We start from the raw sequence: 568,083 nt of genomic DNA, 5'->3' as shown, positions 1-568,083 counted from the left end.
CACAACGGAGGTTTAGCGTTTCCAGGAGCAACCATAAATGAGTGGAAATATTCATTTCTGGAACAGGGCAGGTCAGTGGAAGGGAGCTCTGCCGCCCTGTCCTGATCTGGAAACGAGTATTTCTAGGCTTCCTGTAGGAAGCATTAAATCTCCGTTACGCAAACAGTGGGTCCCGTTTGCGCAGCAGAATCATTGGATACCCCCCTATACGTCCTCAGTCCGGGTTGGTTCCCGTCAGACAGGAAGAGAAGGGAGAGCAGAGTACCTAAGTTGTTCAAACTATGAGCAAGTCTGACCTGGAAGCTTTCACCCGCTGCGGTCTATTGTTGTAAAGAAGCTTCCTCACTGATCTGGCTGGTGACCTGGCCTCCCTACGGTTTCTTCTTTGGGCCATATCTAGATGATGATGCTGTGGGCTCAAGTCCTAACACCTCATGTTCCCAGAGATCTGAACCTTGGGCCCAACTTGCTAACGCCGACCCATGTCTCCCAAAGCAAGATTAATGCAGCAATCTAGCCAGAGAGGAACAATCTAGTAGCAGAGAGGCAGCTACTAAAGCCATCTTGATTGAATCGACCCAAAATGTTTGTCTAACCTGGCATTCATTGCTTGAGTTGCCTCACATCAGTCTGACAGGCACCATCCAAGTACTTCGTACCCCAGCTAATGCATCTGCCGTGATTATTCCAGATAGATAACAAGAGATGAACTAACTTCACGGGGACGGGAGGTGCAATAAATGGCTTTGCAGTTTTAGCCGAAGATCTTTTTTTTAATAAGGAATAATGGATGCTGCAATTAGGCCTGTGATTGGGATGTGTTTGTGTGGATAATTTCCCCTCCTCTCCCATGCAACCCCATTGAGTCCAATTCCAGGCTCTCTGTTTTTAATCCAGGCCCCCCACCATGGTATCAGTAAGTGAGACAGCTGTCTCTTCCCCTGCTAATACAGTCAAATCCCTTCCCAAACTCCCCGGCTGCTGGCAAAGCCAAGCTTGCAACCCTGTTCGCAGCAAATATTAATTATGTCGAGCTGGGTAAACAGTTGGCCTTTTATTGTAATTAAGCAGGATGATTTAATTGGGAAAAAAAGGTGAAGGGAGGGAAGCGAAGACAATTCAGACAAGCCAGGGTGACCCAAGGTCTCCTGAGAGCTTTGTCATTGGAGCAGAGGTGGTGTGTGTGTGTGTGTGTGTGTGTGTGTGTATGTGTGCTGTGCTAGACATCTTGATAATTTAAACTTTAACTCAACACAGCCCTGTGAAGTCAGCGCATCTTTACAGCTCGCAAACACTGGTATGCAGGGTTGTTGACCCAGGGAAAATATTGGCAATAGCCTCCTAAAATAGCCTCCCCCAATCTGGTACCCTCCAGATGTTTGGATCTCAGCTCCCATCAGCCCCAGCCAGGATGACCAATGGTCAGGAATGCTGGGGGTTGTAGTCTAAAACATTTGGAGGGCAGATGTTCTAGAACAATAGCAGGCTATCATGCCTTTCTAACTTTAATTCATCTTGCTCCTCTCTCTAATGTAGAACTCTTAGGACACAATCTTATGCATGTTTAGATAGAAAAAGGTCCTACAATTCCCAGCATGCCCCTGCTGACTGGGGCATGCTGGGAATTGTAGGACTTTTTTCTATCTAAACATGCAAAGGAATGCACCCTTAATCTATTTTTATATTTCTTTATTCTTTAACATAAGAATTCATCCACTTGTTTTCCCATCTTTCCATCCTGATGTTCCTTTTCTGGAATGAACCAGTCTGCCATTCCTCTGTCTACCTATAACATGATCCCTTTGGGACACAATATCCAAAGCAGATTTTCAGAAGACGTTTTTCTATATCTTTTTGCTCATGTGCTGTCCCAGTCCCATAAGGGATTCTTGTCCCTCCTGCCCTGTCCTTACTCACAACACTGTGTGAAGACAACCTAAAGAATTATTGGCATGGAGATTTACCTTGGAGTGGGGAGAAAGGTGCTGCTGAACATAAGAAGCTGCCTTTGCTGAGGCAGATCACTGGTCCATCTAAGCCCATATTGTCTGATCTGATTGGCAGCAGCTTTCCATTGTAACAGGCAGGAGAGGTCTTTAGATTATTTTTACTGGAAGTGCCAGGGCCCTACTTGTACAAGGTGGGAAGGTGAAGAGAGCAGTGGATTGGTCCTGACAGCTTTGTAGGGGTTGGAACTGGCCAGAAGTGATGGTCATTGAAACCTGGTGGGGGAGGTGGGAACCTGGATTGAGTTTTCACTGCCGATTGCAGCAGCTGGACATGGATAAACCAGGGCTGGTTAGGATACAAGCATCTTTCTCTCTCTTTCTTTCTTTCTTTCTTTCTTTCTTTCTTTCTGGCACAATCCCATGCATGTTTAGACAGAAAAAAATCCTACAACTCCCAGCATTCCCCAGACAGCATGGTTGGTTGGGAAATGCTGGGAGTTAAAGGACGTTTTTTCTTTTAAAACATGCATAGGATTGCACCCTTAATCACTTTGTATACTGCTTACCAGATCAAAAAAAAAGTGCTGTACAAAATCAAAAATTAAAATCGTTGTTGTTGTTCAGTCGTTAAGCCGTGTCCGACTCTTTGTGACCCCATGGACCATAGCACGCCAGGCCTTCCTGTCCTCCGCTCTCTCCCAAAGCGTGCTCAAGTTCATTTTCATTGCATCAGTGATGCTATCTAGCCATCTCATCCTCTGCCATCCCCTTCTCCTTTTGCCTTCAATCTTTCCCAGCATCAGGGTCTTTTCCAGTGACTTTTCTCTTCGCATTAGATAGCCAAAATATTTGAGCTTCAGCTTCAGTATCAGTCCTTCCAATGAGCAGTCAGGGTTGATTTCCTTTAGGATGGACTGATTTGACCTCTTTGCAGTTCAGGGGACTCGTAAGAGTCTTCTCCAGCACCACAGCTCGAAAGCATCAATTCTTCTGCGCTCAGCCTTCCTTACTGTCCAGCTCTCACAGCCATACATTGCTACTGGAAAACCATTGCTTTGATTAGACGGACCTTTGTCGGCAAGGTGATGTCTCTGCTTCTTACTATGCTGTCTAGGTTTTGCATAGTTTTCCTCCCAAGGAGCAATAATTTTTAATTTAATGGCTACAGTCACCGTCTGCAGTGACCTTGGAGCCCAAGAAAATAAAATCTGTCACTTCTTCCATTTCTTCCCATTCTATATGCCAGGAAGTGATGGGGCCAGATGCCATGATCTTCGTTTTTTTAATGTTGAGTTTCAAACCATCTTTTGCACTCTCCTCTTTCACCCTCAACAAGAGGCTCTTTAGATCCTCTTCACTTTCTGCCATTAGGGTGGTATCGTCTGCGTATCGGAGGTTGTTGATAATTCTCCCAGCAATCTTAATTCCGACCTGTGATTCATCCAACCCAGCGTTTCTCATGATGTATGCTGCATATAAGTTAAATAAGCAGGGCAACAATATGCAGTCTTGTCGTACTCCTTTCCCAATTTTGAACCACTCGGTTGTTCCATGTCTGGTTCTTACTGTTGCTTCTTGACCTCGTACAGGTTTCTCAGGAAACAGGTAAGGTGGTCTGGTACTCCCATCTCTTTAAGAATTTGTCACAGTTTGTTGTGATCCACACAATCAAAGGCTTTAGTGTAGTCAATGAAACAGAAATAGACATTTTTCTGGAATTCTCTTGCTTTCTCCATGATCCAGCGAATGTTGGCGATTTGATCTCTAGTTCCTCTGCCTCTTCGAAACCCAGCTTGTACTTCCGGTAGTTCTCGGTTCACATACTGCTGAAGCCTAGCTTGTAGGATTTTGAGCATAACCTTGCTGGCATGTGAAATGAGCACAATTGTACGGTAGTTTGAACACTCTTTGGCGTTGCCCTTCTTTGGAACTGGAATGTAAACTGACCTTTTCCAGTCTTGTGGCCACTGTTGAGTGTTCCAAATGTGTTGGCATATTGAGTGCATCACTTTAACTGCATCATCGTTTAGGATTTTAAATAGCTCAGCTGGAATACTGTCATCTCTGCTAGCTTTGTTGTCAGTAATGCTTCCTAAGGCCCACTTGACTTCACTCTCGAGGATGTCCAGCTCAAGTTCAGTGACTGCACTATCATGGCTATCAGGGACATTCAGATCTTTCCTGTATAGTTCTTCTGTGTATTCTTGCCACCTCTTCTTAATCTCATCTGCTTCTGTTAGGTCCCTGCCTTCTTTGTCCTTTATCATGCCCGTCTTTGCACAAAACGTTCCCTTGAGATCTCCGATTTTCTTGAAAAGATCTCTAGACTTTCCCATTCTGTTGTTTTCCTCGATGTCTTTGCATTGTTCATCTAAGAAGGCCTTCTTGTCTCTCTTTGTTATTCTCTGGAACTCTGCATTCAGTTGGATATATCTTCCCCTTTCTCCCTTGCTTTTCGCTTCCCTTCTTTCCTCAGCTACTTGTAAAGCCTCATCAGACAGCCACTTTGCTTTCTTGCATTTCTTTTTCTTTGGGATGGATTGAGTTGCTGCCTCCTGAACAATGTTACGGACCTCCATCCATAGTTCCTCAGGCACTCTGTCTATTTTTGCCCACAGTAGTAGATATAATGGTCACCTGAATTATATTCACCCTGCTTGTCCATTTTAGTTCGCTGATTCCCAAGATGTCGATGTTCAGTCTTGCCATCTCATGTTTGACCACCTCCAGCTTACCTTGATTCATTGATCTTACATTCCAGGTTCCTCAACAATATTGTTCTTTACAGCATCGGACTTTCTTTTCACCACCAGACCCATCCACAGCTGAGTGTCCTTTCAGCTTTGGCCCAGCCGCTTCACTCTTTCTGGTGCTACTTGGAAATTCCCTCTGCTCTTCCCCAGTAGTATATTGGACACCTTCCGACCTGAGGGGCTCATCTTCCAGCGTCATCTCTTTTAGCCTTGTGATATGTTCCATGGGGTTTCCTTGGCAAGAATACTGGAGTGGGTCGCCATTTCCTTCTCCAGTGGACCACATTTTGTCAGAACTCTCTGCCATGACCTGTCTGTCTTGGGTGGCCCTGCACGGCATAACTTATGGCTTCACTGAGTTACGCAAGCCCCTTCGCCACAACAAGGCAGTGATCCATGAAGGGGAAAAATTAAAATATATCAGAATAAATACAGCCCGTAGCATGTGATGCATATTTTGGAAAATTCCTTGTAAAATTCCTTGTCATTGTCATATCTGAAGAGAATCTCCAGTTTTCATTTAGAACAGCCCTATAGCCTATTAAAGGGGATAGGGATGTGTTGGGGGGAATCTTCATCAAAATTGAGAACTAGTGCAGTGTAGTGGTTAGAATATTTGACTGGGAATTGGGCGATCCAGGTTCTAGTCCCCCCTCGGCCTCAAGCTCACTGGCTGACTTTGAGCCAATTACTGACTCTCAGCCTAACTTGCCTGACAGGGTTGTTATGAGAATAAAATGGAGAGGAGGATCATGTACATCGCCTTGTGTTTCTTGCAAGAGGAACAAAGGTAGGATATAAATGTCCTAAATAAATAAATTTTAAAAAGGAAAGGAAAAGCGAAAGGCATTAAAAATAGGGTTAATATGGTCATGAGCTGGAAGTGGGGACCCAATCTCTGCTAAACAGCTGAAAGGGAGGGGAGAGGTAGGGCATCTCTACACCTCCAGTTTATTGCACATTCATGACTGGCCACTCACTGAATTGTGCAGGTCCATTACATGACGTCACCATCGTCCAGTCATTATCCCACCATTTCCACCCACCTATCCCATGTTTTCCCTAAACGGAAAAAAATTTGGTATTTTTCTAAATATGCGCAAATGGAATGCCATGACCTCCCCGTGTATTTCTTCACTAGCCCAAATAAACCGCTGTGTGTTGGCAGCTGTGGGCGGTTGTTTTGGGCTGTTGGGGGTGCGGTCATGATGGCGAAGGCGGTGACGATGGGCTGTGGGGCGTGTCGCCTTCCCGTGCCTGCACCACTTTGGGTCCTTGCCATTTTGGGCCTGCAGCATTCTGAACAAGGCAGCAGGTCAGCAGAGCGGCAAGGCGGCAGGTGAGCGGCAGAGCAGCAGGTCGGCAGAGTGGTGCGCCAGCCTTCCAACCTGCCAGGATGCCCCCCTGCTGTGCATTCCCAGCGAGTAAACAGCTGAGTAAATGGCAGAGATTGTCAAAAACACTGAACGGGGAGGAGGGGGGCCCAGGGAGATGGGGAGGCGCTGTCTGCATGTCAGTCCCCATCCAGCAGTAACGTGCCAGGGGAGAGAAAGGGGCAGGAACCAGGGAGAAGCTGTCGCCACACCCCGAGCGCATGTAATGCTTTTTTGCAGAAAGGTGGCGATGCCTCTGAGCAGCATCACCGCTCCCTTGAGAGGGAATGAAACAAAAAATAACATGACGGGGACAGCCATCTGAAGAGAACGACCCAGTCCTGCAAAGATACTGGATGGGGAAAGAACCGGCATTGATGTGGAATTCTCCACCTGTGTGATGGCGCCTGTAGAGAGGAGAGGTGGTGGATGCAGAAGGAGTGTTTAACCCTTCTCTCACCCACTGTTTCTCCCTTACATTTTGTCACACACACACACACACACACAGACACTTTTCCCTAACCAGGATTCTTCAAGATGTCTTTTCTGCAGCTGGGGTGGTGGGGAAGTGGTGGATAGGGGAAGGGTTTAGCACCCCTCCCCTGCTCAATACTTCTTCCCTCCAAATTGCACCCTCTCCTGCCACTTTTTAGGTGTTCACTAGTAGAAACTCAAGTTCCCAGTCCCTGTGCTACACTGTACAGTCTAGTTTGGCCCTAAGTGCTGCTGTGAATGTAAAATCTACATTGGCTAGAATTTGCAATTGCATCATCTTCAACATGTTCTCCACACCAACAACAATCATTTTGGATTTAAATAGTGCAATAGAGGCATACGTGTGCTTTTAAGTGTCTTGTCCACTTAAAAGCGTGAAATCCCCCCACCCCCAAATGGACTGAGGGCCAGGCTAGATGAGATGCTGGGAGATCCAAAAATTGAATTTCTGCCCATTTTGTTTAGTTCAAAAGATCCACGGGGAAAGTGAATCAGATTAGGGAGCAGCACCTTTGAACTTTATTTATAATTTTAAAACACAGCCCTGCAGGTAATCTGATCATGTCTAGTTTGGCCCAGAGATAATGGCAAAAGAAAGGATTTGGCAACCATCTGGTTATATTAAGAGCAGCCCACCCCTTACAGCAGGGGTGGGGAACCTCTTTCAGCCCAAGGGCCAAATTCAATTTTGGAGAAGCTCTCGGGGGCCACATCCCAGTGGCTGGTGGGGCTGAAGGCAAAAGGGGTGGGCCCAAAGGCAAACGGGGCAGTACTGACAATACCAACATGTTAAACATAAAGCTTGTACTGCCAGTGACTAAGCTTTAGGAGGGGCATTTCAACCTTTTTGAATGGGGGGAAAAACTCCACAAAAGCCGGGAAACCACCAAATTAGCTGTTGCTCCTGGGCCTTTATTTATAAATGTAAATCTGTTACATTTATATCCCACCTTTCCACTAAAAAAATAGTGCTCAAAGTGGCTAAGAGTAATTAAATACAGAATTAGAATTAAAATATATAATTTAATTATAATTAAAATATAAAAAGAAATAAAAACGCCATTTAGGACGATCAATAAAATGAACAAACAGCACCAACCGGTTAAAACCTGCTTCAGCAAACAAGTTTGAAAGTCAAGAGCCTGTCTGAATAAAAATGCCTTTGCCTGTCAGTGGAAGGACAATAGAGAGAGCGTTAGCCTGGCCAGTATTGGCAGGGAGTTCCAGGGCTTGGGAGCAGCCACAGAGAAGGCCCTCTCTTGTGTTTCTGCCCAACAGCCGTCCGACGGTGGCAGGACAGAGAGAAGGGCCTCTCCTAAAGATCTTAAAACCTGGCAAGCTCATATGGGAAAATGCAGTCTTTTTAACACCAGCTTGATATGTAGGAATTAATATGTAGGAATTATTAGAAGGTGATAATACTTATTTCCAGGGCATGAAAACAGGACTCTACCCCAACATCTGTTTTCAGGGAGGGTTCGGCCCTAGAACATACAAAGTCAGAACAGAAACTAAAGTGCTTCTGAGCAAGACACAGAGTGCATTTTCCTCACCCACGGAGTAGCTACAGTGAGCTACACCATGGATGCGGGCAAAGGCTTGCCTGTACTCTCTTAAACTTGAGGCCAAGCACCGTTTTTTACTAGAAATTATGCACTGCATTAAACACTTCACCTATTGATTTCTGAAAATCAAGCCGCTGTTAAAGCCACAAGAGCAAGCAAAGTTTTTTTTCCTGATCACTTGGCAACCTAACTGCAAATTAAGGCTGCTTCCAGATGGAGGGCTCCAAAAGAAAAGGAAAAAAAGGCAGAAAAAAAACAGAAGAAGTGGTGAGAAAACATGGGAGGATTATAAGTTGATGACAATGAATTCTGTGAATGAGGCAAGGCGATTGCCCAATAAAAGCCTTCTCTGGAAGCATCATGAAGCAGACCAATGCAGGACCAGTTAGATCAGTCCTTGTGTTTCTCCCACTCCACTTCATACCGGTGGATCCCTGTCACCTTTTCTATTTTTCCTCTCACAAAACAGGCCAGCATGTTGGTCTCCAGCAGGCAACCTTCGTCATCTCACAGCAGAGAGCAAAACTCAAAGGCCGCAGGCCAGAGGGGGAGAGAGACTGAGCACCAAAGAATAGGTTCCAAAGTCATCAGCTGCATCTTTCCTTAATCAACTCTCCCTTGCCGAGGGCACCTCAAGCAAGAACACTCAGGAAAACAGAGAGAGAGAGAGAGAGAGAAAGAGATGGACCAAAACAGTAATCAGAGGCTCAGGGGAACAGAGGGGGCAGCGGGAGGGTGGATGGCACAAGAGAGATCTCTCTTCACCCACCACTTCCAAGCTAAGCGCATGTAGCCACTGATTCCTTTTACCTAGTGTGCCCTACAAGGATGACTTATTGTGTGGCCAGGTGTCCTACTGTACAGAGGTCACTCCTCTATTTGAAGAGCTGGCAGAGGACAGTCCTCTATTTGAAGGTGTCATCTATTTGGTGGGCTGCCCAGTCTGCTTTAAGGCCGAAGAACCAGGTGAAGGAGGAACAGGGAGGGGCTTTGGAGTTGCCCACCCACGAGGAACACCTGGACAGAGGACTGAGCAAGGCACACAGCTCACCTGGCCAAAGTCTTCCCTGCTCTGGTGAGACAAATGGTATTTCTATTTAAATCAGAGTTATTTCTGCATTTGCATTTATACATATACATTAGCACATGCAAATGTGATGCACATTGGTGTTCTCTTTTTCGGTGATGCGTAAGTGGTCATCCTACATCCTGTACTCACCCCTGCAGCCCTTAAAAATGCAAGGAAGTGCACTTATGTGCCTGAAACCTTCCCCCTTTAAGACCCATGGGGAGCCAGGGGTGCTTTTTAAAAAACAAACAAACAAACCAGGATTTCCCTACATACCATGGGGGTCCCCCCATGATGCGGTGTCACCATCAGGGTTGGACTTCAGGGCAAAGGTCCAGGTTCCCCCAAAGCAGTAGGAGCAGGAGGGACCCCAGATACAGCAGGGCTGTCTTACCATATTGTGGAGTAGGTGGAGTAGTACACATTACCATCCAAAGTGGAGGCCTGTAAGATTATTAGGTCCAGAGTCTAAAATGACCAAACTGCACAATTGCAATTGGCCAGGCTGGCAGGGGCTTTTGGGAGTTGAAGTTCAAAACATCTGGAGATCTGCATTCTGCCCGTTACTAGACTACACCAGCTCAGAGAGAGAGAGAGAGAATCTTTGACTCCGTACAGTTGGTGGTGGGGGTGGGAGGGTGCGCACATTTATGAGGGCATGGCTTATCTGGAGATTTGACAATGAAGCATGCTCACACCATTTCCTGCCCCAGCATTTGCGATGTCACAAAGCAGCCCAAGGAATGAATGTAGACTCTGATCTTCCAGGTGATCAGCAAGAGACAGGCTTCCTTCTATCCTATACCTGACTTCATTCGCAACAAAAATAGCTTCAGAACATGGCAGGGGTAAGAGAGAAGCAAGAAAAGCAGGTTGATTTCTGGAACAGAAGATTTAGAACTAGGTTCAACTAGGTTCTAGTTCTCCTACCTTTCACATGGCATGGCTGGCCCTACCGTTAGGCAGAATGGGGCAGCTGCCTCAAGCAACTGATTTAGGGTGCCCCAAAAGGGCAGCAAAAGGTTAGTTATATAATTTATTAGTGTTGCGTTTTACTACTAGAGATGGGGAAAGGTACTTGTGGAATTTTCTTCCTCCGATACCAAAATAACTTGACCGTTCTTGGATACTAGGTACCTTGGCTTGTGGAGAGGACCATTTGCTCCTTCACCTCAGGCAGCAAAATGTCTTGGGCCCTGTGGCACTGCAATGTTCCCAAGCCATGGGGTGGAATGTGTGGACTTTCCTCCTTAGCAACTGCTCTTCTGATCTAGTCTTGGTAACATCAAGTCATGAGAGTAAGACGTTTTCCCCTCTAATGGGGAGCAAATAATTATTTATTTGTTTGTTTGTTTATTGCATTTATATCCCTCCTTTTTTCCTCTTGCAAGGAACCCAAGGCAGCGTACATAATCGTCTTCCTCCATTTTATCCTCACAACAGCCCTGTGAGGTGGGCTAGGCTGAGAGTCTGTGACTGGCCCAAAGTCACCCAGTGAGCTTCCATGGTCGAGTGGGGACTAGAACCTGGATCTCCCAACTCCCAGTCTAACACTCTAGCCACCACACTGAGGCACTGTATCTGAGGTATTACTGGCACCAAGCCCAGCAGCATCCCTGGGTAGCCACTGTGGGCCCTCCACTGCCCAGGGCTCCTTTTCAGTGCTCCAGTGAGTGCAGGGCAGCTGCCATTTTAATTAACCACAAAGCCCCACAGCAATGCTACAACACTGCAAGGCATTGTGGGTGATTACAGTGATGGCTGCCCAACCCTCATCGGTGAAGCAGCGCTGCTGTCCTCCAATCCACCCTGCTCCGATATCCAGTTGTAAATAAATAGGGCGGAAGGCAGAGGAGTGTGACTTTCCTCTGAATTGGGGCGGGGCACAGTCATGTATTAAGGTATGAATACCTAATTATTAAAGAGTATTAATATTATTAATTAAATTATATTAAAGAGGTATTAAAGGGCCCTGTCCGAAGGAGCATCTCAACCTTGGCCCTAGCCCTCACAGCAAATTCTGTACTTATTCCACACTTGGAGATGCAGCAAAACGCCACTGTGATTCATGGACTTACTGCACTCCTTGCTATACAAAAGTCATAGCAGCCACATTGGTCCATTTGGGCAGGCGGGGAGGGGGATGGAATCCAAACGTGACAGTCAGGCAATACCTTTACAGAGCCCCGCTAAAACATCACAAATTTTACCCTGTCTTTTGTGACATTTTTACTGATCTTAAGCAAAGTATTACCGTAGTGTGGCATTTTGGATTTTATCTCTTGCTATTTTCCCTAGTCCTACAGAGACTATATAGCAGATAGCCAGGGGAAATTCCTTTCAGTGAGCCTTCTTGTGGTGGGAGGGGAAAGGAAGCCCCCTCCCCATGATGACGCTTCCTACCACTCAGGGAAGTGAGAGGCATGAAACAATACAATGGGCTTCACCCACCTTCACCCCTGAGGTACTTATTTTGTTCCAGCTCCGATACTAGGAGACTGGCTGCAGTACAAACAAGTCGTATCTACGCCTGGGGCAGGCTCCCAGTTACTCTTGCCCCTCCACCTGCCCAAAACTAGCATCGTGGCAAGTGTGGGCCATTAAAGATATTGCTACTGAAATTCCAAGTGTCAATGAGCATATAGACAGGGAGACATTGTATACCTGAATTTACAGAGAACATTTGACAAAGACACACTCTAAAAGCTCCTGAGTAAACTTGGCCCCATCACTTCCTGGCATATAGAAGGGGAAGAAATGGAAGCAGTGACAGATTTTACTTTCTTGGGCTCCAAGATCACCGCAGACGGTGACTGTAGCCATGAAATTAAAAGACGCTTGCTCCTTGGGAGGAAAGCTATGGCAAACCTAGACAGCATAGTAAGAAGCAGAGACATCACCTTGCCGACAAAGGTCCGTCTAATCAAAGCTATGGTTTTCCCAGTAGTAATGTATGGCTGTGAGAGCTGGACTATAAGGAAGGCTGAGCACCGAAGAATTGATGCTTTCGAACTGTGGTGCTGGAGAAGACTCTTACGAGTCCCCTGGACTGCAAGGAGGTCAAATCAGTCCATCCTAAAGGAAATCAACCCTGAGTGCTCATTGGAAGGAAAGATAATGAAGCTGAAGCTCAAATATTTTGGCCACCTAATGCGAAGAGAAAACTCTCTGGAAAAGACCCTGATGCTGGGAAAGACTGAAGGCAAAAGGAGAAGGGGACGGCAGAGGATGAGATGGCTAGATAGCATCACCGATGCAATGAATATGAACTTGAGCACGCTCCGGGAGAGAGCGCAGGACAGGAAGGCCTGGCGTGCTATGGTCCATGGGGTCACGAAGAGTCGGACACGACTGAATGACTGAACAACAACAACAAACTTGGCAGTCATGGGATAAGAGGATGGGCCCTCCTAAGAATCAGTTAAAGAGTAGGAAGCCGAGAGTAGGCATAAATGGTCAGTTCTCATAATGGAGAGATGTAAACAGCAGAGCCCCCCAAGGATCTGTATTGGGACCGGTGCTTTTTAACTATGTTCATATATCAAGTGGAATTAGGGGTAAGCAAGTGAGGTGGCCAGGTTTGCAGATGATACAAAATTATTCAGTATACACCTGAGCTGAGGGCAATGAAGCAAGAGGGGTGATGGCTAGAACGCAGGTGGAGGAAAACTCGTGCTGAGTCTGACCGAACACAGGTAAGAGCCCACTATCAAGCCTACTCTGTGGCGGTGAGGGTGGCAAAGAGGCAGTTCTTTTCCACCAGCATTGCATCTTCTCAGTGTCGTCCGGCGGAGCTTTTCCGAGTGGTTCGCGGCCTGTTACATTCTGGGCCAGGGAGAGAGACGGTGGAACCCTTGGTAGCACGCTGTGACAAGTTTGCACGGCACTTTGAGGATAAAGTCGCTCAGATTCGTCATGAATTGGACACCACCATTAATGCAGTTCCATTGGTAGAGGCGTTCGGAGCACCATCTGGTCCAGTTTTATTGGATGAGTTTCAGTTACTGAGGCCTGAGGATGCGGACAAGGTGCTTGGCCAAGTCCGATCGACCACTTGTGTGCTTGACCCTTGCCCTTCATGGCTTATTAAATCAAACAAGGAAGGGATGTCCGGCTGGGTCCAGGAGGTTGTAAATTCCTCCTTGAGAGAGGGAGTGGTGCCTGCCACTTTAAAAGAGGTGGAAATTAGACCACTCCTGAAAAAGCCTAACCTGGACCCAGAGGATGTTAACAATTATAGGCCAGTGGCCAACATCCCCTTCCTGGGCAAGGTGCTTGAGCGGGTGGTTGTAGGACAGCTCCAGGCACTCTTGAATGAAACGGATTATCTAGATCCATTTCAATCGGGCTTCAGGCCTGGTTTTGGAATGGAAACTGCCTTGGTCGCCCTGTGGGATGACCTCTGCCGGGAGAGGGACAGGGGGAGTGCGACCCTGTTGATTCTCCTGGACCTCTCAGTGGCTTTCGATACCATCGACCATGGTATCCTTCTGGATAGGTTGTCTGGGTTAGGAGTTGGAGGCACTGCACTACAGTGGTTCCGCTCCTACTTGGATGGCCAATTCCAGAAGGTGGTGCTGGGGGATTATTGCTCTGTGCCATGGCAATTGTGCCATGGGGGTCCACAGGGCTCTATTTTATCCCCCATGCTGTTTAACATCTACATGAAACCGCTGGGGGAGGTTATCCGGAGGTGTGGGCTGAGGTGCCATCAATATGCAGATGACACCCAGCTCTACCTCTCTTTCTCATCAAAACCAGGTGAGGCAGTGGCTGTTCTGAATCAGTGCCTGGGCACGGTAATGGACTGGATGAGGGCCAATAAACTGAAACTCAATCCAGACAAGACGGAGGTACTGTTAGTGGGTGGTTCGTCTGCCCGGCTAGGTGATATTCAACCTGTTCTGGAGGGGGTTGCACTCCCCCTAAAGGATCAGGTTCGTAGTTTGGGGGTGCTCTTGGATCCAGAACTGTCACTTGAGGCACAGGTGAACTCAGTGGCACGGAGCACTTTTTATCAGCTTAGGCTGGTATACCAACTACGCCCTTATCTGGACAGAGATAGCCTAGCTACAGTTATCCATGCTCTGATAACTTCTCGTCTAGATTACTGCAATGCGTTATACGTGGGGCTGCCTTTGAAAACGGTCCGGAAACTTCAGCTGGTCCAAAATAGGGCAGCAAGATTGTTAACAGAGACTGGCCTGTGAGCTCATATTACGCCAGTACTTTTCCAGCTGCACTGGCTGCCAGTCCATTTCCGGGCCCGATTCAAATTGCTGGTGTTAACGTTCAAAGCCCTTAACGGCTTGGGGCCAGGTTACCTGAAGGATCGCCTCCTCCCATATGTGCCTGCCCAGACCTTAAGATCATAATCAGCGGCCCTTCTCCGTGAGCCCCTGCCAAAGGAAGTGAGGCGGGTGGCTACTAGGAGGAGGGCTTTTTCTGTTATGGCACCCCGGCTCTGGAATGAGCTCCCTAGTGAGGTTCGCCTGGCACCTACATTGTATTCCTTTCGGCGCCAGGTGAAGACCTTTTTATTTTCCCAGGCATTTTAGCATTTTAGCTTGCTAAATTTTTATCTTTGTTGTTTTAAATCTGTATTTTAAACTCCTGCACTGCTGCTAGGTTTTATTGTGGTTGTATTGTTATATTGTGGTTTTAATGTTCTATATATTTTAAATTGTTTTATTGTGTGTTGTTTGGTTTTAATTTTTGTGAACCGCCCAGAGAGCTTCGGCTATTGGGCGGTATAGAAATGAAATAAATAAATAAAATAAATAAAATAAATATTCAGGGTGGTAAAAACAAAAAGGGATTGTGAAGAACTCCAAAGGGAGTTCCTTCAGTCCAGACGGAGGGAATAGTCAACCAAATGGGAAGTGCAGATCAGTTTAAGTAAGTGATGCACACTGGGGCAACAAATCCTAACTTTGTATATACACTGATGGGGTCTGAGCTGCTGGTGCCTGACTGGCCAAGAAAGAAATCTTGGGGTTGTGGTGAGTAGCTCAATGAGATGTTGACCCAGTGAAGGGCAAATTTCATGCTAGGGATCATTAGGAAAGGGATCAAAAAATTAAATTCCCAGGATCGTAATGCTTTTATACAAATCTATGGTGCAGCCGCACTTGGAACCCTGGACACAGGTCTAGTTGCTGCACCTCAGAAAGGATATTGTAGAGTTGGAAAAGGTACAGAAAAGGGCGACCAAAATTATCAAGAGGTTGGAACAACTCTGTTATGAGAAAAGGTTCTTTGAAGATTTTGAGTTGAGGAAAAAGGTGAGAAATAGGGGACATGTATAAAATTAGAGAAAGTAGAGGAAGTGGATAGGAAGAAGTTTCCCTCCTTCTGCATTAATACTAGAATCCAGGGTTATCCCATGAAGTTGAGTAATGGGAGACTGGAGACAAAGGAAATATTTCTTCACACTTCCTCCTGACTAAGCAAAAGAGACTGACCTCTGAAGAGCAAACCACACTTGTTGCATTATACCAAATTCCCCTGAAGAAGGATCTACATGTGGTCCGAAATGCAATGGAACATTTTTCTTTCATTGAATTTAACAACCTTTTTGTCTATCCCTTTGTTTTCAGCTTTGGGTCATTCTTTGTGGGCTTCCCCTTTTTGTTGGCTGCTCTGCTTGGCCTGCCGCCCACACTGAGCCTCTGAGCAACCAGGTAACTGGATCCCCATCTTGAAAACGAGCTTTGTTATTCTATACTGGGGGGGAAGAGGCAACATCACACGATAAACACTCAGTCACAGCTCCTCATACTGCGTGGTCTTTGGTGCCCCGTTTTTTTGCCCCCAGAGCAAATGCCCTTGTGGCCCCACCCTAGTACACGGCTAGGAACTGCCCGGATGGCTCGAGAGGATCAAGTAGAGTCAGATTGGCCAGACGGGGCTGATTGGCCGGGCACGTACCGAAGCCCTCGGGGAAGGCGTGTGCGCGCCTGTTTCCAATGCTCGCGCCAAGCCGCGCATCCTTCGGGGCAGCGAAGGGGGAAGGAAAAGTGGGAGGCGGGGATGCAGAAAGAAAGCGGGGAGTGATGAGAAGGGCGGGGGGACCAGGAAAGGATGGAATGAACGAGAGCAGCTCTCTCTCTCTCTCATCGTTAATGCCTGGGGAGGGGGGAGGAATTCTCTGTGTGTGTGTGTGTCCCCCCTCCCCGCATTTGCACTCCAATCCTCTCCAAAGCCGGGTGCATTAAAGCGCGAGGATTTTCCGAGCGGATTTCCCTGCCCGGCGCTTCGCTGCCATCTCTAATTCCATCGGGCGCCCAGCGGCTGGGCAGACGGGGCGCCAAGACCACCCCCCCCCCAGCTTCTCCTCGGAATTGGCCCGGGGATACAGGCGCGCCAGCGGGAGCCGGAGATGCCGGCCAGAGACACCGACGCATCCCAGAGATCCCAAGAGAAGGCGACAGCGACGAGGGAGCCCGGGATCAGGTAAGCCTCAGAGAGAGAGAGACAGAGAGTAGTGGGCGAGCGGGCGGGCGGAGGCTTACTCCAGGTTGGCGGGGGGGACATGCAAAGGGGGAGAATTGGACGCAAGAAGACAGGGCTCCTGTGAGCGTTTGCAGTGCACTTTCCTCTGTACCGCTGGCTTATAACAGAAGAGCAGCCAACTTCCCGGCAGGGTGACCAGATGCAAAGGAGGACACATTAATTAATTAATTAATTAAAAACGTGTGTATCCCGCCCTATATCGTTAGGATCTCAGAGCTGCGTACAGATAAAATCAATTTAAACAGTGTAAAAAAAAAAAGTGGCGCTTCATTCCTAGACGAGATGCTGGGGTTCTTCAAACACACCTGGAGAATCCCCCCCCCCAAGAGCTGGAGGCCCCTCAGCCCTGATGTGTGCTGCGGGGACACTGTCATGATTTGGTGATGGGAGTGTGAATGCACTCTGCACCTGCTCAGAGGCACTTTCACTTATGTTGGCTTCAGATAATCTCAGCCTGAGCCCCAGCAGTAAAAATGGTCGCTGGGCAAGGGCTGAGTCTCGGCATAAGATAATGTACCTCACCCCACCCGCCTTAAATCATTGCAAAGAAGGAGATGAGCGTTTTGTTTTTGGCGGGCGCGGCTTGTCGTGTAGAGGGGAGAAAAGCTGCCCTTGCTGGAGTTCGTCTTCTGCACAACTACTGAAGGTACAGGAGCGCTGTGTGGCTTTGCCTCTGACCACTTGCAGGGGTGGCAGGGAAATGGGTCTATGCTTTTGCTAGCCTGGAAGATGGCGGGGGGAGGGGGGCATATCTGTGATCTGGTTCTTCTGGAGTCTTGGGGGCATAGACAGCCGTGGTGATGACATACAACGTGGCGAGGATTTGAAGAAACCATTCAGGGTGGCAGAGCAGACAATCCCGGGAGGACATAATCCAGCACAGTCGTGCTCTTGCGTCACTCTTGTTCACTTCTTTGAGGCTTGTGCAGGAGAACGTCCCTGTGGAGCACGCCCAAGGAACATCAGCATGCCAGGAAGTGCCGTGTGGATATTCCAAGTCAGACATGCCCAGCTTCCAGGTGGTGGCCTCCTGGCGCTAACAATCAAAAGCCATGGTGCAGCGATTCCATCTTTTCTTAACAGTTTTTTTTTTTTTTCTGGTAAGAAAAAAGAGGAAAGAAGTGATGAGAAAATACGGGAGGGTTACGAGTTGAAGACGATGTCACCTGCACCCCCTGTAAAATACTGTGAGTGAGGCGGGGCAATTGCACAATAAAAGGCTTGTCTGGAAGCACGCAGGGACTGAGCCCTGAATCTCTGGACCCCTTTCAAACCAATGCCTGCCCCACCAAAACGTGGCCAGGCGCAGACCTCTGGCTAGTCTTTGTCTGTCACAGCTCCTCCCGCAGATCGCATGGTTCGAGTAGGTGGGAGAAAGGAGCTATGGGTCATTTCTCCCACTTTGCAGAGGGGCAAACTGAGGGGCGGAGAGGAATTTCTCCAGCAGTACCCAGGAAATTCTATTCTGAATTCTGACTGTACAAGTTGGTAGGGAAAGAAACGTTGCCTGTTTCGAGGCATCTGAACCAAGGCGGCAAGACGGAACTGGGCCAACAGAGCTCACACGAAACCAGCCTGTTCAGGGGGCTTGAGTGGGAGAAGCCATCTCTTCAGTGGACATCCCCAAGGAAACAGGGCCAGCTCACTCATACAGCAAGCAAGCACAGCATCTTTAGGGGTGGCAATAACACAGCATGAGCCGCATGAGGTGCACCCCCAGGCTCTCTTGCGACGTCAGGGAGGATTTCCGATATGCTGCTGTCTAAACCACGCATGGTGAGCCACCACCCTCTGGCATTTTGCAAGGGATTGCCTTTGGCACCCAGTCTTTTGCACTGGCACCGGCTGGAGAGCTTTGATTCAAGACAAAGCCTTTGGGAGACTAGAATGCTGGACTAGCTGGGCCTTTGGTCTGATCCAGCACAGCTCCACTTGCGTTCTTCGGAGAGGTGAGAGCAGCCTTCCCCAACCTGCTCCCCTCCAGTTGTTCTGTACTTCCAGCCCTAGCCGGAATGGCCAATGGTCAAGGATGCTGGGAGTTGTAGTCCAAAACATCTGGAGTTGTTCTGTACTTCCAGCCCTAGCCGGAATGGCCAGTGGTCAAGGATGCTGGGATTTGTAGTCCAAAACATCTGGAGTTGTTCTGTACTTCCAGCCTTAGCCGGAATGGCCAATGTTCAAGGATGCTGGGAGTTGTAGTCCAAAACATCTGGAGTTGTTTTGTACTTCCAGCCCTAGCCAGAATAGCCAATGGTCAAGGATGCTGGGATTTGTAGTCCAAAACATCTGGAGTTGTTCCGTACTTCCAGCCCTAGCTGGAATAGCCAATGGTCAAGGATGCTGGGAGTTGTAGTCCAAAACATCTGGAGGGCACCAGGTGACTGAGCAAGGAGGGGTGGAAAATATTTTTTTATTTTATTACATTTATATCCCACCATTTTTCCTCCTCGAGGAACCCTAGGCAGCTTACATTATCCTCCTCTCCATTTTATCCTCACAACAAGAACCCTGTGAGGTGGGTTGGGCTGAGAGTCTGTGACTGGCCCAAAGTCACCCAGTGAGCTCCCATGGCCGAGTGGGGACTAGAACCCAGGTCTCCCGACTCCCAGGCCAACACTCTCGCCACTGCACCACACACGACAGTTTTGTCCTGTGGCACAGTGGAGCACAGGCGGAGACAGGGCCTTTCCTGGCCACAGCACACTGCCCATGGTGAAGTCTAGAGATCTGCCAATCACAGATAGCAGCTGGGTGTGCTTCCTTGCGTGTTCAGGCACCCAGGGGCTCCATGCTAACAGCCCCATGGAGGATTTAAAATCAGCCGTGGTGGGTGGCAGAATGCTCCACAAGAAGTCAAAGGACATTAAAGTTTCTTCTTTGTTGCCAAACTACACCAACCCCTATTGACCATAAAGTAACCTATAGAATCAAAGAAGTGCAAGAGGTGCTTTTTGGAATATAGAAAAAAAGGTATGGTTTGGTAGTGGTGCCATCTGTTGGCTACAGGAGACTGTTTTAGCATTAGGCCCCCAAAGAGAAGGTTCTCCTGCGGAGATCTGTGGTCCATGAGTTCCATTCCGGTGGTCCACAGAAAGGTTGCAGGACAGTTGAGAATATGTGTCTTTGGCCCTGCAGTTGCTTTGTTTTTTCTGACTTCTGAGGTTGAGGCTATTTTGACCAAGGCCAGATTATCAAACAAGTTAACAAGGTCCTGCCCTAGGGTCCAAGATTTTCACAATATGGCACTACTGCTGTCTTTTCCCCTAAAAATGTATCAGCAAAAGGGGCCTTTCTCATGATTTTCATAATAAGCAATGGTTTCAACAATGATGCCAATAGTGAATAAACATATTATTAAAATATGAGCTATGTATGTGCTTTGGCTTGCAGAAAAAGAAATATTAAGTTTCTGTATACTGAAAGGTCTATAAACCTACCCTGGGAAGAGATATTCCTGCTCCCAACTCGGGATTGACCGGCCCAGGGTTCAGGCCAGTGTAAATCACCGCACTACACTCATCTGGGAAGAGCCAAAATAGGAAGGGCTGTGGCACACTGGGAGAGGGCGTGCTTTGCATGCAGGAAGTCCTGGGTTCAGTCCACAGCATCTCCAGTTAGGCTGGGAAAGACCCTGGTCTGGAAAACTCTGAAGAGGTGCCACCAGTAAGTGGAGACTGGGGGGGGAGCAAGGGGGATTTTTGCCCTCTGGATCCCCCACCCACCCTGCAGGCTGCACTCTGTGGGGTGCCACACAGTCTGCGGGGTGCCCCCAAAAAGAAATTGGCAGTCTGTACACTAAAATGCTATGTGGCGGGCGGGAAAGTGGCCTGCGTGCGGTGTTGCTCACCCCTGGTGTAGATGATACTAAGACAGATGGACCAAGGGTCTGACTTGGTATAAGGCAGCTTCTTCCTATAGTCCAAAGTAGACCAGTGTAGGCTGGCGGCTCTGATTTCGATGGGGCTTCTGGTTTCAGTCAGAACCAGCCAGAATTCTAAAGCAGCTCTCCAAGGTGCTGAACCCTACCCCAGCCCCAAAGAGGTTCAGCACTTCAGATAGCTCCTTTAGAGTTCTGGCTGGTTCTGACTCAACCCGAAATTGGAGCCACCAGCCTCCACTGAAGGAGACCAAGTGAGGTGGCTAGTTGATCTTCTCCAGGCTCAGTGTGAGATAATGGGGTCGGCTCCAATGTAAAAGGCCAGGGAAGGGTATTGCTGCGGTGGGGTGGCGTGGGGTAGGGCGGGGTACCTCCAATCCAGTTCTCAGGCACTGGTTGCCTCTCCCCTCCTGCCACCTACCATGGCTGCCCTGAGGGTATGGGGTTGTCGTGGCACACACATGCACACGCACCCCGCCACGCACTCTGGCATCTGGCCTGTGGGACCAGTCCTCCCTCCTCTTAATCCTGTTTGGAAGGAAGGGGCCCTCCATTTCATCCCCTGCCCCCAGCCTGAGCCCCACAGGCGCATTGCCTTCTGACGGCCTCTAATGCACTGAGCTATGATCCCGGCGGCCCTGGCTTTGGCACCAATCCCTTTTCACCGTGGAGGGAGGCACACCGCTTTCCGCTTTAATCGGCTGCATTTCAGCTACTACCAGAGCCACGGGGGGAGGTAAAGAAATCACACACACAGCACTCAAAAATCACAACGCGGTATTTATGCTCCACAGACCCAGCAGCTGCCACCTCCCTTCCTCTCCTTCCACGTTCCCAAACTACATCGTTCTTTCTATCCCGGTCCTCCCCCTTCTCTACTTCTCCCTGTCACTGCCCTCTGCATTCCAGAATCCAGGGCTTGTGTCTTTTCATTCAGCAGCACAACAGATATGCAAACAGAGAATCTGGTGCCTGATCCTGGATTCTGAATTTTTCAGGCAGAAAAACCCATCTTCCTTTAAAAAACAACAAAGCTTCTGGTCCTTAAGGCTTAGGAGGAAAGCATGAAAATATGTAGCAGATCCTGATGACATCTTAAACATCTATCTCAGATGGGTTCAGCAGGACTTCCTTTCGATGATCAGATTCAGCACTCTGAACAGCTCTTTACACTCCACTCCACCCCACTTTTCCTTGCTCCTTGTTGTTGTTCAGTCGTTCAGTCGTGTCCGACTCTTCGTGACCCCATGGACCATAGCACGCCAGGCCTTCCTGTCCTCTGCTCTCTCCCGGAGCGTGCTCAAGTTCATATTCATTGCATCCGTGATGCTATCTAGCCATCTCATCCTCTGCCGTCCCCTTCTCCTTTGGCCTTCAGTCTTTCCCAGCATCAGGGTCTTTTCCAGGAAGTTTTCTCTTCGCATTAGGTGGCCAAAATATTGGAGATTCAGCTTCATTATCTGTCCTTCTAATGAGCACTCAGGGATGATTTCTTTTAGGATGGACTGATTTGACCTCCTTGCAGTCCAGGGGACTCGTAAGAGTCTTCTCCAGCACCACAGTTCGAAAGCATCAATTCTTCGGCGCTCAGCCTTCCTTATAGTCCAGCTCTCACAGCCATACATTACTACTGGGAAAACCATAGCTTTGATTAGACGGACCTTTGTCGGCAAGGTGATGTCTCTGCTTCTTACTATGCTGTCTAGGTTGGCCATAGCTTTCCTCCCAAGGAGCAAGCGTCTTTTAATTTCATGGCTACAGTCACCGTCTGCGGTGATCTTGGAGCCCAAGAAAGTAAAATCTGTCACTGCTTCCATTTCTTCCCCTTCTATATGCCAGGAAGTGATGGGGCCAGATGCCATGATCTTCGTTTTTTTAATGTTGAGTTTCAAACCAGCTTTTGCACTCTCCTCTTTCACCCTCAACAAGAGGCTCTTTAGATCCTTTCCTTGCTCCTACAGCCTACTTACTGCACACACGCCCACATCTATTTCCACTGCCTCCGTCCTTGTAAAAATATTCCAGATTCGTAGGAAACCTAGCCCTTCTAAAGCAAAACGATTTTGAAAATAAGTAAATGTATGTCGTTCTGTTCAATTTATACACTTTGTGTTCTGAATGGTGGCATTTTATTTTAGGGGCTGGGAGAGGGTAGGGTGAAGACGGAGCTGCCAGGGGCTGACCCACAGCCCACGTTTATTTTGGCCTTGTACTCACTGCAGCATTCCTCTTTTGGGGATGCTTCAGTCCATTTACATTTAGCCCTTGGTACTCTGACAGTGGGCAGGGGAGGGCTGATCTAGCCATCAGTGAGAGCACTGCAGATGGGCGCTTAATGTCAGGCAGATGGGGTCATAGCATGTTCAGGATGTAAAACTCCATCCATCCCTTCTGCAAGCAGCAGCTATAGGATCACTCAGGGTGGAAAGATGCGGCTGGGGGGTGGGGTGGAGACTGAACAGCCTGAGCAGACAATGGCAGAAAGGGTGAAGATGTGGAAGGAGAAAGTCAAGCTGTATGGGTGGCAAACTGTTTAAGCTGAAGACAAGATGTAATATTTTTAGAGCCTCAGGTTTAGAGCTCTAGAACAGGGGTGGGCAGACTTCATTCAGGCTTGCAGGATCTACTTTGTTGTTGTTTTTTAAAACTCTGAGATCCACTAACTGGAGCCTGATGCAAAAAGACACTGAGAATGAAAGAATCCTCAGACTAGGAATTTCCTTTGAGTACCAGACTGAACAGAGGTCACAGTCCTTCCAAACATACATCCACTCCTATTACTCCAAGTTTTCTTCATTTCACCAGTATAATTTAGGGAAGGGGGAGTCATTTTGATGCTGCCATTGTTAAACACAACTGGGAGTCTGAATTCCTTTTTGATCACCCAGAGATCTACCAAAATATCCAGATCCACATTCTGCTCATCCTTGCTCTAGAATTGCCTTCATTGCAATCAATGCACTTCACACATACCTATTCTTCTCCAGGAAAAAAAAGAAAACACCCCTGCATATCAGAAGCTGGCTGTGCACAGTGCTGATTGGCTAGCCCCAATGATGTCCCCAATTAAATTTTCCTTCCCAAATCCCAAAGCTGTTTTGCATTTCAGAGTAAAGCTATGAGGAAGTTAGGGTCAACCACCCACAGCTGAGGGACACACTGACCTAGTTTGCACAATCACCACAGCCCACCATAGGTTATGGCACATAATTTTGAGTATGCAAGCCACGGCAGGTGCCATGGTTTCTTGTGTCGTGTGAACCTACACAGCATGGGCAATGCAAGGGTTAAACCACCATTGGATAACCCTAGAACAATCCTTGCATAACACATGACGCCTGAGTTTGCACAACACAACAACCCAGGGTGCCTGCTCACCATGGCTTGCATATTCCAAATGGTGGTTGGCATACCCCACAAAGCCCTGCAGGTTAATTAACCCAAGGTGGGTTAGTGTTACTTGTGAACAGGCCCACTATGAATGTATTTTTCTGTTATGTCTACCTTCACCCTTCCCTCACTACCCTATTAAAACCTCTCCACAAAGACCGTATATATATGACCAAACTATCCTAAGCACAGCTTTGTCATTCTGGGGTCACTTAGTGAGGTTGTAGTCATAATCATGGTCAGTTAAGTTATTTTATTTATTTATTTATTTAATCAATTTATATACCACTCACCATATTTAAAGAAATCTCCAAGCAGCTTACAGAATCAGAGATTAAAATCCATCATGATAAATAAAAATGTTTTAAATCTTTAAAACCAAAGCTAAAAGCACAATAATGAATAAACAAACTAACTGGGTAGTACAATCGTTCAGGGAATGCCTGGCTAAAGAGATGAGTCTTCTACAGGCACCTAAAACAAGCCCCAGTTGGCATGTATTTTCTACCAATATTTTCTACAAAAATAAATCACTAAAGTGATTTACAAAAAATAAAGGGACAGTTTAAATACACTGATAGCGCATTAGCTGTAATACATAATAAAATTATAATATATTACAACACAACATAGGATGCTTCCAGATGAGGTTTTCATCGCGCCATTGCTCTGCCTCATTCACAGAATTTTATGGGGCTTCCAGATGTCTCTGTGTGCCTCTTGTAACCCTCCCATGTTTTCCCACCACTCCTTCTGGGTTTTTTTCCCCCTTACGATGGAAAATCCTTCAAGGAAGAAAAGACTGAATAGCTGCACAACGCCTTCTAATGCTGTGTGCTAGGACCCCTCCATCTGGAAGCACCCATTGACAGCTCAGCAATTAGCAATCAGTATTAAGAGAATGAGTAATAAAATGCCTAACCGAGATCAAGCTAGCAAGAAGATCGAACCGCATCATTCTGCTAAGTGCCCAAGAGAATTTTACCAGATGTAAAGAGCAGATGAGTGGTGAAAAGTGTAATGATCATCTGTAACCACCCAGATTATCTGAAGTGGTGAGGAACTGGGGGGTTTGGGGAGGACAAGCAGACACAGTCCTGGTTGCTCAGCATCTTGTGAAGCAAAAAAAAGAGGCAAAGCCTCAAAATGCTACAAAAAATGGAGAGATTTTGCTTTGATAGGAGAACTGCACTCTTGTGTCCCTGAAGAAGGCCTTCACTGAAACGTGTTGGACATTTTGCTATTTTACTGTTTTTATGCAGTTCCATTTTTCAGTACCATGTTGAGGCTTTGCCCTTTCTTTCCTTCCTTGTATTTGCTGGTAGCCCTTTTTCTCCCTTCAGTGTCCTATGAGCCAGACTGCCTCTGGAGCGTTCGTTCTGTTCCGTGAAAGTGCTCCCTGCACATACACGCATTTTGGCCCTGGTAACACCAGAAGCAGCTCTGCTATGAGGTAAGGTGAAGCAGCTGCCTCAGGTGTAGGCCCCTTAATCATGGCAGAGAAGAAGATAGAAGTGTTGACTCAGGGCGCACTTCTCCTGCACAAGGCCAGTTGAAATGAGTGGGACAGTTGTGCAAGAGCACAGTCATTTCAGGGGGACCTGTGCAGGAGAACTTCTTGGTGGATTCTGCTCCATTTTAATTAGGAGAAAGGAGTACCATTTGGATTTTCCACCTAAGGAACCAAAGTGTCTTGGCCTGATCCGAGGGTGTAGGGGAGCCAGGGCTCCCAGGGATGCTGTGCTGGCACTTTTTTATTAGCAGGGACGCTATTGTCATCTGCCACTCTCCCACTAAGAATTTCCTGTTCCCTCTGAGCTTAGCTGCAATTTTCACAGTAGCTTGTGGGGTGTGGGTGGGGGGAAAATGGGGACAGCAATGAATGTTGCAACATACTGTTCCCTGTTGTAATGCAAAGTATTTTGAGGTGGCCTGGTCTTGAACAAGCAATTAAGACCCACTAGCTTTGCAAAAGATCTGCTCCTGGTGGAGGTGAAAACACCTAGAACAGGTTTGTTGATATGAATCAACACAGCTGCCTGAATGTGTGGACTCTCCTTGGAGGTGTGGCTATGGGGACTCTCACGATGAGCCCCTGAACTCTAAACTTTACTGCCTGACCCTTTGCGCAATTCTCCCACAAGTGACTTTTCAGTGCCGGTAGCACATTATTTCATCCTCATGTAGCACATGGGGGGGTGACATCCAGAAGGGGTGACAGCCTTGCCAAGTTATATGTGGAAATAACCACGTCGCTGTTCACCACTTGTTTAAAAAAATGACTGAATGAGTTCTCCCATGCATGACTTTTCCTGGAGATTAATGTATAAGCTCCAAATAATTTGGGGTTTGGGTTAAAATTACTTGGAGCTTGGAAGTGGCAGGAGGGCTCTGTGGGGCTCATCAGCAACTGCATGCTAAAAATATCCGAAAAATGTGCCCATGAAAACCATAGGAATGAATGAGGGAAGTCCTGCATTTTCTGTATCATGAAATATTGCACTTGGAATGCTTGGGAAACTGGAATATCACTGTAACAACAGCATTTTCTGAAGGGAGGACTTGTGAACACCACGAAAGGGAAATCAATGTGCTTTTATTCCCCAGATCTCTGATCAGGTGGAAAGACCTCAAGTCTTGTTCCTTCCCCAGATGCCAGGTTCATTTTATTTCACCATATAGCTCTACCTTGTCTCAAAGGTCCTAGGGCAGGTCATACAGCCTTCTCAGCAACTGGATAATGAAAGGAAATACATTTCTTTATTTACTTATAGAATTGATACCCCTGCCAGTTGCTGCAAGCAGCTTCAAAGTGTCTCCTACTAATAGTAAAAATAGTAAAACACCATCTTCAAATAAAAGCAGCAGAGCCAGCACAACGTGTTCTCCTGAGTTACAGGTATATGTACACATGGCTAGGGAGGGGGGATTATTAACAGCAAAATCAGAGGGAAACAAAGTGCAGGAAGCACAGTGACAATCCTGTTAACAATGCTTTTGTGAATGGCCACTCTTAATAATGGGATTGCCACTGTCTGTACTTTCTGCATTAGGGGAGTCATGTGTCCTCTTTTATGGAAGACAGTCCTCTATTAGAAGGGCTGCCAACCATCCTCTATTTGAAGGCATCCTCGATCTGAACATCTGTCCAAGGTTGGTTTAAAGATAAAGAATCATAAGAACTGCTGTTGCCCATCAAAAGTTGGCACCTGAATGGCAAACGAAGCAGATAGGCACACAGGTCACCTGGTCTTCCACACGATGGTGAGATGTACTGTATTTCATTTAAATTATAATAATTGTTTCTACATTTTCATCTATGCACATGAATCAGCACGTGCAAATCTTATACAAACCTGTCCTCTTTTGCTCTCCTTTTTGATGATACATTTCCTTTTTTCTGGCAATTCATAAGTGGACACCCTGCATATACCTGTAACTCAGGATGGCAGTCCTTGCATCGGATGACATAGTCTTTAATGCGCCACAAGATTCTTTTTTGTTTTGTGTCGTAATTGGTGGACGCATTGATCCATCTGTCCATCTACAGTTACGATACAGCCCTCAGCCCACCTGCTCACTCTCCCATCTCTCCAAGTGGCTGAATCCATTTGCCCAAACCATTTCCATTTTCCACCCCTCTCCTCCCAGTCAGCCCTCTGCACCCATTTCTATATACATGCGCACCCATATGCATGCACACAGAACACACCTTAATGTGTTTCCACTTATGTTCCACTCATGCACCTGTGTTAGATGTCAAGCCTTGCCCTGCTGAACAGGGATTTGGATTGCAGTCTTCCATGGAGGCCTTTTTGTAGCATCCTCAAAAGTGACAGGGAACATAGCCATAGATATAGGAAAATTTAGAGTCCCTCACCAGCCTGCACTTCCAGCTCTGGGCTGAAAGCTGCCGTTTGCAGGTAATGATGACTGGGGATCAGGCCTTCTCAGTAGTGGCCCTTCCCCTTCAGAATGTGCACACTTGACACCCACTCTTACCCGTGTTAGGTGCCAGTAAAAATGGTTTATTATTTTCCCAGGCTGTTTTTTAAAATCTTTTGCTCTTGATTAGTTGCTGTTTTACAGTTTGTGTGTTTTACTGCTTTGATTTTATCTGCTGTGGTTTTAGTAGTCTTTTTATTTTTTAATGTCCTGTTGCTGTTTTTCTCTCTTAGTTTATTGTTTTTTTCTGGATGTCACTTGTAAGCTGCTTCATTTATTTTTTAGTGAGGCAAGGGTAGAAATATATTAGAGAAAGACATATGCAGGCAGAAGCACAAGGCAGATAAAAGAAAGTGATGGTAACCCTGTTCTCTTTGCCTCATGTTGGTTGCCTTGCCCATGGCTGCATTCAGCAGGTGACTACCCTAAAGGGTTGGAGCCCCACTTGATGTGCATCTCTGATTTGTTTTCTCTATGATCACAACAATAAAGTTAGGACAGAGCAGGGCCAACCCTGCCATTAGGCAGAAGCCTGGTTTGCATAATCGCAGCGAGAGAAATGACACAGTGGCTTGTTAACCATGCCACCATCATGTGACCTGGGTGAGAGTAAGCCAGACAGCTGATTTTGGGTGTCATGAAAGGACACAATGGTTGGTTCATTATTTATTATTGTTGCATTTTTACTCCTAGGGAGAGGGACATGTGGGATTTTCAGCTTCAGGTACCAGAATAACGTGGTGAGCCTGTGGGACGGTACACCCTGACTGAGGGGTGGGTGTAAGGGTGAGCATCATTTGCAGTTCCACCTCAGGCAACAAAATGTCTTGGGCCAGCCCTGGCAGAGGGATCAGCCTAGAAACTGCTGGTGCCTCCTTAGGGAGGCTATTCTCTTCCTACATGAGCCATAGGCATAAACAAGTTCTCTTTCCAGCTCAGAAAATGTAGCCGCTTCCCAGTCACTTTGGCCAACATGGTTGTCTTAGGCCTTTAAAGCTGGGACAGCCAACATGGGGCCCACAGAGAGCAATATGTCTGTGGCGGACACCACTCTTGGTGTCCTTCAGGCTCCCTATCCCTCCTGATTTTTATTTTATTTCTTAAGGTATTTTAAAATTAAAAACTTTTTTTCAGCTGGGAGGCCAGTGCACAGCAAAGTGCTGCCCTTCAGTGCCATCTTTATTTGGGTTCAAAAGAGTAGTTTTTTGTTTGGGAGCTTTAGATCCCTCACTTCTGCCTTGTATGTAGGTTCTTGGGCAACTTCTTTTTCTTTTAGTCTCACCACTTTTCCTTCTGGGAAATGAGTGTTTTGTGATGAGCCATGCCCACCATGGCAGCCATTTTATTAATGGAGAAGGCCCCTCCCCCCACCAACAGTGGCCATTTTGTGAGAGTACCCATGATACTGTCTCAAAATTCCAAATATGCTCACTGACCCAAAAAGTTTGGGGGCCCTTGCTTTAAAGTGTAAGCATTGTCTTAACCATTAGGGGAAATAGACAGAAAGGTAACCTCAGAGAAGCCATGATGTCTAGTGGTTGGAGCTGGGAGGGGGCAGGATTGTAGATTCTGTTACCTGTTCTTTGGTGAAAGTCATATTAGATTAGGAAGAAGCCAAAGGGAAGATGAAAGGAAATACTCTTCCACACTGTAGCCTAGTTCACAAATAACACAAAGTCACAGTGTGGTTTATTGAAATCTGGCTTGTCATTGTGCCTCAACCCTTCCCTCAAACAAACCATGGTTTGTTAACTAGCTAATAACCACAAACAGAAGCCATGGTTTGCTGTCAGCTTATGAAGTCTGGCTTGTTTAAACCATGGCTTGTTGTGATGTCTGAACCCAGAACCGTGGATTATTTCTGTCTTGTTTGTGTTGCTGTCTGCCCAGAAATAGAGGTACTCAGCAAGAGCAGCTGAAAATGAAATCTCTCTGAAGGTTGGGAAAATGGGCAGGAGAGAAACGAACTAGAAATAGGGAAAACAAGTTGCAGTTTGTTTGCTCATCTGCAAACAATTCATGGCTAAAGCAACAAATCATGGTTAACATAAACCATGGCGTAGTGTTACGTGTGAATGCAGCCAGTATGTAATTAACCTTTGGAATTCGTTGCCACATGATGTGAAGATGGCCACTAGCATGTTGTTGTTGTTTTAAAGGAGCAGATTAATTCATACAGAGGAGAGTAGTTCTCATAACGGCTATTAGCCACAAGAGCTAGAACCTCCATTCTCAGAGGCAGTATATCTCTGACTCCTTCTGGGTGCTGGGGACAAATAACAGGTGATGACTCTATCTTGTGAGCTTCCCTGGGGCATTTTGCTGCCCATTTGGAAACAAAAGTCCGGTTCACACAAGCATGTTCATCACTTGATGACTGCAATGTCAAATGATGATTTCCATGTGTGAATGAGCCATCCCAGATCCAACACTAAAGGCAGAACCTTCATATGTCCTCACAAGGCCTCCAACACAGGGGTTTGCCAGTAAAGCCAGTTCCCACGTCTAGCTACTAGGTATCACTTGTGAAACATCTAGTGTGAACCAGGCCCTCCAGATAGTTATAACCCATTAATCTTACTCAGAATGGCAATTCTTGGAGGGTGTTGGAATGAGGCCCTGTCCTCGCCCCCTTTCTAAGCCCTCTTTCTGATGGGAATTATTTTGTATTGCTGCTTCCTGTTGAAACGGCAGTTAGCAGAGAAAACAAAAGGCAGAACAGAATGAGCCCTTACCAGTCCCACATGTATACAAAGGCTTAAAAAAAGAGAGGACACCACACCCTTCTTTAGTGAAGAAAAGGTAAAATGGTTTACTCACAGTTTCTTGCATAAAAATGCAGGTACAGCACATAGTTTCAGACAAAGTTTGTTCACTCCATTTCTTTGTGTTCTATAACATTGGCTGGAGAGAGAGCAAACATGTGTGCTCCCAGCAATGGTGAAGGTCAGAGACAGGGAGGGAGGGGAGGGGAGGGGAGGGGAGGAGCAGGAAACCACACTGTAGGCTATAGAGACTCTAAGGCTAGCTGTGCCCAAAATTCCCATGAACTCTCTGCAATACTGCCCCACTCCTGTAACATGCCAACGAGGCTGCAATATTCCCAACATTTTCTTCTGATTCCAGGCCATAAGCATCACAGGATCCCAACAAGACAGCGCACCATGGACACTGCCAACTTTCCACGACTCTGCTTATGGTCACTGTGGGCCTTGGGATCTGATCCAGGTTGGGTCTGTAGCCAAGCAGCCACCCAGCCACACTCGATCAAGATAGAAGGGGACATCACCCTGGGAGGGCTGTTCCCCGTGCACGCTCGTGGCCCAGCTGGGGTACCATGCGGGGAAGTGAAGAAGGAGAAGGGGATCCACCGGATGGAGGCCATGCTTTACGCTCTGGATCAGATCAACAGTGATCCCGACCTGCTCCCCAACATGACGCTGGGCGCCCGCATCCTGGACACCTGCTCTCGCGACACGTACGCCTTGGAGCAGTCGCTGACTTTTGTTCAAGCACTGATCCAGAAGGACACTTCCGACGTGCGCTGCTCCAATGGCGAGCCCCCCATCATTGCCAAGCCGGAGCGTGTGGTGGCCGTGATCGGGGCCTCGGCCAGCTCCGTCTCCATCATGGTAGCCAACGTGCTTCGCCTCTTTGCCGTAAGTACAGGGACAGGCGGGCCTTTAAAACGGCATTTCCCAGGAAAGAAGCCTGAACAGCAACAGAGTGGCGGGGTGGCTGTCTGGGTCTCTGCTCCAGGAAAAACCTCAGGACTGCTGGCTGGAGAGGTGTTTCTGGAAATGCTGTCTATTCATTGATCCAAATATGTATTTGCAAAGTCAAAGCCAGCTTTGGATTAATATGTTAGGGCACTTATCAATGGTTATAGAGAAAAGAAGAAGGTATCAAATTAAAAGTATAGATTGCATCGCTCTGTAGGAAAAAATAGTGGGTTTGCCAATAAACTTGACAAAAGAAAAAAAGGTAATGCCAGGCTGCAGACTTTGAAACCTCTGTGGTTATTGGCTGTAATACTTCTGGCTTTTTTTAGAAAACAAAACCTTAATGCATTGGAGGGGGGAATTTTACTTTGAACAAAGCAGGGGGGTGAGGGAGGATGGAGTGCTTTACTCTACCCTTTGGGCTATTTTCCCAGTCAAAATCTCCCCTGTTGTTGTTTTCTCCACAGAGGAAAACATATAGAATCCTGCTATCTTCCCCGCCCCACCCCCCCATGGATGAGAAAGCAGCTTGTGGGGAGGGCAATTTTGATCAGGAAATTGTTGAGCACCCCTTTCTCCCTCACAACTTCTCCAATCAAATTTGGAGTCTCTTTCATAGCCACATACAAGGAAATACAAAAACCTTCAGGAAACACTCTATATGTTCCACAGATCTCATCTAGTTTGGACCTTAGTTACAGATCACTATCGATATATATGGTGGATGAAGAAGAGAAAAAAAGAGAATGGGGGTGGTGGCTAGAAATGGCTAGGAATTTATGTATCCTTGCGAATGTATGTCTTTTGTGATTGCAGAGATGCCTGGAATTTGGGTGCCTGAGAATTTAGCATTCACATTTTTCGAAAGTTTCTAATCCTCATGTTTGTGGAGATGCATTTAGTAACATGAAAGCTTCTACATATCTTTGGTGTACATAGTGTTCCTCTCCCATGGCTTCTCCCCACTTATAGTCTTACTATTCCTCACACACAATAACATACTGCACTATCATGCACACAGGGAAGTTAAAGAGGACTAAAAAAATCCTTCAGAACTTATATCTGAAAAGATGTCAGAGGGGTGTGCGCGTGCGCGTGCGTGCGTTCACTGTATTATCCAGCAGAGATAGGACTAGAAGCAATGCAGCAATGAGTGCTTCCAAATATTTGATACCAGGTGCACATTTTTCTCAGTCACCTTCCAGATCAATGGGTGTGTGGAATAGTCTAGTTATGACAGCTTGTCAGCATCCCCTTTATCTGGTTGATGAGGATGAGGCCAGGCTCTGCAAGGCTAATACTTCTGGGATTCCACCCCTGTGTGCCTGTCAGCTGTAACTTGGGCTGCATCAGGGAATCTTTCCCTCAGGATGATGCCCATATATTGGCATAAATATGGCTGGGAAAGAGAAAGTGGGGAGATCAATACTGCCTGAAGCCCCTGACCCAAGTAACATAGAGTAGAGGATGCATCCAACGTAGCTTAATTTTTGAAGGCACACTCCAGCCCCACTCATAGAATCATAGCTGGTAGGACCCTCAGAGATCATCGAGTCCAACCCACAGCTCAGGGCAGGATCTGCACTGCAGGGTGCGGCTATAGCATCCCTGGCAGATGTCTGACCAGCCTCTGCTTAAATACCTCCAGCGAAGGACAGCCAACCTCCTCCTGAGGCAGTCCGTTCCACTGTCAAACAAGAACGCCTCAGCCCACAGTTTGGGACTCACTGGGATAAGCCATCCAGAGAAGCTTACTAATTATCACTGCATTTCACCAGTGGAGAAAAGGGGAGCTTATCAAATGGAATTCCCTTTGGAAGTCGTCAAGAAAGGCTGTGGTGTCCTTTTCACCCCCAGCCTCATCCCACATGCCACTTCTCAGTTCACTTGTACTTTTTTGGTAAGGAATCATAGAGGAGGTTTGTGAAGGGCAAGACAGGATTCTATTCCATTCCATTCATTTAATATATTAAAAAGTGTATCCCACAGCTTCCACCCAAATGGGTCCTCAGACCAGCGTACAACAACTACGGGGGTCGGGGTGAGGGACTTAAATAAAAATCAGCCATATTCTAGCAGCGAGGGTGCACAATCCAAAACAGAAGTAGCAGAAGAAGAAAGATCAGCGGACAGATAGGTGAGCTAACTCTCCTTAAGGAGGAAGGGCTGAGTTCTCATAGGAACACAGGAAGCTGCCATATACCGAGTCAGACCCTTGGTCCATCTAGCCCAGAATTGTCAGTACTGATGGGCAGCATCTCTCCAGGGTTTTAAGCAAGATCTTCCAGCTCCTACCTGGAGATGCCAGGGATTGAACCTGGGACCTTGTGGATGCAAAGCAGGGGCTCTACCACTGAGCCACAGCTCCTCCCCAGGCTGAGTGTGGGATTGCAACCTTTTTTTCCTGGCAGGGCTCCTGTGCCTGTAGCCAGGCAGAAAATCGGCAGGCAAAGTCCTTTCCTGCATGAGATGTGATGACAGGGGGAAGGCTGCGCCTGCTGAATTTCTGCATAGCCTCGTCACATAGGAGAGAACCCTTGTTGAGCACTCAGCCGCAGATCAGCCGCCCAGTCACACATAAGCACACGCCTGACCTTTCAACTATACTTCGCTGGGAGTCTCTGGGATGGTGTGGTTGGGGGGCGTAGGGGCAGGGGAGGTAGTCAGGGTCAGCTGATCTGTAGGAGAGTTGGCAATTTTTTTCCCACGTGCCATATTTGGCAGAGGTTCTTAGCAGCTGCCAGGGAGGAAAGCTGGTACTGGCAGGGCTGATAAAGGAGAAGGGCAGAGCAGAGAGGATGAGCCCAGGTGAAAGGGTGGAATAGCCACAGGGTGGATAAGCAGAGTGGGGGAGAGAAGAGGCTGTGGTGAAGGTGGATTGGTGGAGAGTTCAGAGGGGAGGGGCAGGCCTTGTCTACGGGGCTTCAAACTAGATCCTGTCAACACCCCTTATGAGAAATTTACAGCTTGATCCTATGAGTGCAATGGGGCTTACTCCCAAGTTAGTGTACATAGGATCACAGCCTTAGTCACTTCAACTAGATAATGCTCATGAACAGTGCATAGTTAAACTATGGAATTCAGTACCACAAGACATAGTGATGGCCACCCATTTGGATGGCTTTACAAGGGGGTTAGACAAATTCCTGGAGGAGAAGGCTATCAATGGCTACTAGTCCTGATGGCTATACGCATCTTCCAGTATTAGAGGCAGTATGCCTATGTACACCAGTTGCTGGGGAACATGGGTGGGAGGGTGCTGTTGCACTCAGGTCCTGCTTGTGGGTTTCCTGTGGGCAGCTGGTTGGCCACTGTGTGAACGGAAGGCTGGACTAGATGGACCCTTGGCCTGATTCAGCACGGCTCTTCTTATGTTCTTCTTAACTCCTAATCTTTCTGCCACAAAACAAAACCCAAACTTCTGCCCCATTCCTCACCTCTTCACACAAACTCCCTGTGAAGAGTCCAACCCAGCCAAGAGGACTTCCTTTCTCTCCACCCCTCAGAGAGAGAGAAAGAGATGCCATAGCTATTGCTTTACATTGTTATACATGTGCACCCCACGTCTGAACAGTGAGAAGTTTCAGGGGTTCCAACATTTACCCGGGTTCAGTTTCCTTAGAGGGAGGTCACTGGAGACTTTCTTGATATAAGGTTTACTTACACATCTCTACAGGCTGAGCATTAGATGAGGGCTCACAGCATTAGCCCTCCAACAGATCCCTGCTCGCCATCAGATGTCTAGGGGATGCCAGAGTGCCACAGGATTTCCTGCAGAGAGCCAAGTCATCTCTCTGCCTCCCTTCCAGACCCAGTTCCTCCAGCACAGATGGACTTCTTGCTGCAGACACTGACCTCACTCATCCCTCCCCTTGTCTAGTGGGGAAAGAAAGATGAGTCACCTCCACCCATCACCTAGGCCTTCTTGGGCTATCTATCCCAGCTCCTGTTGAAACATAGCACCAGAATGGTGCGGGCTATCCATTGTTCTTTGTCAGGTCTTAGGAGATATTGCCTCAAGGTACCCATGGTGATAGCTCTGCTTACAGATCTTAAACGTCAAGGATGACATAGTTGGAAGGGATCCTGAATCTATTTGCAGTCATAGGCACAGGGCTGTAAGGGACCCCTGAAAGGTCATTCAGACTAACCCCAAACCCATAATAATGTATTCATCAACCCACCCACCCCAATTAGTAAAGTAGGTATCCCATGTATAGACTAAACCTGGGTGCTAAAACACAGGAAGGGAAAGTCCTGGTTCGCATGACATGATGGTCATCTTGTTAACCACCCTGTGTGTGCCAGTCATCTGCCGGCTGGATTTACATAATTACCCCTTGCTGGTGTGACTTGTTGGCCCTGATCAGAGGGAGAGGGTGGTTAAGGGAACTACAATGGGGGGGGGTAGGGAAACCACAACGCATGTGCCCATCACATGACTGGGAATTCCGCAACACACTGTGGTTTACTTACCTATCCCTGTTGTAAGTTAGTTCCTGGCCTCCCACCATCCCTGCCACTGGTTATCCCAGTGGCCGTCATGCCAGGAAAATCTGCCCGCCCCCCACTCCATCCGTCACTATGCAGTGGCAACCATAGTGTCCAGCCATGATGCCTAGAGCATCGCTGGAAGTGCGGGATGCTCTGGGCCGCCACCTCTAGGGTCGCAGCCTAGAAACCACCTGGAGCCCGTCTTAACCTCCAGAGAGCCCGCTGCACATCACGGTCAGCCACCCTGAGGCCCCTTAACCCCGATGCAGGAGGATGATTACCCAGTGTGATTTACTAACCATTGTTTTTAGGATTTTCTTGCCACACACGACACGCTAAGCCATCGTGGTCCACATAACACTAACCATGGTAGCTCAGTGTTACCTGTGAACAGGGCCGTTGCGATGTCCAAACCCAGCAAAGGTGAGTGGTTGGGGTGGTTAACAAACCATCCAGAACCCAGTGGTTTGTTAACCACCCACCTTCTTTTTAGTACCCAGCTTTAGTCTATGCATGGGATACCAAGTGTACTAATTGGGGTGGGTTGATAAATATATTGTTAGCTGGAGCATGCAGGGAGTTGTAGGACTTTTTTCCTGTCTAATCATACATAGGATTGTGCCCTTAGACACATCTCTATAAAATACCCAAAGTGATGTGATCTGAGTTAATTAATATGGAGTAGGTACCACTTGCTGATCCTTTGCACACAATCATTAAGGCGTAAAATCATTCATATTAAGTCACATCTATTCTATTCTATTTTAATTTCCAAAACACAGGGAACAGATGTCATTGCTTCGTCATCCAAGCAGTCAATGGTGCGATCCAAAATCTGTTTTACACCTACTGGGAATAATCTAAGGAAGGCTACAATCCTGTCACCACTTACCAGGGAGTAAGTCCCACTGAATTAAGTGAGACTTACCTCTGAGTAAAGCCATATAGAGAATTGTGCAGTAAGCCCACCAACACCTCCAACTGAAGACTGTTACAAACTGCAGATGTTTGGGCACCAAGGTCATGCCCAACTTTTTCTCTCCCCTGTTTTGCTTAACATCCTGCCTGAAGAAGAATTCTGGAGAACTCGAAACTGTGCTCAGTATTTGCTGACATTGTAGCTGGTCCCTAGTAAATGTATCACCTTATTGTGGCTTGTGGACGATGTAGCTCAGGGATAAACTAGATGTGACATTGATTGGGTTCACACAACATGCTAAGCCACACTCAGTGGTTGAGTGTGGGTTGTTGTTGAACCATGGGTTGTTTGTTCCACCATGGGGTTAGCATGTTGTCTGGACCCAGGACATTTTCTGCAGGGTGGCTTATAAACCATGCAGTGTGGCTTATTTTTCTTGAATAAGCCACCTTGAGAACCCATGGTTTGTTGCTGGGTTGTCACAGTGGATAACAAGCCACACTGCATGGTTATCAAGCCACCCTGCGGAAAATGTCCTGGGTTCGGACAACATGCTAACCCTCGATTCAATAACAACACACACTCAACCACTGAGCGTGAGTTGGCGTGTTGTGTGAATAGCCCCATTAATTGCCTTCATGCAATTGCAGGAAGGCAATTAATGGGCATGTTTTTAAAAATATAACAACCATTTATCAATGCTCCCACCCAAGCAGCATCATTGCGAGGGGGGAGTTAACCCCTCCCCCTTCCCCCCGCGATCCTCACCACCATTACCCCACTGCTCTTATTACATTTTTACAAAATTAACATTAATTGCATTCACACAGATAGCATCAAGTCTTGTTTGGCCCCTATAAGATCATAATGGGCACAGAAAGGGAGAAGCAGATATGGTTATTGAAAAGTTCATTAAAAGAGTTACTTTTAAAACCAGGGGTATGTCAGCTGTTGCCCTCCAGATGTTTTGGGCTACAACTGGAGAGCCAGTGTAGTGTAGTGGCGAGAGTATCGGACTGGGACTCAGGAGATCCAAGTTCTATTCCCCACTCGGCCATGAAGTTTACTGGGTGACTTTGGGCCAGTCATTGACTCTCAACCTAGCCTACCTTGCAGGATTGTTGTGAGGATAAAATGGAAAGCATCATGGCCATGTAAGCCGCCTTGGATTCCTTGCAAGGGGAAAAAAGGTGGGATATAAACGTAATGAATAAAAATAAAAATACACCTCCCATAAACCCTGACCATTGGCCATGCTGGCTGGGGCTGATGGGAGTTGTAATCCAAAACATCTGGAAGGCTTGGTTTAACTGTAAACAAACATGTTTGAGCAACATGTTTACATTATTATTAGAAGGAAAACTCTTGAAACACCTGCTTCACTCATGCCCTAAAAAGGTTGGGGGGGTAGACATTACCTGGCACCATACTTTCTCTCTCTCACACACACACATGCACACACACGAATTATGAGTACAACAGAGTGGGGAAATGGTGTTAAGGGCTAATAACTAGCCAGTGTGCGGTATTCTTGAGTTTCCCCCCAGCAGCTGGCAATGCAAGAGAGGGATGTTTCAGCCCCCCTTGGGAAGCCAGAAGGCCCTGGGAGACCAACGTGTCTGCCTCTCCTGCTTTCTCACAATCTGTGAGTTCACAGACATATCCAGACATTCATGAGCGCAAGGAAATCCTGAAGGGAACCCGCTCAATGGGCTCCTTCACACAGAGCTTTTATCCTGCGTTTCAGATTTCTCCTTCACGGAAGTTTGAGGGCTGTTTACATGACGCCGTGACCCTCCTGCACTAAATGCCCGTTGTTCCATTTTTAAATAGATCGCAGATAATGAGCTATCAAATTACCCCCTTGTGTTCCGCTTCAGCTTCCTCCAAGAAGAAAAGGCTTAAAGCGGCAAGAAGAGGAGCGAGATCAGTGAAAGATAATGGAAGACTCAGATACGGGGAGAAGGAGGGGGAAGGGGTGGGGGGAAAGGAAGCACGTGAAAAAGGGAGTTGTCGTGATCCTCCCCCCAGAAAGCACCATTTTAAATGCAGGATTTTAGGCTGGTGTAGAAATGCCCACACTCAAGGGGAGGGCCACAGATGTCAGCCTGCCTGCCTTGCACACCTTCTGCCATAGAGACCTAGCTCAACACTCTCGCTTGCACACGGGCCGGGCAGCTGCAGCCTGACATGTTCCTCCCCCCTGCTTCCCAGCCTCAGCTGTTCCTGACTGGAGCTGCTGCTCATTTCACTAAAACCTCCCTAATCCCCATCACTAATCGCTTTAATGGGGCTTCTCACAGACCCAGCGAGACGGGAAACAGAGATGTTGCGGAAAGGGAAATGGGACAATTTGGTTCTTCCGACAGACCAAGGGGGGGGGGGCACCTCGCTTTCTAGGCAGAGCGGGATGGATTAAGATCCAGGATTCCCTCTGGGAAAGGGGATTCTGGCTAAGGGGGGACCAAGAGTCCTGGGATCTCTCTCAAACACTGGGAGAGGATCATGGAGATAGGAATCAAAGGGAGTTGGGAAAGAGCCAGGACAGTCAGCTTAGTCCTTTTTGATGCCCCCGGGGCTCAGTTTCCTCTCCCAGCTTCTGTGAATGGGAATCCCTCAGGCTGTCCCTCATGCAGCCCCCAAAATTACAGTGCTGGAGTAAAGCAGCATTCTAACCCCTAACTTCCATTTCCTGTGTAGCATTTTTGTTAGTCATTTTCAGTGTATAAGCACAATGACGCTCTGATACAGGCCAGACTTCCCCGACCACCATGGTGCCCTCCAGATGTCTTGGATTTCAACTCCCATCAGCCCCAGCTACCAGGGCCAATGTTCAGGGATGCTGGGAGTTGTAGTCCAAAACATCTGGAAGGCACTATGTTGGGGGAAACTGATGTGGTCTGTGGGTGTGAGAGAAAGAGAGCATTGCCCAAGGGCACTTACTGAGCTTCATCACAGAGCGGGGATCTGAACCTCTGCTTCCCTCATCTAAACCCAACATTCAGTCGACTTCTACCGCAGCAGCTGTTGTATGCTCAGTGTGGCCCTCTCAGGCCTCCTGGGCCCTGCACAAAACATCACAGGTTGATTCCCCGCTAGGGCCCTTTAGCCCTACAGAGGCGTTGTTTTCCCGCGATCATCTGGAAGAGGAATTAAAATGGTCACCCCACAGGGCATTTATTAATATACAGCATTATATTATATGGCAGTGCTCCTTCCCCATGGCCAAGGTCTTTCCATAATATTTACTCACAGGTACGTCCTGTCAGGAAATGTCCCCTGCAATGTTCATCAGTAGCTCCCTTTTTTCAAGTTCTGCCCATTTTATTGCTTCTTGTTCAGTGCAGCTGGAAATTTCATGATGAACTACCGTTCAGTCAATCGGTTTCTCTTCAGTGTGGTGGTGGTGGTGGCTTTAATTACTGACTTCTTGGTGTTTCTTTCTTTCTCTTTTATAGCAAAATAACTGTTTTTCCTCTAAAACAAGGGCGCAGAACCTCTTTCAGTCTGAGGGCTGAGTTTCACTTCAGAGAAGCTCTCTGGGCAGCAGTCCAGTGATGGGCAGGGCAGGGGCAAACTATGAGCATATTTTAGCTAGTACTGTTGTAAGTGTTATAGTAGTGTTATAAGAGAAGCTGTTATTGCCAGTAACTAAGCCTCAGGAGACACATTTCAGCCTTTTAGATGTGGGGGGCGGGGGGGCCTGCACAAAAGCCCGGAAACCACAAAACCACTTTTGGGGGCTCGGGGCAATTTCCTTTCATTTGGGCTGAAGAAAGGTATGTGTGTGGGGGGGGGGGATAGGATGAGCAGAGCAACCCTGTGTAGGTCTACTCAGAAGTAATTCCCATTGGGTTCCACGTAAGCATGCACTGGATTGCAACCTTAACTGGATATTTTGTTGTTTTTCTGTGGGGTCAAATATGTAGATTGGCTTTAGAGCTCAAGCTCTTTTCTCTTGTACTCAGTTTCTTGGGTGAATTATTTGTCCTTTGACTAGCCAGGCCTCCATGGCAGCCATTATGTGATTAGCCACAGCCTGGGTGATAGCCATTTTGTGGTGGTGCCCACAGGACTTTCTCCATTTCCCAAATGTACCCACAGAGCCAAAAAGGTTAGCAGACCACTGCACTAGAGGCTGAAGTGGTCTCTCACTTGAAGCACCTTTTATCAGCTTTAGCTAATACGCCCCCTGTGACCCTGCCTCCATGGAAATAGCTGGCCCCTGTTACTCATGCTCTGGTAACCTCCCATTTAGATTATTACAATGTGTTGTATGTGGAGCTGCCTTTGAAAATGGTCCAGAAACTGCAGTTGGTCCAAAACAGGGTTGCACTATTGTTAATTGGGAGTGGAGAATTCAGTCAGATTATATTTACAGCAGTGCTGATTCTGGGCCCAATTTGAAGTACTGGTTTTGACCTTTAAAGCCCTTAAAGGCTCGGGACCAGCAGGGGATCTGAAAGATGGCCTTCACTAACATATTGCTACCTGAACCTTGAGATCCTCTTCAGAGGCCCTGCTCCAGATGTGCCTGCCAAGTGAAACCAGGTGGCTACTAGGGTGAGGACCTTTTCTGTGGTAGCACCCTGGTTGTAGAGAATGCCCTCCCCAGAGAGGCTCACCTGGTACCTTCTTTATGGTCATTTCAGTTCCTGGTGAAGATATTTTGATTATTCCAGGCCTTTTGAAATGTGTGATCTTAACTTTTAATCCATGGCTTATCTGTCCTGTATTTTTAGCTATGCTGTGAAACTGGTTTGCTGACAATTTTATGTTTACGATTATTGCATTTTATTATTTTATGTCTGGGAAGCACCCAGAGAACATTGTGATTAGGTGGCCTATATAATGCCATAAATAAATAAATAAATAAGCAAGCAAGCAAGCAAGCAAGCTCTGCCCCCTATCAAGAGGTCACCATAGCTCAAGCCCCCTGGGTCCCAACTCCCCCCTCTCCTAACAGTTCCAATGAACTGCAGTTGTCACTTCACACTTCCACAACAGCTGCATCTGGCACTGTTAGTTAAATGGCTACAATTTGTCATTTATATTGGGTCAGCGACATGTTCAATGCTGAAAAAACCAGCATGGAAGTGATAGAGTCCCTGCCCCGAAGGCCTGACAATCTGAACAAAGGAACAGAACGAAGGTGAAGAGGAAGGATAGGACTTGATGAAGGGGTAGGGAAGAGTTAAGAGACAGGCGAGCCTCTGGTGGTCCAGAAAAATATTTACAGAGGAAGTAGGTACCGCAGAAAAGTTGAAACGGGTGCAGAAATTCAGCCCCAGGGCCAAATTCCACTTCAGAGAAGTTCTCCGGGGCCTCATCCCAGTGGTGGGCAGGGCCTATTGACAAAAGGGGCGGGGCCAAAATAGCAGCATATTTTAGCTTAAAGGTCTTCCTGCCAGTAACGAAGCCTTAGGAGGGGCATTTCAACCTTTTAGAATGGGGGAAAAAAACTGTGCAAAAGCTGGGAAACCATCAAACTATCAATGGTTGGGGGAAAGGGGTGGGGTCAGGGGAAAGGGGTGTGGCCTTCTGGGGAAGCCCAGAGGGCTGGATTGGGACTCCAGGCCTGAGGCTCTGCACCCCTGGATTAAAAGGATAGAGAAGGAAGCAGTGGAGGCTGGTGGCTCTGATTTTGTTGGGGTGTGAATCTATTCTGGGTTTCAGCCAGAACTCTAAAGGAGCTAATCAAAGTGCTGAACCCCAACCCCAAAATAGGTTCAGCACCTTAGATAGCTCCTTTAGAGTTCTGGTTAGTTCTGACTAAAACCCAGAGTGAATTCATAGCCCTACCAAAATCAGAGCCTCTAGCCTCCCTAGGAAGGAAAGGATATTTCAGGCCTAGAGAGACCTGGTGGAAGATCTGTAGTGTAGCTAGGGTAGGACAATACAACAACATCTATTATTTTCTCCCCGCCTTACAGATCCCCCAGATCAGCTATGCCTCCACTGCGCCTGAGCTCAGTGACAGCAACCGCTACGACTATTTCTCACGCGTGGTGCCTCCTGACTCCTACCAGGCCCAAGCCATGGTGGACATAGTCAAAGCGCTGGGCTGGAATTACGTCTCCACACTGGCCTCTGAAGGCAACTACGGGGAGAGCGGCGTTGAAGCCTTTGTGCAGATCTCCCGCGAGGCTGGTGAGAGAGGGGCTGCCTGACGGGTGAGGCCGAGGGTGTCAGCAGCAGCCCCGTGATCTCACGTGGGTGGAGTGTTCAGCAAAAGGCACTCTGCACATGATCAGAGGCAAGGGCCTCCTCCAAGTGCACAGAAAAACAGTCACACCTAATGCACAATATGTAGGGCCTGGGTTCCAAGGCCAAACACCCGTGGGTGCACCTAACTTTGAAATTCTGGAGAAGCTGTGAATGGAATTGATGCGAGGCAGCAAGGGCTGAGCATGCTGTTTGGGAGACACACCGCAGATTGTGGGGTTAAGGCAGCAGGCGTCTGTTTCCTCCTGTAAGAAGTAGGCTCCATATCTGCTCCTGGAGCAGCCAGTCAGTATTAGCCTCCATTTAGCCTGGGACTGATCCCACATAGGGGAATTAAAGAGGCAATTGCAGGGTTATGTTCTCCAGAGCGAAATCCTCTTGCCTGCTGTCATGGGCTTGAGCAGCACTTCGCACTCAGACTCGAAGGGGGAGGTGCTGGCCAGATCCCAGGCTCCAATACCACCAGCAGAAGTGCAGAACCCAGGACCCCAAACAGAACCCAAACCTGGAGCCTCTGGAGGCCAGGACCCCCAAACCAGAACCCTGACAGGCCATTGCCCCTGAGCATGGCCCTCCGACCAGTCGGAACCTCCCCACAGTCACCTCTTGCCCCTCAGTGCCCAGCTCAGGAGCATACCAGGTGGGAAGTCATCAAGAGGCGAGGCTCTGCACTGCAACGGAGGGTTGCCCCTTTCAGGACCTTCGCTGTCTGCAAGGGGGTGGCGCTTGGGAGAGGCAGCCAGGGCCAGGAAAGGTCGCAGGGGCCAGCTGGCACACCATGCCGTCAGTCCAAGGTCCTGCAAGCTTCGTGTCTGGCCATCCTTGTTTTGTGGGCCTCTGATTGTATCCTGCTTCTGTGCGCACATGCGTGAAGGCACTCTGTGCCAAATGTTAGTCCCTGAGAATTCCTACCCCAAATTCATTTCAGCAGTGAGCGGAGGGAGCCTTCCCCAACCTGCTGCCCTCCAAATAGTGCCAGTTCCAGGTTCTTGAGGGCCCTTGGGCAAGACCCCCTCAACGGGCCCCTCCCTTAGTGAGTCTTCCTCCTCGCCACCATGGTCACCAGCTGCGCTTTCTCCTCACTGCTGCCCCTCGCTTGCTTGACAGGCAGAGAGCCAGGGAGCAAGCAGGCAGCGGCATCTCCTGCTCCTCCTCGCCACCACCGTTGTACAGGCCAGAGCGAGAGGCAGGTGAACAAGCAGGCTGCAAGGGTGAAGAGGAGGAGCAAGTCCAGGGGGCTCTTGGCAGGGGCCCCTGCTAGGATGTGGGCCCCTGGCAGGCACCCAACCAGGCCTGTCCTCTACACTGGCCCTGCCTCCAGATGTGGTGGACGACACCTCCACTCTTGCTATCCCCAGACAACAATGCCAAGGGCCTTGCTGGCTAGGGGTGATGGGAGTTGTAGTCCAACACATCTGGAGGGCACCAGGCTAGGGAAGGCCAAGCTAGTGGTTTTCAAAGATTCTACCTCTGGAGAACCCTTACCAGATCAACTCGATCTTCCATGAAAACCCCTTGAGCATTACAGAGAATTCTGGGGGCACATTCTAAGGTGCACAGTTCACTCAAAGCACTGGCCTGTTGGGCCTCTCTGTGGCCTCCATGAATGCGGATCCTGCAGCCCACTGTGGCTGCACATTGCAGGGGAGGATTAGTAGTCCAAGGCAAGCTGGAAGAACAAACTATACATTAAATGCAGGCACACACATCTTTGCTCCAAGGTTGACCCCCGTCCCTGCAAGTTTCAGTGAAGGCATTGTGGAAGGAAGGGGATGCTTCCCACCGAGCCATTTTCTCACCAGAAATCACCCCAAGCTGCTTTTCCTTCCACAGGGGAAACAGGCCCTTTACCACCATGCGATTTCCTCCGCTGAAACGGCTTTTGGTGAAAGAAAGAATTCATGTGGCTGCATACTTATGATGTTGATTTATTTAAAGCATTTTTATCCTGCTCCTCAGTCTGAAAGGTTCCCCAAGCAGCTTACATACAATCCATAAAAAGGCAGGTCCTGCACACAGGCTTACAAGCTATAAAGACACGACACAAAAGGAAAAAGGGATGGAGAGGGAAGAGAATCTGTGATGTTTTCTGGCCCACAGGAACCCCTGATAAGCTTCCAAGGGATGCCATCGCTGCTCTTCACTGTAGTCTAGGACTGTGGAGCACCAGCAAAGAGTGGGGAGAGTACAAAAATTGGGAGGAGGTTTAGAAGAGGTTTGAAGGACATCATAGGAACATAGGAAGCTGTCTTGCACCAGGCCAGACTATTTGTCTGTCTAGGCCAGTATTAGTTGCTCTGACTGGCAGCACTCTCCAAGGTCTTGAGCAGAGAGCATTCTTTCCCACCATCTGCTTCCTAAGCCTTTTAAAATGGGAGATGCCAGGACTGAACCTGATACCTTTTGTACGCAAAGCCACCAAACCACGGTTTCTCCTAATCCGTTCCTAAAGCTCTCTTGCATCTGTCAGGCGGAGTCTGTATTGCTCAATCCATCAAGATCCCACGAGAACCCAAACCAGGAGAGTTTGACAAACTGATCAAGAGGCTGATGGAGACCCCTAATGCCCGCGGCATCATCATCTTTGCTAACGAGGACGACATAAAGTGAGTGTGCCTTCAGCTGTAATTCCCAAATAATGCAGGGGTTAGGCAGCCTGGTACCCACCAGAAGTTTGGAACTACAACTCCCCTCACCCCCGGCCAGAAGCCCCATTTGCTGGGGCTGATGGGAGTCATAGTCTAAAACATCTGGAGGGCACCAAGTTGCCTGTCCCAGCAGGCTGAGTGAGAGATGCTTAATTCGCATTTCTCCTGTGTGCCCTCTACAGGCGAGTGCTGGAGGCTGCACGCTATGCCAACCTGACCGGGCAGTTCCTGTGGGTAGGTTCTGACAGCTGGGGCGCCAAGATCTCCCCCATTCTGAAGCAAGAGGAGGTTGCGGAAGGAGCCGTCACCATCTTGCCCAAACGGGCCTCTATTGAAGGTAACAAGGGGCAGTGACCCCTCGGTGGGGGCCGTTACAGGAGAGAGAGAGAGAGGGAGGGAGGGAGAGTGCACACCACACCCCGCTGGACAGGATGTTTTGGAAATGGGACCATTATTCTTCCTGATCATTTCTCACTCAAGCTCGCTTGCTTGCTCATAAGCTTAATTTGTAGAGACAATCCACTCTTAAACACTGGTCTGTAAGTGCCCTGGCTGCGAATATGAGAGGGTGCTACAGGGCATGAAGTGTTAATGGATCCATTTTCAGTGAATCCAAGTGTCCATGACTTAATACGCTCAGAGCACAATCCCAGGCGTGCTTAGACAGAAACATGTCCTACAGCTCCCAGCTCCCACGATGGATGGATGGGGAATGCTGGGAGTTGTGGGACTTTTTCTCTCTCTAAACTCGCCTAGGATTGCAGCCTTAAATCATAGCCGTGGGGGACTAAAGGACGGTAGAAGGGAAGACTCTCCGCATGTGTTTACTGCATGCTTATGGGTGGAAGGGGTTTCAGTCTGTTAACACTTGGGTACTTTGGATCAGTGGGATACTTACTCTGGATTGATTTCCTGTATAATGTGATCTTCAAATAGAATGGCAAGGGATCTTGATAGGGACAACAGAATGAAGTGCAGGACCAGTGTTATGGGTTTCTGCGCCCTGTGTAGCAACGGGGTCCTATGAGCTGAGTTGCTGCTTTATGTAATTGACAGAAGCTTATATGACGGGCAGAAATCAAAAGATGCAGCTTTTCCCTACCACAGAATTCCCACATGCGGGAAAGCTTCACTTGTTGATTTCTGCCTGTTGGTTTAATGCATTTATGGTCTGCATCCCAAATAAAAAAAATTCAGGGCAGCCTGATATGCAGCTATTGAAGACATGGAGCTATTGTCCCTGTAAAAAATGGCAACCATACTTATGAAGTGAAAAATTAAACATCTGAAGGAGAAGTGGCAACAACAACACCAACAACAAATTTGAAGATTTGAGCTGAGCTTTGAGGATCCCACCTTCCACAAAGGGGGTGGAAGGTGGGATCCTGGGAAAGGATGAAGAGGTTGGTATGAGACAAAGCTCATCGGGAGCTAGCCTTGCAAACTGTTATCAGAGGCAAGGCCCAGCCCAAGAACCTGTAAATATTTTTTTTTTAATAACGTAAGTGTCCCTGAGCATGTGCAGAATGCCTTTGCCTCACCACCAAGTAATGACAGTGAATAATGGCAGCCACTCCAGTAACCACCAGCAAAGGAAGATGCTGCTCCTGTGGAGAGAGGGAATTCTGAGAGGTGTAGTTTGACATGCAGGAGTGAGAAAAGTTTCATCCAGCTGACATGTCTACGTAACTTTTAAAGATATAAAGGAGGTCATTGCATCTGCCATCTTAATTCCTACACACCTGGGATAAAATAGGAGGGATTCTAAGGCAGAGGGCCTGGTTTTGCTGGCAGCCCTGATGTAGAACACACACACACACACACACACACACACACACACACACACACACACGATAGGGTTGCCAACTAACTAGAAAAAACCCAGCCTGGCCTGCGCCTATGCCTTTAACAGCAGCATGATCTGCAGAAACCAACAGGGGAAGCTTTTTCTTGCTTGGAAATAATATTATCAGCTGCCGATGTCTCCAGATCAAGCTGCTGTTAAAAAGGCAGAGCTACAGAGGCTGGTGAAAAAATTGGCAACACCATGGAAGGGTACCTGCAAAGGCCTTGACCTCCCTTGCTCACTCACCTGTCCTCTTTTTCCCTTCTCTCACGGAGGTTTTGACCAGTACTTCACCACACGGTCCTTGGAGAACAATCGGCGCAACATCTGGTTTGCTGAGTTCTGGGAGGAAGACTTCAAATGTAAACTGACCCGTCCAGGGTTGCAGCCTGATGAGGCAGCACGGAAATGTACTGGTATGGATGCTCCAGATGTGGAAAGGGGGGAGGAGCTCAAAACAAGAAGGGAAGATATACAGAACATATCCGTATATGTTCATATCTGTTGCCAGCTTCTCACTGCAACCCGGTTCATTGTGACTGGTTTGTCCCAGCCTGGCAGGGCAGGGCCTACCATTAGGCAGAGTGAGGCAGCTGCCTCAGGTGGCAGATTCTGAGGGGCACAAAATAGAGCCACAAAACCTGCCCTGCGCCCCAGAAGCTACCCAGCTGCCCTTAGGTTCAGTGGAGAATGCTGTTCTGTCACCAGTATTGAAATAAATTTCAACTGCCGGTCTGGTTGGCTTTTGTACATTGGGGGGAAGAGGAGAGGGGCCATCTTGCCCTTTGCCTCAGGCTGCAAAATGTTTGGAGTCAACCCTGCACCCTGGCTGTAGGGAGGTTTGGGGAGGAGGAGGAGGTGGTGGTGGGGAAATATCAGGGAGCTGCAGGACCTGGGTTCCTTTCCCAGCTCCAAGGGGAATGGAGGAGATTAGACTCTCAGGTCACTCCCCTTGGCAGGATGGAAAGGAACAGGGCTGTCTGCATCTCCAAGCACTGCTTCTCTCTCCTGGAGTCTCCAAATCCACCCTCCTCCTTGCTGCCGCCCTGCTTTTCCATGCAAATGCTCTTGGTCAACACACAGGGATATCCCCATGTTGAATCCCGTTTGTTTTTCTTGAATTCTTGTGGCCACCGCAAACGTCCCTGATTCTTCCCACCCATGTTCTCTCCTCTTCTTCTGAGTTGCCTGCAACCATTGTTGCTTGGCAAAAAAAAAAAAAAGACAGCAAATTTTGCTCAGCCTACATCCAACAGCAGCTGAGATTGATCAGTGGGCAGGATTCTCTGCCTCAATTGTATGCCTTTTTAAACAAATAAAAAAAGGATTAGATTAATACTTTAAGGCAGCCGGTCGCAAAGAAATCCAACAGAAGTCAGTAGCAGACAAAAATTTGTACGAGCCAACACGCCCACACATACATATGTTAGCTATTTGTGGCCTAAAAGGGCGGGGGGTCTAAAGCAGGGGTGCAAAATTTCAGGCCTGGGGGCCAGATCCAGCCCTCCAGGGGTCCCCAGAAGGCCACGGCCAATTCCCCTGGCTCCACCCCTTTTCTCCAAACCACTGATTGTTTGGCAGTTTCCTGACATTTGTGCACCCCCCCCCCCCCAAGGTTGAAATGCCTCTCCTAAGGTTTAGTTACTGGCAGTTAGAGCTTGAAGCGAAAACATGCTGGTATTTTTGGCCCCACCCCATTTGGCTTTGGCCCCGCCCACCACTGGAATGTGGCCTCCCAGAGCTTATCCGAAATGGAATTCGGCCCTCGGGCTGAAAGAGGTTCTGCACCCCTAATTTAAAGCTCCCTTGCCTGCTCGTCAGGAGGCAATTCATACTCACAATATGGCCCTTATTCTCGGTATCAATTAAGGATGCCTGCGGGGTTACAAGGCTTGAGAGCCAGAAGCGTATTGCGTTTGCACAGCTTTTGGAACACACAGGGCCTTGATCATGAGATGCAACCAATTCTCAGTATGCTAGTCCAGTTGTGTGAATCAGTCATCACCACTATGGCCAGGTCTCCATGAGGGAAAAGCCACAGACTCCCTGCTCCCCACGCAACCAGTCCTAGAGCCAGCCAGCACAGCCTGGTTTATGCTGACAGCAGGACAAAGGAGCACAGTTTTGAGGTGGCAAAATGGACTGTACCACTTCAGGATGCAGATGGGGGGAAAACATTTTTTAATGCTCCCCTACTTTAAGAGACAATTAATTAATTAATTAATTAATTAGAAAACCTTGCAAGTGGAAAACAAGCAAAACAGGAAGCAGGCTGTGCTACGTGTCTCTCTGCTGCCATTTTCAGTTTTTTACTTGAAGATCTGTTTGTTCTTTTTAACATGGGGGAGCATTGAAAATGGCATCCCCCCAGTGGAGGCTGGGGGCTCCAATTTCGGCGGGGCTACGAATCCATTCTGGGTTTCAGTCAGAACTGGCCAGAACTCTAAAGAAGCTATCCAAAGCCTATTTTGGGGCCAGGGTTCAGCACTCTTGGATAACTCCTTTAGAGGTCCGGCTGGTTCTCACTGAAACCTGGAATGGATTCACAGCTCCACTGAAATCAGAGCCACCAGCCTTACAGTCAGAAGCGTTACAGTCTACTGCTGCCTCATGCCGCTGCATGTAGCGTAGACCCATCTACATAGTATGAAGAATGAGGTACTAGAGTGATATGGTTAAATTCTGTATCATTCCAGACCGCATTGTGTCCGTGTGTGTCATATTTTTTAGTGTTCTCTCACATTAAAAAAAAAAATCTTTTATGCTTGTAGTAAACCAAATAAATCAGAAAGCAGACTAAGTTAAATATTTTTCTTTGCAAATAGCACCTTTACTTAGGGTGGCCACTTACACATTTCCAAAACAGAGGAATTATAGCACCCCAGAAGAGGACAAAAGAGGACACCAATTTGTATATGCTAATGTATGTGTATAAATGAAAATTTAGAAATAATCACTATCATTTAAATAGAAATACAGTTGTTGTTCAGTCGTTAAGTCTTGTCCGACTCTTCGTGACCCCATGGACCATAGCACGCCAGGCCTTCCTGTCCTCCGCTCCCTCCCGGAGCATGCTCAAGTTCATATTCATTGCATCGGTGATGCTATCTAGCCATCTCATCCTCTGCCGTCCCCTTCTCCTTTTGCCTTCAATCTTTCCCAGCATCAGGGTCTTTTCCAGGGAGTTTTCTCTTTGCATTAGGTGGCCAAAATATTTGAGCTTCAGCTTCAGTATCTGTTCTTCCAATGAGCAGTCAGGGTTGATTTCCTTTAGGATTAACTGATTTGACCTCCTTGCAGTCCAGGGGACTCGTAAGAGTCTTCTCCAGCACCACAGTTCAAAAGCATCAGTTCTTCGGCGCTCAGCCTTCCTTATAGTCCAGCTCTCACAGCCATTCATTGCTACTGGGAAAACCATAGCTTTGATTACACGGACCTTTGTCGGCAAGGTGATGTCTCTGCTTCTTACTATGCTGTCTAGGTTTGCCATAGCTTTCCTCCCAAGGAGCAAGCGTCTTTTAATTTCATGGCTACGGTCACCGTCTGCGGTGATCGTGGAGCCCAAGAAAATAAAATCTGTCACTGCTTCCATTTCTTCCCCTTCTATATGCCAGGAATTGATGGGGCCAGATGCTGTGACAAGGTAACCAGTGTGCCTTGCCCAGTCTGCTGTCCAGGTGCTTGCTGTGAATGGGCAACTTCAAACCCCACCCCACCCCCTTCTTATGGTTCTTTGACCAGACTTGGACTGCGCAGCCTAACAAATCTTTATTTACTTGATTCATGCCCCGCCTTTCTACCTAAAATGGCACTCGAGTCAGCTTGAAGGGACACCTTGAAATAGAGGACTGTAAAGTAGGCCACCCGGCCACCCAACCTTTAGTGGAAACAGCACAGTTGGGGCAACTAGCAGCTGGTGGTAGGGGGGATGTGACAATTGTTGGTGGGAAAACAACATGAGGCCCTGATGCAACTGCTTTCCCTGCAGAATCAAATGGGCATGCTTTACAATAATATGTAGTTTCACCCTGATGCTGTCGCTTTCCACATTATTTATTTTATGTTATTTCCAAATGTTGCATACCACCCTTCAAGTTGTGAACTGCCCTGAACATTTTCCAAATAGCATTTAAAAAAACAGTACAATTAAAAAGAAAAAACAAACAATGAAGCAGTGATTAACGGCCGTATTGAACATTTAAACAGCCAGCAAAGATAAAACATGGATTTAAAAGGCCTGGGAAATAAAATAATAATGAAAAAATCTTTGCCTTGTACCTATAAGATAGCAGAGTAGGCACCAAGTTAGCCTCCCTGGGGAGAGAATTCCAAATGCAGGGCAACATGGACAAAAAAAATATCACAGCAACTAGGTTCATACAACACGCTAACCCACACTCAGTGTTTGAGTATGGGTTGGTATTGAACCGTGGGTTGTTTGTTGAACCATGGGTTAGTATGTTGTCCAAACCCAGGACATTTTCCACAGTGTGGCTTGTTAACCACCCTGAACAACCCAACAGCAAACCATGGGTTCTCAAGGTGGCTTGTTTGAGACAAATAAGCCAGACTGCATGGTTGACAAACCAGCCTGCAGAAAATGTCCTGGGTTCAGGCAACACGCTAACCCACAGTTCAACAGCAACTACTGAGGGTGTGTTGGGCATGCTGTGTGAACAGCCCCAGAGAATGTAAGGGAGCATTCAGACATATAACAGCCCCTCCCGAGGCGGTTTAAACCAAGTTTCTCCCTGCCCTTTTTCCAGGGGATGAGCGGATTGGACGCGATTCAACATATGAACAGGAGGGGAAAGTTCAGTTTGTCATTGATGCTGTCTACGCCATGGCCCATGCCTTGCATAACATGCACATGGAGCTCTGCCCGGGCCACATTGGGGTGTGCGACAAGATGGACCCCATTCACGGACGCACCCTGCTGCATTACATCCTGGCGGTCAACTTCAATGGTGAGACCCACAGAGAGGCCATCTGGAGGTGACGGGTAGGCATATGGCAAACAGCCAAACCCGAGCCCGCCAAGCTTCTCCGAGTTCCACCTTGGAGCTTGGTCTGATTTGTGTCCGTATCAGATGGCGAGTGTTTCATTCTTTTCTGTGTGAAAATGACAAAGTACCTGGTTGTGCGTTCCACAGCATGCAGTCTTCTCCTACTGATTAAAGGGTGTTTGTGTGCACTCTTTAAAAAGTACACATTTTGTGTGTGTGTATTTTTCTAATGTGTGCATTTTCCCCACCAGTGAACTCATGCAATCCCGAGCGTTGTATGCACGGGGATGCATGAGCTTTGACTGTAGATTGTGCTTGCATTTAAGAGGTGCGAACAGGGTATATTCTGATGTTAAACGAACTGAAACTAATTTCTCATACATCTTTAGTGTCAGGTTGCTTAGCCCAGCCGCCGATACAAAAGGCAATTTTAAATTCGCATGCGTTTCAAATGGAATAAGGGTACAATCCTATGCATGTTTAGACATTAAAGAGTCCTGCAACTCCCAGCATTCCCCAGCCAGCCATGCTGGGCATGCACAGGGGCAGGGGGAGAAGCCACAATGGCTTCTTTCCCTGTCACAATTGTCCGAAACCAGTCAGAGTGTTTATGGTTGTGGAGCATTCAGAAGTATGATTTTCCCTGCCTACCAACCCTCGCAGCTTGAAATGGTAATGTAAGAACATAAAAAGAGCTGTTCTGCTGGATCAGACCAAGGCTCATCTAGTCCAGTTGCCAACCAGCTTACATGTGGGAAACTTACAAGCAGGGCTTGTGTGCAACAGCACCCTCCCACCCATGTTCCCCAGCAGCTGGCATACAGAGGCATATTGCCTCTGATTTTAGAGGTAGCATATAGCCATCAGGACTAGTAGCCACTGATAGTCTTCTCCTCCACAAATTTTCTAATCCCCTTTTAAAGCCACCTCAGTCCACAGGGGCGTCAATGTCCCATTTGTAACCCTTTTCTTACTATAGGCAGCGCTGGGACACCAGTGATGTTCAATGAGAATGGAGATGCTCCTGGCCGCTACGACATTTTCCAGTATCAGCTGACCAACACCACAGCCCCTGGGTACAAGGCCATTGGGCAGTGGACGGAATACCTACGCCTGAACGTGAGTGACACAGCCCAGCACGAGAGGCTGCCACGGTACCACCAACGGGGGGGAGATTTGGCAGGAAATCTGCGTCTTCCTGTGCCTATCTCTAATTTGTCTACCTGTCTGTCCTTGGGCCTGACCACCTAACACAATCATTCTATGCAAGCACACGATAAAGCAGCCTTTCCCGCTACTTTATAAGCTGAGCCAGTCTCAACGCCTGTCATCCTATGGCAATCATCAGGGTTCAAGTGGCCCAGGTGGGCCCACGACTGATGGCAGGTGACTGAGCCATAACAACATGCTATGCTGCTGGATCAGGCCAAGGGTCCATCTGGTCCAGCATTCTGTCCACACAGTGGCCAAGCAGCTGCCCACAGGAAGCCCACAAGCAGGATATAAGTGCAACAGCACCCTCCCACCCATGTTCCTCTGCAACTGGTGTGCACAGGTATGCTGCCTCTGCTGCTGGAGGTATCATAGAGCCATCAGGACTAGTAGCCACTGATAGCCTTCTCCTTCATGAATTTATCTAACCCCCTTTTAAAGCCACCCAAACTGGTGGCCGTCTGGCATGGTGCAGTCTGGGGACCTGCCTGCCATCTTAAATTTCCGCAATGCCCCAGAACAATGCTACACCAGGCAGTCTGGAGCATTGTAGGAAATTTTAAAAGGTGGTCAGGGACTCACCGATTTAGGAGGGGGTCCACCTTGCCAAAGCCCTCTCAAACCCATCCTATAAGTCTGTGCTTACTTGGCACAACACCACTCCCCCTTCAACTAAAGCATGGGTGTTGCACCTCTTTCAGCCTGGGGGGATGAATTCAATTTTGGCTGTATTCCAGTGGTAGATGGGGCCAAAGGCAAAAGGGGGTGGAGCTAATAATACCAGAACTTTCAAAAATACCGGCCTCTTTTAGCTAATGCCTTTAAGCAATTTAGGAGGGGCATTTCAACTTTTTAGAACGGGAGGAAAAAACTGCGCAAAAGCCAGGAAACCACCAAACGGTTGGCAGTTGGGGGAAAGGCCAGGGGGAAGGGCGTGGCCATTTGCAGAACCCTGGTGGGCTGGATTTGGGATCCTGGGTGAGCTGAGTTTGGCCCTTGGGCCAAGGTTCAGCGCTCCCTGAACTAAAGGCACTTGGTGTTCCCCTGATGAATGGAAAGCTGATGTAATCATTGCAAAGCAAGCTCTAAAACTAACACACACACTAAGTGGTGCCAAAAACAGCAAACAGCAAGATACTATCAAGTGACATCTGCATTCATTCTCCTTGTGCATTTCCGCAATGGACCGGAGGTGACAGGTTGCTTATGGATACAATCCCTTGATTATCATCGCATGGGATTACCATCCAAACGTAGTCTGACACTGCAGCCCCCTGTGCAGGCTGTGCTTTGCATCTTGACTAGGTCGGACCGTAACAAGGGAGGATCAAGTACAGCTGTCAGAAAAATGCTAAAGAAACCCAAAGGCAGCAGCACAGATAGGTAGCACCTGATGCATCTGCAAAAAAAGTTCCTTTATTGAGGGAAGTTTCTTTGTAAAGACAAAGCCAGCTACCACCCAGATAGAAGATAAAGCTCTCCTCTCCGCCCTCCCCAATACCCACAGTAGCGTAACTTGGCTGGGACACCTGTACTGGGCACAACCCAGAGGTCAAATGGGCATAGATTATATCATGCATTATGAACATTAATTACACAAGATTCTCTTGGTCAGAGAATGGGCAGGATGGCACCATTGTGCTCTGCGTACAGCCTAACACAATAGAGCACATTTTATTATTGTTACTGTTATTAAACGTAACTAAACATATTTCCAAGTGGTGTACAACCTAAATACTTAAGCTACACTTGTGCAGGGTTTAAAAGTGCAGTTTGTACTCATTTATACCAGGAGACCTAGACGTCATTCTTCAAATATAACATGCTCCTAACACTCCCCAAAAGCATTTTTTCCCCACTGGGAAAAAGTGATTCCCTTCCAACCTCCAAACAAGTTGATTCATCTCTTGCAATTGTGAGTCCTGCACAAATGTGATTGATTTGCATGAGTGTCCCAGGCACCGATTGGACTGTGCCTATGCCATCACCCATGCACAAGTGATTACTGTGGATTGCTTTAGGGAAAAGCCAGCAAGCCAGCTGTGATGGTGCAAGGAAAAGTACGTGTAACTGATGTGCCAGAGCTGGTGTGGCATAGAGGATAATGTACTACATTTAGGCAGGGTGATCTGGATGCGAAACAGCTTTGGGCCAGTCGCTCTGTTAGCCTCACAGGAATGTTAGAAAGATAAAGTGGGGTTGCACCCAACATGACATCCCTGAGCTCGTTATAGGGATCACAGGATACAAATGTGATCAATAAAAAAAAATGGTATCAACAGAACCACAACGTTTCCAAGACTCCAAAGTCCTATCCTCTGGAAATCTCTAGCGCAGTGTCCTTCAAATGGTCTTCCTTTAAGGAACGCTTTCCCTAGTGGCATACGCCTTATCTGCATCTGCCGTGGAGCCCTGTGCATTGCAAAGGATTTGGGGGCATATTCTAGGATACCCTCTGTTCACATGAGGCTCTGGCCAACCCTGTGTTAGGCATCCCTGTCTACCCATGTGAACTGATGTCATCCAGAACTCCTCTGAGGCTGTGCATTGCAGGAGAAGTTCAGTCATGATGGGCAAGCAATCTTTCTGATCTTCTCATTGATGAACCCTTGATAACCTTCCAGGAAACACCAAGAAACACCTTGAAGGGGCCATAGCTCAATGGTAGAGCCCCCATTTTGCACACAGAAGGCCCCACATTCAATCCCCGGCATCTCCAAGTAGAGCTGGGAAAACTCCTGTCTGAAACCCTGGAGAGCTCATGGCTGCCAGTCAGTGTACACAATACTGGGCTAGATGGACCAAGGGGCTGCCTCGGTTGAAGGCAGCTTCCTATGTTCCTAACAGAAGTCCTGAGCTCACTGGCAGAGTCCCTGCTTTGCATGCGAAAGCTCCCTGGTTCAATCCCTGGCATTTCCAGGTAGGGCTAGGAAAGAATCATGCCTGAAATGGCGGAACAGCTGCTGCCAGCCAGTGTCGACAATACTGGGCTAGGTGGTATGACTCAGAATAAGATAGCTTCCTATGTACCTTTTCCTTGGGACAGTTGGGAAACCATTGCTCTCTGGCTTCATTCTCTGCCTCCCACAGATTGAAGACATGCAGTGGTCAGGGGGTCAGAAGGAGATCCCCTCTTCAGTGTGCAGTCTCCCATGCAATCCAGGCGAGAGGAAGAAGATGGTAAAGGGAGTGCCTTGCTGCTGGCACTGCGAGCTGTGCGACGGCTACCAGTACCAGCTGGATGAGTTCAACTGTGAGATGTGCCCCTTCGACATGCGGCCCAACCTCAACCGCACATCCTGCCGCCCGACGCCCATCGTCAAGCTGGAGTGGAGCTCCCCCTGGGCCATGCTGCCCATCTTCCTGGCTATCCTGGGCATCCTGGGCACCACCTTCATTGTCATCACCTTCATCCGGTTCAACGACACGCCCATCGTCCGGGCCTCGGGCCGTGAGCTGAGCTACGTCCTGCTGACGGGCATCTTCCTCATCTACTCCATCACTTTCCTGATGATCGCTGAGCCTGGCATAGGCATCTGTGCCTTCCGGCGCCTCTTCTTGGGCCTGGGCATGGCCATCAGCTACTCAGCTTTGTTGACCAAAACCAACCGCATCTACCGCATCTTCGAGCAGGGCAAGAAGTCTGTGACCCCGCCTAGGTTCATCAGCCCCACCTCCCAGCTGGTCATCACCTTCAGCCTCATGTCTGTGCAGATCGTGGCCGTGGTCATCTGGTTGGGCATCCAGCCGCCATACAGCATCATTGACTATGAAGAGCAGCGCACGCCCAACCCCGAGTTTGCCCAGGGAGTGCTCAAGTGCGACATGTCAGACCTGTCCATCATCTCCTGCCTCAGCTACAGCATCATCTTGATGGTCACCTGCACCGTCTACGCCATCAAGGCCCGCGGGGTGCCTGAGAACTTCAACGAGGCCAAGCCCATTGGCTTCACCATGTACACCACCTGCATCGTCTGGCTGGCCTTCGTGCCCATCTTCTTCGGCACGGCACAGTCAGCGGAGAAGGTGGGAGCCACTGGACCAAGGAACAGGGTGTGAAGAGAATGTGGTAGGGATAGCGGGGGTTGATGGATGATGGGAGGAAGGGCCAAATGAGGCAATCGACCAGAGGGCTAAACTACCCACTACGTTAAATGAATCACGTGGAGGTTGGGGGGGATGACACAGCCCCCCCAGGGGCCCAACTCAACTCTCTGGGGTTCCCCAGAAGGCCAAGATCCCTTCCCCTTTCCCCCATCAATCATTTGGCGGTCTCACGGCTTTTGTGCAGTTTTTCCCCCATTCTAAAAGGTCGAAAGGCCTAAGGTTGAGTTCCTGGCAGTAAGAGCTTTGAGCTAAAATGCTCTGGTCCCTTTCATATTTTGGGTCCTGCCACTTTTGCCTTTGGCCCCGCCCACCACTGGGGTGCCCCCCCCCCCAGCTTTTTCAAAACTGAATTCAGCCCTCAGGCTGAGAAAGGTTCCTCACCCCTGTAGGTGATCCTAATGCTTTTATTTACTCCAGTGTAAGCATGCAGGACCCCAATCTGGATTGGGACCACCACGCACAGGTGGGGTGTGTTAAACCTTCCCACCCAGCTACTTAAAAAAAAAAACCCCACTCACCCCACCCCCACTGACACAGAGGCTAAAGAAAGAAAAACCCCACAGCTACTAATGGAGGTTTTTTTCTTTCTTTAGCCCCGGTGAAGGGTGGTGGGGGGGAAGAGTTTAAAGGGAAAAAGCAGCTGGGTGGGAAGGTTTAACCTCCCCCATATGTGCACAGTGGTCCAGATCCAGATCAGAGGCCCACATGCTTACACTAGAGTAAATAAAAGCGTTAGGTTCACCTACATACTGCACATGTAACGTAGCGTGTAGTTTAACCATTTTACAGTGATTGAGAAGCAGCTGTGGAAAGCTGCTAGTTTCAGTAGTGAGGTGGGACTACTTACACCTTTCCTCTTCTGCCCTGAGGGAAGCTGCTTTTCTCCCTCAGAGAAAAGTTACAGGGGCCCTGAATCTTTTTCCTTGCCGATGGGAAAACAGTTTGGATGGTCATGAGCAGGGCCAGCCCTAGGATGAATAGTGTCCTGGGCAGGGAGTGCCTTTGTTGCCTCCGCCCCTTCAGTTTTGCAGGGCCACCCAGAGGATTTATGGGGCCTGGAGCAGGTGTGATGTCTGTCGAGAATGACATTGCTCAAAACCTTGATCTCTCAGCCACCATGCTACAGTTTGCGCAAGCCAACGTTTGAAAAGCTGCACTCTGAGCAATGGCAGCGCACTACGCAACGCAGCACAACTATCACAGGTTTTACTTAGACTATGTTTTGTGGCAATTCCTATCTTTTCGTAAGCATTCTTTCTTTTAGAATATCCATTATCTTTACCTTTAAAAATAATAAAGGAAAGTGATAAATGAAAAAGGTATTCAGCTGACCTCTTCTGGCTTACAGCTTTATGTTATTATTTATATAGTGCTTTTACCGTATTTGAAGTGCTAAGTGCTCGGTAATGTTGCCTCAGAATAAAACTGCGTTCCACTGATTTTTACCTAGTGCAAATGACATCAAAGTGGAAACTGAAAAAGAAACATAATTTAAGATCGTTTTTGTAGTTAGTGCCCAAGCAGCCTGTAGAACCTTGAAGAAAGGTTACGGACACTTGCTTTTTGTCACCCTGACTCGCTGCAGACAGTACAGTAAAAAAACAAACAAACAGCCTACTCAGCTTAGCTTGATGCCCCCTTCAGCTCAGCTTGGCTTCCCCTAAGCTCAGCTTGGCACCCCCCTCAGCTTGGCACTCCGGGCGACCGCCAGCTCTCCCACCCCTCAGGCTGGCCCTGGACATGAGGCTGAGCTACGTGGGGTGAGGCCTTAGAAAGGCCTCGCAGCAATCTTGCCCTCCTGAAGCCTTGCGAGACATAGAAATCCTGTATTCCAGGAGATTTGCATTTTCCTGCTCTTGCAGTGGCCGTGATGCCCTGCCCAATGCAAGGTATCTCTTCTAATGGCACCCAGGATGCCTCTTGCCTAGCCCCCATATTTGCCAGCAATAATGGCTAGGGGGCCTGGAAGCCCATGGCTGGCGTCCCAGGTTCCTCCTGCACGGCAGCCACCTTCTATCCTGCAGGCAAGGAGGGGGTGTCTTTGAGGGGCATGTTCAGGCAAGGAAGTAAGGAGGGAAAGGGTTAAGCAGCCCACCTCTCAGCTCTTCTGTTCACCATGCTGCTTTTTAATTAAAAACAAAACAACACATCAGCTGATCGTTCAGGTGTCACCAATATATTGTGCTAAACAGCTGAAACAGACAAGCAGAAGCCCACCACGTAATATGTTTCTGGCTGGACTGCACATTGCAGGTGGGGAGGGGGGGCTGAACATTTTCATCCTCCCCTACCAGGAGTGGACAACATGAGGCCCTCCAGGCGCTTCAGCCTACATCAGCCAGCATAGCCAATGGTGAGGGATCCTGGATGTTGTTAGCCAAAACATCAGGGGGGGCCCAAGTTGCCCACCCCTGCACTACAGGGAAAACTTCCTGCACACACAACATTAGCATGTCAGGTAAAATGTTAATGTACAGCAGCCTCCCTCAATCCGGCACCCTTCAGATGTATTTGGACTACCAGTCCTACCAATCCCGGCCAGCTAGTGGGTAGTCCAACACATCTGGAGGGCACTGGGCTTGGGAAAGCTGGCCTAGAGCCTTTGCCCTACCATGATAGTTTTGTTTCTGTAAGGATTTTCCTTTACATGAGGGAGCATCAAAATATCCAGAGCTTCCTGCCTGCTGTCTGAAACGGTAAAGTCTAGCAACAGACATGTCACATGGGACTGCTGCTCATCTGTTTTAGCACCAAAGAGAGGGTAGATTTCGATGAACTGCTGAGGAGATGACTGGTGACAGGGGTCCCTTTGGGCGCATCCTGATGATTCATCGCCAGCACACTGCCATGCCACTGTCCGACAAATGATGCACAGCTCCCTTGCTCCTGGTTCACTGCACATTTCAAAGGCATTTTGAGAGAGGATTGAGCTGCCATCTCATCTGCTTATTCTGGGCACTTCAAAACAAGCTTGTCAGTTACTGCCTGTCTGGGGCGAATAGCAGTTGCCCCACACAGAGCGCTCGAATGGCAAACTGCACAGTGTTCTGGAAGGCAAGCTATGTGTGTAGGCAGCCAAGGACTGCTGCTGGCTACACAAGATGCTCAAAGACTGGCACCGCCCTGTCAGGCCACTCCACATATAGATGATCTGTTTCTCTTTTGTGCTAAGGGTTACTGCAAGGCTGCATGTAAACTATACCTTAAGAAAGACAAAGAGAGAGAAGTTGCACTAGATCATCCTTCCCCAACCTGCTGTCCTCCAGATGCGTTGGCCTACAACTCAAATCATCCCCCAGCCAGCGTGGCCATTGGCTACACTGGCTGGGGAATGATGGGAGTTTTGGCCAATACATCCAGTCTTATGCGGGGGGGGGGGGGGATTAGACAACTGTGTCTGTCTGTCTGTCTGTCTGTCTATTATCTTCCCTCTGAGATTAGACATGTGCCACCACTTTTTATTTTTAGACGCAGGTTGAAGATGCATCTGTCTCTTCAAGCCTTTTATGAATATGTAGATACCATATATTCTGTGTATTGATTTGTATATTTTAATGTTTTTATTATTTGTATATAATTTGCTTTGAAATCTGTAGATGTAAGTAGTTTATAAATCCTTGTAAATAAAGGGTGGGGTGAGGTTCAAACACAGTAAGCAAGCAGTGTCCTGTCTCAGGCTAGGACTGGAACCCAGGCTATGTCAAAGTAAGCGAAGTACAAAGCTGGAAGGAACCCCGGGGGGTGGATCATCCATGTGCTGACCCCTCAGGGGTTCCTTCCAGCTTTGTACTTCTCTTACTTTGACGCAGCCTCCCCCAACCTGGTACCCTCCAGATGTTGTGGAGTTCAACTCCTATCAGCCCCAGCCAGCATGGTTAATATCAGGGATGCTGAGAATTGTAGCCCAAAACATCTGGAGGGCACCAGGTTGGGGAGGGCTGCTTAGTGTTGTAGCATTTCCTAATTTATTAAGCCAGACATTCTGAGAGGGTGCATTGTGGGAGAACTACGAAAGGTGCTATGATCAATTAAATGCAGCCTTCCCAACCAGTTGTTTTGGACTTCAGCTCCCATCACCCCTTAACAGGGGCACATTTATAAGATCGACAGGCTCAAGCAGTGAAGCTCTTTTTAGGACTGCCTCACTTCAGGCTGCAGAGTTGACTGTTTCCACTTGGGAAACCTCCCTTCTTGCAGAACAACAGTATCTCAGGAGAGATGGCCGGGTTGAATCCTTCTCCCTGCCATGCTAGTCTTCTAGGTGCAGAGCTTTTGTAAATACAGGGAAGCACTCGAAAGCCTGCTGTCCCCCACCTGCTGCCTGAAATGGAACAGGCCAGAACAAGCTTTGCCACCTGACCCTGCTGGTTCCAGTTCGGTGGCCCAAGAAGATTCAGCCCTCCTGCGTTCGTGGCCAGCGTCCCGTTTTTCTCCTCTCCAGATCTACATTCAGACAACGACGCTGACCATCTCCATGAGCCTGAGCGCTTACGTGTCCCTCGGGATGCTCTACGTGCCCAAAGTCTACGTCATCCTCTTCCACCCGGAGCAGAACGTGCAGAAGCGCAAGCGCAGCTTCAAGGCAGCCGCCACGGCGGTCAACGCCTCCGCGAGGCTCTCGCAGAAGGGCGCCCAGAACGGCGAGAGCAAAGACGAGAAGCTGGACAGTAAGTAGCCAGAAAGTAGGTATCGATGTCTTCTTTGCACTTTGGTGACCCCACCCGACGTGCCACCAACTGACCTGTGCCTGCCCTGTAAGTACCGCTCCCTCCCTCCATCCCTCCACACCCCCCAGAGATCCTCACAACTTTCCTCATTGCCACTGTGCCTTATAGAAATGAGGGCTTTCAACAGAGCCCAAGTATCTTAGGGCGCAGTCCTACACACCAGAACCAAAATAGCCTCAAAATGTAAGCAAGTGCATTCTTAAACCCCAATCAAAATTTTCCGTGACTGGTTAAAAATGGCCCCCGTCAACAAGATCTTTAGTCAACTGATCTGCCAATAAAGGTTCGCAGTCCTTATAGGAATCCCTTTGGATCCCAGAAGTTTCAGAGGTGGGGAGAGTTTCAGGGATCCCAGCCTGCCTTGGCTCCTCCTGCTGGAAAGGCGTAGCATGAAGTTGCTGGTAAGCAGCCAGGAACAGGGGGAATAGCTGGTGGGGAGCGTGGCCTGGGGTAGATGCAGGGAGCAAGGCAAGACTGACCAAAATACCCCAGCTCAGACTCAGGAGAACCTCCTAAGAGCGCGTTACAAGGGACAGGGCTGACCTCAGGGGTCAGCACTGCTAGGCCCCTCTAATGCCCCTGCCTCAGCAGGGGGCCCACTGCCAACTCCTGAGGCTCCTGGCCTTGCTGCTGCTCCTTGCTTCGCCGCCGCCTGTTCCTTTGCCTCTTCTGCTTGAATGAACCGTGACAAGAGGGAGGAGGAGCAGTGTTCTCGGCTTGCCTCACCCTTTTCCTCTGGGTGGACTGGGCCGAGAGGAAGAGAGCCAGCCAACCGGCAGTACTGAGGAGGAGGTGGGCCCATGTGGGACACCTTGCCCCTGAGACCCCCAAACCAGCTCTGTAGCCCCCTGTCATGGGCCAGGGGGAACTGAAGGACAAACAGACTTCTGCACCACAGGCACAATGTATGTTTTTTTATTATTTATATTTGTGTGTCACCTCATAACAAAGTTCTCTGGGCAGTGTTACATGAGAACAATTTAAATACAAAATAAGCATACAATCAAAAGCAGCAGAGATACACCAAGGCACAAACATCATAGCAGCCCAAAAAAATCAGGGGGGGGAGGGGCCTTCTGGGGAACCCCAGGAGGGCTGAATTTGGCCCAGGCCTGAGGTTCTGCTCCCCTTACTCAGTTACTGGCAGTAAGAGATTTAAACTAAAATATGCTGGTATTTTTTGTATTCTTGGTCCTGCCCCTTGTGCTGTTGGCCCCGCCCACCACTGGAATGTGGCCCCTGAGAGTTTCTCTAGAATGGAATGTGGCCCTCAGGCTGAAAGAAGTTCCTGATGTAGAACCTCCATGTCCATAGGGATGTACGAAAATCACTTACCTTTCGGGGATTATGCTGATGGTGCGGGGGGAGGCGTTCCGTCCCTCCCCCTGGAATCCTCGCCGGGGGGGGAGGCGCTCCATTCCTCCCCCCCCTCGAATCCTGGCCAGCTGGCTGTGCTCTGCAGTGATTCTGCGGAGCCGCCAGCCGGCTCCGCCAGCAGCCGGACATCCGGCCGCTGGCTAGCAGGGACGCAAATGGCAGCGGCCGTAGCCGCCGCTGTTTGCATCCGTGCAGTCAGCCGTGATAGGCTACGTAAATGTTTACGTAGCCTATCACGGCGGATTAAAAAAAAAAGCGCGTACGCAAATGGCGGCGCCCATGGGCGCCGCCATTTGCGTTCCTTATTTTGGCACATCTTAGTCTACGTAAACATTTACGTAGACTAAGACGGCGAAAATAAGGGGAACGCAAATAGCGTAGCGTCTACGCTATTTGCTTTCCCCTTATTTTCGCCGTCTTAGTCTATGTAAATGTTTACGTAGACTAAGACATGCCAAAATAAGGAATGCAAATGGCGGCGCCCATGGGCGCTGCCATTTGCGTACGCACGTTGTTGTTTTTAATCAGCCGTGATAGGCTACGTAAACATTCAGGTAGCCTATCACTGTGTTTTTTTAAAATTTAGCCGTGATAGGCTACGTAAATCTTTACGTAGCCTATCACGTTTTTGTTTTTATCTTGGAAATGGCGGCGGCGGCAGCCGGTTGGAAGACCGGCCGCCATAGCCGCCACCGGAGCCACCGCCGCCGCCGCCAGGAAGATCCGCCCCAGGTAAGTCCCGTCCCGGGGGGGGTGGAGGGCCGTTCCGCCACTGATTTCGGGGGCCGAATGCGCTGGCATTCAGCCTCCCCGAGATCCATGGCGGAACCTTCGTACATCCCTACATGTCCAGGTGCCAGTTTGTCCAAATGGTACTTCTGTGCAATTGCAGTTGGTCTGTAAGCCTAGAGTGGCCATGTGTCCTCCTTTCAGAGGACAGTCCTCTGTCTGAAGCCATCCTCCATTTGAATCATAGAATAGTAGGGTTGGAAGGGCCTAGAAGACCATCGAGTCCAACATCTGAAGGTCTGTCCCGCCCAAGTTTGGTTTAAAGATAATGAACCATAAGGAGGGAAAACAGGCCTTGAAATTGCCCATCCAGAGTTAGCACCTGATCCAGGACAGCAGGCTGAGCAGGCACACAGGTCACCTCGCCATGGTCTTCCTCAGCGTGGTGACGCGCATTATATTTGTATGTAAATTATAGTCATTCTTTCTAAATGTGCATCTATACACCTAAATTAGCATATGCAAATTGAATGCAAATCTCCCCCCGCCCCCCCGTTTGAGAATGCATAAACAGCAAGCCCGTTGATGCTTCCATATGCTAGCCGAGGTGATGGTGTGGAAGCCACCAGATTATAAACCAGGACTGAACAGCTCCCACCAAATTCCACTGCTCAGCCAAGTGTCCCAGTCTGGGTCCCAGCGTGGCCCATCCCTCCACCTCTCTCTAATACTTCTCCATTTTTTGTCCTTTGCAGCCCTCCCTAAGGTGATGTACATCAGCTACACAGAACTGACAATGGTGCCCACATGACTGAAGAGGAAGGCCACAAGTGGCGGGGGGGAGGAAGGGGGGGGGAAAGCTTTTGTGGGGGTGGAACTCAGGGGAAGGGACTGGGATGGGCAAGTGTTGGGGAATAAACCTGTATTTTTACAACAGCACTCTGATTTTTTCAGTCCAGCTTTGGTTGCAGACATTGTAGGGGTGAGGAATCTATGGTCCTGCAGATGTTGTACTCCAACTCCCATCATCCCTGACCATTGGCCATGTTGTCCAGGGCTGATGGGAATTGGAGTCCAACACCTGCAGTGCTACAGGTCCCTCACTCCTGGCCTAGGATTCCCAAGTACTGGTTCCAGCTCTGAAATGTAGGTCTCAGGGTATGTTTGTCCCTACCCTTTCCAGCAGCAGTCGCTTTACTAGTATCCCCACCGCTGTAATTCACAGGGCTGAGCAACTTGTGGCCCTTCAGAGATTTGGGCCTACAACTCCCAGCAGCCCCAGCCAGCATAGCCAATGGTGAAGGATCGTAGGAGTTGTGGGACAAACCCTCTGGAGGGCCACGGGTTGCCCACCCCTGCAAATAGTAGGTGCAGACATACCAAAGCGAACAGAAGTAATTCAGATAGTACTTCTCCTCCATACTTTCACACTGGAGTAAATCAGTGACTGGTTTGAGAGGGTAGGTGATGCGAATGCATGTGCAGAGGTTGGAGCAGTGGAGGGCCAGAACCCCTGGATGCTTTCCTGTAGAAGGGAACTGCTGCAGACCCAGCTCCAGGTTGCTGGAGCATCAGATTTTCCATGGGTCTCCTTTCCCTTCCCCGCATATTGCAACGCTGCAGCAAGTGCCCCATCATGCCAACCACTAGGGCCAGCCACCTTGCATTCAGACAACTTTGTCCTATACGTTGACTTCTGTAACCAGAGGGATGAGTGGATTTAACTCCTTGCTCAGGGCATTCCCTGTACCTCTGGGGGTGACTGACAGGGAAATGAATCTGCCCATAACTGCCCTGAGGCGGCTTCTAAAGCAGCCAGTCCCCCCCAGCCCCAGGGCTGGCCCAAGACATTTTGCCGCCTGAAGCAGAACCCAAAAGGCACCCTCCTCTGCAGGTGCCTACACGTTCAGAAGCCTTGCTGCAGCATGTAGGTCAGTCCCTGCTTTCCTCCATCCATCCATCGCACCTCCATCCCCCTCATAGTGCCACCTGGAGCATGGCAGGGCTGGTCATGAGTCCCACTCACTGTTAAGAGACAGGACTGGATTGGCTACTGCAGTACGGCCTACTTTCTGCACACTGGTCATATTGTTCTACATGCACCTAACCTGGAATCCAGCACCAAATCTTATCGCCTAAGGGCGTGATCCTATGCAGATAGGCGGCTGCCTCCGAACTCTGAGGCGACCACCAATCCAATGCAGGGCAGGAGAAGTGCGGAGGGGATCGCCCCCTCCGTGCTCCTCCTGCCCTGCATTTTCAGCTAGACAGCCGCTTTCAGCTGTCTAGCCGTGGGAAGGCAGAGCAGGGGAGGAGGCTGCCATATGACACATAGGATGTCATACAGGCATTTCCGTCCGGACCGTCCCGTTTCGGCCGCTCTGCACTCCTTTTGCGAGCACGGAGCACCGGGCTTTTCCGCTGCCTGCGAGGCAGCACGGAAGGGGGGAAGGTTGGTTCTCCGGGAACCGACCTCGGAGTGCAGGCTCTGAGGTTTGTTCCTGGAAAACAAGGTATCCTACGGCTGGCTAGCTGCTGGCTAGCGGCCATAGGATTGCTCCCTCCAAAGCTCAGCTTTCATTTTAAACATTTATATTATAAAACAAATATCAAACAGAGAGATAAAGCTGACATATATCAAGTAGAAACATTTCCTCTATTAAGATACTATACCAATATTTAATACCCTTCATGATCTATCATCATTATTCTTATCTTGGGATGCTTCACTTTTTCACTTTCCTGCTTTCTAAGCAAGTTTCTAAACCTTATGATTGCAAAGAAAAAGCCTGAAACAATGAGGGCATTGCCTCATGATACCTCAGGAACTAGGAGAGAGAGAAAAGTTCCAGGCTCCATTGCTCCACCCAGGTCCCTAACCAACACCCCTTGTAGCTATCCAGCCACCACTCCTGCATCCCATAGTCTCCTCTCATGACCTTGCATCCCAAAATTCAAATACACTTTTAAATATGCATATCAGTACTAGGGCAAACTTTGCAAAAGAAACAGATCTATATAGACACTTGTAACCTGTATAATTAATTTTGACTTCAGAATTAGGGGAGTGGGGGAAAGTTAGACCTAAAGGAGTGCACAGCCATATCTTTTGGAATGGGCAAAGCGGTATCTTCCACAGAAACCAGAACTGTCACTGAAAATAGCAGGACCCTATTGAATTCTTGCCCTTGGTAACACGTAGGAAGATTTACCTGTCTTGACATCACAAAGTCGTATCTCCCTATTTATGTTCTTGCTGCCACTGACAGTGTAGCATAAAGAACCCTGCATCTCATACCATTCCTTTATTCTTTCCCCTCCCTGGTGGACCACTTCTAATGTTACTGGCGTAATACTGTTACTGCTCCCTAAACAGCTCAATCCCACATAACTCAGCTGACATTTGAACCTGAAGGATCCCATGGGAGGTGCTGAGGGTGTAGCTAATTTTGATGCAAATGAGCTAACCACCCCAATTAACCCTTTTGAGAAGATCTCCCAGCTTTGACACATCACCAGAGTGGTGTGGAAAAGAACCCTATGGAAGCAGGACTGTACCACACCTGCCCTAAAGGAACTTGCCTTCACTTTGCAAGCACTGCGCCTCCAGTCAACACTACTTCCCTCAGCCAGTAAACATCACAAGCTTTGCTGAATGCCCTCTCTCAGTAACTTCCGGATAAAAGGTCGGGCTGGCAACCAATGCAAGGATTTTAATTGATCATGTCTCTTTTATCTGATTAATTATCCAATTAAGTTTCTAAAAGGTTGAGAACTGCCTTTCTGAGATACTGAAACAAGTGTAAGGTAATTTATAATTCAACAAACACATGCTACCATTTGTCATTGGAAAGGAAGGCCAGGTTTAATGTTTTCTTCTTCACACCCTATGACTATAAACATTCTAGAAAAAAGATGGCCTCAAAAGGTTTACCCAAACCAAATAAAATTAGCCTCATCGATTAAACTTGTAGCCCTAGAAAGAGGTGTGGCTTCTCTCTCTGTTCATTGGCACAAAGACTACATTATGCTGAGGTAGACCATCCAGCCCAATATTGTCTTCTCTCCCTCCAGGGTCTACAAGCAGACATTTCTCTCAGCCTGGCTACCTTTAAACTAGAGATGTTTAGGACTGAAGCCAAGGGAGGGTCTGCATTTCAGTGGTCAGGCCCCTGCTTTGCCTACAGAAAGGTTCCGGTTGAATTCTGGCATCTCCCATGATCCCTTACCATTGGTTATGCTGGCTAGGGTCAATGGGAGTTGTAGGCCAAAATATCTAGAGGAAACAGCAAGAGGGGAAGGCACCTGTGTGTCACAAAAACAAGAGAGGAAAATTTCTCAGGTGCCTGAAATGTTTTTTTAAAATTATTCTGGCCAACAGGGTTTGGAAAGCAGATTTCCTTCCTCAGGGGCCACTCAGATGTATTGAAAAGAACCCTCCCAATGTTTCTTCTGTCTTGAAATACTCCAAACATTGCAAGGATTCTTTTCAATACATCTGAAGATAGATAAGCGGCCCCTGAGGAAGGAAATTTCTTTCTGAAATATGTTGGACAGAATAAATGATGATGTTTTTAAAATTCAGGCACCGGAGAACTTTCTCTTTTGTATAGCTGGAGGTCCACAAGCTGCCCATGATCTTCTGTGCTCAAGCACTGAGCAATGGCCCTTGCTGTGCAGAAGTCCCATGCCACCCCACTGGTGTCTTTGCTTCTTCCACTGTTCAGTCTCTCCCTCTACTAATACAAGACAGCCATCAGTTCCTTCATCCACATGGCCCCTTTCCCCTCTGACAGTGGCCTGGGAAACTGTGTAGAAGCAGCTCTGTAATAGCATCTCCCATACGCTTCCCAGCACCACAGCAGCAGCGTCACGAGTGCATCCACTTCCTGTGGCTGTGTGTTTTTCTTACTGCTTTGACAGTCACCGCTTGGGCTAGGCTCTGGGCCAGTAATCTGTAGACTAGCTTGGCCACCTAAACTCCAGCACCCTTTCCTATAAAGTCAAATCCCCACCACCACCACCACCACCGGGAACTGACCAACAAATTCGGCAGGGAACAAACACACATGGCTCTTTGGTGGCATGGGAGAGAATTGTAGTGTGTGGACTGGAAGCAAGAAATTCATGGCAGGGGGAAATCAAAAGAGTTGCAATAGGCTTTTGTAGGATTTCCTGTTTGTTTGCTTGCTTATTGACTAGCAAACTAACTAGGATTGTCAGCTGACCAGGAAAAAGAACAGCCTTGCCTGCTTTCGTGCCTTTAACGCAAAGTTGGGAAGTTTGTGGCCCTTCAGATGTTGTTGGGCTCCAACTCCCATAATCCCCAAACATTTGGTCATGCTGGCTGATGGGAGTGGGAGTCCAACAACATCTGGAAGACCACAGGTTCTCCCTGATATTACAGCTTCAGATGCAGAAATTAGCTTTTCACAGCATGGAAAGAAACAATTACACTGCTTTTGATGGCACAGCTACAGTGGCTGGCTGAAAAGCTGGCAACCCTACAACTGCCTGTTTTACTTCCTCTCATAAAACTGGATGGCTCTCATTGACTTGGGGGGTGAGGCAGAGAGGAAAGGGGCTTGCTCCATTCAGGGACACAGATGAAGTGGAGAGCACTGAGGGGGTGACTCCAGTAGCAGGTTCACTCTCCACGGTAGCAGCTTTCCTGATAAGCAGCCCTGTAAACCTCACCCCTGGAAGTCAGTAGGAACCAGTGACTCCTATAGAAAGAAGAATGGGCAAGATTTGTGATGGACCCTGCAAGAAGGTCTGTTTCCCGCCTCCTAGCTGAGCAGAGCAGAGGAAGCTGCTCCAGCTGGTCTAGAGCCTATAGAAGCAAGCAAGCTCCCAGAGAGAGAGCGATCAGAGCAAGTGAACAGGGACAGCAAACAGGAGTTGGCCAGGGGAGTTCAGCAAGGGAAGTCAAGGGGGACGCCCCTAACATTTTTTTAAAACATTTTTTTTTAATGTATTTTTTTTGTAACACACACTTCCATGCTGGTGGGACTCTGTTTTTAACCTTCAGTGAGTAGAGGACCAAGCACAGGCTACTCTAGAACAATCAGAAAGCTAGACACAAAAAGGGACAAGAGACTATGGAGGGACAAGACCTTCCAGTGGTGGTGACCTGCAAGGTGTGTGCAATGTTTGTTTTCTTGCCTGAGAACACAATGGCCTACACATGCAACAAGTGGATGTTGATCACACTGCTGGAAGAAAAAGTAAGAGGATTAAAGCAGCGACTGTTGACCCTCCAGGGAATAAGAGAACATGAAGAACAGTGGAACTACAGCAGCAAAGTGAAGAACAGAAGCTTGAAGAGCAACAGCAAGCTGAGGCAGAAGAAGGAAATGCTGAGGTGAGGAAAAATGCAGTAGAGGATACTCCTTGGAAAAGGGTGACAGGAGCAGAAGAACTAGAAGCCATTCTACATCAATGGAAGCATTGGAACTATGGAACCGTTTTCAGGTACTTGCGGGTGAGACTGGAGGACAGCCTGCAGAGGAAGAATTACAGGGGAACCTGCATGAGAGTGAGCAAGAGGCTGAAAGTCAGCCAAGCAGAGGCAATGAAACCAAGGCCTACAACAACAACAGGAGAAGGAGTGGGAGACTCCTTGCTGCGTGGGATTGAAACCCAAGTTTGTCGCAAAGACCTATGGACTCACCAGGTATGCTGTCTCCCGGGAGGATGGATTAGAGACGTGACTGAAGGGTTGCCTGCACTCACTGACAGGTATCCCTTCTTCTCATTCATGTGGGAACAAATGATACCGCCAAGCGGAGCTACGAAGAAATCACGTCAGACTTTGAAGCTTTGGGAAGGAAACTCAAGAACTTTGGGGCCCAGATAGTTTTCTCATCCATCTTTCCAGTAGTTAGAAGAGGAATAGAAATGGAAAGAAAAATACTCCGGGTGAATGACTGGCTATGAAGGTGGTGCCAACGAGAGAGGTTTGGATTCTGGGACCCCGGGCTATACTTCCTGGAAGATGGACTGTTGGCAAGGGATGGGTTGCACCTCACAAGGGCTGGGAAGAATGTGTTTGGCCACAGCATGAAGAACTTTATCAGGAAAGCTTTAAACTGAATCCTACGGGGAAGGGAGACATAAAGTTGGGGGTAACCATGGATGAAGGCTCATGCACTGCTACGGAGAGAACAGCTCTAATAGTGCCCAATAATAGTCTTCACAAACATGTAGGAAGAAAGCCAGACTATGAAGCACATGGTCTTCGATGTCTATATACTAATGCCCAGAGTATGGGAAACAAACAGAACGAACTTGAACTCTTAATACAGGAGGGAAATTATGACTTGATAGGTGTAACTGAGACTTGGTGAGATGACTCTCATGACTGGAATACAGCAATTGAAGAATATAACTTGTTCAAAAAGAACAGGAGGAACAGAAAGGGAGGTGGGGTTGCACTATATGTGAAAAATACATATCTCTGCACAGAAATACAGAAGGATGAGCTTGGTAGCCCCATCGAGAGCATCTGGGTTAAAATAAATGAAGCAAAGAATAAAAGGAACATGGTGGTCGGAGCCTACTACTGGCCACCCAATCAAGGAGAAGGCAAGGATGAAACTTTTGAAAAGCAAATAGCCAATGTTTCAAGGAAGCATGATGTAGTAGTAATGGGGGACTTCAATTTCCCCGATTTTTGTTGGGAGACAAATTCTGCAAAACATGGCCCCTCCAAGAAATTCCTGACTTGTGTTGCGGATAACTTCTTCCTACAGAAAGTAAAGAAAGGAACTAGAGGATCAGCTTTCCTTGACTTGATCCTAACCAACAGAGATGACTTAGTGGATAAAGTAGCAGTTACAGGAACTCTGGGGCAAAGCGACCATGTTATACTTGAGTTCTTGGTTCTAAAGGAAGCAAAAGCCAAGTGCAGCCAAATGCGTACCCTGGATTTTAGGAAAGCCGATTTTAATAAACTCAGAACAATGATAAGTAAGGTCCCATGGCAAGCGACTCTAACAAGAAAAGGAGTCCAAGATGGGTGGGAGTTTTTTAAAAAAGGAAATTCTCAAGGCACAATTCCGAACAATTCCAACAAGAAAAAAAGGTGGAAGACAACAGAAGAAGCCAATGTGGCTTCACAAAAAGCTTAGAGATGACCTGAAAACAAAAAAGCACACATATAGGAAGCGGAAGGAAGGCCAAGCAACAAAGGAAGAGTACAAGCAGGTAGCACAGAATTGCAGGGCTGGCATCAGGAAGGCTAAAGCTGAGAACGAGCTGAGGTTAGTGAGGGATGCTAAAAGCAACAAAAAGGCTTTCTTCAGCTACATGCATAGCAAAAGACAGAGGAAAGAAATGGTTGTTCAGCTATTAAAGAAGGATGGCAAAATGATAACAGATGACAAAGAAAAGGCAGAGGTGCCCAATTCCTACTTTGGCTCAGTCTTCTCCCAGAAGAGGGTCTATGACCCCCCCTGGCAAAGGCGAAGTACAGGCTGAAGGGGCAGGATTGCAGCTTGAGATTGATAGGCATACGACCAAGGAACACCTAATTACTTTGAATGAGTTCAAATCTCCAGGGCCAGATGAACTGCATCCTAGAGTAATAAAAGAACTGGTAGAAGAGCTCTCAGAACCACTGTCTATTATCTTTGAGAAATCATAGAGGACGGGTGAAGTGCCAGATGACAGGAGGAGGGCTAATGTTATCCCTATCTTCAAAAAGGGTAAAAAGGAGGAACCTGGGAACTACAGACCAGTCAGTCTGACATCAATCCCTGGGAAAATTTTGGAGCAGATGATAAAGCAATCCATCAGTAAGCACCTTGAAAATAATGCAGTGATTAATCGAAGCCAACATGGATTTGTCAAGAACAAATCCTGCCAGATGAAACTGATCTCATTTTTTGATCAGGTAACCTCCCTTGTGGACTGTGGGAATGCTGTGGACATAATATACCTCGACTTCAGCAAAGCTTTTGACAAAGTGCCCCATGACATCCTAGCTAAAAGTGGGCTAGATGAAACAACGATCAGGTGGATCCACAGTTGGCTACAGACTTGGACTCAAAGAGTGCTTATCAATGGGATCTTCTCAAACTGGGGAGAGGTAATGAGTGGGGTACCACAGGGCTCAGTCCTGGGTCAAATGCACAGTTACAAGATGGGCGATACTTGGCTCAACAACACTACAAGCGAGATGGATCTTGGAATTGTTGTCGTTCACAAGCTGAATATGAGCCAACAACGTATTGTGGCTGCAAAAAAGGCAAATGCTGTTCTGGGCTGCATTAATAGAAGCATAGCTTCTAAATCCCAGGAAGTACTAGCTCCCCTCTACTCAGCACCGGTTAGGCCTCATCTGGAGTACTGTGTCCAGGTCTGCGCACCACACTTTAAGAAGGATGCAGACAAGCTGGAAAGGATTCAGGGGAGGGCAACGAAGATGATCAGGGGACTGGAAACAAAGCCCTATGAGGAGAGACTGAAAGAACTGGGAATGTTTAGCCTTGAGAAGACTGAAGGGAGATATGATAGCGCTCTTCAAGTACTTGAAAAGTTGTCATAGGGGGGAAGGCTGGGATCTCTTCTCGGTCATCCCAGAGTGCAGGACACGGAATAATGGGCTAAAGTTACAGGAAGCCAGATTCCGGCTGAACATCAGGAAAAACTTCCTGTTAGAGCAATACGACAACAGAACCAATTACCTAGGGAGGTAGTGGGCTCTCCCACGCTGGAGGCATTCAAGATGAGGCTGGACAGCCATCTGTCAGGGATGCTCTGACTTGAATTCCTGCATTGAGCAGGGAGTTGGACTCGATGGTCTTGTAGGCCCCTTCCAATCCTACTATTCTATGATTCTATAAGGGGAAGAGGCAGCACATCCCCCCACCCCCGCCGTGGGATGTTTCCCATGGTCTTTGTCTAGTGCTCATCCACTGCCCCCCATCCATTTCCCACTCCATACGTTAATCCAACCATCTCCCACCAATTCCTATCTCTTTGTAATATGGCCGACTGTAAGCTCCTAGGGGGCAGGGACTATTATCAACTGCATATTCATATGCCTTGCTAGTTCACTCTAAAACCACCTTCCCCAATCTGATGTCCCCCAGATGTTGCTGGACTTCAGCTCCCATCAGCATACCAAGTGGTCAGCAGCTGAACTAAAGGATCCATCCAATGCTGCATTCTGGTTCCAACAGTGATTGGGCAGAGACCCGTGGACACTTCACAAACAGGCTGTGAAGGTCTACCCTTCCATCTGGTACAGCAGGAATAGGGAAATCCCTTGCCCTGCCAATGTTGTTTGACTCCAGCTCCCATCAGCCCCAACCTGTGTGACCAGGGATGATGGGAGCTGAAGTCCAGCAACATCTGGAGGGCCACTGGCTCTCCACCCCTGTACCAGTGATGTAAACTGCCTCCATACATGGAAGTTTCATCCAGCTGTCATAGCTAATCGCCTCCGACAAGTCTGTCCCCCATGAGTTGTTTTAACACTGGCATTTAATAAATACGCCCAGCAATAGCAGTGACAAGCTTTTCATGTTTAGGGAGAAATATATATTCTTTCAGAGGAATGTTTTATTTGATTTCTATAATGGTTCATATCCATTGCACGCAATAGGGCAGAGAAATGTAATCCATGTTGACTATTAGGGAAGCCCTGTTATACAAAAGGTAGGAGAACCATCCGTCCCTCCCTCCCCCTTCCCTCAAATGCTAAAATTAGCTCTAAAACAGGCAGGCCTGGTCCCAGGGAAAGCATGGTCATTGTGAGCAAGTACAAAAGGATGGTCTGAAGAACAGAATGTAGAAACCTCAAGGACATAAAATCAGCTCCAGAGGATTTGCTCTAGTTACTAGAGAAAAGGCTAAAAAATTAATGTCCTGGGCATGTTCCAGAAGGCAGTGAATAGAATCTTAAAAGAGCCAATCTATTGAGGCTCAATGAAAGCCCTTAGTGGGGTTAAAGAAGAGTTTAAAAAGGAACGTCATAAACTTCAGGATAATCCTGGCAAAAGAGAGACAGAGAGAGACCACCTCCCGACAAACAGGAATAGTTGTGAAACGTAGTGAGTGAATGACCTGCAGTCAAGATATGATTCCTCCCCTGCTTTATAACCAGGCTGTGTGCAAAACCTGCATTATAGGGGAAAAATAAAAATGGCACCATAGCCCAAATTTTGCATCAGAAAATGTCTGTGAAATATATAAAATTATACAGAGGTGTTATTTCTTTTAGTTTATATTCTGCCTTTCTTCCATCACAGAATTTCAGGTGGTGTACATCAGGTTCCAAGGTGGTTTCCCATCCAGACACTGACCAGGCCCAGACCTGCTTAGCTTCAGCAAGGCAGCAACATCATGTGCTATCAGATCACATTCTCTCTTGACATTCCTTTCTTCCCCACATTTATCATTTATTTCCTCTACAATGTCCCCTCTTCCCCCCCCATCCTTCTTAGACAAACTTTTCCCACTTCGTTTCTTCCTTCTGGCCCTTTTTCTCCAAGTGCCTTCCCTGGTAGCAGAGCAGAGCTTAAGGCAGGGCTTCCCAGGACACAGTTCCAGAACATTGTTCTGGGGCTCAGCTGCCACGGAGGAGCAGGAGGCGGCAGTGGTACAGGCGTAGCTGTGAGCCTCTGCACCATGCCTTTCCTTGGCCACTGAGGAATCCCAGTCAGCAGCACCTGTCGGAGGGAGATCGCCCAAGGCAGAAAAACCACGGTGTCCTTGTAGTCTTGGGCTCTGGTCACCTCCCAAATAATCACTGTCTGGAAGGAAAGTTGGGGTCGGGACACCACTGAGAACAGGATCACTCCACTTACTGGTGCAAACAGGTATCTCTTTCCCCCACTCCCAGCTGGCTCCTGTTGTGTGGAAAATATTTGCACACATCTCCCCGCCACCACCACCAATTTCATGAATCATGTACCATCCTTCCCTGCTATCCTAACCCTGCCAACCTCTTCCCAGTCCCTTGCCCTAAGCCACTGAAGTGTTGATTTTCCTGAACGAACACTGACCACTTTTGAGCTGTACTTAAATATTTCATCATGCGAGCCCAAGCAGAAAATGCTCACTTAAGGCTTTTCCCAACTCCCACCCAAGCCAATAAATGTTTCATGGAGAGCCAGCCTCACAAACATGCAGCACTGTTTTTAATCCAAAGACTGAAAGCCAAGGTGTGAAAGGAAGAGAGCTTCACAGCAGGTCAGATATAGGTACAGTTTCCCTCAGGTGCAAAGTGAACCAGGCCTGCCAAGTTGTGCTGGAAATCACGGGGTCCCATTTCTCTTCCTTAAAAAGGGGCGAGGGGGAGGGCACAACACTGATAAAGGGGCTGCTGCTGTCTCCTCAGGACACACCTCTTGTGATTTCAACTCCCAATATGAACAGATATTCTGTTTACTGATTCATAATCCAACCTACCCCAGGGCCTTGAGAAGTTGCAGCTTTACCCCTGTCCCGCAAAAAATAGGGGATGGATTTCTGTCCCCAGAAGGCTCACATCGGGTTGCCCCTTATTATGCCCATGCCTCCCCCACTCTTTCCATTTATGTCACATATCCTTCCATTTTGCCTTTGTCTGGCACTCAGTGAGAGGACCGACACGCATTTAGCTCTCATCCTGCAGACAAAAGCCCCCTCAACACCCCCCTCACTACTCTAGCCTCCCTGGAAACTCAGCCCCTCTTAATCTAAGTCAAGCTGATCCTCAGCAACATCCCCCCACCCCTCTCTCGTAAGCAGGAAGAAAAGGATGCAGGGGCTGGGGCGGGGAGAGGGTGTGTGTTCTTTAAGAGCTACAACAGGGAAGAAGCAGCTCAGTCTCAACTGATGCCCCACTTCTCAGCTGTGTCCCTCCTCCCACCTCCAACAGAAGCAAAAAGGGGAGCAGCCACACAGGCACAGCTGAGGAGGAATTTGTCAGAGTTTTAGCCCAGCTTGTAGAGCCCAAAGGGAGAAGCTATGAGCCTGTCTACTAGCACCCCATTATGATGGGAGAGTATTAAGGGCTGTGGATGAGAAACCTTGTGCATGAATCAGACACAACATCTGCGAGACAAAGTCAACAGGGTACATACACCCTTGCCTGAAGCCCAAAGTGAGGCAAGGGCGGAAAATTTTGCTACAGGCACACTGCTCTGGGGTCAAGTGCATACTGGAAAAGGCATCCTGGTGAAGGGGCCCAAAGAGCAGCCCCTAGAGTCGCATCCCCGGCCTCCGACAAGGGCAGACCTTATGGATCATGATACAACTGCACCACCCTGTGGTTAAATGCTGAACAACTCACACCAACCAGTTACCACTTGGCCAACCTAGGTGCTGCTCTGATGAAAAGGGTAGGTATTACCCCACCTGAATGAAAATATTACCTAGTGATATTTTTCAGAGAGATGAATATTAATATTTGCCTAATCTTGCAGACTTGAGAACTTTATGAATGTTAACAATCCCAGGCAAATTCTGCATACGTCCAAAAATACAATTTCCCCACTTGTTAGCAATACACCAGTGAATGCTGATGCTCGCAGCTCATTTGTATCTCTCGGTTTTTAAAACATCCACAAAATCCTTCTGAGATTGTTCTTTCATCAGAATGCATAACACATATGTAACAAGCCTGTGAGAGTGTCTGGAGAGGAGACAGGGAATTAGAGGGCACTAGGAAAAACCTTCTGTACAACCAAGTCAGTCAGTGAGAGGCCAGAGCTAGAGACCCCCAAAAGAGTATTTTATTAGACAGAAAATAAACATTTTATAAAGTTGAGTAAAATACTGGACACATGCTGCTAATGAGGGACAGTCATCCAACAGTGAAACACAGTAAGAGCAACAGGAAAGGGAAGACGGTCAAAATGTGGAAGAGGAAGATCTACTCAAGACAGCGAAAATCAAAACTGAAAGGAGGGGGAGGAGGGGTTGGATCGGCCCAACACACACACACACACACACACACACACACAGCTGTCCCAATGAAATCTCATTTCCCTCTCCCTCAGGATACAAGGAGGGAGGCTCTTCGAGAGATTCTAGCCACAAATCCTCGTCATGCTGCCCAGACCTAGGAAGCTGTTCGAGCAAGAAAAGGAGCACTGAAATCCACAGCACTGAGGTATACCAGCCAGTTTTGCAGTGAAGGTCTCTCTTGAGGGGGCTGCAGGAAAGACAGACATTTAGGGGAGCTGCACCCTGGTTGGGACTCTAGGAAGTGGAGGCTGATGCCAAGAAGTTGAACTACTCTTCTACTTTGTGCAGGGTGGACTACCAAGAGCTTGGTGCTGCTGCTTTAAAAAAAAAGATATTGCCTCCCGGGAATCTTACATAGCAATGTCTCACTCCTCCACGAACCAGCCAACTCCTTCTGAACCATTTTGCCAGCGTGAGATGGAGGGGAGGGGAAGTAACAGATGGTGGCTAAGGAACCTACAGCCTTTCACCAGGGGGAGCCCCCCTCCCACTGCAAAAGCCTGCACCCCCTGGGAACTGCACTGGGGAATATCATGGCCTTCAGGAGCCCTCAGTGCCTTTATTGACATTGGGTTAAATCGATCATCACTCCAGCAGAACTCCATTCAGGCAAGGGGACTTTCTCCCTCTCTCCTCCCCGCTGCAGTCCTCTGTGCCACCCAAAAATCTTTTCCAGAGAGTTTACCAGCTCTCCGGAGCAGATCTTGAGAGCACGCAAGGTAGAGGGGGAACAGCTCTCATCCTGGTTCCGCTGACAGAAGCAGTTCTGCTAGAGGAATGACAGCACTGGATTCAACCCATTGGTTGCTATCATTCCACCCCCTCCGACCTATTTGCATGCCCAGCAACCAAGGGGCAAAGACTGCCATGCTTAAAGGGGCTCAAAGCAAAGGTGAAAAGTTGAGCATGGCTATATAGATGTAACAAACTGCCAGCATTCACCCATAGCTCATCTTTCCAGTCCAATTTCCATACACACAACCCCACCATTTCGTGGGCATTTTGCTAGTTTGACATCTTCTCCCAGCCCCTATCAAGGCCTTGCTGATTAGCCAGAAAATGGTAGAAAACAGATGTATCAGTACTAACCTTATAGGAAGTCACATCAACTGTACCATGTTGGCTCTTCACTGAGAGAAGGCAGATCCTCCCGCTGGCTGGATATCCCGGCTCCACATAGAGGCAACAAGTTGAAGATGGCTTCAGGTAACTCAGCAGCCTCTTCTCTTGCTGCCAATCAATGGCAAAACTATGGAGGAAGGAACAGAGAAGGTGTTAGCACATCAGCAGTGACATGCACAGAGGATGAGGGGGACTGAGAACTGCTCTCTTTCAAAACGGAAGTCACTTGGCACACCTCTTGAGAGCAGCAATTGACTCTATACATAGAGATCAGCAGTTCTCAAAGTATAGGATGGGCCAATACCTCAGCCAGGAGTCCCTGACCTTTTGGGGCCAATGAGCCTATTTGGACAGTTGCAAAACTGTCATGGTCACCACCACAAGATGGCCATCCTGGGGGCATGGCTAGTCACAAGGGACAAGTAATTTGCCCAAGAAACAGTACAAGGCAAAGATGGGATCTGAGCCCCAAATGCCAAACCATAACAAAATACCCATTTCACAGAAACCAAATGAACAAAGCACACAAATGAACCAAATGCAAAGCAGTCATCATGCCTCCCTGCAAAAAGACAGCATACCCCTTAGCCTCCCATACAATGAGAGCAGCAATTAAGGCATTTTTAGTGGACAGCCCCAGTGGGCACCAAGGGAAGTGGGGTTCCCTGCCTTTCCTGATCTCTCACAATTTTGTTTTTTACCTTGGGTGTGTTGGAAAGTGCTGGACTCCAGCCGCCTCACCATCTTCCTTTCCTTTCCCAAGGATGCATCTGGTTGTCTGTTAAATACGCCTTAAAATAGGCACCACCTTTGGGGACCCCAGGCCTAAGCAATAACTAGCAAGTACAAAATAGCCAGGCATTGCCAACTGAAGGGGCAGATCAGGTCCAAAAGCTGCCAGTTGTCAATCCCTACTAGTAGAGAGACAATGTCACCTTCTAGATTCTGTACAGTGCCTGGCACAATACGAAATAAACAGGAACATCAGCAGAGACGTGGTCAAGGACCACTGGTTTTTCAGAATGTGCATTTGGGGGCCTTCCAGTATCATTATCTGTTTGGATAAAAACAATAAATGTAAACCTCACACAAATCCTGAGTGCTCAAAAGGGTTTACATGTGTTCAGTCATCTTTATAACTGAGCATGGTAGGCCAGTCTCACCACCAACACCACCACTGAAGGAAGATGAGAGCAGCACTGAAGCTAGGAGAGTGACTCGACTAAGGCTCCCTGCTGAATTTATAGGAGAGACAAGATCTGAACGGGGGGCTCATAACTCATGCTTTTAACATTACATCAGCTCATCTAAGGTGCACATGCACCAGCATTGCTAGCAAATGGTCAGATGGGTATCAATTTCACATCACTGCCACCTCCAGAAGGGACATATTCACAAAGAACACTAAGTGGCCAAGAGAGACAGCGACATGCACCTGGCAGTTCAAAACATCACCTTTCCTATTGCAGCTCCCAGGCTGTGGAATTCCCTCCCTAAAGAAGTTTGGTTGCCCCTGCCCCCTCCAACTTTGCGGAGAGTCCACGGCTCAGTGGTAGAGACCCTGCTTTGTGTGCAGAAGGTCCCAGCTTCAAGCACTGGCATCTGTAGGTAGGGCTGGAAAAACTCCTGCCTGAAACCCTGGAGAGCCAATTGCTGCCAGTCAGCATCAATACTGGACTAGATGGACCCCTGGTCTCACTCAGTAAAAGGCAGCTTCCTGCGTTCCTAAGCGTCAGGCAAGTTGCCAAGACCTTTTGATTTCACGGAGCTTTTGGTGTGGGTTAAAGTTCTATCTCCTATTTTTTTATGTTGAATTGTTTTGTTCTGCTCTTCATTTTAATGTGCAGAATTGCTTTTAGTCATCTGAACGGCGTTCATTGCGTTGTATGTCCTTTTTTTGTAAGCCATTTTGAGTTTATAAAGAAAAGCAAGGCATGCGTTTTAAAAATAAATCCAGTTCAAGCACATAAAGAAGTAGCCACAGGGAAGCTTGCTAAGGAGGCCTCAGAGGCAGCACAACTTACAAAGCTACCTTACCCAAAGCCAGACCGTTCGCCCACCCAATGCAGCACCATCTGTTCCGACTGGGGCAGCAGCTCTCCAAGAGTGCAGGCAGAGTTTCTTTCTCAACCCAGCTAGCTAGCATCCTTTAACTGGAAATGCCAAGGAATTAACCTGGAGCCTTCTAGATGCAAAGCAGGTGCCCTAGGGCTCAGCTACGCTTCCTCCACCCCCACCCCCCTATCCTGTATAAAGTGGGGAACTCACCCCTGACCTCCAGAGGCCTGAAACAGCAACACAAGCTACAGTCAAGTTAGGAAGCTCACCAGCTCTGCAGTGATGCGATCTCAGCCAGAAGCTGTGCTTGTTGGGAGTAGCTATGCTGCAGCTCCAGGATGATGCCTTTCATGGTGCTACAGGCGCCCATGGGAAGAACAGAGGAGAGAAGGAAAAAAGGGCTGTCGCTCTACACAGGGGGGAAAGAGAGAGATCGAGAGATCAGATCAGTGGTTCAGGCACATTGGTCTGGAGCAGCAACCGCTCCTCACTCTTATTTACTTGCAGAGTGATGCTGCCATCATTCTCCCAGTGGAAGTGCAGCTTCAGGTGATGGGGAGCAGGGGTCACAGACTGGGAATGCGAGGTCAGCTCAATCTCCAGGTCGCTCTCCGCGGCGTAAGTCAGTTTTACCCCTTGCAAAGTCTCCAAGAGGCACCGGAGGTCTGAGATGCTGCAAACAACAGAACAGTCCAGTAAAAAGAAGCACTTAGGTTACATACTCAAGACCACTCACTGTGGCATCACCGTGGGGGTTACTCAACAGTGAAGACGTGGATTTCCCCCCCACCCTTTTAAGGAAGCCTTATGCATGAAGAATTTAATCCGTTAGCAGTGATAAAGCAGGGCAATGTCTATACACACACACACACACACACACACACTCAATCTGAATTGTGCACCAGGCAATTTGCTATGGATTAAGTAAATGAGAATGATCTCTTCTTTTGCATCATTGATTCATCCACCACCAGTCATGGGAAGTGGCAAAGAACTATACAGGGGTACCACTGAAAAGCTTACTCAGCAAGCCCTCTGGCTTCGAGAAGGAAGCAGGCTATGTCCCCACACTGTCAAGCAGATCTCTTTGCCAGCATAGGGGGCTAGAAACCTTGCAGAATCCTACATTTCTTGAGTGGGAAGCAGCCAGTGCCACATTCTGCAGCTTTTCTGCACATCCACAGAATTTCAGCATGCACAGACACACACACCCCTCCGAACTACAATATGGAACTCCAGAGATTGTTATTTCAAACTACAAGCGCGATGTCGGATTATATTCCCTGCAGCCAGAACCAAAATACTCACCTCCGCATTTTCTCCTGCCAAACAGAGGCCTGGCATGCTTGTTCCTCTAGTTCTACCTGCAAGCAGCGCAGTTCCTCACGGCGCACCTCCAACCTGTTCTGCAGCTCCACCACGTGCCTTTCTAGCTGCTGCTGGCGCTCACACAAGAGCTCCTGCCATGGAGACAGCAGACTGGATCAGACCGAGGGACTCAACTGCCTGCTATCCCCGCTACTGAATTGGGTGAGATCAAGTTCATCTACCCCGATACCCTCACCTGTTCCTTCAGACACCTGTTCTGGGCATTCCTGGCCTTCTCCTCCACCTCCCATTTCTACAAAGGAAATGCAAAACTGAAGTATGTACAGCTGTAGCAAAGGAGTCAGGCCAAAATCAGAGCCGACCCAAATCCATTAACTGTTTCAATGGAATTACAGATATGGGGTTGTATCCAACAGCATCATTCTACTGACGGAAACAGTTTCATCAGCAGAACTGGGAAAGGGGGTGATTCTCCCACACACACACTATGGTCTCCCATGCACCCCCAAAATCTTCTTTGGAGGGCTTGGAAACCCTCCAGATTTTCTGGTGGCATGAAGGGATGCAGAGGAGGAGGAGAGAGGGACAAAATCCTGTTGCACTAGAGAATGTCCACTAGTGTGACATTGGATTTAACGCACGTATTATTCCTGATGGGACAGATAAACAGAGGGAAAGTATGTTTTCCCCCTCCATTCAGTACTTTGACCCTGGAGGGGGTCCTTGAGCTTTAACCTATCATCACAGGTTATATGTAATCTAATTAACTGCATCCACATTTACTAGCTTCCTGCTTCTGAGGGGGAAGACGCATGTAATACCTGCTCCAAAGGGCCTTGGAAGGGGAACTATGAGAAGTGGGTTTGGCTATTGGGCGGTATAGAAATGAAATAAATAAATGAAAGAATGGGAGGAATGGAGAGGAAAGAGAGGGAAGCATGTTTTAAAAAGATGGTTGGAGCTGGACAGGTTGAGGAGCAGGGAGGAGAGAGACAGACAGTTGAAGGGGAAGCAGGGAAGGCCACGGAGGGAAGAGATGCTCAGGGAACATCTTGTCATTCTCAGACGAGAGAAGGCAACAGAGTGAAGCAGAGTCACTGAGGAGAAAAATAACAAAGTAGGAAGGTGGTGAAGACAAGAGAGAAAGGGACAGAAAGAACAGCCCATAGCAAATCTAAGTAGCAGAGGCCAGCAACAGCAGCCCAAGGAACTGGGAAAGCAACTGTCACTGTGTTTGCAATTAACTGCAGCTTAGGGTTAGAGTTATTTGTACTCGGAATGTATAGTTCACTTTGTTATCCAGTTATTGTTGTTACTCATGGAAAATCTTAATGCTACGTAAATATTTATATATTTATTTGACTCTTGAGTGATTGCCAGTCTGCCCATCCTCATTATAGAACCCTAAGGTATTACACACACACACGCGAATTACCCCCCTTTTTGCTTTGAATATCCAAGCACTGCATGACTCTGCATTTGCACAAAACAGTAAGCCAGTACTGCTGGCTTGTCTCTTCTCTAACAAGCCACAGTTGAAGCCAGGGTTTGTATTTGGCATCCAGATCCAGGCTTGCTAGAGACAAGCCAGGGGTTCGGGTTCAGAAGCAATGCGAACCTTTCTATGGCTGGTATGCTCCTGGGCACAGGAGCCACTCCCACCTGCAGACGAGCCAAGTGGGAGCGATCGGGCAGTGTGCACCAGCACACTGACTCGTTACCAAGAAGCCAGAAACCTCAGCAATTCTGGCATAATATTTTGTGCGAATGCAGCCAATGACTTGAACAAAACATTTCTGAACACAAATTAGACCAGCTAACAGGAATCTTGCTCTGCATGATGACTAAGACTAAGTTGATTTTAGGGTGCACTGCAGATAAACAGAGGGCTCCGAGTTCAGAGCCCTCCGCCTACCCTATGCCCTGCCAGCAAGAGCCAAGCAAGGCAAGAGCAAGACAGAGGTGATTTCGCCTCTGTTTAAATTGCAGAAAGCAGCTAGTTGGGCCTCTGAGCCCATCTGACTTTTCGGTGGGTGGGAAGGGGACTGGATTGTGTGTTGCAGCCTCTCTTCACTTCTCCCCATCCCACCCACCAGCACGCCCCCTTGTCTCCCTTTCCAACTTCTTTTATGAAGTTGCAACCTCGTAAGAGAAGATTTCCGCAGTGACTGGGAGGGGGTGGGGGTGGGAAGATCCTCCTCCATGCCCGTAGCTCCATTTATGGGTGTAGAGGAGGTGATCTGCAGCTTCCTATGGCGCCCCAGACTCTGTCTAGGAGCAACAGGATTGCTCTCCCCATGACTGTAATTGCTTTAGAGTTAAACTTACACTACAGACATTTCTGGCCAAATGGGTAGGGGCACAAGTCATTTTGCATGTCTCATTGTAGGAGCCCTATAAAACAGCCATGGTTCAGGGAGTCCAAAACATGGGTGACAATGCCAATGGGATCTCCAAAAGGGAAGCGCAGGGATGCCTGCCCCAATAGCTGCAGGCCCACTTTGGGAGACTGAGCAGCAAAAAGGGGAGAAGGTGCAGGAGGGGGATGTGCAGGGTGGGGGGAGAAGGGGAAGTGGCACAGTGTGCGTTGCATGTAGGAGCTGGGTTGGGAAAGAGCAGTGGTGTAGGGAGCCAAGAAAATAGAATGCAGTGTCATCTTTTTAAACCTTACTGTTAGAGACAAGCTTAAAATACTTAAAGCACTGGTCTTGGTCTTTTTTTACAGCCCTACATTGTCTAAGACCTGGTTACCTCAGGGACAGTCTGCTCCCACATCAACCTGCCCAGGTTTTATGACCTGCCTCTGAAGCCCTGCTCTGTGTGCCATTATCGCAAGCAGCTAAGCAAGCACAAGAGACAGGGCCTTCTCTGTAGTGGTCCCAAGGTTTTAGAATACCCTCCCTGTGGAGATTCACCTGGCACCCTCCTTATTGTTTTTTACAGCACAATCCTATACATGTCTACTCAGAAGTAAGTTCAACAGGGCTTACACTCAAGTAAACAGGCATATATGATCACAGCCTTAGACAGAAACTGAAAGCATTTTTATTCAGACAAGGCTTTCATGTTTTATTCTGCTACTCTTTCTAATGATTTTAAGGACTGCTGCTTTTAATAACTGTATTCATTTGTGGTTTTAAATATTGTACATCAGTTCCTTTTGCAAGCCACTCTAAATATTAATTTAATCAGATGTGGGCAACTTGTGGCCATCCAGTTGTTTTAGCCTTCAACTCCCCACATCTCTCTTCTTCAGCTATGCTGGCTAAGACTGATGGGAGTCGTAGGCCAAAACATTTGGAGGGCCACAAGTTGCCCAGCTCTGATCTCAATCGAATAGCAGGGTAGAAGCACACAGTGCTTAAATATTAAAGCATTTTGAGATCTTGGATTCAGGGACTGTGTTTGATCCATATACATGGGACGTCTCAGCCCCACCTCCCCATCAACATCACCACCCCAAGTCAGGGAGCAACCTTGGTTTGGTAGTGCTGCAGAGCGTCCTCCAGGAGCTGAGCCCGGTTCCGCACCTCCTCCAGTTTGGCCAGTACCTGCGGCACAGCCCCCTTGATAGCATCCACCTGTTGCTGGTACTCCACTTTGAGCGCCTTCCATTGCTGTTTCACTTCTGCCATCTCCTTCCCTGCAAGGGAGATACCCAGTGAGAAAGCCAGACAGCGAGATTTGTGTTTGAGCCAGAAGCAGGAGAGCCTGCTCCAGACAAAATTTCTCAAGCTACCAAAAGGAAGCAGGAGTTTCCAAACCATGTTACGGTGAGCTCTCAATAAGAGATACTCTCCAGGAAGCAAGCCTGGGATTCATTTAACCCAGGAGTGGGGAACATGTGGCCCTCCGGATGTTGCTGGACTGTTACTCCCATCAGCCTTAATCAGCACAGCCAGAGGTAGGGCATGATGGGAGTTACAGGCCAGGAACTTCTGTAGGGCTACAAGTTGTCTGCCCCATTACATCCACCGGCTGGCAGTTGAAGAAACAATTCACTGCTGATTTTGACCTTTAAAGCCTTAAAGAGTTTGAGACCAAGCTACTTGAAGGACCACCTTCACCCATATCAGCCTGCCCACACTTTAAGCTCAGAAAGACAGGCCCTTCTCATTTGCCCTCCCATAAGAGTGATCACACATGAGAGGGCCTACTCTGCAATGGCCCCACACTATTGGAACAAGTTGCCATCGGAGGTCCGCCATGCTCCGTCATTGCAGGCTTTTAAGAAGGCCTTGAAAACCTATTTTACCGTGCTCTTCTCTTGACATGACTGCTGTTATTGCTGCTGCTGTTGCTACTGCTGGTTTTATTGTCAGCTTTTCTTGTTTTTATCACTTCTTAATATTTTAACAGTTATGTATTTCATTGCTGTAAGCCACTTTGAGAGGGCTTCTGCCCTCAAATGAAGCCAATAAATGTTTTAAATAAATAAATAGGAAGCGAGTCACACAGCAAACTCCAGCACTGCTTAGTTAGAACTCTTTGAATGGTAGCAGAGAGTATTTAATAGGCTGTTTTAAACCCCCTCTTCCTAGTTCTTCCATTTTGCCTCTGGAAATGGTATGAATAAGGCTGTCTAGGGCGAGAAGGCAACCAGTACTGTAACTTTATGGCACACTTGCTTGGGAGTTAAGACTCACTGAATTCAATGGGACCTTTTCCTGAGTAAACATGTATAGATGGGGCTGCCAGAGAATCCAACACAGGTTAAACTAACCCGAGCAGAGCTTTCGAATTAGAGTGCGTGGCCTCTTAACACCCCCATCTGTTTGGTTATACAGCTGCCTGTGGCTTGCCCAGCACCAATACTCACGAACAGCAGCGTCGGATGCATCCTGGATGCAAGGGGCAGAGTCAAGGAAATCCAGAAGGAACTTCACCACTTGCAGCTGAGTGTACATCAACTTGTGAGTCTTCCTGGTGTTCTGGGAAACACACACCAAAAGGGGGGTTGGAGCCAGCACCTCAAAGGCACACGGAGTTCCCAATACTTTAGTCAGCTAGGACTGGAGCCAGCCAGGAGACAAGGGAAAGGAGGATACTACTCACCACCGCATGCTCGGCCAAGACCTGAGCTGGTAACTCAGCCTCTACGCCATCTTTGGCTTGGCCCTCAGAGGTCAGCACATCCTTCAACTGAGCCAGGAGCCTGGGGAGGACAGAAGCAACCATAATATGAAGCTAGAATAGTGGTTTTCAAAACTTGATACTTTCAGAACATCGTACTTCTCAGGAGACATTTCTACATGATTCATCTGCCATGGAGGCCCTCCACATGGCAGAGGGTCTTGATCGTACTCTATCTCTAGGGCATAGAGTCAGTTTATCTAGGGCACTCTCCACATTTCCTACTATTCATTGTTGCCCCATAGTAACAGAAAGCAAGAGCTAGAACACGCTTAGCACTCTCCTGTGGCTGCACATTGCACTAGAAGATTGGTGCTAATGGGTATGCTGTCTTACACAGGGAACCTTGTCGGCTGCGACTCCTTGTCTCACTGAGGAAACTTAGATAAGCTTCTAAGAAACCCCCAAGGTTTCCTGGAACACCCTCTGAGGACTGCTGGGTTAGAATGTTTTCTAACAAGTGCAGAGGTAGAAACTCTTTTACGCATGATTGTGAAAAGGCAGAAAAAAAGAAAGCCAACAATGACAAAAAATAAATGAAAAGATAATTCTATATTATATAGAATAGAATCATAGGGTCGGAAGGGGCCTACAAGACCATCGAGTCCAACCCCCTGCTCAACGCAGGAAGCCTGATTCCCAGGCGGTCTCCCATCCAAGTACTAACAAGGGCTGATCCTGCTTAGCTTCTGAGACCAGACGAGATTGGGCACATCCACATGTTGACTCTTAGCTCTTTTGAGATACTCTAGTGAGCTACTGATAGTAAACCAGAAAAGACCAGAATCAAAAAATACATTTGAAAGATTTATTCAATGGCAAAAAATTGCAGACTCCGCAATTATATGCGAGCAGTGCATAAATGGAAAAGTAGATACATGCAATGTATGTATGCAGTGGGGGAAGGGGAGTGAAAATGTAAAATAAACTATAACTACAGAAATAATAGAAAATTAATGTAAGGGACAAGACAGTACAATAGGATAGAAAGATAGCAGCAATTTACAAAACATTAATTAAGGCTGCAATCCTAAACAGACTTACCTGGGAGAAAGCCCCATTGAACTCAATGGGCCTTACTTCTGAGTAGACACACATAGGTTTGCACTATAAAAGAAATAACCAAACTACCACCAACATCACATGCATATTACTATGCCCAAAACTGCATCCTCCTAAGAACTTCCTCCAGCCCAAACTAGTTAAAGCTTACAAGGTTTCCCGTTGTACAGCAGTTTAACCTGATGATGAAGGAAGGAAGATTTATAGCTACCTATCCCAAGCAGAGGAAACAAACCCACTTGGCTCAGAAGGAAGTTGAGAAGAGTGGATACTGTACACAGAGTGACAGACAGAAAAATTAGTCCAGGTAGAAATAGAAGGGAAAAATGGAAAACAGTGAAGCCTGAGCCTCAAAGGAAATAAATAAAAATTAAACTCAACTGTATAGAAACTTTTTTAAAAACTACAAAAGCTGAATCTATTCAGAATTGTTTAAGAACCAAGCACCCAGCCCCAAAAATGCTAGCTCAGGATCAAAAACAAAAGGAGGGACATGTTCAAACAAGAAATCTCTTCTTCTCTCAAAGAAATGGCAAAAAGGCAACTGGGATCTACAAGGCCCCAAACTGGCAAAAATTGGAGCTAAGCAAAAGTAACTTAAGTGAGAAAAGATATTAAGTAAGCTCCAGTACTGAGGGGCAGTTGCTTTTTTTTATCTCCCAGCACCCCAAATTGTCCTGCCTTCCAGCTGGTCTTTTTCCATCTCCCCACCTGTCTTGCTAAAAGTTCAGCCCTGGACTGGTGAATGAAGTGTTGGGGGGCAGAAACCTGGAAAGACAGTTTTCCATTGTTTCAGGGCCTGACGTGTTTACCCCAAGTCTTATCAGGATGTCATGAAAGGCCCATGAAGGTCACCCAGAGCAGCTGTAAGTGGGAATACCACACTTCCCACTTCATCATCTTCCATACTGGTCCATTGTCTTCGCCCAGCTTCCAACTTTAGCAGCATTTCTGTTTTCTTAATTCCCAGAACCCATTCAGGTGTCTGTGCTCAAGAAAGACAGGCCTGCTTTGCAAATCAAGTCACAGGCCAGACTTTTTTCTTGAGAAGTTTTTCCTCCATTCTCAGAGCTCCTGTCTCCAGTACACCTGAACACCCACCCGAACACCCACCTACCCACCCCAATATGAGAAGAGTTATACGTATAATTGAAACAGGATGGAGAAAGGAATTTGGGCCACTCAGCAATCCCACAATTGTTGCTAGCGGAACAGGACACATAGAAGCCAAAATTTCAGGAGGATGAGGGTGTCCTATATTTATAAAGAAATTATTTCCTGCTCAATGAGATGGCTGCAGAGGAACAAAATAAACACAAGCCAACATTGTGATGCTGCGGCAGAAAAAGAAGTGGCATTCTAGGGTGTGATGACAGGAACATCATTTTTAACCAAGAGGATGCAACTGTGGTTTTAGCAGGGGTTATAAGTAAAGAGGCTATTTTGGTTCTGGCACATTATTGTAAGGAACAAGAAGGAAGAGCATTAAGGCCTGCCTTTCCTTCTAACAAAAAGTGGTAGCTTTTGCCTGCCAGACTCCAAGTTATCATTTTCTTTGTTATCGCATAAAGATTCTAGTCAGTAGATAAGCCAAAAACAGTTAAGAGGAAAATCCTTATTTAACTAAAAGTCCTTGGAGCCCCAACAACCCCCCCCCCCCACACACACACACATCCCTTGGTGCCAACAGGGCAGGACTTTGGGGCAAAAGTTCATTCGAAATAAATGACGTAATACAGGCTGCCACCTGAAGAGCCCCCACCCCATAAGGCCCTTAAATTCAGGACCTAAAATGTACCTACTGACCCCCACGCTCCCCCCGGAATAGCCTACAGGGGCCCTCTTTTCTACCTAACGGGGAAATACCATTCTTTCTCCCGGGGGGATTCTACTGTCCTGTCACGCGAAGCCGTTACCCACACTCACTCCACAGCCACCACTTCCTCCGCCATGTTCTGCCGCTAACCCCGATATAAACAGACGGCTCGCTCATTCCTTCGCGCCTTCTCCCGCCCTCTCATTCAATTAGCGCTCCTCCCCGCCCCGTCCGCCCAGCGCACCAACCGGTGCTCGGAAGGCCAAACAACCCCCGCCCAACAGCTTGGGGACACAGAACAATTGGGCAGGAGGGACGCGAAGACCGCGACAAGCCGTCTGTGACGGGAAGGCTCCTTCCTCCATCTTGAGAAGGTCGGAAGAAGAGGGGGTCGTCGGAAGATAAATAGTTGGGGAAACGCCACCAAGCACAAAAGCGACGCGCCTAAAAAGGGACTTTTGCCATTTCCGCATCTTTAAAACAGAGACGTGGGAGTTATACAGATAGAAACAGAGGTTACCTAGATCCCTCGCTTCCGTCCACCATTTGAGTACCAACATATCGGGATTAGGAGCGGCGGAATGCGGGGGGAGGCCCAAGTCTATATGGTGCCTTATTTCTTGGCGTTGCATGTCCCGCCGTTTGTTGGGCAAAAGTGCCTGTTTAGCTTCATTATGGGATAGATAGGATATTTCTGCCTACGAAGGGCAAGGAATCCTTTAGGGCAGAGGTGAGGGATGGGGGTACAACAGCCGGGGGAGCCGGCAACCTTTGCAAGGAAACGGGGCTGTTCTCCTGGTTAGCAGTATTCAGGCGGTCATGTATACAACTTGATCCTATGCAAGAGGCTGGCAATGCCTCACATTTTATTCTGGCTTTATAAACTTGGTGGTGCCACATTATGTCCGAGGTCCACTCCGCAGTCATTTGGAGCAGGGCATTTAGTGTAGTGGTGCCCACTAGGTGGACTAATCTTCCATGCACATTAGACATGAACCAACACTATTATGTTTAGGCGCATATTGAAGACCCATCTGTTCATGCAAGCCATCATGTAGCCTATCGTCTTATCTAGATATATGTCCTATGCATTGGTCTTTATTTTTATGTTTCTTGGATTCTCCACACCACTTTGAAATCTTTAGATGTAATCTTTAGTCTTCTAGCTAGTGCTCAACTTACAGGCTGAACCTATGGATGTTCAGCTGGAAGGAACTCCCACAGAAGTTAGGGAGTCAAACTCAAAGTGCATAGGATTGCTGCTGTAAGGTTGTCACTTTTTTTTAACTGACTGTTCCTCTGCTTTTTAACAGCAACCTCATACCAATTAATTTAGGTAAAAATAACATTGTGGCACCTTATGCCCCCTTCAAAGCTTATGCCAGAATAAATGTGTTTGTTTTTAAGGTGCTGCAAGACCTTTTGTTTTTGCTGCAATAGATTTAACACATCTACCTCTCTGGAACTTAATCTAGGTGAGGCTTTTCACACTATTTCTATGCCAGAAAAAGCTTCACTTAATTTCTGTGCATTGGGATAGAATTAAACAAACAAGGCTCTTACTTCACTAGCAAATGAATTCTGCTTGGGGATATAAATACATCATAAACTATGGCTCTGCAGGTTTGTACGCCTATGGCTGCAGTTCTTGTGCCGTACTTGTGCCATTTTTGACACTGAAAGTCTCATTGAAATTGCTGGAGTTGTACTTCTGAAAAAAGGGCATAGGTTCAGGTCACTACACATCTCATGTGGCCTGTAGGAGTTCAAGACACCTGGTCTTGTACCAGGCTCTCCAGGAATTAAACACACACAAGCAGGAATGGGGCTGGCCCTGTTCCTTATCATCAACACATTTCCAAAGCAGCTCCACCCTCTCTTTATAAAGGCTTACATTGCAGCCTAGCAGGTGTAGCTGGCTTACCTGGAGTGGAGTATCTGGGCCAGTCATGGCTTGGACACCTGAGAGGCGGAAGAGAAGTTCTCTGAGTGGCAGCAGTTGGGACACTGGAGGCTGGAGGAGATTCCAGTAAGTTTCCTTGCTTTGGTCCGCCTTCACTTTTTGTCTTGTGTTGCCTTTCATGGACAGATTATGGCTGCTGGCATTCTGTCTCCCTGCTTGAACATAGTAGAGCCCAGCTTTTTTCCTTGCATCTTAACTAGAAATTGAACCTAAAACAACTGGTTTCCAGTCCACCCTGCTGTAGGCCGCTTGGCACCACCTGTGTACCTCATAATTAGACATACAATCCACAATAAGAAAATCAGCAAGGGGGAGTGGGGCAGAATTCTTATTCAATATATGGGAAAATGACAAAGGAAAAGCTGGGTCGCATTCCTGTGTCTTTAACAGTGGGATGAAAAGCAAACTTTGGCAAGTGCAGCTTGTCATATAATGGTAACAAAAGCAGCATCTGCCAAAATTATCTCTTCTTCCCCATTAGTACAAAAGCCTGCTCTTCCTTTGCATCAGGTTGCCCTAGAGACCCTGTCTGTATTTATCAGTCTCTTTTATGCAAGGGTGAGGCCACCCAGAGGGTATATGGGGCCTGGGACAGATGTGATATTAGGTGCCCTCCTCACAAGCACCCAGGCATGAGTGGGCCTCTTGTGTGCAATGGAGCAGAGCCATAGCAGTGGGCAACAGTACACACAGAAGATGAGGCACGTGGGAAATTGCTGTAGAATTCCCCCCTGCCCCCAGCAGCCATGTGCAGGAGTGAACAATCTTTTTCCCCTGTGGCTGCATTCCTGGGGGGTTTAATCTGGGGGGGGGGGCACATGGGTGGACCTGGCATCTCCCTCTGCCCCTCGGTTTACACATATGCCCACTCACTCCCCCATTGTCTCTCTCTTGCGCACACATATACATGCGTGCGCGCACACACACACGTTTAGCTTTTCTCTCCCTCCTGCATTAATACCCCTGTCCCTGCACTGCTATTGAGCTTTTTTTCGAAGTTTAATAGGAAAGGGAAGGGTTAAACCTCCCCTCTCCCTGTGATCCCCCCCTCAGCACTTTTTTCTCCCTGCTTAGTGGGGAGGGGCCACCCCCTTCCCACCCAGGCAAGGAAGGCAGAAGGGTCTGGAAAGGCTTCCAAAGAGCTCTTCTAACTCCACTTGGGCAGTTGTTGTCTGTCTCCCTTGCTTGCTGGTTATGTCTTGGACATTCTGATCATAGGCAGAGAAAGAGAGGAGCATACCTCTGACTTACGGGATACAGCCACGGACAGGTCTCCCTCAGTTTTGTTTGTGTACGGTTGTAATTGTTTACACAATTACTTAGGAGCAAGTCCCACTGACTCCCAAGAAAACAAATATGATAGAAATACATGTGTGAAGTAACAGAGCAAACGTGTGTGGGGGAGGAAGAGTATGGAGTTAGGAGCGATTCCAAACTCATCTTCTCCATTGCCAGAAAAAAGTGGCCAGTTCCTAAAATCATAAGTACATAGGTTCAGGAGTACCTGGAAACTTTGCCCCGAGCACAAAGGGTTTGTGTGGCTATGTAAATGTGAAATACATATACTCCAAGGCACTCTCACTATTATAATCACTTTATATATTCCAGGACAGTGTCAAGGATTTTAAAAAATAGATTTAACTTGAGTTCTGAATCTTGGGCTCAGATTGGGCAGTGCCAATAATGTAACAGAGGACTGAACAGGACCCTGGGGGTACAACAGAGAGGGTTATAGTCTGGAGATCAGTAGTGAGGGGGGTCCTTTGTTTCCAGTGAAACAAAGTTTAACAGTGCAATCCTATGCATACTTACTCAAAAGTAAGTCACACTATGGCCAATGGGCCTTCCCTAGTAAGTGCGCTTAGGATTGCAGCTTAAGTCCATGTAACTGCATTTGTCCCTAGTTATTTTTGCATCTTTCCCTCATTGGGTCTCTTTTTCTCCAGTCCCACACCATCTAAATTTAGACTGTATGCTCCTAGGGGCCTGCTTCTTGTTTTAAGTTACTCTGTACAGTACTGTGCACCCTAATCGTGCTATACAGATGATGATAACTTAATGTACCTCACAAATAATATTGGACTCTGGGGTTTACAGGTAATCAGTGGTTATTAGAGGGCTTATCTTCCCAATTCCCCACCCCTATTCTAGCGCTCAGCTTTGTGTTGTGCAAAGTTTTAATAAGAGCCCCTCTTTCTGTCTTCACCTGCTCCAAAATGCTGTGGCTAGACTGTTGACCCAGGCCAGTTACAGGGAGCATGTAACTCCCTCATTACAACAGCTTCACTGGCTACTGGTTTGTTTCCAGGCACAATTTTAAATGATGATACCGATGATTTAATTGAATTATTTTTATGCTGCTCCTCAGCCAGAAAAGGCTTCCAGAGCAGCTTACATATAACCAATTAAACAAGACAGTCCCTGCCCATAGGTTTATAATCTCAAAAGACACGACACGCAAGGACAAAAGAATGGAGAGGGAAGGAGGGGAATGAATTCTTTCAGCAAGGGTGGTGGAAAGGCCCTGTGCTCTGTCTCATCTCCCTCAGCTCAGCCTTCTGGAAAGGCTGGTGGTGGTAACAGTTGAGGGAGCAGGAGCCTTCATGAGGGGGGCTCTTTAGCAGGTCTGGTGGAATGGCCCTATTATGATATAGAAAGCCCTGTATGGGTTGAGACCAGGCTACCTGAAGGACTGGCTTTTCCCATATGAGCCTGTTTTAAGATCTTCAGGGGAGGCCCTTTTGTCAGTCCTACCACCATCAGAGGCGTATTTGGTGGGGATGCAAAGAAGGGCCTTCCCAGGAGCTGCTCCTGGGTTCTTGAACTCTGTGCTGAGGGAAGCTAGGCTGCCTCCCTCTCTGCTGCCCTTCCATAGCCAGCAAAGACGTTTTTGTTCAGGCAGGCCTTTGGCATATAAGGTGGTCAGTTGCTGAAGGAGCTTTTTTTATTGGTTGGTGCTGTTTGTCTCTTTTATTGTTGTTTTTAATTGCATTTGTTTGTTTTTAAATTAGGCCTGAATTCAGATTTTGGTTTGAATCTGGATTTTGTAAGCCAGCTTGAGCGCCGTTTTTTGGTGGAAAGGCTGGATAGAACTTAAATAACTGAATAAATGTACAAAGCGACTTTCTGTCGTCACACAAGAATAGTCACAACCCGCTCCCGCACATTTCTGGAATTATGAGGGAGCAGGGCTTTCGAATTACAGGGTGTGGCCTTGAGACTGGTTTAAGCTCCTTTTAGATGAACCATTGACAAGCAGAAATAATGAGTACAAGGAGAGTAAAGGAGAGTAATACGGCGCGCAAGGAGTAATAAACGTATAAAAGAGAGGAGGGGGAGAAATGCCGGGTTTCACCTCCGTTTAGAAACTGCACCTAATTATCTTAGGGCACAATCCTATGCATGTTTGGACAGAAAAAAGTCCTAAAAGCTTAGCTTGCTGGGTAATGCTGGGAGTTCTACGACATTTTTCGGTCTAAACATGCATAGGATTCATCCCTTCGCCCCAATCGTTGATCGGGACGGAAATGCACTCTGCACCTGCTTAGGGACACTCTTCTTATCAACCGCCTTGCACTGGAAAACAAGGACCGCCCGGACTAGAGCGCTGCAGCCCAAAAGCTACCCCGTCGCGGCTTGCAGCGGGCCACCGCCTGTCTCTGGAAAGCGGGGCTTTGTGCGTGAGACGCCAGGGCAGGCGAGGCGAGGCGAGGCGAGGGCGGCGCTCCGCATGCGCCGCTGCTGCTTCTGGGCCGGAGCTGGCGGGGCTCCACCTCCGATCTTCCTCCTCCCTTTTCTCCCCTTTCTTCCGCTGCTCTTGTTGCCGCTACTGCCGGCCATCGCAGGGACTGAGAAACCGGGAGCCGCTGCAGGTACCGCCCCGGCCCAAGCTACCCTAAACCCTTCAGGAGGGCAAGCGTGTCCCGCCTCTGTAACCCGCTGCCACCCCATAACGCTCCCTCCCCGGGCCCTGTCACCATGGAAACAAGCCGGCATTGCCACTTCTCCACCCCCTTTCCTGCAATCTTGGCCTCTCCTTTGACAAATGATGTAGTCACGGCATAGAGACCCTGTGGCCGTGTCACTCTCTGCCTTAGGAAGCCCCGCGCCCTCCACCCTCCCGACCCATAATAACCCCACAGCCACATCCCTGTTCTGCCTTCTCTTGCCTGAGTCTCCCCGTTACCATAGAAACAAGCCAGTGCCATCCCAGCCTCACACGCAAAGCTTCACCCTTCCCTTCCCTCCCCCTCCCACGTAATAGGATCGCCTTCATTAATTCTTATCCCATGAAATCCCCACGAGATTATTCTATTCCCCCGCGCCCCAATTTAGCCTATGTCATTGCTGCTCATCCCTATATCACACCACACAGCATCAACCCTTTCTATCCCCCTTCCCCTCATTCGGCACAATCCCTGATCAACAATTTGGACCCCTTTGAGGAGGTCTCCTACCCAGCAAAATGACCTGCTGCAAAGTCCTGTTGCCACAGATGCTGCTCATCCATATCCCTCTCTTGCCTTGGGGGTGGGAGGAGTATGGGCGTGAGGGAGGAGTATGGGAGACCGGATGGTACCCTGCAGAGGGCTGGATTTGGCTTGGAGGTCACAAGTTGCTGTTATCTCATACAGACACTCTAATGCAGCCACGGCCAACTTCCTAAACTTGGGGGCTGGATCCCTCTTTTGCCAAGCTGCTGTGTGTTGTGTATGTTTGGGGGGGGGGATAACCCTCCCTGGGTAGAGCTTCCAAGAATCATTAAGCTAATAATAGGTCTGGGGTGGGGGTGCAAACTCATGCTGCAGGCCTGAAACTATACATGGTTTGACAGTTTGCTATCCCAGTTCAAGTACCACAGATTTACTGCCCTATTGCTGTGGAGGGAGCATCTTGGCTCCTCACTGTAAAATCCCAATCTTTCCTTCCTTCCTTCCTTCCTTCCTTCCTTCCTTCCTTCCTTCCAGAAAAGCAGATTCATGGAGTATGCAATGCTCCAAATACAGGACACACAATCAGTAGTCTCCCTTACTCTGCAGAAAATTATATGCTACCATTCCCATCAGTGGCAGAGTCCTGTCATCTGCTTGAAATAGTTCCTCCTCACTTTGTCAGAACCACTGTCACAGAGCTTTTTATGTTTTGCTGTGGGATAGCTGTGCAGGTTCATGATTCTCTGCCTTCTCTACACATTGCCTCTGCTCAATGTGGTAAACTGAACAGCTAAATCATCTTGAATAGTCATGATGGCTATATCTTACCTCCAGTATCAGGGGCTGTATGCCAGTTGCTGGGGAACATGGGCATGAGGGTGCTGTTGCACTCATGTCCCATTTGTGGGCTTCCCACAGGCAGCTGGTTGGCCACTGTGTGAACAGAATGCTGGACTAGATGGGCCCTTGGTCTGATCCAGCAGGGTCCTATGAGGAGAGACTGAAAGAACTGGGCGTGTTTAGCCTTGAGAAGACTGAGGGGAGATAGGATAGCACTCTTCAAGTACTTGAAAGGTGGTCACAGAGAGGAAGGCCAGCATCTCTTCTCAATCATCCGAGAACGCAGAACACAGAATAATGGGCTCAAGTTACAGGAAGCCAGATTCCAGCTGAACATCAGGAAAAACTTACTGTTAGAGCAATACGACAATGGAGCCAATGACCTAGGGAGGTGGTGGGCTCTCCCACACCGGCGGCATTCAAGATGAGGCTGGACAGCCATCTGTCAGGGATGCTCTGACTTGGATTCCTGCACTGAGCAGGGGGTTGGACTTGATGGCCTTATAGGCCCCTTCCAGCCCTACTATTCTGTGATTCTATGATTCTTATGTTCTTAATGAAATACGTTGTCATGGCCACCCTTTGGCTTGAAAGGTGCGTGCTGATGAACACAGCTTCGGATTGTGCCCCTTTCCACACACATTGCTGACACTGACTTCTCTGTAACTGTCCGATTGCAGGCGCCCACTTACAAGCTCCCCTGAGCAGCCAGTGGCAGTGTGGGGAATGGCAGCAGTGTGGCAGCAGGTGTTGGCTGTAGATGCACGGTAAGTCTAATGGGGTGGGGGCCGCAGGTGGCGTGGGCACCTTTCTTCGCTGCTGGGAAGAGGCGGCCCGGAGAAGGGGCCAGGGTGGTCCTAGTTTAGATGTTTAAGGAAGTGGATGTCTTGCGTGAGGACGCAAGCTCCAAATTTGGTGCGAACCTCAGGCACATGATTGTGAACACCATCTTCCATTTATGCTTGAGAGTTTCTCCAGAGGAACCGGTCGTTCTTTGGCATTTTGCTTGCAATCGATACAGGAATTAAAACAGCCACACGAACATCCTGAAGTATGGGAAATGAAGCTTTTTGGCCATCTGTATTTGGGAGCAAAAGATTGCTGACATGTAGATAATCTGTACGTGGGGAGGTTCTGAATACTTTTATTCCAAATTTGCGAACATTTTTCACTCAGTGTCTCCAAACTCACGTTGACATGCTGCTGCAGTACTGCCAGCTGAGTATTGATCCCAGCATGGTAATACAGGACACTGTGCTGCAGGGACTCTTACAGGAGATTCTCTCCCCTCAGTTGGTGCTAACCCAGCATGATGTTAAAGAGCAATAGTTATGGGCTGGGCTCAGCAAGGACGCCATTGGCCCAGGCTTCCAGCAGCTGATGCACCAACCCCTGTTGCAGGTACAACGCATACCGCACTCCAAACTTCCCGCAGTTCCGCACACAGTACATCCGCCGGCGCAGCCAGCTGCTGCGGGACAACGCCAAAGCCGGCTACGACCCCTCGCTTCGCAAGCAGTACCTACGGCTGCGCAGCCAGCTCCTGGCCCAGCGCTACGGCCCCCTCTCAGAACAGAGCAGCTTCCGTGCCTACAGCAACAGCATTGTCCGAAGCAGTCGCACCACACTTGACCGCATGGAGGTAACCAGGGCTCTTGGGTCTGATGGCAGCCACGGAACCAGAGCAATACCAGCCCAGGGCATTTGTATAGAGAGTACGCTGTATTTAACTGAAGCTTGTGTGGAGCTCAGTGGGGAGGAGGCCTGTAGATGCTTTGCTGAAATGCTGAGGTCAACATTGATGTGAGGAGAGAATGATTCCTATTAAGCACTCTGTTCCTTGCCATGCAAGACTGTATGCGCTACTACTCCATGCAGCACAGCATCCTTTGCCATTATAAAGGTCATGCGTATTCTACCCCCTAGGTAAACTACCTATATGCAGTAGTCATATTCAAATTAAATATCTTTGCATATAGACTTTGCAAGGTTCAGGTTGTCAAAGAACTTGGAACTGGCAGAGACTTGGGATGACGGAGGACCAGGGGAAGGGCAGAAGCAAGCCTAGGGCATACTAGCTGTTGGGAATGTTGAAAGCCAGGTAGCCTGTTGGGTTTCAGAGCCTTCGTTAGAAACCGCCCATACATTGCCAATCGTGAGGACAAGAAAATGGACAATAACAATAGCGGAAACAGAATGCTAGGTTACAGATCTGAGTTTCCTACAGCAGCTCTCTGCCGTTGAGCGTTGATGCTGTTTTCTTCTTGTGCTATAGCTTTCTCTCCTGAATCCCTGACTGTGGAGACATGCCTTGGCTTGGTCTTCATTTAGTATAGCCCTTCCCAGCGGGATGTCTTCCAGTTCCTAGCTGCCTTCAAATGTAACTATTATGTGTTGTGCCATAGGACTTTGATGACGACCCAAGAGCACTGGGTGCCCGTGGCCACCGCCGCTCTGTCAGCCGAGGGTCCTACCAGCTGCAGGCTCAAATGAACCGAGCTGTCTATGATGAGAGGTATAAGGACGACAGAGACTTGATCTGGGGATAAAAATGGGCATGGAATCCCAGTTCATCTCAGTCCACTCATCTGATGCATGCCAATTACTTTGCTTGCAAGTCCTGATCAGGAAGGGCTGGTGGCAATCCAGAACCCTGGATACTGTCTGACTGCAGTACAGGTGGTGTGGTCAGAACAAAGGCTCTCTGCTTACATCCTGGCCGTCCCCCCCCTCCTCCCAAATTGGGAATGTAGTTCATGGTGTATCCTCATCTTACCTCAGCATCTTGTGTTTTCTTTTAGACCCCCAGGCAGCGTTGTCCCCACTTCGGTGGCAGAAGCCAGCCGTGCCATGGCCGGGGATACTACACTAAGTGAGAACTACGCTTTTGCCGGCATGTACCATATCTTTGACCAGCATGTGGATGAGGCTGGTGAGTAGTTCAGGGATTCAGTAGCAAAGGCATTGTGGGCTGGCTGCTAAATTGATGTCACATTAGTGGCATGTACAATATGAACTCGAGTGACATGAAGATCATTCTTCACAGTGAAAAATACATCCTAGGTGATGCCTAAAGCTCCAGGCCAAGAGGAGAGGTTATTACTCCTGCCTTCTTTAGGTGAGAGTGAGAGCTAGGGGAAGTGGAAGCTTGGGAAGGCTGTTATGCATTGCAGCTGGTGCTTTTGCTGGTAAGCATGCGTAAGTGCTATTGAATACTGTCCAGTAGCCTAACACAATGTTTCCCTTCCCCCACAGCACTACTCAAAATACTTGAGAGAGAGAGCTGGGTAATTGTGTTGAAGCAGGAAGGGGATCATGTTATCTGAGTGGTGCCTGGCATGGGGATGTCTGTAGCTGGAGTGTGGAAAAATAATTAAGGATCTTTCAAGACCCTCAGGCTTTTGGTGGGGGGAGGTGTTCTTGCACATGCTGTGAACATCCAGCTAACAATCACTTCCCCCCACTTCCTCCCCAGTGCCCAAGGTTCAGTTTGCCAATGATGACAAGCACCTACTAGCCTGCTGCTCACTGGATGGCACCATCTCAGTATGCCAGTTAGTGCCCACTCCCCCTGTGGTGCTGCGGGTGCTGAAGGGACACAGCCGTGGTGTGTCTGACTTTGCCTGGTCCCTCTCCAATGACATTATTGTTTCCACTTCGCTTGACGCCACAATGCGCATTTGGGCTGCAGAGGATGGCAAGTGCATCCGGGAGATTCCAGATCCAGATGCTTCTGAACTGCTCTGCTGCACTTTCCAGCCAATGAACAATAATCTCACAGTGGTGAGTGAAGGGTAGCGTCTGGAGTATGTGGTCTCCCTTGTACCTGTGAGCAGGTAAACTAAGACATTGGGCCTTTCCTCTCCAGAGGCCCCAGCTTGCATGGGATGGGGGTTTCTCTCCCCTGCCCTCTCCATTGATGCAGGAAAAGAATTAATTGGTAGAATCAAAAGGAATGGGGTGTACAATTGGTACTACTGCTCTTCCTTGCATTGTGCGGGGGGCGGGCGGGGGGAGTCCTGGCTGTAAGACAAAGCAGTTAATGTAGGTAGAAGCATTACACTTTCCCCCTCTTGACGTCCCAGCTCCTTAATGAAGTGGGGGCAGGGGGGAGAGACCCTAAGTGAGGGAAAGAGAATAAGAGAATGGGACAGGAAGGGTGTATGTGGACTGCTCATTTACTATATTTTGCTCTGTAGAGTAATATGAAACTAATATCTTTATCTGCCCATGAGGTGGGGAATGGAAAGCACAACCTCCACGTGGTGAACATCTCAACAGGGAAAAAAGTGAAAGGCGGCTCAAGCAAGCTCACTGGCCGAGTACTCTCACTCTCCTTTGATTCTCCTGGCCGTATCCTCTGGGCAGGAGATGACAAAGGCAGCATATTTTCTTTCCTCTTTGACATGGCAACGGGTGAGCCTGGAATGGGACGGGGCACCTGGCAGGGACAGGGATCAGCTATGATCCAGTTTGGCTCAGACACAGCCCTCTGCTTCCTGCCCCTCCTGCAGGAAAACTGACCAAGGCCAAGCGGCTGGTAGTTAATGAGGGCAGCTCGATCACAAGTATCTCGGCCCGCTCCTGGATCAGCAGAGAAGCACGGGACCCCTCCCTCCTCATCAATGCATGCATTAACAAGCTGCTGCTATATAGGTATGGAGCGTTACATGGCACTGCCATGCTAGAAGTTAAGACAGCTGCTCCACTCATATATGCAAAGAACTAATGAGCCCCCTATGAGAGGGCAGAATATGATTAGTCCATTTATCCAGTATCTGTTCTTGATACTTTTCCTGACAGGGTAGTGGACAATGAAGGCACACTCCAGCTTAAGAGAAGTTTCCAGATACAACAGAGCTCGCATCCTGTCCGCAGCATCTTCTGTCCCCTCATGTCCTTCCGCCAGGGAGCTTGTATCGGTATGATGCTCATGGGATCACACTGGTTGCAAAGTAGATGCAGGGCAGCCGTTTCTCCCCTGGGATTTCTTGTGGGTTGCCAATTCCGTGCCTGCAGTTGTTTCACTTCATGTGGCTGCCACTATGAACGGCATGTAATTACTGCAGGGTTAGAATGGAATTACAGTCCCCTCATTTATAAGGGGTTTACCGTTAGGGAAGCTTTTGTCCCCTCTAATAACGCCTCTTTATGCATTTCAGTGACCGGCAGCGAGGATATGTGTGTCTACTTCTTTGATGTGGAGCGGGCCACCAAGGCTATCGTTAACAAACTGCAAGGTCACAGTGCTGCTGTGTTGGATGTCAGCTTTAACTGTGATGAGAGCCTGTTGGCGTCCAGTGACGCCAAAGGCATGGTTATTGTCTGGAAGAGAGAACAGAAGTAGCATTCCTTCTCCTGGCAAGTGGGGAAAAATACTCCATAATGTGGTTGCAGAAGACAGCTTAGGTAGAAGTCAGGAACCCTGAAAGAGGACTACAAGGGCCCATTTTTCCTCCTCTTGCTGGGAATTTACATCTTCTGCAGCTAGGAGAGTACTGACTGTACCTCTAACAGGGTACCAGCAGCCACTGCTGCTCTGCTTTTCAGTTAGCAGGGTTTTGTACAGCAGACAAAGGCTCCTAGTTATCCTATAAAAAGTGTTGTTTTCTTCTGTTGTGGCTTATGGTGTTCAATGTCCGGACTGTCTCCTGTTGGTAACAGCTGCCAGCAATGTCTGTTGAAAAGGAAGGTAGTGAGCAGTTCTACAAGGCCTCTCTGCCAAGGCTTGTTAATTAGCAGAATAGGATTTGGAACTTCAGGGGTTCTTTTCTGACTCATGAGCATGGAATCTAGTGCTCCCAACTCCATTTAGCAGCGGCCAGCACCTTGCTGATACAAAACTGCTTTGCTGTTCCAGCAGTGGCCTGTTCCTTCCTGGAACTGCTAGGGCCAGTAATATTTTACACAGCATGAGTTAAAACACCATGCTCGGTGTTAGATTACCCCAAGGACATCAAGCACCAGAAAGCAACACCCTCTCTTTTGCCTCTATCAAGTGCCAGACGAAACCATCGACTTCGAAGGATCAGCCTGCATTATTAGTCTACGTGCTGGACTTGTGAACTTCTGCAGCTTTAACTTTGTGCACAGACTCCCCGTCAACATGATAGCGTACTAGTTGCTCATCATGGGCTCTAAGCCCTGGTATATTTCTCAGAAGCAACATCCAATGACTGAATGTCTTCCTAGTACTGGGGCAGAGTGGGATCTGCAAGTGGTAAACGAAGGATTTGCACCCACATCAACACTGGCTGCTTCAAACACTTCTCGTAGTGTCTTTGGAATTTACAAGAACTCTGGTTGGAATATCCCTGACAGCTGTATGCAAAACCAAGTGCTCCTCGAAGCCAAGTTCCACAAGCAAATGAAGTGGAGTCTGCTTAAATCAAACTTTTGCAGCTACTTAATGCAGTTGCTTTTTGTCACTTATCGTCCACAGCATGTATGGCATTGTAATAGGGAGGGAAGCTAGTTGTATTGAAACTCTTCTGTATCGTGGCTGTGATAGTTTTTTCCTTGACTTTGTTCTTTTTTCTGTGGACTAGGAGAAAATATTTCTAAATTCACTGTCACTGGAATTTGGCCAAATTGGTTTTTCAGGCAGGTACCTGGAAGAGAAAAGCTGATGGGGGGATGCTTCAAAGTTCCTCATCTGTACCGTAAGGTCACCTTATGAAGAAGCATGAGCTGAGCTAAAGGAACCATATCCATGGAAGTGCAAGCCAGCCATATATTTGCATCAAACAAACTGCACATGTAGGGTTAAGAAATCTGTGAGTGTACAGATGAGAGGATTAAGAGAATGTGTGATAGTGGCAGCATAACTCTTTCAACCTGTAATGCAGTCATTCCAGCTCTAGAAGAGGAATATTTACATTAGGTTAAGGATGAATAATTTGGATTAACCTATAAAGGGAGAGAATTTAAAGTAGCATGGGAACTTCGAACAGAAGCCTCCCACAATCACAGGTATATTTAAGCAAAGGTTGCACACTCTGGATGCTCTTCTAACAGATAATATAGCTGCATCCCTAATTAATTGTAACTGCAACTTGCCTTAGCCCTAACTTAAAATAAATTGATGTCTTTGACAGATGTCACTGCTTTTTTTGTGAAAGCTTGGCGTACTTCTTCAATGGTATACACTTGTTACAAAACATTCAACCCATACCAGCAACCCATGCTATTTGTATTAACAGCCCTGTTGGGTCAGACCAAAGCCCTATCTTGTCCAGTATCCTGTTTTCACAGTGGCCAAGCAGATGCCTCTGGGAAGGCTACAAGGGGGACATGCTGGGGAGCAATGGTGGATTCAGAGATAAAATTCCACTGAACCTGGAGCTAGCATACAGCCATCAAAACGAATAGGCTTATTCTCCATCAGTTTCTATAATCCCCATTTGCCTGTTAAGCTAGTGGCTGTTGCCACATGTTGTGGCAGCGAATTCTATACGTTAATATGCTGTCCAAAGTAGTACTTTGTTTTGTCTGTCCTGAATCTCCTAATCAACTTAACTGAATGATGACTTTGAATTCTAGTGCCGAGAGAGAAACTTCTCCCTCTCCATGTTTCGCCACCTTATGCAAAACTTGCCTTTCCGCTCCTAAATTTAAAAACCTAAATGTAGCCTTTCCTCATTAGGAGAGGTGTGCCACCTCCCTGATCATTTTGGTTGCCCTTTTCCGCACTTTCTTCAGCTCTACAATATCCTTTCTAAGATGTGGCAACCAAAACTATATACTGTATTCCAAGAGTGGTTGCAGCATAGATATAAAGGCAAGGCTCACAATCTTCTGTGAACCTGGGTAACAATACAGAAAAAGACTGTACCTGCATATGACTCTACTCTAGTCCTAGGCTGAAACCTAGAGAAGAAAGACCAACATATGGGATACCTATAAAAATGAGCTCCAGTTTCCCGAAACAGGAAAGAACTTGACCAAATAGGGCAAAAATAACCATTCAAACGTAGTATCCTGTGTTGAATTTAAAAGAAACTAGTGTGTGGTAGATGTGGAGATGGAGTTAAGTCTTTCATCATTTCTATTCAGTGTGAAGGGAGTGCAAAGCAGGGCTTGATCTTGCTGCATCCCCTCCATTATACAGAAGAGTTTATAGCCTTACATTCTTGTAAAAATACTACAAAACACAGTAGGCAGTGTAATCACTCACTTTGTTCTTTCCCCAGTACTTCATTCATTTATTATATTTCTATACCACCCCATAGCTGAAGCAATCTGGGCAGTTTGCAAAAAAAGGCTGAAAAAAGCTTTGCAGCAGATTGGCTTTCACACTATGGAGGTTCAGACAGATACTTCGAATGCTGCCTGATAATGATGCCCTGTTTTTTCCCCGACTCTGGTTGTCTGCTTTTAATAGTTACATGGCAAGCAAAAATTCAGCAGGTGATGTTTTCCCCATTATTTAATCTCCGACAGCTGAATTTCTGCATGTCATACAGCTAGTATGAACAGAGCTGGCCAAAACCCCCATATCCTTGGGAAATGCAGTCCTCTGCTAACCTCTTCCCCCCCGCCCACCCAAGAGGGACTGGTGCAGCTCTGGTGTCATACAATTATTTCTACAAGAGCACTGAAATTGATTATTGCTGGCCCACAGCAAACACATCCATGCACATATATAAATAAGCAGATTTTTTAACAGGACAAAACCCCTCTTGTTCTCCATGAGCTCTCCAATTAGAGGAGCTATACTTTGAGATGCCCCATTTTAATTTACCTACAAAAGTATGTTTGTAGGAGGAACTGTTCACCAGTTCTTTCATCACAGAGCAAGGAAATAAGGGAAAACGTTCTGTAGTTCAAAGTATATTAGGACTTAGTTTATGAAATGTGCTATAATTACAAGGAAATGGATGCTATAATATAATTAACTGATCTTAAAAGCCTCACTTCTGTGTGCCAAACCTAAGTGTATGCCCCTTACAACTAGTAAATCACCTTTCTGTAGTTCTAAGGGCTACTGAAGGACTCCATGAGTAAGTGGATCTGGAGATCTGATATGGCTTGTTTGGCTAAAGTTAGGCCAGATCTGTTACACTAAAGTGGCTTCCAATTCCTATTCTCCTCACAGAGTTACATCACTGAAGTCAGCTGAGGGGGGGTTAAAGTAAAAAGTATTAGATGTCACAAACAAAATAAGGAATCCAACCATCTAATTCAGTTTATCATTCATAATTCAAAAACTTCATAACAGCTCCCAAAATACAGCTGTTTCCAGAAGCTAGATTCTTTGCCCCAACCCAATTCCAAAAATATATTTTTAAAAACATTTCCTTTTAAAAATGAACATATTTGTTAAAAGAGTCGACGTGGCTTTTCAGTTTGCATAGGGCTTGACTCCATGATGAGTATTAAGTGCGATTTCAAGTACAAATTATATGGGCCTCTCTCCCACCCTCAGTGAGAGGAGGTTTCATGAATATGTAGAGATGGACAGCAGTCATATGGCACATTGAGGTAATACACAGAGTCTGTGTACAGGCAAATCCATTAAAGAAACCCAACAACAAATGGCTGTGTTTTCCCACCTATCCATAAGGAAGCGCTTCTTATTAAAAAGCAAGACTTCTATCCCTTAGAAAACCACACTGACAAAAAGAAATTAGTCAGTGTTCTCTGCCCCACTGCACTTGCAATCAAGCCTTTAAAATAATAAGAAGCTACAACTGAGGTTCTGATAAGACATGCACAGACTTATGATGGGAGTTCTGTTCTATGCCATGGTCTTTTCAGCCTGCTTCTCAGCAGCAAATTTGACGTCAAACCACCTTCCTGCCTACAAAAGCGTCCCGCAGCTGCCATAAGAATGCTCTGGTCTGGCAGTGAGAAGCAGCCAAGTGGGGCTGGGTAGCACAAGAAATGTGGGTTATTGCCCTTGTTGCAGTTCATAGTCCTGATGGTTTTTTTTTTCAGGCAGGTAAGTTCCTGACTCTTACTCTCCGTCTGCAATCTTTCAGCAACTGCCAACTGTCCTTGGCCTCCAATTCAAGCCTGACATCTTCCAAGCAAAACTGGCAAGGAACTAGAAGAGGTATTTCCGGCAGGACTCTGTGCCACATTTACACTCAATTCGCATCCGCTTCTTCGGTGAGCCAGCCAGGCTTCCCACTAGGCCAAAATTAGAGTCCATCCTTGTGCTTTCTGCATTGACCGGGTCCACTGTTGAAGAGATGTATTTATTATTTAAAGTATTTATAGGTGGGGGATCAAAACTGGAGCCAAAAGCTCTTACTTTCCCTGGCATCAAATTATATTTCCTAGTCAAAACTCCCCACCAGACAACAAGGCTACTTATTGGCCCACCAGGCTAAACTTGTAACAGATCCCTGCTCCTTAAACTCCTACCTATCACAACCTAAAAAGAAGAAACTAAAGTTAACTTACAAATAAAGTGTGGCAACAGTGTTCTAAATCAAAGGGAAATTTAACTGGAATTTGTAATGTTTCAAAATAGGACCTTCATTTCTAATCCCTGCCCCCCAAGTGCTGTGTGTCAATCTGCAATAAGTCTCAACATCCTCCTAAATTTCTCTACCACTCCCCTTACCTTGCATGTTGTAGTCAAAAGTGAGTTCCTCACCAACACGGATAGGTCGAGTAGCAAAGAAGGCAATGCGTGGCAGCCGCTCATCCAGATTTTCAATGAAGACATTGTACACCTGTAGGTTGGGGTTACACTGGAAGCAAAAAACATAGGAATTGAGAGGAAAGTAAGACAAGCCATAGACAAAAAGTTATGTTGAGGATATGGCTATCGCACTCACACTGTGGTTAACAAAATGTGAAATGTTGCCATAGTAGGCAGCATCCACTGTGTATACATCCTCTACATAGTCCAGGTCAAACAGATAAGTAGCACCCTGTCGGTCATAGATCTGACCCCGTCGTTCAGCTTCCTCCGATGTGATGATCTGGGAGAGACATGAAAGACAGTGAGCACCACAGAAAAGGGTCTATTTCTGCTTTCTTAGTCCTCTGTTGTGAATTATCTCTCCAAATCCCTGTACTTCTGGCTCCCATTTCCCCCACCCCTAACGATCTTCCTCCGCTATGCTTTGTGTAACCTTCTCTACATATCCTATTATCTTAGTCCTGTCTTCAGTTAAATTCAAAAACTTGATCTATCCTAAACTCTCACAGCTGATAGGTTCTCCTCCGAGAGCCGCCTAAAACCATTCCCACCATGGCAGATAAGCTGTTGAAAGATTTATTGATCTGCAAGTAATATCTGAAGTTCAAGATGACTAAAAGTTGATTACTAAAATAATCACACAATGAATTAAAATAAATATATGTTGGACACCTCCCCTTTTGTGGAACCTTCATCCTCCTAAGCTTCTCCTTCTCATAGATGTCCATTAGGTGGCTCCGAAATATCTCTCCACTGCAGTGATGCTCTCATTGCATCAAGCAGGTTGTGTTTTTTCTACTCCAAACATGTCTGAGGGTATTCGCTGGGATTTGTCCCTTTATGACTTCCTTGTTTATATTTATTTAGAAAATGTAAATCCTGCCTTTCGACTGAATGATCCTCAAGGTGACTTATAGTAGATTATCATTACACACACACACACACACACACACACACACACACCACATAACCCAGCAGCCATTAATCCCCAGGTTCAGGGTGTTATTTTTGTGTGTAATAGGATGATCTGTGAGCAAAATGAAATATCCTCAATGTTCTTATCTTTTGGCTGCCACAAAAATCAAATGATATATAAACCTGACAATGGAAAAAGATCTCTCACTTTAAACGGAGATAAAAGAAATTTCTGGACTGAACAGCAACAGTCTGACACAAAGGGGGAAAAGACAATGTAGACTTCAGGGAGAAAATTTACTGGTTGGTACACCTGACGAATGGTTTATTGTTGGATTATCTGGTGGTCCAAGTTTGCACGTCATGCTCGCCATCGAGCCAATCAGAGTTTGTTTATGCACAGCGAAAGGAGCACATGACCCGGGAAATTGTGAGTTAATTAAACCATGATTTGTTGCCATGATGTGCGAACCAGGTCCACAAGATCTGCACGATAACTTTTCCTTTCTTTCTGGAGCTGTCCAACTACTTGCATCACTTCAATTAACAAGGAGGCCAGGCACCCTCCCCCATTTGTATTAGTCCTGGAATTCAAAGGACTTGCTTCTAACTGTTGGGCAAAAACAAAAGACAAGGCTAGACAATATTTTCATTCCACAACTGCGTTCTTTTGCTAGTTGCTAGTCTCACAACAAAGTTCTCAGGAGAATTTTTGCCATGTTTCAGATCTCAATGGATGCATCAGTCCCACAGCTCCTGCTCACCCAGGTATCTTAAGTAATGTCCCACTTGCCCATAATCAAATCAAACCTCAACTGGCCTTATATGAACATGTAAGTTTATATCCAGACTCTATCCTAGATTGGACTCTGTCTCATGCAACATGCTAGTCTATTTCGTTATGTTCACATTAACTGGCATATATCAAACTCCTATCCCTGTCTTGTGTGTGTATACGTACTGCCTAACCCTTTACAGTGCAGGTGAGGAGCCGTTTGTGAATGATAGGAGAATACCAAGCAGTTAGCATCTATTACAGTCAACCAGAATCAGTGGGATTTAGAAAATTAAACTTAGAAGTTAGTTAGAGCAGAGCAAAAGACAAAAGGATATAAAAAGACTCTTCAGCTGTTTATAGTCTCATATTTTGTTAGTTTGTAGTAACATGTTACAAAGATTACTGGGGCAGTTTCTGACTCTGCACTAACGCTAATGTGAATAACATCAGGCCAGCATAAACAATGTCTAGTGCTGCACCAATAGTGCTTACAGGTATGACAGGTTTTCCAGCTTTTTACATTAATGGTAGTGCAGCACTGGATTCTACCCTTGGTTAAAATGTTTGTTGTTGAATCCCATTATTCGTAATTGTTTTTTTAAGTGTATGGTGTTTAATGTATTCATTGCATTTCAATAATGCTGTGAGCTGCTTTGAGGACTTAGGTTGAAAAGCAGGATACAAATCCACTAAATAAATAAAATGCAATCCTATATATATCTGCACTGAAAGAAGACCTATTGAGTTCAATGGGGCTTACTCCCATGTAAGTAGCTATAGGATTGCAGCCTAAATGTTTAGGTCTTTAACATCAACTGTCTCTGCCTCTTCTATGAGCCTGAAGACAAATTCTACTTGAATCTCACTGCTGGCACATGTCACATACATGCATGACATTACTACTTCACCTCTTATATGCAGGGGTAGGCAGTGCGGTGCCCACCAGATGTTTTGGACTACAATTCCAATAACTCAGCCAATATGGCCAAGGCTTGTCGAAGTTATAGTCCAAAACATCTGAAGGGCACCAGGTTGCCTACCCGTCTTATAGTTTGGAACAGGTCAACCCAGCTTTCATTTTTCTTTCCTTCTGCACAACTCAACATCCACCTCACACCTGCTCATCCTACCTCTCCCACATATTCCATGACAAAGCTGTTCTTGCGGATCTTCTCCAGTGTGCGCACACCCCAGCCACGCCCATTATCTGTCCGGAAAATGCAGAGGTCATAACGAATGCCCTTCTGCACCACACGGTTGGGGCAGTCAATCCCACAGCTGCAGCGAGAATTGCACTCATAGATAGGCATGCCTGCCTTGATCTTCACTTGGCCCAGCTCATTATAGGCAAATTTATGGTGTGAGGCACCGGGACAACAACCCCCGGCTGCTTCTGACAGGCAGTCCAAGCATTCGCAGCCCACAGCCACCTGGTTAAGAGTGATGCCCTCCCCAACCTTGTACTCATTAATGTAGACAAAGTCCCGGGGAGGCCCATCCAAGTCCACCTCATTCTCTACCACAATGCATCCTTTGTGGTTGCGCTTGGCATTGAGCTCATACTCCCAATGCCGCAAAGCCCGTCGCTGTTTGGCCTTCTGCACTAGGTAGTTGGAGATGCCTTGGTCAAGCAAGCGCATATTCTTTCTGAGCTTGCATCCTCGCCGGATCAGTGCCTGCTCTAGGTCCCGGTGGAACTGTTTGAGTATACTGATACAGCGCAGGTTCTTTCTGGGCTCCCAGGTGTTCTCTGAATCAGGGTAGCCCCGCCACTTCACCAGGTAGTATTCCTCATCCTGAGTAAAAGGTAACCATGCATAGTGTCAGCCTGAAACATTACAATTCCCGCCCCAGAACAAAAAACAGACCCCAGAAAGTGACATCTCCCAGTAATCCATTCTCCTCCAGTCTACTAAAACAGAAAACCAAGGATAGAACCCAGGAATCCCACATGGATTTTAGCAACTCAGCATCAACAGCTTCTAAGAGCATCGATTCTGTGGCAACTGTGGACCTCCATCCAAAGAAAGGGAGATTATCTGATTAAGCAAAGCCTGGGTAAAAGTAATGGATCTAAAGCAGAAAGAGGGGGGAGCTGTCCGCTAATAAAAATCTCAGTACATGACCTCGCTCAACTGAAAGCTGGAGAGACCAATGCAAGGTTGCATTAGAGGAGGTAATACTAAAGCTGTAGGAAGCCTGAGAAACTCACCCGAACTTTCTTGTAGTCACACAGATACTCCACTTCAAAATCACAGAGGTTTTTTCTGGTAATGCCCAAGGTCGGGCAGCACACCTTCTCCAAACGGCACAGATCCTGGAGCTGGGACCAAGATGACTTGCAACAAACAGAGCAGGCTACAGGTGATAAGGGCAGATGTGCACTGTTAGACGAAATATACCTTTTGCCTTAACAACAAAAGCAGTAATAGGTTCTCTGGCTGGCCCTGCCAAGAATCTTATCTAGTCATTAGAGAAAGGGAAGTCTCAGAACCCTGAGCCTAACATGGACAATGCCAGTGTTTCACTTTCACATTCTTGTCATAATTCTTGTTCTCAGTCCCATCTCCTTAAACCCCAATTGTTTATTCATTTTTTTTTTTTTATTAGCGAATGGACCCAGCTTTGTACAGGCGGGAATAGACCTTATGTTGATACAGCAAAGGCTGCAAGTGAACTTAAACAGCTGTCAGATTTGGACATGCTCTGTCTGAGTCAGGGTTGATTTGATTTAAATCAAATTGATTTCAATCATGATTTCAATTGCTTCTCTGAAGGACTCAATTTTAATGAGTTAAATCACAGTTTAAATCACTAGTGAAGAAGATTCTACTTAACCATCATTTTTAGTAGAAGTACATTATTGTTCAATTTAACCTTAATACATATTCAGAGATGTAGGTTTCATTAGAAGGTAGGTGCACACTAAGCAATTATTCTGAATTGTTTTCAGATTAATTTTCATTAAAAAAAGGAATGATAATATGGTCATTTTAGTAATAAAGCAGAATTAACTTGTGAGGTCATTCAGGAGAAGAACCAGCTTCAACTGTTCAATTAATCATGGTATTTTTGTCACCACCACCAAACAGGCTTTTAAACTGTAGTAATAAGATTGTTCCCCTTCATGGATCACTGCCTTGTTGTGGCGAAGGGGCTTGCGTAACTCAGTGAAGCCATAAGCTATGCCGTGCAGGGCCACCCAAGACGGACAGGTCATGGCAGAGAGTTCTGACAAAATGTGATCCACTGGAGAAGGAAATGGCAACCCACTCCAGTATTCTTGCCAAGAAAACCCCATGGAACGTGTCACAAGGCTAAAAGATATGATGCCGGAAGATGAGCCCCTCAGGTCGGAAGGTGTCCAATATTCTACTGGGGAAGAGCAGAGGGTATTTCCAAGTAGCGCCAGAAAGAGTGAAGCGGCTGGGCCAAAGCCGAAAGGACACTCAGCTGTGGATGTGTCTGGTGGTGAAAAGAAAATCCGATGCTGTAAAGAACAATATTGTTTAGGAACCTGGAATGTCAGATCAATGAATCAAGGTAAGCTGGAGGTGGTCAAACATGAGATGGCAAGATTGAACATCGACATCTTGGGAATCAGCGAACTAAAATGGACAGGCATGGGCGAATTTAATTCAGGTGACCATCATATCTACTATTGTGGGCAAGAATCCCTTAGAAGAAATGGAGTAGCACTCATAGTCAACAAAAGGGTGGGAAAAGCAGTACTGGGGTACAATCTTAAAAATGATAGAATGATCTCAGTACGAATCCAAGGCAAACCATTCAACATCACAGTAATTCAAGTCTATGCCCCAACCACTGATGCCGAAGAAGCTGAGGTTGATCGGTTCTATGAAGACCTACAACACCTTCTAGAACTCACACCAAAAAAAGATGTCCTCTTCATCATAGGGGATTGGAATGCTAAAGTAGGAAGTCAAGAAATCACCGGGATAACAGGCAGGCATGGCCTTGGTGTACAAAATGAAGCAGGACAAAAGCTAATAGAGTTTTGCCAAGAGAACATGCTGATCATAGCAAACACTCTTTTCCAACAGCACAAGAGGCGACTCTACACATGGACGTCACCAGATGGTCAATATCGAAATCAGATTGATTATGTCCTTTGCAGCCAAAGATGGAGAAGCTCCATACAGTCAGTAAAAACAAGACCTGGAGCTGACTGTGGCTCAGATCATGAGCTGCTTCTTGCAAAATTTCGGCTTAAATTGAAGAACTTCGGGAAAACCACTAAACCGTTCAGGTATGACCTAAATCATATCCCTGATGAATATACAGTGGAGGTGAGGAATAGATTTCAGGGATTAGACCTGATAGACAGAGTGCCTGAGGAACTATGGATGGAGGTCCATAACATTGTTCAGGAGGCAGCAACTCAATCCATCCCAAAGAAAAAGAAATGCAAGAAAGCAAAGTGGCTGTCTGATGAGGCTTTACAAGTAGCTCACGAAAGAAGGGAAGCGAAAAGCAAGGGAGAAAGGGGAAGATATACCCAACTGAATGCAGAGTTCCAGAGAATAGCAAGGAGAGACAAGAAGGCCTCCTTAAATGAACAATGCAAAGAAATCGAGGAAAACAATAGAATGGGAAAGACTAGAGATCTCTTCAAGAAAATTGGAGATCTCAAGGGAACGTTTTGTGCAAAGACGGGCATGATAAAGGACAAAGAAGGCAGGGACCTAACAGAAGCAGATGAGATTAAGAAGAGGTGGAAAGAATACACAGAAGAACTATACAGGAAAGATCTGAATGTCCCTGATAGCCATGATAGTGCGGTCACTGAACTTGAGCCGGACATCCTAGAGAGTGAAGTCAAGTGGGCCTTAGGAAGCATTAGTAACAACAAAGCTAGCGGAGATGACAGTATTCCAGCCGAGCTATTTAAAATCCTAAAAGATGATGCTGTTAAAGTGCTGCATTCAATATGCCAACAAATCTGGAACACTCAACAGTGGCCACAAGACTGGAAAAGGTCAGTTTACATTCCAATTCCAAAGAAGGGCAATGCCAAAGAGTGTTCAAACTACCGCACAATTGCGCTCATTTCACATGCCAGCAAGGTGATGCTCAAAATCCTACAAGCTAGGCTTCAGCAGTATGTGAACCGAGAACTACCGGAAGTACAAGCTGGGTTTAGAAAAGGCAGAGGAACTAGAGATCAAATCGCCAACATTCGCTGCATCATGGAGAAAGCAAGAGAATTCCAGAAAAACGTCTATTTCTGCTTCATTGACTACGCTAAAGCCTTTGATTGTGTGGATCACAACAAACTGTGGCAAATTCTGAAAGTGATGGGAGTATCAGACCACCTTACCTGTCTCCTGAGAAACCTGTACGAGGGTCAAGAAGCAACAGTCAGAACCAGACATGGAACAACCGATTGGTTCAAAATTGGGAAAGGAGTACAACAAGGCTGCATATTGTCACCCTGCTTATTTAACTTATATGCAGAGTACATCATGAGAAATGCTGGGTTGGATGAATCAGAGGTCGGAATTAAGATTGCTGGGAGAATTATCAACAACCTCCGATATGCAGACGATACCACCCTAATGGCAGAAAGTGAAGAGGATCTAAAGAGCCTCTTGTTGAGGGTGAAAGAGGAGAGTGCAAAAGCTGGTTTGAAACTCAACATTAAAAAAATGAAGATCATGGCATCTGGCCCCATCACTTCCTGGCATATAGAAGGGGAAGAAATGGAAGCAGTGACAGATTTTACTTTCTTGGGCTCCAAGATCACCGCAGACGGTGACTGTAGCCATGAAATTAAAAGACGCTTGCTCCTTGGGAGGAAAGCTATGGCCAACCTAGACAGCATAGTAAGAAGCAGAGACATCACCTTGCCGACAAAGGTCCGTCTAATCAAAGCTATGGTTTTCCCAGTAGTAATGTATGGCTGTGAGAGCTGGACTATAAGGAAGGCTGAGCGCCGAAGAATTGATGCCTTCGAACTGTGGTGCTGGAGAAGATTCTTACGAGTGCCCTGGACTGCAAGGAGGTCAAATCAGTCCATCCTAAAGGAAATCAACCCTGAGTGCTCATTGGAAGGACAGATAATGAAGCTGAAGCTCCAATATTTTGGCCACCTAATGCGAAGAGAAAACTCCCTGGAAAAGACCCTGATGCTGGGAAAGACTGAAGGCAAAAGGAGAAGGGGACGGCAGAGGATGAGATGGCTAGATAGCATCATGGATGCAATGAATATGAACTTGAGCACGCTCCGGGAGAGAGCGCAGGACAGGAAGGCCTGGCATGCTATGGTCCATGGGGTCACGAAGAGTCAGACACGACTGAACAACAACAAAATAAGTTTGTTTATTCTTCTGGTTAGTTTTCTTCTTCAACAAACAACACTAACAAAACATGCACATGGATTTTTGTGGAGGATACATACAGCAAGTTTCCCCAGGAGTCAGGACTGCGCGAATATGTTCTGTTCACTTTTGGTTTCACTTTCTATTCCCCTCCCCTATCCGTCGCATTTATATCCAGACTCCTCCTCCTTGTTCAGATCTACTCCATCTCCCCAAATTCTCTATTGGTTGACTTTCTCTATGTTTGCACTTAGAGAGAGGCTAGGCCGAGGGAGGGAGGGAGAATGGTCTTCTGTACACCACCTGCAGTGCGCAATGGGACTGATCAGGTTATCTCCCATTTCCATAAACTGTTGTTAACATATTCATAGAATATAATTAGAAGTTGTATAATTAGTATTCATGATGACATCTTTGACATCTCCCCTAGGGTCCCCTTGGTATGCATGCTTAGTTTCAGGTGTCTAGGCTTCATGGTCTTGGTGGTATTGTGGTGACAGACAGTGCATTTTGCACCAATGGAAGCTTCTGGACACTCTTCAGGAGTAGCCCCAAGTAAAGTGCATTGAAGTAGTCTAAGTGTGATGTAACCAAGGCATGGATAATTGTTGTCAAGTCAAACTGACTTAGGAAGGCTGGCACACCTAGTATAATTGTAAAAATGCATTCCTTGCCATTGCTACCACCTGACGATCCAGGGACAGTATCGGATCAAGGAGGATTCCCAAGCTATGGCCCTGATCCTTCAGGGGGAGCGCAACCCCTTCCAGAACAGGTTGGATCCCAATCCCTGAGTCAGGCTTTCTACTGACCAACAACATCTCTGTCTTGTCTGGGTTTAACACCAGCTCATTCACCCTCATCCCATCCATTATCAAACTCAGGCAATGTTCAAAGGTTTCCATGGTTTCCTTAGAGTTAGTTAACAAAGAGCAATATAGCTGGATGTCATCACCATATTGGTGGCACCTTATTCCAAAGCTCTAAATGACCTCTCTCAGTGGTTTTATGTAAACATGGGGGACAAGATAAAACCCTATGGTACACCATAGGCCAGGGGCTGGCAACGCGGTGCCCATCTTACCAGCAGCTGGGATTGCTACAAAATAGGTTTCTGTTGGTCCTCAAAACTGTGAGTTCAAAGGAGTGGTCTAGTGTGTTAGGGCTCAAACACCGCCTCTGCTTCGTACTCAATTTGTTGGGCAAGTTACTTGTCCTTTGCCATGCCTCCCATGGCAGCCATTTTGTGGTGGTGCCCAGGAGTTTATCAAATTGCCAAATGTGTCCATGGCCCCAAAAGATTGCCTACTCCTGCCAAAGGTGAACCGCCATGGAGTCAAACAGTAATCCCACAGCACTACCTTCTCGACATGGCCCAAGAGAAGGACTGGAACTGCTGCAAAACAGCACCCACAAGGCCCAGCCCCACCAGACAGTCCAGAAGGATACCATGGTTAATGGTATCAAAAGCCACCGAGAGATCCAGGATGGGTCACGCTCCCCCATCCAGTTCCCACTGTAGATCATCCACCAAGGTGACCAAGGCAGTCTTAGTCCCATATCCCAGCCAAAAGCCCAATTGAAATGGGTCCAGATCAGGGGTGGGCATCTTGTGGCCCTCTAGATGTTTTGGCCTACAACTCCCATCAGCCCTAGCCAGCATAGCCAATCATGAGGAACAATGGCAGTGTAGACCAAAACATCTGGAGGGCCACAAATTGCCCACCCCTGATCCAGATAACTGGTATAATTGCAACACGCCACCTTCTCAGTCACCTTAGCTAAGAATGGTACATTTGAGACCGGCCTATAGTTAGACAAATATCCTGGGTCCAGGGGAAGGTTTATTTTAAAAAGGTCCTATTACTGCTTCTTTTAAACAAGAGGGAACAACCTGCTCTGACAAAGAGGCATCAATCACTTTCCTTAACCACAGCATCAGTCCCACCATGACTAATTTAATCAGCCAAGAAGGGAAAGGGTTGTATACACAGGTGGTAGTCCTCACTGCTCCAGATAACCTGTCCAAATCCTTGAGATCAACAAGCTGAAAAGAATCTAAAACAACTGGACAAGCAGTTGCCAAGGTTACATCAATCTGACCTGCCCCAATATTGGAGTCCATGTCAAGGTGAATCTGAGTAACTTTATGTGCAAAGCACAGCACTTTTTTTTTTCACAGAGAGCCACCAACTTCTCTGGCTCCCCTGCTCCAGCATCCTGGCAAAGAAGGCCTCACACGCTATGGAAAAGCACTGGTGGACTATTCTGTGTGGATGCGGTAGTGGTAGAGAAGTTTTCTTCGTTGTTCTCACCACCACGGTATAGGTCTTTAAATGGTTTTTCACCTGTGATCAGTCAGATTCATCCCAATTTTTTCTCCAATGGTGCTATATGCTGCTGTTTCATTGCTCTCAACTCCCTGTTAAACCAGGGAGTTGACCTGGCTCTACCAGGACAGAGAGAGCTTAGGAAAGATAGTTGTCAACAGCCTGGGTCATTTCTGTATTCCACAGATCAGCCAGGGCTTCAACAGCACTCCAGAAACGAGGCAGGAAATTCCTCAAGAGCATTCAGGAAACCATTCAGATCCATCAGACATCTACCATTTTAACTGGCCCTCTACCCTTGCAGACTAGCTTTTGCCAATCCAAAGCTATCTAGATAGTGATCTGTCCATGAGAACGGAGTCACACATAACTCCACACCTGCAAAGCACCAGCTCCATCAAAACATGCTTCATGCACAGGACCAGACACCAGCTGAGACAGGTCCATGCTTGCTATGGCAGACATGAAATCCTAAGCCTCTCCTGACTGAGCAACCTCAGGGTGAACATTGATATCCCCCAGAACAAGAAGCCTGGGGCCACCCAGCACCAACCCTGATATCACCCCAGCTAGCTCAGGAAGGGAGATAGTAGAGCAGTAGGGTGGATGGTACAGAAACAGAATCTCTACACTATCATGGCTACCCAACCACAGCAGGATGCATTCAGATAAGCAGACTACTGGATGGAGCAGCTGGTCAGTGAGATATAATTCTTATAAACTACTATCACTCCACCTCCCCCAACCCTAGCCAGCTGTTCCACAGAATAACCTGGTGGACCGAGCTGGGTAAGACCCCCTCTTCCCTCAGCCAGGTCTCTATGATACGTATCAGGCATGACTTCTAACCTTAGAAGTCCAAGTAACATACTTCTATGATACTATGACCAATTTCATGTCCCAAGTAAAGTATTATTCTTAGCTTATCAGCTTTTCTAACCAGTTCAGGTTCTAGGGAAGAGGATTACTTCCCCATTTTATAAACAGAGGACCAAAAATACTCTTCCAGGGAAATTACTCTCTATTCTAACATTTTAAAACCTCCTTTCAGTCTCCAGCTTCAATTTATTGGTGGCCCATTTGCAGTCATTATGATTATCTATAATAATAAAGGAGGATGTGTGTCTTTCTGTCTGTCTGTCAGCACCATAGCTCCAAAACTGTGAAACCTAGACACCTGAAACTTGGCAAACATACTAAAGAGACCCTAGAAGTGTGCACTGCAGGGTTATTTGGTTTTTACAACATATTAGTTTAATTAATTTAAGTGTCTGTGTTTGAAGCCTGCAGTATCAACTTAGGTCACTAGGTTGCAGATGTCCCTAACCAGCACATAGCTTTGCAGTTAATAACAGTCTGAAGCCAGGTAATGGGGCATAGTCCAAGGGAAGAGTTATACAGCTACACACACACACACACACCAGTGTAGAGAGCCCCTCTTCAGGGAAATGGAGTGGGCAGACCCCTCCCTCAGGGAACTCTAGAGATACACCACAGCAGTGGGCATGCCTTCACTTAGACAGGGAGGCACAATATGTCCAACTCTCACAGCAGTGTAACCTTGCTTGAAGGCTTTGGTCTAACAAACTAAGGGCTGTTAAAATCTGTGCAAAGCAGTCTGTTTGCTAGTTATTTATAAAGCACCTAAAATTTCTAGGCACTTTACAAAACTTAAAAATAACAAAGGCCTTACCCTTAGCTTTACAAATTGAAAGTAAAAGCATGACATAGTAAGGAGAAAGCAATCCTATGGCCCTTGCATGAGCGTCTCAGGGACCATAGGATTGTTCAGATTCCTCCTTCTGAGGTTGAAGATAGCACTCCAGCCTCAGAAGAGGAAGCTGGAGATCCAACTCGACCCTCCTTCCCTGCCCCCTCCTAACTGGCACAGAAAGAACCGTGCCAGCTGCCCTCCAAGGTCAGAAAAGTGACTAAAGAGGAAGAGGAAGAAAGGGGGCATTCCAGTGGGAGGGAAGGAGACTGGAGAGGCGAGGATATGATTTATCCTGAACCTCCTCCAGCCTCCTTCCCTCCCCCTCCGAAGCACCCTCGCTAGACAGGCTAAAAACCCTGTCTAGTGAAATCTGTAGGGCAGGAGGACAGGGAGGCAAAGATCACCTCCATTGCTCCTCCAGCCCTACACGGGATGATCAGATGCCTCTGAGTTTGGGGGCTTTCAGTCACCAAGGGTGCAAATGATAGGACTGCACCCTTAAAGGAAGGAGAATTAATTAGGGAAAGCAAGGGAAAGTAGCTGTCGAAACACACCAATAAAAGGGCTTTTCTCCCACCATCCCAGGCAGATTGCTTGGCTGTTGGAATACAAGAAACTAGGGGCTAAGTGGCAGTTGTGCCAGGAAGACAAGCAGAAAGGACCTCAGTGTACCTCCCACATTAGTTATTGGACCCAAGTACTTCTTCCTAGTGTTCACAGATAAATTAACAATATCCTGGGAGGAACATGGTTCTGTGGCAGAACACCTGCTTTACATGCAGAAGGTCCCAGGTTCAAGACCTGGTATCTGCAGGTCAGGCTGCCTGAGACCTTGGAGAACCACTGCCAGTCAGGAATACTGAGCTAGATGGACCAATGGACTCAGTCTAAGGCAGCTTCATATGTTAATATAAGTCCAGTAGATTTCTTTTGCTGCATTCTAGCCTAAAGGAATCTGGAGTTTGGGTAATGAAATCCTATATGTACCCGTAATTAAGCGCATAATCCTATCCGATCTGCCCTGGGTACTTGTAAGCCTCAGAACTCAGAGGCTTATGTGTATTCAATGCAGAACGGGAGGCATGTTGCACCTCCCACTCTGCATTTTAGCTAGATGGGCATTTTCACCCATCTAGTGGAGGCTTGGGGGAGGGGGAGGGAAGGAGCAGCCCTGCGCCTCTAGTCTCCTCCCCTCCCACTGACACACCCCCTTTTCCCCATCTCCGTGCTCCATTTTGCAAGCATGGAGAGGTAGCTGGCGTGGTTCTCTCCATGCCAGCTACAAGGCGGAGGGAAATATGGTTTCCTGGCTCTGAGATCGGAGCCCTGTTTCTGACCTCGGATCCAGGAATCCGAAATATCCTATGTCCCACAGACACTGTCTAGGGGACATAGTATTGGTACCTAAGAACTTTAGCAGCAAACTAGTTTGCTCAAATATATTGCCTTTCATCTGCAGAATCCTCATTCTTTTCAAGGCTATAAAGCTGACAGCACTAGGTTAGCACCAAATGCATGGAAGTGAGAAGTGAGAGGGTCATTATGATTTTTGATTATCATATTATCACCTGCCCCAAACCCTTGAGCTCCTGCAGGCTATAAAATCAGATGCAACAGAAATTAACTGTAAGGGCAATGACCACTGCATTTTCAATAATTAACTGGTAGACTGAGCTATTACGAACTTTTATTATTCTACTTTGGAGGAAAGTTTAACATCAACACACTGAAGCAACATGACAGACATTTAATTCAGCCACCTCCCCTTATGCTGAGATGCCCCACTGACAAATTAGCCCAGATTAAAGGCACAATCCAATGCAGGGCTGGCTGGGGAACGCTGGGAGCTGTAGGACTTATATAAATTTCATATATTTCAGAAAAAATGCTAATAACTGATTACTGGAATTGCAAAACCAAATTTGTGGGCTGAGCAATCAGGAAGGATGACTTAGGGGAATAAAGGTAGTTTAAACATCTACATGAGTTTTATTGTCCCACTAAAAAATTGGCGTATACAAGTATAACAATCACTGTGACTATTAAGAAAACTAGAGTAACTACCTAGACATCTCTAGGTCATCTCCAGGTGGTGTAAAGCCCACAGTCTCTTTCAGTTCTGCGACAGACAGATGTCAACATTTAATGTGGACCTTTGAGATCATACATTCATAATAATTTAACCCAAATTAGAGCTGGTCATCTTCAGCATCTGCATTTCTACTTCCTCTAGATCAGGAGTGGCCAGAAGGTAGATCTCCAGATGTTCTGGACTTCAACTCCCAGAAGTTCCTAACACCATGGCCAATGGTCAGGAATGCTGGGAGTTGAAGTCCAAAACATCTGGAGATCTTTTTGTCCACACTGCTCTAGATCACAGCTGCCATCCGAGCTCCACCAAAATCTACACTGTTAGATTGTACACCATTATTTTTTGTTCTGTAAACCATTCAGGACTCCTTTTTGACCAAGAACGGGGTAAATATGCTTTAATTAAACAAATACGTGGCTGGGATGGTTCCTCCATGGGCTAAATCGAGAATCTGACAGACCAAGGGTCTGAGCAGCAGTAATGGCCTCAGGAAGATCATCCTGTGAGTAATGTCATAAGTCAGCCTTTTGGAAGTCGCCCCTAAAAGCGAGGGATTTTCCAAAGGGCGGCGGGGGAGCGTTAAACGTGACATGGCTTTTCCAGGGATGGAAGAGGTGAGCACATGGTGAAAGCGCACAAGGGCCCAGCAAAAGGAGAGGCTGCTAGCAGAAGGGTGACGAGGAGACTGAGCGAGGGGGAAAGGGAGCCTTCTTTGCCAACGAAAGAGGCATTAGCAGAGAAACAATTAAACAGTCACTGCAGGCAAAAGGTGAAAATGTTGTTATCGGGGGGGGGAGCCCCTTTCGCCCCGCAAGTTATTTATACCCATGCGCATTCCCCACACTTCAGGCCCCCGTTCTCTCTCCCCGCCCCGCGCCACTCCTTTCCCGCTTTCGGCGCGCGGCAGCCCACGACCACGCCACGTACGCCGGCTCGCGCGCTCCCCTCTCCGCCCCGTAACGGTCGTCGCGGACTGCCGCCTCCGCCTCGCGCCGCTAAGAACGCGGCGGCGGGCGCTAATTGGCTCTCTCGCCCTCGCGACACCGACCGGCTCTCGGCCGCGGGCCCTCGCGCGCGCCGCCGCCGCCGCCGCCGCCTCCACGCCCGCCTCGCGCTGCGGGTCCGGCGCGCTCGTGCCGTTTTCACTCACCTTTTAAATTTTCCGCCATCTTGCGCTTTTTTTTATTTCCCTCCAGCCACTGAGGCCGCCAGAAAGTTTTCATCTCACGGGGAAGGGAGCGGGGGTTGGGGGCGGAGCCGGAGTGTCCGATGGCGCTCTCCAGGTCTCTTCTATTGCGCCTCGCCCGTGAGTAATGTGCGCCCAGCCCAATGAGAAGTTCCGGAGCTTTCCTAGGTCCCACCCAGCGACTTCGAGGGCCTCCTCCCTGGCCCTATTTGCATCGTCCCGCAGCACGTCCGTGCCCGAGCGCAACTCGGCGCGAAGCCTTCGTCGCCGTCGTTTGCCGGCACTCTTAAGGCTGTAATTATGACAAGCCTGCTTGCTGAGGAGTAATGCTAGGAAGTTTGCTGTCTGCACAGCAACCTGTGAAATCACGCCAGAAATCAGTTGCAAACCGTGGGGCCAAAAAGGAAAACATGAAATCCGCGAGATACAGGCGTACAGTTGAACTTACTTGCCAGTAAACGTGAAAGTGATGGTGTTAGCAGGTGAAAGCATAACTTCCTCTTGTCCTTGACTTCCCATCACACTAGGAGCAAAATGAAGAAGATATATAAAACATGGCCCGAATCTGACTATTTTCCATATCCCCGACGGTCCCTACTTAATACCGACGGTTCCCGTTTAATCTCTGGCTGTATTTTGCCTTTGTGGAAGATGGCAGGTTCTAGACATGAGCAGAGCAATCCGGAGCATGTTTTCTCAGATGGAAGAAATGAAGCCTTTTCTCGCATCTGATAAGGATCTGGTCAACATATCACCTGGCATTTCAAAGACAATCCTCAGTTTACACCCCAGGGCCATTTCAAATGCTCCATGGTATCTACCTAGGAGGGGTTTTTTCTCCACAATACCATTAGCTCTCTTCTACTCTCAGACGGACTGCCTGCCATGTAGTGGATCCACCCCAACTTTTTTAAAAAAGGTTTAATTCTAAATCCAGGTAAGCAATTTCAGATTACTATGGATTAACTCACATAGGACATGAACATGCAACAGAGTCCTATGAACATCTGCCTTAGGAAGCTGTCCTCTTGGCCAATAAGCACCCTCTCTGGGGTAGCGATCCCATGCTCACTTTAAAGTTGCAACCAGTTGTGGAGCCACCTCTTATGTTGCACTGTGGAGTCTGGACTGTCTGCATACTATTTCAGAGTTGTTGGCTGTAAGTTCCTTATTCACCCAAGCCTCTTTTTGGTTTGCCTTCAAGAAGACTCTAGCAGCAAACCTCTACACAGATTTTTTTTAACCCAGTTCACTGTCTTTGTAAATGCCTGTCTACATGAATGTTCCCCTATGGGACTGGTGAATGCAGTACTCTTCTTTCATTTCAATAGGAATTACACCCTATCTAAGTGTACATCAATAGGTTGGCGCTCCAAATTGTTCCTCATGCATTAGCATCATTCCAGTTGGGGCTGAGGAACCAGTCTGTCTAAACTGCATCAGACAACACCTATATGATGTATAGTTGTCTCAGCAGACAACTTAGCATTGATTGTCAGAGACTATGTGTACTTACACATGCTTGTGGACAAGGTGCACCTGCCTGACTATCTTATTGGTGTCTATCCTGCATATGTACCTGCCTAGCTGTCTTAACACTGTCTGGTTCCACTCTACTGTCAATAGAATGGAACCAGAAACCAGACCTCAGGTGCCTTGGCTTCCATGGATTTTCAATGGTGGATTGCTTAGATTTCACTTACTGCACTGACTGCTGCTCTTTTTGCTGGTCGCATCTGGTAGAAGATCTGTTTTTTCCTGATGGTGATGGTGTTTCTTCTCCTTCCCTCATAGGAATGGAACAGATCTCATACTTATGACACTGTGATGGGATAGGCAACTCTAGTTCATAGCCATATCAACACTGTTATGGAGCAACTGTCTGCTTCCTCCTTCAGCCTCAATCCTTTACTTCTGCAGTACAAACAGTTTTCATTAATAAATTCTATTATCTCTTTTTGAATCTGTGAGGGTACTCTGTGAAAGCATCTTTCCTGGGGAATTGGCCTTGACTCTATAGCTCTTCCAGATGGGGCTTTTATTCGGCAATCGTCCTGCCCCATTTCTGGAATTCAGAGTCCAGATGACGATTTGTAACCCTCTCATGCTTTCCCACTGCTTCTTTCACCTTTTTGCTTACCAGAAAAAAAATCTTTTAAGGAGGGATAGGGAAAAGCTGCCTTTTGACTGGTAGCAATATGAGCTGTCCAACCAGAAGCCCCCTACATATATTTTCAAGTCTCCTTTTCTCTTCTTCTCTTCAAGACATATTATCCATGTATGAAGTCATCTAAACTACACACACACACACACACACACACACACTGGTTGGCTTAACAAGTGAGCAAACAATTTCCTTTTAGCTATATACTATCAAGAATCATGTCAACCATATGTGTCCTGCTCAGGGTGGATAAAAAAAAAATTTAAATCAGATTTTTTTTTCATTTAAATTGGATTTGTTAAATTTAAGTTGGATTTATTTCGATTTTTTTTAAGTCATCAAAATAGAAACTTCTATTTTTTTTTTACAGAAACAACAGTTACGATTAAATCTAATCACAAACTTGCTAGACCCACATCTGTTGTTGTTTATTAGTTCAGTCGCTTCCGACTCTTCATGACTTCATGGACCAGCCCACACCAGAGCTTCCTGTCAGCCGTCGCCACCCCCAGCTCCCCCATGGTTGAATCTGTCACCTCCAGAATATCATCCATCCATCTTGCGCTTGGTCGGCCCCTCTTCCTTTTGCCTTCCACTTTCTCTAGCATCAGCATCTTCTCCAGGGTATCCTGTCTTCTCATGATGTGGCCAAAGTACTTCAGTTTTTCCTTTAATATCATTCCCTCAAGTGAGCAGTCTGGCTTTCCTGGAGTAGGGACTGGTTTGATCTTCTTGCAATCCAAGGCACTCTCAGAATTTTCCTCCAACACCACAGTTCAAAAGCATCTATCTTCCTTCGCTCAGCCTTCCTTATGGTCCAGCTCTCGCAGCCATAGGTTACTACGGGGAATACCATTGCTTGAACTATGCGGACCTTTGTTGTCAGTGTGACGTCTCTGTGTGCGTCAGTGTGACGTCTCTGCTCTGCTCTCCTGATAGGCGGGAGCGAGGGGGCATGTGTCCACCTGATGGAGGCAGTGCGGGGAGTGTTGGGGGCCAGAACATACCGAGGCTGGGCGGCAGGCGCTGGCGGAGTGCTAGGGGCAGGCCATGCCAGGTAAGGGGAACAAGGGAGAGATGTGTAATATCTGTCCCCTGCTCCAGGCCTGTCCAGAGCCAAAGGATGGTTGGGGGAGGCGTGACCCCATCTTCTGGCCTTCGTTTGCTGCTCTGCAATGCCAGGTCTGTTACCCAGAAAACCTCCCTCATCAATGACATGATCTTGGATGAGGGTGCAGACCTGGCATGTATTACGGAGACTTGGCTGGCCGAGGCTGCTGCTCCAACCCTTGCAGCCATGTGTCCAGCTGGATTTTCGTATGCACAGCAGCCGAGGGCTGGGGATCGGGGAGGGGGAGTGGCTGTTATCTACCGAGAGTCCTTGGTCTTCACAAGACCCCCTCTCCAGGAGACCAAGGTTGCTGAGTGCATGTACTGGAGGTTGGGCCCGAAGGGCAGTCTGGGGATTCTGCTCGTGTACTGTCCACCCCGCTGCATGACTGACTCCCTGGCCGAGGTGCTTGAGGTGGTCTCTGATGTGCGTGTACAGTCCCCTAACTTATTGGTGTTGGGGGACTTCAACATACATTTGGAGGCCACCCTCACAGAAGCACCTCGGGACTTCATGGAGACCATGGCCTCCTGGGAGCTGCACCATATTCTAACTGGGCCCACCCATGTAGCCGGTCATGCACTAGACCTTGTGTTTGTTTCTAGAGAAGTGGGGAGTGATCTGGAAGTCGGGGGTATATCCACCACCCCCTTGTCATGGTCAGATCACTATCTGGTGACGTTGGACTTCTCGGTTCCACAACCCCTCCGCAGGGGTGGAGGACCCATTAAAATGGTCCGCCTCAGGCGTCTTATGGATCCAAATGGATTCCTGAATTTGCTTGGGGATTCTCTGGGGCACACCAACGGCCACTCGGTCGAGACCCTGGTGGGTGGCTGGAATGCCACAATCACTGGGGCATTAGATCAGGTGGCTCCGAAACGCCCTCTCCCCCTGAACAGGGCTCGGACTGCACCATGGTTCAATCCGTGGTTACGAGCTCTGAAACAGGAGGTGAGACGGCTAGAGTGCCGGTGGCGGAAGTCTCACTCCAAAGATGATCAGACACGGGCTAGAGCTGTATCTTCAGCTTATCACGTGGCGGTGAAGACAGCAAAAAAGGAATATTATGCTGCCTCTATCGCGTCTGCAGAGTGCTGTCCCAGGAGGCTGTTCCAAGTGGTCCGGAGCCTGGTCGGTCCTGTGGCTCCAGAACCACTGGAGCATTCTAAGGCCTCCTGTGAGGCCTTGGCAAGGCACTTTGCAGATAAAATTGATCAGATTAGGTGTGTTACTCTGCACGCTGTGGATACAGTTAGTGAGCAAGAGGCGGCCTGTGGCAAACCGGTTTGGTGGGATCGGTTCCAGCTTCTTCCTCCTGATGAAGTGGACAAGGTGTTTTCATCTGTACGGCCGACCACCTGCTTACTCGATCCTTGCCCATCTTGGCTCATTATGGGCTGCAGAGAGAGACTGGGTGAGGGGATCAGGGCGGTGGTGAACGCCTCCCTTGAGGAGGGAGTGATGCCATCAGCCCTCAAGGAGGCAGTGATAAGACTGCTCTTAAAGAAGCCCTCCTTGGATCCTCAAGTTTTGAACAACTTTCGCCCAGTCTCAAATCTGCCATTTTTGGGCAAGGTGATTGAGTGAGTGGTGGCGGTGCATTGAAGTCACACTTGGAAGAAACTGATTATCTAGACCCATTTCAGTCAGGCTTCAGGCTTGGGCATGGGACAGAAATGGCCTTGGTCGCCTTGGCAGATGATATGAGGAGGGCTGTGGATAGGGGTGAATGCTCCTTCCTTGTTCTCCTCAGCCTCTCAGCGGCTTTTGATACTGTTGACCACAGTATCCTCCTGGACCGCCTGGAGGGGTTGGGCATTGGAGACACCGTATTGCGGTGGTTCCAGTCCTTCCTCTCCGGCAGGTACCAGAGGGTAGCACTGGGAGAGGAGGTTTCGGACCTGTGACCACTTACTTGTGGGGTGCCACAGGGTTCCATCCTCTCCCCGATGCTATTTAACATCTATGTGAAGCCGCTGGGGGCTATCATCAGGAGGTTTGGGGTGCAGTGTCATCAATATGCGGATGACACACAGCTCTACCTCTCATTCAAATCTTCACCAAGGTTGGCTGTAGAATCCCTGTCCAAATGTCTGGAGACGGTGAGTGGCTGGATGGGGAGGAATAAGCTGAAGCTGAACCCTGACAAGACCGAGGTACTTTTGGTGGGAGACAAGAGGAGGTTGGGGGATGTTGACCAGGTGTTGAATGGGATACGGCTACCCTTGAAAGACCAGGTCTGCAGCCTGGGGGTCCTTTTGGACTCCCAGCTGTCCATGGAGGCTCAGGTGTCAGCTGTGAGCCGGACAGCGCTGTATCAACTCCATCTGATACGGCGGCTGCGCCCCTTCCTTCCCGACCATCTTCTCCCATCGGTAGTACATGCCCTAGTCTCCTCTCGTTTAGACTAGGGCCGCGGTGGCTTAGTGGTTAAGACGCTAAACTGCAGACTGGAAAGTCAGCAGGTCAGCAGTTCGAAACCCAAGTGCTGCGTGACGGAGTGAGCTCCCGTCTTCAGTCCCAGCTTCTGCCAACCTAGCAGTTCGAAAGCAAGAAATTGCAAGTAGATAAATAGGTACCGCCTCGGCGGGAAAGGTAACAGCGTTCCGTGCACCTCGGTGTTCAGTCATGCCGGCCACATGACCACGGAAGCATCTTCGGACAGCGCTGGCTCTTCGGCTTAGAAACGGGGATGAGCACCACACCCTAGAGTCGGACACGACTGGTTGGGGACACCTTTACCTTTACCTTTTAATGCGCTCTACGTGGGGTTACCCTTGAAGATGGTTCGGAAACTGCAGCTGGTACAGAACGCGGCGGCTCGCCTGATTAAAGGCAGCCGCTGGCGACATCACATCACTCCAGTGCTGAAGGAGTTGCACTGGTTACCAGTTGTTTTCCGGGCCAAATTCAAGGTGCTGGTTTTGACCTTTAAAACCCTATATGGTTCCGGCCCAGCCTATCTTAAGGAGCGTCTCCAGCAGCACCAGACAGGCCACTTAACAAGATCAGCCTCGGATGGCCTTCTCTCTGTCCCATCAGCCAGGACAGCTAGACTGGTGGGGACGAGGGAGAGGGCCTTTTCTGTGGTGGCCCCCACTCTGTGGAACTCCTTCCCTAGGGAACTCCGTCATGCCCCCTCTTTAATGAGCTTCCATCGTGCATTAAAAACGTGGTTGTTCAGGCAGGCATTTGGGGTGGGTTAGGGTATTTTAGAAAATGTTTTTATTGTAGAATTTTATTGTTTTAAACTGTTTTATTGTATGTTGTACATTGCCCAGAGTGGCTGGGTGACCAGCCAGATGGGCGATTAATAAATTTAATAATAATAATAATTAACTATTTTATCAAGATTTGTCATTGTTCTCCTCCCAAGAAGTAAACGTCTTCTGATTTCCTGGCTGCAGTCAGCGTCTGCAGTAATCTTTGCGCCTAGAAAGACAAAGTCTGTCACTGCCTCCACGTTTTCTCCCTCTATTTGCCAGTTATCAGTCAAGCTGGTTGCCATAATCTTGTTTTTTTTGAGGTTTAATTGCAACCCAGCTTTTGTACTTTCTTCTTTCACGTTCGTCATAAGATTCCTCAGCTCCTCCTCGCTTTCAGCCATCAAAGTGGTATCATCTGCATATCTGAGACTGTTCATGTTTCTTCCAGCAATTTTAACTCCAGCCTTGGATTCATCAAGCCCAGCATGTCGCATGATGTGTTCTGCGTACAGGTTGAATAGGTAGGGTGAGAGTATACAACCCTGCCGTACTCCTTTCCCAATCTTAAACCAGTCCATTGTTCCACGGTCTGTTCTTACGGTTGCTACTTGGTCGTTATACAGATTCCTCAGGAGGCAGACAAGATGACTTGGTATCCCCATCCCACCAAGAACTTGCCACAATTTGTTATGATCCACACAGTCAAAGGCTTTAGAATAGTCAATAAAACAGAAGTAGATGTTTTTCTGAAACTCCCTGGCTTTCTCCATTATCCAGCGGATATTGGCAATTTGGTCTCTAGTTCCTCTGCCTTTTCTAAACCCAGCTTGTACATCTGGCAATTCTCGTTCCATTAACTGCTGGAGTTTACCTTGCAAGACATTACTCGCATGTGAAATAAGTGCCACTGTTTGATAGTTTGAACATTCTTTAGTGTTTCCCTTTTTTGGTATGGAGATATAAGTTGATTTTTTCCAATCTGTTGGCCATTCTTGTGTTTTCCAAATTTGCTGGCATATGGCATGCATCACTTTGACAGCATCATCTTGCAAGATTTTAAACAGTTCAGCTGGGATACCGTCGTCTCCTGCTGCCTTGTTATTAGCAATGCTTCTTAAGGCCCATTCAACCTCACTCTTCAGGATGTCTGGCTCTAACTCACTGACCACACTGTCAAATTTATCCCCGATATTATTATCCTTCCTATACAGATCTTCCGTATATTCTTGCCACCTTTTCTTGATCTCTTCTGCTTCTGTTAGGTCCTTGCCATCGTGTTTTGATCATACCTATTTTTGCCTGGAATTTACCTCCAATGTTTCTAATTTTCTGGAAGAGGTCTCTTGTCCTTCCTATTCTATTATCTTCTTCCACTTCCACGCATTGCTTGTTTAAAAATAATTCCTTATCTCTTCTGGCTAGCCTCTGAAATTTTGCATTTAATTGGGCATATCTCCCCCTATCACTGTTGCCTTTTGCTTTCCTTCTTTCTTGGGCTACTTCCAGTGTCTCAGCAGACAACCATCTTGCCTTCTTGGTTTTCTTTTTCTTTGGGACTTTTTTTGTTGCCGCCTCCTGAACAATGTTGCAAACTTCTGTCCATAGTTCTTCTGGGACCCTATCTACTAAATCTAGTCCCTTAAATCTATTCTTCACCTCCACTGCATATTCATTAGGAATATTAGTGAGCTCATATCTAACTGATCTATGGGTCTTCCCTATTCTCTTTAGTCTGATTCTAAATTGTGCAATAAGAAGTTCATGATCTGAACTACAATCAGCTCCAGTTCTTGTTTTTACCAACTGCATAGATGTCCGCCACCTTTGGCTACAAAGGATGTAGTCAATCTGATTTCGGTGTCGACCATCTGGTGAAGTCCATGTATAAAGTCATCTTTTAGGCTGTTGGAAGAGAGTGTTTGTTATGCACAGTGAGTTGTCTTGGCAAAATTCTATCAGCCTATGTCCCACTTCACTTTGTTCTCCCAGACCATGCTTGTCTGTAATTCCAGGTGTCATTTGACTACCCACCTTAGCATTCCAGTCTCCTGTAATGAAAATAATGTCCCTTTTTGGCGTATTATCCAGTAGGTGCTGCATATCCTCATAGAATTGATCTACTTCTGCTTCTTCAGCATCAGTGGTTGGGGTGTATATTTGGATCACTGTGATGTTAAATGGCTTACCCTGAATTGGAATTGAATCATTCTATCATTTTTTGGATTGTATCCAAGCACTGCTTTAGCCACTTTATTATTAATTATGAAGGCTACTCCATTTCTTCTGTGGTCCTCTTGTCCACAGTAGTAGATCAGGTGGTCATCTGATGTGAAGTGGCCCATTCCAGTCCATTTCAGTTCACTGACACCCAAAATGTCTATATTTAATCTTGACATCTCCCCAATAACCACATCCAATTTGCCCTGGCTCATAGATCTTACATTCCAGGTTCCTATGGTGTGTTGATCTTTAGAACATTGGATTTGTTGTTCACCACCAGCACCGTCGGCCGCTAGCCATCCTTTCGGCTTTGAGCTAGCTGCGTCATCACATCTTGGCTAGTTGAACTTATCCTCTGTTCCTCCCCAGTAGCATTTTGACCATCTTCCGACCTGGGAGTCCCATCTTCCAGTGGTATACCGACATATCTCTGGTTCTACTGATCCATTTAGTTTTCACGGCAAGAATACTGGGGTGGGTTGCCATTATCTTCCCCAGGGATCGTATTTAGTCTGACCTCTCTGCCATGACCTTCCCGTTTTGGGTGTCCCTTCACGGTTTAGCTCATGGCGTCATTGAGGTGCTCAAGCTCCAGCACCATGACAAGGTAACGATCTCCTTTGCTGGAGAGACCCACATCTGCAGTCTCATAAAAAAGAATTAGCAGCTCTGTCACACTCACACATGAAATTATCTGCCTATCAAACATGAGCATTCATTCCAGTTTTTCATGCATCTCATGAAAACGCCTCTGTTCAGCCTAACTACCAGCTCTTGCTTCTTGAAAGTCCAGGACTTTTTGTTTCTGTTTCTCTGACTAAAGGTCACATGCGCAAAGACACAAGCTAGATAGGATTGTTGTTGTTCTATGCTTATGTGGCGGAAGAGCAGGGCTATGCCTATGAAAGGAAAAGATGGTTGGATGCTGTGGAGAGTTCATATTATGTTGGTATACATAAGTTTAAGTTTGTTGATTGAAAGGGTTTGTTTATAGTTGAATGTATGAAACCTGATACATCGTTGGGGGAAACTGTCAATCATCTGAGGAACATTAATCCTCTGGTGAAGGCGCCTGATTCTGAGGTAATTTGCACAACTCACCCTATAACAATTTTAGGCAGCCAATGATGATGGGCTTTAGAGAGGTCACTGGGTAAAAAGTGGACCAATGAAAACACAGAGCTTGCGACTAATCAAGACAGAGATGTTATTTCGGAGGGAACAGGTTTTTTCCTTGGAAGTGTAAGAGAGAAGCCCAGCTGAAGGAGAAGAGAGAAGGAGCATCCTGATAGGAGGAGGCGCTCGCTTCTAGACTGGGGACTAAAAGGATGTCTGCTGGCCATCAGAATCCCTTCACAGGGGCAGAGTAGACAGCAAAGAAAAAGAGGAACACATCATAGTACAGATACAACTTCAAATTCCTGTATTCCCCCACACAAGAATTGCCGTGGCTTCTGGGTGTAAAAGAAACCCTATCTGGGAATATTTCGAAGAAGTTCCTTCCCTGGACAAAAAGGGAAAACATGTGAAGTATAAGCAGAAGGAAATGCAAGGCCTAGTTGCAAGAATGAAACATCATAATGAAAACTGCTTATTGGGAATAAATGATGTGGATGAAGATGTGAATATGCCTGAAAAACAATTTGGATAAACTGGTTATTAATTAAATAATTTACTTTGCAGTCCGTCATTTTCCAAAACTCTATATACCTTTTAGCATTAGTGTGATTTAACAAGTAAATTCCCAAGCTGTTTATTATGTTGGATGTTAATAGAGAAAAAAGTTAAGCTAAACTAATCCTTATGGCCTGTTCACTTAGATACCTAGATTAGAATCCATCACCCAAGACTACAGTACTGAAGGATGCAGTAAGAGAAAACTAGAGTTGTCAGTTGCCACTGGATGTCATTTCCTATTTTATATAACACAATTGTTGTTCAGTCGTTAAGTCGTGTCTGACTCTTCGTGACCCCATGGACCATAGCACACCAGGCCTTCCTGTCCTCCACTCTCTCCCCGAGTGTGCTCAAGTTCATATTCATTGCATCGGTGATGCTATCTAGCCATCTCATCCTCTGCTGTCCCCTTCTCCTTTTGCATTCGATCTTTCCCAGCATCAGGGTCTTTTCCAGTGAGTTTTCTCTTCGCATTAGGTGGCCAAAATATTTGAGCTTCAGCTTCAGTATCTGTCCTTCCAATGAGCCCTAAGGGTTGATTTCCTTTAGGATGGACTGATTTGACCTCCTTGCAGTCCAGGGGACTCGTAAGAGTCTTCTCCAGCACCACAGTTCAAAAGCATCAATTCTTCTGCGCTCAGCCTTCCTTACTGTCCAGCTCTCACAGCCATACATTACTACTGGGAAAACCATAGCTTTGATTAGACGGACCTTTGTCGGCAAGGTGATGTCTCTGCTTCTTACTATGCTGTCTAGGTTTGCCATAGCTTTCCTCCCAAGGAGCAAGCGTCTTTTAATTTCATGGCTACAGTCACCGTCTGTGGTGATCTTGGAGCCCAAGAAAATAAAATCTGTCACTGCTTCCATTTCTTCCCCTTCCATATGCCAGGAAGTGATAGGGCCAGATGCCATGATCTTAGTTTTTTTAATGTTGAGTTTCAAACCAGCTTTTGCACTCTCCTCTTTCACCCTCAACAAGAGGCTCTTAGGTCCTCTTCGCTTTCTGCCATTAGGGTGGTATCGTCTGCGTATCTGAGGTGGTTGATAATTCTCCCAGCAATCTTAATCTGTGATTCATCCAACCCGGCGTTTCTCATGATGTACTCTGCATATAAGTTAAATAAGCAGGGTGACAATATACAGCCTTGTCGTACTCCTTTCCCAATTTTGAACCACTCGGTTGTTCCATGTCTGGTTCTTACTGTTGCTTCTTGACCCTTGTACAGGTTTCTCAGGAGACAGGTAAGGTGGTCTGGTACTCCCATCTCTTTAAGGATTTGCCAGAGTTTGTTGTGATCCACACAATCAAAGGCTTTAGCGTAGTCAATGAAGCAGAAAGAGACATTTTTCTGGAATTCTCTTGCTTTCTCCATGATCCAGAGAATGTTGGCGATTTGATCTCTAGTTCCTCTGCCTCTTTGAAACCCAGCTTGTACTTCCGGTAGTTCTCGGTTCACATACTGCTGAAGCTGAAGCCTAGCTTGTAGGATTTTGAGCATAACCTTGCTGGCATGTGAAATGAGCGCAATTGTACGGTAGTTTGAACACTCTTTGGCATTGCCCTTCTTTGGAACTGGAATGTAAACTGACCTTTTCCAGTCTTGTGGCCACTGTTGAGTGTTCCAAATATGTTGGCATATTTAGTACAGCACTTTAACAGCATCATCTTTTAGGATCTTAAATAGCTCAGCTGGAATACTGTCATCTCCACTAGCTTTGTTGTTAGTAATGCTTCCTAAGGCCCACTTGACTTCACCCTCGAGGATGTCCGGCTCAAGTTCAGTGAGCACACTATCATGGCTATCAGGGACATTCAGATCTTTCCTGTATAGTTCTTCTGTGTATTCTTTCCACCTCTTCTTAATCTCATCTGCTTCTGTTAGGTCCCTGCCTTCTTGGACCTTTATTATGCCCGTCTTTGCACAAAACGTTCTCTTGAGATCTCTTTCTCATAGTCCCTTTCGTTGACTATGAGTGCTACTCCATTTTTTCTAAGGGATTCTTGCCCACAGTAGTAGATATGATGGTCACCTGAATTAAATTCGCCCATGCTTGTCCATTTTAGTTTGCTGATTCCCAAGATGTCGATGTTCAGTGTTGCCATCTCATGTTTGACCACCTCCAGCTTACCTTGATTCATTGATCTTACATTCCAGTTTCCTAAACAATATTGTTCTTTACAGCATCGGATTTTCTTTTCATCACCAGACACATCCACAGCTGAGTGTCCTTTCGGCTTTGGCCCAGCCGCTTCACTCTTTCTGGTGCTACTTGGAAATACCCTCTGCTCTTCCCCAATAGTATATTGGACACTTTCCGACCTGAGGGGCTCATCTTCCGGCGTCATCTCTTTTAGCCTTGTGATACGTTCCATGGGGTTTCCTTGGCAAGAATACTGGAGTGGGTTGCCATTTCCTTCTCCAGTGGACCACATTTTGTCAGAACTCTCTGCCATGACCTGTCTGTCTTGGGTGGCCCTGCACGGCATAGCTTATGGCTTCACTGAGTTACGGAAGCCCCTTCGCCACAACAAGGCAGTGATCCATGACGGGGATATAACACAATACATACCTCTTATTCTAGAACATCATGGCAGACCATAATGGTTATGCCATAAATCTGTTCCCTCTTTTACTTCAGCATAACTCAGCTTCCCTTGGCAACCCCATTTTACACTTGTTTTCTCAAAAAAACAAGGTCCGGTTGGGACAATCCAACTCAGTGTTAGCCACAACTAAGCCCATTGATTTCAGTGGGCTTGGTTGTGACTAATGGGTTTGGTTGAGACTAACACTGAGTTGGATTATCCCGAGTGATTTCAATGGGACTTACTGCAAAAATCATTCTTAGCTTTTTTGGTAATTTGGAATCAGATCTGCTGTTAACCTGATAATAGAATAGAATAATAGAATAAGAAGAATTGAGAAGAATGAGTCTGACTACTAATACTTAAAAACATTTGCTTAAGCACAAGAGACTTTGACTGTCTATCTGCAACAACTTCAGAATAATCATCATCTGTTGGTACTTTTATCAACAGTTCTGCAACTAAAGTATCAGTTGCAAGCCAAAGATTGCAATAATCCAGGAAAACCACCACCATGGATAGGTTTGTAGTAAGGACCAGCAAATGCCAGCAGGACACCATAGGTGAAAAAGCTGCTTGATTCATTTGTGCCACAAATTCTCCTTTTTGCATTGTTAACAATAAACACTTCATTGATATGGATGAGTCCACCTGGTAGAGCAGAAATTGGCGGAAGGTTGCTAGATTCAGTGTGTGAGAAGGAACTTGAACAGTGTGCAAGAAATACTGAAGTGAAATTTACCAGTTTAAGCCTTGATGGGTGGAGCAAAGTACACAATGATCCAGTGCCTGTGTGACAACAGAAGATAGGGTTGCATATCTTTCAGAAACAATAGATTAGGGATGTTAGAGAATTCTACCACGGATCTCGGTGAGGCCGAATGCCAGTGCATTTGGCCCCCCGAAATCCATGGTGGAACGGCCTGCCACCCCTCTGCCCCCCGCGGATCCCCCCCAGGATGAGACTTACCTGGGGCTGATGTTCCGGGCGGCGGTGGCTCCAGCAGCAGCTTCGGCGGCGGTGGCTGGTCTTCCAACCAGCTGCCGCCGCTGCCATTTGCAGTCTTGTCTTTTTATTTTTTTTACATAGATGTGATAGGCTACGTAAAGACTTACGTAGCCTATCATGTCTGGGTTTAAAAAAAACAAAACGCGTATGCAATTTGCGTTCCTTATTTTTGGCCGTCTTAGTCTACGTAAATATTTACATAGACTAAGACGGTGAAAATAAAGGGGAACGCAAATAGCACCCGCTGCGTAAATATTTACGTAGACTAAGGCGGCCAAAAATAAGGAACGCACATGGCGGCGGCCATAGCCACCGCCATTTGCGTACACATTTTGTTTTTGTTTTTTAACCCAGACGTGATATCACGTCTGAATACAGGGATGCACGGCTGAATACAGGGATGCAAACGGAGGCGGCTACGGCAGCTGCCGTTTGTGTCCCTGCTAGCCAGCAGCCAGATGTTCGGCTGCTTGCAGAGCCAGCCGACGGCTCTGTGGAATCCCTGCGGAGCAGAGACGGCTGTCAAGGATTCCTGGGGGGAGGGACAGAGCGCCTCCCCCCCCACCAGCGGATGCCCTGACCGGAACAGGTAAGTGATTCGTACATCCCTACAATAGATACATTGGGAAATGCACACACAGCAGAATATTTAAAACAAATGGCAGTGAAAGCTGTAATAAACAACAAAAATTCAAGTGTCGCATGTAGAGTTTTGTCACAGACAATGATGCAAATGTAGCAAAGATGAGAAGATACTTAGAAGAAGAAACTGAAGGAACCTCCTTAATAACGTATGGCTGTGGTGCCCATTTAGTGCATCTTTTAGCCAAGGACTTTACTTCAGGAATAAAATAAAGAGTTGCTGAAGTCACAAAATATTTCTATAACAATAATTTCGCTGCTGAAGAGAGCTGGAGGATCCAAACTAATTCTCCCTCAAGATGTTCAATGGAACCCTGTGGTTGATTGTTTTGAACAATTTATTAAGAACTGGCCCATTCTTATAAAAAGTTGTGAAGAAAACCGTGATAAAATAGATGGAGACATATCATTCAAAATATCTAAGATTGGTTTAGAGAGGAACGTAGAGGATATGCTCAGTATTTTGTTGTTGTTGTTGTTGTTCAGTCGTTAAGTCGTGTCCGACTCTTCGTGACCCCATGGACCATAGCACGCCAGGCCTTCCTGTCCTCCGCTCTCATCCATAGCCTTAGACAAACTTCAGAGACACTGTTGCTACATAGCTGATGCTGTTGAAATTTGAAAGGCACTTCAAGAAACATTGAAGAAAGAAATACCTAACCAGAAAGTTAAACTGCATGCAATAAAGAAGAGGATGGAACAAGCGTTAATTCTACCTCATTTTCCTAACCTCAGGGAAAAAAAGGTAGATGTCTAATGTCTGAAGATGATGATGTTGCCATGGCATGGGCATCTCAAAAGCACTCCTCTGTTATGCCAGTCATAATACATTTCAGGCCCGGAGGGGAACCATTTAAACATTACATTTTTACAGATGATGTTTTGAACAAAGTCACTCCCCTGAATTTGGTGGAAATCATTGGTCAGACACCTTGAACCAGAGTTCTTTCAGTTGATAAGCCAACTTTTCATAGCAGTAGCAACCTCAGAGTGGGGAATCAGTGCTCTAACCCCCACCCCACCCCCCTGCAGCTGGTGCAGAAAGAACCATGCCAACTGCTTTCCGAGGTCAGGAACTCCACCTCAGAGCAGGGGGTATTTTGGTGGGCGGGGTGGGAAGGAGAGTTCAGAAGCTAGGATATGAGTTATCTTGAGGCCTCTCCAGGCTTCTTTCCTCCCTCTCCGATGCACCCCAGCTGGACAAGCAAAAAAGCCTGTCTAGCAAAAAATGCAGGGCGGGAGGATTGGAAGGTGAAGATCCCCTCTGCCTCTCTATGTTCGCGGGCTTGCAAGTATGGAGGGTGCAATTCCTAGGATTGCATCCCAAGGCAGTCATTAGCTGGCAACTCAGGAGACTGCTGCAATTGCAATGTGAAAACTTTATGTAATATTTAAGATTGTTTAATAAAATAAGTGCTATTTTGATTGTGTGTGTGATTTAGTTCTTTCCATTCCTAATGTATAGCTGCTGCATCTGGAGCTTGACACACCACAGATAATATTATGTACTATTCCCTAAATTCTTACAAATTAAGTTACCTAAAAACTTAACACAAAGTACACCCTCCATCCTTGTAAAATGCTGTGCTGAGTTGTAAATTAACATGTTTTAGTAATCAGATTTGCACCATAGTTTAAGAAATATGCGAAGAAGCACAAGTGGAAAACTTGATGTAAATCAATGTTTTCTCTAGGTGATTTAAATCAATTCACCGGGCCGATCTACATTGCGCCCACCATCGCAATGAATTTGGTGTCCTGTCAGGTTAAACACTCTCACATTAAAACGTGATTATTCACACTCAACCATTTTCCCCATTGCAGTGCTTCATTGAATGCGCAAGCTCAGTTCACACTCGAGCGCTGTGCTGTTTTCCTGCTGTTTTCCTGCGCGTGCTTGTCTGATCTCAGATGCTAAGCGGGGTTGGCCCTGGTCAGTAGTTGGATGGGAGACCGCCTGGGAATCAGGCTTCCTGCATTGAGCAGGGTGTTGTTGTATCCCTTCAAATGAGACTAAGTTTTACCCCCTCCTATCCCCCGCTCCAGATGTGTGCGTGTTTTAATTAAGGCGTTATCCTCGCAGAATCGGGGCTTCTCTGCGATGTTTTTTTTTTCTAATTGAGGCATGATCTTCGAAGATTGAAGATTCGAAGTTGTGAACTTCGACCAACCCTGCTTAGCTTCTGAGATCAGACAAGCACGCGCACATCTAGCCCTTTGCTTGTTGCTGAGGAAACGGGGGCTGCTGAGGAAGCTATGTGTTAGATAGCTGGAAGAAGACATGGGTCCATCGAGAGCTGTGATTGGACAGGAGGGAAATACAAACACCGCCGCATATGGACAGGTGGGGGAGGGGACTATGACTGGATACGGTAACGAAGGCGGAAAATCAGAGCACATTAAGGGGAAACACCGGGATATTAGGGTATTGAAAGCGGGAGCACGGAAGTGGGAAATTCCGGTTCCAATTTGAGGCGGCTACTGCATGGTGTGAAAGGCGGGCGGTAAAACCTCATTGGAAGCGAAAAAAGGCAGTAAGTGTAGATCCAGCCACCCTAACCTGCTCAACCCACCTTACTGATGTCTCGTGATCATGCTTCTTTGGGGTCTGGTATCACAAATATTCTTTCATACCCAGCATTCTGGGGGTTCAAGGTCTTTTTGTTGCATAGATTTAATGAAAGGCCTCTTCTTTGGCCTTCCTGGAATATCCTTTGTGTGCCATTTAGATCAGTCCTCAAGGCCCACTTAAGAATTAAAAGGCCTTCTCTTAGCCTTTGCTCGCTAACTGTCTCTTATTACTTTGCTGTGGTACTGCTTAACAACAACACAAACTGCTCTTTCTAGAGTCTCAGAGCTTTGAATCAGTTTCCTGCTTCTGATGTATTTAAAGAAGAAAAAATGTTTAAAGAACTCCACACCCTCCTTCTCAGACCGGAAGAACAGGAAAACCTTTGTCCTCTTGCTCAGCATTATCAACATGAATATGACAAAAGGGAAAACATGTTCACCAATTTGAAGAGAAAATTATAGCTTTTAAAGACATATGCGGACTGTCCCTGTGAGAGACTACCCACCCCTCCTATATGTGTCCAAGTGTGGGTCAGCCAAACACTCATGACTAGATGGACAGACGGCCCTCTGGACACCTAGGAAAATGGGAGCTCATGATAAGTATACATTTCCCTTTCTCTTTCAGTCTGTACACCTGAGATGTATAAAAGCAGCAATATCCTCAGAGTGTGCCTTAGGAAACTAGGGTGCCCTGCAGAACCCTCTGTCCAAATGCTGCATCAGCCAAGGACATGAGATTGAAGTCCCTAGTAAAGGTGTCCGGCACTGGTGTTAAACTTAGAAATCTGTCAAGGAGGAGATCTACACTGGAGCACCTTCCATGTGTAGGTTAGCACTGTGGCAGTATTTCTTTAAAATGCAATCGTTTCCATTGAGGCACCTGTTAATGAATACAGCGCAGTATCCACCATGCTTATAACATGATTGGGTGCCAGACAAAAGTACATAGCGTCCTAATTGCAGGAGAAGTAGTAGAAGAGTGAAAAGTCACATGATCATAGTTGTGTCTCTTTGTACTGCAAGTTTGTGCCACGTGTTGCTTTGTAGTGGCTGGATTGCATTAGAAGTGGGAGAGATGAACTGCTGACTCTGGTTGTTATTTTTTTACTCAGCTGACAGAATGCACACCTTCAGTGATGTGGAGCAAGGAAGGCTTAAAAATAACAATTCAGAGCTCTGCTCCACCATACACACACAGTCAAAAGTAGCCACACCAAAAAATCACAGAGGAGGAGGAGGAAGATGGGAGGGGGAGTGCTGTCTTCAAGCTAATTCAGCCTCCTTCTTCTCCTCTCCTCATGCCTTTGGCATGCCAGCTGGCAAGGAACCTGTACTCACCCCTGATGCCCTCTTCCTTTCTCACTCTTGCACAGTAGTGCCCAGCAAAACAGCCCCTTGGCGCTCGCCCCCCATCTCTTTCTCCTTCTCTTTTCATTCCCAGATGGCCCCACCCTTTTCCCCTGCACCACGGATTGTTTGGTTGTTTCCTGACTTTTGTGCAGTTTTTCCCCTTTCTGAAAGGTCGAAATGCCTTTCCTAAGGCTTAGTTACTGGCAGGAAGCGCTTCAAGCTGAAATATGCTGCTACATTTTGTATTTTTTGTATTTCCCACACCACCACTTTTCCTTTTACCTCACCCACTGCTGGAATGTGGCCCCCAAGAGCTCCTCTGAAATTGAATTTGGCCCTTAAGCTGAAAGAGATTCCCCACCTCTGCTCTAGAAGATACTGCCTTCTAGAAAATAGGATTTATGGAAATCAATACAGGACAAACCATAACCGTCAATGGCTTTTGGTCAGGAGACGATACATCAGGCACTGGGACCCAGAAAATGAGGTCATCACAGTTGCTTAACTACCTATTGCAATCCCATGCATGTTTCCTCAGCAGTACATCCCACTGAGGTCAATAGCTATGCATAAGATTGCAACTAAAGGGTTTAGAAAACAGTACAGTCTGATTTCACCATCCTTCACTACCACTTCAGAGTTTTCTGAAACGACAATTGACTCCTCCCAGGTTGGCCTCATGATTGCCACATACATAAAATGCCTGACACTGAACTACTCTCTGCATTCAACATTTTGCTAGTGATCTGTTGTCGGCTGGTCTTGGTGACCTTACTCCATTCCTCTGTTGAGTTGCTTGACCTCCCCATCCTCATTTCCCAGTTCCTGTGTGTCTTTATTTGCCTCTACCATGTACTCTTTGCAAGCTGCAGTACAGGGAATGCTGTGGTGTTATCTTTAGCATGCAGTGTAAGAGCTGCATACTCTCGTGTATTGTGTGAATGTGCTGCTTAGCACTCATCAAGCATTAACTGGATGGGGTCAGTGTTCCGCCCTGCCACCATGTGACAGAAGGAAATGGGAGCCTTGTAGTAAGTGAGCCTTCTATGAGACCGAGGTGCAAGCCCCTTCAAAGGATTTTGATAGATTAGCTTTAAAAGATGTATTTCCATACAACCTAAAAAGTGCAACTGATGCCTCCAACTATGTTGTTTATTCACTCAGTCCCTTCCGACTCTTTGTGACTTCATGGACCAGCCCACGCCAGAGCTTCCTGTTGGCCGTCGCCACCCTCAGCTCCCCCAAGGTTGAGTCCGTCACCTCCTGAATATCATCCATCCATCCATCTTGCCCTTGGTCGGCCCCTCTTCCTTTTGCTTTCCACTTTCCCTAGCATCAGCATCTTCTCCAGGGTGTCCTGTCTTCTCATTATGTGGCCAAAGTACTTCAGTTTTGCCTCCAACTATAGTGCAAAGGAAAAGCCAGTAGTAGTAAGAATGAGAGTTGCCAGGTTGCAGTCCAGTGAACCAGGCCTGTAGCTACAGGATATAGTTGTGGCTTCCCACTTCCACACTGTTCTGCCCCTCTCTACTGTGGCGCAGGACACAAGTCCTGCTTGCATCCAGGAGGGTTGCAATCTGACTACCCTAGTGAGACCCAGGAGGTGGGGAATTTGGACATATCTAGACTATACTACATGTTGTTTAACAATGATTCCCTCTGCCTAGTCAGCTCGGGGAACTATACTCATTCCCTCTAGTAGTGTAGTCAGGCGGCTGAGTGTTTATTTGTTTGGAAGTGAAGTGGGGCCACCCAAAAATAAGGTAGTGGCTTCACTGTACTCAGGAGCGTGGGTATCTGCAGGAAGGGGCAAAGGGGTGCAGTTGCCCTCCCATCTCTGAATGAGTCATAATCTCCAGATTTCATTAAAGAATAAAAAGCAAGACTCTAGCCCCTGTAGAACTACAGGTGAGGCAAAATGTGCAACCACTATTCTGCTCATTAATGTTGTGAGAAATTAGCCTGCCCCTGCCTTTCGGTGTTTTTATCCATGAAGAAAGTCATAGCAATGGTTAATGCACTCCCTCTCTGGGTGTGTTAACCCTTCCGGGTCTGTTAAGCCCTTTGGGGGGGTCTTCCCTGTTAGGAAGTAGTTGCAGCCTCATAAAAAGCAATTTAGAAATACCAAAGTTTAGGTTAGCTGAGTTTGGGCAGTAGCGTGTCTACCCAAAAGGTAGCAGTGAAGACAGGAGTTCATGATGTTTCTAATCCCGGTCTTGTTAACAATTTTTTCCCCTGAGTTTATAAACATTTAAAAAATTACCCTGACAATGTGTGTAGATAAAGTTCATCATTATTATACCCATGTTGCAGGAGGCAGGGCTGTGGCTGAGAAAGTGTGGGTTACACCAGTCCTGCAAAGTAGCCCCAATGTTGTTATTCCCATTTTGCAGCTGACGTGCATGTGTGTAGTGTAAGACAACTCTGCAGTGTAGTCCTGTGTCATTATCGAGACTCCTGCTGTGTTGGTGTTTTAGAGAACTGTAGATGCAGCTATGAAGTTCATTGTAGCAGCAGTGAAATTTATTAAGGATTAGACAGGATTGTTTGTGTGTGTATAGCTTTCAGAGAACCTGCCATGTTTAGCTCTTGCAGGAGGCTCAGATGGACCCTCTCCCCATCTCTCTCGTAGTGCAGGCTTTGGAGCTGAGACAGTGTGCCATGTAGGTCCTCAGAAGTTAGTGTTTTCTTATTCGTTGTAGAAATAAACCCTGTTGCAAAGGTTATTGTAAGAATCTGAATCTATTGTGTGTTGCCCACAGAGCAGAGTCTAGGAGTGGACAGCCTGCTGAGCAGTTCATGCCTACCCAATATTAACCATGCCCTTCACCCCTGTAATGGCCATTGGCCCAAGGGCCATTATAGGGGTGAAAAGAGTTAGGGAAAGAACTGAAGATGGAAAGGCATTGTTCAGACAGCAGGTCTACCCACTGAGGAACAATAAAGGAGTAGAGCTGATGTACAAATTTATCAGAGGTCACATCTACCTAACTTGGTAGACATGGTGCCCAAGGCCTTGTCACTGCTCAGTCATCAGATCTACCAGAAATTATGGACCTATTCTCTGATTCTATCAATGTGCAACCATACACAAAATGTGCACTTCAAGGAAAAAATATGCAATTCCAGAAGAACATTGCTGCAGTCATAATTCAGGCCATGCAAAAGTTGCATTGTGAGCTGCTGTAAAACGTGGCTGATAACAATGTGAAGTAGTGCAGGTTCCTCTAGAACTCTAAACCCTGATCAAGCATACCCATTTCTCTTCCCATTGCTAAGGACACTCCCCACAGACTCGACTGCTTCTCTCTAGGGCCACCTTCCCCAAACTGGTGCCCTCTGAAAGTTTTGGACTTCAGTTCTCTTCAACCCCAGCCAGTATGGCCAATGGTCAAGAATGCTGGGCGCTGTAGTTCAAAACAACTGGAGGGCACCAGGTTGGGGAAGACTGCTCCATAGAGTGTTCACCAATGTTTTCAAGATGAAGGAAATCATTCCAGGCAAGTCATGTGAAGTTGTCAATGTTATAACGCAGTAATGCCATAACATATCTGATATGATATTCTTAAGACAGCTCTGCTGTATTTGTGCATTTGGGGTGGGGGTGTCTTGTTCCTAGGGGGCGTGTTTTCCCCTCAGTCCAAATAAGGTTTTGTTGGAGTTCAAGATGCTTCTAGAATATAACACTCTTCCACGTTAGTGCTGTTCAGTTTCCAGGACCTTCTACTATTCTGTGTAGATTTCTAAACATCATGGAAAGTGACGCTAAGCAACAAAGTGCACACAGAGGGAAAGTACACAGGTGTGTTGTGACGACGTGTGCTATGTGTGTGAATTGCAATCACAAACTGAGTGATCCAAACCATCATAAAGCACTGCAGCTTTGCACACTCACCCCACCCCCCACACTGCACCATACGTGCTTCTTTAATGCCTCACCAGGAACCTTCCGAATATGAACCTAAGAATGAGCCAGAAGTAGAAAGGAGGCATGTCTCTGACCATGAAAGATTATGGTTGTATGTGTGCTGGGACTCAAAGAAAAGGAACTTGTGACGACGGCTGTCTAGACCCTTATCCAGAGTACAAAAATACCGGGGCGGGGGGAACGGGATTTCTGTGTAGAGCTAGTTGCTTGAACAATTTCCAATTACTACAGTATTAAGTGGCATAGCTATTTATTTGTTTTGTGATCTTCCAAATTATTTTTATTTTTTGCTTTGTTTTATTTTTTGTCAGGTAGGCACACTAGGATCCAAGCCAAGTTTCCTTTCCTTGAACAGAACGGAGTTCATGGAACGAGGCTTTCCCCTTTCCTCAATCTAAAGCTTCCTGTGCCCTCCAAAAATCTGTTCCTGGAGGTTGAGGGCCCATTGAGAATGGTGTGGGTCTGAGGAAAGAGTTGTCAAAAATCACACATACCTTTTGTGTGAATGGAAGAGCAGCTTAGAATTCAAGCCATTGGAAATGCTATCGTTTTCAATACATAACTCTGTGATAGTGCAATTTGTTAAAGACTAGATCCATTGTGATCAGCTGTGGCTTTTTGCTCCCTCAGTCACACTACGATCAAAGCATTCTGCCATGTTTGAAGATAAATAGGTATACTTGTCTTAAAATTTAGAGGTTGCGCCCCCTCCCCCCACGCCCAATGCCAAAGCAAGAGAAACCATTCTTTAGAAAGGTGTGCAAAGAATTCAGACATCTAGGATTCAGTGTGAGTTAACAATGCACAGGTTATTTTATAAGAAAGAGGCTTTGCTTACATTCCTATCATCTTCATACCTGCAAGTTGGCCTCAAAAGGGGAACCGCTTAAAAACAACAACACGTGATTAGATGGCTAAGGGAAAGAAAGGATGATGAGGGGGTTGGGTGAAAGATGATATGGCTGTTAAAAAGTTAGAGCAGGAGATTATAAGAGGTATTGTCAAAACTCAAAACTGAGGGTTTGGAAGAGGTAGGATTACAGCCTCACTTTCTAAGACTGTCAAAGGCATCCAGGTGCACAAGTGAGGGAAGAGAAGAGGAATTACACTTAGGCCTAAGTGATGCTGGAGAGGAGGATGGGAAAATAATACCCCTCTGTTGCCTACCCTAAAGCAGAGTTACCCCTGCATCTGTTGGAATCCAGAAAGGTCTGCATAAATTGTGTGTGTGGAGGGGGAGGGGGGGAGGACAACAGAGTAGCACCCTGATTAAATGCCCACAGCAATTCACATGGCAACAGGGTGATAGGCGGGTCAGGCTTTGTGCCACTATTTTTCTGGACTCAGTCATCCCACTCATCATCCTCATCTTCATCTCCATTGTCTTCATCTTCATCTGTGGGTAGAGAAGAACAGGGCAACAATGTGTGAGGAGACAAGATGACATTTCAAGAGTGCACCTGCACAGTGGTTTCCAAGGGGGATGAATGTGCATGCCATGTACAGTCAACCCCCACTCCCCTTGGCAGTGATTTCAGTCTGCCCTGGTCCCTTTGTCTCTACCTGACCAACACCAGGCACAGGACCAGCACAGGCCTCAAGATTCTGCCCCTTGCAAAATGCCGCTTGCTTTGTCTCAGATCTTTGCTTTGTTCTTGCACTTCCCGATAAGCACAAAAGCTCTGAACTTTTGAGAGCACAAGTCGCCTGGAAGCATGCAAGCCTCGAGGTGAGATGTACGATACAGAGATGAGCAACAAAACTCACCTGAGGAGTGGATGACCTTGCTCCTCTTCTGCATCACATGCATAAGAGCCCCTACCAGGCCTTCAGAGCTCTGCGCAGGTGGTGGCAAATCCAATGCATCAGGTGTCTGAAATGCATAGAGGGGCTGTAATCAAGTCGGGTAATTTGGGCTCCCAATGTTGAGGGACTCTAGGACCCTGACTAAGTTAACCTTTCAACCACATGAAGCAGTTTTTGCTCACCCCACTCATCCTCAAAACGTAAGTACAACAAGTTGGCACAACGCAGTGGACGGAGTGGTAATAGGCAGTGTTAGGCCGAGTTCTCATGAACATGGTAAACCTGTGCCTTGCTTATACCGCTTCAAACTGGAGCGGGGTTCATACAATTGAATGCTATTCCAGACATTAACATTCCCCCAATATAGCCATCAGAGACGGTCTAGCTAGCTTTACTCCAACAGGCTAGGTTTCTATCTGTAGGAATCTTCCACCTGAGGAGTATTCCATTATGTGAGCACCACCACCAACCGAGACACACACACACACACACCCGCAATTTGAAGTGATACAGGCTGAATGGGAACTAGGCCTTTGTCCAGCCTTCCCCAACCTGGTGCCCCCCAGATGTGTTGGCGCCAGGCTGCGGAAGAGTGCCTTACTCAAATGAGAGGTCATGAGAACACACGGGACTGGTGTCAAGGGTAGGCATTGTCGGGCACCTGCTGAGAGCCCACACCTCAGTAGGGGCTGAATGACAAGAGCCGCCTGGAGTCCTCACTGCTGCAAACTGGGTGTTCAGCTGCCTCTCGCTCCAGCTCAGTCAACCGTGGTGGTAAGAAGGAGCAGGAGATGCCGCTGCCTAGCTCTCACTGGCTCTCAGCCTGTCAGGCAAGCGAGGGGTAGCAATGATGAGGAAGAGGAGCAGCAGGGACAGCAGCTGCTGACAGTGGTGGTGAGCAGGCAGAGTCGCTGAGGGAGGAGGGCCCGTAGATGGTGCCTTGCCCAAGGCCTCTCAAAAAACTGGAGCCAGCACTGAGGACACATTTCTGTGACATATTTACTTCATTCAATATCTCCTTCCTCCACTGTTGCAAATTGCTAAATCCCTGCTGTCGCATGTACGCACACACTCGATGAATACATACTTAATGAATTACCTCCAGTGAGCCAAACCCACAGAGGGAGGCAAAGCCAGATTGACCCGGGGGGCGGGGGAGAGGAAGAATCCCTTCCTGGTCACATATATGACAATCACACCCTACACATGAAGCATGAGCCGTCCACTGGGTTTCCCCAATGTGCCTCACCTTGTTGAGTTGCACTCCTTGGCGTATCTGATCCAGTAATGCACCACGCCCCGTGGAGGCAGGAGCAGCAGGCTGAGCCACTGGAGAACTAGGCCCTCCAGAGGGGAGAGGGGGAGGGGGACATGGTGCAGAACCCATGAAGGGAGGTGGGGGAGGGGGTGGGGGGGGAGGGGGTGGGGGGACTGGCCCAGCTGGGGGTGGGGGAGGACGATTTGGCCCAAACCGAGGGCTGGAATGTCCCTGAGAGGGCTGTGGAGGGGAGAAGGCAGGTCCTCTGTTTGATATGGGAAGGCCACCTGGAAGTGGGGGGCCAGGGACAGGTGGGAGAGGGCCACTGCGGGGCCCTGAACGATTCGGAGGCGGGGGTGGGGGATGACTCGGACCTGAAAAGAGACAAGTAAGAACATTCAGATCCCCGAGGACAGCTTTAAAGGATAATGATCTGTATATATTAGTACTTTATAAAAAGCTTATGATGTATCTTTCCTTTTGTGTGGATCACACTTAGGTTAGTAAAAACAACAAAGATTCTTGTCCCATGTCTTCTTAAAGATTAGCAGTTTTGTTATGGCATACGTCTCCGTTGGGGAGAGTCCACATAATCAGGTGTTTTCCTTGGCTGAGTATGGACAAGACAATGGTAAAGGAAATGGCCATGATGCAAAAAGTACAGTCTGTGGCCCTGCTATGTACGGCTTAAAATGCATACAGGGTAAGTACAGTGACCATTCACAACAACTTGTCCAACTTGGCACCCTGCAAATATGTCATGGGAGTTGTAGTCCAACACATCTGGAGGGTGCTAGGTTGGGGAAGGCTGCCCTGGAGTGCTTCCAGATGGAGGGATCCTAGCCCTACCCATCAGAAGGCATTGTGCAGCTATTCCATCTTTTTCTCCTTAATGGATTTTCCACTGTAAGAAAAAAAGTGGGAAAACACAGGAAGGCTGTGAATGGAAGATGATGTCATCTGGAATCCACCCACCCCCTAAATTTCCATGAATTTACAGGGTGGGCAATGGTGCAATAAAAGCCTCATCGGGACGCACCCTATGTGCAAAATCCTATGCATGTTTTGACAGAAACAAGTCCTACAACTCCCAGAATGTCCCAGCCAGCATGGCTGGCTGGGGCGTGCTGGGAATTGTAGGACTTGCTTCTGTCTAAACATGCATAGGATTGCACCCTAAGAAGCAGTCTGCCACTGAAGGCTGACAGCGCCAGGTGGGCCATTGGTCTGACGCTGTATGAAGTGAAATTATATATAACTGCCGACTGAGGAGAATACTCCATGCATCTGATAAAGTGGACTCTATTACTCCACAAAATGTACCCCGTCATAAATCGATTAGTCTTTAAAGTGCAACAAGACTCTTTGTTGTATTTGCTGCAGCAGCTATTCCTCCGGAAGCGATCACCCAAATCAGTACATCCACATCCACACACCAAAAATCCATGTGGGCGCACTTTCCAATAGCTGGTGCAGTTCTAGCTAGGGACCAGGGTGTCAAGTCATTAACTGGTCCAACCTGAGCAGACGGGGCCAAAGACACCTGAGGTTAGAGGAACCCTCCTGTTCCAGCAGCTCACCCTGTCGTCTCAGCTCTTCCTTCACAGCCTCCAGCCCTCCTTGGCCTTCAATGAAATCATAGATAATCTTTGATGTCTCCACATCAGTCAGCTGATCATCACTGATTCCCGCCTGGGAGAAGAAGGTCTTCAAATCAGGGTCTAAATTATTCACCTGAAATAGAAACACAGACAGACATGGCGTGTTGCCATAGTTGCTTCATGCCAGCCTTCCTGAGCCAGCCTTCCACAGGGATAATTGCTCATTGAACAATGGTCATCACACCACGACAGAATCTGGCTTCCCCAGCACAGAACTGTGTGGCTGGAACAGATAAGACGGTCATGGAGGTCAAACCTCTGCCATACAGGGATCCCAGGCATGCTCACGCTACTATTTGATTTATGTACTGACTCATTTGATTTATACTCCACTTTTCTACCAGGAAATGGTGCTCAAGGCAGCTAGCATCACCTCGAACTCTCGTTGTAGCCAAACCAGTCCTAAAACCTGAACTGTCTCAGGAGAGCCATGCTATTCAGGGCTACGGGAACATGGCAGCCCCTCCCCCCATACATTTTGTGCCACAGTAATCCACACTAACCAACACAGATCAGTTCTATAAATTAAGCGCAGTTGTTTTGATCTGCTTATTTTGCTAGCCATATGGAAAGGAAAAAATAGTAATATAGAGCTCTAAAGACTACTTTGTGTCCCATGCAGGCTCCTTCTGGCTACTGAAGGGATAACTTGATGTTACATGCAAATGTCTGCAATGAAACCCTGACAGCCACTTCTCTTAAGAACCTGGTGCCCTCCAGATGTTTTGGACGACAATTCCCATAATCCCTGAACATTGGCCATGCTGGCTGGGACTTAAGAGAGTTGTAGTCCAAAACATCTGGAGGGCACCAGGTTGCCTATCCCTGTATTAAGGCAAGGCACCTTCAGAAGAGTATGTGCATTGGAGCAAAGATGTGGTGGGGCTGCTGGAAAATGCAGTCCAAACCATTTGGAGGGCATCAGGATGGTGAAGGATGCCCTAGGTATTCACCTAGTGCCCTCGCCCCCAACTTTTGCCAAGGGAGTGACAGAGACGAGCTACACCAGCCAATAGGCCAAAGAAGATCAGGTGAAACTCTTGATTCCAGTAGATGCTTCCAGTCCAGACTTGCACACTGGACTTGAATAACTAGGAGACTCCCGCTAAGCTAAAGACCAGCCTTGCTTTCTCTTTGCTTTTGCCTTGACCTGAACTTACCAGCTCAAGAACTGCATCTGACAACACCTTAAAACTGGCATACACATAAAGACCTTGGCTACGAGGGCCTCATGACTTCCCTCAGGCAGGCCACAAACAGGCAGTTCTCACATAAACACAGAGTTTGCCTGGACAGCAGTAATTCGAAAGTCTAATCTCACACCCGTCAGAGACCTCACTCATCAGAGCCCCATCCCCACATTCAGCCTCTCTCTTTCAAGGCCACAGATGAACCACAGTGGCTACGTACATCAAACCCGCTGTTGGGATCCCATCCAATGTGCTGGATATGCCTGGAAGAAAATCACAGAAAACATCCCATTATAAGTGCAGGCTCTGGATCACAATAATCTGAGTCAGCTTGCTGTTGCCCCATCATGGAGATGGCTTTGAACAGTGCTGACCCTAGTGTCAGGAGCACCCTAGTGGCCTCTTTCAGTAGACTCCAATAGCCAACTCAAGACACAGACGAAAGGATTATTTTCAAGGCTTTAATCCTTTTACAACTTAATGACTCTTTCAGATGCTAACCACCAACGACTAAGCAAGGAACAGCAGAGTAGCTTATGCTCTGAGTAGGCAGCTGATCCCCGTTTGAAAGAGAGTCACTTGAAGACCCTGAACTTATGGGCTAGGGAGAGATCCTCCCTCTTTCCCTTGGTCCATGGGAAGCGGCCATTGCTTGCGCGCCAAACAGGCACTATGCCTCCTTTCCGCACCCTCCATCGCTTGTCGCTCCCTGCGTCTGCGTCGAGCGTCTGGCAAGCCCCGTTCCCGCACTTTCTCACTGCTAGGATCACTATCTATCTCAGGAATGCCGGCAGGAGGAATCTCTGTCAGCTGCTGTGCCTGTGAGGGATGAGCTGGCTCCTCTCCCATGGATTGCTGATCCTCCTCAGAATCAGAACTGCTCTGGGGTTCTATCGGCTCAGTTTCCACCCTGACATCTAGGGTTTCGGAGGACATTGAGGCACCTTGGAAGAGATGGGGAGAAGCTCTGAGCTTCCTGAGTGTTCCATCCAAAGTGAGAATGGTACTCTTCGCTGGTTTGGGGACACAGCAAATGTCCAACTTCATCATCTTATGGAGCTAAAAATGCAGGAGTGCAGAGCCTCAGGCTTGCGGGCCACATCTGGGCCTCCAGGGGTCCCAATTTGGGCCTCCAGAGTTCCCCAGTTGGTTGTAACCCTTTATCCAGGCCATCCACCCCCTTTCCCCTAACCACTGATTGCTTGGTGGTTTCCCAGCTTTTGTGCAGTTTTCCCCCCCAAATCTAAAAGGTCGAAATGCCTCAGCTAAGTCTTAGTTACTGGCAGTTAGAGCTTTAAGCTAAAATGTGGCACAGGCATTAATAACCTCAAGAATGGATTACTGCAATGTGCTCGATGTGGGGCTGCCCTTGAGGCTGGTCCAGACGCTGGAGCTAGTGCAGAATGCAGCAGCTCGGCTGTTGTCAGGAGCTTCCCCTTTTCAGCATGTAACTCCTTGCTGAGGGAACTGCACTGACTGCCTATTCGCTATCAGGCCAGGTTTAAGGTATTAGTACCAGTGTACAAAGCCCTAAACATCTTGGGACCAGGATACCTGAGAGAGTGCCTTCTTTTTTACCCACCTGCCCGGTCACTGAGGTCATCAGAGGGCATGTCCCTGGTGGTTCCACATGGACCCATGGCCCGGCTGGAGTCCACAGGAAAAGAGCCTTCAGTGTGGTGGCCCCCTTCCTGTGGAACTCCCTGCCTTTGGAGGTCAGACAGGTGCCAACTTTGTGTTGCTTTTGGTGCCTCCTGAAGTCATTGTTATTTTGAGAGGTGTTCCTTGAGTGACCAGCCATGGTTTATTAAGTCCAGAATTTGTTTATTTAAAAATGTTTTAATTGTTTTAATATGGTGCTTTATTCTTTTATCTTTGTTCTTCGCTGCCCTGAAACCTTTTGATGTGGGGCGGTATCTAAATATTGTAAATAAATAAATTAAATATGCTGGTATTTTTTAGTATCTTGGCTCCAGCCCATTTGCCTTTGGCCACACCCCTCTTGACTTTGGCCCTGCCCACCACTGGAATGTGGTCCCTGAGAGCTTCTCTGAGATGGAATTTAGCCCTTGGGCTGAAAGAAGTTCTGCACCCCTGTCATAATAGAAGATGACCCAGATCCTGAGCCACAGGATTCAGTCAGCTTTGACACTGAAACTGCAGGACTGGAACTGGCAACCGTGAGAATCCTGTTCCTTCATTAGCAACCCACAGGCCATATCGGGGCTTCGCCAAGCTGCCTTCCAAGCTTCTGTTCCCCATGACCTTCCATTTGCTGTACCGCATGACTCGCTTGCAGCCTGCTTATGTTTCCTTACGATGTGCAAGTGCAAACCAGAAGGAAACATGGCAGCCCCTTGAAGTGGGGACAAGAGTGCCAGCAGCCATTCTAAGCAACTCCTGTTCAAGACAGGCAACACCCCCTCCACCACCCCAGGCAAGAAATTAGAGGGTGAGGCCAGCCCACTCAAAATGTAATTGAGTGGCACTACTCTGAAGCACAGGAGTTCTCAACCGGCTTTAAAAAAAACGTCCACATCAGTAGGAAGATGACCATTTCAAGCCACTCCACGTGCAGAGCCAAGACAGGCTGATAATAGAACATAAGAAAAATAAATGATGGAAGTCAATGAATCCTTTCCATAATGTCATTTGAAATTTGGGAGAGGCCCTTCTGTAGCCAGTTCCCTTGAGAGGTGTGTGTAGCTTCCAGAGGCACTCACTTGAACCCACTCGGAGCTCCAATATCAGCCTTCGAAATCTTCTTTTTCCCCTTCTTCTTATCCACTGTGGTAGGAACAGGGAGCCCCCGGTAGCGGGAAAATGTGATGTCTGGATTCTGGATGTCAACTGTTGGCAGAGTCAAAGCAGCCTGAGGGGAGGCTGGCTGCATGCTGGGTCCTTTGGGAACACAAGATGGGCAAATGAGCCAAACATCAGCAAACATCCCTTTCCGGTTTCATTTTGAACCATCTTGTTTGTTATTAATCTTACGTAAGCTGCTCTGTGAGCGTTTTCAGTGGAAGAGCAGGGTAAAAATGTTTTAGAATAAATTAGGTTGTGCGCTCCTCTTTCTCTTGCACAGGAGCACACATCTTCCCCTTTAAGCAAAACAGTGGGAGGGCAGAGGAGAGCCTAAAAAGGGTCTGACAAGCTTTATCTGCAGTGCTACACTAAGATTCCAGGATTACATAAGGACAGTATAGGGATCCACTGGTGCTGGAACAAAAAGTTAACACATACAATCCTGTATTCTTTCCTTTTGGTCATTGCTAGGGAGGTTTTAAGGCTCGGCTCAGATTAAGCCGATGGATGTGATGGAGAAGATATAGGCTCTCTTCACACCTTGGTTTTTTAGCAGGATCGTTTGTCTTTAATCACTGGTTTTCGCGGGCACTTTAGATGACGCCCTCTACACTCCTGCTGCTATCTCACAACTCCCCCCCGCCCCTTCCCGTGTTATCTGAGAACAGGGAAAACCCGGCATTTTCTGTGCTTGCGACTGAAATCTCCATTTCCCCCCTGTGTATTTCCCCTTTAGCGCTTTGTCCCACTTTTGATCCCACTCAGCACGTGCTGAGGCATGTTGAATAACATTGTCATGACAACAAATCGGTGGGAGGGTGGGGGTTTCTGCCTCTCTCCCGTTCCAGTGGTTAACCATCCAAAATGCATCTCTAGATCCCTCTGAACAGAGCAATGCTTACTTCTGAGTAAACTCATTGGCTGTAAGGCTTTCCTTTCCTGGGAGTAAGTGCCATTGAAGTCTGTGTGGCTTGCTTCTGAGTAGGCATGCATAGGGGTGCATTGTAAGTCTACAAAAAGTAGCAGTCTTAAGGTCTCCCATCCCCTTCAGTGCAAGTACTTGGAACCTCCCACTCCCATTGACTTCACTGACTGCTTCTTCTCCCTTTTGCTCACCAGATTGATGGGCCTTTTTCCTCCCAGGGTGGATGGGGGAGTCTCCCTTCTCTGCCACGCAGGAGAAAGGCTTGACAGTTAGGATTTCAATGGGTATTAAAAGTGCCTTTTCTCCTCCCCTGAATAAATTCATCATGCAGAGCTTGGAAAGGTCATTTCGAATGGTTTCTTTTGTGCGTGTGTTGTTTTAGATAAAGCAGTAATACTGAGGTGGTTTTCCATAGTACTCCCTCCCACCTAGCCAGCCACTATCTCTTCTCCTAGCCCACCTTGCAGGATCCTTGGGAAGCCAGAATAAGGGAGAAGAGCAATAACAGTGTGTGTGGGGGCAGCAAGCCGGGTCTAATGAAGAAGGTGTCCCCCGTGAAGTGGTTGCTGGGGGGTGGGGGGCTGCTAGGGATGGCTTGGTGCACTGACTGCATACAAGTCTGTTTGTGGATTTCTTACTTCTGTAGTTGGGAACCCGGAAATCAGTATACCCTTCAAACTCAGTAGTGCAAGCAATGTACTGCATTTAAGTCCATCGCACACTGACATATTTAGCAGAGAAGGACCAGCAGCGCCAGCAACCTCGGGGTAAGCCACCGAGAAGAGTGTCTCTCCCTCGCCATGAAGTTGGAGGAAGGAGGGGACCGGCTCCCATAGCCCACTGTCCAGGCAACTAGAAGGGCTTCCGACTTCCCTCCTGCTGTGGAGGAGTGGAGGGACGGCAGAGCCATCAATCCTGTTGCAGGAACCAATGATCGGGGGAGGGGAGGGGGCACGGGGCCTGCAGCCCCCTTCTGTCCGGATTGTTCCGTGCAGCTCCGCCCAGCCATGGAAAGGTATAGAGCGGAGGGATGCACTATGAGAGATGCCTGTATACCGGGCCAGTGTAAATCCCTGAAAGGATCTGGAACCAAAAGGACCGGTTTGCAGTGGGATAAAATGCCAGGTGTGAAGAGAGCTGTAGTCAGTAACCACTTCAACAGGTGATGCAGCACCACGGACAGGGGTTTTCAATAAGGGCAGCACTCTGCTTGGAATGACTGGTGACCTTTTTGCAGTTTGGAACCTACAGCTCTGAAATGTTACTGGACGGTGAGAGTGGTGAAATGTTACACTGTGGCCAGCCACATTTGTTACCTCTGTTATAAAAGGTCATTTGAGTGGTATTGGATCTATTTTTTAAGCAGTTAAACAAGGTTTTATTGCTGCTGTACAGAGAGAGCTTCTGCTGTTTCTGTTTAGTATGTTTCAACTTTTTAGTACTGTATGTTTTTTTTATTTTATAGTTATATTCTGTTTTCATACTGTATTAGCCACCCTGTGGACTCCTGTAGTTGAAGGTAGGAGATATAAAAGAAAGAAAGAAAGAAAGAAAGAAAGAAAGAAAGAAAGAAAGAAAGAGATTTTGAGAGTTTCAAGCACTACCAGTCAAAACACATTGTGCACCTGTCTTTCCCTCCTTAACATAATTTTTTTCTGGTAACAAAACAGAAGAAGCAGAGAGAAAACATGTGATGGTTACTAGTGGAAGAAGACATCATCTGGACCTCCTGTAAAATTCCATACATGAGGCAGGGCATGTATTTTATTGGACAATAAAAGCCTCATCTGGAAGCACCGTATGCCAGGCAAACTTGCAAGCTGCTTACCATTCAAGTCAACCCCAGACAATGGGGACCGCGGGAGAGTTGGTCTTCGGTCTAATAGAGGCAAAGAGACCAGCGATTAGTGATGCGTCACCACCAACTGTCCCAGGACAATTCCCTGTTATCACCCCTAATAGAGGTGGAGCTGCTGGGACCTTCTCACAGCCAGCATCGCTGTCCAGGTGCTCTAAAACAAGGATTCTAGGATTCAGGTTCCCAAGTTTACAGCAATGCTTCTGCACCTCTTTCCAGCAATAAGCCCACAACCAGCACTGTGCGCTCCTACACTCTTATGAGAAGACCATGCGCAAAAGATGATGGGTTTATAGGAGGGATACGTACCCCCGTTGACTGGTGGTGGTGGCGGTGGCAGTTGCCTGTTTTCTGTAAAAGAGGAAGAGGTTTATGAAGAGGGAAACAGGGCTCATTTATACCCTGCTTGTGCGCCTCCTTAAAAGATCTGTCTGGCCTCTGTTGGACACAGGACTATCCTGGACTAGGTGGAGCCTTGTTTGCACCCAGCACAGCTCTTCGTATATGTTACTTTGGGTTCTTTCTGCTATAGGAGCCACTCGCTTTATTAGTGAGAATATGTTTAGGATGAGGTGCTGGAAAATATATACAGACTCTGCTTCAGTTCTAAATGTGTGGAATTTGGCACTGTGCAAAATTTGAATTCCTAAGCATTTCATTTTTTTTTTAAGTTTCTAGCTCTCATGGTGGCAATATGTTTGAAAACGTGCATGCAATGTCTGCCAAAGACAGGGTCAGGGGATGGAGTTCCTGCAACTGCATGTCAGCTTGCCCCTTCTCTACATCCTCCAGCTGTTCACATAAACCGTACCGCCCCACGCATATTCTCCCTCTCTCACCCCAAACCCTCCTTCTACTGCATTGCTCCCCATCACCGAATCCCAAATTCTACAAAAAACTGAGGAGGAGTCTTGGAATAAAAACAAGAGACTTTAATTGAGGAACTTTTTTGTAAAATCAACTAAATTTACATGTGTTTCAGGAATTTGCTCAATTTAATTTGTGCAAATTGGGCTTCCTTGATGCATACATGAGGATTTTGTGGCATAACATAAGAACTGTTCAGAGTCCTGGCTGCAATCCAGTCCAAGTGGGTGGATGACCCTCAGCAAATGGCAGCCTTCCAAGACAATCCAAGCAGACTTCCAGCTAAGCCTGCCTTATCCTGAAATAGCGTAAGCACCGGCCCTATACTGTGTCAGAACACTGGTCCAGCTAGCTCAGTATTGTCTATGCTGCCTGGCAACAAAGAAATGGGAGGCAGGCCCCGGTGCTCGAAAAAGGAAAAATTATCGTGCTCTAAGCGTTTCGGAAATGTCTCCTTCTTCAGGAGCTGCTTAAAGCCGTTCAGTCTCTTGTTCTAAAACGAACAGTAATTCTTTCCTCTGAATGCTTGCACACACTAAAGCATATTGCTCTCACCCTGCCTGGCAGCAGCTCTCCAGGGTTTCAGAGAGGAGTTTTTCCCACCTCCACCTGGAGATGCCAGGGACCTTCTGTGTGCAAAACGGGGGCTCCACCAGCAAGTTACAGCCCTCTCCCTGAGAGGACTTTTATGCATGATGCCACATATGTGCAGAACTGAGGACTGAATTTATTTATTTTGTGCATCTGTGGAAGTACTCAAAAAGCTACTCATGAAGCTAGGGTAGAGACCCACGGCAGTGGGAGAAGGAAGCCCACGCTGGATGGAGCGTGTGCGTGCGTGTGTGTTAAGCAGGGTTGGGCAGAAGAGAGATCTCTGGATGTTTTAGACTGCAACTCCCATCATTCCAGACCATTGGCCATGCTGGCAGGGGCTTCTGGGAATTAAAATCCAAAACAGCTTCTATCCACCCCTGTTCGAGATCTCACAGTTTTTCTTCTAACTGCTGTCCTGTGTAGAATTATTGACTTCTGAAACTTTGGGTCAAACCTTGAGGCCTGGCAATACTTCCCGTAGCATTGTACAAAACCTGCTCCTGGCTCTGCACATGGCTGTCAGCAGGCACACAACCACCTCAGCACAAAGTATCATGGCTGGGACTGCAGTGAAGATCCGCCTTCTCCAACCTGGTGCCCCCCAGATAGGAGGGCACCATGCTGGTTGGGGATGATGGGAGTTCTAGAGCAGACCAACACATCTGGAGGGCACCAGGTTGGGGAATTGATTGATAAAATGCAGCTGCAATATGCAGAGAGAGCTGGAAGAAGCGTAGGACCCTATGGCTGTAAATCGAAGCCAACGTATGGCATGCAGGCCTCTCCCCACCAGGGAGTGTTGTTTCCAATGTAATACGAGCAACAGGCCTGCAGCATCCTTGTTGCAACCGGATGATAAAGCCTGATGCTTTGGCAAAGCGAAAGAGTCAGGCCAGGGAACAGGCAAGGTGGGAGAGTGAATGTTTCAAAGAATGATTCTCTCCAGGTACACTAAAACTGTATAATGCCCCTGCAGCTACATTAGCCTAAACCAGGGATTCTTGTATTCTCAGGGGACAACAGCAGTTGTGGGGTCTGAAGCATATTTTATATTCTTACTTTAAGCAAATGAAGTGTAAATTATGTTCTCATTTCTCTCCTTCCTTGATTTTTTTAAAGCTTTGTTTGTAACTCCATGGGGGGGGGAAAGCTGGCTGGGGAGGGGGTCAATTTGGAAAAGAATAGTGGCCAATAGCGAAAGGGTTAAGCACCCCCTTATCAACTGCCAACGTCACTGCTCAAAAGATGGCCCTTCCCAAAGCTGCTCTGCTTCAGAAAAAGCAGCCAGTTTTCCTGCCTTACACACACATTGTTTGCAATGTATCATTTGCAAACCCAAAAAGTGCTCCTGTCCAGAGCCATCATTTGGAAGGAGGCAGATTTTTTCCTAACAGTATTGGGGGTTGGACTTGATGGTCTTATAGGCCCCTTCCAGCCCTACTAGTCTATGATTCTATTGGGCTCTAGGGGGAGATGCTCCCCCTTCACTTAGAACTCCTTGCTTGGAACTCCCACTTACCCATCCTCTGGTTCCTCTTCTGCATCTTCTCTTCCACCACTTGTTGAAAATTACGTGCCTCGCTCTCGTTGGCAAAGTTTAGCCCCACATTGCACTCCTGCAAGCAACCGGAGGACAACACCTTTGTAATAAGGAGCCACTGCCATTCCTAGCAGCAGCAGCTCTATGGGCGGGTTCCCACGTCATGCTAACCCACCCTGCGAATAACCCAGAACAACCCACAGTACACCCGACAGATGATGGGGCTTGCCACAGCTTGTTTTCCCCCTCCTTCTCCCTCAGTGCTCCAGCCGGCTCCATCACGTATCCCAGGGGACGTCATGGTAAAAACTTTCTTATCTTCCCCTCCTTGTTCCAATTGCTGCCCCTTTTCATTCCCTAGCATTTTTTAATTTTCTTTTTCGGTACCTCAGAAATGTGCTATTGGGGTTGCATTTTTTAATTATTATTTTTGTCAGTGTTTTGCAAGTGCGCTCTTATGGCTGTCTGAGATGTGGAGTCTTGTCTGGTCAATTTCCTTGTCAGATTCAGCTGTCAAAAGGAGCTAAGAAGGGGAGTAGTTAACATACAAGGAAATTGACAAGGTGAGGTTGCATATAGGTTAATTTCCCCACAGTTGCCAAGATAGGGAGGAGAAATAATACTAAGGGGAAGGAGGGACCTGGTAGTGCAATTCAGAAGCAAATGGGGCGGGGGGTCAAAGAAGCAGGTGCACCAAACGGAGGAGGGAACAATATCTCCCTCTTGTCAAAGTGATCCTCTCGATTTTAAGTGTTGGACTGACACATCTCAGGCTGCCTTTACACTAAGGAAAATTCCCACAGACCTCCCGTTCTGCAGCCTTTCTGTGATACAGGCTCCCAGACAGAGACCCCATGATTGCTGAGAGGGGAAGCTTTTAATTTTCAAGGTTCCATAGAACTCAATGAAACTGCGCCATCTAGTGGCTGCTTTAATCACATAACCTTCCGAGTTTTTAAAAATGGTTCATGAGTTCCAGATCTTTTTGTGATGAAATAAGCAGGAAATACCTCTGGATGTGCCCTGGAGGTTAACAATGGCATAAAAAGGACCCACAAACTTCTGTGAATGAGCCATCCCAATAGCAGGATAAAAGCTCCGTGTGAAGCAGCCCTCAAAGCCCCCCACCTTTTCAACACTTCCCCAAGTCTCCAGCTACTCTGGAAAGGGAAGATATGAACTCCCCCTTTTCACAGCTCCTTTTCGGAACACTCACTGCTGCGGTTATGCGGTTCCCCAACAGTTTTTTTAAAAACTGCAGAGATGTACGCAAATTTAATGGCTGGTAAGTACAGGGAGGGGACATCTGTGCACATGCATGAACTGCTCCATTACTGCAAGTGTGCAAAGTTCCCCTCCATTTACTTCCTAGCCCTTAAATTTGCACAAATTTCAACTCCATGTACTTGCCTGCCATTAAAGTTGCAAATATTTCCCTTCCATCTACTTCCCAGTCCCCCCAAATGTGCAATTTTTCCCAACATTAAAAAAAAAAAAGCTTCAAGGGTGGCAGGACAGAACAAATGGGGCACCAACACCAGCAGTACACCTGCTCCCCCCTCACCCCATGGGGCCACATTCACTCCATCTGATGCAACTGCCTTCTCAGGGTTTTTTTTTTGGTGGAAGTGTCAGGGACCTGCAGTAACCGCAGCAGTAAGTACTCTGAAAAGGAGTTGTGAAAATGGGAGAAGGAGTTGAAGTGTTGAAAGGGTGGAAGACACTAAGCATCAGTTCAACACTTATTTTAATTAATTAATTAATTGGTTACATTTCTATACCGCCCCATAGCGGAAGCTCTCTGGGCGGTTGACAACAGTTCACTTCAAACTGAGATGATGATGTTGCCAAGGGCGAGATATTGTGTGTGTGTGTCCCTGCTTTTGGTGCACTTATTCCTTTGGCTCTTCCCCTCCCCCATTTTTTGGTGCCTCTGAATTAGGCTACCGGGTCCCTCCTTCCCCTTGGTATTATTTCTCCCCTGGTCCTTCGCAAATGCACACAAATTAGCCTATATGCAACCTCATCTTGTCAATTTCCTTGTATGTTACCTACTCGCCTTCACCACTACCCTTTACAGATGAATCAGACAAGGACATTGACCAGGCAAGACTCCACATAAGGGAAAGCTGTAAGAGTGCACTTGCGAAAGACCAACAAAAAAAATAATAATTAAACAAACATTAAAATTCCACTTTGGCACTTTGGAAGGACAGTCACTAGTGACTAGTGAGACCACAAAAAACAAGTGGAGCAGGCTTTTTTGCCACTTCTGCCAAGTGGCTCTGTAGCCAGTCACCGCAACCCACGATAAAATTGGTTTCCTGGGTTTGGATGACACAACAAGTCATCGTGGGAGAAAATAACCCTATAACAAGCCATGGGTTCTCGGCTTGGCTTGTTCCTGAAAAATAAGCCACCCCGCGAAAAGTGCTCTGGGCACGGACAACATGACAACCAACCATGGCTGGCTGCTGCTGGATTGTCATGTTGTGCAAACCCGGTCTGTACAGCTCCTTCACTGAGTCCTTCACAGCTCAACTCAATGGATGCACGCACCTCCCCACCCCCCACTCGAATACTCACATCTCCTGAAAAGGTGTGGAAATAGAAGGTGGGAGCAAGGTAGACCAGCTGGCTGTACAATTCCTGCTCCCAGGTCATTTTCCTATCCTGCAACAAAGGGAAAAAGTAAGCAGACACACCCATTAATTAACAGTTTGCCTTTCCTACACATACCCATGTCTAGATATTTTTAATTACAGATATAAAACGTTCAAGAGGCAAGAGATTACAGTCAGGATTTGCACCACGAGCAATGCCTCCCTACGTTTGGTCTAATTCTCAGGACCAAACTAGGCATGATGGGGGCAGCCAAATTGGTTCTAAAGGGGGTGTGTGAATATAATGTTTTACCACAAAAGGTCACATGGATGGGGGGAGCTGAGCCTTCCCCTCTCCCACCTTAATTCCTCATACTCTGTCTCTGGAGGCATTTTTCTCCCAACCCAGCTCTGATACCAGAACTGAGCAGTCAGAACACAGTGAGGTAAGGGAGAGGATTCAACTCCTCTCATCCACATGCACATTTTTTTGTAAAGGTACACTCACACATGCTTGGCATGTGAACAGGGCAGACACAGGGCTGGACCAAGACATTTTGCTGTCTGAGGTGAAGCACAAGCGGCAGTCCCCCTCTCAGTCAAGGTGCACAGTACCCAAGACCAGCCAAGTTATTCTGGCACCCAAGGCAGGAAATCCCGCAAAACTCCCCCTCTCTGGCACTGCCTTCAAACCCGTTTCAATCTATTCCTAGATATTCCTATACCATAAGATACTTCATTTTGTTTAAATCTGAGCAGTAGCAGCCTAGCAGAAAAGAGAACTTTGACATGATGAGTCGGTTCTCAGTTCCTTGCATGAGATGGGATGAATATAGAATGGAGACAGGTCATTCTAGTGAACGAGCTATAGGCACATAACTGCCTCTAGTGAGAGTGGAATCCAGGGACTGGGGGTCATGACAGAGGCAGGACGTGGTACCTTAAGATCATAGAAGCGGATGAAGTATGAACGCTTGGGGTTATCCTTCACGAAGCACAGGACACCAGAGCCCTGCTTGGACCAATTTCTGCTGCTTTGAGGCAAAGCCAGGAAGAGCTGGGCCACAGTTGTGACCATGGCCTATCAGGAAAGAACAAGCATCAAGTTAATGATCTAGCTGGGACAAGGATGCAATGTGACAAGGCGCTGGTACATGAATTCAGCCCAAGCACCGTGCTCCCTACAAACCACCACCAAACTGTGAGCCTGTCCCCCGTCTTAATTCTCCATCTTTGCCTCTCTGCTACCATAGCTTCCCTTACATTTACAGTCCATCCACCATGTCACCCAACCTGTTGCCCCTCCTAACCCACACTCCAATCAGTCTCCCCACATTGCCTCAGGCCTCAGTCTTGGTATGGGGAACATAATTTCTAGAACTCCAGGGAGCCTAGGAAAATGAACACACACACCCTCAAGGCCCAGAAGACCAGTGAGTGTCAGGGAAGGGCACTGTTATGGAGCTTCAGGGTCCCGCTCCTTCTCCTCCTCTGTAAGCAGGCAAATCTATGAAAGGGTCCTTTTCCCCCTGACAAGGCTCCTATGCCTTTAACAGCTGCATGATTGGCAGGTATTAAAGACTCAGGAGCCTTGCGAGGAAAAAAAAAAAAAAGGTCAGCCTTCGGGTTTGGAAAACAAAGTTGCCTTACGGAATAGGACATTAAAAATAGGTAGGGCCTAATGACAAAATGAGAGCCAGACTTGACCCAAAAACCCAACTCAGGAAGCAACCCTCAGGCTGTGTCTTGGGGAAGTGAGAGGTTAGATTGTGGCCTAGTTGTTAAGGTCAAGCTTGCTTGGCCAGGTACAAGAAGAGGCCGGGAGGGAACCTAACCTGGTCCCTGTTTCTTTTCTATTCGTGCCCCACAGAACTCGGAATCAAGAGAGAAGAGCGGCCACTCTGGACCCTTCTCCTTTTCCCTCCCTGAAAGCCCTCAGTGAAGGGAAGTGAAATAAAGGGGTCTGGAAGATGGAGCTGCTGGTTGGAGGCTAGTGGATGGAGGCTGAAAAATAGAGTGACCAAATATTACAGAAGGGAAGGAGGCTCCCGTGCTCTCACATGTGGTTCGAGAGGCAGAAACTGTGGTGAGCTTTGAATGCCTCTAGAAAATGCATTTGTTCACTCAGGCTTTGGCTGACTTGTGATCGATTAAGGCACGGCTGTTTTACTGCTTTCGTTGTAATGTTTCAATGGCATTTTTTGTTTTGTACTGTTTCTATATTGTATCATATGTGTTTTTATGTAAACCAATCGAAAATCCTGAGATGTCAAGCAGGATTGAGCTAGCTTAAATAAACAATAATAATTACAATGATATAATAAATAGTTGTGGGGAATATGGTATTTTGCTAAGTATAAACTTGTCCTATCATGGTGAAGAAAGGTGCGCCCCGTCTTGTTCTCTTTTGCATCTGGTTGTCCCACCAAAGAACACTTAGCTATTTTAGTTATCCTTAGCACAATGCAGCCATCTGTTCATACGCTTTCTCACAGTCAAGGGAAATGGTTAAGAATGGATTTTTCTACACCCTTTTTGATACATTATCATATATTATGAATCGCTCTTTCTAACAGAGCAAGCCCAAGACATTTTGTTGCCTGAGGCAAAACACAAAATGGTGCCTCCTCCCCTGCTCCATTTTATGTACAGGAGCTGACAGAAATCCCAGTTAAATCTTTCTACAGCAGTGGCAATGGGATAGCGTTGTCCACCACACCCAAGGTTAGCAGGCTAATTTAGGTAGTGCAGGACAGGCTCTGTGGCACATACAGCTTTGTCTTCTAAGAGAGGGGAATGGTCAGGGGTCAGGAGGAACACCTGGGAGGAGGCAGCTTCTGCCACTGCCCCCAATATCTGCTGTATGAGGCAGCTGCCTCACTCTGCCTAATGGTAGGGCCGGCCTTTCTTTCTAAGAGCAAACTCAGGTGATGAGTGCTGCCTGGATTGTAACCAAAACGGGGCCACTGAGAAATGAGAGGAAAGTATCCACATGCTTGGGGGAACCCTCACGTTTACAGAAGTACAATTAAAACAAAACAAAAAAAACTAAGAGGAGAAAACACACACACACACACACAAAAGCCCAAAGAAGACTGAGCATATTCTGAAATTACTGAATATAGAGTAACGGTTGGAAAAGACAAACAGATGGGAGCGGGGGGAGTGGAATGTCCCACTTTGAGGATATGGTTGGCTGGAACAGGAGCACTCCATTTAGGAGGGAGGATACACTCGCAATTGTATTATTAATTATACAATGCCATCAGGGTACATGGGACATGACAGGTCCCTGCTCCCAATGACATTACAATCTAAATAATGTATGTGCACAGAAAGATCACTTGATATGAGGGCTGCAGCCTTTGCCTTGATTAATTAATAAAAATATTTAATTTACTAAAAAGGCAACCTGGATAATTAATTAATCAGGCACATTTTTAAAAAAAGTGACTTGTTTTAATATAGCTACTCGTACAACCTGAAGATGATGAGTATCATCTTAGAGGAGGCATTCCCCCTTCACTCTTGGGCCACCACTGTCTCCAACAGCCAAGTGGGCATACCGGGGCAGAAACCTTCCCATCCCCCAAGCCCCCAGAATGGGGTCAGGAGGAGACTATTATGCCTGGAGCTGGCATCGTTTATTCCCCTCCAGTTGGGAGCAACAGAGATTTTTTTAAATGGTGGTGGCGGTGGTGGTGGTGGGAACAAGCAGTAAAAAGCCTCCCCAAAGGGAGGATCACCACCCTTACTTCTACCCCTTCTGCCCTGCCTGTATAAGCCCGGGGCAGGGCTTGGGATTTGCTGGTTCCTCCGCCACACTTTATCTTTCTTGGACCATGTAAGCATGCTCTGCCCAACAGTCATATGCAAATTTATGCAGAGTTAATTGATTAAAATTAATTTGGTTGATCAAGTAAGATTTCTTTAATCGGGTGACAATCCAACTTAGTACAACTTTGGTGATTAGCTGGGACCCCATCGTACATGTATCGGCCCTTCACACTTGCCATGTTTACGGCAGGAAAGACATTATAGCCCAGTTGCCACAAAAGTGGCCTGCTTTATTTGTAATTGATTAACATTTATAAATTGGCTCTCCATACAGTTGTTCCTCTGTGTACACTATTGCTCAGAAGGTCTCTCTCTCTCTCTCTCTCTCTCTCTCTCTCTCTCTCTCTCCCATGTGTGACTGCAAGGAAGTGTAAATGGGGAAGTGTCACCCAGTCACAAAAGCTAGGAGGTTCACACTTTTGTGTCCAAAACAGCAGACATTCCCCAATATATTCTGACATAGGGGCAGGTGATGGCGTAACACCTGGGGAAGCTAAAGCAGCACCACAAAATACCAGTTGCTCCACAGCGATGGCAAAACAAGACAAGGAACCTACATTGGCTTGGATCCTAAGACAAGATAATGTAAGGAAGTTCACGGAAGGTTCCAGTCCCCTCCTCCACACCACAGCCACCCGCACCCCAAAAAGCCTCTCTGGAGGGTCAGGGAGCCCTTTCTTTACACTGAGCTTTTATCCTGCAATTGAGGTTGCTCCTTCACACTGTGATCATCCAAGGCGTCTCCTGCACTAAATGCTGTTTGTTCCATGTTTAAATAGATCGCAGATAATGAGCTATCAAATTACCCCGTTGTGTTCTGCTTGAGTTTCCTCCTTGAAAAGAGGAAAAGCAGCAAGGAGAGGAGTGAGATCCATGAAAGATAATGGAAGATATGGGGTGAAGGAGGGGGAAAGGGTAGTGGGGGAAAGAAAGCACATGGAAAAGGGAGTCATTGTGATCCTGCATTTAAAAAAGAAGCCGAAAGACCTGTTTTAAATGTAGGATTTTAGGCTGGTGTAGAGATGCCCCTTGTGAACCATGTGAGATAGGGGCATGGAGGAGCGGGGCTGACGAGAGAGAAGGGAATTTCCCCAAAGGCTCAGTTTTGGGCTATTCCCCCTGCATCCCATCCCATCCCATCCCAAATTGTTCAGGAGCCCCACGCACACATCTGGAGAGGCTTCTTTGGGGCACGGATGGCTACAAAGGGGAGGAGGAGATGGGAAACTCCTTCAGTGAACTTCCTTAGGGTGGCAATCCTATACCCACATACCTGAGAGTAAGCTTTGTTGTGTTCAATAGGACTTCTGAGTAGATAAATATAGGATAGTGCCATATGTTAAAGCATCTTAGGATCCAAGCCATTATGTGCTATGTGATATTTTTGGAAGGAATTAATATTTTAGAATATTTTGGAATTAAGAAGGAACCCTGGTTTAAAATAAGGGCATGCCTCATCTACATTACAAATTTAAACCAGTAAGTACCAAGTAAACCAGTCAGTCAGTGGCTGCATCGCCTCAGTGGCTTTTGGGCAAAAAGAAAAAGAAAAGGGGGTGGGGGGAATGAAATACTAAATGAATAAATAAATAAATAGGCTAAGAATCTGTAAATGAGAATTCTCAACGCTCTCACAAAACTACAGCTCCCAATGGTAATTGGGAAGAAATCATTTCAGTTGGGAGGAAATCACACATCATCCCTGCTGTGGAACAAGATAACTTATCTCTACTGTCCTAACAGTTTCTTCTTAAAAATAAGGAATATGATGTTATCAGGCAACTTGCAGGCCATATATCTATTTTGTGCCAATGGATATTCCCCATGTTCTGGCACAGTATTTTTGAGCCAGGTGAAAAGGGCCTGTTTGTAGTGTTTACTGGGGGTGATTGTGACTTGCAGTCCCACCTCAGAACAGGCTGTATGTCATCACTGTCAGAGCCTATACACTGGGGCCTGGGCCTTTTCAGGAAGTGGTTTTCTGTCCCCATTTCCTTTAGACAAAGCAGCACACAGAAACCGAACTACACTATATTCTCCCGTATGCATCAAACTGTTTCAGAGTCAGATACCTCTAACGTCTTCTGCGTGCCATCTGTTTTGTTTTTTAAACTAACCTGATCAGGTTCTTATTTCTAAACTAGCCAATGGCCCATTTAAGTACGCAAACATTTAGATTAACACATTCAAATGAGAAATGAGATAGCTACTGGAACTGTTGCCTAGGCCAGTATTAGGCCATATAATTTATGCATCCCCATTCCAAGTTCCCTTTATCACATTCCCAAGCTCCAATTCTCCAGGACCTCTCAGCAACTGAGTTACTACCCCTATCTTAGTCATCATCATAATTTTCTAATTTATCGTCAGAACAACAGTGGGAAGAGGGAGATCAGACTGAAAGGGTTTTGCCTAAAGCCGTCACCCACTCTCTCACCTCCACACCAAACTGAATGCTTCTTCTCAATTGTATCGTTTGGATTCCTCAAATCTGGCAATGAAATCCTAGCCCATGGCCACCTGTTATCCCAGTGACAAGCTCCTCCCTCAGCCCCACTCATGAGAAGTTCTGCGTTCAGCCATGGCTTTCCCTCTCCAGAACAGTAAGAGAATTACCGTGCATTTCCTGCCCAAGAGTTCGAACACTTCCTGGTTCTCATGGTCCTCAAGGAGGCTGGAGGGCATGTTCTCCGGCTGCCCTCGGGCTGCTGGCTTGGACCTCCGGCTCATTTTGGCCCTGTCAGGGCTCTCCACCCCACGATCTCACCCAGAGCGAACTTCCGTGTCACAAGGATACTTTTTTTGAACAGGAAGCTCAAAACCACCGGGTCATACAGAAGAGAGTTAGCTGGGTTCCCCATCTTGCTAAAAAAAAAAGTCCCAGCAACATCCAGCCCTGAGCAAGGCTGAAGGGCAAACAGACGCCAAGTGTGGATTAAGATGGACTCGTAGGATGGTCAAATGTCCTACTTTACAGAGGACAGTCCTCTATTTGAAGGGCTGTCCAAGTCCAGTCTAAAGATAAAGAACCACAAGAAACCATAAGAAAGGAGGGACCTTGAAGTTGCCTATCCAAAGTTAGCACCTGGTCACTGTCTTACCGACTATGTTGAGATGTATTGTATTTCTATTTAAAGTAATTATTTCTCAATTTGCTTCTATACACACGAGCATATGCAATTTCTGTGCGATCCTGTGTCCCTTTTTTTGACAATGCCATGCTAAGATGAAGTCCACGACAAAAAACTTTGCTCTGAGAAACGAATCAGGTTCAGACCAGAAAAAACTTTTATTTTTTTTCCTGAGAACTCCAGATACTGCACACACAAAATTAGTTCCTCCAGCTTGTGAAAATATACGAAGATGTGTTTGTTTCCCATATACACATTTAATAAGCATACTTTATTCTGAGCCCAATATTGTTGCTCCTCCCCCCACCCCCAAGAACTTGGCAGTGGAGCGGTAGGATGAACAGGTTTGTAAGTCACAATATATGAACATCCGATGAACATCCAGTCATGAAGAAAGGCCTTGTTATGTGGAGGATGAAAGCTTTTCTCTGCCAACATTGAAGTTTCTTCCAACACAGTCCAGTAATGGGTTTTCAGATGTGCCTTGTTCATCACAGTGAATTAAAAAAAAAAAAATGAAGGCAGATGTTCTCAAGACCACAAACATTGCACCAGGTACCAGATTCCTGTGTCATATTATCCACATTTTGCAGAAAAGAACCCTGAACAGAGGATTGAGGGTCAAAGCAGAAAGACGACAGCGGTGATCCTCGGAGGAGTGAACTAGCACTGAGGGATGCCTGTAACATTTCTCAACCATGAAAAGGCAGAAGTGCTTCAAAGACTTTAAACAATACGTATTATTTATACTCATAGATCTGCTGACTACAGATTCCTTTGTTCCCAAACTCCTATTTATTTTTTTAAAATTAAAATGAATGTGGGGGCAACGGGTGAATTTGTGGGAAAGAGACTTAACTACTCCCATGCTTGCCAAGTCTTCTCCGCAAATTCCCTGACCTTAGGGCCATTTCCCTTCAGTTGGGCCTACTTCTGGTTTTGGAGCCCTGCTGAGGGGAGCATTTGCAGGGAGGAATCAGTGGATGGAGAAGGACTGCACAACCCACTACTGACTGTCCCCTGAAAGTGCATCCCCTCACTCTCCGGGGGGGCGGGGGGGGTATCTCCACAGCGACGGGTTAAGTTCGCGCTCCACTTCACTGCGCTTTTTACTGGAGTTGAATCTGCTCTGTCTGGGGACACATGGGGCTTGAAAATTATCCCAAAACTAGCCTGGGGCTCTCGGCAGGTCACATGGCAGTTTACTGCGAATTGTTTGGGTGGCTACTGGGTGGAGTCTCGTCCACATCATTATTTAGAGAGCCTGTCCCTCCCTCCCACTCTCATTTTGTTCTGCCTCTTGTGCTTTCTCTGGCCAGTGTGTGTGCCCCATCCTCCCTACCAATTTAAAAAAATGTATTTCCCCTCTAAAACCGCAATAGCACAATAGTGACAGGAATAATGCGCAGACACATTGATTTAATTTTACTTGGGGTGCTGGAACCATCAGGTAGAGTAGTTCTTTCCTGGGGGACTTTGCCCATTCCCTGTTTCCCCAATGGAAGTAGTTTTTCCCATTCCCCTTCAGAAAATCCCCAGGAGTGCAACAATGTCCCCTCACACTACCGCAGTAGTGAGGACACTCCATCCCTTTAGGTAGCCTGCTTTCAATCTTTAACATATCCCCCACCCCCTTTCTTCAGAAATAAGAAAGAAATCTCGCTCCCCTGCAGTGAAAGGGTTAAAGGCTAACCATAGTAACTCGCCCTGAAGTGCTCTTTTGCTTCTCCCATGCTCTTATGTTGTGCTTCTTTGCTATTCTGTAGGTTCTCTCTTGTTATGTAAAGTCCCTTCTTCGCAGTAACTTCTCATTGCAAGCAGAGGGAAGGAGAAAGCGGGGTGGGTGGGTGGAACAAATAGGCATAAGTGCACACATGGGGGAAAATGGGCTGGGAAGCAAGCCTCACTCATTGGTCTCCCCACCTTTTTTTTACTCTATGTCCACCCACCCCATACCCGACTTGTAAATCACTCCCCCCACGTGGCTGAGGTTGGTGAACCTGGAGTGCTTACTTCAGGTTCTCAATGTAGCGGCAATGCACTACTTCGACACTGCGCTTTTATGCAGTATTAATTTTAAAGGATTTTTTTAAAAGGTAGAGGCTGCCGTACAGAACACAGCTATACTTCTGGGGGAATGGCCACCAGAGGTCAGTGGTAGGCAAGGCAAAGTAAATACCCTGAAGTAGCTCAGAGCTGCAAAATGGCGGAAACACTGGGGAAGCACAGGGAGGGGAAACATTGGGGGAATGCCCCTTGACTGGAGTCAGTGAGGTCACAGCCAGGTGAAAGACACATCCCTGGGCAGGACTATAATGCTGAAGTAAATGTGGAGGGTGGAGGGTACACACCGCAGCAGAAGTTCAGACGAGCTGAAGTAAGGAAAAGAATTGGACTAAAAGTAGTCTCAGAAAAAATGGTTTTTCTGTGAAAATCTCCAGGATGGCTATGGAATGGCCACGACATCATGTGCCCCAAACAACCTCCAAATGCAGTCAACTCGCAGCAAATTCCCTGTGGAGACACCCCCCTGGATTTGCCTTACAAGGAAAATTTATGGGGTGGGAAAGACTAGGGATAACTGAGGTTTACAGATAGGAAGAAATAAACCCTACAGGGTGGGGAAACTCCAAAACGGTCCCATTATTGAGTCATTACATATTACATAACTCAGTAATACAAAATGTTGGGGGGGGATGACAGTTGGGTGTAAGGGGGAATAAAATGGAGTGGCTGCAAAAGGAGGAAAAGGCACATAAATATACAAAAATGGGTACAAATTACCATCACATTGTCTGTATAGGTCAGTTCATGCCTCACATTGAGAAGTTATTTTAAGATGTCCCTACAGACAGAACAGAGAGCTGCCCATAGAAATTGATGGAGGAACCCAGGTTTTAATGTAGCTGGGATTGAAGCACCAATGTGTACACCCCAGCCCACCCTGGAGGAAAAAGTCCAATTGGGGGACGGATGGATCCAAAACAGGTCAACAAGGGCTGAGTGTGCTCAGCCTGCATGGGATGATGACTCACTGGGGTGGAAAAAACTAGCGGGACGGGGAACCCTAACAGAAGCACCTCACACTGCAACAATCTCACTTGTCATTTTCTAATACAGATTACGAAAGAGATGGCACGAAAATAATATACTGTTACCCTCCTACACTCTTTTTTCTTTACAATGGATGTTTCAATGAACATGTGTATTCATGTGTAAATGAGCAAATGTGTGCACATAGAATAACTTGTCAATTTTACATTTTGTAAACCACTTTGTAAGACTGTATACCCGAAAAGTATTATAACCAGTAAAAAAAACAGCTTAAGACTGCTTCTACTGAAGATCAAGTTCTTTATTGAATTCCAAAATTATACAAATACTGTGTCCTTACATCAACTTCACATTTTGAATGTGTTCCCTCCTCCCTTAAACCTGAACCCCACCCAAAGCAGAATCAGAGCCCTTGAGTCTATATAAAAAACCATCCTGAGGTTTTCAGAGGCTGAAACAGAGAAAAAGACAGGAAAAGAGAGAAAATCGAGACACGTATGGGAAATATGTGTTGTAGTGAGATATGCATACTATGTTGGGAAAAGAAATAAAGATGTGGACCTGAGTGGGTAGGCAAGAGAGATAGGCCCGTTTGTCCCATATAGCTATACAAATGGAACCTGCATCCTGACAATGGGCTCAGTCGTGGATGTTCCGGGTCAGGAGCCCTAACTCTGCTTCCAGGTACAACTTCAGTCCCAGCCTAGCTGGGCCAGGAGGAAATCAGGTTGTAGTTGCTAGGTAACTACAGCATGCTTAGTATAGCCTCTGGTCATTTCAAAATGGATGGCTAATGTGGTAAGATGCAGAAGAGGGTAGGGGTCCACCTTCAATAGTTGTGTAGAAGAGAAAATTCCCCCTTCTACACAAAGCCTGGTCCTCTTTAGCATCTGGCCATGTAGTGGACTCAAAAAGATGCAACAGTGAGCCCAAGCATAGTGAAAGACAGAGGCAGTTCATGAGTCAGGCAGAGGAGGCAGCGTGGCTACTGCTGACACTCAGAAGTAGCAATGGCATCAGGTTGGAAGAGATGCAAGACATACCTCCCAATATATGTCAGATGGAATCAGGTAGACTATGCTGTGTGAACAAGCTGGTCTTCCTCAGAGTGGGATAGAGAGCAAGCAGCAAAACTACCATCCATTTCAGGGGAGAATGCAAACTTTATGGAAAAGTCCACTTCCATTTCTGTAGCTCCCACTTCAAAACTCAGCATACATACTAGTAAACATGCCAGTAGGAGATCTGGTACCAAAGCAAGAAGCTTATATTCTGCCAGCCAAACAGGTCCGCATATGGAGGTTATCTTGTGATATTGCATACAAGTTAGGTAGGTAGAAGCGATCTGTGCACACAGAAAACCCCAACAAAAATTGGAAGTATGATCAGAACAGAACCCCTAGCCAAAGCAACAAAGGCTGTCCCAAAGAAAACATGCACTGAGATTTCTCCTTGAGCAATTCTTATGACAAGATCTGCAATAGTTAGATTTCTGCTTACAAGCAATATCCCCAGGGACCCTCACTTTAAAGGTGGATCATAGAGTTGTTGTGGGTTCTGAATGCTCGAAGAAGTAATTTAGGTTGCAATTCTATGCACACTTACCTGGGAGTAAGTCCCACTGAAACATATGGGACATACATCTAAGTAGACATGCCTAGGATTGCACTATTAATCTGAGGATGATTTTCAGCATTAGGGCTCTTGTGCCTTTAATAGTTGTGTAGAAGAGGGCATTTTTGGAGGCCCAGCTCTTCAAATTCTTACAGCATTGGAACCTTACAAGCAACACCTATTGAAGCTCCTCTTTCAGCAAGGCATAGGAACCCTAATTTTGAGAGGTTAGCTGTCTCCAATTTAATCTAGCACTTGCATTTGTAAGCTCCTCAGGGCAGGGATCTGGATTACTCCGTGTACATTGATAGCACTATCAGGTGAAGAATAGTAAGCAATAATCTGGGCAATATATGCCATGCTCACATATTCCTAACAGCCCCCCTCCCTGATTTTTCAGACTACATAAGCAGAGGAAAGTTGTGAAGCACATCATGTCATGGTATCTGTTGGAGAATGTGCAACTCTAATGAAAATGAACCCAGATCATTCAAATAAGCCACCAAGAATCTCAGCTTCCTTTCTGCCTAGTAAAAAAAAAAAAAAAACTTAAAAGGGAAAATATATTGAGCTCCTAAGTGCTTTTAAAGATGAGATAGGCAAGTCAAGAAGAATTATAGCTCAATGAATTCAAAGCAGAAGCAACGTATGCAGTACCAGTGCCTGATTATTAATGATTGAGACAGGGTGGTCAAAGGAGACTTTCCATCAGGTAGTGTTTTCAAACAAGACTGGCAGCCCGTGGTGGAATATGGTGACTGCTGTCTTGGTAGTATACAGGACGCGATACAATAGCCATCTTCATATATCTGAATGGCAGTCACATAGATGGCACAGCAAAATTGTTTTCTGTTGCTTCAGAAGTTAGGACCCAAACTGATGGGTTGAAATTACTAGGAAGAGAATTTTGACTAAACAGTAGGAAGAACTTCCTGATGGCACAAGCTATTTGATAGCAGCACAGACTGCCTTGGAAGGTGTTGGACTTGCCTTCATTAGAGGCTTTCCAGCAGCAACTGTATGGCTACGTGTCATGGATGCTGCAGCAGCGGATTTCCTGCACTGGCAGGGGGTTAGACTAGATGTCCTTTGAAGTCCCTCCCAACTTTGCATTAAGTCAGGGTAGGCAACCTGGTGCCTTCCATGGTTTGGACTGCAACTCCCATAAGCCCCAGCCAGCATGGCCAATGGTCAGGGATGATTACCATTGCAGCCCAAAACATCTAGAGAGCCTGAGGTTGCCTACCTCTGGTCTAAGCAGTCATCCATTTGCAATAACAAGGCATGACCACCCTCACTTTGACAGTGACAATGACACCACTAAAAGGAACATTTAACATCTGGAGAAATGGAGGCAGTGCTGCTGCGATAGTAAAGGCGGTATTATTGGGACTAACAATGAGGCCAGGAATGGTCTCTGATATCTGTGTAAGGGAGGAGGGGAGAAAAGGACAGCAGAATGAAAGATGTAGAGGAAGAAAGGAGAGGCAGAAGGGTACTTCAGTAGCAAAAGTTGCGACCTTGAGAAATCACTCTGGCAAAATTCTTCTTTGCCAGACTGGCAGAGGAACCTTCTTGACAGAGAGGGATGGGGGGCCCCTGACACAAGCCCCCTAGACTTGCTCTTCCTCTTCACCATTGCTACCAGCTTGTTCACCTGCCTCTTGCTCTGGCCTAGATAACGGTGGTGGTGAGAAGGGGGAGAAGTAGATGCCGCTGCCTCCTTGCTCACTGGCCTTCTGCCTGTCAAGCACGCGAGTGGCAGCAATGATGAGAAAGTGGATAAGGAGCCAGAGCAGCTGGTGACCATGGCAGTGGGAAGGTAGACTCACGGGGGGGGGGCATTAAGGGTGTCTTGCCCAAGGGCCCTAAAGAACCTGGAGCTGGCACTGCTCGGCACCCAGCCCATGAAGCGGTACAAGACCTTTTGGGGCTTGAGACAGAAAATCCAAACAGCATCCCCTTCCCTCCAACATGGTGGCAAACGTCTAATATTAATAAATGTTGTAACTGACAGTTTGCTGCCTTTAACGGTTTTGTCTGAGGAAGGCCATGCTGCCCTGCCTAATTGAAAGGCCAACCTGAACCAACAGATAAAGACTCCAGGAACTAGAGCAGACCACAGCCAAGACCTCTGCTGTCATTTTGCTACCCAATCTTTGCCCTTCGGCTGCAAGCACTGATACTTCACTGCGCACATATCAAAACCATGCTTCTTAAAGCACATAGAGCCAAGGCAATCCATAAGTGTGAAGACTGCCCTATCATTCTGTTCTTTTTTCAAACAGTCAGATTTTCTAGAAGCTGAAAAAAAAGGCAGAAAGTGCACAGGGAAAACACTGGAGGACAATGGTTTGATGATGCCATCATGTAGATGCCCTGTGAAAAGTGAGTAAAAAAAAAAGTGTGGCTATTCCACAGTACATGGCTAGTATGGAAGTACTCATCGCATAAACATTTCTCCTTGGTTTGCCTGCAATCCCCTTCAGTGAAACCTTTTGATGTTTGCTGTACATTAGTGTCAATCTGAAGCTTTCTAAACATGCCCTGTGCCACACAAACTGCCTCAACTCAGAGCTCTCAGAGGGCAAATGATGAAGCCCCAGTTCAGAGATAACATTCTAGAATCTATATAGTCGATTGCTGTGGCCTAGGGAGTTGTACTAAAGGGAAATCAACAAGTGGCACTGTAGTGTAGGTAGAATTAACTTTTTCTGGATGGCCTCAGGAGAAATCTAGCATCACTCTGTGATAGGACAGAACAAGGACTCTCTACCAAGTCAAAGGACAGTTGCATTTCCCTCCCACTCCCTTGGAACCCTCGTTTTGAAACCTCCTGTTGTAACCTATGAGACCCACACCCACCACACCTCTGGAGTTGTGAAGGGAACCCAGGGATCCAGCCTTTGGCCACCCACCCTCCCTTCTTTCAACACCCCAAACCTCACCTCTGTCACAGGAACATGGAATCCTGACATGGATTATGTTGGCACCAGGATGGTTATGTTGTAGTCTTTGGTCTGGTAGCCAGGCCCAAGTTAAATACTAGCAAATAAATTAAGATTGTCCACTGGGGGCACTGTTGGTTCGGCCACCCATGATTTGGGGCTACTCTACAAGTCCAAGCACAGTTCGGATCAGTGCCCCCGTCTGATGCCAGATAGTGGAACAGACAAATGGATGGAGGCTGGGCCTCTGTCTCCATAGTGAGAGAAAGAACAGGGCCCCGCTTCCATGCTGAATGACAAGGTGACGGAGACAGGAAACACTGCCACCCAGACCATCAGGCACCAGTGCTACAAGGACAAAAGCGGGAGGACCAGCCAGGGATTATATCCATAATGGCAAAAACACCTCCCCACACACAACATTTTGAGAGACAGTACTATCATCCCGGACCAGAAACCCCCACCCCAAACACACTCCGCACAGTTTTGCTGTGACTCGCCATGGTATCGTATTGCTAGGGAGGGGGGAAAAAGACCGGGAGCATCACGCTGCTACCATAGGAGCCGAGAGCATGTAAAAGTCAATTGTGTTGTCCCAGCACCACATCCAGCAAACGAGTAGAGCTTGTCCGTGGCAACAGGTAGCCTCTTTGGAAAAAAGCTGTTTCATAGCCCCGGAGCCAAGGAGGAGCAAGGAGAAGCCTCGGGGCTGCCCTGGGCTAGTTTGCAACACTGTGGCAACAAAGGGTGCCAACAGAGACTTCCCCATAGCGATGGGCAGGGAACAGAGGATGAGTGAAGAGGAACAGGAGCTGGTGATGCTGTTCCTGTGGCACTGAGTGGTCTTCCCCGGTTGGAGCCACCACTGTGTCTCTTGGGGCGGGGGGGAGGGTTAATGTCCCACTGCACTGCTCTTTCCTGTCGTTACCCAGTCTACAACAATGAAGCTGAGGCTCATCACCATGAAAATGAAGCCAAGGGCAGCGAAACAGGCAGCCTGTGAAGGAAGGGAGAAGAAATCGCATACAGATACCTATACATGAGACACAGCCTTCTTTTAATTTACCTTGCCTGCTTCCGTGGGGAAAGAGGGGATGGTTGCTTGGCATCCCACTAGCTGCCCAACAGTATCACCCCCCACTGCCTGCCTCCTTGGTTCTCCATCATCTTGTGCCCGTCTTGTACCAACCACTTCTTCTCAAGCATCCTCCCATTCTACTGGTGTGCAGAAAGCTCTCCCCACACCCTGCTGCCCTCCTTGCTGTGATTCTTAAAGTCTGAGGAAGCCCCCCACCCCCAGCTCGGAGGGACACAGGCCGTCCTCAAAACCAGCAGCGATTGCTATAGGTTATTGCTAAAAGGACCTCTTAAGTCAGCCTTTCCCAGCCTGGAGCCCTCCAGATGTGCCCGACTACAACCCCCATCAGCATGTCCATTCACCGGGGTGATGGAAGCTGCAGCCCTGCACATCTGGAGGGTGCCAGGTTTTCTTTTATGTGCTAGGACATGGGTGTCTTGTGGACGAACCAGGGGTTTTCTATGGACCTGATCTGACAGGCCCATGGACCAACGGCTGTCTACCCCAGCCAAGGTGAGCCATGCAGGTCTCTTATCACCCTACCTCAGCTTGTTCTGTTTATTTTCAGCCACACTGACAGAGTTTCAAGAAATCCAGCCATCTACAGTTTTGTGTGGCCAGTCTGGCCACAGCTCACTATACCACATTCCCGGCTGAGGTCCACCTTGGTTGCATTTGGCACTGGGTCTCCACTGGACTTCTTTCCCATTCTCAATAGGCCTCCTGTACTATGCAGCCCCATTTCCACCCACCTGCCAGCATCCAATACCTGTATTTTGGATCTGGATAACAGCGGCTCTTTATCGTCGGGGACAATACGAATGTAGAAGATGCTCGGAAGGATGAAGATGAGGCTGGGGGCTGATGTGGCTCCTAAGAAAAAGAAGAACACAGAGTCGGGCATCTTCTTGGGTTCATGGCTATCCTAGCCTTTGAGCCATGGAAAAGGGGACCGCAGAGCTGGGAACAGCTTGCCAGGGAACAACATGGGAATGGTGATGCCCTGCGCGTTGTCTCTGTCTTGGCTTCTACTTGGTTTCCCCTTGCCCTTCCCTCTCTGCTCATGCTTGCTTTCCTTCCTTGCTTTTCCCCACTTTCAAACGTATCCCCTGCCATTCTCTCCAGTCTCTCTTACTGAAGAGGGAGAGAAAGGAAAACATTGAAAATTGCAAGGAAGAAGATTAAAGATCTGAGGTTACACCAGAGGGATTCACGTTCCTCTTTATGTGTGCCAAATAAGTACCTGTCGGGCACGGGTTCTGAAACGCTGTTCATAAAGTTCAAGGGAGTTGTCTCAGATGTCAACAAATGTCTCTAGCAGTAACACTGCAGGTTATACACAAGATTCAGCCATCTACCTTTAGGGAAGGGCTGCAGCGCAGTGATAGAGCACATGCAGAAGGTCCCAGCTCAGTCTGTGGAATCGCCAGACGGGGCTTGTTTGAAAAACTCTGGAGAGCGGCTACCTGTCCGTGTGACAGGCTCGCTAAACCACACTGAGACAGATGGACTCGATATAAAGCAGCTTCCTATGTCACCTGCTGCTTGTTTTTGCGGCTGTGGTGCAATTCAGTGGTGGCTACTAATACCTGTTCAAATCTTTTATCTGTATAATGGCATTTATTTGTATATATCTTATCATAACGGTTTTGGGTGAGTTTTTATGGCTCACAGCCAGGACAAATGACATGAGACACATTTCTCTAGCACAGATCTATTTTTAAAATGCTCTCATGCTCTCAAACTGCCAACTCCATAGCTTGGTTTTCTATCTTGGGAAGGGAAGGGAAAGTTAAGAGATACTCCAATGTAGCAGCACTAAACCCTGAGCTGCCCATGTGGCTGCTTACAGATCCAACTGACTCGCTCCCTTCCCATGCTGGACTTTGCTGAAATATTCAGAATATATGTGGAAAACCCCAAATGCTACAGCTCTCATGGGGTCCCCCAAATGGCCATGCCCCATTCTCCTGGCCTCTCCCCCAACCACCAATTGCCTGGTGGTTTCCTGGCTTTTGCAGTTTTTTCTTCCATTCTAAAAGGTCGAAATGCCTCTCCTAAGGCTTAGTTACCGGCAGTGAGAGCTTTAAGCTAAATATGCTGGTAGATTTGGTATTTTGTTTCTGCTCTTTTTGCCTCACCCACCACTGGAATGTGGCTCCTGAGAGTTTCTCTGAAATTGAATTCGGCCCTCAGGCTGAAAGAGGTTCCCCACCCCTGCTCTAAAACCTTCCATTTTCTGCAGATCAATTTATTGTTAATGGAATCATGAAGGCAATGGCAATTCTTTCCTGGAGCATCTCTACACTAGCCTAAAATCCTGCATTTAAAACGGGGCTTTCTGCTTCCATTTTAAATGCAGGATCATGACGGACTCCCTTTACACATGCTCCATTTCCCCCCTTATCGGAGTCTTTGATATGTTTCACTACACAGCCACTAGATGGCGCTGTGGTCTAACTCCTCTTATTGTGGGTTTTCCTCTTTTCAGGAAGGGAACTCAATAGCAGGATAAAAGCTCCGTGTGAAGAAGCCCATGGTCAGCTAGGGGAAAATGTGTGTTAATGAAACCCTGACCTTTCTTTTTAAATGAAAAGAAGCCTCTGAAGGCGAAGAATGAGTACAGGAAAGGTAGCTGGGAAGGTGCTTAATGCTTTTCCTGCCATCTGTTTTTCTGCTCAAAGTCACCCCCACCAGCTGTTCCCATCTGCAGCGTTCCAGATGTATATTTATCTTAGTAGACATGTTTTTACTATTGCTGGGGGGAGGTGGGAAGAAAGGAGAACAGAATCTGGAGCAGAGAAATAACAGATGAGAAAGGGTTAAGCACCTCCTCCCACTTATCCACTCTAAATAACCCCCTTCCAAAGTAGTTTTTCATTAAAAACAACAACAACAACAACAACAACAACAACAACAACAACAACGGTGCTGGGGCTCAATTACACACATTGATGTGTGCCATTTCCTCCCCATTTTCCACCTGGTGCCAACATTATCATTCTTATTTGGCACCAGGCAAAGATGTTTTTATTATCCTGGGCTTTTAAATGTAATTTAACATGCTTTAATATTTTTATAGTAATTTATTTTATTTTGACATTGTATTTTATCTTGTTTTGTAAACCATCCTGGAAGCGTTGCTGAACGGTGGCATTGGAATTGTTTGAATGAATGATGTGGTTAGCCCCTTAGCAGCCCTCGCTGTGCAGATCAGCCTGAGACTTCTATACTCTGAGGAAAATTCAGGGAGAATCTGCATTCTCTCAGGACAGCTCCACTGATGTCTAGACAGTGTTCACTAACACCTCCAGAAACTCCTACCTCAGCCTCTCTGCGCATGTAGATTTCTATGGAGACATGGTGCAAATCAGAGGTCCAGAACCTCAGGCCTGGGAGCCGAATCCAGCCCACCTGGGTCTCTCTCCAGCCCTCCAAGGGTCCCCAGATGCCCACACCTCCTTCCCCTGGAACTGACTGTTTGGCAGTTGCCTGGCTGTTGTGCAGTTTTTCCCCATTCTAAAAGGCTGAAATGCCTCTCCCAAGGCTTTGTTACTGGGAGTAAGAACTTTGAGCTAAAATATCTTGGAATTTTTGCCCTGCCCCTTCTGCCTTAGGCCCCGCCCACTCCTGGGATGCGTCCCCCGGGAGCATCTCCAAAATGGAATTTGGTCCTTGGACTGAAAGAGGTTCTGCACCCCTGGTGTAAGTCACACTCTGAAACGATGCTGTGCAAACTCCTAGAACTAGGTTGCTTGTGTCCTGCTCCCGCGGTTCCACAAAGAAGCCTGTCAGGAGCGCCCTGGTGGCCTCTTTCAGTACACTCCAATAGCCAACTCAAGACACAGACAAAAGGATGCTTTTCAAGGCTTTAATCCTTTTACAACTTAATGACTCTTTCAGATGCTAATCACCAGTGATTAAGCAATGGACAGCAGAGTAGTCTATGTTCTGGGTAGGCAGTTGATCCCCATTTGAAGGAGAGTCACTTGAAGACCATGAACTTATGGGCTAGGGAGAGATCCTCCCTCTTTCCCTTGGGTCCACGGGAGGCGGCTGTTGCTTGCATGCCAAATGGGCGGTACGCCTCCTTTCCGCACCCTCCATTGCTCGTCGCTCCCTGCGTCTGCATCAAGCGTCTAGCAAGCCCCCCTCCCGCACTTTCTCACCGCCAGGGTCACTATCTATCTCAGGAATGCCGGCAGGAGGAATCTCTGCCAGCTGCTGTGCCTGTGAGGGATGAGCTGGCTCCTCTCCCACAGATTGCCGATCCTCCTCAGAATCAGAACTGCTCTGGGGCTCTATGGGCTCAGTTTCCACCCCGACAAAGCCAGGGCAACATTTGCTCCGAGCCGCTCCATTATGGTTTATCCTCACATGGCAAGGGAAGTGCCCCATGCTTACCAATGACTCCAAAAATGTCCTTGATGTTTGGCACGAAGATGACAAGGAGGTTGACGGTGACAAGGAGGCAGCAGGCAATGGTGACGTGGCGCAGCCAGCTGAAGTCCTTCTTGTGGAACAGCAACTGGTGGATGGCCCTGCGGATCTGCAGGAGTTGGGAGTGTGAGCTACATATGGGATGCCCTGGTAGGCAGATGCTCAGGGACACTGCAGAGGCCTCTCACCCACTGCTTAAATGCAGGCACCTTTGGCGGCCGTTTATATACGGAGATGTTGCTCTGCATCAGGGAATGAGGGTAGCTGTCTAAATGGAGACTCAAGCCTAGTGTTGAGACATGGCTGACCCCTTCCAAGTCCAGCAGGCAGGGCTGGGGAATGATGCACAACCAGGACTAACTTGAATTGCTTGGGCTTCATTGGTCCTTTCTCCCCCCACCCCCCACAAGAGTCTGCAGGGGGCTACTTTGCAGGGCTGTTGTAAGGAATACTGAGATAATGTATGTGAAGCTCTTTGGAGCACTGTAAGGGTGCAATCCTATTGAGATAATTGGTTGCCTTCGACCTCCTCAGAAGTCGAAGGCGGCCGCCTATCCAGTGCAGGGCGGCTGAAGCCTGGAGGAGAGGATTCCCTCTGTGCCCCGGCTGCCCCGCAGCTTGCCTTAGACATCCGATTTCTAAGTGCGGAGGCAGGAACAGGGCTGGAGACTGCACAGGAAGCTGTCTAAAACAGCTTCCATGGTCCCTTCCCCGCCTCTGGGACCTCCCCGCTTTCGCCCTCTCTGTGCTCTGTGTTACAACCACAGAGAGGCACTGCGGGGCAGCTGGCAGAGTTCTCTCTTTGCCGGCTACGGGGGGAGGGAGCAGGGAGTGCAGTTTCCCAGCTCTGAGCTTGTAGCGCTGATAGACAAAAGGTAGACAGCAAGGAAAAGGGAGGACAATGAAAGCAGGAGAAAACAGGGGAAGAATACGCAATCATTTCAGTTACGTGCTTAGGCTCAGTCACAGTAGGGTTACATATAAATGCTAAGTATTATTACTGGTCATGCCAAGCACCTTCCATGGCCTCTGGGACCAGTTCCCATTAGCAATTACCTAAACATGCCCATTCCACTGCTGACACTGCCTGCTGGGATGGGATCAAGAGGGGAAGGGAGGGAGGAAGATAGCAGGGAACTCCTGTTTGCCTGGGACTCAACCACAAGTGCTTTAGGGGAACAGCCATTCAGGGCTGCAACAGGGGAAACAGAGAAAGGCTGTCGCTTACCGGGAACAGAACCACAGGCACTGTGAGTGTCACGGCCAGCAGCACAGCCAGTCGTACACAGAGGATGAGCTTGTCCAGGGGGTCGACTCTGATGTACGTGTGCAGCATCTCTGCTTCAACACTCTCTGCCAGAAAGCAGAATGGAAACACCCAGGCAGTCAGAGAGATGGGAGATATAAAACAACGGGAAGACTACTTCTTGGTTACATTTATTTATTCACTACGTTTCTATAGTGCCCAATACCCGAACCTCTCTGGACCGTTCACAACAATTAAAACCACAAAATATAGCATGAAATACAAATATACATTTTAAGTGTAAAACTGCAGTATCAAAGTAAAACCAAAAGAAAACCAAGCAGCAAGGCGGAGATTTAAAATACAATTAACAGTTTTAAAACCACATCGGGTCTAGGTCGTTCAGATGCTGGGGTCAAGGCTCAAGTCTGCAAGAGAACTTCACCTGGAGACATCAGGCAAACGGGCGTCAGCCTGAATGGCACTTTTGGCCCAAGGATGGAATGGCAGGGAAACCAGCCAGATGTCACAGCAAGGACGTCTCTTCCAAACAGGCCAGAGCGAGCCTTGTTCAATGGTGCTGGCTGCTAGGGCAAGACTTCAGGGCCCAGGGCCACCACAGCCCCCTCCCTCCTGGGGGGGGGCACAAATGACCATCCAGAAGACAGGAGAAGATGGGGTCAGTGGCCCACAGGGGATCCTGCTGCTCACTGCAGCATCCTTCTTATTTGGAAAAATGTTAAGAGTTAGGGGAGCAGCCAGCTGAGTATATACATGCTTACAAGTGCTCGCGTTATTATTTTTTACTTTAAAACAGATATTTTGTCCTTTTGGCCAACAAAATGGTGCTCATTCTCAAGCAAATGTGTTTAGCTTCAGGGCAGCAGAAGCTACCTCCGTTTTTATTCCTGTAGCCGTGATGGTGGCATGATTTAAGTAAGTTTAAGGCGCAAAACTGCACATGCTCAGGGCATTTCTTTTATCTGTATCCGGGTTGGCAAAAGAGGTTTTTGCTTTGTTCAGTTTTGCTCTAACGTATCAGGAATGTAGAAGCTGTTTTGGAGCAAGGAATGGTGGCAGGGGGAGAAGAAAAACGTTAGTTGTGGGCTTCATAGCTGAAGCAATGCACATGGCTGTCTAAGATCATTAAATCCAGGGTCTAAAGTTACCTTGCTGCACTACTGAGGTCATGTAGTGTTCCCTGAGCTCTCTACAAGCTTCCACATCAGGTCTGTTCTGAGCAAGTAAAGGCGCAATCCTATGCATGTTTAGACAGAAAAAGTCCTAGAACTCCCAGCATGCCCCTGTCGGCACAGCTGACTGGGGCATGCTGGGAGTTCTAGGACTTTTCCTGTCTAAACATGCATGGGATTGCGCCTTAAGGGGCTTTGCTCTTTGTGCTGGCCACTGACCCCTTCCCCTCCGCCTTGCTTCCAGCACGACAGGAGCCAGGTTGACCATCAAGAGACACACACATTCCCAGACAATATTTTTACACTGTCGCCTGCACGTTCAAACGAAGTAACCCAGGCACTTCTTTCAACTCAAGTTTTTGCACAGAAAGAAGATGCGAGTTCAAGAAGCACAACCAGTTGCAACCAAATGATTTGTGCACCGAATATAATGTGCAAAAAGTATACCCTATCAGGTCTGCATGGATGAATGAGAAAATCAAGTGTTTATGCTCTGTACACGTCATTACTGATACTACTCTCAATACAACGGTGTTCTTTCCCCCTCTTCAGAAAGACGATGACGACAACAGTTCTGCAAATTTGTAAGAGAAGCTGGCTGTGGATGATGCTGACTGGCTAAGCCCTCACCTAAGCCCTAAGCCCAATCCTTGGAGCAGGTTTTAAAAAAAAATCCTATAGAAATGAGTAAGATGACACACAGGACGGGGCTGGCTCAAGCTGCTTGGGGCGAATGACAAGATGGTCTCCGTCCCCCCACATCAGCGTTCCATATTTAGAAACCAACTGGCCTGGCAGTTGAATCTTACTTCAGTACTGATGACAGGGCAGGACTACACCACAGCTGAGGGCAGCAGGCTACCTTAGGGGGAAATAGGACAATCTGTATAAACCGGATGCGCTACTGGTGGCCATTTGTATTGTTTTGAAGAGCTGAGCCATTGTTCAACTGGCTCATAGGCACGTCTGTCATTTCAGTTGCAACTGACCTAGGGAGACCCGGGTTCGAGCTACCCCACCCCGAAGCCATAAAGCTCACAGGACGACTTTGGGTCAGTCACAATCTCTCAACTTGCCTACGTTTGCACAACCAGTTGTGAAAGCAACTGTGCAAACGGAATGCACAACGGGTTGCACAAGCATAATGTACAACTGCTTGCACGACTGAGCTTGCGCAAATGTAACTTTAGTTGGATTCTCCTCTTCCACATAGTTCAGAACCTAGTTTCTGCTAGCGCAGTGCCATTTGCGCTAACAGAATGACACAGTCGTATACTAGCCCATGTATGCCACTTTTTTCTCTTTGGATGAAAGGTGAGGTATAAATGTAATAGATAGATCTATCCCCCACCCCCAAGTTTTCCCAGCAAGGATTTTGGAATTACTCCCAGTTCTACCAGATGTACTCATTTTAGAGCACAGCAATTCTTGGTTATTCTATGTCACCCTATGCTTTTCCTCGCTTATCTTCCCTCTCTGTGTTCTGCGAGTAAAACAGTAAGTACCACAAACAAGGAAGTACTGTTGGCATAAGATTATGGGACATTCTGAGATAAGACAGGGAAGCATCATAGCTCTGGTAGCTGGGGAGAAGTTAACAGTTGAGAGGAAGTTTCTTCCTTTCCTCTGTGTGCATGTGTGTATGGAAAAGATTTCAATTGTGTCCCTGTTATTACCTACTGGGGGAATTGTCCCTTACCGTAAAAGGTGAGGTAGCCAAAGACAGCGGTCATCAGGTACATGGAAAACATGGCCAGGATGGAGACATTTGCTACATTCTGCATCCGACGCTTTGAGGCCCTAAGGAAGACACAGACAGTTCACACACCTACTGTTATAACCTATTTGGCCCCACTCCCTTCACAGAGTGTGATGGGAGAGGCAGGACCCAAGAGTTCTGTCTTCTAAGCCCTTGCTGCTGAAACCCACCAGGGCTTTCACATGTCCCCCATTAGGGCCCCACTCTCTTGGGAGTCCTTGTGAATTCACTTGGGAAACTTGAGGCACAGGCTGCATTCTTTTACTCCAAATCAATGACTCTGGGATCTGCACTACCCCCTTGGTCCTGTATCAAGAAGGTGGTCCTTGCTGCCCTTTGATATGCTTCTTTCATTCCATCATCCCACCTCCCTTGGTCATATAGCTGGAAGGGACCCAATGGATCATTTAGTCCAGTCTTCCCCAACCTTGTGTCCTCCCGATGGCTTGGGCTACAACTCCCAGCATCCCTCAGCCAGCAATGCTTTTATGTAAAGCAGTTCTTTCCCAATGTTAAACTTCACCCGCCCACCCTATGCAGTTCAAATTCTTTTGCATTTTGTCCTACCCTTGGAGGACAGGGGCTGACTGCTGTGCCCCCCCCCACATCTTTTTAAAGTTCTGAAAACAAAGAGCACCTTTCCTGCTTAGTCTTCTTGCATGACTTCAGTGTACGCACCTGCGTAGCTCGGTGTAAATGGGAAGCACCTCCGGATGACAAACAAAGGCAAATGCCAAGATGGGGATGGCGTAAGCAGTCTGCAAAAGGGGAGGGAACAGGCATTCATTCTCTGTTCTAATTGTCAGGTCTGAAAACCAGGATTTGCAGGACACATTTTCCCTCTCTTTTATATATATGAATAATAATAACAATAATAATAATAATAATAGTTGCTGTTCTTGTTGTTATTATTTTCTGTTTATAAACATACCCAAAATTGGTTACAAAGATTAACACAAGAAGAGTCATACTCTTTGTTGTTGTTGCGCTGGAAATAAAAAAAGATTTTTAAAAAAGAAAAGCCGTGCTGATCAGGCCAAGGTCCATCAAGTCCAGCATTCTGTTCACACAGTGGCCAACCAGCTGCCCATGGGAAACCTACAAGCAGGATGTGAGTGTAACAGCAACAACAACTGGTGAACACAGGCATACTGCCCCTGGTACTGGAGGGAGCACATAGCCATCAAGACTAGTAGCCATTGATAGCCTTATCCTCCCTGAATTTGTCCAACCCCCTTTTAAAGCCATCCAAATTGGTAGACATCATACATCTTGTGGAAGTGAATTCCATAATTTAACTACACGCTGTGTGAAGAAGCCCTTCCTTTTAGCTGTCCTGAACCTCCCACTAATCAGCTCCATGGGATGACCCCATTCGGTTCTAGTATTATGGGAGAGGGAGAAAGATGTCTCCCTATCCACTTTCTCCAAACTATGCATGATTTTGTACACCTCTATCATTAAAAACCACAATGGATTGTTGGTGGCTTTGTGAAAAGTACTTCCACTTGTGCAAGACAAAACACTTGACCTTTGCCACTCGACCCTACCTAAGGCATCCCTCCGTGCCATATCCCATACTGTTCCTGAGGGTCAGCCAACCCTCAAGAGCACCTTTTAGAAAGACACAGGGTAGGGGGGACTGGCAAAAACTAGGTGCCCCACCTTTCACAATCGGAAGTATTTTCTGCTAACACAAAGCCACCATTGAATACAACTAAAAGAGAGACATTTTAAACCTTAATACTATAAAACACTTCTAAAACAAATGGAATTATTTTTTGCAAATTATTAGTTTTACTAAATAATAATAATTACTAGAACGACTAGTTAATAAATAAAGAGAATCATTCTATGGTGGCAGAGCAGGGAGACTCCATAGTAGAAGAACTGCCCCTTCCTAGGCCCTGCCAGGCTCATGCTAACCAGGGTATAAGATGAAGTGGCTTCCCACTCACAATCAGGTTTTGTCTTTTTGTTTGGTCTATTGAAAGTTTGCCTCCTATTGCCTGCAACAGGTGGGAAATTCACCATGCCAGCTCACTTAATCCGATGTTAACACAACCATTTTTGCCCTTATCACCAGTGGAGCACCACCAGCAGGGCTGCCATGGCAGCGGAAAGAGCTGCCATCATCCAGGGAAGGCATTCGTGGGTGGACCTCTCTTTTCGCCCTTAGCGGGGGAGGTCCACACTATCCTATGACAGCTGTAGCACCCTTGAAGGGACCATAGGGTTGCACTGAAAGTGGATAATAACAATAATTGGGACATCGTGCCAGACTTTGGCCATCCAGCTCTTTTACTGTTGAGATATTAGAAGCATGCCAATTTTTGCCTATCACTATAGACTATATCTTTCTAAAGTGGGGTGTTGAACCTCAGGCCTGTGGGCCAAATCCAGCCCACCTAGGGGCCCAACCTGGCCATCCAGGGTTCCCCAGATGGCCACTCCCCCCGTGCCCCCTCTTTCCCCCAACCACCAATCATTTGTGGGTTTCCCAGCTTTTGCACATTTTTTCCCATTCTAAAAGGATGAAATGCCTCTCCTTAAAGCTGAGGTAGCGGCAGTAAGAACTTTTAAAAAATGTTTTTTTTGGCCCCATTCCTTTTGCTTTCAGCCCCGCCTACCACTGGAATACAGCTCCCCCAAAAGCTTCTCCGAAATGGAATTCAGTTCCCAGGCTGAAAGAGGTTCAACACCCCTGTTCTAAAGTGAGAACAAGAAATTGCCACTCCATGCTATCAAATGCTTTTTCTGCATCCATGAACTTCACAGTGGGCTTCCTCGTTTATGGTATTACATTTACTAATAATAGTGAGGGTTCTTCTGGTATTACCTGACAACTGCCTCCCTTATGTGAAACTTGCTCCTGAAGGATACAGTACAAAATGGGTTGTATCCAATGTTAATCTGAATTGTCCCATTCATTTCAAGAGTCTATTTATGTAGGACTATAATTGGATATGACCCAAATGTCTTTTAAAAATCTGTTTGCCAATAACGTAAAAAAAATGTTAAGTCCTCATTCAGCAAGGGTATAGGTCTAGATTATCTTGATCTGTTTTATGAATAAGAGTAATCCCAGCTTCATTCCAGGATTCTTGTATTTGATGCTTACACAAACATTCAGAGAGGATATTAGTTAGGGGTTAAATTAGAATTCTTCACAAGTTTTAATAATCCACAGGAAGCCCATCTGGTGTTTTATTCAAGATTGTATATTGCTTGGCATAATTGTTCATGCTGTCTATGCCACATCCTGCAGAGTCCCATCTGGCAGCAATACAGCAAAGGGCCTTCCCTGGGGTGGCACCCTCCCTCTGGAATGACCTCCCCTCTATGATATGTGAGGCACCAGCAATCATGTGCTTTCAATTATTATTAAATCCAACTTGTTTACCCTAGCTTTTCACAATCATAAACTTATCTAAATGCTGTTGTGTTTCTAATGATGTGGGGGGGTTGTAATATGTTGTGAACTGCTTCAGGATTTTAAAAATGAGAAGTTATATAAATATTCTTAATAATAATAATATAATTAGTATTATTCCTCACCTACTGGAACATTAAATGTTCATTTGCATCTGACAATGCTGGAATTTCTAAATTCTGTACATACACAAAAATGCAATAACCTCAACACTTGGGTTAATATTTTGATATAATCTCCTGTAAAAATGTACAAATTCATGCACAAGTTCTTCATCTGATGCACCTTCATCTCACTCTATAGCCACTCTTAACTTGTTAAACCTCCCCCAGAGGACTTCAGCAACTTTCATGCTAACCTGGGAGTTGACAGTGAAGACCTCAACAGCGCATGTTTCATCTTTGAGTTCCATAGTGATGTTGTTAATCAGGGTGCTATTGAGGGGGCAAGCGATCTGGAATTTCTTGTAGATTACCTTTGTGATGGGAATAAAAAACTGATGGTGAATACCAGGAATGGAAAAAGAGTGGGGAGTGAATGGAGAGGTGAATGGGTGAAGCAGCTGAACCTGATGTTTCCCCCCTTCTACACAAATATTAAAGGCCTAGGATACCCATTCACAATTAAGCCTGGGAGCTTATTTGGGAGGCACAATTCTCCTCCCAGAGGAAGAAACTCCTGCACTTTCTGGAAATTCCCTGCCAACTCACCGAGATGAGAAAGAAAACCATACAGGTGAGCGAAAGTCCACTGGTATAACCAAGGTAGCCTGTGAGGAGAAGGAAGGGAAGAGAGTGCATCAAGCTTACACCCAGAATCCATGATAACCCAAAGATATTCAATAGCTGCCCTAGCTGAGGGATGGGCAGAAAGTAGATCTCTGGATGTTTTGGGCTTCAACCCCCAGCATTTCTGACTACTGGCCATGCTGGCAGGGGCTTCTGGGAGATGAAACCCAAAACATCTTGCTTCTGCCCACTCCTGCCCTAGTTCATACCCTTCTCCCAAGGGCTCACCCAGACAGTTCGCATTTGGGGATAAGAAGTGCTGACTGAGTGCCCCTGATCCCTGGTTTGTTTCAACCACCTGGGTGCAGGGTGGGGTGGGTGGAGGGTTTGTGCTTTTAAATTATTTTATTATTCATTACATTTCTATGCTGCCCCATAGCCAAAGCTCTCTGGGTGGTTTACAAAGATTAAAAACCATTAAAAATACAGTATACAAAGTATTTAATACAAAGTATTTACACACCTGTCTAATGGCTAGAAATTCAACAGCTGAAGTTTCTCTCCTCATGGCATCTCCAAAAAACAGCACCTGTTCAGCTCTTCCTATCATATAATGGTGGAAAAGCACTGGAACCCTGGCCCCACCCCTCACCCCCCAAACTGGCAACTCTAATAGAGGCTTCAGTATGGGATGGTCTGAAATGTACACAGGTCTCATTCAAGTACTTCTGGGTCAGAACAGAGGGAGGAATCATTAAGGGCAACACCTCAGGGAGCTCTTATCTATTTCATGACCAGAAAGTCAACTTCACAGAAGTGCTACAGATTTAGTCTAAATCACACTTGCTTATGCCAGATGCAAATAAGTAGTACATATTATGTCCTATCATAATTAATTTAACAGTGCTAAAAACTTTGAAGCTTTTGTTACAATTACGCTGCCTAATTCACTTCAGCCTTCCCTTCTTCCAGTGATCCTTTAGTTCAAGGATGAGGGATGCGTGGCCCTCCAGATGTTGTAGGTCTGAAACTCTCATCATTCCTCACTATTAGCTATGCTGGCTAGGGCTGATAGGAGTTGCAGTCCAGCTACATCTGGAGGACCACACGTTCCCCACCCGATTTAGTTCTATTCACAAGGGAAATGTGGCACTTTTAGGCCCAAGCTAGAAGCTCAGCAGAAGCCTTGGATAGGGATTACACCTGTCTAGTGGGGTAGCAATCTGTAACTGCTTCATCAGTTAGACTGATGGCTTATATGTCATTTGATCAACAACAAAATGTCACCCCTCATTTAATTGGGCAACACATTTTTTTACCATTTTTATTTTTTAGAAAATAAGGTAGGGAGAAAAATAGCTAAAATAAACATTTCAGGTTTTGGGGGGGGGTTGGTGGGGGAAGCAAACTGGGGCCCCAAAGAGGCTTGGTTTTTATTTTATTTTGGGGGGAGGAGGAGCATATTTACTGTGGAAGTAGCAGCTTCCTTTAAAAATAATTCTAGTCCAGGAGTGAGCAGGGGAGTTCTTCTGGTAGCCCCAAGAAAAGGCCACTTCAGGGCAGCCAATGGCCGCCATTCCCTTCCCCACAAATACTCCTAGAATGGCACTATGTACTTGGCATAATTCTAGGGGCATTCTAAAAAGGTGGGAATGGCTGCCAGCTCCTCAGGAGAATCCACAGGCAGCAGCAAAACAACTCCCTACTCTGGATAAGAAAGGAAACCACCACCCACTGCTACAGGAAGTGTCCCCCCCACCATCAAAATGCTTCAAATGTTTGGTCCCTCCACATCCCTGAACTGATTAAATGGCTCTCCCAAATTTCCCACCTATGAATGGACAGATTTTGTGGCAGGGAACATGGGGTTCAGCACCACAGAACATGTAAAAACTGTGGATGGCAGACACCATCTTAGAAGAAAAACCAAGGGCATGCCGCTGCTAAGATGAGCACCTGCTGCAACATGCACCCTCAGGAAACAAAGGAAGCTTTCCCCATCACGTTGCTTCCATGCTATGAAAACCTTTGCTTGCTTTTAATTTGTGTGTCAGGCTGCTATTAAAGGCACAGGAGCCTAGAGAAAAAGGAGGCAACCCACCCTAGTCAGACCTGACTTGGACAAAACCTCTGCAATGGGAAGAAAGATACAGTCTTCTGTGCCCCAACATTTCCACCATGGGAAACCCTAAATCAAGAACTGTAATTCCCTGGAGTGGGAGGTTTCATGGACAACGCGAGGGACAGGATTCTCATATGAGGTGAACTTGATTCCCTCCAGCAGGGGGCAGCAGACCTATACAGACAACAACACATCCGGTGGAAAAAATCAACCTGGTATTTCCTTGAACTCTCAGGTAGCGGCAGAGCGGCAGACCAGCAGTGACGCAAAAACGCACACCAGCGCAGATGCTGTTTATCCAAGCACACTCAACCAAAACAGCACGGTAGTTGCTCTTCACCACTTACCCAAATGTTTCATCATTGCCAGGGGCAGGATAACACAAACGCTGACGATGATGATTAAAACTTCCCCTTTCATGTACCACTCGCTGAAAGCAAACAGTATCAGGGTCACAATAGTCAATGGACATTTTGATCCCCCTCCTCCCGGGGTGAGCAGAGGCAAAGGAACAGCAGCAGCAACAAAACAGGGCTCCTGTACCTTTAACAGCTCCACCAAAGAGGGAATCCAGGCAGGGAGATGGGGAGCTTTTCCCACCCTTACAAGCTGAAATTCCCTTATTCTGCACAATGATTAAAAAGCACAGGCCCACCGTGATCGTTTGCTCACTTGATCGCCTCCCCTCCTAAACCCCAAGTTGAATATTAATGAGCCAGAGTAATTACGAAAGTAAATAGAGGGTGCGCTAAGAAGTAACACTGGGGCAGCAAATTAAACCTGCCCCCTGGTGACCCCAGTACCTGGGGCAGGGTCCCAAATTACAGACCATTTACAGTCAGCCCACATCTGCATCATGCTACCTGGGGTTCTATTTCTGGGTCACCACTAGAGTGTGATGGAATGCTGGAAGAGTGGAAACTGGGAACTGTTGACATGGGTGTGTGTGTATGTATAAGCAAATAGTGTATGACCAAAGATAGGTTTAACGCTGTTGCGTTAAATGTTTTGTGAGCCATCAGTGCTCTAGAGCAACCTTCTCCATGCTGCTGCTCTCCCCACAAGTTGGACTGTAATTCCCATAATTCCTAGCCAGTATGGCCAATGGTTGTGCTGGCTGGGGCTTATGGGAGTTATTGGCTGTGCTGGAGAGGACTTATGGGATTAACGCTCCAAAATGCGGGGAGAGCAACAGGTTGGGGAAGGCTGCTCTAGAGCAAGGGTGGGCAGAAAGTAGATCTGTAGATGTTTTGGACTTCAATTCCCAGCATTCCTGACCACTGTCATGCCGGACTCCTGGGAGCTGAAGTCTCAAGACAAAGGGGAAGAAAACCTGGTATAATACTGGGGAAGGCCCGTTGCTCAGCGGTGGAGCCTGTGCTTTGCCTGTAAGAAGTCCCAGATTCAGTCCCTGGCATCTCCAGTTAAGAAGACATCAGGTACCATCAGGGCTACGAAAGACCCCTTGGAGACAGAGCCAGTGCCTGTCGGAGTAGTTGGTGCAAGGCTACGTGAACCAACAGCCTGACTAGATGTTGCCTCGATACATTCACTGTATACATTTAGACGCCAGGTTAAGACCTTCCTCTTTAAGCCGGCATTCCACCTTTAATCTTTTGCTTTATACACTTTACAGCTGGCTTCTCAGTGTCTTTAATATACATGTTAATGTTTTTTAATGTTTAATTATTATTTTGATACTGGTATTGTTGTATTTTTGTTTGTTTGTTTTGCTGCTGCTGTTTGGTTTTGTTATTGTAAACCGCACCGAGAGGGTTTGAAATCATAGGGTTTGAAAGGGCCTACAAGATCAAGTTCAACCCCCTGCTCAATGCAGGAAGCCTGATTCCCAGGCTCCCGCATTTGCCAGATGGACAGTATACAAATCTAATAAATATATAAAGCATTGGCAGTTTAAAAAATGAGATTAAAAAGCCACACAACTTCCTGACTGCTGTGGGTCCAAACGAAGGAACCAGAAAAGAAAACCACAAGTTGCCTTCTGTATACCAGGGGAGCTATCCCTAAACAGCAGAGGCTGGATTTCTGACCCCTGACCCCTTCTCAAGTGGTCAGGTTCCATAAGCAATCTGGCAGCACCTAGAAGCAAGGGCATCCCAGTTCAGCAGCATGAGCGGTCAGGGAGGTCACTGCATGCCTACTAAACCCAAAGAGATCTGTAACACAAAACTGTGGACTATATTTATCTCTTACGACTCAAAAAGACTTCTCTTTTCCTTTTGAGTGAAACTGAGGGCAAGCTTTCTACCATACCCTTGCCTAAAATTCAGTCAGGCTGCCAGAGACCCTACTAACTTCCAGAACCAGATCCACTCACCAGCTTGTCTCTTCCGTACTTTTAACTCAGGGACGCTTTCTCCAACTGTGATTGAGCCCTTGGCCTTGGGGATGAGCAAGTTTCGCTCTTACTCCGGATCTTAAGGCCTTAAAATCTGGGTTATTATCTTTTTAAATAGATGGGAGTGTGAGGGCCAAACATGCTACAAAACAGCTATGTGAAACATTACCCTAATGCAACCTTCCCAGCTGTAGCCCTCCAACTACAGGCCTTACCATCCCCAGCCAGCACGGCCAATGGCTATGCTGGCTAGTGATGATGGGAGTTGTAGTCCAGCTAGGGCACCCGCTGTCCAAAACCCAAATCTGGCAACGCTGATAAAGCACACAAGTGGAAATTAACCCATATCACAAGAAACCATGAGTTTATAATGGATTCAGATTAATTTCCAGTTGTGTGATTTATCAGCATTGCCATTTTGGGGAGCTGTAATCCCACACATCTGGAGGGCACTCGGTTGGGGAAGGCTGCCCGAGTGTCTACTTCTCCCTAGGAAGCATCCTCATTAGGAGGGGGCAAGATCTGCAATGGAGAAGCAGCAGAGGGAAGAACGAATTGCTTAACCCTTTTCTCCCCTGTCATCCCCCTCTTCCCCTGGGAGTCCCCCTCCAGGCGCTTTCACCCTTGGCTGGGTTCCAGCCTCATGTGGATCAGACTTCAGACTGGAGAAACGGGCCGTTGGGATAACGTTACATGTGGCTTTTGCTGTGACATGCAGTTTGGCCCGACTTCAAAAGGAAACTCAAGTATGAGTGTCAGGGTAGGGGGGAAGATGTTTTTTGCTTTTGTGAAGGAATAACCCCTGCTTCCCACTCCCCATTCTTGTTTAAGAGGGAAGTGAGTCCCCGAAGTCATTACACTGCAGAGCAACAGAGACGGGTGGCTTGGGCCCAGCATTCCCCTGGTCATGGAAGGCATGTGAATAGGGCACCAAGCCCCAGATGGATCCATTTATAGAAGGGAAAAGAAGCCAAAAAGGCCAGCTGCTTCCCTCCATAAAACTGCTCTGAAAGCAGAGCTAGCTTGGAGAAGCGGCCATGGGAGGAGGGAAAGGGCCGCCCTCGGAGCGTATATGTATCATCTCTAGTTTCATTCCAGGTCACAATGGCCCTAAACTGGCTCCACAAGGGGAGGTCAGCGAGAGTTCGAGTCCTTAAAATAATCCTTGATATGATTGGGTGTTACCTCCAAGGTGACCCTGAGGTGATAACATTAGGTGTTTTCACTGACTCAAGGTATAGGAAGGACACTGTTTTAATTTAAAATCTGTTAGTTGCTGCTAAAATCTTAATGGCTTCACACTGGAAATCACACTGGGCTCACTGAGGCAGCTTAACCAACCTGGCACCCTCCCGATGTTTTGGACAACACCCAGCATTCCTGACCATTGGCCATGGTGGCTGGGGCTGATGGGGGTTGAAGTCCAACAACATGTGGAGAGCACAAGGTTGGGGAAGTCTCCTCTCTGGAATGGCTGAGGAACGTGCTAGGCCTAGCAGCAACGGATAAATTAGCTGCTTTACTACTTCCCAGGGGATAAGCAATAGTGGCCCAGTTTGCACGTAACGAGAAGCCACCGTCGGTGAATTTCCCCGTGGGGCTTCTCACTGCGGAGGTGGCGGCTGTTTTGAATATTTGAGGGTGCGCCATAGCTTCTTGTTACATGTGAACCCAGAGAGGGTGGGGTGGTTGGCAAGCCACCTGCAACCCTAAAGCAGCCCATGGGTTCTGGGTGCCTTGTCAATCACCCCTACCAGGTTCGCATGTAACAAGAAGCCATGGCGGCAGGTGTTTGGATCGCCAATCTGGCGCCCGTGGATGCCGCAACCCACCATGGTGGGCTGTGGCAATCTGTGAACCAGGTTAGTGAGGCCCTGTAAGAGAGATGTCTCCTTTTATTTCTTTTTGGAATAAATTTGTAAACAAAGGTGGAATTTAACCCTTCCCCTGTTTTGAGTATTTGTTGTCTTGTGTATAATTAATGATCTCTCCTTTCTAACTTAAAACAAAACAAGGCAATGTGCTTACCTGTTTTTCTCTGCCAGCCCTAAGAAGGATTGAATCACAAGCGGCAGCTCAGACTTAACAATGAACAAGTAACTGGACATTGCTGCGAAAAGAGAAAGCTGTCAGGATTCCCTGTATTCCCCTTTTGGCCTGATGGGGAGGAGAGAGAACAATAGGCTGGGTGATGTATATATTCCACCATCACCACAGCACAAGTACAACACTGAGTACAAGGCGCAACATTCAGCCCCAAATCAACAGGACTTTTTAAAGTGCAGAATTTGTGTTAACACGTCAGTTCCCTTATTAACCTCAGAGCACACACAGTCCTGCCTGTTCAACCCCTTTGACCTGGTGGGGGAGCGATCTATGGGGAAGAACAGGACCTTACCTCCTATGTTGTGTATTGAGATTATCACAGCAGCGATCACTTTGCCCCCATGGCCAAATGCTCTGAGTCCCAGCTGTTCATAAGCTCTAATTCCTAGATATGAAAGAAAGATGCGGGATTGGTTTTTTTTACAGTTGTTTTAGAAATCGCTTTATCATCCATGACTCTTGGTATCACCATTACTCCAGCCCATTGGCATTCCCTCAACTCACAAGTGAGGCTTCTCCCACCATACTTGCAAGACCCAACTAATGCAGATGACATACTCTAGTTGGGAACCTGCCCAGTTAGGAAAGTATGCAACTCCACAGTGATAATGGTGGGTGGAGGATCAGTTATGTTCTTCAGGCAAAGCTTGTCTGTTTACATGGGACATGAAATGGGTTCGAAGGTCCAAGTGTGAATGCCAACCCACCTTCCTGCACCACCCTCCATCTATTTAAAAACCAGGATTCTGGCACCTTGGAAGCTGCATATTGCACAACTTGTGCAAAAGAGGCTAAAGAACAATTCTAGAACATGGGTTCCCCTGTCATGGCGTCACCCAAAGAATCTTAGGTAGTTTGGAGAATTTTCTGGTAGAAAACTCTAGTGCCCATCTCACAGAAAGCACAGTTTCCAAGAAACCAAGGTTATCTTGGAGGTGAAATGATTCTTTTAAGGTTAGGTCTGTAATGTAGATAATTTACTAGACTGTATTGCAGAACCTCAGGCCACAGGGTCAAGTCTGGCTCATGTGGGTTTGCAATTCAGCCCTCTGGGCTTCCTCACAAGGCCTCGCCCCCTTCCCCAGGCCATGACCCCTTCCCCCAACCACCAACTGTTTGGTGGCTTCCTGGCTTTCCTGCATCCCCCCACCTCTAAAAGATTGAAGCACCTCTCCTAAGGCTTAGTGATGGGCAGTAAGAGCTTTAAGCTACAATCTGCTCATATTTCTGGCCCCACCCCCTCTGCCTTCAGGCCCACCCTCCCCTGGAAGAAAGGTCCTCAGAGCTTCTCCAAAATGGAATTTGGCCCTTAGGCTGAAAGAGGTTCCACAGCACTATACTAGAGTCACTCTTTCTAGCTGTGTTGGTCTCCGATTCCATGCAGCATTATAGCATTTCAGATCCTTGCAGTCCACACATGTGGGTCTTTGCAGCCTGTACTAGTTTCTGCTAGTCCACAGCCCACTATCAAGACCACTGACTGTACAATATGATGGGGCTGATGCAGGAAAGGGACAAACCCCAGTTTGGGATGCTGCTTGTGGTGTGGCTAAGTACTTTACTTCTGGTAAATAAGGTTTGGCAGGCTTTTGTATTGTTTCAAAAACCTGTAAAACCTATTTGGACAGAGATGATACTGGGGCAAAATAAACATCTGTGTACACATACCATGGACAATGAAGTCTTTCTCAAGCCGCTTTCAACTCCCTTAACAAAATATTGACTGTCTCTAGTCATACCAATAAAACTCCCCATGATTTTACTCCACATGGTCAGAATACTTTAGATTTCTGCCCTACAGTGCCCCACTGCTGGCACCCTGTGGGTAGAGAAGGAGCCCACAACATACCCACGACTCCGGCACATTTCAGCAGCAGGTGAATGGAATAGGAGGAGAGCAAAGCAATGCAGATCAAAAGCACCCTGGTAAGAGAAGGACAAAAACAGACATCAGTCCCAGGCTCCTCTGCCAGAAACAGGCACAGAATCTGGAACTCCGCTAGCTTCACCCTCAGGCCTGACCCCTCCCCTCTACAGCCAGCCACAGAGTTCCATCCAACCCCTGCTTGATCTTTTTCTCTTAGGATGCTGCCAGCTGCGGTCCCCATTGCATGCTGCCGGTGCACCACCGCACTGTTGATGTTGATGGGCAAGTTTCTACCTCCTCCCGCCCAGGGCTGCGCACTTCTCCTGGGTGGTGTGCTGTGGGAACAGCACTCACACAAAGAGGATGATTCCAGTGTTCCTCATGGCATAGGCGAGACCCAGGATGCCGCTGCCCATGATGGCGTTGCTCAGGTTAAAGATGGACATCCCGAATGAAGTCTTCCCCTCAAACTGCAAGCCAGGGAGTATGGAAAAAACAGGGTTGGAGGGTCTTGTTTTTGTGGGAAAGCACAATATTAGATATTAATATTAATACTAATATTAAATAATGATGAAGTAAGGGGTTTGGCGCTAATGCCTGCTATTGTATGTTTGGGAGCCAGAAGGAAAAGGAACTTGGATGACACGATGTTTGGGCTGGCAAGATGAGGAATGGGGGAGGGTGGAGGTTCTGATTTCAGCAGATGAGAGGATTTTGGAGGGTTAGCATGGATTTAGACCAGGGGTGCAGAACCTCTTTCATTGGGGGCTGCATTCCAGTGGTGGGCAGGGCCAAAGGCAAAAGGGGTGGGACCAAACATACCAGCATATTTTAGCTCAGAGCATTTATTGCCAGTAACTAAGTCTTAGGAGAGGCATTTCAACCTTTTGAAATGGGGAGAAACTGCAAACAAACCAAACAAACCAGGAAACCACCCAACAACTGGTTGTTGGAGAAAAGGTGAAGGTGGCATGCCCTTCTGGAGCACCCAGGAGGGCTGGATTTGACCCCTGGGCCTGAGATTCTGCACTCCTGTTTTAGAGTGTGAGGATCTGAGGCTCCAAGGGTGCTCTGCACAGGCCAGAGGGTGTATGGAGCAAAGTGGTGTTGGTGAAAGGATTGCTGAGATGTGGAAGGGTGGCAAATTGGAAGAAAGGCTGGATGGCAACGAGGGTGTTTAAACTGGCAGGAAGGTTTTGATGAGCACAGGACATTTCTAGAGAAAAAGGTGCCAGAGTTCAAACCAGACTGGTTCAAACTCTTTGACCCGGAATCTTAATTTAGCGTCTAACTCAGGTTTCCCGATCTGGTGCCGTCCATAATTGTTGGATTACAACTCTCATCACACTTGGGGAAGGCTAGTCTAAGCTGATGCAGAACAGATTATGTCCATTCAGGTGAAACTGACATTCTTCAGTGAAACGGTATGAGGGTGACCTTCCATTATTTGCTGGGTGGGTAGTTTGGCCCACCAGCCTATTTGTGTTTGATGGCCCTGCTCTAAAGATGAAATGGCACTTTTTAAAAGGACACAAAATGGCATGGGCATGGCAACAGGGAAAACTGTCACATGATGGGCAATACAGAATAGGAGTTTGCGACACTCCTGCAGCCATATTCTACGCTACAAATGCAATTGGAATAGATGTGCAGGGAGGAAGGGGTGGAGAGGACAGAATGACACTTTCCCATATACAAAATAAAGAATAAAATAAATAAAATAACCCATGCAGAGAGAATGTCACACTCCTGATTTAGAAGCGCAAGCTGGAGAGTTGATGTTTGCACTGTACATAACACACAGGCAACAGTTATGTATTTATTGTGATAAAAACTGAATTTCTGAAAAGGGCCTGTTGATTGTGAGCATGGAGCTAGGTGGGTGGCACTTCCTCCAACTTCACATTCGTTAAGTATATGAATGTGAGCTTGCCCGCAGCAGACAACAACAAAGGACACAGAGCTACAGGCAAGAGTTAAGGGGGGTGGGGGGGAAGGCAAGTTGGGGAACAAAGGCTATGTGTGGACAATGTTCAAAACAGGAATCCCAGAAGGAGAAAGGACAGTGAGCGACAGTATGGATTAGAACAGAAACACAGGAGCAGGGGAATCATGTGGTGCAGCCATTGATGGAATGTTCCACTTAAGACTGCTGCGGGGGAGAGGGGGAGGCAAATGGCAATGTTTGAATGCTTCCCTGAATAATAAAATCCTTCCACATATTAAGCTGGCATGTTAGGGAGAACAGTTCTAACCTTGCATTCTCTATAACATGCTTGTTTTCTCTGCACAGGAACCACTTTAAATAGGAGAACATTCAGTGCTGTCTCCCCACCTGCAGTCTGAATGGCACAATCCAGGAGAAGCAATTCCATGTGATTCTCCTGATGAGTGTGGCTGCAGCTCTTAATGTCAAAAATCATCTGAAGTGGTCAAAGGGTAAATCTGGCAGTACTGAGGACAGGAGGAGAAAGTAGAGACTCAAAGACTGCAATATCTCTTGGTCTGTACAGGCTCTCTGCCAACCCCATAGCCTAAGGAGTGGAGTCGGTTGTCCTATATATGGTCAGGAAGAGGTCTGTGAACTGTTATAGATTTGATAATCTGGGTTCTGTTCTCAGAAGTTGGGGAGTCAAGATTCTCAGATTCTACCCCGGGTGAGATGGGGATATCTGGGCGTGGCCATGACCACCTACGTCAGTGAACTGGTTCAGTTTCTTGCTAGCGATGTGGGGCAGGAACTCTTCTTGCTCCGTCAAAACATGCTCGTCTTCCTCATAGCTGAAATGGAAGGAGACGCGGGATCAATGTGATGGACTTAGCCCCACAGCCACAGCTGTTCCTATCCAGCGTCAGCAAGAATCCCACCCACAAAAAACCCCCAAATCGTGCCATCAAACAAATGCACTCATTTTAGGTCAGTTTTGGTGCTCTGTTCTCTAAACCCAGTACTTGAATTTTTGCAAAATCTCGAAAAGAGCTGAAATGCCAACACCTGGATAATAGAGTGTCTGTCTGCATAACGTCGAGTATTATCTCTTAACAAGTTTAATTACGATTCTCAGGAATCCACATTCCACGTGACAAGAGCATAATGGAGTCCCAGAGAGATGGAACGGGCAAAATCCACTGGGGAGGTCTCCTGCTCAAGCCCTGCTGAAATTAAAGGAAGTGTACATGTATCCTACAGGCACTGCCCCATCCAACCAGATCCTTGCCTTCTAGCAAATGGCAGCTGGCACAAGGACAGCTGGAAAGTGACCTGCAAAGGCAGGTGAAGGGGGATTTCAAAAGGGAAACAGTTGTTCTATAGCAGCCTTCCCCAAACAGGTGTCATCCAGATTAATCCCCAGCCAGCCAGGCTGGAGATTATGAGAGTTTTATCGTCCGAAGCATTTGGAGGGCACCAGATTGGGGAAGGCTGTTGTATAAAGTTTAGGGCTGGCAGGCATACCGGTCCATTCTCCATTCAAATATTGCCAACTGATTGCCTATTAATTGGCTAGAGTCAAATACTGTCTGATATTCCATCACGATGCTAATGACACTTGAAGAATTGGTCTGCTACCTAGTTAACATAATTGCTTTTAAAAACTGGCCTTTGCTTTTTAGTAGTTACAGTTTCTTTGCTTTGTTTCTGTTTTCCATCTCTTTTCTTTAATTTTGTAACTGTAGGCTGGTCTCCTTGTTCCAGCGTCAAACCCAAAAGAAAGAATTGTTCAGTGAATCATTCACATGTAAACCTTACCTAACATTATTAAAAGTGGGGGGTTTTATGCTTAACTTTTCAGCTGGTTACTAAAGCTCTGCCTGATGCACAGCTATTAGCAGATAATAAAACTCATCTCCACGCAATGAAAAGCTTCATTCGCTAATTTCTGCAGATCAAAGTGCAGTTATGAAGCGCAAGCACAGGCCAGGATCTGTTGGTTTGTTTTTCCCCTGGTCATTTGACAATCTCATATTTGATGGGGGCAAAGAATAAAGATGAATTTAATTGTTTCATAATAACAGTTAACTCATTTGTTTTAAATTAACCTAAGTATCAAACCAGGTTAATGATTTTTGTTGTTCTAATGCTTTAAAAATATTTGACCATTCTTTGACAAACTTGAACACTCCTGCAAAATTTTGACACACCCATATGGGGGCTCTGATGCACTTCCAAACTTTGTCTGCAGTGCAAACAATGCTGCGTTCAGACATAGAAAACAGAAGGAGGTGAGCATCTGAAGTAAATCACAAAGAAGAGAAACAGGTTCTCAGGATACCAACAAAATTATTGTAGGAAGCTTCCTACAATAAAAAAAAAAATTGCATCCTGAGAACCCATTTCTCTTCTTTGTGATCTACGTTCAGACATAACAATAAGCCAGAACCACCAGGTCACCCCTGTTTGACTCCTCTTGCTGGTAGGCGTTGTGAATCAGTAATGGGGAATCAACTTCAAACCCTGGCTTCAGATTCCGGTTTGTTAGGGGAGTGCCATGCCAGGAGCCCAGGTTCAGATGCAACGGGGAGCTTTTGCTTCCACAGTAGTTTCTGGTTAGTTTGGCCGCTACCACCGGTGGGAGAAGCCAAGCGGGGGTGGCTGGGCGGCACGTATGAGCATGTTGCTCATGAATAATACACCAGAATCCTCAGCAATTCTTGCTTAGTCTGAGCTCTGTCTCATTATGTCTTTCTCTCCCACGCAGCCCATCCCTGCTACTCCTCTCCAGCATCAACCCCGAAGACTCACCCATCTTCCAGGACAGCAGCCTTGTCGTTATTAGGTATGGTCCCACTGAGCCTCTCAGTGCCCATCTCTTCTCCCATCTTCTGCAGCTCCATCCTGGATGTGCGGATACTCCTCAGTCAGCGTGTGCGTGTGTTGGCGTGGGTGGGTGTGTGTGTAGCGCTGATGGGGTAAATCATAAAGTGGCACAGCAGCAATGCACCTGAATCAGCAGCACACCTGGGGACACAGAGACGCAGAGAACAATTCAGCAAGCAATCCACCACAATAATGCAAAGGGCTGTAGGGCATGGAAGTAACATACTGGTTTTTGGACTGGAGATACCAAAATATTCTCTTCCCAGCTGCAGAATGGGTGTGGAAAGAGCAGGGTGGATTGCCAGTAAATGCATTGCCGCTTCCTTTTCATTTAGTTTACTGCATGCCAAGGAACATGCAGTGATTCCAACCCCACGCCTGAGGGGGAGTCTGTCCTGACAGGAGGTGGGTGAAGAAAGACGTTACCCAGTTCCCCCTCCCGCCCACACCTTCAGGCATGAGCCAGCAGGCTGCCCCATCTAGCATTTTCGCACATCCTTATGCCATCTGAGAAGGGTGGCATGTACTCTACTGCAGACAACCTGCCGTAAGAAGCCCCTCTCCTAATAATACATATTTTGCAACAAAGGAAGGTGAAAAGCTGCACTTGGAATAAGTCATGCACATCAATCACATTTGCTTTTCATTGTTAGTGCTATTCCGAAAATTCTGACTTTCGCAGATTTAAGAGGATGGGTTTTGTTGTCATTCTTTTGTGCGAGGATCTGGATGGCACAGGGCAAAAGGGAAGGGGACAGACAAGAAGGGCACAGAAATTGTGCTAGTGAGAAGCAAGCCACGTGGAATGAACAAAGCAGGTACTTGGAAAAAGCAGCTCCCTTTTTTATTGCATGGGGAGTGTGAATCCTTAGATTTAAGGAGCTGCCTCTGAATCGAGTCAGATTGTTGGTGCATCTCATCCAACACAGTCTATTCTGTCAGTCACTCCCCAAGGTCTCAGGATAAGACATTTCACACACCTCTGCTTTCTGAGCGCCAAAGCAGATGTTACGAGGGAAACATGGGCCTCCAACCTCACCCCCCCCCCCTTGTAATGCAGGAGCAGATAGTGGAGGAGGATTTTCAGGAGGGAATTAGGGTGGCCAGTTACACATTGCCCCAAAATGAGGACACGTATTTGCATAAAATTTGTATGTGACGTATATGTACAGATGAAAAGTTAGACATAATTGCTGTAATTTAAATAGACATACATCTCACCAGAGTGGGAAAGACTGTGACCAGTTGACCCGTGTGCCTGCTCAGTTTGATGTCCAGTGCTGTTGATGGGCAACTTCAAGGCCCCGTGGTTCTTTCTCTTTGAACCAGACTTGGGCTGGACAGCCCTTCAAACAGGGGACACCTTCAAATAGAGGGCTGTCCTCTGTAAAGGAGGACACATGGCCACCCTAGGAGAATTGGAGGATAACAAGGAGGGCATAACCATTTCTCCACCCATCAATTCTGCTTCCCAATTTTACCATCTAGATGCCTTAAACTTATTCTTGATGCTGGGAGGGGAATCTATTCTTGCAGGGTAGGGATTCCACACTCTGGGACTTGTTTCCATATCTAACTTGGAAAAAGGTGTGCAATATGTTATGGCGGAGGAAGGAAAGTGGGAGCCAGGATTCCTGCCAAGGGTGGGGTGGCGGCACTGGTTAGCCTCGGGCAGGAGTGGGAAGCCCCTTTCAGCGGGAAGGCCAAATTCTATTTCAGAAAAGTTGGGGGAGGGTCCAGTGGTGGTGGGGGGGCTGAAGACCAAGTAGGTGGGGCCAAAGATACCTGCATATTTTAGCTTATTAAAGCTCTTACCGCCAGGAAGTGAGCCGTAGGAGAGGCATTCAGTCATTTAGAACAGGGCAAGAAAAGTGCAAAAGCCAGGAAATCACTGGGGCGGGACAGGGGAAGCCACTTAGTAATATGGGGAATGGGATGTGGCCATCTGGAGAACCCTGAAGGACCAGATTTGGAGAAAAGCATGGTCTTGGCAAGTTCAGTTGCAAGGAATGGTGTTCAGTTTAAACTCCTGCAATTATGACTGCAGGTCATATGCAAGCAGACCGGACTCAGTATAACATTCCTGGGGGCCTCAAAACATTTCCCCTCTACACACCCTGCACCCCATTACAGGGATCAGCCACTGATACGAGGCAATGGAGGACTGGGTCTGCGGGGATGGTGAGAATGTTTTCGGTGTCCCCAGCTGTGTATACATCAAATCTGACTAAGCTTGCCAGCTTTTCAGCTGGTGACTGAAGCTGTGTCTTTCCTAAACAGCAGCCTGATGGGTAGCCATTAGCAGGTAATAACACTCATCTCCAGGCAATGACAAGCCTCATTTGCTCATTTCTGCAGATCGAAGTGCAGTGAAGAACCACAAGAGCAGGCCAGGATTGATTTGTTGGTTTTTCTCCTTTTCATTGTGGAGTGGGGAGAATAGTTGTTGTTTGTTGTTCAGTCGTGTCCGACTCTTCGTGACCCCATGGACCATAGCACGCCAGGCCTTCCTGTCCTGCGCTCTCTCCCGGAGCGTGCTCAAGTTCATATTCATTGCATGGGGAGAATAGAGTTCCAGTTATTTTTCTGACCTCACTCGGGGTGGCCAGATGCAAAAGCAGTCAACACCTCTGTACCTTTAATAGCTGGGCAGAAGAGGGAACTTCAGCAGCTGTAGCTTGTCACATGTGCTACAGCTGCTGACATTCCCTGTTATATACAACCATTAATGTTGTAAAAGCTTCTTTTGCATCTAATTCCCCTACTTCTCTTCCACCTCTCTCATCCATAACTGAGGCCACTGCCTCGCAAGGTGCAAAAGACAACAAGGCTAGGCCTATAGGCCTTCCTCCTGTTTTTCCAAACCCAACATGGCCTCTTGCCCCAGAAGAGAAGGTAAGGAATGCTTCCACCTCTCCCTCTCCCATCCCACCCACCATCCCTCACTCAACACAAAAGCTGCATTTGGGTTGGGCACAGAGACAGAGTAGTGGGCACATTTTGCCCCTGATACAATGTTGTCTCGGAGTGCAAGTCTTTGCTTTTTCTCACAGGAACGAATAACAGCCATTCACTAGCCCATGCAGGCAAGCAAGCCTTTTACTACACTTCTGCAGCTGATGAGATGTGTGGTAAAATTCTCCTTGCCATTTAGCAGGATGATACAGGTATGAGTCATCTGTATGGGCTCAATTATATGGGAGAAAGTAAAGGCATGCCCTCAGGAAAAGGACTGAAGATGGGAACTAAAGCGTCCCCACCCACATGTAATCCCAGCATCTTCAGTGAGAAACTGGTTTTGCTTCTTCTCAACTGCATCCCAAATTGCAGCCAGTCCCACACTTTATTTAATTTATATCTCGCCTTCCCACCAAAAAATGGTGCCCAAGGTAGCTAACAATAATACAGATTTTTAAAAACTTAATATGTAACATAAAAATGAATTGAAACATAATAAAATAAACAGCACCCAATTAAAAACCCCTGCAGCAACAGACCAGCTTACATGCGAAAGGCCTGCCTGAATAAAAATGTCTTTTGTCTGTTGGCGGAAGGACAACAAAGAGAGTGCCATGCGTTGTAGAACCAAGCCAGCTCTTATTGGCAGAATGCACAGCCCTGCCCTGGGTTCTGTTTCTTGGTCACATTACAGGGTGGGTTTTGGGAGTAGGACTGAATGAATGTTGGGAACTGACTGACATATATGATTATCAGAGGGGATCTATGAGAGGTTATGGGAAGAGGTAGAGAGAGACAGGAGGTTAGTTCCTTTGCATCTTCCTTCCCTCAATGCTCCATCTCTCTCTCTCTCTCTCTCACACACACACACACACACACACACACACAGCTTTTCTGCACGAGGCATTTGTTGTGCACTTGTGATTCCTTACTCATGGTTGTTTACCGGTTCTTTAGATAACATCATGATCCTCCAGTTTTGCTTCTGTTTTTAAGAGCACTTTCCTGTTGTTTTTAAGCGGGGGAAAATGGGGTATTATTTCTGAAAGTGAAAGAAAGGGTATTTCCTACTTGTGTAACTGTGATATTCCTCTATAGCACAGCACCATCTAGAGGTTATGTAGTGGAAAAGCTATTTGTGTAGAGCTCAGATCTTAATACTGCGATGAAACCGAAAATAAATACAGCAGATTAACAGCCCGATGTAGAAAAGCTCACAAACCCACCAGGTGAATGCAATATAGAATGATATATGGTATAGTTCAGATTTGGTAGAACTGATAGGGATCAAGGTCATTGTTAACCGAAGCTAAGCCGTTAGGCCAGGCTTGGCATCACCTTCCAGCTTAGCACCAATGTCCACAACCAGAAATGCAGGCAGGGTCCTGAGAAAAACCTGGGGGCATTTTGTCCGTGATACCCTCTGTAATAACAGTGGGAAGTATGTTGTGCAGGTTTCCGATTGGCCTGTGTTGGTCCTGCTGTCATCGCCACCAGGTGGGTATGTGCGGGGGGGGGGGAGTGTCTATGTGACCTAAAGATTTTGATGCGTTTGGATTATGGGTATCTAATGAACATGCATCACATGAATACATGCCAATGACAAACACATAGCAGTTCAGCAGGGACTGTCTTGCCATGACACAAGCCAAAATGGATGCTTCAAGATGGTAGATGTTGCACTGCATTAAGGGCGGCCAACAAATGGGATTAGCAGATATAGTCAGTCGGGCAGAATGTACTAGGGCATTTTCCACCATTAGCGAGGTGAAAGAGAGGTGCGCAGAAGTGTGTGTTGTTCTCTCCCCCCTCCTTCTGGTGCCTTTTACCTACACTATAGGCATAAATTCAACCTGCAAAACATTACCACCACTACATACGGAGAAATGTTTCATCTTTTGGAATGTCTGTCTTTATGCAACTGTTAAGGCCACAAGAGAAGCCCTGAGCCAAGAAAAAGTAAAGATAGTAACGTCACCTCAGGCTTTTATTGTACTGATGTTTAGGTTTCATGTTTTTACTGTATTAAGTGTGTAATTTGGGATAAAGGTATGGTTTATACATTTTAAAAATATAGGAAAAGAGCCCGTGTGGTGTTGACTGGCCAGTGTTGACTGGGAGTCAGGAGACCCAGGTTCTAGTCCCCACTCAGCCATGGAAGCTCACTGGGTGACTTTGGGCCAGTCACAGACGCTCAGCCCAACCTACCTCACAGGGTTGTTGTTGAGGATAAAATGGAAAGGAGAAGGATTATGTACACCACCCTGAATCCCTTAAGGAAGAAAAAGGGTGGGATATAAAGGTAATAAAATAAATAAATAAAATTCAATACACTGAAGGTTGCCAGCTTCTTTTTCTGGCAAGCTCCTATGCATTTAACCCCCGCAACAAATAAATACCCCAAAGAAGAGGAGTCCTACCAGAAAAACAATGGCAAGAACCCTCCACCTCTGGGCCAAACTACATGCCATGCTAAATGTAGGGTTCTGGATTTTTAACATGACTATTTTTATACACAATAATAGCAGGCATGTAGGTGAGGGGTTTAACCCTTTCCCTCAACAAAAATCCTCCCAAGTGGCTTTTTGCATTCGGAGGAAAGTTCCTATTAGTGCAACGGGAGCTTTTCCAATTCTAGAAAATATAGCCACATTTATTCTGGCAGCTGGAGTCTCTGGAACCAAGGGTTAATCTTGCTATCTACACCTGGGAAAGAACTCTGGAGGCTGGGTGGGGCAGAAGTGGCAATGGAGATGTCTGGTTGATGCCTTGATCTTTAACCACATCCTTAGCTCAAAGTTATGTTCCCACAGAAGATGCAGAACACCTGGTTTCTAGGCTGGTTCTGGCAGGAGAATGGGGCCACTGGGCTTGAGAAGGTGGCTGACAGCCAGGACATCTTGGTACCTGTTTCAAGCTCTGGAAGGAGCATAAGATCTGCAAATGGTTAAAGCAGGAGATGTAGGAAGTCATGATACCACTTCTGGTTGTTGTTGTTCAGTCGTTCAGTCGTGTCCGACTCTTCGTGACCCCATGGACCATAGCACGCCAGGCCTTCCTGTCCTGCGCTCTCTCCCAGAGTGTGCTCAAGTTCATATTCATTGCATCGGTGATGCTATCTAGCCATCTCATCCTCTGTTGTCCCCTTCTCCTTTTGCCTTCAGTCTTTCCCAGCATCAGGGTCTTTTCCAGAGAGTTTTCTCTTCGCATTAGGTGGCCAAAATATTTCAGCTTCAGCTTCAGTATCTGTCCTTCCAATGAGCAGTCAGGGTTGATTTCCTTTAGGATGGACTGATTTGACCTCCTTGCAGTCCAGGGGACTCGTAAGAGTCTTCTCCAGCACCACAGTTCGAAAGCATCAATTCTTCGGCGCTCAGCCTTCCTTATAGTCCAGCTCTCACAGCCATACATTACTACTGGGAAAACCATAGCTTTGATTATCGCTTTGTTGGCATAGCTTTGTCGGCAAGGCGATGTCTCTGCTTCTTACTATGCTGTCTAGGTTTGCCATAGCTTTCCCAAGGAGCAAGCGTCTTTTAATTTCATGGCTACAATCACCGTCTGCGGTGATCTTGGAGCCCAAGAAAGTAAAATCTGTCAATGCTTCCATTTCTTCCCCTTCTATATGCCAGGAAGTGATGGGGCCAGATGCCATGATCTTCGTTTTTTTAATGTTGAGTTTCAAACCATCTTTTGCACTCTCCTCTTTCATCCTCAACAAGAGGCTCTTGAGATCCTCTTCACTTTCTGCCATTAGGGTGGTATCATCTGCATATCGGGGGTTGTTGATAATTCTCCCGGCAATCTTAATTCCGACCTGTGATTCATTCTACCCGGCATTTCTCATGATGTACTCTGCATATAAGTTAAATATGCAGCCTTGTCGTACTCCTTTCCCAATTTTGAACCACTCGGTTGTTCCATGTCTGGTTCTTACTGTTGCTTCTTGACCCTCATACAGGTTTCTCAGGAGACAGATAAGGTGGTCTGGTACTCCCATCACTTTAAGAATTTGCCACAGTTTGTTGTGATCCACACAATCAAAGGCTTTAGCGTAGTCAATGAAGCAGAAATAGACGTTTTTCTGGAATTCGCTTGATTTCTCCATGATCCAGTGAACGTTGGCGATTTGATCTCTAGTTCCTCTGCCTCTTCGAAACCCAGCTTGTACTTCCGGTAGTTCTCGGTTCGCATACTGCTGAAGCCTAGCTTGTAGGATTTTGAGCATCACCTTGCTGGCATGTGAAATGAGCGCAATTGTGCGGTAGTTTGAACACTCTTTGGCGTTGCCCTTCTTTGGAATTGGAATGTAAACTGACCTTTTCCAGTCTTGTGGCCACTGCTGAGTGTTCCAGATTTGTTGGCATATTGAATGCAGCACTTTAAAAGCATCATCTTTTAGGATTTTAAATAGCTCAGCTGGAATACTGTCATCTCCGCTAGCTTTGTTGTTACTAATGCTTCCTAAGGCCCACTTGACTTCACTCTCGAGGATGTCCGGCTCAAGTTCAGTGACTGCACTGTCATGGCTATCAGGGACATTAAGATCTTTCCTGTATAGTTCTTCTGTGTATTCTTTCCACCTCTTCTTAATCTCATCTGCTTCTGGGTCCTGGGTTATTCCCTTTGCAAAATGAACGAACCATTGCCCACCCCATCTTCTGCCTGACGTTTCCATTTTTACCATGCCATCTGTGCCTCTGGCTGCTATTCCCAGAAGAATGCCTGGGTGGGCATTATCTTATCTAGGGCATGTATCCAGGAGCTGGAATCTGGAAAAAAGGTGAGGCTGGTCTGCTGTAGATGTGGTGGGAGTGAGAAGCTGCACGCAGCCCACAGAAAGCCTGTTCCCAGGGCACTCCTAAAGGAGGATGGCTGGGAAGAAACAAAATCCAAGCATTTGAACTCCTAGCTCCCCTTTTCCTTCAAGTTCCCCAGCAATAATCTACTGCAGCCAGGTCCAGCAGTACTTCCTTTCTGCAGTTGAGACACAGCCCAGGGTCACGTATGCCTGGATGTCTGGCTCTAGGGACTGGAAACCTCAGCAGGTATAACATTCCTAGGGTGGCTAGATGCAAAAGAGGCAGGGCTCCTGCACCTTTAATAGTTGTGGAACAGTTGTCCTACAAAACTATTGAAGCAGCAGAAGCCCCGCCTCTTTTTGCATCTGGCCACTCTAAACATTCCCAATCTGTTAACTGTAATTATGGGAGCAAAGATGGGCTAGGATTGTACACCATCTCTGCCCCTCTCTCACATGCATTCCCCACTAGAATTAACTGTGGTTGGCATGAGGATTTTATACAAGCATCAAAACCTGGTTAAAAGCAAACTTTAGTTCATATTATCCATGATAATATTATATATGTTTATCTCAAGTCAATCCAATGTGGCTTATTTATTTATTTATTTATTTATTATTAAATTTCTTAATCATCCAGCCACTCTGGGCAATGTACAAGCATATAATAAAACAGTTTAAAACAATAAAATTCTACAATAAAAACATTTTCTAAAATACCCTAACCCACCCCAAATGCCTGCCTGAACAGCCATGTTTTTAATGCACGGCGAAAGCTCATTAAAGAGGGGGCATGGCAGAGTTCCCTAGGGAGGGAGTTCCACAGAGTGGGGGCCACCACAGAAAAGGCCCTTACTCCCAGATAAGTGTGCATAGGACTGCAGAGTTATGTCAGCACTGCCTTTAAGCGTGGTTCACATTAACTAGGGCTTGCATGGGGATTTTAAAGATGCATCAAAAACCTGGTTAAAAGAAAACCATGGTTCATATTAACCATGGTTGATAATGGGGACAATGTAACTTATGGTTAAAACTAATTAGGGCTAAAATTATTTTCTGGCTGTAGTTTTTTTAAAAATAATGAAAGACAACTATAGAGCAATCACGCCATAATGCTACAACATTTTTTTTAAGCGTTTGGGAGGCGGGGACTTTCTGGTTACCACCGTTAATCATGTTGCTAAAATGGTGGTGACCTGAAAATCGTTTTTCAACATTAAAAAAAAAATCATTATTACATTCTAGCGTTATAGCAATATAACACCGTAAAACAAAAAACAACATAATATTATGGTGCTATATAGAGCTATGCGCATCTTTAAGTAAAAGAAGTATAGCCAGAAAAACATTTTAGTGTGAATTTAGAAAGCGTTAAAAATAAATAGGGTAATAAAACCACAAGGGTTATGGTGCATCTGTGCTGAGCTTCAAATGGCCCCACCTACAGCAGCTATGTCATGCCCACTGGTGTGGATGTAGAAAAAGTACAACACTCCCAATTGTGTGGAAAATCCATCGCAATTCCACTTGTAGCTTACAGCGGAAAAGCAATGATTGGGTATTACTAGGAGCCCACCTGTCTAGAAGCAGAGTTGGACACAACCATAGACTACACAATTGGAACAGCCTGTTTTAACTGAGGAACTACACAATTAAGGTCTGGCTGAGGAGCAGACCAACAGTTCCTCTGCCTTTAAACACTACACAAGTGGCAGGGCAGCAACGTAACAGGCGCAGCTTTCCTCATCATCACATCTCTAGGTTGCCAACCGCTACAGTGGTTACCTTTCTGCAATGTTAAAAGGCATGGGAACCCTGGCTACTGGCACGGGTGTGTCACGGCAATCCTACTAGTGAGTTTACAGCGGTGAGGTCCGAGGTGAGGAGAAAGGCTTCCCACTTCACCCTGCCCATACTCCCAGTAAGGAAGGGGGGAGGGGAGGGGCGCTGCACTGCGTAGTATCACCATGTGAAGTCTCAAAGAAAAAAAATTTCTGCTTGAACGCATGACCACGTCACACTGCAGCCTCAATGCAGCCTCAATAGGCCTCAATATTTGTTTTGGGTGTTTACACAACCTTGTTGGGCAGGTCTACAAAGTTCACACTTCTCCAGTTTGAGCGGCCTGCGCTGACCAAGCTGAGCAGAGCCAGGAGGGGGCAAGAAAAAGGGCAACTTTCTACTTTAGGGAAACAAAACAATGTATGTCCTGTGGCAGGGCTAAATCACACAAAGCCACAGCACTATGGAAAAAACAGAAAAGAACCAAGTTTCCCACCCAGAAAGACAGGGAATTTGGACTGTAATACTATACCCACTGACCTTTGAGTAAGCCCCATTGAACTCAGTGGGACTTACTTTTGAGTACACATGTATGGGATGGATTGTAGTCAAACTAGAACAGCCCTCCTCCACCTCATGCCCTCCAGAGGTGTTGGACTACATCTCCCGTCATTCAAAGCCAATGGCCATGTGGGATGGGGATGATGGGAATTGTCTAATACCTCTGGAGGGCGCTAGGTTGGGGGAAGGCTGGCCTGGAAGCCAAGCTGTGGGTTGTCTCTATTTTCTGTTAATACTTGCTCCCTCCCCAAATGAAAATTATAAGGAGTAATTATATGCAAATCAATAAAAGACAACAAAAGTTTTCATGCTTTAATCTCAATCTGATTTCTTGCAGAATTTGACCCACAGACACATACATACCGAGGAGCAAGGGGCATTATAAACTTTGTATCAGGTTATGGTATGAAAAGACCAAGAGTTTAATGGAGCTTCTGCCAAATTCTAAAGTCATTCAGCTGGCATAACTCCAGTATAAGATTGCAATTGATCTTAATCAATTAATCGGTTGAAAAACTTTTAACAACTAAAAATGCGGCTTCAACTAATTAGGCAACAGGCTTTGTTTTAATGTATTTGTAATGCAACCATTCATACAAACAGCAAGCGTTGCCTTAAAAGAGACATTCTACATTTTCTCACACACAGGAGAATGCTTCTTCTAAAACATCGTCTGCTATAACCTCTGTGCATTATCGATAAATAAAGGTATGTTTCCTGCTTCAGGACCACTATTTTTACCCATATACACAAATTACGTGACAACTCTACATGTAACATTTAGACCAGCCTTCACTTGTTGCCCTCCAGATGTATTGGACTGCAACTCCTATCATCCCCAGCCAGCATGGACAATGATGAGTGTTGCAGTCCAATGCATCTGGAGGGCAACAGGTTGGAGAAGGCTGATGTAGTTTATTTTGTGACAGCACAGAAGCTACACTCCTGAATGCTGCCACCCATGTTTTAAATCTCACCCCCAAAACCAAGAGGTCCAGAAACTTGCATTATTTAAAGTAAAAGCCAAGAATGTCTAAAATCCAGCTCCTGTTCCAATTGTCAAATTTGATGTGGCATTCAGCATGGCTGGGAATTGCCTTGAATTCTCTGCAACTGTCACAGACCCTGTAGCTGCTGGTGAATCAGGTGCACTGATGACAGCCCCTCAGTATCAGGAGAAGAAACAGCATACCTGTGCAAAGGCGTTCTTAGATTCCCAGGAACAGATACAGAAGTATGAGGCAACCTCTGCATAGATGCAGTCAATAGAAGTGAAGGGCATTCAAGCTTCTGACATACACACATGGAAAAATAGTACACTAACAGTGCAATACTATGCATGTTTACTCAGAAGTAAGTCCTGTTGTGTAATGAAGCTTACTGCTAGAAAAGTGTTCAGAGGATTGCAGCACAAGGCTGAAATCCTATGCATACTTACCTGGGAGTAAGCCCCATTGATCTCTATGGCTTCTGAGGAAGCATGCAAAGGATTGCATTGTGAATGTCCAAACAGGCATTTCATTGATGCAGAGTTTACCTAACCCCAAAAGCAAAACAAAGAAGTCCCACTTTCCTTCTAATGCCAAAAATAAAACGGGGGGGAGGGTTGCCCTGAGCCCCGCTCCACAAAACCTAAGCACAAGAACGAATAAGAAAAGTCCTCTGTTTAGTAAAAAAAACCAAACACCTCAACCCTACCCCCTTACCAGTATGAGGAATGGTTCAGTCTTTCAAAAAAGGACAGAAAAGATCTTGCCTTTGGATTTATGAACCAACTTCATCCAAACAAATTTGCATTTGACTAAAAATACCACATATAGGTGTCTTTTTGGGTGTCTTTTTGAAGATATTAAGGGATGTGGAAGATAACTTCCAGCTCAATAAACAAAAGCTATAATTCATTGTTAGAAAAGGCTATCTTCTTTTTTGTAATCATTGTATGCCAAAACATCTGGAGGGACACAAGTTTCCCACCCATGCTTTAGGTAGATTAATCTGCTGATAAAGATGTACACTCCTATTTTCAAACACAGCAATAATAGAATCCATCATGTCAGCCAACGCCAGAGGCCTATGCACATAAGGAGGCAGGAAATACCAAGACAAACCACTGGCCAGCCCAGCTTCTGGGATCTCAAAATGGGAGGGGAGAGCAAGCTGTTGTTCAGGCAAACACCAAACTCCCCTCTGGGCCTTCCCCTGTCACATATTGAAGACCCTTGATTTAGTCAGGTGGTACAGTGCAAACCTATCACCACCCACCATCCACTTCTCCCCAGATCTGTGCACATTGTGTACAACAGAGGCCTCCAACCTTTTTGGGTTGTGAGCACATCTGGAATTTTGAGAGTGTGTTGTGGACACTCTCACAAAATGACTGCCATGGCATGGCTTGCCTATTCTGCCACGGTGGGCATGGTTGGTCAAAAAATACTCATTCCCCAGAAGGCAAACAGCTGAGACTGAAAGAAAAGGAACTTGCCCAAGAACCTAAGCACAAGGCAAAAATGGGGGGGGGGGGTTCCTAAGCTCCAAAACACAAAACTACTCTGTTCAACCCAAATAAAGATGGCACTGGAGTGCAACTCTTCACTTTAGAGAACACCAGCCTCCCAGTTTAAAAGGTTCTCAAATAAAATGAAAATCAGCAAGCCTGACGGATACCAAGGGAGGTGTCCATCGGCACCACGTTGGGGAGACTCCATGTGTTCCTGCTGGGTTATTTGACAACTGTGTAACAGGAAAATATTCAAGAAGTTCCAGTGGGTTCTCTCTGCTACGGCACTTCCCATAAATGTGAAACACTCCATGAACAAGGTGCAGGTGGTTAGGAGTGGGACTTCATTGCACCATCTAGCTATTTGCCTCTCCCCAGGCCTAGCAAAAGCAGAATAGATTACAACCCCCCAAGCTGAGATACGAAGGGTGGCTATGAGGGAGAGGGCCTTTTCCCGCTCCTTAGAGAGGCTCACCTGGCTTCTACATTAATGGCTTTTTGGTGCTAACTTCTCAGGCCTTTTAACATTATCTTAACACCATTCTAAAACACTGATATACTTTAATCTCTGCTTTTCATCGTGATTTGGATGTGGCTTTTGCCCTCTGAGGTTGTTTTTGGCAGGCTCTCTTTTGCGATTAGATTATAGGATTGTGGCTGGTATGTTATTCTCTGCTCGGATATTGCTGTTTTGTTTTATTGGATTTTCGTGCTGTTACAGGATTTATGTTTTTGAACTGTTTTAATTGTCTAACTAAAAGAGTTTTAATTGTCCTTTGGCTATGGGGCGACTGATAAATATAATAAGCAAAATGTTTAAATTGTACAAAGCTGTGTATCACAGTATTCCATTTATGGGCTAGTTAATATGGGTTACTTTGGTGCTGAAATTAGGGTATGTATGTATATGTCTGCTTATAGAGAGAGATGGACGCACATCATTATGCACAAATGATACAGCTATCATTCCCCCCACCGCCCAGAAGTTCCCTCAGAATGATGCTATGTGGAAGCTAAGCAGAGTCAGCCCTGGTTAGTACTTGGATGGGAGACTGCCTGGGAATCAGGCTTCCTGCACTGAGCACGGAGTTGGACTCAATGGTCTTGTAGGCCCCTTCCAACCCTATGATTCTATGAGGTCATTCACACAACATGACAACCTAGAGTTGTTGTTGAATCATGGATTGTTGTGTTGTGTGAACCCAGCCACACTAACAAACTATGATTTGTTAACCACAAACAACACACGAAGAGAACCCAGAGTTTGTTGTTCAGTTGTGAACTCTGGGTAATTTGTGATTAACAAACCATGGTTGGTTAGCGTGGCTGGGTCCACGCAACAATCCACGATTCAACGACAACCCATGCTCTGTGTTGTTGTTTTGTGTGAACCAGGTCTATGTCATGATGTAGCAGCACAGTGGAGGCGGGGGGGGGGGGGAATAAGTGGTGACCACCAGGAGGCGGCTGTCAAGAACTGTGCCGCTGCTGCCGTTTGTGGTCATGGCAAAATGTAGTTTAAGAGGGAAAATGTTTTTAAAGCACCGGTGCCACTGCCATCACCAAAGCAAGGCTCTCCCCTGAAAATTTTGCGAAACCCCCCTCTCCACACACAAAGCAATCACTGAAATTCCCCCTTAAATTTGCCACTTCCAAATGGGTGGCAAATTTGGGAGGAGCATCACATGGCAGTTTTTATATGTGTATGTGTGTATACACATATACACACACGCAACTTGAGCACAGAATACACACCGTTCTGACTACTGGCAGCAACTGTTAGCAGTTCTCTGGGATCCAAAACCACCATCTTTCCCCAGCTCTGTTGGCTGAAGGCCGGTTCCCACATGCAGGGCCTGCTTACTTCCCCCCACATGATTGTCTCCACAACCAACTGCACTGAGAAACACACTCGCATGAGCCAGGCAATGCACTAAGGCAGCTGTAGCTATTCTTGTCATGATTGCTATGACTGGAAAAAGTGCTGAAATTACTTCCAGCTGTATCCATATACAGCCCAGTTCATCCTTCCATTTCCCCACACCATTGTGAGCACATGTGCATGGCCGGAAGGGCACACGCCTTATGAGCTGTCGCTGAGTTTAACTGGAGATGCTGAGGACTGAACCTGGGAGAAGATGTGCACTGCCTTCTCCTCAGCCACTCCCTCGCTGAAGCTCCAGGAATGGGGAGACATTAATACCAGCTGTAGACAACCTCTCCCTCCCTTGGCACACTACCCAGTATTCACTGTAGCCCCCTCCCCCCCCCTCAGGAGAAGAAATGCAAAGAATCTAGAGATAAAACAGGGTGGTCTCTGGGTGCTCCAAACCTAGGGAAAGATTGCAAAGGGGAAAGGGCAGGAGACGACAGGGCACACTGATTTATGAACGAAATCCATCTACCTGCTGGGATTTGGGGAAATGGCTGAGAGGCACACAATTTCTATATGGTTCCAAGTTGATCCTGGCTGGCTCCCGGAGGCAGGATCAGGATCCATTGCCTCTAGAGGACGCTGGCTCCAATCCAGATGCAGATCAACAGGGTTTAGCCCTCAAGGCTGTTTTCAAGGCCAGGGGCAAGCCCTGAGTAACATGCAGCAGTAGGGAAAGAATTATTCTAAGCCTCCAGTGGCATATCAGGGCTGTTTTCCACATGCATGCTCATCATTCAATGACTGCAGCATCCAGTAATGTATGTGAACAGGTCACCAAACATCCAACACCAAAGAGCCAGCCAGCCAGCCCTAGGATAAATAGTACCTGGGGAGTGCCTCCCAGGCAGTTTTGCCATGTAGTCAAGTTGTGCAGCTCATGCAGAATTACAAAACCTAGCAAAGTAGAGCTGTGTTCACTGTTTTATCTAGAACGAATTATATCAGTCTGGAAACTGAAAAAGAAACATACTTTAAAACTAATTGGTGAAAAGCTCACTTTTGTAGTTAGTACCAAACAATGTGTAGAACTTTGGGAGAGAAAGTTTTAATAAACTTACTGCTTTATTTTTTGTCCAAGCATGCTGCACAGTACACTCAACATAACATTTAGCTGCCAGTCATCCAAGACTGGTTCACACATGCACATTCGGGACTGCAACATCCAGTAACAACTTGCAAGTCAGGTGTGAATATGCTATCACTGATATAAAACCACAGAGAGAACTTTCGCCATCACCTCAAACACAATGCTGTCTCTGATGGGAATCAGTTCACACGTTCAACTGCCAGCCAGCTGATGTATGTGCATGTGTGAGCCAGAGACTATTCTGGGCAAGACTTGAACCATGGCAACTCTCATTTAGAATCAGGAAAAAGGTTGAAAAGCATCTAAATTTTAAAACATGCTGCTTGGAGATCCAGGCATGAATGATCGGAAGGAAATGGGCCGGGGGTGGCAGGGAGGAGAATAGAAATAAGACACATACGCCGATTTTGGAGAAATGAATAGACAAAGATCTGAAATGCTGTTTGTGTGGAAGAAACCAGAGTGTGTTTGGCTGGGGAGTGGCAGAGGCAGGAACTAATTTAATCCATTTCTTTTTTCAGTTTAGTTTAATTAAATTTTATAGCTTTTTATCAGCATGAAAAGATATACAAAAGTGCTGCAAAAGTATGAGAAGGTCAGATCCCTAAAATATCAGGCAAAGGGCATGTACAAGGTGCATTCTCAATGGTTAGGTCCTGCATTTGCCATGGACACTGACTCCGGTGGACTATAGACTATGAAAGTGAAAGTTTATGCCCAAATAAATTTGTTTGTTTAAGGCGCCACAAGACTCTTGGTTGTTTTTGCTGAAAGAGACTAACATGGATACCTCTCTGGAAATGGTTCCATCCAGTCATCCTAGAAGGGGATTCAGGTTTGCCCCATTAATTTTGCTGCTGGGGTGTCAAATAAACCTGCTGATATTTGATAAGGTTCAGGAAGAGTTGTCAGCTGACAGGGGACATGCGTCCCAATCCGTTAATTACTCCAGAACTACCACTACAGGTTCTGTTTCCATATTGCCCTAACACCATCCCACATCCCAAAATTAGCAGGCAATTAAGGAACTGTGTGGAGGGGGAGAGAGCCCCTGTCCCCAGGTAATCGTACAAAAGGATGTTGTGTGATAAATGGTTATTAAACTGCATATATTATGCAAAGGAATATGGGTAAAACAGGAATACATACTTGGGATCAAGTACGCAAGCCCATGCAGCTCTACTCAGAAGTAAGTCCCATTGAGTTCAATGGGGCTTACTCCAAGGTAAGTGGGTAAAGGATTGCAGCCTTAATATAGATTAGTTTTGTTGTTGTTCAGTTGTGTCCGACTCTTCGTGACCCAATGGTCCATAGCACACCAGGCCTTCCTGTCCTGCGCTCCCCGGAGTGTGCTCAAGTTCATATTCATTGCATCGGTGATGCTACCTAGCCATCTCATCCTCTGCCGTCCCCTTCTTCTTTTGCCTTCAGTCTTTCCCAGCATCAGGGTCTTTTCCAGGGAGTTTTCTCTTCGCATTAGGTGGCCAAAATAGTTGAGCTTCAGCTTCAGTATCTGTCCTTCCAATGAGCACTCAGGTTGATTTCCTTTAGGATTGACTGATTTGACCTCCTTGCAGTCCAATACATTTTAACCAACCTGTTATCCACACAAGCAAGGTGTTAAAGGCAGTAACCACTTTCAGTGCATGCTTAATGGGAGGAGCAATTGTGAGTACAGAACTAGGAGGTAAGAGTTATTTGAATTATTCAGAAACAATATGTTGTAATTTTGCATTCTCTAATAATCTTGCACTCTCTAATATCACACACATACACACACACAATTTTTGCTATGTGCTAACCAATCCAGAATAACTACCACCCACTCGTTATGTACTCAAAATCAATAACCCAGATTAGAATCAGCTCTCAACCCAAGATATTTGGTCCATGCAGCAGAAAGTCCCCTGAAAAAGTTATTAATGAAATAATTGATGATTTGCTGCCAAAATCTGAGGCCAGCCATTTAACCCTGCCATAATTATGCACTGAAAGTGTGTTAAAATACCCCTTTTACCATACCACTTAAACCACCCTGATCAATACAATGATTGAAGGATATTAAAAGTTAATTAATCCATTTCAAGTAATCTTGTGGGCAAGACATCCACTGAATAGGTGAAAGGTCATCTCCCTGCCACCCCCTCCTTACTTCTCAGCTTCCCCAACAAGGCATGGCTTTCTCCATTGAGAGAGATCCCACACAACTCAGGGTGCATAAGCAAGATCACTTCATGAGGACTAGTTAACTTTCAGGCTCTTTAAACATATGGCTGCACTGTAATATGATCCAGCAACAATTAACGACTTTAAATCCCAATGCGATTTTCTTGATTAATTTTGGCTGTAGCACCTTCTGATTAATTACGAGACTACAGAGAGTGCAATTTTGCACATGTATGGAACTGTCTGCCAGGAGTCACTCTCTCAACACACTCGCTTTCTCACCACCACCACCACCACCACCACCCCCCTCGGGAAAAAAGGAATTCTTTTATACACTATTACTAAATAATACCCAATCAAGGCTGTTGCTCGGATTTGTTAGGGGATCGGTTTGTAGGTTATGCTGCCACCTCTGGGGACCCATTTTGTATATTCTTTGGCAGCCCACGTGGCAATGACAGCCTATATGGCCACAAAACAGAAACAAAGACCACCCCTCTTTTACACGGCAACTGTTTGCCAAGAGTGCGAGAGACACGCGAAGCGTTTCCCCTGCCTCCTTCCAAGCGCAGGCACACGACCATAAGTGGCCGCCAGCTCGCACCCCCCTCCTCCCCTCGGAGGCCTCGCGAAAGGGGGTCTCTGCGTAGCGCTGCCCGCCAAGCCGGCCATCGACCCAACTCGGGACCCAGCCCCGCTCCCACCATCGCCGCCACAACCCATTACCCCCCAGTCCACACACACACACACACACACACACGTCTTCACACATCCTGACCTCCCCCCCGCCCACCACTCCCCAAGCCTTGAAGTTTTGCTTTGGGAGCAATTTTCTTCGATCCGTTGCGGCTGACTCTGGAATGCATGGCGGATCCAGCTCGCCCACCTCTCCGAAGGGGCCTCTCCAAAGGGGTGCAGCGGGACTGGGAGATCGCAGAGAGAACGCGCAGAGGGCCTCCCCGCTGCTGCTTCCCTCGCTAAGCCCCGTCTCCCTTCAAGCCTCTCCCCAGCGCCGGGAGTCTGATGCAACAGTCTGCCCGAGTTGCAAGAGTCGCGAAAACGCACGCCTGCCTTATTTGTTTGTTTCACTCCTTCACGCACGCAAACACAAGGCTCCCCCCTGTTACGGAACCCCGCACTCACGCTCCGCCGGTGTTCTTGGAGAAGAGCCGGAGTCTGATGGGCTTCCCCACACCGACCAGCGAAGCGTCTCCGGGCAAAGACGCGGGGCTGCAGACGGTTCCCCTCCGCGCGCAGCCACACACGCGCGCGCGCGCGGGGCCAAACACACACATATACGCGCGCCCGCGCCCGCCTCTCAACCAATCACACCCCGGGTAAGTTTGACGCTTGGGAAAAGCGGACGACAAGGCAAATTCGGGTTAAGGGTCTGCGTGGGAATGGAAACAGCAGGTGGATGGCAGAACCAGCTTATCCCCCAATCACCCACAGTGGCTTTCGGCTGCCGAGGCAGATCCGAGACGAGCTCTAGGAGGGGGGTGGGGTGGTTTCCAGATGTTTAGGACTACAACCCCAATCGGCCCCAGCCAGATTGGTAAATAGTAAGGAATTATGGGAGTTCTGGAGGGCACCAGGTTACCTATATTTATTTACTTATTTATTTGTTAGATGTATGTCACCGCTTTTCCTCCAGGGAAGCCAAGGCAACTACATAGTCCGCCTCCTCTCCATTTTATCCTCACAACGACCCTGTGAGGTAGGTTAGGCTGCAAGTCAGTGACTGGCCCAAAGTCACCCAGTGAGCTTCATGGCCAAGGGGGGACTAGAACCTGGGTCTCCTGAGCCTCAGTCGAACACTCCAGCTACCACAACACACTTGCGTGCTCCTGCATCTAGTGCCTGAAGAAGAACATGGGTGTGGTTGATTCCGTGCCCTGACCACCAATGATTTCAAGAAGTGGTTTGTTTTGTTCTTGCAAAGCATAGTTCACAAGCACACTCCTGTATCTGCCCTTGATTAGTCTACTCTACACTTGGGTCTAGTATGACACATGAATGAGCAACATTTCATTTCTTTGCACTTGATTGCAATTGAGGAGGGTTCAGACACAAATTTTCATTACTAGATGACAGCAGCATCCAGTAATGACTTCCATGTGTGAATGGGTCATCATGGGTCTAATACTAAAAAAAAATCATGCCAAGGTCAGCTTATGTCACCCCAATGGCAATGTTTTTCTATGGACACAGTTCACACATTAAGCAGACACTCATCCTCATATGCAACAAAGAAGGGTAGAAAAATCAAGAAATCCACATCTCTTGATCCAGATGCAATCCACATATGTGTGGACTAAGCCCTGAGCATAGTCAGTTAAATGTGTGAACTGCATTGTCTTGAACATGATGTGAAAAGTCTGACTCTGGTGTTAGATCTAGAATGGCTCATTCACACGTGCAAGTAACGCAAGAACCTCTGGGCAGTTCTCAACACTTACAACCATAAAATACAAGTTGATAAAATACAATATAAAAATTTAAAACTACAGTATCAAAATAATAACCAAATAGAAGGTAGCAGCACTTCAAAGATTTAAAATGTAAAGCAGAAACTGAAAAACCAAACTTGATCCCTTGATATTGTACAGTCACCAGGTGATGAATATTCATGTATGAACCAACTTGTGATACTTTATGTGGATAAGAGAAAAATTATACATCAGCCCTTGTGAAGATTATGCACAAGTTTGCTGCATCTACACAACATGTGTTGAAAAACTGCCGTTATCAATGGGTTTCACACACACACGATTAAACAGACTGTGCAATGTGCACAAATGTCTGCATACACAAGTGATTTTGAACAAAACATAAAAAACCAGGACTTTCTTATCCTGCAGAACTGAAACCTCAGAAAATTAAAAACACAAAGCACATAAAGGGTGCAATCCTATGAATGTTTAGATGGAAACCAGTCCTGCAACTCCCAGCATCTCCCTAGCTAGCCATACAGGCTGGTGCATGCTGGGAACTGTAAGGCTTTTTCCTGTCTAAACATGCATAGGATTGCACCCTTGTGGAATTAAGTATTTAAGGGGGCAATCCTACACATGTTTAGACAGAAAAAAGTCCTACAACTCCCAGCATGCCCCAGCCAGCATGTCTAAACATGCATAGGATTGCGCCCCAAATAAGATAGAAAATTAGTCAGATTTCTGTAACATAGAACAACATCTATAACATCTTATGCATTAAGATCAGGGGCTGGCAACTTGTGGGTCTCCAGATGTTTTGGCTTAAAACTCCCATCAGCCCTAGTCAATGGTGGGAGATTATGGGAAGTGCAAACCAAAACATCTGGAAGGCCACAAGTTGCCCACCTCTGCACTAGATTGTTAAAGAATAACAAGGGGGACCTTCAACAAAATGTTGAGGTGTGTAGTGCTGCTATTTAAGATCCAGCCATTCCGTTCCATTTATCACCACCCCTGCAATTTTGCGTCCCCCCCTCCATTCTGACAGTCAGCCAGAATTCCATCCTCACTCAGCACACTCAGTCCTCATTGGACCAGGGTCCTCCCACATTTGGGATTGTTTTCTTTTTTCTCTCGTTCTTTCTTTTGGGGTATTTCTTTAAAATCTGCTGATACCTCTCTCTGATGTGTTTTGGCTACATATGCAGGGGCACTCACAACCTACACACAAGCTACGTACGCAGGGGCACATCAGAAAGAGAGGAAATGACTGTAGTACAAAGTCACAAGATGTCCACATGAAAAACCCTGGCTACTCTGATTCCTGCCAACTAACAAATAGATTTGGGGTGTATCCACTTAATTCAGTGTAGACCACAAGCTCCATGATGGCTGCTGGGTCACTGAACCCATTTTCAGCTTTCCACAAAATCTTGGTCAGGAACCAATTTATAAGCGAGCCTCAACCATCTAGATGAGTCCTCTACTAGCAGTGCTTGATTCATTGGACCCATTGACAATTGCAGTAACAATCCTCCAGTTTCTCAGTGCTGATAACAGTATCAAGTAATCAGGTAACTTCAGGTAGCCAATATCTAAAATCCAAGGACTCTTATAAACAAGATGTGCTTTCAGATGATGTGTTTGTTGTACAGGGTCGGCATCAAGAGTAAGCATGGTTGGGCACCTGCCGATAGGCCACAGCCCAACAGAGCCCCCCCTGACAAGACCCCCCTGGAGTTGCTCCTCCTCTGCACCATTGCAACCTGCTTGTTCAGCTGCCTCTCACTCTGGACCAGACAACAGCGGTGGTGAGAAGGAGGAGCAGAAGATTCCCCTGCCTGTTTGCTCCCTGGCTCTCTGCCTGTCAAGCAAGCGAGGGGTAGCAATGATGGGAAAGAGGAGGAGGAGGAAGAGCAGCTGGTGACAATGGTGATGAACAAGTAGAGTCACAGAGGGAGGGGGCCATGAGGGGGGTCTTGCCCAAGTGTCCTCAAGAACCTGGAGTTTGTAACGTTATTGTGCAATTGCCCTGCCTCATTCACATAATTTTGTGGGGTTTCCAAATTATTATTTCTTCCACTTGTAACCCTCCCGTGTTTTCTCACACTTTCTTCTGCCTTTTTTCTTGTCACAAAAACATCCATTAAGGAAGAAAGGATGGAAGAAAAGATCCAATGCCATTTGACTGGTAGTGTTAGAAGCAGCCTGGAAGTGCCCTCAGAGCTAAAATATCAGGTATCCCCGAGAAGCAATCTGTAGTGGAAAAGTTTTTTTACGAACGTGGGAGCACCAGTACACCAAGGTTGCAAAGTTAGCTTCCTGAAGAAAGGAACCGTATATTGATGCTCCCAAGTTTGTGTAAAAAACTTTACTACGGACTGTGGGTTCTTTTGAATTTTTCTGGTTATACACATAGATGTCAGAGAATAGAAACCATGAACAGAACCCAAGAAGAATTTTATGTAGAAACATGCTCATGGGTTTGTGTTGGAAAACCCATGGAGAGGGCCATTTTTTCCATTCATTCTTTCACTGGGTCACTAACATTAGTAAACAAATTGTGTTAACCAATCTACATTGGACTCAGAAGAGTTCCCAAATGCATGATCAATAGAACTTTTCTGGAGCTCAATCTGTGAAGAGAACCTCTCCTCCCCTACAGACTCTCCTGGATGTCCTCAGGAACATGATATGGATATTGGCCACATGAGCTATCCCTCCACATCTTCATTGTTGTGTTTTATTGATTGCTTTTTATTTCTATTGTAAGTTTGGTTTCAAGTTGTTTACTGCCTTGGGTACTTTCTGAAGAATGGTGGTTAATACATATTGAACTAAAAGTGAATGTCTAAGTAGAAATAAGTAATCTGCAACTTTTATTTAAGTGGTTTAATAAGTAGATTAATTGGGTTTAGTTGCCTGATCAGTGAGGAAAATGTTAACTTGATTTTTTGAGGCTGTTGCGTTTCTGGTGCATTTACCATAGTAGAGAATCCAAAGGCAAATATAAAAATTGGCTTAGAAAGGAGTTCTTAGCTTTTGATTAACTGTGAGATCTCTCATTTCTTTCAATATGGCAAAAAGTCACTTATGTTGAGGATTTGGCAATATACGTTATTTAAATTGATGGATGGATCGATTGACATAGCACCATCGGCATGCACGGACTGTAATTTACAGAGTAGCATAATAAGCAAAGGGCAGGGCCCTGCCATGATAAGTGGAGAGTTTAAATTTCAACTAGAGCAGGAAGGGGGAGCAAGGAGCAAAAGAGAGAAGTGTAACAAGGATAATGAATGTGAGCAAATGCAGTTATACAGATTTCGGCTTTGTCTTGGCTGGGGAAGAAAATGATGGTTTAATTGCAGATGATGGGTTTTGAACTGGGTTGTGTCAGTGCATGTGCAGGGGAGAAATGGCCCTCTCCAAGTACTTCCAGTTAGGTCTGAAGGTTTGCAGCATGCCCTCAGCCTTGCCACAACAACAACTATATTTTCCCCCACATTCATCAATACCCCGCTTGGGGAAAACCTGCTCAATGGAGCTCCACATGAGCGCTAGTTTTAGAATAGCTCCCAGTTGCTAACTTTCTACAGATTCCACTAACTGTACTGATTGGGACTAGAACTTCAGGATGGTCATGAGGAGGGAAGGGTGAACAACCGTCCAAGCTACTTCAGTCCCAGGAGCAAGAAGCACTACCAAGATGGTCAGGAGTGCTGCTGAAAGAGGGAATTTCAGTTCTGCCTGTTTCTTTCTGTGCTGTTTATACTCTGGGCAGAGTGTGTGTATAAATCCAGAACCTCCATGTCTGTATAAGGGCCTGTTTCTCTGCTCTGCTCGGTTGCAGCTGAGCCTCGGAAGAACCTGTCCTTTGGATTTCCATATTCCTCCAGGTGCCAGCCTTTAAACAGGCTTGTGCCTGACAATGGATATAATTATGCCTTCTCATTAATTAGGGGTAATTATAAACTGTTTGTTAAAGCAGCTTGGGATTCGAAAGGGCGAAGGGTTATGAGTATAACCCATGAAGAGAGCCAAAGATACTTGAATGCCAGGAGCTCTCAGGGAATCCCTGGGGCCAGCTATAACCATTGGATGCCTCCGCCTCTCCAGGCCACTACACATGACAGAAGTTGGCTCTAATCACATGAAGACCAGGTTCACACGATCACTGTAGCCCACTGTGGCTTATTTAAGCCATGGTGGGTTGCAGTGCATGCCACTGCGTGCTGAGTGACTTTTGAATATTTAAGCCACAACCACAGCTTGTCGTGTTGTCCAAACCCATCAAGGGTGGGCTGTTGGCATGGTTAACAAACCACCCAGAACCCAAGGGCTGTTTTAATGTTGTGGGTTGTTTGTTAACCACATCAACAACCCACCCTCACCGGGTTTGTACAACACAAGCTGCAGTCGCAGTTTGAATATTAAAAATGGCTGCCAGTACGTGCCACAGCCCACCATGGCTTAACTAAGTCACAGTGGGCTGCTTGATCATGTGAACAGGCATGGAGTGGAAGTTGATAGCACCCTTGGATCATGTGATAAGGCCAGCTCTATCATATCCCTGCAATTGTTTGGAAATCAGGGGACGTGAAGGAAGGGGGTAGGTAATCCAGCCTCCTCCAGACATTTTTTGGGACTACTACTTCCATAAACCCTAGCCAGCATGGCCAGTGGTCAGGGATTATGGGGGCTGTAGATCAAAACATCTGGAGGGCACCAGGTTGCCTATTCCATATAGGTATATCCAAAATTATGTGAATGCTGCACTTAAAATAGAAAAAAACCCTGTCACCATGAAAATATGAATTCTGATTATATATGCCCTGGCCCTGATGACTGCATTCAGCCACCCTTCTGGCCCCTGAGGTGTCAACAGGCGTTGTCCACGACATGCTTTCAAAAATATGTTTGCAGCCATAGAAACTTGCTTTAAAGGGCTTAATTGTGACAGTGTCATGCCCTGACTTGGGATTTTACTTTTGACTCACACAAAGCGTTGAAACTCTGATCAAAGGTGTTACCAGGGAGCACCAGCTCACCTCCATTTTGTCCCCACACCTCCCGTCTTGTCTCTCAGCCTCGCATTGTGCCTACTAACAGCTAGCTGGCAAGGACTGGCTATCCAGGCAGAGACAAGGGTGTTTGCTAGCCACTTTGCCACCCTCTACTGACATTGAAGAGAGCATCCTGGCGTTGGTGCTGCCAGGGTAGGGCTCTGGCGCAGAGGTCTAGGCCCCCACTTAACAGAATGAACGCAGCAGTTATGACATTTTAAAATAAGTGACCAACTAAACAGGGAGGAGGGAACATAAGACCACTAAGTCCAGAGTCTAAAATTACCCAACTGCACTATTGCATCCTGGCCCTCTGTGCTATTGAAAAGGTGGATGCACAAATGCCAAAATCCCTTGTATCCTCCTGGAATCACAATGACATCCTGCAATGCATTCCTTTGCTGTTGAGCCCCCCCCCCGTGCCCCCACTGAGTTCTAGTGTGACCTTCCAACAAGCACTGAAACAAACCCCTCCAGTGTCAAGCACCCCTCTTTTCAGAACAGCTCAGACCACCCTTTTTGTTCTCCCAGGAAAAAAAAAATCTGTTGCCACCCTGTTTTTTGTTTTCTCACAGTTCAATCCTAGACTTATTGATTCAGAAGTCCCACTTAGTTCAAAAGAGACTTACTCTTCCCAGGTTGTTGTTGTTCAGTCGTTCAGTCGTGTCCGACTCTTTGTGACCCCATCGACCACAGCACGCCAGGCCTTCCTGTCCTCCGCTCTCTCCCGGAGTGTGCTCAGGTTCATTCTTCCCAGGTAAGCGGGCATTAACTGGTCTTAGACCCCCAAACCCAGCATTCTTCTAAGGACATAAAGAGAGCTGTGCTGGATCAGACCAAAAGCCTGTCTAGTCTAGTGTTCTGTTCACACAGTGGCCAAACAGATGGCCAAACAGATGCCCCAATGGGAAGACCACTTCTTTGCTCCCCATCCTTCATGTGCTGCTGTCACGGGCGTGAGAGGTCCTGCTGGCCCCCATGCTGCCCACACTTGCTTTTCCCCTGATAAAGGGGGTGGGGTGGCACCCCCTTTTCTGGACCGTTGCTCGCTCTGTGAGAGTGGTTTGGCAAGCTGCCACTCTGACCAACATGATCTTGGAAACTCTGGCCTTGGTGCCTATGTTGCCAGCTTTGCCATGGCCCAGGAACACTTGCTTCACTGCTTTGGGATTTTCTCTGACATTGCAAATTCTCCTCCCTCTGACATGCTCCTGACAGATCATAAAGGAAGGATAGGAATATTATAATATCATAAATGCTCTCTCATTAGCATCCCAGGTTCCCCCACTCCCCTGCTGAAGTATCACAGCATAGCCGCTTTTGGCTAAGTGCTGCCTCACTTCTCTTTCCCATCTCTGTTCCTCTCCTCTTAGACAGCTTTCAATAATTTACCTAGCAACTTGCCTTTCATTTTGCTTTACCAATAACCACCCCCACCCATTTCTTGGAAAGTCCTTGATCTCGTCTCTGCTGCTCACTCCCAGCTGCTACCTTATGAGGCACTCCATTACCCAGACTAAAGTTCGTAACAGTTACTCACACTGTGCTCTTGATGATTTGGTAGAAGACACTAGTTTCTGACTGAGCTCTACCAGACTGAGAACAGCCTGTCCTCCAGCAGAATAGTGCCAGGGGCCACTGAGGGAAGAGTTTCCCCCTAGGACCGGAATAATTCTCCCTCCTTATTTATGTGCCAGAAGCATTAAAACACACTTTGCAGAAGGTTTCAGACATGTACAGAGAAGTGTGTCCCAAGTTAGCGTGGTATGTTTTTCTTTAAGGGATTTTTATCTATGTCTATACACAAATACATTTTGTGCTACCAGGTTCAACAAAGCAATACTGGTTTCCTTTCAGTGCAGTCCTCTGCATATCTACTCAGACATAACTCCTACTGAGTTCAATCAGACTTACTCCCAGGTAAGTGTACATAGGATTGGAGCCTGAATGACAGTAATCCTGTTCACACAAATGATGCAACAGTGCGTGCTTCTCAGATAAAGCTTTTATCCATGCAGTTGCCCTGGCTCATTCATGGAATTTTATGCGGGGTCCAGACAACACCCACTTGTGCCCCCTCATGTTTTCCCACCATGTCTTCTGTCTCTGCTCTGCAAAAAAAATCTGTTACAGTGGAAAAGACGGAATACCTGCCCAATGTCTTCTAACAGGTAGTGCTGGGAGCCCTCCGTCCGGAAGCAACCCAAGTGTTAAAAGAGCATAATTAATGTAGTGCTGCTCCCTTTGGAAATGGGAGCGTAAAACCAATATGTCAAAGAAATGACAGCAGAAGTGGCTGGACCACCACAGTTTACCCAAAGGGCATTTTCCAGCGTCATTGGCCCCATGTCAATATTTAAGGTAACAATGGAGAAAGAAGATCAAAGTGGTTGAGACTCAGATTGACGTGCTTCGTGTTTCATTAACATGGATCATGATGGCTGCCTGATGGCTCTGCAATGTCCATTCCTCAGAAATACATTTGGGCAAGTGGAGACCTGCCCAAATTCATAGATTGGTTTTTTTGCATGTAATTCCACCCACTTCCTCTTTACTGTCTCACATACTCCCTCCTGCTCGTAACAGTTATAATGTTTATCATATGATGTAATGCACTATATTTAGTTTGATAGGTCATTTTAGGTTATACAGTAAATTCTCTGTTCTGTTCCCTCTCTCATTCACATATATACACACTACTCACACACCACTCTTAATATATAATTTCTTTCCCACCTTCCTTCCAAGCTCAGGGTGGCATATATTTTGTCCTTACAATAACTCCTGGAAGTTGGTTAGGCTGAGATACATGTTGACTGGATGAAGATAATTCAACATGCTTCAAGGCTAAAAGGGGAATTGAATTTAGGTCTCTCCAAAGCCTGACACGCTACTCACAACACCATACTAGGTCTTACATTAACACAGAGATCCTGGTGCATGTTTACTCAGAAATAAATCCCACCAAGTACAATTAGTCTTAGTTCCAAGTAAGCGTAAATAGGATCACAGCCAGTCTAACAGCTGACCAACACAGTGACAGGGCTGCTTGTTCCTTCTCTGCCACACTTACCAACAACACATAGCCCCTTCTGTTCCAAGTCTTGTGCGGATGGAAGCTTTTAAAAACTTCTGAGCAGTTGGAATGTTTATAAACATTCCATTACACCTCGGCAGCTGAGCCAATGGCTAGGGATGGCTCATTTCAATATATTCAATCTAGAACTCTCATAGCCAATCACCACGGTCATGTCAGACCACAGTTTGTGTTTACTTCACTTTTGCTTTTGTTATGCTTACTGGATTTGGTGGGTAAATTAGCAAAAACATGCTTCTGCACATTTACAGCCAGGATCCAAACTGGCACAAGGGGAGCACTAGCTTTCAAGCTCCCCCTTTTAAATGGCAGCTTCCCATGCCTCCCAAAAGCTACCTGCCAAGATTGGGGAACCTTTTCAGCTGAACTGCAAAAAGCATGAGAGGCTGTCATCAGAAGGAATACTTTACATCTCCCCCTGCCCTATGTTGTGTGAAAGAAGAACTTTCTGCTTGTGCGCAGGAGAGGGGCTCCTTATCCTATTTCCTCTATGCTTTAATTTGACACTTCATTGGTCTCTTTGTTCTATCACGCTATCCAACATTATGTAAAAGATATGTAGACGTCAAGGCTGACATCAAGGGTATGCATGACTGAGCACATGTTGAGGGTCCACACCCTGGTAGGGGGCCACTGACAAAAGCCCCCTGGAGTTGCTCCTCCTCTTCACCATTGCAACCTGCTTGTTCGCCTGCCTCTTGCTCTGGCCCAGACAACAGTGGAGGAGAGAAGGCAGAGCAGTAGATGCCACCGCCTACGTGCTCACTGGTTCTCTGCCTGACAAGCAAGCGAGGGGTAACAATGATGAGCAACAGCAACTGATGACCATGGTGGTGAAAAGGTAGACTTACTGAGGGAGAGGGCCCATTGTGGGTGTCTTGTCCAGGGCCCTCAAATCCTGGAGTCAGCACTGACAGATTTGCCAGCTAGGCTTCAAGGATGCCCAGATGACATTATCCCCTAATCCTAGAAGTGTGGAAGGTGGGGTGCTTACTCGATTGCTACAGGATAAGAAGCATTCTGCACATGGTCAGAGACACTCTCTTCTTGGTCGGTCGTGCGTCATTCAAGACTAAGGCCTGATTGCATTCAGATTCTGCAGCTGAACCCTGGTAAACTCAACTCTCAATGAAGCCCCCACCTGTGAGGCAGTTAATATTTGGCAAACCAAGGTTCCCTTCCCTTTGCAGCTGCTGCCCATGGGCCCTTTCCCAAGAAGCGGAGAAAGGAGATAACAAAATCAGCCAACCACAGGCATGTCCCTACCCTGCAGGAGCTACACTCCCATTTCCTCTCTTGCTGCTGCTGCCACACATATAACAATTTCCTCATTCAAAATTCCAGGTTCCCCTGCAATTATCAAGCCCGGGGCAACTGGTCCCTCATGGATTCATTTGCATCATACAGCCACGTGCCTGAAGGTAACGTGGTTGCTTCCAGCTCTGCACGTAGCAATCGCCTGATTTGGCTATGCACACCCAAAACAGTGAGAGTGGAAATCCTGGCCCCATCAAGACACCAGGGGAAGATATACATTTAAGGGCAACAGTCCCTTCAAACAGATCTGAATGCTCTTGCCCCAGTGTGACACGTATGTGTTAAGTAAGTGGGGTCAGTGGGTAGTATCCATTGTTAGTCCTATGTAGAGTAGACCCACTGAAATGAGACTAAAGTTAGTCACAGCTAACTTAAGGCCCACTCATTTTAATGGGTTTATGTAGGACTTGCATTGAATACTACCCAGTATGAGCTACAACTTATGAGGGTTCAGCTGTGGAATCCGTAACCCAAGGCAGGGCTCAGCCATTGGGAGGGGAGGGGGGAGATAATGTAAAAATGCAGAGTGCATTTCCTTTCACTGAGGAACTACAGACCATCCCCATATCTAGGATAAAGGCTTCCTTCCAGGTCAGGAGGTATGGCTTCCGGGCAAGTGTCAGCTTTAGCACCTTTATTTTGGCAAATTAATCATTGATTTACAAGATCACACCCTTTTGTTCTGGATTAATTAGTACAGAACAGCCTTCTCCAACCTGGTGCCCTTCAGATGTTGTTGGACTTCGGCCCCCATCAGCCCTGGCCAGCATGGCCAATGGTCAGGAATGCTGCGAGTTGTAGCTCAAATCATCTAGAGGGGATCAGGTTGGGGAAAGGCTGGTACAGAACATCTACTCTCTTGTTTCCATAGTTACTCCGAGCACATTCTCAAGCACACACGGATTAATCAGCAGTGTTTTCTTGAAAATGTGGTTGGATATATCCACATATTAATAAATGCTTTGATATATCCAAATATTTACCATATACACATCTTTATACAATCAGGGTAGTTAAGGAGTGGTAAAAGGCTGATTCCCCCATCTCACTCTTTTAACTCTTGCTTATGGGGATTCAAATCTACACAGGTTAGTATGTGCCCCAACGGCACATACTATCCCAGGGGTAGTTATTCTAGATCACTAAATAGGTTGTACAAGGATGGGATTTTGTTTTGTGTGTGCAAGTGCCTAATTCACATGACCAGCTGACATGTTATAAAGCGGATTACTTGCACAACAGTCCTCGCCAGCCTTCTAGGTTAAGTGAGGATACAGAGAGTTTTGATCATGATAAAGCAAACAGGCAGCCTCTCCAAAACTCAGGAGCAAAGCAACTCACATTATCATAAACTGCTAGAGAAGCTGTGTGTGAAATGTCTGTTGACAGGGATTCAAATCACATGATCGGAGGCAATGTTGGGGAAATCCACCTTTTCCCCTCACTTTTAATATACCAAATTGTTTGTATGAAAGGGCGGTTAAAACTGTGCTTAATTTCTAAAACAAGAGGTGCCAAGTGCATCTCTCAGGCCTGCTTAGAAGCCATGCCCTGTCAAGCAGCTGTGCAGAAGAGGGCAGATGCGTGGTGCATTCCTCTACTGCGCAAGAACCTGGCCTTGCCCTGTGCTGCTTCTGAAGAAGGCTGTGTCAGTAAACTCAAACAGTCCAAAACATTTTTGCTCACAGGGAATCTGGTTGTACTTATCAAATAGCTGCAACTCAAACACATTCAGCAACATTGACTATCTGAATAGGTAGTTTTGTGTGGCTAGTGGGTGGAAAGGAAGGGAGCAGTGAGCTGGCATGATGAATTTGTGTGCATGCACGCGCTCTGAAAAGCATCCTTCCTCAACTTTTAGAGGTTTGGAAGAGGGGGCTGAAACCTAAAGGACAGCAACTTTAGTAACTCACACTAGCCAGATGCTTAAAAGGTGTCCCTAAAATCTCTCCACAAACGGGGCCAAAAATTTACCAGGGGAGAGGTTCTAGAACAGCTTTTCCCAACCCAGTGCCCTCCAGATGTGTTGGACTACAACTCCCACCACCCCATCCTGCATAGCTAGTGGCTCCCAACAACCCTAGCCAGCTCCCGTTGCAATCCAGTACACCTGGATGATTCCAGGTTGGGGATGGTACTAAAAACTTAGGAATGGCCCTGGGAAATAGGGGAGATTTAGAGCATATGGCACTTCTGAGAACAGCGCAAGTCACTTAAGTGAATTGCTTGCTGATTTTTTATTTGCTCAAATGGCAGATTGCGTTGTGATTCTGTCCCCCAGATGCTGGCCCAGCTATCCTCACTGCTCCTCCATTCCTTGCCATGAACACAGCCAACTTTCCCACTAGACATCATCATTGGTGCTCACAGTTCTGCTGGTAGGAGAGGTCTGTGGCTCGGCAGGAAAGCGGACCGCCAAGGTTCCACAGTTCACTGTGAGTTGGAAAGTCTCAAGGGAAAGTATTTTGACAGCTCACACACATCTAGGATTCCAGGCAGATCACAAGCATCTGGAGGGTACTTTTAAAGCCAGAAAAGACACAGCAGGAGGACTCCCGGGCTGCTCTTTCATAGAATCATAGAATGAGAACAAGGGGCTTCATGGTTGGAGGGGCACAGGCTCAGAAACAAATGACTTGGATTCAAATCTAGGTGGCTGGAGAACGCTGGTTCAAAAAAGAACACCTTCTCTTAGATTCTTTCCCAAGCTACTAGTGAGAGAATTGGGAGGGATGAATCTGGACTCTTGGCTTCTCCTGTCTGCCATGTGTAAAGATACAAGGCATCTAAAATAGCGGCCAGTTTCAAGAAAGGAAAATGCTAACACTGAAGTCTGGCTGGAAGCCAGCCATCCCCTGCCGCCCAATCCCAGATGTTTGACAGGCCTGTGGCTGCTCAGTAATGAAAATAAAGTACTGTGTGTGCACAGACACAGAGGCCCACTGTTCTAGATGATTGCTATTACTTCTCAACAGACTCTAGGCCTGAGGCCTGTCACTGAAACTCAGGCCTGTCATTCTAGTGCTGAACCCAGCTGAAGTCTGGATCCAACGAGGAGACTGGTCAGCAGACTGTGGGAACAGTCAGTCTGGTGGAGCCAGATCCAGGCATGATTTTCCCTCCAAAGGCTTGGAAAACAAATGCTCAAGGATGGGGCATTCAACCAGCCGGGCCTGGGCAGAAGTGCCATTTCAGGGGGTCGGGGAAGGGGGGATATTCACAGCAAGGTTCAAAGCCCCTTGTTTATGGTTTCATGTTTAAATGATAAGAATGCAGGGTATTTTAGATGCATAACAACAGATACAGGAGGTCCTGAGGAATAACCATCCTAACCCTAAAGCAGGGGTGGGCCACATGTGGCCCTCCAGTTCTTTTGGTCTACAACTCCCATCAGCCCTAGCCAGTATAGCCAATGGCAGGGATCATGGGAGTTGTAGGCAAAAACATCATGAGGGCCACAAGCTGCCCTAAAATGACATCCGTTAGTTAGGAGATCTCAGACAGGAGGGAGGGTGTCCTGGGAAGGGTTGGAGATTCTGGGTGGAACTGTGGGGGATTCCATGCCTTGGAAAATTCAAAGGAGGGCATGGGAATATCCCCATATCCAAGCTGGGGAGGCAAATGGGATCTTGTCGGGGCTTGTCATCTAAAATGAGAAGTGACAGGAATTACAATAAGGAATTCTTCAGGAAATACAGTAAGAAGAGGCAGGAATTCAGGCCCCAAGTTTTGTTTGTTATTGAAAGGAGAGACTTGGGAGAAACAATCTAGCAAGGCCAGTTCTGACAGTAACAAACAAAACTCAGGGCCAAACTGGGATTCCCATGCTCACCCCCACATCTGTAATCTTGTACACTTCAGGGAAAATCTCCATTCTAGAGCCCAATCCAGCTGGCCTCCCAGATGTGAATTCAGAGGTTTGTAGAGTAGGGTGGTCACTTAGGCACAGCCAAAGAAGAGGAAATGCATCGTCAAAGAAGAGGAGGAAAGAGGACACGGGTTAGCATAAAAGTTGCATATGCTAATTTATATGCATTGATGCACATTTAGAAATAATTACTGTAATTTAAATAGAAATATATCTCATCACTGTGGGGGAAGACTGTGACCAGGTAACCTGTACACTTGCTCAGTCTGTTGTCCAGGTGCCAACTGTTGATGGGCAAATTCAAGTCCCCTGCTCTCCCTTTTTATGGTTTTTTATCTTTAAACTGGACTTGGACTGGACAGCCCTGCAACTAGATGGGCAGGGGTGAGCAGCCATGGCCCTCCAGATGTTTTGGCCTACAATTCCCAGGATCCCTCCTCAATGGCTGTACCGGTGATGGCTGATGAGAGTTGTAGGCCAAAACATCTGAATGGCTACAAGTCGCCCACCCCTGAATTGGAGATCTCAAATCTTAAGAGATTTTTAAAAAAAATATGGTAAGCAGTATATACATCTATTAAATAAATTAAATAATAAACTACAGGATGCCTTCAAGTAGAGAATTGTCCTCTAACAGCCCTTCAAATAGAGGACTGTCCTCTGTAAATAGGGCATATGGCCACCCTGTGGGAGGTGCAGCTGTAACCATGGCTTTCTGACAGTTTGCTCTGGGGGTAGCTACAGGACAGTTTGCTCTGGGGGCGGCTACTTTCTTCCATCCCCTCAGAAAAATAGCTGCTGACCATATAGGCATTCCATGGGGGGGGGAGAGAGAGAGAGAAAGAAAACTGGAAGAACTATAGGAAAGAAAAGCATAGAAACAATTCTGCTCACCTTGCTGGGACTGGAACCCGAGTCTGGGTTCCCAAGGGTTCCCTGAAGTTGTGGCTTTACAGTGGAGCTGAGGGCACCAGTAAAAGGAAGTGTTAGATTGCCCAGTCTCATGCATGTCATGAGGTCTCTTCCGGCTGGGGAGAGAGTCATTACGCTGATGCCATTAGAACTAATTCTTTGCCTGTTGACAGTCACGTCACCCCACTTAGAACTGCTCTCCAATCACCTGACATTCAGCCAGTGAATCTCATCATCCATAGTGGCTCCAGGTTCATTGGGCCCCTCCTGAAGCAAGACCGTCTTTAGTAGGCTCCGTTATCTTGGAAGGTGCAGGGAATGCAAGTGAGAATTCCCTCCCATTGCCTCAGAGGTTCTCAGGTGTGCCGTGCCAAGTGAGCAGGGCTGTGGTCTTAGATAGGAGGTGGCAACCTTTTTAGGCCCACAGGCACTTTGGCAATGAGAGAAACTGTCCTGGGCACCACCGCCACAAAATGGCTGCCATCAAAGGTATGGCTAGTCACAAAAGACGTGTAACCTGCCCAAAAGACTGAGTACAAGGCGGGAGAGGGAGGTCTGAGCCCCAACAACAACTCCTTTGAACCCATAGTTTTTACTGCCAACAGAAACCTATTTTACAAAAGGCAAAGTCTTTTTCTCTTCCACACCCCCTGCCAGCAAACACATTCCCCTCATATCTTTTTCTCTCTCACTCTGGATAGGTGCAGTCTGTCTGTCTTTCTTTCTTGCACATAAGCCCCCCATGTATCCATCGTTCCAGCTTGTAAGTGGGAGAGGTAGAGCACTTTGGTGAATGCCAAGAAAGGTGTCCAGGGGCACATGGGTGCCCACAGGAGCCACACTGCCTACCCCCGCTCTTGGGACGGCGACGCTTTTGCCAGACCTGGTACATGCCCACCCTCTAGTGCCAGCAATGATCCCGATTGACTTCCCCCAGCAACAGAAGTGTGGTTGAGTTTCCAAAGAAGGAAAAGCCTGAGACAAGAGAGAAAACATGGGTTGTGCCCATAACAATGAAGAGCCCAGGGATGGTAAATAAAGGGATCAGGGAAGAGCTAGAACTCCTGGGGTCTCTTCCCAACTCATCTCTAGAAAGAATGGAGTAAGGCTCTGCCCTCAGGGTTCTGGCTGATGCAGATTACTATGCATTTATAAATGGACACTTTTCTTTTGTAAAATAAAATAACTGTTATTTTTTTCTTCAGGTATGTTTTTATTTAAAGGTATTTTAAAGGCCTTTGTTAAAAAATCCAAGCCCAAAATCCACAAGGTGATCCTGAGCAACTCAAAAGAGCTCACAAGGGATAGTTATAGGATTTTAACATTCTGTTCTGCGTAAGGAGCCCACAGAGTGCTGTGACTGGGTGGCATATTCATGCAGTAAATAAGTAAATAAGTAAATAAATAAATAATGTCTTTTGACACCTTGAACAGCTTCAAGTTCCCTGCAAACGCGTATATGCAGTTTGACTGGGAAAACAATCTGTTGAGTTTCTGCTTGCTGTGCTCACTGGTCATTTGCAGTCTGCTTTAGGCACTTCCTCTATGTTCTGCCTGCAAAGTAATTTATGGTTCTACTTTATACCACAAATTGCCAGTAAGTTAGTTATCATTCAAAGGTGGCTAACCCCTGTAGTACTGCCCTTGGCCCTTCTCACCACTTAGGTAAGAGGTAAGCACATGTAACAGTAGGAAATTAGGAGTGGTTTGAGATGGACACAGCATCCTTCCTACCCCAAACAGACGGACTAAAAGAATAGCTCACATCATCATAGCACATGGGCGATTTGCCTTCCCTTGGCACATTTTGGGACATTTTAGACTGTTGAATGTGGCATGAGCTTTTATGCAGGCCTCAGGTTTTGGGGGAGCAAGAGGCTATCAATGAGCCCTCTTGACCAGTGAGGGGAGCAGTATGTAAGGGTATACCAAAGTGCTCGTGGCTACAATCTCACTCTCCATAGGGCCCTTGCTTCTGGCTAAGACGCTGTCCCCTGTCTTTGTGCATGAGTGCACACTCACACACTTCCAAGAATCCTGTTAATTACAGAAGATTCATGGAAAACACTTCACACAGATCATTCAGAAAAGTCAAGAACAAGAGTCAAACGTCAAGAACAAGAACACATACTGCTTCCAACCTTCTGTGGCAGTTTCCCCCACGCAGTAATAATGGGTGCATTCTTAGCTCAAGTTAACCCCCTACTAGTGTCTGGGTCCTGACAAGTGCCTCCACTTGGCCATCTGCTACAGCTGGCCATGCTACCAATGTATTTCTTCAAGAGAGAGTGCGCGTGCGCACATATGAAGATAGTCAAGTTAAGAGAGGGGGAACTAGAAAGAAGGAATGAAGAGGGGGAAAAGACCCATCCTGTTGGCTGAGGTGATAAATATGAAGATAATATGTAACCTAGTCATTTGCTGCACCACTGGAGAATTAATCCTAAATAATTCTTTCTGCACTAATCCACCATACTCATATCCTGAGACGCACCATCTGATTCATTGATAGAAACATCAGTGTTGCAGCTTCTTGCACTAACTGTTCTTTGAATGCTTTGCTTGTTTGTTTAACTCTTGCAACCACCAGGTCAGAGACTGAAAAGGTCCATGCCCTTTAATATTTGGCAACACTCATATCACATACTCCTGCTATCGGTGTTGGACTTCTGAAAAGGGAGGCCTCGCTGCTCACATTTGCCTAGAAGTTACACCCTCTTCAGTTGGAAGCCCTGCCTTTAGTCCCCAAAGCGCAGAGTAGCTGCAGTTATTCTGTTGTTGCAGAAAGACGACTTTGCACATGCTCTACTTATCTATTTAAAAGACTTTTAGGGCACAATCCTATGCACAGTTGAGATAGAAAAATGTTCTACAACTCCCAGAGAATGCTGGGAGTCACAGAACGTTTCTTCTGTGTAAACTATGCATTGGACTGTCCCCTCAATGTGCTTTTCAGGCCACACTGCCTGCACAAGGTGGTTTACAATACTACAAAAACATGAACATACAATTACAGTTACAAACATGCAGGAGGAGCAGCAGCAACTAATGGTTTTGTAAACACCAAATGCAGACTAGAATAAATGTGTCTTCAAAGTGTTGTTTTTTAAAGCCAGCACTGATGAGGCCATACGTAACTCCCTGTGAATGGAGTTTCAAAAGTGTGGGGCCACCACTGAGAAAGCCCCGTCCCTAGTAGCTACCAGCCTGGTGGGCCAGAGAGCAAGACCTCTGACATTGATCTTAATGCTTGGGCTGCCTCATACAAGTGTAGGCGGTCCTTTGGGTAACATGGTCCCAAACCATTTAGGGCTTTAAAGGCCAAAACCAGCACCTTGAATTGGGTCCGGAAATTAACAGGCAGCCCATGTAAATTATACAAAATAGAGGAGTCATATGACCCGAGTAATTAGGACCCACAAGATAAATCCCTGGAGGAAAAGGCTATCAATGGCTACTAGTCCTGATGGCTATGTGCTACCTCCAGTCCCAGAGGCAGTGAGCCTATGTGCACCAGTTGCTGGGGAACATGAGTGGGAGGGTGCTGTTGCGCCCATGTCCTGCTTGCGGGTTGACGGTTGGCCACTGTGTGAACAGAATGCTGGACTAGACAAACCCTTGGTCTGATCCAGCAGGGCTCTTCTTATGTTCTTATCCCAGCTGCTGCATTCTGCACCAGTTACAGCTTCTGAATTCAAGAGCAGCTCCACATAGAGCTCACTACAGTAATCTAACCTGGATTTCACCAAGGCCTGTGTCACTGTGTCTGGGTCAGCTCTCTCTAGATAGGGCCACAGCTGCCAAAGCAGCCCAAGCTGGTGAAAAGCACTCCTGGCAGCTGACTCCGCCGGGGCCTCTATAGCCAGTGCTGGGTGCAGGTCCATTCTCAGACAGCATACCTGGCCCTTCAGGGGAAGCATGACCCCATTCAAACGGATTTAAACCGCCATTCAGATTAGCAGATTTCCCAACCCACAGCACTTCTGTCTCATCAACTTGCTAGCCGTCATCCATTCCAATACTGCTCTGACACCTGCCCCAGGTTTTAAATGCCTCCCTGGGATCAGATGGCAGAAGAGAGGCAGAGCTGCATGTCATCACCATATTGATGACAACTCAGCCCAAACCTCCAGATGACTTCTCCCAAAGGTTTTATGAAGATGTTGAAAAGGATGGGGGACAAGACAGACTTAAGGCATTCCAAATGTCAATGGCCAAGGGGTGGAACATACGTTGCCCAGCACCACTTCCTGGGTTTGTCCCCATCCCCCGGCCAGGAAGGACTGGAGCCACTCCCAACATCATGCCTCCAAGTCCAATCCCACAGAGACAGTCCAGAAGGATACCATGGTCAATGGTATAAAAAGCTGCTGAGAGGTGTGTGAGAACCAATAGGGTCACATTCCGCCCCCACCGCCCACTCCATTCCCTGCCAGAAGTCAACCAGCAAGGCAGTTTCTATCCTGAACCTAGGCCAGAAGCCAGGCTGAAATGGATCTAAATAATCGCTGTCATCCAAAACCACTTGGAGCTGACTAGACACCACCTTGCTCAGAAATAGTAGATCTGAAACCAGCTGATAAATTTAAAAAAATTATTTGTGACACTTGTATACTGCTGAACATAATAACAATCACTCAGTGGTTCACAATTTTCCCATAGCAAGGGATCTAGAACTACCTCTTTCAGGACCACCAGAACTACCCTGCTCCTTAATGAGACACTGACTACTTGGGATATCCACATAAGAAACCTAATCCTAGCAAACTTCACATATATTATATGGCTAACCCACGTAGTTCATAAGAGGAGTGAACCCTGGCATAGAGTAGGGCCCGCTCCTTTATGTTTGAGGAATTGAGATGCGTAAATCGGAACAGAGGCTGGAGATGAAAGTCAGGGGACCAGGTTTATTTTGGACAGTAGTTAGAACAATATTGCCGTGATGTCAGCAGAGATAAGACTACTACTGCTACAATTCTGGGACCTGTAGCCTGTCTTATCCTTGAAAAGATGTCTTCCTTCTGATGTTTGGCTCCATCTTGTGGTCAACATGGTAATGAGGAATAATTAGAGAATGCGGTGCCATCAGACACCCATAACCCAGTTAACACGTGTTTTCATGGAAGGACGACGTTTAAACTCATTTCTCATTTGTTTCAAATTTCAGGAACCAACACAGAGGTAGAATGGAGCTGAAAGAGAGTTACTAACCTATGCCAAGCTCAGAGCTCTCGAATAAAGGATCCTGTAAGACTGGGAGCCTGGGCATGGAAACTTTGGAGGAACTCAGTTCCACAGAGAAACAGTGTCCTGTGAATGATGCAAAATACTGTACAGTCGGGCTAAACATTATGCTCACTACATCACATTAGATATAAATACATACCAATTGTATCCCTCTCCAAGTATCTGGTTCATGTCTTTGATCTCTTTAAATCAATGTCATTTGTTTTTGTACATTTGTTGCCAAGTTCTATCATAATTGCACTCCGAGAACCTGAAGCATCTACATCATTCCCTGTTAAGGGACGCGTTGTCACCCTGAATCACATTTTCTCAGCTCCTGTTGGCTTTCCCCTTAAAGTCAGTTTCAAAGTTACTCTGTGGCCTTTTTTATACACTAAGCATCAGATTCAGCAGTCTGGTTCCATTGCTGTTCAAGTAGATCCCATCTCTTTTCTATAGGCTTGGCTTATGCCAAAATGTTCCCTAATACCTAATACATCTACACCCATCATCCCAACACCCCTGTTTCATCCACACATTGAAACCCCACAGGTCCCCCTATATAGATGTCCCTGTGCACAGGAACAGGTAGCTTCTGAAAACGCTACCTCATAGTTCATGGAGCTCCTAGCAACCTAAATTGGCCTTTGAAGACCTTATGGCTAAGGTTCTCAGTATCACTGGTGCCGACGTGTACAACTACCACAGACTCCTCGCCCATGTTATCTATCAGCCTACCTACACAGTGCATGATAACCACAAGTTTTGCACCAGGCAGACATGTCATCATGCAGTCAACACAGCCATCACAAACCTGTGTTGCTAATTATCTCCCTCTTCCACCCCCAGCCTAGAGGTGTAGCCTAATCATGAATGGAAATCAATGGACTCCTAGCAATTGTTCCCTTCTAAAAGATAATTTCCCTCTTCCTCAGTACAACACCCTCCAGCCCTGAGATCCTCATGCTCTGTAACAGCAAAGCTTTCAGCATGGGAGTAGATTTTTGTGCAACAGAAGTAGCTGCTCTGCAAGGATCACAGTCTTAGTGAAATGCTTCACCTTTTCCCTGACATCGTTTAAAAATACTTGAAATGTATCAAGTGTGTGCTCAACCACCTTTAATCTTCTGTTAATATGCCCAATTATTTTTGCATTTCTTCACAGAATGCTCCTTCTAGGACTTACTCTTCATAGCTTTCCTCTAAATCCTTTCCAATTGTCAACATTCTTCTTTAACTATGGTGCTGAGAATCCAAACAGGATACCCTTAAACAAGGCTTTGCTAGTAATGGATTGAGCACTACTGCTTCCCAAAGCAAGATTCTCTACATAACTATAGGTGCTTAATTAAATAAGTTTGCATAAAGTGTGACATAGTTAATGACACTATCCTTTGGCTCCTTAGAATTGTGACACAGTCCATCATCAATCATAGCCTTTAGATTCTTCTCCGTAACCCTCAGTCTAGCTAAGTACTCCCCATCTTGTACTTTATTAATATGGACAATACTTCACCAAATACCATTTCTTAGCCACTCAGCTCTCCAGTTTACCAAGCTTGTTTAAATATATACCAAGTGTTTGAAATCCCTCCCAGACAGGGATTTCAAGCCATGTTTTTCCCCGCCAGAAGCCTTTTACATTTCAGTGCTGATGCAAGACATTTTGCTAACTGAAGTTGAGCTCAAGTGGTGCTGCCAACAAATTAGATGCCTCGCTGTATCATTCAGACACAAATTTCCATCTTCATCTATCTTCCCTCCATCCCACCTCCCACATCCCCCATTTCCTGAAGCAGGTTGCTTCACTCCACCATAAGGCAGGGCCAACCCTGATACTTAAAAAAAAAAACCTACTGAAATTCAACAAGTAACCGAAAACGTGATTATAGAAATAAATGGAGAAACTTCTTTCAAGCAAACAGGCAACTCTTGACTTGGCAGAGTCACAGAATTCTTGCAGAATTTTATTTAGTTTTAAAAGCAGAGTATTCCCCATTATAACTTTACCACAGGTCCACAGCTGTATCTGTACCATTTAAGTATATTTTGGTGTATATCTTGTCTTTTGGCTGTTCACCTATCTCTTTATGGTCCATAGCGCAAAGGTGGCACACCTGCAGCCCTCCAGATGATGGGACTACAACCTTCCCTAACCATTGGCATACTTGGCAGAAGTGGCTGGAGTTGGAGTCCAACAACATCTGGAGGGCCACTAGTTCCCCACCCCTGTTTTAGTGGAAGAAATCCATTTGTTGCCTTTCATGTCTGATAGAGAGCAAGGTTGGCCCAGGCACTCCCCTGTAACAACTCACCATGCCACCAAAGCAGCTTTGAGCCAAATCAACAAGCAGCACTGCTTTATTTAGACTTTCATTCCTTGATCACATAAGCTTTAAAACAAGGATAGACCAAAGTGCCCAAGGCCTGAAAGGAAAAGAGCCATTTCAGTTTAATGATAATACATTAAGAGGGGGGTCAAACTGGAAAGAAGTTACATACATGAGTCAAAACAGTTTCAATGAGAAGGGTCCCTTCAAGCAGCAGCACTATGAATGCCATACCCAATGAGAGGAAGGATTTGGGGGAGACTGAGCTCCAAAGGCCAAAGCCTTGCTCCTGCCACCCCACTTAATTGCTACTCCTTTGTAGTGTGTTTTCTCTACTTGGGCCAGCTGGAAATTATTAATTCTTGACCCACTGAACCCCAGGGAGAAGAACCAAGCAAGCACATCCCTGAGCCATGATCCTAGCTGGACTCCAAAGTGACAAGGCTTCAAGACTGACAAAAGACGGGTTGGACTGCTAAGAAAGCAGCCCAGGGATTTCCATTTTCTCAGCAGATAAACACAAAGTTTAAGCCTCCAGATTAATAAATACCCAGGGCTACACAGAGGGCCAACAAAATAGGTATTTTGGTACCTATGGCAGAAAATGCAAATAGCATCCTTCCTCTCCTTAATTCAGGGGACACAATCTACCGGGATGTTCTCTTGTGGAAACCCCCATTGAAATGAATGCAACACATGAGCCCTACTGTGCTCCTATTCATTTCAAAGGTGCTTGGGCAGGAGAATTTCCCAATGCATTGTGGCCCATGGTTCAGAAGTTCCCCCAATTCTGTAACCCTTAACGGCACCCAACATTCCTCTGCGTGAGGTGGCCATGACATAGGCACCTCTGACTACATACATTATTGGACAGCACTATATCTTGACTTTTCAACTAGAATCCTATTTTCAACAAGGCATTTCTTCAGCTTCTGTTCTTCAAGTTAGCCCATCCATACAGGGCTCATGGGAAGCTGAAGCAAATAATTTCACAAAAAGAGAACTCAGCCCAAGCGTGTGCACACGGGGATTCTGGCACAACCAATCTCTAAAGCCACACACAGCCTTCCTTTAAAGTCTTTGTGTTTTCTGCACGTTCCAGCCTGAAAATATAAAGCACCACATTAAAAAAAAAGGCTTGTAAAAATAAATAAGCAGCACAAAAAAAATACAAAGGCAAGATTAAAATATGCAGTTATAAATATAACACAGAACAACAAGTTCCAATAAGTTGAAAGTCTTGTTTCGGGGCAGGAAGGAGGGGGGAGAGAAGATGAGGTGGGAAATCCAACAGAATGTGGCAGTCAGCAGCAAGTAGAGCAGGAGGGCTCCGAAGATGGAATCACAGAAAATGAAGCCTATGCCACACACATGTGGAAAAGCTACAGCAACACAGGCTGCTGCTCGGCTTCTGATGCCAGTTGTAGTGTAGTCCTAAGAGCTATCAAGGAAGCAGTGAGGCACAGTGCAAATCAAAATTAAACGTGTGTGGGGAGGGTGGGGAGGAAGTTATAGACCAAGCCCAGTGATGTCCTACTCACTTATGTCAAGCAGAAATCCCCACTGGTGGATACCCAGAAGCAAGGCTACGGTTGTGCATGCTGCCTCCACATTATCACCACCACCCTTGCTAATCAACACCCATCAAGATGTTCTCCTGAACAAACCGCACTGGCAGTAATAGGAGCTGCACAACAGAGATCCCGTTCATTTCAATGAGACTTGTGCAGAAGAGCTTCCCAGTGGACCGCAACCCATGGATTATGTCCATCTCCAGGGGGTCAGCTGCCTCATAGCAAGGTGCCAGAGATATACATGGGGGACAGGAGGGGGTAGTTGGTGGTGTCAGTAGTAGCGTGGGGAAGTATGGTGAGAGAGGCGCAGTGGGGCAGGCAAGCATAGCAAAGGATATTCCCAAGGGAAGTAATATCCAGGCCTGCCCCAATGCTACAGGCAATACCAACTAAGCATCTTTTCTCTCTCCCCACTCATAAACTAGCCACCTTCGCAATATAATTGGAAGCCACTATTTGCTTGCTTCAGAGAGCTGGTTCAGTTCCTCATATGCAATATCACAAAAGAATGTGGCAACTAGGGGAAGGCAATCAGCCTAGAGCAGCCTTCCCCAGCCTGGTGCCCTCCAGATGTGTGGGACTACAATTCCCAGCAGCCCCCAGCCCCAATATGGCTGGTTGGGGGCCGCTGGGAGTTGCAGTCTCACATATCTGGAAGGCACCAGGCTGGGGAAGGCTGCTCTAGAGTAATATAGACTTGTGTAGACATTAATTTCTTCTGCCCACTATCATCTACAGGCAAATAGATTTTGCATGTTTTTGAAGTATTGCAAAAATCTGTTTCACCAAAGACACCAATAGGACAAAATAAGCATATACACAAGCAGTGACAACTCTAGTATGGCCACCTGCTGTCTACATCTCCAACCTAAGAAGCAGACCCTGATTTAATCCTGAACTGAGCATGGGGAAAAGATAAAAGCCCAAGCCCATCCTGTCCACATATGGAGGGAAACTATTAAAAAAAACTACCCTGATTGTTAAGTGGGAGCTATCAGGAAGTGAAACGTAACCCAGGGACCCTGGCTGAGACTCAGCGACTCCAACAGCACCATGTAGGAAGCAAACCACCAAGGGGGGTCTGTGATCCACCCTTCACAAGCTCAGTGTGAAGGCTCAAGTGTTTGTCTGAAATGAACTTATTGTTAAAAGTTAGACACACAGGACCTATGTAACAGATGTAGTTCCAATCATTATTCTACACTGGCAGCCTTGTCAGCGATATTGCAAAGGGGCTTCCTGTCTGTCCAATGAAGGCAGCAATGTAAGCCCCTCACCCACAAATTAGGGATCCAAAAAGAGAAGGCTGGCTTAGACTTTTGAGTAAATCTACAAGCTTTGTTTGCCCACCAAGAGGTATTCTCCTGCTCACATTCAATGTCCTACAACATTCAGTGGGAGAAAAAATTGGATGGACATGAATTTAAGGTGGTGCTGAAAAGGAACTTGGTTCCTATGCTGCATTCCATGTTGGGCTGCATGTTTTCTGCCCCACACCTTGAAGGAAGAAAACAGACTTTGCATCCTGCAGCATAAGAAGGGCCCCAGTTATTTAGGGTAGTTATAAGGTATGGCCACCTCTCAGTGATACTTTGAGTCAAGCAGATCAGTGAGGCAGCAGATGGCAAACCTGGTCTCAAGTCAGCCCAGACCAACCACGGACCAGAGGGTTACAGAAGACTAATCAGTCTTGGTTAAGAGTCCCTCCGTTCACTCTCTCCACATAGCCCTGCTTTCATACCCAAGGGTACCTACCACACTGGTCTAAATCCCAGCCTCAACCAGTTACAATTCATTCTAAGCATGTTCTCATGCAAAGTGATCATAATATAGCTCTCTCTGCCTGCCTGAGAGCAGATCACAGAAGACTGGCTCCTTTAGCATTGGGGCTGTGAGATATTATAGCCAGCAGCGGGATCAAGATCAACACATTGGGTTGCATCCAATGGTGTCCTTCCACCAGCGGAACAGACCATGTTAGTGGATCAAATTTCTCCTCCCCGCTGCAGCCCCCCACATGTACCCCAAATCTGCTCCAGAGGGCTGGGTGATCCTCCAGAGCAGATCTGGAGGTCCTGCAGGGTGCTGCAGGAGGAACGAGGGGAAGAGATGCTCCTTAAGGTTGGTTTTAGTCCATTGTACAAATGCCATCTCACACTTAAGCAAGAGTCTTCTCCAGGGGAAATGAGTATCCCCAAATAATCTTTACCAGCTAGGCTCTCTATTAGGTGAGCAATTAGTTTTGTTGACAGGGAGTAAAGAGATAATAAGAACCAACCTTGATGTTATGGTTGCCACATGGATCAACACCCACATGGCAAACTTCTCAGCTGCCCTCCCTTCCTGGCTGTCATAACTGCACAAGTTGGACCATTACAGGGTGAGCTTCCCTGCCCATGCCATGGCAAACAATAGTGACATGGATTAACTGTATTGAATGGTGTGGGAGTATCTTAGGCTGCAGCATTATGGAAGCTGACACAAGCATGGACCTGGTCAGTCGCTTGGATGGGAGACCACTGAGAGCCCTATGGAAAGGTAGGATATAATAAGTAAGTACAGCATGAAGGCCCCAGCTTGTACAATGATTCTGATGAGAGGAGACAATGGCGAGAAACTCATCATGGGGGACGCTAATCCCTGTGGCAACCACAACATACATCAGCTCTTATTACTCCCTCATTCTGTCCCCCCAAAGTACCTAGTTTAAGCTAAGCTGCAGCTCCTTCTAGTGGCTATTTCCATTAAAGGACAGATTCAATGTTTTAAAAATTTTTGTAGGATCGAGTCCTCTCACCCCACAAATTTAGCAAAGATGCTTTTGGGGGCAATTTCTCTTTGTCCGAAGGCATTTAAAACTTGTTGTGTTTCAATTCTCTCTTAAAGCTAGGAGCCAATCAACATAGGGAGCTGCCTGACCAAGACCTTGCTAGTGATGGGAAGCCTCCCAGTGTGGTCCCCTGCTGCTTTCTGCTGCTGGCCAGCAGAGAATAAAAAAGCCCCAGACTAGTACAAAGGTTTCTCTGATGGAAAAGGTGTGATTGTGGGATTAAGCTTATCAGGAACTCTCCAATATATGCTTTTCACAGCTTTCCCCCCACCCCCCACCCCCAATCTTCCAGCCTAGGAATTTTAGACACAATCAACTATAACCAAAGTGTGTTTATGGAAGATTTGGGGAGTGGGGGAGACATTAATGCAGGGGAGCAGGAAGATAATTCCTTTTCCCAGTGTCTCAAAATAACCTGCCACTGAAACTAGGAATTACATTATTTAATAGGGGAGTTGAACCCAAACACTGGGATCTGAACAAACAGATGATACTTCCAAGCAGAATACTGAGGGATCTGCCCATTCTGTTCATCTGATCAAAGTGTTAAATGAAGCAGAGCGAGTCCCCCAAGCAGTGCAATGTCTGGCCTAGAAAGAAGTGGTACAGTTGGGCACAGCTTAGTTTTTATCCCCCTACAGCATCTCTCACCCAGTTTGTCCCAAGGCAAAAATGTAAAAGCAGGAATATACTCTCAGCAATCAAACTTCTCTAATTCTGGGTCACAAGTGGTTTCGTTCCCAGTTTAACCCAGAAACAGCCTGAATGGAGATTCAAAGAGTCAAGACACTTTTTTTTGCTTCTATCAAGAGGCTGATTGCCATACATGATCATGTGTTACTATCTGACATTGGATTAACACATAAAACTAGAAATGGCTTGAGTTCTCTCCATCTACATAATATAGAATTGGTTGCTACACGTTCCAGTCCTGCAAGCTAATAATGCATCGAGGAGTCATTGTTGAGAGTTTGGCAACCTGACCAAACATCTACGGTTAAATAGGGAGACCACCAAACATGACTGAAAATGAAACTCAACTGACCAGAAAATGGCTGTTCTACAGCAAGCAAATCTTGAACACTGCATCAACTGGGGAGATCGCGAGTTAGAACAAAGTGTGTGAACCAAACACAAGCTATGACATAACTAAGAGCCTATCTATTAAGGGCACTGTGGCATCAATGCATTCATTCTTCCTCCATCACCCTTTTACTAAACCACTGACTCCCCTTGAATAGATTTCATAAAGACCTTCGAGATGGCCCAGTTTAAAAACAGAACCTGCCTGGCTTAAAAATCAGCCGGTAAAGACAATGGGGTGCTGCTAGTCTGCTTTTAAACACACCCAGCGTGTTTTTTCAAGGCTGCAGGTTCAGTTTTTTAAAAAGTGATTTCAAGCTAAAACAGAAAGGCAATAGTAGAAGAGGAACAAAACAAAACCCTAGAGAAAATAAAGTGCTTTTTAAAAAAAAAAAACAGACTTTGGCCAAAACACTTGAATTCAACATAAAAGGACAATCTTTGAGAAGGGGCATATATGCAGGGCTTTCACCATGCATGAACTGCCACACTATGAAGGAAATAAAGTCACATCAGATATCAGCATTAAAAACACTTTTGGCAAACCTGCCCAGAAGAGAAGACTCCAGAGGTTCCAGAAAGGTCAGAAACCCATCTTGGTCATTTAGCAACCAACATTCTAGGAGGATACTAGAATTAAAGTGGGTCGATAGCTAGAGGGAGAAATGCATGGGAAGTACTAACTAGGAGAGGGGAAAAGGGCAGAACCTGGCTGCTCCAGGGCAGATCTTCCTAGGAAAATCATTAGCACTTGGAAGGGTGGGAGGCACAGGAGATAGCTGGGATGTCTGTGCTAAGGAGTATGTTGCACAAAGAGATAGTTAAACAGGGTACATTGGACACAGAAGGTGTATTGAGTGCAACAATCCAACTTAGCTGCTCCAGACCACCTTCACTGAAGAGCTGAGACCAAGCTGGATGACGCATTACACACCCTTCCACATCAACGCTTGCACCATAATGGTAGCAGGGAACCAGTCCCCACATGTCAAAAGAGGAAGGGTGTCACGATGTGGCAGGAGACTCAGCTGCTGCCTCATCTCCCTCCTCAGAGTCCCAGACTTCAGACTGCAGGTAGTTGGCAAAGAGGGCCTTGGCGCGGTGAAGGATCTTATTTAGGTTGTGTCGGCGGACCAAGCGATCAAAATGCATGGCCAGCTCATTGTAGTCCATGTTGTTCTTGATGATGTGGTCTCGATGCTCCAGGAGAATGGCGAGGCACAGGAAGAGCACAAAGGGGTTGCCTTTGCCAAACTCCTGTGGGGGTGGGAGGCTGACTGCAGCAGGAGGGGTAGGAGCAGCAGGCCCATGGGTGGGAGAAGAAGGAGTGTTCACCACAGAGTCCCCCTTTTCCTCCTCAGACTGGCTTTCCTCATTGCCATTGGTTGAGGAGGAGACAGAGTCTCGAGAGGGTGGTGTCAAGACCCGGAGGGATGGAGCAGAGAAGGACTTGGCCACATTAGTCATCTGGATCAGTGGATCCTGCTCACTGCTGCAGTCCTCGTCCTCCTCCACTGAGCACTGGGATTTGGGCGATGGGTCATCCTCCGAACTGTCCTCATTATGAGTACTGTAATACTTGAACTCCCCAAAGCTAGACTGTTTCACTAGTGTCTTCTCCTCGGAAACTGCCCCCTGGCAAGGCTGATCTCCAGCTGCCTCAAAACTGCAAGCCGGACGTAACATGTGTCTTCTTCGGACAGGCTGGCTGTTGTTGCTGGGCCTGGCCGGCAGGCCCACCAGCTCCACTTCCTTCTCAGGAGGGTCGGGAGGAAAGGAGCTCCAGGTGACCTCCAGCATGCGCAAGGCATCCTCAAAGGCAAACTCGCGCTTGAGCTCCAGCAGCAGCCAACGATAGCAGAAGAAGAGGTCATCAGCGCCACGGGAGAGGAGGTAGGAGTAGAACTCTGGGTCTGAGTGGCGGAGGAGAAGCTTGAGGTGGGAGAACTTAACGGACATGACTTCCCCGTCCACCTGGAAATTGCCCTCAAGGCGTTTCATGATGCCACAGAAGCAGATGAAGGTGTGAGCCTCGTTGTCCATGACGGCCAGAATGGGGGAGGCGATGTCGCTCATGCCCTGACAATACGAAATCTGTGGGTGTGTCACAGCATAGGTGGTCAGCAGGTCATGCAGGGCTGTCAGATGGGGATTATCATCTGAGCCAGCATAGTAGGGATGAGTGCGATCTGTTCGCAGAACATCTTTCAGTACGTTGCTGCGGATGAAATCCAGATCCTCGGGGCTGGCCCGTGCTTCCCACTCCCCCTTCAGCTGCTCATACTCGCGTGTCTTCTGCTTCATGTAATCCATGCGCTCCTGACCAGTCAGCCCATCAGGATAGACATTTAACAAGTATCTCCAAACCACCTGCAGGAGACAAGAATGACTGAAGCTGAAGCAGCGGCTACAGGAACAGGCCCCGCCTCTCAGAGCCCCTACTGCAAGGGTGCTGAACCTCAAACCCATGGGCCAAATCTGGCCCTTTGGGATTCCCCCAAATGGCCATGGCCCCATCCCCTTTCCAATGACCACCAATCATTTTGGGGTTTCTCAGTTTTATGCAGTTTATGTCCCATTTTAAAGGTGGAAATGCCTCTAAGGCTTAGTTTCTAGCAAGGAGAGTTTAAAGCTAAAAAGCTGGTATTTTGGGTCCCACCCCTTTTGCCCCACCCACCACTGGGATGCAGCGCCGAAGAGCTTCTCCAAAATTGAATTCAGCCCCCAGGCTGAAAGGAGTTCAACACTCCAACCCTACTGCCTGGTATGACTCCACCAGCATTTAGGAAGGCCAAGAGACTACAGCTTCAGAGCAGAAGCAAAGGTGAAGAAACCTTGCTCTTGCCCACTCTCAGTGCCATGCCCATCTCTCAGAGACAGAATACTGGCTCCCAGAATGCTTGTTCTCACCTTGCGCAGTGAGGGCTCAACTCCACCATGGAAGATCCGGAGACGCAGTTCTGCAGGCCTTGTCAGCTGCCCTTCATGGTTCAGGTATGTGTGGAACTCCGAGTCGCTCAGAGGAGGCTTGAAAGGTTTGACATCCTCGCCATAGGACCAGCTGAGTGCCTGTTGGACCTTTGACAGTGTCCTGCCCACCTGGCAAGAGAGAAAAAAAAGGAAAGCTGGGGTCAGCAAGCAATCTATACTCAGTGACTTACAGCAGGAAAGTAAAAAAATCAAGCAGCCCTCCTCAGACTATTCCACATTTTATCTCAGTGGTTACATCATGGCTTCAGAGTCACTGCTGTGGTTAACTATTGGTAACAATAGCTTAGGAGAAGGAGCTAGTCTTTCTGAATCTACAAGGATGATTCAGAGAGAAATGGGATCTTTTATGGTTCGTGGGTAGAGCTAGGCTAGAAGACAATGGTAGCCAGAACCACTGGTTTCTTTTTTCTGCCCCTTTCCATCATAGGAGCTATGTACTTAATTGGAGGTTTGGTTAAGGAATGCCACATCCTGAAAGTATAAGCTAGCAGAACTGATTCACCCCCTTAAGGCCTACCTGGGAGATGATGGACTGGGTGAAGGGTAGGGCTGCTGCTGCCAGAGACCGCTTCTCCACCAGCAGCAAGTCAGTACTGATTACATCCTTGGGGCTGATGATGTCCCAGTCTTCTAGCAGGGGGCCTAAGAGAATATGGCAACGTGAGTCAACTCCTCAAGCCCAGGATCTGCCATTCCCTCACCCCCCACATCCATAATTTCACAAGGCCAAATCTCACTGCACATTAAGTACTACAGAAAGGACATAAACAACAGAATCAAGGCTGTGCACACCCCAATTAACCCCATTTCAAAAAGAAAAAAAATTGCACACCAAGGGAAGGTGAGTTCCATGATCTATATAGATCATGCAAATTATACATTTTCATGCATCTGCTTATTTTGCATAATTCTGCTTCTGCTGAGGAGAGACAAAGATATGCAGAGGACTGGTCACTGGAAATCATTACTGATGTTTTCAAGCTTATATTTACAGCCTAAAGACCTAGAAACGTGTCTTTAAAAGCAGACTGAGTTACAGGAGCCTGAATTCTACAGTCAGTACCAAAACTCGGTACTTGTGTGATACAATCATAGAATCCATAGAGTCCTAAACAGAGTGTCAGTTTTTGCATCCCACAAGCAGAGGGCATATGGTCAAACCGCACTGTACAAAAAACGCCTGTAGCAACAGAAGCCAGGTGAGGATTTGGGAATTGTGTGCAATGGGAACAAGCAGTGTGAGGGCTGGAACCAGGACTCCTAGGTATCTTGTTCAAGGTAGAGGAGTATAGCTTACTCACTATCCTCTGAAGGCTTGATGTCTATCTTAAGCTGCAAGTAAGGCTTAGAGGCTCCAGCAAAGGCCATGCCTAGATCCCAGTCTGACATCAATGACAAGTATGTTTCTTGGCCTTGCTTATCTCGGCCCAGGTAGCTGATGGCAAAATTCTTCTTCCTGAGGTGGGCAGAAAGACATATTTATATTATTTCCTTTCACTTAAACAGGACACCTTTTTTGCTACATGAAATCCTGTCCTTTTGGTGCAGGAAATGGCAGGTGTCCAACCACGTGTGCTCAATACACATCTCTTTCACACCAAGTACACATGTGGGAAGTGAATTCCTCTGGCACATATGCATGGTAAAAGAGACAGATATGACCTCATCACACACAACTAAACATGCAGCATGCATGCTATTCTCCACACCAAAACAAGTTGTTATGTGTGAAGCAGCTCTTCGGGTAGTAATTTCCTACTGCCTGGACAGAAAGCAGACTATATAATTAGACATGCATATGGTGAAATCAGGTCTTCCTTAACTAGGACTTAAAAGTGTAGAGTCCCAGCCAGACTGAGTACATCATCGTGCTATAACATTTTAAGTGTTTCCTCCAGTGTACCTACCTTGCTTCTTGCTTTAGGAGACATTGTCTTTCTCACATAGGGGAAGGCAACCACATAATTTGTCCAATTTTATTGTGTTTTTTTTAATGGTGATTTTTACTGAGTCACTACTGAAAGGAAAACCTGTTAATAAATTTGAAAACAGACTGTTCTAGTTTACTTGAAGGTACAAAAGGCTAGTGATCTAGGTTGCACTTTCCCTCACCAGAAGCCTGTCCTTACTGATGACATCAGTCCATCCCTTGGTATGGGATGCTCTCCTTTAAACACAGGATCAAATTCATAGCTAATACAAGACTTGCTGCCATGACCAGGAAAAGAATGCATGGTATCCTGTCCTCGTCTCACTTTTATTCACATCCCATGACTTGCCACTCCCCTGCCAGATATTAAACAGAAACCTCAGCGTACAGCCCTGCTGTCACTGACCTGCTGTGGGATTGGCTTTCACTTAGTGGAAAGGTAGCATGGCAGCTGAAAGCCAGGACTGCCCATTCCCATCACCCCCCAACCCCCAGTGCACTCCCTTCCCAGGACTTACCCATTGAGGTCAAAGGCCCTGATAAGGATATGCTGCAACACGTCCAGCGAGGTGATCTGTGGATCCACAGCAAAAGTACGGAATTCGGGCTGCAAGAAGCCTTCACATTTCTGCAAAGATTACAGATAGTTAGCAGGACCAAAGAACCAACCCTAGCCAGATAGTCCCTATAACCTGGAGATTGCAGAGCCCCAGTAGTTCCTGGGGAGAACAGACACAAAAACCTATTGCAACACCCGTATCTTCATTTTCCTTTTGCCAAAAAAACAGTAGCTGAATTCCAAATTTCCCCCTGCCCAACTCTGCTTTTCTACCATGGTGGATAATGAGACTCAGGGGTCATTTTGTCCACAGTGAAAATAACCCTTTAAATACAATTCATATAGCAAATATACATGCCTGATGTTTTATAGACCAAAGAAAAGATCCTGCCACTAGAAGCGTCTTCTTTGTAGTTAAATAAAATTCATTCCATGTTACTTAATTTAAGACGAGGGAATAACTAATGACTGTACTGTCACTGTATTAATACACAAAGAGGATATGTCCATAAACTGATGCAATTCCATTTACATCAATGGAGCTGCACCAAGCTAAGTGGCTGACATCTCTACACACACACCCCTTCTGAAGAAGAGGGATGGCTATTGGTATGTACATAAGAAGCTGCACTAACAGCTAGGACTGATCAATGGATGGATTCAGCTCCCTGCATTTCTCATCACCATGAATATTGGAGGCCAGACATATGGCCTCAAATATGTGAAACTGTCTCAGCTACTGTCCCCCTCATACATAGCTACAAGATTGGCAGTAACTCTTCAACACAGGTTGGAATCTAAAGGATGCAGAATTGCCTTTTGGCTACTTCAATTTGGAAAGCGGTCTCTTCAAATAAGAACACAGTCAGCATACCTTAATGCAATGTAGAATATGGCCCAGATTATTACATTTATTGCAAGTTTATAACCACACCAGAGATATTGACTCCGTTTGCACACATCAGTAATGCAGTTTTTTAAAAACCTGGGTTACCGTGAACGAGCCAGTGCGCCAGTTCACATGGCTTGATCGCTCCTGCTTGGCCCCTCTTGCCAGCCTGAGTGGCTAAACAACGCAGGGATGCTCTGCCCTGGGTTGTTTAGTGTGAAGTCTGAACCCAGAACTCTGACTTTTCTCTCCGGCAACAAGCCAGAATTGGAACCAGAGATTAAATCCTGGGTTCCAACTCCAGCTTGTTAGGGGAGAGTCAGGTTGGAGTTCTGGGTTTGGACTTCACACTAAACAACCCCATGATGGAATGTCTCTGGGTTGTTTAGCCGCTTCTGCTGGAAGGAGGAGTCAAGCATGAGCAATCAAGCCATGTAAAATAGCATGCTGCCTTGTTCACAGTAATCCAGGGTTTTAAAAAACTGTTGTGTGTGAACCTGGCTGTTGACATAAATCAGAGCAGTGGTCCCCCGCTCAAAAACTAACAGCACAGCCCTAAGCACGTTTCCTTGGACATCCCACCAAGTCAATTGGCATATTTACAATAAGGAAGGAATGCAGCTAGCTGCTGCCCTAAGCATGCTTTATTGGGAAACAAGCGCTGTTGGCCTCAGTTGGACTTACTCCCAAATAAGTTTCGATTAGGCTGCCAGAGTAATACTTTTGACTAGTATCTTATTATTTGATTTGTACCCCAGCTTTCTAGCAAAAAATGGTACACAAGGGGGTATTAAACTGATTAGTTACATTCCTGATTTTTAAAAACTTGAAGAAATATTTGCCCAAACTGTAATCTACAGATGTATTACTGTCTGTCAAAGCAAGAGGTGCTGGAAGCTTGGCATGAGAGGCAGGTATGTTTGATCATGGGTAGAAAGAAAGAAATCAGGATTCCCAGACAGTCTCAATGCATGATGCTTGCTCAGTCTTCCTGAACAATATTCAGTGCATTTAAACAGGTCCTTCCCTGTTGGGAGCAGGCTAGGTAGTCCCCATTTCCACTACAGTCAACCCCGCTCTAGAACTGGGAAAAATGGCAGTGTTCTCAGATTTCCTTCTTAAAAGGGAGAAAGAGCCAAGCCAACTGAATATCACATAGAAGAAGGAGTTCAGAACTGACTCACAAGGGATGGGCAACTTGTGGCCCTCCAGATGTTTTGGTCTACAACTCTCAATAGCTCTAACCAGCATATACAATGAGGAGGAATGATGGGAGTTGTAGGCCTAAACATCTGGAAGACCACAAGCCCACCCCTGCACTATACAAAGTTTCTTACTGGGTTGGAGCTGATCTCTTCTTTAGAAAAGAAATACTTTCAGTTGTATGCTTCCTGAAACAAAGACAACTTGTTAAACGAGAGTTTGCATGGCCCCTTTTTCTACCCAGCTATGAAAATCCACTAAAACAGTTTGATGTGGGACAGGGATACTATCCCCATAGGTTATCTTTTGCCTATCAACTTTTGTCTCCAATGGCTTTGCAAAGCACTCTGTTCATCTGCAACCCACTGATCTGTGCAACACTCTCTCAAGGCACATTTTATACCCACTGCCCAGTATGCCGTTAAGTCCTATGTATGGTAGGGGTTCCTAGGAAAATAAAACACACTCTCCTGTAGGATAAACAAGCGGTGTTCTCTCATCACAAATCAGTGAACATAAAAGCAATGTAAGAACCAGGGTTTTCAAAGCTCTTGTTATTTCTAGAATATAATCATTCATTGGTGGAATTGAGATTTTTAGCAATTAAACAAGTACACACATTAAGGTACAAACCACTGGATTCTCACTTATTATTGTGTCAGCAAGAGGCTTTTGATCTTTGTCTTAGAATCTGTAGCTCCCAATGAACTTAATGGAAAATATGACTTATTTGAATTTGTGTAAACAGACAGCAGAAGTTATACAACACTTTTTTCCAGACATGAATAGTGTGATTGTAAGAATAAGTACCAGGTCAGCTGAAAGGGAGTAAGTATACAGCTGACATAAATCAGAGTAATTTGGAAGTAATTTCCTCCTTGGAAATTGTGAAGGTGTTGTAGAAACCTTTTGGTTAGGTGCAGTTTGTAAAAACTGTTTTTGCGCTCGTGGTAAGCTTTCAATGTTTAGTAAATAATTTATTTGTGCATCCCTGAAATGTGGAATAAGATCTTAAATATTTTTTTCAAAGGTTGTTTTAGAAGGATTTGCTTTTACCACTAGAAGAGTGGAGAGGTGTAGCTTAGCAACAACTAATTTAAAGTGGAACAGAAAAGATGTTCTCCCAAGAATTTGAAGTTTACAAATATGGGCTTGAAAAAGGCAACTTGCTGAAACAGATTCTGACTGGAATTCTCTTGTTGTGTTCATATGTATTCATTCACTCATTCTCATTATCTGGAGGTGCTTTGGAGCTGAGCAATATCTTCCAAGCACCACCCTCTGGAAACAACCATCCAGGTAGCAGTGGAACCAGTGCAAAGCAGTGCCCTCTACTCCTAACTAGGACATCTGCTCCAGAAGGATACCATGACAAATGGTGTCAACACTGCCAAGATATCAAGAAATATCAACAGGGGCATCCCCCCCCCCCCCTCCAGACACAAGTCACCATACAGGGCAAACAAGGCAGTCTCAGTATCAAAACCAGGCCTGAACCCAAACTGAGATGGATCCAGAAAATCAGTCTCATCCAAGAGTGCCTGGCCCTGTCAATATTACATATTGTTGACAATATAGTTGTGAACTGTATTATTAGAATTTATCAGTGCAGCCCAGGCAGAACTGAGGATGGTCCCTGAATAAGACTCCTGCTAGTCTGAGAAAACAAGACATTGAGAATTCATGCTGCTGGTAATTCATCCAATAAATCAGGTGATTTACAAGAATAAGAACTGCTTTTAAGTCCCTCATCAAACACAGGCTGTGTTCTCATGATCACCAAATATGGATTAAAGCCATTCAAACACCAACATGCTCCAACCAGCGGAAAGTTGATTACAAATCTAGGAAGTGAGTCTGCATTCCCAGTCAATGCTGCAGGCATGTTAATCTCTCTCGGCACACCTCAGTTCCCTACCTATAACTAATAACAGCTATAACAAATTTTACTTATTAATTTGTATCCACATTCTTGCAGTAAGGAAGCTATCACAATGTTTTACCCTCATAACAATGTGAGGTAAACTCAGACTCAATACCAAACCATGGATAAGGAAGCATGTTGTGATGTCCAATTGGATGGCAAACCAGAAGTAGAAACCATGGTTTGAAATGTGTTTGCAAGCAATATTTTTTTTCCAACCATGTCTTAGCATGGAATTTCAATTGACCAAGCATAGTTTGATCAACTCCTCTGCTTTCAGAGGCTGGTGCAGTACAAAGATGGGAGTGAGCTTAGGAACATATAAACCTATGAAGCTGAGTGCTAGAAAACAAATGCAGACAAGAAGGATTTGCCTGCTGTACATTTGGAATCTCAAACCACAGTTTTGTTTCTAAGGTATACTTAGCACAAACCATAGTTTGTATCATGTCTGAATTGAGTCAATGGCTCGTGCATGACCAATAAGTTCCATAGCTGAATGAACCTGGGGTTTCCTGTGTGCACGGGCAATGCTCTAACACTTGCTCTCTTGCAGGATTGCTTTAAAAATGTAAGGAAAACTAAAAACATTGCATGCCCACCACCTGCTCATTTCGCATACCCACCACCTGGTCAATTTCACAGCCAGCTACTCTGTTCCATAAATTTTGTTTTGTATAAATTGTTGGGGATTGAGCAACCTTATCTCTTGGAGTGCATCGCATTGTTTCCTTCCTCCCACTTTTCCAGGAGTCCTAACCAAATTAGCGTAACACAGCCATCCTGCTTGATGGGGGCTCAACTCACACAAACATTTCACAACACATGGATTACTATCAAAGAGGAATGTGCCAAGAAGCAGTCATCTAAACACAACATACCCCAGATCACAATGACATGATGAACCCCGAGCATCTGGTGAGACACAACCATATCACCAATGAATGATGTTTGCCACTAGGCTGGCCCTAGGCATAAGAGGCTGCGCAGACTGGTCCGCTGCTTGCCTCTGTTCATCCTGGCACAGAAAAAGCCTTTTTTGAGCCTCCATCCCCCTGCCCTAACCCAATTCAAGCCTAGCACTGTCATGTTCACTTCACCCACCCTCAGAAGAGCCAGTGCAATACACAGGCGTAACTCAGGCTCTTTATGGCCCCTATGACATCACCTGTTCACTTCCACCCTGAGGGCTCCTTCAACCCTCCCCACCTCTGAAAGTAACTACACCAGTCAGTCACCCACTCTTGACCTCTGACCTCCCCCAGAACCTTGCCACCTCTGACCTTTGACCCCTTCACCTCAGGGTCACTCACCTTGACCCGCACGCGAACCACTTCGTGTTCCTCCTCTTCCTGGGTCCCCGGTCCAGGCACGGCCGCGCCCCCTCCCGGGGGTGGGGGCGGTGGTGGTGGTGCTGCTGTTCCTCCTCCTCCTCCCGGCGCCACCGCCGCCATCCCGACCCCTCCACCTTTGCTCTGGGGCGGAGGCGCCTCGCGCCCGGGCCGTTACAGCCCCCGCCCCCTCCACGTCCACGTCACCCGCCCCGGGGGAGGAGGGGGCACCCTCGCGCCGTCACCGCCTCAGTTCACCGGGGCTCGCGCGCAAGGGAGGGGGAGGAAGCCGCCCTTCCATCACGTGACCCGCCCGCTACTTCCGCCTTCTTCGCCGCGTCGCCTCCAGTACTGACGTCATCCCTCCAGTCTTAACGATGCGGGGCGGAAAACGTTAGTTAAAATACCGTTCGCGCGGGGGGTGAAACCCCCCCCCCAACAGCCTCCAAACAACATCTGGGGTTAAACGGAAACGGTTCTCGCAGAAGGAACAAAAGGCGACGTGATGACGAAAGGGCCAGCCAATCAGGAAAAGGCCGTTGTGTTTTAAAAATAATCAACATCCGGACTAAGCGGAAGCCAGCCGTAGACTAAAAATATTCTTATCCATAGTGAAAAGATGCCCAGGTCGAGGAAACAGTCGCTCGCGGCTGTGTCACAATTACAGGCAAATACAATTGCCAGAATGTGTATTGTTTGAAACAGCAGCACCCGGGTCACGCCGGAGCCCTCTTAGGTGGGGCGCGGGCGGGGGACGAGGCGCCAAGCCATAGAGATAAAAAAATGTAGGCAGCACGCAGAACCTTTACTTCCGGCTTCGATTTGAGCGCTGAGCCCTGCGGGGCGGCAGCGCAGTACACTCTGCGGCCTAACGTCTCTTGCGGCTTTTCCCATTTCAGAGGGGGTGTCCCGCACGCTCAATTGGGAACCGGAAATGTTTTACAGAGGCATTGGATCTAGGTCCCCTCGATCCAGGCCAATAGGGAGGGGAGGCCAGGCCCAGCCAGTGACGTCACAATAGCCCGTTTACCAAGGCGTGCTCGGGGCCGCCGGCTCAGGAGCTCCGCGGGGCGGAAGGCGACGCTCCGATGTCGCCAAGCGAAGGGGGAGGCGGTCGTGGCAAGGAAGGGGAGCCGGGGCCCGTGTGTGCGACGAGCGCAACTTCTAAAAGGCACCCCCCCCCCCCGAGAACAGAGGGGCAGTGTTATAGCCGGGGCAGCTGCCCGAAGAAGTTGGGAGCATACGTGCTGAGGCACGACTCATACGTGCAGGAGGGTAGCCGGGGCAGCCTGTTGCAGCAAGAACAGGAGCGGCTTACTGCACCCAACGCTGCAACGGGCCTCAGTGTGATCGACTTCTGAGTGGGCAGGCATAAGACTGCCTGTAAGGGCAAAATCCTGTGCCTGTTTAGACAGAAACAAGTCCCACAAGCCCCAGCTTTCCCCAGCCCCCTTCGCTGGCGGAAGAACTTTAGCACTTATTTCTGTCGAACAAGCACAGGATTGCGCCCTAACCACAAGACTCTGAGTGGTTTTTTAATATATTCAGAAAGCTGTCCTTCTACCTAAACTATTTCACAAAGTCGCTGTGAGAATAACCCTGGGCATTTGGGTACGCAGGAGGCCACCTTATAACTGATTCAGACTCTTGATCCATCTAGCTCCGTGTTGTTGACACTGACTGGCAGTAGCTCTCCAGTTCTTCCAGCCCTACCTGGAGATGCCAGGGATTGAACCAGGGCCCTTCTGCATGCAAAGCAGGGGCTCTACCACTGAGCTATGGCTTGAGAAAAAATTAAACAGCTATCGTGACAGAGATAGGCCTCTCCCACCCATGGAAGCTCTGTGTTGGGACAGGGTATTATTTCCACATTGTCAAGTTCATTATATTGGCCATGAGTTTTTTCACTCCGTTTCCTACTTTCAATTGTTGTTGTTCAGTCGTGTCCGACTCTTCGTGACCCCATGGACCATAGCACGCCAGGCCTTCCTGTCCTGCGCTCTCTCCCGGACCGTGTTCAAGTTCATATTCATTGCAATTATATAACTTTAAAAACATCTACTATGGTTTTATTTTTACATTTAAACAAAAGCAAGGGAAGAAGGGTTTTTATATACCCAACATGGCCTTGTAGGCCCAACCATACTATTCTATGATTCTATGGGCTTTAAAACACTTGGTAGCAGCAGCCAAGGCTTCCTTTTTAAACTGCACTATTTGCACACCAATTTTATGTACACAGCAATTCCCTGTGGCTGTTTCATATAAATATTAGATGTAGGTTTGAGCCTCATGCTTGTGGGGGTGGTAGAAATTTAAATAGAACCATAACAAGACCCCAGTTACATTTTTCAAAGGATTGCACACCCTAAGGCAGGGGTGGGCAACTTGTGGCCCTCTAGATGTTTTGGTCTACAGCTCTCATCATCCTTCATCATTGGCTATGCTGGCTAGGGTTGATGGGAGCTGTAGGCCAAAACATCTGGAGGGCCACAAGTTGCCCACCCCTGATTTAAGGCAACATAACACATTTCAGGGGAAATGCCCTATTCTGTACAATTTGGGATGGAGATTTCCATCAAATGGAAGCTTTTCCTTGGCTTTTTAGATGTTTCCCCACCCAACAGGTACACACCAAAGTTTCGACAGACATATGCAGGTGGATATCATTTATTTAAAAACTTGTCACATATCAATTTACAAACAAGTGAGCAGTATTCAAGTCATTTGCTGGGAAATGTGTGGGTCCTGGGTTGTGGGGATGAGCTGGAGTACTATTTACAAGAACATCTGTCCTAAGGGCAGGAGGCAGATCCCAGCTTTGAAGATATTCAGAGACACGGTTCTGTTATTTTGTTCATGGTGGATTTTGTGCTACAGGCACAACTGGCTGTCTAAGCATCCCAAAAGAGCTTGAAAAAAGGAATTGGAATTGTGGAGAGGAAAAGAAAGCCCACAAAAACCAAATGGCAAGGTCAAAGCCTTTCCCTGCTATATGCCTCCAATACACCATTACCATCCTATCTCTATCAGTTCCTTGGGAACAGAACCCAGGTGTGCCTCTCTTTTGGTCTATCTCTGAATAGCATCTGCTCAGTTCAGCTGTTAGCTTTTGCCCCAGCCCAGGCCAGCCATAGGCCACTTGCCTGAAGTAAAAGGCCACAAGGTGACCAGCTGAATCTCCACTGGCATAGGGATAGAGCCATGTCCTTAACCATTATGATGCTGCACTGCGTTCTGTTCCCTAGCTTAAGATCACATTGATCTTAAGACTAGAAGAGAGACAGAATGCCCCCTGTGCAGCCTCCATAATGCAGCTCTGTGTTCAAACAAAGCAGCGCTATGAATGTTAGACATATGGCTCCCTCTTGTAGCCAGTGAGGTCATAGCCCCAGGTCTAGAAGGGAGACAGAGCACTGTGCTGTTTAATACACTGTGATGGCTGTCTTACACAGATAGCCCTACCCTGTGCACATTTACTTAGAAGTAAAACCTACTGGAGTCAAAGATGCTTACTCCCAGGTAAGTGTGGATAGGATTGCAACCTTAACCTTCGAGCTATGAACTCTTAAGAGCGGAGAACTGCCACCATAAGTTATGCTCTTTCCCCGTCCCTTGTTCTATTTAAAGTCAGAAGAAGGAGGGAACCTCTGGCACCACCTAGTGGAGTTGTGGGGGGGGGGATGACAGTTGAGAAGGACTTAGACAAGGGCACAGGAAGTAGCTAACCAATCCATGAAGGGCTACAATACTGCCCCAAAGGAATGATCATCCATTCTGACCCAATGGGTGGTGATCAGTGCTTCTTGAATTTGCCAGCATCCATTATCCTCTGGGAAGTGCTAAGATGCTTCCAGGCATCTAAGATGAGGACAAAGGGAATAACAATCCATAAAGCATTCATGAAGACAAAATAAAACCAGAAGTAGATTGGGTGCCACATCTCACTATGGCTGAAGCCATCACGGTACTCCGTGTAGAAGTAGAGAACATCTCCATACAGCTGGCCTACACATACAGGTAGAGAGACAAGACCAGTTAGCTAGACAAAAATAATTCACTAGAGCAGCCTTCCCCACATGGATGCCCTCCAGATGTTTTGGACCATAACTCCCAGCATTCCTGACCATTGGCCGTGCTGGCTGGGGCTGATGGGAGTTAAAGTTCAAAACATCTGGAGGGGACTAGGATTGGGAACCACCGATAACAAGCCAAGAAGGAAATGCAATTAAGGGTGTGTGTGTGTGTGTGTTTGTGTGAGAGAGAGAGAGAGAGAGAGAGTGTGAGAGTGAGGGTTGTTGGTGGTGGTAACTTGGAGTAAAAACAAATTGCATTTTAATTTTTTAAAAGGTTTTGTGAACATATAAGACCCCTAACTCATTCTTTTCCACAACACGCATGCTCCCTTTCTACCAAATTATAACACAAACATTGAAATAACTTGATGCAAGAATATTCATGCAATACAGAAGGGAGATACATGAGTGTCTAGGAGAAGACATGCTGTGTAGGATCTAAAGACAGTACAGTATCTAAATACTTCTGGTCAGTCAGGACAAGTGCAAGGGGAAGAAATAATTGAAAAAAAAATGGAGAAGTGCAATCTCAACCCCCCCTTAACCCTCCAACAATTGCCAGCTCTTCTCAACAGTGCCAGAAGTTTTTTTAAAATTTATTATATTTTTTAATTTAAATATTTATATACTACCCTTCATTATCAAATCACAGGGTGGTTTTATTGAGCAATTGCCCTGCCTTGTTCACTAAATTTTACAAGGCATACAGATGTTGTCTTCCATTTGCAACCCTCCCTTTTTCCCCACCACTACTTCTATCATTTTTCTTCCCACAAAGAATAATTAAGGAGTGAAAGATAGAACAGCTGCAGAATGCTTTTTGATTAATAGCATTAGGAACCCTCCGTCTGGAAGCAGCCTGAGCAAATGGTACAGTAAACACAAGAAATTCAAGATTAGAGTTGGAGGGTATGAAACTTCCTGGATCAACACTGATTCACGTTCAGGTGAGGTTTCCCTTGCAGGAAAAGGAGTGAACGATCAAACATGCACAGCCATATTAAAAGTGACAGGATTAAAGCAAGTGCTGGGAGGGGTGTGTGGCTCACCTCAAGGTGACTTCTTAAGCATGCTGTTTGTGTTAAAGATAAACACTGCAATCCCAGGGTTATAGGCAATATTAGTCCTATTTACAGCAGACCCACTGAAATAAATGGGACTTAAGTCAGACTAACATTGGATACAGCCCCTATACATGGCTACGGAGAAGTAAGGCCCACTGAATATAAGGAGACTTACTCCCAGGTAAGTGTGTGTAGGGTTGCAGCCAAAAGTTATTTTTGTGTTGTCTTAGCACATGCTTTCATTGGTATCGGCTTCTAACGTCTAAAATTAATGGGAAATTATCTCTGTGTGACATGGGAAACGGGATGCACAGATGACCTGAACTTCTTGTTTTTCAGACTTGTTTGTGATGCCCAGTGTGCAATTTGGACATTATAAGCCACTGTAAAGAACAGGAAGCACAACTCACCTGTGCTTCCTATCCCTTTCTCTTGTTCCACAATTCCCAAAGCTACTATGAAAGAGAGGGGCAAGCAAGCCGACCCTTTGGGAGACAGATGTGGGGAAGAAGATATTAAAAACAGTATGTTGATGGGGTGCTTATTTGGGGAAAACAAAATGAGGTTTGGTGGAAACAGAAGAGGAAGAAAAGGGGCAGAAACGGGTGGTTGGAAGGCAAGGAGAAATCAAAGAGTGTGGGTTATGGCTGTCAGAAATAGATGGGGCATGTTGCAGCATCTTAAGATATTCTGCTGATGAATATACTTAATATACTTAATAGGCCACATACTTAAATGCACAATGTATTGAGAGCCAACTAATCTGCACACACATCTGACAGAATATGTTCTTGACACAGAATATGACATGGATTTGTCCCTGTGTTTGGCTCGTATACCTACCCAGTGACACTACCAGCTGCAGCACAAACCGGTGGGGCTGCTGCGAAAGAAATGCTAGCACAGTCCAGAGACTTAGGGGCCCCCAGGCACAGGCTGTGATGGTCTCCATGCAAACTGTGAAGTTGTCTGCTCTGCAGAGGCAAAAGTGAGATGAGAATCACTTGCGAGACCAAAAGCATCCCAATGATTTTGCATTTACAGTCAGGGCCAGAAATATTGGAACAAGGATAACTGTTTTGGCAGTTGGCCTCTGTACACCACCACATTGAAGTTGAAAGGAAACACACCCAGATGGGAGCAAAGTCAGTGCTTTCAGCTGTAATTCAAGGGGTTTGACAAAAGTGGGGCACTAACCATTCAGGAAGTACAGCCAGTGGCATACACACACACCCATCATTGGTGGCTCATAAGTAATGGAATGAATGGCTGACAAGCAGCTGCATGGCCAGGTGTGGCCTGTTTCCTGGGTACCCTGTGACCAAGCAAGCAGTTGAAAGGCCTGGAGGTGGTTCTGAGTGTTACATTTTCATTTGGTAGCTGTTCACTGGGACTCCCAACATGAGGTCCAAAGAGGTGTCCATGTGAGTGAGGGAGGCCATCATTAGGCTGAGGAAACAAAATAAACCCATCAGAGAGATAGCAAAACCGGTGGGAGTGGCCAGTACAACAGTTTGGAACATCCTGAAAAAGAAGGTATTAACTGGCAAGCTCAGCAACAGCAAAAGGCCTGGAAGACCACGGAAGACAACTAAAGTGGATGACCGCAGAATTCTGCTCATGGTGAAGAGGAACCCTTTCACAACATCTAGCCAGGTCAAGAACGCTCTTGAGGAGGTAGGCATGTCACTGTCAACATCTACAGTCAAGAGACGGCTTTATGAATGTAAATACAGAGGCTTCACAACAAGGTGCAAACCACTGGTAACGCTCAAGAACAGACAGGCCAGATTAGCCTTTGCCAGCAAACACCTAAAAAAGCCTGCCCAGTTCTGGAATAAGATTCTTTGGACTGATGAAACCAAGATTACCTTGTACCAGAATGATGGGAAGAGAGACAGTGTTATGGCATGGGCATGGATGGCTGCCAATGGAACCGGTCACTGGTGTTTAATAATGGCCTGACTGCTGATAAAAGCAGCAGGATGAATTCTGAAGTGTCTAGGGCTATACTTTCTGCTCAGATTCAGCTGAATGCTGCCAAACTGATAGGACACCGCTTCATATTGCAGATGGATACTGACCCAAAACATACAGCAAAAGCTACTCAAGAGTTTCTCAAGGCAAAGAAGTGGGATGTTCTTCAATGGCCAAGTCAGCCACCTGATCTCAACCCAAGAGAGCATGCTTTTCACTTACTGAAGACAAGACTGAAGGCAGAAAGATCCACAAACAAGCAGCAGCTGAAGGCAGCTGCAGTAAAGGCCTGGCAAAGCATCTCAAGGGAGGAAACTCAGCATTTGGTCATGTCCGTGGGTTCCAGACTTCAGGCAGTCATTTACTGCAAAGGATTTTCATCCAGGTATTAAAGGCGATCCTTCAGTTTGAAATGATGTTGGTTTGTTCCATTACTTATGAGCCCCCAACGATGGGTGTGTGTGTATGCCACTGGCTGTCCTTCCTGAATGGTTGGTGCCCCACTTTTGTCAAACCCCTTGAATTACAGCTGAAAGTCCTGACTTCGCTCCCATCTGGGTGTGTTTCCTTTCAACTTCAATGTGGTGGTGTACGGAGGCCAGCTGCCAAAACAGTTATCCTTGTTCCAATATTTCTGGCCCTGACTGTAGTTTCCTTCCGTCCTCATTAGTTACAGGTTTTTTCCTGTACACCTGCCAACTTATATGCAATACACCTGTTAACGTAGGATAATATTTCAGTGCATTTGATGGAGGGGACATCACACCATGAAAGCTATTATGCCATAATAAATACGTTAGTCTATAGGTTGTTTTTTGCTGCAGCAGACTAACACAGGATCCCTCTGGAAACTTTTAACACAGCGTTCCCCAATGTGGTGCTCTCCAGATGTGTTGCACTACAACTCCCATCAGTCTTAGCCAGTATGGCCAGTGGTCATGGATTATAGGAGCTGTAGTCCAAAATATCTGGAGGGCACCACATCAGGGTAGGCTGTTTGGACACATACTCAGTAGTTGCTAAGCAATGTCCGTCCGTCATCCTACAGGCAGTCAGACTTCATAAAATAACAGTAATTAGGCACCAGCAGTGAATGCATTTGGTAGTCTTAGGCCGTGATTCTCTCCGCACCATATAAATGCTCATTATTATTAGCAATGTGCCCATTTGCTTGACAGGTTGGAGGAGACAAAAAGGGTAAATGTCAATTTAAAGCCTTCATCCAAAGCTCAGCCTGTGCCTTTTCTGTCCAAAGCTCGGATTCTACTTTGAGGGAGGCCCTCTGCCAGCCTACACTCCTTCCCCACAACCCAGTCGCAGCCCTGCCTCTCATCTTCTTTTCAGGACACATAAAATGAAGTACTTTGCTACCACAAGATTTCATTCCATTTATTATATTTCTATACTGAAATTTCTATACCGCGGAGCTGGGGATGAACTGTGCTACCTATGAGGTGGTGGGGGCGGGGAGTGAGGTTTCTGGGAACCGAGCTCAGTGCCCTGGCTCCAAGCTTGGTTCCCAGAAACCGAAAAATCCCATTTTAGACACTGTCTAGCAGCCATAGGATTGCGCCCTAAGATTCTGTTGAGGAATAGAAATCTGCACATTAGAGGTGGGGAAGGCTGGTACAAAGATTGCATTTTATCCACCCCTGTAAATAATCATTTTAGGAAATGGTAAAACAAGAGATAAGTACACTGCAGATATTATTAAAATCTCAGCTGCATTTACATTCTTTTTTTTTTTTCCAGGCCTGTCTGTTCAAAATGTTTCAGTGCTAGACCTTTGCACGACTACATCCTTTTCCATCAGTTCAACACAGACTAAAAACAATCCCTTACCCACCACCTCAAAGGTGACACTCACGTGACATATCTGCTGTCACCTTTGGCGTATTCCTTCCCTATAAGATAGTGAGAAGAGAGAAAACAAGTTAACACATTAATTATAATAAGCAGAGAGATAAAGACTTCCACATGAAATTTTAAATTCGGATGGTGAAGGGTTTGTACATTTCCCTACATTTGTTGTTCTTCTAACTAGCAACCAATATTAACCAATGCTACTTTTACAGAAATAGTAGTTCTAAAAAAGACAGATGTCAGCCTATTGAGAAAGCCAAGTAAAGAGAGCTGTTCATACTCTACACTCAGAAAATCCTAGTTCAATAACAAAGAAAGCCAATTGAAACAAGTTACATATCTGCAGAGGCAATTATTTTACATTTTGTTTGATTTGCTTGTCCCTTTCTAGAGTCTATATATTTTGAAACATACAAGCAAAATGGTCTTTTATGGGTCTGCTACTGATAATGGTATTATCATCATTATTTAACACTTGGAATGAGTAATCCTATGGTCCCTGGGTGAGCATCCCAGGTAGGACGGTGTTCCAACCTCGGGGGAGTCAGAGATCCACTGCCCGCTCCCTTGCAGCCAGCGTGCTGAGAACCATGCAGGCTGCCTCTCTGAGGGTGGAAAATCAACCTCAGAAACGGGGGGCATTGGACTGGACTGGGAAGGGAGACCAGATACGATTTATCCTGAGCCTCCTTCCCTCCCCCTCCGAAGTGCCCTTGCTAGACGGGCTGAAAAATATCTCCAGAATCTCAAGGACTAGAAATTTGGTTCTGTTAAGAACAAAAAGATTCTCAGGAATCTGCAGCAAGTGACAGGCTTTTGTGTAAAATGTCACATATATAGATTTGTTGAAGGCAAAACAATATAATATAATGAATATTTGCCAAGGCAGCAAAGAACAAACACAGACCCCTAGTACCATGGCAACTCCTAGACAGCTTCATCTCCCAATATTAATATTAAATTTATAGCATGCTTAAAAGTTTTCTAGACACAGTATGCAAGGATTAAAACAACAACACTACAGGCCCTGCCCACAGGTATACAACCTTAATAGACACAGTACAAGAGGAAAGGGGGACTTGGAGCACAATCCTGTGCGTGTTAAGACAGAAAAAAGTCCTACAACTCCCAGCATTCCCCAGCCAAGGATTGCACCCTTATTTATTTAAAATATTTCTAGGCCTCTTTTCAGGGCAGGAGTCCTTCGTGGCTTACAACAATAAAATTCATAGAATACAAACGGATGTGGTAATAAAGCAGCAAACATACTGGGATGGAGAGGGAAGGGGAAAACAAACAAATGCAGGCACTAATTCTTTGTCAAGATCCATAAATGTTCCCAGAAGACAGAATTGTGCCACAGAGGGAAACAGTTCTGGGAGAGGAGGAGCCAAAGTAGCAGTTGGTCCCAGCTAAGCAAATGGAGTGGGCTATACTGGACAGCCAGCATGGTGTAGCGGTTAGAGTGTTGGACTGGGACTCAGGAGAACTGGGTTCTATTCCCCACTCAAACATGAAGCTAACTGGGTGACCTTGGGCCAGTCACTGACTCTCAGCTTAACCTACCTCACAGCATTGTGATGATAAAATGGAGAGGACTACGTAAGCCGCTTTGGGTTCTTTGTAAGAGGAAAAAAGGCGAGATATACATGTAACGAATAAATAAATACCGTCCCGGCTCTCTCTTTAATACATCCAGGTGGAAATGGCTGCTAACAGAATACAAGGCTAATAGTGCAATGCTATACATATCTACTCAACAGTAAGTCTCATTGAGTGAGCCTAGGATTGCAGTCTAAATCAATACAAGGGTGTGTGCATGCTGTTATCCTTAGAAAACATAGCTCACAATTAGCTAGTGGACTGTTTAGGCTGCAATCCTATGCACAGTTACATGGGAGTAAATCCCACTGAACACAATGGGACTTATTTCTGAGTAACCATGGACAGGAGATTGCTCAATCTCCTACTTTAAGGCAGCGTACCTATTGCCTACATTGTTATTTATTGAGTGGGGCGGGGAGGGCATGGGAGTCACTCTGCTCCAGTTACTGCGGTTCCCATTCCCCCTTCCAGCTGCTTGTGGATCTCTCTCCCCTCCGGGCATGCTGGCCTTCAAGTCAAAAGCTAGAAAGGCAGTTGCCACTAGCGCTGCACCATGCAAACACATCCAAGCTAGACGACTGGCCTTTTCTCCCTTGTAGCCCAGCAGCCTTCCCCAACCTGGTGCCTTCCAGATGGGCTGGACTACAACTCCCACAATCCCCCAGCCATTATGGGAGCTGTAGCCCAGCCCATCTGGAGGGCACCAGGTTGGGGAAGGCTGGTCTATACGGGGGGGAAAAGGGAGAGAGAAAGCCCCATGCAACGCTTTCATCCCACAATCTGTAGCTCGGTGGTAGAGCACATGTTTTGCAAGCAGGAGGCCTTCAGTTCAATTCCCAGCAACTGCAGGCAGGACTGGGAACACTCCCTGCCGGAAAGCCCCTGCCAGTCAATGTAGGCGCTGTTTGGCCCTCCAGAGGCTGCCGGACTGCAACTCTCTGCAACTGTGCTGGCTAGGCCAGTAACTCTTTAAGGGTGGACAGAGAATGCCACAGGTGCAGTTGTCATAACACAGCTCTGTGTGAACATGGGCAGTGCTACAGCGGCTGCAGATGCCGTTCTATCCCAGCGCCAGTAAGGACTCTCCTGGAAACAAAATAACAATAGTAGCTCCATAGCCTCTCAGGGAGGATCAAGGGATTAAGTGCTCACTGCTAGTGCCACCTCCTGCTCCCGAGGTGGCTGTATAATGGGGGCAAATGGGGCAGTGACTCCCACCCACCCACTTGTGGCACAGAGATCCCCAGAGGAGAGGGAGGTACATTTGCTCCAATGCACAGCACACAGCTGCCGTGTTCCACACACAACCTTCTGTCCTCCTCCAGTACTCTCAGTAGAATACTGAGCCACTGTCCTGCCTTCCACTGTACCGGCCCCTGGGCCCACCACCCATCACTGCCTGCTCTCCCTCTTGTTGCCCATCTGTAAGGGCCCCGTTCCAAGAAGTGCATCCAGCAAACATTGGGAAACTAATCAGCAATAACTCAGGAGCCCCTATTCCCAGTCTCCCCATCTGCCAACCAGCTGCATCACCCTTTCCCAACGCTCAGGATAGAACCCGGAGGTCCTGTATACACTGCCCCCCCCCCCAACACATCTAACTACACCTTACAGAGCTGTGAGAGAAAGGATTGGTCCCCTGGGATTTCCACATGGTACAGGCTAAACCAGCCTTCGATGACACCATGAATGAAGCCACAGATGGCAAACCAGCAGATAGCCAAGGAGCGCCCTGTTCCCAGAGGGGCAGCCGTCCTGCTCCGCCACTGGGCTGCTAGCCACGTCACTATCAAGAGGGCCCCGGAGACGGAGAAGAGGAAAGCCAAAATCTGCCACATGGGCCGGTCGTTTGGGACATAGTGCTGGAGCTCCAGGTTTCGGGGCCAGTAGGGGTGGGGAACAGCAAGGGGCTTTGCTTCTAGTCCCATGGCAGTCTAGACGGAGGAAACCAAGTTGCTGAGGGTGGCGAGGGCTGGATCTCCTACAAGAAAATGAATCACGTTGGTAACGAGCAGAGTCTTAGTTCCCCGCAAAGCGCAAAACATAATGAACGTAGGTGCAAAAGTGACAGTCATCAGAACAAAGGATAAAGCAATCTCAATTTTGGAGAAGCTCTTGGGGGCCGCATTCCAGTGGTGGGTGGGATGGAAGGCAAAGGGCATAGGGCCAAAAAGACAAAAAAAAACCCCAGCATATTGTAGCCTTAGGACGCAATCCTATGCAATGTTTAGACAGAAAAAAGTCCTACAAGTCCCAGCATGCCCCTGGCATGCTGGGAGTTTTAGGACTTTTTTTTCTGTCTAAACCTGCATAAGATTGCACCCTAAGGTTCTTAATGCCAGTAACTAAGCTTTAGGAGAGGCAGTTCAACCTTCTTGAATGGGGAAAAAACTGCACAAAGCCAGGAAACCACAAAGCAAATGGTGGTTGGGGGAAAGGGGAAGGGAGCCAAGATCTGGGAAACCATGGAGGGTTTGGGAATAGGGGTTCCTGAGATTTGGCCCCTGGACCTAATATTCCCAACACCTGGAATGAAGTAATGGGACACACACACTAAAACTAGAACCTTAACCCACATCAGAAGATAACCCCCACCCCCCAAAAAGAGATGCCTATGCGAACAAACCGATTTAACCATTTGCCAGCTACTGGCTTTAAATATATTGATACACACAGCCCTCTTGCTTCCTCTAGAATTGTTGTTGTTCAGTCGTTCAGTCATGTCCAACTCTTCGTGACCCCAAGGACCATAGCACGCCAGGCCTTCCTGTCCTGCGCTCTCTCCCGGAGTGTGCTCAAGTCCATATTCATTGCATCGGTGATGCTATCTAGCCATCTCATCCCCTGCCGTCCCCTTCTCCTTTTGCCTTCAATCTTTCCCAGCATCAGGGTCTTTTCCAGTGACTTTTCTCTTCGCATTAGGTGGCCAAAATATTTGAGCTTCAGCTTCAGTATCTGTCCTTCCAATGAACAGTCAGGGTTGATTTCCTTTAGGATTGACTGATTTGACCTCCTTGCAGTCCAGGGGACTCGTAAGAGTCTTCTCCAGCACCACAGTTCGAAAGCATCGATTCTTCAGCACTCAGCCTTCCTTATAGTCCAGCTTTCACAGCCATACATTGCTACTGGGAAAACCACAGCTTTGATTATATGAACCTTTGTCAGCAAGGTGATGTCTCTGCTTCTTACTATGCTGTCTAGGTTGGCCATAGCTTTCCTCCCAAGGAGCAAGCGTCTTTTAATTTCATGGCTACAGTCACCGTCTGCGGTGATCTTGGAGCCCAAGAAAATAAAATCTGTCACTGCTTCCATTTCTTCCCCTTCTATATGCCAGGAAGTGATGGGGCCAGATGCCATGATCTTCGTTTTTTTAATGTTGAGTTTCAAACCAGCTTTTGCACTCTCCACTTTCACCCTCAACAAGAGGCTCTTTAGATCCTCTTTGCTTTCTGCCATTAGGGTGGTATCGTCTGCGTATCGGAGGTTGTTGATAATTCTCCCGGCAATCTTAATTCCGACCTGTGATTCATCCAACCCGGCGTTTCTCGTGATGTACTCTGCATATAAATTAAATAAGCAAGGCGACAATATACAGCCTTGTCGTACTCCTTTCCCAATTTGGAACCAATCGGTTGTTCCATGTCCGGTTCTTACTGTTGCTTCTTGACCCTCGTACAGGTTTCTCAGGAGACAGGTAAGGTGGTCTGGTACTCCCATCTGTTTCAGAATTTGCCACAGTTTGTTGTGATCCACACAATCAAAGGCTTTAGCATAGTCAATGAAGCAGAAATACACTTTTTTTGGAATTCTCTTGCTTTCTCCATGATCCAGCGAATGTTGGTGATTTCATCTCTAGTTCCTCTGCCTCTTCGAAACCCAGCTTGTACTTCCGGTAGTTCTCAGTTCACATACTGCTGAAGCCTAGCTTGTAGGATTTTGAGCATCACCTTGCTGGCATGTGAAATGAGCGCAATTGTACGGTAGTTTGAACACTCTTTGGCATTGCCCTTCTTTGGAACTGGAATGTAAACTGTCCTTTTCCAGTCTTGTGGCCACTGTTGAGTGTTCCAAATGTGTTGGCATATTGAGTGCAGCACTTTAACAGCATCATCTTTTAGGATTTTAAATAGCTCAGCTGGAATACTGTCATCTCCGCTAGCTTTGCTGTTAGTAATGCTTCCTAAGGCTCACTTGACTTCACTCTCTACGATGTCCGGCTCAAGTTCAGTGAGCGCACTGTCATGACTATCAGGGACATTAAGATCTTTCCTGTATAGTTCTTCTGTGTATTCTTTCCACTTCTTCTTAATCTCATCTGCTTCTGTTAGGTCCCTGCCTTCTTTGTCCTTTATCATGCCCGTCTTTGCACAAAATGTTCCCTTGAGATCTCCGATTTTCTTGAAAAGATCTCTAGTCTTTCCCATTCTATTGTTTTCCTCGATTTCTTTGCATTGTTCATTTAAGAAGGCCTTCTTGTCTCTCCTTGCTATTCTCTGGAACTCTGCATTCAGTTGGGTATATCTTCCCCTTTCTCCCTTGCTTTTCGCTTCCCTTCTTTCCTCAGCTCCTTGTAAAGCCTCATCAGACAGCCACTTGGCTTTCTTGCATTTCATTTTCTTTGGGATGGATTGAGTTGCTGCCTCCTGAACAATGTTATGGACCTCTGTCCATACTTCCTCAGGCACTCTGTCTATCAGGTCTAATCCCTTAAATCTATTCCTCACCTCCACTGTATATTCATAAGGGATATGATTTAGGTCATACCTGAATGGTTTAGTGGTTTTCCCTACGTTCTTCAAGGAGAAGAACGTAGGGAAAACCTCTAGAATAGTATTCTAGAATATCCTCCCCTTAAAATCCTTTTGTTTCTTATCCTCTCCATTGGATGAGTGAATTAGAAGATCACTTAGAGGCAGGGGTGGGGAACGTGTGGTCCTCCAGATCTTGTTGGACTGCAACTTTCATCAGCCCTAGCCAGCAGAGCCAATGGTGAAGGACAAGGAGAGCTGCAACATCTGGAGGGCCACACGTTCCCCTCTGTAACTTAGAGGAAGCAGGAAATGGCCTCCTGATTCCTTCACAGGATTCTCCCATCTCACACAGAGCACTATATAGTCAACCGTACTACACCTTAAATGGCAGCATAGAGAAACTTCCTCTGCATATCTGAGAGGACAGTCAGACTGGACCTCACTCTACATCACAGGGATGGGGAACATGTGGCCTTCCAGCTGTTGTCGGACTGGAACTCCTATCATCCCCCACTGTTGGCTATGCTGGCTAGGGCTGATGAGAGCTGTAGGCCAAAACATCTGGAGGGTCACAAGTTGCCTACCCCTGATTTAAGGCAACTTGCAATGCATTTCAGGGAAAATGCACCAAATGCACCATTCTACAGAATTTGGAGTGAAGAAATGGATGGGAGCATGGAGAAGCGTGCTGCCAAAATAATGCTTCTTTTGTGCTGAAGTGCAGAAAAAGGCAACTAAAATGATCGAGGGGCTGGATCATCTGCCCTATGAGAGAAGGTTACAACAGCTGGGATTGTTTAGCTTGGAAAAAAGGAGGGTAAGGGGAGACATGATAGAGGTCTACAGAACTATGCATGGTGTGGAGAATGGAGAGGAAGACATTTTTCATCCCTCTCAAAATACTAGAACCCGGGGTCATCCTATGCAGCTGATTGGTGGGAGATTCAGGAGAGATCAAAGGAAGGACTTCTTCAGACAGCGCATAGTTAAACTACGGAATTCACTACCACAGGATGTAGTGATGGCCACCAATATCGATGGGTTTAAAAGGGGGCTGGAGAAATCCCTGGAGGAAAAGGCTATCAATGGCTACTAGACCTGATGGCTATGTGCTACCACCAGTACCAGAGGCAGTGAGCCTATGTGCACCAGTTGCTGGGGAACATGGGTGGGAGGGTGCTGTTGCATTCCTACCCTGCTTGTGGGTTCCCAGTCAACAGCTGGCTGGCCACTGTGTGACCAGAATGCTGGACCAAATGGGTCTGATCCAGCATAGCTCTTCTTACGTTCTTAAGCATTCACCAGGAGGCCATTTCCTGCTTCCTCTAAGTTACAGAGGGGAACATGTGGCTCTCCAGATATTTTTGGACTGAATCCTCCAGTGTTGGCTATGCCGGCTAGAGCTGATGGAAATTGCAACCCCGCGTTATCTGGAAGGCCACATGTTCCCCACCACAGATTTTGTGTGTGTGTGCGCCTCTATCCATTTGTCTATGGCAGTTTTACAGACCTCAGTCATGACCTCTCCCCACCCACCCTGCCCCACAACAGCAACTTACAGTGCAACCCTATAGATGTCTACTCAGAAGTAAGCTCCTTTTAGTTCGGTGGGCCTTACTCCCAGGTAAGTGTATATAAGATGGCAGCCTGTCACCTTCCCTCCCCCCACCCAAAACGAAAAAAGCCACAATTGCTTTAGCCTTTCTTCATATGGAAGGTGTTCTCTATTACTTTAGCTGCTGCTTCCTGGACCTTTCCCCAGCTCTACAATACTTTTTCCGAGATGGGGTGACCAGAACAGTACATAGGACTCCAAATACGACTCGACCATATGTGGGAATGCTGGCTCTGGATTTCAAACCCGATAGCAAGTCGGCAGAAATTTGGGCCATTGAGTTGCGTCCAGTATTGGTTGAACTTAAGAGCCATTCATTTCAGCGGGTCTACTCTGAAATGGACTAACTTTGCATGTAACGCTAAGTCTCTCCCAGCACCCAGCAGCACAATGACAGGAACTCTGCAAACATAGTAACAAAGAAGTGTGCTGCTAGGCAGGTACAAAGTGCATTTCCCACCTCCACCACAATCCGAGATCAGGGAGGAGATGCCATCGCAAGGCATAGCATTCAGGCAATTTTCAACCCTAGCACCTCCCTTGTTGCCCCCCCAATTTTCTCTGCCCCCCATTTTTTCCAAACCAATAATTAAAAAACAGTTTACAATTTTGTCTTTAAAAGGCCTGCAAACCAGATGAACTGCTCGCCGCTAGTTAAGAGCCTGCTTCAAGCCTTACCTGCTGAAGGGGCTCTCAACACCTTCTGCAGGACCTTCCGCCCTTGCCAACTTCTGCCCTTATTTAAATCGCACCACCGCAGCCAATAGAGCTCCCCCTTTGTAGGTTGATGAGCAGACATCTCAGCCGATCATCTTACACCAAGACAGAGTGGGCGCACATCTTGTCTTTTGCTTCCACCTCGCCTCCAATGAGAACGTAAGCTCTGACGTCACGGAGTATCCCGGCAAAATGATTGGCTGAAGAGTCGCTGAGGCGATATGGGTTCACATGCTAATATACATGTTGTTTCCTCTAAGACTGCAGGGACAGGCGTGCAAGTAATGCCACGGTTGTGCGCTGCCCGGCAGCTTCTGGGTTTGAGCTTTCTTATGAGCCTTTGCTCGGGGCAAACGCGCGTTTGTATGCCAGTCACATGGACACTGGATTTGGGCTGTGAGGGGGTGATTTAAGCAGATTGACCATTACTGCAGCTCCTCTGTGTTTTGCCTGGGACTGTGACCAGCCTCCACCAGAAAGTGGCAGGGGAGTCACAAAGCCAGTTTATGTGGGGAGGTGTGCCTCCTACGTCCTTCTCTGGTTGGGTTTGCCTGTTCAGAACATTTCAGAGTGGTCATGTATCAAGAGGCAATCTTCGAACAATTCGCAGCCAGCGAGAGACGTCTGAAGATCCTCGGGCGTAAACTGTTAAAATTCCTTTGTCAAGTCCAAGACTTTCGGCCAAGTATTGCCTTAAGACAAAGCCACAGCGATAGGCCGATTCACAGACACAAGAAGAGCCATGCTGGATCAGGCCAAAGGTCCATCTAGTCCAGCATTCTGCTCACAAAGTGGCCAACCAGCAGTCTGTAGGAAACCCACAAGTAGGGCATGAGCCCAGTAGCATCCTCCGGCTCACGTTCCCTAGCAACTGGTATACAGAGGCATAATGCCCCTGACAGCAAAACACATAATATCAATGCATAGATTAAATGCAGGAATTTCTGTAAAATCCATATATGAGGTAGCAGATCGTTTGTAGTAGTATTTATTCAGACATTTATGCAGATTTTAAAAAATATTCATTTTAACTTTAAAAAAACATTTAAAAGTATTTCAGTGGTAAGGCTGTATCTCCTTTCGTTGGTTCTGAAACTCTGAGTGCTTCCAGATGGATTAGAAGGCATTGTGTCACTATTCTGTCTTTTCTTCCTTAACACATTTTTGGCAGTAAGAAAAAAAAAACCCAACAGAAGTGGTGGGAAAACATGGGAAGATTACAAGTGGAAGACAGCCTTGTCTAGACCACCCATAAAGTTCTGTGAAAGAAGCAAAGTGAGAGGGGGAGGTAAAAGCCTTATTTGGAAGCCTCCTCTCTCTCTCCCATCCAAGGAAAGCCCTCTTCCTGCAAGCTCATCAGTTCCTGCTTTCTCCCAGGTCACCATATGCAGCCATTTACTTAAAACAGTGGTAGGCAGATTTCAAGCTTGTAGGGTCTACTTTGTGTTTTATTAGAGCCCCAGAATCTACCAACCAGAGCAGGTGCAAAAGACATACGCTTAGAATTAAAGAATTCTGAGCCCAGGAATGTGTTTTGAGTGACAGACTGAAGGGAGCTCACAGCCTTTCCACTCAAAAATCCACTCCTGGTTACCCCAAGTGTTCATATTGCCCTTTGGTCTGATTTCAGTAGTATCATAGGTGGGGGCAGAGGTAACATTTTGCGGCTGCTATGGTAAAACAACTGGAAGTCAGAAATTCTTGCCCATCTATTGCAAATAACTCGGTCATCTACTAGTAGATTCGGATCTACCTTCTGTGCACATCCGACTTGCCTTTTACGCCAGTGCTCCCACCCAATCAGCGTCGTCGTCTCTGACCTACCAATTTTATAGCAATTTAGGGCGGAATTCTATGCATGTTTAGACAGAAAAAAAGGCCTACAACTCCCAGCATCCCTCTAGCTAGCCACGCTGATAAGGGCATGCTGAGCATTGTAGCACTTCTTTCTGTCTAAAGGTGCATAGGATTATGCCTTTAACTGCCGAGACTTCTCCGAAACGCTCATGGGAATTGTTGTTTAGTAAGGAATACTGCAAGGCAGTTTTGTATCATGTCCCGCCATTGAGAGCAGATTAAAAAAAAAAAAATTTGTGCTGTTGCTTCGCAGGCCGCTGTGGCTTTGGTTGGCAGAATAGGTTCCTTTTCCATTGCTTGTAGGGTTTCCAATTTACAACCAAATCTGCGGGGCGGGGGGAGGACGAGAACGCTGATGCGAATCGAACCAGGGAATAAAGAAACTAGGAGATCCATTCCTTTCTCTCTCAGTCTCTTTGCTCCTCTTCCTCCTCCTCCTCATTGGCGGTCCTCTTGCGCCTGCCCCATCTTTTCCCCCTCATTGGCCGCTCCGCAGCTTCAACTATTCCTTTCCAGCTTTCCCATTTGTCTCCCAATTCGACCCGCCTCCAATTTTAAAAGGGATTATTGCACCGCTTTCCCACTGCCTACCTCCTCTTCCTTTTCCAGTTTTCCAGTCTTTTTTTTGTGGGGGGGGGGGAGGGGGTAAGGGACAAAACCAACACGCAGCCCCGGAGAGCTGGAAAAGGAGGGTGGTGGATAAAGGCGCACAGGTGAGTTAGCAATGATCCTGTGTCTGCCTCTTTAAGAAGCACAGCTGGAATCAGATGGAACAGCTGGCCTTAAAGGAGAGGGCCCGTGCCAGGGGGATAAGGGGAACTTAGACGGGGAGGGGGGGTGTATCTCCCGCAATGCAGCGAGGTAAACAGGGTATCTAATCTGCAATGGATTTTTTTTTTCCTTCCCTAAGTATCTGCATCCCTTGATGGCCGGGATCCTTCCTTCTCTTGAGCGCCGGGATCAGTGCACTTTCAGTGGGGCTCCCCCCATTACCCCTCCCCCCATCTAAGATTCAATGCTGCTAGGACCATGGACTGATATCCCATGGGGGTAGTAGCGAGGAAGAGGAGAGGGCTTCCCTGGGCTTTATACTTTGGAGGGGAAAAGGGAAGTGGATGACTGCCCAGCAGGACGGTCCTAATCTGATTTTATTTCAAATTCCGATGGCGAGATTTTCTTTGTCTAAAAATCCAGGTTCCTCCTCCCCGGTCTCCAGCATTTCCTTCCTGTCCCTGCGTGTGTGCCCATCACCCCGCCAGCCGGCCAATCCAGTTGCTCAATCTTCCAGCTGGCCTGCTGCTACTGGATCAACCATGGATCCCCTTCATATAACCCTCAAGCCGTTATCACTCCATATGCAACTTCTCACTCATTCATCCATTACAAATTTCTAGCCCAGCATTTCTCCTCCACCCTATGTAACTATGCATCGATCTATTCCTCCCTTTCCCCTGTTCCTTTCAATCCATCTTCTGCGGTTGCTTGATTATTATTGTTGTTATTAAGAAAATTAAAGTAAAATATGGAGTTATGCTAGTGATGTTCTTCAATAAAGGACTTTCTACTTATTTCTTTTAAGAAGCTGTTGCCCTTTGGAATAATATTTGTTGCTGTTCTTACTCCTAAACCAGGCCTGTAAATAGCCATTCAACTAGTTGCCTGTGGCAAGTTAAGAATTGTCTCCACATAGCCAGGCAGAAGCAATTGTATGCTAAGTTACAGTTAACATTTGTTTTGTTAACTGTATTTATTTAACTTTTATTTGCTATCCTTGGAGAAATACTAGGATTCCAGTTTTTAATGAAACTTACTTCTATGCAAACATGTTTGTTTATTATTTTATTGCTTTGATAGATATAGACCCCACCTTTCTTCCATCGTGGAACTCAAGACAGCATACCTGGAATTTCCAAGCAGTCTCCCATCCAGGCACTGACAGACTCAGACCTGCCTAGCTTCAGCAGGTGGTGGCATCATATGCCCTCAGGCCAAGGAAATGCCTAAATAGGAATTGCCCATGGTGCTGGTTCAGTACTGTACAAGGGAGGATGGCAGTGGAATTGCAGCATCATGCAGGGGGGATTGTACAACATGATGACATGTGGACTGTGCCCATCACTGCTGGCCTTTGTTTGGATGAATGGAGATCAGCATGATTATTGGCTGGCAGCAATTTGGCTGGCTCAGCATGCCCACCTGTGGCTGGGTGTAAGCATGCCCTGAAACCCCGCACACTCAGGTGGATGTGCGTTCAGCTGGTATTCTTATGCCATAAGAGCAGGGCTCTGTGTATCCCACAATGAGATCCAGCACGAGCACAAAATTGGGCACGTCGGGCAGGATCCAGTGCTACCCTTGGGTGCGCGGCCAGCCCTGCCAATTCCAGTCCACACATGGCTCCTACCACTTGCGGAATGGCGAGGTAGCGCTTCTGGAGGCAAACCCTGAAACGAGTGGAAATGCTCATTTCTGGAAGGGGGCAGGTCAGTGGAGCTCACGTGAGGGAGCTCTGCTGACTTGCCCCCTTCCAGAAACGAGCGTTTCCGCCCGTTTCGGGGCTTGCCTCCAGAAGCGCTAAATTTTTGTTCCATAGGTGGTAGGGGCTGCTTGCAGGCCAGAATTGGTGGGGCTGGCGGCGCATAGACCAGAATCGGTGGCCACCTCTGCTAGTGGATGGGCAGCATTGGATTCTGCCCGTGGTCTGGCAGTCTGATAAACTCCACTTGATGTGCCCCTGGAGCCAGCCACGGGTGTGGGAGGCCTGCCCAACGGCTTTGGGGAGGGATCTCTAGCCACTCATCTTGACATCCCTTTGCTACTTCTTCCAGGCTGTGGTCATGGCCACATTCACACGGGAAGAGTTCTATCAGCAGCTGCTGAGTGGCTGTGTGCTGCCGACTGCTCAGCAGGGTTTTGAACAGGTCTGGACACTTCTGCTCTTGTGCTTAGTGTGCCGTCTCCTTTGGAGATTGGGTAAGTACAAGCCATTATTCAGGCAAGCACAATCCCCTAGTGCAAGGGTGAGCAAATTGTGGCCCTCCTGATGTTTTGACCTATTCCTGTTGTCCCTCACCATTGGCTATGCTGGCTAGGGCTGATGGGAGTTGTAGGCCAAAACATCTGGAGGGCCGCAAGTTGCCCACCCCTGGCTCCGTGCATCCATATTCTTCATCCAACACCGTTAATCAAGGCTTGCAGATAGTTCCCAGAGTACTGCTGAAACTGCCCATCGCCCTGAGGGCATCTAAATCATCCGTTTTCTTGCCTTGCTCAATTTCACTACAGCTGTGGTACAGTGGAGAGAGACAGAAGGGCTGTTCATTTGTAAGAATAAGCCTTGGGCTCCCCTCATACATGGCAACTGGTAACTTTTGATCCTGCTTGACGGTAAAACCAGGTTTGCAGGGAGTTGCAAACCATAGTTTGCCCAAAACAGCAAACTATGGTTTGCTGCAAACCAGAATTGGACGTTTCTACTTGCTGCACATGAGGGGAGGAGGGAGCACGTGAGCCTGAGGTTGCTTGGGGTTTGTTCTTGTAATAAAAAAACATAGTTTGGCAATGCACCTGAATGCTCCCACAGAAGATGGATCGAGATTTAGGAGGATGAGCCTCGGGTCCCCAAGTTAGCACATGAGCCTCTCTTTCTCAGCCTCGGGTGGAGTAACTAGATTACCTAGACTGCTGCAGGCTTACACACAGTACCTGCTTCACCTCCTGCTGCAGAGGCCACCTGGTTTGCCTCCAAATGGCAGTGCTGAACTGCGTCACAGGACAGGAAGTCAAGCCAGGGATGAGATGGAGGCCAGAGACTAAGAGGGAATGGAGCAGTGCATGGGGAAAGAGGAGGTGCAGCCAGAGTTTGCTCTCTCCCTGTATTTCTTGTGGAGCAGCCATTTTCAGTCTTTGAAGTGGCTTTCTTCCTTCAGGCACTAATACAGCCTCCGGCTGGCCGTTAACCTCCATGTAAGAGCTCTCACCCTGCCTCCTTATAACTGGTCTTTCGTATGTAGCACAAAACTTTTGATTGGGAAACTGGCATGCCACAAAGCAAAGTACTGCCCTTCAGTGCCACCTAACTTTGGGTTCAGTGGAGTGGTTTTGTGTTTTGGAGCTCAGCTCCCACCTCTGCTTTGTAATTGGGTTCTTGGGTAAGTGACTTTGCTTTTAGTCTCCCCAGTTTGCCTTCTGGGAAATGAGTGTTTTGCCAAGGTCCAGCATGGCAGTTATTTTATGAATGGGCAAGCAATCCCCCATGACAGCCATTTTGTGAGAGTACCAACAAGATAAATTTGCTGACCCAAAAAGGTTGGGGACCCCTGGATACTGGGCTGGTTGGACAGAACAGTCTTTGTATAGGCCCGCTTCCTATGTGCCTGTATCTCTCTCCCATCTAACCTCCATTTCAACTCCCTGGCCTTTCCCTTGCAGCTCTGCCATCCTATGCTAAGCATCTGAGCACTGTGGCGAGCGGCTTCTATGCCCTCTACCACTTCTTCCAGCTGCAGATGGTGTGGGTTGTCCTCCTCAGCCTCCTCTGCTACCTGGTGTTGTTCCTGTGTCGTCACTCGACCCAGCGCGGCGTCCTGCTCTCCATCACCATCCTCATCTATTTGCTTATGGGGTGAGTGGGGATCGGGGTGGGCGAGTGGGGAGGGTTGTTAACTAGTGGGCAGCTGTAGTAATATGTAATCTGCTGAGGGGAAGGGTTAGCTACTGGGGAATGGGATGCCAGAAGAGCAAAAGGCTAAGGAGACCTATAGCACTGTGGAACAAAGCTAGGTCAACAAGAAGGGCAGCTTTGCTATTGAGGGGAGAGGTGTGGGGAATTACTGAGAGAGAAGGCTAGGCCATTGGGTCTGGCTCAAGGGTTAGAGATTAAGGACACAATCCTATGCAAGTTTAGTTAGGGAAAAAAGGCCTACAACTCCCAGGATGCCCCAGCCAGCCATGCTGGCAGTTGTAGGCCTTTTTTTCCTATCTACATTTGCATAGGGTTATGCCTTAAGTGGTTGATAGGCCATTAGGATGAGCTAATTGAGCGAGGCTAAACCTGGGGTCTCCAACATGGTTTCCAAGCCCACCAGGCTCCCTGCCCCTCCTCATTTTTATTTTATAAAGTTTAGCTGGGAGCCTGGCATGCTGCAAAGTGAAGTGCTGCATCATATTTGGATTCAAAAGAGTGGTTTTGTGTTTTGGAGCTCAGACCCCTCCTTTGCCTTGTGCCTAGGTTCTTGGGCAGATTATTTTTTGTTTAGTCTTACCAGTTTGTCTTCTGGGGAATGAGTATTTTGTGACTGGCCATGCCGACCCTGGCAGCCATTTTGTGACAGCACCGATGACATTCTCTCAAAATTCCAGTTGTGCCCACCGACCCAAAATGGTTGGGGACCTCTGGGCTAAACCAGTCCAAATAACATTGAAAAACATTGAGGGTAAACCAATGGGCAAGGGGACTTGAGAAATGGCCAGGGAAAGGAGGCTGGTGAAAAGAGGAGGGAAGTCTGCCAAAGTAAAGGGAGTCTGGGTCAACAGTTAGAGACCAATGTCGATGTGGGTGGACCAATGGTCAGGAACTTAACCAATGGGAGACTTGACTGAAGTAACTGGGAAGACTGGCCAGGGACAGGAGACCAATAGGATGGCGTAGCTGAATGCTCAGGGGTCAGTTGGATGCCAGCCATCCAGCCCTTTGGCCTCAAAATGGTCTTCCTTTTGGTTGGAAAGCCCAAACAAAAAATTATGTTTTATTTTATTTAAAATATTTTTTGACTGCCTTTCAGGGCAGAAGCTCTCTCAAGGTGACTTACAGCAGTAAAATACATAAAAACACTTAAGATATTACAACCGATAAAAACATAAAGACCAATAAAAACCACAATAAACGCCAACAATAAAACCAGCAACAACAGCAGTAACAGAAACAACAGCAGTCATATCAAGAGAAGACCATGGTAAAATAATGTTTTCACAGCCTTCTTAAAAGCCTGCAATGACAGAGCGTGGTGGACCTCTGATGGCAACTTGTGTGTGGTGTGGGGCCACTGCAGAGAAGGCCCTCTCACCTTGCAGGGCCCCTGACTGTTGGAAAATGGAGGGGGGGAAATCCATTACTGATGCACAAAAACATCCTTCTCCCCACCCCTTACAGGGAGATGCACATGGTGGACACTGTCAGCTGGCATAAGATGAGAGGTGAGTGTTTGGCAAATCTCCTAGTTCTAGCTACTGAGCAAGCCTCAGGGTATAGCGGTATAAGAGGTCGAAGCTTTCTGGGGCCAGGAAATCTGTGTGTGGAAGAAACACACTTTCTCTCCAAAAGCAGAAAGTGCTACTCAAGATGGCGGAGCGTTCACACCTTTTCTTCTGCACTGCCAGGAAATGGCAATATGGGGCTGAGGGGCTCTAAGCCATGACCCCAAGATTCGGTGCCTGGCTTGGGCAAGGGAGGCTAATCCAGCTTTCTGCAGTGTGGTCCCCTCCATATGTCTTAAATCTGCTATTGCATTTTAAATATCTGCACTGCTGCTAGGTTTTACTCTGGTTATATTCCTATTATGTGGTTTTAATCCATTATATTTTATATTGTATTTTCTGTTGTATTCTTGTGGTTTTAATTTTCTGAACATCCCAGGGAGTTTTGGCTACTGGGTGGTATAAAAACGAAATACATGTTTTGGACGACTTCCAGAGTTCTTGACCACTGGCCAGGCTAGCTGGGGCTGATGGGAGATAAAGTGGGACTGTGATCCAGGGCTTCTGTGATTCAGGTCTGGCTTTCAAAGGGGAGCAGGTTCTAATAGGCTCAGGAGAGGGGTCAAACAGGATGTCAGGACCACTGTTCTGCCTACAGTCCTGTCTGCACTAACCAGCTGAGTTTGCTATTAGAAGGAGTGATACGGCCTCTGTACATGGAGGCCCCATTGATCTACCATGGATAATACATTCAGAATTTGAATATCTTCTCCGAATTTGCCCAGTGTTTTTGAAACAAGTAATCTAAGCTAGTGGCCCTTTATCTTTTCATAGTGAGTTATGTAAGCTACCTATAAGAACACAAGCACTGCACATCTGTCACATATCTGTCCACTGCCACCAGGTGCCCAGATGATCGTGGCCATGAAGGCTGTGTCGCTGGGCTTTGATCTGGATCGGGGCGAGGTGCCAGCTATCCCCTCCCCAGTTGAGTTCATGGGTTATATCTACTTCATTGGGACCGTCATCTTTGGACCCTGGTTCCGTTTCCGCACCTACTTACAGGCCGTGGAGAGCAGGGGAATGGTAAGCACTCTCTGGTGTTTATTGCTAGCATAGCATGGGAGACAAGCTCCGGCTACTGTCAGGGCAGGGCCAAACCTAGCCCTCTTGATGGCCCACTAAAATGGCACTGTCACTGGAGCCTGGAAATCCTGGTCCATCCTGCCCAGATCTGCAGTACGTCAAGCCACAGGGGCGTTTTTCATTTCCCCAGCACTACCCCATAGCTAGCTAGGCCCATAACTAGAAAGTTTTGGCCAGTTGGGGTGGGGCATCATAAGTCCCTAAGGTGTCTGAAATGTTTAATTAAGACCACCGTCCTAGGCATGTTTAGACAGAAAACAGGAACTGTCCAGCTCTGGGCTGAATCCTGCCTCTTTGCAAAGCAAATACAGGGAGGCATACAATAGACTAGTCAATTTAGCAAGCAAATGGGTCAAGCACACAGGTTTCAGTCCAGTGGGATTCAGGCTAAGGCAGGAATGGTTGAGACAGCAGGCAGAGATCAAAATGCAGTCAGGCACTCAGATACGTTATGCAGCCCAGAAGCTGGGTCAAGAAATAGTCCAGGGGTCAGTAGCACAGAGCATCAATCACAGGACAACGTAGCTGACAGAAGCATCATTTCCAGCAGCAATCAAGTTTCCAGTAAGAGCTGATACAGCTAGAGCTTCTGGAGCCCCACTCAGTGCTCAGCTGCATCATGTCAGAGGCTTGTCGGATGTCCTCCTCATGAGGAGAGCCCAGCTCATGAGTAAGCAAGCACTCTTTCACCTGGTCACCATCCTAGCATGGATCTTAAGGCACTGGCGTTCTCAGGGGCCAGGTGGTGGCCCAGCATCTCCCTCTGCCTCAGAAGTTGAGCACTCTGCCTCTCTAGAAGGCAGATTCAGTGAAATCACTCCATCTTGGCTAATGCCAGGGTCTCCTGAGGAGCCAACTGGCTCTGATGGTCCCGGCTCCTCCTCTGAAGACGACTCCAGTGGCGGCATGACACCTGGGACCATGACAAGAATATAGGAAGCTGCCTTATACTGAGTCAGACCATGGGTCCATCTAAGCCCAGTACTGGCAGCACTGACTGGCAGCAGCTCTCCAGGGTTTCAGGTGGGAGTTTTTCCAGCCCTACCTGGAGATGCCAGGGATTGAACCTGGGGCCTCCTGCGTGCAAAATAAGTGCTCTGCCACTGAGCTATGGCTCCTCCTCTGGTATCCAGTGGTGTCCTTCCACCAGTGGAACAGACGCTGCCAAAGGATAGAATTTCCCCTCCTGCTGCACACCTCCAATCTGTTCCAGGGGGTTGGAAGACTCTCTGGAGCAGATCTGGGGGGGCTGCAGCGGGGGAGGGTGGGAAGGGAAACTCCTGTTGTGTGAAAGGAAGTCTGATCACATCCTGTTGGATGAGACCAGCAGTACTGAACCTCTTTCAGCCCAAGTTCAATTTCAGAGAAGCTCTTAGAGGCAGCATTCCTGTGGTAGGCGGGCCCAAAGGCAAAAGGGGGTGGGGCAAAAAGTACAATAAAAATGAACATGTATTAGCTCAAAGCTCTCACTGCCAGTAACTAAGTCTTAGGAGAGGCATTTCAACCTTTTAGACCAGGGGAAAAAACTGCACAGAAGCCAGGAAACCACCAAACAATTAGTGACGGAGGAAGGACAAGGGCCATCTGGTGAACCCCAGAGAGCTGGATTTGGCCCATGGGCCTGAGGTTCAACCCTCCTGGATGAACCCCCTTTATCTGTCAGGTCTCTTCCAGGGTTGCCTGGCTCTTGCTCGCCATAGCGAGTCCCATAGCACTGGAATCTTTCTCCATCCTTTGCCCCAAGCTCTTCCTGAACAGCAGGAGCGCTTCCGCACGCTCCTGCAGCAAGAAGCGCCCTCTCCAAAGGGCCGTCCTAGGCGGCCACCCACATTCACGTCACGGTAAGGCCAGCATGACAACTGACAGGTGGGTGCATCTGAATGAGGAGTATCTCCCGCCTGGTTTCATGATCAGTTAGTGGCCTAAGAAGCAGTGCAGAGCAGACATCAAAGGTAATGCTTTGTTTTCTCTCTTTTCCTTCCATGTAGAGCTTCTCCTGGTTCCAGAAGGTCTGTCTGAGCTTCTTCCTCTGCCTTGTGTGCCTCATCATGTCCACCTGTGTGGCCCCCTATCTCTTCTCTTACTTAATCCCTCTCTACAGCTACAAGCTGCTCAGGAAGTAAGTTAGTTGCTCCGGACTCCGAATTTGGTCCCCATCACTTCCCACAGCTGGCTTTGGGTTTGTTGAGGGAAGCTGGGCCAGTGCAGTTAAAGGAGATTTCTGCACACCAGGCAGGATGAATCCTGATTTTATTTATTGATTACATTTATACCCCACTTTTCTTCCACTGCGGAACTCAAGGTGGCTACAGGTGGTTCCCAAGTGGTCTCCCCTCCAAACACTGACCAGACCCAGACCTGCTTAGCTTCAGCAAGGTGGTTGCATCATGTGCCTTCAGGCTATGCCCTGATGCTCAGTGTGCTATAGAAGAGGGCTCCAGAAAAAGGGTAGAGTTATAATTGCTTTAAAGTGCAGTTTTGGTCCATTCCCTTCATTAAGCATCTTCCTAGTCGCACCTCTGAACTGTTAATTGTCGTAAGGGGCATCTTATGTTTACATTCATTCATTCATTCATTTTAAAATCTCTTCTGTGTTCCCTTGGCTTTGAAAATGTCCTTTAGATACTGTCAGCTGCCTGTGAACACTGGGGGCGGGCTGTGTGTAGAAAGGTGGAATCAGGTCTCTGGGTTGTGTTCTTGAGCACAAACTTCAGGTTATTTAATGCAGATTAGTTACCCCTTAACACTCATTAATCACTGGATTGTAATCACAATCAGAGTGGTTAACAAGGAATAAAAAATGCAGGTGCTTTTCTCTCCTTTTCAATGTGTGCTTATGAGTGAAATGGGTGTTTTAAACTTTGATATTGGAGCAAGGGGGATGGTAGCTATCCCTATTCTTTGGCTGGTTTCCTTCATCCGCCGGGACACAGTACTTCTTGCTGTTAGAATTGTGACGCCTCCTCACTTTTGTCACCTTTGATCCTGTGATCTTTGCAGCTCATTTTTTCCTGAGAGAACCTTCTGAAATCCATACTCTAGCTCTGGGAAATACTGTCTGCGTTGGTTAATGAGTTTTGGTTGTACCTCCTCTTGTTCCACAATTTCTTCTGTTCTGGAAGTTTTGCAACCCTCCAATGAGAGGAGGAGAGTGTCCAAGGAATATTGAAACAGCTGTGCTTCTTGAATCAAGAGCTGCGCAGCTGGGAGAAGTTCAGCAGCTGCAACATCGTCCATCTGTGTCAGGAGGGCCACGCCAGTCAAACTTCTCCCTGTTACACAGTTAGCAGCATAGGACCACCTTCCCCTGAGCTGGTGGCCTCCAGATGGTTTGGACGAAAGTTCCCATCATCCCATCCTGTAGTTCAGCACATCTGGAGAGCTCCGGGTTAGGGAAGATGAGCATAGGAAGTCCTTTTAAGGATTGGTATTTTTAAATACTCTTCGGAATGTCCTGTGACCTGATGAGTTTCTTTTCTCTCTCTCCTGTATTCTTTTACTTCCTTTAAGTGTCTTTAATCCTTCCTCTCTCTTTGCTTACCCCCCTCCGTCGGGATCATGCCTCTGTCAACAGGAAGCGCAGAAGCAGGTAATGCAGGCCTAGGCGGCATTTCTCTCACGGCTACTGTGGTCCACTGTCTCATTCACTGTGCAGCTACATTCTCTTCCCCACCCCTTGCGTTGCTTTCTCCAGGGACAGCCCATTTGCTCTGCCATTAGGGCTGGCAGCACCATGGCGTGGTGGCTCCCTCAGTCTGTGCCCCATGATCCTGACCTGGTTTGTTTTTCTCTGTGGCCCAGCAACCACTGTGTACTGTGGCTCATTGGCACGTTCCCATCGTGGCTCGCTCTGTCACACAGTACGTCTGCAGAGGAGGCCTTATTGACTTGCCTTGTGGTTTGTGGCTGGTGTGTCTGCTGACCTTGCTTGGTCAGTGCCTCGTGTGGTGGCTTTGCTTCATGCTTCGCTGACATGCGTAGTTCTGCCTCGTTTACATCTGTGTCATTCAGAGGCTTTGGAGAAGGGCTGGTCCTTTCTCTGGGTCTGCGCTGTGTGGCTTATTCCATGGCTGTATTGCTGCATTGCTTTCTGTGTGGATCTACCTCATTGGCACACACTGGATAACTAGACCTAGTCTGCACTAGGGTCAGGAACTTGATCATAATCTATCAGGGCTGGCCCAAGACATTTTGCTGCTTGAGGAAAAGAACACGATAGCACCCCCCACATTTCATGTACAAAAGCTAACTGGACTTGCAGTTGAATTTTTCTGATGATGGGACAGTGTCCACCGCCACAGCTGAAGGCAGCAGGCTAGCTTAAGGGGTGCAGGGCAGGCTTCACGGCCCATGTCTGTCCTCCAACCCCTTGCTGCCACCTCTCAGCATCTGCTGCCTGAGGCGACTGCTTCACTTTGCCTAATGGTGAGGCCGCCCCTCCGAGCCAGCTGAAGACATTTCGCTGCCTGAGGCAAAGGGCAAGATGGCGCCTGCCCCATTTCATATACACATGCTAACCAGACTGGCAGTTGAAACTTACTTCATCAGTAGCAACGGAACAGATTCCTCCGCTGTACCTCAGGGTAGGAGGCTAGCTTAGGGAGCGCAGGGCAGGCTATATGGGCGCACACAGCTCTGTCTGCTCCTCACCCCACAGCTTCTCAAACTATTCAGCCAGCATGGAAGGTTGGGCAGAGTTAGATCCCCCAGCCCTGTTTGGCTGGGAGCCTTGCACAAATCCTTCCGGGTCAGGTCAGTCCCAACTCTGAACGTTCCATTGGTGGTGTGTTGCTTGCTGCCCAAAGTATCCTTGCTTCAGCCACCTGACCCTCTTTCCTTACCGGTTGGCTCACATCCCGCCATACCTATTTTGCTCTGCCACCGAAGCGCCTCACAGTATATCAGTCTGCCACTACGGGTAGAGGGTATAACGACGGAACTACCAGAAACAGGGCGGTTGTATATGCCAGCCATTATGCATGCATGTGCAGGCAAGTTTGGTTGGTGATGGATGATGGCACAACCCATCGCATGTAGACACAGAAGACATGCTTTTAGATACAGGCGCACTAGAAGGGTCAGGTGGTGCAAAGTCCATGGGCTTCAAGCAAGACTGTGTGCACTTGACATAAAAAACCAAATTCGTGGGGAGTGGCCCTAACTCAATGGGGGTGCACATGCTTTGCATGCACAAGGCCTCAGACTCTGTCTCTGGCATGTCTAGTTAAGAGGATCTCAGGTAGCAGCTGATGTGCCAGTCAGAGTAAGATAGGACTGGTCTAGATGCACAAGTAGTCTGACCTATATAGTAAGGCAGCTTCCTGCGTTCCTAAAATCAACTTTCCACACTCTGAAAAATTTATTTTGGTGGCCCGCATAATTGAGGGGAGAAACGAGCAAATTTGCACACGCTTGCTCAATTTCTTCTGCTTTTGCCAGTCACGTGACAGACCAATTCAGGGCACAAATGTCAGGCCTCTGTCTCTGCAAGTCCATCTGATCTCCCTGTGAAATTTCACCAGTCATTGTTCAAACGCTTTTGAGACTATTTTTGCAACCATGAGGGCTAGAAACTTGCTTCCCCCCTTTTTAAAATCCTGCAGTTAGGGCGCAATCCTATGGCCACTAGACAGTGTCTAGACAGCCATAGGTTTTTTCGGTTTCTGGCAACCCAGCTTGGAGCCAGCGCTTCGAGGTCAGTTCCCAGAAATCCGACTCCCCACCCCTTCCCCTGCTGCCTCGTAGGAGGTGCGGCTTGTCCCCGGCTCCATGCTCAGAAGAGCAGCATGGAGCAGCCGAAAAGGGGTGTTCCTGGGGGTGGGGAGGGGACTGCGGAAGCACTGCTAAGATGCTTCCTTTGCGCCATCCAGCCTCCCCCTCTGCTCCAGGGCGCCCCAGTTAGACATCCAAAATCATCTGTCTAGCCACAAATGCGGGGAGGCTGGAGCGTGGAGGAGAAGATCCCCTCTGTGCTCTGCCTGCCCTGCGTTGGATAGTGGGCTGCCTCCGAGTTCGGAGGCGGACGACTACTCCCATAGGATTGCACCCTCATGCAGAGTTCCACAACACACACAGCCCTGTCGTCATTCAACATAAACCAAAGCTGCCCAAAATACAACTGAAATGTCTGCAGGGCAGTTGCTGCTAGCTGTAGCTCTATGGCTTTTCTTGGTGTTTTGTGGTCCAGTCTATATGGAATACCCCACTGCCCCATGATATACTGATACATTTCTTCTTTACTTCCTGTTTCCTACTCCTTCCCCTTTCTTTCCCTGTCCGTGCATGCCAGGAGCACCGTGATGAGGTGAGTCTTGGTGGGGCATCAGTCTTCTCCTATTAGCAATGTGGGTGTGCAAAGGGGTTCCATCAGTTTCTAAGCCAGGATCTCGCTGTTGTGATGCAGGTGGCTCAGGGCGTACGAGAGTGCCAGCTCTTTCCACTTCAGCAACTATTTTGTGGGCTTCCTGTCGGAAACGACAGCCACGTTGGCGGGATCCGGCTTCACGGAGGAGAAGGACCATTTGAAATGGTGAGCAGTGTGCAAGGCAGACGGTGTCCAAGATCCTGGGCTAAAAATCTTAATGTTCCCAGTATACAGTACTGGTCTAAGATACACCTCAAATTTTGCAGTGGGAATAACCAAGCAAATCAGGAAGCATACGTTAATATGACTCATGTGAATGGTATGTTGTGATGTGTTGTCGTCGTCGTCCCTGCATTTATTTTGGAATTCTATATTGCTTTATTATTGTTGTTGTTTCTTTATTTTGATTTATATCCTGCCTTTCCTCTCAAGGAGCTCGTGGTTGTCCCTCCATTTATATTCACAACAATCCTGTGAGATAGATTAGGTGACAAAGAGAAAAAAACACAATCAGTGTGTACAGTACTTTACAGACTAACAGTGCAATGCTATACATGTCCACTTAGAAGTAAGTCCCACTGAGTTCAGTGAGACCTATTCCCAGGTAAGTGTGGATAGGATAGGAGACTGATATAAGTAAGAGTGCAATCCTATGCATGTTTAGACAGAAAAAAGTTCTACAACTCCATGCCGGCTGAAGAATGCTGGGAGTCGTAGGACTTTTTTCTGTCTAAACATGCATAGGATTGTGCCCTAAGATAGGTCTCTGTCCTGAAGAGCTTACTATCTAAATTTTGCCAGTGGGGAGAGAATGAGACGGATGGAAGCCACCTTAGGTCCCATTTTTGGCACAAATCAAATCAATAAATAATAAAGAGGCAAGGGTAACTAGGGGATAAATGTGAGCAAAAAGTTGCTATGCCTACTTGCATGTAGTTTTTGGTTGGCAATGAAGATGACTGAGGAGGTAAAGCCAAAAACTCCAGGAACAAGGTGGGTTTATTTCAAGGGGTGGTGGTGAGAGGTGGCACCATAGAAGGATTCTTCTCTTCAAATGCAATATCTAGGGTAAAATTGGTAGGAAAATTGGGAATCATAGAGAAGTGGTGGTAGAAGGGAGGTGAATTTGAGAGTCGTGTTGTGGATCCAGGAGCTGAGCCAAGGGAAGGGGTCTCATCCTTTGGCCCTAGGAAAAGCTCTTCTAGTCTCTAGTGTCTATAAACTTTCAGCAAGAACTGCTAACCTGTTCTTGGGTTTCTTTTCTCTTCATAAGCACATGGGGACTAGAACCTTGCTCTCTCTTATTTTAAGTTGAAGATTTCAGGATTCTATGGGAGAAACTTAAGTTCTGTGTTGGAGCCACCTCCATGGAACAGTTATAGCCAGGCCCATTTCTGGAGCTCCTACTGAGGCAAAGAAATCCCCCTGCCTGCCTGCCTGCCTGCCCTGGAGCCTGGCTTCTAGTGTCTCTGATGATCTAATCTGCTTGACACCCCTCCACGTCCAGGTCAATGGAACTGTGAAACCAGAGAGCCCCTCCCTGTCTCTTGCCCCATGTCATGTTTATTCCTTCCTTCTTCCAGGGACCTGACTGTCTCTCGTCCCCTGAGTGTGGAGCTGCCGCGTTCGATGGTGGAGGTGGTCACCAGCTGGAACCTGCCCATGTCCCGTTGGCTCAACTCCTGTAAGAACCCTTGTGCCTGTCTGCTGCTAGTCTGGTGGGGGTCTTGCAGGCAGGCTGCATGGGGAACTCTGCCTTGGGCAGCTGTGCCTGACTCACTCCCCTGACAGTTGCTCCCCCAAAGGAAGGAGGCCCACAGCCCTCATGGGGTGGGAATAATCTACACCTTCCTAGTGCCTTTGGGGTTTCCGGCCCTCCCCTCCCCTCCCCCTCTTACAAGTGAGAGAAAGTTCTCCGACTACAACTCCCATCCTTCCTGACCGTTGGCCCTGCTGGCCAGTGTTGATGGGAGTTGTAGCCCAGTACACTTGGAGGTCACCAGGCTGGGAAGGGCTCTTCTAAAGCAGAGTTCCCCGACTTGGTGCCCTTCAGATGTGTTGGACTACAGCTCCCATCAGCCCCAGCCAGCAGTCAGGAATGCTGGGAGTTGTTGCCCAACACCCGGAGGGCGCCAGATTGAGGAAGTCTGTTCTAGCGGCTCTCTACTTCTAATACCCTTTTTAGAATTTGGGGCTGGAGTGGCATTGAATCCACAAATGCAGACTGCGTGGAGGGGTGATGGCTCTGATCTGTGAGTTAAGGAATGGACCAAGAAGGTGCTTAGACAGTTGGATCTGGAACAGGATATGGGGTAGTTGCATGAAATAAATGCCTTTTCTTTCTTTTTTGCATCTCAGTAGAGGAGGTGGAATAGCTGGCCAGGGATTTTTGTAGAGGGCCTGATGAATTTACTAACTTGATGTGTTTCCAGATGTTTTTAAGAACTCCTTGAAATTGGGTACTTTCTCAGCCATCATTGTAACCTACGCAGCAAGTGCCCTCTTACATGTGAGTATCGCTGTCTGTACGTTAGTTCCTGAGTTCCACCTCTTGGTCAAACCCTAGCGTGACACACAGGGGAGCTCCAAGTCAGGTCACCACAATAACGCTATATATTAGGGTGGGCCATCTTTTTGCTCCTGCGGGTTGCATTCCGCAATGGTCAGGGGTTGTGCTGCATGTGCACGCAGTAGAAATTCACATGCAGACACCCATGCACGCACGGACACTCAAGCACACGCCCCACACCCCCGATCTCAGTATGCAGGTATAGGGGGGTTTAAACCTCCCTTCCCTGCATGCTGAGAACAGTTCATGTCTCCCCACTGCCAATGAGCCGGGGTGTGTGTGTGTGTGTGCGTGCAAGTATGGGAGTTAAATGGAGAACTGTGGTGTGCCATGAACTTCCGCATTTAAGTAGTACTCCCAACAGCCCGCCAAACACCTATTTTGCAAGCTGTCTGGAGCCTGATTGTATTGGGGAACAAGACACACGGGGAGAACATTCCCACATACGCTCATCCTGAGTACAGTTGCAGTGATGGAGAAATTTGGGGCAGGAGCCCTGCAATGGTCACCTGTGGTGGGGTCGCACAGTAGGTCTCTGAGGGTTGCCCATGCGTGGAATATGCTAATAGCGTTCTCTGAGTGATGTTCCTTACATCGCCAGAACAGCCAATCCATGTACAACTGGGAGATATTGGCAGGCGTGGGAGAACCAAAATGCAGAAGTATGAAAACAATTTTTAGGGGAAAACTTTTAAGTGTGTGTGTGGGGAGGAGAAACCCTAGAAGAGCCCAGTGTGAACTGAGCATGCTCTGTGGCCATGCAATGCTTAATGTCTGTTGTAGGGTGGATGGAAAACAGGGGCAACGGGGAACGAAATGGAGTATCCCGGAAGAACCCTGAGCAGGAACACTCCGCATGGCAATGTGCTGGGTTTTTTGGGCTGATTCTGCGCCCAAAGCATTTGGCTGCCTGAATTGTAGCTTAGTTAGTGCCCATCTCTGCTAGGGGACAATACTTTAAAAAATATCTCGCTACACCATTCAGATAGCAATTCTTGCTGTCACGGATTACGGCTGGCCCCCTCTGCCCGCTGGGCTCTCTGAAGCAGGTGGTGTGGCAGGGGCAGCCTGGTGAGCCCTCCCTCTCACGAAAGCCTGCTCCAAACATGGCTGTCAGCCTTCCCGTGGTATCCCCCCTCCCCCCCACACCACAAAATGGCTACCCATAATGGATTCCATAAAACAGCAGATGACAGTTGCAGGGACCTACACAGACAGGAGCGCGGTGCATGGGCTATGTAGAGAAAGGGTCAGGGCTACAAAGAGAACAGCTATTTTGATTTGCAGCGGTTTCTGCTCAGTTCTATGGGACGAAGTAGTCAGCAAGGCTCTGTGGGGGGGAAGCAGTAATTGGGGGCACTGTGTCACATTGGGAGCCATAACTGCCACCTGCCCTTCCCGCCATGACGCCTCCTCTGAGGGGGATCCTCACAGAAAGCACCGCGTTTCTTCTTCAGGAATCAGAGCGATATACAGGCCCTGCCCCAAGGTGCTAGCAGAGTGCATCCTATGCAGGAGGGATCTTCTATTTATTCTTTTTATTTATTACAGGGAGTTATATCCCACCCTTCTGCCTCAGTATGAGGTACTTGAGGCGGCTTATGATAAATGAGACAGAAAAGATACAAAAGTCATCGAATATAAAATGAAAGCCAAAAAATAAATTTCAGAACAGGACAGCGGATCAGACCAACCAAATGAAAGAAGGAAGCAGCACTGGCAATTGCTTGGGCCACAAAGCCAGGCTTAACTCACTCCCCCACACATGCACACACTCACACACAGCCACCCTGCTGTTTCCCTTGGGGGGGAGGCCTGTCAGTCTTTAAACAGTCGCAGCCCAGTTTGAACGGGATTTCCTTTGAATTCAGTATGTTTAGGAGTGGAGCCTTTGGCTCTTACCCTACGAGTGCTCGCTTGCAAGCAAGTTCTGTTCTGTTCTGTTATTGACAAGGAATGGGACTTCGGATTGTGGGGAAGGGGAGGATTAGATGTTGCTGTTCTGACCGGAGAACCTCTGCTCTTCATCTCCCTCCCAGGGGCTGAGCTTCCACCTGGCCGCCGTGCTGCTATCTCTGGGCTTCATCACTTACATTGAACATGGTGAGCATTTCACAACCTCTTTGCTTCTGCTGGGTACTAAGCTCAGGTGTCCCAGTTGTTTAGCCCCATCAAGCCTGTCAGACAATGACCCAATTCAGATGTAACGACAAGCCATTCGGCCAAAGGAAATTGAGCTTAACCAGTCCTTCCCCCAATGTCATCAATCTGTTTGCAGACTGTGAAGTGGGGGTCAACTTTGACTATATACGCCTGCAAACAATGGCAAAGTGTTCATCCAGGTGAGCAGAAGTGTCAACTGTGCTCCACATTGCTGCTCGGTACCATGTTTTCCCTTTGGCCTCATAACATGATGCCAGAACTGCCCTCACTCTGATTTGGCTTCCTGATGATGTCTGAAGCCAAATCAGAACAAGGGTAATGCTTCCTGTCCTCACTCTGGAACAGCCAAAGATAAAAATGATGCCAAGTAATGGTGGGGAGCACGGTTGCTGCCAAGACCACAAACAGGCAGTGAAGAAAGGCTAAAGGTAAGTGTGGGGGTGCTCTTGCAAAAACCTTTGTTGCCTTCCAAAGCCAAAGTTGTAACAAAAAACCACTTCCCGGGCTTCTGTGCTCCCTCTTCTCCTTCCTCCCTCCTCCACACGTGGAGGGGAAGACATTCAAACTTTCCATTCACAGCATGTAGCAAACCACAGTTTCCCATTCAATTCAAATACAAGAAACTGTGCTTTGCATGAACTAAACAAACTGGGATTGCCAAAGACCCTGAACAGCTCTGTGTATAACTGAACTTGCATGTGTAAGCATTGGTTTCCACCTAGTTCTCCGGAAGAGGCTCTCTGTCATCTTCGATGCCTGCATACTCTCCAAGAGGTGCCAGCCAAGTTGCTCACATCGCCACAACACGGTGAGATGTGCCTAAAGTTCCAAGGATCTACAGTTCTCCTTTATACTGCCAGGCCAATGTTCCAGCAACTCTGTGTACAGCCTTCCCTGGTTTCTCAGGGCCAAAGCAGACATTGCTTGAAAGATAGTGCCTTTTCATTTTTACCCTGGAGTAAGCAAAGCAGGCTGATATGGGGCTTTAACCACACACACACACACACACACACACACACTATGGGCCCAATCCAGATCAGGACCCTCACTCCTGCAATTTCTATTGCAATATAGTGATCCATGTGCTTTATGTCTTTAAAGTAATTTCTGTCTTGGACAGAGGTCTTTCCCAACTCAGCCTACTAAACTGTTTGTACTGTAGATGAGGAGTGCACAGGCTTTTTGGCCTCAAGGGCTGTATGTGACGCTGCCTCAGGGGTTAAGGGCTGCACACACACACACACACATACAAATATGCATATGCACCTGCGCACACATACACAAAACAATGATCCAGATCCAGATTGCTCTTTGCTCGCTGCTAGCAGTGGTGGGAAACGAATTATCTATATGAGGACCTCTGCGGGAGGGAGAAGCCTCTCTGTGCGTGGGAATGTACCAATGGCAGGGGGGCATCCATGGGGTGCATAGTTAAGGCCTTGGGAGGCTGCATGAGACTTCTGAGCTGCGGGTTGTGCACCCCTGCTACAGATGCTGGGGATGGGGCCCATTGAACCTGGGGCATGATCCATGCAAAGTATAGTCAGGGCCAGAAATATTGGAACAAGGATAACTGTTTTGGCAGTTGGCCTCTGTACACCACCACATTGAAGTTGAAAGGAAACATACCCAGATGGGAGCGAAGTCCGGACTTTCAGCTGTAATTCAAGGGGTTTGACAAAAGTGGGGCACTAACCATTCAGGCAGGACAGCCAGTGGCATGCACACGCCCCCATCATTGGTGGCTCATAAGTAATGGAATGAATGGCTGACAAGCAGCTGCATGGCCAGGTGTGGCCTGTTTCCTGGGTACCCCATGACCAATCAAGCAGATAAAAGGCCTGGAGGTGGTTCTGAGTGTTACATTTGCATTTGGTAGCTGTTCACTGGGACTCCCAACATGAGGTCCAAAGAGGTGTCCATGTGAGTGAGGGAGGCCATCATTAGGCTGAGGAAACAAAATAAACCCATCAGAGAGATAGCAAAAACAGTGGGAGTGGCCAACACAACAGTTTGGAACATCCTGAAAAAGAAGGAATTAACTGGCAAGCTCAGCAACAGCAAAAGGCCTGGAAGACCACGGAAGACAACTAAAGTGGATGACCGCAGAATTCTGCTCATGGTGAAGAGGAACCCTTTCACAACATCTAGCCAGGTCAAGAACGCTCTTGAGGAGGTAGGCATGTCACTGTCAACATCTACGGTCAAGAGATGGCTTTATGAATGTAAATACAGAGGCTTCACAACAAGGTGCAAACCACTGGTAACGCTCAAGAACAGACAGGCCAGATTAGCCTTTGCCAGCAAACACCTAAAAAAGCCTGCCTAGTTCTGGAATAAGATTCTTTGGACTGATGAAACCAAGATTACCTTGTACCAGAATGATGGGAAGAGAAAAGTACGGAGAAGGAAAGGAACAGCTCATGATCCAAAGCATACCCCATCATCTGTCAGACGTGGTGGAGGCAGTGTTATGACGTGGGCATGTATGGCTGCCAATGGAGCCGGGTCACTGGTGTTTATTGATGACCTGACTGCTGATAAAAGCAGCAGGATGAATTCTGAAGTGTCTAGGGCTATACTTTCTGCTCAGATTCAGCTGAATGCTGCCAAACTGATAGGACGCCGCTTCATATTGCAGATGGATAATGACCCAAAACATACAGCAAAAGCTACCCCAGAGTTTCTGAAGGCAAAGAAGTGGGCTGTTCTTCAATGGCCAAGTCAATCACCTGATCTCAACCCAACAGAGCATGCTTTTCACTTGCTGAAGACAAGACTGAAGGCAGAAAGACCCACAAACAAGCAGCAGCTGAAGGCAGCTGCAGTAAAGGCCTGGCAAAGCATCTCGAGGGAGGACACTCAGCACTGGGTCATGTCCGTGGGTTCCAGTCTTCAGGCAGTCATTGACTGCAAAGGATTTTCATCCAGGTATTAAAGACGATCCTTCAGTTTGAAATGATGTTGGTTTGTTCCATTACTTATGAGCCACCAGCGATGGGTGTGTGTGTATGCCACTGGCTGTCCTTCCTGAATGGTTAGCGCCCCACTTTTGTCAAACCCCTTGAATTACAGCTGAAAGTCCTGACTTTGCTCCCATCTGGGTGTGTTTCCTTTCACCTTCAATGTGGTGGTGTACGGAGGCCAGCTGCCAAAACAGTTATCCTTGTTCCAATATTTCTGGCCCTGACTGTATGCTCCTTACTATGCAACATCCCTACCTGGTTTCGCGGTGAGATTCCTGCTTGGGTGTAGCTGGACTGAACCGCCGCCACTGCTTCTTCTACAGAATCTTTGGGTTCACCTCCTCAACCTGCTCTTTGGGGCCCTTGCAGTCTTCCACTTGGCCTATCTAGGCTCATTATTTGACATGGATGCGGATGATTCTATGGAAGAGCAGGTAAGGGATGGGGGATGGACGTGGCACAGGTGTATGTGGAACTTGTGGTGGCTGTGTCTTCAGGAGCACTGCTGAAGAAGCATGCTGTCCAAGAGATGGGGCTAGGGCTGAGCTGAACCAGTCCTCCCAGCTCCACTACCCTGTTTGCAGGGTTTGAAACGGGGCTCATCTTTGGCTATATCCATCAGCTTGGCTTTGGCTTGGAAACAGGCAGCTAAGTGTTTTCCCAGCTTAGAAATGGCAACTGTGCTCCCCGTTGCCGTCTCAATACCATGTTTTTCCTTTGGCTGCATAACATGATGCCAGAACTTCCATTGCTCTGATGAAATCTGAAGCCAAATCAGAGCAAGGGCAATGCTTCCTGTCCTCACTCTGGCAAAATGGTTCCGAGTAGTGGTGGGGAGCATTGGCAAGACCACAAACAGGCAGTGAAGAAAGGGTAAACATGGATTTGAGAGTGGGGAGTGGTTTTTATGAAATCTTCCTACCTCTTCTGCCCAAGCTAGATGCGCAACTAGAGTTCTTCCCTCCACACTTTAAATTATGCTCTTTGCCTGTGAGGCCCTGCTTCTTCACTTTTACTTTTCTTACCCCTTAGCTGAGGGTAGAATTAGGTCCCACTGAATACTCTTTTCAAATAATGGCAAATTCTGTCCCAGGAAAGGCCAAATTTGGCAGCCAGAATATATCATGCAAATTGGCATACTCATTTGCTTTTGCATAATTCTGCTTGTGCTAGCTGTGGGTCTACAGGGAGCCAAGAATCTATGCAGAGCATTGAAGTTCAGGCTCCTGATCACCAGAGTCCTCCTCAGTCCCGCCCCCCCATGCTGAAAGATTGCATTAGTCATTGCCTTACACGTGTTTAAGCTTCTTCATTGCCATAAGGACTAGAAACTTCCTTTTAAAACAGGAACAGTACAAATCCAATACCAACCCAAGCCTGGACATTACTCTGAAAGTTCAGTGGGGCTTGCTCACAGGTGAACATTGCAGCCACAATCTCACCTTCTCAGGATATCCATTTCCGCACTCAATCTCAACTTCTATACCTGTATATGACAAGATCATGGAAACGCAGAAAAGTTGTTTTCTTGATTTAGAGATCCCTCCTCTATGACAAAGGCTTGGACCACTGACCCATTTGCAGGAAGAGTGTAGAGAGAGAATAGCTAAACAACCAGCGTTTTCCCTGTCCAAATGAAGTTCTCCCCACCATGATGGCTTCGCCTTTTGTCCACGTTAAGTTTCGCCTTGCGTTGATGCACTGCCTTCGTTCCAGGGCTACGGCATGTCATACACCATCTACAAATGGTCTGAGTTGAGCTGGGCCAGCCACTGGATGGCCTTCGGATGCTGGGTGTTCTACCGTCTCATCAGCTGAACGGCGGCCTCCATGCTGACCTGAAAGGCGGTGGAGCGGGAGGAGAGGCAGGACTGAGGGCCTCACCTCCTCGGAGAACGTTTGACGCCGTCATGGGCTCGAATGCTTTGGACACTTGGCTGATCCCTTTTCCCTCTGGGACGCTGGTGGAGGGCGGGGGGGGGGGGGGCTCTGGCCAGCATTGACTCTGCACCACGCCGTGGCGATGTCCTGACCCATTGCCCTCAAAAGGAAGCAAATTAGGTCCCACACAAAAAAGGCCTTTTGTGGGAGGTAGCCTGGACACACAGAGCTACCCACAAGAACATCCTCTTCCTTCCCCATTGAGGGACTCTTTCAGGGAACGACACTCCTTGCCCACCAGGAAATCTCCACACCCGTCTTGAGGTGTGGAGATCTCTAGTGGCCATCTGTGGAAACCACACCATCTCCCCCACCCTCCTTTTTGTATGATTTAATGGAAATATTTTAATGAGAACTCCTGCCCTGCATGCTCTCTTATCTCCTTTTGCTCTCTTGTGGCTAATTGTGAGAACTGTGTCTGCTGCTGTCACGGCGTCCCTGATCATTATTGGGATGGCAGCCTTTTTTTTGCAGTAAAGTCGAACAATTGGCGGATTGGAATGACCATCCTTTTAAGCTGTATGTGGGTTTAAAATGTCCCTATTCCCTAACTTCAAGGGTACGGCAATTTATGCAAATTTAGCAGCTCTTCTAACTAATTCTTGTTTCCAAGATCCCCATTTTCAAAAGTTTGGGGACTTTTGGTTTAACCATGGTAGGAAGAATGAAAGGCATGTTGAGGACATGGAGAGGAGGAGGAAGGCTGGAAGGTGACTGTAACTATGCAGAAGGATCAGGAGGAGCTATCCAGGCCACTGAAGGTCCACCTATCTGAATCCAGTGGAACTCCTGCTTATCCCTGATCTCTTCCTCCACAATCATGTGGCCTAGAAACTTACTCCATTTTGTTCCAAATGGAAACTCAGATGCTCGGGATACTAAATCCCATGCCATATTATGTATACGTGCTCAGAGTACATCCAGCCCTGACTTACTATTGTTCTGGACTAATTAATCTAGAATAATGACCACTCCCTGGTTCCATGAATATTAATGTGTGGGGGAGCCCCCTCCACAGGAGAGGAGGGAAGTTGTGCCTGTTTGTCATACCCTATCCTCCTTTGATTGTGACTAGGTCAAAGGGTCATTTGAGTATGTAAAAGGCTATCAAATCTATTTTAACTGATCCCATGTATGAGCCTTTAAAGGATTACTTCACTTCATCTTTCATTATCACCTGTTATCGTTATTCACCCCAATAATCCTATGGTAGGGCCTGCCCTACAACCCTTACTGCTGTTTAAGCAGTGGAGTTACCCCTGTCATTTCAGCAAGGGCTTGTGGGATAGCCTCTAATCTGCTGCTTCCTCAAAGGGAATGTATGGGCAAAACCAAGAGTGGTATAAACAGACAGTTAAACGCGGACAGGAATTAGCATTGGGGAAATCCTGCAGCATGCGATATGACAGCTTTTGTGCAGTTTTTTCCCCACTCTAAAAGGCTGGAATGCCTCTCCTGAGACTCACTTACTCGCTGTAAGAGCTTTAAGCTAAAATACACTGGTATTTTGGGTCCCCAACCTTTTGTCTTCGGCTCCACCCACCACTGGGATGCGGCCCCTGAGAGCTTCTCCGAAATGGAATTCGGCCCTCAGGCTGAAAGAGGTTCCCCACCCCTGTTGTAGAGCCGCTGTCAGTCAGTCTAGAGAGGACTGAGCGAGACGGACCCAATCAGTCTGATTCATTTGAAGGCAACTTACTATATTCATATTATTTATTTATTGCATGTATATCCCACCTTTTTTCCTCTTGCAAGGATCCCAAGATGGCTTAATATTATCCTCCTCCTCTCCATTTTATCCTCACAACAACAACCCTGTGAGGTAAGCTGGGTTGAGAGTCTGTGATGGGCCCAAAGTCACCCAATGAGCTTCACGGCCAAGTGAGGACTAGAACCTGGGTCTCCCAGCTCCCAGCCCAACACTCTAGCCACTACACCACACTGGCTCTGAATATGAATATGCAGGGAGCATATTCATATGCTCTCTGCATGTGGAAAACAAACACATCACAGAGAGGCTGAGCATCATCCTCTTCCTGATGTGCTAGTTTACTACCTGCATGGAGATTTAAAAAAAAACAACTCACACACACACACTCACACCACCTGCAAATGCTATGGTCTAGAGTTTTACCACCTCAGTCTATTACCTTGTCATGTGTGGAACCAGTGGGGAAAAGGAACAAAACTGGAACCACAGCTAACCCTGCCTTAGCCTGCACATAGCATAGCATACTAATAGGTCAACCAGATACGACCTATTAAAAGAGAGAGAGAGAGAATTTTGGCAGGTGACGCTTGTCAGGTTTGTGGTTGGAAAGTGGTACCTGCAGGACGTCTCTTATACACAGCTGTAAAGCCACATGAACTCTGTCTCTGTTGCATTTGGTCATCCTTACTTATGGATCCTCTGCCGAAACTGAGGAACCAGCAATGCGATGGAACGTTATTCCCTACCTCCCCGCAGGCCAAGATGTGCCAGCATTAAACCCCAGCACCTCTTTTCAGCAAATGTAGCTTAGAAAAAGGTGAGTGGTTGGGTTGTTGTTGTTGTTTTTAATTGCATTTCATTTGTTATCTATAAAATAAATCTTAGCGGGAAACACACAGACAATACTCTGGTGCCTTCCTCTGGTTTGGTTGTACTCCTTACTGATTTGTGATATATGCATTTAAAAGTGAAAGGTATAGAACAGTACCTCCAAGTCCCATTCCAGACAGATCACTGTGATCGATGGTACTGAAAGCTGCCGAGAGGACCAGCAGGGACATACTCCTCCAGTCCAATTCCTGGCATAGATCGTCCAGCAAGGTGACGGAAGCTGCCTCTGTCCCATAGCCAGGCCTGAAGCCATATTGAAATGGAGATCAATAATCCATCTCATCCAGTAACCCCTGGATCTGAGAAGCCAACACAAGCTCCAGCACCTTGCCCGAGAATGGAATATTGGAGACGTTTTGGAAATTATCCAATATGGAGGGGTTTAAAAAAAAAAAACCGCCAGCGGTCTCAGCACCTTCTCTCTTGTTGTAAAGAGGCATTCACCGCTTCCCTTATCCATTCGGCCAACCCCCCACCCCCCAACCACTTTTATAAGCCAGGAAGGACAAGGGTCCAGAATGCACCTATTGCACAGATCTATACTGCTCAAACATTAGAACCGGAGCCATTCCCCTTCCCCAACATGGATGCACAGTCTACCTGTTTGGGAATCCTTGGCAGGTGGAGAGAGCTGGACTTGGCCCCGTTGCCAAGACACCCAGTTCTGGCCTGTGTCAATGATTAATTCGGTGACTAATGATGGGAAAGGAGGAGGTTATTGATGGGGTGGGGGGAGGCACCTGGAGACACTTGCCCTGCTGAGGAGACAATGGTGCGTGCCCCAAACTGCTCCCTTGCCAGCGATCAGTTCCCTCTGTCATCGGAGATCTTTCAAGGTGAGGATGGGGAATCCAAGGAAGGTCAGAGCACAGTAACCAGGTTGTGGTGCGGAAATGGTGGTGGTTAGGCACAGGTTCCGGTTCAAGCAAAGCCTGCAGGGTTCTGTTCAGCCAGGGCTCCCCGGAGTTTCGCCTCAACTTTGCCCACATCCCAAGGATGGGCTGAAAGCAAAGTAATAATGGAGTGCCTTTTCCTCACACTTGTAAAGCCCAGCCTGCCTTCAAATATCTAAGGTTAGAAGGAAGGGCTTCCAGGTCAGGTAATGTGATGTGAGATAAGAATTAGAATGGGTGAGGGATGACGCCTTCCTTCTCTTCTGACCCACAACTGCCCCTCTCCCACAGTAATCAAGGCCCAGCTCTGGATTTTCTTGGTCCCGGTGTTCCTGGGCCTTGTGCAGGCCGGCCTCTTCCTGGAGCAGATAGGCTTCTTCCTGCGCCATGGCAACAGCTCCCACCGCACCACGCTCTTGCTCTGGATCCTGGGGGTCTATCCGGTAAGAATGGAGGGAAGGAAGCACACGCTCTTCTCTCCCAGCCCCAACCTCCAGCTCTGTGGCTAGAAGGATCCTAAGTAAAAGGTCCCAGGAAGTCCCACTGAACCCCTGAGTAAAACCTGCTTAGGACTGGGCAATATACCCAGGACCAGCCCAAGAAATGTTGGTGCCCAAAGCTGAAAACCCAAACAGCAACACCTTCCTTCCTTTTGATCCACACCCAAACTCCTGAGGCACACAGATCTCTTTGTGGCCCTTGCTGTGAATTAGGGCGCTTCCAGACGAGGCTTTTATTGTGCAGTCATATTGCCTCATTCATGGAATTTTGCAGGGGGGAGGGATCCAGACCACGTTATCTTCCATTCGTAGCCTGCCTGTGTTTCCCACAGCTGCTTCTGTCTTTTTTTCTTACTAGACAAAATTAATTAAGGAAGGAAAAAAACAGAATAGCTGCACGATGCCGTCGGATAGTTAGCAATCGGGGTCCCCAAAGTACGCTACTAAAGCCATTTCCTGATTGGATAGCTGTGTTAGTCTGTAGCAAAAGCAACAAAATGTCTTACAGCACCTTAAAGACTAAGCATTTTGTTATGGCATAAGCTTTCATGGCCTAGTGTCCACTTCGTCGGATACATGAAAGTGCAATCCTAAATTGACAGGGGCATAGAGGATTTGTGGGTATGTAAAAGGTGAGAGTAGGTAGCAATGAAATGTAAAAAGGATAGTCTGTGTTAATTCTCCTCAAGCTTAAAGGTATGCAAAATAAGCACAGCAACCATTCTCTACAGCAGTAATGGGTGCTACCAGATTCATTGGCACACTCACTGGTGTTGTGAATGAGCTCTGCGCTTATTTTGCATACATGCAAGCCTTAATTGTCACAAACTCTGCTTCTTGCATTTCATTACCATACAACCCCACCTTTTACAATTTTTACTGATGACACCCCTGCGTGAGTGTGCGTGTGTAAGCTAAATATAAAGCTTCATGCAACAGATTAAGTGGACTCTATTCATAAGAACGTAAGAATAGCCCTTCCAGGTCCATCTAGTCCAGCACGCTGTTCACACAGCGGCCAACCAGCTGCCCACAAGCAGAGTATAAGCTTCTACAAAAGCTTATGCCACAAGACTCGTAGCATATTTATTTATAGTTTTCCAAAATATTCCTTGTTCCTCCACCTTTTTAAAATATGCATTTTTAGTACTCATAATCATCAGTGTGTAAAGGGCATGGCACATAAAAATATCACTTTTAAAACTGAGTTGTAAAAAAACCCTTCTTGAACAAAATTACATTCTGTCATACCCTTTATTGCCATGCCAAATCTACCTCAGAAGGCAGCTCTTGGACTCTGCCTCATGCTAGGGTGCACGAGATCACTCCACAGAACAATTACTGTTATTCCACTTTTTGGTTTATTTTTCTTTGGTTGTTACATTTATATCCTGCCTTTCCTCCAAGGAGCCCAAGGTGGCATATACAATCCCCCTCTCTATTTTATCCTCCCAACAACCCTGTGAGGTAGGTTAGGCTGACAGTCAGTGACTGGCCCAAAGTCACCCAGTGAGCTTCCATGGCTGAGTGGGGGCTTGAACCTGGGTCTCCCAAGTCCTAGTCCCAGACTCTAACCACTACACCACACTGGCTCTCATTGCTATTCTACTTAGCAGTTCAGTGAGGCCTGGCAGCCTGTTTTCACAGTGGACTGGGATGGCAATCAGTAGGGGGATTAGAATCTCCTCTGTGCAGAAAAAACAGGTATACGCTTGTGTATACAACATAAGGTGTTGGGGTGTGCCTGCCTTGGTTAGGGACAAGTCACAATTTAAACCAGTTTCAAACTGCTAATATCCTAACCCATCTCTCCTCACCAAACAGGTCTTCAGCCTCACTTCCCTCATCAGCTTGTTCATTCCTCGAGCCTCCTTTGTCTGTAACTTTGTGGCCTCCATGTGAGTTTCTTTGGAAGGGGAGGAGGGGTGAAATTAAATTTGGTGGTGAAAATGTATCCTATGGGAATTATCTAAGGTTGTCAATTTGGCAGGGCCAGCCCTACCATTTGGCCAAGGGTACAGAACCTCTTTCAGGCTGAGGGCCAAATTCCGTTTTGGAGAAGTTCTCAGGGGCCACATTCCAGTGGTGGGCGTGGCAAAAGGGGCAGGGCCAAAAAACAGCGTACTGTAGCTTGAAGCTCTTCCTGCCAGTAACCAAGCACTAGGAAAGGCACTTCAGCCTTTTTGAATGGGGAAAAAAACTGCACAAAAGTCAGGAAACCACCAAATGAGAAAAGGAGGCAGGGCGAGGGAAGGAGTGGGGGCTTCTGGAGAACCCTGGAGGGCTGAATTGGGACCCAGGCCTGAGGTTTTGCACCCCTGCATTAGGCAGAGTGAGGCAGTCTCCTCCTCAGACAACTGGTTTTGGGTATCATAAAAGGGCAGAAAATGGTTAAGTTATTTGATTCATTATTGCATATTTACTGTCGCAGAGGACGAGAAGCCTTTATAGGGTTTTCTGCCTCAGGTACTAGCCTGGGATACTAGGCACTCTGACTTGAGGGTGAGGGGGTACCATTCGCTGCTCTACTCTGGCAGCAAAATATCTTGAGGTGACCCTGCAGTTTGGGTATTCTACAAGATGCTGCAAGAATCGCCACTGTGTGTGTTTGCTTTTTCATTGACACCTGCATGTGGAGAAAGCTGCGCCAATTGAATAAAGTTGTTAAAGGCACACCGTCACCTTCACAAAACCAGTGACAAACTCAGACTGCAACAGATTCTGGAGCAGAATCCTGACCCCAGCTTTTGAAATGCATTGATTGATTGCATTTCTATACCGCCTCAAGAACTGAAGCTCTCCTGGCAGTTCATGAAACAAAGGTTAAACCCATACAGTACATAAATATAATAAAACCATGTAAATTCTAAAATAAATTAAAATAGCCACAGCATAAAACCAACAGCGGAGGACAGAAGCACTGCAAACATTTTTCAAATGGAAAGCCTAAAAATGAAAACACAGGTGTGGTTCTAGATTCCCTCGGTAAACTGGCCCCATTGGCTGTCTACCTGTACCTGCCATTGACTCACTGGGCACCACCCCAGATGTAGCTGCATTTAGACACAGTACTACTAAACTTATAACCACAGCAGCACCATGGTAAAGAGGCCTCGGTTCAGACAATGTAGGATGACCAACATAGCTTATTTCCACTTCATACGAAGCCAGTCTTAGTGTAACACCGTTATTTCTGTTGCCACAGCTACCATTCCATCACCTTCTGGAAATTCCTTGCATTGATCCGAGATTTCTTTGGCGGTTCAGACCGAATGTTCCGGCAACTGGAGGGGCAGTGCGTTTCTCCAAATCCTTTCCCCTGTTGCTTCTGCTGCTGCCTTCCTGAGCTTGCTGTCAACCGGTAAGGGCCTCTCTTTGGGCCTGGTCAGAGTTGGGCCTGCACATTAAAGGGAGCCCGCCCCGCCTTTGTGCCACATCTCCCCTCTGAACTGATTCAGAACATCTCAGCCAAATTCATTTTTCCTCTCCATCAGCTTGTGTGAAGTTTCTCCTTTCCCTCCCAAGTCCCCTTTCCTTTTGCCTCAGGTTTTTAAATTATGAGACAGCAAACAAAGACTTGTGTTTTTGTTTTTATTTCTGTACAATGCCACCTGCCAAGTGTGCATTAAAAGCACCCTATAAATACCAAATTATGATGACGATCCCTTATGATATCTTCCTCTCCTTAAAGTCTTACTCCGATGCACACTCACATTATGCAACAACTCCAAGTTTCTAGTCCTTCACATTAAAATTCTCCTACTGTATTTTCCACTATTTCTACATGGTTGTAAAATCTCTGCACTTTGGTTATTTTAAAAAAGATAATATAATATAATATAATATAATATATTGTTGTTAATAATAATAATAAAATATATGATAATTTGCATAATTTATAAAGCTGAAATAATTTAGCCTGGTTTAACATTTTGTTAAAAATGGCAGGCTGAATTATTTGACATTATTATTATTATTATTAAATAATTTATTATTTAATTATTTGATTATTATAATTTATACAAATGAGTAAATATTTTATTATTTTGCCTAATCTATTCTTTTTCCTGTGCATGGGGGTGGAGCTCACCAGGGCATTAAACCTCCATTCCCTGCTCTGGAACTCTTGCTCAGCCTCCCCGCTGTTTAATCCTTCCCTGCACGCTTATCTTTACCATCTTAAGGGCTAGAAACTTACATTTTAAAACGGGAAAGGTGAAATTCTCGAGATGCTTAATCTGTCATTTCTCCTCCCTTCTCCCATTCACTCCCCTCAAATATGGTCATGGTGCTGCTTGTGTAATCCATTTTAGGTTGCAACCCATCCATTGAGCATCAGTGCCTGCCCCAGCACACTCTTGATGCTCAGTGTCAGGCAGTAACAGCACTGACAACAATGCTGTTGAATAATTTGGTTGAGGCCTTATGCCACAGCATAGTCAGGATAATAATTAATCCATCTTTGTTTTTTCTCTTCTCTACATCATAGCAAATCACTGTTTCATCTGTTTCTTCCCTTCTGCAGAACAAACTTACGATGTATGACACTAGCTGTGTACCAACTCTCTCTCATCCGGACCATCCTCTTTTTTGTCACCCTTATCCTCTGGACCGATGAGAAATATGACTATGGTGATGTGAGTGATTCTGGCCCTGGAATTCATGGCCAATGGGTAAAGAGGCTGGGCATTAATGCACACAGGTTAATTTTGGACATTCCCATTAAGCAGAGCATGGGCATGTGGTATTTCCATTGATGCTGCAGGCTTGATAGCGTGGCGCTTGCCCATTCCCCTTAGATGTTAGGTTGATGCTAGATATTTCCATTGGATTGAGCTGAATGGAATCTAGGCAGTGTCGTCCATCACTGAGTAACACAGCTGCTCTTAATTATAGATAGGGCTAAACCAATCAAAATGCTGTGCCAAGGCAGCCCAAATTCAGCAACCTGTATGCATAATAGAAATGATCATTATTGGTATTTCTTTTGCGTAATGTATTCTGCATTTCAGAACCATTATATATAATTTACAAGTGGAGCCTGCAACAAAATGTTGCAGCGTGGAGGACTTCTGTTCAGGATACTCCATTCCATTCCCACTCCCACCTAGTTTCCTGTCCATCCATCCCAGCAATAGTTAATTAGCATTCCATGGACACTGAGCACGCTCAGGCCTCATCCAGCTGTTTTTTGGGTATTCCCCCCTTAGGACTTTTTTGGTAATTTTTTTGTACTTTGCAAACTCATGGTTACCCCAAGCGTTCTCATACCTCCCTCTTCTCCATGGGTGGTGCCAGTTTGGCTACGTAACTAATGGCACTCATAGTCTAAGCTGGGGATGGGGAACCTGTTGCCCTGCAGATGTTGCATTGCAACTCCCATCATCCCCCACTATTGGCTGTGCTAAGGCTGGTGGGACTTGTAGTCCAACTACTGCAGGGCCAGACATTCCTCACTGCTGCTTTATGGTCATCAATTCTGCAGCTGTTCTGCACTCCCATGGAATCACAGCATACAAACACGCCTGGCTGATAAGCTTTCATGTTTTTGTTAGACTGATCTATATTCGCAGATCAGCAATAATCCAGATTACCTCTATACTTCATATGGAAGCAGGTATTCCATGACTGACCTTCCAATTGCTACTGCAGAGGGCGATCCTGGGGGGTTGAGTGTACATCCATAACTTCCTTTAGGAACCTTTGGTTGAAATTTGGCAGCATTTTCTTTGGCCGATAGATGGGAGAGAATGTTGGTATTCCTGGAGGTTGATATGGAAAGGATTTCATGCCGCTAAGCATTAGGTTGGGCAAGCTTGACATATAGGTAACTGGGCTATTGTTAATTGGTATCTATGGCTTCATCTGAAAAGTTGCTCATCAGGATTAAAAATAAAATAGAAATACAATTTCACAACCCTGGGAGTGAAAGCTGGCAAGAAGGCCATAGTTCAAACAAGTCCAGGATGCAGGTTGAGGAGTGGCTGGGGCTGAGGGGTCAACAGATGTAAGCAGGAGAGAACATTATAATGTTACCTTGGTTGGTAGCCACAGCAGAAGCGCTGTGGAGTGGTGTAAGCAAAGCCATCACCAGATTCAGCCCAGTCCACCACTGAATTCCCACTGATGGAAGTACATTAAGTCAGGGATGTATATTTTTCTAGATAGGAGGAGCCATGGCAATCTTGCATCTTGTCCTTTTCTTTAAAGCCCGTGAAAGCTTGAACTTGATTAATGGTTCAGTGTCAGCTATAGTAAAAACCTGAGCTTCCGTATGAGTGTTGAGGCATCACCTTTTCTGTTAGATCTAGAAAAATGAGAGAGGTGCTCTCTAGAGCAGGGGGAGGCAGCCTTTTTGGACCTGAGGCACATTTAGCAATTTGAGGAACTGTCTTAGGCACCACCACAAAATGGGCATGCTGCAGATGAAGGAATTACTCTGCAGCCACTGACATCCTTATTTCCTAAGCGTGTCTCTGAGCCCATGTGGCCCAGAGGCCTTCATTGGAAAGGAAGATGGCAGCAGCTGGCAGCTCTGACTTTGCTTTGAAGTGATCCCAGTTGCCAGTAAGAAACTTAGTTACTAAAAAATAAAAAAGTGGGCAGGGTAGAGCACCTTGGCGGGCACTAAGGAAGGTGTCCAGGGGCACCTTGGTGCCTGCGGATGCCACGTTGCCTACCCCTTTAGAGGAATTAGAGGTGCTCTAGACTGGTAGGAACAGAGAAAGCTGCCTTATACAGAGTCAGACCGTTGGTCCAGCTAAGCCCAGTATTGTCGACATTGACTGGCACTGGCTCTCCAGGGTTTCAGGCAGGAGTTTTTCCAGCCCTACCTGGAGATGCCGGGGATCAAACTTGGGACCTCCTGCAGGCAAAGCAGGGGCTCTGTCACTGAGCTATGGCCCCTCCCCTAAGCTTTAGGACCTCAATGTATGCTTTTTTTGATGTGTAGATTTTCACTGTGCTGTTCAGACGATTAAGCCCAGATATGCATTGTGGAGAGTTACAGCACCTCCTTACTTCCTCTCATACAGGTGGGCTACACCAACCCCAACTCCTACATCAATGCCATCATAGGCGTCTCCACCTTCCTCTCCTTCTACGGCTATTTGCTCTTCTACAAGGCCACCAAGCCGGCGCTCAGCGGCTACAACCTGCGCTCCAAATTCGTTTGCATCATCTTGGGCCTGGTCCTCTGTGGCCTGCAGAGTGGGATCCTGGAGACCATGGGGGCAGTGGGGGCCATCCCGTGCAATCCACCTCTCCCGCCCATTACTCGCGCCCAAAGTACGTTGGCTTTATGGGGCGAGTTCACTGTAGCGGGGGAGCACTTGTCAGAATGGATCCAGACATGCCCTTTGCCAAAAAGGGAGGGCTCCTTCTGTTCATGGAAGGAACCGAGATCCAGCAGAGACTTGTTCTGGAGGAAAGTGGGCAGGGATGTTTTCCAGTTTCTCATTACAGCCCCCAACACCACCTCCATGGTATGCCAGAGGGTCCCCCAACCCTCCGGTACAGCCTTTCAGGGGGCTGCATGTATTTATTTACAAGATCTATATACCACTCTACATCCAATAAAATATCCAAGCAGTGAACAACAGAAAGGGGAGAAAAATCATCATCGCCATCATCAAAATACAGAATTAAAACCCTTAAAATCAGATTGTACCAATAGGACCGTGGCTGGTTAGTCAAGGAAGGCTTATTTAAATAAAAATGCCTTCAGCAGGAACTGAAAATGAAACAATGTTGGTGCTTGCGGTGGGAATCAGCAAAATAGCGCCTCCCACGCATGCAACAGAGTGTCCCGTGGGTGAAGTTCTGCCCATGGGTAGTCTGGATCCAACGCATAACAACTGGCAGGCCGCCTCGCCCTCTGGCCTGGTCTCTCAGGAAAGTTGCCCATCTTGTTATCCCACACAGCACTGGTCCCATCCACCCTTAGGTGGAACGGAAGGAAAGCCCGAGTCTTTGCAGGGGTGACTCTTTCCCAAGTCGGGACTAAGCATCTGACTAAAGTTCAAGATGAAATTGCCATTGTAGGCTGGATTGGCACACTGGGGTCAGCCAGAAATGCCATCCAGGCCTACGCGCAGTCCTTTCTGTAGGGGTCACTGTATTTTTAACTCTCCTTTCCCCAATCCAGTGATCTTCTACTATTCATTGGCTGTCGAGATGTTCTTCATTGGCCTATTCGCCCATTACTCTTTCCGAAGAGCTGAACCACAACCGGACGCCCAGTGGGCCACTCGCCATCGGGCTTCCCAGACGGAGGGGCCGCCGTCTGGCCGCTGCAGCCCTGCAGATGCTGTATCCATGGAAGGAGCAAACCCTGGCTACCTCTGCGATGAGTCTTTGTATACGATTGAGCATTCCCCACTGGACCGGTTTGATTTCATTGTGGGGCAACCTGTGGACAGACGGTGGGAAAGCTGCAACCAGAAGATGGGAGCGCCAAGGGCGGAGGGACGTAAGGGGAGCTTCCCACATCAAAGAGCTGGGCCTGAACCATCATCAGTTGGAATCCAAGCCCAAGCTGCCAAAGTGGAGGCTGATGGCGTCACTGTTGTGTAATCCCGATCTCCAGGGAGCGGCCCTACCTTCAGGGAGAACACAGCAACGCCTGGATTCAGAGGACAGATAACAAGGCCGATAGATCTGAGGAATGCTAGGTGAAAGGGATGGCAATGCAGAACGCCATGCTTGGGGGTGGGGTTAGGGTCAGAGCATTTTTGCCATGAGGAAAAGCATTGTGGGGGATTTCAGTCCATCTGTATGTCAAGTGCTGACTGTGTGATTTAAGAGGCCAATTAGTAAACCATCTGAGGACAGAATAATAAAAAAAACAGGAAGCATATGCAGCGGGCAGAACAGGAGGAGTGGTTGGGAAACAGTACATGTTCATAAATGATAATTTCTACAGCACGTTTCAAAACATTACACAGTTCCCTTCTCTCACTTGTTCTCACAGCCAGCCCATGAGATAAGTTAGGCCAAGAGAGGGCCCTTTAACCCAAGGCTGCCCCTCGACAGCTGCACAGGAATTTGAACCAGGGGGCTCCACAGTAAGCCCTCTAGCCAGTTACCATGCTGAAGAAAGCTTTAACAAGCAACAAGACTTTATTAAAAATGATGCCGTTTGGATTGTTCAAGTACCAGCAGATTTTGTTAGGCCTTTAGATGGATAAAACAGGAAATCCTATAAGCCAATCTTCCCTAACCTGGTGCCCTCCAGATGTGTTGGACTAGAACTCCTGTCATCCACCAGCCAGCACTGAACCAAGAAGGACCGAATGAAAAGTCTTTCACACCAGCAGGGGGCAGCATGCATACACGCACCTCTCCCCACCGCCCTGCCCCAGATCTGTGGTTATGTCATGTGGACAGTTGCTCCAAGGCATCAATGACCTCAGTCTCTGGAGGAAAGCACACCGCTCCCTGCTCTTGCTGCTGCGGAGGCTCACAGAGGGCAGCTTGCGGCTGGGGTGCTGGCTCCTTGGTGAGAAGGTTGTGTTTCTTTAAGAAGCAGGCTTCTTCATAGGGAGGACGGATGGGGGGCTGGGTGGGGGGCACGTAGGTATATTTCTTCTCAGGGTCCAGCTGCCGAAATGGGAAAAAAGGGAGAGGATAAAGCTAGAGGATAAAACACCACATTCCCAACTGTTAGGGACCCCTTTGCTAACTTTCCCTCTCTGTGCTAATAAATAGCTTTCATCATTCCCTGCCCCAGGAGGGTTGAACCTCTTTCGACTGGAGGGTCAAATTTGATTTGAGAGCAGCTCTTGGGGGCCGCATTCCAGGGGTGGATGGCACCGAAGACAGAGGGGGCGGGGCCAAGAATACCAGCCTATTGCAGCTTAAAGCTCTCACTGTGAGTAACTAAGCCTTTGGAGAGGCCTTTCAACCTCTTAGAAAGGGAAAAAAACTGGTGGGAAATCACCAAACAGTCAGTGGTTGGCAGGAAGGTGTTGGGACAGGGAAAGGGAGCTTGGTCCCCCGAGGCTCCCCATTCCTGCTCTACTGCCATCTCCACACTGCCCATTTCACCCACTGGCTGTCAGCTTCCCCTGCCAAGAGCATTAACACACTAGGGGTCTTAAACTGGAAACTCGAACAGTGGAACAGGTCCCTTACTGCCTGCACCAACTGTGGTACCTTGCTGGGAGAAGACGTTTGTTAGCGTCACCTGGGTAGATGGCCAGTGGCTTTGTAGCCACCAATTCAGCAAGGATCAAATGAGCAGGGGCCCACAAGAGTCCCCCTGGTTCTATGAAGCTGCTAGCTTTGCCCTGGCTCCTCATCTGGAGCAAAGGCCTTCTGGCACAGACTGAGCCAGTCTTTGAACGACTCATCCTTGCTTATCTCCAGACCACCAGCCAGGTCAGTAGACCACCAAGCCTTACCTGTAGAGGGTATGTCCGGTCAGAATCATAAGCACTCAGATCTCCACAAGCCAGGAAGGGGACGATGACCCGATTGGGACCTTCCAACTGGTTAAAATCCACATCTGTATTAGAGGAGGTTTGGTAAGTGCCAGATGCAAGGAGAGAATCACTCTTGTCTTGCACACAGCCTGCCTCCCCTTGTCATAGCACCACCTTTCTCCCTGTCGTTCACGTCCACGACCAAGTACTCACAGGTTTGTCCCCACTCCCGCTTCAAGATTCAGGAAGATCCTTACAACTACTGATCTGTTGTGATTCTCCGTAGATGTGACATTTTATGTCACCTCAATCCCAAACACATTTTCATGGAAATGATTCCCCCAGATCCCCACAGAGCTTAACTTTTGAGGGAATCTGCTTGGGGTGGAGGGTGCTTTCCCCTCCTGTTGCAATGTTGCTTCAGGAAAGGGGTTTCTAATGTTTGGAAGTGCTTAAAGCAGTGTCACGTAAAATCATAGAATGGCCCCCTTTTGGGGGTGAAAGGGTTCCTGAGGTTTGAATGGAAAAAATTTCACCAGAAGAAATGTGCAGAGCTGCCAAAAGAAAAAGGCCGAAGAATTGGAAAAACAGGTGTGTGTATGTTTAAAGCTGACTGTGGAACGTGAACAACAAGATGCATGTAATGATTTGAGTTTGAAGAAAAACACTGGACAAAGAGACTCCCAAGATAAGCCCAAACCTGAGGCAAAGGTCATATAATTCAGGAATGTTGCCAGCAGGTGAAGTAACAGTCAAGACCTCTGAAGGAAAGCTGATTTCCTTTAGCATCAAGAAGAGGAATTTCCAAAAAAGATAAGATGAGCCCAATATATTTACAACCAGGACAAGTAGCTGACAAACGTGTTTTTCCACAACTTGTAAAGACTTGGGAGTATTTCATACCCCCAAATCAGCAGAACTCAGAGGAAGACTTGAACATCAAAGAAGCAGCTACACACAGCACACCACCTGCTTCTGCGTTCACAGCCTGGCTGGGCACCAGGCTCCGCTGCGCCAACATGGGTAACTATCTCAGTGGATGTAGAAATTGTGAATGGATTGAACTGGACTACATTCTATGCAAATAAAGGAGTTTGGACTGCATCTGGATTCTGAGTTGCATTCTGTATGTCATGCCATAATGCCAGCTGTTTGTAATGGTAGGGACATCGTGGCACGGCTCAACCAAGTTCTAACGCTGCTCCCGACATCATGGTGATGAAATCTTTATTAGGCAGCCACAACTAGGCACCATACAAAAGGCAAATTGATACAGTGCTGCCCAGAGACCCAGCATCTAATACGATTACATTTTTAAAAGCAGTTGAAAAAGAGAGAAACAAGCACAGAAACTGGATGAGGAGAAAGCCAGATAAAAATCTTTGAAGGGAACGCTAATTGGGGTGGGGTGGGGTGGGGTGGGGTGGGGAGGGGTGGGGATAAGACTTTTTAAAACCATGGGAAGGACTTAGCAGAACAGATATAAAATGGCAAAGAATTCTATAAATTCATATCAACTAAAGAAAAAGGCCAGAGGTGGGAATTAGATGAACATATCTGGGTTTAAGCAAGGGGCGGGGGAAATCTAGGTAAATATTTTAAAGGAAAATGAAGCAAAAGTAGAAAGGGTAAAAAGACAATACTTTGCATTTATATAGCACTAAGACTGTAATTTTTTTTTTAAAAAATCTACATTATTGTGCAAATCCTTACAAGAACCTTGTAGTGTAGATCAGTATTATTAACCCCGTATTACAGATTGAGGATGGTGGCGCTGAGGCAGAGAGAGAAAGATTTGTCTAAGATCACTTAGTGAATTTGTGCCAGGGGCTTCCTGCTCACATTCTTAGCCATTATCTCCATGCCAGATGCACAAGTCCTGTAGCATACACGGAAGTGGTATCATCATAATTCAGACTCTACTTACAGCATACGTGCCAAAATGGCTAGCCACCACTGATGTGGGAGCTTTAGCAATTGTCTAGTATTCAGGGGGGGGGGGGGAGCCATGACCAGCCAGCCACTTTCCAACTGGCTTCAATTTGTACTGGAAATGTGCCCATACGACTATACTCTCTCCATTCATTCTGTGAACAGGAAGCTTGCAATTTCTTAGTGTCAGGTTAATGAAACAACAGTCTGTTCCTGAAGTGTACATGCCACTTTCTCATCATCTGCCCCTGTGACAGCTGTAGACAGTTACAGCATTGTCCTCCTGCTCATGAAAATGGTGTCTAGCAATTGCACAGTCCACCCACTGTTCCCCCAGGACGTGGCTACTCAACTGCATCACCTATGCAGCCTCTCAAGGAGACCACATCCTGTGCATGTCTGAACCCATCTTGCTAGGTATTTCCTGAACTGATGGTTGAATCCTCCAAAGCTAGAGATTTAGTGCTGGGAGCTTTGGCCAAAGGCAAACTTGGCACTAGGCTGGACTTGCTTAGCCAACACCCTCTGGGGAGAGGCAGACAACAGATTAAAAAAGTCAGACAGAGAAACCAACTATAAAAAGTAATCAGACAGACAAACTCTTCTGTTTTAAATTTTGGGCCCCAGATTTTACTCCTATCCATATAAGCAGCTTTTGTACCATTTAGATAATGCAAAGATCATATACGTTACCTGTCCTGCTACAAGTGTTAATTAACTGTCACTGGCAGGCAGAAAGTCGCTCTCCAGATATTCTGAACTTCAATTCCCAGCATTCCAGACCACTGGTCTGGACCATTGGTCATGCTGGCAGGGGCTTCTGGGAACGGAAAAATCTGGAGATCCACCTTCTGCCCACCCCCCTGGGTTAACACAACAAAGCTAGGATGATTGTGTTAACACCATTTACTATGTGCTTGTTTTCCATTTCCATACCTTTAAGCTCCAGCTGAATTGTCACAGGCTGCCCTTTTGGCTTTCATGTTCATGGCAACCACCTGCTTACAGTTTCATTGCTCTGCACCCATGCCAACCTCATACTTCTGATGAAGTGGGCTCTAGCCCATGAAAGCTTTACGCCGTAATGAATTTTGTTAATCTGTAAGGTGCCACAAGACTCTCTTGTTATATTGATTTTCCTGTCTGAAATGCTTGTGATCATATAACTGATCAGCCTTCCCCAATCTCGTGCTCTACAGATGTTTGGGAGTTGCAGTCTTAACACACCCAGGAGGCACGGGGAAGGCTGCAATATATGTTTCCCAAAATATATTCATTCAAGATCCAGAACCAGGCCAGTGAGAAGTGGGTTACTGGATGCATGTGCCTCCTTGCTCTTCAAGAGAAACATATGGCTGCTTTGCTATTAACTGGACTTCCTCCAGATCTGCCACGTTCTGTGTTGTGGCCTGCCACATACTGTGGCCTGCCCGGGGCTTGGTAAACTCCAGGTTTTTGTGGCTGTCTTCTTCCTGGTATTCTTTTGAACATTTAAGGGGGCAGTAAGCAGCAACCCCTGGTATTTTGGACTTCCACATTAGTTCTGGAGGCAACCACAGTTCCCCAGGCTCCCCTCCGGGCTGGGAGGACATTCTTGGCTGGAAACTTTGGTGGAGCCATGACAGCCAGCACCCAGCTTCCTCCAGGCTCATTGAGGACTCATTGAGTCCAGGATGCTTCCAGTCCTTCCCAAAGACCTCTACTCTGCCGCCTGTACTACAGGGCCTGCTTGGTTTCTCAAGGCTTTGACCCCAAGGACAAGAACCAAGCAGTTGCCTCCAGTTGCTGCTTGCGGAGTCCCTGCTCAGGGATCCCCAAGGACAAGAGAGGTAGACCAAGAGCTGCTGCTGGTTTTCCAGCGGCAACAGAACACAAGAGTTGGAAGGGACCTCAAAGGTCATCAAGTCCAACCCCCTGCCAATGACAGATATTCACGACTACAGCAGCCTTGATAGCAGTGTCTGCTTGAAAACCTCTTAACAAAGGAGAGCCCACCTTCCAGGGCAGCCTGTTCCACCATTGATCACCCCCAGAGTCCCATCTCTCACCCTGGTCCTGCAGGTGTCATGTACCCACCCTTCTCCCCCCTGGCCTTCCTTTTGCCTTCTTCTCTCTGCCCCCCAGAGAGTCCACCCCTTGGGCATCCTCGCACAGAAGCATCCTCAGAAACAGCCCTTCCCCTTCAAGGCTTGGGCTCCTTACCGTAACAGTGATCCAGCAGGGGATTGGACATGTTTGGCATGTAGCCCTCCGGGGGGCTGTAGTTTCGGCAAACAACAAAGGCTTCTGGAAGGACAGAAAGGGGGTTAAAAGCTTTTGAGGCATCCTGTGCTAAAATATGCAATCCCCCCGACCCCAATTCAGTTAGTATATCAAGCCACATGAGGAGCATGCAATGTCCAACCCCTGCCCCCAAATCTGCATAAAGAAAAGCTACATTCTGCACTAAAACGTTCTATATATACAAAAGCCAAACTCCCAAAGCTTTTGTCGCACACCAGCGTGATCAAGAAATGGCACAGAGCTATGCAGATGAGGACAGATGCTGCTCTAAATGGTTCCCGCCGGGTGGTATGGGACAGTGAAGAGGCCGACTTCTGGGATGCGGTGGGTGAGGGGAGTCTAACCCCTGCAGCGATACACATGAGGCTCACCAGCGGCAGGAGCCCATGCAGCCCATGCGCCAAGAGTGTCCCTGAGAGAATGATTGTTGCGCTGCACAGGAAAGCGAGAAGCCCTGCCCTTGGGGACAAATTTGCAGCGGGAGACGAAACTGCCCACTGCTCTGAACCTGAATGATCTTAACCTCCTTCAACAGGGTGCGTTGCACAGGCGCGTGCACACACATCACTCCCTGGGTCCCTGCACTGTATAGGGCCCTTCCCTCATGCACACGATCCTAATAACAGCCATTCTGCTACAGCATGGTAAATCGTATATTCCAGATTTAGGCTACACTGTTCCAGTTCTATGGACCTTTGTGCCTAACTGGGAGCCTCTGGGACACCAATGAGACTGCAGCAAACAGGGGAGGGGATTGGTATTAAATTAAAACATTGCACTTATGTACAGCCCCTTCATGGATCACTGCCTTGTTGTGGCGAAGGGGCTTGGGACGGCAGAGGAGGAGATGGCTAGACGGCATCACCGATGCAATGGATATGGACTTGAGCACGCTCAGGGAGAAAGCGCAGGACAGGAAGGCCTGGCGTGCTATGGTCCATGGGGTCACGAAGAGTCGGACACGACTGAACAACAACAACAACTTATATACAGAGGCAGTTAAGGAAAAAGTGATACAGCCTAGATTTAAAGAGGAGCTGCCGCAACATAGACACACCTAGAAGACCTGCACCAAGGATACTCAAAATCTACCACAAGCAAACTCAACGAAAAGCCCCAACTAAGCAAGCCCTGCATAATGCCTCTTCGCAAGTGCAGATCCTGCCACGTGCTCCTCTGAACTGGGCTGATATTTTTGCACTGGCAATCAAATGCCAGTATGTATTTGCTTCTTTTGCATTTCTGTCCTCAATGTGCATGATTTATTCTTAACTCACCATAACACTTTCTTTTTTTCTTTCCTTTTTTTTTTGTTTTAGAACTATTCAATTCTTTTATTTTAGTTTTGGGAAGTGGTTGCAAAGAGCAGTGTGGTGGCAGGAGGAGAGAGATGGCAAACCAATGGGTAGCAGGAATGGTACAGCTAGGAGAATGTAGCGGAAAGTAACAAAGGGCCACACACATCATGCAGGGCACAAAAACTCCATCCTCTGAGCACCAAAGCCTTTTTCAAGACCAACTGCATGCTTTCAAACATCTGCTGCCAGTCATGACGACTAGAAACTTGGGGATGTTTTGTTTGTTTTGAGAGGAAAGCTGGGGTTCTAGTGATCCTGCACAAGCTCTCTAATGGTCAGGTTTTGTGCAAACAGCCCCAGGAAATTGCCAGGCTTGCAACAAACTGTCTGCTCACTCACCAATGCTGGAGTTGCGGCTACTTCGGGGTTTGGCGCACGTCACATCAGGGAAGAAAATCCTTAGCTGGGAATAGAGGAGGGTAACGTCCTTCCCGCGGAATATCTGAGGTGGGAGAGCACGATGCCACCGTCAGGCCTGGATTAGCTGCCTTCTGACATCACCCAGGCCGCAGAGAGTGACAAAGAAGCAGGGGAGTCCTCCAGCAGCATGACCTGGTGAGGGGCTAACCTAGATCTCGGGGGCATTTTGCCCAGCAGCACCAGATGCTGGGGAGGAACAAGCCCAGGTTGTCCCCAAAAGACTTGGCATCCAGCCCTGCACCCGAGCTCAGTGACTCCAATAGCACCAGCAGTGAGCCTGAAGCTCCTGCTCTGAGACCTTACCCCACAAGGCCATCACCCACTCCCAGCAGGCTTTCCAGTGCCATTGGAGGCTACAAACCACAGTGCTGCCCCTTTAAGATCTCTTCTTATAGCAACTGTGGGGCAGAGTTTAGAAACGATAGCACCGCAGTCCTTATGGCAGGGATGAGCAACTTCAGATGTCGTTGGACGGCAACGCCCATCAGCCCTAGTCGGTAAAGCCAATGGTGAGGGATGATAGGAGTTACAGTCCAACAACCTCTGGAGGGCCAGAAGGTGCTCCCAACTGCCTAAAGGGCTCAGTGGAGCTCTCACCTTTGCTGGAGCAACTTCCAAGCTACCCTGTTGCTGTCCTAGATCTTGATGTACCCCCTGGCTCTTGGCCCACTGGCAACCCAGGTAAACCTCTCCCAGAGCAGCTGGATGTCTCAGTGGGTTCACGGAATGGACATCACCACTGAGTCCCATCCCACGCTGCAGCACCATAGAAAAGGAGCAGGCAGAAAGTAGACCTCCAAATGTTTGGGACATCAACTCCCAGCATTCCTAACTATTGGCTATGCTGGCAGAGGCTTTGGGGAGTTGAAGTTCCAAATACCTGGAGATCAGCCTTCTGCCCACCCCTGCTATAGAATGTAGGCTCAGGTGACCAGTTTGATGAGATCACTGGTGTTGGAAAACTACTGCAGGGTGACTGCTTTGGTGAGGTGCTGGGCCCACAGCACCCAGCCCTGTCTTGACTACAGCTAAGGGGGCATGGCTGTACCCATTCACTCTTCCCTGGTCACCTGCACAGCTCACCTTTGCTACAAAAGTTCCTCCTCTTTTTAGCACATGCGTAGTGATGTTCAGGGCCTAGAAGAATCAGAAGAAAAGAATTTATGCCCAGGAATGCAAAATGCAAGCTGATTTAAGGTAAAGCTTTTTTGGCACTGAGATGCAGAAGGTGTCTCTGCAGCAGGGCACATGGGGAACATCGGCTCTCCATGACAATTTGGACAAGAAAAGAAACCTAGATTAAGAAGAAAGGGCCTTATTTTCTTTCTCTCCACAAACAAGGAGCCACTGCGAATAAAGCAGACTGAATAGCAACATTCACCATGCCCTAGATATCTAAGGAGTTGTACGCAAATCTCCCCTTCACCCACTGGCACTCTTCAACCACCCCACGCATGAGCACCAAATGGAGGATCTCAGGCCGAGCTCTCATTAAGCTGGTAAACTGATGTCTCAGCTGTACAAGCTCTCAGTCTGTGGGTAGAGGCTGACATGACAAAATGCTCCTCCAGATGGTACGAAAACCCACACCTCCACATAGAAAACTACCATGACAGAGAGGAGACTAGGCTAGAGCCATCTTCCTGAGGTCTAGATTTCTATGTGGAGGGATTTTATTTTTTGGATGGGGGAACATTCATATGGATTTCTCTGTGGAGGAATTTTGTTTTATCTATGGAGGAACACGTGAGCCCCCTCCAGTGTGAGGTGGTACATCCCAGCTCCAGGCTTACCCCTTCAGTGAGAACTAAGCCTCAGACAACCCCCTCTTTTTTAGTTGATTGCAGGGTGGGGTGGGGGATTAAGACCTGCCCATTAGGAGAAAGATAGGTTTGCTTCGTGGAATCAGCTGCTGAGCACTTGGCATCCAGGGCTTAGCCACCTTCCAGCTTAAGACCCCTTCGGTTTCCTCTGCTAGCCAGGGCAGTGCACGTGTATGTAATATATACACGTGTTACAAGCGCAAAAATCAATGTCCTGTATTAAGAAAGCCCAATTCTACAACTGAGAGATTATATTGTGAGATTTCACTAGAGATGGCTTGCACAACAGTAAGCCTGTTTTCACAGCCACAAGAGCCAAAGCATGCTTTTTTAAAAAAAGAAGAAGAGGAGGAAAGTGGAGATTCTGATCTGGATGCTGACTATTTTGCTGAATACCCATTTTTGCTGTTGCATCTGGGACGGCCCCGGTCTCATGGTGCCATGCAGCTCAACCTTGGAGGTCTATGCATCAGGCACTGGTCCCGATCTCCCTGGGGCTGCTGTCAGAGGAGCCAATGGCAGACTGTTCCTTCTGGGAAATCAAATGGTGGCGAAGAGATCGATATGCTACTGTCCGATATCAGGGCCCATGTCAGCACCCAGCATAGTAGGACATTTGCTGGGGCCCACATGCCCTGGTGGGGTCTGCTGGGGTTGGTGCCGTGCCTGCCTGCCTCCCTCCAGTGCCTACCACCACTTGGGCCCCTGGTGGTGCTGCTCCTGCAGCCCCCAGACGCCCCTCATGCTCCCTTGCCTGGAAGTAGCACCCACAGCGCTGTCACGGGCTGGGAGCTGAGCGGCTGCACCTGGGCAGACATGAGGGGGAGGCCGCGGCCGCCCATCCCTTCCCCAGCAGCCTCATGCTTGCAAGCAAGTGGGCTTACCCAGCAGCAGTGCCTGGTGAGCCCCTGTGAGAGTGAGGAGGAGGCTGGTGGCTGCAGCAGCCGTGCTGCCACCACCGAGAAGCCCAACCAGTGTTGCGCTCTGAGCTGGTGGGCGTCGGTGCCGAAGGGTCAGTTGGGTGCTGGGGAGCCCCAAGGATGGCCTGCCCAGGGCCCCCTCAAAATCTGAAGCTGGACCTGTCCGCTACAAAGCTCCCAGATCTGAGGCAGTCTGGGCAACTCTTCACTGAGGGTGGGCCACCACCTTATTGCATTTGCCTGAGGACCCCAGGGCACCCCTTGTGGTTGAGCTTGGTCATTACACGTGAAAAATAAACACCCCAGGAGATACTCACGGCAAGCAACAGCTGGGCCTGAATGTACTCGTCTATGTCATGGAGTCCAGTCACTGCAACAATAAGGGAAACAGCCATCAAGGCAGCTTTTCCTCATTTCCTCTAAAGCTAATGTCAGCCAGCAGAGATCCCGATCCCAGATGGGACTGGAAGTTGTTGTTCTCACCTACCATCAGGGGCTCCGTCACACACCACTAGGTCAGCTGGCTGCCCCTCAAAATGGCAAATGATCTCCTGGGCTGTCGAGACCTGGGAACAGAGAGGGGGGTGTATGTGGGCAAAGGGGCTCTTCACTGGGTAGGCCTCTTATTCTGCTCTAGGCTGGAGTGGAGGCAGAACTCAGGGTTGATTTCATCCTAGACTGCACAGGGTAGCACATACCTTGGTGATGTCCCCCTGGATCTGAATAACTCCTGGCAACGGAGCCATGGCTTGCAAATCGACAGCCACTATTTTGACAGATGAGTTTTTAGTGTCTTCTCCTCTGTGGAGGGAAGGAAAGAGAGGGAAAGTATTAGGATTAACCTCCATTTGTTCCTGGGCTGCGACTCACTACAGACGCTTCCTCCAAGTTGTTTGCTTACTTGAGCTTTCGGCTCAGAACTTGACTCCAGCTCCCTGGAGCTGCACAGAGATCCACGGCCCTAGAGACACCTGAAAAAGACCAAAGCAGATCAGGGATAATCACTGCAAGAGAAGAATCTTAGAATAGTAGGGTTGGAAGGGGCCTACAAGGCCATCGAGTCCAACCCTCTGCTCAATGCAGGAATCCAAGTCAGAGCATCCCTGACAGATGGCTGTCCAGCCTCATCTTGAATGCCTGCAGTGTGGGAGAGCCCACCACCTCCCTAAGTAAAGGGAGGGACTCCTGGCTTCCCTTCCTGATTAGAGAACAGCAGCATTAATTTGTAAAAAGTGAGTGCTCTAACTTTGCTGAAGGCTACACCTGGAGGCCCTGCCTCTGCATCCCAGATTAGTGTCTTTGTGAACAAACAGCACTCTGCACATGTTCAAAGGCAACCTCCTTTCACACTAACTGCCAATTCAGCGGCAAACGCTGCCCTCTAGTGAACATGTGATGTGGGAGGCCCAGGTTCCAAGGCATGAGAAAGAAGGGACCAGCCTGTCAAGTCTATTCTCTGTTGCAGCATTAAGTCCACAAAATAGGATCAACAGCGTCTGAGAAAGGGTGTAATCAGCTGGAAGCCAGCCCTCCTTTTATAGGAGATACCAAAGCAAAAGCATTCATATTCCACTTCACAGCTTCTGTGGCCAAGCCTCAAACCTAAGAAGTCGGGGGCACAGTGCTCATCCAAACGCTTACACGAGACAACACAAAATGCACTCGTGCAACCGGCAACGTAATTTGGGAGTCTGTTTTCAGACGCACCTTGAAACAAGTGATATTCCTCGTCCAGCTGCAGAAGTTTGAACGCACTACGGGCTCGCCACCCCTCTTCCTTGGCCAGGCGGTAGTAAATGTCCCGCTTGTCCTTGGAGGAACGGCCCATCCTCACGAATCTGGATGCGAGAGAAGGACTCGTCCGTTACCTGCTTTGCCACTGTGCCAGCCAAGAACCTCAACTGGCTTGTTACATCCCACAGACTGGAAGCAGGCAGACCAGTCATGAGGGAAGAAGGCAGCAACTGGCTCACTCACGCGTGATATCAAAATGGTTGCCACCTCCCACGGAATGCACGGGGGAACCCTCCCTGGAGCAGCCTGCCCACAACTTGGGGCCCTCCACACGTCATGGACTACAACTCCCAGCATTCCTAGCCATTGGCCAGGCTGGCTGGGGCTGATGGAGAACGGTCCTCTGTAGCGGAGGGCACATGCAGCGGAGGCTGGTGGCTCCGATTTCAGTGCGGCTGTGCATCCACACCGGGTTTCAGCCAAAACGCTAAAGGAGCCATCCGAGGTGCTGCACCTATTTTGCACCAGCCTCCACTGGACACATGGCCGCCCTACGCGTGGGTCGCAATGCAAACAGCTCCCGCAGCGTGAGAAAGCTCCCTTTGCCTTGGAAATAACCCTCACGAATACCAGAAGAAACTCGGGCGAGGCAAGCGGCTCTTGACTGTCCTCGGAGGGGGGAGGGGGGCTGCCGGTAAGCGCCGCGCCGCGAGGCGGCTGATGACGATCTTGCGCGCGCGAGGCGGATTAGGCGGAACAGCTCCGCAGACGCGGCACATGCGCAGCTTAGACACCGGCCGTCTCCCAGATCGCTGCGCTTGCGCCACGTACTGGAGTCCTCGCAAAGATCTATGGGAGTTGCGGTATTTTCAGCCTCATTGACTGGGAACCCGCGTTGCACCGCGGGAGTTGTTGTCGTTGTGCGTCCTCCGCTTGAGACGCCCGATGGGAGCAGGAGGGTCTTAAGCACTTCGTCTCCCATGATGCCAACGAACGACGCGGACGGAAGCGGGGGTGGGACAAGGAAGTGAGAAGAAGATGGCGGAGGGTGCTGAGAAGCCAGCGGGACCTGCGGCTGCTCCGGTGTCGTTCGGCTTCACCCGAACAACCGGGCGGAGGCGGTTTCTTTTCGTGACTGGGCAGGATGGCAGCGAGCCGAAGCAGGAGCCCGATTTCCTCTCCGCCATTGAGGGGCGAGAATTGCAGAGGTGCGGGGTTTACCGCGCATGCGTCGAGCAGAGGCGGCTCACTCGCCCCCTTGGGGTTGCTGGCTGGGGCGTGAGCGCCGCGGGGATGGGCGGGCGGGAGGGCGGACAGACAGGGATCTGGCGCGGCGGCTGCTCCGTGGCCGGGGCTTAGTTCTGCGGACTGAGGCGGTAAGTCAGCCTTCCCAACCGGGCGGGCTCCAGATGCGTTGGACTACAGCTTCTATCATTCCCAGCTGGCTGGGGATGCTAGGAGTTGTAGTCCAGCACATCTGGAGCCCACCAGGTCGGGGGAGGCTGCGGTAACCCTCTGTCTGGAATGTACCACCTCCGACTTATTGCCTCACATTATTATGCTTCTTCGTAATAACTTGTTACAATTTATTTATCACTAATGCTTGTATGCCGCTTAATATAACAAAATCTTTCGAGCGGTTTACGTGCCAAAGTATTAGAAGTCACTGTTAAAATGCTCCATTAACGAACAATTGTACCTACAACAAAGATAAATAAGTAACAGAAACTGATTTATTTATAAAGAAATAAATCCCTGCATATGGAAAACTAACATGTCTGGGAGAAGGTGTTCTCCCTTAGTCTTTCCTAAGGGAAAGACTAGTTTTCTAGTTTTCCTGGGGTGGTAGTTTTCTTTGTGATGGGCTGTTCCAGTTGTTGTCTTTAGGGTGCAATTCTATGGATGTTTAGACAGAAAAAAAAAGTCCTACAATTCCCAGCATGCTCCAGCCAGTTGGAGGGATACAGGGAATTATAAGGCTTTTTTCTGTCTAAACGTACATAGGGTCGCACCCTTAATTTCACAGAAGAGCATTCAGTCATGTGAGTGCTTGCCTGGAGTGGTGCCTCCCAGACACAAGTTTCCCATCTAAGTAAGGACTAGTTTGTCATAGGTGCTGCATGAGACATTTCGTCATTTTCAGCTTGCAGCCCTATGTTTAGTCAGGGCTTCCTGCTCCAATTCAGAGCTAGAGAAGATTGCTCTGATGAGCTTACAACCTACACTTCAGGAATGGATGGAAGGGTGATAAGGGGTCATGATGCAAGTAACAGGCATTCATTGTGTTCTGTGGAATGTGAACGTTGCGTAGTAAAGGACAACCATTAATCTCATTGTAAGTGCAATGGTGTTACTTGCCTGTCTTTTCAGCAAGTATAGTAGATGCATTTCCCATTAACTGTATTGCTTTTAGTGGTCACTTGCACAGGATCAGTAAGCATTTCTTACTTCCCAGGCTCCCTTGCAATGTGTAGGGACGTGCAGGCAGACTGAGAAGAGTCTGTAGGGTTGTGAAATTCTTCCTGTGTGCCGAGATTGCTATGGGTGTATTTGTGATGGCACGGAATATCTGAGTCTGTAGACCATGAATCCATGAGTCTTGAGTCTACCAGTATGTTTTGTTCAAAGTGGTTTTCTTTGAACTCTTTCTCCTGCCCAGCATATGATAAAAGCAGTGTTTTTATCATATGCTGGGGGATGAAGCTTCTCAATATTTTGCCCCTCGGCTTCTGTATACAGGCTGACAAGCCCTGTCCATGGTTTTAATTGGCACATGCTCTCTCCTCTACAGTGTTCGGCCAGCCCCGCAACCAAAAGAACTTGTTATTCCCCTGATCCAGAAGAACCAGTGGAAGAAGCCGGTGGGCTCTGCACCCGTACAGGAGCAGGATGGGATCAACGGTGTTGAGGCGCAAGCCGTCAGAGAGCTCATTGAAGGTGAGAACTCCCTGGTCGCCCTTTTTATTTTAGAATTGCAGCCTTTTCCATCCCTAACAGCCAGGGCAGGTCACTTTCTTTTTCTCCATTTGTCATTGCGGTAACGTGGTAAGACAGACTGTAGCTGCCTAACTTAGAGGCTATGTGAAGGCGTCAGCGGAGTCGATGGAGCACACTTCCGGCCACTGTTGCAGCATGAATGTTTGGGAGCACTCCAAAGATGTGGAGCTGAGATCAGGAGTGCCCATTCCTCACCTGATGAGCGTCTCTTATTCCCGTCCGTCACAAAGCCTGTTGACCCATTCTCAAGGCACTTCCAGTGTCTTCTTGTCTCTTCTGCCTTCCACATACAATTGGCCACTGCTTTTTTTTCCTCTGTTCCTCTTGTTCAGATGTCATAAGAACATAAGAGCTGTGCTGGAGCAGGCCAAGGGTCCATCTAGGCCAGCATTCTGTTCACACAGCGGCCAACCAGCTGCCCACTGGAAACCCACAAGCAGGACAGGAAGGCAACAGCACCCTCCCATCCCTGTTCCCAGCAACTGGTGTACATAGGCCCACTGCCTCTGATACTGGGGGAAGCATATAGCCATCAGGACTAGCAGCCGTTGATAGCTTTATCCTCGATGTCCCTCTGCTCCACTTCATTCTTCTTCCTCATGTTTTGGATATATTTCCCTCTGTGCAAACACCAAAGGCCGGATGCAGTGGCCTTCTTCCTTGCAGCAGCTCCAGTCAGCTATTTACCTTTGATACTGGTCATCGTACATCCCTCTCTCACACCCACCTTTTCCCCTTGTGGATGTACCAGCAGTGTGTGTGGGGTGGGGGGTGGAAAGCTTGCTGAGAGCTGAATGGAGGCATTCTCTGGCTTTTGGTGACTGTATATGTGAAGCATAACAACGCACACCTTAGTGTCAGGATTCCCTTTTTGCCCCGCTGAGAACTCTAAAAGCCAAATCAAAACACAAAGAGGCTTTTATTTCCACAGCTTTAATCCATTTATTCTAATGAGGTTGTTGTTGTCCAGTCGTTCAGTCATGTCCGACTCTTCGTGACCCCATGGACCACAGCACGCCAGGCCTTCCTGTCCTGCGCTCTCTCCCGGAGTGTGCTCAAGTCCATATCCATTGCATCGGTGATGCTTTCTAGCCATCTCATCCTCTGCCATCCCCTTCTCCTTTTGCCTTCAATCTTTCCCAGCATCAGGGTCTTTTCCAGTGAGTTTTCTCTTCGCATTAGGTGGCCAAAATATTTGAGCTTTAGCTTCAGTATCTGTCCTCCTTTAGCCTTGTGATACGCTCCATGGGGTTTTCTTGGCAAGAATACCGGAGTGGGTTGCCATTTCCTTCTCCAGTGGACCACATTTTGTCAGAACTCTCTGCCATGACCTGTCCGTCTTGGGTGGCCCTGCACGGCATAGCTTATGGCTTCACTGAGTTACGCAAGCCCCTTCGCCACAACAAGGCAGTGATCCATAAAGGGGTCTAATGAGGTATACAGATGCAAATTGCTAGTGACTCCCAGACTACAAAGGAAAAGCCTTCAAGGAGTTCAAAGGGAAGCTACGAAATTGACCACTGTTTGGGAAAAGGCGGCAAACTATCCCAACTTAGGGGGTGGGAGGGGAAGATCTCCCTCTCTCCTATGACACCTCTAGATGTAGCTGTTGTCGCCGAGCCAGTCGGGCCGACCGTCTAAGCTCTGCCCCTGCTATCTCCCTCTTGTGCTTGCACCTGGCGTCTACAAGTTCAGGTTCTCCTGCCCCCGCTTCCCCCTGTTGGTTATCTATCACAGGGATGTGAGAAGGGGGGCTCTCTCCGTCCAGCTGTGCCTGTGCCTCTCTCCGTCCAGCTGAAGCCTGGGAAAGTTCCTCCTCCCCATTTAGCAGCTCTTCCTCAGAATCTGAACTGCTCTGCCACTCTGTGTGCTCAGAGGCAACCCTGACACTTAGTTTGTGTCTATAATTTGGTGCTAACCCACTGTGAGTATCAGTGGCTTTCACGTGATACTAATGCTTTAAGTCACAAAAGGGAAAAGCAAAGCCACCTGCGTAGCTGGCTTCATGCTGCTCTGTGACCCCGGAGTCGAGGCCAGTTGCCCCAACGTTAGGCTGCTGCTGCAGTAAATCCCTTCCTTTTTTGCCTTCAGGGATACAGAAGGGGAATGGAGAGTGCGCATGTTACAGATCCCTTGCTGCTCTCCTGGGGCCAGCCCGGCCAGCCCCAGCCTGGCGCCCTCCAGATCTGTTGGACTACAACTCCTGACATCCCTGCTGGTTGGGAGTTGTAGTCTGACACATCTGGAGGGTCCCAGGTTGGGGAAGGCTGGGTGAGGGGACATCCATCGCTGTTCTTGACTTCCGTCTGCATCGGGAGGCTAAGTGTGCATACAGTTCCTCACCGCTCCCCGAGGCCCCAAGATCAAGGTGAGGGGCTGCCTGCTGTGGCTAGAAGCCAAGCCTAGGGATGTGTCTGTGCTGCCTCTTGCCTTGGACACCCTTCCCAGGGCAAGGGTCAAGCTCTAGAGGGGAGAGGGCAGGGGACGGGCAGTTGAGCAGCTGAAGCAAGGAGCGAGCAGCCACCCGTAAAACCCTTGGTTATTCCTCCACAGATACTTTCACATGGCTGGGCTGGAATCTTTGTCTTCAAAGCATCAGCAAGCATCCAGATCCCCTTGGATTTGGCAAGCAGCTCTGCCATCTACCACCCCTGGCCATAGGAAGGAATATTTGGCTCTGATTTAACCCTGTGGCATGTTGCTTCTGCTTTGGCTAATTTGTACCTTCTTCCAATCCAGAGTCCAAGAAGTCACAGGAGCAATGGGAGAGTGGCACCAAGGTGGATCCCGCATTTGCCATTCCTCTCCTCGTGCAGAACCGCGTGCCCGATGGCTATGAGGAGGGAGAGAAAGTGGATGTGAGCCTTCGCCCGGAATCGGTAAGAGAGTAATGGTGCCTCGCTCTGGACAACCATCTGATCTCCTGGCCTGGAGTATTTAATGCCTGTCCTTTTCCCCCTCCCTTTCTTTCTCTCTCCCTCCATAGTCAACCGAGGCAGATTATGAGGAGGTGCCAGTGGAGGCCTATGGCCTTGCCATGCTGAAGGGCATGGGCTGGAAGGCAGGCGAGGGCATCGGGCGGACCTTCAAGCAGTAAGTGTCCAGAGGCGGTGGAGGCAGTAGATTCAGAAGTACTACTATGTCTGAATCCCACCATTTTTCAGATTAAGCTAGGCAGAAAAGATAGGCCCTTGCCCCAAGGATCTTACACTCTAAATGTTGGCAGTGGGAGACTTATTAAAAGGAAGGGAGAGGAAGGGAATGTAGTTGTGCTGAGCTTCAGATATCTGTTTCCACCTTTCTGGATTTTTACTCCTATATTTCTACTTTCCCCTTCATGGATCACTGCCTTGTTGTGGCGAAGGGGCTTGCGTAACTCAGTGAAGCCATAAGCTATGCCATGCTGGGCCACCCAAGACGGACAGGTCATGGCGGAGAGTTCTGACAAAATGTGGTCCACTGGAGAAGGAAATGGCAACCCACTCCAGTATTCTTGCCAAGAAAACCCCGTGGAACATATCACAAGGCTAAAAGAGATGACGCCGGAAGATGAGCCCCTCAGGTCGGAAGGTGTCCAATATACTACTGGAGAAGAGCAGAGGGTCTTTCCAAGTAGCGCCAGAAAGAGTGAAGCGCCTGGGCCAAAGCCGAAAGGACACTCAGCTGTGGATGTGTCGGGTGGTGAAAAGAAAATCCGATGCTGTAAAGAACAATATTGTTTAGGAACTTGGAATGTAAGATCAATGAATCAAGGTAAGCTGGAGGTGGTCAAACGTGAGATGTCGATGTTCAATCTTGCCATCTTGGGAATGAGCGAACTAAAATGGACAAGCATGGGCGAATTTAATTCAGGTGACCATCATATCTACTATTGTGGCCAAGAATCCCTTAGAAGAAATGGAGTAGCACTCATAGTCAACAAAAGGGTGGGAAAAGCAGTACTGGGGTACAATCTCAAAAACGATAGAATGATCTCAGTATGTATCCAAGGCAAACCATTCAACATCACAGTAATTCAAGTCTATGCCCCAACCACTGATGCCGAAGAAGCTGAGGTTGATCGGTTCTATGAAGACCTACAACACCTTCTAGAACTAACACCAAAAAAAGATGTCCTCTTCATCATAGGGGATTGGAATGCCAAAGTAGGAAGTCAAGAAATCACCGGGATAACAGGCAAGCGTGGCCTTGGTGTACAAAGTGAAGCAGGACAAAGGCTAATAGAGTTTTGCCAAGAGAACACGCTGATCATAGCAAACACTCTTTTCCAACAGCACAAGAGGCGACTCTACACATGGACATCACCAGATGATCAATATTGAAATCAGATTGATTATGTCCTTTGCAGCCAAAGATGGAGAAGCTCTATACAGTCAGTAAAAACAAGACCTGGAGCTGACTGTGGCTCAGATCATGAGCTTCTTATCGCAAAATTTCAGCTTAAACTGAAGAACATAGGGAAAACTACTAAACCATTCAGGTATGACCTAAATCATATCCCTGATGAATATACAGTGGAGATGACGAATAGATTTCAGGGATTAGACCTGATAGACAGAGTGCCTGAGGAACTACGGACGGAGGTCCGTAACATTGTTCAGGAGGCAGCAACTCAATCCATCCCAAAGAAAAAGAAAGCCAAGTGGCTGTCTGATGAGGCTTTACAAGTAGCTGAGGAAAGAAGGGAAGTGAAAAGCAAGGGAGAAAGGGGAAGATATATCCAACTGAATGCGGATTTCCAGAGAATAGCAAGGAGAGACAAGAGACCTTCTTAAATGAACAATGCAAAGAAATCGAAGAAAACAATAGAATGGGAAAGACTAGAGATCTTTTCAAGAAAATTAGAGATCTCAAGGGAACGTTTTGTGCAAAGACGGGCATGATAAAGGACCAAGAAGGCAGGGACCTAACAGAAGCAGATGAGATTAAGAAGAGGTGGAAAGAATACACAGAAGAACTATACAGGAAAGATCTGAATGTCCCAGATAGCCATGATAGTGCACTCACTGAACTTGAGCCGGACATCCTAGAGAGTGAAGTCAAGTGGGCCTTAGGAAGCATTACTAACAACAAAGCTAACGGAGATGACGGTATTCCAGCTGAGCTATTTAAAATCCTAAAAGATGATGCTGTTAAAGTGCTGCACTCAATATGCCAACACATTTGGAACACACAACAGTGGCCACAAGACTGGAAAAGGTCAGTTTACATTCCAATTCCAAAGAAGGGCAACACCAAAGAGTGTTCAAACTACCGTACAATTGCGCTCATTTCACATGCCAGCAAGGTTATGTTCAAAATCCTACAAGCTAGGCTTCAGCAGCATGTGAACCGAGAACTACCGGAAGTACAAGCTGGGTTTCGAAGAGGCAGAGGAACTAGAGATCAAATCACCAACATTCGCTGGATCATGGAGAAAGCAAGAGAATTCCAGAAAAACGTCTACTTCTGCTTCATTGACTACGCTAAAGCCTTTGATTGTGTGGATCACAACAAACTCTGGCAAATTCTGAAAGAGATGGGAGTACCAGACCACCTTACCTGTCTCCTGAGAAACCTGTACGAGGGTCAAGAAGCAACGGTAAGAACCGGACATGGAACAACCGATTGGTTCCAAATTGGGAAAGGAGTACGACAAGGCTGCATATTGTCGCCCTGCTTATTTAACTTACATGCAGAGTACATCATGAGAAACGCTGGGTTGGACGAATCACAGGTCAGAATTAAGATGGCCAGGAGAATTATCAAGAACCTCAGATATGCAGACGATACCACCCTAATGACAGAAAGCGAAGAGGATCTAAAGAGCCTCTTGTTGAGGGTGAAAGTGGAGAGTGCAAAAGCTGGTTTGAAACTCAACATTAAAAAAACTAAGATCATGGCATCTGGCCCCATCACTTCCTGGCATATAGAAGGGGAAGAAATGGAAGCAGTGACAGATTTTATTTTCTTGGGCTCCAAGATCACCACAGACGGTGACTGCAGCCATGAAATTAAAAGACGCTTGCTCCTTGGGAGGAAAGCTATGGCCAACCTAGACAGCATAGTAAGAAGCAGAGACATCACCTTGCCGACAAAGGTCCGTCTAATCAAAGCTATGGTTTTCCCAGTAGTAATGTATGGCTGTGAGAGCTGGACTATAAGGAAGGCAGAGCGCCGAAGAATTGATGCTTTCGAACTGTGGTGCTGGAGAAGACTCTTACGAGTCCCCTGGACTGCAAGGAGGTCCAGTCAGTCAATCCTAAAGGAAATCAACCCTGAGTGCTCATTGGAAGGACAGATACTGAAGCTGAAGCTCAAATATTTTGGCCACCTAATGCGAAGAGAAAACTCTCTGGAAAAGACCCTGATGCTGGGAAAGACTGAAGGCAAAAGGAGAAGGGGACGGCAGAGGATGAGATGGCTAGATAGCATCACCGATGCAATGAATATGAACTTGAGCACACTCGGGGAGAGAGCGGAGGACAGGAAGGCCTGGTGTGCTATGGTCCATGGGGTCACGAAGAGTCGGACACGACTTAACAACAGATTTCTACTTTCTTGTTAATCTTGGCCACATGAGGCAGCTCTCTGTTCATATTCCCATATTATAGTTGGGGAACTGAAGCAGAGAGCCACTTGTCCCTGATAGCTTGAGGCACCCATAGCTGGCATATATACCTGGGAGAATTTGGGCTTAAATCTCAAGCTCAGTGGCTCATGTAGCAAGGACAGTGATTCTTCAGTGGCAAGTCAGATCTCACCAAGACATAGAGAAAGGCATGGGGGGTGGGCTGGTTTACAGTTGTGGAAAAGCCCCCCACCCCCTTCTCATGGCAAGTCAAGTGTGGCAGCTTAAACAAGGACTACGAAGCTTGTTAAGCAGATGTGGAGTAACTTTAAATCTGTTATAGTGTATTAATGGATGTTCTGCAGGCTGGTTGTATTGAACTGTGGTGTTACTGTTATTGGTTCTAAACCTCTAGAATGGGCAGGCTCCAACTCGGACTGCAAGGCTGCCAGCGACGGGTAGTCAGAGGAGTATTGCTGAAAGAATAAATTCCTGAAGGAGCACCTCTTCCATACAAGGCCATCTGGCTCAGAATTGTCTGGGAACATGTGGCTAATAGCTAGGGATGTCGGAGAAATCGGCAACAGATTCAAATGAGTTCGGATTGCTATGAATGCGACTCTTTTATATGAATCTGGATGGCTTTTTCTGAGGCATGTGGACTTACTGACTGGTTTTCAACTTTTGCACTAATTTACATTAATGAATGTGCATTTGCACTAATGCACATTAGCGGAAATTGAATGAAAATCTGGTAAAAAACAAAATCCAATTCCATCAACGAGCTGCTGACATAACGAAAGATGTCTGTCTGTCCACAAAACACAGATGGAATGGATTTAACAAAGGCCATACATCCTTGCTAATAGCCGCACTTTTGCACCAAGTAAGGTCCAGCGAGGCGTTCTTGGTAAAGGACTGAGGTTATGGGATATGTTCCCAAGGGAGGCCTGTCAGACTTCACGGATTTCCACAAGCATCATAAAGCACATTTATTTAGGAAAGCCAGTGAGGCTGACATTGTACTGAGTCGAATTTGGCTGCAGTCTTAGGCAGCCATGGGGGAGGCAAGAGGAAGAGAAGCAAGTGGGCAGCGGGAACAGCATTGAGAAAATCTACTGTAGCAGGTTGCTGGAGAGAGTGGACTGGCATTCTAAATGGAAAAAGTGGGTTGCTGAACTTACTGGATGATGGGCTGCAGTAAAAGCTTTGACAACATCTCTGGCTGTGTGCTCATGAATTTTTATTACTTATTTTATTTATTAAATTTATTAATCGCCCATCTGGCTGGTCACCCAGCCACTTTGGGCGATGTACAGCATATAATAAAACAGTTTAAAACAATAAAATTCTACAATAAAAACATTTTCTAAAATACCCTAACCCACCCCAAATGCCTGCCTGAACAACCATGTTTTTAATGCACAGCGGAAGCTCATTAAAGAGGGGGCATTTTCTCAACACCCCCCCCCCTCCTGGCAGAGAAAATGCCTTGCATATATTTTGCTAACTGCAGTTAAAAAGTGGCATTGGTTTAAACCAGCCTTCCCTACCGCGTGCCCTCCAGATCTTTTGAGATCTGGACTACAACTCCCAGCATTCTTGCCCATTGGCCCTGCTGGCTGGGTCTGATGGGAGTGAAACTCCAAAATCTCTGGAGGGCATCAGGTTGATTTAAATTATTTCGTATCAGCTGCTCTCAACTCTTTTTTTAAAAGTGCATATAAAAATGCTTGCAAACTCCAAATTCCTTTGATGAGAGTCTTTTCCCCAGTGAGTCGTGGCTGGGCCAGGATTTGAACCCGAGGTTTCCATGTCTGTCCAGGGCGCTCTCTCCATTAGACCCCATCGGTTTGTGTTCTTGCGGGTGGAAATGCTGCCCCAGGGTCAATGTGGTTTCTTCCCTTTCACCCAACCCATCTCTTCTAGGGATGTGAAGCCCCCAGAGAACCGCCTCCGGCCCAAGGGCCTGGGCCTGGGAGCAGACCGCTCAGCGGCCCAGGATTTGCAGCCCTCGGGACCCCGGCGGCCCCTGAAGCCAGGTGAGGAGCCTTCGAAGAGCAAGGATGAGCCACTGGGATTGGTTTCAGGCGGTGCGGTCTTCATCGAGGCCGGGCCTCACAAGGAGCTGTACGGAAAGGTGAGTGGTGGCTTCCCTGGAATGACTCTTTTTTCCAGCTTGGGCTCATACCAGTGTGTAAGCAGCCCCTATTGTTAGGGTTCTGGAAGTGGGGAGGAGTGGGGGGGCCCTACAGAGGTATGGGCAATTGCGAGGGAAGGCCTAACCAGCGCCTCCATTCCTGCCCAATTCGGCATTTATGCGCAGCTTGACTGAATCCAAAGGCAGAGAATAGATCCACCCACAGGCCTTGTTCTGTGTCGCATGGCTGGCTGGATGCTGCCACCTTACTGACGGACAGGCGGAGGGCTGGTAGAGCTGGTTTGTCAGGGGGTTGTTGTGCCCCTGGGATCCCTGTCTTTGATGCCTCTTGGCACACTGTGGAATCCTCCCATTGATCTGGGTAGCCGTCTGTATGGGGACAAAACTTGATCCTTCCCAGCTGCCTCTCAGTCTTCATGCCATTGGGCAGGCATCTGGTGATGAGCCTTGCAACAGCAGTGTTGATGCAAGGGTGCTGCGCGACGCACAGGCTCAGTTTCCGAATCCCTGCTTGCAGACCCCTTGGGGGCGCACCTTTTTTCTAATGTCTGGTCTGCAGTATGGGCAAGGGCCATTAAGCCACCCCACACACAGTCACCTATGTCTGCCTGTCTTTTCTCCACTCTGGGAGAGAGAGCGCAGTCTGCACGTTCTGAATCTCTGGTCCTCCCAAGATCGCCTGGGAACTGCAGTTCATGTACTGCAGATCCTTTGGGTTCCGGCATCCGTTTTGGAAAGCCGTGATGCCTAGTGTTTGTTTTGGAGGCGAGGAGTTCTTGATAGTTAAATCAGTTTGAAACCAGTTTCTAGTGGAGGCTTAGCTTTATTTGGCACGATTACTGCTGTTACGGACTAAGAGCAAGAGATACTCCATCCTCGCCTTCCCCAACCTGATGCTTTCCGGATGTTTTGGACGATGACTGCCAGCATTCCTGATCATTGGCCATGCTAGCTGAGGCTGACGGGAGCTGAAGTCCAAAACACCTGGAGGGCACCAGTTTGGGGAAGGCCGCTTCTTTCCCATGCTGCTTCTTGACTTTCGCCTCCCTCGCTGACCATTGCCGGGCGCTGCTGCCCACTTGTCTTCCATAGATTGAAGGTGTCGATGGAGACAACGCTCGCGTCATGGTACAATTGGCCATCGGTGGCAGAACAGTGACTGTGAGCCAGCATGGAGTTCGGCCTGTGACACAGAAGGAATATGATAAGCTGGCCAAAGATCTAAGTAAGTTGGAGCTCTTTTCCCTAATGTCATCATCCAAGCCCAAGAGGCCTTGTCACCTTCATTTCTGCTTCGGGGGCCTGGTGGAGAGTGTCCTGCGTTGACTGCAGCAGACTCTTGAGTGAAGGGGCTGACCAAGAAGCAAGGCAATGAAGCCAGCAAAGGCTCAAGCCTGCAGGTTTCAGTCCAGTGGGGCTCAGGCTAGGCCAGAGCGGTCAAGATAGCAAGCGAAGGTCAACGCACAGGCCAGCAGCCAGATGAGGGGGGCAGGCGAACGCAAGAGTGGTTGAGATGGCAGGCAGAGGTCAATACACAGTTAAGCAGTCAGATACGTTACACAGTGCAGAAGCAGAGTCAAGAAGGAGTCCAAAGGTCAAAGTCCGGGAGGCAAAGTAGAAGGCACAGGAGCTGGAAGAACGGGGTCATTTCTGGGACTGGCTAGGCAGACACTAAAGGTGGTTAACACCAAAGCCTGCTGCCCCACCAAGGGCTCAGCTGCAGGACATTAGAGCTCTCTGGTCAGAGGCCTACTCTGGAGGAGTTCCTTTCTCCTGAGGAGTCCTTTCCTTGCAAGCGAGCACTCCTTCTCACAGGAGCCCTACTGGCCTGTCACTTGAGATGACGATGCTCCTGGGGGCCATGGGATTGCTCAGCCTCAGAGGCAGAGTCCCCTCCACCTGGCAGGGATGGATGTGCAGCCCTCTCTCCTGTGGGCCCATGCTCCTTCTGGCCTGGTGACAGTGACCGCTCTGGGGCGCCCTTGGTTTCTGGGAGATCTCGCTCTTCCCCTGAGGAGATTTCCTCCAGTAGGAGCTGACAGATAGTGGTACAGATTCCTGACATCAGCCCTTATCTAACTGCTGTGCTTTTTGGAACTTGGCTTGAAAGTTCACCGAAAGCTTCCATGCCCCCCGCCCCTCTCAGTCCGAGAGTCATCTCAGGTTTGGGGTTCCTCTTGCTGTAGGCCGCCTCAGCAAGGCCCACAAAGAGAAGGAGGCGGAACAGAGAAACGGGACCAAGCATGACTTGGATAACAGAGCCTCGGAAGACAGAAAGGACAGGGACAAAAAGGGCAAGGACAAAAAGAGGAAGCATCCCGCAGGTGCCGACAGGTAATGCATTGGTGGGGGCGGGGCGGCAAGGTGCCAGTTCTGAGTGAACAGCTGTACTAGCATCCTGGCAGCTGGCTGGGGGATTGTGGGTGTTGTAGTCCAACACATCCGGCATGCACCAGGTTGGGGAAGGCTGGGTGCCTAGTGAGTTCATGCCAGAGGGAAGATTTGAGCTGAGGGCTTCCTGATTCATAACTCAGTCTGTGAGCCACTGTGCTACACCAGCACTTAGGCTAGCAGAAATTGAGAATGTGTGAGTATTTTATGAAAATTTTCTCATGGCCTGTTTGATATTTCCATTTTCCCCTATCCCCAGACCAGAAAGGTTTAAGTGTCTCATCTAGTTCGTAATTCCAATATAATTTGGTATGGTTCAGAGGAGGGCTGGGCAGGAAGTCAACTTCCAGATGTCCTGGACTTCAGCTCCCAGCATTCCTGGCCATTGGCCAGGCTGGCAGGGATTTCTGGGAACTGAAGTCCAAAACATTTGGTGATCTACCTTCTGCCCATCCCTTGTGTAATGGAAAGTTCTCCTAAACAATGTCTTCTGTCCTCAGAGATGACCGTGCTGGGAAACAGAGCAAGGGTGATGGCGGCGGTGGCAGCAATAGCAGCAGCAATTCCTCTTCCAGAGCCCCTCACTGGCTGCGACGAGACCTGCGGGTCCGCTTTGTGGATAAGCTCTACAAGGGGGGCAAATACTACAATATGAAGGTACTTACGGAAGTTCCCTTTTCAGCATGTACTGACTTAAGAGTTGATAGCTGTGAAGTACTCCAAGGCAATGTGTATTCTTAATAAAAAATATTTTAATCCTCTGGCATTCCCGCTACAGTTTACCGAGTGGCAGAAGCAAAATACGAGCTTTGTCTAGACTGGGGGTGGGCCACAGATATTTTGAACTACAAGTTGCCCACCCCTGGCCTAGAGAGCGTGTATCTAGGGAGGGGAAGGGGAGCCAAGCAGGGGGAACAGCTGAACTCAAAAACATTGTACAGCATCGTTGTCTGTACTTGCTTGTTTTTGTATAGTTCTGCTCCTGCTAGCCAAGGAAGAGGGGCAAAGTATTTCGCGGAGCATAGGAAATCTGTTTTGCTCCGAGGACAGGTCTGTTAAGGAGATATTCAAGGCAGGTTAGGTTAAACAGTAAGAAATTTTTTAAAGCGCCACACAGCTGTGGGAGTCAGCCAAGAGCTAAGTCAGCTCAAAAAAGAAACGGTATCTTTATACATACTGAAATTTGGAGAACAAAGAAAACACACTACGCATGCTCAGAAACCAATTAGTACTCAGTAACAGTCTTATCGGTACAGCTGCACTATTATCTCTTACTTCTGTGGCCCTAAGCTACTCCTTAAAAAGGATTTCCTGCCTATAATGAGCAAGTTACAATTACCTTCTCATGGTCAGAGACGCATACGTTTCTCCAATCCCATCAGGCACCTTGGTTGGTTGCTTGAACCAAACTACTCAAGAGGCCTAGTCAGGCCAACTCCACAGGTCCCTGTGGTCTAATTCCCATTTGCCAGCAGCTGCCTGGGAGGCTGCTTGAAATGACTGCCGGAGCCGCCTCATGCCAACAGTTTGTCACACGGAGCCTTCAGCTGCATGGTGGTGGACAGTGCAGTGAAGATGTCGGCCCAGCGTGTGGCCACCGTAAAAAAGGCAAACTCCACGTTAGGCGTAATTAGAAAAGGGATGGAGAATAAAACTGCCAACATCATACTAGCCCTATACAAACCTAGGGTGCGGCCACACTTGGAATATTGTGTACAGTTCTGGTCACCACACCCAAAAAAAGATATTGTAGAGCTGGAAAAGGTGCAGAAAAGGGCAACTAAAATGATCGAGGGGCTGGAGCATCTCCCCTCTGAGGGAAGGTTACAATAGCTGGGATTGTTGAGCTTGGAAAAAAGGGTAAGGGGAGACATGATAGAGGTCTACAAAATTATGCATGGTGTGGAGAAAATGGATAAGGAGACATTTTTCTCCCTATCTCATAATACTAGATTCCAAAGGGTCATCCCATGAAGCTGATTGGTGGGAGATTCAGGACAGATAAAAGGACTTCCTCACACAGCGTGTAGTTAAACTATGGAATTCGCTACCACAGGATGTGGTGATGGCCACCAGTTTGGATGGCTTTAAAAGGGGGTTAGACGAATTCCTGGAGGAGAAGGCTATCAGTGGCTACTAAACTTTATTTATTTATTTAAAATATTTCTTAGCCGCCTTTCAGGGCAGAAGCCCTCCCAAGGCGGCTTACGACAATAAAATACATAAAAACAGTTAAAATATTAAAAGTGATAAGAACAATAAAAGCCAACAACTAAAACCAACAATAAATGGTTATGTGCTACCTCCAGTACCAGAGGCAGTGCGCCTATATACACCAGTTGCTGGGGAACATGGGTGGGAGGGTGCTGTTGCGCTCCTGCCCTGCTTGTGGGTTCCCAGTCAGCAGCTGGTTGGCCACTGTGACCAGAATGCTGGACTAGATGGACCCTTGGCCTGATCCAGCAGGGCTGTCCTTATGTTCTTAAGCATCCCAGTCAAGCACCTGTGCAGTTACTGCCATGTGTATATCGAGCCTTGGCATTGATTTCACAAATGCATTACCTTGAGGTGGTAGAGGGCCCCTCTCGAGGCTGGGCCGCTGCTGTGTTTCACCTGGGGGGCTGCTGATTTGAAAGCAGCCACCTTATAAAAAAAAGGGGCTTCCCATTAAATCTTCCCTCCGCCACCTCAGAGAGAAAGGAGGCTTTGGCTTGGGACACAGCTTGAAGGGGTTGAGGTGGGGAGACACTGTGCTTTCAAACACATCACTCTCCCAGTTAAAAACTGAGGCGGTCCAGCCCTGGGAGAGGTCTGTGCCACTTCAGGTTGTGAACGTTTTGCTGTTGAGCTGACGGCCCATTCAGTGAGGTAACCGTCTCTCGCTCAAAATTTCCTGGGTACCCATGACGAGAGTGTGTATAAGCACTCTTCTTACCCTGCGGCTTAGAGCAAAACAGCATGAAACCCTGTGCTGTCTCTTGTCCCCAGATGGTAATTGAAGATGTCCTCAAGCCAGACACATGTGTCTGCCGAATGGAAGAGGGTCGGATTCTGGATGGTGAGTGTTTTGCTGCCTAACCTTGGCCTTCCCTTGGATTTGAGGCTGTCCCTGTGTAGTCAGGGTAGAAGAAAACAATTCTGTGGGGATGTAGCTGGTTAGGACAAATTCCCTCCCAAATGCAAGGGAATCTAGACTACGATACTGTCCATATGTTTCATTTCCAATTATAATAACAAATGTATGTGCCTACCTTACAGACTCCCTGGTTTAAAATTGGCTGTCACCGATTTAAATCCACCCCCTGCTCCCTATAACCAACACATGCTTCAGTTGAACGCATTGGAGCTTGCAGCCCTGGTTCTTACTAAACTTCGGACATGGGTGTTCTCTCTTATAATTCTTATTGAGATTTTGCTTAAGCAGTAAACTGGAAGCTGTCTCAATTGCTTTTTTTCTTCCTTTCCAAAGAGCTGGGTGGGGAGAAAAGTACAATATATGTAAATGTACATTTCAGCACCAAGTGCTTCCCACGTCACCACTGCAGACCTGGCTTAGTTTTGGAGCCTGCGCCTGATATTGCCCAAAGATGTTGGACTCCCAACTCCCATCATCCCTGGCCATTGGCCATGCCGTGCAGGGCTGAGGGGATTTGGAGTCTAATGACATCTAGAGGGCCCCAGATTTCCCACTCCTGATCGGCAACTAGGAGAGTAGACGCGGGGGGAAATGCAGGGAGGTGCAAACTGCTGCCTAGACACCCTCCCAACAGGAGGGTAAGAAGATTGCCAGATGAGGGCCAGGTCCCCAGCTCGGGTGAGATCAGGGGAACAGGTGTTGGATGGGGATTGCTCAGTGTGGCTGGCAACCAGATGGAGGAGCAAGAGAATGCCTAGTTTAGTGCCCTACTTAACTGTAGCTCCTGCTTCTACCTCCTTTACAGGGATCCACGAGTCCATGCTGGAGACGGTGATCCCTCGGAGCGATACAACCGTGGTCATGGTGGTGCTAGGGGAGCATGCCGGCCGGGTGAGTGGGTTGGGGCCTGGCCCATGACTGTGAAAGGCAAGTGGGTCTAGTGTTAAGTGGGCGTGGGGGTGAATTGCAGTTGTGTGAGAGCAGAGCACTTATTTCAGGCGCGTAGAGAATCCAGAGAGCTAGTGGTGCTCTCCTACTCCCATCAGCCCTGGCCATTGGCCATGCAAGCTGGGGCTGATGGGAGTTAGAATCCAGCAACAGCTGGAGGGCCAGAGGTTCTGAGGGCCATATCTTTTCTCCAAGAAATCCATACAGTCTTAGGCAATGGGTTACACTCTTCTTCCTCTCCCAACTAGGTGGGCCGCATTCTGCGTCGAGATAAGGAGCAGAGCCGTGCGCTGGTGCAGCTGCAGCAGGACGAGGAGAAGCTCCTGACACTGGACTATGATGCTGTCTGTCACTATGTTGGTGGATCAGAGGATGACTGAGTTTTTCAGCCCCTTTGGAATGCATAACATCTGCAGGACTGAGGAACTCCTGAAGTTAGGGTCAAGGAAAAGGCCAGCCTGCAACTTGCCATCTTCACAGAGGGGGTCAGAAGGCCTGAACACACTAGTGGACTGTGAACAGGGAACAAGGCTTGCCTCCACTTTCAGGGCGGATGCCTGCATCATCCCCACCATGTTCTAGAGTGTCACTTTCTTAATGAACATGGGCTGTGTGGTTTCTTGGGTTTTTACCAGTAACAGGCACAGATTTCTGGTTCCTAAACCAACAATGGCACTCTAGAACATAAGTCTCCAAGACTGCCAAAGGCAAGAACATACACAGTGAATGAAATCAAGAGCACAGCCAAACAGTTGCTGGTCAACTACAGTTCTAGAACCAGCAAGACGTGAGGCTGGGCCTAGAACAAAGCAGTGTACAACTGTCTGACTCGGATCCAGTATTCTCTGGGCTTTCGTAATGAGTAATACTTTGGGGTCTGCATTTTTAAGCTCTAGAGAAGAGCTACTGCAATTTGTGTCATCTATTGAAATATGGGGGGTTGGAGTAGGAAGAGTGTTATTTTGTGTGTGTGTGTGTGTGTGTGTAAGAGATCTTGCTCTTAAAATAAACCAAAAATGCTTCAAGCATTCAAGGATGGAATCTAGGGCATTTTTTTCTGGTCCTTTCAAAATGGCACATATTAGTTGCTAATAGGCCTAGGTTCATAATGTCTGCAGGACAAGACCTTCAAGCAATTAATAGGCAGAAAAAACAATTGCTAGAATATACAGGGTCTTGTGCAAAACTGATGCTTTTTTCACCAGGACAACAGACTGGGCTCTTAGCAGGGCATGCCCAAAAGGAGGAGGTAACACTTGTCTTAAATCACTGTAGCGCAGGGGTAGGGAACCGCTTTCAGACTGGGGGCTGAATTACATTTTAGAGAAGCTCTCTGGGGTGGGATTCCCATGGTGGGTGGAGCCAAAAATACCAACTTATTGTAGTTTAAAGCTTCTTACTGCCAGTAACTAAGCCTTGGGAGAGGCATTTTAACCTTTTAGGATTGGGGGTGGGGGCTGCACAAAAGATGGGAAGCCACCAAATGATTAGTGGTTGTGGGAAATGGGTCGGGACAGGGGAGGGGGCGTGGCCATCTGGGAAATCCAAGCGGTCTGGACTTGGCCCCCAGGAGGACCTGCGGTTCCCCAATCCTGTTCTAGTGCAACCATTTTACCAGCCCAGTGTTGAGCATCAAAACCATGGACTTGTCCTCTTAACCGAGTGTCTGTCCTGAAGTTTAGAAAGCTGTTGTGTAAGCTGTCCTCTAAAAGTGTCATGTCAACAACTGCTATGGAAAATGGACTCAGCAGGACCTAAATACCATGTAAATTGGCTTTCTTGGGTTTCATGAGCGGGGATTACATTTTTAGTTAAACTGCCATAAACTGTAAATAAACCCTATTTTTCCTCCTCTTTGTGTGGTTGTTAGTATGGCTGTGATCAGAGGTGTGACAAACATATCAGGCTGCTCTGTCTACCACGATGAGCTCTGATTTCCAGAGACAAATGCCCGTTAGCCCAATCAACCTGGCAATAGGTCTTTTACCCGCCTGGCACTCTGGCGTTTTCTGAATCTCCCTAGTAGATGTTTACCTGGGTGATGACTGGATTTGAGTGCTTTGAGTTACTCTCCAGCTAGTGAATCCTGTGCTTCTCCCCCACCCCTTTTTTGCTTTCCAGTGATCCTTTGTACTAAAATCTCGAAGCACAAAAACTCTGGTGCAAGTAATAGGGTAGAGTGATGGTAATGAGAAAGGGGCTATTAATTATTTGCCCATGAACCCTCATACACTCTGTACCCTGGCATAGGATAGAAATTTCTCTCCTGTGTGGGGAGGCGAGAAGATTTCTGTATACAGCCAGACTGAGGAAGAGTTATGTGAGAAACCAAAGCTTGCAGCTTACCGTTAAATACTTAAGGTACTGTCCTACTTGCTCTGTAGCAGGGGTGCACAACGTCTTTCAGCCCGAGGGCTGAATTACGTTTCAGAGAGGCTCTTGGGGGGCTGCATTCCAGCCCTGGCTGGAGCCAAAGGAAAATGGGGGTGGAGCCAAGGACCAGCGTATTTTAGCTTAGAACTCTCACTGCCAGTCCCGAAGGTTCTCAAGCGCAAGCATCTGTTGAACACTTTATGCAGATGTCAATGGCAGTCTTATTACTGCGTTGCCATTCTGGGGTACGCATAACACATCAGGGGTGAGGCGTAAGGGTTCCTTCCGCATCTCCGTCAGTCGCCCTAGGACGGCAGAGCTGACGGAGGCACACTGGCCAGGAGCTCAAATGCCGCTAGGAGGCTGCGTGCCTCCCAGGAAGAACATCCTTGCAAGGGGGAGACCAAATAGGACGCTTTCATCAACCAGTGGTGAAGCAGCTGCGCCAATACTTGCTTTCCTCTTCCCTCCCCATCCCGTTTTCCTTTGGTATCGCGCGTTAGATCATGCGCCTGTGAGCAGGGACTGTCTCATCATAGCTTTAGGGCTCAGTCCTTTGCACGTTTAGGCAGAAAAATCCTACAGCTCCCAGCATGGCAAACTGGGAGTTGTGGGGCTTTTTTCTTCTTCTGTCTAAACATGCATAGGATTGCGTCTTTACTGTGTTTAGAATAGGCTTCCCCAACCTGGTGCCCTCCAGATCTGTTGGACTGCAGCTTCCAGCATGCCCAGCCTGCATGGCCAAGGCTGGTTTAAAAAATGCTATGCAACTCTATAATTAAAACCGTTCCCCAAACACCTTCGCTCCTGCCAGCTTCCAAAATGGACAGCCCCGTCCAATGACGGGACATGCCAGTTTCAAAGATGGCCGCTTTGCCTGGAACCTGGTTGTGCAGTTTCTCGAAACGGAGGAAGCGGCGGTCTTTTTTTCTTTGTTTTTAAATCCTTTCTCCTCCCTCCCTCCTTCCAGTTTCTGACATGGCCATTGCGACGTCAATGCCTCCAGGATCACGTGATAAGGAAACGCTCTCTGCCTCCTCTCTGTGGTCTTGCGGAACTAGTCTGGGCAGGTGACTGTGGTGTTTACCGTGCAGAGAACTGGACTAGATGTAAATAAGGTGGGGAAGGCAGAGGAGGGCAGGGGGGCCCACGGGTCAGGCGAAGACAGGAAAAGGGGGTGAAGCCAAACAGGTGTTCAGATTTGGGATCAGGAAAAAATCAAAGTGACAGATTTTTTAAATCCGAATTAAAACGGACTGAATTGGTGTGCCTGCGGATGTGGGGAGGCAGGAAGAGGTTGGGGGCTCTGGCTGTAGCCCTGTGGGTTTGGGGGGTGTCAATGAAGACACTTGCTGGGGTTTATAGTAGAGAGCTTCATAGCAGAGAGGGAGACTGGAGGAGAGAAGAGACTGGAGGAACCCAGTAGTACAGGATGTGGTACAATAATAAGACTAGGGGAAAGTTGAGAGGGATCCAGTGGAGAAGTGAGCCATTTCAGAGCTGGCTGGCTGGCTGTAGGGAGTGGGAGTAGGCACTGGGTCAGGATCTGGGGTCAAGGGACAGTATGAGAGCCCTGTGATAACTGAATCTGGAAAGGAAGAGATGTTCTTGTATATGGAGACAGAAGGCTGACAGTAACTGGAATCAAACAGGAGTGACACAGGATGGACTCTATAGGAGAGGTGGGCAACTTGTAGACCAACAACATCTAGAGGGCTACAACTCCCATCATCCCTCACTATTGGCTATGCAGGCTAGGGCTGATGGGAGGTGTAGGCCAAGAATCTGGAAGGCCACAAATTGCCCACCTCCAGTCTATAGGGTGGAACAGGGATTTATGGGGTATAACAAACTGAACAGAAGAGCATTGGGGCTGGCTGCCTTTCCTTTGGTGTTGCTCCTTTGCATTGATTTCTGCTCCTGACTTATTTCTCTTCCCATCACGTTGGACAGCAGAGGACAGAAACAGACCACCCCTGTGTGCCTGCCCCAGTTGAGGGGTGTCCTGCGGGGCTCATCATGGCACAGCAACGTGGGGTCAACAGCCTGCGCTTCAACCAAGATCAGAGTAAGTCAGGTCCTTCTACCAGATCTCCAGCTCAAATCCTCCAGTCTGCTTTTACAAGAAGAACCCCAATGTAGGTTCTCCAAAAAAAGAAAAGAAAAAAAACAACCCAAGGTTTCCTGGCTGATAAGGACTTGTGCTGCATGTCCAGCATGTGAGAGCAGTCTGTGCTGAGTGCTTATTGATGTGGGAAAACACTCTGCAGCTGCTCAGAGACCTGCTGGATCACTGTGATTGTTCTAGGGCTGGGCCCTAGCATTGGTAGCAAGTTGAAGGGCTTCATCCTGCCTCAGTCTAAGCCCTGGAGTGCTATATTCAAATACAGGCTACGTTACAAGTTGGATCCACTCCCTCTCTCTCACAATAGGTTGCTTCTGCTGTGCTATGGAGACTGGTGTTCGGATCTATAATGTGGAACCGCTCATGGAGAAAGGGCACCTTGGTAAGAAATGGAGGATCCGAAAATGGGGTTGGGGGAACATCCATTTTCCCCTCCACCCTTGTGTGTGCCTTAAAAGTGCTTTCCTTTCTTTCTCCTTTTACCAGATCATGAACAGGTGGGCAGTGTGGGCTTGGTTGAAATGCTACACCGATCCAATCTGCTAGCTGTCGTGGGTGGAGGGGGCAACCCCAAATTCTCTGAGATCTCAGGTGTGTATCTCTCTCAAGGGAAAAGAGGGAGGCAGGGAGTCTAGTGAGTCAGGGCAAAAGGAGCCTTGCACTGTGATCCCTGGGTCTTCTTGCTTCAGCTGTATCACTGATATATAGAGAAGCAGCCACAACTGTTCAGTAATCTCCAGACAGGGAAAGGCTGTCTCCCCATTGCTTCTCTCTGACTCCCTTTTGTCCTAATGCTTCCCTTGTAGTCTTGATCTGGGACGATGCCCGTGAAGGGAAGGAGGGCAAAGACAAGCTGGTGCTGGAGTTCACCTTCACCAAGCCGGCACTGGCTGTCCGCATGAGGCATGACAAGTATGTAGGGGATTCATCCTGTTTCGCCTGGTTCCGGAGACATGTTGTTCACAGCAGAGGAAGAATTTGGATCTGGATGGCATGATCTCCTAATTTCTTGCAGTATATATACATATATTTGGGGTCCCCAAATCTAGATCTTGCACACAGGGAAATGCAGGTGTTATGCTTAAAGCCCAGCTGTCCATATTCTTGCCCTTGCATACAATGAGCCCTATGTAACAGGGTTCCCCGACCTCATGCCCTCCCAGGTTTTTGACTGCAACTCTCAGCATTCCTCACCATTGACCATGTTGATTGGGGCTGATGGGAGCTGGTGCCCTCAAAATGTCTGGAGGGCACCAGGATGGGGAAGTCTCCTGTATCAATTGACTTCCTTTGTTAAGCAAGAGGCCCAAACAGCAACAAGCATATAATAATAAAGCAGAAGTAACAAAAAATAGCAGCAGTCAACAGAGGGTGCAATCCTATGGGGATAGTTGGCCACCTCTGAACTTGGAGGTGGCCGACTATCCAATGCAGGGCAGAGTGCGGAGGGGATTTTCCCCTCTGCGCTCCAGCAGCCTTGCATTTGCGGCTAGACAGCCAATTTCACCTGTCTAACCAGGGTGCTTCAGAGCAGGGGGGCGGGAGGGGGAAGTCGGACCAGTGCATAGGTAGTGTCATATTGGCGCTTCCACAGTCCCCTCCCCTCCCTGCCCCCAGGAACGCCCCCTTTTCGGCCGCTCCACACTGCCGAGTGCTGAGCCCGGAATGACCCATGCCTCCTACAAGGCAGCAGGTGAAGAGCCTGGGAGCTGGATTTCTGGGAACCGAGCGTGGAGTGCTGGCTCTGAGCTTGGTTCCCAGAAACTGAAAAATGCGATGGCTGTCTAGATGCTGTCTAGCGGCTATAGGATTGTGCCCTAAATTTTTTTAAGTCGCACAATAACATATCAGACCACAGTAGAAGGCATACATTATTTCCTGATTTTGACAGCAGCTGAAGCAAAGAAGGCATCTTAACGGACTTCCCCCAAGACTCTACTGGCTATTAAAAGTTTGATTTTGAGGAATTTTGTCAAGGTTGGGCAATAGCAATTCCACCCTGAAGTTTGTGTGCCATTCTAAAACAATGCTAAACATTTTTACCTTTATTTTTAAAGGAGCAATGGAGTAGGATACGAGGGGCAGAAGGGGATGTATGGGTAAGGAGAACATGACTAGTCAGGCTAGTGAGGAAGGGGAATATAGAGTGCCAAGTCACAGATGTTCTATCCACATAAGGCTATCTGCACCTTGTTCAATCCTATTTTTACAAACAATCCTATTTTTCCAACTGTAGGGGCTAGGAACTTGGTATGTGTGTGTTTCAGTGATTTTTGTTCCCCTACCAGTGCTAAGAATAAGATCATCTTTTATTCTGCATGTTCCAGCCTAGAGGCATAGCCAGAAACTTTAGATTTTTGAACCTGTGTCTGCCAGGATGAAATCTATATGCATCATACTCTGGGATCAAGGGTTCTCACAGCGGTCCTCCATGGCTGCAAAGGGAATGACGTTTGTAGATGTTCAGAACTGTGTGCCATAGCCAAGGCAGCAACATTCTTCAAGGCTAGCTACACCCTTTGCAGATAGGGGTGTGTGTGTTTGTGTGTGTGTGGACATGGAGAGGGAGAGTACAAAGTATGGTGGTCAAGGCTGCCCCTGTTCACTTAGTTCTGTGCTTTTCTTTTCTCCTCCCCTTCCAGGATAATCATTGTACTGCGGAACCGGATCTATGTCTATTCCTTCCCAGACAACCCCAGTAAGCTGTTTGAGTTTGACACCCGGGACAATCTCAAAGGTATGAACTCCCTCCCTCCCACACACATCTCATTTCCAGTGCAGTCCCTTTGATGTTCTCGTGAGAATGAAGTCCAGCTGTGACTGATGCCTCTCTGATTTTTGTTTGGTTTCTCTCTCCCCCCCCACCCCCCCGGGCAGGACTCTGTGATCTCTGTCCCAGTTTGGAGAAGCAGCTCCTGGTTTTTCCTGGGCACAAATGTGGCAGCTTGCAGCTTGTGGTGAGTGTGTTAGGAGGAAAGGGTGGGGTGGGGGGATGACACATGGGAGAACCACCAGTAGCCCCTTCCTTGGACAGGGCTGGCTTGTTACTACCATGGCTTCATGCATGCTTTCATATTTCACTCCAAGTGAGGCTGCAGTGTATGCAGAGCGGCGTTTTGAATATGCAACCCCCGCTTAGGGGTTGTCATGCCATGCGAACCCAGTGAGCGTGGGTTAAGCGAGGGTTAAGGAACCCTCACATAACCCACGGTCTGTTAAATAACCCGCGACAAGCCATGGCGTGTCATCTGAACCAGGGCAATGAGTGCCAATACTAAGCGCCTTTCCAATCCTGCAAGAAAAAACGACAGCCCTGCCCCATCCAGTACCAATGGTAACATGTCCCATCACAATTTAATACTGGGGTGGAGATTAACAGCATTATCATCATTACTCAAGTAGGTTGTAAGTTCCTTCAGGCAGAGACCTGCTCTGTTTTGTTTCTGTACACTGTAAGCTTGCAGGCAGACCATCTTCTTGACTCAATTATTGTACAGGTTTTTTTTTGTTCATTTACAGATTGTAGCATTGAAGCACTTTATTCTTGGAAGCTCTTCAGGATAGAGAACTGTCTTTTTCTTCTTTTTTTCTTATTCTTTTTTATTTTTTAAATTTACAATATCGTTTATCACAGAACAGCAAATGCAACTGCAAAAATGAGAATATCTTAATACCATCAGTTAATAACTTTTCTCAATTCAACACTTCTTATTCTTTCCAATCAAACTTACATTGTAATCAATTATAGCTGTTAAACCACTTCTAATACCTTTTTCCCTTTATTCCCAGTACTTATTCTTTGGTCACCTTTTGCGTAGGTCTCCTTTTGCCCTCATTGAGGGTGCAATCCTGTGCAGGTAGGCGGCTGCCTCCGAATCGGAGGCGACTGCCTATCCAATGCAGGGCAGGAGAAGCATGGAGGGGTTCATTTCCTCCGCACTGCTCCTGCCCTGCATTTGCGACTCGACAGCCGCTTTCTGCTGTCTAGCTGTGGGATAGTGGAGCGGGAGCGGAGGCTGCTGGACAACACATTGGATGTGTCGTACCCGCATTTCCGCCCGACCCAGAACGCCCCATTTCAGCCACTCCACGCTCCTCTTGTGAGCATGGGGCTTCAGGCAGCACAGAATGTGGGGAAGGTCGGTTCCTGGAAAACAAGATATCCTATGGCCGTCGAGCTGCTAACTAGTGTCCATAGGATTGCTCCCTTACAGAGTTAATAACTGTTGTAAAGGAAGCACAATAGAAACTTCTGAGTAGGTGGGACCTTACTCCTTCAGGGCTTCACCTAATACATCCAAATTATAGCCAACATTGTTGGAAGGGGCGTGGTCACCCTGGTTCATATTTTCATCTTTGGTGGGAATGTTCTACAGTGCGGGAGTTTTGGAACATGGCAGCTGATTACTCTCAGGAATTTCTTCACGTTAGGCCACTGGTAACTCCTCAAGCAATGCTTCTTCATCGTTTTGAACCTAATGATCCTGGATTCCTGCATAAAGACTTTTTTTTAGCAATTGTATACCGCTGCAAAGTTATGTACAGCATGCAACTAGGAGTCCCCAAAGCAACCAACTAAAGAGCAGTGGATTAATAACATTTGGGAGGCTATGAATATGTATAAACTTACTCAGCAAGTGCAGCGAGGAAGGAATCCTAACTTGAAGAATGATATTATGGCGCCATGGTTTCCATTCATTTCCTGTGTGGAGGCACTTCAAACTCTTGATAAAGTTCCAGCGAAGTACAGTTGCCTATATTTTTTCTGATGAATACGCACAAACACACAAAGTGACACTTTTACATGCTCCTTTTATATGTTGTAGAACTTGTATTTTTACTTTCATTAGATATTGAACTCCCACTTAGGACAGTTTATTGTAGATGTCCCATAAGCATATCTGTTATAGACTAAGATTTATAATTAGTGAATTCCTTTGTTTCTTTAGTAATTTTGATCTATTATTATGTACATTCTTCTTCTTTCTGTTGCCTTTATTTTGTTAACCTTATTTTGAAATAAAATAAAATTTCATGAGGGAAAAAACCCCTCTGTAAAATGGGCATATCAGTACTTGGGTAGGGTGTGAACAGGGCTGCCTATGCTTGGAGCTGGAACAGTTTGGAATCCTGTGTTCTATGCCATGAAAAGCAATCAGTTATATCTTGTGCAAATGAAGCAATTTGCCTATATATGGTCTATTCGACGGAGATGAGCAAAGAGCTATGCAAGGGTGCTGGTTGCTCCACTCCCCACAATGGCAAATCTTGCTCTCTCCAATCCCAGTACCGCCACCTGCCAAGCTTCTGAAATTTCTACCATGCAGTGCCCTGTTGGGCTTATGCTAGCAGCAATGAGGCAGCTAGAAGCTTCCTTTAAAAGTAAAAGGTAGGCCGAGGTTTGCAGGGGACTACATTCCTTGTGCTTCCAATGCACAACCGTAGATTGGAAGCAGCCCTGAGTGTTGCATAGTCGTATTTACAGGTGTTTAAAGTTTGGTTTGTTAGGTATATTTTTGGATACATATGTTCATAACGTTTATGTTCTGGTAAATACTTCTAAAAACTTTTTAATGACAAATTTCGTTTGGTATTTAATTAGCATTAGACTTTGAGCATGTCTTCTGTTGTATTATGATTTATTCTTTCTACTCCACTTTCTATGTATGTAGTTTATATGTTTATAATGCCCCTGAGGATTTTTTTCTGACACACATTGGGCCTGGACAGAGTTTCTTTTCTAGCCAAACCATGGTTTGGCCAAGTGCACCCACACCTTGGACTTGCAGGCTCCCCCTCCCTCCTCCCCTCATGTGATCAAACTAGGAAGTCAGAGTTGGAGTACATCTGAATTGGGCAAACCATGGTTTGCTGCAAACCAGTATTGGAAACCACCTTAAAACCTTGGGTTTTAATTCTGGCTCGTACGTGAATTATGGCTTGTTCAAACCAGAGAGAAAGTGAGGGTGCACCAGGGGTGTGGGGAACGCGCAAGCATGTGGCATGTTTTCTTTCCTTGCAAACCATGGTTAGGAGGATGGGGGTGATGATCTGTCTACACCAGCCTCTGAATCAGGACACGCTTTTTCTTTTGATTTTTCCCCACTGTAGGATCTTTCCAGCACCAAGCCTGGTACCTCCTCTGCCCCGTTCACCATCAATGCCCATCAGAGTGAGATTGCCTGCATCTCTCTCAACCAGCAGGGCACCGTTGTGGCCTCTGCCTCTAAGAAAGGGACCCTCATCCGCCTCTTTGACACGCAGACCAAGGAGAAGCTGGTGGAGCTCAGGAGAGGAACCGACCCAGCAACTTTGTATTGGTGAGAATTTCCCCCTGTCCTAAGCACACACAGGTCCTCCTCACCCACAGCCTGCACCCGGATGAGGAATGCTGCAGCCACTCACTTCTGCCCCATCCCTCTATAGTCCTGTTGCTCAGCCTCCACCTTGTCTGGTGTTGTGAAGCAGCAGGTGGAGAGGAGGGTGGGCGAGAGAGAGCTGGAGTGCTGCAGCCTCTCAGTATTTTGGAGCATTTAGAGCGTAGGGCACTGTCTCCGGGTGAGGCGCTGGCAATCCTATTATTGAGTATTAACGTGGCGTTCTTGGAGAAGCAACACCCTGCACTGGAGATGTGGCAAAGCACAGAAAGCCGGCAAAACATAGCTAGGGGCGTTCACACATAATGACAACCCACGATTTAACAACAGCCCATGATTCAACTGCAAGCCATACTCAGCCCATACTCAGGGCTGTTGTTCCGTGTGAACCAGGCCTATTAGTCTTGTGCTCTTACGTAAGTCATTACTCAAGACCACTCCAGCTGATGGATGTACCGCTGACAAATGCAGAGTCTGTGCTCTATCCTAGCAGTGTTGTCATGCTGTGGATCGCCTTACTGCAGACCTCTGCTGGTCCCCCGACTACAGTTGGAGGACGACTACCTCAAAGGATTTGTCATTCAAGAAGAGCATGAGTTTTAAAAGGCTATTGTTAAAGAATAACAAATCCAGTTCTTCTGAACACATTATGGGGTCAGATATTTCTCTGTTGCTTCAGCATCCAGCTCCGCAGTGGTCTCTTTGCCTGCCCCTCCACCTCCTGCCCTTCTTCTGGTGGATTTGCTGTTTAGTGGAAGGGGGAGTTCATCACCCAGGAAAACCTGAAGTGTCCGATCGCTCTTCTTTTCTCCCCCACAGCATTAACTTCAGCCACGACTCTTCGTTTCTCTGTGCCTCCAGCGACAAAGGAACCGTCCACATCTTTGCCCTAAAAGACACCCGCTTAAATCGCCGTTCAGCGTAGGTAGCAGGGCCACACTCTCAAGGGCGGGCAGCGGGAGTGTCACGGCCTGCGCCATTCTGACCCTCTTCCTCCTTCCCGTCTCGCAGACTGGCACGTGTGGGAAAGGTCGGGCCCATGATAGGCCAGTACGTGGATTCTCAATGGAGTCTGGCCAGCTTCACTGTGCCAGCCGAGTCTGCTTGCATCTGTGCGTTTGGCAGGAACACCTCCAAGAACGTCAACTCGGTCATTGGTGAGTGGTGCTGACGGGTGGCTGCAGATGACTATTTTGCCCTCTCTGGTCACTTGAAAGGTTACTGCGATATGGATTAAACCGTGCCCCACGGCCAGCCCTGCTGTTAGGTATGGTGAGGCAGCCTGCCTCAGGTGGTGGATTTTAAAAATTGTTGTTGTTGTTGTTGTTGTTGTTGTTGTTGTTATTAATATATATTAAATAATATATTTAATAATATATTTTAATATATAATAATTTTAATATATAATATATAATCTATGATAGTATAATATAAAAATAATATGCTTTTGATAATTATTCAATAGGTTTTTTTAATAATAAAGAGCCACAAATTGCTAATCATTTTAAGATTATTATTAGCACCTTTTTACCATCATGGGAGGCACCACTTTGGATTTTCTGCCTCAGAATCTCTATTGAATTCTTGAGTTTGGGCTATTGGACATTATGGAAATGTAATAAATAAAAATAAAGGGTTTAACTGTTGTGAACCACCCAGACAGCTTTGGCTATTGGGCGGCATAGAAATGTAATAAATAAATAATTCTTGGTCTCTCCCAAGTGTCTCAGTTCTATTTCTACTCTTACAGCAATTTGCGTGGATGGCACGTTCCACAAATACGTCTTCACCCCAGATGGCAACTGCAACCGTGAGGCCTTTGATGTCTACCTGGATATATGCGATGACGATGACTTTTGAGCTCAGTAAAGCCCACTGGGAGGCAGGCCAAAGCCTGCTGAGCTCCAGGGCAATTTGGCAGCACTGCTTAGTCATGGGCATTCTGAGGACCCAAGTTGGGAAAAAGAACAAGGCATGCTGGGAACCCTGCTGGACTCTTGTAGCAGGATGGGATAGATACCCAGAGAACACCTTGATTCTTGATTTCTCTAATGCTGCCACCCCAGGTGTGCTGTTTTGACTGCTGCCTTTGCCTGGTTACCCAATTCATGTGGGACCAGTGAGAAGGCCCAGAAGGTTGAGTTTCTGGAGAGAGCACTTCTCCGACCTCAGCCTGCATTTTGGAAGCTGGGCGAGGCAAGATCCTTGCTTCCAGCTACATCTGGATGTTCCCAGCTCTTGACAGACATTTTTGTGAGGAGAAAAGGTAGAGCTTTCATTAAAGTTCAGTGCAAATGCTTCTGGTTTGCTTTATTGACCATCTGTGATTCAGAGAAAGGGTGGGGGACAGAGGCTAAAGAATTAGAAAGGGAATGTATGAGTCTGGACATAACCTAGTTGGAGTGGTAAGAAAAGAATACTATTACTCACCTAATTGGGTGGGTGGGTCATTCATAAAGTATGTTATGTGTCGGTGGGGAGGGAGTGAATAATCACTTTGTGCTGAGGGAGGGAGGAAGTATTGTGTGAGAAGGGATGTTGCCATTTAGCGTATCATTAATCAGCACTGTTGGATACACTTCCTAATAGTGTACCTATTGGGGATAGCAAAGAACTCCAAAAGGATCTTTCTCCAAAGTGGCATTAGAATGGCAAATGTGGTTCATTGCAAGCAAATTAATGTACACGGGCACAAAATACTGTAACGTCGCATACATGCGGAAGTTGTATGTCAGTCAGCTGGCAATGACTGAACAGAAAGGAGAACTTGGGTACCAGTGGATGGTGTGATAAAAACAACGACCCAATGCGTGGTTCTTGTGAAAACGGAAAACTCCATGTTGGGGATCTTTAGGGAAGTAACCTAAAATAAAACTGCTGGCATCATGATGTACTTATTCAACCACACTTGGAATACTGTGTGAAGTTCTGGTCACTGCACCTCAAAAAGGATATGGTAGAGCTGGAAGAGGTGCAGAAAAAGGCAGCCACAATGATCAAGGGGCTGGAGCAACTTCCTATGAGGAAAGGTTACAACATCTGGGACTGTTTAGCTTAGAGAAAAAGGTGAGTAAAGGGGGGCATGACAGAGGTGTATAAAATTATGCACAGTGAGAAAGTGGACACATTTTTCTCCCCCATAAATACTAGAAGCCCTGGTCCTCCAATGAAGCTGAGTGGTAGGAAATTCAGGTCAAGTAAACAGACGTACTTCTTTGCGCAGCGCTTAAGCCTTAAACTACAGAATGTACTTCCGCAGGATGTAGTGACGTCTATTGATTTGGATGGCTTTAAGAGGGAGTTAGGCAAATTCATGGAGGAGAAGGCTATCAATGGCTACAAGTCCTGATGGCCGTACATGACCTCCAGCATTGGAGGCAGTGTGTCTCTGTATGCTAGTTGCTGGAGAACACTAGCAGGAGAGTACTGTTGCGCTCATGTCCCACGTGCAGGCTTCCAACAGCTGAAATCTCTAGGCTTGTCAGGGGACTGGAAGATGAAGGCCCCGGAAAAGGCCTGAGGTGCTCCCTTGCATAGCACAACATTCAACATTAAAAAGCTGCCTGGGCCTTTCTGGAGGAGAAGGCAGAGCTGGAGCGGTGTGGCACCATGACTGTGCGCATCCCACATTTTATGTTGGGCCAACTTGGCCCTGGCAGCTGCTGGGGCAGCACAGGCTGCTGTTGAGCCAAGCCCAGCAGCAACAGCGCCCAAGCCCCTGCTTAATAACTAAACGGAGCAGAGGGAGCTAGAGATGCAGTTTCAGAACTGGATTAGTTGGAAAGGAGTGTGTGTATAAGAGAGGGTGTGGTGGGGGAGGGGGGAACGGGAGGAGGAAAAAGGGAATGGGCGGTGGGATTCAGAAAGGGTGTATGTGTGACTATAATCAGACATAGAGTTGGCTCGCTTCCTGCTGGAGAAATCTGCTCTGAATGGATTTCGTGTTCTTTGCCAGGGAGTCTCTGTCCAGTAGCTGGCTTTGCCTGTTGAGTTAGGCACTTTTAATTCTTGTTTTGTGCTTCTGAGACAGGTGGAGTCTAGATTGTGTTTGCATCGATGTTTGCTGGCCCGATACAGATGCATTGTTGACAGAAGACTTGTGAGCATATTGCTATAGGCGTACACCTTGGATTAACAGAGTGTTTACCCTTTGGCTTTGCCCCTTTATTGCTGGGCTCCAAGGTACCATGTGTGATGAAATTAGGCAATTTCTATATTCTCTGAGCTTTCAAGATTGGGCAATATTTGCATGTTGCTGAACTCCTAAATGCTGAAGTCACTGGTATTTCTCTTTTGACAAGTCTGTTTTAAAGATTTTAAAACAGTGAAAGAAGACAGAACATTTTGATAGAAATTTTGAGGCAGTGGGAAAGCCATTCCTGCCCAGGAACACACACACACACATGAAATTTGGGAGGGAATTAAAATGCAATACTTTCTTATCAAATCTAACTTTCTTTTCAAATCTAACGTACTGCTTTAAGAACATAAAATGTATCATGTGTAACATGGCACATAAAATTGTAAAGTTTATGGGAATTAGAAGTACAAAAGCCTTTTTATTTAAACAATCACACACAGTTTTGAGATGGAGACGCTTGGGAAAATGGGGCATGGGTGACAAATAAAATGAAAGTTGGAAATTAGAAGCATCAATTTATTATCAATATATAACATCCATTATATCACCAATATATCAATACTGTAGTAGATCAGCCTTCTCCAACCTGGCACCCTCCAGATGTGTTGAACTACATCTGGAGGGTGCCAGGTTGGTGAAGGGTGTAATAAATAAAGGGAGATAATGTAGGGTTAGAAAGCACATGTAGGCTGGGTTCACACATGATAAGCCAGAGTGCAAATTGAGTATGGGTTGAGTGTGAGTTGTCATTGAACTCTGGGTTGTTGTTGAATCATGGGATGTTGTGTTGTGTGAATCCATCTGCACTAACAAACCATGGTTTAACTATGAACAACCCACGAAGAGAACCCATGGTTTGTTGTTGGGTTGTGAACTGTGGGTTGTTCATGATTAATAAACCATGGTTGTGTGGCTCTGGCTTGTTATGTTGTGTAAACTGGGTAATAGAGTCAATATCAAGCAGAAACTATTTTGAGAGAGAGTGCACATGTGGGAGGGGAATATGCCCCCCTGTTCCCCCCCTTTATTTTCCCCAGCATTCAAATTTCTGTCCCCTTTCCACAGTTTATGTCTTACATGATGATCAGATGCATCTGATGATAACAGAGGGTGTAGGCCACAAAATGTCACCACAATAAATTTGCTTATGGTGCAGTCCTATGCGTGTCTAGTCAGGCAAGTCCCATGGAGTTCAGGACTGTAGCACTACCTTTAAGAAGGCTCTTCGTTTTTGTCTTTCAAGATCTGGCAGACGCATGATGTCACCCCCAGGCTCTACCTTGTGCCTCCCGGGCATTGCTAGGCTAGACACCTAATGTTATATTTAACCTATAACCTAATGTTATATTTAAATATGATTGGTCGTGCCGCAGTTTTGCTTTGGTCTCTTTCAGTGGAGAAGCAACAGTGGCTTCTGAACCCAGCACGCGGCACCGATTCAAAAGGCCGCTATAAGAGACCCGCGTGATCTTCAGCAGAATGCAGCACACAGTGTTGTGATCATAGCATGCCGCAAATGAGGTTTCTCCAAACTAGGAAAATCAACTAAACTCCTGCTTTAAAAAAAGAAGAAAAAAAAGTGTCCCAGGCAGTGGAGGCTGGTGGTCCCGACTTCGGTGGGGCTGTACATCCGTTCTGGGTTTCCGTCAGAACTCTAAAAGAGCTATCCAAGGTGCTGCGGCCAATCCCCAAATGGCTCATTCAAAGTTCTGACGGAAACCCAGAGCGGATTCACAACACCGCTGAAATCGGAGCCACCAGCCTCCATTGGTCCCGGGGCAAAGCGATGAATGCAACGGGCTTCCCAAAGGCGGCGCGCTCGTCCCTAGGACTCCATTCCCCACAGTGCCTCGCGGCCAGGCCAGGCACCGCGAGGCATTGTGGGGAGTGTAGTTCCTCCCCGCCCCGAGAGAGCGAAGATGTCCGAGGTGCGGCTGCCGCCGGTGCGGCCGCTGGATGATTTCCTGCTGGGCTCCACCCGCCTGGCTCCCCCGGACTTGCGAGACCTGCAGCGCTGGCACAACCGGGTCCTCAATAACCTCCTTTACTACCAGAGCAATTATCTGCTGGTGCTGGGCGCGGGGCTGCTGCTCGGCGGGTGAGTGGGTGCCACGGCGGCGGGCTGAGGATGCGGGGCTGCGCGCCCTTCCGAGGAGCGGGGCTGCTCGTGCAGGATCCGACCCTCCTTTAGCACGCCGACGGCGGGAGAGCGGGAATCGCCCAGAGGCTAAGCCTTACACAGGAGGCGGGCTTTCTGGGGGCGGGGGGAGTCACAGGAGGAAGGGGGTGTCTTTTAGAAATCGGAGTTCTAGTAAGCATCCTGGGGATGGGATACCGTGGAAGCGCTGCGAAATTCCTGTTTGTGCCATGCGTAGCGGGAAAGCAGAAGTGCAGGGGAGAGTTGCCCCCCCCCTTTTTTTTCTGCTCCTGTGTCTTTAACGTAGGATGTTGTTGTTCAGTCGTTCAGTCGTGTCCGACTCTTCGTGACCCCATGGACCATAGCACGCCAGGCCTTCCTGTCCTGCGCTGTCTCCCTGAGCGTGCTCAAGTTCATATTCATTGCATCCGTGATGCTATCTAGCCATCTCATCCTCTGCCGTCCCCTTCTCCTTTGGCCTTCTAACGTAGGATGGCCAGACGCAAAAGGGTTTAGGGCTCCTGTACCTTTAATAGCTTGTCATGCAAGCTGCGCCAGCGCCCTCCTATGCACGATTGATTAAGGGTGCAGGGGCTTCTTTTGCATTTGTCACAAGCGCGGCCCAAGACCTGGTTGATATACAAATGGTACTTACAAAACCAAAATGGTCAAACGTGGACAAATATGTGTGTGTGTGTGGGGGGGGTATTCTTATAGCGCTAACAACCACACGAATACAACCAAACACGGGTAAAAGTCTGTTTCAACTCTAACGCTTTTTCAAGTTATTTCCTTTTGGCTTCTTTGGGAGAGCTTCTGCTCGTGAGCTGCTGAGTGTTACTGGGCCCTGTGTCGGGCGTGTTTGTTGTGTGCGTTGGTATTAAGTAACCAAACTCGTGTTTTGTGGAGAAGCCTTTTTTTCTCAGGTTGTGATTGCTGTATGAGGCACGTGGTGCTTGTTTTTCTCTTTTGCACCTGACCGCTTTGGGGCTGGCATACAGAAAGTTAGAATGCGATGCTTTCTGGCACTGTTTCTCTCCAAGCCAGGAAATGTTTTGCCTGTTTCTCTTCTGTATGCGAAGTAATCGTTAAGGCATAGAAGCAGCAGGCGCATTAAAAACAAAGGAAAAGTTGGTGTTACAAGAGTGGAACACGCTCACATGTTTGTCTAGCCGGACAATGGATCACACTAGACACGGATAAGACTTCTGGATCAAAAAGTGCTTTATTACGAGACTCACAGGCACTTAACGAGAGTCACAGTCAGCAAAGTCACAGTCAGCAAAGGGGCAGAGAGCCCTGAATGTTCAGTGGGGCAGACTTTTATACAGCGAAATACGCCACATATAGGGAAGAACTCTAGCCACATTCCACTAGACACATCCTTGGAGGCATTTACACAGTCTGTTATCTGGAAAGAAGCTGGACTCTCTGGACAGGGTGGACCTTTGCCAGCTGCTGATACTGAGTTGCTGCACCGAGTACAATGCTCATCAGTGCGCAGCACAGGCTGTGAGCTGTGACTCCTTGGGGAGGAGCCACTGCTGACAGGCTGTAATCTGCTTCTTACAGTCTGTGGTGCCAAAACAAGGTGAGCTAGCACAAGCATCTGTTGAACACCTTATGCAGATGTCGACGGCATTCTTATAACCGCATTGCCATTTTGGGGTACACATAACACACTAGGGGTGAGGTTAAAGGACACTTTCCACAATGGCAACCCAAATACAGGGGGTAGGGCTTATATTGAGCTCAGGGCTTCATCCTGGAAGTTGTCCGTGTTAGAGTTCAGCCTAAGGTTGTGCCTACTCCCCCCTTTCTGTGCCTTGATCAGCTGCATCATTATTATTATAGGCACAGAAACCTTGTCACAGGGTTAGAAAACAGCATCCTACATTCATTCCAGGAGCATGTAAAGCAGTCATTTTCAGTGCCTCTGAGTGTGCGGATTCCATCTAGCCCCCCTCAAATGGGAGGCTGTATGTAGTTGCCTTGAGGAGACATTAGCCCTTACATCATCCTTTTTAGAAGTTAATGGTGCGATTCTATGCATGTCTGTCTACTCAAAAGTAAGTCCCATCATTGGTATAGTTCGGTAATTTTAGATCTTGGATTTAATGGATTTACGGGGAAAGCGTTCTTAGAAGAGTCTTACTCCAAAGTAATTGTCCATAGGATGGCAGCCTAAAACTGCAGTCTTATACACAAGTACATGGGAGTCCGCTCCATTGAACTCGATGGGACTTACTTCTGAGTAACCATGCAAAAGATTGTGTTGTAAGCATTGCTTCTGAGAACGTGAACGTTCTTTTGCTGGGGCTGGCTGAGGCCAGCCAGGTTCAGTCTTGTGTCTCCAGCAGAAGCCATCTTGGTTCCCCCAGGGCTCTCACACACTGGGTCTTCCCCTGTTGTTTATCTGCAGCATCTAGTTATGAGGTTTATTGCCTCTGGCAGTGGAGGTACCATTTAGCTATTGTGGCTCATAGCCGCTACTGACAGACCATTTCTCAGCTGTCCACAATTTGGTGCCCTGCATATGTGTTGGATTACAACTCCCATCCTCCCCAGCCAACATGGCCATTTGTGTCATTACTCTTAAAAAGCCATCAAATGGTGCAGTCCTATGCATGTCTGCCTAGAAGTAAGTCCCCTTGATGGTAAGGGGACTTACTCCCAGGTAAATTACTATAGGATTGCAGCCTAAGTTAGTGGTTTTCACCACTGGGTCTAGCTGGAAGGGAACCAATGAGTCATCCTGCTGCCCTGAGTCAGGATATCTTATTCCAGAGGTGAGCAACCTGCAGCCCTACTGCTATATGCGGCCCTTGTCCTAATTTCAGAAGCCCTCTGCATGTGATCAGTTCAGACCTCTGGCAAGAGCGATCTGTCCCTTCCCTGGCAGTCCGCTGGGTGGGAGGAAAGAGGGTGACAGACAAAAGAGGGGGGCAGAAAGAGTGAGAAAAGGTGTGACTTTTCGCTCTGGCCCTGCCCACCATGGCTTTCGCCCCACCCACATGCACCTCCTGACATTATCCATGTGGGAATGCAGCCCCCGACAGAAAAAACGCTGCCCACCCCTGTCCTTTACTTTTGTTAATGATGAGCACAAGGGTGTTACTTGCGGAAAGGTGCTGTTGGATGGCTCTGGCTTGGTTTCCCCCCCAATTTTACCTAACCCTTTTCTCCTCCTCGCAAGGGCTCGTTGATCTCCCTGCTGTTAGGACGTATGAGTACTTCCCTTGTTTGGCTGCATTTATACGCAGAGCTGTGAATCTAATCTAAAATGACAAGAAATTGTGTTTGTTTTTGCTATCTTGTGAGGCATCAATAAAAGGTAATCTTTCCAAGGTGGTTTATAAGTAACAACAAAGTATATTTTAAAAATCACAACGAGCAATAGTAATACGTGAAAATTCATCAGGATCCTTCCCGCACAGCAGATGGCAGTAGATGGCCTTATGTGGTAGTGGTAGGGAAATTCCAGCTAGAGCAGGCCCTGATGTCTTACTTTTCTACCTCCCCCTCTCCTGGAATTAGGAGATCCCAAAGGCGAGAGTAGACTACACAGAATGATGGATGAAATTCAGTGTAAGTTTTAAGTGCAAATTAGTGTCTAAAGGTAAAGGTGTTCCCAACCAGTCGTGTCCGACTCTAGGGTGCGGTGCTCATCCCCGTTTCTAAGCCGAAGAACCAGCGCTGTCCGAAGACGCTTCCGTGGTCATGTGGCCGGCATGACTGAACACCGAGGTGCACGGAACGCTGTTACCTTTCCCGCCGAGGCGGTACCTGTTTATCTACTTGCAATTTCTTGCTTTCGAACTGCTAGGTTGGCAGAAGCTGGGACTGAAGACGGGAGCTCACTCCGTCATGCAGCACTCGGGTCTCGAACTGCTGACCCGCCGACCTTCCAGTCTGCAGTTCAGCATCTTAACCACTAAGCCACCGCAGCCCCAAATTAGTGTCTACTGGTGTCTAAATTGTAAAAGGACCAGGTTCGTAGCATGGGAGCATTCCTTGATCCTTCTCAGTGATCCCCAAGTGGTGGAAGTGGCAAAAAGTGCATTTGCACGATTATGCTTGGTGTGCCACTTGTGATCCTTCCTGAGTCAGTCTGACTTGGCAGCTGTTATCCATGGCTTGGTTACATCACATTTAGACTACTGCAATGTGCTCTTCGTGGGGCTACCCTTGAAGAGTGTCTGGAAGTTTCAATTGGTATGAAATGCGGCAGCTGGGCTGCTTAAGCAGTGGATGGTATTGGGACCATGTTACGGCTGTGCTGAAAGACCTGCATTGGTTGCCAGTTGCTTTCCAGACTTGAAGGTCTTGGTTTTAACCTTTAAAGAACTAAGGGCGCAATCCTATGCATGTTTAGACAGAAAAAAGTCCTACAGCTCCCAGCATTCCTCAGCTAGCATAGCTGGCTGGGGAATGCTGGGAGTTGTAGGATTTTTTTTCTGTTTAAACATGTATAGGATTGCACCCTAAAAGTCTTAGGACCTGACTGTCTAAGGAGTCACCTGTCTCATTAGAGGACACCATTACCCACAGAGGCCCATCTGTCTGGCACCGGTGAAAGGGCTTTCTCCTGTGTTACTCCCAAGGTATGGGAAGGCCTCCCTCAAACACCACAATTGGCCCCCACTCTCTGGGCTTTTAGAAAGGGTGTAAAGTCACATCTTTTCAATTTGGTCTTTTAAATTATGTACTTTAAAAGTTTTACTGTTTTTAATGTTGGTGTCTGTATGGTTTTAAATTGTTATATACTGCCTTGATGGTTTTGTAGCAAATGGGGTGGTACAGAAAGGTTAACAATAAATAATAATCATAATAAAGGAAAACTCCATTTTGCCCTGAGGGAGGAGGGGAGAAATGGCCAGATTGTGCAACAGCAATTGCTTCTGTCATGGGATCCAGAATGGACTGCAATTAAGCCATGGATGGATGTGAGGCAGCCATGACCCCAAGTTCCCGTCTCTGGGCATTTTCTGGGCCAGATACTATCTTTCCACAGCTGTTGAGGTTCCCCTCTGATTATAAACTGTGGCAACGCTGATCTACCTTGTCATGTCAGCAAGGTATGTTGTCTCTCCACTGAATTGAAAATGGATTTTGAGATCCCATCCTGCCCCTCTCTTGCAGGTACTTCCGCCCCCTCCTGACTCCGCTGAGCGGTGCGCTTGTCACTCTGATGTTTCTGAGCTTCGTCTGGGTAGCCGAGAACAAGGCTCCTGTGCGACGCTTCCGGCGGAATTATCCCTGCACCTGCGTCCTTGCTATCCTTGGCTGTGCTTACTTTTTGGTGTCTCTCGTGGAAGGCTCTGCCACCTTTCTGTTTTTCATTGCCCTGCCCATAACGTGTGAGTCCTAAAAAAGGGGGGAGGGAGCAGTGTGGGTGAAGGAAGGCTGCACCAGTTGGTGCACCATAGATGCATCCAGGTTACGTGATGGTTGCAGATATTTTGTTTATTTTGTCATATGTTAATGTTTGCATGGAACTTGAGGTTCACCATAGAATACTTACAAGAACACATAAGCAGAGCATGATTTTGCGCGCATGGAATCTGTTCTGACATGGACACCTGAGGATCTTAGCTTTCACTTAAAATAAAAAAGCAGGTTTCTAGTCCTCATGTGGTTCAGATAAATCTGAAACCAGAGACCATGCCTACAAAAAGCTCCCATGCTCACGGGGTGGAGCGTCAGTGTCTACCTTTTGCCCTTCCCAGATGGGCTAGCTTGTCAAAAATATGCAGGTGGGGATGTTGTGGCTTCTGTATTTTGTGCTGGATCCTGCATTCTGCACAGAACTCCATGTGGGCAGGGGACAAACCTTCCTGCTGGCAACTGACTGGGTCTTCCTTTGCTTCAAACATCAAAACGAGTTGCATTACTACGTGGCTGGGGCGTGTGGAATTTGTGTATGTAGCTGCAGTTGGTTGGTTGCATTGTTCCTCCACCAGGATTGTGTATTAATCAACATTCCACTCTGTAAAAACCTATACTACTAGTAGGCTGCATCCTTCTGTTGCAGGAAAGAAATTGCTGCTGTCTTTTTATGTATGGGTGTGAGAATAAATGGGCTGTATTTAGTCCCATCATGCTAACATCCACACTAACTGGTTCTCGATTCTGTGATGTTTCCATGGTACAGGTAGGGCTATGTGTATGCTGTTCTGCAGAAGTACAAAAAGCCTGCATAATGTAACACTGATCACAGAGTTCATTTTCCAGGGACTCTCAGCTTTCAGTTAGAAAAAGAATGCAAGTCTTTAGGCATAGCGGTTGAAAAGATACACTTGGAAAAGTGTGGGCAGTGTTTTGTGAAATTTGAGAGCCATAGCTGAATAAGAATTCTAGGGATCACTGAGTGGGACTTCTGTGGTCTTCGTGGCTCATCCCTCTCCCGAGAATAAATAATGGGAAATAGTTTACAAATGCAGAATAAGCCATCCAAATTCTGAAAAATGATACACCCCTGCTTAATTCATATAACTGCAAAAATTGGCTCTTGTCACAGAACTTGAGCTGTTTTGCTGCAAGATACTGAGTTGTTTTGTTCGTTTTTAGGGCAGAGACCATAAAGACCAGTTCCTTGCACAAAAGATTAGGCCTGGCTTTCTCCCTGCTTTTCTCTTTAGCGATGGCCAGCTGTCCTACATCTCCTATGAAAGCTGGGGGCAGAGATGAAAGGGACACTCTAGCCTTGAATTTCTGCCCTGGATGAGTGTACTATTACTTGGTCTTTATTGCAGGTTCATCCATGATGGTTTCTTTGTGCTGTTGCGCTGCTGAGGGTTGGGAAGATTTTGATCCGACCTTTGTTGCTCCAGATGGATTGGACTAAAGCTCCCATCATTCCCAGCCTTCAGGTGGTTGGGGCTGATATGAGTTGTAGTCCAACCTGACTGGAGAGTGCCAAGTTGGGGAAGGCCACCCTATGCATTATATCATGCAAAAGCAGATGTACAAATTCTGTGAGAAAATATCTGCAGGAAACTTGGTTTGTCTTGGTTATTTTGGAGCTGCTCTAGCAAAGCAGCTTTGACAAAGGTGTAGAGAGAGAGAGACAAAGGGGACATTCTAGCCCCGTGTTTCTGTTCTGGAGGAAATAACTGATCCCTCCTGTGGGACTGGCTATAAGAACATCTATTTGTGGGAAGGGCAAGATCTGTAGCGGGAGAACGTAATGGCTTTCTGTTTCCACTGCTGTCTATATAAACCTCGCTTCTCTCCCCCACTTCCACCGCAGTGATCCTCAGCCATGCCTCCTTGCGTCTCCGTAACCTCAAAAACAAGATTGAGAACAAAATTGAGAGCATCGGACTCAAGCGCACACCCATGGGGCTGCTCCTGGAAGCTCTTGGACAGGAACAGGAAGCTGGATCCTAGACTGTCGCCATAATACTTCCTTTTGTTTGGAAATACTTTATCTACCTATATTCCTGTTATCTCTCCCCCCACCCCTGGCCTTTGTGCTTATCTGTTCACTTAACCCAATCTAGTGGCCTGGCTGTGAGCACATGTAAAAAATGCAATATCCTCTGGCTTAGAGCAGATAACCTGTGGAGCTCCCTGGCTCAAAGTTGCAATCCGTGAGACTTGAGAGCAAATAGGGTGGAATCAAGGCAGTATTTTCTGTCAGGACTCTTCCCTGTTTGGTTTTAGAGTATACAAGATAGGGAGAAGCAGCAAGTAAGATTAATGAAAGATGAGGCAGTATTTTTTTTTTAATGTAAAGTGTTGATCCGTGGGACTCCTAGCCACTTGATTAGAAAACCCTCCCATAAGCATCGTGGCCCGATACTAGAATGAAGAGAAGTCAGTCAGAAAATGTAAAAGGCAACGTTGTTCTAGTGTCCTAAGGGAGGCTGGCTTGTATGATGGTATTATTTCACATTTATATGGACTTTTGAATGCTCAAAGTGCTTCACACACAGTATCTTGCTATAATCAGTACAACTACCCTATTGTTTAGGTCAGTATTGTTCCTCTCTATATGGCAGTTAGAGGACTGAGGCTGATAGAGGGTGGCTTGCCTCAGCCCACCCACTAAGTTTCTGGCAGAGGTGAGATTCAAACAAGGGTCTTCTTGACCAAACTTATTCTCTTAGCTGCTGTATTACAACAGCTCTTCTATAGAATTTCTGGTCTCCTGATTTGTACAACAAGTGAGGTTTCCTGTTAGAGCAAGTTGGATTGTTTTGGCGGGAGAGGTGGCGGCAGCGGGCAATAGGAAGTCATTTTGAGGATCTAACCAAGCCTTAAAAGGCATAATGAAGGCTAGCAATCATTAACCCTGGAGGTCTCCCTTGAGGAGAAGGGGAAACTCCACAGTGCAGGCAGCCGACAAAGACCTATGTTGCAAACTATACATTCAGACTCAAAGGAGGAAAGTCCACCCTGGAGAACTCCTGTTTTGTAGGTACAGTTCTAGGGAAGCAGAACAGCCTTGCCCACTTCCAAATCAGGCAAAGTTCAAAATGTCCTCCCATAGCGTCCTCCATATTCAAGCTAGTCTATATTTAAATGGGCCCTATGTAAAATATCGGACGGACCAAACCTAGCATAGTGCGTAGTTCTGAGTAGTGTAAGAGATGTTGCCAAGGGATAGATAGCTAATAAATGAAGGAGCAAATAGATTCTAAAAGTATTGCCAAAAAAAAGAAGACAACTGTCAGAGCGATTTGGATACTGTACCTCTTCATCTCTTGATATACGCAAATAGTATTTATTTGGTATTTTGGCAGGAGTGGGGGGGAGAAAAGAACCAGTAATAAACCATTATGTACCACTTCTTGCTGGAAAAAAAGTTGACAAAGTGCTTGATAGGTAAAAGGGTATTTTTTCCAACAAAAACAGTGAAGCTTTCCCACAATGTTTTATAGTGGAAATGGCACTTTCTGGAAATACTGACTTTCTCTGAAGTACTTTCTCACTCCAAACACACAATAGACACAATCCATTAGACATCACTCACCATGTGTCCATCTCTTTACTTTGCTAGCATTGAAGCACTGGCACCTGCATGCATGGACTGACGCCAACTGAAAATTATTGCCCTTGGCACAATGTGGAAGTTTCCTGTCTAATGGCAATTGTGCCCTGGTGCTGTACTCATCAAGGGGAGAACAGGCATGTGTACGCCCAACCCTTCTTGTGGAAATCCAAGGAACTCAAGTGCACTGTTAAGTGCTTCAGGCTACCACCTTAAGCCAATCTTCCCCCACCTGTTGGACCATGGCTCCCCCAGCTAGCACAGTCCAGCACATCTGAAGAGCATCAGTCTGGGGAAGGCTGCCTTAAGTATACCTACTGAAATCAATGGGGCTTATTTCCAACTAAACAGGGCTATGTTTCAGCAATGGGCTCTAGGCATGACCTTCACTTGTTTGTGTTCAAAATATTTAAAGTATTGTTACTGTGGCACTGGATATTATTGAATGCAAATTTGCTCTAAAAAATGTTGCTCTTGCTCTTTGGAGCCTGAGCCTCACATACATACACAAAACCAGTGAAAGATGAGCTCAGTGTCTTAAATGCATGTAGATCTTTGGTTTGCCTGGGTTCATACAGTGAATATTCACATCAGGTGCAATAATGAGACAGACCTGGGACAGCACGAGTTACATTTGTCCATTAAAAAAGACCAATACAAGACCCAGCTACGTAAACTTATTTTGTCTACAATTTTTACATTTCTGCATACTCTTAGAAATAAAGTCTGGTGGTTATCATTGCATTGTTTTAGATGTATGCTCCATTTTTCTGCCTGCGTTGCTACAAAGAGTTTTCTTTACATCTCCAGCAACGGCATGGCACTTTACTTGGATTTCCAAAAAGTCCCACACCAAAGACCCCTGAGAAGCCTTAGCAGTCATAGGATAAGAGGGGTTCCCTTATGGATTGATAACTGGTTAAAGAACAGAAAGCAGTGAAAGGGAATAAATGGTCAGTTCTCACAATGGAGGGATGTAAATAGTGGGGTCCCCCAGGGATCAGTGGTTTTTTTAACTTGTTCATAAATAATCTGGAGTTAGGGGTAAACTATGGGGGGGCATATGTTTGCAGATGGCACAAAAATTATTTAGGGTGGTTAAAGCAAAAAGGGACAGCAAGGCGTTCCAAAAGGATCTCGCCAAACTGGGAGGATGGGCATTAAAATGGCAAATGGGGTTCAAAGTGATGCATGATGGGGCAAAAAAATCCTAACTTCATGAAAATACAGATGAGATCTTAGGGTTGTGGTTGCAGACAGCTCAATAAAAATGTCAGCCAAGTATGCAGCTCTTGTGAAAAGGGATCTTTAGGAAAGGAATTGATCTTTAGAGATCATGGATCTTTAGGAAATTGCTGGTATCATGATGCCTTTATACAAATCCATGGTACAACCACACTTCTTATACTGTGTACAGTTCTGGTCACTGTACCTAAAAAAGGATATTGTAGAGCTGGAAAGGGGGCGGAAAAAGGTAACCAAGATGATAAAGGGGTTGGAGCAACTCCCCTATAAGGAAAGGTTACAACATTTCGGGCACTTTAGCTTAGAAAAAAGGCAAGTAAGGGGGGACGTGATAAAGAGGTGTATAAAATTATGGTGAGAAAATTGGTAGGGAGCAGTTTTTTTCTCCCTCTTTCATAATACTAGATCCTGGATCATCTAATGAAACTAAATGGTGGGAGATTCAGGGCAGATAAAAAGTAGTACGTCTTCACACAGTGTACAATTAAACTATGGAATTCGTTACCACAAGTATTGAAGGCCACTAACTTAGACAGCTTTAAAAAGGCACTAGACAAAGTCATGGAGGAGAAGGCTACTAATGGCTACTGGTTGTGATGGCTGCACATTGACTCCAGCATCAGAGGCAGTATGCCTAGGTAGCCCAGTTGCTGAGGAACACCTCAAGAGGGTGGCATTGCATTCATGTCCTGCTGTGGGCTTCCCATAGACATGGGCCACTGTGAGCAGAATGCTGGACTAGGCTGGCTTTTGGTCTGAGCCAGCACTAAGAAGAGCTGTGTTCTTATGACAGGTCTATTGCGCCGTCCAATAGCAATCTCAGGTGATGAGTTCAAGCAGGCTCAGAGCCAAAACAGGGCCACAAGAGGGAGTTATCATGCTCTGGAGAATGCTGAAGTTTACAAAAGTACAACAAAATCAAAAACCTATGAGGTCAACAGCTCTCCCGGCCCTGACTCCCAACAAAGCCCCCAGCCCAATGAGGATGGAGCATGTGAAATATGGAGATTCAGTTGGGGAATATGGAAAAGAAATGGGAGGGGGAGTTGAATGGCCTATTCGGGGAATCACCTGGATAGGAGCACTCCTGGGAAATGAGAATACACTGCAACATTTTGCTGCAGCCCCACTTAGCCCCAAGGAGACTCCAAAAATGCTGCCAGCTGTGTTGATCCCCATCAACAAACCAGTTCTAGTAGCCCTTTTCAGCTCCACCAGGAACAGGTCTTTTGTGAAGCAAATGGGACTTAATTGCCCATTCAAGACCAGGCCACCCCAAAATACTTTGCATCACAACAGGGATAGCACACAATATAATGCTGCTGGGAAAACCAATTCCCCCCCAGCTATTGTGAGGATTGCAGCTAAACTCAGGAAAAAGAGAAGTCTGAAGGGAGTGGCTACTTAAAAAAGAGTACATTTTCCTTCCCATTCAGCAAATACAGACCCCCACCTTTTCAGGGATTTATGGGAAGGGATGAAAAACCTGAGGGTAGTTTTTCTAGACAGGCTTGTGCCCAGCCTCCCCACAATCCCTGAAGAAGTTAAGAACTGACCCAGGCCTTTGGTAAAGAGGGTCAAGCAATTATGCCCACCCCCACCCCCGGGATGAGGAAATACCTGAACTGTAAACTCGTTCATAACGTTTCCATCAGTCAATATAGGATGATCCTGGCTGCACTGCAGGCAGGTGGTGGGGCTCCCGCTTGCTTTGATGGTCAATTCCCCCAAACTACCACTAGTCTGGGTTATTATGTTGTTTCCCCATCCTTCCTCCAAGGTGTTCAGGGCACCTTGCACAGCTCATCTCTTCCCATTTTGTCTTCACAACAACCCTTTGAGGTAGGTTAGGCTGAGAGATAACTGGCCCAAGGTCACCCAGTGAGCTTTGCGGCTGAGTGGGGATCTGAATGTGCATTGCCCTGGTCCTAGTCAGATGCTCTATGCTGGGGGTGGGCAACCTTGGGAGGACCAGGGCCATTTTTGCCCCCTAAATATCCCCCTTAAATATTGCAGGGCCATACTTCCCTTCATGGTGCTGAAAAAAATTGCAGCACGGCCCCCATGTTGCCCTCCCCTGCCCTAGCTACTACATTACACTGCTAACACCAAGAACAGAAGAATCCTTGACAACACCAGTCCCCGATGGTGTCATTAAGCTATCAAACATCACCTTTACAATCTTTATTATAGAAACCTTTTCTCATTTCATCTGCACAGTGCTCAGTTTTACATTCAGACCCCCATATACAATCTGTACATTAGTGTATATTAAAAAGACACACAAGACAGTAGTGACTCTGCTATGGCCCTTATTTCATCACATAGGGAGGAGAGGGAAAGAAAGTCTGAGCCATTTTGTTTCTCTCTCTCTCCCTTCCCCCTATTCCCCTATGATCTGGACTCAATTGGCAAAACCAGAGTTTAAACAAAGTGACCGTTCCTTGTTGTGCAGTTGTGAGAGGAGGAAAAACCATGACAAATTTGTAAGTTTTAAAATTATTTTTGAAGAGGCAGGGTTGGGGGGGGGTCAAGTTGGGAGGCAAGTGAAAGATTAAATGTGGAGGAAGGGGACAGGGAAAACGGATCAAGGCGGGCGTGAAGGGGTTTGTGGCTGTGCTTCTAGAAGTGTGAAGGGCAGGTCCGCACGTTACAGTGGTTGTGGGAAGCACCTGCATGACTCTGACACCCTCCCACGCCCAACTCAAAAGAGGGTGGGGCTCCCATCCATGTGCATACAGAGGTTTAAAAGATGCACACAGTGTCACAGGGGATGACCACAGGCCTATTTGCAGCGTAATGGGTGGAACAGTCCTGACAGACTAGCATTTCAGGCGGTACGTCCTGACCTTCCACCTCTATGTAATAATTCAAATGAATTGAAGCCAATAACTCAGGACTTGAATCCATCCCATTCACCAGACAGGGAGACGTCTGGCCATAAAAAGGGCTCTGGAGCCTGAGAATGTTGCCACGACCAGCGGGTTCTCTCCTTATCCTCTCCAGAACTTGGTCTTTCCTCTCTCTGGGTCTGGCAAAAGTGAGATATGAGTAGGAAGGGGACATACGTTTAAGGTAAGCAGAAGTTGCTCATTACTGGGGTAACAGCAGATGTGTGGGATATAGGGTTCCCTCCATCTTTTGTTTTTACAGGACTGATGCTCATTAGCAAGACAGGTCTGTGCTATTTAACATTTCACAACATACACATACACACACCTCCAATGATACATTCCAGGGTCTTGGGTTTACAATGCCACTCCGTAACCCACAGCACCAGGGCAGCTGTGTTGCACCACTCCCCAGCCATCACAAGAGGGTGCAACCTGCAGCAGTAAAACCCTTTCGTGCGGGAGTGGAGGTGGAGTATGGTCAACACGTATCCCAAATATCGCAATTTGGGGGGGGAAGTTAACAATGTGTAGGAAGAACTGGGGACACATTCCTGCCCCCCAGCTGTGTGTCCAGTGTGACATGCAACAATCCCTCCTTGGTCTCTCATACACACATACACACACCCTGCCAGCAGGGAATCCCCACCCCCAACATGGGTGCATAGGACACACAAAAGAGGCACCAGTGAGGAAAGAAAAAAAAGAAAGAAAAAGATCTCCAGTTCCCCTTGGGGGAAAAAGCTCAGGTCAGACCAATGTCCCAGGGGGTGGGTGCTCTGTGGAGTCCAAGGTGTGGGGGCCTGCAGAGTCATCCACGGAAAGCAGCTCCCCGAAGGGTCTGGGCGGGACATCCCAGAGCAAAGAAAAGAGAGAGAGAGAGAGAGAAAGGAATTAGACAAAGAGGCAGGAAGGAAAAATGCAGCAGCTAAAAGTCACTCTTTGGAAGTTCCCATCAGCCCTAGCCAGCATAGGCAATGGTGAGGCATGAGGGGAGTTGCAGCCCATCCACATCTGGAGGGCCACATGTTCCCCGTGCTTGAGCTAGATTTCTCCCTTTCTTAGATTCGTGGGTTGTTTTTGTCCCACAACAGCCTCAACCCCCCTCCCCCACCCCTCAGTTCACCAAACTAGCTCTTCAAATGGCTATAAAAAGATGCCCCTTCCCCAACCCATGCTCTCTTAGTGGGAAAAGGAGAAAATAAAGCAGAAGAGCCTTTGGACGGCTTAAAAGGTGGAACAACAAAACAGTGGAGTGGAAACACCTCAAGAGAAAGTTCAGAGGGTGGCCCCCCAAAAAGAGGGCAGGAGGGAGGGTGGAAACAGACAGCACAGGGTTGGCATGAGGCAAGTGGGTGGGGCTGGATGCAGTTATCGGGGCAAAGGATGGAGTCGTGCCCCATACCTGCCGTAGAGCGGCTGCCCGGCGTAGCTCACAGAGTGGGGCAGTCCTCCTGGCCCCCCATAGTAGCCCATCTCGGCACTGGAGGGCGCTGGTTCGTAGTAGCTGCGCATCTGCTGGTGGACAGAGGGAGGCGGCCCCCGTCTCTCCGGTGCTCCCCGCTGTCCGATGCCCACGTTTCGCAAGTACCAGTCCCTGAGGCCCTCCAGGGCCAGGGCTTTGTGGAAGTTACGGGGAGGGGGCAACGGGGGGCCGTAACCAACCTCCCGGGACTGTGGGGGCAACAGTGGCCCGCAGGACTTAGTGCGGGCTGCGGGCCGGGCTCGGCGCTGGAGCGGACTCTCAGGAAAGGCCCCCCACTCCGGCTGGGGGGGGCCATCCCTGCGCGACAGATGCTCGCCCCCACCCCAGCACCTGCGCTCCAAGTAATAGTCCACCAGGAGGTCGTTGTAAGGTAGGCGGGGGCTCCGGCCTGAGATGGAAGGGGTCAGGGCCTCAGCACTTTTGAAAGGGGGGACAGAGGGCAAGAGAGGGTCCTCCGAAGGGGCCCGCTCAATCAAGGCCTCCGAGCTGTTGCTACGGCGGGTCCGAGCAGCAAGGAGAGAGGCCCGGTCAGCACTGGTGTCACGGCTCGGGGGGCCGAGCTGGGAATCATGGCTGCCTGACCACTGGCGGGGGTGGAGAGCTGGAGCCTCCGACCTAAGGGGGGGGGGAGAGAGAGAGATTGATTGATGGATTAGAATCAGTAATTCCAAACTGGATGCCATGAGAGTTGAGAACTGCTAGTGCATTTTTAAACATCTCCTGTGCATCCAAAATATCCACCCACAGAGGGGCCCGACTGCTGCATCTCTGTGTACAGGATTGCTTGGTCTTGTGTAATTTGCTTCCTTCTGAGCCGGCCACCTTGGGCAGGTAATTCTGGTGCAAGTGTGCATCAGTTGCAATTGGAGCAATTCAGGATTAGCCACACTCTGAAGAGGTCTCTGCCTCTTAATTCTCTGTATCAGGAGTGAAGAACCTCAAGCCCAGGGGCCAAATCCAATCCTCTGCGGGGCCAAATCCAATCCTCTGCGGGGCCAAATCCAATCCTCTGCGGGGCCAAATCCAATCCTCTGCGGGGCCAAATCCAACCCTCTGCGGGGCCAAATCCACACCCCTTGGGTTCCCCAGATGACCATGCCCACTTCTCCTGGCCCCACCCCTTCCCCCCAACCACCAATCATTTGATGGCTTCCCGGCTTATGTGAAGTTTTTTCCCCCATTCTAAAAGGTTGATATCCCTCTCCTAAAACGTAGTAAGCTACAATATGTTGATTTTGGGGTCAGGCCCACCCACTACTGGAACACAGCCCTCAAAAGCTTCTTCAACATGGAATTCGATGCTAGGGCTGAAAGGTGCTCTGCATGTCCACTTTACACGATTTAGGGCACAATCCTACACATTAAGAGAGAAAAAAGGTCCTACAATTCCCAGCATGCCCCAGCCAGCCAAAGCTGGGAGTTGTAAGACTTTTTCCTGTTTAAACATGCACAGGATTGTGCCGTTAAGTGTTCCACTGTGGCTCCTACCAATTCAGGAGGCCAGCCTGAAGCAAGGTTCAAGCAAAAATGCTGCACTATGGGGGATATGGGAGTGAAGTGGGCCTCTGCAAACATTTCAGTCCAGAAGAGAGTCACTGAGCCACCAGAAAGTTGCAAGACCAACCAGATAAGACCATCAGTGCCCTGAAGCCTCAGCCCACACCTCACCAGACCTGTGAAAACCCATCATGTCCTTTCCCTCCACCCGCAAGCCGTTCTCTCAAACATCTCTTTGGATTCCCTGTCCCCACCCAGATTCCAGTGTTGACCTGAAGGCCTATAGATCTACAGTTCTATAGCTGCTGCTGCTATTATTATTATTATTATTATTATAGTTTACTGTTTAGAAAGTACCTAAAATTGCTAGGTAGTGTACAGTTAAAAACAAAGAAATAACAGCAGACTTATCAGCAGTCCTGCAAGTTAAAGATAAACACATTAGAGAGGAAAAGAAAGGGGGAAATGCTATTCATACCTTCTTCTCCTTTCTTTGGACAGATACATAGCTCTGTTCAACTCAGAAACTTGCATATACTGCTAGTCCAATAAACGCTGCCTTGCCTAATTCGTAAACATTATTATTATTGCTATTACTATTCTCCCCTTCATGGATCACTGCCTTGTTGTGGAGAAGGGGCTTGCGTAACTCAGTGAAGCCATAAGCTATGCCGTGCAGGGCCACCCAAGACGGACAGGTCATGGTGGAGAGTTCTGACAAAATGTGGTCCACTGGAGAAGGAAATGGCAACCCACTCCAGTATTCTTGCCAAGAAAACCCCACAGAACGTATCACAAGGTTAAAAAAAATGATGCCGGAAGATGAGCCCCTCAGGTCGGAAGGTGTCCAATATACTACTGGGGAAGAGCAGAGGGAATTTCCAAGTAGCGCCAGAAAGAGTGAAGCGGCTGGGCCAAAAGCCGAAAGGACACTCAGCTGTGCATGTGTCAGGTGGTGAAAAGAAAGTCCGATGCTGTACAGAACAATATTGTTTAGGAACCTGGAATGTAAGATCAATGAATCAAGATAAGCTGGAGGTGGTCAAACATGAGATGGCAAGATTGAACACCGACATTTTGGGAATCAGCGAACTAAAATGGACAAGCATGGGCGAATTTAATTCAGGTGACCATCATATCTACTACTGTGGGCAAGAATCCCATAGAAAAAATGGAGTAGCACTCATAGTCAACAAAAGGGTGGGAAAAGCAGTACTGGGGTAAAATCTCAAAAACGATAGAATGATCTCAGTACGAATCCAAGGCAAACCATTCAACATCACAGTAATTGAAGTCTATACCCCAACCACTGAGGCTGAAGAAGCTGAGGTTGATCGGTTCTATGAAGACCTACAACACCTTCTAGAACTAACACCAAAAAAAGATGTCCTCTTCATCATAGGGGATTGGAATGCTAAAGTAGGAAGTCAAGAAATCACCGGGATAACAGGCAAGCATGGCCTTGGTGTACAAAATGAAGCAGGACAAAGGCTAATAGAGTTTTGCCAAGAGAACACGCTGATCATAGCAAACACTCTTTTCCAACAGCACAAGAGGTGACACTACACATGGACATCACCAGATGGTCAATATCGAAATCAGATTGATTATGTCCTTTGCAGCCAAAGATGGAGAAGCTCTATACAGTCAGTAAAAACAAGACCTGGAGCTGACTGTGGCTCAGATCATGAGCTTCTTATCGCAAAATTTCGGCTTAAATTGAAGAACGTAGGGAAAACCACTAAACCATTCAGGTATGACCTAAATCATATCCCTGATGAATATACAGTGGAGGTGACGAATACATTTAAGGGATTAGACCTGATAGACAGAGTGCCTGAGGAACTATGGATGGAGGTCCGTAACATTGTTCAGGAGGCAGCAACTCAATCCATCCCAAAGAAAAAGAAAGCAAAGTGGCTGTCTGATGAGGCTTTACAAGTAGCTGAGGAAAGAAGGGAAGTGAAAAGCAAGGGAGAAAGGGGAAGATATCTCCAACTGAATGCAGATTTCCAGAGAATAGCAAGGAGAGACAAGAGGCCTTCTTAAATGAACAATGCAAAGAAATCGAAGAAAACAATAGAATGGGAAAGACTAGAGATGTCTTCAAGAAAATTGGAGATCTCAAGGGAACGTTTTGTGCAAAGACGGGCATGATAAAGGACAAAGAAGGCAGGGACCTAACAGAAGCAGATGAGATTAAGAAGAGGTGGAAAGAATACACAGAAGAACTATACAGGAAAGATCTGAATGTCCCTGATAGCCATGATAGCGCGGTCACTGAACTTGAGCCGGACATCCTAGAGAGTGAAGTCAAGTGGGCCTTAGGAAGCATTACTAACAATAAAGCTAGCGGGGATGACAGTACTCCAGCTGAACTATTTAAGATCCTAAAAGATGATGCTGTTAAAGTGCTGCACTCAATATGCCAACACATTTAGAACACTCAACAGTGGCCACAAGACTGGAAAAGGTCAGTTTACATTCCAATTCCAAAGAAGGGCAACGCCAAAGAGTGTTCAAACTACCGTACAATTGCGCTCATTTCACATGCCAGCAAGGTGATGCTCAAAATCCTACAAGCTAGGCTTCAGCAGTATGCGAACTGAGAACTACAAGCTGGGTTTCGAAGAGGCAGAGGAACTAGAGATCAAATCGCCAACATTCGCTGGATCATGGAGAAATCAAGCGAATTCCAGAAAAACGTCTATTTCTGCTTCATTGACTACGCTAAAGCCTTTAACTGTGTGGATCACAACAAACTGGCAAACTTTGAAAGAGATGGGAGTACCAGACCACCTTACCTGTCTCCTGAGAAACCTGTACGAGGGTCAAGAAGCAACAGTAAGAACCGGACATGGAACAACCGATTGGTTCAAAATTGGGAAAGGAGTACCACAAGGCTGCATACTGTCGCCCTGCTTATTTAACTTATATGCAGAGTACATCATGAGAAATGCCAGGTTGGATGAATCACAGGTCGGAATTAAGATTGCCGGGAGAATTATCAACAACCTCCGATACGCAGACGATACCACCCTAATGGCAGAAAGCGAAGAGGATCTAAAGAGCCTCTTGTTGAGGGTGAAAGAGGAGAGTGCAAAAGCTGGTTTGAAACTCAACATTCAAAAAACTAAAATCATGGCATCTGGCCCCATCACTTCCTGACATATAGAAGGGGAAGAAATGGAAGCAGTGACAGATTTTATTTTCTTGGGCTCCAAGATCACCACAGACAGTAACTGTAGCCATGAAATTAAAAGACGCTTGCTCCTTGAGAGGAAAGCTATGGCAAACCAAGACAGCATTGTAAGAAGCAGAGACATAACCTTGCCGACAAAGGTTTGTATAATCAAAGCTATGGTTTTCCCAGTAGTAATGTATGGCTGTGAGAGCTGGACTATAAGGAAGGCTGAGCACCGAAGAATTCATGCTTTCCAACTGTGGTGCTGGAGAAGACTCTTACGAGTCCCCTGGACTGCAAGGAGGTCAAATCAGTCCATCCTAAAGGAAATCAACCCTGAGTGCTCATTGGAAGGACAGATACTGAAGTTGAAGCTCAAATATTTTGGTCACCTAATGCAAAGAGAAAACTCCCTGGAAAAGACCCTGATGCTGGGAAAGACTGAGGGCAAAAGGAGAAGGGGACAGCAGAGGATGAGATGGCTAGATAGCATCACCGATGCAATGAATATGGACTTGAGCACGCTCCGGGAGAGAGCGGAGGACAGGAAGGCCTGGCGTGCTATGGTCCATGGGGTCACGAAGAGTCGGACACGACTGAACAACATCAACATTACTATTCTATTCCCTTCCCCTCACAGAGTGCACATGCAAACTCCCACGACGCGTATGATTTTACAGCAGGGATGGGTAACTCGTTTTGGCCTACGACTCCCCTCACCCCTCACCCTTGGCCATGCTGGCTAGGGCTAATGGGAGTTGTGGGCCAAGACACTTGGAGGGCCACAATTGACCTGCCCCTGTTTCACAGCATCCCACTCTGCCTGCAGTCCAGCCTCACACCCCACAGTTGGCAGGAGACCCGGAGGGCGTGCAGCTGCATCCCCCTACCGGAACGGGTGGCTTCCACTGCAAGCACTCCTCGCTAGCACCGGCGTAGCTGGGACACTCCGGCCCTCAAAGCTGGACACGCTCCTGGGTAGGGTGCGGCTTGGGCTGTAGAGGAGATGAAGATTAGGGGCACAGTCCTATACATGTTTAGACAGAGAAAAGGCCCACAACTCCCAGCATGCCCCAGCCAGCATTGTGCCCTAAGGTAATTTTTAAAACAGCAGCCCCAGGTCTGCATCTACAAGGAACCTTTCCGCACACCCACCCTAATACACTGCAACTTCTATGTTACTTGGGAAGAAGCCCCATTGCATTCAGCGGGACTCCCTTTCAAGCAAACCCGGGCTACAAGAGCAGAATTACAGATGGCAAATAGCTCCGCTCCGCTTGCACAGAATGCTGCAGGGGCATTTTCCTTCTGGAAGATGTCGCAGCCTTCCTCAGTCTGGCGCCCTCTAGGCGTTTTGAACTACAACTGCCAGCGTCCCTGACCATGGGCTATGCTCACTAGGACAGATGGAAGGTGAAGTCCAACAACATCTCGAAGGCACCAGGTTGGGAAGGCTGCCCTACAGGCTCAGATGCCTAACGAAGCTTGAAGGGCTGGTTTTTGTCTTTCTTGTTTTGCTAGGAAGGAGGGAGCCATCTTAGACTCATCCTTGCAGAGCAGCTTCTGGTTACAGGAAAGGAGGTCTCAGCTGGTTGGGCAGTTTTGCCCCCGCCATTGTTTTCTCTAGCAGCTAGGGTTCCCTCCTCCTTCCCCTCCAAGCAGCTAAGGTATATTAGCCACCATACATTTGGTTTACACATGCGGTTGCATGAGTTGATAAATCCCTGAAGTGGCCACTTTAGACCGGGGGTGGTGGTGGTGGTGTCACATCTTGTATGCTACCGTATGTTAAAAAGAAAGAAAAATACTCCCTGGAGCTGGAACACACTTGCACTCAGTTCTAGCCTAGCCCACTCCCTTTCCCCATCATGTGCTAGTTTTCTATTGATAGGGAGCTGTTGTTTTAATGTGGGTGAGCATTCAATTTCTGTTTTTTAAAAACAAATATTTGAAGTATTTTCATCCTGCTCCCCAGCCAAAAAGGCTCCCAAAGTGGTTAACAAACAACCAGTTAAGACACGTTAAAATGCCTTACACCTTCAGCCTGAAGTGGTACAGCCCACGCTGCCCACCCATTTTGCTGCATGCATAATCCAGGCCCGGGTCCTTGCAAGGGACTCCATGGGTTTCAACAAGTAACTCCCTCCCCACCTTCACTTTACAAATGGAGACACACACACGGGACTGAGCTCCCCATGTATCTCCTGCTCACCTGGTAGGGCTGGCCACAGAGTTCCTACGGTCTTTTGCCTCACTGTATAGATCTGGCTGCAAAAGGCGCCACCCTGGTCGGCGGTCGGGGCTGCTGGAGATGGCACGGAGGTGATCTCGGGCCTTGGGGGGTGAAGGTCGGTCGGAGAAGGTCCCCTGATGGTTGGAGACTTTGGAGGGATGGTAGCTGTGCGGGTCGTCTAAGGACAGAGCACAATGCATGGGATAGAAGCAGCCACATACCCCTGCCTCGGCAAAAATACAAAAAATAAAGATAGTTCAACAGTTCTCAAAACCTAGACTCTCTCTGCAGGGGTGGCCAACTTGTGGGTCTCCAGATGTTTGAGCCTACAACTCCCATCATCCCTCACCATTGACTACGCTAGCTAGGGCTGATGGGAGCTGTAGGCCAAAACCTCTGGAAGGCCGCAAGCTGCCCACCTCTGAACTAGACACACTGTTTTCACTTGATAAAGCTGTTCCTAGATTGTACATGTATAACACACATGCACACATACCCCCAAATGCAAGGTAGAAAGACTTATAGTGCTGCCCTTCTTCCCAACATGCTACTTTTAAATTCTAATTTATTGTGGGTTTTGGGGAGGTGAAGGGAGGGGAGTATTTCATTATGGAACTGCCTCCTGCAGTCTGGAGTGGTAAAGTCCAGGAACACTTTTACCATGTGATGAACTGTTTGCCCTGGGAGCCCTTGATCTGAGCCCTTCTTAGGAGACCCAGGAAGTTGCTACAAGCTCTTCTCACCTAGTTCTCTCTGTATGTATTAACTGGGCTAGGAGACCGATCTCCTCCTCCAAATTAAGCACAGGTTTTGTGTTTCCACCTGACTTTGTGAACCGAGAGTTCTCTTCACCAATGGGGCCACACCTTTTCCTCTGCCCTTGCAGTATCCCTAGTGGGCACCTTGAATGTTGCTGCAGACCAATAGCTTGTGCTATGATATTGTCTTTTATGGTTTTGTTTTGTGAACCCCCAAAGCGCTTTGGCTATTGGGCAATACAGAAACGTAACAAAGTAAATAAATACAAATCAATCAATCAATCAATCAACTGGTGCTGTGCTCCTTTCATATGTTTGTTTGGGGGCAAAAGCCAAGCAAGGCTAACCAAGCTGCTTTTGTCTAAGTTACATCTGAGGGTTTCCAAACTGCTTTTGATCTGCTGCAGCAGTTCTGATACAGGAAGACGCAAGACCCCACGCCCCTGCCCCTTTCCTGGTCTTCAGCATTCCTGTATTCCAGACGGAAGCCATTATGGATCCCAAGAACCCTGGCTCCAGATCAGGGTTTATTGTCGACTCACTCACAGATATGAGTTTGGATCTAATATTGTCATTCTGGCAGAACGGGACTTCCAAGTCCTTTCCACCCCCACCCCCCAGTGCACCCTCCAAATCGCTCCAGAGGGTTGGGAGACGCTCTGAAGCAGATCTGGAGGGTGTGCGGGGGGCTGCAGCGGGGAGCAGTGGACAGGAAAGTCCCATTCCACTGGTGGAACAACAATCTTGGATCCAGCCCTCCCCGTTCTCAATACTATGCCTCCCAGATCATGCATTAACTGAGACTTCACACTCCAACACCAACACACACACCACTTACATTAACACACTGGCTAGCGAGCAACTGTCTTTGAGCATGTACAGAGTGTCTTTACCTCCTCTCTGTGTATACATTGGGGATCAGGGGCCAAGGGCCTCCAGGCATGTTTGAGCCTTGGGCCCCTCTCACTGGAGCTGGGCACTGCTTTGGCTTGCTGCCACTCGCTACTTATGGGACACCACTGACCACCCGTCCTGGATCTGAGGAAGAAACCCATGGGCTGTGGACCACACTTACCGTTTTCATGGCTAGCCGATTCGGACAGGGAGCTGCTCTCCGAATGAAAAGCTTCTTCTTTATTTGAGAGAGAGAGGGAGGGAGAGAGAATAAAAAAGGGATGGATGAGAAACTGGAGCATGATATTAGCCACATAATAATCCAGAAGGAAGCTGGGTGGGTAATGTGTCACCTACCCAGCGTGGCCTGAACGGGAGAAATGGTTAGCTCCTGTAAGATCCCACCCAACATGAGAGAAGGATTCATGGTTGGTATGCCTATATTCTGAGGGAGGGGGACTCAGGATTGCAGGGCATCCCCATTCCCTTCCAGTGAGCTGTGTCCCCACCCTGTGCCTCAAATCACCCTTGTGTGGCAATTAGGTTTTAGAATAAATATGGAAGTGTAATTACTGCACAGGGGGGCAGGGCCAAGGAGAGGGGGGGGGACTATTAAAACAAGTGGGGGAGAAAGGAATAATAAAGGGTGAGAGAGAGAAGGGAGTGTCCAATTCCACCCACTTTTGGCTTTGGCCCCACCCACCCCTGGAATGCACCCCTCCCCTGACAGGTGTCCCTAGAGGAACTGTAGCCCTTGAGAGGGGTGGTGGTAGTTTCGCTACTCCTATGATACCCCAGGGAATGGGAGTCCCTTTCCAGCGTTAGAACATAAGAGGAGCCCTGCTGGACCAGACCACGGGTCCATCTAGTCCAGCATTGTGTTCACACAGCGGCCAACCAGCTGTTGACCGGGAGCCCACAGGTATTGTATTTGTTGGGCCACAGACAAACTCAGTTTTGGTCACGAATATTCCAGGGGGATGGATAGAGACTATACAAAGAAAAGAGTTGCTCAGGAGTGAGAAATGAGGGACGCTGAAGACTGTATGAAGGGGCAGGATCAGAAGGATGGAGCCCTCACTCACCGTGGCTGCCCCTCTGGAGGGGCCCTTTGCCCAGCCGGAACCGGCACTCTATAACCTGTGCCTCAAGCTCCCGAAGGCGCTGGGCAGCATCCGCCTGGACCTGCCTCCGGCGACGACGCTGATCGGCTGTTAACTCGGGGGCAACTGCAAGGCGCCGGGCAGCCTCCGCCATTTGCTGTTGCAGTGCCAGCTCACGGGTCAGCTCCTCCAGCAAAGGTGCTTCCTGGGAGACGACAGGAGGCTTGTCAGGACCACCTCTGAAGCCCTCAGGCCTCCTCCTCCTGAGCGCTCTCTCTCCCCCTCTCCCCCCACTCACACTCACACACACTCTCCCCCCCTCACACACACACACTCTCTCTCCCCCTCACACACACACACTCTCTCTCCCCCTCTCACACACACACTCTCTCCCCCCCTCCTCTCTCTCTCTCTCTCTCTCTCTCTCTCTCACACACACACACACACACAATCACGAGAAACAGCTTGCCACTCACCTCATTCTTTAAGGCAGGGGGAATTCGGTAGGCAACCGCCGGCCTCCTCCGCACAGGCTGGGGCCTTTCTCCTGGTTCCAGTGGGTATTCTGGAGGCAATTTTCCAGTCAGCTCCTGGTGTTGAGAAAGGAGGGGAGGCAAGCAGCAGTCATTAGTACTGCTGGGTTGAGAAATCCAAGGTTAAAAACAGCACAGGGGGAAGGGGTAGTGTTTGTGTGTATCCCTTGCACTTCAAATTAAATTCTGCACCAAGAGTACAGGAATTTCACAACTTGTATAAAGCTCAGCAAGTTTGCATATATTTGTTTATTCTGCATAATATATTCTGCAGTGAATGTCCAAGCCCAATTCAAGGATTAGATATTAGGTTTGTATTTCATGCAGATGATATTGTCACTTTATATTTAATGTACTGAATGCAGTATATATAATTTGTTTCTTGGGTTTTGTTTCTTTTTGGTAAAGGTAGGTAGGTAGGAAGGATATAGTTAAGTAGCTGGTTCACAACTTTTAAAACGCAACATGATCTGGGCCCAGCACACCTCCCTGAGAAGCCTTCATATATTCCTCTCCATTTTCCCAGATTAAGGAATGAAACCTGGCTCTGTCCATCATGCTTTACAAACGGTACAACGTACCAAAGCACAAAGCAGGGCTTTTTGGTCATGGCCCCTTCTTACATTAGTCCTTTTTCCTACTTGTGTTTCAGTGGAGGGTGAAGAGCTACATGTTTTCCAAACCATTCCCAGCTTTTAACTGCCCCATTCTTTGTGAGCTTTTGTTCCTTCCCCTAGTCACATACTAGTAACTTGCCAGATTACAACTCAGATTTCGTGCTCTGAAAGATGGCAGGCAGCTTTCTAGATTCTGTAACTACACCAAGGGTGGAGAGAAGGTAGATGAGCTTACACCAAGGTGAGCTTACACCAAGGGTGGAGAGACGGTAGATCTGGATTGACTGATAGATCTTTGGATGGTTTGCAGTAGATCACCAAGGATTTCTGACTCCCAAATGAACCCCCCCCCCCCAATTATACTGCCGAAATGAAGAAAGCTTGGGGTAACCAGGAGTGGATTTTTGTGTGGAAGGGTTCTGGGGGTCTTTGATGCGAAAGGACTGTGTTCTGCTCAGTTCTGGTGCTCAAAACAAATTCCTGGGCTCAGAATTCCTCGATTCGAAATGTCTATGTCTTTTGCGCCAAGTTCCAGTCAGTGGCTCTCACGGTTCTACTAAAAAACAAAGTTGATACAACCATCTTGAAGTCTGCCTACCCCGGCTCAAAACTAGTCCCCCTCCCACAGCGAGGACTCACCGCTTCCTGCAGGCAGACCCGGCGCAACTCCTTAAGGCGCAGGCTGAGCACCTGCTGAAGCGTCCGCTGCTTCTCTAGGAGCTCTTGCACCCGCTCCAGCCGAATTCGGGGACAGAGCTCCCGCTGCAAGGCCTCTGCAGAAGAATGAGCAGAGGGTTAAGGATCTGCAGAGGCTTGAGACAGATTGAAAATCACTGATTCTACTCTCACTGGGTGCAGCGAGGAAGGGGACCAGCTGGGAAAGGGGCTGGACCGGTGGGAATAAGAAGTTGGGGTGGGGCGCAAATATGGTGGAAAGAAGGAAGTTACCTGAAGAGCTGTAGCTGGATGAGTTGATCAGCTGCTTCACCTCCATGCCTGGGAGAGATCAGTTTGCCTCCTGCTTCTGAGGGGAATCACTTTGCTCCAAGACCCATCGGGAACTCCCAGATGGAGGACCTCAGTTGGTTACTGTCGCAGGGAGACAAAGGGAGGAGTAAGAAGGGGGCGTGCTCCTGCAGACACAGGCAGGTGAGTCATCAGTGGACGGCATGATGCTGCAAAAAAAAGGGAAATCCTTCCTGAACTCAGCAGAGGGCATGCAAAACCACGAGGAGAAAGGCAGGGGCCAAAGAGATGACCCACACCAAAGACAGCTATCGTCCCAAGGTGGATGGGTGAGGTGCCCAGCTAAGAGCATTTTGGCGGGTGGATGCAAATCTTCTAGGGTTAGGCGAGCAGGGCCCAGAGGAGGTCCTGATGAGCCTTGTTCCTTCTCTGGACAGTTTCCTCCACTAGATCGAAGAGTTTGATCTACCCAGGGGTGGTCCTCCTTCCTCACCTTGGTTCAGTTGTGATTCCAGAGGAAGGCAGCCTTGAACCTCGCTGGGGCTGACCGTTCTAGGCTCCTCCATGCCACATGGCTGAGGAGCATGGGAATGCTGGGAAAATTCTGGTGGAGCATCGCCTCCCATGGGGCATCACAGACCTTATGCAGCATTGGGATGGGAGACACGGCAGCAAGGGTTGAAGTGAGCCTGGCGTTTGGCCCAAGCGATGCCGGGCCCAGCACACATGTGGCACCAAGGCTGCAAATGTAATTTGCCAACTAAAGATCAATGGCAGGAACTGTTCTTGATTGAGTGTGTTAGATCTTCCCATGATCATGAAAGGTCAGCCACTGTGGCTGAGGAGCCAACTCAAGGGGAAGGCCTAGAGCAGGGGTGTAGAACCTCTGGCCCTCTGGGGTTTGTTTGTTTATTTATTCATTCATTCATTTCATTTCATTTCTATACCGCCCAATAGCCGAAGCTCTCTGGGCGGTTTGCCAGAGGGTCATGCCCCCTCCCCGACCACTGGTCACTGGGTGGTTTCCCGGCTTTTGTGTAGCTCCCCCCCCCCATTCTAAAAGGTCGAAATGCCTCCCCTAAGGCTGTTACTGGCAGCAACAGCCTTAAGATACAACAGGCTGGTATTCTGGCTCCACCCTTTTTTCCTTTGGCCCCGCCCACCACTAGAACATAGCCCCCAAACCTTCTCCAAGACAGAATGCCAGCGGTTCAGCACTCCTGTCCTAGAGGGTGAACATGAGCTGCTGTGGGACCCCTTCCCATCTCTCACACGCTACAGGGCAAAGGGTGGAAACAGCAGCGACATCTCGATACTGGTGAAGCCCGAGCCACTCTTTCCCCTTGTCCCCAAACCCAGCCCTTGCAGTTTCAGCGCCTATCCGCTGTCTGCTCACAGTTGTCAACAGTAAAGCACAAGGGGAGAATGACGAGGGTCAGGCAGTTGGTTTGACCTGGGGTTCCCAAAATGACAAGTCAACAGAAAAAAGACTTGCAGACCGAGACTACTGTCACTGATGTTGTTCATCCTTAACAGGCTGGGAGTTTTGACAAATACAGAATCACCAAACCCTCACCCTAGGCCTTTTTGAGGGGTGGGGGTAGCATTCTGGGGCATGAGTCTTCTTCCTAGCTTGGGCTGGCACTGGGGGTAAGCCAGTAATTGCAGGAGTATCCCACACTGAGAACGTAAGATCTGCCTAAGCAGGATCGGACCAGAGATCCATCTAATTCCACCTTCCCCATTCTGGGTCCCTCCAGATGCTGCAGACTGCAACTCCCATCTGCCCCACCCAAGTGGCCAATTGTCAGGGACAACGGGAGTTGTAGTCCAATCATCTGACAGGCACCAGCCCCTAGTAACCACAGGACTATTGCCTCTTGAATAGGGAGGCTGCACGTAGCAATTACATTTTACCTGTTTTAACTTCCTTCTAAGTGGCTAAGCATGCTTGGAAATGTATGGTTTGCTGACCGGAAGCATGTCCAATTTATTGAAGTATTTGCATGTATTATGTCAACTAATGTCATTTAGGGTTTTCTTGATAAGAGAACAGCCTTGGTTCTTTTGTGGGGGAAGAGCGACCCAAAGAAAAGATATACCATACCTGCTTCTAAGTGTACACATTCGCCTCACCTTTATGCCCGAGGCTGGCTCAAAGCCAGAGTACCCATTCCCAGATCTCCTTCCTCTCCCCCCACCCCCAGCTCACAAACATACACAATGGGAAGTCTGGGGGCAGCAAGACAGCTGGCTCGCTCTCTTTATTTCTGGGTTGAGGCCAAAGCCCACAGCTGTTTCCCTGTGAGACCAGATCAAGGCTAAGCCCAGCTGGGAGTCCAGGGAACCATGCAGCCAGGAAACCTCCCCATTACGTAACTAATCCCAGCTGCAGCAGAGAGAAGCATGAATCACACCAAGAACGACATCCATGCCAGGTAGAACAGCCGCAGCATGCGTCCCCAACACGTTCTTGTAGATTGCAGCCCTGCTGCTGCCGCCTTCGTACCAAAGATTCATTTTCCCCTGGCCACATATCTAATGCATTAAATTCTCCCTCACACACACACACACACACACACACACACACAAGGCATGGCCAAATGTGAATTCAGACAGCTAAAATTCTCACACACACACACACACACACACACACAATTTCTATGTGTCAACGAACAGATTGGTCCTACTGCGCCCCAGCGTAACAAGACAGGAACAAAAGGGGAAAGGGGGCACAGATTGCATCTTTGCCACCAGCAATCCCTCCCCTTGCCACTGCCGGGCTCCCGAAATCACCGCAGCCAATTCCTTTTCCATGACTGTTCCGTGTCAACACCTTCCTCTCTACCCCTCCCAGTCACTGCTGGCTGGCTGTTCTCAGGGAGTGGATAAGTAAGGTGGCTGCTGAGAGGCAGGACAGCAGGCAGAAGCTGCCGTGCAGGCCCTGCAGGGAGAAAAACAAAACACACAAGCCAACAACAACCTGTGCCTGGGAAACCAAAACCGAGCACTGAGAATACGCTACACTAATTATGCCAGTCTTCACGTATCTAACTGCTTTGCAGAAGTTCTTCTCAGAAGTTCTTCTCCTATATAAAATGTTGGCCGGGGGAAGGGGCTGGCTGAGGTTCAGGTGGGCAGTGTGGTTTAGATCTGGGTTCAAGACTTGGGCAGCCTTTGGGTAAAAGCCCATTAATGGACCTCTTTAACTAGACAGGGAGGTAGTGGGCTGTGGCTCAGTGGCGGAGCCCAGGCTTTGCGTGCAAAAGCTCCCCGGCATCTCCAGGTAGGGCAGGAAGAACTCCTGTCTGAAATCCTGGAAATCCACGGCCTCTTAGTGTTGACAATCATGGACGAGATGGGCCAGTGGTCTGGCTCAGAATAAGGTGACTTCCTATGTTCCTCTAAGTGCAAATGGACAGTAGGCCCCAGAGTTACTTTATTTAGCACAGCACCTATCCTGTCCTGTCATTTCTGCCAAGGACTCTGGGACAGCAGCATCGCTACCTTTCCCTACTACAAGACATAGAGATGTCCACCAATTTAGATGGCTTTAAAAGGGGGTTAGACAAATGCATGGACGGAGAAGGCTATCAATGGCTACTAGTCCTGATGGCTATATGCTACCTCCAGCATCAGAGGCAGTATGCCTATATTCACAAGTTGCTGGGGAACATGGGCAGGAGGGTGCTGTCGCACTCATGTCCTACTTGTGGGTTTCCCATGGGAAGCTGGTTGGCCAGTGCATGAACAGAATGCTGACCTAGATGGATCCTTGGTCTGATCCAGCATGGCCCTTCTTATGTTTGTTGAGGGCAACTGGCACGCAGCTAGAACGGTGGCACTTTGGGCTTCTTAACGGCCCATGGGGCTAAATACCAGCTCCTGCGCTTGAATAATATGGGCACACAGAACATAATCAGCCACTTGTAGGTTACCAGCCATACTAACAGAGGCACAGGGTTGGAATTTATTTTTCTCACGTGAGTAGTTGTATAGCTCCTACTTATCAAATTCATCCTCCTGTATTGTCCCCTCAAGTAGGGAGTTGTGGTTATTCCCATTTTACCTATGGGGAAAAACAAGTTGGGATTTGAACACAGGCCTGCCAGGATCCAAAACTTTTTACCACTGGCTCATTCTTGCGAGAAGAAACTGGAGATTGAGACTGGGAGAAAAACAGCAGGGCAAACCTCAGGTATGTCTGAACGGGAAGACAGACAGACAGAGAGACCAAGAGCGCATATTTTATGGGCAAAGTTCAGCAGGTGGAGCCCTTCCCTGGAAATCCTTGCAACACCTGGTCACGTCATCTTGGCTGGCAGCCTCAGGCAAAGGTTCACCTAATCCTCAGACAAGAGTCAAACTGGGCAGGACACAGCACATCCTCTCAGAGCCAGCAAGGTAGCAATTTCCTGCTACCCCTCCACACACCCACTGTCTTGCCTCTCTGCAACCATTAATTTCCAGTTCAGAATCATCTCTCAGTGCACAATCCTGGCTTCCAAGTCGAGGCTTGGTCTGAGTCCAGGCTCAGCCCTGGGACCCATTTGCAAGGCCTGGGCAGTGCACCCCCGAGCATGAGAAGCAGTACACGAAGGTAGCACCTCTGAGCGAGTATGAGTATGGACACGCTACCAAGACGCCATGATCAGCCTCCATATGCTGAGCTCTTAATGACATAGGGCAGGATACAAATGTTTTAAATAAATACATTTTCAAAAATATGCATTACTTGGGGCAGAGGCTTTCAAGCTCAAGCAAAGAGATCTCCAAGTAGGCTTAGGCACAGGCAACTTTTATGAAACACAATAAACACTATTTCAAATCTTCCCCCAGTTTCCGGTGCCCAGGCCCGACTCCCTCCCAAGGCTAGAGATCAAACCTGGGCATTCTCTAACAGGCTCCGCAGTCCAAGGCACTCCTTCAACATTTTGTTGTAAATAGTGCCTCAGAGCAAAGGTTCCCCTTCCGATCAGAGGCTGAACCCTTACCACCACCACCACCACCACCACCCAGACCCATTCCCTTTATGTAGGAGACACCCACCCCCACATCCCTGACTTTCCTGCAAGGAGCTCAGGGTAGCCCTCCATTTATCCTCATGACAAAACCCTGCTTAAGGTAGGCTGCCTGGTAGTGACTGGACCAAGGTTACCCTGTGAGATTCATAACTGAGGAGGCATTCGAACTAGATCCTCCTAGACCTATCCCAACACCCTAACCCAGGAGTAGGCAACCAGGTGCCCTCCAGAGGCTTGGGACTACAACTCCCATCAGCCCCGACCAGCACGGCCAATGGAGGGCTGCAAGGTTACCCACCCCTGCAAGGTAGGCATTATTGTCATCGTCTCTGTATTGCAGATGGGGGGGGGGTGTCTAAGGCTGAGAGAGAAGAGCTCACCGACCAAATTTATGGCAAACTGGGGACTCTATGATGCATAGTTCAAGTCTCTTTGGCCAACACCTGACGCCAGCTATACATAAAATTCATATATAAACTTAGTGCAATTACGCTTTGGAATACAAGTAGCACCAGCACTACATTTTAAATGCCTCAGTGACCAGGCATCTGAGGTATTTTCAGTCTGTTTTAAATATGAATGCATGACAACAAGGTTGATACCTAGACTTGAGTATGCCCCCTCTGATCTCTCTCTTACACACACACACACACACACTTATTCTAAGCAATTCTGCTCTAAAAAAAGGCAGAAATACTTAGTCAGGGTCCCCCACCCCTCCTCTGCTTAAAGTTTTCCTGCTGGATTGCTCAAGAACAGAAAAGGCAGGGCCAAGTCACCTTGCAATTCAAGGCGCACCCGCACAAACTCCAGGGCAGGAACCCCAAGTCTAGACCACAACCGCAGTACGAAATTTAAGCCGCATTTTCCCTAGAAACCCAACCGCCTCCTCCTCCCCGCCGAGCCTCTCTTCGAACTTTATGGCATCGCAACCTGCAGCTGAACAACACCCGCACCTTCTCCGAAGTTTGCAAGCGCACCCACACAATAGTGTAAACTCGGGCGTGGAAAGCCACCCGTGAGATAAGGAGGCGGCCGGACCCCTTCGGGAGTTAGGGGAACGACTCCGGATTCAAAGATCATGGGAGAGCTGCGAATCAGCCTCCCCCGCCCCCACCCCCGGTGCCCAAACAAGCCCTCCGCCGCGCGGCTCGAATACCAGGAAACAAAGCAGAGAGAAAAAGTTGGTTACTTACTCGTTAACCGAGAAGTTTCCATCCGGAGGGAAAGAAATCTGGGAAGTTTGTTGTTGTTATTATTATTATTATTATTCCCTTTAGAAGCGGATCGAACCGCCCTCGTGTCCACCAGCTAGCCCCAGAGAGAGGCAGCTTGAAGGAGTTTCTGCAAACTTGCCCAAACTTTGGCGACTCACGCTTCCCCACGCGATCAGCCACCACCTTGCAGGATCTAAAAGTGCAACTAAGCGCCCCCCCTCCCACTCACCTCCGTCTTTCCTTTAAACCGAGATACGCCCCCCCACAACTGGGGGAGGGGGGAAGGAATAGATCGGGAATCGCAAGGAGGCCAGCCCCCCGAAACCGCCCAGTTTCACTGCTCGGCAAAATCGAAGTGAACTGCGAAGGAGGCGGCGAACCAACCTCCAGAGCAGCAAACGAGAGCGGGGAGGGGCCACACCTTTTAACCCTCGCCTCGCCTCGGGCTGCCAAATACACACACACACACACACACACACACACGGGCGATAGGGTTCAAGTCTGCACTCTTTGACCTGGAATCCCTTCTTCAGTAATTTCAGATGTGTGAGGGATGGCTACGATCACTTGGGGGGGGGGCACTCTTCACATGCCTAGTGGCGCTTTCGTCTGTATTATTACTGATGGTGCAGATAGGTAATTTTAGACCCTAGACTTAATGAGTAGTATCCTATATTAGTCCTACATAGAGTAGATCCCTGGAAATGAATGGGACCTAAGTCATTTCGAGGGGTCTACTCTACATAAGACTAACACTGGATACTACCCAGTTGGGGGCGGGGGTTACACAGTCATCTGTATCATTTATTTACTTATCTACAAGTATTTATAAACCACTTACATATACCAATTTCAAAGTGGTGTAGACAAATCATAAATATATTTAAAAAAAACAGTACACAGAATACATTGCACCTAGATATCCATAAGATAATACGCTACATTGCTCAGAGAAGGCTTACATAAAGAGATAAGTCTTTAACATGCACCTAAAAATAAAAAGTGTTGGTGCATGTCTAATCTCAGGGGGGAAGATGATTCCACACAGAGGGTTCCGCTGTGCTAAACGCCCCGCTCTGAATGACTATGGAGCACAGCTCAGTACTATGAAGCACAGAACTAACATTCCTCTTCTCCACTTTCTCCACCCCACCCCATTCCATATTTTACAACTGCCTCTAAATTCCTGATATTTCAGAGCAACGCGCGCGCGCACGCACACACACACACACACGGTTTTGCAACCCTGATTTTAAAAAAGGAAGATTCTGAGCATGTGCGGTTTTGCATTCTACACTCACTTAAATCATAGCAGCAGCATGACTACAGGAATAAAAGGAAGTTTGCTGCTGCTGCTGCCCTGATGCCTTCATCACCTGCTGCTCTTTGGTCATGGGGGGGGGGGCTGGGCTGCAGGCCCCTCAGCTTCACCCCCAAGCTCTAGCCCTGCCTGCACCACTGATTTAGTACTACATTACATGTTCCAGGTCTAAGGGCACAGTGAGAAGGCCTTGTGCAGCTATTCTGTGTTTTCTTAACTGATTTTCTGCAGCAAGAAAAAAAATGGAAGCGGTGTGGAAACACAGGAAGGCTACGAGTGGGCATCATCACCTGCACCCTCCCTAAAATTCCATTAATGAGGCAGGGTGATAGTACCATAAAAGCCTGATTTGGAAGCCCTGGAGAAATCGCTTCAGAGCTTTGGGAACAAATTAATCCCACCTTCCCAGCCCCAGCTAAGGCCCATCTCCTCCTCCAGAAGGGATCAGCAGCCGTCCTACCACATCCACAGGGACGGGGTACACACGCTTTTAACACATGCAGCGCGCTCAGCAATCTGTGCACACGAAGGCCAACCCTCCAGCAGGAATGGGTGCATAGGCAGATGTGGCTACACATGCTGAGGGTATACAAGGAAGTAGCACACACTGTCGGCACACGCACATTAATAAATGCAGACAAACCACCCAGAAAGAAGCCACCCGCGAAGAGGCACAACAGTCCTTGTTCCCAAACAAGCTCACACGCAAATCCGAATTCAGGAACACGCGCATTACCCCCACCCCACCTCGCAGCACTGGGAGACAGAGACAGAATGCCGCACCTCCCCGTTTATTCCAACCAATTCAATAATAGTTTTAGGTAAACATCTAGTTCACACATCTAGTTTTGTAGTATATTAAGGTTATATTCAGAGATGTTAATGCAACAGTTCCTGACCAAAATTCCCGATTCAAACAGCTTGGCACCCCCACCACACTCCAGCTGTTGTTCCCCTACTTATTTCATGAATGATGAACACTGCAGGAAAGAGCTTCTGCAGTGTGAAGTGACAGACTGAGGTGGTAGGACTGTGGACTGGACCATTTCAGACTGGAGGCGGGAGGCACATTTTGACTGCTCTCCCCCATAAAAAGCTACCTACAGGAGAGGGTTGTGCTGATATAGCAGCGTATCGTACATACAAAGCTCAGTGTTGTTGTTTTCGATATGAACTGAAAAATACCCAGCACCACACTGATATCCTGCAGGGGTGGAAAGCCACCAGATTCCTTTGACATGGACCAATGGGTGAAAGACCACTTTGGCCCCACTGCTCATGAACTCATAGTTTACATGAAAAGACGGCGGGAAGATACATTTCAAATCATCTGAACGTTTTTAGAACAATATGCAGACTGAAGAGTAGAGGACATCCTGTTGCACTACATATCCCACCACTTTCCTCCCCTAAATCTCCCCCCCACCATCATTTCCCCTTAAATATATTTATCAGAATAGGTAAATCAGTCTATGTGTTTAAACGATAACAGTGAATTGTGCAATATGCAAGACATTTAACAGTTGGTGACCTGAAGTGAAGCCTGGCAGGAGGGAACCACCAGAAATGGAAGTTTTATGTCCCTTATCACCAACTGTATAACTGGCAAGAGGGGAGAGGTATTCTTTTACTGTAAAAAGCTCAACAACCTTACAACAAACAAACAATACAAAACCAGCGCATAAAATGCGAACGCGTTTTTAAGATATGGGTGTTTGCCTGAATGTAAACACACACATTATAACCTGGATCACTTAAAGCACATCATTTCCTGAAGGATAACCGGGTTAATCTGTTGCAACAAAAACAACGAAGAGCTTTGTGGCACCTGAAAAGACCAAAACGTTTATTGAGGCAGACGCTTTCGTGGACACTGCCCACCTCATCAGAGGCATGAAGCGGTGTGTTCATCGTTAAGGTGTCACAAGACTCTTTGTTGCTAAAGCCCACAGACCCTATTTATTCCCCTATGAATCCAACCACTTTTTCCTTGCACAAAGACACTCAAGCACAGTAGGGGTTAATTCTCCCCCCCCTTCCTCCCATACCTTGCTCCCTGCCAGCACCCCTCCGTCCCAAGGGATGGTACAGCCCAGCTCTAGGTATTGCTGTGGGTTGTGTTTGTCTTAGCCTGGGATGAGATCAGATTCCGCACATTCCTGGCTCCCTGCCCTGCAGGTAGGAAAGGAGGGAGAGAGAAAGCCCAGAGAAACGCTTCCAGACTGAAGGCCCTGATCCAATTCCCTCAGCCTCGGGCGCCATCTAGCGGCTGTTCTACTCCTTCCGTGAAGAACAGCTGGAAAGCACGCAGTCGCTTACAGCAGTAATTGCACAACGAGGGCCAGAACAGCCATCCGTTAGCGCAGCCTTACAACAGAACCCCGATCCAGTTTATTTATTATATTCTAAAGATCAACACACCATAGGAACCTGGAATGTAAGATCTATGAGCCAGGCAAATTGGATGTGGTTACTGGGGAGATGTCAAGATTAAATATAGACATTTTGGGTGTCAGTGAACTGAAATGGACTGGAATGGGCCACTTCACATCAGATGACCACCAGATCTACTACTGTGGTCAAGAGGACCACAGAAGAAATGGAGGAGCCTTCATAATTAATAATGAAGTGGCTAAAGCAGTGCTTGGATACAATCCAAAAAATGACAGAATGATCTCAATTCGAAGGACTCGGCCTTGGGGGAGCTGGGGGGTGGCGACGGCCGACAGGAAGCTCTGGCATGGGCTGGTCCATGAGGTCGCGGAGAGTCGGAAGCGACTGAGCGAATAAACAACAACAAAATTATATTGTATATACTGGCCAGTAACCTGAACACACAAGTGGGGCTGTGCCAAGTATTCATTTATTTATTTCAGAAGATTTCTATACCACTTTTCATTTTAAAAAAAGAAGACAGAAACCAAGGCGGTTCACAAGATTAAAACATGATAAAATACCATAAATCCAGTCAATAAAACATTGATAAAATAAAATCTCATTCAAATAACCAGAGGTAGCTGGCAATGCTAGCTCCACCTCTGACATCGTGTGCAGCAAGTAGTTCCTCCCCCTGGCATCCGTGGTGCAGATAGCAAACGTCAGCAGGAAGGAGACCTTTGTGCATACTGCTGTACAATGATTCCATGTCACCTGGAACCCTGAGTAGCTTTTGTTCTAGGTCGCAGGGAAGCTTTCCACAGCCTCCTCCCTGCAGACATTAGCACTGTATGCACAGATGTCGGGGGAGGGGGGCTTCTTGACGTGTGCAACATCGGCACAGCTACTGCTCACATGTTTATTGTTTATTTCTTTTATTTATTGTACTTTTAAACCGCCCAATAACCAAAGTTCTCTGGACAGTGTACAATACAGGAACATGTGGAATCTGATCGCATCCCAGATTGTTGTGTCAGGCAGGGCTGCAGAGACCCAGGTTCGAATCCTCATGCGGATATGAAGCTCACTGGGTGGCATTTGGTCCTGTCACATACTCTCATTTAACCTAAACTACCTCACAGGGTTGTTGTGAGATTAAAATGGGAGATGAAAAGTCATTTATGCCACCTTGAGCTCCTTGGAAAAGAGGTAGGATAGAAATAAAACAAACAAACAAACAAACAAATAAATTATATATTTTTCTTTTCTGGGAATCATCCCTCTACCTATTTCCATCCTGCTCCTTTCACCTTTTCAGGAGCCAGCAGGCTTGCCTTCTTCCCTGAATTCATAACGTTATGGGCATTTAAAGCGCAATGGGTGAGGCATGCTGGGAGCTGTAGGCATGTCTAAACATGCATAGGATTGTACTCTTAGTTATTATTAAGCATTTATTTAGCACATCTTAGGGCACAATCCTATGGTTGCTAGACAGCAGCTAGATGACCAAAGGACTGGTCAGTTTTTGGGAACCGCCTCCTCACCCCTTACCCCGTCACCTCGTAGGCGGCGCAGATCATCCCTATGTTCCGCGCTCGTAAGAGCAGCGTGGAGTGGGGTGAAAGGGTGGGGCATTCCTAGGGTCAGGGGGTGCAGAACTATCAGCATGACACATCCTATGTGTCATCCAGCCTCTCCACTCCACGCTCCGATGTCCTGCAGCTAGACAGCCGAAATCAGCTGTCTAGCCATGAATGCAGGGCGGCCGGAGTGCGGAGCAGGGGATCCCCTCCACGCGCCTCCTGCCATACATTTGATAGGTGGTCACCTCTGAGTTTGGAGGCGGCCGTCTATCTGCATAGGATTGTTCCCTCCAGCGTTCAAAGAGCTCCCTATGCATTATCTCCATTGTTCTTTTTAGGACTGCAAAACAGTTAAAATACATTTTATAGTTTAATCATATGATGACGATTAAACTAGTAGGCTGGCTGGCTGAGGCAGGCTGGCTGAGGAAGGGCAAATTGCTCCATCCCTCATCCGCTTGGCAGAAGTTAATTTTTTTAGGTATTGGGCATGCACAGGAGTTCAATCTGTTACCTAACTTGACTTTGACATCATGATCCATTCCCCAGTTCTGGTTTCTACCCATCTGCCTCACAAGGTCCACAGGATCCCTTGTTGAGCCCCCTGCAACACTTAGAACAAAGTGTTCTCCCAACAGCCCAGCCAGCATGCCAATGGTCAGGAATGGGGAAGGTTGCAGTCCAAAACCTCTGAAGGGCAGCACACTGGAGAAGGTAAACACATGAGCAGGGCCAGCATCAAGGGTAGGCATGGTTGGACACCTGCTCACATCCCAGAAAGGGCCCACTGACAAGAGTCTGGACTTTCTCCTCTTCTCCATCATTGTAACCTTGTTTTCCTGCCTCTTGCTCTGGCCCAGAAAATGGGGGTGGTGAAAAGGAGACGTAGAAGCCGCTGCCTACTTGCTCAGTGGCTCTCTGCCTGTCAAGCTAGCAAGTGATAGCAATGAGGAGAGAGGATGAGGAGCAACAGCAACTGGTGATAATGGTGGTGAGAAGGTGGACTCAGGAGGGAGGGTGCCCTCAACACCTGGAGTCTGTGCTGTATGAAGGGATTCTGTGATGGTGACATTCCTGACAGCTGATTCCCTGAACTTGCCACACAGAGCCAACGGGAGCTGTCAGAGGTAAGCCAGGAGCTGAGCCAGGGCAACAGAGCCAGGAAGCCCTTGCTGCTCAGGCAAGGCCCCAGCCCAGACAGGAAGCCTTTTATAGCCCTTCCTGTCCAGGAGGGTCCAATGGCCAGCCTGGGTGGGCGGGGCTAGTCCAGAGCCTGAGAACATTTCCCTGCTGCTCAGGCAGATGTGGCAAGGTGCAGTTCTGGTAGCTCACCACTCAGGGGAGCTGCACGCAGGCCCTGGGGGCTGCCCATTTTGGCAGGACTGGCAGCAGGGTCTCTGGATGCCATTGGCTGAGCAATGCTGTCACTCAAAGTTCTGAGGAAAGACTGCTAGAAGAAGGGGGCCTAAGGAAAGAAGAAGCAAGGGGCTAGGAAGGCAAGTAGGCCAAGGGAACCAGGGCTGCCTGGAAAGCTGTGGTGCGGTGATAAAATCTGAAGTGCAGGCGCTCCTCAAGACAGTCCCCCGCAGCCACGCCCCCAAGGAGAGGCCAAAGATTCAGGCAGCTGTGTAGATCCACATCAACAAACCAGTTCTGGCAGTTTTCATCTCCACCAGGAGCAGGTCTTTTATAAAGCTACTGGGTCTCAGTTGTCCATTCAAGACCAGGCCGCCCCCAAGTACTCTGCATTACAGCAGGGATAGCTCACAACAATATGTTGTTGCTGAGAAAATTCGTCCCCTCCCCAGCTACTGTGAGGATTGCAGCTAAGCTCAGAGGAAACAGGGAAGTCTGAGGGGTGTGGTGGTGGGAGATGACATCAGCGTCCCCACTACCAAAAAAGTCCTGGCGCCAACATCGCTGCGAGCCCTGGTTCCGCTACACCACTGCAAGAAAGGAAGTTGGAAGACGGACTGATCCAAAGGAATGAGAGGCAGAGGAAAAGGCCAAAGGGAAGAGAAGGGGAACTGGAGGAAAGAGTGGGCAAGAGGAGAGGCACATGGCCAGGAACGGCAAAGGCGAGGAAGGCTGAAATTCACATACTGGTTTGCAATGACCACCAGCCAAATATTTGGCCGCAGGCCCGTCCTCATCAATATGATATGCTTATGGCTCAAAATGTACCCTCTCCCCAGTAATTGCCTTGATCTCTGAAGTACCTACTACAAATCTCCTCCCCTCCATTCACCTCCTGCTATCCTGCATTCCCTATGGTACAGTTCCCAGAAAGAAAAGGAAAGAACCTGGGAATGAAAATCCTGCCAGGGGTGATATGCATGAAGGAAAGGTGCTGGTGCTGCTCTGAAGAGCAAGCAGGATGAGCAGAAGAAAGAAGGCAAATTGTTCATGGGCCTGATGAGATCCATTTCTTGGAATGTGCATGATTTTTTTCCTCTTCAAAACAATGCCTCCTAAGGGTGGTTCTGGATATGGAGCACTGGGGAGAGGTTAGATAGAAAACATCTGTGATTCTTGCTGCATTGCACATTTCACATGCCAACACACTGCTATTTTGCAGGGCTGTAGCAGAATATAGAATTAGAAGCCATGTACTCCCACAGGTTACTCCCCAGTCCTGAGGAACAGATAATGTCTTCCAGCTTGGTCCTGAGATTTTATTTTTTACAGCAAAGCACAACCCAAGACTGACAGGTTTGTTGCTGTCTGGCTCTGGAAGTCAGATCTCTGGTATCCGTCATTTGCACGGGCTGTACAATAATGCCTTTATTAGGAACGATCAAAGCTTCCAATTTGGCAAACAAGCTTTTGACTTACACAGAACTCTTCCTCAGGCTGGAGATTAAAAGAGCAATCTTATAAGTCTAGTTACAAGGCAGGGCAGGGGGAAGAAATACATTGCTGCTACGTCAGCAGAATGGCTGCTATACTCTATACATGTTCAGTGTAAAGGGGAGAGGAAAAACACACAACACAGAAAATTCAAAAATGGGTAAAAACAGCAAACACGCCATAGAACAGGAGCAGAACCACAGGCCCTAGATCTAAATCCAGCCATCGTGGGATCCATATGCATGCCCTCCAGGGTTACATCGATGACCCCTCCCTTCCCTCCAGTGTCTCCCTTTCTGCCTCACCCCCAATCCTTTGGTGGTTTCCCAACTTTTGAGCAGTTTTTTCCCCTATTCTAAAGGTCAAAATGCCTCCCCTAAGCTTAGTTACAGGAAGTAAGAGCTTTCAGCTAAAATATGCTGATATTTTGGCCTCTCCCCTTTTGCCTTTTGCCCACCACTGGAATGAGGCCGCTGAGAGCTTCTCCAAAATGGAATTTGGCCCTCGGGCTGAAAGAGGTTCTGCACCTCTATCTTAGAAACAGCACCACAGCCCACCAATCATGGACAGCGCTGTCTCCTCACAGAGAGGAAGCCGCTGAATTCGCGAGGACACCCCCCATGCATACCACGCATACAACACCACAGCACCCCCCAAGCCATCAGTCCCAGTGGCATAGCCACTCATGAACCTGTTAGAGCAAATCCCCAGGCAGCCCTACAGGCAAGAGCCTGAATCCCCTTATGCGCCTCACAACCATAGTTTTGTAGCAAAAGACACAAAGGGGAGGAAGCAGAGCACACAGAACAAACACAGCAAACTGTCTGCAGTTTGGGTTTGAGATGGCGGCGGTGCCTGCAGACTACTTGATTAGTGCTGTGCTTTCTGCAAAAGATCTCGGGCTAAAGAGAGGTCTTCGGGGACATGGAAGGAATGAAGAAGCTCTTTCTGAAATATATAAACCGGCAGCTTTTGATCTGGAGCTGGACCTGTTTTTCTCGATACCTCCAGCCCGAATGGAGAAGTGCCGCTAAACATACGTGAATGGCTTTCCCCTACCGCATCAAGGCAGCCCCTATGCACTTAGAAAGGGGTGACAGCCCCAGATGTTGAAAGACAAGGACAACGCTCGCAGCAGCACAGTGGCCCCTAGTGATCGTTTTCTTGATTGCAGCACAAAATAATTGAGCGCCTATTGATCAGGCCTGTTGAGCCTGGGACTTCGCCTGCAATGTGGCATGGCTCACTAAACTCCGGCTTGTACTCCCTGGCACAGTTATTCTTCAGCCCTATTCCCATCAGAATGTGGAACTCTCCAAGAGCCAGTGTGGTGCAGTGACAAGAGTGTTGGACTGGGAGCTGGGAGATCCAGGTTCTAGTCCCCACTCAGCCATGGAAGCTCACTGGGTGACTTTGGGCCCGTCACAGACTCTCAGCCCAACCTACCTCACAGGGTTGTTGTTGTGAGGATAAAATGGAGAGGAGAAGGATAATGTAAGCCACCTTCGGTTCCTTGCAAGAGGAAAAAAGGCGGGATATAAATACAATAAATAAATAAACTCCAACTCCATCATCCTGTATTTTTAACTTTCCCACACAAAGACGGCTCTGGATGTGGCTGGGCTCCAACTCCCATCAGCCCCAGCTAGTGTGTCCCATGGTCAGGGATGATGGGAGTTCTAGTTCAAAGACATCTGGAGGGCCACAGGTGTGCCAACTGTGCCGTATGATAACAGAACTAACCAAGCCTCAACATATGTAACTGCATCTGGCCATGTTATTCCTTGTTATCTTTGACTCTCCCTTCCTTCCTGCCTCCCCACTTCCCCCTGCTGTCTCTCCATTGTCACATTTTAAAATGTAAGCTCCTTGGGGCAGGGAGTCAGATGTTTTGCTCATGGAAATGCTGTAAAGCACCTGTACACTGATGGCACTCTATAAAAAAGTAATACTGCTGATAATAGACAACTGCCCAGTCCCTCTGCAATTCCCTGATCTGGTGCAGGGGTGGGCAACTTGGGGTGATCCAGGAGCCAATTTCCCCCCTGGGCCTCCCCTACACACATTGGCTACACTCTTGCCACCACAGCCGCAGCACCAAAAAAGACCAAAAGAATCAGTGGTTTGCTATCAGAATTCAGGGACAAACTGTTACAGAGGTTTATGGAGGACAAATTTAGCTCATTTTCAAATTAAATTTGTCCTTAGTAATCCTCTGTAGAGGTTTGCCTCTGAATTTCAGTTGCAAATCGCTATTTCTTTTGCCGATTGTGGGGAGCAGTGGGGATGCACCAGGGCCCACATGAGGCCTGCAGGCCATGTGTTGCCCACTCCAGATTTACAGTGTTCATTTCAACAAAGTGACAGCACCACATACTGACATGTAGGTTGCACTTCCTACACCAGTGTATGTGAGAGTGAGGCCCATTGAACTCAATGGGACTGAACTTTTGACCAGCGATGGTGAACTGACCCCATCATACTTGGCAATTTGCTCACTGAGTTACAAATCAAACATTACAAGCCCAGATGAAAGTTCTCTGTTAATACTGAATTTTTGTGCATGCACGCCACCAAAGTGAATCTTGGATATATGATGCACATAATATGGTGTTCTTGTCTGCTCCTTGCATCACAACATCATGCATCACAAGGGTCCTACCCATAACAGGGCCTTTTCAGAGGTGGCACCCTGGTTGTAGAATGACCTCCCCAGAGAGGCTCGCCTGGCGACAACATTGTGGACTTTTCAGATTCCGGTCAAGATTCTCCCACCAGCCCGGCAGGCTTTTTAAAACGTTCCCTTCAGTTTTAAAAATTGTGTTAGTGTGTTTCTAGATCTTTGCACTACTGCTGGCTTTTATCTTGGTTATTACTTTGGTTTTATTCTGTTTTTAACCCATAATTTTATATTACGCTTTGCTATGTTATTGTATTTTATGGTTTCAAGCTTTGCCTTGTAAACTGCCAAAGAGAACTTCAGCCGACAGGCAGTACCGAAATATAATGAATGAATGAATGAATGAATGAAATTAACAGTGGACTAAAAATCTTTTTACATTAAAAAATAAAATAAAATCATGATGTATTCGTTCTCTGATTGGCTGTTTTCACGCTGCTTTGTTTACAACACTAGATCAACATGTAGCCTCAGATGGAGGCAGCAGCAGCAAGACAAGCAAAAGCAGGGGGGGAAAGCCTGGTCGTTAGAGGGCAGGGCAAGTTGCTGCTATGTCAAAGAGGAGATGGCAGAGACTGGCTGCTTAGTCATGCCAACCCATGCAGACCACACAGCCACAGAAAATATAAATTAACTCATAAACAATCTCGGCTTGAATTAAGGTGCGGATAGAAATCAGAGCTCACTATACATTATAAATCTGACAACTGCGAACCTGCTAGGTTCGACTTATGAACTGTCTAATTTCAAGCATAGCCAGCATCGCTACTTCTGAACAGACATGCCTAGAACTGCCCTGTTGAAGAAATGACAACACTGCACACTTCAGTGCACTCCAGCGCTGCTCATTTACTCTTGTGTGTGGGGGGGAGTTTTGAACGAATTAATGATGGGTGATAAGAAACTAAGGCGATGGCTCTAAGGCAGAGGTGGGAGCCTCTTTCAGTCCAAGGGCCAGTCAATCTGGGGGAAGCTCTTGGGGGCCTCATTCCAGTGGTAGGCAGGCTGAAAGCAAAGGGGGCTGGGCAAAAGGGATGTGGACAAAAAATACCAGCCTATTGTAGCTTAAAGCTCTTATCTTTAGGAGAGGTAGTTCAACCTTTCACAATGGGGAAGAAACTGACAAAAAATGGGAAACCACCAAATGATTGGTGGTTGGGAGAAAGGGGGTGTGGTCATCTGGGGAAGGTCAAAGGTTCAGACTGGGACCCCAGGAGGGCTGGATTTGGGCCCCGGGCCTAGGTTCCCCACCCCGGTCTAAGAGATTACTGCTAGAAGAACAACCTCAGTGAATATTGCACCAGTATTATCATGAAGACTGGATGTGGAAGATAATCAAATATGGCTCCTTATTAATAGAGCTGGTACTCCACTATATCTCTGTACTAGATGGAAATAAAGGGATCGGGGTGGGTGATTGCCAGTGCCCTGCTTGCCTTTATTTGGCCCTACATTCAAAAAAATAAGTAACATAAAATAAATCTCAGCATATTCTGTAAATGTTTAACAGAGAATTGCTGCCTTGAAGATCTCAGGAAACAGAAAATACATAACGTGCCGTCTTTTATTAGGACTATTGAGAGTACAGCAACCTCCACGTTGCACAAAATCCTCACAACACAACAGCAAGAGCTCTGAGTAATTCAAAAGCTTGCATTGCTTGGTCACCGGCATCACCTGATCGCGAAAAACGCCAAATCAAGCAGAATCCCAGCACAGGAGTGACACAGTGGCGGGGGTCACTACCCCCACCGTTGCCTGACAGATGGAAAAGAAACAAATGAAACCTATTCAAGTTCTAGAGGGTTTAAAAAAACATTTAAAAGCCGGAAAAGGGCCCATGTGAGAAATAAACCTTTCCTGGCTAATGCTCTTCGTGGTGCACTGCAGTGCTTGGGGTTTCCTGCCACAGGAAACTTACTTCGCTGGCTGCAGGCAAAGGAACAAAGCCGTCCCGGATCCTCCCACGCAGCCCTCTTCCCTCTTGGTCAATAATGGGAATGAACACGCTCTGCAACCGTTCCCGAACTCTCCAGCTCCAGAGGCAGCACAGCACCCGGCAGGGATTGCTATTATAAATAGCTATCTCCTACCTTCAGAGGTAGCTGCAGAAAAATATAAACAACTCCCCAAAACAGCTGCCTCTCTCCCTCTCTAGAAATGCATTCTTGCGCATCTCCCAATGCGAACGTGGTGACACAGAGAGAGAAGTGGACTACAGCCGAGGAGACCCAGATTCAAGTCCCTGCTCCACTGTGAAGCTCACTAGGTTGGATCAATTACAACGGGGCTGTTCACACAACATGCTAACTCACACTCAGTGGTTGAATGTGGGTTGTTGTTGAACCGTGGGGTTAGCGTGGTGTCTGAACTCAGGACATTTTCTGCAGGGTGGCTTGTTAACCACCCTGAACAAGCCAACAACAAACCATGGGTTCCCAAGGTAACTTATTCAAGAAAAATAAGCCACAGTGCATAGTTAACAAGCCACCCTGCAGAAAATGTCCTGGGTCCAGACAACACGCTAACCCATGGTTCAACAAACAAATCCACGGTTCAACAACAACTGAGTGTGGGTTAGCATGTTGTGAGAACCCAGTCTGACTAACTTGCTTCACAAGATTGTTTTGAGGATAAAATGGGGATGGCAGGGGTACCATGTACACCACCCTGAGTTCACTGAAGGGTAAGATAAAAATTATAACTATCCTCATCTGTAAGCCATCCCATTAAGTGAGGAATCTTCTTCTATAATAATAAAAGAGGGCGTCTGTCTGTAGAATCATAGAATCATAGAATAGTAGGGTTGGAAGGGGCCTACAAGGCCATCGAGTCCAACCCCCTGCTCAATGCAGGAATCCAAGTCAGAGCATCCCTGACAAATGGCTGTCCAGCCTCATCTTGAAGGCCTCCAGTGTGGGAGAGCCCACCACCTCCCCAGGTAATATGGTGCTGACGGTCTGTCTGTCCGTCAGCACCATAGCGCCAAGACCATGAAACCGAGACACCTGAAACATGGCATGCATACTAAGGGAATCTTAGGGGTGTGCACTTTGGGTTTTGGTTATTTGGTTTTTTAAATGCACTAATTTATTTTAATTAATTTAGAAATGCCCATGTGGTTGAAGCCCGCAGTAGCATCTTCAGCCACTAGGGACAGACTTCCCTAACCAGTACATAGCTTTGCAGTCCATAGAGTTGGAAGCCACGGGAAATTAGTAAGCTAGGGACAGAGTTATACATTCACCTCAGGAAAATGGAGTGTGCATTCCTCGGGGGGGGGGGTGCACCATGGCAGCGGCCATGCCTAGGGGTGCCTGGAGGCATGCCTTCACTCAGATGGGGCTGACACAGTGAGACCATTTCTGACAGCTGCGCAAGTTTGCTTGAAGGCTTCTCTGTATCAAACTAAGGGCTTGCCCAACCCATGCGAAACTGGGTCCATTCGCTAGGCACTATATAACCAATGGACTCCACCCCAGAAGCAACTGGAGTTTGGCAGTATATAGTTCAGCCTCCCCCAACCTGGTGCGGTCCAGATGTTTTGGACTTCTGCTCCCATCAGCACCAGCCAGCATGGCCAATGGTTAGAAAGCCTGCGAGATAAAGTCCAAAATGTCTGGAGAACAGCAGGCTTGCCAAGGCTGATATCTACAGTAACAGCATCTTAATTCCAAGCATAGGAGCCCAGAATACAAAGGCTGCCAGTCTACAAGGATAACCATTGTAAGGTTGGGGCAAAAGAGGGAGGGAACTGTTGGCTGGCTATCCACTAGACTTGGTTGCCACTACTGCAGCTGATCTGAAGGCGGTAGCGCAGCAACTGACTCGGCCGTTGTCAGGCGGCACAAGGGGCCAACGTGGTTTCAGGGGGCTTATGCTTCAAATGTTGGGCCCTGGTTCCTCAGTCTGAGAAAAAAATCCTTGTCTTTTGAGTAAACGCTAACCTGCTGTCAGACCGCCTGTATCTGATTCTCACCAGTCTACCTAGCCAGAGACAACCGGCCTTTTCCCTGCCGGACTCAAATACGGGTCCTTCCAGACTGTCAGGCCGTCGCATCCACATAGGGTGCCACTGGATGGATCTTTCTCCAGGCTTCTACCCCACTGGGAAAAGGGAGAAATGGTTTCAAACAGCTGATCGTAGCAGTGAAATATATATTCTATGATTCCTTCCATTCTGAATGAAAACCATGTGCAAATTGACAATTATATGCTTGGACCTCTCATGCATGTTTTTGGCCATTCCAGACTTATGTCAACAAATGTAATCAGGAGGTCTTTGTCTAAATGCAAATACAACCTGAGAAAGTCTGTGGATAATTAATTAGAAGGTCTGCAAGGTTATACCTCCTTGCAAGCAGGAAATTTAGTTAAGTCTTTGCATTTCATCCACGTCCAAAGACATGTGTCCACCACAAAAAAAGAATTAGCTACACAGATGATGTACTACGAGTGTAACTAACCCCTCTAACCCAATTGTAGTTCCATTGTACTTCATTATATATTTTATATAGGTGCTCTGAGCAGGGTGGTATACCACCAGTAATTGTTACAACCTGTGGATATACAAATAGTTATTAATCTGGCTTTTCCATTAAAGATTTATGGGTGTGCATACACCCACTAAATGGTGTTCAATTACACAATGCAATGTGGCCATTTATATAGGGCCAAAGAGAAGTGAATTGCTTGCTTGATCGATTGCAATATTTTAAAACAACTAGTTCTTCAAAGGTATTACCACTTCATAAGTAAAAATGGACTGGCCAACTTAATTCCAACAGCAGCCAACCAAGTGCCTCCAGAAGCTGCTTAACAGAGTATAAAGGCGATCACCCTCCTCTTGTTCTTTATCCTCAGAGAAAGACTGCCTTGGAACATGGAGGCTCCAATAAGAAAATTGTTGTGGTGAAGCAAACTTTATATTTTACTTCCTGATATGTTTCTTCTGATTATGTTCAGCTGCAATGGTCAGTCTCTCCCAACCTGGTGCCCTCCACAACTCCCCCCATCACTGACTATGGGCCATGCTGGCCGAGGTTGATGGGAGTTGTAGCCTAAAACATCTATGTAATTTTGTCAGTAATACTGAGGTACTTGGTGGAGACTCTCCTTGGGGCACACCTGCCATCTGAGTTGAGAGAGGTGGAGACAGGGCAGAGGGTCTCCTCAGTGGTTGTGCCTCATTTCTAGAATTTGTGCCCCAGATAGGCTCACCTGATCCTACATTGCTATTTTTTTGGTGCCAGGCAAATATCTTTTTGTTCTCCCAGGCTTTTAAAGTTCTGTGCTGTAAACTGTTTTAATTTGATGTTTTTAATGTCTCATCTTCATTATGATTTCTGTGCAACTTTAAGGGTGCAATTCTATGGCCCCTAGACATTGTCTGAGGGGCGATAGGATATTGGGGATTCAGTGCTCTGGCCTTGGAAGGCGGAGTCGGAGATCCGACCTCTCGCAGCCGGTAGAGAGAGAATCATGCTGGCTGCCCTCCGAAGTCAGAAAATCGACCTCAGAGGGGGGGAAATTGGGAGTTCTGATAGGCAGGGAGGGGAGGAGAGGAGACCAGAGAGGCCAGGATACGAGTTATCCTTCCCTCCCCCTCCGAAGCGCTGTCATAAGATGGGCTAAAAAGCCCCTCTTGCGAAAAATGCAGGGCAGGAGGACAGGGAAGCGAAGATCACCTCTGCCACTCCTCCTGCTCTGCACTGGATGACTGGAAGCCTCTGAGTTAAGGGAGGGGGATCCAATCATTAAGGGTGCAGTCAATACCATTGCACCCTAAATTGGTTTTATTGTTATTATGATTTTCTGTGAACCATGCTGAATACAATTCAGCTGGAGGGCAGTAAACATACAGAATAAAGAAGGAAGGTAATACAACAGTTACTGAAGAAGGAAAGAAATACAACAGTTACTGGACTTCTCTCATCAAGAAGTCGTCAGGGAACATTGTGCATGATACTTGCAGTTTTGCAAAAATACAATGTACCTATACATGGATATCCAATAGTTGCACTTAGCTGATGATGAACCTTCTTTTAAAGGATATATGAAGATCCCTATTGCAAGGATGGGAAACTTTTTGGATGCATGGGCTATGACATCAGAGGGCGGTGCCTCACATGAGACCCTGTGGACTGGATTGGCTGGCCTGGCAGGCCAAATTTGGCCTGCAGGCCAGAGGTTCCCCATCCCTGCCCTACTGGATGAGACTAAAGGCCTATCTAGATTAGCATCCTGTTTCTCACATTGGCCAACCAGATGCCTATGGGAAGCCCAAAAGCAAGACATTTTTGTCACTTGAGGCTCAGGTGGCCTCAGTGGCATGGAGAGCCTTCTACCAGCTTCAGTAGGTGGCCCAGCTACACTCCTATCTGGATGGGGATAACCTGGCTTCAGTTGTATATGCTCTGGTAACCTCCAAGTTAGATTACTGCAATGCCCTCTATGTGGGGCTGCCTTTGAAGACGGTTCGGAAGCTGCAGCTTGTGCAAAATGCGGTGGCCAGATTGATAACTGGGACTAGAAGGTCCGAACATATAAGACTGACTCTGGCCTGCTTGCACTGGCTGCCTATATGCTTCCAAGCTCGATTCAAAGTGCTGGTTTTAACCCATAAAGCCCTACACAGCTTGGGACTGCAATACCTGATGGAGTGCCTCTCCTGATATGAACCTACCTGTGTTCTACATTCAACATCTAAGGTCCTCCTCTGAGGGAAGCTTGAAAGGTGGCAACAAGGGAGGGAGAGGGCCTTCTCAGTGGTGGCCCCCAACCTGTGGAATGATGTCCCCGACGAGGCCAGCTTGGCGCCAACATTGTTGTTGTTTCAGTGTCAGGTTAAAACCATCCTCTTCTCTCAGGCATTAGGCAGCACAAGATGAGTTTTTAATTGGTCCTGGATCTGTCTTTGGTTATGACTGACTGTTCAAAGTTGTTTTTAGTTATATGTTGTCTTTGTGTATATTGTCTGGGTGTTTTATGCAAATGGCTTTAAAACAAAATACAATATATAAAGTTTAAACCTTTTTAAACCGCACAGAGAGCTTCGACTATGGGGTGGTATAGAAATGTAATAAATAATAATGAGGGCAATGGCCTTCTCCCACTGTTGTTCTCTGGCAACTGGTATTGAGAGGCCTGCTGCCTCTGATGCTGGAAGTAGCATATATCCATCATGACTATCAGCCATTGATAGCCTTATCCACCATGAATTTGTCTAATGCCCTCTGAAAGCCATCTAAACCGCTGGCCATTACCAGCTTTGTTCCATTACAAGGTTCCCTGGCTCTCATGCTCAGCTAGGAGTGGGCCTGAGGAGTTCCAGAAGATTCTAAGATGTCAAGATTTAAGGTAAGGGTGGGGAACGTGTGGCCCTCCAGCGCAGCCAATGGTGAGGGACTGTAGTCCAACAATATCTGGAGGGCCACACATTCCCTATCCCTGATTTAAGGAAAGGGGGAAAAGCAACTATGGAAAGCTGTGGGGCCGGCCTAAGGTTGCCAAATCTCCTGAGCCTTAGAGCTTGCGCCTCAGGGGATGGCGCCTGAGAGCTCAAGGGTAGGGCCTGCTGGAACAGGCAGTGACGCCTGGCACAATTTATGGTTTCTTGTTTAAAGATCTTGAGCCTCTCCTTCTAACTGATCTCCAGCATAGGTTTATTGTCCTCCTGGGAATAGATTTCTTATGCCTGTGTTGTTATTTGCCCGTTAGTAACCCTCTCCCACAGAAAGAGAGATACCGAGACTGAAAGAACATGCTGGAAAAAGGGGATGGTTTGAGCGTTAGACTGAGGGAGATAGGCTGAGGACGGGCCTGGTGGAAGAGATGGCCCGTCACACCCCACCCACCCCATCTGCATCACCGTATAAGGGTAAGCCTCATATCAGAGCTACCTGTCCTTTTGTACCCCTACTGCTGATTTAATTACTTCCAGCTGAGCAACGCACCAAATCTGAGAGCGAGGAGACGGAAAAATCTAAGCCTTCCTGAGAAAACATCCGCCCCTCCTCAGTCCAGGGCAGCCTCCCCCAACCTGGCGCTCTCCAGATGTGTTGGACTACAACTCCCATCACTGGCCATGCTGGCTACGGATCATGGGAGCTGTAGTCCAGGACATCTGGAGGGCACCACGTTGGGGAAAGGTGGTCTGGGGGATTATTATTATCTTTTGCAGAGAGAGTGGGAGATAGGATTGCCATACTGTTACTAAGAAGGGAATGGGGATTAGACGGTTAAGTGCTTTCTCGGGTTCCCACTCATCTGTCTGCCTCCCACTCATTCCTCTTCCACTGAAGTTGGGATTAGAAAGTTTGCAGAAGATGCCATCACCTGACTTTAAATCGGCTTAGGAAGGAGCAACTCTGTAATAATAATTCTCCTCCTTCCTCGCCCCTTCCCTTCCCCTCAGGAATCACGGGGGCCCCTCCAAAGCTCCCTGCCAGTTTGGATGGCTTAACTCTTTAAAATCCTCTCACACATTGTCTACACACACAACACAGTGGGGCAGAAGTCTGGGGTCTCTCTGCTTCCTGTCCTAATCCATCACAATATGTCTCTCTCCTTCTCCTGTTGTACTCATGTCCTGCTTGTGGGCTTCCTGTGAGCAGCTGGTTGTCTACTGTGTGACCAGAATGCTGGACTAGATGGACCCTTGGTCTGATCCAGCAGGGCTCTTCTTTTGTTCCTCTTAAGGGCCAGGGAGAGAAAGCCCAGGACTCCTGGCTCCCTGCCCCACCCTGCTCTGTAACCCAAGAGGCCTTTAGAAAGGGAAAGGAGAATGAAGGAATGTGGATGTTGACCACAGACTTCCAGCTCCCCAGAAAAACAGGGCGTGGGATTCATCACCACACACAGCGAAGGCCTGGACTCCTGCATCTTGAAAAACAGGGGCAGTCGGACTTTTGGCCTCTGTGATACACTTCCCACCTTATGCAAGATAGCACCCACCACTGTGTGTTCTGTATTACATCCTCCACTCAGCCCCCACTCCCACAGCTTCCTTCTTTGTATAATATTTTTCCCTCCTATTCATACACTTTCAGCTGGCCAGTTTTAGGTGCTCCGGGCCAGGTTGCCTGCAATCTCCTCCAACACAGACACCATCCAAACCCAACCTCACAAACCCTCCCTGTCCCTCTCAAGGGGAATAACATCAGCTACTTGCTAGGGAGTCGCCAAGCGCTTCCTTCTTCTCCCACTCCCCAGGATGAGTACAACAGCCCAGCAAGGCATGCAGCAAAAGCAGCCAACCTGTTCTGGGCCAATATGGACTCCCCACTATGCTGAAATCCTTTCCAGTACCTGTCTCTGACCTAGTGCCTTCTGGATGTTGTTGGACTCCAACACCCATCTGTTAATCTGGTACTGAAAAGGGTTAACAAAGAGTAAAGATGGCTGATGTAATCTGGGAGAGGCCTACAAGAAGAGCCGCTAGAAGACCTCAGACTCATAACCAGCTTTATATTCTGGAATATAAACATCAACCCCAGCTACCATGGCCAGGTGGTGGTCAGGGACGAAAGCAGTCAAAACACCTGGAGGGCACCAGGTTGGGAAAGGTTGCCATAACGCTTAAGAGGCCAGAGATCCTGCACTAGTGTGTGGGCCACTGATCTGAACTGTATTCATGGTGTGAGCCTTGCAAAAACCGGTGCTGCAACCTACTTGGAAATCATCTAGGGTAGTGTTCTGGCTTGCTTCCCCTTGGATCCAGTACTCTCTCCTCCCAAACACGGACTCCCAGCCACTGGTTCTAAGTTATTTGATCGCATCTGCTTAGTTTCCATCCGACAAAGTGGGCTCAAGTTGTGGCATAACAATCCGTTTGTTACTCTCTAAGACACCTTGGGGTTCTGGATGGAACAGGCCAAGATGAAGACCCCTCTGGCATTGGCTTTCTAGTTATACAAAAATCCCATTGATTTTTCCACTGGTTAAGTTGGGGTGGGGAAAAGGGAGAAGTGGATGGGATTCACCACCAGCCCGATAAATTAAACTAGGTCAGCTTGCCGCAGAGCTGCTCCCATTCCCCCTGCACTAGGCCGCCTCATGCTTTATGATCGGGAGCAGAACCCAGAAGTTTGAGCTTCCAGCCACTACAGCCTCAGCCCTCCTAGTCATCGTTCGCTCTCACTATCACTTCCAAGCCAGGAAACAATTGCGGGAGTCCTAGTTCTCAGCCAACTGCCCCCACCCCTCCACGCAGACACTTTTGACCTGCAGTTTCCCACAGCTTTGTCCCTGATCAGGTTGGGTCTCCTTTAATTCTGCTTTCTGCCCTGTTTCACTCATTCAATATTTAATCGATCCCCATGGGTAATTTGCAGTGTGATATGAGATGGGGTGTGTGTGTGTGTGTGTGTGTGTGTGTAGCGGTCAGGGCCAGGCCTGGTTACTTCACCAGGCGGGCTTGGCCAGAGTGTCAGGGCTCATTCACCAGGCAATTTTTTCTTCACAAACAGTGCCAAAGACACAAACAAGCTGTAAAGTCAAGTCTGCTTATCCAGGGGGTTTCTTCCTCCAGCACTAAAAGGGAGCCGTTTCTGGGGTGGTGGTGGGTAGCGGTTCATGTCGCAGCCCTTCATTGGGCTTGAGATATTTTCTGTGCACAGGGGGGGGTTGGGGGGGTCATGGCAGACATGTATTAGCCTCACCTTCTCCAAACCTGTGCCCTCTAGATGATTTGGACTTCAACTCCCATCAGCCCCAGCCCCCTGGTTGTGGTCCAAAACATCTAAAAGGGCATCACGTTGGAGAAGGCAGCATTAGACTAATCCAAATTACAGCCATTCCTTTGGGGCTTGTGTGTGGCGGGGGGGTGGGGGCAGCAGTGAGAGGTTACAGCACCCACATAGAGATGATTCAAAGTCACTCAAATGTCATCTGTCCATCTAACGCAGTCTCTGTCCTCTGTGGACTCCAAGGGGAAAAGACTCTCATCTTTGTATGCCCCCACCATGGCCATATATTGCAGCTGCTACTTAGAGGAGAGCCGAGCCATTCTTTAATCATATCCACAAGCTCACAAATTCTCCTGCACTGACAATATTGGGAAGTAGTCTAGACAGGCCTGCTGGACCACCCTATAACGAAAGACTGGGTTTTGTTGGAACACAACTCCGAAGGACTTGCTCACAGATGGAGGAAAAGGAAAATGCTTCCCAAGCTCTTATTCTACATGCTGTCCTCATTTCTCCCCGCATTTCCATCCATGACAGTCCCTACACTTGGGGCTGGATTGGTGCTAGCAGCCACCAAGTGTGGCCCACTGGAGAGTCTGGTAGCCACAGAACCAAGACCTGCCACGGATCCCACTGGTACTGGGCAAGTCCCGGTCTTTCCTTACTAATTTATCAACTGTAAAATGGGAACAGTACTGACAATAACACTGCCTTGCCAGATTATTGTGAGAAAGAAGGCACACATATTTGTGGGTATCTGCCTTGACAATTAGGAAAAGGGTGGGCTATAAAATTAAATCATTTCCCCTTCACACTCCCCCCCCCCAAAAAAAAGCTTGGATCAGAGGGAGCACATTCCCATGGAGGGCAAAGACTTCACATCTCAATCCTGCCCCTTTGTGTAGTTTTTGTCTCCTCCCCCAACACACTGATGTAGGACTGGCCCACAGCCAATACCCTCTGCCCCCCAGGGCCTACATCCCATCTCCCTCTTTAGAATCAATTAATGAATGGTTTCGCCACCCCCTCCTCCAAACTTTTAAGGTGGGTGGATGGAGAACTACAATAGACACACACCCCGTCCAGCATCAATGAGGCACCCCGTCCCAGTCCCCAATTTCCCATTTCTGTGGATTCTTACCATTTCTCCCCCCAAGACAATGCTGATTCTCTCTTGATGATCCGAGTTGCGGGGGGCGGGGGGGGTGTTGTTGTTTAGAGCCTTGTAGACAAGCCAGATCTCGGCTGGGAAGATGAGAAGGAGAGAGAAAGCGAGGTAGGGGTATGTGTGTGTGTGTGTGTGTGTGTGGTCGGGGGTCTTCACTCCCAGCGCCGATCCCATCTCCAATCGCGTAAGCCCGCTTTCTTCGACCCCATTTCCAAGAAGGTTGGGTGGTCTCTGGCCGCTGGAAATCCACCCTTTCCAAGATTTCGAACAGGCAGACGAAATTGGGCGGGGGTCGGGTCGGTGGGGGGCGAGCCGAGGACACAAGCAGACGAGATGCGCGCTTGGGTGGGGGGGGGGTTATTGTTTGTTTACCTCCTCGCGTTCAGCCCCTGACGGGTCATCATTCTCTCCCAGTAGTGCGTGCGCGTCTCCCACTTTCACACAAACACGCATACACGCAGAGGCCGGCTGTAGTGGAGTGTGGCTGCTGGCTGCACACCCCCAACGTATGGTGTGTGTCTCGGTGTAAGAGTGTGTGTGTATGTGTGTGCGTGCGCGTTACTCTCCTGCTGTATGCCTTTAACCCTTCGGGCGCTGGACGGAGATCTGAACATCCCTGCTGCGCCTTGTTGTGCGTGACGGAGGTTCCTTTCTTAAAAAGAAAGGGAGCGAAAGAGAGCCGGGGGGAGAGCGGCAACGCACCTCAGCCTCCCCGGCTTGGAATCCACCAGCACGCCCTGTTTAACCTGGAAGAGCCCGCTGCCTTAATCTCAGGTGGAGGTTGGGGGAGAACAAGGGGTTACCGACACTGCATATGCTCAGAGGTACTCTCGCCGTCGTTCTGACCCCGCATTAAAAACAAGGAGCACCATCCAGTTCCTAAACGCCTGTGCAGCCCGATCCCTACGCATTTTTACCTGGAAGTAAGTCCCACTGAATTCGGTTGGGGTTTACTTACTCCCAAGTCAGGGTGCATCCATATCATCGCGTGTGCCATGGATCTAGGAGGCCAACTGATTTCAAAACCTGCCTCACTGGATAGGCAAACTCTCTCTCACACACTCTCAAGCTCACATTTCTCCATCTGAAAAAAAGGGAGTTTATTCTGGTGTAGTAATTAGAGTCTTGGAATAGGACCGGGAGACTCATGTTCAAATCCCCACACAGCCACGAAGCCCGCTGGGTGGCCTAAGGCCAGCCACTTATCTCTCAGGCTATCCTACCTCACAGAGTTGTTGTGAGGGTAAAGTGGGAAGGGGGAATGCCCTGAGCTCCTTGGAGGAAAAATGGGATAAAAATGTTAACAATGACATCAACCCACTGTTACAGGTGTGGTTTTAGTTTGAACGCTAGGGGAATAACAATAGGAGAGAATGACAACAGTGCATCTGAACATATGCAGAATGCTTATGCATTGACTAGGAAACTGGAACTCCTGAACCCAAAGGGGTTGCTTGCTGGTAGGTTTGAGCCCCAGCACCACTTAAAAAATAAATGGATCAGTAACCAACACTCAAATTTGTTGTGACAATGGAAAAGATTTTTCACATTGAGGTGGCAAATTTTACATACTCACCTAGGAGTAAGTCCCACTGAACTCACTGTGGCTTACTTCTGCGTAAACATATAGGATTGCACTGTAAATGCAGTAATGACTCTTAATGATATACAGACATGTAAGCATACATGACAAAGATACATTAGTACACAATGCAACAATTAACTCAAATAAACAAGTGGACAAACTGTGGCAACAGCTGGCTTACTCCTGCCATTTTTCATACACAATAGCAATTGATTTAGGCCTGGTTCACACATGCAGGTTCACCACTTGAAGTTTACAAAATCCAATGGTTACCTGCATGTGTGAATGGTCCATCACAGATATAACAGCAGAAACAGTTTCAGATTACCTCACTGCACCTACAATAATGTCAACGATATCTGTTCATCCATTCAGCAGCTAGACATCTAGTCTGATTCACACATGCATGTCCATCACTATTGTTGTTCAGCTGTTAAATCGTGTCCGACTCTTCGTGACCCCATGGACCATAGCACGCCAGGCCTTCCTGTCCTCCGCTCTCTCCATCACTATACTTAATTACTATATAAACTGAATGTTTGAATTGACTCCACTGAAGGGTTTGAGGTGATACAAAACATTCTGTGTGTGGCATTATATATGGCATGGCTCATTCACACCTGGCAAATCAACACTTAATGTTGCAATCATCTAGTAATTAGCATGCATACATGAACCAGCCATGTGTAGGCAGTAATCAAATGTAGAAAATTCAAATTATGTACATATATGTGTGAACCTGCTGACAGACACATAGAAATAATTGGCACAAATATCTGCTCATCAAAGGACACATGTACTTTCATACAACCCAACAGCCAGCTGAATTATTTTAGCTCACGCTCTGACAAATGATTGACAGCACAAATCAAGCCACTTATACAGCAAACTGGTGCCCCCAAGGCATCACATAGTCACACAGTTTAAAAGTGACACAAATACTCTGTATCACATATGGCTGATCATTGATAGTAATGTGCAATCACAGCACCAACATCAGGTGGAATTCAATTTCAGAGAAACTTCCAGGGCCCACATTCCAGTGATGGGTGGGGCCAAACGAGGCAGAGCCAAGCCTCCAAAAAGAGCAACATCATTTAGTCTAAAGCCCTTGCTGCCAGTAAGTGAGCCTTAGGAGAGGCATTTCAGCCTTGTAGGATGGGGCGAAATGGTGCAAAAGCTGGGAAACTATCAAGGAGGCGGGAATGGGACATGGCCATCTTGCGAATCATGGAGGGCCAGATTGGGACCCAAGCATGAGGTTCAACACCCCTGACTTACATTAACAGACATGCCCGCATCTGCACTACTGACGTAGAGATTTTCTGATATATGAGTAGCAGCACACATGCACGCAAAAATATATGCAATCTGTCTGGCACACACAGATACACAAGCATAATATTATTCATGCATAGGCAATCCATATTTCAGACAGGCAGGACTATCAGGAAACTGTAAGGCATTTTAAATTTGATTATTTTAGAATTTTTATATCTATATCTATATTTTAAATAAAGTTTAAGTTACTTTTAAATTGAATTGATTGTTCTTTGGTTTGCTGGTGGAAGAAGTATTATTGTTGTTTAATTTGCTTTTTGATGTTGTGTACACTTCCCTGGGATCCTTAGGATGAAAGGGGGGGTATAAATTTTATTTTAAAAAATAGTTAAAATAAATGAGGAGAAGTTACAGGCACACAGACACATGTGCTACAGGTATAGTCTATTATTCATACAATAAATCTGGGTTTAATCAATAAAATAAAACAAGTAGAGATACAGGCAAAATTCCCCTTATTATTTGTAATTTCTTGCCCAGCATTTGAGCAATCCCACCCCCCTTCCTCCCCTTCATGGATCACTGCCTTGTTGTGGCGAAGGGCCTTGCGTAACTCAGTGAAGCCATAAGCTATGCTGCGCAGGGCCACCCAAGACGGACAGGTCATGGCAGAGAATTCTGACAAAATGTGGGCCTCTGGAGAAGGAAATGGCAACCCACTCCAGTATTCTTGCCAAGAAAACCCCATGGAACATATCACAAGGCTAAAAGATATGATGCCAGAAGATGAGCCCCTCAGGTCTGAAGGTGTCCAATATGCTACTGGGGAAGAGCAGAGGGTATTTCCAAGTAGTGCCAGAAAGAGTGAAGCGGCTGGGCCAAAGCCGAAAGGACACTCAGCTGTGCATGTGTCTGGTGGTGAAAAGAAAATCCGATGCAGTAAAGAACAATATTGTTTAGGAACCTGGAATGTAAGATCAATGAATCAAGGTAAGCTGCAGGTGGTCAAACATGAGATGGCAAGACTGAACATCGACATCTTGGGAATGAGCGAACTAAAATGGACAGGCATGGGCGAATTTACTTCAGGTGACCATCATATCTACTACTGTGGGCAAGAATCCCATAGAAGAAATGGAGTAGCACTCATAGTCAACAAAAGGGTGGGAAAAGCAGTACTGGGGTACAATCTCAAAAACAATAGAATGATCTCAGTATGTATCCAAGGCAAACCATTCAACATCACAGGAATTCAAGTCTATGCCCCAACCACTGAGGCCGAAGAAGCTGAGGTTGATCAGTTCTATGAAGACCTACAACACCTTCTAGAAATAACACCAAAAAAAGATGTCCTCTTCATCATAGGGGATTGGAATGCCAAAGTAGGAAGTCAAGAAATCACTGGGATAACAGGCAAACATGGCCTTGGTGTACAAAATGAAGCAGGACAAAGGCTAATAGAGTTTTGCCAAGAGAACACGCTGATCATAGCAAACACGCTTTTCCAACAGCACAAGAGGCGACTCTACACATGGACATCACCAGATGGTCAATATTGAAATCAGATTGGTTATGTCCTTTGCAGCCAAAGATGGAGAAGCTCTATACAGTCAGTAAAAACAAGACCTGGAGCTGACTGTGGCTCAGATCATGAGCTGCTTCTTGCAAAATTTCGGCTTAAATTGAAGAACGTAGGGAAAACCACTAAACCATTCAGGTATGACCTAAATCATATCCCTTATGAATATACAGTGGAGGTGAGGAATAGATTTCAGGGATTAGACCTGATAGACAGAGTGCCTGAGGAACTACGGACGGAGGTCCATAACATTGTTCAGGAGGCAGCAACTCAATTCATCCCAAAGAAAAAGAAATGCAAGAAAGCCAAGTGGCTGTCTGATGAGGCTTTACAAGTAGCTGAGGAAAGAAGGGAAGCGAAGAGCAAGACTGCAAGGAGGTCAAACCAGTCCATACTAAAGGAAATCAACCCTGAGTGCTCATTGGAAGGACAGATACTGAAGCTGAAGCTCCAATATTTTGGCCACCTAATGCGAAGAGAAAACTCTCTGGAAAAGACCCTGATGCTGGGAAAGACTGAAGGCAAAAGGAGAAGGGGACGGCAGAGGATGAGATGGCTAGATAGCATCAGTGATGCAATGAATATGGACTTGAGCACACACCGGGAGAGAGCGCAGGACAGGAAGGCCTGGAGTGCTATGGTCCATGGGGTCACGAAGAGTCGGACACGGCTTAACGACTGAACAACATCCCCCCTTCCTAAAAGTTGAAATGCCTCTCCTAAGGTTTACTACTGGCAGCTTTAAGTTAAAATATGCTGGTATTTTTGGACTGCCCCTTTTGCCTCCAGCTCCACCCAGCACTAAAATGTGACCCCTACCCAGTTTCTCGAAAATGGAATTCAGCCCTGGTGCTGAAAGAGGTTGATCACCTCTGATGTATGTGGCAAGTAATAAAGATGTTTGGTCATGCTGAAGTTTACTTTATATTTTACTGTAACATAATATTGTCTCCATTAAAATAAAAAAAATTCCACATTCCCAGAAATCAGAAGGATCAAAAGCCCCCTTCTCTGAATCTAACACAGTATATGTTATTTTTTTGTAAACAGTTCTAACATCATCCAGCTTGAGTGGCAATTTGAATCCAGGTCTTTCTGTCCCAGTGTTCTCTGTGCACTGCACCATACTGGATGCAGAAGGGAACTATAGGGGTTAGGATTAGATAGATGAATAGAAAGGGAGGAAGACCTGGGGAAATGAGGTCATCCCTGTGCACTTACAGCCTGCAGAGCTTTGTACCAGACATATGTGCCCCAAGAGACACGCAATCTGTTCCTCTCCATCTCAGTCCGTTTCCGACTCTCTGAGACATCCAAAAAGAGCACTGTTGGAGAAAGAGAGTGCGCGCTATGGACACAATCCAAGAGTCCTGAAATGACACTAGCTCAGCCTTTCCCAAGCCGGCGCCCTGTGGGCGTGTTGGACTACAAGTCCCATCATCTCCAGCCACTCTGGATGGGGATGATGGGATCTGTAGTCCGACACACCCGCAGGGCGCCAGCTTGGGAATGGCTACACTAGCTGATGGTAACAATGCAGGGAGGGGACCCTTTTGCCTTTCCACGATAGTCTGAGTTGCCAAGGGGGCCCTGCGAATCACCGGTAATATTTTCAGACCACTAGCTGAGCTGCAATGCAAGTCCAGGCATCTGAAAAGTGTCCCATTATCATCATCATTAATATCATTTCCACGCCTGGTGTGAACTCGGAGAGAGAGCAGGAATTTGCAGCCTGGAAATAGCAGGTCGTGGCGACAGCATCCCCTGCTGGCCCGCCTTGGAACTGCAGGCGTGTTTCCTACCCCCTTACAGCCCCCTCCCTCCCTTCCAGTGAGCAGAGAAATGTGTCTGCTAGAGCAGCCTTCTTCAACATAGTGCCCTCCAGCTGTGTTGGACTATGATTCCCATTGATCCCAGCCAGCATGGCCAATGGTCAGGGATGATGGGGGTTGTAATCCAAAGCATGTGGAGGGCACTGTATTGGCCCCAAGAGTGTAGCCAAGTCATTTGTAGCATTAGAAGGGCCTAGAGATCCATAATGCTTGCTTAAGTTTGTTATTGTTGCAGTTCCCTTGCTAGTAAGCCTCTGAGCATGTGAAGATGATTCAAAGGGCCGATAGCGCAGCCTAGCACATTCCATACTAATGTGGGAGAGTGTTATCAAGCACTCTGCCTGGGAAGCGAAGTTTGTTTATAGGTGGCTGTGCTGAGAACCAAGTGATGTTAGTTTATGCTGGGCATGAATGCTAGGTGGTGCTTACTGCTGTTATACTGCTAACATGTATTGTATAAAACCCATTTGACCCAATGGCTCATGGTTCAGAGAAGCTGTCTGATCAAACCATTATTCTGATCTAACCATTAGATCAGAAGCTGTCGGATCTAACACAGGTATGCCTGTGTGCTGTAAGTTACCCAATAAAGTACTCCTTGTAAGTAAACCTTTGAATCTGAGAGTTCAATGCCCACGGCTGGGGTGACACAGGCACCACCTTGAGGAAGGCTGTGCTAGAGACTGAGACCCAGGGGAAACCATTGCAGATCATGCCTTGGGGCAGGGCCAGCCCAAGACAATTTGTAGCCGGAGGCAGAATGACAAGATAACACATTCGATGTACAGAAACCAACCAGACTGGGAGCTGAATGTTACTTTGACACTGAGAGCATTAGCCTAGCTGAGGGGGTTCAAGGCAGGCCACTTGGCAGACACAGCTCTGTCTTCAAACTCCTTGCCACCTTTCTCCACCGCTAGCATCTGCCACCAGAGGCAACTGCCTCACTTTGCCTAATGGTAGGGCTGGCCCTATTTAGGGATCCAGCAAATTGGAGGACAGGGAAGTATTTTCTCTCTTTTATTCGGCAGGTTTGATTGTTGCATTATCATTGCTTTAATTTGATTGTTCTTAGGCACCCCAAACTCTATAGAAGGCGGAGAAGGTTTATCAGCCTGTGGGCCACGTTCCCACATAGGTAACCTACAGATGCCACCAGTGGGTGGGGCCAAAGCCAAACATGGGCAGGGCCAAAGCTGCATCCACACACTTCCCTATCTACACACACCCCTGCATCCACAGATCCCCATCCCCTCACCCCACTTCATGCACAGCACAGAAATTGAGCAAGCTGCCCATGTTGGTAGAGAGCAACCTTTCCCTCCATGGGCAGCTTCACAGCAGGACTCTGTAGCCGAGCCCCCTCTTCTCAGCTGTTTTCCACCTATCATCTGAGTAGTAAGGGGGAAGATCATAGGGACTCGGGGAGGTTGAAACCTTCCCTCTCCTGTGAACCCCTCCCTTCTTAGATGATTGGGAAACAGCTGAGCAGTGGGGAAAATGGGGCTATGGAGCCAGCGGGAGGGGAGAGTGGGTAGGGCTTGGAAGGAGAGATTAAGGGTGCCATCCTATGCACATTTAGACAGAAAAAAGTCTGGCAACTCCCAGCATAACCAACCAATCATGGTGGCTAGGGCATGCTTGGAACTGTATGACTTTTTCTGCCTAAACATGCATAGGTTTGCACTCCAAAAGGCTGGATTGCATGTTATTCTATAGAGTGGGAGGGCAACATGTAGCCTTCCAGATGTTTTGGCCTACAACTCCCATCATCCCTCACCATTTGCTATGCTGGCAAGGGCTGATGGGAGTTGTCGGCCAAAACATCTGGAGGGCTACACATCGCCCACCCCTGAGATATAAATCAGATAGATAGACAGACGGATAAATGCTGGAGTGAAACCTCACCGATTGAAGGGTGCTTCCAAATGGATGGCTCCTAGCTCTACCAATTAGAAGATGTGCAGTTATTCCATCTTTCTGTCCTTCATGGGCTTTTTGTGTTAAGAAAAAAGGCACAAGAAGTGGTGGGAAAACATGGAAGTGTTATGATTAGAAGATGGTGTTGTCTGAATCCTTGTAAAATTCCTGAATGAGGCAGGATAATGAGGCGATAAAAACCTTGTCTGGAAGCATGGCAAATGTCCTTATTTTGTTGTGCATCCCGCACTGAAACATCTGTAGGATTTATTTATTTAGCCTTTTGTAATATTAACAGTGTTTCACAAGTATTATCCCAACTTGCAGAGGGATAGCTGTGCTAGTTTGTTGCAGCTAAAGATAACCAAAACTCTTGTAGTACCTTAAATATTAACATTTATTATTAATTTTTTTTGGACATAAACATTCTTGGACTAGAGCCTGCTTCAGTTTCTTTATTTAATAAGTAGATTTCTAATCCACCTTTCAGGGCACATTGCTCTCACAAGGCAGTTTAAAAACACATAAAACATTATAAATCTTACAACAATGTTAGATATATTTGTATTATTATCATGCCCATTTTCCAGATGCAGGGACTGAGCTTAAAGCTACCTAAGGTGCTTCCATATGAGGCTTTTATTTTGCAATCACCCTGCCTCAAACATGGCCGGGGGGGGGGGGGGAGATAGCATCATTCCATTTATAATCCTCCTGTGTTTTTCCACAATTTCTTTTTGGGGGTTTTCTTACCACAAAAAAATCCATTAAGAAGGGAAAGGTGGAATAGCTGCACTATGGCTTTTGATTAGTACCACTAGTAAGAGCTCTCTGTCTGGAAGCACCTTGAGTGAGTTTATGGCAGAGGTGAGATTAGAACAGTTAGACCTTGGGGACAAACTCCAGGGCCCTGCAGCCTAGTGGGGCCCTAAAGGATCAGCCACAGAGCAGCAGGTGATGAGGGCATCAAGACAGCAGAAGAAACTCAGTTTTATTCCTTTAGTCATAGGAACATAAGACACTGCCTTATACTAAGTCAGACCATGGGTCAATCTAGCCCAGTACTGGCAGCACTGACTGGCAGCAGCACTTCCATGGTTTCAGGCAGAATTCCTTCCCAGCCCTACCTGGAAATGCCAGGGATTGAACTACAGACCTTCTGCATGCAAAGCAGGGGCTCTACCACTAACCTACAGCCATTCCCCTAAAATGGTGCTATGGTTTAACTGAGTTTAAAATGCAAAACTGCACATGCTCAGTTTAAAAAAAAAAAATCAGGGATGGCAAACAGTTTTGCTGTTGCTGTTCTAACATATCAGGAATGTGGAAGGAGTTGTAAAGCATGGAGTGGTGGTGGGGACACACACACAAAAATGTTACTTGCGTGCTTCACAACTCAAGTAATACACATGACCATCTAAAGTGTGGAGGGGGGCATAAGACCAATAAGTCCAGGGTCCAGAATTACTCACTTGCACTACTGCACCTCATACTTGGACGCACTTTTTCCAGCTTTGGGCATACTGGTGGAAGTATAGGCTATTTCCACCAGTATGCCCAAAGCTGGCATAGAGTGAGGCAGCCACCTGGAGCAGCAATTTGGGGGTTTCATGAAAGTCAGCAAATGGTTAATTATACGATTTATTAGTGTTTCTTTTTTTAACTCAAGCAATTTTTATTGTATTGATTCTAAATTTTGCAAGATTGTAGACTGCATCAGGTAGATTATGGATGCCCCATTTCAAGTTATTGGCTCTACAAGTGTCACTTTTATAAGCAGTAGAATTTTGAGGCTTATAATGACAGAACCTTTTTTTGGCGAATGTTGATGCATTTTGATGCATGAGGTGGAGCATCAGATCCACCCCACCCACCCCCGCCCAGTAATGGCCAGGTTTAGTAACCAAGGTCAGCATCTCCCCGCCTCCCTGGCAGTAAAAATGCAATAATAATTTTTTAAAACTAACAATTTGCTACCTTTTGATGACACCCCAAATCAGCTGCCTGAAGCAGCCATCTCACTGCGCCCAATGGTAGGGCCAGACCTGATTGAGTGGTCCCCTACATAAAGAACCCCCTGCAAGTAGACTATTAGCACAGCATGAAGCAAAGGTGAGCTAGAATCTCTCTTTCTCGCATATGCTAGCTTTTCATTTAAAAGGATTTTTAAAACATAGAAGAACATTAAAAAAAACTGCCTAAACATGCATAGGATTGCACCTATTTTGTCATGGGATGGCAAAATATATTCTGCGGATCCTTTCCTAAAAATGTGGCAATCATATACTGTGTGTTAAAAAAGGAATAAGGCAGAGAATGTGTTGCAGCAAATATTAGCTGTGGTTTGATTTATAGCAATGGTTTGGTTCTCAATATTGTTATATTTATCTATATTAAAATCTATTTAAAAATGCTATATCCTTTTGAATTAATGAATGAATAAATATAATCGTCAAGGACAGAAACTTAACCCCCATCCCAGCAAACTCCCCCAAGAAAGGGGTGGGTGGGAGAGAATAAATGCAGGATGGTGGGGGGCATCCTAACCTTCTGCTATAGTTTGACAACATGTGTATACCTCGCAGGGTATACTTCTAAAAATGAATGGGTAGAGAGGAGCACACGCCAGGCTTGGAAAGATCACCCTCTGACCTGTAACCTCCGCCTCCTTAATCATCCGTTATCCCTGGCAGTCATTCTGCACATTCTCAGGGGCACTCTTGTTATTCATGTCAAGACTGAGCGATGACTTCGCCTGGATAAGCCATTGCTTTTGTTTGGGACCGATATTCCGTTCTAAGGATATCCCTTCCCTTTCCATTCCTCCTTTACTCCCTCCCACCTCCACCAGTGGGTGGATCCCAGTTTGATGTCATTTCCCGTGGAGATCCCCCCCCCCCCGCTGACTCCCCCTCTCCTCCTTGAGCCGGAAAATGAAGCAATAGTCCGGCTGATGTTTTTCTCTAGCTTTGGGAGGAGACGGTTATCCTATTGATTTCTCCTGCGCTCGGCTTTGACGGCGCCTCCCCCCGCCCCCGGCAATCTCTTTTGTTCGCACTTTTAAATAACTTGTACCCAGCTTGGATCTGGACCAGCTCTCGCCCCATCACCTACTGAGAGCCCTAGATTGCATTCCGGGGAGTCTTCGGGGGGGGGGCTCGGGGGAATGATGTCCAATGACACGAGCGAGAGGCCCCCCAAGCCTGAGCCGCCCCCCGCGACTGTCTACGTCCTAGTGGAGGACCCACGTTCGACTGACGCCCTCCAGCTGCTCAAGTAAGATTGAAGGCAGGTCTCCCCCTCCCCCCCCCCGTTTATGGGGTACAGCTCCGGATCGCAGGAGATGGGGTACGGCTCAAGGTTGAAGGGCATGAGTGTGAGTTGGGGTAGCCGTGTTAGTACTAGGAGAGGATTTGTGCGGGACATCTCGGGAGTGTGGATGACGTTCCAGGGTGCACTTGCACGATTGTGAATCCTCGTGCAAGAAGGGCGGGGATACGTGTCCTCTCTTGTTCACTTCTAGGATAACATCTCAAGGCACACGGACAAAACCTAGGGAGTTCCTTGCATGTGCTGATTTGCCGCCAAATGGTGTGCGTGTGTGTGCAATGGTGTGAAAAAGCCTGTTCTCGTGCACAGAAATAATGTGTCAAAGGAATGCGAGGAAAGATGCAGAGCATTGGGTGCAGGGCATTGTTGCTAGTGGGAGACAGGACCTCTGATTCTTTCTTCTCTCCCCCCCCCCTAAAAAAAATCAAATCTGGAAGAGGAATTGTTGTCTATTGGGTAAGGAAATAAGAGAAGGAGGAAGAGGAGGAGGAAGAAAAGAAAGATCTGTGAGGCTTGTGTTCCTCTAAAAATAGTTTCCTATCTCTAGCTTCAGCTCCAGGAATTGTACCACTTTAATTTACACCTAATTCTTCTTAATGTATAGAACATTGATCTGAATTTGGGCTCGCCTTGGTTTAGCTCTAAAATCTGGCTTCAGTGGCAGAAATCTGAGACATGACAAGTAATAATAGTGGAGAGAGGAAAAAGTTTCTCTGAGCATGTGCCAGGAGGATGCCATCCCTTACATACACAGTTGTACTTGGAATGTGGGTTTGGTAGGTTTGCCTATCATCTTAATTAAGATGAATCATATGGAGAAGATGAAGGTCAACGCTCTTAAGGGAAAAGCAGGAATTCCCCTAAAACAGAGACCTCATCCTTGTTGGGCTTCAAAGTTCAAGGCTGGCAGGGACTAGTTGGAACAGAGACACCAAAGCTCAGTATTTCCCAGTTTGTAGTGTTTTTCCAGCCCCGTGCTTTGAATTTGCAGAAAACCATGAAATTATCTCTCTGTGTGTAGGGTGGTGGAAGAAATATGATTCAGTTTCCTTCTGTTTTGCTGACAGCAGTGTCTCCCTCGGGGTGCAGTTTTCACTTCTTGGTTTTTTTTTTAAACTTTCTGCTGATGTCAACTTTTACCTGAATCTCTCAGTACCAGCCTTTGTTGCTGACTGACTTTAAAACCCTTACTTTTTGCTCCCTTCTCCCTCCCCAGAGGCTGTCTCTGGCTGAAAAAGCTAGACTTTTGCTGAGTTGTGCACTCTTGGTGTACTTGGGTTTGAAAAACACACACCCATAGATTAAGGACCTGGGAAACACGATTTCTCTGTTCTGACAATAGTTCTTTCCGTGTTCTGTAATTATTAAAACAAGAGAGGAGGGTTTATCTGGGGGAGAAAGAAACAGTTGCATTTCATCCCTTGACTGTCTAATCTCAGGTCAAACATCTCTAAATAAGCCCCAGTAGTTTGCCCACGCTAATTGAACTATGGGCAGGTGGGTGGGGGAACTGTAGACTTGAATTTGTAAATTCATGGCATAGTAGATATTTGATGTGGATCTGTGAGACTTGAGACCTGGATATGGGCCTGTATGACTGCTTCAAGTCTCACCTCTGTCTTAGAGCAATCCTATGCATGGGACTTGTAGGAAAAAAGCATGCTGGGAGTTATAGGACTTTTTTCTGTCTAAACACACATAGGATTGCACCCTTAGTATATAGCCATGGGTGAGACATTCTCTCAGCCTCAGATTTAGGATTGCACCCTTAGTATATAGCCATGGATGAGACATTCTCTCAGCCTCAGATTTCCCCACCTGTAAAATAGGGATAATACTATATTATATTTGATATTATCATTCCCTCTAAGAGCAAACTCAGGTGGTCGAGTGCCTTTAGATGGGAAGGGAAATGGGGCTATCCCAAAATAAAGTGGTGGTTTCTACATAGTTGTGGAACTCCCTAGGTATGCATTAGTATATCGGCTGGAAAAGTTAAAGATAATACAAATGTGTCAACTGAATAAAAAAAGAAACTAGAAAGGGGGTGGGGTGGGGAGAAGTGGAATAAACCCCACTGAACACATTGTGACTTCCTTCCAAGTAAACATGCACAGGAATAGCAGCACTGCACGACTGCAATCCTATGCACACTTGCTTGGAAGCAAAGTCCCAGCAAACGCTTGGGGACTTCACAACAAACATGCAAAGGATGTCCAAAACCTAAGCTCAAGTCCAATCCTCTGCATGTTTGGGTGACTCAAAGGCTCACAAGTTCAGTGTGGCTTACTGCAGTCCTAAAGATCCAGCTGTTGTACTACTGGTAAACCTAAGAAGCATCATGGAAAGAATTAACAGTGCAATCCTGCACGTGTCTACTCAGAAGTAAGCCCCACTGAACTTAATGGGCCTTACTCCGAAGTATGTATAGCAATGCAGCCTAAAATGGCTATATAAAATAAAACGACATAATAATAATAATATCAATAATAATACATCTCCCTCCCCACCCCCGTCGCATTATTGCTTCCCCGACTTTCCCTCAAAAGTGTGTAAGTTATTTCTCTGGTCCAGGGTGCCTCGTTAACATATGTCTGTAATTACGTCGCCTCCGCCGAGAAAAGGAAAAAAAGCAGCAGCCCGATCGGGGAATTGAAGCGCGGCCCCTTTAAGCAGGCCACCCCATGGGGATCGGGAGGGGGGAGTGCCTAGAATGAAGACTCGGTGCTGCCCCCTGGCCGCCAGCAGGTCGCCGCGCAGCTTCTTCCCTCGTCTCTGTGCGCGTCCTCTTTCCTCCCCGGGCTCGCTATTAATAGCTCCAAAACAAGGGCGCGTTTGTGGACGCGCGACGGAGGTTGCGTTCTGGTCGTGTGGATCGGGGGAAGGGAGTCACTGGGCCACTCTGCGGGGAAGCAGATCAGGCTTCCGGCGAAGGGCGGCGTGCGCGTGTGTAAAGATACAGGGCGGCGTCGGCTTGTCCTTTCCTCTCCACCTCCCCAGGCGCTCAGTGATGCCGGGTTCAGAATGCTTCTCCAAAATGGCCCGCACCAGGAAACGCAGCCCGCGCTTGGCAGAGGCCTGAAGTGGGGCAGGAAAGCGGGGGCGCGCCGGGATCTCGGGGCGAGCCGAGCGGCGGGGATCGCCCAAGGGGCTTGAAAGCCCGCCCGCCCCGCCGCGCTCCCCTCTCCTCGCCGCTCGCCCAGGGCCGGCTTGTGGAGCGGGCGGGCGGGCGCGCGCGCACGCAGCGGCGGCGGCGAGGCTGGGAAAAGTATTCTGCTGGAGAGGAGGAGGAGGTGAGCGAGAGCCGGGCCTGATCTTCGTTCCCACGGGGCTAGGAAACGTCTCTCCCCGCCCGCGTCCTGTCAGAGGGAAAACGAATAAATAATACTCGGGGGCTTAGGAGCTGTGGGCTGGGATTTCTCGTTAAACTCTTTTGCCCAAGTGTAACAGCCTCATCTCCGTTCCCCGCCCCCAGCGCGCATACATTGACAGACGGAGTACTGTGAAGCAAGTGACCGATCATGACATTCGGAAAGAAAACTTTGTTTTTGGACATCCAGATTTTTAAAATTAAAAAAATTAAAAAAAATTTTTTTACCCCCCCCCCCAGTCTCAGCTAACATTTTCCCCTACAGAAGAAGGCCCATTCATTTCAATGGGCTTTACTTCAATGCTTTGCAAGAGTGCAGCTTCGTGGAGCAAGTTTTCTCCCCCACTTCTTCTGGGGATGATAGGAGTGGTCTGACATGTCGGGGAAGGCTGCCGAAGGAGTACATCAAGATAATGTGTCCGAAGCATTTTGACTTCTGTAAAGTGCTGTATAAATGCTGAGCTTCGTTATTATTGCGCCTGTCAATTCATTGAGGAATTTTGAGTCAATCAGAATAATAGAATCATAGAATAGTAGGGTTGGAAGGGGCCTGCAAGGCCATCGAGTCCAACCCCCTGCTCAAGGCAGATTAATTATCTGCTTTTTAATAAGTTGACTGATGTACATACTATCAAAATCTTGGTGTAGATGGTATGATGTAGTTTTTGAGATGCTGCAGAAGTCTTGAGAGGGATCTGCAACACCCCGCTCCAACCTGGTTGGGGGATGCTGGGAGTTGTAGTCCAACACATCTTGGCTCCAGCTTAGGGAAGGCTGATCTACAACATTTAATCCTATGCATGTTTAGACAGAAAACAGTCCTACAACTCCCAGCATCCCCCTGCCAGCTGGCTCAGGGATGCTGGAAGTTGTAGGACTGTTTTCTGTCTAAACATGCATAGGATTGTGTCCTTAACAAAATAGACATGGCAATCCACTGTGAGAGGCAAAGGCTGCCTTTAATTATTTTTATTCCTCATTAGCAGCAATGTTTAAAAAATAAACATGGTGACAACTTAGTTGATCTACTAATGGCAGCTTTCATACCTAGATATTGCTGCTGTTAGCTAATGTGGATAATGAATTTTTGTTTAAAAAATCATGTATGTGATCATCAGCATGCTTAACTGGAATTAGACTTCTCACTGAAACCAATGTGGGAATTTCAGGTAAGAGTTTTTAGAATTAGAGTGCTAAGGGAGTTTTTGTTTGTTGGATTCTCTGGTGTGCTTATGTATTTGCTTACATGTCTACATCTGTGGTAGAGAGGTAACCATAGGGGTTTCCTTGGAGGTTTAGTGTGTTCAAACTTTGCATCAGAAGTAGTTAACTATTTCACACTTTTTGTGTCTGTAGAATGTACATTCTGGATTAACAAGTAACAACTTGAGTCATCTGTCTTATGTGTCAATGCTATGTTAGGGAGATTGTAAACTGATGTTTCGGAAGGACTTGGTAGAGGTGTGTACAGGATTTGGGTTGTGAACAATTGTGTTGTCTGTACCAGTGGTTTCTGCGTTGGTTGGAATGTGGTCTTATGTTTAAGAGGCTTCAGTCATATACACATATGAAAAATCAGTTAAAAAACCAGCTGCCTGTTTAGGGGAATGTTTTTAGTTGATCAAAATTGATTTGGTCAAGCTGATAAGCCAACTAAATATTGCAACCCTAATAATAGTGCATTCCAACTGGTGAAAGTGCCTCACAAGCCACATGCACTGAAAACCATGTGCGCGGTGCTGGATGATGATGATGATTACAGGATTGCTGTAAGTATTATTGCTGCAATTATGAATAATAATATCTCAGCGTTCAGGGTGGAGGGCTGTGGCTCAAAAGTAATGGTTTGTCTAGGGCCCTGATTTCATGACTGAGCTGAGATCTTGAACTGGAGAAATCCATGTCATACCTCGTGTGCTTCTTAATTGCTACACCATGCCTGCTCTCTTTAAAAACAACAACAACCCCAATGGACCAACTTTTGAGGCTACCCACACAGACCACGTATGGATCGTATTAGTCTAGGAGTCCAGTCAGGCAGTTATGTCCTTGTGCTAGTGGCAAATGTTGGTGGGAGATGCTATAAATACGTATACAAGACATGTGCTGCTGGTAAGAAATTTGTGGCGGGGATGCTGCTGTGTTTAGTTTGTACCTCTATGGCAGACCAAGTTTGTGCATTGGTCCAGCACATTGGTACAGTGTGTCTACATAGGAACTGTAATGTAGCTCATGGTTCCCTGTGTTGATGCAGGTAACATGAATGTTACAGAGAGGGGATTGGCAGATGTGTGCTGTGTATTGGTGAAATTAGTGGTGTGGCTAAGGCAGTTAATGTGCTGTATGTGGTCTGTGACTAACAACTTTACACACACAGTATGATCAAGTGTCATTCTTCTCGATTTATATAGTGCTTTCAGTTGCATATTCCAGATTAGCAAGTATGAACAAAATGTTGCAGTGTAGAGGATCAGGATCCTAGCTAACCAGCCAGCAAGCTGGACCCTCTTCTAGATCCTCTATTTCTTTCCCCTCCCCCTGTGGTTTTCCATTTTCCCTCACCCCTCCTTCCAACAGTTGGCTGGCATTCTGTGACCACTGAACATACTCAGCCAGCTCTGGTTTGTTTTTGGTCCTGCCCCTTTTAGGATCCCCCCCCCCTGAAAGTTTTTTTTTTTTAACTTCTGCAAACAGTCTTGAACCACATCTCAGTCTCAGCTGTTAAAGAGACAGACAGAATTTTTGTTAATGATCCTGTTATCATTTACTACTTTAGCATAATACGATAAATATATTTTTGTAAAAACACACCACTCACATGCAATTCACATAGTAGGGAACAGCTGGCTAAGAGAAATCCTTTATATATACTTTGGCAAGCTGGTTGTATTTCACCTTCCATGTGTGAGTTAGAAACCAGGAGTTCTAAGCATTGTTAATCAGAAGTAAGTGTTTGAGTTTTGAATTGTTTTGTGGGATTTCAACATTGGTGTGGTATATATGAGTCTGTAAGAGTCACAATTCACAATTGTTGGCATGTTTTAAAGTTGTAATATGTATTTAAACTGTTAATTTTTCAAGACATTAGGTTCTCTTTCATTATATGGTTTTCTGTTGCCCTTTATTGGAACCATAAACATTGGTGCAGCTGTCTTTTTTTTTTGTCTTTGTTTTGGCTTTTACAATTGTTTTTTTTTTAATCCCTTTTGCTGTTGTTGGTGCAGGGCAGACCACATGGTGTATACAGCTCTGTCTTCCAAAACCTTGCTGCCACTCCCCGCCATTAGTATCTGGCTTGAGGCCAGTGCTTTGCTCTGCCTAATGATAGGGCTGGCTCAGGGCAGAGGCAAATTTTAGGGGCTTCCAAGTTCCAAGGCTGCTGCAAACTTGTGGAGGGTAGCCAGAGGGAGTCTGCATTTTATCTAATCTCATTCCTATGATTCACAAGTGTGTTAGCTAACAGAGGGAGAGGTTTGTATAACCCAGTCTTCCCCGACCTGGGGCCCTCCAGATGTTTTGGGATAGAAATCCCATTATTCCCAACAATGGGGCATGCTGGCTGGGGATGATGGGAGTTGTAGTCCATGTTAGTGTGAAGGAAGGGAAACAGCGTGTGAGGATGGAATCCTTTTGAGGTCTCCCTGATTCCTTGACTTTGGGGTGTTGTATGTGGAGCTTCCGGATGGTCTGTTCCCAAATAGATAAGTAAATACCTTATCATTTTCCCCCTTCCCCCATGGGCCATATCTTTACTTCAGAAGAGTAAATTAAGGGGGTTTGCTAACTCCACTCGGTGCACGCTAAGATTGCCCCGGTGATTATGCTGCCGGTGATAATCGGTGACGGTGGTTGTTGGTGGTTCATGACTGGAATTGAAATCACAGGTGGTCTAAACTCTCTGACTTACTCCTCTGAAGTAAGTACATCTGTGCGTATATAGCGCCATTCCACTGTTCTTGCTGTACTTAATGAATCTGATGGTCCAGGGGGCGGAGATAGTGGTGGAGCACATATTTGCATTGCCCTTCTTTGGAATTGGAATGTCGGACACAACTGAACAACTGAACGACGACGACAACATGTTTGCATGTTGACCGTCCCAGCCGCCCCTGGAGATGCCAGGGATGGGAAGTTCCCTCCCTGATACCCCTGCAGAACTGCTGCCAGTCAGGAGTGTAGGCCCGGGGAGGGCAGATTTCAGGTTTCTGGGATTTACTCCTTCTCTCTCCCTCTTTTTTTTTTTTTTTTACTACAACCTCAAGGTCCACCAGACTGAAGACTTGTACAAAACAGTGGCTCAGGGCAGAAACACACCTAGTACAATTAAGGAAGAGGGTGTGTCTGAGCACACTGCTCACACCAAGAATTTCTTTTCAGTATCAGAACTGAGTTTGCAGTCCTGTGCCACAAAAATCCACTCCTGGTATGTCGTCCCCCCTGCCAGTTTCCTAAATTTCAGCAGCCTAATTTAGAGGATAGGAGGAAGGAGAGAGCCTTAATCTTGCTGCTGATGTTAAAACAATTGTGAGTCAGAAATCCTTGCCCGTCTACTGCAGATCACACAGAGATCTACTGATAGATCTGGAGCTATGTTCTGCCCACCCCTGGTGTAGACAGTATGGAGCTAGATGGCCCAGTGGTCTGATATAAAACAGCTTCCTATGATGAAGTGGACTGTAGCCTATGAAAGCGCATATCAGTTTTGCATCCAATGAAGTGGACTGTAGCCTATGAAAGCGCATATCAGTTTTGCATCCAATGAAGTGGACTGTAGCCTATGAAAGCGCATATCAGTTTTGCATCCAATGAAGTGGACTGTAGCCTATGAAAGCGCGTATCAGTTTTGCATCCAATGAAGTGGACTGTAGCCTATGAAAGCGCGTATCAGTTTTGCATCCAATGAAGTGGACTGTAGCCTATGAAAGCGCATATCAGTTTTGCATCCAATGAAGTGGACTGTAGCCTATGAAAGCGCATATCAGTTTTGCATCCAATGAAGTGGACTGTAGCCTATGAAAGCGCATATCAGTTTTGCATCCAATGAAGTGGACTGTAGCCTATGAAAGCGCATATCAGTTTTGCATCCAATGAAGTGGACTCTAATCCGCAAAAATGTATGCCCTAATATAGTTGTTAATCTTCTGGTGCCAGTTTTTCACTTAGTTGCTCTTCAGCCTTGGCTCTCAGATCCATGTACGCTGTAGAACAAAAAATAGAACAAATTCCATAAATATAAAGAAACAATAATTGCAGCAGCAGAGTAGAAGTCCAGCATAAAATCAAAATGTAGACTAAAAGGCCTGGGCAAATAAAAAGGTTTTCCCTTTGCACTGAAAAGAAAACAAAGAAGGTGCCAGGGAAGTCTCTCTGGGAAGGAAGTTCCACAGAAGGGGTGCCACAGCTGAGAAGACCCTGCTTTTCATTGGCATCTGCCTTCTGATAGTGGGGGGTATGGATCAGGGCCTCCTAGATCTACCTTACTAGCAGGGCAGGTATATGAGGGAGCATGTGGTCCTTTCGGTATCCTGATCCCAAGCCATTTGGGGCTTTAGAGGTCAAAACCAGCACTTTGAATTGTGCTTGGAAACTGACTGGCCAGCCAAGCACTTGTTTCTGAACTGGCATAATATGCTCCATATGGAGCAATTGTGAACAATCGTGCTTCTGTATTTTGTACCAACTGTATATTTGTTAGCCTTATGATGCCACAGGATTCCTCTTGTTTTCCCCATTGGGGTAAGTGTCTCCTGCACACCACAGTTATTTTGACGTGGTGGTCATTTGTATGTATGCGCCCAGCAGGGAATAATTGCTTAGAGGCACAGTGACTGCAAAGCTAAACCAAAACATCCCCTGCTCAGATCTTGACAATCTCACCAAACAGCCTGAGGCAAGCAGCTCCATTTCTACCTCAGCCTATGGTGCAGCTAGGGCCAGACCTGGGTCCCAAGTCCAGGGCCCACAGCCCTGGGAGTGGACAAGTGACCACCCAGAGAGTGGCTGGGGATGAGGGCAGCAGAAGAAACTCCATTTTATTCCTGTAGTCGTTGTTGCTGCCATGATTTAAGTGAGTTTAAAATGCAAACTGCACATGCTCAGAGTACTTTGTTTCAGGGTTGGCAAACAGTTGTTCTTATAGTTGTTGTTCTAACATATCAGGAATGTAGAAGCAGTTGTAAAGCATGGAAAGACTGTTGGAGTGGAGGAGTGCAGAAGAGAAATACTGGTTTTGTGCTTCATCGCTGAAGTAATACTTGCGGCTGTCTAAAAGCCCCCTGCCCCAGTAATTACATCCTGGTTCTAAAATTACTTAGGGGCAATCCTATGCATGCTTAGACAGAAAAAAGTCCTACAACTCCCAGCATTCCACAGGCAGCATGGGAGTTGTAGGACTTTATTCTGTCTAAATGTGCATAGGATTGCGCCCTTAGCTGTACTGCTAGCCTCAGCCACCACATCAGCAAAATGTGAGGATAATACTGATCTAAATTACAGGGTTGTTGCAAGGATTATTGTACATGATGTTCTTTGAACATTTGTAAGTAAATGCTGAGGGTTCTTACTGGAAATATTGTTGATCGTTATTTAATGTTAAGATACATTCTTGGTAATGTTGAGGGAGGCTGTTACCCAGACAGAGTAGAATGGAAATGGGCCTATTAAACGGCTTGGACAGGCGTGGCCTAGCCCCATGTCTGGGGTTTGCCTCCCCTTTGTTTAAAAGTTCTCCGGATAGAATTCTCACTCCTTTCTCCCAGGCTCCGGCACAATTTCTTTCTTTTTGGTGTGAAATTTTGTGCAGTTGCTTGGCAGTGACAGTATCTTTTCCACTTCCTCATATTTGGCATACCGGAGGAGAAAGTCTTCCTCTTTTCAGCGCCTCACCTGTCACACCGATTGCACAGTCCGTCCTTTCTGGGTGAGGAACGTAATGTCTTCTTCACTCCCCTGTTGTCCAGTCTTAAATCTTTGCTTGCCCGTTCCGTACAAGATTGAACTTCTGCCCTAGTTCTGTGCTTTGTCAGGATGGCGGCAAAGTAGTCGGTGTACATCTTACAGCAGCTCCATCTCCTTTGGCTTTATTTGGGTTGCCCTCTGCGCTCCTGGGTTCTGCCACTGGATGGGTAAAACTGATGTCTTGTGAACCTTGTAGTGGTTCTCAAATGCTACTGAGATGCAAGACCAATTTAAAATACCAGGGAATATGATACAGATTTTAAATTGCAATGGGTAGTTACTTTATTTGTAGTACCTTGGTCTGGAAATGAGGCATCCTGTGAAAGATGGAATTGATGGATTCAGACAGCCACGTTATTACAACATACAATGAAGTATGTAATAACCGTATGGTGGGAATCCAGTGGAACTAAGAACCTAAGAATTTTGTTGCAGGTCAGAGTCCATCAAATTGAATACTCTGTTCCCAACAGTATCTGCCAGATGTTTCTGCGACGCTTATAAGCATAATATGATAGGGATTCCCCCCACCGCATCTCCTGTTGATTGTCTCGAGTATCTGGATATTTGAGGTATACTGCTCCTGAATGTGGAGGTTTCATTATCGGCTATTATGGCTAGAAGCTTTCATTAGACAAATTAATGAAGGACAGTCCTAATCTAGATCCATTTCAATCGGGCTTCAGGCCTGGTTTTGGAACGGAAACTGCCTTGGTCGCCCTGTGGGATGACCTCTGCCGGGAGAGGGACAGGGGGAGTGCGACCCTGTTGATTCTCCTGGACCTCTCAGCGGCTTTCGATACCATCGACCATGGTATCCTTCTGGATAGGTTGTCTGGGTTGGGAGTTGGAGGCACTGCACTACAGTGGTTCCACTCCTACTTGGATGGCCGATTCCAGAAGGTGGTGCTGGGGGATTATTGCTCTGTGCCATGGCAATTGTGCCATGGGGTTCCACAGGGCTCTATTCTATCCCCCATGCTGTTTAACATCTACATGAAACCGCTGGGGGAGGTTATCCGGAGGTGTGGGCTGAGGTGCCATCAATATGCGGATGACACCCAGCTCTACCTCTCTTTCTTATCAAAACCAGGTGAGGCAGTGGCTGTTCTGAACCAGTGCCTGGGCACGGTAATGGACTGGATGAGGGCTAATAAACTGAAACTCAATCCAGACAAGACGGAGGTACTGTTAGTGGGTGGTTCGTCTGCCCGGCTAGGTGATATTCAACCTGTTCTGGAGGGGGTTGCACTCCCCCTAAAGGATCAGGTTCGTAGTTTGGGGGTGCTCTTGGATCCAGAACTGTCACTTGAGGCACAGGTGAACTCAGTGGCACGGAGCACTTTTTATCAGCTTAGGCTGGTATACCAACTACGCTCTTATCTGGACAGAGATAGCCTAGCTACAGTTATCCATGCTCTGATAACTTCTCGTCTGGATTACTGCAATGCGTTGTACGTGGGGCTGCCTTTGAAAACGGTCCGGAAACTTCAGCTGGTCCAAAATAGGGCAGCAAGATTGTTAACAGGGACTGGCCTGCGAGCTCATATTACGCCAGTACTTTTCCAGCTGCACTGGCTGCCAGTCCATTTCTGGGCCCGATTCAAAGTGCTGGTGTTAACATTCAAAGCCCTTAACGGCTTGGGGCCAGGTTACCTGAAGGATCGCCTCCTCCCATATGTGCCTGCCCGGACCTTAAGATCATCATCAGCGGCCCTTCTCCGTGAGCCCCTGCCAAAGGAAGTGAGGCGGGTGGCTACTAGGAGGAGGGCTTTTTCTGTTGTGGCACCCCGGCTCTGGAATGAGCTCCCTAGTGAGGTTCGCCTGGCGCCTACATTGTACTCCTTTCGGCGCCAGGTGAAGACCTTTTTATTTTCCCAGGCATTTTAGCTTTCTAAATTTTTATCTTTGCTGTTTTAAATCTGTATTTTAAACTCCTGTACTGCTGCTAGGTTTTATTGTGGTTGTATTGTTATATTGTGGTTTTAATGTTCTATATATTTTAAATTGTTTTATTGTGTGTTGTTTGGTTTTAGTTTTTGTGAACCGCCCAGAGAGCTTCGGCTATTGGGCGGTATAGAAATGAAATAAATAAATAAATAAATAAATAAATCTGTTTCTAAATCCATCTGAGCTTTTGCCCTCACATCTTGTGACAATGATATGAATTTCATAAGTTGATGTTGAAGAAAAAGTGGTCTGTGTCCTGTGCCTAATGACAAATGTTATTGGGATGTGTACATGCACACGCACACACATAGAGTGTAGTGGTGAGAGTGACGGACTGGGAGCCGGGAGATCCGGGTTCTAGTCCCCACTTGGCCATGGAAGCTCACTGGGTGACTTTGGGCCAGTCACAGACTCTCAGCCCAACCTACCTCACAGGGTTGTTGTTGTGAGGATACAACGGTGAGGAGGAGGATAATGTAAGCCGCCTTGAGTTCCTTGCGAGAGGGAGAAAGGCGGGGTATAAATGCAATAAATAAATAAATAAATATTCTGGTGTTCTGAGGCAGACTAATTTATCTCTGTTCCTTCTTTCCATGCTTTGCATAATCTTGTAAACTTTTGCCATGTTCTCTAAATCAGGGGTGGGCAACTTGTGGCCCTCCAGATGTTGTTGGACTGCAACTCTCATCAGCCCTAGCCAGCATAGCCAATGGTGAGGGATGATGGGAGTTTCAGTCCAATAACATATATAGGACCACACGTTCTCCCATCCCTACTCTAAATCTGTTCCATCTTCAGAAGGAAGACAATCTCCCCTCCCACATATCCTTTTACCAGTCTTTTTCTGTATCTTCACTGTATGGTCAAGTTTTTGAGTTGGCTATCCTGAACATGGGCATACTCTAGGTTTATATAACGACATTAAGATACCTGTTGGCGTATTTCAAATCCCTTTCCTAATAATTCCTGACTCTTTTGAATTTGCCTTTTTCTCTGCCTCTCTGAGGTGATGGTGTCAGTGAGTTTTCCAGTATGACCTCAAATCTTTCAGATCTAAATTAGCTACTCACTCGAAACGTAAAGCCAAAGAGCTGGCTGGTTTTTCAAATTGGCATGTGAAATTCTCAGGGCTGGCCCTACTGTTAGGCAGAGTGGAGCAGCTGCCTCAGGTAGCTGAAGCTGGGGGGCAGTGAATGGTGGTGAAGGGTTGGAGGACAGAGCTGTGTGTACCATTGAGCCTGCCCTGTGCCCACTAAGCTAGCCTCTTGCCCTCAGGTATGGTGGAAGACGCTGTCATTGCCAGCATTGAAGTAAAAGGCAGCTTCCAGTCCAGTCAGCTTCTTTATATGGGATGGGGTGAGTAGGGGAATCTTGTCCTTTACCTCAGGCACCAAAAATGTTTTGAGCCAACCCTGGAAAGTCTGTCCTTACAACGCCTACCCATCCATTCTTGGCCATTATGTTTTGACAGATGTTGCCCCCTAGAGAGTGCTAGGTCCCAGTGCTATAGGGCAGCACCATTGGCTATGCTAACTAGCGCAGGGGATAGAGAATTGTGGTGGGGACTTATCCTCTATTGAAAAGGAGGCCCCACCCTCCAGGAGCTCCCTGCAACATGCTCTCTCCACCCACTCTTCGCCCATCTTAATGGTGGCCATTTTGCTAGTAACACTGATAAAATATACAGCACAATTCCTGTTATAGGCACTCCCTATACCAGGGGCGAGCAATTAGCGGCCCTCCAGATGTTTTGGTCTATAGCTCCCATCATTGCTCACCATTGGCTATGCTGGCTAGGGCTAATGGAAGTTGTAGGCCAAAACATCTGGAGGGCCATAATTTGCCCATCCCTGCAGTAGGGACAGTAGCCACAGCATACAGCCCCTCCTGGCCTTAATCTATGTGAGGCATCTTTAGATTGGCCCTTTCTTGCCTCAGTTCCTTGTCTACTCTGCCCTCTTCCTTAGGCCCTCTTCTCCCCTTTCCACCTTTCCCTCAGTTCCCTCTTTCTTCGCCTCTGGGGCTCTGTCTCTCTCAGCTTTTATACATCTATACAGGGGATTTTTTTTTCTGTTCTTCACCTGTCCCACAGAGCTGCTTCTACTGCCCCTAGGGACTGTGGGAGACTTTTATTCCTGCCAAACGGAAAACTCACTCTTCCCTCCCAGAAGCTGAAAACTTGTTTGGCTTTTTGAGAAATTGGAATGTTTATGAATGTTCTGTGATGTCATATTGGAGTGGCTAGTGGGTGTTTGAAGGTTTCATTGCCACAAGCACAATATAGATGCATCAGTGTAGACGTGAAGCTGGGATTTCTCCTTTTTCATCCCAGTGTGCATGACTTTGCATTTTGTAAAAGGGTCCAGTATGTGATGCACTCTGTAATGACCAAGTTATTTTGTTTTAAAATTGCAACTTGTTTAAAATGTGATAGGGAAGGAGCCCTTTCTAGACTTTTCACAAAGGAATTCTTCTGACTCCTTATCACTGCACAACTGCAAAACATTACAGAGCGTTGTTTGTCTGAACATCCGCAACATGATACCAAGGACAGTCATGGAGGATTAGTTTATTACAGAGCTGCAGTAGTCATGCTTTAGTTGAAGGCAGAGTGATTTTTTTCGTGTTCTACCATTATAACAAATGACTGTTCTATTCCCTATAAAAAGCAATATAATTTGCCCAGCCAATATGGAATTTGATGTGAACAATCTCCTTGTTAAACTATAAAAGCTGATCACATTTCAGAAGAATCAGATATAAACTGGCAATTTTACAATAGTTTTAAAATTGTGCCTGGAGGAGCAAGAATCCCTGTTTCTGATGGTTATAAAAAAATGTTGGTAAATAACACATTACACACACACACACTCCAGGTTGTGTCTGAGGCTACAGACACTTTTCTCCACAATTTCAGATATGTTGGGTAAGCGGGTGTCAGGGTGGATTGATCTAAATCAGCAAGAAAAAGGTTTTGCATATACTTCCTGAACTGTGATGCAAATCTGACCACTAAACCATATTTGACTTACAACTAAATAGAGTATTATTTACACAGTTTCATTCTTACAAGCATCTCATGGACCCGGTTTGCATAATCAAAACAAGCCACTGTTCCATCGTGCAAACCACCAATTTAAACAAGCCACCATGGCTTATTTAAGCCATGGCAGCTTGTTTAAATCAACAGTGCATGCTCGCGCATTCAGGGTACCATTAGCCTGATTATCTGCCCAGGTGCAGCTTGTCGTGTGGTCCAAACCCGGTTGGCATGGGTTATTTGAGGAGGAAACAACCCTCAAATAATCCATGGCCTGTTTGATCTTGCAGACTGGCCCTTTGTCTCACTGAATATATTTTGCATGCTTTCCTTTTACCTATAGAGGAAATGTCTTTCTTATGACCGGCACCCACAACAATTTGAATTTAACAGTGCAATCCTATGCAGTCAGGGCCAGAAATATTGGAACAAGGATAACTGTTTTGGCAGTTGGCCTCTGTACACCACCACATTGAAGTTGAAAGGAAACACACCCAGATGGGAACGAAGTCAGGACTGTCAGCTGTAATTCAAGGGGTTTGACAAAAGTGGGGCACCAACCATTCAGGAAGGACAGCCAGTGGCATACACCCCCCCCCATCGTTGGGGGCTCATAAGTAATGGAACAAATGGCTGACAAGCAGCTGCATGGCCAGGTCTGCCCTGTTTTCTGGGTACCCCATGACCAATCAAACAGATGAGGCCTGGAGGTGGTTCTGAGTGTTACATTTGCATTCGGTAGCTGTTCACTGGAACTTCCAACATGAGGTCCAAAGAGGTGTCCATGCGAGTGAAGGAGGCCATCATTAGGCTGAGGAAACAACATAAAGCCATCAGAGAGATAGCAAAAACAGTGGGAGTGGCCAACACAACATCCTGAAAAAGAAGGAATTGACTGGCAAGCTCAGCAACAGCAAAAGGCCTGGCAGACCATGGAAGACAACTAAAGCGGATGACCGCAGAATTCTGCTCATGGTGAAGAGGAACCCTTTCACAACATCTAGCAAGGTCAAGAACGCTCTTGAGGAGGTAGGCATGTCACTGTCAACATCTACAGTCAAAAGACGGCTTTATGAATATAAATACAGAGGCTTTACAACAAGGTATGAACCACTGGTAACGCTCAAGAACAGACAGGCCATATTATCCTTTGCCAGCAAACATCTAAAAAAAGCCTGCCCAGTTCTGGAATAAGATTCTTTGATGAATCCAATATTACCTTGTACCAGAATGATGGGAAGAGAAAAGTATGGAGAAGGAAAGGAACAGCTCATGATCCAAAGGATACCACATCATCTGTCAAACACGGTGGAGGCAGTGTTATGACGTGGGCATGTATGGCTGCCAATGGAGCCGGGTCACTGGTGTTTATTGATGACCTGACTGCTGATAAAAGCAGCAGGATGAATTCTGAAGTGTATAGGGCGATACGTTCTGCTCAGATTCAGCCGAATGCTGCCAAACTGATAGGACACCGCTTCATATTGCAGATGGCTCATGACCCAAAACATACAGCAGAAGCTACCCCAGAGTTTCTGAAGGCAAAGAAGTGGGATGTTCTTCAATGGCCACGTCAGTCCCCTGATCTCCACCCAACAGAGTATGCTTTTCACTTACTGAAGACAAGACTGAAGGCAGAAAGACCCACAAATAAGCAGCAGCTGAAGGCAGCTGCAGTAAAGGCCTGGCAAAGCATCTCGAGAGAGGGCACGCATCATTTGGTCATGTCCGTGGGTTCCAGACTTCAGGCAGTCATTGACTGCAAAGGATTTTCATCCAGGTATTAAAGGCGATCCTTCAGTTTGAAATGATGTTGGTTTGTTCCATTACTTATGAGCCCCCAACGATGGGTGTGTGTGTATGCCACTGGCTGTCCTTCCTGAATGGTTAGTGCCCCACTTTTGTCAAACCCCTTGAATTACAGCTGAAAGTCCTGACTTGGCTCCCATCTGGGTGTGTTTCCTTTCAACTTCAGTGTGGTGGTGTACAGAGGCCAACTGCCAAAGCAGTTAATCCTTGTTCCAATATTTTTGGCCCTGACTGTATATGTCTACTCAGAAATAAGTTCCATTGAGTTTAGTGGGCCTTATTCCCAGGCAAGTGGTTATAGTATTGCAGCCTTGTATCTAAATACAGGCAGATGCACACTGGTCAGTGTTGTCTTTTCATTTTCTTTCCAGTGTTGCTTCTTTCTGCTTCACTCTCTCTTTGCCCTCCCAAAAACTAAGCATGAAACAAAAATGAAATGCCAACGGCTGATAGGTCGAAGTAACATTTCGATAGTTACTGGGCGGACTAGAACAGTTTATTTTCATCAGGTGAAAATGAAATGCCTATGTTTGGTAGGTTGAGTGTCAGTACTCATACTGGAAAAATGATCAGATTGCGTCTCCATCTGGATAGAAAACCCTTCTTTAACTCAACATATTTGGTAGAAGCATTGATTAAGTTTAGATATGGCTAACATGCTTATACTAGATTATTTAAAGTTAATCTAATTATTATTTAAGAGAAACTTAGGGTGCAATCCTAAGGCTGGTAGTCAGCGGCTAGATAGCCATAGGATAGGTTGGTTCCCTGAAAACTGGCCTCCACCCCCTCCCGTGCTGCCTCGTAGGCAGCGCGGAGCAGCCCCACGCTCGGAAGAGGAGCGCCGAGCGGTGAAAATGGGGTGTTCCTGGGGGCGTGCTGGGGCAGGGAGGGCGGAAGTGCCGTTCCAACACTTCCCATGCATCGTCCAACATCCACCTGCCCCGGTCCGACTTCCTGCAACTAGACAGCCGAAATTGGCTGTCTAGCTGCAAATGCAGAGCAGCTGAGGTGCAGAGGGGACGATCCTCTCCACGCTTCTCCTGCCCTGCATTGGATAGGCGGTCACCTCCAAGTTCGGAGGCCACCACCTATCCTGATAGGCTTGCACCCTTAGTCTTTTTTCTTTTTTTTAATCCAGTGTAAATGTGAAAAAAATAATTTTCCCCCTAAAAAATAATTTTAAAAAGCATTGATTTTTTCTACCCTGCTATATTGTCTTTCTGTCTTAACTAATTCCTCTGCCATGCTTGGCCCAACTCCACCACCATATAAGCACAGAACAACAATCCTATCAGCCTGTGGCTTTGCAAATGTAACTTGAGTTCAAGAAGCAAAAAATGAAATCCCAAAACTTTTAAAACAACAAGTGCTGGTAGTTAGACTGGACAGAGTAGTTTTCACCATCATTATCATTATATTTATTACATTTATATCCCACTTTTTTCCTCTTCTAAGGAACCCAAGACAGCTTAAATAGTACTTACTCCTCCTTCCCATTTTATTCTCGCAACAACCCTGCGAGGTAGGTTAGGCTGAGAGTCAGTGACTGACCCAAGTTACCCAGTGAGCTTAATGGCTGAGTGGGGACTAGAACTCGGATCTCCCGAGTCCCAGTCCAACACTCTCGCCACTGCAACTAAAATGAATGCCCATGTTTGATTTGGATTTCTTACCAATGCGTGTGAGTAAAACAGAGCCATTAATTCATTTTTATGAGACTGTAAGTGTAGGTTTAACATGTTTGTGATGAGATTTAATTGTAATTATGTTGTTGTTTTAAAATAAGAGATAAATTTAGTATTCTTTTATTTTTTAAAAAAATCCAATTTGAAATTTTAAGGATCCAATTTGAATTTTTTAAAATTGATTTTTATACACTCAGGGGTCCACTCAGTGTAGGGTTTCAACCTGACATCTTCCATTGATAGGGAGCCTCTGTGTTTACCCACTCCCAAGCACCTAGTAATTGGAGAAGTATTGCATTTGAATGTGGAGGTTTCAGTCTTGCCTCCTGAATCTGTATCAGCTGAAAAACACCATTCAGTTTGAGCCTCAGAAAGAAATTAATAAAATTTATCTTGCAATTTAGCGTGCACCCAGGACAAGCCTCCTAGTGACAATGTGCATCTCATCTGCTGTTGTAATTACCTCATGTGGTGATAGAACCGTATGTATAGCCACCGTAGAGCTGCCCGGTTTTACACAGGGCAGCGCTATAGGAGCTACACAAATAACTCTCTTTTGTTGGTGGGCTATGTTGTTGTAGTTTCGTGTGACTTGCTTCAACTTGTAAACTTGGGTTGAGCGTTGCAGTACTATTGCCTGACTCACTTTTGGCGGCTTTGTAGTAGAGTAGTAACCATGCTCTGCGTGACATGTTATTATTTCACTGCTACTGGTAATGCCCCCTCAGCATGAGCACAACTATTGTTGTTTGCATGTTTATCCTGCCTTCCAAGGGTGGTGTACATGGTCTGTGTCCATCCCCGTCCCCGCCCCCCATCACCAGATAGTGACTGGTCCATGCTCACCCAGTCAGTTTCAGACCTGAATGGGGGTTTGAACCCGGGTTTCCCAGGTCCTAGTTCAATACTCTGATGACTACACCCCACAGGCCCAGATACACTCAACTCGCTCTTGCTCAACCCTTATTCTCGTTGCATCCGTTTGGTTATGTGAAATGACCCTAACTTGTTCTGTTTAGATATTTAGGATGGGGCAAGAGGAACCTGAGCCAAAATTGCAGATATGGGGAAGACAATTGTTTATTCAGAGTGTGGGGATAGTTGTGAGGTAAAAGATGGGGCCAAGGAAGTTGAGAGGAATTATGGATGTTGACACAGCACACAGACAACTGCGACTTACTAATAAAGTCTGGTTCATTTTCCAAAGCAATCTAACCTGGCTAACTACGTTAAGGTCAACAATGAAAACAATGGACATCCACTCTCAAAGCAAACAACAAGAAACAAAACAGCAGCAGATAACTAAAACAATCAAGTAAAAGTCCTGGTCCACCGAAATAGTAAAACCAGCAGGCAGATTGATGGTTAAGGGGTATAGCTCCATTGCGGTACCAGCAAGAAGAGCCAAATGAAAACAAAACCAGCAGTCCGTTCAATTCCAAAAGCTTCTCTAAAAAGCCATGTTTTTGGCAGGGGTCTAAAAACACTAGGTGTTGAAGGCCATGAGGGCCTGCGGAGGCCAAAAGGCTGGAGCCACAACTGAGAAGGCCCTGCTCATTGTGGGCATCTGCTGAACTTGGCAGGAGGACACAGAGCAGCCCCCTGGTACTGAATGAAGCACATGGGGCTGGGTGGATAGGAAATTTACATAGAGGAGAAGGCACTCCTTAAAGTACCCAGGGCCCCAAGTCATTAATGGTTTTCCAAATAAGAACTTGAGGCCTGAAACAAAAAGGTAACCAATGCAGACTGAACAAGACTAGAATAATATATTCTGACTAGCCTGTCCCAGGTAACAGTCTGGTGGTGGCACTTTGCATCAATTAAAAACTTGGGACACTTTTGAAGGGCAGCCCCATTGTGCTATAGTATTCCAGTTTGAAGGTTATTAAAGCATGGATGATAATGTCAGGTCTCATTTCTCTGGGAATGGGCACAGCTGATGTAATGGCTGAAGCTGATAAAAGTTACATCTCCTGCTGTATAGATCAAGGCTTAGAGGGGTTGGGTCTCAGTCTGTTGTCTGAGATAACAGCCTTTACAGTTCACAGAGAATTAAGCATTGTTACTTAGTCCTTATGTATTTCTTCAAATAGCCTCAACTCTGTGCTCCCGGAGTCTGGTATCGTGGCCGACATTGACTTGGAGAATATCCTCTCACTGAGCAGTGACAGCTTCTACGAACTCAAGAGCCAACCCATTGGTGTCAGGTAGGAAGGCAAGAGGGTAGCCATCTTGGAATCATCTTGTGAGCCTATGACCTCTCTACCTACCAGCTAACTGGGGATGGGGAGTTTCTTGGAATATCCCAGTATCAGATGGGGTTCTTGGTACGGTTTTCCTGAGCTATTTTCTCATGTCATTATGCAAGTTAATAAGGAATGAAAGGCTGATTATCCTTCCAACATGTTTTATTACATTCTTCCTTAGGATATTCACAAAATCTGTCTGTTCCATACATCAAAGATGGTGGATTTAGTAGTCAGTGCTTCAACAATGAAGCGTTGGGCTCCTCAGGCCTCATGATATTTGCAATGTTTTTGTTACCCCTCATTGAGATAGGAATACACTTAAGGTGCAGTCCTATGCGTGTTTAGACAGAAAAAAAGTCCTACAATTCCCAGCAGCCCTCCAGCAAGCCATGCAGGCTGGGGTATGCTGGGAATTGTAGGACTTTTTTTCTGTCTAAACATGCATAGGGTTGCACCCTTAACTGTCTCCATTGCTTCTACATCAGAGACCGTAGGCCTCTGTTAGGACAGCATTATGGCTTATTATTTTTTGTATTACTGTCCTCTGTTAGGACATTATTATGGCTCAGTATTATGTAATGATTGCAGCCTAACAGAAAAAAAAGTGAAGTGAGGTTAGGTCATAGTCTCCCTCAGCAGTGACGACACCTATTTCGTCATGGGGCAAAGTTGCTGATATATACATATACATACAGATATGCACACAAATAGTGTTCAGGAAATGCCTGACACTTCCATGGACACACCAAGTTTTTATCCATGTTCATGAGGCCCAGAAGCTTCTTTTTTTTTTAATTGGAGAGGCCTCCCCCTTAAACTGGGAATACCTGGGCATTCCCCCAGCATACTGTGGTAAATACTGAATTTTCATCAAGATCCAAAATGTTCACGGCAAGAGTCATGGTGATTTGGAACCTGGATGCTTTCTTGCACAGATGAGCACTCTCTTTGGAACAGTGGTCTGGCAGTGTTGCAAACAAGATCTAGCAGAACAGTTTCCTTGAAAATGAGGACTCTGGAGACGTTCTCTTTTTCTCTTATTTTATATCATACTTAAGGAAAACAAACAAACAGCATAAATTTCTGCTGAAACAACTGACTGAGAGAGAAGGCCTAACAACTACTGACAAAAGGCATCAGATGACTTGGTTTCATGTTCTTAAAAAAATTTAACCCATTAGAATTTCAACATCCTCTCACCCGATGAACTCCACTTCAAGTTCATCTCAAAGGTCCAGAGGATAAAACAACTGGACAGGTCTTCTAATAGTTGTTCAGGATGGCAGACATACAGAACGTGAGCAGACCTGGTTATGACATCCTTGGAACATATCTTCAATTTGTCCAACTTTCCACATGTGTTTAGGCATTTTATCCTCATGAATCAGGACCAAATCTTTCACTTTGAACTCAGCGCTCTGTTTTGGGGAATTGCTGTAATGTGCAGCTTTTAACTCTATGACATATTCCCTTTGCTATCTGCTCCAAAATAAAATCATCAAATTTTGTGATATTTCTACATCTTAGAAAGTTTGTCTCAACTGACATTTGTAAGAGTGCTACTTTTATTTTCCTGAGAAGGTAGGATTGTTAATCCCTGCTCAACAACAAAATGAGCTGGAGTCAGTTGTAATGGTTCTTCTGTCTCATTATAAGCAAAGTTTATTGGTCTTGAGTTCAGTACTGCTTCTATTTCAATTAAGATTTTCACGTTCTTCATATGACAGACACTTCTTTGTGTTTTTTGAAGCAAATCTTGACAAATCTAGCAAGTCTTTTCCCAAAACTTGCTGGGAAAATTCAACAATGAATTTCCAAGTAATCCCTTTTTCTCCAAAGAGTTCTTGGAAGTTTTTGTTTATTTCCCTGCCTCCAAAGTTCCTTCAAAGCTTGATCAGCTCATTAGAAGGTTTTGGCATTATCAGAATACACGATCTTACACAGTCCATGTCTGGCAACAAATCTTCTTAGTGCTAACAGAAATATTTCCGTACTTTGATCTGAAACTAATTCTAAATAAATTGTTCTAGTAACAACACATGTAAAAAGAACAATGTATGTTTTCTTGGATAAATTCTTAGCTCTAGTATATAGAGGTCCAGCAAAGTTTACTCCAGTTACTTCAGAAGATGGAGCTTCTAGGAGTTGATCTTTGGGTAGGGGAGCAACTACTACTCTTTCTGGTGGTGCTTGATGCTGTTTGCATAGTACACACTTTTGAATTACTGTTTATACCAGCTGTCTCCCTCTTATAATCCAGAACCTCTCTCTTAGCAGTGCTAGAGTATCGCGTAGCTCAGCATGCATTAGTCTTTCATGTTGGCATTGTATCTGTAGTTTGGTGAACTTATGCATTGGTGGTAGTATATATGGATGTTGCTGGTCCAGGCTGAATTTAGCCTTTTGTAGTCTTCCCCCTATGTGCATAAGCTCATGATTGTCCAGGAAGTCATTCAACTCAGCTAATTTTGAGCCTCTCTTTATAGGCATCCCAGACTTCAGCTGTTTCAGTTCCGATGGGAAGGCTTCTAGTTGCATTCTTCCTATCCAATATCTTTCAGCATCAAAAATTTCATCAGCGGTCAGTGGACCTTTACCTTTACTTGCTGGAGCTTGGAGGTTGTGTACAAAACACTGTGTCCAAGCAGTTACTTGTAGTAAGCAGCTTAATTTACTGTTTGTCTCTAGTTCTGTCACTGGCTTTGTTGCCTCCTCAGTATTACAGCTGGCTTGCACAACATTCAAAGAGTTGGTTTCAAATTCAGAGTCCATTCTCATAGGTCCCCTGTGTTCAAAAGGGTGATGTGGCTATAGATTTTCTGACAGAGACAGGCAACTGGGACCCTTCCACCAAAGCTGGTCATTTCTCAAGTCCTCAATAGATTGCTCTTGGGTAGGGAGATCAGCTGGATTGTCATCATCTGCACAGTGTGGCCAGCTTGAGGGACTTGTCAAGTTCTGGATCTGTTACTCTGTTAGCGACAAAGGGTTTCCACTGCTTTGCAGTGCTGTGGATCCAGTATAGGACAATCATAGATTCAGTCTACATATAAATTTCATCCTTTTATCTTGAACAGCTCTCTCACATGCATCAGGAATCTTGCTCCAATTGATGCTCCACAACTCAAGTTGTGGAAATGTCAATCTCTTTAGTGGAGCTACTCTGGATCTTGAAGTGACCAAACTCACACCCACTTCTCATTTATCAGTCACATACCTAAAGTGGACAATTGTGCTGTAAGCTTTTCCACTGGCATCACAAAATGCATATAGCTGTCGCTTTAGTGGCTGTCGCATTACTGTATCCAGAAAATGCCATCTCGGTATGCTCAGTTCTTGCAATTTTGGTAGTTCTAGACACCACTTTCAGGCAAAACATTTGGCAGCTCTTCATCACATTTGAGACCTCGCTCCCACAGTTCCTGCAAAAGGTGTTACACTCTGATCATGAATGGAGACAAGAATCTAATAGGGTCAAAGATGCATGCAGCTGGTTGCAGCACAAAATGTTTCATGTTTCTCCTATCTATCATGAGTTCTAGCAGTGTACTGGTTTCAAATGCAAACTCATCTATTTCCATACAAACTCGTCTATTTCTGTGTTCCACTTCAGACCTTCAGAGGTGACAGTTCAGGGCCTGGTTGGCCATTTTCAGGTGATAAACATCCACTTCATCCTGCTAATGCATTTGCAGTTCCTTTGAATTAGTCTTCCAATTCTGGAGATCCATTCCTGGTGTTGAACCCTTTAGCGTTTCATCAGCCGGTTAGGATATGAACCCTGTTCCTCATTTGCTTATCCCTGCTCTTTTCCCCCATCAAGCCCTGCCCCGTCTGAGTCTTTCTGAAGAAACATCTTTTAGAGTATGGTGCTGTGGGTGCTGGTGGTTGTTCTCTGATCCATGTTAACCTTTGGACTTGGTGAGTCAGTCAGTCCTCTAATACAGTGCAAACAAGGGGAAGGGAAACAAACAAGACAAGGGAAATTCCCATTCTCTGTGAACTCATTGCTGTCTCCTGTATTCAACTCCCTGAAGACAAGACCTGATACTAGAGGAATGGGCAACTTGTGGCCCTCCAGATGTTTTGGTCTACGACTCCCATCAGCCCTAGCCAGCATAGCCAATGGTTGAGGGATCATGGGAGTTGCAGGCCAAAACATCTGGAGGGCCACAAGTTGCTTACCCCTGTGCTACTGCGTTCCCTGACCTGACTTCCCTGTAAGAAGGGCGTACTCATAGCGAATGCCAGCTCGCCTGTTGTCTATTACATGTGAAATTTGCCTCATGTGCTGGGAAGCAGTGATTGGCCACAGCTTTCCATCACATATGTGCTGACAGCAAACTACAGGAAGGGATCATAGTTCAGTGGTAGAGCCCCTGCTTTGCATGTAGAAGGTCCCAGGTTCAATCCCCGGCGTCTCAAGATAGGGCTGTGGATGAATCCTGCCTGAAACCCCGGAGAGCCCATGGCTGCCAGTCAGTGTTGATAATATTATTTATTTATAACAGTTATATCCTGCCTTTTTTCCTCCTCAAGGATCCCAAGGCAGCATACATAATCTTCCTCCTCTCCATTTTATCCTCACAACAACAACCCTGTGAGGTGGGTTGGGCTGAGAGTCTGTGACTGGCCTAAAGCCGCCCAGTGAGCTTCCGTGGCCAAGTGGGGACTAGAACCCGGATCTCCCGGCTCCCAGTCCAGCACTCCTGCCACTACACCACGCTGGCTCTCAATACTGGGCTTAGATGGACCAAGGGCCTGATTCAGTATAAGGCAGCATCTTATCTCCCTATGAATAATAAGATTGTCCACATCTGATATCTACACTCAGGTTTCATGTACATGCCTGCATAACAATTCCCCTTTTTTGTTCTTTCTGTTAGAAAACTGTTGTGGTGGACAGCTCGATGAAAATGTCGGCCCAGTGTGCGACCGCTGTAAAAATGGCTAACTCCATAATTAGAAAAGGAACTGAGAATAAAACTGCCGATATCATACTGCCCTTATAAAAATCTGTGGTGTGGCCACACTTGGAATACTGCGTACAATTCTGGTCACCTCACCTAAAAAAGGATATTGTGGCGCTTGGAAAAGTGCAGAAAAGGGCAACTAAAATGATCAAGGGGCTGGAACAGCTGCCCTATGAGGGAAGGTAACAACAGCTGGGATTGTTTAGCTTGGAAAAAAGGAGCGTAAGGGGAGACATGACAGAGGTGTACAAAAGTATTCATGGTGTGAAGAATGTGGATAGGGAGACATTTTTCCCCCTCTCTCAAAATATTAGAACCCAAAGGGGTCATGACATGAAACTGATTGGTGGGAGTTTCAGGACAGAAAAAAGGAAGGGCTTCTTCACACAGTGCATAAACTATGGAAATCACTACCACAAGATGTAGTGATGGCCACCAACTTGGATGGCTTTAAAAGGGGGTTAGACAAATTCCTGGAGGAGAAGTCTATCAATGGCTTGTAGGCTTGAGGGCTATGTGCTACCTCCAGTACCAGAGGCAGTGAGCCCATGTACACCAGTTGCTGGGGAACATGGGTGGGAGGGTGCTGTTGTGCTCTTGCCCTGCTTGTGGGTTCCTTGTCAACAGCTGGTTGACCACTGTGTGAACAGAATGCTGGACTAGATGGACCCTTGGTCTGATCTAGCAAGCCTTATATTCTTAAAACGGCTTTTTGTATAGCGCTCTCAGTGTGTATAAGACACCTTATAGCAGCCTTCCTCAACCTGGTTCTCTCCAGATGTTTTGGACCACAAATTGTATCCCAGTCACCATGGTCAGTGGTCAGAGATGATGGGAATTCTTGTCCAAAACATCTGGCGGGCACCAGATTGGGGACAGCTGTCTTACAGAGTACTATGAGCAAGAGACAGATCTTTACCTCGAGGAGATTACAATCAAAATTTAAAAGGGGTGGGGGAAAGAAGACAAGAGAGGCAGAGATCCACAAGAAGTGAATGGGAGCCAGTGAAGCCGTCTTTACTTAGATTTAAATTCCGTTGCAGGGTGAGGAAGATCCTCGTCCTTCAGCTGGAACAATTTTTGCTAGCAGGGCAATTTTACATCCTCTTCCTTCCAGAATATAGGATGTGTGTGTGCTGTTTTTTTTTTAAAAGTCCAAGTTACTCATCACCAAGCATGGAAGGCAGAATGATGTAGGGAGATTAGGTGTGTAGAAGGAGAAGGATTTGAGGGCTGCAGTGTAATTACAGTGACTAATGAGCGAAGGTCTCTTTAACTGCTGGAATCTGCCCTCAAGATGCTCTTGTTGCTAATTATTTAGCACAGCTTTCCCCAACCTCATGCCTTCCAGATGTGTTGGACCGCAACTGACATCATGCCCAGCCAGCATGATGGGAGTTGCGGTCCAACACATCTGGAAGACACCAAGTTGGGGAAGTCTTATTTAGCAGAAACTGACCACACATCCTCAAGTTTCTCCTCCACATCCAAGGGGGCTGGAAAATTGTTTCTTCCCTCCCCCGCCCCCCGGTTTCCTTTTTTTGTTGAAGCTCTGAGTCTAAAGATTCCATGGCAGTGACCAGAGGCCACATTTCAGGTGGTTTGTTTCAAGATCTACAGAGCAACTCCAGTTTATGAAGCATTCTTCTTGCTGCTGTGGATTTAGGAGTGTATGGGAAAGGTCTACTCTGGCCATGCTGGCTGGGAATGATGGGAGTTGCAGTCCAACACATCTGGAGGGCACCAGCATGGAGAAGCCTGGGTTAGACTCCTGGACTAGGGTTAGGGAAACCCAGATTCCAATCTCTACTCGGCCATGAAGCTTACTGGGCCAGTCACTGTCTCTCAGCCTACCTTACCTCATAGAGTTGTTCTTAGGATAAAATGGGGGGCAACAACTACCTCCTTGAGCTCCCTCGAGGAAAGGCAGGATATAGATGTAATAACAGGAAATAGCCTTCCCTCTCCCTGGCGCCTCCTCCAAACGGGACTAGCAGGTCTCACCTGGTATCTTCCGTCACCCCCAGTAGCCACCCCCCATGGCCACCAGAAAAAGCAGATGACAGTGACAAGAGGCAGGGCTTCTCCTCTGCTAGGCCACAGTTCTAAATATGGCCCCCAGCTGCAGTCTCTTCCTCTTTGCAATGGGTTGCCCAGCAGAGGAAAGAGAATGTCCAGTTTCCATTTATTGAAACTAAACCCACAACTTCCTCCTGGCCATCTACCCTGTACCGAAAGGAGAACCTTGGGTAATGCAGAGACTCATTTGATAAACGAAGGCATTTCCCCCAGCCATGGACTTCCCTAGACAGCAAATTAGGTGCAAAACTGCTCTGAGTCACTGGGTATTAGGAAACGGCTCAGCAGTGTCTGGTTGTATAGCCAGCTTGGACAGTGAACAACCACATAATATTCATTGGGAGTTCTGTCCATAATGAAAAATGAGGAATTCTGGCTTAATTCTGGCTCAACCACGGCATAAATGTGCTGATATATGTAGCCCGTCCGCTCCCACTTAGCTTCGCCCCTTCGTGGGATTATAGTTAAATGTGTCCAAACAAGCCAGGATTCATAAGCCATCAGTAAACCCTGGTTGATAGCTCGCTTACAATGTTGTCTTGTTTGAGTGCACAGAACCATAATTCTAGGCATCAACAACATGGGAAACTATCCCCTTCCTGATTGGTTTATCTGCTCACACAAAGGAAGTGGGAACAAACGGGCTGTGTGTACCAGCGTGCAGCTCGTTCATATTCTGGCTTATTAAACCAGGATTCGTAGCTTAGCGTTATGTGCAGACACGGTGTGCCATAGAGTGCACGCTTTGCATGTGGATTGTTCCCAGTTTCAGTTCCCAACATCTCCTTTTAAAAAGGAGCTCTGCTGGCAGGGCTGCGGAAGACCCCCTGTGACTGAAACCTTGGAGAGCCGTTCCCACTCAGAGAAGATGACACCGGCTAAGATGGGCGGCTTCCTATGGTCATAGGAATCTTCCTTGCTCACAAAGCTGAGTGATTTGGCTTTGGGAGCTGCTTTAAGATAGAGGCAAGCTTGGAGGGGATTTTGGAGCAGCTCATAGGAAACTGAGGCAGGCATCTGTGTCAATGAAAGCAAGACGTAATAAAGCCTTCCCCAACGTGGTGCCCTCCAGATGTTTTGGACTGCAAATCCCATCACGGCCAGCCAGCACGACCATGGTCGGGGATGATGGGAATTGTAGCCCCAAACCATCTGGAAGGTACCACGCTGATGAAAACTGGTGCAAGGGAACATAGGCAAACCTGTTTGTGTTCTGGATTTCAACTTGTGTAAAATTTCAGGACAAATATGGAGGTGTCAATCAGTGGCAAACGAGAAATATTTTGGGGGGAATGCGTGCTCCTTTATCTGCAGTGTTCCTTAAAGAGGTCGGTTCAGCAGTAGCACCACCTGCTGGCGCCAAATAAACACAGAGTGCTATTTGCTGCACATTTTAATGTACTTTTTTTTTTAACCTTACCATTAAACTACTTCATGAACTGCACACAGGGCAGGAAAACATGATAAGGTCTGTAAAGGCCAGCACCAAACTTTTTGCTTCCATGCAGAAAAGGAAACCTTATACAATGTGTATCCTAATAATAACGTTCCATATTTTGCATGACATTGTGATGCCTGTTTTACTCCCCTGTCCAGGTTGAACCCAGGGCCAGATATTCCTGTTATTGTAGTTCAGGCTTACCCAATCTGGTGCTCTCCAGATGTGCTGGACTCCAGATGTGCTGGGGGTTATGGGAGTTGTAGTCCAACACATCTGGAGGGCAGCAGGTTGGGAAAGGCTGCTCTAGTCGCACTAATGAAGTATCCACAGCCCAGGCCATGCAGTACGATCACCCTGATGGTTGCTGATCTCCCTCTCCTGTAGCCCCCCGAGTGCTCCAGCCCAAGGTCCCAGCATGTCGTCCCGGGTACTCCTCCGGCAGCAGCTGATGCGGGCGCAGACGCAAGAACAGGAGCGCCGGGAGCAGCAGCAGGCAGCTCAGTTCCCTTCCGCACCCCCTGTGCCTTCCACGCCTGCGATTTCCGTGAGCCCGCTGGCCCGCCCTGCCCCTGCCCAGGTCCCTGTGGAGGTCCTGAAGGTAAGAGAAGGAGAGAGAATATCCGTTTGGACCCAAGGAAGGGGTCACGCCCTCCAGGCTGGCGCTGGCTAGACCCGGCTGAAACTAGCAGTCCTTGCAGCTTCTTTCTGCTCTCCGCTTGTGGCACCCTTGAAGTCTAGCTGCCGTAGGTCTATCAGTGCACAGAGAGCTTCGTGGATCGGCAGTCCTGCCTCATGGCAGGGATGGGCTCGATTGTCTCTTTGATCCCCCTTTGAACCAAGATAACAAGAACACGCCATAATAAATCCGGTAGTCTTCAGCATGCAACAACATTCCTTGGGGCTGCCCTTCTGAAAGTCAAACTCTGATGTTGGAGGGGGGGAATGGTTAAGTGGGCAATGAGTCTAGAATCCAAACCTTACTCTCCAGAGGGCAACACCCCTGCTACGGAGCCAAGAGAGCAGAAAGAAGGATCCTCAATGCTTCCCCTTTTGTAGTCTCCTAGGGCTCAGCCTTTTCCCTCCCACCCGCCCCATGTATGAGACCCAGGATTATAGCCCAGTTCTGGGGGCCTTTATTTATTTATTTATTTATTTTAGAATGTATAAATTGCTCCCCATCGAGAGATATCGGAGTGGTGTACAATAAGTTAAAAAACAAAATACAAAAACGTACAATAAAAGTAAATAGTTCAATAAAACACTGACTGGAATGTACTCAGTCAGAAAATGCTCGCCTGAGAAGAAAAATCTTCAGCAAACGCTGAAAGCAAAGTAACATAGGTGGACGCCTGATCTCCATCGGAAGGGCATTCCGTAGGGTGGGAGCTGCCACACTAAAGGCCCTACTCCTGGTGGATTCCAAGTGGATCACCGACCCATGTGGAACCACCGGGAGTGCCCCTTTGGAAGAGCTGTAGCTGATTCACCAGTGGCGTTCCCGGTCTGTGTTTGGTTTCCTGGGGCCAAGTACATGTAAAGGTTCTGAGAGGATGAATGTTATTCATCTGCCCTTTGACCAAGTTCTCCCTTGTGCTCATGGTTCTATAGTCATGGGAGCAAAGAGATGTAGCCCCCACATAGATCTGAGTAGATCTGAGAGCTGGGTTCCCTTATATATGTTCCCTTATGTATTTCTTGTGTTGTGCTGTGATCCGCTACTGAGTGAGTCAGAATCCTATCCTCCTGTGCAGCTGGGGGAGGTGGGAGTCTTGGGGCTCTCAGTTAACTCCGGTGGGGGTGTTTTCGGTTTACTTGCACCACCTATTTTTTAGGCCTAATGTTTATACTGGTGCAGAGGGCATTAGCAGCTCCTGAAGGGATATAGGATTTGGACCAAGCTGGCCAGTTGTTGCCCATTTGTCCCCCACCCCACCCTCCTCCTTGTGCTGGCGTTGTCCTGCCGGTGCAGTGGCATCCCTTTGGCAGCATAAATCAATCACAGCCATGCAGCTTTGGGTTTGGTTAGCCCAAGGGGCTTCAGCAGTGACCTCAGGCCTAACTCAAGGCTCGTATCGTTCTGCTGATTTGACTTCTCGTGTCACACGATATCTGGGCATTACTCATTTGGGCCATGTTCCATCTGGATGATTGCAGCCAAGGCTGACCAACAGCAAGGTCCTATCCCTGTTTGCCAGGGTTTGGGGTTGAGATACTTCTTGGATACTTCAGGATACTGAGAGCTAAATGTGTTGTTCAGCTTTGAATGTCCCTTCTGTTTTTGTAATGGCCCATAGCTAAACGATAACACGATGACTGCTCCTTCTTGGCTATGCTACCTTTGCTCCTTATACTTGGACATAGATCTTACTCTTTTGTACATGTAAAGGTTGGGCGCCACTTGAGTTAGAAAGGGCTGGATATGCCTAATCTCGTCTGATCTCGGAAGCTAAGCAGAGTCAGCCCTGGTTAGTACTTGGATGGGAGACCGCCTGGGAATCAGGCTTCCTGCATTGAGCAGGAGGTTGGACACGATGGTCTTCTAGGCCCCTTCCGACCCTAGGATTCTATGATTCTGTATTCTTTCTCTCCACCCCCTCACCCCCGTGCTTAGGTTCAAACACACCTGGAGAACCCCACCAAGTATCACATCCAGCAGGCGCAGCGGCAGCAGGTCAAACAGTACCTCTCGACTGCCATGGGCAGCAAGATGGCGACACAGGCTTTAGCTGGGGCTACCCCGGGGGCACCGACCTGCTCCCCACAGGCAGCGTCGGCTCCTGAGCCCCAGCATGGCTTGGCTCCACAGCAGGGAGTGGCAGGAGGCACTGGCAGTGCCCCCAATAGCCCTATGGCTATGCTGAACATTGGCTCCAGCTCTGAGAAAGAGGTGAGTAACCCCCCCCCCCCACACACACACTGTCTTCCTTGGTTTGCCCCTATCTCCTTGCTTTCTAAGTATTTCCAGCTGTGGTCCCCTTATCTCAGGTTTAACCCCTCCATTCTCTTCCCCCCCCTTCATCAGATCGATGATGTCATTGATGAGATCATCAGCCTGGAATCCAGCTACAATGATGAAATCCTCAACTATGGTGGCCTACAGATGCCCAGCACTGTGAGTCGTTCTTACATGGATGCTCAAGGGAGGGGGCGATTGTGGGATTCGGAACTTCCAGGCAAAGCGAGCAGAATGACTAGGGCTGTGGGTCATTTAAAAATGTTTTGTTGATTTAATTGCCTCCATTTAAATAGGCTAACTGATTAGCATTCAATATTTGTTTATTTAAAATATTTCTTGGCCGCCTTTTCAGGGCAGAAGCCTTCCATATGTATATTATGCATATTACCTTTTTGGGAAATGGATGGAAGTTAATATATCATTTGTTAGAAGGAAAGGCAGTTTTAAATATTTTCTTTGTCATTGTCTCATATGCTGACACACTAGAACCAAACTCTCTCAAGAACAGGAAAAGAGACAAAGATGTCTTTATTTTAGCCCCACTGCTTTTAAAGAAGTCTCCCTCACCAGTTTAATCAGCTGTACAGTGCCTAGCTTTTTAAGTACACTCAAGAAATACTGTTAAATAGTAGTTAAATCTACTAATTTAAGCTTGCAGCCCTACCAAAACTGTTAAGTTTGCATATTTTTAGCTTCCGTTAAATGTGGAAGGAGTTGTAGTACATGGACAGACTTGTTTGTTCAGGAGCCTGATGTGAGAGCAGAGACACACCTCCTTAGGGTGGCCTTGCCTACGAAGGGGAGAGGGACTATATCCCCACCCCCCCTCCGTTGCTTCCAGTATTTGATAGAGCAATGGTATGCACACATTGGCGGCTCTGTTAACTATGAACACCCCAAACTAGTATCTCCTCCAAACACATGCCAAAGTTTTATGCTGCTTTATGCCACAAATCCCGAGTTTTCTGCCGCCACCAGAAGTGTAGCACCCTTGGGTGTTAAGTACAAACCTGCATTTGATGGATCAGTACACAGTTGTGGCTGGTGGCACAAAACTCGGGATTTGTGGTGCAAAACAGCACAAAACTTTGGCATATGTTTGGAGGAGATACTTGTTTGTGGAGTTCCATGTTGGCCATAAGCTGGGCTGTAGCTCAGTGCTAAAACACAGGCTGTGAACATGGTAGGTCCCAGTTCAGTCCCCAGAACCTCCACTAAGGGCTGGGAAAGGCCCCTGTCTGAGGTTCTGCAGAGCTGCTGCCAGTCACTGTTGACAATACTGAGCTAGACAGACCCATGGCCTGACTTGGAATAAGGGAGCTCCCTCTGAATCAGAGCAAACAAAATCCAGGCATCTTCTGCCCCAGAGTTGCAGAACCTCATAGCCCATAGTGAGGGATGATGGGAGTTGCGGTCCCAAGAACATTTGGAGGGCCCCACTTTCCCCATCCCCGATCTACAGTCATGGAATGAGTGATTTACCCTGTAGTTTGTGAGCCCCAGGATCGTTCCCCTGCGCGTGCATACACACACAGAGTTTTCATCCGAAAGACAAGTGACAAAGGTTTAAATACTGGGCACCACTATCAGAGGTTGTCTTAGAGATTCAAGGCTTGACATGAAATTAGGATTTTGAACCCTGCCCCCCAGAATCTGCTTGTAAATGTTGCGCATGCAAAACATCCTCGGATGGAAATGTGAGCTCCAAAGTGATTGCATTTACCAATGTTTAAAATTTCAGCAGAGGAGTGCATTTCAGTTTTGGTAGCATTGTGTAGTGTTTTAAGAGCAGGGTTTATTTTAATTTTTTTAATGCTTTGTTTGCATTGAACTTTAGAGGATGGTCACTGTTGTGGCCTGCTTGCTCAGACACTGGCTTTTGTCCTGGAACCCTTATTCACTAGACTCCGACTCCCCGCCCTCCTGGGGCAGCTTGATCGCTCTGTGTGGAGATCGAACTCTGTTTCCATTATATGCAGCTGCCTGTCTCTGGAAACCTCCTGGACGTGTACAGCAACCAAGGAATGATGGAGCCGGCTGTCACAGTCAGCAACTCCTGCCCGGCTGATCTGCCCAATATCAAGAGAGAGATGTCAGGTACTAGTCACCTGGAGAGATCCAAAGAGTCAGGTTCCAGTATCAAAAGGAGCTGTATCTCAGGGAGTGGTGATGGTGGTGGTGGTAGCAGGTTCTGAGTCAACACTGACCGTTTTCTTCTGTTTTGTTGTCGTCCCACTTTATAGAAAATGAAGCCAAAGCATTTTTGAAGGAAAGGCAGAAGAAAGACAACCATAATCTCAGTGAGTGCCCTCTTGGATGAGATGTGGGTGACTTCACCTTAAGCATTTGAAGTGGGTGCTCCAATATTGGGACGGGACAGAAGTGTTTAGGTATCAGTCTAAAAAGGCAGCCCTAAGTTTGCATCCTTGGAAATAAATCCCTTTAGGAACATAGGAAGCTGCCTTATCGCTGGTCAGACAAGTTCAACCTAGCCCAGCCTGGTGCCCTCCAGATGTGCTGGGTTGCAACTCCCATAATTCCTAGCCAGCATGGCTGTGCTAACTAGGAATTATGGGAGTTGGAGTCCCAACACATCTGGAGGGCACCAGGCTGGGGAAGATTGGTCTAGATAGTTTCTCATCATCATCACTGTTGCCTGCCCATCAGATTATGGTCCCAGGGCAGGGTGCATACATATCAATGAAACAACAGAAAACCACCATCAACGCTTCATGTGCTTATAGCCCAGCATTGTCTGCTCTGATGGGTATTTGTATACATTCTGTGGGAGGTTAACAGTAAAATGTAAAACCATAAAGATTAAAACAAGTGAAAGGCCCAAGCAGAATAAAAGAACCACATTGTAAACGAAAACAAATCATAAGAACACAAGGAGTCCTTGGCAGGATCAGACCGAGCTCCACCTAGTCCAGCAGCATTCTTTGCAAGAGCCCCAGCAACCAGCAGGTGCTGGGTAGCCCACTGGAAAGTGGTCAGTGGTCTGTGGGTAGGCCAGAGTATACCTTCTGTCTACCCCTGGGAAAAGGCTAAGCTGTGGCTGTAACCTTTCTGGCTCCTGTCTCATTTGGAGAAGAGAAAGGAATTAAGGGATGGGAAGGTGAGAGACAGGGGATGGCAGCAGCCTCACCATGGCTTCTTGTAAGGGAAGATTCCTGGACTGGATTACGTCGGTGATTTAGCAGGGGAGAAGGCATGGGAACGGTCTTGACCTAGCAGGCACCAGCTTCTCCCACATTTCTAACTAGTGGCATTTACAGGGCCATATCCCCGGCTCCTGGCATGCCCAGTCCATTGGATCCCAGGGAACACACCCATCACATCCTCTGCTTCTCAGCTAAGTGCTGGAGTTCCCCTACCCTTGCCCCCACCTGAGCAATATCATCAGTGACATGGGAATGGTCACCTGAGTCTGGAGATGCCCACAGCCAGGTGCAGCCCTAGTTCTCCTTGAGCTTTTCTACACAAACCATTTGTTGTGTGCTCATCATTCCCTGCCCACAGGTATTTACGGGTCCTTTAGACAATATTGTGACCCTCCAGTTTCTCTTCTCTTTCTTAAGAGCACTTTCCCAGGTGTTTTTAGAGTGGGGAAAATGGGGTATTATTTTTGAAAGCGAAAGAAAGGGTACTTTCCTTTTGTGTAGTTGTGAGATTCTGCTATAGCACAACACCACCTAGAGGTTAAGTAGTGGGAAAGCAGGAAAGGAAACGCTCCTTGTGTAGAACTCAGATCTCAATTCTGCGATGAAACTTAAAGTAAATGCAGGAGATTAACAGCTTCATGTAGAAAAGCCCCTTGACAGACATCCATTGTGGTCTGGCTGATCCGACCATGCTTTACCAGCAAATGGGGGAGACCCATTGCACAGTACAGTTAGATGGGGGCCGGTGTGGCACAGAGGCTTGGTGTATGGCTTGGACTTGGGATCCCCAGTTTTTAGTTAGATGAATTGACAACATGCAGTCCTGATTGATTGCTTGTGTACCTGGGAGTAAGCTGCAATAGACACAATGAGGCTTACTTCTGAGTAAACATGCCTAGGATTGCTCTGCATTTGACTAAACACCTTTTGATCAATTGAACAAGGTACCCCGAAGTTTAATTGGACAGCAGATTTTGCATTTTTCAGAGATGATAATACTAATAATAATAATAATAATAATAATACAACTTATAAAAACCACAGTTGTTGGATGCATTTGTAAAAGGGCAGTTCCCTCTTCTTTCCCTCACCCAGAATGCAACACATGTATGAGTCAGCGAAAGGAAAGGCCCTCTGCCCCCGCCCCCAAAGAATCATTGTCTTTACTTCTATGCGAATGTAGGCAGAATTATTTGATTAAAATTCATATGATCAGTATGAACATACAACTTCCTTAATTGGAGGAGAGCCCATGTTTAAATCCTTGGCTTGCCCTGAAACTCATTGGAAGGTCTAAGGCAAATTGTTTTCTCTCAGCCTAACGACCCCCTGGGACCATTAGAAGTGTTGAAGCACTTAAAGCTGGAAAATGCTGCAGACGTCATGATAAATATTTCTTAAAGCAAAGGGCATGAGGGTTGAGCTGGAAATGGTAAGGCTGTTAAGTTAGGTAGTATGTTTGGCTGGAGGCTAAGGATGCGAAACTGGTCGGCCCTGTTGGACTGATCCAAAAGAAAAAGAAATTGAGAAATGGTTGGTTTTAAGACACTTGATCCTTGTGCTGGAAGAGAGAGATGAAATTGCAAGGTTGTTAGGCTTATTGATCTGATCAGCTATGAGGAAAACAAAGTGGCTGAGCCTGCTTTTAGAGGATGCCTGGGCTGGTCTGATTTGGGTGGTGGAAAATGGATCGACTGACTCCATTAGCATAGAGCTAATAATCTGTGTGTGTGCATGCATGCGCGCACGCTATTTCACCATGTGTGTTTGTATGTGCCACTACACACTAGCCCTGTAATTCAGCTGTATTTGGGACTGTGAGTAAACTCAAATTTCCCGTAAGCACAAAAATAGTGTCAAATGTCATTAAAATATGGCATCCTTTTATTGATGATATTAATACAAACAGAGAAGGTTTGAACCATCACCGACACATTTATTTATTTATTGCATTTATATCCTGCCTTTTTCCTCTTGTAGGAACCCAAGGTGGCTTACATAATCCTCCTCCTCCTCCTCTTCATTTTATTCTCACAACAACAACCCTGTGAGGTGGGTTGGGCTGAGAGTCTGTGACGGGCCCAAAGTCACCCAGTGAGCTTCCATGGCTGAGTGGGGACTAGAACCCAGATCTCCTGGTTCCCAGGCCAGCACTCTCGCCACACCGTAGGATGAAGGGCACAGTCAAATCTAGTTCGTAATATTACTATTAGAGAGGGTTGACTGCACACTCCAGCTATGAGATCACACAGCGAAATCTTTTATTATTGACTGCTAATGTTTGTTTTGTGCTAAGAAGTGCTGAACTTTTGTGGCCTATTTGGGTAGCTTCTTCTTTGCATAATTCAGTTTTGGCCTGTCATGGGAAGGAACAAGAAGCCAGGCCAGTCACCTGGTCTTCTTGGCTGCTGGAAATAATAATTGGCAGCCTGTCTGTCTGTTTATTTAAAACATGAATATACCACCCTTCATCATATTTCAGGGTGGTTTATAAGCAATTTTACTACAGCACAAATGCAGTAATAAAATGACAGCTAAGCAGCACCTTAAAACATCTTAAGATTACCATGTTAAAATCTCTGGCTGAACAAGAATAGTCTTGCCTGGGACCCAAAAGAGCGTAGGTGCCACTTCAAGGAGGCATCCCACAACTGGGGTGCTGCACTTGAGAAAGTTTTTGTCTTTGTTCAGTAGCATACCTCCAGTAAAAGAGGCCCCCTGGAGAAGGGCCTCAGCAGAAAATCTTAAAGGATGGGCAGACTGATATGGGAAGAGGCTTCTCACCGTTTGCCAACCATTTGCTTTCAAACATATCTTTACAGCCATAAGGGCTAGAAACTTCTGTTTTCAAAGAAAGTGGAGATTCTCAGGAAGCTGAATTTTGTTCTCAATATTGCTTTCTGTGGTTGTGTAGAATACATCCAGCCCTGAATATAGCTCAGGTCCAGGGGCAGTGTAGTGTGGTCTGGGGTTTGGATATACTGGGATGCACAGTCTGTGGACCCCAAGGCCTTAATTGTAGACCCCAAGGGTGCTCTGATCTCCCACCCACAGCCAAATTTCCTCCCCCAGCAATCATTGTATAGATTGCTTTTTCCCTGCCGCTGCTAGCAGGGAGGAAAGAGTTATCTGTATTATGGTTGTTGGTGTGTATGTGTTTACGTTTGTGTGGGCACATGCATACAGTCAGGGCCAGAAATATTGGAACAAGGATAACTGTTTTGGCAGTTGGCCTCTGTACACCACCACATTGAAGTTGAAAGGAAACACACCCAGATGGGAGCCAAGTCAGGACTTTCAGCTGTAATTCAAGGGGTTTGACAAAAGTGGGGCACTAACCATTCAGGAAGGACAGCCAGTGGCATTCACACACACCCATCGTTGGTGGCTCAAAAGTCATGGAACAAACCAACATCATTTCAAACTGAAGGATCACCTTTAATACCTGGATGAAAATCCTTTGCAGTCAATGACTGCCTGAAGTCTGGAACCCACGGACATGACCAAATGCCAAGTTTCTTCCCTCGAGATGCTTTGCCAGGCCTTTACTGTAGCTGCCTTCAGCTGCTGCTTGTTTGTGGGTCTTTCTGCCTTCAGTCTTGTCTTCAGTAAGTGAAAAGCATGCTCTATTGGGTGGAGATCAGGTGACTGACTTGGCCATTGAAGAACATCCCACTTCTTTGCCTTCAGAAACTCTGGGGTAGCTTTTGCTGTATGTTTTGGGTCAGTATCCATCTGCAATATGAAGCGGCATCCTATCAGTTTGGTAGCATTCGGCTGAATCTGAGCAGAAAGTATAGTCCTAGACACTTCAGAATTCATCCTGCTGCTTTTATCAGCAGTCATGTCATCAATAAACACCAGTGACCCGGTTCCATTGGCGGCCATACATGCCCATGCCATAACACGGCCTCTACCATGTTTGACAGATGATGTGGTACGCTTTGGATCATGAGCTGTTCCTTTCCTTCTCCATACTTTTCTCTTCCCATCATTCTGGTACAAGTTAATCTTGGTTTCATCAGTCCAAAGAATCTTATTCCAGAACTGGGCAGGCTTTTTTAGGTGTTTGCTGGCAAAGGATAATCTGGCCTGTCTGTTCTTGAGCGTTACCAGTGGTTTGTACCTTGTTGTAAAGCCTCTGTATTTACATTCATAAAGCTGTCTCTTGACTGTAGATGTTGACAATGACATGCCTACCTCCTCAAGAGTGTTCTTGACCTGGCTAGATGTTGTGAAAGGGTTCCTCTTCACCATGAGCAGAATTCTGCAGTCATCCACTTTAGTTGTCTTCCGTGGTCTTCCAGGCCTTTTGCTGTTGCTGAGCTTGCCAGTTAATTCCTTCTTTTTCAGGATGTTCCAAACTGTTGTGTTGGCCACTCCCACTGTTTTTGCTATCTCTCTGATGGGTTTATTTTGTTTCCTCAGCCTAATGATGGCCTCCCTCACTCACATGGACACCTCTTTGGACCTCATGTTGGGAGTCCCAGTGAACAGCTACCAAATGCAAATGTAACACTCAGAACCACCTCCAGGCCTTTCATCTGCTTGATTGGTCATGGGGTACCCAGGAAACAGGCCACACCTGGCCATGCAGCTGCTTGTCAGCCATTCGTTCCATTACTTATGAGCCACCAATGATGGGGGTGTGTGTATGCCACTGGCTGTCCTTCCTGAATGGTTAGTGCCCCACTTTTGTCAAACCTCTTGCATTACAGCTGAAAGCCCTGACTTCGCTCCCATCTGGGTGTGTTTCCTTTCAACTTCAATGTGGTGGTGTACAGAGGCCAACTGCCAAAACAGTTATCCTTGTTCCAATATTTCTGGCCCTGACTGTATGTGTACATCTATGCAAACCCCGGGATATACAGCTGGTGAGAAGGAATCCCTGGCAGACCTTAGGCATGTCCTGTGTCTCTTGCCTAGTGTTACCTTTGCAGGGCTGTTGCAAGGTTCAGTGACATGATATAATGGAAAAACACGTTGCTTGCTACAGAAATGATTTTGGTATGTGTGTGTTTTTTATATTACTAAATAAGGATAACAACATCAGCTATGCTGTAACCTTCCATGGTGCCTCTTACATCTCTCTCCTTCTTTTGCAGTTGAGCGGCGGCGACGGTTCAATATCAATGACCGAATCAAAGAACTGGGGACCCTCATCCCAAAATCGAACGACCCGTAAGTTTGGCGGGGAAATGACGACTGCTCCTCACCAAAGTGGGACAAAGCCCTGTTCTTTAGGAGATGAGTGTGCCAGACGATTCTGAATGTCCCTCTGTCTTGAAAATCCTGTGGGTGTGGGTTCATTTGCACACACTCTACTCGCTAGTGTATACTAAACGTGTATCCAGTGCTATAATTTTATCCCTTTCGACAGTAGACTCCTTCTTTTGCACCATTGCTAGCAACTTTGCTAGGGTATACAGCTGGGATACAGAACCTCAGGGACAAGTCCAGCCGGCCTCAAGTCGCAATCCAGCCCTCCCCAGAAGGCCATGCCCCCTTTCTCTGACCTGCTGACCCCTTCCCCCTGATCATTTCATGTTTTCCTGGCTTTTGCATGGTTTTTCCCCCTTTCTAAAAGGTTCAAATGCATCTCCTAAGGTTTAGTTACTGGCAGTAAGGACTTTAAGCTACGATATGCTGGTATCTTTGGCCCCACCCCTTTTGCCTTTAGCCCCGCCCACCATTGGAATGCAGCCTCGAGAGCGTTTCCAAAATGGAATTTGGCCCTTGGACTGAAAGAGGTTCTGCACCCCTGGTATACAGAGGACTGGGCATAATATATTATTAGCATGTATATGCTGCGGCCATGCTGGCTGGGGATGATGGGAGTTGTCCAACACATCTGGCGAGCACAAGGTTGGGGGAGCCTGATATAACCTATATTTCTTATGGTCGCTAAATGGGAAATCTCCACAGATTTTGGGAACAAAATGGGGGATTGGCCATCGTCTCCACACCCTGCTTGGGAGCACTTGGAGGTATCTGGATGACTTCTGTCAGAAAAACGATGTTTGGATGAGATGGACCTCTGGTTTGATCCTGCTAGGCAGTTCTTACAGGATTGGGCCGGTGGGGTGGAATTTGAGGGCTGGGGCTTCCACATGCTTAACTCCTCGTTCTTTTATCAGGGAGATGCGCTGGAATAAAGGAACCATCCTGAAGGCCTCAGTGGATTACATCCGGAAGCTGCAGAAGGAGCAGCAGCGCTCAAAGGAAATGGAGATCCGACAGCGCAAGTTGGAGCAGACCAATCGTAGCCTGCAGCTAAGAGTGCAGGTAGAAAAGTGGGGGCTGAGCTGGGAAGGGTGGGGTGGAGTGCAGTTCAGGCATGCTGCTGGTCTCACTCACCTGGCTCTGATCTCTTCCCCAGGAGCTGGAGCTCCATGTCCAGATGCACGGGCTGCCTTTGACTTCTGCACAAGGGCTGCTGTCACAGTCCTTGGGAGGCGACCCGGCACCATCGTTTGCAGACTCGCTGGATCTGCCCTTCTCGGCCAACGATCTGGGGCTGGGTCTTGCGCTGGGATCTGACGGGGGAGCTCTCCAGGATGTGCTCATGGACGATGGGACCGCCCTCTCCCCGCTTGGCGCCTCTGATCCACTGCTCTCCTCTGTCTCGCCTGGGGCCTCCAAGGGCAGCAGCCGCCGTTCCAGTTTCAGCATGGAGGATGATTCGTGATGGCAGCACTTGGACTTTGGTGAGGGAGGAGCTGGATAAGGCTCCGCCCCACGCTCCTTGCCCCACCCCTACTCAGACTTTTCCTCTTATCCAGATCCACCTTGCATCTTGGAGGCTCCTCCCCTCTGCTGCTACAGGCCACGCCCTTTCACAAGTACCACCTCTTTGCCCATCATTCCATATTCTGAAAGAGTTTCCCCTCTGCCCATTCAGCAAGGGGGAAGGGCATGACGAATATACTCTCCCCCCATGGAAAGGTGGGCTTGCAGAGCCATTTGGTACCAAAATCCTGCCCAGAAGCAGTCAAAATAGGGTACCCCATTACACAAGTGGGGGACCCTCAACCTTCTGCACCCACTCAAGGTTCAAAACCTCTGGGAATAGTTACTTTGTGCATTTCTTGAAGCCTGCCTGTTTTAAACATTAGTAGGGTGCTTCTTTAACACTGTGTGAGGAGTGTATACCACAAACTTCGGTTAATTTACTCCAGCCCTTTCTTTTTATCCTTGCACCTTTGCTGTATATAATTTGGGGGAATTGAGGAGGGAGGGGAAGTGGGAAAATGGCCTCCTTTTGGAGACGTTGCATAGTTCAGAGCCGCTGCCACCGCCTCCTCTCTCTCCCTCTTTCTTTTTTTAAAAATGAGCTTTGTTTTATATAGATATAGGACATTTTTATTTGTAAATCTTGCCCTTCTTTTAAGTTGGAGGATTCAAGGTTTCACCAAACTGCCACTTAACATTTGGTGAAAGCCTGACATTTTTCTTTTTGGCTCGCTCTTCCAGCTCAGACCTGGCTAAAGGAAAACGTGACTTTGTCCCTCATGATTTCTTTGTGGGCAAAATGGAGGGGGAGGGGAGAGAGAAAAATAGAGAAATAATTCTTTTGTGCTTGCTGGTATGATCACTTAAGAGTAATGATTGCTCCAATAGGATTTAATAACAACCTCCCCTGATATGTGTTTTTTAAACATAAGTGAAGTTGTAATCAAAGTTTTTTTAAAGGAATTTTTGCATACCAAATGGACATTAGGAGAAATGCAGAGCAAATGAGACTGTGCTGTTTATTGACTCTAATAGTCTTTTGAAAATAATGGAAGCAGGCTTCTGTGCAACGTATTCTTTGTCAGGTGTTCAAAAGGTGGTCATAATTGCTGCAGAGACAATCATTTGGGCTCCAGCATAAGCTCATGTGTGAATACTCTGAAACAGAAGGGGTCTCCATGGAGGAGTTGTTTTAAAAGGTTATGTGAAAGCAAGAACCCTTTAGAACAAGGGTGGGCAACCTCTGACTCTTGAGCCTAATCCGGCCTGCAGAGGTTGTCCATTTGGCTTACTGCGGCTTTAGAAACCCAGCGTTGTGAGATGGAAAAGCTGAACAATGGAAGATGGGAGTTTGTCCTTCAGGAGGTGCAACTTTGAATGAGGGAAGATATGTCTTAGAGGAGGTCTGAAGTAGTTTTTTAACCTGCTGAAGGATAGGCTGATGTAGGTTTGTGATTGGGTTGGGGAAAGTATCATGAATATCTTGTCAGCTTCTGAGCCGAGACCTTCCTGAGCAGGAGGTCAGAAGATGGGTGTGGCTGAGATCAATGCAAACTAGACACCGAAGTGGTGTTTCAGCATGCCACATTTGTAACAAGAGAGAGGATAGAGGGCAGAGCAAGTTGGAAAAATAAGGTGAGGCAAGCAGTTACAGATCTGCAAGTAGAATTTGCAAAGGATTGGGGCTGGTTATAGTGTTCAGGGGATGAAAGAGGGAGAATTGCAGCCTGATGGAAGAGACTTGTTTTCCTATTGTGGATTCTACACCCTCAATGACCTAGACACCATCTTCTGTCCTTTTACTTTGTATGTAACATTCCCACTACTAATACTAGAAGCTTCTAAACAAATAAACCAGCAACAGCCATTTTCTATAGCCACTGTGGCACCTGTTTCCTCATTGTGTCTTGCAAAGCGTTCAGTCCTGTAGGCCAGGGGTGGAGAACCTCTTTTAGCTCAAGGGCTGAATTCCATTTCGGAGAAGCTCCCCACCGCATTCCAGTAGTGGGTGGGGCCAAAGACAAAAGGGGCAGGGCAAAATAACCAGCATCTTTTAGCTTAAAGCTCTTGCTGCCAGGAACGAAGCAGTTCCTTAAGAGAGGTATTTCAACCTTTTAGAGTGGAGGAGAAACTGCACAAAGGCCAGGAAATCACCAAATGATTGCTGATTGGGGGAAAGGGGGCAAGGCTTTCTGGGGAACCTTGGAGGGCTGGATTTGCCACACGTCACAGATGAGGCACTATAGTAAAGCTAGCATTTAGTAGTAAGGGTTTCACAGTCGCATGTAAATCCACAAGTGCGGGGTAACCCTGCAGGGTGAGAGTTCTGTCAAAGCTTTTGGCACTGTGTGTATTAATCTCCCTGACATTAGAGTACAAGTTCAAATAATGGTGGCCCTTCCCAAGAGAAATACTTTTTAGTCTGTAGCAATGATTACAACACTCTTCTGGCAAATGTGAAAGACCAAGTATGCAATCCTATGCATGTTTAGACAGAAAAGTGCCCTACAACTCCTAGCATGCCGCAGCCTGGCTGAGGCATGCTGAGAGTTCTGGGACTTTTTCCCTGTCTAAACATAAATCCTAACAAATTATGCTATAAGCTTTTTTGGACTAGAGTTCACCACCAGATGCATGAAGCATTCTCTTCTGCTGTAGCGTGGAGGGCTAACATAAAAATCACATTGATAAAGTGGAAGGAGAGGGTGGAAGATTAGTTGAGGTGCAGCCCTGGATATAATCCAAGGGTGGTTTTGTTTGTTCATTATCCACCTGTTTTATTTGATAAGGTATAGAGCTGGGTGGCTGTTGGGGGTAATACCTAGCTCCCAAATTGTATAGCCAAAGGGAAATAAAGTGGGGAAGGAATGACAACTGAAGGAATAGGGCTTGCTGGCAGGCTTCTCTGAGGGTGAAACTGGACACTTTGGCCCACTCCTGCCCGCTTGCAAAAATACTAACTGACCAGGTCTATAGCAGATCCAGATGGCTTGCACTAAGTACCAGATATACAGATGAGAAGCCCTCTTGATCTGGTAACTATTTAGAAAGCATGCAGTCCAATTTTACCGATGTTGCCTGAGATGTATGCCCGGTTGAGTTCAACAGAACTTAATCCCAAGTAAATGCATTCAGGACTCTAGCCTCACAGCACAATACTATACAAACCGGAAGTAAGTCCTATTAACTTAAATTAGGGGTGGGCAACTTGTGGCCTGCCAGACGTTTTGGCCTACAACTGCCATCATCCCTCATCACTGGCTATGCTGGCTGGGGCTGATGGGAGTTGCAGGCCAAAACATCTGGGGTGGCGGGTACAATTTCCCCATCCCTGACTTAAAACGACCGTACTTCCAGGTCAGCGGATATAGGATCGCAGCCCTGTGCTCTCTTTTCTGGAGACGGACACAGCCACGCACAGACGCACCTTTATTTCTGAACGTGCCTGTGGCACTACATCCAGCCCTAGCACCAGAAGGCCAGCGTGACGGGCCGCAGCTCGGCGGCAGAGCCGAGGCTTGGCAAGCAGAAGGTCCCAGGTTCAACCCCCGCCCGCTCCAGGGAGGCCTGGGAAAGCCCTGGAGAGCTGCTGCCGGTCCGTGTTGAGAATACTGGGCCAGACGGGCCAGTGACCGGGTTCGGGCTGAGGCGGCTTCCTATACAGGGCCAAGATGCTTCCCCGTGAGCATGCCGAGCCTTGGGCGCCCGCCCTGCCGGAAGGACCTCCTCCCCCGCCTCGAGCGACACCGGAAGCTGCTCTAGGAGGCGGGCGCGGCCGGATCTTTGTGGTGCTCACTTCCGCGTTGGCGAGCTGTGCTGGTCTTTTCCTCCGAGCGTGGGGCTGCTCAGGGGACGGCGGCCGTGGGGGCTCCTTTGGCCCCGCCACGCCAATAATTCGCAGTACTGGACGACGACGGCCTGAGATCGCTTTGGCGGGTGGTTTATTCCTCCTCATAAGGACTTTTTTTTTTTTTAACGTTTCCCCGATTTAGGTAATTCTAGATGGATTTTCCTGACAAATTCTGCGTCTCTCGCTTCAGGTCTCCGAATTGAATTTTCGACCCACCCAACACAGAGATAGTAATCGAGGCATTCTTACCGCCACGCCCAGCTGTATAGCTGTAAAAAGCTCAGGTGTAGGGCTGGCAGCCCGCTAGCGCAGGGGTGGGCCGCTTGTGGCCTCCAGATGGTTTGGCCTCGCTCATCAGCCCTGGCCAGCGTAGCCAGCGGTGAGGGATGATGGGAGTTGTAGGCGAAAACGTCTGGATCACAGGTGGCCCATCCCTGGATTAAGAGCGACAAAGAGCGCGAATGTAAACAAACAAGCTGCCATTGGCCATGTTTCCCCATGGAAGCCGAGTGGCGTCGCTCTGTCCCTTGGTCTGTCTAGGGTGGAAATCTTGTACTCATTGCGTGGAAAACTGCAGCTCGGTTTTAGACCGGAAGTGACAATAAAAACTAACGGTGAGTGACTCTCAAATTCGCCATCTCTATGGTTTCCAGACGCCCTCTTTTCATCAAAAGACGCTCCACGGTCTTGTCCCCGAGGGCTGCCTTGCTACGTGTCTGTATGATCCCCGATACGGCGACTCTGTACCCTCTGGGTATTCAGGCCCAGGAAAAGAGCAGAGCTGGACACTTTCCTAGACCGGCGAGCGAGCGTCTGCGCCGCAACTCGGTACTCCGTACCATCCCATAATAATATCCACGGACGCCCTTCTCCCTGCTTAATCATCCAACTTGCTAAACACCGCCTCGTCACTTCCGGTCACGGATCCTGGTCTTCAACAACACTCCTCATCTCTATGCTTCCCCACTTCCGGCCTCCCCGCGTCATTTTCCCGGTTCCGTGATTTCCCCCCTTCCAAGTCCTCTCTCTCACCGCTCTTTTCTGGTGGAGGGAGGGAGGGAAGGTTGAATGGAAGCCTTGTCCTCTTTCCTCTCCCCCGCTTCCTCTCTATGATCTTTTCTTAAAGTCACCCCCCTCCAGTTCTGGGCGGGGGGCGGGGTTCCCCCTCCTCTTTTCTCCCTCCGACGATCGGGGTTCCTCCGCCCCCCGCCCCTTGCTCTCTTGGGTCGAACCAAACGGGATCCGAGCCGGGGGGGGCGGAGGGGGCGGGAAGATGGCGCAGGCCTTGTCGGAAGAGGAGTTCAAGCGCATGCAGGTGCGTGTGGCTGCTCGGCCTGGGCTGGGCTGGGCTGGGCGGGGGGACCTCGGGAGGCGCAGCCGCCTCGAGTGGGTGTCGCGGTGGGGGCGGGGCAGGGAGCGGGGCGAGGAGCTTGCCTTCGAAGGGTGGGGTCCAGTGCCAGGAAGATGGGGGGACGAGCAGCCTCCCCCAACCTGCGCCCTCCAGATGTGTTGGGCTACAGCGCCCATCGCCCGCCAGGTAAGGGTGGCGGCGATGGATGAAGGATCGGGGTCTAGGGCAACAGGTCTGTTTGGGGCCCATTCACACATGCTGCGCAGGGGGCAAGCCTGGGTTTGTGCCACGGAGGGTGCGTCCCACAAGGGGCTTGCAGCGGATCGTGGCTTCCCGGCAAGTTCGCCGGTATGTTACGCGTGCGTTTGCGGCACTCGAGCGTTGTGCTTCCATCGCCGAAGGTGTGCCGCTGTAAATGCGTCGTGCTAAATGGCGCTTGGCCGTGAGAATCGCTGATTGCCGTCTTTTCCCCAAGGCAACAGCCCCCCCCCCCCCCCGAGGCTTCCTTTAAGCCTTTTGTTACTCCGCTCCCCCACCAGCACTGGCAAGCTCACATATGCTTCTCCCGTCCCCCTCTGCCCGTACTTTTGCCACCCACCCAAAGGCAGGGCTTGCTGGTCTTGTGTGTACTGGAGTGGTTACAGGCAAAGAAAAATGGGGCTTTTGTACCTTTAAAGAGTTGTGCAGGGGAGGGAATTCTAGCAGTTGCACCTTTTCTCCCCCCCACATGACAAGCTGTGCCTGCCAGCGTTCTTTTCTACAGAACTATTAGAGGAGCCTTGTTCTCCTTTGTAGTCCGTCACCTCAGTGCAGCCTTCCTCAGCCTGGCACCCTCCAGGTGTGTTGGAGTACAATCCCCATGATGGCTGGGGATAATGGGAATTGTAGTCCAGGAAAGGCTGCTCTAGTTTGTACACACAAATGCATGCACGCGCCTCCTTACCAAGTCGCACCATTTCCCACTATTCTGGGTCCCAGGGTCATTGAGGACCCAGTTCTTCCCTGCAAGGGAGGTAGGGTCTTGTGCCCTGCTTTGCATGCTCCTCCTGCTGCCCCCTCCTCAGTTGCTGTCCCTGGAGGCTGCCTTGCCATGCCTCGTGAGACGTTTTGCCCCTCTGCCTTTCCAACTTTTTTGTTACAGCATGGAAAATGGGGAATGCTGTTTCTGTTGTGCTTTTAAAAAGGCAAGGTCATAACATTATTCATTTATTTAGTACATTTCTAATCCGCCCAATAACTAATGTTCTCTGGGAGGATAACAACCATCGCTTCATCTCTTATCTCCACCCACATGCCCCAGTCCAACATGCAGACCTAGATATGCTCGTCCAGAGTGCAAAAGGCCCATTGGTCCTCACTTAACCATGTGTATGGTATTCTACAAGTTGAAGGGTGTTAGTTTGGAGTCAATTCAGCATGTGGGTGTTTGATGTACACCAGCCTTCCCCAACCTGGTGCCCTCCAGATGTTTTGGACAACAACAGCTAATAGACAAGAATGATGGGTGCTGTAGTCCAAAGCAACTGGAGACCACCAGGTGTCAGGAGCGCCCTAGCAGCCTCTTTCAGTAGACTCCAATAGCCAACTCAAGACACAGACCAAAGGATTCTTTTCAAGGCTTTAATCCTTTTACAACTTAATGACTCTTTCAGATGCTAATCACCAGCGACTAAGCAAGGAACAGCAGAGTGACCTATGTGCCGAGTAGGCACTTGATCCCCGTTTGAAGGAGAGTCACTTGAAGACCCTGAACTTATGGGCTAGGGAGAAATCCTCCCTGTTTCCCTTGGGTCCACGGGATGCGGCCGTTGCTTGTGCACCAAGTAGGTGCTATGCCTCCTTTCCGCGCCCTCCATCGCTCATTGCTCCCTGCGTCTGCATTGAGCATCTAGTAAGCCCCCCTCCAGCGCTCTCTCACTGCCCGGGTCACTATCTATCCCAGGAATGCCGGCAGGAGGAATCTCTGCCAGCTGCTGTGTCTGTGAGGGATGAGCTGGCTCCTCTCCCATGGTTGCTGATCCTCCTCAGAATCAGAACTGCTCTGGGGTTCTATCGGCTCAGTTTCCACCCTGACAACAGGTTGGGAAAGGCCGTTGTATACAGTACAACAATATGAAACATGTTAGCATCATTCTCGTTGGAGACCAAGAGGAGGGCAGGAGAAATGAGCTAGAAATGAAAAGGATGGGTTGTCATGTGATGAACAGAAGGACCAGTTCTGCTACTGTCCAAATAACTACTGGTGATGAATTTCTGATACCTGCAGCAGTTCTTTCCAACTCTTAAACAATGCATGCTTTTTATTCTGTTCTGAAGTGCAACCATCTGGGGTGGCGGGGGGGAGGTAATACAGAGGTCTCTTTTACACATCAGAGCATGTGGATGATGTGGAGCAGCCTGGGGATGGAGCAGAACTAGACTACAAATCAGCAACTGTAGGCTCCTGGGTCAAATCTGCCCCCTTGAAGGATGATGCCTGCCCCCATCAATTGCTGGCCAAGATGCAAAAGAGACAGTGGCAGCTGCAGTAATGAGACTTGCCAGAAGGCCACTTTGGGACTAGCGTTTGGGGCCTTGGCCCACCCACATCATTTCTCAGTGGTCAGAAAAAGTCATTGCTATCTGGCCTTTTGATACTGCAGTGCAGCCTGCCCCAACCCTGGCGCCCTCCAGTTGTGTTGAACTACAACTCCCAGCCATGCCCCATGCTGGCTGGGGCATGCTGGGAGTTCTAGTTCAACACAACTGGAGGGCGCCAGGGTTGGGGAAGGCTGCAACAGTGGCACTGCATGACCAGCGTTGACTTCTCCATTACTTCTGGATCGCTGCATCTGTATTCTCTCTCCCATTACAAAGGTACAAAGCCACTGGGATTCAGTGGGATTGCTTTTGGAGATCAGGGTTCACCTCGGTGGCAACCTTAAAACAGTCTGTTCCTTGGCCTTGGTGTGTAAAATGAGAAAAATGCAAGCTTGCTTCTTAAAAGCTGAGAACAGGTGGAAAGAGGATTGGGTAGTGCTGTCCGTGGTTCACAAACGGTTGCGTGCAGGGCGTAGGCCAGGCAGCCCATGGCCCAGGCTTGAACTGGAGAAAGAACCGCAGGGTCCTTGGCTGGGCTGGCTTTTTCATCCTCTGCTGTTCCTCTTGCTAGGCCCAGTTGCTGGAACTTCGGACACAGAATTACCAGCAAGCCGATGAACTCCACAAGAACACTGCTGGTAAGAAGGGAGCCATTTCCGGGACTTCCCCTCTTGAGCCTGTCAGGCTCTCCTGCTGTGGCAGGGGTGGGCGGCTTCTGGCCGTCCAGATGCTTTGGCCTACAGCTCCCATCAGGCCAGCGTAGCCAGTGGTGAGGAACGATGGGAGTGGTGGGCCAAAACATCTGGAGGGCCACAAGTCGCCTGCCCCTGTGCTGTGGAATACAGATTGCTGCTCAGTTTCTGTGTTCTCAGCCATTACGTTCTGCACCCAGCGCCAAAGCATCACAATTCCCTCTTTGTTCTGAAGGGCTTATATCTGAACACTCTTACGAACATCTGGGGAAGGCACTGGCAAGCCACCCCGCTACAGTCTGCCATGAAAACGCCAGTGAAAGTGGCGTTCTCTAGGCGTCAGCAGCGGCTCGGTGCTTGCACAGGAGGAACCTTTCCTTTCCTGGGAACATAGGAAGCTGCCTTCAGCCGAGGCAGCCCCTGGGCCCACCTAGCCCAGTATTGCTGACACTGACTGGCAGCAGCGGCTCTCGGGTTTCAGGCAGGGTTCTTTCCCAGCCCTACCTGGAGATGGTGGGGATCGAACCTGGGAGCTTCTGCATGCAAAGCAGGAGCTCTGCCGCTGAGCGATGCCTTTTGCAAGGTGCTGAAGGGGGCCCTTTCTGTAATTTTAAAACAGTGGTTTACAGTGTATAAAAAGCATTTGGATAACAATACTGAGAGCGACGCAAAACTGAAACAGTCTCCAACAGCCACTTCTCCTGCTAAACTTTGGCCAAGCGCTGGAACAGCTCGGAGATCTCGTCTGAGAGGTCAGCTGGCCGGGGGGCTGTGACTGGGCCTGAGGGCTGCCGGTGGTCGACTGCAAATGGAGGAGGCAACGGGGAGATGGCCATCGGGGGCCCTTTTCATGCATCCGCAATCGCCTCTGTGCCACAATGTTTGGAGAGCACCCCAATTCCCCCCTCCCTCCACGTCATCCAAACCGCTGATCCCCTGCATAGGAAGGCGCCTTATACTGAGTCATGGCCCAGCATTCTCGACACTGATGGGCAGCAGCTTTCCAGCGTTTCAGGCAGGAGACGTTCCTGCCCGACCTGGAGATACCTGGGACCTCCTGCATGCCAAGCAGGTCCTCTGCCGCTGAGCGATGCCCCTCCTCACTTATGCCTGCTCTTTTCCGTATCCAGTAATGAAGCTGTTGCAGAATCTGGAATGTTAAGGGGAGGAGTGATAGTGGGGGCATCAGGGTGGGGGGAAGCAATGGGTAAGAGCGGCAATTGAGGTATGCGCAAAGCTACCTGTATGCTGTGGTTTTGCTGGAGCACAAAAAATGGGCTCAGAATGTGACAGAATTTAGCTTTCATTGAAAAACAAAAGCCAGCTTTCTAGGCCATCCGGTTGGGATGAAGTGCTTGAAAGTGCGCGGGCAAAGCCTGATCTGATGAAATCTTAGCCAGGCAAGTTGCCAAATCAGCTTTCTTGTGGTTAGCGGACTGCGGGCAGCAGTGCCCTGTTTAGTGCCTGACCCCTTCCCATGACTTGCAAAGGCAGAGTAATGTATGCAAAACCCCAGGGGCTTGCCAATCCCTGCCCCGATCCTCAGGTGAGGGAGGGAGGGGTTGCAAAACGGCTGTCTCTTTCTCTACTCCCCAGAGGAAACCTCTGTAGCCTTGTACTTGGAGAGGAAGTGGGATTTCATCTTGGCCATTGGCCATTGACATCCTCGTCTGTCCTTCCTCTCTTTTCTGGCTGCTCCTCCCTCCCTCCCTTAATGTGGCTGTGCTCTCTGCACATGTTCAGAAGGCCTAGATCAGCGGTGGGCAGAAAGTAGATCTCCAGATGTTTCAGACTTCAGGCAGTATCCAGTGTTAGTCCAATGTAGATTAGACCCATTGAAATGAATGAGACTTATTTTAGTCATTTGGTCTACTCTATTAGGACTAACGTTGGATACTCCCCTTCAACTCCTGGCATGCCTGACCATTGGCCATGGTAACAGGGGCTTCTGGGAGTTGAAGTCAAAAACACCTGAAGATCTACCTTCTACCCATGTCTGGTCTAGAGTCTTTTTGCTCCTTTCATCTTGAGAGACACCTTCCTGACAGTCTTGTGTGGGTGGGTGTGCATGTTGCTGCAACAGTCCCCAAAGCCTGTGGTGTACCTGTCATTTTCTGTATGAAGTAAAGCCCTCTCCTCTCAACAGTGACATGCACTCTCTGCTTCTTAAACACTGTTGCTTTTGGCAGAGATGATTACCATGAGGGCTAGAGACTTGCATATACATAAGAAGTTGAGATTCTCAAGAGTTGTGTGTTGGGTACCAGATTTCACATCCTGTTCTACGTACATAGAATCACAGAAGAAGAATGCTTCCAGTTCTAAAATATTTTCTCAATTCTCATCCCTTTATTTTTAGAATTAAATGGTCTTCGGCAACGGGTGATCTTTTTGGATAAGGAATTTTCCAAGGCTCAGAAGGTAAAATAACGTTCTTTAGTAGAACAGGATCTGGGGGTGTGTAGATTGGGTAGATAATGTACTTCCTCTTTTTTGGGGGTGGTGGGGGAATCATGGAACCTAATCTGCTGGGCTCTAGGAGGTACACCCTTGCCCTGGAAATAATGGACCCCTACCACTGAGAGTCCAAAGCCCAGGTGGCACCAGATCTGCCTTGATGCCACAGTTGGTTCTTCTTGAATCAAGATTCGGCAGCTTCCTCCACAAGGGTGCTGTGCAATAACTGCGCAACCCTTTCCTGTGATGCATCCCTATTCCTACATCTTAAGAGTTGCAAGGACAGAAGTAGGTAAAAGGAAATGGATGGAGGTGTTAGACTTTGATGTGCAGGAAAGCTCAGATGGTTGTACGATGGAGGGATTTTATATACATGTAAGATTTCAGGAGATCTGCAACATCGGCCAGAATCACAAGAAATGAGCCCTTAGATACAGCCAGCTCCGGGGTGTAGAGATAACTGTTCTCTCCCTATCTTCCTCCCCCCCTCCCCCCAAATTGGAGCGTTATTAACTAGTGTCTTTGTTTCCCAGGCTCTGAGTAAGAGCAAAAAGGCTCAGGTAAGACTTTTTGTACGTTGTCTGTTGCTGTGGGTGTTCCCAATGGCCATCCTGCCTCTGTCCGTACCGTCTCTCCCGCCATCACCTCTGTCACCTCCCCCATTTTCTGTCTCTTCCCTGTCTACAAGGCCTTCTCCCAGATGATGCGCCATCTCTCCACACTCAGGGAGTATCGATAATCCAAAGTGGGTGCAGCCTTGGTGCCCCCCAAACCTGGCTCCCAACCCAGCTGCTTTCCACTCCGAAAAAGGAAGGAAAGGTTCCTCCTTTGCAAGCACCGGGTCATTACTCACCCCTAGAGGGGCGCCGCTTGCGCTGGCGTTTTCATGGCAGACTATAGCGGGGTGGTTTGCCAGTGCCTTCCCCAGTCGTGACCACCTTTCCCCCAGCAAGCTGGGTACTCATTTTACCCACCTCGGAAGGATGGAGGGCTGAGTCGACCTGAGCCTGCTACTCGAGACCCAGCTTCCGCTGGGATCGAACTCAGGTTGTGGGGAGAGTTCCCGTTGCAATACTGCCGTCCACCACTCTGCGCCACACGAGGCTCTCCACTCCAAATCACCCCTAAACGTAAGGGAGCCAGTGGGCTAGTTGAGGGTTCAGGCTGTAGTGCCACCATGATTTTGGTATAATGATACTTTGTAAGTCTGAGTTGAAGAAAAGAAGTGGGGGGTGACGGCGGTCCGTATCGGGAAAATCCCTTCCAAACCTCTTCCACTAAAGCAGGGGTGTTGAACCTCTTGGCCCAGTTCCGTTTTGGAGAAGGTCTCGGGGGCCGCATCCCAGTGGTGGGCAGGGCAAGTGGGACAAGGGCTAAAAATACCAGCCTATCGTAGCATAAAGCTCTTACTGCCAGCAGCTAAGCCTTAGGAGAAGCACTTCAGCCCTTTGGAATGGGTGAAAAACGGCACGAAGGCCAGGAAACCACCAAACGGTCCATGGTCAGGGGAAAGGATCGTGGCCCTCTGGGGAACTCTGTGGAGGGCCAGAGGTTCTGCACCCTCGTACTAAATGTAAAACGGGGCTCTGTTCCACCTGCTCCTCCCAATCCAGTCTCTCTCCTAGCCACCCCGTGACTGCTGGCTCTCCATCTGTAGCAAAGTGCAACTTGCTGGAGGTCTGGCCAGCCCTGTATCTTCGTCGGAGCATGTCAGGAAGCTCACAGGGGAGGCCGTTTCCTGGTATTGCTGAGAGACAGGCGAAGGAGCTCTGATCTGCTTGCAGATTACGTGCTGCCCCCAGGTGGAGGGAGGGTGAACCTTGCAGGGATGATGTCTCACGCAGTATTTGTTGACCTCTCTTCCTCTGTCTCTCTCTTCCCCCCTGCCCCCAGGAGGTAGATGCCTTGCTTAGTGAAAATGAAATGCTTCAGGGGAAACTGCACAGCCAGGAGGACGACTTCAGGCTGCAAAACAGCACCCTCATGCAGGAGCTCTCCAAGGTACCCAGCTTGCTGGAGTTGCTGCTGCCATGGCACAAGGGGCCCTCTAGATGGCGCTGTGTGGCTTAAAGTGGCTTTTGGTAGAGGGCAGCTGCTGACAAGCCACATGGAGCTCTAACGTGGTCTCCAAAGGACAGTGCCGTGTGGTGTCAGAACAGAGCAGGACAACTGTTTCTGTGGCATAATCTCTTTAATCTGGCACTCTCAGCAATGGTCACAAAGGGATCTCTCCCTGTCCTTCCCGAGCAAGGTCTTTTTTTCCCCTACCCTTTTTTCCTGGGGCATCGGAACCAGCCAGAACGAGGGACCAGATACAGAGCAGGATGGGTGTGCCAGAGGGCCAGCCTTCAAGCTTCCTATGTAACGGACTGCTTGGCTTTCTTTGGGCTTGTGAAGAGATCTCTCTTCCACCACCACCCCAGCTGGACAATCTGGTTGGCTGGTATCACCACTGCAAGGCTTTTCCCTTCCCAACCCCCAGCAATATGTAGGCTGAGTGATCCAGACGGCGTTGCAAAATTCTTTTCCAAGCGGGAGGCACCTTGTTTGCAACGGCTTTCTTTGTGCTGGTTGTATTTTGGATAAGGGGGGCAGAATCTTACCCTCGGGAGTTTGAGGGGATCGTTGGGTTGCGTCCAGCTGTATAAAGTTGGATCCCTTGTGTGAGGAGGGAAGCTGGCGCCCCTTGCCTGCCCCCCTCCAAAGAACAGTCACAGGAACAGAAGAGCATCAGAAGCATTGGAACGGATCGGTCGCTCATGACTGCCTTTTGGAGGGGTGGAGGTAGGAGGTGCTTGCTCTTGGGAGGAAGATCGGGGTGCAGCTGGGTGCCCATTTATGCCCCAGGTGTTTCCCCACAAGTTTGTTAACTGGGATGGCAGGCTGCTGCTGCTAAAAGGTCACCCTCTGCTCTCTCTAATCCAGCTGTGCTCCCAGATCGAGCAGCTGGAGAAAGAGAACAAGAGCCTCCGGGAAGGGGAGGCTGCCACCACTGCCACTGAAGGGGCATCCGCAGCCAGCCCCGTGGATGGGGAGCTGCTGAGGCTGCAGGCGGAAAACTCTGCGCTGCAGAAGAATGTGGCAGGTACATGGCATGGCTGGACTGGATTCAGATCGAAAACAGGGAAGCCCAGGGGTGGAGGTGGGGGAAGATGGCCAAAGAGGGGCACCCCAGAGAACCTCTGTTGGAACCCATGTACGAGCGGAACCGTTGTTCCAGACAGGCACTTGCAGGGAGAGTTCCTTGTCTGTTGCAGGGGTGCAGAACCTCAGCCTCAGGGGCCAAATTGAGCCCTGCTGTGATCCCAGGCCAGGCCCCCAGGGTTCTCCAGAAGACCACACCCCCTTTCCCCCCACCACCAATTGTTGGGTGGTTTCCTGGCTTTTGTTCAGTTTTTGCCCCACTCTAAAAGGTTGAAATGCCTCTCCTAAGGCTGAGTTACTGGCAGTGAGAGCTTTGAGCTGCAATATGCTGGTATTTTGGCCCCACCCTCTTTTGCCTTCTGCCCCGCCCACCTCTGGAATGCAGCCCTTGAGAGTTTCTCTGGCATGGGATTTGGCCCTCGGGCTGAAAAGGTTGCTGCCCCCTGCTGTGGAGCATATACAACTGGATGAGTCCTTCCAGACAAGCAATGGCTAGAAGAGTTGTTTATCTGTGGCCACTCCACACGGGCCCAGTTGCAGCCCTGATCATGTTGTGCTGTGCCAGTGTTGCATTGCACATGTCCGGGGCAGGCCAGGATGCATAGGTGGTGGGACTGGATAAGAAAGCAAGCCTGGGGGCCAATGAGTGGGGAACATGCCAGCAGGCCAGGTTGGGTGCAGAAGAGGGAAGGGGTGAGGGAGGGTCCAAGCCGAGCAAGGCAAGGAGGAGCAGAAAACTTCAACAGGCCGGAGGGTTCATTCAAGGGTCTCTTGCTGGAGCTGATGCCCAGCCTGGCAGCAGCCTCTTCCTGCTTCCCTTTCTTGGGGCTGCTGGGAGGCTGGAATCAGGGAAACTCAAATGGCTTCTGGGGAGAGATTCCTGATGTCACCTTAGGTTGTCATGGGTTCCCCCCATCCTCAGCGCTAGGGGTTGATGAATAATGTTTTTTTAAAACAATTCTTTATTAGGTTTTAGTTTCATATCACAAAAGAACAATATTTCAGGTGTCCGCTATTCTGTGTCTTTGTACTGATTAAACATAAATAAATGTTCTCAAATCCTGGACATGGTTGCATGAATTTCTGTTTCTTTTTCTTACATTCCTTTACTCTACCAACACCCCCCCCCGCCCCCAATAACACCCACTGCCTGAATGATCCCACCTCAGGACCAACTCATGGGCGGAACCCCCCACACACACACACAAAATAATATTCAAAGGAAAGCAAAAGGGGAAAATAACTTAATAAGAGTGGTTAATCAAACCATTCCACATATCGGTTGTTGAATAACATTGAGCTTTTGTGGGAGCTCCAATCCTGTCAGGGCTGATTTGGTTGGTCTTGAGTCAGTTAGCCTTTCTTGGCCTTGCGAGCGCAAGCAAAGCAACGACAGTGAAGCGCTTGGCACAGGGTTTAAATCATGATTTTAAATAATTCAGCAGGTGGGGGGGACTGTTGGTGGAGATGGGGATCAGCCTCTGGGGACCCTGGTTTGGGTTTAACAAGGCGGGGGGAGGTATATCTCCCGATGTCCAGATGATTGGCAGTGCTGGCAGGGGCTTCTGGGAGTTGAATGTCCGAAACATCTGGAGATCTACCTTCTGCCCCCACCCCTGGTTTCACAAGTATTTGGAAGAGTGTGTCCCCCCCGTCCCATCCCTGGTGTGATTGGGAGCAGCTGACTCTTGTTCTCCAGCTCTACAGGAGCGCTATGAGAAGGAAGTGACCCGGCAGGCAGAGAACCGAGGTGGCGGGAAGGGCGACGGCTCCGAGGAGCCTAACCCTGCCGGCCTGGAGGATTCGGAGCCCCAGGCGTCCGACGGCAGCAGCCCCTCCCAGCAGCTGCTGTCAGAGGTGGAACTGAAGTGGCAGATGGAGCGGGAGGAGAAAATCCTCCTAAAGGAGCAGCTGCAAAGCTTGGAGGTGAGGGGCTGCCTTCGGGACTGCTCTTCTCGAGGGAGTGTTGGCGGCTAGCTGGGTCTGGCGGCCTTGGCTGGTCGCCTGGCGCTTGGGGGGGGTGTGTGTGTGTGTTCTGCATCCCCTTCTGAATGCAAACGACATGCAAGTTCTGTTCCCAGAAATCTTCCTGAGAGTGCATGTGGGAGCCGGGCAGGACTCTGTTGGGAGCATTGGGTTCTAGGCCCAGGGCTCCTGCTCGCACCTCAGACAGGCCAAGGGGAGAGGCTGAGCAGCATCCCACTTTCTGTCTCTTCCTTCCCTTCCTCCTCCTCTCTCTCCCTCCGCTTCCACGTACCTAACTGAGCTTCAGGGGAGCTGTTTGTGGCCTGGTTGCCTCTAGCCTGACCTCCTCCAACCTGGTGCTCTTCAAATGTTTTGGACTACAGCTCCCAGAATTCCTGACCATTGGTTGTGCTGGCTGGGGCAGATGAGAGTTGAAGTCCAAAACATCTGGAGGGCAACAGGTTGGGGAAGGCCACTAAGGCCCTTCGAGAGGCCCCTTCTCAGCTCATGTTCACGTCCTCCTTCCTACTCAGCTCCTTTGTGACGGCCACATTTCATGGAACCAAGGAATGTGTTGGTGTTGCTGGGCAGCAAGGCTAGTACCCCTTTGATACTGTGTCCTGTGACGTGGGGGGGCGCTTCGCCACTGTTGTCATAGTGACAGGGCAGTCAGCTTGGGGCTGCACTCTCTCAGAGAGCCAGTCTAGAGCAGTGATTGCGAGAATGCGTGGTGAGCTGGGAAGCCCCTCATTCAGAATCTCAACTCGGCCGCAGACTCCTCGAGTGGCCTTAGGCAAGCCCCTAACTCTTGCCTAACTCTCTCACTCTTAATCCCGCATTGGTAATATGGAGAGGATGGTCTTGGCCTACCACACAGAGTTGTGGTAAGGTTTATGGAGAATGTTTATGGCAGGGGTGGGCAACTTGTGGCCTCCCAGATATTTTGGCCTATAACTTCCATCGGTCCTAGGCAGCATAGCTAATGGTGAGAGATGATGGGAATTGTGGGCTGAAACATCTGGAGGGCCACAAAATGCCCACCCCTGGTATATGGAGTGCCTACAATAGGAAAATTGCTGAATATTTCAGAATTGTTACTGGCAAAATGGCCACCATTAAGATGGGCGAGAAGTGGTTGGAGAGAGCATGTTGCAGGGAGCTCCTGGAGGGTGGGGCCTCCCTTTCAAAAGAGGATAAGTCCCCACCATGATGCTCTCTCCCCCAGGTCCTGTGCTTTGTGTGTGTGTATGTGTGTGTGTGTGTGTGTGCGCGTGTGCACATGCGCGCGCGCACACACACAGTCTTATTTTTGTTTCTTACATCCAGTAGAGTGGATTTTGGCCATTTGCATGGGGAAAGGGACACCTACGTTGGCTCTCATTTCGTGGCAGAGAGAGAGCGCAAGCTTTGACACTCTCTTCTCGTTCACTGCAAAACAGTCCCAGTTATTACCTTATAGTCCTATCTGGTGGAGTGGTTGAAAGGATTTCTGAGAGAATGTATGCAAAGCAGTCTGAACACTTGAGAGAGAGAAGTTTGCTTTGTCTCCGTTTCCCCCTCCTGTAGGCATCCAAGACAACAGAGACCTCCCGTTTGCAGCAAGAACTCAGCAAGGTAAGGAGAGGCTTGGATGTGTATGCCCCCCACTTCTTGGGGCAAGGAGGCTGATGGGGACAATTATGAGGGATGATTGCTGTTGCCAGTGGGAACTCACAGCCTGTTCTCTCCCATGCAGTTTGCGGAGAAGCTAAAGAAGAAACAGGAGAGGTAAGTCCTGGGAGGGAAATGGACTCCACTAGGGTGGAGAATGGGATTTATTTCTTACTAGTAGGCTGGACTTCCTGCCTTATTCCACTATCAAATGTGCCTCTTGTAACAGGGGGTTAGCACCCCAGGAGGGTATACAGGCCAGGCTATATCCATTCCATGTACTTCTGGGATCTGGCATGCTGCAACTGTTTTGCATTGGTTTTTATAAAAAGCAAGTTGCTGGTCCTTTCGACTTAGAGTTTTTTTTTAAGTTCATCAAGTGCCCTTTCGAAGAAATGTTTGCCCGAGGCAGCTTATAGAAAACCACCAATACCTGTTGCGTGGGTTCAGAGGGCACCCCCACCTGGCAAAAGCCCCATAGATAAGGAAATGGGGTATATCACAGGAATGGCAAAAGGAGATGGAATGCTGCATGATGAGAGCCACAGGGAAAGCTGCAGCCCCACCCCAGAGACTGCGGGGCCAGTTTCCTTGAGTTGGATGGTGGCCTGCTCATGAGCAAGGCCCTACAAACAAGCAAGGCAAGAGAGGCATGAAGCTGGTGTGGCTGGGAAACTGCATACAACAGGACAAGAAGGCAGAGCAAGGGCAAAGGGGTTCTGTGGCACTCTCTAGTCAAGGACTGAACCAGGAGTGAAAGAGGAGAAGGAATGGGATGTGGCTGATGCTGGGTGGGATGGGATGACAAGGCACGCTCCCCCTCCTTCCTTACACCCATCATAAACAAGACCAGTTTAACGGGGGGGGGGGGGGACAGAAATAAAGCACTGTATTCCAAACGCCGCTCTGTTTTCACCTTTCAGCAGGCAATATATAAAGGGGGGGCAGAGACAGGCCCCTCTTGAAATTCTTTGAAACCTTCAGCCTTGGGGAGCAGAATGCATCAATGTAAAATAAGCCAATATGTGGCTGTGCAGTTTATTTGCATCGTGTATTCTGATCACAGATTTCAGGATTGGGGTTTGCATGTTCAACTTTTCCCGTGCCTTGCTTCCTCTTCTTAGTTTTCTGCGGCTTCAGACGGAAAAAGAAGCGCTCTACAATGACAGCAGGTACAGAGCAGGCGACCTCGAGTTTCAGCCTGGGCACTGACTCGAAGCTGTGTTTGATGCAGAATTCAGACAAGCCTGTAGGAGAAGCACCTGGGTGTTGTGGGGCGGAGGGAGAGAGGCGGGTATGACTTTTCAAAGTTCGCTGGGTCTCCTCGTCAGAGTGATGGTGAAGCAGCAGCAGTAAAGGCACTGAGCTGGGGGTCACTGTCAGTGCCACAGTCCTAACCAGCAGGAGGTCACAGCATCCTGTGGTGGCATTACATAAAGCCAGGGGTATTGACTTTCAAGCCCATGGGCCAAATCTGGCTCTCCAGGGTTCCCCTGAGAGCCATGCCCCTCTCCCCCAGCCACCAATTGTTTGCTGGCCTCCTTTGATTTTGCACAGTATTTTTTCCCTCAGGCGGAGCTCCTGGCAGCAAGAGCGTCAAGCTAAAATGGGCTGGTATTTTTGGCCCCACCTCCTGTTGCCTTTGGCCCCGCCCACCACTGGAATGTGGACCCTGAGAGCTTCTCTGAAATGGAATTTGGCCCTTGGGCTGAAAGAAGTTCAGTACCTCTGACTTCGGACCTGGCAGTGTGAACCCAAGGAGTTCAGCTGAGCAGACCAGTCGATGGCTCAGAATGAGCTGCATCTCACGCCTAGCTGGGCTGGAGCAGAGGCAGTTGGGTGCGCAGAAAGCCTCAGAACCTCATGTTGCCCCACACCTAGGAATGTCACGTTCTTCCCAGCCTCCTGAAGGACAATTGGAGGCAATCTCCCCGCCCATCTCCCCAACACACACACATTCTTTTACTTATTTACTCAATACCCTGGCTTTCTGCTCTTAAAGGAAGCCCAGGGCAGCTTATGAAGATGTGAAAAGCAATACAAAGAACACATTCAACCTTCCCCAACCTTGTGCCCACCCCCCAGATGTTTGGGACTACAATTCCCAGAATTCAAAACCATTAGCCATGCTGACTGAGGCTGAAGGGAGTTGAAGTTGAGTAAATCTGGAGGGTACCAGGTTGGGGAAGGCTGTAATACAACGACCTGATTTGCATGTAATGATAAACCAGAGTATGAGTTGAGAATGGGTTGTTGAATCGTGGGTTGTCATTACGCGCGAACCCTGCACTATCGTTTAACTATGGGTTGTTAACCACAAGCAACCCAGAGTTCACAGCCCAACAACAAACCATGGGTTCTCTTCCTGGGTTGTTCATGGTTCACAACCCATAGTTGTTAAGGGTTTGCACATAACGACAACCTAACAACCCATGATTCAATGACAACCCATACTCAACCTGTACTGTAGGTTGTCATGACTTGTGAACCAGGTAAAAATCAAAACCACAGTAGAGCAGAGCTATATAATAGACAGACTAAGGGCGCAATCCTATGCATGTTTAGACAGAAAAAAGGCTTACAACTCCCAGCATTCCCCAGCTAGCCATGCATGGCTGGGGAATGCTGAGAGTTGTAGGACCTTTTTCTGTCTAACCATGCATAGGATTGCACCCTGAAAACATCAAATTAGGCAAACCAAATGCTTGCCTAAGCAAACTTAGCTTTTCAACGTTGGATGACAAACTGTGGCTGAAGCTGTTGGGGCCGGGAGTTGCACAGTCTGGGTGCGGCCACAGAGGAGGTCCATTCCCTTGTAAGCAGAAGACAGATTGCAGACTGGATTGGGAAGAAATCCCCCATTGCCTGGTCCTGTTTGCATTTTTTAAAACCTGCATATTAAATGCAAAAGTGCTTAGAGTGGCCTTTGGATTTCTTGTGATTTAGGGTGGGTCTTCAACATCATTTGTTGCTCTCCTGCCCCCAGACTAGCAAGTCCAGAATAAACTACATAAAGCGGTACAAATTGCAGAACGAATTATGCTGATGTGCATAGTTTAGATAGGTTACCAGATCCAGCGTTTTATGGCTCGATGCAGATTTTAACCAGTGTGTTATGTTTTCTTGGAATGTTCAACTCTGGATATGGGGTGTTAGGTGGATCAGGAAAAAATATGCTAAAGAGGTGGGTGCTGAGAAGTGTTTATTCATGAGTGTTTCAGGTGCTGGAAGTAGTAATACTGAAAGCATGGGGGGAAGGAGGAGAGGGCACTTCCAGCAGAAGGAAGAAGGTGCAAGAGAAGAGATGCTGTCAACGTTATTAATCATAAATAGAGGGAGCTTGAAACAGTGGTGAGAATAACCAGGCTGCAGCGCTGAGGCTTAAGGATATGAGTGGCTTGGGATCGAAAGGGATGTACCTCACCTTGGTGTCCCTTCTGTGGAAACAAGCCCTTGCTCCCACCTTTCAGGACCAAAATCGAAGAGATCCAACAGCGGAAGGAGGAGGAGCTCAAATCCCTGCAAGTTCGCAACCAGAAGCTGCAGCAGGAGCTACAGACAGCAAACCAGGTAGGAGTCACCCTTCTCTGCACTGAAGGGTTCTGATTCCCAGTTTCAGCCACCACCAGGACATGGGCGAGCTGGCCTGATCCTCATGGGTCAGAAATGAAGTCCAGGAACTTTGCCCCTTCAACAGGAAAATCTCTTGACCAAGTAAGCAGGGTCAGCCCTGGTTAGTACCTGGATGGGAGACCGCCTGGGAATCAGGCTTCCTGCACTGAGCAGGGGGTTGGACTCGATGGCCTTGTAGGCCCCTTCTGACCCTAGGATTCTACGATACCTATGACTTAGTCTTTGGTTTTATCACAGGAGAGCCCTTGGTTCAAAGCTCAGCTCCTCACCCCTTTCCCTCCAGCCTCTGCTCTCTGTAATCGGTACAGTGGGAATAATTGTGGCCTAGCATGGTTAAAAGCATGTCCACATTGCCTTGGTTAACTGCCACAGCTTCTCCTAAGGAAACCTGGGAAGTGTAGTTCTGTAAGGGAGCTGAGGTTCTCCAGCAGATAATTTTTAGCACCTGACGAAGCTATAGTTCCCAGAATTCCTTGGGCAAAAGCCACAATGGTTAAATTGGATGCAGCACAGATGTGCCCGGTGATAACAGGCATGTTGTTATCTGTGCTAGAGGATAGGACAGCCTTTAAAAAAAGAAAAAGTAGAAGCTACCATCCATGCCCTGTACCTCTTGTTAGTTCTGAGGTAGTTCCCTGCTGACTAGTTCTTATTGACATAGTTCTTCTCTCTACCCAGGTGTGTGACTGGTGAAATGTCCCTATTGGAGGGGGGGGGGGGCGATAGTGAAATCTTCCCCCTGAAACTTACTCCCTGATTAACTCATTCCTTCCTTCCTTTGCAGGGCTGCTCAGATTTAAAGGACCAACTGCAGAACTGTCGGAAAGAGCATGAAGTAGCCCTGCAGGCTCTACAGGACCAAGTGAGTTGTCCCTTCCCTTCACGCCCCCCCCCCCCCACACACACAAGCAAGGGTCCCTTCATGAGAAACTCTGGCCTGTTTCAAGCTATAATGACATGGCAAGACATGTGTCTTTTTGTTCTTGTGAGTCTGTGTGAAGTAATTCATCTCTCTGTTCGGAAGTGTGTGCTGCCTTATGGCCAAGGCTGGGCAAACTCCAGAGTTGTTTTTTTAAAGGAGGAAAACCAAGAAAAGTGGAATTCTGTGACCTGTATTTGCATATTTTCTATTATATATAGTTCTGGTTCTGCTTTCCTTGGGATGGACAAAGACAACTCCACCCTACCCCTAAGCATTGAAAATTTTATTCAGCCATTCCTCTGGGTTTTGAGATTCCAGGGGGCATTGCTCGCACAGTTCCAAGCACACCTTCACAGACATAAGGGCTAGAAACTTGTAGCTTCTTAAACAGAACTACCACATTCTGTACCTCCCTCCCGCCACAAAACTTTCATGGCTTAAGCACAGTCCTATGGCAGGCAGGGCGAATTAGTTGGTTAATTGTAATGTTAGTCCAACCCGCTCATGTTTGTTTTTTGAAACACCTGGATAGAGGCTCACCTGGCTGTCTTGACAATATGAAGAGTTGTTTCTTTCCACAAAGTTATTTACCTACTATTCCCTTCACTTAATTCAGTGCATTGCACCATTGGCTTTATGCTCCTGTACTCCCACCCCCCACCCCATTTTCTATGCTTATGTTCTTTTTCTTGATCCATTACATATTATGTCTTCCTCCCTTTCCAGGTATGCTTCCCAGTGTATACAATGTTCTGTCCTATTGTGTATTTTCTAAAAGAAATCTGGATTCAGTTTGCTGTTTCTTTGGGTTAGGGTCCCGTGCATGTTTTCTTCGGAATAAGTCTGGTTGAACTTGGTAGAAGTTACTTTTGAGTAAACATGCACAGGATTGCACTGTAATGCTTCTCAGCGTGTCTGGAAGTTCGGAGCTCCTTGGAAAAGGGGAGGGGATTTAGATATCTAGGCCTTAAAGTATGCATTTCTCTTTTTCAAAAAAACATTGAGTTGAATTCCCAGACTGCATTGCCAAGAGAATTGCTAGTGTGCTGTGAGAAGTCAATTTAAATAATTGAAGGTTGCTGTAAGACCAAAGCACCCACCCACACAGGAGGCTACCTAATGCATCTCTGCATGAGTCACTGGTAGGAGGCAATGCCGAGGGCAGTCTGCCTCAGCTGGGGCCAAGTAATCCTGCTGTATCTCTGCATCACTTGCAATGCAGAGACATAGAAAATAACCTGCTTTAAGAGGAGGCTGTCTATTGCTTCTCTTCATGAGTCTGTGCTTTAGGCTTTCTTTCTTCCAGTTCAAAACAGTGACTTGTGCAGAAGCACAAGGGTGGGCTTCTGAGAGTGGGCTACTCTCTCACACTCCTAGCTCTTTGGTGTAGAAGTAAAGTGTGTCTTCCAATATTTTGTTTTAATTTTTAAAATGTATTTGTCCCCAGTGCAAAGTTTAGAAAACAGGACTGGAGCAAACAAGTGTCAATATATAGCTGGACCATGAGAGGACATTAATATGGAATCAAAAGGTGATCATGGATCAAAGGATAATGGAGGCTAAATCTCTACTGCAGGGGTGCAGACCGTCAGGCCTGGGGGGCAAATCTGACCCTTCTGGGCTCCTAGTCTGGCTGACTGGGATTCCCCAGAAGGCCACGCCTCCTTCCCCTGGCCCCACCCCCTTTCCCAACTGCTGATTGGTTGTTTCCCAGTTTTTGTACTATTTTCCCCCATTCTAAAAGGTTGCCTCTCCTAAGGCTTAATGATTGGCAATAGGAGCTTTAAGCTACAATAGGCTGGTATTTTGGCCCCACCCCTTTGCCTTTGGCCCCACCCACCAGTTCTCTGGAATGGGATTCCGCCCTTGGGCTGAAAGAGGTTTTGCACCCCTGATTTACTACAAGCCACGGTCTTCACAGTGCCATCCCCCTGCCCCACAGATGGACCCCTGGGGTGTTGCACATAAGCGAACAGGAGCATCGAAAGTGCTTGCGGAGCAAAGAGGTGTGGCGGAGCAGAGCAAGTGAGCCAAGCCATCCGCTGCCAAAGAAGAGAGGAAATCTCTCAGTTTGTTGAGCAGCACAATATGGAAGAAGCAATGGAATAATACGCTGTACATTGAAGTAAAACGTGACCAGTGGTTACCCACTGACAGTGGTTACAACAGTGGTTGTGGTTTTAATGTTCTATATATTTTAAATTGTTTTATTGTGTGTTGTTTGGTTTTAATTTTTGTGAACCGCCCAGAGAGCTTTGGCTATTGGGCGGTATAGAAATGAAATAAATAATAATAATAATAAAAATAATAATAATAATAATAATACCCCAAAAGGATGCTATGTTGAGGTGCAAGTTCACCCCATTCCATATACTTTTTTCTAGTTCAGGTCATCTCCCACGGCTCCAGATAGGAAGGGAAGAGTCATAACTTCAGATCTTGAGGTTGCACTGGGTGTGAGAAGAGGCAGAACAGTTTTCTGTCCTGAGGATTGTAGAGAAAGTTTCAGCGCTGGTTTTCTCCAGTCTCAAGTGATCGAAAGTCGATGCAAATCGGAACAGTCAAGGTCGACACAGTTAACTCCTGTCTTTGAAGCGGGGTGTAATGAGGGAAACAGCAATACGTACATAAATGTGCCTGTTTGCTATCAACTGATCCCAGCTTAGAGGACATGAAATGCGTCTGCAAATGAACCCAGTTCATTTTGTCCGATATGTCTTCTAGAGGACATTGCTCTCTCTCCTTCGCTTTAACTCCAAAGATGGTGCCAAGATCACGCTGGGACTTTCTCTGAAAAGGACGTTCCTACTGATCTGCCAGCCACGTTTGTGATCTTGCCATCCTGAGGACGTCAGGTCCAGAATCTTGGTTCCTCTTGTGCACCTTGTTGTCTTATTTCACCCAAACAGCTGGCAACATGATAAAACTTCAGGCTGTTGGAGAAGGGGTTGCACGTGAATCATTCCTTGCGCACCGAAAGCTAGCATTTCAGGGGGAAGGCTCTGCTTGAGCTCTTCTGTCTCTTGACAATCTAGCTTTATATGTGCAGGGAGTTACTTCTGTATGTATGAGCATTCACTCATCTGTTCCCCACCTGAAGTGGTACAGCCCAGGAACAGGTTATTTTTATAGATTGACTTGATAAAGAATAGTTATATACTGCTTAATATTATAAAATCTCTAAGCTGTTTGCATACAGAAAATGCCTCTTTGCTGTTTTTGTGTGAACTTAAGTCTTGAGCTTCTTTGCTTCACTTGTTTCATGATTAATTTTAACTTGGATGTGCTGGTATGTGATTTTTAAGAAAACACTTTAGCTGAGCGGTGGTGTTTTTGTTCCACTGAGATTTTAGTATTTTTATTGATTATGCAGTGTTGAGCAGCACAGTCCAGAGTGGGAGCAGTGGGGAGCAATGAGGCGGATCTGCTTACCTGAGTTGGCCAGGGCAAAAGCTGAGAAGTAGCCTGGAGAAGCTGTGTATTTACACTTTCTCCCCCTTTGACAGCAAGGGGGTGGGAATTGGCTGCAGCAGCAGCTTCAGTGCTGGTGTGGCTGACAGGACCAGAGCAGCTTTGAATCCAAGGGACTCAAAGCCGGCTCCTCCCCGCCCACAGAATGCACCATGTTGGGGCTTTCTGCCTGTTACCGCTGCCCAGGCACAGCGGGAGCCTCCACTGCAGCAGCACACCCCCCCCCCACACACACACACACACCACCACTGGCACTTCTCTCTGCTGGCAGGGAGAGACTAACCCGCCATTAGGGATGTTGGAGAACTTCGCAACAGAATCAACAGATTTCTATGAATCTGACCCGCAGATTCCTCAGCAGACCATCTTTTTCCGAGTCCTTTGGATTCTGTGGACTTTTCACTTTGGAGGAGGATTTGCGCGAATGTGCATTCGCATATTAGCGCAAGTGTGCATGAGCGCTGATGGGCACTTGCACAGATATGCTAATCCGCACTGATTAATGCACATTAGCACTAATTAACTATGCAAAGTAGTGCATTAGTGCTACTGCGCATTAGCGAATGTAAAATGACATTCTGGTTTTTTAAAAATCCAGTTCTGTCAGTGAGCGGATGTTGGAAGAAAAGACACCTTGGAACGTCTTTTGTGGATGAGGGAACAAAAGAAATACAGACAGAACAGATTTTTAAAAATCCATAAATCCCTACCTGCCATCCTAAATTCCTCCAGCCATCAGCATCTGGGTGCTGGTGGTTTAGGACTGCGCTCTTACTATTTTTAATTTTTGCATCTTACCTTGTAAGGAGCTATCCTAAAAGGTGGTGTATACATATATCAAATCAGTCATGACTCTCATAGGGGAGGAGATTGTCTCTTAAATGTTGTGATTTCCGTTAGCTTTTGGTTACTGATTGCTGATCTGTAAATCCCTCATGGGGATTTCTTGTACTGCATGTTGGCTTTCACATCCTCTCTTCTGCATCTCAGTTCCTCTTCAAAACACATGTTTCATGTTTATTTTTTAAAAAATCCCAGTGCATGTTTTCATTATGCCGTCTACACATTCTAAAATTAGGGATCAGAAAATGAATAAGGCGTCAAAGTTAACAAGTAGCGAAAGTGGGAACAAAGACTTAAGATCAGACTCGATATATTGAGAATATCTAATGACTTTTTAAAATCTTGTGCCTCGGTGGAATTAAGAATGGTCCTTTCTATCCATCCCTTAACTTCCCCACCTAACGTGTGTTTCCCCATTCCTTTGAGTTAGGAGCTGAGCTTTACATATTGTGCACTAAAAGCTATAACCCAGATTCTGTGCAGAGAAAAACTGAGTTCTGTACCTGGAATAAATTATGCAAATTTGCATAGTGGTCCACCTCAGGTGTTGGTGTTGGTGTTTGATTCCTTCCCTCCAAGGGTGGTCCCCCCCGGTGTGTAGGCCTCAGTATGTGTCCAACTATGCCAGTCACTGATGCCAGGCCTCCCCTACCCATGGGAAATCTCTATACTGCAGCATTTGAGATTTCACAAGGTGTTTCCTGCACACTTCTTAAAGCCAAGTTTCACAATCTTAAGGACTACTTTTTTTAGTGTAAGCTGTGTTTTCTCAGGATACTGAATTCTGCACCCATTTCGGTGGGTGGGTGGGTGGCATGGCTACAGGAACATGGAACACACAGCTTTGGATGTGACCTGTGAAAACTCCCAGGCTCCTAAAATCCTGATGCTGGCGCTTTGGATTGGCTCCTGAGTTTCCCAGCTCTGAATGTGAGTCTGTGTGAGGTAGAGGCTAAAGAGAAGCTTCTCTCTGATAGGCTAGGCAGATGAGCTTTTCTTCATCCCTGATGCCAAGCTGACTGTCCTATTAGAGAAGGATCTTAAAGGGTTTTCTCCACCTGCTTCCTGGTCAGACTGGCACAGTAATCACCTGGAGATTTTCTGCGTTCCCAGGGGTGTGGAGATTGGCTTGCTTGCTTGAGCCTTTTTAAAAGTCCTTCCTTTAAAACAGGGGTGCAGAACCTCTTTCAGTCTGAGGGCCGGATTCCATCTTGGCGAATCTCTTGGGAGATGCATTCCAGTGGTGGGCGGGGCTGAGGGCAAAAGGGGCGGGGCCAAGAGACAAACCATACCAGCATGTATTAGCTTAAAGCCCTTCCTGCTAGTTATTAAATCTTGAGAGAGGCATCTCAGCCTTTTAGAATGGGGTAGGGATGGGGGCGGGGATGCACAAAAGCCAGAAAACCACCCAATGATCGGGGGGGGGGCTAGGGGAGGGGGCGTGGCTAACTGGGGAATCCTGGAGGACCAGATGGGGGACCCCAGCAGGCTGGATTTGTTCCCCAGGCTTGAGGTTCTGTACCCTTGCTTTAAAATGTACAGAAGTGGGGGCTCTTTGTTCACAATGTGTCAGGGTTGGTCCACTGCCCAAACTTGGAGAGTTTGTTCTCTAACCCCGGGACCTTGCTGGTAAGGGGTAGAGTTGAAATCTGGAATACAGCAGGCAGGAAGCTCAGCACCGTTGATCAGGGAAAAGCAAAAGGCCCGGGTGCAAGTATTTATGTTTGGCCTGGCCTGTTTAAACCTGCCAGTCACAGTCCACATTCCTACTCTCTTCTGGGCCTGCAGATGGCTCCAGGGCCAGAGCGACACACAATCTAGGTAGCTTTATGCTTTGGTTGTTAGCCTGTGGCCTCAGTCTGACCATGGGGTTCCTGTTCTAACATCCAGGTCTTCTGCTATTCTCATTCTGCCTGAGTTCTAGAGTGCCATAGGCAACATGGATGAATTTGTGCATGGAGGGCCCCAGCTCAAGGCCCAGTGGTTTCTCTGTATGTCCTTCAGGCAGTGGTGCAGCTAGGTCGTTTCAGACTGTGGACTTAATGGTCTTCCAGGGCCCCAATCCCTCTTTTGATGAGGCAGGTAGCTACCAAGATGAGGGCCTTTTCTGCTGTGGCACCCTGGTTGTGGAATGAGATGCTCTGGTTGTGGAACCACAATTCCTGGTTGTGGAATGAGATAAAAAAGGTCTTCACCTGGTGCTGGAAAGAGTACAATGCAGGCATCCCTGAGATGCTCGCCTGCATTGTACTCTTTCCAGCACCAGGTGAAGACCTTTTTTATTTTCCCAGGGATTTTAGTCTTCTAGTTCTCTTGTTTTAAATCTGTTTTGTATTGTAAATCTCTGCATTGCTATTAGGTTTTATTTTGGTTTTGCTTTTGTACTGTAGTTTTAAACTTTAAAATTTTATATTGTATTTTTTCTGTATTTTGTGGTTTTAATTGTTGTGAACCGCCCAGAGAGCTTTGGCTATTGGGCGGTATAGAAATGCAATAAATAAATAAATAAATAAAGTGGATTACTTCACTTCAAAATATGATAAGTCAGCATTGCTGTGTTTGAGGCCCATTCTGCTCAGTGGGGCACTTGACTCCTGCCCCAAAAGCCTGTTCTGGATGCACCGCTGCCTTCAGGCCCCTCCCTGAGCCCTAACATTCAGTGATTCTTTTCCTACCTGTTCGTCTTTCACATTTCTTTCCTTAGGCCCCCTCAGGGGCTTCCCCTCCCCAGTCTTAATTTGCATTTCTCAACCCTCCACCACAGATACATTCTGTTCTAATTTTGAGTCTTTAATAATCGTGGCTTGTCTTAATGACTGTGTAGATGAAATATGCTTTGTTTTGTTCGTCTTTCTTTTCTTTTAAATTGCAATTCATGTCAGTTTTCTAAAATTTAGTTTCCGAGGAGAAGAATCTTGCTTTTCCTTAAAACTCCTTAGCACAGTGTTGCCACCCCCTCTGTGTTCTGCTCTGTATTTTTAATCTTTTCTCTCTCCTTCCCCCCCCTCTGCTTTTCTCTCTGCTTTGTCCCCGCTCTCCCTCTCTCTCTGGTTCCTTTCCTTCGCCCATCCTCTGCCTTGTGGGGCATCAGGTTGCTTGCCAAAGTGCGGAGAGCCAGGAGCAGGTTGAGACCATTCTGTCTGAAAACGATGCTCTGAGAACCAATCTGGCAGCGTTAGAACAGGTACAGAGCCCTCCTCTGTGGGAGCAAAGTGCTCAGAGGGTGGTAGAGGGTGGGGGCGATGGAAAGCAGGGTGGTAAAGCCTTAGGTAACAATTATTTTTTAACTGTGTGTGTGTGTGTGATATTTTCAGCTGAAGGGCCAGTGACATTGGCACTGATTAATCCCCATGCGAGCCAAGATGAAGGCAAAGGGGTCTTCAGTCTCCACACGTGCAAGCGCACACAAATGCATACTTCATAGTGTGAACAGCGGCAGTGCCTACAGTTAGGCCCTGCTCACTACCATTCATGTCCTGCTTGTGGGTTTCCATGGGCAGCTAGTTGGCCACGGTGTGAACAGAATGGGGGACAATTGGACCCTTCGTCTGATCCAGCACGGCTGTTCTTATGCCCTTATTCCCTTGTCTCTTGGTTGCACGCGAGAGTGAGTGGCTGAAGTGCTTAAAGCAGACAAGCAAAAACCAGAGGGGAGGCACCTGGACTGAACGAAATGCAAAAAGAGAGCGTATTCTCAAAGGTGCCAAAAGAACACTTCCTTCTTTGAATCCAAGGTCTTGGTGGTATATGAAAGATAGCCACCGCCTTCGTAAGCTGGCTTAGGGCACCATCCTATGCATGTTTAGACAGAAAAAAAAGTCCTACAACTCCAGCAATGCCCAGCCAGCACCACTGGCTGGGGAATGGTGGGAATTGTAGTACTTTTTCTGTCTAATGTGCATAGCATTGCACCCTTGCCCCGTTTTCAGCATTTGCATTTTATAAGATTGCCCCTGTCAAAGGAGCTTTTGTCTCTGAAATGCTTTGGGTTCAAATAAAGACGTTCCCTTTGGGACCTTTGAGGATATGTTCTCTTTTTGCATTTTGTGAAGTGCTTAAAGCAATTTGTGGCCCTCCACATATTTTGGCCTTCAACTCCCATCATCCCTCAGCGTTGGCTATGCTGGCTAGGGCTGATGGGAGTTGTAGGCCAAAATGTCTGGCTGGCCACAAGTTGCCCGCCCTGGAGGGCTTTGCCCAAGCCTCTTGCGCTGTCCATGCTGCCGCCGAGGAGCCTCAAGAGCCCTTTAGGCCATCCTCTGAGCTTGGGAGAAAGGGGCTGAGGTGGCATAATCGTAAGCTATTATATGTGCGTCTGTGAGGGTCAGGGGCTATGCTGCAGAGGCAGATGGAAAGATCCAGGTGCTAGGTTTGGCCTCCAGCTTCCTCACCTTAGCCCAAGGCACAGATCTGAGATTCTTCAGGACAGTGCTGGTCAACCTGTTCCAGTGCCTTGGCTTAGGAGAGTATGGAGGGCAGGTTGGCAGGGGAGGGCATAATGCAGAATTGTGTGACATCACTGCACGGATGCAGGCAACATAACTGTCTTCAGGCATCTTTTGGGAAAGCAAGCCTGACCTTGCAGGGTGGTTGTGGAAGAGCCTCCTTTTCTCAGCCTCTGGTTTCTTGTTTTAGTTTGTTGTCCATAAAATGGGCATAAGTGCCCTTTGTTTCAGTGGTCATTGAGGATAAGCGCAAGAGCTATTTTCTTTGTTCAGAGTGCCGCACAAATCATTGTGAGTTCTGCATTTTCAGTGGCGCAAAGCTGGTTACGGCTGCAGTGTGCCCCTTGTGTGTCAAACCAAAGGGCTGCTGTTCTGAGATTCCTGGTTTGATTTTTCTGGTTTTGTTTTGTTTGATTTGTTTTTTTAAATGGGACAGTTGAAAATTGCCCCATCTTTCTGCAATCTCTTTGTGTATAATAGACCTGTGAGAAGCAGATAAAAATTGTGCTAGTGCTAAAACCTCTGCCTCAGCCACCTAAAGCTAGCCCAAATTAAGTTGCTTTGCCAATTCTCCATTCTGGAATATAGAATTAACTCCAGAAAGGAAACCACAAAAACGTCCAAGAATCTTCTGGAACCTTAAATACTTTTCGTATGTTCTGGGCATTTATAGATGAACACCTGATTTGGCCTGGTGCATGTTCCGAAATTTCTAACCATGATTAAGAGATGAGGAGCAGACTGCAGATTTATATACTTCCTCTCTCTAGTTCCTCCCTTCTTGAATAGAAATTATCCTCTGTGCTTAAGGAATATGTCTGTGGCCTCCTTAACTGTAGTTAATGCTCACCATGGTCCCTTCCATCACTAGGGTTTGAAGCTGGTTTAAAAATTCTGGTTAACAACAAACCTGGAAAGCCGAGGAAAGTCAGTTTTCTAGTGAGGCTAAAAGGTAAAGGAAACACAGGAGGCATTGGCCTTTTGGATGTCACACTGGAGCTGTTTGCACAATGTGCTAACCCACACTCAGTGGTTGAACCGTGGGTTGTTTCTTGGACCATGGGTTAGCATGTCTGAACCCAGGACATTTTCTGCAGGGTGACTTGTTAACCATGCAGTGTAGCTTTTTTTCCCTCAAACTAGCCATCTTGAGAACCCATGGTTTGTTGTTGGGTTGTTCAGGGTGGTTAACAAGCCACACTGTGTGGTTAACAAGTCACCTTGTCTGGGTTCAGACCACACGCTAACCCATGGTTCAACAGATAACCCACAGTTCAACAACCCACCCTCAACCACTGAGTGTGGCTTAGTGTGTTGTCTGAGGAGCCCCACTGAATGTGGGTTTTGCATGTTGAGCGAACCCAGTCTTTGAGATGTGGCTGGGTATTTGCAGGGACAGGGGACTCTTGAAGCCATTTCTAGGTCTGTAAGTCCCAGAATGCCAAGTGCAGTTTGGGGGGGGGGGTACATGCCTCATGTGATTTCCTCAGCCAGTCCTAAGGCCTCTCTCTTTCCCTCTGACCCGATAGATCCAGACATCTAAGACCCAAGAGATGAATCTGATGCGAGATCAGGCGGCAGCGTTGGGGGCAGAGCTGCAGCAGCGTCAGAGTGAGAAGGAGGCACTGGCTGCCCAGCGGGACGACCTCGACACGCAGCTGCAGGTAGGCCAAGGCATAGAGAGGTGAAATGTCTGGAAATGTGGAAGCCATAGGAAATAAAAAGATTTCTCCCCCTCGAGCAGTTTGCTCCTGAGATGTGCTGCATATAGGGTCCAACTGGCTGCTTTGCATATTCTGGAGGGAAGGGGAGAAAGGGGGCACTTTTGAGCACATCGTGTTTCCTTCTCCCTGCCTCCCCTGGGCACATATGCAAAGTGGCCAGTTTCAGAACCTTTGCTACCCAGATAGCCAGTAGCAGCAAGAAGGTAAAACTCTGTGGCATGAGCCCTGCTTCACTCCATGTCAGAGACCCTCTCCCCAACTTCTCCATTTTCTACCCCCTCATCTCCCCACTTTCTTGTTCTTTCATCTCTTTCCTAGTCCCCTCCTCCAACTTTTTCTCCTAGTCCCCTCCCCTCCCCTCCCCTCCCCTCCCCTCCCCTCCCCTCCCCTCCCCTCCCCTTCCCTTCCTTCCTTCCTTCCTTCCTTCCTTCCTTCCTTCCTTCCTTCCTTCCTTCCAGCAACTCCCTGGGCACCAGTCCTCTTTTGGGTGCACTGGTAAGATTCTTTCTCCTCCCACACTCCATTCCAGATGAGTTGTGACTGCTGTCTTCTTCCTGGACACTCTCACCTGTTTTTAACGAGTGAGTGTGAAAAGCTGCTCACACTGAATTGAGGGTTAACTGATTTGTGTGAAGCTGATTTCTCCTGCAGTTGCCCAGGCTGAAAAAGTCTACCCATCGATCGCTCTAACTTTGACCATGAGCACAAAAGAGTGTTTAAAGTACTTCGTATCTGAGGGAGTGAGAGGTTGAGGGCTCAAAGGGCTTCCGGTGGTTTGGGGCTGGGGCACCTGTGGCCCTCCAGATGTTGGCAGACTACAAATCCCATGAGCCCCCAGACAGCATGGCCAGTGATGGTGGGAGTTGTAGTCCAACAACATCTGGAGGGCCACAGGTGCTCCATCCCTGATGCAGCTCATCTCAGTATCCTTAGAACAGCTGTGTGAGGTGGGTCAAGTGTGTTATGGGAGAACTATTCTCAGTTTATTTGCTCTTGGCTGTTTCTAGCCCTCTGTCAGAGGCATAGGAAGGGCTCTAACAGGATTGGGGTGCTGAATGAAGAATTGGGAGTGGGGGAGGAAATGGTCCTAGAGGACAGCAGTGTAAGCCGTCTTCACTTTCTGTCTTAGGAGTCGCTCCGGGCCAACTCTCGTCTCCTGGAGCAGCTACAAGAACTTGGGCAGGAGAAGGAGAGATTGTTACAAGACCTTGATGAAGCCAGGAAGGTAAGTGAGAAGGGAGGCAGGGGCTGGCAGAGGATTTAATCTTGTTTTGGAGTCCAGTTTATCTGAACAAATGCAACGCTCTCTGGACTGTGCGTCTGCATTCAGATGTAATGCCAAACCCATGGTTTGGCATTTATGTGCAAGCAGAGCACAGCCTTGGGCTCCTGCACTTCCTCCCCTTCCTGTTGTGTGCTAGGATTTCTAAACTGACCTCCTGTTTGTCAGCAAAACATAGTTCGCTGTTGTGTCTGAACATGGCATGCTGTGGTTTGCTTAAACCATTGTTCGCCCTTAAACCAGGATCCCAAACCGCAGTTTGATGCTGGTATATAAAAGTAAACAGGAAGTTAGTTCAGAAATCCCCAGTGTGCCAAGGGAAATGTGCGGGTGGGGGGGATGTAAGCCTGAAGCTCTGCTCATGGATGTAACACCAAACAATCGTTTGCTGTTGTGTCTGAATATGGCCAGCATTCTTCTCTGCCAACCCCCCCCAGCACAACTCAGATTCTTGCATCTGCTGACTAATGGAAACCTGCTGAGTTCTTCCTGCTTTCTAGGCTTTCTCCAAAAACTGCCCACATACTTCCAAATGTCTCTCTGCAACTTTGAAGGCTAGAAATACGACATTTTGTGTTCGTTTTGTTTTTAAAAAAACCTGAATCTTATGGATTCAAATTGTGCACTTCCTAATCAGACGCATGTAATAACCTGCACTTCCCAAAATAATAATACTCCCCTCACAAAACTCTGGGGTATAACCTAGGAAATGTGATTGACTTGGCTCCCAGCTTTAGGAAGCTGGGCTTGATTAATTAGCCTTTCTGCACTCAGCTGCTGGGCTAGACTAAGACATTTCAGTGCCTGAGGCAAAGGACAGGATGGTGGCTCCCCGCATTCCATGTGTAGAAGCTAAGTGGACTGGCAGTTTAACACTGGTGATGGGATAGCATCCTCCACCACACCTGAGACCATGGGCTAGTTGAGGCGGTCCAGGACAGGCCGTGCAGTGTAGACAGCTCTGTTCTACAATAGAGAGAGTATCCATGGGCTCATGAGGAACAGCCAGGAGCTTCCGCTGCTCCCCCCAGCGTCTGCTGCCTCAGGCGGTTGCCTCACCCTGCCTAAGGGTAGGGCTGGCCCTGCTCAGGCCTGCGGAGGGGCGGGGGAATCTGGAGCTGGGTTCTTTAGTGCCAGTCGTCCTGATGTGGGGTGACAGCTCTGCTTGGCCCTGTGTCCACTTTCCAGACGGCAGAGAAGCGCAAGGCCATGCTAGATGAGATGGCCATTGAGACCCTGCAGGAGAAGGGACGCCACAAGGAAGAGCTGGGGAACCTCCGCCTGCAGCACGAGAAGGAAGTTCTGGCCGTGCGGGCGCGCTACGAGCGGGAGCTGCGGGAGCTGCACGAGCACAAGAAGCGGCAGGAGGATGAGCTGCGTGGCCAGCTCAAGGAGGAAAAGGTATTGGTCCAGGGACCAGGGGCGCAGGTCAGGCATTCCTGTGGAAATGAGCACCTTCCGACCTTAAGGACCAGAAACTTTCTTTCTTCTAACAGAAGCTGAGAATTTCAGGGTGCTAGGTTCTGTGTCTTCTGTCTTCTAAGTGGGAGAAGTAACAACCTACCTTGCAATGCAGTTGTGGGAGAAAACGCAAAATGAAAGGTTGTACGAGTACTAGATCCTGAGTTAGCTCCAGATGTAGTCATACATAGTGTAGTCCCATTGAATTCAGTGGAACATAAGCTAGCCCTGAAATAAATCTCACCAATTTCAGTGGCTCTGCTGTTAGGTATGACTAAATAGGGATCCAACCCAGGATGTACACAAGCCGCTGCTTGGGGTCTGTCTGTCTGTCAGCAACCTGGTTTCACATTCTGTCATGACCAAGAAACGGAACTTGGTGCTGGGCTTTGCAGGTAGGAGTCACCCAAGGCAGGTTTCACATTAGCTCCCCACCCCAACAGTGTCCCTTTGTTACACCCCTTTTCCTTTTTTCCCCATACAAGTGAATGGCTTCCATTTTGCCCCAGGGATCCTACTAAAGTACAATAACTGGGGGACAGTGTTGCAACTGCCATCCAATCCCTGCAGGAGGTATAATGTGTCTTGCTGTGCACAGAATACACAGAGACGTATTTCCTCCCCCACCAGCACCACCCCTCATACAGCCCTCTTTCAGCCCTGACCCTCCTTGCCTGTGGGTAACGATAAGTGTTTTGTTCCTCGATGATAAAGTGTAAGCAGCGCTCAGTTGCTTCCACTGTAAAGGGCGGGGGGAGTCCATCAAGACCCAGTCCCGCCTTTCCTTCTCCTGAGTGAACCCTTGGTCTGCTGCATTTCCCCTCACACTTTGCAATGCCTGCCTCTCTTCCCTTTCTCGTAGGCTCGTAGCCAGGGACTGGAGTCCATGCAGCAAACCGTGGAGGAGCTGCGCCTGCAAATCCAGTCTATGGATGGCACCAAGGGCTGGTTTGAGCGGCGGCTGAAAGAGGCAGAGGTGACAGCCTAGACGAGAAATGTGGGGCACTAACACCGTTCCCTCCCCACCTCCCTTTGTGGAACCCTGAGATTGTGTTCCCCATGCTACTGAACCCCATTAACTGATGGGTCTCGGGTTCAAGCCGGCATCCCCTAGAATGACCCATGGAGCCCATGCGCTCGGTCTCCTTCCAGTCTCGTTCTGGGGATCTGATCCTTTCTCCCTCTTCCCCAGGAGCTGATAGAGAAGCACCAGCAGGAACACGCAGAGGCCATGCGGGTCTGCAAGGAGCAGCATGTGGCTGACTTGCAGGTATGGGGAGGGGTCGCTGTCTATCCTGGGTCTTCCGAACCAGGAGACGTGGCAGGGATCTACTCTGAACTCTGGCCAATGAGCTCCCTTGAAGTGGGAGGCTACCAGCTCGTAGGCCACTGTGGGTGGGTGCGCCTTGTCTGCATCTGCTCTGTGGTGGCAACGTGCTGCAGTTAATCTGGGACAGGGGCTGTTGTGTGGAGCATCCTGCTTTTTGGCTTGGCAGTTAAGTGTGATGAATGTCTGGTCCCTTCCAGCTATATCCAAGTCTGGTTCCGAGAACTGAGCCCTAAAGCATAGCGGTTCAGACGATGGAACTAGAAGCGCTATACCCAAATTGCGTGAGTGACCGGGGCTGCTCACACAACACACTAACCCACACTCAGCGGTGCAGTGTGGGTTGTTGTTGAACCATGGATTGTTTGTTGAACCGTGGGGTTAGTGTGCTGTCTGAACCCAGGACATTTTCTGCAGGGTGGCTTGAAACCACCCTGAACAACCCAGCAACAAACCATGGGTTCTCAAGGTGGCTTCTTCAAGAAAAATAAGCCACACTGCCTGGTTAACAAGCCACCCTGCGGAAAATGTCCTGGGCTTAGACAACACGCTAACCCCACGGTTCAACAAACAACCCACAGTTCAACAACAACCCACATTCAGCCACTGAATGTGGCTGAATGTTGTGGAAACCAGACTGAGTTTGTTTGTTTAAACATATTTTTATGTTACCCTTCATCAAAATGGATTCCAGGGCAGTTTACAACAACAGAAAAACAAAACAAAAACAAAAACAAAATGAATTTAAAATAGAACGTACTCAAACAGGCCACAGATTAAGGGGGCAGATAAATGTTGGGCTGGCCTGGAGGGCCACATTTGGTCTGCAGGCTGGAGATTACTCATCCTTGAGGTAAAAGATCAGAAACCTTCCTTGAAATGCCCGGATGCATAAAAAAGGGTTTTTGCCTGGTGCCTAAAAGATAGCGATGTTGGCACCAGGCAGGTCCTCCGTGAGGAAGGAATTCCAGAACTGGGGCACCACAGTCAAGAAAGACCTCTCCCTAGTTGACGTCAACCTCGCCTGTGATGGGGGAGGTGCTCAGAAGGGCATCAGCAGGTGACCTTAAATTGCAAGCAGGTTGAGATGGGTGTAGGCACTCCTTCAGGCGCCTGACTCCCAAGCCATTTAGGGCTTTTAAGTTAAGCCACCAGCATTTTGAATTGGGCTCAGAAGCAAGCAGGGAGCCAGTGAAGGTCTTTTAAAACCAGCAAGATGTGATCCAAACAAGCTTGGCTGGTTAAAATTCTGGCACCTGCATTCTGAACTAAATGGAATTGGGCCTTTCCCGAAGGTGGCATGAATCATTGCTGCAGGGGTGAGGGAGTGCAAGTGGACCGCCTGCCTCCAGTTTTACCTATCCATACATTAAGGTCTGCAGTGGAAGGGCTCCTTTGGGTGCCCCCGCCATCTGAGATGAGGCAGGCAGCTGCTGCAGACAGGGCCTTCTTGGTGGCGGCACCCCAGTTGTGGAATGCTCTCCCCAGAGCGGTTTGCCTGGCACCTACCGCATTGTCTTCTCAGCACCAGGCAAAGATCTTTTTATTTTCCCCAAGCTTTTTAGCTACAGTTTCAACCCAGCTGACTGTTTCATGCTACTTTTATGATTTTGACACATTTTTTTCTTCTTTTCTACTTACGTTGTTATTGTTCTTTCTCATAAACTGCCCTAGGAATTGAAGGACAGTATAAAAAGACTCATAATAAATAAATAAGGTGTGTGTTTTTTCTGCTAGCGTTGTCTCCAACCTCATTTTTACATGTGACATTTAGATGGGCTGGTGGGCGGGGGTTGGGGTTCCAGTGGGCCACGTCCCGTCTGGTACCTGTGTGCCCACCCATCTCTGAGTGAACACAGCTGAGGATCTGTGGGACAAAGCCTGGCTTTTCTCTATGTTCTTTTGTGCAGTGGGCTGGAGGTAGTTAGGCTCCTAGGAAAGACCGTAGGAGGTGACCCCAGGATGTCCTGCAGCCCTTCTGCGCCACGTTTGTTTAAAGCAGTACTTGTGTCTTGTGGTGTTATCGTGCTGTGACACTGCTCCCCACCCCACCCCACCCCACCCCACCCCAGAAGTGTCCACATTTAGCATCATAGGAGGGTGCTACACCTATCTGTGCATGTGGCTGCGGTGGAGGGGTGTGTGGAAAGGAGATATCTAGGGAACTTTTTGATCCCTAGCACCCTCATCAAACCACCTTTCCCAGAATCCCTTGAGGAAGCCCCGGCACTTAATCCAATTGAGGTGTGTCCTGTAGGTATAATCTTGGAGACTAGATTATGGCGCTCTCTCTCTCTCTCTCTCTCCAGCAGCCCTTAAGGTGTGACGGGGTGGGCAGTGCTGATTGTGAGTGTGGAACAGCGTGGGATTCCTGATCCCTGTGTTTGCTGTCGATGTGCAAAGCAGTGGAGTGGAGCATTTGCAGGGGAGAAGTGTTGGGGGGCCTAACCCTTCCCCTGCCAGCCACTTTTCCTCTGTATTCCCCTGCACCCCCAGACGTTTGACACATTTACTGGTTTTGTGTGTGTGTGTGTGCGTGTGCAAATGGCTGGGGCACAGACAAAGGTTTAACCATCCACCCCCATTTGTTCTGTCCCCCCTGCAAAATGTCCCCTATCAGCCACTGCCATTTTCCACGTCACCAGCAAACATGGGACTGGAAATCCCATATTTGCCACCAGATGTGTAGTTCTCCCTTTATCCCCCCCCCACACACACACACACACATACTGTTGGGTTGTCTCCTCTGAAGCTGAAGGATCAAGAGGTTGAAGCCACCAAGGAGGAGCTGCGAGAGACCGGAAAAGCCAGGGATGAACACATGGACACAATCAACCGGCTGAAACAGGTGTGTATGTGCTGCTGCCTGCCAGCTTCCCCCGGGAACTGGTGCTTGGCAGCACGAAGTTCCTAGCTCCATCTGTTCCCTTTCCTCCTGCCAGGATCGTCCATCTGCTGGATTGGGCGTCTTTCTTCAGTGTGCTTGCAGTGCCTGGCATAGATAGGCAGGCGGCGCCATCCCTCCCCAGTTCACACAGCCAGACCTGGACTTGGCTGTTTTTTCCCAGAGAGTCAGTAGCCCTGGTCCCCAAGTTGATGCCACCCCTGCTCTGTTGTACTAGATGGACACTGACTGGTGCTGGGGTGACTTTGGCTCTCTTGGATCCTGCTTCAGGTTGATGATGATTATCATTAGCAGCAGCAGCATTATTAGCAGGAATATTATTAGCATTATTATTAGCATTAACATTTTTACCCCATTCTTCAGCCAAAAAAGGCTCGAAAGCAGATTACAAAGGTTAGTGACAAGACAGTCCCTGCTCTCAGGCGTAGAATCTGAAAGACATGACACAGGAGGAAAATGGATTGGGAGGGAGGAGGGAAAAAGCAAACCTGGGCATTAATTCTTAGTTACAGGTGTCCTTTCTGGCAAGGAGGAGGGAAGCGAACTACCTGCAAGCTGCTCCTTCTCTGGCTGATGGACGGGGCCAGGCTGGTCTTCCCGTTGCCCAGATGTTCTTCCCGGGAGTCGGAAGGATCTCCCTGGGAAGATGCCTTGGTCTCCTGGCCGATGGATGAGGATTGAGTGTGCTGCCTTTCAGCTCTGCAGTCCCAGTGCAACTCCCCAGATACCTTCCCATTCTGTATAGCCCAGTTTAAACCAAAGCTCTTGGGATGCTACCCACGCTAAGGTTGGATGTACTGCCCTTAATGGCGAAATAGAACAATAGCAGAGAGAAAGCAGGAATCAATTTCTGGGATACTGGTGGACAGTAGATGGGGCCAGAGGATTTGGAAGTAAACTGTGTAAGCAAAGATGGGGAAGCGTCAAAAGTCTAAAAAAAATTAAGTGCTTCAGTGCCTGTTTTAAAAAGGGGATTTCTGTCACAATGAGGACGAGAAACTTGCTGTATTTTTTTAAATGAAAAAAAGCCATTTCCTCCCTGCTCCCCACCCGCATCCCAGGAATCTGAAGACGGGAGCCAGAGTCCTCAATGTGCAGCCCAACTGCGACCAAGCAGTTAAATCATTGTCCCTGAATAGTGATAATTCTGCCTCCCAGCAGGGTGATAATTGTAAGGATGAGATGGGCAGAGGAGAGAATTGCCAAGTGTGTTACCACCCTCAGAGTGTGATGGAAACATAGTTGGACACCTCTCAGCCCAGTGGCGTCAGGAAGGGTGGATGTGTGACAGCCTCGTCTCCCTGCAGGAGGTGAAGGACACAGTAGATGGGCAGCGGATCCTGGAGAAGAAAGGCAGCGCAGCGGTAAGCTGGGGAGTTCCCTGCAGAGAATTAGAGTTTGGAGCCGGTGGGGGCATGAAATACAACGAAGGGGAGACCTTGTTGATCTAACCCAGTCTTCCCCAACCGGGTGCCCTCCAGATGTTTCAGACTTCAACTCCCATTCAGCCCAGCCAGCAAGGCCAATGGTCAGGGATGCTGGGAGCTGCAGTCCCAAACATCTGGAGGGCATCAGGTTGCGGGAAGGGCCAGCGTAACCCCTGAACACATTCCTGGTTGCCGTGGCCATTGACTCTCCGTCTCCTTCTGGGATCATTCCAACAGACTGTGAGGGCATCCCTCTCCCCGCCCCCTCTTTCTCTGTCCTGCCATCGCTCGGAGGATATTTGAGGCTGGGGTTGCTGGTGGGCTCGAAGGCAAGACCCCACTGACGTTGGAGCCACTAGCCTCCCCTGCAAGGTTCCTGAGTTCCATCCCCCCCCCGCCCCCAAGCTAAACAAGAATGTGAGGAGCAAGATGGTTCCACTCCACAGCAGCAATTGCGCACCGCACTGCGCCACTTGGAGCTCCCTGTGGCGGGGAGCCAGGGCCAAAGGCCTAGAGAGAAGGAAGGGGCTTCTGTCAACGGTGAAGGCACAGCCACTCTGCTCCCTTGGTGGTCCCTTTGCCCGAGGGCCTTTGCTGCGTGCGACTCTGAGCTGCTGCAGTGACGGCGGCAGCCCCCTCGCTCCTTGCTGAGCCGTGTCTCACGCAGATCCTGCTGGTCTGGCTTCTCTCCTCCCGCCCAGCTGGTGAGCCAAGCAACCAGCAGCCAGCGGCTGGATGACTGAGGGCAGATTGCTAGAATCAAGTCCGCCCCCCGCCCCCCCAAGTTGGGGCGTGGAGCCTCACTTTTTCCCTTTAACCGACAGACTCTCTGTGATCCTTGCACTGTGCCCATGCCTCTCCTCCCACACTGAGAACTTGGCCTCGCTGCTCAGCAGCTGGGCTGTCGCAAGGCTCTACCTGCTTATGATCACGGGGGCCCTGTGGTCTCCAGCCAATGCCCGAATTCAGAGGCCCCAAAGCCGCCTCAAACTTGCACCTCCTGACCTTAATTGAGGGTTCTATTTGGATCAAGGGGTCCCAGTTCCAGTGGAGTTAGATTAGCACTTCCTGTTTTGAATGGAGCACAGTCATTTGGGTGACAATCACACAGATGACTACATTCCCCCCAACCCCCTCCACACACACGCTGCTTACATCAGGGTCCTGGAAACTGAAATTAGTGATGAGTTTTATGTGTAACCCTGCCCTTTTCTTATGGTTTGGATGGTTAAGAACATCAGAAGAGCCATGCTGGATCAGACCAAGGGTCCATCTAGTCCAGCACTCTGTTCACACAGTGGCCAACCAAGCTGCCCATGGGACACCCACAAGTAAGACATGAGTCCAACAGCACCATCCTGCCCATGTTCCCCAGCAACTGGTATACAGAGGCATATTGCCTCTGATACCCAAGGTAATAAATAGCCGTTATGATTAGCAGCCATGGATAGACTTATCCTCCATAAATTTGGCAAATTCCCTTTTAAAGCCATCCAAATGGGTGACCATCGCTACACCACAACTCAGCACATAGTTTAACTGTGGAATTCACTGCCACGTCACTACACCTTGTAGCAAATTCCATAGTTCAACTCTGTGCTGAGTTGTGGTCCCACAGCTGTTCTGCACACACTCCGTGGCAAGCTGCTTTGATTTTCTAACACCTGCATATTCAGTGCTGAGTCCTGGAACTGAAACTGGGTTGTGGGGCTAAGCCTTAGTGAGCCCTGTCGCCAGCCCTCATGTCCCCCCATGCCTTTCCCTCCCCCACGACAGCTGAAAGACCTCAAACGGCAGCTCCACCTGGAACGGAAGCGAGCGGACAAACTCCAGGAGCGCCTCCAGGAGATCCTGACCAATAGCAAGACCCGGACAGGTGAGAGGGGGCTACCCGCAGGGAAGGGTCTGAGTTTGGTCTTCCCATCCACTCTAGATGGTGGTGCGGTGGGGAAGATGGCGTGGTTTTGAAAGAAGCTGGAGGAGGCGATCACCATATCCTCTTGTAAATCAGTAGAGGTGGGGGGGTAGCTTCTCATTCTGCATTTCTCTATGAGGGTACAAATGCCCAAAGAACAAAAATACACACATGGCGTCCCAGCTGAGAAGGGCACGCACATTTTGAAAGTAACCATGTTTTCCTTTAAAAGTATTGGACAGGAAAAGGATCGGCTGCTGTTTCTCTCCCCCCCGCCCCCCCCCGCCACTTTCTATGTCTTGCAACTCCCAGCAGCCCCAGCCAATGATCAGGAATGATGGAAGTTGTTGCCCACAGCATCTGGCGGGCCACAGGTTGAGGAGGGCTGGCTTAGGACCTCTGCCAAAGGGCGCCCAAGATTCCCGCTAGGCCTGTTTATGACCCCGCCCGCCAATGCCGCATCAAGCCCACTTCGAATTCCGTGCTTGGAAGAAGTGAAACATTTGGCGCAAATGTGCATCTGTTTCCAGAAATGAGTAAGAACTTGCTCCAACAGCAGCTTTTGAAGCTCCTGGTTCAGCATTGTTGTGGACACGAGAAACCTTCCTGGGGAAATAGAAGGCACCTCCTCCATCTGCAGACGCCCTTGGAGTAGGAAGCCAGCACCTGCATTGCTGGCGTTGTGGTCAATCAGACACCTGGCCGACACAGCTGCGTGGCCCAGGGAGGGTGGCTAGCCTTGCTGGTGGGAGGGAGCCATGCGGGGGTGGAAGCATCGAAAGCAGCAGAGCACTTCAACCAGCCATCTGGCTGAATCCTGGGAGAGAGGCTGTGGGTGCAGGAGCTGGGGCCGCCTCTGCTGCACCATGATACATTGGCAGAGGCGTGTTGGTTTGGGGCAGAGCTGGGCCATGAGGTCACTGCCGGAGCATGTTAGTTTCCGTGGTGAAAGCTTGGGGGGGGTGCAGGTGAAGAAGGAGAGGAGGAAGGTGGGAAGAAGAAGTCAAAGGAAGATCAGAGGCGCAACAAGGAGCTGGAGGACCTGGTCAGGACACTGTACAGGGAGGAGAGCTGCATGGAAATGTTTCTATTTCTGTGGGGAAGGGTGGGAGTTTCTCCCCATGGACGCTGCCAACAAAATGCATCAGATTTTTTGTGTGGTACAGATAGATTCAGCGATGCAATGAATATGAACATGAGCACGCTCCGGGAGAGAGCGCAGGACAGGAAGGCCTGGCGTGCTATGGTCCATGGGGTCATGAAGAGTCGGACACGACTGAACAACAACAACAACAGATAGATTCTTTCATCAGTGTCTCCTGTGCAGTCTGAGAACCCTGCTTATGTAAAGGGCTGCATTTGGAAGACCAGAGGAGCAGCCCTGGCTGTCAGAGCTTCAAGGGTCACTGAATGGTTGCGATATTCCGGCCTTCCCCAGCCTGGTACGCTCCAGGTGTGTTGGAGCACAACTCCCATCATCCCCAGCCAAGAGCACCATCAAAAGGGCTGCAGGGACTGGGGTGGCATTTCATCACACACGGATTTTGAGGGCAACGGAGTGGATAGAGCGTGTTCGGGGGGCGGGGCTTTTTTAAAGGGGCAAAGTAATGTGCGTTAAGTGGTTCTCGGCATGCCTCCTGGCTTCTCTGGCTGGGAAAGGAATTGCCAGCTGTTGCCACTACAGAACAAGCTACAGAAGACACTGTCTCTACCAACACATGCACACAGACTCTCTCTCTCTCTCTCTGAAGGAAGACTTGAAGTGTGCCATTCTTCCTTGGGGCCCAGGAGGCTCTATCCTTTAGCCCCCGGCAAACTGCAGGCCCGAGATGCTTTTTGATCTTGCTGCTTTGATCTCATTCGCCCTGAATTTCTCTCTTTTTTGTTGTAGTGGTGCACCTGCCCTCCCCCACTCCCCTACACACAGCAGTCTGCACAAAACAACCCTTCTCCCTCCACAAGGCTTTTTCCCAGCATGGAGTTATGTTTTAAAGCCATCATCCGCATCCCCAGCCCCCTTTTTTTTCTTCTTGACAAAGGGTGAGTGACCTCCAGCTCAGCTTGCAGCTTTAAGCTTAGCTAAGGAGGAAGTGATTCCCCCAGGAAGAGGAGGAGGAGGTTGGGGGCTTGCGTAGACAGGGGGATTTGAAGAGGGGGCTGAGGCACGTGCGTGCAGGGTTCGGGAGGTGTGCCTGCCTTGGGCAGCTCCAGGCGCCCAGCACTGAATGCGTCTCTTGTTTTCATGCAGCCCCGGATTAGAAATTCACCAGCCAGGCTAGGCAGCTGCAGCGCTCGCCTGTAGGATTTCTCACTTCCTACGCGCCCAGCGCTCTCCGCTCCACGCAGAGCTCTCCACGCCACCATGCTGGGCAGGCAACATGATTGCTAGAAATGCCATTTCTGGGAAAGGGGGGGGGTGAATTTTTGCAGCAAAGCTGGTGTGGAGCTGGTTGGTAATCTGGATTATGGGGGGCACAGTTGAGACCCATGTAAAAGCAGGACATACATAGAAGTTTTGATTAGTTTAAAAAAAAATAGAAGAAATGCCTTCTTGTCCCCCTCCCTTTTCTTTTTTTTTAAATTGAGGCATGATGGATGATGGCGGCTCTCTGCTTGCTGTCAAGATCAGATTCTGCTGCCTCTCCCTTTCCTATGCCCCTGTTTTTATAATTAGCCACAATTTGGGAGACTTTATATAGAAAGATGCTGCACTCTAATGTGTCCCAAGAAGCAGAGCACAGGGTAGAGCTCTGGAGATAAAGGGGATGGGGTTATGTAGAAAGACATAGCCTTGATTTTCCATGGCTGGGCTCACCAGGGGCAAGGGCCACATTTCGCTCACAATCAAATATACTGCATAAGTGAATAGTTGCGATTTTACTCCCAATTGGGACGTGACTGTAGCACAGTGATAGAGCCCCTGCTTTGCACGCAGAAACTCCGAGGTTCAGTCCCTGGCATCTTTGTCCCTGGGTTGTATAGTGCGACATCTGAACCCAGGATTGTGGGTTGTTGTGGGAGAGATAACCCAGAGTTAGAACCCGTGGTTTGTTCTTGGGTTCTAACTCCAGGTTGTCTCCCCCCCAGGCAACCTATAGTTCCTGGTTCGGGCGTTACACTAAACAACCCAGGGACAGAACATCCCTGGGTTGTTTAGCTCCGTCCACCTGCAGTGATCAAGTGGCGAGACGCAGCACACTTGCTCCTGTTCCTTCATGACTACCCAGGGTTTAGACGAACCCTGGGTAGCCATGACATGCGAACCGGGTCACTGTGTGCATTGCAAAAACAAAGCCATAATGGCAGATGAGGCTCTTGTGATGCTAATTGTACTAGATAAGTTGGGAAAACAACAAAGGGTCTCGTGGCACCTTAAACAATGAACACATTTATTATGGTGTCTGCTAAGTAGGGATGGGGGAATTGGGACAGGGAGCAGAAGGAAAGAAGAACTCTCCTTGCCCCCGGAACTCTCCTGGGCAAGCTGCTTGGGGTCCCTCTCATCTTGGGTGCCACCTCCCCTCTTAGAAGCATGTTTGCAGTCAGTGTTGCTCAAGTTGCTCTTTTAAAAAACAAAGGCAAGCAAGCTTCGTTGCTTAAGGGGTCTGGTGAAGGCACCCGATGGTCTGTACTGGAAGTTACAGTCTGCAGTCTGCGTTACTAAAAGTGTTCCTTGTCATTGGGCTTCGTATGTGTGCGTGATTTTCTAAATCAGATTCATATTCTGACCTTCCTCCCAAGGAGTTCAGAGTAGTGTACGTGCCCCCACCCACCCACTGCTTTTATCCTCACAATAATGCTGTGAGGTAGCTAAAGCTGAGAATAGCGGCTCCATTCCGGTGTCATGATGTATACCATGACAGGAATGAATTTAGTTCCCCCCGCCTCCCGGGCTCACAGCTTCCTCCTTCCCCTCTCCTCCACCAATGCACCTCGGAGGAGATCAGAAGCTTCCGCTTCTATTTTAGATTAACCGCAGTTGAGCATGCTGTCTGAACCCGAAACTGTGGTTAATCCTGACTTTGTTGAACCAAGTCAGCTTGGTTTGCGGTTAGATTGTTTCAAGAAAGCCATAGTTAAGAAGGATTTCCTAAGGGTATAAAGGGTTGTATCCAAAGTTAGCCCTACTTGGAGTAGACCCATTAAAATGAATGTGATGTCAGTTAGACTAGCATTGCATACAACCCAAATAATTGTAATAAATTAATGAATAATAGCATTCACCAGTTTGTTGGGTTCTGACAGCACGCTTGGCTGTGGTTAATCTAAAAGAGAAGCAGAAGCACCACATCTCTTCTTTGTGCTCGTGCCAGTGGAGGGGTGGCAGTATGTGTGCCTGGGAGGGAGAGGTGCAGCTCATCCCCATCATGATGTCCAATTGCAGCCACTATTTTTCAGCCTCACCTTCCTCTCTTGGGCTTCGCAATGGATTTCAGTACTTGGAACACTTCCGTGCCTTGGAAAACATTGGCTTACAACCATAAAATCCAGTAAAAAATGGATACAGCGATAAAACAGCCAACATTCATAAAAGCAACAAACCTAAAAACAACAAACACTGGCATAAAACATCCGGCCTAGACAGTACTAAAAGCCTACAGGACAGTTGCAACTGTAACCCAGAACAGTCCAGTTGCAACTGTAACCCAGAACAGTCCAGTAAATCGTAATCAGAGGAAGGCCATTTAGCTGCCTCGAGCACCATTTCCTTGGTAGAAAGGCGGGGTATAAATTCAGTCCAATAAATATTGCATTAGAAGCATTCATAAGCAAGAGAGGATGCGATGCGGACGCTTCAAGCTGAGAATTCAACACAAGGAAATGACTTGAGCCCATGAGCAAGGAATCCCCCATGGGCCCTTGCAAACATGCTGCTTCTGATACCTTAGCTAAGGCTGGGGAGTGGGCTTTGGGCTGTGCTACTTCCCCAAGCCCCTCTGACTACTAGCTTTTACTATGGTTAAGAATTCTGTTAACACTGCCCTTAACCACAGTTAGTGTTACCCTGGGTTGATTTTAAGCAACCCTGGTTAAGAGCAAATCCTGACTAGCCTTAACCATGATTAAGGCCAGTAGAGGGAGTGTGGAGAATTTCTGCATGAGAGGCCAGGAGAATGCAGGATCCAGCAGCCTGTTCCCCATCCCTTATCTGTGGCTAATGGTTTGGGAGTGTTTACCTCTGCTTGGGACCGTGCATATTCTTGTAAACAAGATCTTCACTGTCCAGTTCCTCTAGGCCACCTGGGATTCCTGCATTTGCAGAGAGGGAGGAAAGGAAAAGAGTTAGTTGACGAGGGAAGTAATAAGTATAGGGATCAATTTAGGGCAGGACTTGGCTTCAAAGCACTCGGAAGGGAACTTGCATGCCTGTGCTCAGGTAACTCCTGCAGTCTCTCCCAGCCTCTGCCACCATCTTTTCCAGAATATTCCTTATACATAGAACATACAGAAAAGTAGAATCAGCTAGAGGTTGGATCCACAAGGATCTATTCTAACCACCACTTAGTTCTTTGCATCCAGTTATGTTCAGAGCTGGGCAGGGCAAAAATAGTAGAAGAGCTATAATGGGTGTTTATTTGAACTGGAGCTTTTTGGTGCCAGCTCCCTTTGGGAAGCAGCAGCCCATCTGTTGTCTACTGTATCATTTGTTATTGCCTGCGTTTCGGGTCATTTTCTTAGTGTATGCAATCTGGCTGTTGAAGCTACTGTCTCTGAGCATGTAGAGCAGGTGTGCAGAACCTCAAGACTGGGGCCAAATCCAGCCCTCCTGGGATCCCAGTCCGACCTTCCAGGGATCCGGAGATGGCTATGCCCCCTTCCCCTGGTCCCGCCCCCTTTCCCTCAACCACCCATCATTGGGTGGTTTCCCAGCTTTTGTGCAGCTTTCGCCCACACTGAAAGGTTGAAATGCCCCTCCTCAGGCTTAGTTACTGGCAGTAGCAGCTTTAAGCTAAAATAGGCTGGTATTTCTACCCCTGCCTATGTTGCCTTTGGCCCTGCCCACCACTGGGATGTGGCCCCTGAGAGATTCTCCGAAATGGAATTGGGCCCTGGGGCTGAAAGAGCTTCCGCACCCCTGATGCAGAGAGTGCTTCTCCTTAGCCAGTGAGTTGCCCCAGCTAGCCACTGCACAACTGCGGGTTGCAAAGCAAGTTGTCCAGGGGGAGTGCTTGAGCCTTCCTAGCAGCCTTGGACCCCCCAAAACCGCACCTTTCCTGGTATTCTCACATTGCTCTCTGCCCTCCAGGAATTGAGGATCTTGTCCTGGCGGATATCAGCTCACCCAGCCGGGCGCAGACGGGTGACAGTAGCAGCATCTCGTCCTTCAGCTATCGTGAAATCATGAGAGAGGGATCTGGAGCTGGCAGTAACAAGGTGAGGGTGCCTAGGGGCAGAAACACTTGACTGTAGGAGCTGAAGGTGCTGGAGCTCTTGGACGGGGCCTGGTCTGGCTTGAGCAGTTGGCTGTAGCTTCACTTCCTCAGGGGCCTTCCCATAAAGCGGGGGGAATTGCCCTTGGAGCATCTTTAAGCAGAATCCAGAATAGCACCCTTGAAGCTGCGTCCCAATATTGGAGAGCAAGAAGAAACAGCCCAGCAGCCCTTCACTTGAAATAGGGTCATGGTGATAGACTTGAGGATGCTGCCAAAAGCACCACCCCTGTGTCTTTCTCCCTGCTAAGGACCTATGAAACTCGCTGCGTGAAGCAGCATCGTCACACTGGGTTTGCCTGCTCTCTGCTTTAAGAGCCAGTGTGATGCAGTGGTGAGAGTGTTGGACTAGGACTGGGGAGACCTGGGTTCAAATCCCCACTTGGCCTTGAAGCTCACTGGGTGACTTTGGGCCAGTCACTGACTCTTAGCTTAATCAGCTTATCCTTGAGGAAAGGCAGGATAGAAATGTAACAAATAAAACATTTTTTGCCGCTGGTGGAACAGGGAAACCCACAGCGTAAGGATGTCGGTGTCAAACAGGGAAATTTACCAGACATTATAGCGAAGAGAGGGAGAACTCAAGGCAGTGGTGCTATTTTCCAGGGCAGCCACACATCATCCATAGTCTAGATCTTGCCCGTAGTCCCATAAAATAAGAGCAGAGAGGACATCTACAACTTTACAGAGCTCCTCAATTCCCAAAGAAGCAAAGCAGAGTCTAGGCCTTGGATAAACACCTCACAATGTGTGACTGAAGCAATCTGTCATGATTGATTTTAAAGATGTGCATTAAAGTTCTTACAGAATTAAAGTCCAGTAGAGTTGTGGAATGAAGAAAGTCTATGTTTGGCCTTGGGAGTGGAAACATCACATCTATATCACAATAACTTTTCTTTGGCTGTTGCTGTGCCTCAGGATCCACCTAGAATTGGGTCACATGAGAGCGACCCACACGCAGTCAGCTCATTCTGCTTTATGTGTAACCCACCGCATGACAATTGCACCAAATTATCTTCCAGTGGGAAAATGTGGATATTAGATTCCACCTTCAGTTAATCCTATAATGATTTAACTCGTGCCGTAGTAATGATAGTCCTTAGAAGAGCTTGTGCAGCAAGCGTTGACAGTTCAGAGCACTTTGTGCACACTGTTCTGTTTATGGTATTTATAAGCTGTGCGCTCTGCCAGAAATTGCTACTCGACTAAAAGCTGTCAGTAAATATGTAAAAACAATTCAAAATCCTCTACTAAAATGTTTTATTTTAGTACTACAATGGTGCAATCCTATGCTTGTTTAGACAGAAAAAAGTCCAGCATGGCTGGCTGGGGGATGCTGGGAGTTGTAGGCCTTTTTTCTGCCCAAACATGCATAGGATTGTTCCGTAAGGGTACAATCCTATGCATGTTTAGACAGAGAAAAGGCCTACAACTCCCAGCATTCCCTCGCCAGCAAGGATAGGATTGTGCCCTAAGAAACCCAATAAAGCCAGTATAAAAACCCAGCACAAAACTCCCAGTCCTTTATTTCTGTAATGCTTCCCACAGGCCTGTAAGGTATATCCCTAGACAGGACTGAAGCCAAGCAATGGGCTTGCCAAAGGCTTCCCAGTCCATAGTTTGCATCTCATGCATGAGTCTCTACATGAAATTGTCTTTCTCATGTATCAAGATCTGGATTGTTGTAGAAAACATAAATGGAATGGATCACCTTTAAGCACGCTAGAAGGGAAAGCTGCCTGCAAATAGAATTGGGGGCTGGGGATAGGGCGGCACACACACATTTCACAGGCTTGACCCAAGATCACTTAGTGAGCACCTTGCCCCATATGGGTCTGCCCCCTGTTGAAACTATCAGTAAGTTCTCCTGCTGCAGGTGTTCTCGGTTTGGGAAATTCGAACATCAACTGCAAGAGGCTGCCCAGCTATTGTGGATCGACCTACCTCAAGAGCTGGGCTGTCTGTTCCTCTCTCCCAAGCCTTAGATGTCTGTGTAACAGGCATCCATTTTCAGATGCTGTAGGTGGGTGGAGAGACGGTGGATGGCCAGTTACGTGAGCTGGATTTACTGTTTCAGTTTTATGTCACTGTCATTACTGCTTTCAAAATTATTTTTATACACTATAAACCATTGTTTTAAAGTTACGGACTAGGCCACCTTCAGCACTTTGCAAAGGCATCACTCAGTGGCAGAGCTCCTGCTTGGCATGCAGGAGGTCCCAGGTATCTCCAGGTCGGGCAGGAACTTCTCCTGCCTGAAACCCTGGAAAGCCGCTGCCCATCAGTGTCGAGAATGCTGGGCCATGACTCAGTATAAGGCGCCTTCCTATGTAGGGGATCAGTGGTTTAGGTGATGTGGAGGGAGGGGGGAACTGGGGGACTCTCCAAACATTGTGGCATGGAGGCGATTGTGGATGCATGAAAAGGGCCCCCAATGGCCATCTCCCCATTGCCTTCTCCATTTGCAGTCGACCACCGGCAGCCCTCAGGCCCAGTCACAGCCCCCCCGGCCAGCTGACCTCTCGGACGAGGAGATCTCCGAGCTGTTCCAGCGCTTGGCAGATGTTCAGCAGGAGAAGTGGCTTTTGGAAGAGAAGGTATTGAAATCCAAGGACCTGGTTTGGGAACAGCCAGCTAGGGGCTTTGGGATGCACCGTACTGCCAGGTCTTTGCTCATCCTCCTGAAGTACCAGCAGCTCAGTGGGACACCTGTGTCCGGTGGCCCTGGCAGATGTTCCTCCACTCCCATGCAAGGAGTTCATTGACTGGGAGGCAGGGCCGGCCCTACCATTAGGCAGAATGAAGCAACCCACCTCAGGCAGCAGATGGTAAGCCCCACCCCACCGCATCATTCCTCCTGAGCTCCCTCGCCTTTCCCCCCACTTGGAAGACAGAGCTGTGTATCCCTCCAAAACACCCCCCAAAACTAGCCTGCTGCCCTCAGATGAGACGGAGGATGTTGTCCCATCACCACAGTTGAAGTAAGATTGAGCTGCCAGTCCAGTCAGCTTCTGTACATGGAATGGAGGGGGCGCCATGTTGTCCTCTGTCTTGGGCAGCAAAATGTTTTGGGCCAGCCCTGCTGGGAGTGTTGCGTGTGCTTGACTTACTGACTGTGGACAGGCCCAAGAAAGCTGGGGAGCCCAGTCCCAGGAGGAACCTCATTGACAAATTCATGGAGGAACAAGCTATCAATAGTCCTGATGGCTATATGCCATCTCCAGTACCAGAGGCGGGGAGCCTATGTATACCAGTTGCTGGGGAATATGGGGGAGAGGGTGCTGTTGCACTCACGTCTTACTTGTGGGTTTCCTGTGGGCACCTGGTTGGCCCCTATGTGACCAGAATGCTGGACTAGATGGACCTTTTTCTCATCCAGCATGGCTCCTCTTACATTCATCATCATTTTATTTATATGCCGCTTTTCCACAAGAAGTGCCCAAAGTGGCAAACAAAACAACAGCACAAAAACAAGAAAGCATACCGATATACTGTATCATTTTAATAGTACATCACTACAATAATAAGCAACCCAAGACATTCATTCCACTGATACTAGTATTATAATATTTCAAATTTACAAAATAGCCAAAATCAACCTTTACAATATCAAGTATTATTTATCAGTTACTGTATGTGTAAACCAGAGCCAAATAAACTAAACCTTTCCTATGCATTGAGGCGTTAATAAACACTACAAACGGCAAACAGCTGCCCCAGGAATACAAAATCCAGAATGTAGCAACCAGATTTCTTCCAGCCTGCAGCAGCTGATCTCTCCCATGCTCCACTCCCCCATGCTGCTGCAGTTCTCAAGGGTCCCAGCAGAGACAAGGGTGGTGGTGTTGCATCTCTTCCCCTGCACTCTGCGTGTTTCTGCTGCTTCTCTCAGTGTAGGAGCCACTTCTGAACTTTTGATGATGTGTCCAGAGACCAGGCTCATGAGATGAGCCCAGGGAGCAGAATCAGAGATGGTTTACCATGGACGGGGGTACGAGTCAGACCGAGAGCAATGCCCTCTGAGGCTGGCTGGATCTGAAGGTGGCTGACCTGTCCCGTTGAAGAGACCTGGACAGAGCTGGGCCGCAATGGGCTCAGGGGAAGCGGGACTGGCAGGGAGTCATGACGCAGTCTTCTCTCCACTAGGTGAAGCACCTTGAGGTCAGCAGCGCCTCCATGGCTGAGGACCTGTGCCGGAAGAGCACCATCATCGAGACCTACGTGATGGACAGCCGCATTGGTGAGGCGTCTGGTGTTCAGGGGGGAACCAGCTTGGGCGAGCCAGGCTTTGGGGAGGCTCAGAGCAAAGCTGGGCACGGCTGGGCCATTTAATTTCAGTCCTCCTGAGGCCACTGTGGGTACCCAACGCTCCTCTCTCTGATTCGGTAGCGGGTTTTGGAACGGTGTCCTCGGGACCCCTGAGACCACTGCAAATGGTAGCTTGTTCGTGGCTGAGGCGAGCTCTGAAGTGGGGGGTTCCCACCTCACGTAGCTCTCTGGTGTAGTTCCTGGCGGATGGGGCCTGGTCACTCCAGGGGTGCTCCCAAGGAAAAAGAGACGATAATTGGGCAGGCTGCAGAGGCGGGCGGAAAGTAGCGCTCCAAATGTTCTGGACTTCAACTCGCAGCATTCCTGACCATCGATTGTGCTGGCAGGGACTTCTGGGAGTTGAAGTCCCAAACGTCTGGAGATCTCGACTTCTGCCCCCTCCTGGGTTGAGATGTAAGGGGGTGTCAAGGGCAGTGCCCACTCCTCAGCCCACATCACCGGATGCTGCTGTCAGTGCTCAGCAAGCAAGGGCATGGAATCGGCAGGCAGGCATAGTCCCACTTTGTCTCTTGGCCACACTGGGGCATAACCAGCAGATCCGAGCTTTACCAGATGGAGATCTGTGAATTAGATTTTCTCGCCTTGATTGTTGAGAATGTGAGGTTCCTTGGAAACGTTTATATAGGGATATAAATCTGTGCCAACAATATGCCATTCAGAATAAAAGTGTGTGTGTGTAGAACCCCCTGTCTCCACCCCCCTCCGCCGCTGCCCCTGCCTGACCAGCCCGGAAGCTGGCATGTCTCAACTTAATTTTAAAGGAGAGCTGTTCTCAGGACTGTTAGAAAAAAACTGCAAGTACGCAGGTAATACTGGCTAAAGCTGGGGAAACAAAACAGGACTCCTCACCCTGTACGCTTGCCAGCCCCTCTCTTCCAGTATGGCACCATCCCCTTCTACATAAGGGGGAAGAGGGGAAGGTAACAATCTGACTGTTTCAGCTCTAACACCCTTGTCTGCAAGTATGAAGTGCCCTTTAAATGTTACCCTAGCCAAGCCTTCCCCCCTCAACTGGGTGCCCTCGAGATGTTTTGCACTGCAACTTCCAGCATTCCTGATTGGGGCTGATGGGAGTTGAGGTCCAAAGCATCTGGAGGGCGCCAGGCTGGGGAACGCTCCACTTGCACCATGGGAGATGCTTTTCTGTATGTACGTCCCACAGCACTTCTGTAACATTGAAAGCCCTCCACCGTGTGGGTGAGGGCAGACACGTGATAGGACTTCTCTGCAGAATCGGCACTCAAGTCCTAATTCCATGGGAATGATCTGCTGCCTTCAACCATTCCACCACTTGTCAAAGAAATTCTTGTCTCTGCATAAACTGAGGGGAAGCGGGAGGAGTCTGTGGACAACATCAGAAAGAAATTAAATTATTCAAATTGCATCTTACAGCTGACTTGCAGAATTGAGGCTTGGGGACGGGGGTTGTGCATAAATCTCACCAGCCCACCCCTCTTTCCTTTCCTGACTCCTAGTTGATCTTGAGTGACTTTGGGCAGCCTGCATGAACAGCCGACCCCTGCGTGAGCAGTTTCACACCCATTCGGGAGAGGGTTGGAGTTGTGATCTTGAACCACAGAGCAGGTTTTAGACACGCGACGCGGGGGCAGACGCAGCGGTTGAGCTGTTCAGTCGTTCAGCAATCTGTGTGCGGGGCGTGGCGCATGGCTGTTGCGCCTTCCCCATGTGCCTCCCAGGAGCTGGGCGCCCCGCCTCACCTCGGCGCTATTTCCGTGACAGCCTGGCCCACCCAAGGGCCCTTTTTGTGTCATCTGTGAAGCCGGAGGGGGATGGGCAGGACCCTCCCTCTCCTGCAGCAGGCAAAGCGACAGCCTCCATGGGGACCTGGTGTCAAAAGCGGTTAGTGCCATCTCCCATCACAGGGCTCAGACAAAGGCAGGGGAAAGGGGCTGTTCCCACTCAGCCTCACTGCAGTACAAAGGGACGCACATCCCCATGTTCAGCCCAGCTGTCCCAGGCCCATCTCCTGAGCTTTGCTGCTTCCTCCCTTACGCTGTCCTTCCAGCTAGCTGGGACTTCTCTTATGGGCCTGGCTCTAGCACGGTATTCAAGAGCATTCGAGACCCTTGGAGTAATCGGTGGTTCCGATGCAGGGAGACTCGGACATTCCCCCAGGGTGTTGCTTTTTTTTTTTTTTTTAACACCCTTTGCTTCACCAGGAGGAACACAGGCTTGCACTGAATTGTGAGACCCTTTTAAAACTCCCCCCTTCCCCAAGTTTTAAAACAGCCTTTTTTTGATGGCAAGGGCAGCAGCTGCTATGTAAACAAGAGAAAACAGGCCCTGCTATATCTGGGTGAGATATTTCTCTGGATTAAGAGTCCCTGGTTTTATTTCTGTTTAAGTTTCTAGCCCTTAAGGTGCAGAGGCAAGCTCTGAAAGAGCAAGGGCTTCAGCTAAAGGCTTTGAAGCTAGAGACCACCTGAGAAGTGACTTCCAGTAGCCATGGACTTCACTTGACAGCTCAGTCCAAAACTATCTGCCCCCTGTCCCAGGAGATGATCCAAAGGCGCAGGACAAAACTAAGCAGGTCTGGGGCTAGTCAGTAGCCTAGATTGGAGACTGCTTGGCAATCCTCTTGTATGCAACCTTGAGTTCTATGGTGGAAGAAAGAAAAGCAGGATAGAAATGAAATAAAGAAGTAAAAATTTAAAAATAGATCTGCCTGTTCTCTGCTGCCCACTCATGTCTCACAATCTTTTATTGTATAATCTTGCAGCTGGTATGAGAGGACTTAGCATGGGCATGCAAGTGAGTTCAGTATTAAGGTTCAAGGGGAATCTTATTCCACCACACATGATGATTGTGCAGGGAAATAACATCCAAACAGTTCCGCTCCCTTGAATCATCTGCTAGTGCTGGATGGAGCTGATGTCTTTAACAGGTTAACTGCTGGGGTTTATTAGCTCAAAGAATGATTGTGATAGAATTCATGCTTACGGTTGCATTCTGGATCACAGAGCGTTGGTAAATGGGGCATGCGGCCCTTGGATTTGGTGCCATTTGCCTTCTGCTGGTGGTGGCAGTGGATATCTGGACCACCTGGGCTGGGTGCCCTTCATGGGAATGGCTAAAATATAAGAGATGGTCTAGGAGAGGCACTGGTTATGCAGAGCATCCTGGCCAATGTAGGGCTTGCATTGTCTTTGGAAACCTGATGGAGGTGTTGAGCCCCATGTGTGAAAACACCCTTGAGCTGTAAGGAGGCTGACGTGGGGAAGAGCCTGCCCCCCACCCCCAAGCAGGAGGCTTTGAGAGAGCTTTCAGATCCTCTCCAGGTTTGATCCACTGGTCTTTTCATTCCTCCCTTGCACTCACTGCATGCACGCACACACGCACATGCACGGAGCATTCTCTTCTGCAGCACAGCATACAGCTTGAACCGTTCCATGGTTTATCAAAGACTTTGGAGCCCAAGATGTGGTCATTGTGGATCTTCAGCTGCCCCCCTCTTAGTCCTAACCAGGATTCTGCATACTCCACACTTTGGGGAGGGGATGAAAATTCTGCCCCAAGAGAAACACAATTATACCATCTGCAAAGAAGAAAAATGTTCTGCTACTCAGATGGGAGAGAAACAAGGAGTAACAGAGGACAATGAAGCCCCATCTCTTGACCAACGGAACTCCTGCTCAGCCCTCTTTCCTCCTGCTCCTATCCTTCGCTTATGTCTTTTAAAAATTTCACCTAGCAATACCTACTCACTGACATTGGAGTGTTAAGAGAAACCTGTTTCTCTTTTTTAAAAAAAAGAAAGCTGAGAATCTCAGCGTGCCAAATTCTGTATCCAGTACCAAATTCCATGCTTGTGTAGTGCGACTGCAGAATCGTGGCCTATGCAGAGCCCCTACTCTTAATCTTGGGGAAAGGGACTGTCCCAGACATGGATCCAACAACAGGCTGCAGCTGCTGTGGTTTTATTCCTGCTACCAGTGAAACAGGAAGTCCACAGGTTTGGGGGAGTAGGGAGGGAACTGTTTGGGATTAGCAGCCCTAGTGCTTCCAGGTTTGGGGGCGGGGGGAGCCTAAACTCTTCCCACTCTCTGACGATGGCTTCTCGGCACACAGTGGTTTTCTGTTTAACAAGCGTGAAAGATGGAGAAGGAGAGTGGGGTGCTCAGTAGAAGGGGTTCCTACGCTCCCCTTTTTGGGCCGTGGATGCCGCACTATAGATGGAAGGGGGACCTTGATGCTTTGCTGCACTGTTTGGGGTGAATGCCGGGGGAGGGAGAGAGCTCTGTTCCACGCAGGGCTCCCCCCGCCCCGAATGTACAGGCAGCCGTCAATGTTTTGCTCTTGGTGTGAGAAAGTGTCAGGCTCAGCAGATCCTTCAGCAAGTCAATCAGAGCGAGGGGCCAGGACGCCAGGCCACGAGGAAAACTCGCTCCCCTGTCCGATCGCTTTCCCAGTGTTCCTGCCAGGCAGCTTCTACAGTCTGTGTGCCGCCTCCCCCCCCCCACACACACACACAGTGTGTGAAGTGGCGTTTTCTCCTGTGGGCTGCTTTATCTCCCCTGGCTTCCAGCCCCCTTCTGCTTCTTTCTGTCCCCTCCTGTAATAGTCTCCTGCTGCCCATGGATCACCTCTGCTCTCGTCCCATTTGGGATCCTGCTGTCGTGGTCCTTTGGCCGACCGGAACTGCAGAGAAAGCAAAAGATCCCAGTCTTTGGATGCAATTGCCTGTGTGTGTTGCAGGGACCCTGGGGGGGCAGCGTGGAAAGGGCCTCCTGGGCTTAGGGTTAAGCATGGGCTGGGGGGCGGGCCCCCTCTGGCGTGTCTGTGGAGAAGTTTTCCGTACTTCCGTGCAGAATTGTGCCACAGGCGGGGAACAGGAGCCAGTTATAAATAGCATTTGCAGGGTCGCCTTCGCCTCAGCTTGGCAACACACAGCCCAGCCAGTGAATATTTCATGAACGCTAAAAATACAAACCTCCCCCTCCTCCTCCTGCATCTTGTGCCGCTTCCTTCTGCCTTTGACTGTCATTCTCGGTCTGATTTGTCCTCCAAATCTTTGCAGATTTCCAGGCGTCACTTGCTGGCCCTCTGCTCTAACCACTTGACCCCTCCAAGCTCTCATAGCGAGCGTGGAGGGTTCCCTCTTTTTAATTAACTCCTCCTTCACTTCTAATTCCGCTGCAATTTAAACTGGGTGGATTTAGCCTAGGGCAAATTACGGTAGGTTTCCATAATTGAGCAAGGCTCACTCGGTTCCCTCTGGCCCAGCTCTGGAAAGGAAGCTGGGTGTTAGTGGACCGGAGAAGGGGAGGCCAAAAGCACGTAGCCTGAGGTGCAATGCATTTCTAAGATTTATGAGAGGGGGGCAGATGTTAGGTTCCGGGACCCAGTGGAAAACTGTATGGTCATCCTAGGGGCCTAGTGCCAATACATTTGTCAGCTGAGAGGACGGCGGTGAGGGACAAAGGGGTGGTGACACTAAGGATGCCACAACCATCCATGTGTCATGTGTCCGCCCCCCCCGCCCCCAATTCCCACTGCAAAAACAGTGTCTTTGCTGTTGAGCATAAGTCTTCCCAACAAACATCAGGTGTTAAAACATTCTCACGAGATCCAGTAAAAACAGAAAGAAAAAAATGTGTCTTGCACCTGCGATGTGCAGTGATGTATCAGAACAGAATGATTCTGCTTATCTGATCTCTGTGCTTTTGAATGGGGTTGCGCACGTTGGTGAAAAAATGCACGTGCGATGTGCTATGCTGATTCCTATTTCCATCGAGGACGCCGCACGTCTGCTCTTTCGGATGAGTGTCCAAACAGGCGGTGCCAAGCGGATGGAAAGGCAGCAATGCCGGTGGAAACGAAGGGACGAGTTTTGCGCGCGCAAGCTTGATGCTGGCCTCTTGAGCACCTCTTGTTGGGCCTGTGCGACTGCAGCAGTCTAGTGAGTGATTTTGAAAGCTGTGGCTATCAGGGCTGTTTTGAGGTGGTGTGCAGCTTCCTGGGGAGGGCTTTAAAGGCATTCATATGTGCTTCTGTGCTGCAAGGCTGACCTCTTTCTCAGCAGAAGTTAAGCACAGCAGCAAGTACATGATGGGAGACATCATAGAACCAAAGAGTTGGGTGCCTCGTAGCCCATCTCATCAGTGCAGGATGCTTCAGAGCTAGAGCATCTTCAAACAGATGGCTGTCCAGCTTCTGGTTGAAGACCTCCAGCAAGGGAGAGCCCACCACCCCTCTAGGTAATTGGCTCCATTGTGAAACTTCTTAGTATCAAGACATTTCTGCTAATGTTCAGCTGAAATCTACCCTCCTGTAACTTAAACTCGTAAGAACTCGTCCTTTCCTCGGGGACAGCAGAAAACAAGTCTTTGCCCTCTTCTGCTGAAGTCCCAGAGTCTGGGAGTGAAGCTTTGGCAGGCAAGGGACCCGGTGCTGATGCACCAGTTAGGGCTCCCTAAAGGCCAGTTAGCTAGCTGGCTGTACAGACTTGTTTATTTGAAGTATTTTTATGCTGCTCCTCAGCCAGAAAGGCTCCCAGAGCAGCTTACATATAATCAATGGGACAAGAAGGTCCCTGCCCACAGGCTTACAATCTAAAAAGACACGACACACAGGGAAAAAGGAATGGGGAGGGAAGAGGGGGAAAATCTATTTCAGCAGTGCTGTTGGAATGGCCCTGCTCTCTATCTCATCTCCCTCAGCTCAGCCTGCTGGAATGGCTGCTTCATAGCTCAAGTTGGCTGAACATCTGTTAGCATCTTTTTAACCACACTCCCAGTCAAGGTGTCAGAAGGGTGGATCTTCTCCCTACCTTCCATTTAATGTTAATCAGCTCTGTGTGTGTGTGTGTGTGTGTGTGTGTCACAGTTGTGAATTCAGCATTCTGATAAATCTGTTTTTCCTTTTCTGAAGGGAAAAGGGCACATTTCTAGCTCTCACGGTTGCCAGGATAATTTCAGGTGTATGTGGGCAATACATGGTAAAGTCCACAAGCCCAGGGGTGGGGGGCATGGAGAGAATGGCATTGCTTTAGGTGGCAGGGCTCCAATGCCCTGTGTAGCTTCTTGCCTATCCCCGTGGCAAGCAGAAGCTGCGCAAAAACAAAAGAAGCATGCAACCTTGCATGATTTCTGCAGGCTGCAGAATTCACATAACTCTTGCAGGTTGTGGAATTCGGCTTCCGCAGTGTGGAATTTTATTTTAGAAATGGTGTACACTCGGCCCCGTTACATGTTGGAATGGGCATTGTAACGCATGCTGACAGTTAAATGGAAGTAGCTGTTGGAGAGAGGGCTGCTCATTACTCAGGGTGCTATTGCTGGCTGTTATTCCCATCCACGTGAAGGGCGCATGGTGTGGATGTGGTGGGCAATGCGCTGTATGTGCTTGAAGTTGGGTTTTCTGGCGAGGAGAAATGAGGCTGGGAGCCAGGATCCCTGCCTTCTTCCCGGTCTGAGAGAGAGAGAGAGAGAGACATGTGCAGCGACACACACTGGCACAGCCGAGGGACAGAAGGATTTCTGTCTTGAGAGACAGCTGGGTTGATGAGGACTGAACTTCCAAAGAAGGGAGAGCAGGCAGAATCGATCCAGGTGTCAGGGTTGCTCTAGCCCAGCATCCGTCTGCAGAATCAAAGGAGCAAACTGCAGCAGGCAGGCGCAGGAGGGGAGGGGTCAGACGTGCGGGCCCTTCTCTCGCTCGCTCGCCCGTTCTCACTCTCCCCCCGCCCCCGCTGCCCAGCCTGTGGAAAGAAAGAGCCCAAGATCCTGACGCTCCGTTGTCACAGCCAGACGCGTCTGCATTTCCCCATACTGGGGCCGAAATTAAAACACGAGGAAGGGAGAGGCAGGTGGGACTCAGGAAGAAGAGTTGCCAACTTCAGGGTTTTTTAAAGAAGCGTCTCCGTGAGCAGGGCCAGAGGGGTCAAACCAGGGGTGGAGTCTGGTGGGTCAAGAGGGTTGGCTGGAGCCAGAGCCAGAGCCAGTCCGGAAGCCGGGCAGCTCATGAATGGAGACTGGCGGTAAATGCCCGATTCTGGCTTCGTAAAACCCAGCATTGACTATCCAACAGATCGTGGTTTTACTCGGCAGGCTGATTGGAAGCCCTGGGGCAGCCTTCCCCAACCGGGCGCCCTCCAGATGTGTGGGACTGCAACGCCAATCATCCCCAGCCAGCTGGGGATGATTGGCGTTGCAGTCCCACACATCTGGAGGGCGCCCGGTTGGGGAAGGCTGCCCTAGAGGCTCGAGCTGTCCTAGGTGTTGCATCTGAAGGGGAGCCTTTTCCTGGTTGTGGAGACTCAGTGACGAGGAGGGACAGCGCTCTGCACAAGCTCAGAAGGTGCTCTTGATTCCTCCAGAGCTCAGCCCGTGTTTTGAAAACGAGCAATGCAGCTGTGTGCTTTATTGGGCCTTGTACCTGGCTCATGGTCCCTGTGTATTTGCTGCTTCCTCCTCGTGCTGGTCCCCTGCCTGCCCCACCGGTCCAAACAGCAGGCTGTGCCATGATGGGGTTGTGCAGCGCCCCCTGCAGCAGGAGTCGTGCCGTGGGCTTGCCTCCCCACTCCCAAAGGCTGTGAAATGGGAGGCGGCGGGGGGAGAGGCCTCTTGGCTGTTCCTTCTGGCGTACAAGTTAAAATCTCATTTAATTCCTAGTTTCCTGGTTTTTCTTTTTGAAGCCAGTTTCTTGGTGTGGGATGGCGGATGGGCTGCTGCTGTTATCTGTTTCCTGCTGTTTTGCTAATTTCATGGCTGAGCAGCTTTGAGCCTTCCTACAGGGAAAGGCCCCAAATTTATGTCAGCCCCCTGATGAGATGAGATCCATCCTAAGCTCTGGGAAGGAGAGTAGTGAGTAATAGTGAAAGGGCAAGGGAGGTTGGGGGGCAGGGGTGTAAAGGCCAGTTCTGCACAGGCGGGGGGGCTGATGGTTGGATATCACAACTGCTGTTCTTTTATGTATTAGACTAAAGTTTAATACCCACAAGGGCAGAGGGGGGGGAGTGCGTTCCGTAATAATTTTTGCCCCTGCCAACAGCCTTAGTGATTTTTCCAAGGGGAATCCAAACAAGTTTGCAATGCACCTCCTTCCCCAGCACTCACACTAAACCACTGGGGGTTAATTAACCCCTGGGTCTTAGCAGCATGTGTGGGCGACCATTTTGAATATTCAAGCCACAACTCTGGTTTGTCATGTCATGCAAACCCGGGTTGTTGGCGTGCTTAACAAACCACCCAGAGCCCATAGGCTGTTTTAAGGTTGTGGGTGGTTTGTTAACCAGGTTCAGATGACATGCGAAGCCATGGCCAGGACCTGAATAACAACTTAGCCCCCGTGGGCACTGCAGCTTGTTGTGGCGTAAATAAGCCACAACGAGCTGTGGTGATCATGCAGACTCGGTCACTGAGTATCATAAGTACCTGCCCTCACTTTGAATTGGTTCCTTAACATCATCACAGAAGCAGGTCTGATTGGCTGTGTGACCCTGTGATGGCCTCCTGTTTGTTACGTGATCCCTGATTGGCTGGGATCATTCGAGGAAGGAGGATGTAGCAGCAGTACAACAATAAAACCAATCAGTTCAGTCCAGCAGCTTGGGAAAGAAGGCCATCCAACAGCTACCCTTGTTGTTGTTGTTGTTCAGTCGTTCAGTCGTGTCCGACTCTTCGTGACCCCATGGACCATAGCACGCCAGGCCTTCCCGCCCTCTGCTCTCTCCCGGGGTGTGCTCAAGTCCATATTCATTGCATTGGTGATGCTATCTAGCCATCTCATCCTCTGCCAGCCCTTCTCCTTTTGCCTTCAATCTTTCCCAGCATCAGGGTCTTTTCCAGGGAGTTTCCTCTTCGCATTAGGTGGCCAGAATATTTGAGCTTCAGCTTCAGCATCTGTCCTTCCATTGAGCAGTCAGGGTTGATTTCCTTTAGGATAGACTGACTTGACCTCCTTGCAGTCCAGGGGACTCATAAGAGTCTTCTCCAGCACCACAGTTCGAAAGCATCAATTCTTCGGCGCTCAGCCTTCCTTATAGTCCAGCTCTCACAGCCATACGTTGCTACTGGGAACAGCTACCCTATCTACCTTCAAAGGTCTGTTGGAATAAGCCCAGCTGTGTATGTGCATCCTCAGTGTCACCAGGGAAGGAGCCCTGCAGGATAGCTGGAGGGAGCTGGATCCCAGTGCAAAGGTGCCAAAGCTGGGGAGACCCTGCTCAGTGTGTGGCCAGCAATCTAACTTCTGCTGAGAAAGGGACTACGAGCGGGACCTTGTCTGAAGATCTTAATGTGCCAGCTAGTTCATACAGGAGGAGGCACTCATGGAGGCCTCTTTCCACATAGAAAACTAGTTGTCAGGGAGAAGGATTCTAGCCTAGTCCTGACATGCTAGTTTTCTCTGTGCAGGGAATGATTTCATATGAAGGATCATCCGATCACGTGAACCCCCTCCTGTCTCTCCAGTGGTGCAGCCCAGACACAGGTTTGGCACCCGAGTCAGAAGTAACCTTGAGAGACACCCATCAAATGCTTTTCTGTCCCTCCCTCCCTCTCTCTCTGACTCTCCTTCCCACCCCTTCCGGCTGGCAGATGTGTCGGGGGCCCACGGGCAGGTCGATCGGAGCAGCCTGAGCAGCGTCTTGCGGGACCTGGTGAAGCCGGGCGACGAGAACCTGCGCGAGATGAACAAGAAGCTTCAGAATATGCTGGAGGAGCAGCTCACCAAAAACATGCACTTACAGAAGGTTTGTGGGCAGAGCCCGAAGAGTCAGACTGTGGCGAAAGGGGGCGAGATGTGGGGCTGCAGGGGGCGGGAGAGGCGTTGTGGGGAGGGTCGTCCTGAAGGATCCTGGAGATGGGAGAACCATAGGGTTAAGAACATAGCGGGACACGCAGCCCTGAACATCCAGTACTGAATTGAAAGTCACTGTCTACATCAGGGGCGCAGAGCCTCTTTCAGCCCAAGGGCCAAATTCCATTTTGGAGAAGCTCTTGGGGGCCACATTCTAGCAGTGGGCGGGGCCAAAGGCAAAAAGCAGGGAGGCAAAAATACAAACACTACCAGCATATTTTAGTTTAAAGCTTTTGCTGCTGGTAACTAAGCCTTAGGGGAGGCACGTCAACCTTTTAGAAGGTGTGGGGGGAATTGCACAAAAGCCGGGAAATCACGAAATGTTTGGTGGTCGGGAGGAAGGGGCCATGGCCACGGGGTAATCCTGGAGGGCCAGATTGGGACCCCAGGCCTGAGGTTCTGCACCCTTGGTTTACATAGCATAGGGCCATGGAGTGAGGGCCACAGATTTACCCCACATCTCTATGGAGCAAGCCCACTTTACCTACCATTGGTCGGCACCTGAATATCCATGTTCTGTTGGAAGCCAGGAGTTACCATCCAAATGTAGTGGCGTCTGCCGCTGGAGAAAGCAGGCTGGCTCATGGCTTAGAGAGGGGCCCATCTGAGCAGGGCAGGTGGAAGTTACAGAGGTGGAGGGGCCTGTTTCCCCACCAACACCATGTTCCGAAGCTGCATAGTACCAGAGCTCGGGTCCTAGGGAGAAGGTAAGTTGCGCTGATCGCCATCCAGATGTTCACCCTCTGGGCTGTTTGCCAGAGCTGGTAGATGTAAAGCCGGGGGGGGGATGTTTTTGACATGCATGTGACAGCACACACGTGTGTCTTAAGGTATGACATGACAGAGGGCTGCACTTTGATGCTGGGCGCATGCATATACTGTGGGTGTGTGACTGCACGGCGCCACCAGGGGGAGACCTAGCCCTTGATGCAGAGGCTGCAGCAGGGGACCGTGTTGCCTAGGGCGTTGGGCGAGACAGCAAGTGGGTGGGTTGGTGATGCAGTGGGGCCGGCTGGCCTAGTGGTAAGGCTGAGGCTTGCATGACTCCCTGCCATCTTGTCCCGCACACCTCTCAGATAGGCTGTGGCAACCCAAGAACAAGGTGCGGAATGCCAAAATCCATGGGAGGTGACAGGCTGTTAAATCACTCTGCACGTGATCGAGGACATTTTGCCCATATTTGTCGTATTATTATTACTATTATTATTAAAAGAAACTCTGTGCATACTCAGAGATGCACAGCCAGAGGTGCCTCGCAAACAGCAGTTGAGTGTGGATTCTGGGACATTGCCTTGCTTCCCCTTCATAGGCACGTGCAGTGGCAAAGGACTGGTCATAGAGAGCTTAGGGTAGCTGTAGCAGCTGTTCCCCAGATCATGGACTGCAGTTCCCATCATCCCTTGCCTTTGGCCATGCAAGCTGGGGGTGATAGTAGTTGTACTCCAACACCATCTGGGAAAGGCTGCAGAGTGCAGCGGAGCAGGGTGGGGAGGGTCCTGAGGGCGTTGCCACCGCGGCGGAAAGGGGAGGCACTCCTGGAGAAGCCCCACGGTGCCCTGCGGCTGCAGAGCACAGGCCTGAGGAGAGAGCTTTTCCCCCGGGGCCTGCTGCTATGGCCGGTGGGCGAGGCCAGGCAGCCTCTCCTCCGGGGTCAAGGGAGGCTCCTGGGATCAGCGCCGCTTTTGCGTCTGCTCTTGGCTTGGGTGAGGTGTGAGCAGAGCTCCGGAAGCTGCCAGCCCCCTTGCCCTCACTTCCGTGCCTGGTCCCGGCCTGCGGGTCAAGGTGACTGCTGGGAGCTGGTGGGGGACAGGCAGCGCGAGAGCCTCACGCTCTCTGGCACCGAACGGCAGCTGAGGGAGTAGCAGGTTTCCCTCCACATCAATGCCGCGGTGACCTTCAGCCAGGAGCTGCCGTCTCACGCCAAAGGACGGCTAGTGCTCAAGCCTTCTCCCGTGTCACAAATGGGTGGCCACCCAAAGCATGAGAGGAAACCGTGGTGGCCTGGGCTGGGGTGCAGCTGCCTCTGGGCCTGCGCAGCCAAACAGAACAGCTCAAGGCAGAAATCCTGGCACCCTTGAAGCGTGTCCAGAAGCATCTCTGTTTTGTGGGGAGGGTGTAACAGTGACATTGCAGCAGGATGGGGGGGGCTACTTCCTGGCTGCGGTCCCTCCCAGGCCCTGCCAACTCCCCTCAGATGGGGGACTGCCCCTGCCCCCCTCACCCACACACACTTGTATGGATAGCCTGCTGCTATAGCACAGCCTTCTCAAGCTGGTGCCCTCCAGATGTTTTGGACTTCAGCTCCCATCAGCCCTGGGCAGCATGGTCAGGAATGCTGGGAGTTGTCACCTAAAACATCTGGAGGATACTGGTGTGGGGAAGGCTGTGCTACAGCATCGTTGAGGATAAGTAGCTGGGGGCCCTGGGAGGACTGCTCAGGATCCCATGAGATTTGCTCTGAGCTTTCCAAACGTGGGATGGAAATAAATGTGCACAAAGGGGGAAAGAAAACCCTTCAGGTACGATCATCACAGATGTATGCAGGTGCTCACAATCGTCAATGAGTTTCCCTATCCGTTTCTCAATGGAACCTCCATGACCAGAGGCAGTGTATCCTGGTCATATGCCAGTTCCTGGGGACAGACAGCAGGGGAAGGCCAACCTCCTTCATGCCCTGCCTTTGGTGAGCTCCCCGAAGGCCTCTGGGCCGGCTCCTGCAAGAAACAGACTGCTAGGCTGGACAGGCGGTTCTTCCGCTCGCCTGCTTTTTAATCACTAGAGAACGTGCAGAGGCGAGAGGGGAAGAGAAACCCGCCCCAGCGAAAGCCTTTGCAGTATATTGGCTGGTGTTTTTTTCAGTATTAGCTTGATGTAGAATCTGATCCTTCCAACGTCCTAATGGAACAAGGGGACGAAAGAGTGATGTCAGCGGAAAGAGGAGGCTATTTATAGCTGCATCTGAATGGGGAGGGATTCAGAGGACGGACTTCAAGGTTGGGGCGGCAAAGGAGCGGTCAGTGTGGGGCAGAGAAGGGATGCTGTCCTGGAGATGGGGGGGTGCGTGTTGGGGCGCAAGGCCAAAAGGAAGCCTGTGGCTGCGCAGCATAGAGAGGTGCTGAGGATGGGGGGGGGGATGGGTGCTGTGGGGCTGAGGGGCAGATTAAGTCGTGTGGGTGGTCTGAGCGGTGGCCTCTAGGGGGCACTGTGCAGTTGGGAACGGCAGCTGCGTGTTAGGTGATGACAGGGTTGCAGGCATGGCGGTGGCCGGTGACTGGAAGAGATGCTGTTGAGAGGGTGGATGTGGGCCAGGCTGCCACGGGAGCCAAGCCCTCCAGGGCCTGCTATACTCGAGGGAGTGTGTGATCTGAGGAGCTGGAAGTAAAAGGGCCTCCGTGCAGGTGTGTGAAACAGGAGAGAGTCACTTGCATTCAAGACAAGCTCTTTTGCTGTCGAAATCTGCACCTGGTTCATTCTCTCTCTCTCTCTCTCTCTCTCTCTCTCTGTCTTATTGATTGTGATTGGTTCTTTATCTCCATTTTTTTGTTGCTTTCCAGACTTTTCCTTTGAACTCAAGCCCAATGATGATCAATGAGGAATTTTTAACCGGACAATGAACTGATGTATGCAGATGGGCCCTGCCGAAGGGCGGGGAGACATCCCCTCTTTGGGGAGGGAGTCAGTCCTCACTCTTAGCTGCATCAATTATATTTCCAGTATGGGGCAAGAGAGTAAATGATCCTCCTGTCCCAAACTCGAACTTCTGCTTGAATCTGCGGCTCCCTCCCCTCATGGCCTGTGCCTCCACTGGGAGGGTTGCCAACTTTTGTTTTGAAAAAACACTACTCCTGCCCCTGGTGTGGTACTCCCACTCCTTCGTGGGAGCCAGAAGTACGCGTGGGCAAGCCAGAGCGCCCTGGGAGCAGGAGCTGGAGGAATCTGGCAGATCAGCGTGTAGCCAGGATGGAGATTTTGCCAGTCAGTTGGCAACCCTGCCCATTATCCTGAGTGGGAGCAGAGCATAAAACTGTGCTATGTTGGTCGTCTTCTTTCTTGGGTAACGTGCGTCTTCTTCTCTCCCTGGCCCTCCCTTTTTGTCTCCTCCCCTCCCCCGTATGCCCCCCTTCCCCTCTGTCCAGGATTTGGAGGTCCTCTCCCAGGAGATTGTCCGTCTCAGCAAGGAGTGTGTCCCATCCCTTGATGCTGAGCCTGCCCTGGATGACGTCGTCTGAGCTCGGTTCCGCCCTGTGACACTCATCCCCTTTGCCCTTGACTGCACTGCTGGCATGGGGGCGGGGGGAGTGTGGAAGATACTGCCACTTTCTGCCCACCCCACCCCCCAGTTGGATCACTTCTCTCCATCTTGTTTTGTTTTAGCAAGGTGCTTAACTCTCTTCAGCTAGCTGCCTTTCCCCTTTCAAATGGTTTCTCCTTAAACTGCCTTCCTTCATTGGCTCCCCCACTTAGGCCAGAACAGGTTTATTTCTCCCCAGTCATGTGCATGCTGGTTATGCTCTGTTTCTCCTTGGGGCAGTGACTGCTGGCCCTTTAAGAAGCACCAGTTGAGGAGGCCTTTTTGCAACAGCACTCCTTGTGGGCTGGAAGGCAAACTGCGGCTTGGTTCTTCAGCAGGTTGCTTTAAGAATATAAGACCAACATTGAATACAGTCTGGAATAACAGAGGAGCTGCTCAGAAGCAGAGTGGGAGGCATTCCTGCCGTGGTTAAGAGCAGTGTCATGCTCCACCCTTAGGATTACATGGTCCTGGGGACAGGGTTTTCTTCCTCCCAAGACTCTTCCCCCGCATTCCACTCTGCAAGCTACACCTGTGATCTTACAGCTTCTTCTCTCTGATTTATTCATACACCACCCCTCTTGGTCCCCTGTTCTTCCACAACCTTCATTATGCATGCTCGGTCAGTCCTGAATCTACCTGTCCCAGATGTATCCAGCTGTTGCTGCTGTTAATACAGAGTAAAATATTATAGATAAATAAATAAAAGTATATATATGTATATGTATATTTGCGCTGATTCCCTCTCTGGTCTGGGCAGGACTGAACTCAAGCGGTGCAAACCCTCATCATTACAAGGTTCCGGCTGCACTTTCCATTGGTGGGGGGTGGCGTTTGTGTTTATTTAATGTATCAATGACTTGTACAAGGCTGTACTTGTTGAGCAACTGATAATGCAAACAATGATTTTTGACTGGCTTCCTGCTCTGTGTTGTCCTTGTTTTGATGAAGGGATGTGGGGTGAAATGGGGCTAAACATCCCTCTTTTTTAAAGTCTGAGCTGTCTCCAGGTCTCCAAAATCACAGTGGGGAAGGTGGCATAGGTGGTGCTGCTGTGCTTGTTTGTATGGGCTGGAGAGGTATCTGCCCCATGGCTAGATTCACACTCGACACACGCTTCCTTCCAGTTGTGTTTTGGCCAGAGACTGCTCCTCGTCCGCACCTACCCCCTGCTTATCATCACTGTTGGCCCTACGGGTAACTGCTTATTACGGACTGTGAATCCACCCTTGCTCATGGGGAGTTAAGGCACCTCAAAAAACGAAAGTGACCTTGGTTGTTCACCTCTTCTTTCTGAGTTTCTTTGACACCCAGCACCCAGAGCTGGTTCTAGCATTTTGGGGGTGCTCTTGGCCCCTTCTGATCTAGAAGAGAATTTCCTCACCATGCAAAGTGAGGTTCTCACCATGGAGAATTTCTCACTCCATGCAAAGTGAGAACGCTGATCTGGTTGGGTCAGTGGGCTCTCGCCCGTTGTTGTGGCCACAGCAAATGCCTGATCTTTCCACCCTTTGGGCCACCCCAAATGTTTTTCCAGTGCTTTTGTTCAGGAAGGAATTATTAGATCAGGAGTTGTCAGACTTTGTTGCAGCGTGATCAGCCTACATCAGCAAAGCCAGAATAATGTTTTGCCCAGAGTCTTCTTCTGGAGTTCCTTTGAACTCGAATCTGGAGGAGAAAACCTCAGCCTTTCACGTTTGCAGAATGAGCGCTCTTGTCATGCACCTGTGGGAACCTGCGCCATAAAAATACAGGCTGCCATTAGACCAGCCTTCCCCAAGCATGGCTTTTGTGTGCTGGCTGGGGATGATGTGAGCTGTAGTCCACCACGTCCAGAAGGCACCAGGTTGAGGAAGGCTGTGTTAGACCCTGGTATGGTGGTGGGGGTGAGATTGAAACTCCCCATCCCAGCTGCACAGCCAAGGGGAAGTATTGCAGCTCAACCATATGAAAATAAGTTGATTTTGCTTCTGAGAGTTCGGTTTTCAAATAACCTGCCTTTTTTCCCCTTCGAAAAATTGGGGGCACAAGGAGACTGGGGCAAGGATGTGGTAATTACATGAGTTAGAAGAACACACCACTCTTCAGTTGTGCCAGGGATAGCCTGGAATCCTAATTCCAGACTGCAGATCAGGACCCTCTGCCACAAAAGTGCATCTGAACATGTGCAAAGTGCTCCTCCATAACCTCATCTCCACACTGCTGGGCATGTATATGGCAGGGCTGGGAAACCCATGTCCCTACAGATCAGCCTTCCCCAACCTGGTGCCCTCCAGATGTGTTGGGCTTCAGCTCCCATCATTCCCAGCCAACATGGCATGCTGACTGGGAATGATGGGAGTTGCAGTCCAACAGATCTGGAGGGCACCAGGTTGGGAAAGGCTGCTCTAGATGTTGAACTACTACTTCCATCATCCTTCACATTGATCAGGCTGACTAAGGCTGATGGGAATTGGAATCCAACACCCATCTGGAAGGTCACATGTCCCATAGCCCTAGTTTAACAGGAATGTGTGTTTTTTGTGCAGCCTTGAATTCTGTCTTCCACTGTCAAATTTGAAATGAATGGCTGACTCTACGAAGCAGCAAATATGGGGAGGGGTTGTGCTGGAGCCCAAAACCATAGCTTTGACAGCTAGCAGCATTAGCCATTTCTCCTCTGGCTTTTGGGCTTACTCCTAATGCTGTCAAATGTTTCTTTGCAAGTTGCAACCATGAGGGCTAGAATCTTGCTTTGTTGAGGGCTAAGGTGGGTGGGGGAGGACAAGAAGAGAGACCTGAGTGATAGAAGTAGATTACCCACTTGAACATTAACTCCACAGGTGTTCAGAGTCCAGCCATACCTTCAAGGGGCAGCTGCATTTCAGTCTCTCTTCACTCACAATGTCCACCTTTCAGATGATTAAACCAGAGTGCCTGAATTTCTCTGATTCTCCCCCCCCCTTTCTTCTTCCATTGCTTAAGACGCCCCCGAGAATCTAAATAAAACTGGGCCTTTGATCTGGGGAAACAATAACAATGTAATATTTATCTGTGCATCAGGGGCTTAGTGACATTCCAATGAGCGGGTGTTGCCAGCCATGGAGGCGATGCAAATTGTATCCATCAGACGTACTCGCATACTTTCCAGCTATACTAATGCCCCCTCCCATCCTGATTTCTACTGTTGGGGTATGATTAATACACACACACAGCCCTACTCATAATAGCCTCTTTCCAATGTTCTCTTTCTTTTGTCATGCACTTAAAAACTGAAGATTGCATCATGCCAAGTCACAGAACGATGGGTGGCGGTGAAATGCAGCTGGAGGCTGTGTCAGCTCCCAGTGGCTCCCCATTGAATTCTACAGAGGCAAAGGAAATAGACAGCTATCTGAGATACTAGTGGCTGCAGGGCACTCCAGTGGGAAAATAGGGACACACAAAGCTGCCTTAGACTGAGTCAGAGCATGGGTCTATCTAGCCCAGTAGTGTCACCGCTGACTGCCAGTGGCTCTCCGGGGTTTCAGGGGTTTTCTTGCCCTACCTGGAGATGCTGGGAATCAAACTTGGGGACTTCTGCATGCAAAGCAGATGCTCTACCACTGAGTTATGGCCATAAAGTATGGCACTTGGGACAAAGCTGCAATGGGAACAAAACCTGCCCACCTGATGGTGGCTTGGCCTCCATTGACGCCCCCCCTCCCCATGGGTGGAAATTCTCTGTGTGCTGCTCCACAGAGACCATTTGCAGCAACCCCAACAGTCTCTGCAATACACTCCTTTTACGCTCGCATACCCTGCCTGATTCTACGACTGTGTATTGTGCTCCTTAATAGTCACTTACAGAGTGGCACTGCTGGTGCAGTGGCTAAAAGAATAAGGTGCAATCTGAGATGTTACTTGTCCTCATCTCCTCTCAGCCACGGAACTCAAGCCGCTCTCTCTCAGCCTCCCCCCCCCTCAATCTGCAATATGGGAACAATAATACTGACCTATCCAATAGAGCTGTTGTAAGGATCTCCGCAATGATGTTTGTGAAGTGGTTTGAGCTTTGAAAGTGCAATATAAATATAAATCTTAAGTTGTTTTTAAAATAATTGCAATTCACAAAGTGACTTTTACAGTCTTGATCCTTGGTCACGACAGCCCTGCAAGTGAAGCAGGTTGCTGATACAATCTATAATGGGGTGGGGGGAGGCAACCTGGCCCCTCCAGATGGTTTGCCTACAGCTCCCATAAGCCCCAGTCAGCATGGCCAATGGTCAGGGTTGATGGAAATTGTAGTCCAAAACATCTGGTGAGCACCATGTTGTCCTATAAAATGGGAACAGGGCTAACAGCACAGCAGCCTAGCCATATAGCCAAGGGTGAGAGAAGTTGTAGTCCAACAGCATCGGAAAGACCGCAAGTTGCCTTCCCCTGGCACAGAGGCACAATTAGTTCTTGTACTCTGCAGTAATGACTCCAGAATAACTACGATGTGCTTGTGCGGTGGTCACAATAGCTTGCCATTTCTAATGCTGGACAGGTGTGCTGCATAGCCGAGGAGGAAGAGGACATACAACAGGTGCAGAGAATGAATGGGAAGCAGCTGGCCATTGCAGTGGGAGGGTTCAAGCTATGGCTGGTGAACTGGTCAGGAGTGGCAACCCTTACTCAACAATCCTTCAGCATAGTCACCTGCTACAGCTGTGCTGGGTCTATACCACTTCAACCTACAGCTGAGACGTGGCGTATTTGAAATATTTTCCCATGTTGTCGTATTTTTTTAAAGCCCCAATAAGTAACACCCTGCAGTTAAAAAGCTTGCACATGCACAGGCCATCCACCCATTATGCTGATGCACTAACAAATATGTAAACAGGATGCTCCAGCCTTCTAAACATTACAGGATGGATGTTATTTTTATGGAACACCCACACGCCAATCAGGCTGAGCACAGAAGTCCTGCCGATTAGCATTGCCCCCTATTCCCATCCACCACTGAGGTTGCTGATTAACTGGGGGGGGGGGGAACCAACAGCCAAACTTGCACTTGAACCTTTTAACAGCAACCTGATATGTGGAAACCAGCAAGTGAAGCCTTGTTGCACTAAACTAAACCTGCTGGTTTCTGCACATCAAGCCACTGCTAAAAGGCACAGGAGCATAAACAAACTTGGCAACCCTATGCACCATCCTCAAATGTCTTATCACCTTTCTTACTGCCACTGATCCTGCATTTTTAACAGCAGTCTTGCATGCTGAAATTCAGCAAGTGAAGTCATGTGCCCCCTGTAGAGATAAATTATCCTTAATTTATGTGCCTCAGGCAGTTGCTGTCTATAAAAGGTGACAGCCATAGGAGAGACAACTCTGTGTATGCCATGTCACAACCAGCCAGGGATCCAGAAGAAAAGACAATGGAAGATCCAAGAGAAAGAGGTCTTTGAGCTGCCATGAACTAGTCAACCTAAGAGCATCCAGCTCCATCTGCAGAGCCATTCCCAGGGGATGCCACCTTTCTACTGGCCCAGCTCTTATGCTTTTAACTGCTGCACAATGATAGGCAGAAATTTAACATGTCAAGCCTATACCAGTGTAGAGATGCCATGATAGGGGGAAAGCTGCATGTGTGGGATGTCCACTTCTCATAAGATCGTTACAGGTACAGGAGCCAGGAGAAAGGTGGCAAGCAACTCTAGCTTGCCATGCCACATCTTGGGTAAACAGCAAAGAGATCTGTTCTCTGCCCCCACCCCCCTTTGACAAAAGCCACACACCACTATCACCCCATCTTTGAAGTTGAGATTCTGAGGGGCTTTGGTGACCCCAGAGCTGAGGTAGCAATAAGGCTATTGGGAAAGGGCTAACTGGGAAAGTGTCAGGGGGAGGCAGGGTGGTAAATACTGTCATTAAAATTTTCTTACTCCCAAGTATGCTAAATGTTTGCAAAACAGCCACAGTTCCTGGCCTGTAGGCTGTCCTTGTGTATTCGTTGTGCCAGGTTGTCAGTCAGCCTCTCAAGAAAGGTGGGATGGAAGTGGCTTAGAAAATTGAATAACGCTATTGGGAGAAGCCTCTACAAAGCGGGGACTCTTTCACTGGTCTGGGCCAAACTGGAGGCCAGGGTTGGCCCTGCCGTAAAGTGAGATAAAATGGCTGCTTCAGGCAGCAGATGGAGAGAAAGGTCCAGCCTATATGGCACAGCCCACAGGGAAGGTCTCCTGTGCCAGACCCATTGAAGTGAGCGGGAGCTATTTCATCCTCCCAATGGCCCTCTGAAGTCAGTTAGGCTGAGAGAGAGGCTGGACTGAGGTCATCCAACAGGGCCAGCTCCAGAAGGTGGCAACCAGGGGCATTGGTAGGGGCCCAGATCTATTCCACAGAGCCCTGAGTGTCAATTGGTCACAATGGAAGGCTTCTTTTCTCAGCTTGATTGCCATGCAGGGGACAATTTTCAAGGGGGCTCCAGCTGGGGAGGGAAGGGTTAACTTCCTCTGCATGGCGATTAAGCTTAGGAGAAAAGAAGTCCACTTTGGGGGATGAGCTGGGTCAGGGGGTGCAAATTAATGGAGATTTGTGTCCTATGAGCCTGGGCCCTGAATCTTGTAAGTGCCTAGCAATGCCCCCAGGGGCAACCCTGGGCATTTGCCAGGGCCCCAAGCCCGAGAGAGGGCCCACTGTTCTAACAGTGCTGTCATTAGGCAGAGGGGCCATAGCTCAGTGTGATAGAGCACCTTTTTTGCACGCAGGAGGCCCCAGGTTCGATCCCTCGTTTCTCCAAAGAGTTACATAGCTGAGCAGAGACCCGAATCCAGATTTTCCAACCAAGTCCAATCTCTCTCCTCTACACCACACTGGTACTCAGGTAGGGTTGCCAACTTTTCAACCGGCCTCTGTATCTGTGCTTGACTTGCTGATATTAGCAAGTGATGACACATCTCCATGCTGTGAAAAGCATCAGCTGCTTATATTTGCCCATCAAGCTGCTGTTACAAGAGCAGGCCAGTCTTTTGTTTTGCCTTTTTTATTCTGGACAGTTGGCACTTGTATTTCAGGGCTTAACTGGAGTCAGGGCTCAGCTCCAAAGGAGTTCTCTCCCCCTCCCCTGCCCTTCCTGCTAGAGCGCAAACCAAGAAGGCACTGTGTGTGGACTAGAACTTTTCTTATGCACCTCTGTTCATTTCAATGAGGTGTGCACAGGAGAATTCTTGCTTAGGGTTGGCAGTGGGGGGTGGGGAATTGTGCCCCTAAGAGCAGTTTGATTCACAGGAATTAGCAGCTGAAGCTTTTCAAGACCAGGAGAGAAATGTAATCTACAGCAATCAGCAGGTGATACCATGGCTGTTAAAGGCACAGATCTGCCTTCTGGAATTGTAATTCAACACATCTGGAGGGCAGCAGATTGCTGGCAGAGGTAAAGGACCAGGTCAAAAGGTGTCAACCTGCCAGCAATTCGAGACCCGAGTGCTGCGTGACGGAGTGAGCTCCCGTCTTCAGTCCCAGCTTCTGCCAACCTAGCAGTTCAAAAGCAAGAAATTACAAGTAGATAAATAGGTACAACTTCGGCGGGAAAGGTAACAGCATTCCGTTCACCTCGGTGTTCAGTCATGCCGGCCACATGACAACGGAAGCATCTTCGGACAGCGCTGGCTCTTCGGCTTAGAAATGGAGATGAGCACCACACCCTAGAGTCGGACACGACTGGTTGGGGACACCTTTACCTTTTTAATATGTATATTTAGATTTTCTGCCTGGGGCATCCAAATGTCTTAGACCAGCCTGGGACAGTATTCAGAGATCTTGGGACAGTGATTAAAGCATAAGAGCAGGTGCTGTAAGAAAACAAGCCCCCACTGCTGCCCCCAAAAGGGTAATTCTCAAAGGATTCTCCTTTCTAGCATTTTAAGCATCTCAGGCTTGAACTCTTCTCAGGAAGAAGAGATTATAGGCCTGGCTCACGTTCAGCCCTGGCCTTATACCAGCCTTCCCCAATATGGCACTCACCAGGTGTGTTGCCCCATCCGCACCAGGTAGGGAAAGGATGCCTTGGACCTAATCTCCAAGGTGGTGGTGCTGAAGACATAAGAACATCAGAAGAGCCCTGCTGGATCAGACCCAGGGTCCATCTAGTCTAGCATTCTGGTCACACAGGGGCCAACCAGCTGCTCATGGGAAGCCCACAAGCAGGACATAAGTGCAACAGCACCCTCTCTCCCATGATCCCCAGCAACTGGTGTACATAGGCTCACTGCCTCTGGTACTGGAGGTACCACATAGCTATCAAGCCTAGCAGCCATTGATAGCCTTTTGCTCCAGGAATTCATCTAACCCCCCTTTAAAGCCATCCAAACTGGTGGCCATCATCACATCCTGTGGTAGCAAATTCCATAGTTTAACTACACGCTGTGTGAGGAAATCCTTTTATCTGTCCTGAATCTCCCACCAATCAGCTTCATGGGATGACCCCTTTGGATTCTAGTATTATGAGATAGGGAGAAAAATGTCTCCCTATCCATTTTCTCCACACCATACATAATTTTGTAGACCTCTATCACATCTCCCCTTACCCTCCTTTTTTCCAAACTACACAAGTCCAGCTGTTGTAACCTTCCCTCATAGGGGAGATGCTCCAGCCCCTTGATCATTTTAGTTGCCCTTTTCTGCATGAACAGAGCAAACCAGAATCCCAGCTGCTTCTCAACCATAAAGCTCACTTGGTGACCTTGGATGAATCACCCTCTCCCTCTCTTTCTGCACCAGCACACAAGCTTTGTGTAAGAACAAAATGGGATAGCCCCATGCACGCAAGCCCTGAGCCCCCTGGGGGAAAATAAGAGGAGGTGCTTCTAATAAATAAAGCCCAGCTTTAAACTCCATTGGCACATGGTGGGGTCAACAGTTAATTTCTGAAGTATTGGAGGCCCCTGCCTGCTAGAACTTGCGCCCACTTTAGAAGCCCTGCCTTTTTAAATTCCAGATGCCTGGATTGAGCTGCATTTCTTCAGAAGTGTGGGGAAATACATTCTGCATAGGCTCGCTGCCACCATCAGTACTTCATTTGCGCCAGAGCTTGAGACATACCACCGCAAGAAGGTTCTAGGGCTATGCTCATCCCTCCTGTGGGACTGGGCCCAGATTAAGCTATGGGAGAGGGTGGCAGCTTCATAAATTGCTAGCTTTTGACATCAGTTTTCACATCTTTAGAATGGAAATAATTGTGATAATAAAATCATAGAATCATAGAATAGTAGGGCTGGAAGGGGCCTACAAGGCCATCGAGTCCAACCCCCAATCAGGGTTGCCTTTTTCTTTTTTCTTTCATGTCTTTGCTTCTCCTGTGCCTTTAACAGCAGCTACTAAAGTTTTTCCTGGCATCAAGAAAAGGAGATGAATAAGAAAGCTGTGACGGCATGATATGTTACTGAAAAACTTTAATGCATTTGAGATATACAAGGTATGGACTTCTTGTGGCCCTCCAGATGTTCTGGCCTATATCTCCCATCAGCCCTAGCCAGCATAGCCAATGGTGACAGATGATGGGAGTTGTAGGCCAAAACATCTGGCGGGCCACAGATTGCCCACCCTTGGACTAAACAAAGATGGAGAGCCTCAGTTAGAACAATGGAGACAGTTTATTTAATTCTGGAATAATATGAAACCAGATTAAAATATTCCATGTCAAATAATGTTTATGGTTTAAAATGTCTCTTTCTCTCCACAAATAAGGAAGGCATCTAAGGTAGCAGTCCCCAACCTTTTTGGCACCAGGGGCTGGTCTCATAAAAGAGAATTTTTCCACGGACCGTGGTGGTGGTGGTTTCGCTGGCGGACTTCTGGCCACTGGGACGCAGATGGTGTCCTAGTAGCGGACGCCATTTGCGTCCCTATTCTTTGCAGTAATCGACTACGTAAAGATTTACGTAGCCTATTACTTGAAGAACAGGGATGCCATTTGCGTCCCAGCGGCCAGGAGTCCGCCAGCAGCCGGAGCCAGCCAGCAGCTCTGCGGACTCGCCACGGAGCGGAGCCGGTGAGGACTCGGGGGGGGGGGCAGATTGCCTCCCCCCCTGCAGACCCCCGTGGACCCAAGGTGAGGGGGTTTCACACACCCCTACTGTGGGCCAGTTGCTAACAGGCCACGGACCGGTACTGGCCTGTGGGTTGGGGACCCCTGATCTAAGGTATTAATTTAACATATTGTTATATTTTAAACTTGCATGAAATTTAGTGTTTTACAAAATGGAGACATTCACCTGTTTTTAGTTTCTACTATGGTAAGGCTGGTGTGTTTACTCTGCAGAACAGGCTGTAGAATTCTTCCCACACCCATCATGGCTTCACCCCTGCCCTTCAATTGCATTTTAAGGTTCCTGCAAGGGGACAAGACCCAAATACCTTATTAGGGAGCCCTTTTGACCAAGATTAAATATGCAACATTCACTCCCAAGGCTATCTTTTTGTCTTGGTCCAGTGATTCCTGATAAAACTGTAAGAATTCCAACTTTCATAGAATGAAATGAGCTTGTTTTGGGCCATCTCTTGGGCCATAGAGAGCCAGTGTAGTGTAGTGGTGAGAGTGACGGACTGGGAGCCGGGAGATCCGGTTTCTAGTCCCCACTTGGCCATGGAAGCTCACTGGGTGACTTTGGGCCAGTCACAGACTCTCAGCCCAACCTACCTCACAGGGTTGTTGTTGTGAGGATACAACGGTGAGGAGGAGGATAATGTAAGCCGCCTTGAGTTCCTTGCGAGAGGGAGAAAGGCGGGGTATAAATGCAATAAATAAATAAATAAATCTCTTAATGCAAGACAAGACTAGTAATTCAAATAAGGCAGCACCTCTCCTCCCTCCCTTCTTTTGTCAATAACAAAAGAGTTTGTAATTGATCGGCATTTTCCAAGCACTTGGGTGAAATGAATCAATGACTGTAGTAATAACCATCCTTAATTAAGGGAATTGACAATGGAAAAGAGGATTTTAAGGAAAAGTAACACCCTTTAATACTTGCTCATCTCCATGGTAAGTCTGCCAGCTTTTCATCTAGGCTCTGCAGCTGTGCCTTTAAACATCAATTCAATGTGCAGCCATTACTGATTCATAAGGTTTGAAGTTGGCCACCAAGGTAGATAACTTTAAAAGGAGGGTTAGATTAATTCACTGGTGGTAAGTCTATCAATGGTCATGATGGCTATATATCAAAGGCAGTGTGCTTTTCATTACCAGTTGCTGGGGCACATGGGCTGGAGGGTGCTGTTGCACTCATGTCCTACTTGTGGGCTTCCCATAGGCAGCTGCTTGGCCACCTTGTGAGTAGAATGCTAGACTAGATATGCCATTGGTTTGTCCAGCACAGCTTTTCTTATGTTCTTATGCTCATGTTCCAAAAGCATCATTAGCTGTTTTCTGCAGATCATCCTGCTGCTAAAGGCACAAGTGCAAGTGAAACCATTGTTTCCCTGGTCAGTTGGCAATCCTATCATCCATGGTGGGGAACCTCTGTGGGGAGCATTCCAGTGGTGGGCAGAGCCAAAGGGAAAGGGGGTGGTGCCAAAATACAAAAAGAAAACCCCTGCACATGGTAGCTTGAAGTTCTTACTGCCATTAACTAAGCCTTAGGAGAGGCATTTCAGTCTTTCAGAACGGGGACAAACCGGGAACAGCTGGGAAACCACCAACAATCTGTGGTTTGGGGGGGCCATGTGGGGAGCCCTGGAGGGTCCATTTTAGCCCCCAGGCCTACCCCTGCTACACCTGGACCTTTAGCACTGGAGGTTCTAGGATGGCCAGCAGGCATACAGGCAAACTCTGTGCCTTTTGCAGCTGTGGAGCAGGTAGACGTCAACAGGCAACTTCCCCCCTCCCCTGCCCCATGCTGAGAAAAAGCTTTACTTGTTGATTTCTGGCTGTTATGCAGCTGCTAAAGGCAGACGCTTGCCATTGTAAAATGGGAGCTATAATTCTTGTGCTAATGACAAAGCTAAGGACTGTAAGGGCTACTGAAAATCTATATCAGTGATGGAGGGAGGAAGCTGTTAGTCTGATCCAAGGTGGAGGTGGCAGGTAGCTGGATATCATGGCTTGGGGGGGGGGCACTGGCTGGACTTTAAAGGTAAAAGCAGTCTGTTGCAGTCTCCCTTTCAAACCGTATTCTGAAGAAATCCAGACCTGTGTTTCAGGTAATGCAGAATGGTGGTGGTGGTTACAGAAGGAAAATTAAATCAATCAATTTAAGATTTTTCACGAAATACTTGGCTCCAAGGCCAAGCTCGTTCCAGCAAATGGAACACCTTGTTAGGTTTGCAGGCTGAGCAGAACGTTTTCCTGGCCTGCTCCTGTGCTTTTATCAATAGCTTGATACTGTTTCTTACCACACTGTTATGATTATCTACAATATCCATTTCCTAACATTCTCTCTCTCTTTGTCTGGCTGTTAGAGTGGTCAACTGACCAGGAAAAAAACTGGCTTGCCTGTTCCTGTGCCTTCAACGTGATGTGCAGAAATCAGCAGGTGTAGCTTATCACAGCATAGTATGGGTCAGCAGCCTGGTGCCTTCCAGATGTTTTGGGCTACAGGTCCCATAATCCCTCACCAGTGGCCATGCTGGCTGGGGACAATGGGAACGGTAGTCCAAAACATCTGGAGGGCCGCAAGTTGCTCACCTCTGGCGTAGAGAGATGAATTTGGGAATGTTTACAGGCCAAGCTGCTGGTTCAATGCATAGGAGCCAGGGGGCAGTGTAAAGGTTGGCATCTCTACACCTTGCAGAGGGACGGTGTTTGTTTATGCTGTTACAGTTATTTATATCCCCCACTTTTAGGATACAAATCCGAAGTAACAAAGTTACATTAATTAAATCACAAACTTATTAAAATAAACAATTTATAACGTCTATTCCCCACAGTAGTTGATGGGGGGGGGGAGAAGGAAGTCCATCTGGAGCAGGCTGTGAGGTGGTTTTCGTTTTTCTTCCTCTCTCTCCTGGAATCCTTCCCACAGGGCACTTGATGGTAATTGGCCCTGCAGGGCGTTGACTAACATGTGGAAATGTTATTTACTTTCCTAATAGCTTGATGCCTAGTTTTCCATAATGTTTAGAGAATGAACTTTCTGGAGCCAGTATTTCACTTGAGTCAGGCTTTCCCGAGGCCCAGTCCTGCTAAAGAGTCTTTTCAATTCACAGCACTCAGCCATGGAAGTGTGAACCAACAATAAGGAGCAGGGCTGGCCCAAGATATTTTGCTGCCTCAGATGGAGAAGACAGTGATGTAGCAGAGTCTGGTCTCTCATAGGGGCCAGCCTGGCCCTACCGTTAGGCAGAGTGAAGCAATCACCTCAGGTGGCAGATGCTGGGAGGCAGCAGCAAGGGGTTGGTGGAGAGGGCTGTGCACTGTGCAGCCTGCTCTGTCCCCCATAATTTAGCGTGCTGCCTATAGGTGCAGTGGAGGACGTTGTTCCATCATCAGTGTTGGACAGAGATTCATCTGCCAATGCAGTTGGCTTTTTGTACAAGGAATGGGAGCGGCATCATCTTGTCCTTTGCCTCAGGCAGCAAAACATCTTGGGCTGGCCCTGCATAGGGTTGAGACACAGGGACTTTTCAATTAGCAGGGACTATGACATCATCTGCCACCCCCTCAGGCTCCTGTGTTCCCTCCTAGGTTTGTTGCAATCCTCACAGTATCTGGGGGTGGAGCAATGAATTTTCTCAGCAGCAATGCATTGTTGTAAGGCATCCCTGTTGTAATGCAGTATATTTTGAGGTGGCTTGGTCTTGAATGGGCAATTAGGCTTTATAAAATGATGGCTTATGGGAACTGCTAGTGGAAATAAAACAGCTAGAACTGGTTTGCTGATATGGTTCAACAGTGCCTGCCTTTTTGGACTCTCCCTGGGGGTGTGGCTATGGAGACTGTCACGATGAGCACCTGCACTTCAGAATTCAGGACTACACCACTGGGAGAAGATGCTGGTGCCTCCCCACCCTCCAAGTCCCGTTTCCATAAACAGAAGCCAGCTGGACTAGCAGTTGAATCTTACTGCAACGTTGGCAATGGGACAGGAAGGATCCTCCACCACACATGAGTGCAGCAGGCAGGCCACCCAGCATGTGACCCCCGTCCTCCAACACCATGTTGCTACTCCCTGCCCCCCAGCCGCCTCACTCTGTCTAATGATAGGGCCGACCCTGAGGAGGAGAGTGCCTCTGAGCATGTATGGTGGTACAGAATGTAATTCCCCCTTAGCCTGGGCTTGCAAATGTGGGAATAGAGGGAGAGCTTCCATGATGGCCTCAGAGCCCCGGAATCATTTGTTCCAGAAATTAATAATCAGTTCCGATGGGCGGAGTCCTGGATTCTGATAGTTTGAAAGTGGGGAAAGCCCGAACTCTGGGATTGTGGGGTGCCACTCAGGGAGAGCAGGCTGCTTTCTCCATGTTATTTTGTTGTGTTGTTTACACCATAGTGTGATTATTAAGCCTCAAGGGCACTTGAACTTCTGGCCAGTTCTCAGCAGCTATATGCCTCAAGTGACTATTTTATTATAAACAATGTAAATGGGCCTATGTGCTTGCTATTCATCTTGAAAGGCACAAATCCTTTTGCTTTAAAAAAAGAACTGTGCTCTGATTTGTGTTGATAACTTTGCTGTAGTTATTATGGAGACTTAAAAAATAGTGATGACAGTCGTGCTTTTTTTGCAATGTAATCCTGAACTTATCCTTTAATCTTTACCGAGAATTTTCCCCTCCCCCCAATCTCTCTCTCCCCAACCCCAACCAAGCTAGCACTCCTGGGAGAGGTCTGTGGGCAGAGAGCCCTTAACACTGTTGGGTCAGGCCCATCGGCAGGTGCGCAGTAGAGTTTTCCTGATCTCCGTGGAAAACATTCCACACCTTTGGTGGAAGCACCATCTCCAAGTATGGAATGCGCCTGGTGGTGCTCCAGGAATAGAAATCCATGGTAAGAAAATGTTCATCCCCCCCCGCCACCCTGTCTTGCTGCCAGAGATCCGTTTAAAGGAAGATGCCACAGGTCTAACGCCAGAACTATCTGCAAAGCATGGACTCCACCACTGAGCTATAACACACACCCCTTTCAAGTTCACAGTTCCATGTTCACCCCTCTATGAAGGGAGGGAGATTCAGGGGTACGTATGAGTCTTCTGCCTGTGATGGTTGTTTTTCCGGGGCGCATCTCTCCTGAGCACTGACATATCGGGGTCACTGTCACTCGCCTGCCGCTGAGCTGGCTTTGAAGGATCCAGATTAAAGAGAGGTGGCTGTCACAGACTTTGAGCTAATTGAGAGCTGACGTGGGCATGCGAGGCTGGGCTACAGGGTGTGTGTGTGTTTGTGTGTGTGTGTGTGTGTTAAGGATTCTGTCACTTTATAAGAGTTGGAAGCAGTGAATCTAGGGGGAGGGCACTTGCTGCAACTCAGCCCTATTTTAGGAAGGTGCTTTGAATGAGGTGGAGAATGGAATACAGTGGGAAAGCATCTAAAGCAGGGCTGTGCAACTTGTGGCCCTCGAGATATTGCTGGACTACAACTCCCATCAGCTCCAGTCAGCACAGCTAATGGTGAGTTGCAGTCCAGCAACATCTCGAGGGCCACAAGCTGCCCACCCCTGAATCTATAGATCAGCCTTCCCCAACTGGGTGCCCTCCAGATGTGTTTGGCCACAACTGCAATAATTCCCAGCTAATTATGGGAATTATGGGATTTGCAGTCTAATACATCTGGAGGGTGCCTGGGTGGGGAAGGTTGATCTATAGCATTGTAGATCTGGGGAACAGCACTGCAAATACCAGTCTTACCCAACCTGGTCCCCCCCAGATGTTTTGGACTACAACTCCCAGCATTCCTGACCATTGGCCATGCTGATCAGGACTGATGGGAGTTGTAGTCTAAAACATCAGGAGGGCACCAGTTTGGGGAAGGCTAGTCTATGTTCTTCAATGCCACGGTTACAGAGCCCCATGTAGCCAGTTGTTATGAATCCTTTCCTGTTTGTGCAGTCCGGGGATATGGACAAGATCCTTGGAGTAATGAGGCCTACTCATGTTTGCCTTTCAACCTGTGTTCATTGTGGCTCATTAACTCTTCCAGGAAAGGGTTGAGGGTTTGGGTCAAGGTTAGAGGCGATAACTGCTTCACTGAAAGAAGTTGAGGACATGGCTCCTTTTAAGGAGGCTGTAGTGAAACCCCTTCTAAAGAAGCTGTTGCTTAACCAAGCCCTCCTACAAATTGCGATTGATCGGCCTACCTAAAATGTGTCTCCTTGGGGAAAGGTGTTTGATGCCGCACAGTTGGTTTCAGGTTTTCTTGTGTGGAATTGATTGTTTACATCCCTTCCAGGCTAATTCCTGGCACAGCTATGGGGCTGGAACTGCCTTGGTTGCCTGATGGATGACCTGTACCAGGACATGGTTGAAGAGAGTACAAACATGTTGATTCTCCTGGACCTCTCAGCAGCTTTTGATACTATTAACCACAGTATCATCTCCCTGCCAGGATGGGCTTGGAGGACTCAGATTTGGTCCTTCATGGAGAGTAGACCCCAGAACATAAAGTTGGGGCAGAGCCAGCATCAAGGGTAGGCATGGTTGGGCACCTGCCAGGGGCCCACACCCCAACAGGAGTCCACTGACAAGAGCCCCCTGGAGTTGTTCCTCCTCTTCACCATTGCAGCCTGCTTGTTCACCTGCCTCTTGCTCTGGCCCGGAAAAATGGTGGGCGGTGAGAAAGAGCGGAGGATGCCTCTGCCTGTTTGCTCTCTGGCAATCTGCCTGTTAAGCAAGCAAGTGGTACCAATGAGGAGAGAGAGGAGGAAGAGCAATAGCAGCAGATGACAATGATGGTCAAAAGGCAGACTCACTGAGGAAGAGGGCTCCTTGTAGATGTCTTGCTCAAGGAGCTTCAGAAACGTGGGACTGGCACTGTGTTGAGGGCTACTGTTCCACTTTGTGGCCGTTGGTGGGGTGCCGCAGGGTTCCATCTTGTCCCCTGTGCTCTTTAACACCTACACAAAACTGCTGGAGAGGTCATCCAGAGATTTGGGCTGGGATATCATCAGTACTCTGACAATACCCAGCTTTGTTTCGCATTTTTTGTCCATCTGATCCCAGGCGGTGGATGTTCTAAACTGGTGTCCGGGAGGAGTTTTGGAGTGGGTGTGGGTGAACAAACGGAAGCTTAACCCAGATAAGAATGAAGTACTGCTGGTCAAAGGTACCTGTGATCTTGGGAGTGGTGTTCAGCCTATAACAGATGGGCTTTCACTTCCCCTTAACAGTTTTGCAGTCTGGGTGGGGAACTCCTGCATCCACGTCTGCTTGTGGATATAGCTGACAATGCCAGCCAGGAGTGCCTTTTGCCAATTCCATCTAGTTCTCCAGCTGCACTCTTTCCTGGAGAAATCAGACTTCGCTTTGGTTATCCATACCCAAGTCACTTCCAAGTTGGATTACTACAACACAGTCAGTGTTGGCTGCCCTTAAAGATGGTCCAGAAACTTCAATTGGTTCAGAATGCTGTGGCGAGACTTTCTTGTAGTAGTGGTGTTCTGGGTTCAGCAGCACTTTCCACCTGTGGCACCAAAACTCTGGAATAGCTTCCCAAGGGAGGCTTATCTGCCTACTTTAAAATGGGACCACTTTATTCTGGCGGGCATTGTTTTTTAGTCCAGCCTTCCTCGACCTGGCCCCCTCCAGATGTGTTGGGCTACAATTCCCATTATCCCCAGCCAGCATGGTCAAAAGTCAGCAATGGTAGGACTTGTAGTCCAATACATCTGGAGGAGGCTGGGTTGGGGCAAGGCTGTTTTAGTCAACATCTTTATTTTATAACAACTCACCTTGAGTATGACTTATGACAGTTAGGTGGGCTATAATCTTGAAACATAGCTTGTCCTGGTAAAGCATTTGGCGAGGGGGCAGCAGCTGCTAATTTTGACATAGATATAGGTTTGCTAACTTTTCAGTGGGCCTTGGTCACTGTCCTTTTAGCAACAGCTTCATCTGCTGACACAAGCAGAGGGTGATGTTTAGCATCATGCTCTGGGAGAGAGCGCAGGACAGGAAGGCCTGGTGTGCTATGGTCCATGGGGTCACGAAGAGTCGGACACGACTGAACGACTGAACAACAACAACAATGAATCACAGCCTGATTTTTGCACACCAGTCTGCTGTAAAAGGCATAAGAGCAGGTCAAGCCCTTTTCTGGTCAGTTGGCAACCCAAGCTATTGAGGGAGAGGTTCTAAGCTAACCAGATCCAAAGGCGGGTAGGGCTCCTGTGCCTTTAAGGGTAATGCTGAAGATGGAATTTCAGCAGATGTAGCTTTCAAAATCCCTCTGTGCCGAGCCGCACCTGCCAAAATTCATAGGCAAATAGAAAGGAACATAGGAAGCTGCCTTCTACTGAGTCATAGCATTGGTCTATCAATCTTAGAATTGTCTGCACTGACTGGTAGTAGCTCTCTGAGGTTTCAGGCAGGGCCCTTTCCCAGTCCTGTCTGGAGATGCCCAGGCTGAACCTGGGACCTGATGCATGCAAAGCCAGTGCTCTACCACTGAGCTATGGCCCTTCTCCTAAAATTTCCTTCCTCTGTACAATTATTAAACCAACAGGAGTCAGGTAAGATCCTCCTTTGTTTCGGACCAACTTTGGCAGTCTAAATGTCCCCCACTATAATACTTTTCAGAATTCCCTTTATGAAAAATATATTTTAAAATGTTGCCCCAAAAGGTTGTCTTCTCCCCAAACCCAACTTTCAGAGCCTTTCTGGTGCTTTTGGATGTGACCTGTACTTTATTTTAGAGGAGTTTCCTCCCAGCATGATGGGGAAATTGCTAATGCAGCATTTGACACCAGTAGAATTCCTTCACTCATAAGAACCTAAGAAACGCACTGCTGGGTCAGAGGAAAGAGTAATCTCATCCAGCCAAAGCAAGAGGTTTTTGGGGGCAGGGGGATGCTTTTCAAAGTGTCCTCAGGTGGACCCCCACTCCTACATCAGTCTCTCCCACCCCCATCTGCAGGTTTACCTGGTGATGGTGGTGGTAATAATAGTGGGCAGCAACCCTGTGGTCTGTACTGACTGGAAGCCAGTTGCTATTTTAACTACCCAGAATGCCCCCAATATAGAATCAGTCTGGGAATTGTGAGAAATTGAAATGGCGAGCAGCTCCCAGACCTAGCCCAGGCCCCAGGCATCAGCAGTGGCTATTGCCAGGGCACTGGGACCTCAGCAGCTGTTCAATGGTACCAGGTACTGATGCTGGCTGTGGGTTCAGCATTATGTTTCCAATGGTGGGCAGCCAAATGCCTCTGGGAAGCCTGTTATCTTGTGCAGTAGCTGGTGTCGACAGGTATACTGCCTCTGAACATGGGCTTTCAGTTTAGCTATCATGACTAGTATAATAGCTACTGGTAGAGCCCTCCTCCAGGAGTTTCTCTCAACTTTTTTTAAAAAGCCACCAAAGAGCTGGTCTGCGCAAGCATCAGAATGAAGGACAGAGAATTCTGAGTAGGGTGGCCACTTACGCATTGTCAAAAAAGAGGCCAAAAGAGGATGCCAATTTGCATAACATTTGCATGTGCTCATGTATATGTATACATGCAAATTTAGAAATAGTAACTATAATTTAAGTATGTCTCAATATAGTGAAGAGGACTGACTAGGTGACCTGCATGCCTGGGCAATCTCTGGTCCAGGTGCTAACTCGGGGTGGGCAACTCAAGGCCCTTCCCTGCTCTCCCTTCTTATGGTCCTTTTTCTTTAAACTAGACTTGGCCTGGGCAACTCATCAAATAGAGGACACCTTCAAGTAGAGGGCTGTCCTCTATAAAAAGGATACCTGGCCACCCTAAAGACTGTATCACTTCAGGCCGCAGAGGGAATATCACATTTTTTAATGATTCCCGATGTTAAGAACTCCCGATAAGTAAAAACACAAACAAACTAAAGCTACTACAAGCACATCAGGGAGACAGCCCACTTTTGTGGGGCTAGGGGTTTTTTTCCATGCAGATTTTTATGTATGAAAGAATGTTTATAAAATGTGAGATCTCCCTGCAGTCTGAAGTGGTACAGCCCACTCCTCCACTTCATTCCACTGCATATGTAACCTAAGCTCAGGGCCTTCACCGCATCCTGTGGTTGCAAATGGCATAAATTAACTCCACCCTGTATGGGGCCTTATGCGCTCGGCGTGGAGAGGTTGGCTTCCGAGGGTTAAAGGTATGGGCCCAGAAGCACCTCTCTTGTTCCAACCAAACCTCCTCTTTGATCCCAAATCTCAGTGTCCACAGTCACATCTTTTCCCGAAGGTCTGCAAATGGTCCACCTGGATGGGGTTTGGCTTTCACGTTTCTGTCAAGAGTGGTATAACTCTGTATTCTGACTTAGCATCTCTCCAGCCTTAGTGAAGCCACCTTCCCTGGCTCTGCCAATATCTCCTAACAGATAAAATATTTTGAGTCGGGGGGGGGGGTGCCTTTGGTTGAATGCCAGCCTTGGAACTGGGAGGCAGGGCTTGGCTTTTGGCCAATGTAATGAACAGCTCTTAGCCAGAGCCTGTATTGATCGCTGCTAAGTGCTGGTTGTTCCCTCATTGCTGATTCAGAGGTTGATTCATGCTGGAGTGTCCGATTCAGTGGAGGTGGGGGAAGGAGAAATCTGGTGGAGGGGGACTTGCTGAAGCCGTTAGTGATGTAGTCCATTGCCCCGGCTTCATGGGGAGTTCCCCAGCTCCAGTGGAAGCTAATGAATCAAACAATCCAGCAGAGAATGCTGGGTCAGTGTTGAAGAGCAGATTGTAAGCAAACAAATGGGAGCTTTGGGCGTTAGTATGGGAGGACTGGCCATGAACTGGATTAGGCCGCTACCAATAGACCTGCTGTGCAGTATGAGCAAAGCCTACAGGAAGAAGAATTGTATTGCTAGTTCTCTTTCTCAAGCCTCCAGGAATGGATTTCCATGGCAAATCCATTGACCAAATCAAAATTCAATGCTTGCTCCCATTAGTTGCCACTTTCTCAGTTGTTCAGTGTATTAGCTTGTGTTTTCGCTTGTTGTCACACTGCATCATGGGTGTTGTAGTTTTGAAGAAGCTAAACAGCCTTGCTTCTGCATGTGTAGTTTGTCTGATACTGCATTGTACAATGGAATTGTTAAAGGTGCATAACTGCTGCATCATTCTTGTGCACGTGTTTTTTTAGGGTTGCCAGCTGTTGCTTTAACAGCAGCCTGACATGCAAGAATTAAAGTTTCACCATTACCAGGTTATGTCTGTGCCAGGAAAGTTTCACCTGTTTAGTTTATGTGTGTCAAGTTGCTGTCTAAAGGCAGAGGAGCTCTCTCAGAAAGAAACATGGTAAACCTAGCATATTCATTTGGTGCAATGGAGGATGTGATGAAGTTACAGGTGATGATTAGTGCAAAGCTATATTATTGCAGAGCAGATGGCTTGGCACACACAAAAATATATCATTCGTAACTCTTATGGTTTGTTGGTAGACATGAGATTTAAATGGTTATGTCTTCATTAAGGATAAGGGTGGACAGACTTCAGGCTTATGTGATCTACTTAGGGTTTGTTTTTTTTTAGAAGAACCCAAGATCCATCAACTAGAGCCTGGTGCAAAAGACTTAGAATTAAAGAATTCTAAGTCCATTTGTTTTGAGTACCAGAACTAAACAGAGCTCACAGTCCTTCCACACACAAATCTAGTCATTTTGTTGTTGCTGTTGGCCCCATCCATGCCGGGATTTTACTCCGGGGCAAGTGCGAGTCGAGGTTCCTCGTGATAGATGTCGCAGTTGTGACTTCACAGCCATCTGTGGATTTTGCCTGGAAAATGCGGCATTCCAAGGAGTGATTTTACTGTGATTTTTGGGGGGTTGCTGCGGGTTTCCTCGTGGTTGTGGGCCGTCTGTTCCTTCCCCAAACCGACTTCGCATTTTGCAGTGGGTGTGTTGTAGGCATGCGTAGTGCCTGCATCACTCTGTGATGCCCCTTTACTCCCCCCATCCCTTCGCAGCTGTGCAGTTACAAAGGCACAGAGGGGTGTTTTCATCTATTTAATCACACTTTTGCACAGTTTTGCAGCTTTGTATCTTCACAATGCTTGTGGACTCAGTACCCAAGGGCCAGGAGGGGGAGTGTCTTGGGGAAGGACCAACATCGCTCCAGCCACCATTTTGGAGCGATCGCTAGGCACGTAGAGCTCATGCTTATGAGTGCGAACCATCGCGAGAGTCTTGGGCTGGGGAACTGACAAACTGATGGTGCAGAAATGAAGGAGCACAAAACACTCACTTTTTACCTAAAAAGGGATGGAAAGACACAGCAGAGCCCCTCAAATACAAAACAGCCACTGAAGTGTTGCACCCCCACACTCACAGGACTACACAGCTGCGCATTTCAGTAAAATGGCAAAAAGGGCATGGTGAGTCTGTAAGGGAAGCACGCAGTACATCGCGAGTGTATCGCAGGGCATGCTGACTGAAAGC

General features: G+C 47.7%; 17 protein-coding genes across 54 annotated transcripts; 9 read left to right on the top strand and 8 right to left on the bottom strand.

Annotated features, from left to right (window-relative positions):
- Positions 1–28,453: 28,453 nt before the first annotated feature.
- On the top strand, positions 28,454–65,875 carry LOC146353328 (metabotropic glutamate receptor 6-like). The gene is made up of 11 exons (XM_084836248.1): positions 28,454–28,584; positions 31,058–31,590; positions 43,000–43,216; positions 45,762–45,897; positions 46,122–46,276; positions 48,061–48,201; positions 52,552–52,752; positions 53,771–53,910; positions 57,094–58,029; positions 62,552–62,777; positions 65,699–65,875. The coding sequence occupies exons 1-11, from the start codon at positions 28,569–28,571 to the stop codon at positions 65,752–65,754; spliced, it is 2,757 nt and encodes a 918-aa protein (XP_084692374.1). The 5' UTR covers positions 28,454–28,568; the 3' UTR covers positions 65,755–65,875.
- An 11,196-nt stretch (positions 65,876–77,071) lies between these two features.
- ZWINT (ZW10 interacting kinetochore protein) lies at positions 77,072–97,914 on the bottom strand. Of its 16 annotated transcripts, XM_084836241.1 has the most exons (11): positions 96,929–97,184; positions 93,350–93,540; positions 88,470–88,569; positions 88,234–88,345; positions 86,891–87,057; positions 83,650–83,706; positions 83,394–83,545; positions 82,587–82,758; positions 82,355–82,494; positions 79,995–80,154; positions 77,072–79,092 (listed from the first exon to the last, which is right to left on the bottom strand). In XM_084836241.1, the coding sequence occupies exons 4-11, from the start codon at positions 88,319–88,321 to the stop codon at positions 79,000–79,002; spliced, it is 1,029 nt and encodes a 342-aa protein (XP_084692367.1). In that variant the 5' UTR covers positions 88,322–88,345; positions 88,470–88,569; positions 93,350–93,540; positions 96,929–97,184; the 3' UTR covers positions 77,072–78,999. The 16 variants fall into 16 exon arrangements, with proteins under 16 accessions (XP_084692367.1, XP_084692371.1, XP_084692370.1 ...); XM_084836245.1 differs by lacking the exons at positions 83,650–83,706; positions 96,929–97,184 and adding an exon at positions 97,846–97,914; XM_084836244.1 differs by lacking the exon at positions 83,650–83,706 and having other exon boundaries at positions 96,929–97,070.
- Positions 93,277–105,778, top strand: WDR13 (WD repeat domain 13). Of its 2 annotated transcripts, none has more exons than XM_084836227.1 (10): positions 93,277–93,454; positions 99,342–99,428; positions 100,063–100,303; positions 101,067–101,176; positions 101,463–101,593; positions 102,137–102,444; positions 102,897–103,077; positions 103,176–103,317; positions 103,465–103,583; positions 103,824–105,778. In XM_084836227.1, exons 1-10 carry the CDS (start codon positions 93,375–93,377, stop codon positions 104,006–104,008), a joined length of 1,584 nt encoding a protein of 527 aa, XP_084692353.1. In that variant the 5' UTR covers positions 93,277–93,374; the 3' UTR covers positions 104,009–105,778. The 2 variants fall into 2 exon arrangements, with proteins under 2 accessions (XP_084692353.1, XP_084692354.1); XM_084836228.1 differs by lacking the exon at positions 93,277–93,454 and adding an exon at positions 97,171–97,260.
- Positions 105,779–106,819: 1,041 nt separating this feature from the next.
- SUV39H1 (SUV39H1 histone lysine methyltransferase) lies at positions 106,820–124,799 on the bottom strand. Its single transcript, XM_084836230.1, has 6 exons — positions 124,639–124,799; positions 113,224–113,369; positions 112,142–112,807; positions 109,452–109,598; positions 109,235–109,364; positions 106,820–108,846 (listed from the first exon to the last, which is right to left on the bottom strand). The coding sequence occupies exons 1-6, from the start codon at positions 124,709–124,711 to the stop codon at positions 108,710–108,712; spliced, it is 1,299 nt and encodes a 432-aa protein (XP_084692356.1). The 5' UTR covers positions 124,712–124,799; the 3' UTR covers positions 106,820–108,709.
- Positions 124,800–147,380: 22,581 nt separating this feature from the next.
- Positions 147,381–170,857, bottom strand: WAS (WASP actin nucleation promoting factor). 2 transcript variants are annotated; one of them, XM_084836220.1, is made up of 12 exons: positions 170,706–170,857; positions 165,193–165,333; positions 164,236–164,322; positions 161,629–161,725; positions 158,958–158,999; positions 158,619–158,669; positions 155,784–155,961; positions 153,281–153,323; positions 151,790–151,943; positions 150,201–150,583; positions 148,913–149,018; positions 147,381–148,541 (listed from the first exon to the last, which is right to left on the bottom strand). In XM_084836220.1, the coding sequence occupies exons 1-12, from the start codon at positions 170,817–170,819 to the stop codon at positions 148,489–148,491; spliced, it is 1,449 nt and encodes a 482-aa protein (XP_084692346.1). In that variant the 5' UTR covers positions 170,820–170,857; the 3' UTR covers positions 147,381–148,488. The 2 variants fall into 2 exon arrangements, with proteins under 2 accessions (XP_084692346.1, XP_084692345.1); XM_084836219.1 differs by lacking the exon at positions 147,381–148,541 and having other exon boundaries at positions 148,725–149,018.
- Positions 170,858–174,554: 3,697 nt separating this feature from the next.
- SLC38A5 (solute carrier family 38 member 5) lies at positions 174,555–225,049 on the bottom strand. 5 transcript variants are annotated; one of them, XM_084836224.1, is made up of 16 exons: positions 224,915–225,049; positions 205,909–206,124; positions 203,864–203,948; positions 201,522–201,637; positions 201,150–201,223; positions 199,593–199,685; positions 199,223–199,304; positions 195,183–195,265; positions 192,696–192,754; positions 192,344–192,460; positions 189,231–189,310; positions 188,493–188,593; positions 185,583–185,707; positions 184,319–184,463; positions 180,684–180,787; positions 174,555–179,833 (listed from the first exon to the last, which is right to left on the bottom strand). In XM_084836224.1, the coding sequence occupies exons 2-16, from the start codon at positions 205,998–206,000 to the stop codon at positions 179,729–179,731; spliced, it is 1,461 nt and encodes a 486-aa protein (XP_084692350.1). In that variant the 5' UTR covers positions 206,001–206,124; positions 224,915–225,049; the 3' UTR covers positions 174,555–179,728. The 5 variants fall into 5 exon arrangements, with proteins under 5 accessions (XP_084692350.1, XP_084692352.1, XP_084692347.1 ...); XM_084836226.1 differs by having other exon boundaries at positions 201,522–201,677; positions 224,915–225,036; XM_084836221.1 differs by lacking the exon at positions 174,555–179,833 and having other exon boundaries at positions 180,431–180,787; positions 224,915–225,048.
- A 22,991-nt stretch (positions 225,050–248,040) lies between these two features.
- TBC1D25 (TBC1 domain family member 25) lies at positions 248,041–264,783 on the bottom strand. Of its 3 annotated transcripts, none has more exons than XR_014788036.1 (7): positions 264,322–264,783; positions 258,952–259,061; positions 257,805–257,959; positions 257,021–257,145; positions 256,423–256,611; positions 254,403–255,882; positions 248,041–249,128 (listed from the first exon to the last, which is right to left on the bottom strand). XR_014788036.1 is itself a non-coding variant. In XM_084836218.1 (6 exons), the coding sequence occupies exons 1-6, from the start codon at positions 264,460–264,462 to the stop codon at positions 254,518–254,520; spliced, it is 2,085 nt and encodes a 694-aa protein (XP_084692344.1). In that variant the 5' UTR covers positions 264,463–264,783; the 3' UTR covers positions 252,865–254,517. The 3 variants fall into 3 exon arrangements, 1 of the variants encoding a protein (XP_084692344.1); XR_014788037.1 differs by having other exon boundaries at positions 248,042–249,128; positions 254,447–255,882; XM_084836218.1 differs by lacking the exon at positions 248,041–249,128 and having other exon boundaries at positions 252,865–255,882.
- Positions 264,784–266,992: 2,209 nt separating this feature from the next.
- Positions 266,993–282,160, bottom strand: EBP (EBP cholestenol delta-isomerase). Its single transcript, XM_084836217.1, has 5 exons — positions 281,969–282,160; positions 276,537–276,905; positions 273,324–273,360; positions 270,323–270,453; positions 266,993–268,347 (listed from the first exon to the last, which is right to left on the bottom strand). Exons 2-5 carry the CDS (start codon positions 276,850–276,852, stop codon positions 268,136–268,138), a joined length of 696 nt encoding a protein of 231 aa, XP_084692343.1. The 5' UTR covers positions 276,853–276,905; positions 281,969–282,160; the 3' UTR covers positions 266,993–268,135.
- Positions 282,161–284,414: 2,254 nt separating this feature from the next.
- PORCN (porcupine O-acyltransferase) lies at positions 284,415–309,820 on the top strand. Of its 2 annotated transcripts, XM_084836207.1 has the most exons (14): positions 284,500–284,577; positions 286,693–286,837; positions 288,296–288,488; positions 290,016–290,059; positions 290,964–291,145; positions 293,194–293,324; positions 297,495–297,509; positions 297,609–297,734; positions 299,153–299,253; positions 300,002–300,078; positions 302,178–302,241; positions 303,024–303,109; positions 305,591–305,701; positions 306,984–309,820. In XM_084836207.1, exons 2-14 carry the CDS (start codon positions 286,702–286,704, stop codon positions 307,083–307,085), a joined length of 1,368 nt encoding a protein of 455 aa, XP_084692333.1. In that variant the 5' UTR covers positions 284,500–284,577; positions 286,693–286,701; the 3' UTR covers positions 307,086–309,820. The 2 variants fall into 2 exon arrangements, with proteins under 2 accessions (XP_084692331.1, XP_084692333.1); XM_084836205.1 differs by lacking the exon at positions 297,495–297,509 and having other exon boundaries at positions 284,415–284,577.
- A 719-nt stretch (positions 309,821–310,539) lies between these two features.
- On the top strand, positions 310,540–320,352 carry LOC146353319 (organic solute transporter subunit alpha-like). Its single transcript, XM_084836208.1, has 7 exons — positions 310,540–310,646; positions 310,995–311,146; positions 313,028–313,101; positions 314,409–314,564; positions 315,729–315,840; positions 318,238–318,490; positions 319,350–320,352. The coding sequence occupies exons 1-7, from the start codon at positions 310,580–310,582 to the stop codon at positions 319,775–319,777; spliced, it is 1,242 nt and encodes a 413-aa protein (XP_084692334.1). The 5' UTR covers positions 310,540–310,579; the 3' UTR covers positions 319,778–320,352.
- FTSJ1 (FtsJ RNA 2'-O-methyltransferase 1) lies at positions 320,085–332,902 on the bottom strand. The gene is made up of 11 exons (XM_084836216.1): positions 332,728–332,902; positions 332,071–332,201; positions 331,265–331,334; positions 331,062–331,164; positions 330,851–330,929; positions 330,681–330,733; positions 328,704–328,757; positions 327,540–327,642; positions 325,762–325,845; positions 321,607–321,710; positions 320,085–320,803 (listed from the first exon to the last, which is right to left on the bottom strand). Exons 2-11 carry the CDS (start codon positions 332,189–332,191, stop codon positions 320,579–320,581), a joined length of 996 nt encoding a protein of 331 aa, XP_084692342.1. The 5' UTR covers positions 332,192–332,201; positions 332,728–332,902; the 3' UTR covers positions 320,085–320,578.
- Positions 332,903–333,113: 211 nt separating this feature from the next.
- On the top strand, positions 333,114–352,135 carry GPKOW (G-patch domain and KOW motifs). The gene is made up of 11 exons (XM_084836204.1): positions 333,114–333,305; positions 334,889–335,034; positions 337,834–337,973; positions 338,081–338,187; positions 343,574–343,784; positions 344,898–345,030; positions 345,992–346,139; positions 346,697–346,853; positions 349,185–349,254; positions 350,138–350,223; positions 350,529–352,135. The coding sequence occupies exons 1-11, from the start codon at positions 333,136–333,138 to the stop codon at positions 350,658–350,660; spliced, it is 1,500 nt and encodes a 499-aa protein (XP_084692330.1). The 5' UTR covers positions 333,114–333,135; the 3' UTR covers positions 350,661–352,135.
- A 1,561-nt stretch (positions 352,136–353,696) lies between these two features.
- WDR45 (WD repeat domain 45) lies at positions 353,697–363,454 on the top strand. Of its 6 annotated transcripts, none has more exons than XM_084836214.1 (11): positions 353,697–353,723; positions 354,610–354,721; positions 355,086–355,160; positions 355,265–355,369; positions 355,585–355,690; positions 357,421–357,515; positions 357,656–357,735; positions 360,890–361,098; positions 361,975–362,076; positions 362,167–362,312; positions 362,906–363,454. In XM_084836214.1, the coding sequence occupies exons 2-11, from the start codon at positions 354,673–354,675 to the stop codon at positions 363,013–363,015; spliced, it is 1,077 nt and encodes a 358-aa protein (XP_084692340.1). In that variant the 5' UTR covers positions 353,697–353,723; positions 354,610–354,672; the 3' UTR covers positions 363,016–363,454. The 6 variants fall into 6 exon arrangements, with proteins under 6 accessions (XP_084692340.1, XP_084692338.1, XP_084692339.1 ...); XM_084836212.1 differs by having other exon boundaries at positions 354,607–354,721; XM_084836213.1 differs by having other exon boundaries at positions 353,697–353,762.
- A 3,749-nt stretch (positions 363,455–367,203) lies between these two features.
- Positions 367,204–377,182, top strand: PRAF2 (PRA1 domain family member 2). The gene is made up of 3 exons (XM_084836203.1): positions 367,204–367,394; positions 372,576–372,793; positions 374,686–377,182. The coding sequence occupies exons 1-3, from the start codon at positions 367,216–367,218 to the stop codon at positions 374,823–374,825; spliced, it is 537 nt and encodes a 178-aa protein (XP_084692329.1). The 5' UTR covers positions 367,204–367,215; the 3' UTR covers positions 374,826–377,182.
- A 2,634-nt stretch (positions 377,183–379,816) lies between these two features.
- CCDC120 (coiled-coil domain containing 120) lies at positions 379,817–400,436 on the bottom strand. The gene is made up of 10 exons (XM_084836202.1): positions 400,059–400,436; positions 393,821–393,961; positions 393,512–393,645; positions 392,199–392,312; positions 391,705–391,927; positions 390,801–390,857; positions 388,947–389,145; positions 387,625–387,729; positions 381,973–382,668; positions 379,817–381,408 (listed from the first exon to the last, which is right to left on the bottom strand). The coding sequence occupies exons 2-10, from the start codon at positions 393,864–393,866 to the stop codon at positions 381,318–381,320; spliced, it is 1,665 nt and encodes a 554-aa protein (XP_084692328.1). The 5' UTR covers positions 393,867–393,961; positions 400,059–400,436; the 3' UTR covers positions 379,817–381,317.
- Positions 400,437–433,865: 33,429 nt separating this feature from the next.
- Positions 433,866–478,568, top strand: TFE3 (transcription factor binding to IGHM enhancer 3). Of its 4 annotated transcripts, none has more exons than XM_084836198.1 (10): positions 433,866–434,218; positions 455,183–455,296; positions 464,216–464,429; positions 466,443–466,718; positions 466,854–466,943; positions 468,767–468,884; positions 469,031–469,087; positions 475,057–475,132; positions 476,089–476,236; positions 476,331–478,568. In XM_084836198.1, exons 1-10 carry the CDS (start codon positions 434,109–434,111, stop codon positions 476,637–476,639), a joined length of 1,512 nt encoding a protein of 503 aa, XP_084692324.1. In that variant the 5' UTR covers positions 433,866–434,108; the 3' UTR covers positions 476,640–478,568. The 4 variants fall into 4 exon arrangements, with proteins under 4 accessions (XP_084692324.1, XP_084692326.1, XP_084692327.1 ...); XM_084836200.1 differs by lacking the exon at positions 433,866–434,218 and adding an exon at positions 437,066–437,565; XM_084836201.1 differs by lacking the exons at positions 433,866–434,218; positions 455,183–455,296 and adding an exon at positions 459,162–459,259.
- Positions 478,569–480,491: 1,923 nt separating this feature from the next.
- Positions 480,492–546,510, top strand: GRIPAP1 (GRIP1 associated protein 1). 6 transcript variants are annotated; one of them, XM_084836196.1, is made up of 26 exons: positions 480,492–480,675; positions 485,036–485,102; positions 487,516–487,577; positions 488,147–488,173; positions 489,507–489,614; positions 490,539–490,698; positions 492,457–492,683; positions 494,289–494,336; positions 494,458–494,489; positions 495,497–495,544; positions 497,843–497,942; positions 498,790–498,867; positions 506,333–506,425; positions 509,216–509,350; positions 510,540–510,635; positions 511,881–512,093; positions 513,016–513,129; positions 513,346–513,423; positions 516,233–516,328; positions 517,693–517,749; positions 519,589–519,688; positions 525,975–526,102; positions 528,627–528,755; positions 530,305–530,398; positions 541,047–541,201; positions 545,445–546,510. In XM_084836196.1, the coding sequence occupies exons 5-26, from the start codon at positions 489,537–489,539 to the stop codon at positions 545,535–545,537; spliced, it is 2,352 nt and encodes a 783-aa protein (XP_084692322.1). In that variant the 5' UTR covers positions 480,492–480,675; positions 485,036–485,102; positions 487,516–487,577; positions 488,147–488,173; positions 489,507–489,536; the 3' UTR covers positions 545,538–546,510. The 6 variants fall into 6 exon arrangements, with proteins under 6 accessions (XP_084692322.1, XP_084692317.1, XP_084692318.1 ...); XM_084836191.1 differs by lacking the exon at positions 480,492–480,675 and adding an exon at positions 481,509–481,848; XM_084836192.1 differs by lacking the exons at positions 480,492–480,675; positions 545,445–546,510 and adding exons at positions 481,509–481,848; positions 541,839–542,003.
- The last annotated feature ends 21,573 nt before the right edge of the window (positions 546,511–568,083 follow it).

The sequence above is a fragment of the Heloderma suspectum genome, chromosome 2, assembly GCF_057233095.1.
Source record: "Heloderma suspectum isolate Gila_16-S chromosome 2, 16-S_ref, whole genome shotgun sequence".
NCBI lineage: Eukaryota > Metazoa > Chordata > Lepidosauria > Squamata > Helodermatidae > Heloderma > Heloderma suspectum.
The sequence above is the reverse complement of the archived record's forward strand: the minus strand, read 5'-3'. Positions and strand labels throughout refer to the sequence as shown.

What these genes read in the sequence shown, in the direction of transcription:
- LOC146353328 (XM_084836248.1), top strand. An exon ending in CCTGGCGGTCAACTTCAATG is followed by an intron (nt 52,753 to 53,770) that starts GTGAGACCCACA and finishes TTCTTACTATAG; the next exon opens with GCAGCGCTGGGACACCAGTG. An exon ending in CGGCACAGTCAGCGGAGAAG is followed by an intron (nt 58,030 to 62,551) that starts GTGGGAGCCACT and finishes TCTCCTCTCCAG; the next exon opens with ATCTACATTCAGACAACGAC.
- ZWINT (XM_084836231.1), bottom strand. Translation starts at nt 88,675, where the DNA reads ATGAATCATGTAGAAATGTCTCCTGAGAA. An exon ending in ATGGCAGCATCACTCTGCAA is followed by an intron (nt 82,495 to 82,586) that starts GTAAATAAGAGT and finishes CCCCCTGTGTAG; the next exon opens with AGCGACAGCCCTTTTTTCCT. An exon ending in ATCGCATCACTGCAGAGCTG is followed by an intron (nt 80,155 to 82,354) that starts GTGAGCTTCCTA and finishes CTTCCTCCATAG; the next exon opens with TTTTGCCATTGATTGGCAGC.
- WDR13 (XM_084836227.1), top strand. Translation starts at nt 93,375, where the DNA reads ATGGCTTGGACACCTGAGAGGCGGAAGAGAAGTTCTCTGAGTGGCAGC. An exon ending in GTGTTGGCTGTAGATGCACG is followed by an intron (nt 99,429 to 100,062) that starts GTAAGTCTAATG and finishes CCCCTGTTGCAG; the next exon opens with GTACAACGCATACCGCACTC. An exon ending in CCAGCATGTGGATGAGGCTG is followed by an intron (nt 101,594 to 102,136) that starts GTGAGTAGTTCA and finishes CTTCCTCCCCAG; the next exon opens with TGCCCAAGGTTCAGTTTGCC.
- SUV39H1 (XM_084836230.1), bottom strand. Translation starts at nt 124,711, where the DNA reads ATGAAAACTTTCTGGCGGCCTCAGTGGCTGGAGGGAAATAAAAAAAAG. An exon ending in TCATGGAATATGTGGGAGAG is followed by an intron (nt 109,599 to 112,141) that starts GTAGGATGAGCA and finishes TGTCTCTCCCAG; the next exon opens with ATCATCACATCGGAGGAAGC. An exon ending in TTTTGACTACAACATGCAAG is followed by an intron (nt 108,847 to 109,234) that starts GTAAGGGGAGTG and finishes TCTCTTCAACAG; the next exon opens with TGGACCCGGTCAATGCAGAA.
- WAS (XM_084836219.1), bottom strand. Translation starts at nt 170,819, where the DNA reads ATGAGCCGGAGGTCCAAGCCAGCAGCCCGAGGGCAGCCGGAGAACATG. An exon ending in GGAGCTCCGAGTGGGTTCAA is followed by an intron (nt 153,324 to 155,783) that starts GTGAGTGCCTCT and finishes ATTTTCTTCCAG; the next exon opens with GCATATCCAGCACATTGGAT. An exon ending in GGAAGAGCTGAGACGACAGG is followed by an intron (nt 150,584 to 151,789) that starts GTGAGCTGCTGG and finishes GTCTCTTTTCAG; the next exon opens with GTCCGAGTCATCCCCCACCC.
- SLC38A5 (XM_084836221.1), bottom strand. Translation starts at nt 206,000, where the DNA reads ATGGAGCTGCAGAAGATGGGAGAAGAGATGGGCACTGAGAGGCTCAGT. An exon ending in AACTGAACCAGTTCACTGAC is followed by an intron (nt 201,638 to 203,863) that starts GTAGGTGGTCAT and finishes CCTGGCTTGCAG; the next exon opens with TTTGAGGGGAAGACTTCATT. An exon ending in ACTGGAATCATCCTCTTTGT is followed by an intron (nt 201,224 to 201,521) that starts GTGAGTGCTGTT and finishes TTCTCTTACCAG; the next exon opens with GGTGCTTTTGATCTGCATTG.
- TBC1D25 (XM_084836218.1), bottom strand. Translation starts at nt 264,462, where the DNA reads ATGGCGGCGGTGGCGCCGGGAGGAGGAGGAGGAACAGCAGCACCACCA. An exon ending in AGGGCCTTTGACCTCAATGG is followed by an intron (nt 257,960 to 258,951) that starts GTAAGTCCTGGG and finishes TGCCCACCTCAG; the next exon opens with GAAGAAGAATTTTGCCATCA. An exon ending in TTGAGCCCTCACTGCGCAAG is followed by an intron (nt 255,883 to 256,422) that starts GTGAGAACAAGC and finishes TGTCTCCTGCAG; the next exon opens with GTGGTTTGGAGATACTTGTT.
- EBP (XM_084836217.1), bottom strand. Translation starts at nt 276,852, where the DNA reads ATGGGACTAGAAGCAAAGCCCCTTGCTGTTCCCCACCCCTACTGGCCC. An exon ending in ATCCTTTCTCTCACAGCTCT is followed by an intron (nt 273,361 to 276,536) that starts GTAAGGTGTAGT and finishes ACTATCTTATAG; the next exon opens with GGAAGGAATACGCCAAAGGT. An exon ending in GGTGACAGCAGATATGTCAC is followed by an intron (nt 270,454 to 273,323) that starts GTGAGTGTCACC and finishes TTGCCTCTGCAG; the next exon opens with AGCAGACAACTTCACAGTTT.
- PORCN (XM_084836207.1), top strand. Translation starts at nt 286,702, where the DNA reads ATGGCCACATTCACACGGGAAGAGTTCTATCAGCAGCTGCTGAGTGGC. An exon ending in CAGCAAGTGCCCTCTTACAT is followed by an intron (nt 300,079 to 302,177) that starts GTGAGTATCGCT and finishes TCTCCCTCCCAG; the next exon opens with GGGCTGAGCTTCCACCTGGC. An exon ending in GCTCACATCGCCACAACACG is followed by an intron (nt 303,110 to 305,590) that starts GTGAGATGTGCC and finishes CTTCTTCTACAG; the next exon opens with AATCTTTGGGTTCACCTCCT.
- LOC146353319 (XM_084836208.1), top strand. Translation starts at nt 310,580, where the DNA reads ATGGTGCGTGCCCCAAACTGCTCCCTTGCCAGCGATCAGTTCCCTCTG. An exon ending in GTCATCGGAGATCTTTCAAG is followed by an intron (nt 310,647 to 310,994) that starts GTGAGGATGGGG and finishes CCTCTCCCACAG; the next exon opens with TAATCAAGGCCCAGCTCTGG. An exon ending in GGATCCTGGGGGTCTATCCG is followed by an intron (nt 311,147 to 313,027) that starts GTAAGAATGGAG and finishes CTCACCAAACAG; the next exon opens with GTCTTCAGCCTCACTTCCCT.
- FTSJ1 (XM_084836216.1), bottom strand. Translation starts at nt 332,191, where the DNA reads ATGGGCCGTTCCTCCAAGGACAAGCGGGACATTTACTACCGCCTGGCC. An exon ending in TAGCCGCAACTCCAGCATTG is followed by an intron (nt 325,846 to 327,539) that starts GTGAGTGAGCAG and finishes CTGTCCTTCCAG; the next exon opens with AAGCCTTTGTTGTTTGCCGA. An exon ending in CCTGCTGGATCACTGTTACG is followed by an intron (nt 321,711 to 325,761) that starts GTAAGGAGCCCA and finishes CCTCTAATACAG; the next exon opens with ATGTGGATTTTAACCAGTTG.
- GPKOW (XM_084836204.1), top strand. Translation starts at nt 333,136, where the DNA reads ATGGCGGAGGGTGCTGAGAAGCCAGCGGGACCTGCGGCTGCTCCGGTG. An exon ending in AGAGGGTCGGATTCTGGATG is followed by an intron (nt 349,255 to 350,137) that starts GTGAGTGTTTTG and finishes CCTCCTTTACAG; the next exon opens with GGATCCACGAGTCCATGCTG. An exon ending in TAGGGGAGCATGCCGGCCGG is followed by an intron (nt 350,224 to 350,528) that starts GTGAGTGGGTTG and finishes TCTCCCAACTAG; the next exon opens with GTGGGCCGCATTCTGCGTCG.
- WDR45 (XM_084836214.1), top strand. Translation starts at nt 354,673, where the DNA reads ATGGCACAGCAACGTGGGGTCAACAGCCTGCGCTTCAACCAAGATCAG. An exon ending in CATGGAGAAAGGGCACCTTG is followed by an intron (nt 355,161 to 355,264) that starts GTAAGAAATGGA and finishes TCCTTTTACCAG; the next exon opens with ATCATGAACAGGTGGGCAGT. An exon ending in GTCCGCATGAGGCATGACAA is followed by an intron (nt 355,691 to 357,420) that starts GTATGTAGGGGA and finishes CTCCCCTTCCAG; the next exon opens with GATAATCATTGTACTGCGGA.
- PRAF2 (XM_084836203.1), top strand. Translation starts at nt 367,216, where the DNA reads ATGTCCGAGGTGCGGCTGCCGCCGGTGCGGCCGCTGGATGATTTCCTG. An exon ending in GCGGGGCTGCTGCTCGGCGG is followed by an intron (nt 367,395 to 372,575) that starts GTGAGTGGGTGC and finishes CCTCTCTTGCAG; the next exon opens with GTACTTCCGCCCCCTCCTGA. An exon ending in CATTGCCCTGCCCATAACGT is followed by an intron (nt 372,794 to 374,685) that starts GTGAGTCCTAAA and finishes CTTCCACCGCAG; the next exon opens with TGATCCTCAGCCATGCCTCC.
- CCDC120 (XM_084836202.1), bottom strand. Translation starts at nt 393,866, where the DNA reads ATGGAGGTGAAGCAGCTGATCAACTCATCCAGCTACAGCTCTTCAG. An exon ending in CCTCCAGAGGGGCAGCCACG is followed by an intron (nt 390,858 to 391,704) that starts GTGAGTGAGGGC and finishes TCTCAAATAAAG; the next exon opens with AAGAAGCTTTTCATTCGGAG. An exon ending in ATCGGCTAGCCATGAAAACG is followed by an intron (nt 389,146 to 390,800) that starts GTAAGTGTGGTC and finishes CTCTGTCCTTAG; the next exon opens with ACGACCCGCACAGCTACCAT.
- TFE3 (XM_084836198.1), top strand. Translation starts at nt 434,109, where the DNA reads ATGATGTCCAATGACACGAGCGAGAGGCCCCCCAAGCCTGAGCCGCCC. An exon ending in GCCTACAGATGCCCAGCACT is followed by an intron (nt 466,944 to 468,766) that starts GTGAGTCGTTCT and finishes CATTATATGCAG; the next exon opens with CTGCCTGTCTCTGGAAACCT. An exon ending in GAAAGACAACCATAATCTCA is followed by an intron (nt 469,088 to 475,056) that starts GTGAGTGCCCTC and finishes CTTCTTTTGCAG; the next exon opens with TTGAGCGGCGGCGACGGTTC.
- GRIPAP1 (XM_084836191.1), top strand. Translation starts at nt 481,807, where the DNA reads ATGGCGCAGGCCTTGTCGGAAGAGGAGTTCAAGCGCATGCAG. An exon ending in GCCAGCTCAAGGAGGAAAAG is followed by an intron (nt 512,094 to 513,015) that starts GTATTGGTCCAG and finishes CCTTTCTCGTAG; the next exon opens with GCTCGTAGCCAGGGACTGGA. An exon ending in GGCGGCTGAAAGAGGCAGAG is followed by an intron (nt 513,130 to 513,345) that starts GTGACAGCCTAG and finishes CCTCTTCCCCAG; the next exon opens with GAGCTGATAGAGAAGCACCA.